Raw genomic sequence first — 576,716 nt, 5'->3', positions numbered from 1 at the left:
CAGCCCTTTGACATGGAGTATCCCCTGAAATGGACTACTGACCCGGTTAGATATCTCGGCATACAACTACATACCGACCTGAGGTTTTAATTAGAGAAAATTATGGTGTGGCCTTCGCTAGGCTAGAGGAGGATGTGGACGCTTGGTGTAAACTGCCACTCTCCCTGATGGGCAGGATAGCTCTCATGAAAATGATAGTGCTGCCTAGGTTTCTCTTCCTATTTAACAACATACCGGTGGTCCTGTCAAAGGCCTTCTTCAAACAGCTCACGCAGGTGCTCATCAGGTTGGCGTGGGGCGGTAAAGAGCCTAGAGTTAAGTGGACGACCCTGATGCTTCCTTGTGAAAAGGGTGGGCTGGGGGCCCCCGATATGGAACGATACTACCGTATTGCTCAGGCAGCCCACCTGCACTTGTGGATCCACGGGGACTCGCGTATACCTCAGGTGACTTTGGAACGCCTGTTTGCGGAACCCCTTCCCCTACCGGCCACAGTCTGCCTCCCGGAAGACCGTACTGTTGGCCAATTAGAATCTCTTAAATCTACTAATTATGCATGGCATGCTCTGTCCAGAGCGCGAGGCAATAGTTTCCTGTACTCACCGCAAATGCAGGTCGACTGGGCTCTGTGGCTGGGTCCACTTAGGGAAAAGGGAGTTATGGAGGCGCTGCGCGCACTGGGCATCTCGAAAATGGAAGATCTTTTCACTACAGGGGTTGCGAAAGCCTCGGAACAGCTCTCCCCTGTTACAACGGGTTCTACGCTCTTGCAGCGGTTCCAGTTTCACAGAGTCCGAAGCGCACTCAAGGATGTGCTGGGCCCGGACATGGAGGAACCCCCTGAGGTACCGGAGCTCACTTATGTCATTAAATCCGTGTCGTCACGTAAACTGATCTCCAATATGAACAAGCTGGAAGTCGCACATCAGCAATTCCAGTACTCCAAAGCTAGGGAGGAGTGGCAAAGAGATCTGCAAATGCAGATTGATGACGACATGTGGAGGTACTGCTGCGCAAACACGAGAAAGCTCTCCCTTAATGGTAGGCATAGGCTCGTGCACTTTAAGTTTCTTCAACGGGTGTACTACACTCCGGAGAGGCTGCTTCGTTATGGACTCAGACAGTCCGCAGAGTGTGAACGTTGTCATGCGTCGATAGCAGATTTCATCCACGTTGCATGGTACCGCCCTGGAATTCAGAGTTTTTGGGCAGAAGTCTTCTCAGAGCTCCACACGATCCTGGGCTTGGAATTGGCCAACGGGCAAGCACTGGCGCTGCTGGGATACTCTAGGCTGCTTCCGACCACCCAGCGCCGTCCGGTAGATATGGCGCTGCTAGTTGCCCGAAGGGTAGTTGCCCAGTGCTGGATGAGTGGACCACTCCCCACCAAGAAGAGATGGGCGGGCGTCTTGCTCTTCTGCTGTACCCAATCGGAACTCTACAGCGAGTTACTCCCTCCTAGGAGCAGGCCAAAAAACTTTTGGGACCTCTTCCAGGCACACGCACAACAGACTGAGGAAGCGCACTCGGACGTAGATGACACATTGGACATCCTGGATTCTCCGGGGGGACAGGTGGAACAGTTGATGTAGGTCCCTCGGGGGAGGGCTGTGGACGAGGGGGGGGGAGGGGATTTTAACAATGGCACCTGCGTGGTCCCCTCTGGGTCTCCTGGGGCACGTTTTCAGTCTCCGGGGGTGATAGGTATAGGCAGTGCAGATTGAACACATTGGCAACACTGGTTGGTAGACTACATTGGGTATATATATTCGCTGGCACACGAGGGAGGGTTAGGGTAGGTTGGGGTTGTTCGATAGTTCCTAGACCTATCACACGCCAATGAGGCTCTGGGGCACGTGTTACACTCTGTCACTTGCAACACTTAAAGTTATGTGCACTTTATAATTGAAATGAGTCTACGCACTGTTGATTCTGTTGCTTGCTGCACTATGCGCCGCCGGGCCCCCGGGATGCCGGCTGAATGGCTGTGTTCAACTTCTCTAAGCTGGAAGAACAGGATGTGATGCGCTGTACTACTATATACTGTTACGTGCCGTGTACCACTTGCTCTTTGCTCTGTGAATAAAGGTCTTTAAATAAAAATTAAAAAAATCCTACTATCACCATGCTAGGAACACAGACCGAGACCTCACGGCTGAAAGGCGATGGCCTAATTTTCATTGCGATGACAGTCTGGAGAATATTTGTGGCCTCTGCCTGGCTCGATCCCGAGCCCTCGTCATTCTCACAATGGCTAGCCAGATTTATCGCTACCTATCACCTAGAAATCGCTGTTTATGCCAGGAAGGAACGTAAAGGCTGGAAAAAGGGTCTTGAGGTGTGGGAAAATCTGACCTCCTGGCTGGCACAGTCAGGATAATCACCACTTCGCCCTTTTTTTCTTTCTTTTGACTCTCTTCTTTTCAGCTGACTCCTGGTTCTCGAGTGTATTAGTTTTATTTTTCTGTTTCTTTACTTCTTCTTAGTCTACATTTTTTTTCCGTGTATCCTGTCCTGCTGTGCCTTCTTTTCTTTAAAACCTATACGTAGCTTTTTTCTCATTGAGGGGTGGGGAAGGGGGGGGGCTGGGCGCTTCAATGAATATTCTCTGTGTTCTCTTTGTACGTTGGCAAATAAAAAAAATTTTTAAAAAAAGGAAAAGTGACGTACGGGTGGTGTAAGAGGCTTGTAAATAAACCCCTAAGTGGGGAAGGGCAATATGAGTTATCCAGTGCATAGTTAGGTACATACAGTTTCAATGAGCAAACCTAGGGGCATATTTTCAAGACCTTAGCGTCTCCAGCGCAGGACTTTGTTTTATGCTCCTCTGGCGCACAATGCAGACCCATATTTACAGGGGTGTGCAAAGCCAACCTGCGTGGCTTTTCAAGGCCTTGTAAATATAAGCAACACAAAGCATTGTACAACTTTGCCTTACTCTGCCTTAAAGGGCTTTCCATGGGTGTTAAGGTGGACGTTCCTAGGCAGCACCCATGGATTTTGATGCATTCACAGATTTCCAAGGATTTATAAACCTGGGAATGCGTCAAAACCTTACGTCTCCCTAGGGGAGGCGTAAGAGAGGTGAAACAAGGAGAAATGATATGATTTCTCTTATGTTTTCCCCTCGTTTGAATTTTTTGTGCAGGAATGTGTCCCTTTCTGCACAAATACTATCATCCACATAACACAGACACCTTTGCAAGGGTGCCTGCGTTAGTGCATGGTAGCCAATCGTGCACCAGCGCTCAACAAGAGGGCAAGAATGCATAGTATTGTGTAGATACAGCACATTCCTGTCCTTTTCTTTTGATGTAGGGCAGTGCTGCTGGAAGGCTTGCAGTGCCCCCCTGCGCCAAAAGGTTGTAAATATGCTCCCTAGTATTAACCCTGGTAGCTGTGATGCAAAGCGATGGGCTTATCCTCAGTGAAAGGCGAGTAAAATATGTAAGAAGTACCAAAACAACATCAAAGCCATGACACTAGTACTAAAATCCCCAAACCAATTTACTAAAAAGAGGAAAACTTTCAAGATTAAAACAAGATTAACGGGCATATTATAAATGCAGCACATCTTCCTTCATTGCGCTGGGCGCACCTTTTATAGGGTGCACCTGGTACAATGAAGGAAAACGCGCTGTACTATGATGAATGCTCTGCCCCCAGGGCAGACGCATATTCATTTAATGTAAAAAACAGAACAGCTGCTTTGAAGCTACTCCATGTTTTGCCAGGGGGGGCAGCAACCCGCCAGCACTTAGAAGGGGGAATAGAGATCCCCTTGCAGGCGGGTGCAGTGAATTCTGCACCCGCCTGCAAGGGCATGGCTGGGGGGGGGTCAATGTGAACCCTTTTCCCCCTCCAGATGACTGCCTTCAGGGGGCACACTGGCAGTGTGCCTCCTGAGAGCTTCTTTGCCTCTGCGGCCATGTCAGTAATATGGCGCGGGTAAAGAGGCAGAGGGATTGCCATCTTTTGCATGGAGCACAAATGAGGCACCACCATCTGAAGATAGTGCTGGCGCTTTATGCGTGCCAGGGCTTCTGCTATTACATAACGAGCTGTAATACCAAAGTGCCCTGGGCATGCAAAGAGAACACAAACACCCGTTGCGCTCCGAGGCTCTTGTATAATAGGACCCCAAAATGACAAAAATAGGAAAAAGCTATCAGGTAATATGTCTTCTTGAAGAAAATGTCCATTAAAACAAAATAATTACCTATGGGACAAATGGGGGGAACTTTCCACAAACTGTATATTGTAGAATGTTAGGAGTACTACAATAGTTCTACTAATGCACTAAACTATGTATAAAGGTCTACACCTACCTTTAATGTGGAGAGATCTCCGTCCGACTGTGGAGATCTCTGTGCATGTAGGTATATTTAGTAGTAAATGTGAGTGGGAAAGGGGAAATGGCTTGAAAATGAGAAATATTTATGCTTGAAGGGAAGGTATCAAGGGAGGAGTAAGAAGGATTAAGGGAGGGCTATGGAGGTGTTTAGGAAGGGATATGCAACCAACGCACAAAAGGGAAAACTTGTCATTCCCAAACTGGAATCATGTATTTACTGGAGCCAAATAAAGACACAAAGCAGATGTAAGTTTACTCCAAATCAAAACTAAAGTAAATCCAGATCAAAATTCTTGACTTTCTTAAGGAAAGTTTTGATATAGGATTAGGAATTTCTGCATTACAAGCTCCATGGACGGCAGTCAGTGCTTTCAGAAAGTCTGATTTTGAGTCTCTTGTTTCGCTAGATGGAGTCTATTGAGGGGATTTTATTTTACTAGGGAGCCTGTTTTGTGTTCTCCTCTTCCTGCTTGTTTGTTAGTATTACAAACATTAAAGTAAACACCCTTTGAGTCGTTAGATCAAGTAAGCTTAAAGTTTCTATTAATAGAGGTGTTATTATTGGTTGCCAACACTTTGGCTATAATGTAGCTCTGTTATGGTCAGAACCCGTTTTAAGGTTTCTGCCTGATAAAGTTCTTTTTCTTCCAGGACAGAGCTTGTGCCTGAGGTCTATTCAACCTTTCATTGTTCTAAGGATTTGGTGTTGCCAGCCTTATTTGTCTCCCCAGGAGGAACTAGTTCTCCAATTCGTTAGGGGTAAAAAGGACACTATCAATCTACTTGGCTCGTATGCCATCATTTAGGAAAGTGGAAGCTTTGCTTCTGACAGTTGACATAGCAGGTCAGGATCTTAAACCATTTAATGAAACATTGAGTAGGTGGTTAAAATGGTCCATCATTCCATCTTACAAAGCAGAGGGACAAGTGTTAACCAGTGTGGTTCGAGAAGGGTTGCAAGAAGTTTTTCAGCTTACTGGGCAGTATTTAAAGCTGTTTAAATTACAACATTTTATAATGTTATTACTTGGGCAACTCGACACACCTTCTTAAGACAAAAGGTTATTAGTGTGGGAAATGCATCTTGCTCTTATGACATTTCTGTATTAAGTTCACTGAAAAGTGAGTGATGGAATTTATTATCAGCATGTACTAGTCTTTAGGAACAGACTAAACTTGATGCATGAGCCTTGAGTCTTGGCCTGATCTATTGTTTATTGTAACCAGTTGACATGCTTGGGTATTAGTTCATGAAGTAATGACTGTTATAGGGAAGATGGAAGAGGAGAAAATGGTCACTTACCAGTAGTTATAGACTTCAGAGGTACAGTCCCTTTTCACATCCCTCCCATCCCTAGGGATTATTGGTTTCAGATGTTTGGGCAGGAAATACAGGATGTGAGGTCAGTGCAATTACTGTTTTTTCCAGTTGATAGGGAGTACTTAGTCGCCATATTAGAGGGATGGAAAATATTTTGATATTTTAGCTTTGTGAGCATTTTGGTGGGGGGAGCATTCGCTCAAGACATATTGATTGTGACAAGGAATTGATGGTGAAGTCTTCAACTTTGAGTAATTCAGATTACATGTAACTGGTCATTTGAGTCTCTGATCATTTGAGTCTCCGATGTTCTTTGTCATCAACTCTCTAAGTAGATAGTTATTTGTGCCCAAAAATTAAACGCTACTGATTTGAGTTTATATTTTTGAGCCACAACTATCATTATGTATATGCCACATCTCTTGGAAAGGATTCCTAGTTATGTTTATTTTGCCACATCCATTTTTGAGGTCCACTACCCATTATCCATTGATAGTCCACCAGTAACATGGGGAGGCTGTGAGCCATGAAAAAATTGGCACACTGGTGGGGGAAGGGGGGGGGGTGGTGGTGGCTTGGCAGCCTAACATGGCGGACGTGCCCTAGAGGAGCTCTGTCTGCTTAAGCCAAGATCCGCCTTTATCCTCCGCTTATCCTGACCCCAGCGTCCTAACTTAGCATCATGGCCGAGAGAGAAATCTCTGGGCACCGTAGTGGCCAGTTTTGCTGTCTGTTCGCCCTGTGGAGCAAACCGGACGTGGCGAGCAGAACGTCGGTTTGAGAGGCGGCCCTATGGATCGGCGCGAGTGGTGTCTGTTGGGCCAGTCGCAGAGCAGGAGCCTGTGGCCATGGTGTCTACATAATCCTCTGAGGCCTGGGGCCCGGTGATTTGAGCAGAGCGCTGACTGAGGCTTCGCCCCGTGGATGCTGCTAGCGACCCAGATGATGGTGTGGTTGCCAGCATGGGGGCTCCTGAGCTGGTAAGGACACCGTCGTTCTCCCCTGGGCCTGGTAGCTGCCGTGATTTGGCACCTGGAGTTCCGGTTTGGGGGGTGCTTCCTGGCGGCATGGGCCTTCCCCTCTCTTCCCCCTTTGCTGGCTTCGAGAAAGGTTGAGCTGGTGCCGGATTTGCTGCTGCACTTTGCAGTGCCCTGGGCCCAGACACTCCACATGATATTTTTGAAGCGGCACGGTATCCGTAGCTGCGCGGCGGGATCAGCCGGTTGCGAACTCCCCACCCTTGCTGTTGGATCACTTGGGGGGGTCCCCCTCAGTCATATAAGTGCTTGACAATTATCTGCAGTTTCCTGGCAGGGGCTGCGCTGCGTGGCCCGCACGGGTCTGCTAGGGCCCAGCCATACATGCCTTGGAGACACAGTGGCTCACACTGGACAGGGCCTGGTCGTGCGCTTAGTCTGCCATGCCGCAGTCTTTTGACGTAAAGAAGTTGAGGCAGAAATTTCAGAGTTTGCCGGCCTATGATAGGCCGTGCGGTGGTGGTTCGCTTCTGGCCACTGAGACCTGTGAGGTGATGACCTTGGCTGCAGAGCTACAGGGCAACTCTGCCAGGGTGGCTCCTGGGCCAGGGTCTGGTGAGACAGGTCCCTATAGGGTTCTCATGTGACCGATCTCCTCAGGCTGCAGAAGCGGCCAGGCTAGGCTTGGTGTGGCTTGCAGTCAAAGGATCCCGATTCCGTGAAGCCCGGCCTGGAACCCCACCCTGGTAGGATCATTAGAGACTTCCGGAGGAGCAATTTGCCCTTCCTTTCAAGTCTGCTATCCTGGGGCCGGACCCTGCGGAGTTGTTGGGGAGGAGAGCAGCCGCCATACACTTGCAAGCTCCCTCCTACTATACCTTCTCTCCCCCTCCACCATGGGCAAAGACAAGTTGGGGGCCACTGCCTCAAAGCAGAGTACTCTTGCTCAATACACCATCACGGGCTCGGGTGGAGAAGGATTGGGAGGCCCTTCCCCTGACAATGCCACTCTACTTGCTGCAATCACCCAGTCGAGAGAAGCACTCTAGGGGCGCAGATTGGTGGGGTGGTATCTGAAGTCTCTTACCTGTGCCAAGATCTTCGCAAGGCAGTAGACCGAATCACTGAAGCTGAAACCCGAGTCTCAAAAGTGGAGGACACAGTGTCATCTCTACAGAAGAAGGTAAACAAGCTCACTGTGGTGACGCAAGACCTGGCATCATGAGTCGAGGATGCAGAAGGCTGGACCGTAGCAACAACATATGCCTGGTGAGATTTCTGGAGGGATGCACAGGCTCATCGATGAACAATTTCCTCATGACATGGCTCAAATCCGTGCTACCTGCAGAGAGAGCCCACCGGGCCCTGACACAGAAGCCCCCGCAAGGCAAGGGTCCACAAACCGTGATTGCCAAACTTCTTAATTATGCGGACCGAGACGCCATACTCCAATTTGCAAGAACCAACAAAGATCAATTGCTCTTCCACTCACACTCAATCATGGTCATCCCTGATTATACTAGGCTTGTGCAGCAGCAACGACTCTCTGACAGAATATCGACGGACAAAATATCGACCTACAAAACATCAACGTTGGAATATCAATGGCAAGTATATCGACACCCTATCTACAACATAGTAAGTACAAAAATATCGAAACCAAAATAGAGATGTTAAAAATATCGTAATTAAAAATATCGTTTTTTCTGTAAAAAAAAAAGTAAAAAAAGTATGTATTACTTATAAATTAAATAAACATATTTACACATATATAATAATATTTAAAATTAATAAATAATACATATTTAATAATAAAAATGTTATTAAAAATAAACATAAAATATATAATATATACTTACTTAATAATAATTTGTTTTAATAATTTTATTTACTTATAAATTATTAAAAAATACTATAAATTTCAAATACATTCACACACATAAAATAATAACATAAATAAAAATTTTTTTTATATTTAATTAATTACATTTTTTTAATATACTTTCAATATTTTTAAAGTTAATTAAATACAACATTATCTAAAATAATACAAAAAATATTAAATACATAAATAAGTAAAACTACTATTTAAAGTCCAAAAAAAAGTACAGTATGAAAACATTGCATAGCGTAGAACGTAAAATTACTATTCTCATCGCAGAAAATTAAACAGTAGGGAAAGCGTTAAATAGCGTAGGGGTAAAAATTACTATTCCCACTCCAGAGAGTGCAATAGTAGGAAAAACATTGGATAGCATAAGGGTAAAAGTTACTAATCCCACTCCAGAGAGTGAAACAGTAGGGAAAGGGCTGCATAGCGTAAGGGTAAAAATTACTATTCCTACTCCAGAGAGTGCAACAGTAGGGAAAGCGTTGGATAGCGTAGGGGTAAAAATTACTATTCCCACTCCAGAGAGTACAGCAGTAGGGAAAGCGTTGGATAGCGGGTGGGTAAAAATTACTATTCCCACTCCAGTGAGTGCAACAGAAAAGAAAGCGTTGGATAGCGTAGGGGTAAAAATTACTATTCCCACTCCAGTGAGCCCAACAGTAGGGAAATCATTGGATAGCGTAGGCGTAAAAATTACTATTCCCACTCCAGAGAGTGCAACAGTAGGGAAAGCGTTGGAAAGCGTAGGGCTAAAAATTACTATTTCCACTCCAGAGAGTGCAACAGTAGGGAAAGCGTTGGATAGCAGGTGGGTAACAATTACTATTCCCACTCCGGTGGGTGCAACAGTAGGGAACGCGTTGGATAGCGTAGGGGTAAAAATTACTATTCCCACTCTAGTGAGTGCAACAGTAGGGAAAGCATTGGATAGCGTAGGGGTAAAAATTACTATTACCACACCAGTGAGCGCAACAGTAGAGAAAGCGTTGGATAGCGGGTGGGTAAAAATTACTATTCCAACTCCATAGAGTGAAACAGTAGGGAAAGCGTTGGATAGCGTAGGGGTAAAAATTACTATTCCCACTCCAGAGAGTGCAACAGTAGGAAAAGCGTAGGATAGCATAGGGGTTAAAATTACTATTTCAACTCCAGAGGGTGTAACAGTAGGGAAAGCATTGGATAGCGTAGGGATAAAAATTACTATTCCAACTCCAGAGTGTGCAACAGTAATGAAAGGGTTGGATAGTGTAGGGGTAAAAATTACTATTCCAACTCCAGAGGGTGTAACAGTAGGGAAAGCGTTGGATAGCGTAGGGGTAAAAATTACTATTCCAACTCCATAGGCTGTAACAGTAGCGAAAGCATTGGATAGCGTAGGGATAAAAATTACTATTCCAACTCCAGAGGGTGTAACAGTAGGGAAATCGTTGGATAGCGTAGGGGTAAAAATTACTATTCCCACTCCAGAGAGTACAGCAGTAGGGAAAGCGTTGGATAGCGGGTGGGTAAAAATTACTATTCCCACTCCAGTGAGTGCAACAGAAAAGAAAGCGTTGGATAGCGTAGGGGTAAAAATTTCTATTCCCACTCCAGTGAGCCCAACAGTAGGGAAATCATTGGATAGCGTAGGCGTAAAAATTACTATTCCCACTCCAGAGAGTGCAACAGTAGGGAAAGCGTTGGAAAGCGTAGGGCTAAAAATTACTATTTCCACTCCAGAGAGTGCAACAGTAGGGAAAGTGTTGGATAGCAGGTGGGTAACAATTACTATTCCCACTCCAGTGGGTGCAACAGTAGGGAACGCGTTGGATAGCGTAGGGGTAAAAATTACTATTCCCACTCTAGTGAGTGCAACAGTAGGGAAAGCATTGGATAGCGTAGGGGTAAAAATTACTATTACCACACCAGTGAGCGCAACAGTAGAGAAAGCGTTGGATAGCGGGTGGGTAAAAATTACTATTCCAACTCCATAGAGTGAAACAGTAGGGAAAGCGTTGGATAGCGTAGGGGTAAAAATTACTATTCCCACTCCAGAGAGTGCAACAGTAGGAAAAGCGTAGGATAGCATAGGGGTTAAAATTACTATTTCAACTCCAGAGGGTGTAACAGTAGGGAAAGCATTGGATAGCGTAGGGATAAAAATTACTATTCCAACTCCAGAGTGTGCAACAGTAATGAAAGGGTTGGATAGTGTAGGGGTAAAAATTACTATTCCAACTCCAGAGGGTGTAACAGTAGGGAAAGCGTTGGATAGCGTAGGGGTAAAAATTACTATTCCAACTCCATAGGCTGTAACAGTAGCGAACGCATTGGATAGCGTAGGGATAAAAATTACTATTCCAACTCCAGAGTGTGTAACAGTGAGGAAAGGGTTGGATAGCGTAGGGGTAAAAATTGCTATTCCAACTCCAGAGGGTGCAACAGTAGGGAAAGTGTTGGATAGCGTAGGGATAAAAATTACTATTCCAACTCCAAAGGGTATAACAGTAGGGAAAGCATTGGCTAGCGTAGGGGTAAAAGGGTATAACAGTAGGGAAAGCGTTGGATAGCGTAGGGGTAAAAATTACTATTCTAACTCCAGAAGGTGTAACAGCAGGGAAAGCATTGGATAGCGTAGGGATAAAATTACTATTACTAATATTACCCACCAAATAATAAATATTAAACAATGAAATATTTTTCCTTACAAACAAATATTATTTAAAATTAATTCACAATTAAAAATTATTAAACAAAATTTTTTTTATACCAAATAAAACTTTTGATAAAACATTGATTACCAATTAATTATAAATATTTTCCAATTAATAAGAAAAATTTACCAATTAACAATATTAATTGCCAATTAACAAAATGATTTACCAAGTAAAAAATGAATTACCAATTAAAAAAATGATTTCCCAATAACAAACATGAATTACCAAATAAAAAAAATAAGTTAACAATTAAAAACATTAAGTACCAATTAAAAAATAAATTATCAATTAAAATAACGAATTGCCAATTAATAATTAATTATGAATAATCTAATTATCCATAACAAATTTTTTATAAATCATTAATTAATTACAATTAAATTACTTCCCACCCAATTCCCCTATAAACCCACAACCCGCTACAGAAATACAATCAAAAATTAATTAAAATGAATTTATAATTTCTAAAAATTAATAATTAATTTAGTAAATTTAAATTACTTCCCACCCTATTCCCCTATAAACCCACAACCCGCTCCGGCACTAAAACATAAAATTTACTTAAAATTAACATTATTAATATATAAAAATAGTACATATATAATTTGAACAAATTAAAATACTTAACAAAAACATATTACACATACATATTAAAATACATAAAAATAATACAAATATCGATATTAGTAACATCGAAATTAGTTACATCGATATATATGCTATAGATATTACTAGCTTTGATATTACTTACATCAATATAAATAAATTCGATATTACTTACATTAGGGTCGATATTCTGTCCAACGATATTCTTGACATCGAAATTCTCTACCTTCGATATTTCCAACTCGATATTTGTGTAGGTCGTCAATTAGGAATCGATATTTAGACTGTGCACCAGAAGCAACAACAGTCCTTTGTTGCCGTAAAGCGTAGACTCAGGGCGCTAAATGTCTCTTACAAGCGCTTGTATCCTGCCAGGCTAAAAGCGATTTTCAATTTCAAATCCTACTTTTTCGACTCTCCGGAGGCAGTGTTCTCCTGGGCCAATAAAACGACACGCTTTAAGCCTCATTCTCTGCCGCCATTAGCCTCAGACTCCTCCCAAGTCTCACACAGGGACAGACAGAACAGAGGCAATCTGAAGCGACGGCACAGATCTCGCTGCAACTGGAGAACCCAAACCCAGGCAGAGGCAGTAGATTGATTCCGGATCAAAACGACTTGGAGGCAAGATGCTCGGCCTGACTCTTATGTATGTATTGATTGCTATACAATTCTGGGGTCCATCACTAATGCTTATGGCCACAAACGGATCGTCCATGCCCCTGGACATTTGGTACATGGTTGTATTATGTTGGGATAGTTGGGCAACATTGGTGGAGCTCCCTGGGTTTCCCCGTTGGAGCCCCAGCAAAGTCTCCGCAGCGACAGATACTCCGTTTTTTAAAAGTATGATGGTGGTGGGATGGGATTTGTGAGTTTTACTTTGTTTGTACAGTTATAGACACCAAACGCACACTTAGATTGTACACTAATATCCTAGTAATTGCAGTTAATGACTCTATGATTGCTAGTTGACACTCCCCACACGCAGTTCTCCGTTGAGGGAACTAAACATATCATCTTGTAATGTTAGGGGACTTTTTAAATAAAATCAAGCATGGTGCTGTGCTTCACCTATCAAAGGGCTATGAAGCAGAGATACTACTACTTCAAGAGACCCATCTTCTGGGCAACAAAACCCCATGCCTCAGCAGATTCGGATATGCCACGATGTACCATTCAGGGTTCGCATGCGGCTCTAAGGGCAAGGCAGTCCTGGTACATTGTTGTGTGCCATACCTTATCTCTACATACTAGATAGACCCGGAGGGACACTATACTGGTGTCACTTGTAGGGTAGCTGGTAAACAGTTAACTACAGGCAGTATATGTGCCCCACCCCTACTGGGAGTAAAATTCGCAGAGAAAGTCACACAGCTATGGGGTGACCTACCTGAGGGCTTGAAGATCTTGGGTGGAGACTGGAACAATGCTATGGCACCCTAGGACAGATGGCATGTCACACAACAGGCCCCCTTTCCCACCAAATCCAAACTGAGCCTTCTGGCTAATACACTGGGGTGGTCAGATACTTGGCGGGCTTTCCATCCCTCGACTAGTGGGTTCAAATTTACATTGGTGGTGCATGACACACTATCACGACTGGATTAGATATTCCTCTCCCATGGTTATGTCCATAGGGTGTCCTCCACATCTATCCTAACCCAGGGACATTCGGACCACTCGCCGGTTCAGCTTAAGGTGCGCCTAAATGCCCTACGGGGCACATATTGATGGTGTATGTCCGCCTGGCTTCTCAGGGATTTTAATTATCAAGAGTTTCTATGAAAGGCCCTCTCAGATTATCTTTTGTCCAACCTATACACAGCCCTGCCACAAATCACCTTGTTGGAAGCTCCTAAGCCTTCTATCAGGGGAGTGGATATAAACGTCTGAACTGGCAGGAAATACAAACAGCTAGCCCAAATACTAGACTTGGAGGACCACCAGCGATCATTAGAAGCACAGGTGATATCCGGGACTACCCCAGGATAACGACCTAACCTTCTGCTTATCCAGCAGTAAATCCACCAACTCCTCACTGACGAGGCTAAAGAAACCTGGTTAGCAACACAACATAAGATATATCAATGGGGTGATAAGTCTAGCAAAATGTTACATCGGCTATGTCAGGCCAAAACAGCCCATGTACCAGTACGGATATTGCAGGACGCGGATGGTGCACTTTGTACCTCCCCAGAGTCAGTGGTCCAGGCTTTTGCGTCTTTTTACACCTCGCTATACCAGCAGTGGGAGCTCATATCTGAGGCCCTTATTGACCAGCTCTTGTGAGATATTCCCCCTGTATACTGTCAGACCAGACTAGCGATGTCATGGAGGCCCCTATAACCCTAGACGAGTTAAGAGCAGCGCTGACCAACACTCATCCCCGTGAACCGCCGGGACCTAATGGATTTTCTAGTGACTTTTTGCGGCCGCACATGACAACATTGACCCACACCTATTATCAGCCTTACATGAAGCCCTCGAGCAACACATCCTGCCCCCTGACTGGTGGCATGCACCAGACACAATAGCAGACAAGTCCACAACACAATTTCCAGGTCATCTGGGCTTGGTCGAGCCCAGCGGCAATTTTGCAGGCTGACTCAGACAAGGCGTTTGACACCTTAAGCTGAACATACCTCTTCAAACTCATCCGTGCCATAAACTCAGGTCTCCACTTTTTAACATACACCCAGCTCCTTTATACAGATCTTTCGGCATCAGTGCAAATAGCGGGACACCGGTCTATCCCCTTTCCCATCCATTGGGGCACGCAACAGGGCAGCCCCCTATTGCCATTGCTTTTCACTCTGGCCATAGAGCCCTTGGCCGTGTGGATACGACAAGACCAATTGGTCTGTGGATTTGAATGGACACAGGAATATTCGGACAGAATTGCACTCTCCACTGAAGATGCCCTTTTTTCCCAACAGATCCGCGGACCTTGGGACCCCGTGTCCTTCAGATACTTCGGATATTTTGGGAAACTTCCGGGCTCAAACTATCCCCCCTAAATCTATATTATTTCCCATATGCAGTAACCAGAGACAAGAGGCCTGGGCCTAAAAACTATCCCACGCTACCGATGGTTTTAAATACCTGGGAGTATTTATATCGCCGCGTCCTTCGACCTTGTGGTCACATAATATAGTTCCATTGCTCCGTGCGGTTCATAATGGGACCACTGTATGGTCCCAGTTGCCCAAATCTCTGTACAAATGCAAAAACAGTTGATGGACAGAATGCAGAACAATGTCATACATTCTCCCCAGTACAGAGATATGGGCCTGAATCCATCGTTTTTTTGCTCACCACACCACCCCAGTTCAGACATGGCCATATGCAAACAGTCCAGCCCGAACTGCCAAGCCATGTCTTCCCTGGACCTGAATCAAGCATCCTAGGACCGGTTTCTGGCTATCAGCCGTCTTCAGCTAGGATAGCTTGACTCCAGTGGCGTGGAGAGCACAGGATTCACGTCTGAACATACCCGTCCCACTCGGGTGACAAATACAAAAACAACAGTTGATGGCAGTTCAGTTGGACTGTTCCCATGAGGCACAGGGTCAAGGCTGATTTGCATATGCCATGTCTGAACTGGGGTGGTGTAGTGAGCAAAAAAAACGATGGATTTAGGCCCATATCTCTGCACTGGGGTGAATGTATGACATTGTTCTGCATTCTGTCCTTCAACTGTTGTTTTTGCATTTGTCACCCCGAGTGAGACAGGTATGCTCAGACGTGAGTCCCATGCTCTCCCCGCCACTGAAATCAAGCTATCCTGGCTGACAACGGCTGATAGCCAGAAACCGGTCTTAGGATGCTTGATTCTGGTCCAGTGAAGACATGGCTTGGCAGTTCGGGCTGGACTGTTCCCATGAGGCACAGGGTCAAGGCTGATTTGCATATGGCCATGTCTGAACTGGGGTGGTGTGGTGAGCAAAGAAAACGATGGATTTAGGCCCAGATCTCTGTACCGGGGTGAATGTATGACATTGTTCTGCATTCTGTCCATCAACTGTTTTTTTTGCATTTGCCACCCAGAGTGGGACGGGTATGCTCAGACGTGAGTCCCGTGCTCTCCGCGCCACTGGAATCAACCTATCCTGGCTGAAGACGGCTGATAGCCAGAAATCGGTCCTAGGATGCTTGATTCCGGTGCAGTGAAGACATGGCTTGGCAGTTCGGGCTGGACTGTTCCCATGAGGCACAGGGTCAAGGCTGATTTGCATATGGCCATGTCTGAACTGGGGTGGTGTGGTGAGCAAAAAAAAACCGATGGATTTAGGCCCAGATCTCTGTACTGGGGTGAATGTATGACATTGTTCTGCATTCTGTCCATCAACTGATGTTTTTGCACCAATCTCTGTACAGGCGTTCAGAAATCTTTAAAATGGTATCTCTACCAAGGCTGTTATATTGCCTGCAGACCTTTCCATATAACATCCCCCCTTCATGGTTTACACAACTAAATGCAATCCTAAACAGGTTTTTATGGCACGGAGGGCGATACGGGTCATACTCCACACGTGTACACAAGAAACATACTGTGGCGGCATTGCGGCAGCAGATATATATGCATATTACTCCGGTTCTCATCTCCTCGTTATTAACGGATCCAGCTAATGCAGTGAAGCGACTGGCTTTGACAGACATTCCCCTACAGAAACCTCTCTATGGCTGGGCTAATCCTGACACCCACCCCCCAGCTTGCAGGACAGTCGTACAGTTATGGAGACGTACAGTGAAATCCATGGGCTGGAGGGAGTAATTGAGAGAAACTACCCCCCTCTGGCAGGGCACTTATTTGCTCTGGTCGGCTTCTGCAAATGGGATCTCATTGGAATTTCCACACTGGGAGACATCATGCACAGTACTTCTACAAGTTGTTCCCACAGTTGCAAACTGAGTTCCGTCTACACAAATCCCAGTTTCACCACTATCTACAACTGCGACACGCCATATACCATCACATACGTCATCTGGAGACACTTTCAGATTTTCACCCACTTGAAGGCCGGTTACTAATGGTTACACCAAGGCGCACAAGATTAAACAAATCTATCAGATGTTACCTACTCACACACACAACACGTTACACAAGACGAGGGCAGCATGGGAAGTCGAAACGCCGACTTTGATGGATGACAACTGGACGGAGGCCATGGCCAGTTCCCGATATGCTGTGGTGCCCTCGCGCTACCACCTTATTCAGTTTAGGTACCTTCACTGGGTATATTGCGCACAATACCGGTTGTGGAAGATGGGCGCCATTCAGTCCCCTCAATGCCTTCTGTGCAATACAGAAAAGGGCTCTTTTCTCCACAAGGTATGGAGCTGTGTCATGTGACAGCCATTTTGGGAGAAAATGACGTCCTGTCCAGGCCAGGCGTTGGCTTCACCCATTTCACTCGAACCTAGGCTGCTACTTCTTCATAGCACGAAAGAGATAGGAGGGAACCACTACAAGCAGCACCTTTTGTTTTTGGGCTGACTAGCTAAAAGAGACACAGCACAGAAATGGAAGTCTACTTCCCCACCAAGTGTAGGAGGCTGGAAGAAGGCAACGGACAGGTGCATGGGCGCTGAAATAATGGTCTTTCAAGTGCAGGGATGCCCGCATAAGCACAGAAAAATCTGGTCTTGCTGGGCGACATATAGGGGCATTGACCTACCGCAAGTACTACACTCCTACTTTCATGATCCTATGAGGTAATATACCGATACCATAGTATGACAAAACTGAGTATTAACTGACTTGATTTTAGTAACATGCAATTATGCATATTTAGATGGGTTTGGTGTCATTTTTTGCTCATTCAGCCTAGTGTGCTACAGGCCAATTTGTTATGGAATGATAAAATTGGGTACATTGTGTCTCCTGCATCATAAGTAATGCAGTTGCCGGGCTCCGCCCACTCTGTACCTTTAAAAATGAATAACATTTGTTGTGGAAAAAAAATGGCACACTGGGGGCATGGGCTGACACCAACAGAAGATAGCTGCTTGTTAGCATCGCTTCACGATAGTGGGAGAGGGTTGTCGACTTCCTGGTGGCTTCTTCATTTCATGGCCACACTTAATTGCTTCAGTAATTTTCCCTCACCCTGTCGAGATTTTTTTTTGTACAATGACTGCGATACTCTCTCCAATTTAATCACGACTGACTGACAGATTTTTACGCCTGCCATTTGGTGTTCCAGCTCCTGAAGCAAATTTCAGGCACTTTTGTTTTCTTTATAACATTCCAACACAATGACATTGCTTCATGATATCTGATATGCGGATTTTCTACTCGCCACCGAGTCTTCTCATATAAAAACCCATCCTAATTTTGCATGGCATGATTTATACATTAGGTAAATGACATCATTCATGTGGTAATTTTTTGAGACTCTACTATTTAACCTCTATTGTTAATATGACATGTACACTTGGCCGCCCTTCTATGAGGAAATCACAAAATTCAATTCCCATAACATCACAACTCAAGACTTCTATGTTTTCTGACCCTATTTCCTTCACTGCTTTGCTGCATATTAAGGAGGACCAAGACCTCATATCTCAAAACTCTCGATTATCACCATCAGCCACTGTTATTGCCCCTCCAGTTACAGGTCCTTCTAAATCTGGAGCAAAACTCAGTGGCACCTCCACCCTTCCTCACATAAAAGAGTGATCTTCCTCTTCAACATTCTGGAGTCCAGTTGTGTTGTCTTCCTCATGTGGATTCACAACCCTTGAGCATTTGTTAGTTCTTTAGGTATGTCAATAGGTTTTTTCATGTTCTCTATTTATCTTTCTTTTCCTCTCGTTCCTTTTCTTTATCTTCTACTTTTCTCTCTTTCTATTGCCTCCTCTTTATAATTGTGGCTTGTTGGCATATTTCATTAGTGTTCATGTATGACATTTTATCTCATGTTTTCCCTTTTAGATGTGTAGATCTTCTTGTATTTGATGGTTATTTCTAATGACATTGTGAGTAATTTATGTGAATGTTAAGGGGTTGGGTGTGCCTATTAAGAGACAGATGGTTCTCACTTATGTGTCCCAGTTAAAAGCGGGAAGTGGTATAATTTAACAAGAAACACACATGGTAGATTCATAAGTTCAAAAACTTAAAAGTTAATGAGTGGGCAATGCTTTCTATTCACCAGGTTTAAGGAAACAGAATGGTGCTGGGATCCTTTGTGATAAATCTTTAGATGCTACGTTAATCTCTCAAGGTTCTGGCATGTAAGGGAGATGGGTTGAAGTAAAATTGCATGCTCAAAAAATACCTTTTTCTTTATTCAATGTATATGCCTCTACCCAACCAAAATACACTGTTTGGACTTCTATATCACTTAAATTGCTGTCCATTTCAGATGATCACATAATCTTTGAAACAAACTGTAATCTAGTTTTAGATTCTTTATAGATGGTAATGCTAGAGTCACTTTTGTTTCTTCCATGAAGCATTAACAATTACCTGCAGCTATAGAGCAACAATGACTTTTGTGTGCTTGGAGACTCTGTAATCCCCTACTGAGAGAATATACATTTTGCTCTCCAGTTAATGTCTCTTAATCTAGAATTGACTGTTTGTTTCTAAATATCAATAACCACATATTTTGCATACTGACATCATCTCATTCCTAATTTCTGATCATGCCCCAGTCATTTTAGATTTAGACTTGCACCCTCTCTTTAGAGGTAATAGAAGATGGTATTTTAATACATCCTTGATGTTAGGCACCTCTTACACTAACATTTTTGAATGATTTATCAATGATTTCTTAATCTCTAGTTTCTTTCCTGAAATTTCACCCTAGACATTTCTTGATTCCTTTAAAGCTAGAGACTTCACAATTTCACTCAGTTTAAAAAAAGAAAAAGGAATTGTCGTTTAAAAAGTGACTAGAAGTTATGAAATGTATCAAAATCCTAGAAAATGTATATTTTACTACAAAATCTAAAATCTCATTTAGATAATGTAATCAGAGCAAAATTTCAATACCGCAATCATGCGACCTCTTATCTATCTAAATCTAGTGCTAAATATTATGGAGGCCAGAGTTAAGTTGTTACGCTATTGGCTAATAATCAGAGCAGGTAAATTGATTAAAACAGGAATTCACACCCCGCCCTGACGGTTGTCCTTATGAAGTTCAATTTTCAAAAAAAATGATTAAAACAGGAATCACACCCCGCCCTGACGGTTGTCCTTTTGAAGTTCATTTTTCAAAAAATGTTCTTCTAAAAATATATCAATTGTTCACCCATTTTATTAACACGAAATTATCTGGAAATACCTTCCAAAGTACGTTAATTTGCTTTATACCTAAAGATGATAGAGATTCAAAGCTGTGTAAGAACTACTGAAAAATGTGCCTAGCTAACTCTGATTACAAAATCTTTGCTTAAATTATCTTGCTTCAACTTGACCCTCGAGCAGCGTAATTTTAGCTCCACCTTTACACGTCATGATTACACAATATTTACATGCTTTTAGCATGATATACTTCATGTTCTTTAATGCTATTAATGTAAAGTGGTGCACTCAACTGAAGTGCATACACTAGAAACTAGAAAGTCATAAACATGTGAATATTAATGTTTTTCCTAATCGTGAAGAAATGTTTTTTTACATCTTTACACTTATGATCATTGTTCTCTGTAACATGCATGTGGGCGTGCACACTACCTTCCCCCAGCACCCACACACTATCACAAATTGTGTACTTCACTGCTCTATGCGGGACAAAGAGACCATTTGTGAGCAACATGAAAAAATAGTCACCTTCTTGGAGCTCAAGTGCAGTGGCAGCAAGTTTACAAGTCAGGTGGAGGAGCAGAATACGTGTGAAAGACAGAGTCTTCCTTTTGTCTGCACACATTTTGCCACAGATGACAAAACTCAGAGTAGTCCATTGTTTCACATGTTGGTTGCTCTATTTGTGTTGGGTGGAAGTCCTGACAGAATTCAGCAGGATTCAGTAACAGATGTATTGTTGGCAGTGTTACTGGTAAAACTTAATATATGGTATCTGTTGTAAAACACTGGATAAAACCGACTAAAGTTTGTGCTATGCTAAATTGCGCAAAATAAAATGAGGATTCTAGATGTCCCAAAATCTATTCTCATCCTTAAAATAAGCACATTAGATTAATTTTTGAATGTAGAAAAAAACACCAATACAAATGTGGAACTAGAAAATCCCTGCTTGCTCAAATTGTGTAATCCTCTGGAAATACATAATTTCACTGAGCATCTTCTTTGTTCGTTATTACATATGAGAGCACCACAATAGACAGCTAAAAAAACACCTGATAGCATCTGCAAATACTTGAGTTCAGGATGTACGCTGTACAAAAAACTTCTTGTCTGTTGGATTTATTAGCTTATTAAAGCTATAATAAGAATCTAGGTCATGTACTCTGTATGCATGACAACTGACATGTCTCTTTGTTCACATATAGTATTTAATATTTACCTCCAGCCGTTGGTAGAAGCACTGGCAAAATTAGATTGTCAGGTGTTCAACTACCCTGATTACACCCAGTTAATTGTACAAGTTGATAACTGTCCCCAGGCACAGCTCAATGTCCAGAATATCCTCCGGCTCACAATGAACTGGATGACCTTACTCAAGGTAAACCTGGATAAGACAGAGGGGCTTGCTCTCACTACAGGGGCCTCACCGTGGTCAAGCATCTTCTTGCCCCAAGAGTTTAGCACCACCCCGATACCAGTGCCAGCAGTGAAGAGTCTGGGCATCGAGCTGGACACCAGCTAACCCTAAACAATCAGGTGTCTGCTGTAGTGGAGAGCTGCACAGGCCTGATACAACAACTCCGGAAGCTCGGGACCCTGTTGTCATTTTCCACTATGCATACAGTTGGGACGGCCCTAATCCTGTCACGACTGGACTACGGTAATGCAGTATACACAGGTCTTCCTGACAAACTCCTGGGGAAACTTCAGGTGGTTTTAAATGATGCTGCAAGGCTGATCTTTTAACTGCCAGGAAGAGCACATGCCACCCCCCCTCCTACAATAGTTACAGTGTCCCCGTATCAAGCAGAGTGTCAGGTTCAAGGGTCTGTGCATTGCACAAAAAGCACAGTATGGAGTAGCGCCCAAATATATCAAGGATCGCCTGAAGCCCTCCGTGCCTGGATGTTACCTCCGGTCAACTGAGGCTAGCTTGCTGGCCTGTCCGCACTTTAACAGAGCTACATTGGAGGAGCGGGCTTTCTCTGTTGTGATTCCCCAGATCTGGAACAAGCTCCCGGACAATATGCGAAGGGAAACCACTTTACTTCCGTTTAGGATGAAACTCAAAACCATTTTGTTTACTGAGGCATTTAGATAAACCCACCTACTATGCACTTAATATCCTCAGAACTAAGTGATTCCTGGCTCCTGATCCACGCTGCAAGTGCCTGGAGACCTTTGTTGATTGGCACTCTACAAATATAATCTAACATAACATGACATAACATTGTCATCAGGTTCAGGCAGGAATGTTTCTCAGTTCACGTTTAAAAATTCCCACTTTTAAAAAATGCTTTTCGAATAAACTGATGCGCTAAGGTGAAGTGGTTCTTTGCATTAAAGAAATACACTATATTGAAAACAACTTATTGTATTCTAAGGAGAGGTTCAGTGTACGTTTTAGATGTCAAATATGTTGAGGGCTCGGGTCGTACATGTGCTGTTAGAGCCACAGCGAGCACTTGGCTCTCCCCGTTAATTTGCTGGCCTGCCCCTTCTACTTACTCCACCCTCTGCTGTGGGCTGCAGACAGTAGTTAACTTGTGCCACCACCCCTTCCATGGCACAGAGTGTCAACGCATCAGTCTATTTTATGATGTCTCAACTATGCTGTCAGTAAAATGAGAAATCATACTGGTCACCATAACTTTAAGTGGGCTGAAAAACATTAATTTAGTCTCTAAAAGGGGCACAGCAAACAGAAGTGTAACTGCTACTGGGGATTTGTGACGGTGTAGTGCAATCACCCCCTTACCTGTAGAACTGCATTTTCATTTACTTTCACCATATCGCTGTTTAAGGTGTTTAGTATCCCGATCACACACTTTTGCATATAATCACAGTAAAAATCATACCATTGCCTGTGCGCTCTGCAGAGGGGCTAACGATTGGATGCACTTTATTCTGAATACATATGGGAGCCACTAACAGAAAATTATGCGAAACACACCTCCATCAGCCTTAACTCCAAAGCTCTCCATTGTGACCCATTGTAAACACCCACCTTCAAACTGAGCTTGCATAGTTGCAACAATCTGTGCATATAACATACAAAGCATATAAAATGCTGGCTCATCCTCTCACAATTGACATACAGTGATTAGGCCGGTTCGTTTTAATGCAATTTTCTTACATCATATGTTTTCTATTGGGGAGCAATACATGTGTGTGTATGTAACAAGTACAATAGCAAATCATGTTTATGTGATACAGCAGAATAAGTTTAAAGTGACATAGTTAACACTCCATTTTGTAGTTGGGTGCTAGCATCCCCATTTCCACCTGTTCTATTGCACCGGAATACAATAAATGCATCCAGTGTAATGACGGGTATAAAATGACACACATCTCATAAATATCTATGCACTGCATTCCCCAACTTACCCCAACCCCTCTTCTTATAGATTTTCACCTCACAATCATGTCGCAAGTAGAGGCTGTCTCTTATGCAGATTGTGAATTAGGGACACTCCATTTTTAGCTTCAATGATTCCATGCAAATCACTTGATAATGTTATGGTGTGATACCAGTACCTGTTTAAACTTCATATTGACATCCCAAGTAAAGCAGTTTCATATTATTCAACAGACAGACACGTTGTGCCCTATTTGGGATTCACCAGTATAATAAGCAGGGCCGGACTGGGAACTGAAAGCAGCCCTGGCAAATTTTGCCAGACCAGCCCCCATCCGGCATGCAGCAAGCCAGCCCCCGTCCGGCACGTAGCGAGCGAGCGCAGCGAGTGAGCCCGACGGCCACTAGGGGAGTTTGGGGGGTTTTCCCCCCAAGAAATTTTTGAAAAATGACAGACCAAAATGGTGAATTTTTACAGCAAATTTTCATTACATATTCAAATTGTATCAACCTTCAAAGCACAGTAAACAGTAGATGATGACCTTAAAGAACATCAGGTTACCCATAGGCATTCTTTCAGAGAGCACCAAAAATAGACACAAGTAGTGAATCAGAGAGAACAAAGTAAAAGTGAGACCAGCCCCCACATGGTGTGTAGCAAGCAAGCGCCGTGAGCAACCACTAGCGGGAGTTTGGGGGGGTTGAACTTCTCCCCCCAAGAAAATCTAGGAGACAGAAAGGCCAAAACAAAGCATTTTTCAACACATTTTTCATTACATATTAGATTGTATTAACTTTTAACTAGCAGTAGCACCTAGGGCACAGAGGCCAGTAACTATTGAAACATCACACCCATGCAGTGTAACTCTTAATAATGATTACAATTATTCCTCTGAATTTAAGCAGTTTGTGCAATATCAGTTGTTCAGGGTACACATGTTCTGAATAGTGATGAGGCTCCCTGCCCCCTCTACCCCAACCCCCAGGCGGATCCGCCAAGAGGTCTGAACACTCATGCAAAACAAATGAAGACATCTGCATAATACATTCATTGACAAAACATATTGTATAGAAACGCTGGGAGCATTAACAAGCACTGACTCCGGGAATAGGTCTGGCTATGTTTTTATGTGGGGAGAGAGAGGGGAGAAGTTAAGGGGAGAGAAAGGGAGACAGAAGAAGAGAAAGGGAGAAGTAGAGGGAGAAAAAGAGGAAGAGAGTGAGAGAGAGGAAGGAGGGGAATGAGAAAGATAGGGAGAAGGATGGAAAGAGAGAGAGGGGCGAGAGAAAGAAAGTGGGAGGGGGGAAAGGGAGAGAGAGAGAGGAGAGAATAGAAATAGAGACAGGGGAAAAAGAGAGGGGAGAGAGAGGGGGTGAGTAATACAGGGATAGAAAACTGATAGAGGAAGGGTTAGAGAGAGGGAGAGGGAGAGGGATCACACGGTTCCCTTTTCTGTCCCCATTTGTCTTTTCTTCTACCTTTCATCGCTACACCCCTGACTGGCTCCGCTTCAGCCACCTATGGGGCATCATGCATTCCAGACAGAGCACAACTGTGGTACCTGTACGTCTCAATATTGACAGCAGGCAACACATAAACCAAAAGGTCCATAGTCATACAGACGTTTTAAGGTTATGGACGTGAGATAAATGCACATTCACCGAGTCTGAAAGTGAAATGGAACACAATACACAGTCTGTGCTCTTCCCAACACCAGCCAAGGAGCCAGCCCTCCTGGACCAAAATTGGACACCTCTGAGTCAGCATTTCAAAACTTGTTGTTAGCTGCAGTAGATCCAAAGGAAGAGATAGCTTTTTTGACATTACGTTTGTCAGCCTCACTTTCCTTTGCTCCTCAAAGTACAAACAAATGCGTGATCACACGATTACCTTCAAGATTTAAACACAACTGGATTTTTTGTCAAAAATATGTAGATTTCACTGTTAGGAGTTATCACTAAGGCACATGATATGGCAATTTCAATGGACACCATGGGGTCAGGTTTGCAGGATACACCGCTGTGTACAGTTGTACTACAATTAGGCCCTTTCTGGCTCTGCCAGTGATTTACAACAATAAAGTCTGTCTGCATCTCACTGAATAGTTTCTCAAACTAAGAGCAAAAATAGCTTGGCGCAGCCTACAGATTCCATGCCCAATTCCTCAAAGTTGCTGATCACTAATATTAATCCAAACCATGCCTAGGCCGTGATTAAAGTAGGAGAACGAACAAAGCAGCCAGCCAGCCTGCTGCATTAGCTTAGTTCAGATCTCCTACTTACATCGTGGCCTGCCGCCCTGGCCGCCCGCACCATGCGCACAGCCCTCCCAATCAAAAATTGTAATCATGATGATGATTGATTCATCATCATAATTACACATTTCTGATGTGTTGCCTGCACCTGCGACGGTCCTGTCATCAGCATGTACACGCAGAGCTGTGCATATACGGAGGGGGCCCCGAGCCCCTCAGCCTGAGTTGTGCGCTCAGCTCAGCCTCTCACAGAGTGCTGGCCTGCAAGACAAGGAGTGCAGTGTGCTACTAAACAGATCATACTGGATGGTGGATCGCCACTAATAAGTGAGATAGCTCCTTATTTGGCAGACAACTAGCCTGGGAGTAGTGCCCTGGGTGGTCAAATTACAAGGGGGAATAGTTGACAGGCACTCCAGAAAAGTAGAGAGTTTCCCTTTGTTCTTGAAGCCAAGGAAAGTGCGATCATACTAATAATAGGCTGGTATAAATTGAGACCGAAGTAGCTGTGGGATTGTGCATTATCAAATGTTTTTGACAAGGGTATTTGGGAAAGTGGTGGAGAAATTCGGAAAGGCCACAGTGAACAGAGCTTGTATTCCAAATATCTACCGATTTGAACATTCAGGAGGAGAATCAGCAGACAAGCAGAATGGTGGTGCAGGCAAATGGTATGCTCGCGGTAGACCCAATGCAATGTGACTAACAATCTGGAAATGTTTGAACGAAGGGCTCTAGCCTACATTCTAGTGCAGGAAAGAGTAAGATGCATACAAACATAAAGTTCATGAGGTCTTTCTTAGGGGACTGCTCACAATGGGACTACTTTGTAGTAGTGTGGCTCACTGGTTAGAGGCGGCAGACCCGAGAGCAGAGGACGGCCTGGGACTAGGGTTCAATTCCCGGCGCGGCAGATTTCTGGACCAGGGTCAGCGGACTCAATAATTCTCTCGCCTCGGTGCACACTCTGATCAGCGATCACACTCGGCAACTCTGGGCATTAGCTTGCCTCATCTTCACTAACGGCCCCACCAGACCGCCGGGGATGCCTGGTCTCACCCTGGAGATACCCATTAAGGGACCATCTCTCAGGGAAGCCAGGAAGGGTTTCGCAGCGGTCGAAGCGCCTTGGGACCCTACGGGTAAGTAGTGCGCTATATAAATGCCTATACCTACATACATACATACACTATTGTTGACATGCTGTTATCCTACTCAATCCAACTAACAGACTCTCATGTCCACCATTCGCCTTAACAAATTATATTTCCCACTACTAATCCAGCAAATCCTTTTGGGTTCAGGAGTAGCGTGCTACTCGCTGAAAAGCACTTCAATGCCTCGCCAGAGGCAGTAAGCGCTATATAAATACAATTACAATATCTCTAGACGTATATACGCGTACTATCACAGTGCAAATATGGCAGTCGAAGCTGCATCCTTATTTTACCATAACATGGCCGCCATAAAGTGGCATGGATCCGAGCCGACGTGGAAGGCGCGTTCAGCTACGGGGCGGGCGCCCCCTGCCCACAGCCTGGCACTCGGCTCGACGTTATTGGTTTGTTCGACAACAAAGCGCGCACCACCGGCCTAAAAGGTATTAATCTTTGATGCGACTGACTGACCATGCATTAATAATGGCGGAGCCGCTTTCTCTGTGAGCTGTGAGTGAGTGAGCGGTGCCCATCAGATGCCCGCACGCTCTCTCTGCTCGCGCAGATTCAGAACACTAAAGCCGGGCATTTATAATTCACATTATGAAAAGATTAAGAACCCGTTGAAAATTGGCGGCTCGGGGCTGGATGCCACATCCAGGCACACTCTGACCACTTGAGGGGGAAATGGTGTGGAATTTGGAAAGTGTAGCCGGCGATTGCTTAAAAGTGTCCAGGCGTCGACCCGAAGCACGAGCCAGGGGCATCTTTTCCTGCCTACTGACCACGCCCCCGTTCTGCAACACCCCCACCCAGGGCGTCCTTGCCTCGCTGCAGCCACCTTGCAAGCGTGCCGTCTGTTCACCAGTCAATCTACAGAAAGTGACCTGGAAATAACCGTGTGAGTAGGGTGACCAACTGGCATGGGTACAAATTCAGGACTGTGAGTGTAAAAATTCAGGACAAAGGGTCAAAATTCAAGACAGAAATTCAGGACGGGGTTCGAAATTCAGGACAAAAGGTACATTTTAAAGACACATCAGAGGAGGTTGCGCAATAGTATATAAGGAAGTAAATAGACAACCACTTAAGTACAAGTGAAAATAAGTGTATATTAGGTTGAGAAAATCGTGCACTTCATGGTTTTTGAGTATGCATGCAGCTTCGAGCAAATGTGCAATTCTTTTTGTGCTAACAAAACAGCGCCCACCCTACTTTTCCAGCCTCCCAGGAAAACGCCTGATATCCAGTCATGCCAGTTCGGCCTTGCAACCACCCTCCAATGGTGCCCCTCATCTTCACAAAGACCCTCTCTCATGTGTTTTTAATTTCTTTTATAGTGCTACTCATCCCAAGTAAGTAGGACAGGGTGTTAGAGAGCGTTACATCACACACATCTTATATAGAGACAATGACCCATATACATGTGAAAGTCAATATATAGGAAATGTTACTTAAGATAATGGGGGTTAGAAGGTGTAATCACCATTCATTCTGTCCTATCTGTGTACCATCCGTAACAATATTCAACCATTTACAAACCTATCCATCATCTATCCTTCCATCCATCCATCTATCTATCATTCCACTCATCTATCCATCCATCTATCATTCCACTCATCTATCCCTCCATCCACCCTTTCACTCATCCATCCCTCCATTCATTCTTTCACCCTACCCATTCATCCACTCATCCATCTACTCTTCCACTCATCCATCCATTCACTCATCCATCCAGCCATTTAACCTTTCACCGATCCAGCCAGCCTTTCACTTACTCATTCATCCACCCAAACACTCATCCTTCCACCCTTTCAGTCATCCATCCTCCCTTTCACTTTCTATCCCCCTTACACTTAGTCATCCATCCTTCCATCCACCCATATACTCATCCACTCATGAATCCATCCATTGACCCTATCACTCATCCATCCTTTCACTTATCTGTCTATCCTTTCTCTCATCCATCCACCCTTTCACTCTGTCACTCAACCCTCCATCCTTTCTCTCATCCATCTACCCTTTTACTCCTTCATTCATCTATTCACCCTTCTGTCCATTTAACCTCCCTTTCACTCACTCATCCAGCCTTACATCCACCCTTTCACTCATCCATCCATACATTCATCCTTTCACTTATCAATTCATCAATCCTCCCATAAGTTCACCCATCCACGCATCCCCCCATTCACTCACGTATCATCCACCTTTTCACTCATCCATCCATCCACTCACCCATCCATTTACAACTGACAGCAGCAAAGCTCCGAAGGTCGGCTGGGCCTTATTTTACAGCTAAAGATGGAACAACGACAATCAAAATGAACAGACAAACAAAAAAAAACAATGTTTAAAGTGGCCCAGGTCCATTCAGCCCCTGCAAAGCCGAGACATGGGGTTAACATAACCCCCCCCCCCCACCTCACCCCCCCTCCTGCCTCCCAGGCAGAAGGACACCCCCCATGACTCCTTCAGGCCACCGAAGTCAGTATCTGCATTTTTTCCCTACCTTCGCTTCAGAGGAGTTTGAACATCAACCTATTTTCCAGCAATTCTGTATTAATGTTTTAATCAAGAAATCATCACTGATTAAAAAGGACCTGCTTTGGGAGTTGAAAGGAAGACGTGTGTGAATTTCCACAAGGTCGTGTCCTGTCTCGAATGCATTTCTCACACAGGCGGGCAGTGCATCCGTTTTTTTTTATGCTTAATGCCCAGGCAGCTTGTGTGTGATTTTGTCTGCGAGTGCGTGCGTTGGTGCAAAATTATGGAATGATCAGCTAATTGCATTGAAAGAAGCAAGCTGAAGCAGCATGACGTGAGTGACCAGGTGTACTTCTACCACCTGATAAGTTATAACCTCAGTCGCAGGCCGAGACTCGTTTATAACTTATCAGGTACATTACATAGTCAGTGTCACGTCACGCTGCTTGCTTCTTTCAGTGGAGGGGGGGGGGGGGGCAGAAAAACGGACTCACCTCAATCAGGCCTGTTGTCTGACTACTGTTGGTGGTGGGGTGGCACTCTGACTGTTGCAGACACACTACACAGGGGGTCGGTTTGGCGGCGCTAGCCACTGCCTGGCTATAAAATTATGGCCGCTTCAAGTGTGCACCTGACCTCTGCTTCTCAGTTAGATGCCCAATGCGCATGCGGGGACAGGAGGAGACAGTGCATAATTCTGCGCGCTGCGCACAGGCACCTCCTCTTCCGTTTGTTTACGTTAGGTTGCATATTTAGCCAGCACCACTTGCTGTAGTGCTGTTATGTCAATCAAGCTTGCTGGCGGCGGCGCAGACTTATTCGGGGGCCGGGGCAGGGAACTGTAAATGATGTGCAAAGAGTGAACTCTTAGACATGATGAGACGCACGCTGTTGAGGCTGGGGCCGGGGGCCGATTTTCAGTCCGACCGTCACAGGCTGTGACGGTCGGACTGAAAATTGGCCCCCAGCCACAAAACCGGCCCCCTTTTCTAAAACCGGCCCCCACCCCCTCCAGCCTACCGGGGGATTTCCCGGTGCCCAGACTCACCAGTCCGGGCCTGATAATAAGAAAAATACTTTCACCGGCTGTTCCAGATTCCCGGTGGATTATAAATTAGCAGTGGCACTGAAGGGTGTGGTTTAGTGGGTCTTTTTAGGAGAGTGGGGATATAGATGATGTTGGTGGATAGATTTAATAATAAAGTAGATAATGTGGAGCTCAAGATCAACAGATCTAGCACACATGGAGGTCCTCAATTTCTTGAAGGAGGAGAGCAAGTGAGGAGGGGGCTCAGGGGTGGGAGGGAGACAAGACCCGTGGGGAGCTAGAACAGAAGCATTAATAAAGCAGAAAAGAAATAAAACAGATGCCATGCCAAGAACCCTTACTCCTACCTGGCTATGATAATCCTGACGATCCACAACTCCAAGGTGAAGAGGCTCACACTATTCCTGGTAAGTTGACTGCCGCCTCTTTATTAGTGCCTTATGACGTATTTGACATTAGGATTGTTTTAAGGTATGTATACTTATTACATGCTGTAGAAGCCCACCACTCGAAACCCCTCTTCCAATTCCACAGAGGCTGCACTAACCAGCTCTAACCCTTCCCATTATTTTCGCTAGGACACCACTTTACCTTCATTTACATCCTATAATGGTACAACCTTCTGAGTCCTGTCTTTTTTATAACCTAGAGTGTAGGTGCCACTAGAATAAACTATTCATGTCATGACAGAGTGCATCGTTATTGCACAACTGTCACAAGTCCCTATTAAATATAGCTATATCTTTGAAATGCACCTGTTTTTGTAAACAAATGTTTGGAGTGACGATTGCCACAGATCTATACATCTAAGTGGAATGCTCACATGCATTATCGGTTACTTGGTGCACATAGACTTGTCTGCAGCACAAAGAGATCTTACACTGCTGCACACAGAGGGAAAAAACAAGAGGGAACATTACCTGTAGTACAAGTTTTATAGCACAGAAATCCAAAAAAGTGCATCACACGTGTTAGGGCGATTTTAGTATTCTTCTAACATTTATTTTGAAATAGAATGTGCACCTATATTCATGCAATTGAAGTGTACTTTGAGGCTTGTTTACCTTGACTGTAGTAGGCCTGAACTTTGTCATGTAATTCTGCTTGCACTGCATGTGCTCTCCTCTGTAGGTGCAGCCCCAATGCTTCATTCAGTTAGAAAAAGTAGTATTATGTATGAGAGCTAGCGAGACCTGAGAAGAAATCTTGGCAGAAAGTGTGTAGAAGCTAATGTGAAGAAGCTGTTTATTCATTGTATATCTACAACAATAGAGGTGCTCAAGGACATGGGAGTGGCCAGGCTTCACGAGGTGGGAGAAAACGCCTATGTTTCTAAAATAACAAAAGGTTCACCACCATTGGTCCAAGGAAAGGTGGCATGATGATTAGATCATGAGGCTGTTTGTGTATGCTTTAATTAATGTATATGATGTAGGTCTCATCTTTTTGGGACTTAAAGAGGTACAGACCTCTCTGCCTCTCTATTGCTTGCGAGTTTATGAATATATGCTAAACATTTGTTCCCTTTAGAGGTTTTCTAATGAAATCCTAGCTATGTTGAATCCATCCTTTTTTACAGCTTTATTTCTTAGATTGCTTGAGATTTCCCACACTGAACGATCCTCAATCTAAACTTAGAACCCTGATCAGATTACTTTAAACTTCTGACATTTGTGATTCAGTGGCTGTGCTTGTCACTTTGTGATGCTATTGAACTGGATTTACTTTGTTGACTAACGCTTTTTTTTAAATTTGCATTTGAACAATGCTTAATTTGCATTGATTTGAATTAATTACTAATTTGTAATAAACCCTTTAACTTTGATGAATGACTTCTGGTCCTTATTGTGTGACCAAATGGATTACACTGTTATAATTGTGAATTGTTGATTGCTAACTATCATCACCCCTCAATCAGCCACAAACGTCTATTGAATGCAAATTGCGCCATCAAGATGGTAACAAAGGACTTTGATTATTGAAATAAGGGAGTTAGGAAATCCCATTTAAAAGTTGCTCAAATCCAGTCTAAGCCCAAAGCCCATGTCTTGTGTCAGGGGATCAATGGCGTTCCAGCAGTTGGGGAGACACAAGACACTTGTGATTGTGGAAGAGTGAGTATTAGTCTGGTTGCACATTGCAATTGCTTATGTCTAGCTCGTAGTATTTTGCAGAGATTGTGTGATGCACTGTGGTACTGCTTTGAGTTGTTGTGTTAGAATAGCGCTTGTTGTAAAAAGTTGAATTTGTTATCAGGCTCGATGTAGCCTAAGCTCCCAGGCTAGTGATAATAAGTTATCAATGTAGAAGACACTGTGTTGCAATTGTATTCAGAGTTTTGTGGTGCTTGTTGTGAGATGTCATTGGTGGCACAATTGAGATAGGGACATTTATCTTTGTGTGACATAAGGTGTGGTTGGTATTGTGGATCCTAATGCCCAAGGAGAAACTGTATCAATTCCAGTGATCCCTTCTGGTTGAGGTTTCATTTGAGAGTGTATCTGAGTAGGTAGGAAAGTATTGCTCTGATCCATTTCTTGTCCGATTGAATACTATCCATTTCATTAGTGGAGAAGACAAAGTTATTTGTTGAATTGTTGTTGCATTTGTATTGCATGCTTAGCACTGAGAAGAGTGTGTCCATGGAAAAATTGTAAAGGAGGGAGAACTGCTGTGAAGAGGTAAAATGAAGTCACAGTGTGACATGGTGGGATTGGTTGGTTGATGTAAAGCCACCCTGATATTGATTGACTACGTCATAGAGTGTTGCACTGCTATTGGTTGTTGACACGGAAGGAGAACTGTGGACAAGCAAAATTATTTCATAATTTGCGATGAAAAGATCATTGTAATTGTTCATTTCCTGTTAAAGAAGAACATTCTTTAAGGTTGTACGTAAAATATTTAGGCGAGATGTAAAATACATGATCAATAGGGAGAAGAGGCACCACCTGAGGATATACTTGGTTATTACATGACTGTAAATGTTAATCTTCATATAAGTATTTGGTTTAACCAATGGCATACAATCACTGAGAAAGAAGGTGCATTGATTTTCCCATGCTATGGCACATTTAAATTGAGAGCCATTGAAAATGTGAGGGGAGTACTTTAAATAATGAAAACCCCTCCTAGACCCACACAGTACAAAGGACCTAATTCTTGGGAGAGAGCAGCTAATGATATACTGAAAAAAAATATCATGGAAGAGCCAGAAAGGCATTGAAATATCATGCTGATGCTGTATGGAATGCAGTACAAAATAATTGGAGAACTGATATGATAGAGGGAACTAGACTGAACCCTGCATTGACAAGAGAAGAGATATAGACAGGAAAGAAAAGAAGACAAAGGAGAAAAAGAAAGTAAATACAGAGAGTAAGGATGAAGGATGTCATAGCGATTCTAGTGCTGATCTTTTCTTTTGAATGCATTATTTTGGACCTGTCCACCCTGTATAATGAAACTGAACAGGTGGGAATGAGTGGCGCAGGTGTTAGTGGAATATCAGGAGCTTTGCACCTTAATGGTCTTTGCTTAGCTAAAAGCCTTAGGGCTGTAAATGGGAGAGCGATTTCGGATAGAATGGCCAGAAATACCTTCAGTACAGGTTCTAGAGGTAGTCGTATTGACTATATCATTTTAAGTATGCCCATTTGGCCTATGCTGATAGATATGGAGGCCCAAGATGTGAAAGCGAGCCCGACCCCTTAGTCCTGAGTCTTAAACTCCTGCTTACGACCACAACCTCCCAACGACCCAGCAAAATTAGCACAGTGGAACTCGTTCTCACTAACAACATGAGAAGAGTTCGATGGCAGTATATTAATAACAATGAAGAGGCTAGGAACTCAATGAACTTTCTGGTTGTTGATGCTCTCTCTTCTCCCCAAGCCTGTGATTCCCAGGAGCATATCAATAGTGCGATCACCGGGCTACATGAAACCTTGTTTGGGGACCTTAAGTTATATTTTACCAAACCCCAGACGCAGAGTAAGGGACCTCAATCTCGAAGAACTTCCTGGTATAATACTGCCTGCAGGAAGGCTTACAAGACCCTGGCCAGAGCAATCAAGTCACCCGACGGACCAGCCATCAGACTGGCCTGACGCTTATAAAGAGAGCAACAACTGTCAGCCCGAACTGCCTGGGAGGATAAATATTGGTTGGACCTGCTGCAGGCTAGCAAGGACAGGGACAGGATGAAATTTTGGCATACTCTAAAATGGGGTAGGGGCAATATTTCTACTGCTCCTGTAAATAATTGTTCCCCATAAGTGTGGGTCTCTTACTTCGAAATCCAATTCAGAGGCCCACCTAGCGATAGCACTGCTCTAATGGAACCGTCTCTAGAACTGTGTGTTTTCTTTACAAAAACTGAGGTCTTAAAAGTCCTTAAACGCATCCCACGTGGAAAAGCTCCAGGTCCAGACTGCGTCCCGGCTGATCTTTTCACATCGGATCCAGACATTTGGGCTTCCTAAATATTATTTTTGGCAAATGCAGTGGCAAGTGGAGCACCTCCGCCAAAAACATGGGCGGGAGCGGAGATAATCCCAACATTAAAAAAAAAGGGGATCGCTCCCTCCCCAACAACTACAGGCCCATTAGCCTGATCGACAGTATCCATAAAGGGGTGGCAAGACTGGTCCTGGGTAGACTCCAATCTTGGATTGAGGACAATGCCATCCTGACACCTTTACAGGCTGTTTTTTTGCTCCCACACTGGTACAGTTGATCAGGCCATTTATTGGAAGGTTGTAACTCTGGGAGGCGAGTCGCTCTATGCCGCTTTTATCGACTTAAAAATGGCTTTTGACTTGGTCCCTAGGGCCAAACTATGGCAGGCCCTCCGCTCGATGGGACTATCATCAGCACTTTTGAATATTATTGTTAGGCACCACCACGCAAACTATGCGCATGTACGATGGGGGAAGCAAGGTAATGTGACGAGCAAGTTCAAGGTTGGAACAGGAGTCAGGCAGATGTGTGTCCTGGCCCCCACTCTTTTTTCCTTGATCATCAACATAGTAACACAATATTTTGATAAACAACCAACAGACGCACCAAGAATCGCGGGACTGCACATTCCCCTTTTGATGTTCGCACGCGACACTCTGCTGTTGTCGAGAATTCAAAGGGGATTGCAAGATGCCCTCAATTGTTTTGAGGCTTTCTGTCGTGACCAGGATTTAGTTATCAATGTGTCCAAAACAAAATTCATGGTTTTCTATAAGAACAAAACCGTGAGGGGGAGGGTTAGTTTGGACCAAGCCCCCCTAGAGCAAATAGGCACATTCACGTACCTAGGTTTAACAATAGGTAAAAACTTCTCCTGGAAATCCCACATAGACACAATTAACTTGAAGCACTCACAATTGGCGGGTGCCCTGCTTAGAGAGCACAAACAATCTAAATCCAAGCCCATAGCCCCCGCATTAAAAATTTATAATAACAAGGTGGGGGCTTCGATTCTATATGGTGTGGAACTATGGGGCTTCAGTGATCTATCACCCCTAGCCGTGGCACACAACAACTTCCTCCAAGCGCTTTTGGGGCTTCCCAATTCCACACCTTTGATCCCCCTATATCTTGACACAGGCAGTAGGAATATTAGGGATCAGGCCCGATTTCGCCCCATAGCCTACTGGCGCCGTCTCTGATGACTCCCGAGCTGGCATAGTATGCACAGGCCCTGAGCAAAGTCAAGCCCATGAATACTTCTGACCACATCCAGTGGTTGAGGGGAGCTTAAGATAACCTTAATAGGCATGGGCATAAGGACTCTATGGGAATCTCCATCCTCTGTGGCTTTTCCTTCCAAGAAGATACTAAAAGAAGCTTATTGGAACCACATAGAGCAACGTAGATTATCCCAGAGTAACAACACTCTAACAATTGGATTCTTAGAGTTTATAATGACCTCGACTGTAGAGCCATATTGGGGCATTATAACAAGAACCCTGGAAAGAAAACTGTATCACCAGTTCAGGGTGGGCTCCCTACCCCTGGAGTTCCATATGGCTAGCTGGAAACGCGGATGAGGAGGCCATTGTCCATCTTGCCCGGAAGTGTTGGAAACAAATGCACACTTCTTTTCTATATGCCCGTCCTATAGAAACCCCAGACTAAAGTGGTTGAACCCCATTTGCAAAAACTTGGGGTTCAGGGTAGCCATGGCAGCTCTGGGGGTCCTTTGGACCAACACGGAACAAGCTATTGTGGTAGTAGTGGCAAAGTTTCTGGGATGGGCCTGGGTTATTAGAGCCAACATGATGAAACTTTCCCAATAGCTCTCCCTTGAAACGTCCGTTTTATCCCTTCCTTCACGAAAGCTGCTGTTTTGTATATATTTAGAATTTTATTTTCCTGTTTTAATGGTTTTTACCTTGTTCAAATACTGCTGCTAATTATTTTTAAACACTATTTTAAATATTGTCATTAATTTTATTTTTTTGCTGATGTCTTTTATGATTTTTCTAAAAATGTAAATAAAGATTTTGAATTGAATTGAATTTCAGAAGTGGCTACCACACCTGTGAATACAAGTTCTAACGTGATGGGGGGAGTACAGGGATCAGCACCATCATTAGCCAGATTACTTTGAGTGCCCCAGATTCACGTTCGGTTCTGGTCAATATAAGTCCTGTTGATCTGTTGTATAACCATGGATCGATGGGGAACACAGGAGGTTATGTCATCGTGCCTTAGAGCAGGAGTGATCTTGCGTCCTTCACTAATGATTTTCTAAAATTGAGAGAGAAACCATCAGAGTGGTATACTCAGGTTGAACGATTTTTGAACATTTCAAACATCCTGTGGAAACATTTGAATACCTTCATTGAAACTGTGGTACCAAGTGATTTGTGGGCTGAGTGTAAAGAGTCTGTCAATTGGCTGGAGACGAAGCATCCAACAAATCCAGTGAAGGATGCCCCATCAGAGTTGGTGATGAAAAAATATCAATAGATGATAACCTTTGTCAAAGGAAAGGTATCAGGTAAATATATTGATTGGGTGAAGATTGTCAGAACAACCCAAGAGCCTAAAGAGTCAGTGTATGTTTATTATGAAAGATTGTTCAAGGTTTTTAAACAGCATAGTGGAACCAAGAGCTTTGTGCCGAAAGATATGGGACATTTTGTGTTTCGATTTGTGTCAAGATTGAGAAATGAGGTTACCTCAATGATTAATCAGAATTTGAATTGTTGGCAGAATAAACTAATCAATGTGATCTTGTACTGTAGTGATGAGATTGAGATGAGGCAGAAGCAGTTGAAGGAGAAATTGATTGTGGGACAGATGAGAGTTGGACAAAGGGTAAACATGTGTCATCCTTTTGTAGGGAATATTGGTCCTATGCAAGGATTATATCTACAGGAAGCCCCTATGATGCAGGGTAGAAATGGATTTCTACAGCAAGGTAGAGGTTGCAGTATTTCAATTGCCCTGAGTGCTGGAATTGATGTGGCAGCTTTGAAAAAAAAAACCTGTGGAAGTGGCAATGTCGTCTTAGTCCAAGAACATAAGGATGGAAATCAGGTTCAGAATGTAGGGTTCACACAGCCTAAAGATAATAAACCCATGCAGTCACAAAGTGTGCAGAGACCTAGGGTGCAAAACTTTCATGTGTCCGAATGCCCGGTGATGCAAGTTCTTCAAGCCTGATACCAGAGCAGAATGTACATTTTCCCAGGTTTAACCCAAACCAAGTCCCAAATTTGAAAGAGTCCTTTTCTACATCAGGTGACGCTTCAACAGTACCCTATGATTGAGGTGTCTGATGATTATGGATTTGACTTCTATCAATGATGGTGCTGTGGAAGTGAGGGCAATTGTGTGCTTGGTGCAGTATTAGAGTTAGACTAGAGTGGTTCATTCGTAGAAGATGAAGTGAATGACCACACAGTGTCATTCTTTATTGATACTGGTGCTACCCATTCCACTGTGCTGTTCCAGACCTAGCCCTCTTGGTAAAAAGAGTCCAAGTTGTAGGAGTTGAAAATAAACAGATAAAATGCCCTGTGACAGAAGAAGTACCTGTTAAAATAGGGTGCTTTGAGGTAGATCACCAATTTGCGGTGTATGATTCGAGTCCCCTAGATTTGTTAGGACGGGACCTGTTCTGCAAACAAAATTATACCATTTATTGCACCCTAAAGGGGTAGAGTTCCAGACTCACAATGAGGTTGGATTGAAATTGCCAAAACATGTTCAAGATGTTGGATTGTTTCCTATGATGACAAATGGTGAATTGCCCTCAAACCTTAGCGATAATTGGAAACCAGAAGTCTGGGACTTTTAAGGAACGGACAAATGTCTCATCAAAGGATTTGAGCTTGTTCATATTAATGTGAAGCCAAACTCTGAGTACCCAAGAAACCTGCAGTATAATTTGATCCCTGACACAAGAGCTGCGATTACTCCAGTGATTGAGTAAATTTTACAACCAGGCATTTTGAAGGAGATAATAACAATAATAAAGACATTTATACAGCGCACAGCTACCACAGCTGAGGTGTCCTGGAGATAATGGGAAGTCCATGAAACTCACTCATTACATGATTGCAGAACCCTAGTGGTAAGTACAGCATACTGAATACCTGAGAAAGTTTAACAGAAATGTCATTTACTGTCGTCCCATGGTACTGAATGCAACTGTCATTTTATTCTGAATTTCATGTGGGACTGAGTGATTCACAGTTTTCAATTTGGGTCAGACGTTATTCTCCATATCTTTGTCTGAGGACAGTCAGTTTATTTTTGCGTTTCAGCTGCAGAGGCACATTTTGGTATGGGGCAGAGTCCCACAAGGCAATATGTAGAGGCCCTCAATCTTCAAACAGATCTATAAAAATATTCTTTGATTTATGGTTATGCCCTGCAAATTTGTCCTAGTCCAGTATATTGATGACCTGTTGGTTATTTCAGAAATGCAGGAAGCATGCAAACAGGACACTGTTGCACTTTTTAACCATTTGGCTGTGAATGGAGATAGTGGGGCAGATTTGCAAGACCCTTGCGTCACTTTTGCGCCGCCGTTGGGTCACTTTTGTGACGCAGGGGCGGCATAAACAATGCACCTTTATGCAACATATTTACAATGTGATGCATCTAATGAGATGCGTCACGTTGTAAAGCGATGTGCTACATTATACCTGCGTCAGGTATAATCTATGCAGGGTTGGTGTTCTGTCGCAAGGAAGCCCCGTAAAAGTGACGCAGTCACTTTTACGTCCCCGCTGTGTCAAACCCTTATGCCTGCTTGTAGCAGGCATAAGGAGTGATGCAGTACAGCAAGTATAGGCTGTCCCTGAGCAGCGCTGGAGTTGCGTCGCACTTGCAACACAACTCCAGCACTGCATCACCTTTACGACGTCAGATGCGTCACGCATCTCTCTAAACTTGCACCACGGTGCGCCACATTGTAAATGCACACAACAAAGAAGGGCTTAGACTCACCTACAGTAAAGCAGAGTCTGTAACTAGAATGAACAAAGAAGGTGCTAGTACTGAGTCTCATTTAGAGGTCACAATCCAATTGTATTCAAAGCCCACAAACATTCAATTGTCAGCCGATTATTGGAATCAATCCATCATTATTTATTTATATTTAGTAGAAAAATACTTTTGAACAACACAACCAAACACTCACAAAGCTTGTCTTATATATATATGTGAAGAAAAGGACCAGGAAGACAAGTAAAGGAACCAGACAGACGTTCTAAACATTAGACAATAAATGAACACACCTCAGTCGTGAAACATCAGTTCTCCATTCATACTCACACTCCTTCAAATCCACAAAACACAAAAGACATGTGACACAGAACAACAAGGAAGATAAAAATAGGTCAATGGTTTAGTCAAAAACAAGTGACACAAATGAAGAGAACACGAATAATTATTTCTCCAGATATTGGATATCAAACAATTCTCTAAAAATGCAAAAAAACAATTCTTTTGACCAAAGAGCGAACAAAAAATAAAGAGGATTAACAAGGCCGACGCGTTTTGAATCGGACCCTTTGTCCGATTCTCATCAGGACCAGACCGTCAAATCTGTAAAAGGAAAAAACATTTCCTTTAATATTCGGTAAAATTATGAAGGAGAAAAAGCGACTTCACAACCTGCAAGGGCTCCTACCTGTGTGTGGTAACGGTTGAGATGTAAACAGAAGAGATGTGAAGGAAGATCTGTGAACAAAGATTTGGCACAACATGAAAACACAGCTCTAACCTACAGTCGTCTAAACTGAGTCGGGAGTTGGGAGGTAAGTACCTGCGTGCACTCTTTTCACGAACGTGTGTCCAGGTATAGTTCAGTAGCGCGTCCAGGATCGGGAAGCGAGTGGTGTTCGGAAGAATTACTGTTCCTGCTGGAAAGCAAACAAAAGCAGGGTCGTGCCGCTATCAAAATATTGTATGCCCCAGGAACGGTAGAACCGCTCGAACGTTAGTGAGCAACAACGCCGTACCTGTAAGACAGCCGAGGTTGTGTGCGGCCCAAATTCAATGTGGAGAAGGGTCGGGGGCGGGAGGGTTTACCGCGGGCTGCAGAAATAAAGAGCCTGGTTTAGTTTGAGAAAACGGAGAACACATCAAAGCGCCAGTTACTCGCAACATCGCTGGATGAAAATCTACCTTGTATCAGTCTCGCATGCCGTGTAACGGGAGCCGCTCAAGAGTCCAAAAGCGCCATCATTCAGAGGCAGGAACCGGCCACAGAAAAACAGTCAGTAATAACACGGCAGCTCATTGGTAGATTCAAGGTCATGTGATACCCGCTGTGGTTGTGGGAATTGTAGTTCTTGTGTAGAAGTGATTCAAAAGGCTCTGGAAATTTCAGACAGTTCATTTAACCCGTTATCAACAGTATTAAATTTCAAAATGAGAGTTGCCTCACATTGGCAAAGTTTAGTTTCCAGATCGCCTCCTCTCATATCCATTTCCAGTTTGCACAGTACAGTCCATTTTAGATCATGCACAGTGTGACCCTCTTTAGTCCAGTGATCCACTAACGGAGCATTAGCTACAGATCTTCTTATTCTGGATTTGTGTTGGCTAACACGCTGGCGTATTTCCTGAGAAGTTTTGCCCACAAATAGTTTCTGGCAAGGGCACAGGATCCCGTACACAACGTTTCTGGTTTTACAATTGGTAAACGTTGTGTGTTTCCAAAATATGCCGTTGTAGGAGAACAAATCACCCTCAATGGTCTAGTCGCAGCAAACACAGGTTGCACATTTGTGGTGTCCACGGATCGGTTCTAAACCAAGTAGGTTACGTAGAGTTGAGGCTTCCTTTGTTGGTAGTGCGGCTCGAACTAAAGCGTTTCCAATACTTCTTTCTTTTTTAAACGCTATAAGGGGTGGTTGAAATAAGCTCGCTTCCAGATTCTTCACTAGATGCCAGTTCTGATTAATTGTTTTCCTGAGTTGATTGGCCTGTGGGCAGAAAGTGGTCACACAGACTATTCTTTCCAGAGGCGGTTTCACTTGTTTCTCCAGAAGAGCTTCTCGCGGCATCCACCATGCTCTACGCATAGCATTTTTAAGAAGTTTTTTCGGATAGCCCCGAGCCATTAGACGTTCCAATAGGTTTTGGGCATGATCAAAATAGTCCTCTTTTACTGTGCAATTACGCCTAATTCGGAGAAATTGGCCAAATGGAAGGTTTGGCGGAGACTTCGTGGATGGTTACTGGTATAATGTAATGCACGGTTTTGATCAGTTTCTTTCCTGAATAATGTGGTTGCCAGTGTGCCTTCAAATGCAAAGACTTTAACATCCAAGAAAGTAATTTGACGTGTATTGAAGTTGATGGTAAATTTGATATCTTTGGTGCGTCCATTTAGCCAATTGAGGAAATCATTGAGTTGTTCTTCAGAGCCATTCCAGATAAAAAAAGCATTGTCAATATAGCGCATATAATGGCTGATGCGTGGAGAAAATGGGTTGTTATCACAGATAAATTTGGCCTCAAAAAGGCCCATAAAGAGTACAGCCAATTCTGGAGCAAAGGGGCAGCCCATGGCCACCCCTTTGATTTGGTAGTAGAAATCAGCCCCGAACGTAAAAAAGTTCTTTTGTAAAGCTAGTTTGGCCAAGGAGATGATGAAGTCCGTAGGTACCCTTACTGGTTGTTCTCTGGTATTTAAGAAATAGGTCAGGACCTCAAGTGCTTCCTCTTGAGGGATCTGAGTATATAAGGCAACCACATCCATGGTTACCAACAACTGTGTGAATGGGTCAAACGGAATATTGGTTAGCCTGTTGATGAATGCAGTGGTGTCCTGTAGATGTGCTGGAACTGACGAGATGAATGGTTTGAGAAAAAAATCAATGTATTTGGAGACTGGCTCCCATAGTGACTCACACCATGAAATGATGGGTCTACCGGGTGGGTTGGTTTCGTTTTTATGGATTTTAGGTAATGCATAGAAAATTGGTATGCGTGGCTTTTTGTTCTGAAGAAAGGAAGATTCTTTTGGTCCAAGAAAACCCTCTTCAAGTCCTAGTTGTAAAATGTTGAGCAGTTGTCCCTGTAAATCTGCTGTGGGGTCGCCTCTGATTTTTCTATAGCAATCTGTGTTGTTTAATTGGCTCATCACCTCTGCTTTATACTTGTCCGTTTGCCACACCACTACAGCCCCACCTTTATCCGCTTGCTTTATTGTCAAGGTTGCGTCGTTTTTTAAGGAAAGCATAGCGTCTTTTTGATCTTTCGGCAGGTTGAATTTGACAAATTGTTTTTTGGACTCCATTTCAGTTATTGCGGACAGTAACCTTTTTTCAAAGGCTAAGACCTCCGTGGGTACTTTATTCCCTGGGGGACAAAAATTTGATTTACGGCGTAAGCCTGTCACTTCTCCACTTGGTTCTATTTCTTGGTCCTTAAAGTAAGTTTTTAATCTAATTTTTCGACAGAACTCTAGAATTTCCAATTTCATTTTTACAAAATCCGTTCTTTTTGAAGGGACAAAAGAAAGTCCTTTCTCCAACACCAGTATCTCTGCCTTTGTCAGATGTCTGTCCGATAAATTAAAAACTGAAGATCTACCTAGTTCTTGTAAAATTGGCGTCTCGTTGTCATTTCCCATGGTTGGGAGTTGTATCGGGGTCTGCCTCTGGATCTCCGTTGGCCTCTTCCTAAAAAAGGCTGCTGGTTGTTTCTTTGTTGTAAATGGGCGGATTGGCCCCCTCTTTTGTTAGAGCCACTGTTGTCCTGCTCACTTGTCCCTGCTTCAGAACCTGAGGAAGAGGAAGTGTCTGAAAAAGTGAGGAATCTATTTTTTGATCGCCCCTGGTTATTTTGAAGGTATCTCCTAGAATTAGTTGTTGTGTAGAAATCTTTATTTAAATACGGATAGTTACTTTCAAGTGAATAGTTGTTCTTATCAGTTTCAAATTTGTTAGATTTTTGTGCCAGTATGGAGTCCTTAACCCTTTCGATGCTCATGACGAGCTCAGCTCGTCATGATGCACAGTTGAGCTGTGCTGATGACGAGCTGAGCTCGTCATGAACAATGGGAGTGATAAAATATCAGCACAGGAGGGGGAAAACGCCTAGCAGCCAAGGTGTTAAATTCCAGGATTTCTTTATTTACCTTCTCCAGAAGGGTTTTTGAGTCAGCGATTTCCTGGTTATTAGATATTTCAGCTACAAGAGATTCTATCTCTTCCAGTTGTTTTTTGGATATTCTTAGTGCCGACTAATCAGACTTTAGGACGGTAGGACTATGAATGATGGTGACACCTTCGCCTACAGCGAAGATCACATCAAAAAACTTCTCAGCGACCCACCTGCATTCGCCTCTGCAACCCTGAGTGTGACAGCCAAAACTCATAACGAATCTGAAAAACTCATTCGACTTAGGAAAAAACAAATCAGAACTGACCTCCATGGACACTTTCTAATCCAACATTTAAGAGCTGGCATAATCCCAAGTGGCCTCCAAATCCGCAACATCCCTATGGTCTTTACTGAGGACCCAGATTACAAAAAAGGCTTTAGTTGTATCGAGACTAAATGTAGCCGGGACCTCATGGTGCTGACGGTGGAAACTTCACTAAGGATATCCAAAAAACAACTGGAAGAGATAGAATCTCTTGTAGCTGAAATATCTAATAACCAGCAAATCGCTGACTCAAAAACCCTTCTGGAGAAGGTAGATAAAGAAATCCTGGAATTTAAGGACTACACAGTGGCACAAAAATCTAACAAATTTGAAACTGATAAGAACAACTATTCACTTGAATGTAACTATCCGTATTTAAATAAAGATTTCTACACAACAACTAATTCTAGGAGATACCTTCAAAATAACCAGGGGCGATCAAAAAATAGATTCCTCACTTTTTCAGACACTTCCTTTTCCTCAGGTTCTGAAGCAGGGACAAGTGAGCAGGACAACAGTGGCTCTAACAAAAGAGGAGGCCAATCCGCCCATTTCCAACAAAGAAACAACCAGCAGCCTTTTTTAGGAAGAGGCCAACGGAGATCCAGAGGCAGACCCAGATACAACTCCCAACCATGGGAAATGACAACGAGACGCCAATTTTACAAGAACTAGGTAGATCTTCAATTTTTAATTTATCGGTCAGACATCTGACAAAGGCAGAGATACTGGTGTTGGAGAAAGGACTTTCTTTTGTCCCTTCAAAAAGAACAGATTTTGTAAAAATGAAATTGGAAATTCTAGAGTTCTGTCGAAAAATTTGATTAAAAACTTACTTTAAGGACCAAGAAATAAAACCAAGTGGAGAAGTGACAGGCTTACGCCGTAAATCAAATTTTTGTCCCCCAGGGAATAAAGTACCCAAGGAGGTCTTAGCCTTTGCAAAAACTTTACTGTCCGCAATAACTGAAATGGAGTCCAAAAAACAATTTGTCAAATTCAACCTGCCGAAAGATCGAAAAGACGCTATGCTTTCCTTAAAAAACGACGCAACCTTGACAATAAAGCAAGCGGATAAAGGTGGGGCTGTAGTGGTGTGGCAAACGGACAAGTATAAAGCAGAGGTGATGAGCCAATTAAACAACACAGATTGCTATAGAAAAATCAGAGGCGACCCCACACCAGATTTACAGGGACAACTGCTCAACATTTTACAACTAGGACTTGAAGAGGGTTTTCTTGGACCAAAAGAATCTTCCTTTCTTCAGAACAAAAAGCCACGCATACCAATTTTCTATGCATTACCTAAAATCCATAAAAACGAAACCAACCCACCCGGTAGACCCATCATTTCAGGGTGTGAGTCACTATGGGAGCTAGTCTCCAAATACATAGATTTTTTTCTCAAACCATTCATCTCGTCAGTTCCAGCACATCTACAGGACACCACTGCATTCATCAACAGACTAACCAATATTCCGTTTGACCCATTCACACAGTTGTTGGTAACCATGGATGTGGTTGCCTTATATACTCAGATCCCTCAAGAGGAAGCACTTGAGGTCCTGACCTATTTCTTAAATACCAGAGAACAACCAGTAAGGGTACCTACGAACTTCATCATCTCCTTGGCCAAACTAGCTTTACAAAAGAACTTTTTTACGTTCGGGGCTGATTTCTACTACCAAATCAAAGGGGTGGCCATGGGCTGCCCCTTTGCTCCAGAATTGGCTGTACTCTTTATGGGCCTTTTTGAGGCCAAATTTATCTGTGATAACAACCCATTTTCTCCACGCATCAGCCATTATATGCGCTATATTGACAATGCTTTTTTTATCTGGAATGGCTCTGAAGAACAACTCAATGATTTCCTCAATTGGCTAAATGGACGCACCAAAGATATCAAATTTACCATCAACTTCAATACACATCAAATTACTTTCTTGGATGTTAAAGTCTATGCATTTGAAGGCACACTGGCAACCACATTATTCAGGAAATAAACTGATCGAAACCGTGCATTACATTATACCAGTAACCATCCACGAAGTCTCCGCCAAAACCTTCCATTTGGCCAATTCCTCTGAATTAGGCGTAATTGCACAGTGAAAGAGGAATATTTTGATCATGCCCAAACCTATTGGAACGTCTAATGGCTCGGGGCTATCCGAAAAAACTTCTTAAAAATGCTATGCGTAGAGCATGGTGGATGCCGCGAGAAGCTCTTCTGGAGAAACAAGTGAAACCGCCTCTGGAAAGAATAGTCTGTGTGACCACTTTCTGCCCACAGGCCAATCAACTCAGGAAAACAATTAATCAGAACTGGCATCTAGTGAAGAATCTGGAAGCGAGCTTATTTCAACCACCCCTTATAGCGTTTAAAAAAAAAAGAAGTATTGGAAACGCTTTAGTTCGAGCCGCACTACCAACAAAGGAACCCTCAACTCTACGTAACCTACTTGGTTTAGAACCGATCCGTGGACACCACAAATGTGGAACCTGTGTTTGCTGCGACAAAACCATTGAGGGTGATTTGTTCTCCTACAACGGCATATTTTGTAAACACACAACGTTTACCAATTGTAAAACCAGAAACGTTGTGTACGGGATCCTGTGCCCTTGCCAGAAACTATTTGTGGGCAAAACTTCTCAGGAAATACGCCAGCGTGTTAGCCAACACAAATCCAGAATAAGAAGATCTGTAGCTAATGCTCCGTTAGTGGATCACTGGACTAAAGAGGGTCACACTGTGCATGATCTAAAATGGACTGTACTGTGCAAACTGGAAATGGATATGAGAGGAGGCGATCTGGAAACTAAACTTTGCCAATGTGAGGCAACTCTCATTTTGAAATTTAATACTGTTGATAACGGGTTAAATGAACTGTCTGAAATTTCTAGAGCCTTTTGAATCACTTCTACACAAGAACTACAATTCCCACAACCACAGCGAGTATCACATGACCTTGAATCTACCAATGAGCTGCCGTGTTATTACTGACTGTTTTTCTGTGGCCGGTTCCTGCCTCTGAATGATGGCGCTTTTGGACTCTTGAGCGGCTCCCGTTACACGGCATGCGAGACTGATACAAGGTAGATTTTCATCCAGCGATGTTGCGAGTAACTGGCGCTTTGATGTGTTCTCCGTTTTCTCAAACTAAACCAGGCTCTTTATTTCTGCAGCCCGCGGTAAACCCTCCCGCCCCCGACCCTTCTCCACATTGAATTTGGGCCGCACACAACCTCGGCTGTCTTACAGGTACGGCGTTGTTGCTCACTAACATTCGAGCGGTTCTACCGTTCCTGGGGCATACAATATTTTGATAGCGGCACATCCCTGCTTTTGTTTGCTTTCCAGCAGGAACAGTAATTCTTCCGAACACCACTCGCTTCCCGATCCTGGACGCGCTACTGAACTATACCTGGACACACGTTCGTGAAAAGAGTGCACGCAGGTACTTACCTCCCAACTCCTGAATCAGTTTAGACGACTGTAGTTTAGAGCTGTGTTTTCATGTTGTGCCAAATCTTTGTTCACAGATCTTCCTTCACATCTCTTCTGTTTACATCTCAACCGTTACCACACACAGGTAGGAGCCCTTGAAGGTTGTGCAGTCGCTTTTTCTCCTTCATAATTTTACCGAATATTAAAGGAAATGTTTTTTCCTTTTACAGATTTGACGGTCTGGTCCTGATGAGAATCGGACAAAGGGTCCGATTCGAAACGCGTCGACCTTGTTAATCCTCTTTATTTTTTGTTCGCTCTTTGGTCAAAAGAATTGTTTTTTTGCATTTTTAGAGAATTGTTTGATATCCAATATCTGGAGAAATAATTATTCGTGTTCTCTTCATTTGTGTCACTTGTTTTTGACTAAACCATTGACCTATTTTTATCTTCCTTGTTGTTCTGTGTCACATGTCTTTTGTGTTTTGTGGATTTGAAGGAGTGTGAGTATGAATGGAGAACGGATGTTTCACGACAGGTGTGTTCATTTATTGTCTAATGTTTAGAACGTCTGTCTGGTTCCTTTACTTGTCTTCCTGGTCCTTTTCTTCACATATATATATAAGACAAGCTTTGTGAGTGTTTGGTTGTGTTGTTCAAAAGTATTTTTCTACTAAATATAAATAAATAATGATGGACTGATTCCAATAATCGGCTGACAATTGAATGTTTGTGGGCTTTGAATACAATTGGATTGTGACCTCTAAATGAGACTCAGTACTAGCACCTTCTTTGTTCATTCACATTGTAAATGCAGCGCATCCATGGTGGCGCAAGGGTTTTCAACTGTCACGTAAAATAACTGTTGCATCCCTGCTGATATGCAGGGATGCGCCAGTTATTGTAAATCTGCCCCAAAGTGTCTCCGAACAAGTTGCAGTACTGTAAAAAAAGTCCTGTAACTTGGACATCACATTGAAAAGGAAGGAAGGAAGGTGTCCCAAGAAAGAATCATGGAGATCATGAAAATTAATCTACCAACTTCTCCAAAAGAAATCAGGATGTTTTGGGGAATGGTGGGCTACTGTCATCAATGGATCCTCAACTTTTCCCTAGTGACCAAGCCTCAACAGAGGCGTACATACAAAGATCTGTCTGAACTGATACCTTGGGATGACAACTGTTTGTGTGTCTTCCTAGAGCTGAGACACAATTTCCATTGTGCCCCAACACTGGGAACGCCTGTCTACAATTAAGCGTTTTTGCTCTTCAGCATTGATGGGGACAGCTGCACTCTTTCAGTGCTTACAGCTACATGGCAATGGTCAAAGACCCATTGTCTATTTGTCTGCTACTCTTGATCCAATAGCTGCAGCACTGCCTGGATGCCTTAAGGTCCTAACTGCTGCTGGTGTCAGCATAGAACATTATGAAAGCATTGTGATGGGTCACCCTCTGACAGTTTTTGTCTTCCATTCTGTGGAGATACTGTCAATGCATATTAACACGCAGCATCTTCCCAACAGTCGGTTGACCAGGTGTGAACAAGACACCCTCTTAGCAGGTAATGTCACATTAAAATGCTGTCCGGCATTAAATCCTGATACACTGTAGTTGTGAAGTGCTCTGGACTTGGCCCGGGTAGAGTTTACATAATCGCATTACTCTAAACTCTGTGAAGTGACAAAAAGAGTTCAGCGAGTGGGCGGAGTTGCTTGCTGCACCCATTCTTTTGTTGTTTTATGGCAAATGCAACACTTAGTGTGCCCCTGGACTGGAAATAGCATGCAAAGGGTACCACGTGGCTCGCATGAGAGCAAACATCTTGTTTTTGCTCTGTTTATGGTGCTGGGGCCTACTTTTCAATTCCTGGCAAATAAATGTAATCCTACCCGTCTCAAACATATCTACCCCTCCGTTTAATATTATTTTCTTACTGTGTGTGTTTGTGTTGGTGTACTTTATGGTTTTTCCTAATTTTGTTGTGTTTTTATGTGACCTTCCTTCCTTCCTTCCTTCCTTCCTTCCTTCCTTCCTTCCTTCCTTCCTTCCTTCCTTCCTTCCTTCCTTCCTTCCTTCCTTCCTTCCTTCTTTTTCCTATTTCTTCTCTTCCCTCCATCCAGCGCCATGACAGAGCAGGGGAGTGTCAGCGCCAGGCCCCACAAACCATCCGTAGCTTACCTTGTGGTCGGAGGTGCCGCAAAGGTGTTTAGCCCCATGCCATTTTTTCTGAGGTGGAGGTGGCTGCGCTAGTTTTTTTATGTGCAGTGCCATCTCCCCCCCACCCTGGCAGCAGGCAGCAGTCCTGGCAGTTGAGATGGCCTCCAAGAGTGTTGGTAGCACTGGGAGAAGGTGCGTCGCATCTCTGGGGTCTAGTGCACCCAACAGCAGCTTACGCACAGATGGGAAGACATCCTGGATAGCGAACAGGACCTGCTCAACCTGCTGGGCATGGAGGTTGCAGGGCTCAGTGAGTAATAAATATTTATTTGTTGAGTTCTATGCTAATACTTTTTCACACTGAGGTAATTTAAGTTACTATTTAAAATGTTAAATGATCATCATCTAGAAAAGTGCTCGCGTCACACTAATCCTAATCATTAGTGCTTGCTGGAGCTGATTATTTAAGAAATCATACAGTGAGACTCTGATGTCCTGTCACTACAATAGTGGTATTTCCTGAATATTAGTGAGTTAGCATTCTCTCACTTCTCTATAGCATTCTTTTTTGTAGCTCGTACAGTTCCAAGCAATTTCCCACTGATAAGTTGTATGTTATGAATGCATCTACACATAGATCAAAATGCAGACATTAGGGGAGTTTTAACAAATCTCCATGCAGAACAGTCTCCTCGAGGATGCGCTGCATTGGGCAACAGCAAAGCAGCAGAAGAGCACCATATTTTCAAAGAAATGCCTCTCTCCTCCCCTCTCCCTTGCACTGGCACCGATTACAGCTGCAGTGCCCCACATTAGCACGATAGTCCTAGGGTGTGTGTGTGAGTCTAGCATAGGTTTTGTTAAGGAAGGCTGCCCTTCCTGTACAAAATACTATGCCTAGATATGAGGAAAATATTTTCCCACTTTGTATGTGTCCTGCACAGTGTAGCATGCATGCAAACTCGGAAAAGGAAGGAGAAATGAAAGAATTTCTCCTTCCTTGCACCTAGTTTAAAAGGAGCAGTCTTCTCACGCTAAAGCCAATCTACTGAATTTGGTAAATTGAGTAAAGCGCGAGAATCCTTGGGTGGCTGCATGAGAACGCCCATGCAATACCCTTGGCAGGCCCCCTTGGCGCAAAGTAATGCAAAGCAATGTTCACATTACTTTTACGTTGTTTCCAACGCTAAACAAGTTTAGCACTGGAAATTAAATTAGAAAAAATAGATTGTTTGTCATTTTGCGTTACTTCTGTGACGTCGCAAAATCTTAGTAAATCGCCCCCTGAATTGGCATGTCAAAGGGGGGCTGAGAGTGAGACAGAGATTGAGAATAAGAAAAAATGAGAAGCGAAGATCATTTGTTGCAATTTATCAATAGGTCCAAAATGTAGTTTAGGAAATTCAATATAGGATTAGGTGGTTTAGGAAATTAGGAATAGGTCCATGATACCCGTACTATAGGAGATCTGGTTTTTGAAAAGTTCAATGTTACTGTGTTTGCCTTTCCCTGTAACTGTACTACTAATCTTTTTTTTATTTTATTTTGTACAGCATCCAGGGGAAAGGAGAAGAATGGGCCTGAAGTCACCAAGGTGGTTGAGGGAGCAAGAGGTGCCTCCACGAGTGCCACTGTAGATGGGTCTGCTGGCCACATTAAGTCCTCCTGTTGTTAATATTTTAATTATTTCCCTAACTGTAACCGCTCCACATTTAGAATTATTTTTTCTTTTTAATGTGCTTTTCTCCTACTTTTTTCCAACTTTTCTTTGTTCTGTTTTCTAAATTCTCCTTCTCACTGCATTATCCTATCTACTAATTTGATATATTTCAAGTTTCTCTACTTGACTTCAAACTGTCTGTACTATCCTGTCTGTAGCTTCCTTTCTTCTGCTTTGTTCGTAAGCTTTCCCTCTTCCCTTATATGTATATCTTGTTGACTGTTGGTACTGTAAAACTCTGAAACCCCATTTTAAGGTAGGTACTCTACTGTGAAGATTGCATTCCCAAGTAAGGCATTCTACGCATGTTTGCTGAGAAGGCTATCATTTTCTTGCTCATGCTTAAACAGTAAAATGAGTGTCCATGGTCAAGGTGGACACCTGATGTTGTGTATGCATTATTATCATCGCATACCAGTAGTTGATGACAGTGCAGCATAGCTGAAAGTATGAGGATGACCTTGTTGCATTTGCCAACTAAGACCATATGTTGAGTTGACCAATTATTACACCCCTTCATTGCGCTTCAGTGACTCAGATTCCTCATAGACCGCTCAGCCCCTCCATTACAAAATGTTGTAGTTTGGTTTGACTACCTGGCCTTTCAAACATTGCCAACCAACGAAAGGGCCGGCGTGATATTTTGGTAGAAGATACTGTAACCAGACTATAGTAATGAGTTGTGGTTGTATTTTGTAAACAAAAAAAGGATGATGGGCAAGTGTATCTGGCATCTAAAATGAGTAATGTTTTCTCTAGCCGCACAACCCACCTGTGCTGGGGCCACCAGTGAGAGCACCAGTGGAGGGGACGTGGTAGAGGTGGAGTTCTGGACTTTTTGGTTCCGTCCAGAGGTGTCAGGGAACAACACCCAAAGACCCCGGAGTTCCACCTGCCTTGGTGCACAAATGAACAGAAACACGGGCTTCTCGATGGTGGCGTCAAAGACCAAAGGTTTATTACTGCAGGGACACAGAAGTCACAGATACTACACACGGGCAGAATCTAGGAGCCTGTTCGATTTGTACAAAGAGGGTTGCTCCTTATATACTAAATTTTAAGCTTGGGGCAAATTCTTTACATGTAATACATTCCCAAAACCTTTGTGTTTAAAACAATAAATATTTGGCGTTACACAGGAACCGTCGATAATATCTGAGGCCAAACATTACGAAGAGAGGGGTTCCCACTAGTTTGTCACAATTCTCTGTCAATATTGCATTCAGGACCCGGACCGCCTCATCGTAAAGTTTGTTACCTCCCCCTAATAAAGATTCAGAGAGAAAGAAACAGAGCCAGGTGTGGAAGATAGAAAAGCAGGATAAGAGATGTTTGTGGGTTGTAAATGGACAAGACTACCGGCTTCGGCCGCCTAATCATGATCAGGACAATGGACACAAGGACCAGTTTGGCAGGACTGGCCTCGGGCAGAGGAGGCAGCCTTTGTCGAGTCATGCAGCTACAGCGTGATCTGGTTTAAGGTGCACATGTCATGAAAGAGGTGAATCTCCGGCTAAGGTTACGTGTCCTTAATCGAAATGGAGTGATTAAAGGTTATTGCGTATGTGAGGGCAAGAAACACAAAATGGCGGCCATGATCTAAGATGGATGCCGTGGGTAGATCAGAAATGTGTTAATAAAAGGAGTGCTCTTGCTCGTAGCGTAGCGAAAACACCAGGATATACTAAATGGATCATTTGCGGTTCGCTGATACCAATTTTATGTATTTCTGACAAACTTGAAAACACGGGTTCAAATCGTCACGGAACCGTCACGGAACCTCAGACCCTCCTTTTGCCCTTACATAGGCAATTACTCAGTCTATGTCAGAATCTAGTTCTATGCTCATCAGGTCAGTGACATGCTGTTGTATCATCATTCTTTCTCGTGTCTTTTCTCCAAACGCAGGTGGTTTTCTAAAACAAGTTGCAGCACAAAGACTACACAGAGCAGGACCACACTGGATAATCAGACAACATGAGAATAGGAATACTAAGATGACACCGATGACCATCAGAACCTTCCATCCCCACGTCGAGATCAGAGTCCAAAACCACTCCATGAAGGACCAGTTTCCCTTGTCTACGTGAATAGAATCGGAAATCTTGTGTAGCTTAGAGATCGCCTCATAGACTGTTGGAGCATTATTAGGAATAAAGACACAGCAGCTCGATTGGATCATTCTGCATACCCCACCTCGATCTGCAAGTATAACGTCTAGAACCATACGGTTCTGCAACGTCATGAGTCTATCCGCCTGAAGCTCAGCTGTCAAGTTGCTAAGGGCACCAGCAGTTTCGGTAATAGTAGATTCAACTACCCGGGTTAGCTGACGTATGTTTCTACTATTGGCCATAGGCCCCCAGAACGGAAGGAAGCCTTTGAAGAAGTCTCCAGCTTCCTGACCAGCGGTATCTTCCTTGCTGAAGACACCTCTCGCTACTCTGGTTCTGTGGTAATCAGATGAAGCAGTGTATGTCGGAGGCAACAATCGAGCAATATAACATGATCCTGAAAAGTCGGCAGGCAACCATGTATAAGCTCTGTCTCGACAAATGAAGTAGGTACCCCTAGCAGTGAGAAAGGCAGGGGAAGAGTTAGCCGGAAACACATAAGTCTCTACGCACTCACTCCTCCCTAGCTGAGCTCTCGGATTTCTCCCATTACCTTGCAAACAGACCTGACCTCGGTGAGGTACGACCCAGATTGGAGTTGAGCTTTTACGCTTGCTTTCTCCTAAACTAAGGCGATACTCTGAAGTATTCCAACTTAAATATACTCGTAATTCGTCTCTAGGGTATGATGGAGTATTATTGACGTCCTTGACCATGTCAATAATTCCCTGGACTAAGGCTTTGTTGGCAGAGTTATATTTAGTGGAACGCGGTGGACGTGGAGGATAGGTTTCAAGGGCATAAGCAAAGATGGTTTGGAGGGCCTGAAATGATCCATTGTAGCTGAAAGGCAAAACCAGATAGGGAATGCCTTTATCCATAGTGTGGGGTATCAAGCCACACACCCAGCAGTCTGTAGTGTTAACTACCAGTTGGTGTTGGTGCAAGAGCTGTACAAAAGTGTTGTTAATGAATTCTGAGCGTCGAGCTTGCTCATGTTCCGGAAACGAGTGGAAGGAGTGTATAGAAGAAACAGTAGAAGTAGCAGGATCAAGGGGAGGTACTGTAGTAACTGGCACAAAAATCAAATTTATACTAAAGACGATTCCACCCACCAATGTTGCTAAAATAATCAAGAATGTAATGGCACATTGCATCAAAAAGCATTTGCTATGAAGAATTCTGTAAAGTCTGTTTCTGCGAACATAAATCACATTTTCTCGTTGCAGCGCAGGAAGCTCCATCTTCTACAATCCGCTCGCGACCACTGATGATGTGTACGTAGGTGAAAATGCCTCTATCAGCCCTGGGAGTTCCCAGAACCAACAGAAAGATCGACCTTGTGTCAGACCCCTGCAAATTCAACTAGGCACACAGCCACGACCCTACGGCTACCCAGACGGCAAGGCAATTTTAAAAACAATAAACAATAGCAAACTTCCTGGCTGAAGGCAAAAGTTCAATATATCAAAATCACAATATGCAGTTGCCTGCTTTATTTGTCCATTTTACGGCTTCTTAAGTTATATCTCTGTTTCGCTGGTACTGTCTGATCGGCAAATAGTGTATCACTAGCAGCTGTTGCAGTGTTTAAGTTCGCAGATGGCAAAGTTTCTTCTGATGCTGGAGACAAATGTTCAGTGTTAAAAGGAGTCTTTTCAGGAGGAGAGTCAGGTTTTAGAGTGTCAGTAATCAATTCGGCATCGCTGAAAGAGATGAACTTCGGTGTGCTTTCAGATTCGGAGGCACCAATTCCCTTCTTCACCCAGTCGTCGTAAGGGAGCGGCAAAGGGACACGCTTAACGTGGGATGCGTGTACCCAGTGCTTGCGGCCAGCTACACGAACTGCTGTCCTCGTTGCAAGTAGGATTTGGAAGGGCCCCACAAATCTCGGCTGAAGGTTCTTCGTCCTCGCGAAGTTTTTGATGACGACGAAGTCTCCCGGTTTCAGCTGATGCCCTGGACTCTCCGGAGGTTTTGGCAAAGCATCGAAAACCTGTTGATGAATAAGACTCAATTTAGCAGTCAAGTCGTAAAGGTAGTCTATCAACATAGGATATTCTATGGAGCAAAATTTTTTTAGGCCTTGGCACACCCCAGATATTTGCCGGGCGACCAAAGACTATTTCATAAGGGCTAAGCCCTATTCTAGAGTGTACCGTTGCTCTCGTTGATAACAAGGCCAAAGGAAGTGCGTCTGGCCAGGCTAAACCTGTGGATGCTTGTATTTTAGCTATTTTCAGCTTGAGGGTGCCATTGTAACCCTCCACTAAACCAGCAGACTGGGGATGGTTTGCACTGTGGAATTTCTGTTTCAGCCCTAGGCCGGCGCACACACTCTGCATAACTTTCCCTATAAACTCACTTCCGTTATCTGACCATACAATCCGTGGCATTCCATACCTAGGGAAATATTCTTTGAGAAGAATTTTGGCAGTTGATAGGGCAGTGTTGTCCTTTAGTGGATATGCTTCGATCCACCTGGAAAAAGCACAAACTACCACCAGGACATACTTCAAATTATTGCAGCGCTCCATGTGAATGAAGTCTAACTGAATCACTTCAAAGGGGCAGGAGGGAGGAGCGAAATGACCAGCTGGAGTTGGAGTTCCCTTGCCAGGATTATGCATCAAGCACACCATGCAATTTTTCACCACTCTCTCTGCACACTTACTGATTCCCTCATTCTTCCAGACCGGAGCCAACATCTTACAGATCCCTTTAGAACTTATATGCGCTACTCCATGCGCCATCGTCACTACTGCAAGCACATACGCATCGGGCAACATCCAACGCTGCTGTTCTGTCAAATCAATCCAACATCCATTCGAGTCCAATTTGCCCGTACTTTCTCTCCATACACGTTTCTCTTCCTCAGTTGCTTCTTTCTGAATCTCTTTCACACTTTCCATAGTATCCTCGCACATTCCAGACTCAGCAATCCATCTTGCAGACGTAGCAACATACATTCTGCTCATCGTGTCTCTAGCTGTCTGTTTAGCAATTTCATCAGCAAAAGCATTCCCACGACCAACATCATCCGTGATTGCTTTATGAGCACTGCACTTCACAATCGCAACTTCAGTCGGTAAGGTTAGAGATTCCAACAAGTCATTAACTAGCTGGCCATGTTGGATCTTAGTCCCATGGGACGTAATGAAACCTCTTTCTCTCCACAACCGGCCAAAACTATGGGCCACACCAAATGCGTACTGACTATCTGTAAACACATTCACTCTCTTTCCCTCAGCTAAAACACACGCTCTCGTTAGAGCTATTAATTCTGCAGCTTGGGCAGAATTCTGACTCACTCTTGCAGTCTCCACGATTGTCTTCAAAGTCGTTACTGCGTAAGCAGCAGTCACATCACCATTCTCCAATTTAAAACATGACCCGTCCACATACAGTGTACCATCCGGATCAGATAATGGAGTATCCTTCAAATCAATGCGTCCTTTTGTCTCTTCCTCCGTTTTAAAACAGCAATCATGTGGCTCGGAATCACTCGACTCTTGATCAGTCGGCAACAGTGTTGCTGGATTCAATACATTACATCTTTTGATCTGAATATGACTCGCTAGTAATGTCAGCTCGTAACCAGATAATCTCGCACTAGTAAGGTGTTGTGTCTTCGTTCGGTTCATGAGTGTATCCACTGCATGAGGAACCATGACCACTAGCATGTTATTCATCACCAAACCAGCAGATTGTCGAATGGAAGCCGCAGCTGCCGCTGTAGCTCTCAAACAACTAGGCAACGCTCTGGCTACCGGATCTAATGTTGATGAGAAATACGCACAAGGGCGTTGTTTATCACCAAACTTCTGTGTCAGAACACTCAACGCGCAACCTTCTCTCTCGTGAACGTAGAGCGTGAACGGCTTACTGTAATCAGGTGTACCCAATACAGGAGCTGAACACAATGCTTTTCGTAATTCAGTAAAACTCTCTTGACATTCATCAGACCATGGCACTGGACTCGGAACATTTTTCCCAGTCAAAGCTACCAACGGTTTTGCTAAAAGAGAAAAATTTGGGATCCACTGTCTACAGTAAGAGGTAATACCTAGAAAGGCACGTACTTCTCTCTGTGTGCGTGGAACACTCATCTGTGTAATTGCTTTTATCCTTTCTGGGGTCAACTTCCTTCCCTCTTTTGACAAGAGATGACCTAGGTAGGTCACTTCTTGGCAGCAGTATTGCATTTTGGAAGGAGACACCTTGTGATTCAAATTAGACAAATGATGCAATAAGGAAATTGTAGCTGCTTTGCAAGTTTCCTTGTCATCAGCAGCCACTAAAAGATCGTCTACGTACTGTACAAGAGCAGAACCTGGAGGAAGGACAAAGGAATCTAACTGGCTTTTTAATGCTTGACTATAAATGGATGGGCTCTCACAATAGCCTTGTGGAGCGCGTTTAAATCTGAAACTGCGACCTCCTAGACAGAAGCCGAAAATATCTCTACTTTCTTCGGCTATCGGAATGCTGAAAAAGGCATTCTTTAAGTCAATAACTGAGAACCATGTGGCTGTAGCAGGAATCAATGTTAGCAAGGCAGTAATATCCGGAACCACAGGAAACTGCGGAACCACAATCTTATTAACTTCTCTAAGGTCTATGACAAACCTGTACACTGGAGGTTTTGTAGGATCAGTTCGTTTCAAAATCGGTAGTACAGGACTGTTGCAGACATTTCCTCTCGTTTCTTCAACCACACCTTTCTTAATCAAATCTTGCACAATCAATAGAAGTGCACGCTCACCTTCACTTGATATTTTATATTGGGGAATTCTTGGAAATTTCACATTTGCTTTCAAAGTCACTACATATGGTGGTATTTCTAAAAGGCCTACATCATTAGGACCAGTCGCCCAAAGAGAATCAGGGAGTGAACGCAGCTCTGGCGGAAGTGCGTCCATTGACAAGTACATCGGAGAGGTGATATTTTTACCCAACGTGAGTTGTACTCCTTCCGGAGAACAGTACAATGTCGCATATAGTCGTTTTAACAAATCTAAACCAAGCAGATTTTCATTACAACCTGTCGTCAAAATCAGGGGTGCTTTCAACTGGCACGGTCCAACAGAAATAGACAAAGGACCAGATATCGGGTTGTAAACAGGGGCGCCTGAAAAACCTACAGAAACATTTGTTGAGCCGGACAAAGGTGCGCCAGGGAGTTTCGCATGAATGATAGAACTTTTTGCGGCACCAGTATCCAACAGAAACGGTTCGACTACACCTGATGTTGCTACTGCGACATAAGGCCCACTCTGATCCACTGGAACTGATACTACTCCCTCTCTCTGTCCATGGCTGTCCTAGTACCCAGTTTGCTGAAAATTCTCATCTACTTCACAATAGTCCTCAACAAGATATTGTTGAGATCTATTTTGCTGAGCAGACTGTCCATTTCGTTGATCAAAGTGATTGGAAGGACGATCATTTGTTTGTGGAGGCATAGCACCTCGCCCTCGACCTCTAGAATTCTGCACAAAACCACCACGACCTCTCTGAGCTGCTGCTGCATTATTTTGCGCTAAGATCGGACATTCATTTTTATAGTGACCCTCTTTCTTACAGTACGCACACTGGTTCCACTGATATTGAGGTCTTGATGTACTATAATCTGTCCTTTGGTACGAACCTTGCTGTGTATTATTCTGATTCATGCGAGGCGGATATGCCTGCTGCAAAAGAACTTTAGTTTTTAAATCTTTCGTTTTCTTTTCTGATTTCTCCTTTTCCTCTTTATCCCTGTTTTCGTAGTACTGCGCAGTCGCAAGTATTTGCGCTGTTGTGGACACAGCCCACGCACTCTCTGAATCTTTTAATTTGTTGCATAATTCAGGTAACAAATTATGCACAAATTTATCGACAAACAGTCTTTGTCCTCCTTCTGTACTCATGTCCTGACCACTATGATCTACAAAAGTCTCTTCAAACCTCGTGAAAAAGTCAGAGACACTTTCGTCTTTCTTCTGCCTGCATGCTGATAACTTGTCCCAATTAACACGTAATGCTGGCATCAGAGTCTTCATTAGATCAATTATTCTACCTGGTAGATTAGCAATTAGGGGTTCGGGTTTCGCACCACCTATTTGTTGACCATCTGCTGCAGTGATAGCTGCCCAATCACCACCTAAGGCAGCTTGATGATCCTCTCTACGAATTTTAGCCCACACTGGTTGCGGAACTACATTGCCAAATAACATATCGATGTCGGCTAAGTTCATTATACAAGCCTCAACTGTCTGTGTTAATTCCTTGTAATATCCAGCAGGATTCTTACGCGGATCAGGTAAGGCCTGCTTCACCGCTAGCACTTCAGCTCGCTTCCATGGAATGTGTATCCACACTCTTTGGAATTGCGCTGGAGCACCTGCAATACCAGCATTATCATCACGTGCCACTGCTTCGCGCCAGATTGGAGGAACTTCCCTCATAGGATATTGGCGACTTAGCTTCATTTTTCCTCTTTCTAAATCTCTCGGCGAACGAAGAGATGGATCATTCCTAAAACTTAAAATAAGTTCCATCGCTTCTTTTATATTATCACCCACTATCATTCCTGCAGCAAAGTCTTTCTGAACTTTAATTAAATCTTCCAAATCTGATTCAACATCATCTTCTTCTATTTCCTCACGTAACAACGAGCACATCTCATCAAAGACATACCGTTGTGTTGGTTCCTTCCACTGCATAAATGTGTCTAGCACATCTCTCGTACTATATCTTCTACTCTTCGAAATCCATCTGAGAGCCGTGGAATCTAAAATTCCCCGTTCCTCAGTACTTGGAAGCTGACTACGTCTCTGAACTGAGTCAGAAGTAGGAGTCTTAATTAAAGTTTTATATAAAGGAGACAGCATGTTAGTAACAGAATCAGTGATTCTTCGACGAACAGAAAGTGGAGTTAGCACACTCGCAGACGTGGAGAACGCAGTAGAGGTAGGAATAGATAACGGAACAGTAGGAGTATCGAGAAAAATAGTTTGTGGAATAGTAGGTACAGAAGCTGGCAATTCAGGAAGAGAAGGAGCTGTAGGAACATTCACATTCATCACAGGAGGTACGGGAACTTGATTCTGGGGGACAGGAGCAGGAACACCAGGTTGTCCAGCAACCGGCAATTGAACATTCGGGACAAGTGGAGCCGTAGCACCTTGTGCATATGGTGGAGGTGACCGTAACAGATAAGATAACAGAGGATCGTTTTCGGAATCCTCCAGTATCTTAGCCATTTTCGATGGCAAGGCAGGATAGCACTTGTCAATCGCTAAGTTATGCTCTCTAATGGCTACATCTATGGCCTTCTCACACTCGTTAACCTGCAACTGCTTAGCCGCTTGCTCTAGAGTCAACTCTTCTTGTTCTTTCTGTTCTTTCTTCAACCTTTTCATTTCTCTCTGTTTGGATTCTTTTCGCCAATAACGGAAAGAATCAAACATTGCCGGCCGGGCTTTCTTCCTAAACAATTTCGCTTCTAAGTTGTCGAGAATCTCGGGTTCAAAACTACCATGCAGTGGCCAACTAAGGACACCATCTTTCGCAGTGTAACGGACCCATACCTCATTATAAGATATAGGACCCACACCAAATTTACAGTACAAGTCATATAAGGGAGTCCCAATCGGAGGAACCAGACATGAGTCCTCCAATCGTGAGTCACGGTTGCAACCAAAGCAAGACAACATTTTCCGACTTACCATTTTTCAGTCCGGAACACAAAACAAACAAAACACAAAACAGATATGTGCACCTGAACCAAGAACTTAGGCCTACCAAAACGAACTGATGTATCGATACCCAAACTAAACCAAATAGATTATCGTAACTAGAACAACCAGTGATAATCTTACGAAACCAAACCAAACCAAGAACCGATCAAGGATTTTAGCAACCCTCACAAAGTAACCAGCTAGCTATCACTAAATACTTAACTGAGGCACTGAAGACGTCACCAAGGAGAAACCCGTCAAGTTTCGCCGTACTAAGGACTGCACCTCGGGTCCAAGACAGGGCGACGGTCAAGGCAACGGCCCACTGCAGCCGTCCTGAACGGGAAACCCTCGTGGAAGAGAACTTCGGGCCACTTTTGCGATATGCCGGGATCGATGAAGTGGGGCGCCTCCCTCAGGAATCTTCACACGAAGCTTCTCGAACTCTTCAGGCTTTTGGACCGGTACCGAATGACGTCGCCCCACGTTGGGCGCCAATTGGAGTTCTGGACTTTTTGGTTCCGTCCAGAGGTGTCAGGGAACAACACCCAAAGACCCCGGAGTTCCACCTGCCTTGGTGCACAAATGAACAGAAACACGGGCTTCTCGATGGTGGCGTCAAAGACCAAAGGTTTATTACTGCAGGGACACAGAAGTCACAGATACTACACACGGGCAGAATCTAGGAGCCTGTTCGATTTGTACAAAGAGGGTTGCTCCTTATATACTAAATTTTAAGCTTGGGGCAAATTCTTTACATGTAATACATTCCCAAAACCTTTGTGTTTAAAACAATAAATATTTGGCGTTACACAGGAACCGTCGATAATATCTGAGGCCAAACATTACGAAGAGAGGGGTTCCCACTAGTTTGTCACAATTCTCTGTCAATATTGCATTCAGGACCCGGACCGCCTCATCGTAAAGTTCGTTACCTCCCCCTAATAAAGATTCAGAGAGAAAGAAACAGAGCCAGGTGTGGAAGATAGAAAAGCAGGATAAGAGATGTTTGTGGGTTGTAAATGGACAAGACTACCGGCTTCGGCCGCCTAATCATGATCAGGACAATGGACACAAGGACCAGTTTGGCAGGACTGGCCTCGGGCAGAGGAGGCAGCCTTTGTCGAGTCATGCAGCTACAGCGTGATCTGGTTTAAGGTGCACATGTCATGAAAGAGGTGAATCTCCGGCTAAGGTTACGTGTCCTTAATCGAAATGGAGTGATTAAAGGTTATTGCGTATGTGAGGGCAAGAAACACAAAATGGCGGCCATGATCTAAGATGGATGCCGTGGGTAGATCAGAAATGTGTTAATAAAAGGAGTGCTCTTGCTCGTAGCGTAGCGAAAACACCAGGATATACTAAATGGATCATTTGCGGTTCGCTGATACCAATTTTATGTATTTCTGACAAACTTGAAAACACGGGTTCAAATCGTCACGGAACCGTCACGGAACCTCAGAGGTCAAAGGGGAGTCCCAGTGGCAACAGTTATGGGCAGTAGTAAGTCACATTGCTTGCTCATTGACAATTAGTAATATACTCACTGCAAGGGTGTTGACTTGTGAACGCCCCTCCGCTAGCAGAAACGTTGGGGTTGTGCAGTGAATGGTCTCTTCTCTCTGCAACTAAGCAGCATACAAAGGATCATAATGAACTTTAGCTATGATTGGTTGATGGAAAAGGGAAAAAAGGATGGAAGGAGAAAGGATGGGTGAAAAGCAATATGAGTGAAAGGATGCATATAGGTGGGTGATGCTTGGATGCATAGGTGAGTGAATGATGGAAGAAAGTGTACATAGGTGAAAGAATGTCTGCCTGTGTGGGTGAAAGGAATGCATGGGTGTGTTAAAGGCAAATCAGAATGGGTGAATGGGAGAAAAACTGCATGAGTAGGTAAATGGATGTTGGTGAAAGGTTTATTTGGAGCCATGTTTGGATGGATAGATTGGATATATATGGATGGATGGTTTTCAATGGGGAAAGACTGAATGAGAGACTGTAAAGCTTAATTGGTGGGTATAAAAGCTATGAGGGAAGATTAAGAATACTAGAAAAATATGCAATGAAGAATGGATAATTGCTTGACCTTTGCAGATTCGATAATCTGTGATGAACGTGGCAAAACAATATCCTGTTCCTTAATCCCTTCCCTGCACTGCAGTACATCGCTTTTCCCACTGTCTACTTATGGCAGATAGGATGTTCACATGATCAATTTGTTTTATATGTGACATTTATCATTCATATTATTCATCTGACTAGTAGTCAGGGTAAAATTGAAAGGCATTTTGAAGAAGAGCAGGGCCATTGGAATAAGGTAATTGTTTATTACAGCTGCCCCAGCTGCAGACTGCAGAGAGTAGCAATGTACAACTAAGGAGTATAACAAGGGTACAAGTTGAGCTATCATGCTTCCATTATTTAATTTAGCACTACAAGAGAGAGAATATTTGTACTCTATAGGGTACCAATCTTTCCTAATAAATGAAAGGTATATTCTTTTTCCACACAAAGTATCTGTTTAGTTATTACTAAAAAATCCTTCAAAAGAAAAAAATAACAGTTTTTTAAATCTGCTGTGATCGATTCTGCCTTAATTCCTTTCAGACAGTTAGTGGTGCATTTGCCATTTGCCTTTTGTTTTAGGTGAGGCATGTGTGGGTAATGGCTGTGACTCCAATCACATCAAAATTGAATGGACATAGGGGACCAGCAATATATTGCTACTGTTCCATCACATTGTTTTAAATAAGCATTTTGTACAGAGCATTGTTTGTAATTCATCTTTTTTCTTTCAGCTACTCCTGCTGGTCCATCTTGGCAAGATATAGAAGCCCGGCTGCACAGCAAAAGCTGGAGTCCATACTGACAGAGTACCCACGGCTGGTGGCCCAGGAGGAGTAGGAGGAGAAGGAGGCAGCTTCCCATGGCCCCTGCCAGTCACCACTGTCTCCATCCTCTCAGCAACACCAGCAACGCAGTCAGCTGGAAGCCACCCGCCTTCATTCCATCACTGCTGCCCCACTCATTTTCAGGCTGCACCTTCCAACACTGTGTCCTATTGAAGCTGCCACAAGTTGAAGCTTCAATTTTCAACACAAGTTGAAGCCAGGCATATCCAGATGAAGGGCCATCTCAGTAAGCTACTGACCTGCCCTGTGTTGTGCCCTCTTCTGCCCCTTTTCTAACGTTTGTTTTGGTGGGTAAGACTTGTTGGTGGAGAGGGTGCAATGTGGGAGTTAAAACCGGAACAGTTTGGAAACTTGTTTGACGATGGATATTTTGGACATTGATTCAGGATTGGGAGATTTGTTTGTAGAGAGGGATGGGCCAGTTGTGGGTGGAAGGGGTGGGTTTTATTATATTGTAATGGTAATAAATATGTATTTTGTGTTATTTATGCCTCAAATCTTTTTTGGGATGTTTTACTTTACACTGCTGTCTTTTAGTGCAGCCTGTTTTAGAAATATGCTGATAGTGTATTACAATTAGTTATACTGTACCCTTGTCCTACTACTCTCCCAGTCTCTGCAGTCTACAACTATATTGACCACTAAGGGGGGAGGTTTGCCATTGCCTACTAATACAACCAGGCTCAAAAGTTATCTTACCTGAATAGATGAAGCAAGGGCTCCATGGTTTGGTTTCCAAAGGTGATATGATGGTCATAGTAGTAGTAGGCTAGATCACAAACAGTGAAGGAATCACAAGTGAGGCCCCACTCCCTCCTTGGTGAACTCCAACTGTAGAATTAAACAGAATAATTATTCATCACAGGAAACTAAATTGAAATAAAAACTTAGTTCATAGTTTATATATTATTATATCATAGCTTTACAAACAATTGAGACTAGGATACTGCACAACAAAGACTACCTGGTAGTGAAAATATGTCAAGTAATACTACAGTTTTCAGAGGAATGATGAGCTTGTAATTTGAATAAATCTAAAATTGCAAAATACTCAAATCGTGAAATGGACTCTATGACTTTGTCTGGAGTGGACAAGGTTAAACGTTTTCACAACACAAGGCCTGAATGATGATGCTGACGAATTATGTTCTTCTATATCTAAAATATTGGTCACTTTTATGTCTGGGTGGGTAAAGGGGGTCAGTGTGGGCTGCTGTTTTGGTAATAGAGCTGAAGATCTTGCACTGAGTTGGTGTTGCTTTCACCAAATCCGCCCCACCAAGTGTGTGATCAATGAATGGAGTAAATTATTAAGTAACACCTCAATAACTCACACAAAGGTGTGACAAAGACAAACACTACACATTTACAATATTCATCTGGACGATGAGCAGGCAACCATCATCAATCTGTTGTGGGAAGAAATGAAGGAATAACTATGACACAGTTAACTTAAATGCATTGCAAACAGTCCGTCAGCCCCAGTGAGATCCAAGATATATTATATCATTATATAATTAAATGTTCTGTCACCTAGGTTTGGAAAATAATAAATACAAACTATGTAGGAGTGAAGGGAACAACACACACTGTTCTAAAAAATCAACTTTGAGGGGCGTGGCCAACTGCCGAGCATGGCGGCAGCTTAACGAGGGAGCTCCGCAGGCATAACGGCCTGACCACATATCCGTAGACCCATCCGTGACATCGCCCGCTCGAAGGAGCGACATCGGCTGGGGGAAACAAGCGGCACGCACCGACCCGCTCCCGGCGACCATCTGATGCCGAGAAGTGCTCCGATCGGAGGCGGACTGCTGCGGCCTTTCACTGCCCGGCAGCACCAGACTGGCGTACTTGGCGGACCCGGGCGGAAGTGAGCCCTGGGCGGCTGGGGCGCACTGACTTCAGCCGGCACCTGCAGACGCCCGGAGAAAAGAGACGCTCGGACGCTCCATGCCGCCAGGCTGAACCCTTGAGGGAGCGACATCGGCTGCATTACTCCGGACGGGCTGAGCACCCTCGCAAGCGGGGAAATCCCTGATCATCGGCGGCGCCCTCTATGGGGAGAGAGGAAGGCTGATATCGCCGCCCCGGTTGTGAGGTGAGACGGCAGCGCGCCCACAGATCCGTGCAGCGACCACTGGCTCAAGCCCACCTGGGGGGCTAGCGCTGATCATTGTCCCGTGGAAAGCGGGCGCTGCCCTGGGAAGGCGTGTACTGTGCATTCTACACTACTGGTGGGGGCTGCGACCTCCCGGATACTACACCCCCGGCACTGCGGCTCGAAACGCAGCGAGATCCTGCCGCTATTTACAAGACACTACCTGTCCTGAGGGCACAGAAGACACCGCGAGGCACAGACGATAAGCGTGCTGTAGCGCGCAGAGGAGCAGAATACACACGTGGTGGGCTGCACGGCAAGGACACGGACACAGGCCCTCTAACGAGTGCGACCCCTCGGTCGCGGTGAACTGGAAGACTGTAACTAACGGTGCAAGATACTGCTGATGGTAGGCATCCCGTCAGGCCACACGTAGCCTGGTGTCCGGGGATCGGCACAGCCCTCGAACAGTCTGCGTTGGACATATATAGGGGACCGGGTCGCACGACAGAGAGCGCGACGCCATGGCGGGCAAAGGCTTAAGGAGTACAACGACGCAGGCAAAACTTGATAAATTTGCATATGGTCAACAGGGCCATTCTCAGGGAGGCGGGCGCCACTCCACTGGTACACCTCCGGACACAGAAGGGGCGAAGAAAGTAACCCTGGAGGACATTATGAGAACGCTCACTGATGTACAGGCGACAGTGGGCACTATTTCTTCCGAAGTAAATTTGCTAAGGGCGGACTTTAAGAAGATGTCAGAGAGAGTGTCCCAAGTAGAGGTGGTCACAAAATCACTCATTGAAGACACTTCAGACCTGCAAGTGGCGATGGAGCGAATGGAAAAGGTCACAAAGCAACTCCAGGACAAACTGGATGACCAGGAAGGGTGCTCCCGAAGAAACAACGTTCGCATCCTAGGCCTTCCGGAGTCGGAAGGGAAAGGCGCCGTGGACTTGTATGTAGAAGACCTTATCAAAAACAAGCTACAACCGAAGGGCCTGTCCAATTTTTTCTCTGTTGAAAGGGCGCACCGGGTCCCTGGAGGTGCGGCCAAACCGGGAGCAACGCCGGGGCCTGTCCTGGCCAGGCTGTTTAACTTCAGAGATAGAGACGCCATCTTGCAGGCAGCAAGGGTCGCACCGCCTGTAAAAATTCAGAACTCGACTTTGGCCTTCTTTCCGGACTATACGGCGGAGGTGGCTAGGCGCAGGAAATCATTCACTGAAGTGAAAAAGACGCTACGCGATAGGGGCCTACCCTACTCAATGCTTTTCCCCGCCAAATTGCGGATTGTGGCCGAGGGCAAGACATGGTTCTTCGACACACCGGAGGTGGCACGAGAATGGCTGGATGGATGGAGGCAGGTGGGCCAGCCCCAACGCCCGCACAGGGACCGCCAGAACCAGCGTAACGGAAGGACGCCGGAGCACCAAACCAATAGCCCTACAACTGAAGAGGGAGCCGCGGGGCTGGACTCGGATCTAGAGAGAGACCCTCTCGACTCAGGACAACCTGCTAGGGGTTGAATGAATGTGATACATATGGACCTGCACATCTGCTGCCATTGGGACCTTGTAGCTGATGGAGCTGAGTAGGGCGGGCATTGGCCGATGCCTGTGGGGGACTCACCGACCCCACGAGCAAGTAAGATAGTTAGGGATGGGACTAAGCACTCTGCCAAGTTGGGGATGCGGGCGGGTCATCGTCCGTGGAGCAGGGGAACAGGGAGGGGGTGGGCGGGGGGAAAGTTGTAATGTTATGGTTATCGTTATTGGTCATCACTACTTCCATAAAGAAAGCGGTCACACTGTGGGCCATCCACATCTGGCGCACAGACACACTTCATTCCTTACAGATAACGCCACATAGCTGCACATTGGAGTCACGAGTTTTAAATACAGATGGCAAGACGAGAACAAGCTGCACCCACTGAGGGCGCCCCTACACTAACAATGGTGCCCCCACTGAAACTACTTACGTGGAACGTCAGGGGATTGGGAGATAAAATAAAAAGGGGTTTGGTACTGCACACCATCAAACGCCACGGGCCTGAGTTGGTTTTGCTTCAAGAAACACACCTGACAGGGAATACATGCAAGGCTTTAAATAGACGCGTATACACCATGGCAGTTCATGCTCAATTTACTACGGGCTCCAGGGGCACTGGGATACTTATTAAGAAAAACTCACCCTTTCTGGTTCACAGCCACAGGGGGGACAACCAGGGACGTTTTGCGGCGATCTCTGGCCAGTGGGAGGGAAGAACCTTTAATGTGGTGTCAGTATACATCCCCCCGGCGCTGCACTCTACTGCACTGCCGGCACTAGGGCAGTTTCTCCTAGAACTTCCGGAGGGGAACATAATCATTGGGGGGGACTTTAATGCTATAACGGATCCCTTGCTAGACACTTTTCCCACACGGGACCGCCCGAGAGGGGCCTCAGCTCTTCCCAGCTTCCTGAACGCACTGGGCCTCACGGATGCATGGCGTCAACTCAATCCCACAGCGCATCAGTACACGCACTACTCCTCCTCACATAACAGCCTCTCACGAATTGATTTCTTCTTCCTTTTAGGGGTAGGCTTGGGCTCCATAGATAAGCTAGAGATACTACCCAGGGGCATTTCAGATCACTCCCCGATATCACTACATCTTACCACCAAAGAATCAAAGCGCGCCAGAATATACCCGATATATCCCAACTACCTGCAGATCCCTGGGGTCAGGAAGAAACTCAAGCTAGCCACGACACATTACTTTACCGAAAATGCAGGAACGGTTTCCTCACCCTCGGTACTCTGGGAGGCATATAAAACGGTCTTACGTGGCGCTGCCATAGCGGCAATCGCAGGGCATAAAAAGGACTCCTGAACAGAACTTATGAATTTAGAACTGGCGCTTGGCGCAGCGAACACTGCCCACATGTCGGACCCCACCCCGGACACTGCTCATACATTACACCTCTGACAGCAGCAATACCAGGCTCACTTGACAACGATTACTAAGGGTCACTTAGCAAACACCGTACACAGAATATACGATGTGGGGGACAAGGCCGGGAGGATGTTGGCATGGCTGGACAAACGGGGCGGTAGTAATAGAGGGATACAGAGACTGTACGACAGTGAGGGCCAACTACAGACACACCCGGAACAAATAGTACACACCTTAGCACGCCACTTTCAGGGGATATACACCCCGGAGCGGTCCGTCACGGAACAGGAGGCGATGGCCTCGATTAGTCACATTGATATCCCAGTGCTGTCCAACGAAACACAGCAAGAACTAGACGCAGACCTGACTGAGGGCGAGATCCACTTGGCAATACAGGCATTACAATCGGGCAAAGCGCTGGGACCCAACGGCATACCTGTAGAGTGGTATAAAGCGACGGCCTCAGTGCTGGCCAGACCCCTGTTAGAAATGTACACTGAAAGCGTAGAGAAGGCAATGCTCCCACTCGACCAGCGCACAGCCACGATCGTGGCCATTCCCAAACCAGCCAAGCCACCAACTGATTGTAACTCGTACCGACCCATCTCCTTACTCAACATTGAAGCGAAGATATTAGCGAAACTCCTAGCCAGTCGCCTGACTCAACACCTACACACCTTGATACACCCAGACCAGTCGGGTTTCATGCCACACCGTAGCACGGCACTGAACCTACGAAGACTACATGGGGTAATGGCACGGGCACATCTTCCTATGGACCAGGCAGTGATAATATCCCTGGACGCTAGGATGGCGTTCGACCTGGTTGAATGGGAATACTTGTTCGCTGTACTGACCCGAATGGGCTTCGGCCCAAAATATCTTGCATGGGTACGGTTACTGTACACGTCACCAGTCGCGCAGGTGGTTGCGAATGGTCACATTTCACCGCCATTCCCACTGGGGCGGGGAACTAGACAAGGGTGCCCGCTATCGCCCCTTCTCTTTGCACTAGTGTTGGAACCTTTGGCAATCCTGCTCAGAGCGACGCCACTGTTCCGGGGCATCTCCTGGGAGGAAGGATGGGAGGATAAAGTCTCCCTATACGCAGATGACATGCTAATTTACATGGTCAATCCCGCCGAAGGAGTCCCTGCCCTATTGGCAATGTGCGATGAGCATGGCAGGGCGTCGGGCTACACCCTGAATTGGTCCAAATCCATCATATACGTGCTCAAGGGCCCAGCCCCGTTGTTGCATGACGACTGTCCCCTAAAGATAACGCCCACCTCTTTTAAGTATCTGGGAATCTTCGTTACTACTGATGCTAAGGGGTATTATACCGAGAACTTACTACCGCCTCTAGTTCACCTACATGCGGACGTTAAATTCTGGGCTACACTGCCGCTGACCCTCCTTGGGCGGGCGGCGCTGTATAAAATGATGGCTCTCCCGAGGTTCCTGTATGTGCTTGAGAATTCCCCCTATATCGTGGACCCACGCTACTTTAAGCAAATCACTGCACTGATATCTAGCTTGTTGTGGAGTAATGGCCCAGCGCGGATAGCGCAGGATAAACTGGTGAAGAGCTGGTATGAGGGGGGATTGCGTTACCCAATCTTCAATTATATTGTTGGGCGTCCCAGCTTAAAATAATTAACCACTGGATCCACACTCCGCGGGGCGATCCCGCATATAAGGCGGACTGGTCTCAGCTGGGAACAGACGGCATGCTCGCGGTGCTGTACAACTACTCGCAAGTTAAGAACCTACTAGGCCCGACATTTCACACGGCAACACTATGGCACACAGCACAATAACGTCTGGGTTGGAAGGGAAGAATTACCAGGTTAACACCGTTGTGGGACACTAAGGCGCTGGGAAACTTAAGGTCCTGTAAGGGATTCACACAGTGGGACAGCATAGGGATCTCAGTGGTAGGAGACCTTTGGGAAGGGGGCACAGTGCTTGCGTTTTCCCAACTCCAACAACAATATGGACTAGGCCCCACTGAGACGTTCAGGTATGTCCAGATCCGACACGCCCTTCTACGGGCAATTCCACCTGACACCACACTCCCAGACTCATCACCGCTGGAGGACAGGCTACTGACAGAATTTATGGAGCAAAAGGCTACCTCTCTCACATATAAAAAACTAGTTAACAACTTACCGGACCCCACACAGAAGCTTAAAGAGAAATGGGTTGGGGAGCTGGGCGAGATGGACGAGACGGAATGGAACGAGGCGCTTGCATCGCCACGGGAGGTAGGCATATCGGCCAGGTTCCGCTTAGTACAACTCAAGATTCTACACCGCACTTATTACACCAGACCACTCCTACATAAAATACAGCGGGCGCCACACCCATACTGCCTCAGGGGCTGCGGGGAGGAGGGTACTCTGCTCCACACCTTGTGGGATTGCCCACGAATCCGGGATGTGTGGAGGCAGATTATGCGTACTGTCTCCCAGGCCATGGAAGTGTCAGTCCTGCCAGAACCCCGTATGTGCCTGTTAAACGTTTGGGAACCTAATGACCTGGACCGGTATGGGCAGGTGTGGGTTACGCTGGCTGTAACGGTGGCCAAGCGAGATATAGCGCAAAAATGGGGTGCCCCGGAACTGCCTACAGTAGCTGGGTGGATCAGGAACATGGACCTTTTAATGGTAAAAGAAAGGGCAGTATATGTGATGAGAGCTTGCCCCCGTAAGTGGAATAAGGTGTGGATTCCGTGGAACAAATATAGGGGGGAACCATGTACACCATTGCCGGAGGGCCAGGATTCAGAGTCTGAGGAGGATGACGACTAGATGGACTGAGTCCACACACTGAGCACTGGGAAGGGTTGAGAGTGTGCGGGGTGGCGAAGCTTTCTTGGGACTAGTAATGCATGTGTGGAATGGCCGACTGCTGACTGTATACAAAATTACCCCTTGCCATATGATGACCTTAGTTGGGTTAACTGTTTTTGTTATGCTTAAAATTGAACTGTTAGGAGCGGGTAAACATAACACGAGTTAGAAACGCAAGGATTACCGTGAGGAACTGTTATGAAGGTGTGACTTGAAACCTGTATTTCACGGAATCTTATGAATGCTCCATGCACAAATCAAGATGGCAACCGTAAGTGGTTGGATCACGACATGTTTTTGATTTTCCAATTCTCTTGATTGAAAATACCAATTATACATGAACGAGATCTATGTATGATTATGTGATTGTGTAATATGCCATCTTGACAATAAAGATTTTTCAAAAAAAAAAAAATCAACTTTGAAAGAAAAATGATTCTGTATTGTCAAATGTGCGATGCATCTGCTGCATTCTTCTTGGATTGTCTGTCAGTCTTGGGTGCCTGGCTGAAACAGTACGCCGTCCAGTAAGGTAAGCACAAGTGTTATGATTCATGAATCATACATTGGGCAGTATTGTACATCACATTTTCTGGGGCACTTCTGCTAGTGGATTAAACAAAGTATAGGCATGGGATGGAGGCAGACATTGTCTCTCCAATGTCCTTGAAGGAAATGGGGGAGGCTTCATCACTGCACACTGGTCTAAGGCCAATCCAGCCATAAGGGTGTCTAAAACAGTGGCACTGCATTAGTCAGTGAGACACCAACATACAAATAATATAATGTTCCCCTAGTTATAGCCTTTTTTTGGTCGAAGCAGTTCGGCAATAGAAAGTTCTATGGTGGCCAAAGCCTGCTTGGTAGTCAGGAAAGAAGAGTTCATCCTTAAACTTGGATGGTTTATCCAGAAGTTGGTCAGCTAACATACTACCATGAAATGAGTTCGACTAATCACCCTCATCCTCCTCCTTTGGACTACAGGTATGGTGTAATTTGGTGGTATAAAGTGTTGGTACATTTTGATCATGGTTAATACCTCCATGTTTTGGAGTGAGATGCGGGTCTTTCGCACCATGACAACTGCACCAGCTGCACTAAACACATGCTCAGCAGACACACTTGCTACCCGGCATGCCAGATTTATTGCCATCCTGCTGAGCACTGACCATTGACTGCCTCTTCCCTTACCAATACACCAATGGGTGTTCATTAGGAGAGACCTCTGTAGAGTCACCCAGATCGTCCTGGACCATGCTCTCAATAGTCAGTGGTGCAGCACCTTGCTCGACCTCTTCTGCCGTCACCTCTGCACTGGATTTAATTCCTGCCTTTAGAAATCCATCAAAATTCAGAGTTTGGGACTGATGCTCCTGCTCATGTTGTTGCTGGTGTTCTTGTTGGAAGTTTGAAGGCTGCACCCAGCCAGAACTTGTGGCCAGGAGTGGGCCTCTAATTCCTGGCTGTGTTTTTTCTAGGTCGCTGGCTTGCTCAGCAATCCACATCTTGTAGTTTGAAACATCCCTGTCTGAAAAATCAATAAAAGTGGCTAGTAGTTGTTTGAAAGGTGGATAAAAAATTGTGTCACAGATGTGATGTTTGGATGATACAAAATCTATTTGTAAACTTGCATTAACAGATAAGTGAGGGACTAAGCTCTCCTCCAACTTATGTGCATCCTTTTTTTGTCCACACCTGCGTACATTTCAGGCATCTTCCTTAGGTGTTCCTGTAGCATATGCAAGAAGAGGATAGCATGGCCCATGGTACTGCCCTCCTTGCTGACTTCCAGTGTGAAAATCGAAAAAAAGGAGAAAGCATCTCTGTCAGGCATCTCACTAGGTCCCATTGTCTCATCTCAGTAATCATGCCTTTCACTATTGCAGCCCCTCTTTGCATGACATATTCATTCATTGGTCCGTACTGCTCAAACAGCTGTTGCAACATGTAATAAGTCAAGCTCTAACATTTTGCCACCTCTTGCATGAGTGCTTTAACTGGCATTCTATTATCACACTAATTGATACTCAACTACTTCCAGTATTTAGAAGAATGTCTGAAATGAGTGCTGATTCTTCTGCAGGTAGATAGTAAGTCGCTGACTCAGTCTTCTGTTTTTGAGAACGTTGCATACAATGATGTTGATGTAGTGCAACAAACACAGAACCCTAAAATACCCACCATCTGTCATTGCCTTAACTATATTACTGCCATAGTCTGTGGCAACAAATCCAATGTTAAGCTGTCTGGGTCGCAGCCATTCAAAGACCTAGTTGTTAAAGTAATCCAGGATTCTTGCAGCTGTATAGGATTTTTCCATGGTGAACATGGCAACTGTTGTATGCTTCCGAGTGCCATTACATTTTGAGCAGTGTTAACACCTGCAGATGTAATTTCTGTGATGAACCTTCCAGATGTGTCACATTGTAAATAACACATACCATGGCACATTTTTTGCACCACCAGTGCATCACAAAAGTGATGCAACAGCTGTTTAAAAGAGGCACTAGGGGTTGTAAATACACCCCTAACACATACAAATTCATCCAGACAGTTTCACCAGCAGTGCAAATTGAAGCATAGACTTGCAACATATTTATGTGCATATGTTACATTCAAGTGCTTCGGGGGTACTACAGTATACTAGAGGTAAACAGCTTATAGATTTATGCTGTAGCACTTCCTTATAGTTCTGCACTTTCACATTCACCATACACTAATAATGTATTCATTCATTCATTTATGAACTACACATTCATTCTGAGAAACTTGTATACATTAACATAGAAATATAGTTCTTTCTTTGACCAGTGAAGGTAGTTCTAAAAATAACTGGTTATTTTTCTGTTTTTAGTTTTCAATTTTTTTTGTGTTTTGTCAACAAGTTTTTTTTCAAACCAAAAAAATGGAACTGGAACCCAAAAAGTATCCATCAAGAACAAAAGAATGAAGAAAAAAAAAAACCTAAGGTCGAGGACAGCGATGCTCCTGCTTCCTGCGTTTTATCAGGTCAATAGACTGTTCCCCATAACGCAAAAGTTTATCGCAATAAATGCATAGAATTTCAACTTCTCTAAAATCAGGATCAATTCGTGGGTGTGGACTGCTTGCTGAAAATGCTGTTGCAGCAGTTGATGTGCTTGATGCAGTAGCAGGTGGGTTGTCCTGCAAGCTCCGTCTTGCAGCTCGAGCAAAGTTGTTCGGATGCAAGTTCCTCACGTGTCACACCATATTTGCTGTGCCAAATGAGAATTTTTTAGATGGATCACACCTTGAAAGAGTTGTTTGGCAAATTTTACAGGTTACTTTTGGAACATTAACCTTTTTTTACCCTTCTGGAAAAGTACAAAACTTCCAAATTACAGCTTCTTTCTTCTTCTTTGGAGGTTCTTCAGGAATGAAATCTCCACCTGAAGAATGGCTGGAAAATGAGTCCATTCCTGATATTATGGTGATCTTCCTTCTATTTTACAGGATTCTCAAAAGAGATGATCCTTCTTAGAAAGTCAAAGTAGAATGATTAAAATGGGACGGAACTTTCAGCAGTTGCAATAGGAACTATTATGAACCAATCAAATCTCTTCTTTTAAAGTCACATGGTTTTCCGTACGCTTACGCTGAGCTTACTGTGCTCTTACGATGCGAGTACGAATGACGTTCCACCGCAATTTGTATAATTGCTTTTAAAAGTAATATGCGATTGTTCAAAGTTAAAAAAAAAACTATTTTCATAACTACTCTACATAATGTATTCTATTAGTATGTTCAATAAATACATAAATATATGTTTTTAAACAATTAAAAACATTAGCGCCTTTCGCATACGGGGCGCCGTACATGACATCACATGGAAGCTTTGATGCGACACATAACATCAAAGCGTATTCGAAGGGTATGCGCGGGTACGCGCTGAGAATGATTAGCAGGACAAACTATGGTGCGATCACTCTCTCACTGTCAAATCAGAGCAAAGGGCGCGATATGAGAATGGTTACAAGTGGTAACTCAATGGAGATCCGATTCGGGGCCAGCCTCTGCCCACATGAAAACCCCGCCCCATCTCTCTCTGTTGTTATTATTGGTGCACACACTCACACTTGCGCTGTGCGCGCGCGCGCACACTTTCGCACATATCACCAAGTAGCTTTCTTGCTAATACTAAGCCTGGAAGCCAATACATTAGCCAATGGGAGGTCCCCCAGGGCCGTCATTCTTCTAGACCCCGAAAACGGTACTAATGACGGCCCTGGACTTAGTTTGGTCAGCCCCCATATAAATGTAGCAGATAGTGACGTAAGCACGCTCTCTTTTGCCTGTCCTGCGGTGACAGACAGACTCTCATCGTCATCGATTGTACTACTAACTGTTTGCTCGAGCGGAGGAGGACTCTTGACACTCGACGTGGTGTCACTGCTGCTGCCATCCAGCCAGGCCACCATATCCGCAGTGGCGGCGTCACCCGCGCCCACCCACCCAGGCCCAGCCAAAGCCCTAGCCTTTGAAGACAAGACAAGAGACGACAGAAGCAAAGGTAGGAGAAGCCGTCACAATATCAGCCTCCACTGTAAATTGTACCTGCATCATAGTATTATTATTATTTTTTTACTGTGTCACGTGGCCCTCCAAGCTCTGGTTTGCTTTATTTTTGTGCAACACATACTTTGTATTTCATTGTATTTGCTCCCTCCTAATCCTCCCGTCACTTTTAATATTTATTACTGCCTCACGTGGCCTTTCCAGGCCTCTATTATTATTCATCATATATAATTGATAATAATATTTCCTTCTGCGTCACGGAGCCCGCCCAGGCCTTTTCTAAATAAATTGTACGTGCATGAATTTCTGTCGTATTTTTGAAGTGTCACATGCTTTAGCCTGTATCCTTATAAATTGTACATTCATAATACACTATTATTTTTTTACTGCATCATGTGCCCCTCCCAGCTCTGTTTTGCTTTATTTCTTTGCTCCATGTGCTTTGTACTTTATCGTATTTGTTCCCTCCTAATCGTCCTGTAACTTTTAATATTTATTGCTACCTCACGTGACCTTCCCAGGTCTCTATTTTTATTTTGATTGGTTGATCATAATATTTACTTCTGCGTCACAGGGCCGTCCAAGGCCTTTTTTAAATAAATTGTGTTTGCACGAATTTCTGTGTCGTGTTTGAACTGTGCCCCGTGCTTTAGCCTGTATTGGTCCAATTTGTGTATTCATATTAGTATTATTTTTTTACTGCGTCACGTGGCCCTCCCAGCTCTATCTTGCTTTATTTTTGTGCTCCACGTGCTTTGTAATTCATCGTATTTGCTCCCTCCTAATCCTTCCGTGACTTTTAATATTTATTGCTAATACAATAGAGAATAGAGAATGGAGGCCTTCCAAGGCCTCTATTCTTATTGATCTTATATGGTTGATCATAATATTACCTTCTGCGTCACAGGGCCCTACTAGGTCTTTTCTAAATAAATTGTGCATGCAGGAATTTCTTTGTAGTATTTTTGAACTGTGCCCCGTGCTTTAGCCTGTATTGGTCCAATTTGTGCATTCATTTTAGTATTATTTTTATACTGAGTCACGTGTCTCTCCCTGCCGTTTTGCTTTACTTTTCTGCGGCACATGCTCTGTGCTTCATCGTATTTGTTCCCTCCTAATCCTCCTGTGACTTTTAATGTTTATTGCTACCTCACGTGGTCTTCCCAGGCCTCTATTCTTATTGATCGTATATGGTTGATCCTAAAATTACCTTCTGCGTCACAGGACCATTCTAGGCTTTTTTAAAATAAATTGTGCGTGCATGAATTTCTGTGTCGTATTTTTGAACTGTGCCCCGAGCTTTAGCCTGTATTGTTACAATTTGTGCATTCATATTAGTATTATTTTTTTACTGCATCACGTCTCGGTTTTGTTTTTTTTCTCCCATGAATTTTAATATTTATTACTGCATCACATGGCCTTCCCAGGCCTGTTTTCTTATATATTGTGCTTTCATAAATATATAAGAAAACTTTCATAAATATAAACATATATGTTGCATTTTTGTGCTACGCCACGTGCTTTGTGTTTCAACATATGTACTCTCTCCTAATCATCATATTTGCTCCCTTTTAATCCTCCGCTGACTTAACATTTCTTGCTTCCTCACGGGACCTCTGTGCTCTAGTTGGCCTACGAAAGTTTTGCCTCCTCAGACTAGCATAGTTTTAATTAATTAATTAATTAATTTATAACCTTGACACTGCGGTGTTGTATTGGCCCTTTATTTGGCTTAGGTTCCCTAACCATTTTTCCCTCTATCGTACATCTTTTTATGACATGCTTTTGCCAAAATATATGCTTTGGACACTTCACCACTTCATGATCTGTCTTTAAGTGCAATTGCTTCCTTTTGAAAGTGAAATGGTAATTGTTTATCCATGATTAAAATGTTAGTCTTGATAGTTATGTAGACTATGTATACCAAGGCTGCTCATGTAAATGCTATACTGGGCCTACAGCAGTAATTGTGCCACCCACACAAGAAACTCTAAATATAAAAATCAAGCCTATCACTGCAGGGCCTGAGCGCCCTTTGTTAAACTGTCATGTTTTCAAACTGCATCCATTTGACAGGCCTTACCTCTGTATTTGTATAGACTGTACTCTATATCCCTCGCTTAAACTTTCTGCACACAACATATTGTTTAAAGTACATTATTATAAGAAAGGTATTTCTGATGCACTTTTTCTGTTTGAGAAACGTTTGTGGTAGATTGTTAAACTCATTTCTTCTTTAAGAAATGTTACTTTTTCAAAATTAATTTGCAGGAAGCATAACCAGTGATAACTCACCAGCACCTGTACCATCTTCAGGACCTGTTCCATCTTCACAACCTGTTTGATTTTCACAACCTGTTCCATCTTCACAACCTGTTCCATCTTCAGCACCTGTACCAGGTACACCACGTTCTGCTACATGTAAATTGTGTAAACTATTGGTAATAGAGTATGATGTACATATTGGTTCCTCTTTAGAAGCTCATGTGCTTTCATACATTTTTACAAGTAATCGATGCCTTCCTCTCAAAAATATTTCTCTCAACACCAAATATATGTATATTTTCAATCCCACTACAGTTACTCATCTTTAAGTAATAATTTCCCATCAATGTGTGTACTGAAATTCTCTACTCTGAAACCTATGATTTCTTTAACATTCAGGTTCGACTTTTGCTCAACATATACATTTGTTATTATGTTTTCAGTTTGCAGAATGCTACCCAACTCAGCAGCCAGTAGCCCAGATTTTTACTAATATAATATTTCTGGGGAATTATGGACTGAAAATTGCAATTGAACCTAATGGAGTCATCACGTTTGACTTTAACATTTCAATGATAAATTAGGTCTCACACTCTAGTGTTGTCCTGAACATCGGATTCTTCTTTATTTTGTTTTTTCATACAAGATCTTTCATAGATAAAGACATATCATTACTTTTTAACATAGTATAGTAAGATATTGTCATTATAGTTGTTAATTTTCAATATTGTTTGTAGTGAAGCCATTTGAATATGTTTGCAACAGTTGTAACTGTCTCTAATCCTGGATCTAAAAACACCTAGACTCATGCATAATATATTGCAAACTAAGTTTTTAATTGTTAGCATTGCTGTTATGATGTCCTAATGTACATCTTTTTTTACATTTAGAGTCTGTTGAAAAGTATTGTGTTGCCTGCAACCAAGATACTTCAACAACATATACGTGCAAAAGTTAATGGTAAGTACCCTCAATGCGTGTAAATATGCAGAATATCAAAATTAGGTGATATAAGTCCTTAGAGTCTTAAGAACGCATTAACTCTCCAGTTCACATTTGTCTGATACAGGGAGTATGTTACTCTCACTCAGATAACTGAGGCATTTGCAAGGGTCTTTTTAGAGTTACGTCCACCATGTTGGAAAGCTGGCTGTGCACCCTTCCAAGTTATGGGGTCATTACAGAGCAGTGGCGAAATTTGCAAATTCAAGTTCTGCGAATTCGCGGATTTCCTTGCGAAATCGCAAAAAAATCAGCAAATTAGCAAATTTTCCCGCAAAATCGTGGATTTTTTTGCGATTTGCCCTGGAGTACTTTCTACTGGCTAATCCAGTAAGTGCTCCCTCATTGGGTAAATTGTATAGTGCTTTTACTACACTGCAGCTGCGTAAAGGGCCAGAAGATGTGTCTCCAGTGACCACGTGTGCCTGTAACACAGGCACAGGCACACATGGTCACTGGAGACACATATTCTGGCCCTTTACACAGCTACAGTGTAGTAAAAGCACTATGGGGCAGATTTACAAGCCGCTTGCGCCTCTTTTGCGCCGCAGTTGCCTCACTTTTGTGAGGCAGCGGCAGCACAAAAGATGCGCCATGGTGCTGGGTATTAACAACGTGACGCATCTGAGAGATGTGTCACGTTGTAAAGCCCTGCAGGGGAGGGCGTTCCTGCGCAGAAACGCCTACTAAAAGTGGCTGAGTGAAATCTACAAGATTTCACTTAGTCACTTTTAGGCCAATGCTGCATCAAAACCCTGCACCTGCTTGAAGCAGGCGCAAGGCTTGACGCAGCATTGCGGAGATAGGGCCACCCAGAGCATTGCTGGAGCTGCGTCGCGCTTGCGATGCAGCTCCAGCAATGCGCTGCTTTTACAGCACAGATGCGTGACGCATCTGTGCCTTTTTTGCCACATGGTGCGCCGCATTGTAAATGCAGCGGGCCATAAGTGGCAGAGCTGCGGCGCACAATAACTGGTGCATCCCTGGGGATGTGCCAGTTATTGTAAATCTGCCCCTATACATTTAGCCAATGAGGGAGCACTTACTGATTAGACAGTAGAAAGTACGGATTCATTCTGCCCCCTGTTAGACTCGTTTTTTGGGCCCTCCTGCCCTCTGTTAGACTCGTTTTTCCCTTGTTTTTGTGCCCTTCTGCCCTCTGTTAGACTCGTTTTTCCCTTGTTTTTCTGCCCTTCTGCCCCCTGTTAGACTCGTTTTTTTGTGCCCTTCTGCCCTCTGTTAGACTCATTTTTTCCTTGTTTTTCTGCCCTTCTGCCCTCTGTTAGACTCGTTTTTGTGCCTTTCTGCCCCCTGTTAGACTCGTTTGTTGTGCCCTTCTGCCCTCTGTTAGACTAATTTTTCCCTTGTTTTTCTGCCCTTCTGTCCTCTGTTAGGCTGGTTTTTTGTGCCCTTCTGCCCTCTGTTAGACTCGTTCTTCCCTTGTTTTCTTGCCCTTTGTTAGACTGCTTTTTGTGCCTTTCTGCCCTCTGCATCACCACATCATCACTCAGCGCTACCCCAGCATCACTCAGCACCACCACATTATCACTCAGCACCACCACATTATCACTCAGCACCACCACAGTACCACTCAGCACCACCACAGCATCACTCAGCACCACCACATTATCACTCAGCACCACCACAGCACCACCACAGCATCACTCAGCACCACCACAGCATCACTCAGCACCACCACAGCACCACTCAGAACCACCACAGCATCACTCAGCATCACCACAGCACCACTCAGCACCACTACAGCACCACTCAGTGCCACCACAGCATAACTCAGTGCCACCACAGCATGACTCAGCGCCACCACATTATCACTCAGCACCATCACAGCACCACTCAGCACAACCACAGAATCACTCAGCACCACCACAGCATCACTCAGCACCATCACAGCACCACTCAGCACCACCACAGCACCACTCAGCGCTACCACAGCATTACTCAGCACCACCACAACATCACTCAGCACCACCACATTATCACTCAGCACCACCACAGCACACCACAGCATCCCTCGGCACCACCACCGCATCACTCAGCGCTACCCCAGCATCACTCAGCACCACCAAATTATCACTCAGCACCACCATATTATCACTCAGCACCACCACAGCACCACTCAGCCCCACCACAGCATCACTCAGCACCACCACATTATCACTCAGCACCACCACGGCACCACCACAGCATCACTCAGCACTACCACAGCATCACTCAGCACCACCACAGCACCACTCAGCACCACCACAGCACCACTCAGCCCCACCACAGCATCACTCAGCACCACCACATTATCACTCAGCACCACCACCGCACCACAACAGCATCACTCAGCACCACCACAGCACCACTCAGCACCACAACAGCAACGCTCAGTCCCACCACAGCATCACTCATTGTCACCACAGCATCACTCAGTGCCACCACATTATCACTCAGCACCACCACAGTACCACTCAGCACAACCACAGCATCACTCAGCACCACCACAGCATCACTCAGCACCACCAGAGCACCACTCAGCACCACCACAGCACCACTCAGCTCCACCACAGCATCACTCAGCATCACCACAGCATCACTCGGCACCTCCACATTATCACTCAGCACCACCACAGCATACCACAGCATCCCTCAGCACCACCACAGCATCACTCAGCACCATCCCAGTATCACTCAGCACCACCACAGCACCACTCAGTATCACCACAGCACCACTCAGCACTACCACAGCACCACTCAGCACCACCTCAGCAGCAATCTGCGCAACCATTCAACAACAACTGGTTCAAATATGTTCTCTCAATGTCAATATTTCACTTCTGTTCTTGAATTTTGGTCACAATAAAATACACTGAACATAATCTTCACAAAAGGTATTTACAAAAGTTTAGGCTATTGCCATTATAAATTAAAATCACTTTTATTTAAGTATTAATTATTTAAAAAAATTAAAAGCCATTGTAATTTGTAATATCAATACATCTAAGTCACGTAAATACAAAACATGTTGCATTACAAATGTTATAGGTGTCACATTTGCGAAAGTTATAACTACTGGCATTGTAAATGACAAAGCTATCAATCTAGCTATTTTCAAAACCAACACATAAATAAAAAAAATTGTCATTTACAAGACCAATAGCTCAAACTTTCCAAATGCGAGACCTATTGCATTGCAAATGATTGTTTCTATGTCTGTCAGTGCTTCCTGTTGAGATTTAATTTTCGTGACAGGCGCCTCATTGCCTACTTGTAACTATTCTCTGACCCTGCTTCAAGGGTCAGAGCAGGGTCAGAGAATAGTTGCAAGTAGGCAACGAGGAGCCAGGAAGCACTTACAGGCTTACAGCAGCAAGTGCCCAAGTTGAAGTTAATTTCTTGTAACCATTTTGTAAAAAAGTCTGACCCTGTGCCTCATGGGAACAGTCCAGCCCGAACTGCCAAGCCATGCCTTCCCTGAACCGGAAACAAGCTTCCGAGGACCGGTATCTGGCATTCCAGCCGCCTTCAGCCCGGCTTGCTTGAATCCAGTGGTGTTGAGTGCATGGGACTCACGTCTGAGCATACCCATCCCACTCGGGTGACAAATGCAAAAACGACAGTTGATGGTCAGAATGCAGAACAATGTCATATATTCACCCCAGTACAGAGATCTGGGCCTAAATCCATCGTTTTTATGCTTTCCACACCACCCCAGTTCAGACATGGCCATATGCAAATCAGTCTGACCCTGTGCCTCATGGGAACAGTCCAGCCCGAACTGCCAAGCCATGCCTTCCCTGGACCGGAAATAAGCTTCCGAGGAACGGTTTCTGGCATTCCAGCCGCCTTCAGCCCGGCTTGCTTGAATCCAGTGGTGTGGAGTGCATGGGACTCACGTCTGAGCATACCCATCCCACTCGGGGTGACAAATGCAAAAACCACAGTTGATGGACAGAATGCAGAACAATGTCATACATTCACCCCAGTACAGAGATCTGGGCCTAAATCCATCGTTTTTTTGCACTCCACTCCACACCACCCCAGTTCAGACATGGCCATATGCAAATCAGTCTGACCCTGTGCCTCATGGGAAAGTCCAGCCCGAACTGCCAAGCCATGCCTTCCCTGGACCGGAAACAAGCTTCTGAGGACCGGTTTCTGGCATTCCAGCCGTCTTCATCCCGGCTTGCTTGAATCCAGTGGTGTGGAGTGCATGGGACTCACGTCTGAGCATACCCATCCCACTCGGGGTGATAAATGCAAAAACCACAGTTGATGGACAGAATGCAGAACAATGTCATACATTCAACCCAGTACAGAGATCTGGGCCTAAATCAATCGTTTTTTTTGCACTCCACACCACCCCAGTTCAGACATGGCCATATGCAAATCAGTCTGACCCTTTGCCTCATGGGAACAGTCCAGCCCGAACTGCCAAGCCATGGCTTCCCTCGACCAGAAACAAGCTTCCAAGGACCGGTTTCTGGCATTCCAGCCGTCTTCAGCCCGGCTTGCTTGAATCCAGTGGTGTGGAGTGCATGGGACTCACATCTGAGCATACCCATCCCACTCGGGGTGACAAATGCAAGAACCACAGTTGATGGACAGAATGCAGAACAATGTCATACATTCACCCCAGTACAGAGATCTGGGCCTTTCCAGTCCATTACATAGAGTGGGAGTTGGATTCCGCAGTGACAGTCTTGAGAAACTGCTTCCACATTTCGGTAAGCAAGCAAGTGCATAAAGTACACACTCCCAACACTGGGGTTGAAAAATAACAATATTGGTCCCTTTCTGGGGTTTGCCATTAGAATTTCAAAATTACTCGGCAACCGCGCTAACTCTTGAGTGACTGACACAGATCCGGCAACCAAGACTGTACAATGTGCTCTAACTCTTGGAGTGGGTGACACGTCCCCGGCAACCCAGGTGGCAGACAGTGCACTAACTCTAGGAGTGACTGACATGCTGCACGCATCCGTAAACTCAGGCGGCACACCGTGCACTAACTTTAGGAGTGACTGATGCACCCTGCAACCCAGGTAGCACTCAGTGTACCATTTTCAGGCTCGAGTGACACGCACCTGGCAAACTAGGATGTATTCGGTGAGGGGCCTGTGCTACACCCCTGCTCTCCCCTGCTGCAGTGTCTACCGGCAGATGCTGGGAGGAAGAGCATTGTCTGGGTAGGTAAGTATAAAGGGCCCGCACTTTGAATTACAATATGAAATATTACAATAATTGATAACCCCAGCAAAAAAGGCAGCAAGTAGGTGTGTGTATGTGTAGATGATGTGTTGATTGAGTGGAAGATAAAAAAGGTGAAAAATAGGAAAGGCTGCAGATGCGCAAATTACCCACTGCCTTGACAGGGAAGTGGATATTTGGATTTCCAGTCCATTACACAGACTGTGCGTCGGATTCCGCAATGGGAGCCTGAGAAATGGGCACCACATATAAGCAAGCAATGGAAGTGCACAAAGTACACATACTATGCGGTAGAAAGGGTGCAAGAAAGGACGCAAGTGTGAAAATTATCCACTGCTATTCATGCGCAGTAGTTACCAAGAAGGCTCAATATAGGGCCTGCACTTTGAATTTGAATTACTTGAAGAATAATTGTTAACCCCAGCCAAAAAAGGCAGCAAGTAAGTGTGTGGATGATGTCTTCATTTAATGGAAGATTAATAAGGTAAAAAGTTAGAAAGGGTGCAGACACGCAAAGTAAGCACTGCCTTATCAGGGAAGTAGATCTTTGGATACCCAGCTCATTACACAGACTGTGCGTCACAAGCAAGGATAGAAGTGGGGAAATTACCCTCAGCCATTCACGGGAAGTAGTTACCAAGAAGGCTGAATAAAGGGCCTGCATTTTGAATTTCAATTACTTGAAGAATAATTGATAACCCTAGCCAAGAAAGGCAGCAAGTGTGCAAATTTACCACTGCCTTCGGCCGGGGTAGTAGCTACAACAAAAAGGCTCGATAAAGGGCCATGCCTTTGAATCAGAATATGAAATTGAACAGTAGTTGATAATCCATGCAAAGAAAGGCAGCAAGTGTGTAAATTTCCCACCGCCTTCGGACAGGTTAGTAGCTGCAACAAAAAGGTTCGATACAGGGCCTGCACTTTGAATACAGATATGAAATAGAAGAATAGTTGATAACCATAGCCAAGAAAGGCAGTAAGTAGGTGTGTTTACGTGTAGATGATGTGTTGATTGAGTGGTTGATGAATAATGTAAAAAAAAGGAAGGCTGATGTGTACAAATTATCCACTGCCATTCACGAGTAATAGTTACCAAGAAGGCTCAATAAAGGGCCTGCACTTTGAATTTGTATTACAAGAAGGATAATTGATAACCCCAGCCAAGAAAGGCAGCAATTGTGCAAATTTCTTACTGCCTTCGGCCGGGGTAGTTGGTACAACAAAAAGGCGTGATGAAGGGCCTGCACTTTGAATAAGAATATGAAATAGAAGAATAGTTGATAACCATAGCCAAGAAAGGCAGCACGTAGGTGTGTGTACTTGTAGATGATGTGTTGATTGAGTGGAAGATGAATAATGTAAAAAATAAGTAAGGCTGCAAGTGTGCATCAGTGATGTCATTTGAGATGTCATCAGTGATATCACTGACCCTGTCATGAATGATGTAATATGTGACATCATCAGCAGTGGATTGCGGGCGAACGAGCTATAGTTAGTACAACTAACTATAACGTGGGAATTTCAATGGTTTTGTACAAGTGAAATTTCCAACTAACTATAACACCCCTAAAACCTATGGTTTTTTTCAGTGAATTTCAAAGGATTTCTAAATGCTAATTCCTAACTATAACATGTCTACAACCTATGGTTTTTTTCAGTGAATTTCAAATGTTTTGTAAATGACAATTTTTAAATGTATTTAATGTTATTTTTATTTTTTATACTGATTTTCTAAATTTTTTTAAAAGTTTATTTTTAGATATTTTATTTCTTAAATTACATTATAATTACATTATACATTACATTACAAAATATACTTTCTCAGAATAAATTACTATAGTTTAAATACTTTGCAAATAGGCAATAAACTTTTAAGTACAGTAGTTACAGTTGTTGCAATGGGTAACTCAATTTCAAACACAATGCAACATTGAGGTCAATGTAAATTTCTAGTTAAATGTAATTAATTACTTTTTGGATTACTTTTCTAATCACATGACTGGATCCTAAATTCAGTCCTGAGACATCACCTGTAAACAGTTGAGTAAAAGCATTTTGGTTACAGTAGTGATTTTTGAGGAATTTTATTGTATTTCAAAAGATGACACTTGGAAACTTTTTCACATAGAATCACCAATGTTATCCTATGGGAGGAAATTCACTTATCAGGTAAGTAGTGTTATCGTTACTTTTTCTTAATCTGTGGTGGATCCTGGTTCCAGCACGGGTGCAACTCCTGTAAACAATCGAAAGAATTCTAAGCGTACTTACCAGTAACTTGTATTTACAATTCAATTCAAATAATCTTTATTTCGATTGTAAAAGATCATAAAAGATATACAAACGATTTTCATCATTAAAAACATTATAAAAAATATTTTAAGAAAAATACCCCCGACTCATGATTACAATCAAATTGCTAGGAAATGCATTTTGATTAATAAAAAAGGGGGAGATATTCATAGAGCTTTAGAGTTCCTGAGAATTATTGCACGTAAACGCCACATTGCCGTCAGGAATTTCGCCATTGCGAACACGGTTGGAGCCGATAAGTCTGTCTTTAGGACTCTGTAAGCCGGGGCATGGGTGCGAAAGCCCAAATTCTTCAAATAAAGGACCAACCAGTATCTTCTGATTCTGCTATAAGCTCTGCAGAACAGGACCACGTGGAGATCGCTTTCCAGTTTATACTTGCATGCTGGGCACTCCCCTGTTTCCAGATTGCCAACCCAGGATTTAGTAATGGACCTCAGGGGGAGAGAACCGTATCTCCATTGCATGAAAATTTTCCGAACAGACACAGGCATCATAGTGTCTAGTACATATTCGGGACTATAGGAGTCTTTTGTTTTGATACATTTGTCCGTTAGGGATCCATCCCATGTAGAGTTGATGGTTTTCTGGAGCATAGCACTATAAAACAGGTTTGAAAGTTCCTTTCTGGAAAGCCTTACAGCCGCTGCTTCCGGGTTGGACCATAACTCTGGGACTCCGCGGAACGTACACATGTCCCTAATGTACTTTATCCACGGGATTTTGGTGGCATAGGTTTATCTCAAAAATTCCTGGAGTTCCTTTCTGTAGTGTACTAGTTCTTGACTACTCCACAGGCGCCTCCAGTAGGTCAGTGGTTTAAGACCCATTCCTCTGTAATTGGTCGCAATGCCAGGTCCATTCTTAGGGGGAGTAATGGAGTGCTCGGGGGAAGTGCAGCCAATTGTCTTATGAAATTGTTTTCTGCAACCTGTACGGTATGCAATGGTATATGTCCCCATAGCTCGCCTCCGTAAATGATGCCCCCCCGGGCTTGGGCTTTATAGATGTGAATGGCGGGTGCCAGTGGACGGAGAGGAGATTTTTTGGCGATTCTTGTGATGGCACCTGCCCTCTGGGCTAGTTTTGTGGTTACTTTTATTTTGTGTGGCAGCCAAGTCAGGTTGTAGTTGAGGGTTATGCCGAGATATTCTATTACGTGTTCTCTTTCTAGGGTTATGGATCCTAGATGGGGATTTGGGCAGCTTTTGGGTCTGGGATTAAGGATCATAAATTTGGTTTTCGAAGAGTTTATTTCTAGGCCCCTTTCATTGCAAAACCCCAGAAACCCATTCAGAATCCTCTGCAGCCCCATTGGTGTTTTTGACAGCAGCAGGGTGTCATCCGGGAACATGATCGCAGGCACCCTGCTGCTGTTCAATTGTGGCGCATCGATGTTAGGGATCCTATTCAGATACTCTATCACCCGTTCACAAATAAGCAAAACAGGGTCGGCACCAAAACGCAGCCCTGCCTTACCCCTCTGCGAACGGGAAATTTGTCTGTCAATCTGCCGCCCTTTCCGTATCTCACACGGGCATAATTGTTGGTATGCAGCCTGACTAACACATGGAGAATATCTCCTGGGATACCCTTTTCGGCCAGCACCGCCCACAATTTAGCCCTAGGAACTAAATCGAAGGCGGCGCGAAGGTCCACAAAAACCGCATACAAAGTCCCACCCTCTGAAAGCACCGTCTTCCAATATATGATATTCAGTCTTAATATTTGGTCGACTGTTGAAACTCCTTTTCTAAAACCCGCCTGGAGAGGGCTCAAAATGCCCGTCTCCTCCATCCAGCCTGACAACCTATCAAGAACTAATCTACCAAACAGTTTTTGGGACACATCAATGAGGCTGATTGGGCGATAGTTGGCTGGGAGCAGAGGCGACCCCTTTTTAAATATCGGGACCACCTCCGCTCCCAGCCAAGTATCTGGCATTTTCATTCCCCCCAGCACTGCATTGAATAAAAACATGAGGTAGGGTGCCCATATTCCAGGTTCATGTTTAAATAGGTCGCCCGGCACCCCATCCAAACCAGGTGCCTTTCCAGCGGTAAGTCCTGCTATCGCCTTCCTGATGTCATTTATGGTGAAAGGATCAGAAGTCTGTCTAAGAGGGGCGATTGGCATTTCTACTTCTGTGTCCTCATTCTCTATGGAGTATAGCTGCTGAAAATGTTTTTGCCAGACGTTTGCAGCAATATTGGGTTCAATTGCGGTGGGTAAATCCCCACAACCGTGGTTAATTATTCTCCAGAATTTACGGGAGTCTCTTGTTGCTAAAGACTCCGATAGATTCTCCCAGTGCTGTACATCCCACTCTATCTTAGCGTTAGCTATGAGTGTTTTGTAGGCCTTCCTTCTGACGGTGATCTCTTCCCTCGGGCCTCCTGCTTTTATACTGGATAGTAGGTTGCGTTTTGCATCTCGGCAAGCTCTATTAAACCAAGTGTATTTAATCAGGCCCTGGGATCTAGGTGCTCTGGTACTGAAGAGGTCGGCTTCAAGCTTTCTAGTTAAGTGTTCATGAACCTGTGCTAAGTGCTCACTAGTCTCCCTTGTAGAACCTAAGTTCCATAACTCAAAGGCCTCTTCCAGGGTTGGAATGATTCCAGCATATAGGGTGGCTATCTTGTCTTCGCTAGAGGCAAGGTTTTCCCATGTAATCCTCTTCCTATTATTGTCCAGGAGGTATCCCTCTCCATGCTTTTGCTCACATGAGGGACTCTCTTCCAGACAGGAGGTGGCAAAATCTAGTTCTAAAGCATTATGGTCGCTATCCTGTCTGGGCAATACTCTGAAGTCCAGGACCCTTTTCTATGCATGCAACTGGACTAGGAAGTAATCCAGTCTGAATTCTCTACCCGCCCTGTTGAACGTGCATTTACTCGGGATGTCGGACCTAGTGCGGCAATTACAGGCTCTCAAGCCGTAGGTTAGATTGAGTGTGTTTATTTGAACAGCCAGCGGTGTCCATGCTCTGGGAGGGGGGGCTTCTGTTGGAGGAACCTGCCAACTTGAATCCTTCTCTAGTGAGGGTCCATCAAGTAGCCCAGGTATTTACAAGTTACTGGTAAGTACGCTTAGAATTACTTTTCAGGGTCAGTGCTGGGCTAAAAGATGCCGCACTGGGTTCTCTCCTGATAACAGGTGAATTAATCTGAATTCGTAGTTCGGCTGATTTTACAGGAATATTTGTATGTTTCAAAAATCAACACTTTTAAACTTTTCTGCTGAAAACCACACATTCGATTCCTATGGAAGGAAATACAAGTTACTGGTAAGAATGCTTAGAATTACTTTTAAGGATCAGTACTGGGCTCAAAGAGGCAGCACTGACGTCTCTCCTGATAACAGGTGAATAAATCAGAATTCGTAGTTCAGCTGATTTTACAGGAATATTTGTATGTTTCAAAAATCAACACTTTGAAACTTTTCTGCTGAAAACCACACAATGGATTCCTATGGAAGAAAATACAAGTTACTGGTAAGTACGCTTAGAATTACTTTTCAGGGTCAGTGCTGGGCTAAAACATGCAGCACTGGGTTCTCTCCTGATCACAGGTGAATAAATCTGAATTCGTAGTTTGGCTGATTTTACAGGAATATTTGTATGTTTCAAAAATCAACACTTTGAAACTTTTCTGCTGAAAACCACACAATGGATTCCTATGGAAGGAAATACAAGTTACTGGTAAGTATGCTTAGAATTAATTTTCAGGGTCAATGCTGGGCTAAAAGATGCAGCACTGTGTTCTCTCCTGATAACAGGTGACTAAATCTGAATTCGTAGTACAACTGATTTTAGAGGAATATTTGTATGTTTCAAAAATCAACACTTAGAAACTTTTCTGCTGAAAACCACACAATGGATTCCTATGGAAGGAAATACAAGTTACTGGTAAGTAAGCTTAGAATTACTTTTCAGGGTCAGTGCTGGGCTAAAAGATGCCGCACTGAGTTCTATCCTGATAACAGGTGAGTAAATCGGAATTCATAGTTTGGCTGATTTTACAGGAATATTTGTACAATGGTGAAGGAAGGGGGAGGGGCCTGAGGTGACATGTGTGCAAACACGCCCTGTGGCGTGTTTTAAGTTGCAGGATTAAGTGCCCATGAATCCTGAGGTCCCCTGGGGGCCAACTAGCCCACCAGGTACCTCTAGTATGTGGCAGGGGGCAGCGTTACAGAGAGGTGTTCGGAGGCCATGCCCCTTTTTACAACACTCTGCAACCAGCTCTGTGGCGCTTACTAGAGGTACCTGGTGGGCTAGTTAGCCCCCAGGGGACCTCAAGAATTAAGGGGAGTTAATCCCCCAACGGTCCCCAATCCCCCCACAGTCCCAGCCGGCTCCCCGCATCCTGCGGGAGTCGGCATTTCTTTTCCATATGGGGAGCATCCCATAACCTGCTGCTCCCCATATGGAAAAGCAATCTGCTTTCCTATTTGGAAGAGAGAGCAGGTTCCCTGTGAGCCCCCTGCATACATTAAATTCTTGCCCCAGGGGTGGTGGTCCCTGGGGCTGGGGGGGCCTGCGAGCCCCCCACCCATTTCAAAATAGCCTAAGGTGTAGTAGTCCCTAGGGCTGCGGGGGGGCCCCTTGAGCCCCCCTGCACACATTAAAATCGAGCCCCGGGGTGGCAGTCCCCGGGGCTGAGGGGGGCCTTGTGAGCCCCCCCTGCCCACATTAAAATTGAGCCCCAGGGGATGGCGGTCCCCGGGGCTGGGGGGCCTCAGAGCCCCCCAGTTAACATTTTAAAGCCTTTAGAATGGGTGATACCTGGCCTACTTTGAGGGTATCTGGGATGCATCCCTGTTGAAGTGAACTGGTAATGATCTTGGACCAAAGCGGTAGCAGCAGTGGAGTAAGGTCTTTGACTGCGTTTGCCAGAAGTGGGTCAGAGAAGTGGTTAGCGAGGTTCAAAGTACTGAGTATTTTGCCTATGGCATCTTCAGATTAGGAGGTAAATGATGACCAGTCTGCTTTATTTTTTGTGTTGGACTTTGGCATGGCGCGGTTCAGGGAGAAGGAGGGGTTTGCGCATTCGGTCTCGCGTATAAGGTTAGATCCTTTAGTAGGTCGTTCTTGATGGTATCAGTCTTCAAGGTGAAGAAGGTGGAGAATTCTTCACAATTTGACTGCGGGCATTCTATACCTCGTGGATGATGAGGTGCCTCCTTGGATTGGGTTTTGATCACATCAAAGAGTTTTTTTGGGACGGTTTTTCGCCTGGTCAAGTTGAAGGCTGAAAAAGTCAGCTTTTGTGCTCTTGATCTTTCGGTAATATGCGTTTCTCTTTGTTCTGAGAATCTTGAGGTGGTTGGCGGATGGTATCCACCTCCAGGCACGTTCTGAAGTTCTGAGTGAACGCCTGTCCTCGTTGAGAATACCGTTGTACCAAGGTTTAGAATCTTTCATAGAGACTCTTTGTAGTTGCAGAGGTGCTACCTCATTTATTATTGATGTCAAGGTCGAGAGGTAGTGGTTGGTGAGATCATGTACTTTGGCAGATCCTGCTGGGGGCAACAGTAAGTTGTGACAGGAGGGAGGCAAGGTGTTGGGGTTGAGTTTTTTCAGGTCTCTTTTCCACACCTTTGGTCTTGTGGATTGAGCTGAGATCAGTGTCAACGTTTCATTAATGGTGAAGTTGATGATGTGATGGTCTGACCAATCACAAGGTTGGATTGATTCTATCTGAATGGAGTCAGTTTAGAGATTATTAAGTCCAGAATCGAACCTTTGTCGTGTGTTGGGATGTTGCAGAATTGCGTTAGGTCTAGGTCAACTAGGAAATTCTTGAGACTGTTCACCGCTGTATCGTTTAGATCATCCCAATGGAGATTGAAGTCTCCGAGGAATATTTGGGTGTTTTGTCGCCCTGTGTTTGAGGATACCATGCCCATGAAGTGTTCCGTGAAGGCGAGGTTCTCGCCTGGTGGGTGATAGATGATGTGCAGAGAACAGACAGGATTGCCCTTGATAGTGACGTCAAGGCACATGTATTATCAAGACTGGAATGATGGGGAAATGGCTCTGTTTATTGAGATATTGTTACGATGAATGCAGGCGATACCTTCCCCCGACTCATTGGTTCTGTCTCTGTCTAGTCTGATGGTATTGTAATTGGGTGGTACTAAAATGTCAATGATTGGTGCGGAGGATTCCTTTAGCCAGGTTTCAGTTAGCATTAACAGGTCTAGTTCATGTGTGAGGATGAGGTCAGCTATTTCCGCTGCATGTTTAACGGCCGATCTGCAGTTTCGGAGAATACATTTGAGTTTGGGTGTGCTGATGGTTCAGGAGGGTTCCTGAGTGATAGGGATTCTTCTAAGGTTGTTGTTTATGACGCCTCTAGAATTAGGTTTAATGGTCCTATGGGGATGGGGGGGATAGTAGGAATCAACGATGACACGGGTGTGGGTGTCTTCATGTGAGTGGGTTCATAAGAGCTCAATAGGGAGAGTGTGTCACTCTCTGGGAGCGGATTGGTGCTTCTAATTGGTCGGGATGAGTTATAGCAGGAGGGGACTGAGGGCCAGATGGGATAATGGAGAGTCGAGTTATGTGTGAGTTGGTTCCTGGGCCAGCCAGTTTTGGGGTGTCTTGTTGCTCTAGTTCCCCATGGTTGTCTCGGAAAACGATCATTGAGTGCTTGGAGTTCTTCTTTTATTTCATTCAAAGAGATCATGATCTCATCTAGTCGGGAGTTTTGTGCATGCCGGCGTGTGGTATGTAGCTGTGTTATGGGTGTGGCTATGGACGCATGCGTTGATATCTGGCCTGGTGTGCAGTTGGTTTGTATGTGTGAGTGTGGATGGGAGGGGTGCTGCGGGTGGGAGTGTGTGTGTTGGGTGGGCTGTGGGGGTGACTACGAATGGGGAATGGGTCTTTGTTGTGGGTGTAGATGTAGGTGCTAGGAGCTGGCCTGGTATGTGGTTTGGGACCACTGTGTGGGGGAAAGGTAGGGGTGCTGCAGGTGTGATTGTGTGTAATAGGTGGGCTGTAGGGGAGGATGGCTGGGATGAGGGTGTGGATAAAGATGTGAATGACGGCGGGTGGGCTGTGGGAGTGGAAGGCTAGGATGTGGGTTTAGGAAGTAAGCTAAGGGCCAAGGTGATAACAGAGGGCCACGTGTTCTCTATGTCCATTAAGTGGGGTGTCGTAATTACGTCTAACAGCTGAGGTAAGGGTGGTGGTCTAGCGTGAGGGGGGTAAGCTTCTAAAAGGTAGCCCAAAAGACAGCACAAAAAACAGCACAAGCACTGTTCCATGTTCAAGAAGTCAAAATACACCAAATTCCATAATTTTGGCTGGCAGAACACTCAGAAAGCGCTCTGCATATCACTACTTATAAAATTTTAAAGTGTACGAATCAGGATTCTTTTTTAATTCAAAGAGATCATGATCTCATCTAGTCTGGAGTTTTGTGCATGCCGGCGTGTGGTATGTAGCTGTGTTATGGGTGTGGCTATGGATGCATGCGTTGATATCTGGCCTGGTGTGCAGTTGGTTGTATGTGTGAGTGTGGATGGGAGGGGTGCTGCAGGTGGGAGTGTCTGTGTTGGGTGGGCTGTGGGGGTGACTACGAATGGGGAATGGGTGTGTGTTGTGGGTGTAGATGTAGGCGCTAGGAGCTGGCCTGGTATGTGGTTTGAGACCACTGTGTGTGGGAAAGGTAGGGGTGCTGCAGGTGTGATTGTGTGTAATAGGTGGGCTGTGGGGGAGGATGGCTGGGATGAGGGTGTGGATAAAGATGTGAATGACGGCGGGTGGGCTGTGGGAGTGGAAGGCTAGGATGTGGGTTTAGGAAGTAAGCTAAGGGCCAAGGTGATAACGGAGGGCCACGTGTTCTCTATGTCCATTAAGTGGGGTGTCGTAATTACGTCTAACAGCTGAGATAAGGGTGGTGGTCTAGCGTGAGGGGAGTAAGCTTTTAAAAGGTAGCCCAAAAGACTGCACAAAAAACAGCACAAACACTGTTCCATGTTCAAGAAGCCAAAATACACCAAATTCCATAGTTTTGGCTGGCAGAACACTCAGAAAGCGCTCTGCATATCACTACTTTTTAAAGTGTACAAATCAGGATTCTTTTTTATGTACATATTTAATTCCATGGAGTACGTAGTCACCAAGGAAGAAATACTTTTTTACACCTAAACCTATTCAAGTATCCCCTCTAGGGGAGCTGGCTGATTCCATTCTAGTTCCATTATGGTACGTCCAAGAAAGCAACACATTATACGATGTGTGCTAAGAACAGACATGCCAAAAATATTGCAGCATATGAAATATTATAAGCAAAGTAGCACTTATCTTAATGCGTGCCGTTCAAGTTTTATAAAAAGTAGAGAAAAGTCTCCTATCTGTATTAATTGCAATTCATATATATCCAATTTCCAAATATTGGTCAATTTCCATACAATTCCAAAACCAAAAAGCGTCGCAACAAACGACCTTACCAAGCACAATTTTCCAACTTCTCACTGCCAAGTTCTGAGTGACCTAATGGTCGTTTTAGAATACTCACGCCAAACAGGTTCCCAGTCTCGAGCGGTAAACATTTGGAGGATCAAAATCAGGAAGACCAGAGACATACTGGGCTGCAGAGACAGAGAATCTCCATGTGCAGGGTACCTCCTTAGTTGAGTCCTGTCCTGTCCTTCTCAGTAGATTCCTGTCTCCTGTCAAGACCACTCTCTTGGATAGCCCTTCTCTGATGAGGTCCACATCAGGCACCATTTGAAGAAATATAAACCTCCTAGGGGGTTCACTGATACACCCGGTTCTTTTAACCAGCACAGACGCTGTAATATCAAAAAATCATATTTAATGACCTCACATGAGGTAAACTGCATCACACAGTACCCTTGGGCCACTGTATGAGACAGTCTATCTCATACAGTGTATCCTGCAGCTAGCAGCTCCCAAAAACCCAGAGGGCCCCTTAAACTGAGAAAATCCTAACTTTAAGACTTTCGGTATTCACAGAAGGCATTTAGGAGTCCTAAAGTTAGGACTCCTAACTTCTGTGAATACCAAAATGAGTAAGTGCCTTCTGTGAATACCAAAATGAGTAAGTGCCTTCTGTGAGTACCAAAATGGTAGCAAATTTAGGATTTTGTCTTGTTAGTTCTGTGACTCGGGCCCTAAGGTATTATCTACTTTTACCTCTGCCTACCTCTGAGTTCCACTGGACTTACTTTGGTATAGTGTATACAGAGCCAGCTTCCTACAGTTGTTTTCACTATATGTTTGTAATATTTAGGTGATGTTGGTTGTATATTGATTGTATATTTTCTATACCTCTTTTAATTTATCTAAAAAATATTCATATTTAGTTTTAATCTTTACACTCTTTATTTGCCATTTGATATTATTTTCTTTTCCTCTCACTCTTTCTTCAGCTTGATGAATTATCTACTTATCATCATATTGCAATTAGTTGTTCAGTCACGATTAGTTATAATATTCTATTCATGATCACCATTTCTGCATTATAAGATTACTTGCTAATTGATACAATATATTTAATAAATTCTCTTTTTCAAACTTGATTAAAATTACAGATTATGAATCCCTCTAAAATACCATTAGTCAGTTTAAGTAAATCGTCCGCTTTGAAACTAGCTGCAAGACTAAGAAGAAAAAGGGACAAAATCAGCAAAAGAATAAGAGCATTTCTTTTTCGATAAATCTTTTAACCATGCTATTTCAATCTCCTTTGTCATCCCTTAAGGGATCAAAATCCACTTTGTCTTAAGGGACCCTCCAGTCTGTCATACTTTATTTACTGTCTACAATTCCCTGACCGAGTCAAACCTGCCCACAACTGTCAAAAGGAATACATTTCTATATACATTTAACTCAAAATAATCCATGGAGACTGTACGTAAAAGGAAAGCTGTTCGTTAAAAACAATTAAATCGGTAGGGGGCGATGTGGTACCACGTTTAGTTGAGAATGCTGCATTAAAAAAAGTTACAACAATCGGCTCCTGTAGATGTTTTCATCCTTGTTCTGTGCTGCATTGCACAAAACTAACACATTTCGACACCCACTGCCTTTTCCAAAAGTCTTGAATGGTCAAACACAAGTAAATTATGAATTAATTCTTTATATCGTGATTATTATGCTGCGTTTAGGGGACGCGTGTTTATTTAGGGTTTCTTTTTAAATGGGATGGTATCGTAGCAACGCTTCGATATTCTGAATGATTTGTGTATGCCTAGGTGACACAGTCCTATGCGGTAAAATTCAATGGCAAGGAGGTATTCTTTTTTGGAACTGTGTCTGTGTTTAGAGACCGCTCACTGGATCATGCTTACATCTTACAACAACATATTTTCATGGCATTGCAGCAAGACAAGCCCCTCCTTGGGCTTGGATTCTTCCCCAGAAGTCTTTGGAGCTACTTACTCTTTCGCGCTTCAAAATCTAATGGCCGGGTGGTACCATGATGAGAGAGGGGAATAGATTTGTTATTTTTTTGTTAATCTTCACGCCGCTTTATCCACAAAATATGCGGTGAATTATAAAATAAGAAACACAAATTCCGAAAAGACATCTCCTTTTTTCCTTCAGTTCTGACACATTTGAAATCCTTCAAGCAAGGAGCTGCTCGCTCGGGATGCCGTCCTCTGGCACAGTCCTTATTTCTAAGAGCGCGAAAAGGAATGCACGCTGCTTTCTTTCCCTCTGGCAACCCAGCAGAGCGAGTGCGTGGGTACGTATATAAAAACTGTCGAGATGCAAGACGGATCGATGCCTTTCTGGGGTCACACCGTTCACAGGCAGGATGCTGCCCTCCAAGCGACGCTGATTCTTGTGACTGCAAATTGTGAGCAGTGTTCAAGTGACAAGAGACTAGGGGGCATATTTATGGGACTGGTGGCGCAGGGCAGCGAGTTCCCAACTTGCTGCGCTGCCCTGTGCCACAGGGAAAAGGAAGGAATGCACTGTATTTATCCAATTCAGAGCATTCCTGTTTTTCCATCTGTGCTGGTACCGTTTTGGCAGCCTAGCACCAACGCAGGCACCCTTGCACCATGGTGAAAGAGTGTCTGCAGGCCCGGACTGGCCATAGCGGGCACCGGGCAATCCCCCACTGCGCCGCACGGGTGGGGGCCGGTTTTGGGCGCCTGGGGGCCGTTTTTGTTACAGGGCCACTTTTGCAGCTATCGGCCCTGTAACAAAATCGTCCGAAAACCGGCCCGGCAGAGAGCCTGGCGGCACCTCCACCCCCCCCCCCCCCCCTAGTGGTGTGGGGGGGCCGGCCGAGCACTTTGCCAGGGCCAGTTGTGGTTCCCAGTTCGGCCCTGGGTGTCTGTGTTGTCGGCAAGATTGTTTTTGTATAGGAAGGCACACCTTACTGCACAAAAAACAACCCATAGATGGGTTTTCCTATTTCTATATGTGCTGCAGAATGCAGTACACATATAAAGAGGAATAAACGAGAAATCAAGATATGTCTCATTGTTACGTCCCACCTTGGGAGCATGGTCAGACTGGGATCACAATTTGGCCTGGGCAAGGGGCTCATAAATGTGACCCTATGTGACTGCTACAGTCCAAGTCTAATATCACACAGGATAGTAAGGCCCTGATTTGCTAAAAACCCACTGAACACTTCATGGCAGAAACATATCTGAGCGAATTAGAGGCATATCTACTAGGAAATGGTGCTATTTTCATCTCCCCCTGTGCTGACGCAATTTAGGCTGCCATGCACCAACACACACTTGCTTACATTATAGAACAAGGTTGTGTGTGCGCTGTAAGGAATAGATTTTGCACTGGAAGAAGACCCTTCAAGTATTAAAACTATCCTTGCTAATGGAGTATGCATGGACAGTAGGAAAAAGACACGGAGAAGGAAAACATTTCTCCTTGTTATGTCTACATCGAGGAGACGTACGATTTTTGCACAAATTCCTGTCTGCAAATGTTTGTAGATAGGGATTTGTTTCAAAATCCATGGGTGGTTGCATGGTAGTGCCCTTGGAATACTCATACGATGCAAAGTATTGCAAATCAGCACATATCGCAAATATACCTTATGTTGGTAAACTATGCAATCAAATCCTGATTTGTGTTTGATAGTAAATGTTTATGCGGTTTATAAAGAGCGCAACTACCCGTAGGTGTGTCGGCGCTGAGGACTGGACCCAAGAAGGTTAACCTAGCGCGTTTATTGGTTGAAAAGCCATGTCTTTATCTGTCTCCTGAAGGTGAGCAGGGTGGGACTGGTCTTGATGTTGGGGGGAAGCTTGTTCCAGAGTTTAGTGGTGGCACACAGAAAGGATCTGTCACCTCATAAGGCTTTTTTTTGTACAGGGGACAATGAACAGGTTTGCAGTGGAAGAGCGCAGTTGTCTGGGGGAGTAGTACGGGCGGAGGGATTGTTTGAGAAAGTGAGGTCCGAGGGAATAAATGGCCTGGTATGCAATGCAAAAAGCCTTAAACTTGGCTCTGTTTCTGACAGACAGCCAGTGGAGTCGGCAAACCACTTTGGAGATGGGTTTAAATTTGGGAGTGCCTGTCCGGAGCCCTGCTGCTGCGTTTTGTACTAGTTGGAATTTGTTAAGAACTGTTTCTTGTGCATTATTGAATAGGCTGTTGCAGTAGTCTACTTTGGACATGGCAAGTGTGCTGATTAGTGTTTTAGCGGCATGGTATGGAAGAAGTTTCTTTATGATTTTAATGATATAGAAAGCTGAGGAGACTACTGAATTAGCGTGGTGCACGAACAACAGCTTAGTGTCGAAAATGACTCCGAGATTTCTGACTTTTGTGACTGGTGAGGGGGGTGGTCCTAAGTCTGATAGCCACCAGAGGGTGGACCAGGAGGGAGTGAGATTGCCAAAGATCATCACTTCCGTCTTGCTGGAGTTTAGTCTGAGGTAGTTGTTTGTCATTCAGGTGCTTATGGCCAGCATTCCCTGCTGGAAGTTGGCTGCCGCCTTAGCTCCGTCATTGTGTATTACCAACACTAGTTGGGTATCGTCCGCATAGGATGTGAGACCCAGGTTGTAAGTTTTAATGACTCTCGCTAGGTCCGACACGTAGATATTAAATAAGGCCGGTCTTAGCGAGGATCCCTGAGGCACCCCACAAGGAAACGTGAATGGGGGCGAGGTGAAATTGCCAAGTGTGACTTATTGTGAATGATTAGCGAGGAATAATGCAAGGAGGGCACTGGCCGTGTGCAATGCCTAAGGCAGAGACAATCTGAGCTTAGGTTTTCAAACATGAATGGTTTGCACAAACAAAAGTGTTCACAAAGATATCAGTAGCAAATACAGGGAGCAGTTATCTATGGCTGCATGTCAGGGGCTTCACATTTTACTGGGATGCAGTCACTGATACACTGTTATGTGCCCGGCTTAGGCACATTTTTCTTACATTGTCCTAATTTTACAAAAAAACATTTCTGCTGTGACCTTTTGCACATATTTGCGTGTGCAACAATGTTGAATACTTCACCAAATCACAATACCCTTGTATTTTCTTCACATTTTCACCAAATTAAAGTCGAAGGGTTTGATCTGCCAAATGTACCAAGGAAAAATGAGGGAAAGTGTGGTAATTAAAGTGGCAATCAGAATTCTGGTATGTGTGGTAACAGCAGTTACTGTACATACACTGCCATCTACAGGGAGGGGAGGGCGGGTGCACGCAACTGCAAATACAATTAAAAAAAAGAAATTCAATACTTGCAGATTCCTCCGCACTTCACCTCTTCTTTCTTTAGCTGCAGCCCTACCATCAGGAAACTCCCTTGACCAATCCTGGCTTGCTCCCATTCAGCATGAGAGCAACACCTTGATTGGAAGGAGCGGCCTCACTAAGTGCACCAGCTGTCTTAAGACAGTTGGGTTAGAGATATTTAAAGTGCGTATGTGTGGCTGGTAGCCCAAGACGGCCGGCCAAAAAGAGATGTGCACTCTAAACAGTGCACATATAGCCCACCTTGCTTCCTGCTGCTGTCACTCAGCAGGCCCGCCTTGTACTGATGCTTTGTTCGGGACAGGGGATGAAAAAAATGGTAATGAATTACCATTTTATTTTCCATGTCTTGGGCTTTGGGGGTAATTTAATTGGTTGTATATGGGCTGGCCCCTAATGGCTGCCAGGACTCAAAAGCGCACTACTTGCAATAAACAATTACTCCTTTTTAACGTTTCAGTTATATTTTAACCATTGATATTCAGTTAATTTCACATATCAATTCACATTCACAATATCAATGGTTAAAATATAACTGAAACGTTAAAAAGGAGTAACTGTTTATTGCAAGTAGTGCGCTTTTGAGTCCTGGCAGCCATTAGGGGCCAGGCCATATACAATTAGTTAGTGGTGTTAGCAGGCACCTTTCAAAGGCAGCACACAAATCGTGCAAACATATTAGCCAGATAAAAGTGTGCAGTACCCACACACATTCATTTGGTAATTTAATTGGGGCAACTCTCCTCTGCTCCAACAGAGGAGCCGCCCCGGTGAACACATCAGAATTTAACACCCCACTTGGAATGAGGACATAATAAAAGAAAAAACTGTTCAAATGGCAGCACGTGAATGGTTAATGAATAACTTATTTTGGGGTATTTTTAAGCCATATTGTCTGATCATATGATCACAACGTACCAATTAACCTTACATTGAAATGTTCAGCTTCTATCATTACAATGTTTCAAAAAGCTGCATGAAAGATTGTTAATATTCTTACCTACAATGTTCATTAATTAATAATGATCAGTATCCAAGCACGTATTGTGATCGGTAAACACGTGCACGGTGCACCTCATAACTAGATAATGAGCAGTTTAATAAAATGTATCATTCAATTCAAACAACACTGTATCACATAATCTACATATTATATGACTTCTTGTAGTATCAGTCCAAATGGAAATCAATTCCTAGGATACGCATCATCAAATAATTTTGCCTTACGCCTGGACGAAAATAAACCTTTAGGGAGGCCAATTATCTGTTAGTGTTCACCAATCATGCTCAAGGACTTTGGGGCATATTATCAAGGACCGGTGTTAAAATTATCGCCGTTTTATCGGCAGGAAACTGCATATAAAACTGCGATAATGGGCTTGATAATACACCAGTGTAATTCCCATAGAAGCCCATGTCCCGATGTTAACATGGGCTTCTAAGGGAATTAACGAGGGCGTATTATCAAGCCCATTATCGCTGTTTTATCAGCAGTTTCCTGCCGATGAAACAGCGATAATTTTAACACCGGTCCTCGATAATATGCCCCTTTATTTGGCTGGGTTCTTGAAAATAAGTTTGTGGACTAACTGTAAACAATCTTTATTTTATGTGGTTTAGAAGCATTCTAAAACGTATCACTTTATTCTGTTACCCTTAATAACACGTAACTATTCATTACAAAGCCTTGGTGCCAGAACAGCAATCTCAGAAAAATGTTTGACCTACATATCTTGACCTAATTTTCAGTTGCTGCACTGTCTTGCATCAAAAGAAGAGAAAGTAAAAAGTGCCATATCTACTAAGATATGGTGCATTTTTTCTCTCTCCCAGCCCTGGTGCACCTTTGGCAGCCATGCTCCAATGCACACACCATTGGCCATAGTGCAGGCATGAGTGTTGTCAAGTATGAGGTTTGTAGTGAAATGAGTTCTTTCCTCCGCAAAGTCTTTGCTTTACGGCTTTTCCCACTTTGTAAGTGTACTGCAGCACACATGCAAAGTTGGAAAAACATGGAGAGATGAAACATTCACAAGATTTTAGTGCCAATCCCTGCCTACCAAGGTTTGTAGATGGATTTGTGCTAGGGAGATAAAACAACTTTCTGGGGCCACAGCAATTTGCGCATCAATACACATTTTGCTAAAAGGAAGTTGCACTTGTAACCCGTAAGTAAGGGCAGGTATTAATTTCGTTTTGTACATTTTAATCAGATAAAGAGAGGTATGTATATAAGGCTCCAGCGTCTTTAATTTAATCAGTGAATTGTATTCTCTCTAATTAAAGCACTTATTTTTTAATTTATATTCAGTTTAACGTGTAAATCTATGGTTCACCAAGGTGATAGGATATTTATTATTGTAAACCAGATGTCTCTACACTACCCGATTGCTGCATTTTAATTGGCTCCAAGTTGGTCATTTTACCCAGGATACTCATAGCCAGAGGCTGAGACAAGCATCATTATAATCACAGTCCACTTATTACTGTCTCTCTCCCATAACAGCTGCCAGCGAAGAGCGCAGAGTAGAAAAAAAGAACTAGCGTGCTATCCTAGTTCAAAGCGCGTGACTGACTGCACAGGGAGTCATGCTGGTAGACAAGACAGCTTTAGAATCCTTCTCTTTCTGTGCAGGAGGCCGAAGACATACATGAAAAGGGTTCTCATCTCGGCTTCTGCAAGTTCGGCTACTACAAGTTCCTGGAAAAAATGAGCTACAAAAAGTGTTCTTTATCTTTCCAACTGGTTGTAGTTTAGTTAAAGTGTGCCCAATTTGTGAATTTTTTTTTAAACTGTGTCCTCCAGGACTGTCTCCACTGTTCATTTTCTGTTTTTTTATGTGATCCAGCGACATACACAACAAAATAAATGGGAAAAGCAAAATAATGATTTGCAGTGAAAGCATAAGGTCCTTCTTTCCTTCTTGAAAAATGATTGGCAAAGTTAAAATGAGCACAGGCCCACACACACCCACAAACACACACACAGGCCCTCACACGCATATACACACGCACACACGCACGCACACACACTTGCACATTCACTTCCCTCCCTCGCCATTGGAAGTGTTTTTTAAAATAAATGAAAATTAGAATAGAATAGATAAGTAATAAATACAAAAATGAGTAATCTTTTTAGATTGGTAACTGACAACACTTCCACACTAGGTTGTGTGAAATCATGACAACTCTTTCGACCCAACAGCATCTAGATAGCGCCACTTCAGCATCACAGACTTTGATCTCTCCCACCTCTAATCAGTTGAATTATTTCCGTAATTGCTAGCTGATGCTTGTTAACCGCTACCTCCACATAGTTGCCAATGCACTTCTAACACCTATGTCTGCATGTCGTGGCTGCCACAATATTACTGAACATGACTATCTTCATCAGTAGCAGATGTCTGCATTTAGGTTAGAGCCCATAAACAAACAGGGCAAAGCTGCCTGCAAAGTAAATAGCCTTTCTCCATCTTTATACTGAACTTTAGCTATATATTGACTTCATTGCCAAATGGCTGTGGCCAAAAGTCATTTTTCTTGGGAGCAGTTACATGTAACAACCAGTAACAAGGCTTAAGTGTGCATAAACGTGAAGTAGTAATAAGAATATATATGGGATTCTATGTCCAAATATTTGAGCACAAAAATACTGGCACGAAAAAGGCCAACAATATTGTTAGCATAGGGCCTGCACCCAACCCCTTGCGAGTGGCCTATATTCAAATGTAGATTTTAATAATTCAAACAACGCAATGTTTAACAGCAGTGATTATTATAAAATGGTTAATAAAGTTTTAATTTAAAAAAAAATCCACACATCTGAGTCTTTCTTTTAACACAGGTTTAATAATTGTCTTTTGTGGGCTAACAACTGTTAAAAAAAGACTCAGAAATATATGTATTCCTCGCAGCACCCTCCAATAAAGAATCGTGGCAAAATTACCTACCTGGGATGTGGCTTACTCTACAGCAGGCAAAGTTGGATTTGAATGTTTTGCGGCCCTACCTGAGCCGCGGAGTGAGCCCGGATGCTTCTGAGCATTTCTATATCGACGCCTAACAAAGCCGGGACCTAGATAACAGGAGCCGTTATTGGAGGAGTAAGTGTGCCGTGAGGGTTAAAGACTGACAACACAACCCACTGGGGTTTTAACACCTTGACTGCTGCAGCAATTCTCCCTCTGTGCTGCAGATCCTTATTTCCCATTGTTCATGACGAGCTCAGCTCGTCATAAGCACACGACCAGTGTACTGCATGACGAGCTGAGCTCGTCATGAGCATCGAAGGGGTTAAGTACATTTAATAAGAAGTTCCGAGTATGCCAGCTCTCTGCAGCAAGACAGAGCACTTCAACTACCAGCGAGCCACGGGCGTGGCCGCGCCCACATGGGCGGTGCGAACAATAGTTTAAAAGTGCAGAAATTGAGCGTGCTAGGACTTTTGAAGCCTGTTTCTCTGAAGAAGTGGCCTCCCATGAAACGCGTCAGGCTGAGGCAGTGCAATTCACCTTGCTGCGCTGCACTTAAGCTCACCCTTAGTAGTGCTCCTCGACTCGGCTACCCAGTAGAGGCAACGGTGAAAAAGAAAATTATAATGAAATTAGTTTATTATCATTTTCTTTTTCACTATTACCCCTGCTGGGTAGGAGCAGTGGGCCATAGCGGAGGAGTTGCCCCTGCTTAGATCATACCAGTGTGTCTTATTTCAGGTATGGTCCTCTGGTTAACCCCAAGATAGTTCACTTTTTCCAGGATGCTGTTCCAAATTTTGGTTTTCTGGGCCTCAGGTACAAAAAATTATGCTTTGCCAAACAGCTGGTCCATGTGTGCCACCCATTCCTCTGTCAGTAGTTGCAGCTTCGCATCAGAAAATTAGATTTTTTAATTCCTACTGCCAAGGTCCTTATCCCCATCATCCTATGGTGTTGTAGGGAAATATGAATGTCACTGCCAGAAGTCACACTGGAACACACCTTTCTTCCAGAAGTTTCCTAGGCTTCTAATTTGTGGCCTCACCCTGTAATTCTAAACTTCCTGGTCTTACATCATTATTCTGCATAAAAATGCAACTTTTCCTAATTGCAATTTCCTATTTGGAAATTACATCAGCGCAATATCCAAATAGGACATTTCCTAATAGCATTTGCAAGTTTGTAGGAACTGCAAATGGTGGAATACTCTCCTACAAATATCTCAGTTTGGGATTTCCAAATAGATAATTCTATTAAATCGCTATTTTGAAATTGTAAACAGTAACTTTCGTACATATGACGCTAAGTTTGCTATACCTCCGAGTTTTGCTAGAAATGAAACAAAATTACTATTTATGAAAAAACTGCTAAGCTTACAAAGCTATTATCCTTCTCACACTACAGTCAACTGTGATATACTAGAAGAACATGCTCTCTAGTTTGAAATATTTTCAAGGTGATATTTCATAGACTGCAATGTCATGAACACACATTAGAACAATACAGTTCACCCAGCAACAAACAGTCACTTTCCCTTCCTCTATTGCTACTGTAACTCGAATTTGTGTATCAAAGTAAAAAATGATCATTAATGTCTTTGAACAAATGAGAATCTTTTAGTTTCCTCATGAATGAATAAAACGCTATGCAAAAATACTAATTTATAATCTTTAAAGGATAGCTCTTGAAATAGTATTTAGTAATATAGTTGTATCCAGAACAACAAATGATTTAAGACCATTTCTCTGTAGTCAATTCAGACTTTTGCCAAACATGATCCCAAAACAGTTTCAAAAGATTTTCTTAACTCTGGCAATGAGGTCCTGGCCACAGCCACAATTTATCTCGATTACAACCATCAACTCCTCAACTGGCACAGACAGTTGGGATTCCAGAGCAAGACCAGACATCATTTGAGTGACTGGACACATTGGGGTAGGTCTCGAAATAGCAGGGGCACATATACTGGAGACAAACCGATGATTTTAGAGGACGTGTGGCTATTTGGAACATGAGAAGATGTGGCTGCAGATCAGGCGGTCAGGAGGCTACAAATGGCAATGATACAGGTTAAAATGTACCTCACGGTTTGATTTCAACTATGCTACTACCACTTAGACATCTCTGTAGTACACCTGTTGACAAGCAATCAGCTGCCTCATGGCCTCCTGGAAAGCAGCTATGGTAATATCATTGGATTGAGTGCAGGGCAACAAGAGAGGGCTCAGAGTATCTGTGATGAATGTTATTCTTGGGTGCTGCTCTTCTAGATGGCCATTTTCAGGCAGAGCAGTTGTGCCAGGGGTTGCTGGAGGTCCCCTTGTTGTGGGCCACTTAACTGGTAAAGGGAGTGGTCTCAGACCCCAATGATGGGGACACCTGCTTTGCAACATCACTGAAGTTCCCTTTTTTGGCACAGGAGGAGCACCATCATCTGACTCCTGCTGACATATGGTGTTCACCTGTACCAACCCCTCAGAAATCTCCTCAGTCTCTGGCAAAAGTATTTTTTGATTGAAAGGACTGATTCTCCCTGATAATAAAATGCCCCTTATCCACAGTGGTTGTGCTGGAGTGCTCCAGTGCCTACTTTGTGCTCAAGGTCCTTCTTTGTTTTCACCCCTGGTCCTTAGATTTTCTAGTTTGCAAGGAAATGATAAACCCATATGGTCACTACTTCATGTACATTGAAATACTTATTTTATTCATAATAATAATAAATATGAGAATAGTATTGTCAACATCACATCCTAGGTTCCAATGTTGTTTCCACATGCCAATTTCAGGCAGTGGTTAATGGTTGACCAATGTGCAGCTGAAACATGTTACTTTCCCCCCAAACAGTATCCTTTGTCCAAGTTCTACCTGACAATACATGGCCTTGACATGTAGAATATCTTAAATCACTTGAGCAATGTCACCATAACATTTACTAATGATAACAAACAGGAACATGTATCTGAGCCTAAGATCAACATGGATGGTGTGGTACACAGTGTTATTTTCTGGACATGTAACAGAGGAGTAACACTAACTGTACATTGTAAGTGCATTCATTTACATTGACCATTTTGTGTGTGTATCTATGTATATGTGGCTGAGATGTGTGTTTGTCCCAGATCTGTATCTGATATTGTAGGAAAGTTATCCTTTTTGCCCTGATAGCCCCAGTTTTTGACTGACGCAGGTTATTACTTACTTTGAAAGTGCACCTGGTTCTGCTAACCAGACCAAGGGCCAGTGCTCCACCCGATATACATATATGGCAACTGGTATTAGTCTAATTGGCAAAGACAATCTACCTATAGATTAAGGCATTGGTCTAGAGTACCTTTCCCTGGCGTGCACTCATATTGCAGATTGGAATTTATGTTATTTTGCTCCAGCCAGACAATTTGAAAACAATCACTCTCCCCATAACATTAACTACAGAATCTATAAGGTAAATGGATCTATAACATTGAGGATCTGATCTTGCCCATTTCTTATAAACCAGGATAACAACAGACCTCGACGTTAGAGGTTGGCGAACCTAGTTTCCAGGCAGATTTTAATACATGAGATAACATTTTAGCCCAGATTGTGGGATTCATTTTATATAAAACTCAGTTGGGACCCCATCAAAACCAGGCGCTTTATCCTCCAATGTAGTTGCAATGACCTCTATCACATCTTACTTAGTGAAGACCAGGGTAGAGTCACTTCTAGATATAACTGCAATTGATTATTGGGACATATACAGTAGCTAAGGGGGGCATGATTTACCTTGGCTATATGGACTTAACATCTGCATTTTATCGAGTTAATAGATCCAAGCTATGGCATCTGCTCATTAACATGGGATTGTACCGTAACATTGTTAACTTTGTCTGAAAAGCCCATCTGGACCCTTGTGCTGTTGTGAGGTACAATCAGACCGGGTGTTTGTTCTCACCCATAAAAGTCTATAGTGGAGTTGGACAAGGGTGCATTTTAACCCCATTTTTTCACAGCGTACACGAATAATCTGGGCCTCACCAGCATGCAAAGATATCCCCCGGGTAAAGACCCAGTTAATCTCCACACACTTATACTGGCATGATGTAGTGTTGATAGCGAGAACAGCAATGGGACTTTAGCAACTTCGTAACTTTTTTATACATTTTATGAACTCTTTCGACCTGGGCACTAACTGTACAAATTCTCATGCATTGGTCCTAGGGCCCAGAAAAAATGCCAGAGGAAATACTTTAGAAGAAGGTACAGAAATAATTAGGGTGTATTTCTTCTTCTTGCAAAAATTTTTGGGAATCAAAGCATAGATGCCCGCACACATCCTAATGTCCCTTTTTATCAAAATTAAAGGTGCAGAGAGGGCTTGAGGCACATTCCCCTATACCTCCACTGAATGGGAGGCTGGTCGTAATACAACCAGCTTACCCAAAATCCAACAAACAAAAGATATCCCAGCACACTTTACAAAGAAATAGTAACAATTATACAATCAAAGCGCAAAAAGTATTCCAAAGAAGAGTCGATGTTGTAATTATTTTCAATTTCATCCTTTATTTTTCCTTGTTTAAAACCTTTTGAAACCGCCAACGCGTTTCGTCCATACACGGACTTCTTCAGGGCTACAAAAGTACATAAAAACACTATTTACAAATTTGTACAAAGACATTTAAAACCAAAATCCAAAGAACATTGACATCATTGACATAACGTAATTTTTCTTAACAACATCGATCAGCTATTTCATCAAATTATGATTTATCACATTTCACTTATTTATACTCTATGTATTTTGTCACCAGGACCCAAACCAGGTCCACGATTGACAAGAAATTGGAGGAGGGAGGAACAACTCCATTTACTAACACAGGACACAGACCATAGGTTCATTAAAAGATATCAAACATACATACCTTATAGTATGTATCTGTAGCGCTGTTATCTAATTATTCCCCATGTATTAAGACCAAGTGGTTCTGTAATAGAGTGATGGGAGGTTCTGTAATAGAGTGATGGGAGGTCTAATCAGAATTTATTCAGTCAAAAAGCATTATTCAGAAGTACTAGCCATCACAGAATATTATTTTCAATCTCTATCTGAGATGCCAGAAAGCCACTTACTTTAAAAACAATTTGTAAAGTTCCACATTGAGGTCTGTTATGCTCCAAGTAATTTTCCTTGCTGAATATGTATCCTAAAACCAGAAGATATTAGATCACTCAATAGTACTACTTACATTACATTATTTTTGGACTCAGACCTACAAATAGTAATCAATTGTATATATCAAGGTCAGGATATTTTAAGTATTAAAAATTGGCACAAGGTTTGTTTTTTAAAGGGTTTTTATAAGGGCGTCCTTTTTTACACATCGTATAAACAGTTATGGAAATAAGACATATAGAAACATCCTATCTACTTGCAAACTGTCTAGTGTTAAGGATCACTTCACACTCATGTTTTAATCCACACCGATGTATATATTGTTAAAGAACACCAAATTTGTTTCTACTAAGACATCTCAAAGTCAGAGCATTTTTAACATTAAATAAAAAGTTATAACAGAAGTTGTTTTCCAAAGATTGCTATAGAGACATCTTTTTTAGCGTACATATCCTTTGGTGAGTTATCGTGGATCAAGCATCTGATGAACAACTTATTAGCTTGTCAAACTATCTAAATTACCAGAATCCCTTCCCATTTGGGATATTGTCGACATGACGTTTTTAGGGAAAGTTATAAGGGCATCTTTTCTAGCACACATACCCTATAGGCAATCATTGGGACTAGACATGTTAAAAGGATCACTCCCCACTAGGGCTATGATCAGCAAATAATGGCGGTCATTTTGAACTGGTAAGTTTTGAAAGAAGTATTTTACTGGCAATGTCTTTTCAAAGATACTAAAAATCACTCCCCACTTGAACTAAGATCGGCAAAAGGATGGCCGCTATTTTGGAGTAGAAAGTTCGAAAAGACGTGTCAACCCCCTCAAAAGGCATAGTACCACCCATATCTATTTCTTACATCACAATTGTTGCAAAGTCAGCAACGTGTAATCACAATCTTTATCTTTAGTTCCACCGAATATAATGTGATTACAGCTGGCAATGTCGTTTCAAAGTTGCTAAGGATCACTCCCCGCTTGCGCTGTGATCAGCAAAAAGTTGCGGCCATTTTGGACTAGTAAGTTCAAAAAGAGAGTCAAACGTTTTTCTACTACTCGTAACCCCCTCAAAAGACATAGTTAATACCACCCATTTATATATCTTACACCACAATTATTACACAGTCAGCGACACACAATCTCAATCTCTATCTGTAGTCTCACCGAATATAGTGTGATTCCTGCAGTACGGTCCTCCACCGTAGGGCAGCGCAAACATACTGCCTGAATACTCCATCTTTATATATGTTTAAGTAATAGTTATATTGGTAATTAAGCTACTCAATTAACTTTAATTTCCCGCCTCTTTTCGATTATGCTAATGTTTTTCAACCCAGTGAGAACCGGCGCCATCTTGGAGTGGTCCCATTTAGGAAACAGCCTAATGTTTTGTTCATTTCATTACAGATAATGCCCCGTACTATGGGCATATTTACTTTTTATGTACATCGTTGGCTTAACCCCATTATTCTAATAGGCTTTTCAACACGGAGTTGGTTTCATCCGATGTTCCGATTTTGAGTAATTATAAAAATCCAACATTATATATTTAAAGACCGCATTTAAATAAAAACTGTATAATGGTCATCAGATTATAAAGATATATATTCTCTTATCAAATGTACGGGAACCATCTTTCTATCAACGTTTGATTAAATGGACGCCATCTTGAAAGGTTCTTGCCGCAAGGTTTTTTACTGTAGCCCAAATCCAGGATACTAATTCTAAATTTATATACATAATTCCATATCGTTAAAATGTATATATTATTCACCCATAATCGTACACTAAATTCCATTTAGTAGGTGGGTTAACTAAGTTTATATTTAAAGCGGGTTCATTTGTTTTTCTCTTCTATTTCCAAAATTCCGGCGCCATCTTTAAGCAGGTCCATCTATATATTGCCTTATATTTTTTTACTTGCTAGAGCACTGCCTTATAGATTGTCACTGTTTATAACACCCGGTCATCAACCACATCCATTATTGTACTACATTTATTTTAACCAACATAGATCTTGACAGAGAAAAGGAGTAAATTGTTTAAAATTATGTATTTTACCTATTTTACCACCACCTTATAAGCGGTCATAGTTATTCCTTCATAAAATGTATCATTGTATTACATTTATTTTAAACAATATAAGTCATGTTGGAACAAAAACGAAGAACTTTTTTATATATACGATTCGCCCATAACCAGTATTCAGTAATAAAATAGTCCCTATTAGCTCTCTTCACGCCGAATTTTGAGGCTTCGTCCTCATTTTGATCAACATCCCGATATCCATCATATCTAAAAGTCAAAACAATTTGTTTTTAATCTAAGCATGAATTTGTCTTAAAGGCCCATGGTTTTCTACAACTATCATAGAAATTGTGTTTCAAGTGACTTCACTTTCCTGCAGTAAAAGGATAGTTGCTAAAAGGGTCACTAAGGAAATGACACATAGTATCACATACAGAATGACCAAGATCCATTTTTGTCTCATTTTCACAGAATAATTCCATATTGGTCCATCAACTACAGAAGCATTTACACACATCATAAAAGGCCATTTGTCCTAAGCCCTCAAACATTATTGTGACAATAACTATTCATCACAAGCTCAAAGGATTTCATCATTAAGTTCGAGTAATCATGCCCTTAACATCAGTGTAGAGGGTTAGATAGTGATTGGCCCTCACAAGAAATAATGAAACTCACTGTTAACATTTAGGCCCAGCGTGACACATCTTAGCCTACAGATCCATTGAGATTCCATCTGTCTTAGCTGTAAGTTCCTATCTCCACCCCTAACATTAGTAACAGCACAATCAATTGGATGGAAAGTAATATCCCTCTCTTCTGGATGGTTTTCCGAAATGTGCTGCACTATCGGGTTGCTAGTATCCCCATGTCTTATATTTCTCACATGCTCCTGTACTCGACTCTTAAGGCATCCTACATTACTTCCCACATAGATTCTATCACAGGCACAGATGATCACATACACAGTATATGTTGTATTGCAGTAAATGAAAGATTTTATTTGGTGTTCTTCAGGACCATTATACTTGAAAGATTTCTTTTTATTCACGCTAAATTTGCACACAGAGAAGCCCCCACAGGTATGGAAACCTTGTGGTTTTTATGGTAACCATGTGGATGATGCCAATCTGGGATTTTTTACATGACTCGGGCATAGTATTTTCTTTATAGTAGAGCCTTTACGGTAAACAACTTTGGGGTTCTGTGGGACAAGATCCGGTGAAAGTGTTTCAGATTTTAAGAGATTTTAAGAGATTTTAAGAGATGACAGTAATATGGTTACTGTCAGTACCATTCTCAGTAATGAAGGTACACTGGCCCTGAATGTTTTTATCGCTGGCACCTATCTTTTTTACCAAAGTGCCCTTTCTTTCCTAATTTCTGATTTTAATTTCTGCTTTCTTTAAGTATGTTTCATCATAACCTCTAGCTTTAAAGTCACATTTAAGCCTGCAAATATTCTGTTCAAAGTTGCTTCCCTCGCTACAATTATGGCAAATTCTTACCATCTCACCGTAAGGTATAGCATTAATTGTTGTTTTGGGAGGACAACTATATGCATGTAACACACTGTTACATGCAGTAGTTTTTTTGTATAAATCACTCTGAATTGTCTGGTTTCTCACATATAGTCTCAGATCTAAGGATGTGATCTCATGTTTAAAGCTATTTATGGTCAGCTTGATATTTCTTGTATTGTTATTCAGATAGAGGAAATATTTGTTGAGTTATTCAGAATTCCCTTTCCAAATCAGGAAAATGTAATCGATGTATTTAGTGTAGAAAAGGATACTATTGATCCAACCTCCAGTGCCCGTGCCCCAGGCATGCTCCATCTCATTCATTCCCATAAACACATTAGCATAGGATGGAGCAAACCTGGAGCCCATGGCCGTCCCCTGCTTCTGTAAGTACCAAGCCTCTCCATGTAGGAAGGCATTCTGGGTCAGGATAATTTCTGTCATTGTCATTAACATTTGCGTGTGCTCTAAGTGACATGCATTATGTTTGTACAAGAAATATTTCAAAGCTCTTAGTCCATCCTCCAATCCTATACAGGTATATAAACTCTCCACGTCCATCGTAACGAACGTGAAGGTGTCATCCTCCCATATGAAATCTTCTAGTTTACACAGAAGTTCCCTGCTGTCCTTAAGATACAATGGAAGATTATGTACTATGGGTGGCAAAAAGGTATCAACCTGCTCTGCAAGATGTTCAGTTGGACTGCCATTGCCCGATATTATTGGTCGGCCCGGGGGGAATACACCCCTTTGTGAATATTTGGCAACATGTAAATACACGGATGCCTTGTATTTATATTCTAGATCTGTTATAAGGCACGATTTCTGCCACTCAGTTAGTCTCCCATTGATATTTCTCTCAATTATCTTGGTTGGATTAGACTGTAAATTCATATAACATTTTGTATTACCTAGCTGTCTATCGATCTCGGTTGCATAGTCTAAGTAATTCATTATCACGATATTACCGCCTTTATCAGCCTCACAGATGACTAGATCTGAGTCATCTCGTAAAGACAGAAGAAAGGCTCTTTCATTTTTCGTGATGTACACATTTTGAGTTAACCGCATGACTATCTTCAAATTTATATAGATCCTGTGCCACTTTCAAGGAGAAATTGTCGATGGCAGATTTCACATAGCCTGTTGGCATGAATTTAGACGTTTTTCTTAACCCACTGTCTATGCTGGTATCCTCAATAATATCAAGGTTCCTAGCATGTTCAACTAAATTGCATATATTATCTTCTGCCAGAGTTGCATACACATGTGAAGTAGCAATTTCAGTCAGTCAGTCAGTCAATACCACTTTATTTCGGCAGGTTACAGTCATAAAAGTACATAATACAATATGATATTAATACATCAACTTCATCATAAAATAACAATTAAGGAATTATAGAATTGAAAGAATTAAGAAAACCGAAAAAGCACTAGGGTATATTAAAATTTCAATTGTCAAGTGCTATCCCCGCTCCGCAACAGTGGAGTACAGCAAGTACCCTGGCTAAGATAAGGCATAGGGACTTTGTACATACAGTTATTATTACGCTTTCGGGCATCGATAGCAGCACTTTATTTGTCATATTCAGTGAAAATGGCCTAATAAAATATTAAATAAATTACACTAAGGAACCTAGAAAGGATCAAAAGATACGAAGGGATTTGTAGATCCAAATAAACAAACTTGTCATGATTATGGAGCATCAAAGTTCTCTGTTCAGCCTAAGACATGGCACCTACGTTTGCACCACATTGCAAATAGAAACTTGGCAATAGCAACAACAAAAACTTGGCATGTGTCGTATTTAAATATCCTGTAGGCCACATTGAGACTTCTTAAGCCCAGATTCCTACAAAGTTGGAGGATCCATTTTGTCCTGGCCATCCTGTATGCAGGACAGAAAAAGATCACATGGATCTCGGTCTCCTCTACAGTTTTACAGCCGGGGCATAGCAGCTTTTTCCCTTCCGCCCACTTGTTCATAAAGGCGTAGAGCGGAAGCGTCCCATGCCTGAATTGGAAGAACAATTTCTTAGCTGCTGTTAATGGGGCGCTTTGAGTAAGACCCAAAAGCTGCCTTAGGAAGTTATTTTCCATCACAGTCAAGGATTTACTAGGACAGTGGCCCCAAAGTTCCGCTCCGTAGACAGTGGCCCCCCTTGCTTGAACCTTATAAATTTCTACTGGAGGGCCAATCACTTTTACAGCGCAGCTTCTGTGGACTTTTTGGATGCCCCCACTAGCTTGGGTGAGTTTTAGATTTACCTTAGTAGTCTGCAGCCTCCATTCCATTTTTATCATTGATAGTAAGTCCCAGGTAGTCGAATACCGGGACCCTCTCTAGGGGCTTAGAGTCCAAGTTGGGGTGAGGACAGTTAGTGGAGTCAGCGTGGAAGACCATGTATTTTGTTTCATTTATGTTAACCTCCAGATTTCTTTTCTTGCGAAACAGGCTGAATGCTGCAAGGACACGCTGCATCCCCATAGGTGTTTTAGAGAGGAGCAGCGTGTCATCCGTGAACATCAGCGCGGGAAATTTGCGATTAGCGACTTTTGGGGAATCTCTGTCCCTTACTGCTAGAAAATCCTCGATTAAACCATTTAGAAAGAGGGAGAAGAGTGTAAGTGCAAGTACACAGCCTTGTCTCACCCCCTTCTCAACTGGGAAAGGGGCTGTGATTTTACCAACTTTTCCAGATCTTACCCTGGCAAAAGTGCCATTGTGGAGCCGTTTAAGCTGTTGACAGAGGTAAATTGGTACTCCCATTTCAAGCAATAGGGTCCATAACTGGGTTCGATCTACCATATAGAATGCGGATTTGAGGTCCACGAATGTGAGATAGAAGGAGCCACCTTCCAATATAGTGGTTTTCCAAAGGATCAGCTGGAGTCTAAACAGCTGATCGATTGTTGAGATTTTGGTCATAAAACCTGCCTGTGGCGGAGTTAGGATGTTGTGATCATCCATCCAAGTCTGGAGTCTTCCCAATAGAACACGGGCAAAGATCTTTTGGATTACGTCTATAAGGCTAATGGGCCTATAGTTTCCCGGTTCCAGGGGGGACCCCTTTTTAAAAATGGGGATTATCTCCACCCACGCCAAGTTGGGGGGTGGATCATACCACACAGGACTGCATCAAAGAGAGACTGCAGATACGGGGTCCAGATGGTTGCTTCAGATCTAAACAGGTTTCCTGGAACTCGATCCAAGCCTGGGGCCTTGTTCGGCAAAACTTTGGCCACAGCTGCTGTTACCTCCTCGAGCGTGCAAGATGGTATATCATCTGGGATAACCTCCATTAAAACTTTAAGTGAGGGAACGCCAGACCTCTTCCCCGAGATTTGGTTAAATGGCAGACCTACACTCAGAATTACCTGTTTTAACCTGGTTCCAAAAACCTCTTGGGTCTTTATCAATTAAAGCAGTCTTTATTGCCTGCCACCTATCGATTTCCCATTCATGTTTTGCGGCTAAAATAGTATTCTTAAAATGTGCCCTAGCTGCCTTGATGCTCGTGTTACCCCCCTCGTGAAGGTTTGCCAAGAGGGAGTTTTTACCGTCTTTACAAGCCCTATTGTACCAGGGGTTATTGCATCTGGCTTTTATCCTTTTGGGGACTGACTGATTAAAAAAGAACCCTGACAGTTTGCCTATCAAATCCAAATGATTATTCCCCAACTCCTCAAGGTAATCACTAGCATCAGCACTTTCAGTGATATGGCATGCCCTTTCTAAGAAGGGAATAATGGATTCGTACAGGGATGCCATTGCCTCCGAAGTTTGTGTAAAGGTGGCCCAACGAATCTTCCTATCCCCATCTATTAATAGCAAATCAGGGGGAGGTATGCTATTGTCAGTAGGAACTGATTCCAGTTTGGGCCAGTCCAAAGTTATAACCAAAGGATTATGGTTGCTTTCTTTATGAAGCTGCACCTGAAAGTCTAAGATCCTATGCCAAAATCCACATTTACGAGGGCGTAATCTATGGTTGAATTCTGGCCCATCCTCCCAAATGTAAACTTTCCAGGGTTGTCACCTGGTAAGCGACCATTACAAGCCCTTAAAGAATGGCTAAGAGTGAGAGTGGTCATCTGCAAAACTAAGGGAGATCACGCCTTGATTCGGTAATGGTTACAGATTGGAATTCCCCAGGATGAGTCCACTTTACTCGTGATGGGGTCAGGTAAGCCAATTAAGGGTTCAAAATGGCAATTAAAATCCCCCCCCCATAATGAGGAAGACTTGCTCGGGCAACGTGATGAGCAGGGCCGTCAAGGAATCTAGCGTCTGTGAGGTCTGTCCATACCTAACAGGATGAGAATAAACATTGATGATAACCACCTTTGGGGAGTTATTAGGGGAGACCATGATGCATAAGATGTCCGGGGGTAGGTTTCTATCAACTTAACTTCCCATTCAAGATGAGTAGCAACTCATGTGCATAAACCTCCCGAGGGTCTTCCCCTGGCCCCTTGTGTGGCTGGTTTAGAAAAGGTTGCAAACCCTACTGTATGTGTGGGGTTCAGAGACCACGTCTCCTGGAATAGACGGATCTCCTGAGTATCGATGAATTCACCCCAATCCAGTTGCTCCATCTTAGCTGTTAAACCAACCACATTCCAGGACAGAAGTTTTTTACCCTGGTGCACTGCTATTTTATGTCTCTGTGTAGCTGAATTGGGGGCACCTAAATCGATGTTCCAGAATGAATTCATTGCCTCGCCCACACCAGTAGTTTCTTCGTTACCAATTGAGTTACAAACTATGTTCCCTACAACATACACTGTGTCTTGGGGGGAAACAAACATCGTCACTTTCTGGTCGCAAGCTTCACCACCCTGTAAGCTCTGCTGTTCATTGGCCTGTCGATAGATCTCTTGGAAGAATTGAGGATTCTGGCCCCGTCCCAGCCTAACATGAGACTGTACATCCCCAACAACCACCCTGGGGAATTCCCCAGATCCCTCCTCCACATGGGGGACCACTATACCATCGGAAAGATAGAGACTTTCCCTTATGACTGATCCTAGGTCCTAGTGGGTGGTATCTCACACCAGGGTTATGTCCGGGGGTCAGTCAATCCAGCTGGTCCAAAACACTGAACCTATTGCTTAGAGGGAGAGGATCAGGTGGCAAACTATAAAAGATATGAGTACGGGACTTTACACTGGCCACCTGAGGAGACGTCTCCAAACTTTCCCATGGTCTAGCTCTCCTCTGTAGTTGAGAGTGGGATTGTAGATGAGGGTAGAAAAAGGTAAGGGGAAATAACTCAATTCCCTTTGCCCCCCCCTTCCCAGGTGCTAGTTACATATATAGCCAACCACCCTCCTGTCTCTGAAATTAATCACAATACAATCTCCCTCATAGCATTTCCTGCCTTGACCCACCCAACTCTTCTAGCGAATAAGATTTCACTGTGCACCTGTGGTGGTAATTGTTTGTTCGTATTTAACCAGTGGGGGCACTTATTTTTTAGCTCGGTATATGTCTACACAGCACCCTGTTCCAGCACTGGTACTTTTGCCAGAAAAACCACATATGGCGTTGAGGCGGGGGGTATATCAATGCATGGTAAACGAGGGGTCAGTACACAGGGAGTGAAGACAGATGGTCGGTCGTCATAGCCTTTAACATTAGGCAAGGGATTGGGTACATTATCTCCCCCCACAGGGCACGACTCTGGACACAAAGGCTTATTGAATGAGGCCCCCCCCCAGTTTGCATAATGCCAGTGTTCGAGGTTGTACCGCCCACAACAGTCCAAATAACAGAAATAGATGGCAAGCTGGGCGGCACACATGACTGTTGAATACTGCTCCGATAATTACAAGAGGAGCTCTCCGATGAATCTGGGGGCCTCCGTTGGGATCTCGGGAATATATCCCCATTGGGGTGGTTTGATGAGTGGAGTGAGTCAAGAAGCAGCAATTCATCCTCGATAAGCAATAGTCTCTCAATGATAGGTGACAGTGAGGAGGTGGGTAACACACCCAGCTTAGTCCAAAAAGCCTCATTGGCTTGGGAAGGTAGAGCTTCATCCGAGTCAATCAGAGGAGAGCCCAAGGAAGTGGAAAGTGACCTTCTTTCAGAAGATGCCGACAATGTGGGAGTCTGAGAAGTGCCAGTCAGATTAGGTTTGTGTGTTTTCGCATTTTTCTTCCTCTGGGGACCCCCACTTCGTTTCTTCTTTGCGGCAGATTCAGGCACGTGGGCCGTAGCTTGGAGTTTAGCGCTACATATCAACCTTGTTGATACTCGTTGCAAAGAGATACCGTCAGAGACTGTTTGTGCTGGGCGCACAGATTTGGCATTAACTGGGAGTTCCAGTATGGGGGGGTATCAGCTGAAAGTGGTATGGGTTACAGAGACAGGTCAGTATCTCCCCCCTGTACTGGAATTTCACTTGTCCCATCCACGAGTCTCTCCTGGGACCTTGCATACATCAGCCCTCACAGAGATGTGCGTTTGGACTGTACTGGCTCTAAAGATAGTCTCCGCTCAGTTATTGCTATTTCGTTAGCCAATACAGAAGTTGCCCTTTTTATAAACTGGTCTAGGGTGCCAGTGACAGAACCGCTCAGGAGTGGGTGCTTCCCCTTTCCCCTGGCATAAGCCATCGTAGGGATTTCACTACCACAGAGCTATGCCAGAAGCGGTTATAATGACGAGGCTGGGCTAATGCCTTGTGTAAACCAAACCAGCAGATGGACTAACCTTTTTGGATGTAGCGGGTTAGAGGAGGAGTCCAGCCCATGCCAGCGCGCGACCCGCGGGTGCCGCGAGGCGCTATGTAGTAGCTAGGGGCCGAGCTGATGCGCCTCAGCTGGCGTGGCGTGGCCCGGTAGCTGCTGGCTCCAGTTGTCCTCTGCCTGCATCGTGCAGCTTCCCCTGGCAGACTAACATCTCCTGCAATGCGGCAGCCCCACTGATATCACCGCACCCCCGGTCTGACATACATTACTCCCCGCTCGCCTTCCCCAGCTCCTCTTCCACTTCACCCGGTGATGACCCCGCAGTCCCCTTGGCACTCAATCACTCAATCATCGGAGGCGTGCTCGGCTCTCCAAGAGTCCCACAGAAAACCCAGGCAGGTGCAACAGGGCTCTTTCTTTTTTTTTTTAACTATTTTTATTTTAAAAAAATGTGTTCTATTGGCACACAACATTCAGAAAATGGCATTTGTATAAACAGAGATCACAATGCAAAAATTAAACAAAATAATTCCTGTAAGAGATACTTAGACAAAAGCATATAAAGGTGGAAAACAAAAAACCGTACATATTATTGACCATGGCATGCACTTACTCTCTCTTTCCAGCAATATACAGGTTCCCATATTTTCAAACCCAGTTTCCTTGCTCTTTTACCTTTCCTAGCATATATACCTTTTTCAAGGTTAAATATCCCCAATAATAAAGCAATCCACTGTTGTGTTGTGGGAGGGATAGAGTCCCGCCATGCTCTAGCAATTAATAATCTATACACTGCCATCGCTAAGAATACAAATTCAGTATTATCACCCCTATGTCCCCTAACCCCTAGCATAATAACAGTTGGCGTTAGAGTCACGTTTAAACCAAGTGTATGTCTCATAAATTCTTCAATACCCTTTCGTAGATTATCTAATTGGGGACAAAGTGCAAAAATGTGGATACTATCTGCTGCCGGAGCGTCGCAGCGAAAACAAGTTGTCCCTGTAATCGCACCCCACTGTGCAATGCGGTCCGGTGTGTGATAAAGTTGATATAAAGTTTTAAAATGCTGCGATTGAAGAGGAGCAGAACACAAAACAGAACATCCTAACTCCAATGAATCCAAAAAACATTGATTCTGTACCCCTAATTTTCCTGCCCATTTGTCCCCAAATTTCCCGGTATCATCTTTTTTAAATTCTGCTAAGCTAGCATAAAAGAATCGTATAGAACACTCTCCCCCTTGATCTAAGGATTCCATAAGATTACTCTTCCGAAATCCACATTCTCCTCCTTTTTTCTTACCCAAAAAGCTCCTAATTTGCAAATACTTAAAAAAACTATTTCTTGTTATATCGTATTTTTCCATCAAATCTGAAAATTGCAAGATATTCCCATCCGTCCCCATCAGGTCCCCTATTTTTTTAATACCTTTCATATCCCAGTCTGCCATTATAGAATCAGAGAAGATCAAGGGTGGTAGTGTCCTATTCCTGTACATTCTAGTGTACCTATTATATCTTCCCAATCCGCATTTCTTTGCTACTGCTATCCAGATGTTATATGCAGCTTTAACTGTTTTAAAACGTGTATGTTTATAGTAAAAGAAGTCAGCGCAGTTTAGAAAAGCATTTGCAGCATCTGCCCCCATTACGATAGAGTATACCATTGTCGAAAAGGATCTAACATTCAAATCTAGATTACCTGCACCCAACAAGCCCTGAGTGAATTGTAGTACAGATGCCCAGTAGTATAACCTGAAGTCCGGAACCCCCCATCCTCCACTAGCCCTCGGCAAGGTCATAAACTTGTAAGCCCTTCTAGTCTTCCCATATGACCATATAAATTTGTTTAATATCAATTCCAACTTATTAAACCAAATTGATTCAAACAAAAGAGGAATGGTGCGAAAGAAATAAAGGAATTTGGGGAGAATAATCATTTTTATCAAATTTGTACGTCCAACTAACGTAGGCCTAAGATTATTTATTCTTACCAATTCTGCGCTTACGTCCTTAATTAAAGGGGAAATATTCCGTTCTACCACAGTGTCCAAGTTAGGTGAAATCTCAACTCCTAAATACACTGCTGCTGGAACCACGCGTGTATCATTGTATTGAACCTTTGTATTTTTAATAATCTGTGTTTTTGCACTATTTAATTTGTACCCAGATATTCTGCCAAATTTACTAGCCTCCAACTCAACCTCCTCCATTGCTTTAGATGGATCTGGGGTGATTATGGCAACGTCATCTGCATACGCTAGTACGTTAACCTCTAACCCATTTGAGATAAGAGAAGGGATATTAGGGTTAGACTTTAGATAACGCAAATACGGATCCATATATAATGCAAAAAGGAGAGGAGAACTAGGACAGCCCTGTCTAGTACCTCTTTTAATTTGTACAGGTGCGGTTAAATCTCGATTTACTTTAATTCTAGCTGTAGGTGCCTTATATAGAACCTGGATTGCCCTAATATATTTATTGCCAAAGCCATATAATTTCATTATTTCCCACAAATAATCCCAAGCGACCCTATCAAAAGCCTTCTCGGCGTCTAGGAATAAGGCTGCCACAGGACCGCCGGCAACCTCCATAGCATCAAAGCAAGTAATAACTGTTCTAACATGTGTAGTGGTGCCTTTCCCTGGAATAAATCCGTGTTGATCTGGTGAAACTAATTTGTCTATGACGGTGGATAGCCTTGTTTCCAAAATTTTAGAGTATAATTTCACATCCGCATTCATAAGGGCGATTGGTCTATACGACCCTGGGGCTGTGGATGGCTTGCCTTTTTTTAAAATGACAATAATCTCAGTGCCCCCCCAAGAGTCTGGGACTGACACTTCCCGCTGCGCTTGTAGAAGGGTATCCAGTAACTCCAATCTTATAGAAGAAAAAAATGTTTTATAAAATTCAATTGGAATGAGGTCTGGTCCTGCGGCCTTAGAGGATGGAAGTTCTAATAATGCTATTGTAACTTCCTCTAATGTTATATCAGAATCCAGCTTAATCTGATCTTCCATTTCCAGCATATCTAGCTGAATATTTCCCAAATAGTCTCTTATTTCATCTCTTATTTCATCACTACCCCCCCTGTTGTCAGAATCATAAAAGTCCGTATAGTATTTCCAGAATTCATTCCTTATACCATTAGAATCTAATATCACATTCCCTAAATTATCTACCATATTTTTAATATCCCCAGCATTAGATTTCTGCCTAGTTCTAACAGCAAGAATATGTCCCACCCTCTCACTGTATTCAAACACCTGTTCCTTTTTTGCGAGATAATTTGCAACCGTTTTGCTCGTAACAGTTTCAGCCATATCACTCTTTAAGACCATTATTTCCAATATTTTTTGATCCAATGGGCTCCCAGATATAATAAGTCTACTAAGTTCTGCCTCTGCAGCCAGAAGTGAATTAATTTGAAGCTCTGTCTTCTCTCTTTCACTCTTCTGTCTATATGTTGTAAAACTAATTGTCTCACCTCTTATCCCTGCTTTAAAGGCATCCCAGATGTTACCGCTGCTTGAGCTACCCTTGTTGTTGAGCCAGAACTCGGTTATCCACTTCTCCATATGTTTACAATAGCTCTCATCTTTTAACAACGCTCTCTCAAATGTCCATTTATACTCTTTCCTAATAATGCCATTGAGATTCAGTGTCAGTAACAATGGGTTATGATCTGACATCAGACGTGGTAACTTTCTAATACATACATTAGATAGCAAAACATTAGAAATTAGGAAATAGTCTAATCTAACAGTAATTTTATGTGGTGCTGAAAAAAAAGTATCCCCGTCACTCATTGGATGTAAATTTGCCCATACATCTGATAAAGCGTTATGCACGGCCAGATCTACTATAGCCCTATGTACCCTCTTCTTGCGCCCAGTATAGCCGTGATCCCTTTGTAGCTCTACACTAGCAGGGTGATTAATATTGAAATCCCCACAGCAAACGATAGGTTCCACCCAGGTTGTCAATTCCTGATCTAAAAATTCAAATATGTCTGGCTCATCACACGTTGAACCGTAGACCGATACCAGAGTAAATCTAGCTCCTCTGAACACTACTTCCACGATGACCCATCTTCCCCACATGTCTACCTTATTCCTAATCACCGTGCATTCTCTCCCCCTACCCAAAATTGCCACCCCCCGTGTTTTTGAGGCTTGTTTAGTATACACCAATACTTCAAAACCCAACTGCCCCAACAAAAAACCCTTGCCTCCCTCAACGTGGGTCTCCTGAAGACATATCAAATCTGGATATAATGCCTTGCAAAAAGCAGAGACCCGTAATCTCTTCTGAAGGTCGTTAAGACCGCACACATTCATTGAAATAATTCGGCAAGCCATTAAAAAAAATCAAAAATCAGAACCATATTTCTTTCCCAGTTTCCTTTTTCTTTCTTTCTTTCATTGTACCACCTTATACTTAAAAGCAGTACTTGACTCTTGCTAGATCTCTGTATGTATGCTGCGTATGGTGTGTGCCATTTTCTCCCCCCCCTGTCTGTCCTCCCCTGCCCCACCCCGAGCTACCCCTCCCCCACCCTCTCCTACAGGCAAATAGGTCACGCCTGACCTATGTGTGATCGCCAGGGAATCAGCAGTCGCCACTCCTCCCCACCTTCATACCACCTTCATGTCAAAAAACCAGCCTCATTATTCTAGTTATCACTCCTTATACCCCAGAACTTCTATCATGAAAGCCTTTGCTTTGATCTCAGAAAAGAAAAACTTAACCTGACTTTTGGTTACTACTTTCAACTTAGCAGGATATAATAGGTAAGCTTCTGAGCCCAGAGTCTGTATAATCGGTATCAATTGCCTCAATCTCCATCTACGCTCTACTGTAGCATGGCAAAAATCGGGCCTTGCAAAAAACGTAACATTGTTAAATGTCCGTCTGGACTCCGGTTTGGCCTTATCCAGGATCAACTGTCTCAAAAGAAAATTCCCTACAAAAATCAAAATTGCCCTCGGTTTCCCCCCTTGGGCTCCATCCTGACCCCTTTTGAAAAACGGAAAGCGATGGGCTCTTTGAATTTCATATTCCCATTGCCATGTTGTTAGTTCTGGTAAAGCACCTTTTAGCAAATTCACAACAAACATTCTAATGTCCCCCCCTTCCAGTCCTTCTTCTACTCCTAGCAATCTGATGTTATTTCGACGCTGTCTATTCTCAAAGTCCTCCAGTTTCCAGTTTACATCTTCAGCCACCTTCTGTTGTTCTTCCTTATACGTTTTCAATTCTCGCAGATCATCCTCCACTTTCCCAGTTCTTTCCTCCACATGGGCCACCCTTTCGACCATCTCGTCCTGTTTTTGACTTATTTTCCTCAGTTTGTTCTGGACCTTTCTTGACTCATGCCTTGCCCTCTTACTTTCCCCTCTAGCCTCGGATTGCATTAATTTCAGAGTATTAAAAAATAAATCGAAGGTAACTGGGGGTTGTGAAGGCTGCGATGATCCCTGATCCCCAATCATTGTAGCTGGGCTATCCTGCTCTAAAAAAGAAAATGTGGTAGTGGAATAGTCCCAGGCTAACTTCTTAGTAGGGTCAGTGGTGCTACTTACTGAAGAGGGTTTTCTTTTAGCTAATCGTTTTTTCTGAGTGAATTTCTGGACTGGAGAACTGCTACCTGTGTCTATCCCAGTTGACTCATCAGAACTCTCTCCTGTAGGTAGCGACTGTGACTGGGAGTCTTCTTCAACCGAATAAAACCTTTCTGCTGAGGCCGCCTCAGACATAATGTGTAAATCAACAGAGTTAGAAGCAGAAGATTCACCACCTGATTTAACTCCCTCATTTTCCATATTTGAGTCCACTTCATTCGCCCATATTAAAGTATCAGCCACTCTTTCATTTATCACCATTTGCTCTCGGGGCATTAGTTGTATGTCTAAGTCTGTTGCCAATCCTGTCACCAATCCTGTAGTTACATCAGTGGTTTGTATCTCAAAGTTCTCCTCATCCGGCAAATGTGCACCATTGAAGTATTTCGGGGTTCCCAAGGCCTACACGCTCCGGAGATAACCCACTCACACTCAAGAACTGTTGGCACGGAAACTGTAAAAGGCAAAAAAACAAGTTTATTAAGACCCCATGGGGTGGTGGTACACTCAAACAGCACCCTTCGGTAATGCAAGAGGTATCACACCGAACATCGGTGCAACCTCATATTATATACAGTTTTGGGGCAATAAAAGATAGGCGGCACAAGTTAAGACACATTTTCGAGACATATATGGTCATGTTTTGGAATACTGCCAGCTCATTGGAGGGGGCACAACTCCGCTGGTCAGTTTGGTGCACATTCCTGAAGATCTACGGGTCAGTGGAAGCTGCGCATGTGCGGCTTGACCAGTACTAAAAATAGCCTGTTGCTGGGCAGACAAGAGTGGTCAGTAGAACGGACAACGGACTAAAGGGCACGTTGGCCACGAGGCCGCTCATGATCTAAGATGGCCGCCGCAACATTCAAAATGGCGCTCATCATATATAGCCAAGTTAAGGAGGACAACGTGTAGGTTCAGCTAATCGCTAATGCGAACGGGCCAATTACGACAGACGACCCTTTTAGCGTTTAGCTGAATCTACCTCATAATGAACATAGTCAGGATGTTCGTCCTCGATGTCTATTAACATAATTTGTGTCACCTCTTTGTGTAGCATTATTTTGTCGTGGGCAAGAGCTCGCCTCGATGGTAAGCAAGCTGACACATTGAACATAAAGCGGGGCCACATTGAATACATAAGCATATAAAGAACATTGCTCCCACAAGTATACAGAGAATTGTCAACAGTTTCCAACCCCAAGTTGCAATCGTGGACCAGAACCATCCTGAAAGTGTCCAAGTCCCATTGTCCGGGTGTATCTCAGCAGCTATTTTATGCAGCTTGGAAATAGCATCATACACAGATGGAGAATTGTCCGGGACGTATACGCAACAGCTGCTTCCGATAATTCTACATGCCCCCCCCCGCGATCAGCCAAAACAACGTCCAACACCATACGATTTTGGAGGGTGACAATTCTGGAAATCTGTAGTTCCTCGGTAATATTCCCCAGGGCAACGGCAGTGTCATTCGCAACAGCTTCGACAACGCGTGTCAGTCGTCTGATTTTCCGGCTGTTCAATGCAGCCCCCACAAAGGAGAATAGTCCCAGATTAAAATCCACATACTGTTGTAATGCAGTGTCCGTTTGATCAATGTCCTCTAGGGCAACAGTTCGTTTAACCCTGTTCAAAACGAAATCGTGGTACAATGTGTAATCGTTGTGGTACATTGGAGGGGCAATGAATACAGGAGGTAGCACAAACGATACGTAGCACGTGCCCAACCACCCCACTGGAAGCTGATGGTACCCCTTCGTTCCACAGATAAAGTATGTGTTTCGAGATGCAACAAATGAAATGCCATTCGGGCTATCAAACGTGAGAGTAGTGTTACATTCACTTTTCCCCACTGCAATCGTGCCCTTATTTCTAATACATAAATCAGCTCTTGTAGCAATGACATTTATGACATGAGCACTAGATACATTCACATTTCGCTGATTGCTATATACACGTGGGGCAGATACATTGTCAGGCCTGTACTCTTCCCATTCGAAACGTGTGCCCTCAGCCCGGGGAAACCCATCCTTGTCATGGGAACATACTTTATTCAAACGGAAAAGCACCCCCCCTTTAGTTGGCCATCTCAGAGTAAAAAGGAGGGTGTACCAGGCGTTGCATGACCCATTGTGTGAAAACGGGAGTGGAATAAGTGGGGTGCCCCCTCTCTTCTGGTGCCCAGGCAACATTCCACACACCCAACAATTAGAGGAATTGGTCATATTGTGCGTGTGGTGAAGAATCTGAATGAAGCTGTTATTTAAATACGTTTGGCGATGGCGCTCTTCATGGAAAGGCAGTGTAAAATGAAAATGAAAATGTTCAGACGGTGCCGGGGTAGTCGGCAGCAAATGTTCACGTACAGGTACCACAAGTTCGACTACCCAGGCTATAACAGCTATCACCACAATGGTCAAGACAAAGAGAAAGGCACCCAATACTTTCTTGTCACGAGATGCCATTGGTGCCATAGTTCAAGAAAGTTTGTGCAAAGTCTCAAGTGGCACAAATTGTTCACAAATTTTTCACAAATTGTCTCAACTACACGTACGTGTATACCTAAAAAAAAAAAAAAATGCGGTGCTGAACTCCGAGGTAGCCGTTGTTTTCTTCTCCGGGCCAAGACGGGTGTCGCTACTCTGGCAGAACTGATCCCCCCCCCTTGGAATTCCCGGTTTCCGTTTCACAAACCTGGAGCGGTAACCAACCAGTCATTAAAAAGGAACAAAAATCTTCTTATCGTGGACGTAGATCGTAGCGCTCTCTTCCGGTAGCAGATTGGTCCGGTCCGGGAAGGCTCCCTCCACTTCGGCCGACGTCACAGCTGGGCTCTTTTCTTTCTCCAAGATCTCCTTATAATCAGTCAACACAGCAGGAGTCACCAGATCCGGAGAGACACGGCGACAATGTGTCGAATGCACCCACCGCTTCCTGTTTGTCACTCGTACTGCGGTGCGGGTCGCCAGGAGGACCTGCTCGGGGCCCTTCCACCTGGGCTCCAGACTGCTTGCTCTCTCAAACGAGCGGACCATTACATGGTCACCAGGACGAAGATCGTGGCCCTCTCCAGTAGAGTTATCAGGTAGCGCTTCTCGAACCTGTTGATGAATAGAGAGCAAATCATTTGTTAATCGTGCCAAATAATCATTCATCATAACACAAGGCACATCATGTATTAATCGCGGCTTGGGCACCCCCCAGATATTCATAGGGCGGCCAAACACCACCTCATAGGGCGTAAGGCCAGTTCGTGAGTGGGGTACTGATCTAAGAGATAGTAGTGCTAGCGGCAACGCATCTGGCCACTTCAACGATGTAGACGCCACAATTTTGGCCAGCTTAAGCTTCAACGTGGCATTGTACCGCTCGACCAAACCTGCTGACTGAGGGTGGAATACAGCGTGGAACTTTTGCTGAATCCCTAACCCCTTCAGTACATATTCCACAATCTTTCCAACAAAATGGGGCCCATTATCACTCCACAAAAATTTGCAAACTCCAAAGCGAGGAAAGAATTCCTTAAGCAACACCTTAGCTGTTGTCAAAGCCGTATTGTCTTTCGTGGGGTAGGCCTCAACCCATTTGCTAAAAGCACACACCACCACTAGGACGTACTTCAGGTTATTGCAGCGCTCGAGTTGGATGTAATCCATTTGAAGCACTTCAAACGGTGCAGAAGGTGGAACGAACCCTCCTTTCGGAGTATGGGTCCCCTTTCCAGGATTGTGTTGCAAGCATACCAGGCAGGTCTGCACTACTCTTTTTGCAGTATTCGCAATCTCGGGATGTTCCCAAACTCGTGTCAAAAGCCGAGTGATTGCAAGAGCCCCGACATGGGCCAGTCCATGTGTCATCTGGACCATCGCCTGTAAGTAAGCCGCAGGCAATTTCCACTTCTCCATGTCTTTGCTTCTCCAACAACCCTCATCATCTAGTACCCCATCTGCTGCCCAAGCCGCAAGTTCAGATTCTGTGGCTGATTTTTGAATATCCCGTATCTCTGCTCTAACTTCACTCCATCTCTCAGCCTGTGATTGTACCACGTACATAGGGGAGCTAGTTCGGGACATTGCCGTCTGCCTTGCTATGCTGTCTGCAAAGGCATTTCCTTGACCCACTTTATCCGTAATCTTCTTATGGGCACTGCACTTCACTATCGCTACTTTTTTAGGGCTAAGCAACGCATTTAGGAGATCACGCACTAGCTTTCCGTGCATAATGTGCTCCCCGTGTGATGTCAGAAACCCGCGCTCCCTCCAAAGAAGGCCGAAATCATGGGCCACTCCAAAGGCATACCGGCTGTCTGTGTATATGTTCACACATAGGCCAGCACTCAATTCGCAGGCTCTTGTCAAGGCTATCAGCTCTGCTGCCTGAGCCGATTTTTGTGGTATTCTAGCTGTTTCTACCACCGTCTTAAGAGTCGTGATCGCATATGCTGCGGAAGTCGTACCATCTGGCAGCCTTAAACACGATCCATCAACCCACAGTTCCCCATCCACATCAGGAAGTGGCACATCCTGTAAGTCAACACGACCCTTTGTCTGTTCCTCAGTCAGGAAAACACAGTCGTGATGTTTTTCTTCCTGACCCTCCTCGGCCGGATAGGGCAATAAGGTGGCAGGGTTCAAAGTAGCGCATCTTTTCAATGTTATGTGTGGCGCTAAGAGTGTCAGCTCGTATCCTGTAAGTCGTGCACTCGTGAGGTATTGGGTCTTTGTTTGATTTAACAGGGCATCTACTGCGTGAGGGACTAACACCAACAATTTGTGTGATAACACTATGCCCTCACTCTGTCGTATGGCTACTGCTGTTGCCGCTACCGCTCGAAAACACCCAGGCAACCCTCGTGCTACAGGATCCAAAATGGCAGAGAAGTATGCACATGGTCTCTGCTTATCCCCGTGTAACTGCACTAACACTGACAACGCGCACCCATCATTCTCGTGCACGTACAATGTGAAAAGTTTCGTGTAGTCTGGTGTTCCTAACACGGGTGCGGAACAAAGGGCCTGTCTCAACTGTTCAAAAGCTTTCTGACATTCATCTGTCCACTCAAGAGGCATCGGTGCAGCTTTGGACAGTAATGCTAGCAAAGGTTTTATGATATGTGAAAAACCCATGATCCATTGCCTACAAAAGGACGTCAACCCTATAAAGGCACGCACATCTCTCTGCGTGCGAGGGACTGGTGTGTCTAAAATTGCTTGAATTCGATCAGATGTTAATGCCCGCCCCTCCTTAGACAACAGATGACCGAGGTAGGTCACCTGGGGTCTACAGTATTGAAGCTTTTTCTTGGAAACCTTGTGATTGTTTTGTGCCAAAAAGGAAAGCAATGCAAGCGTACTCTGTTCACATTGTGCATAGGAGTCGGCGGCAAGCAAAAGGTCATCCACATACTGGATGAGCGCAACGCCAGACTGCAATTTAAAGGAATCTAGTTGTCATTTCAAAGCCTGGCTGTAGATGCTAGGGCTTTCGGTATATCCTTGGGGAACACGACAAAATCTATACGATTTATTATTGAGCGTAAAACCAAACAGATATCTGCTATCTGGGTGCACAGGGATGGAAAAGAACGCATTCTTTAAGTCAATAACGCTAAAAGTGGTGGCCGTCGGTGGAACCAAAGTAAGCAAAGTAGTGATATCAGACACCACCGGGTATTGGGGAATGACAATTTTATTTATCTCACGCAAATCAATAATAAATCGGTATATCTTGCCATCTGAGTCTCTCTTAAGAATCGGTAGAATAGGGCTGTTACAAACATTATAAGGGACCTCCTCCACCACCCCTGCAGAAATCAAGTCCTGAACAATATGTGTCAGTGCAATTTCACCTTCTTTCGAAATCTTATACTGGGGCACTCGTGGTAGAGGGGCCCCCTCCTTAACAGTAATGCGTATTGGTGGAATGCGCATCTCTCCCACATCCGTATCTGATGTCGCCCACAACGTGGGCGGCAGGGAAGCCAAAGCAGGGATGTCTAAAATGGCATAAAATCTGTCAGGGTCAGGGCAATCATCAGGGTCAGGGTAATTGTCGTTCAGAATAACCCGCACTCCCTCTGGAGCGCAGCGTATTGTTGCTCGAAAATATTTAAGCAAATCAATGCCCAAGATATTGTCTGGGGTATGGGGTGATAACAAAAATTGGCCAAAACTAAAGTATTTGTCAATGCATAGTGCAAGGGGCTTGGACAATGGGCTGGGGGAGGGTGTGCCATCAAACCCTACACACGTAATCATTTCGCCAGACAGGGGAGCCCTCGGAACCAAGTTTTTCGACAGAGCGCTACGAGTAGCTCCTGTGTCGACTAGAAATTGATCAGTAGAACCCAAAATACCCGCTGTTACATATGGACCTTGCTGATCTACCGGCACTACGCAATCCTATGCATGCACATAATCCTGATGTTCCACATTCTCTCCTTCCGAAATCTGATATTGATTCCGTCTATCAAACGTATTTCGTTCGTCCTGGCCACGGCCCCTCTCCTCAACCTGTCTACGATCACCTCCGCCACCTCTCGTTCCAGTATAACCTCCTCTTGACCTTCCACTGCCTCGACCACGCTGACTACGCTGTTCACGAAGTACCGGACAATCTTCGGCCCAATGCCCAAACTCCTTACAATAAGCACACTGATCCTCCGCAATGTCCGTACGACCATACGATGCGTTTCCTCCCCCTCGTCTGCCTCTATCATTCCCTCTACCCTGTGTTCCCCGAACCTGCGCCAACATCACCTTCGTTTTCAATTCCTTCACCTTTTTCTCTACACTTTCTTTAGCCTCCGCTTCCTGCCGCTCATAATACTGAGCCATAGTTAACAAGGACGCAGGGGTCGCCGTGGCCCAGGAACTCTCACTCGACTTCAATCGCTTTGCGATCTCCGGTAGGAGATTGGCTACATACTTATCTACAAACAAATGCCGACCCGTATCATCAGTTAAAGATTGACCACTGTAATCATGAAACGCCTCCTCGAAGCGTGTAAAGAAATCTGAGACCGTTTCATCGGGTTTCTGCTTGCACGACGTTAACATGGTCCAATCAATCTTTTTGGGGGGGACGAGCGTTTTTAATTTATTCAAGATAGCTGCCGGAAGGTCCAGAATTAACTGACAAGGCTTACATGCTGGTTCTCTGTCCAAATCTGCAGCATTTATGTCTTTCCACGTCCCCCCCAATATCGTTTCATCATTACTCTTACGAATTTGTCTCCACATATCAGGTGGTAAAATTAGTCCAAAAAACAAATCTATATCCACAAGAGTCATCACACAAGACGATATAGCCCCCTCCACCCCCTCATAAAATGCCGCCGGATTCTTCCGAAGATCAGGTAAAGAATTTTTCAATGCCATGACATCTGCTCTATTCCATGGCGTATATACCCAATTATACACAAAATACCCTTTCGCATCCTTCGACAATTTATCATCATCCGTACCTTCCCCTTTTGGTGGAACATACAAAGGCGCGGCTTCACGCATAGGCATAACATGCAACGCAGAATTCTTATCTGAACCACGGAGAGAACACTCCTTAGCCTGCCCGTCATTTCCCGGCTCGGACTCCTTTTGCCTCCGTTTTCGTTCCTCCCGCAATTGGGTTGTCTCATCCCGCAGCTTGATCAATTGCTTGAACAGGTCGTCAACATCTGAAAGATCAAAATCACCTTTAGCTAAATTCTCACGATACACCGACAAAACTTTAGGCTCTAACGTATCAGAAAGTTCACGATATGCGTTTACAACTTCATCCGCCAGGCTGGACAGAAAATACATTAATTCAAGATCTGACCACCCTTTCTTTTCCGTTAACAACTGCTCCTGAGTAACACAATGCTTATTTACTTTACGAGCCCAACTGCGTAAATGAGCGGACCTCTCCGCAGTAAACCTGAGAGCCGATACCCCTTTCTGGCTCGACTGATCCTGTCCATCATCCTCGGAATCCGCAGCCGGGGCCGTCGGCGAAACGTACGGAGGCGGTGACCGATCTAACAAAGAAAAATCATCAATCTCATTATTAAGGACAGGATAAAGTGGTCGGCGAATAGGAAACTGACCAGTCGTTTGCAAATTACGTTCCCGTTCCTCCCTTTCTTTCTTCTCCTGAGCCTCCTTTTCCTCAAGCTGTAAAGCCTTATCCCGAGCAGCCTTGCGCTGCTCTTTGTCCGCCAAGGCAACCTCACGCTTCATTCGCCCACGCGCCGCTTTCTCCCACATTCGCACGCAATCAAACATGTTTTGTCTAGACCTGCGTTGAAACATACATTGCTCTACAAATTGTATTTTACCCAAATCATACGACCCGTGTAGAGGCCATTGCAATTCAGGATCGGCCTTGGTGTATTTATGCCATAATTTACTGTACATAATAGGGGGAAGGCCAAATTTTATGTACATGTCCCTATTTGGAGTTCCCTCTGGGGGAGCCGGCTGTGATTCCGCTAACCTAATTGAGGTACCTTCTCCAAGACAACACATTCCTCGGAGTGTGCTGAAAACAGGCATGTTCAAAAAGTATCACGAAAGCGTGACACCGGACAAAATGGCACTTACAGTTCTCCACACGATTGTGCCGCTCAAAGGAAAAAACAAAGTTAGAGAAACATCTCTACATGCCTGCCTATGTGAAGTGCACTACACATATAAGTTCAAAGATCACAAATTCACAATGTTAGCTAACTCAAATCAAAGTTCATAGGACTCGGCAAGCATCCGAAGACTACCTCACCGATCACAAAGCACAGATTTTCAGTAAGCGTCCGAAGACTACCTTACCGAACACAAATCACAGAACTTCAGTAAGCGTCCGAAGACTACCTTACCGAACACAAATCTTACCAAATTCCCAACTGTCCAGATTCCAACTGCCAAGGTCTTGTAAGCCAAATCAGCCAAACGGCACTTTCTCAATAATGCAGACACTTCGAAGACTCAGTCGGAGACCGGCGCCACCTGGAAGGTCAGATCGGAAGGAAAGGAAAAAACACCGTGGCAGCCAAGACTCGGGTCACTCGTGGCAGCGCGCGCCCATGGCGGGTTTCCAAGCCTTCGTCACGACCTCTCCTTCGGGCATCCGAGTCGCCGATGAGTCCCTTCGTGGTCGCCAATTGAAGTATTTCGGGGTTCCCAAGGCCTACACGCTCCGGAGATAACCCACTCACACTCAAGAACTGTTGGCACGGAAACTGTAAAAGGCAAAAAAACAAGTTTATTAAGACCCCATGGGGTGGTGGTACACTCAAACAGCACCCTTCGGTAATGCAAGAGGTATCACACCGAACATCGGTGCAACCTCATATTATATACAGTTTTGGGGCAATAAAAGATAGGCGGCACAAGTTAAGACACATTTTCGAGACATATATGGTCATGTTTTGGAATACTGCCAGCTCATTGGAGGGGGGCACAACTCCGCTGGTCAGTTTGGTGCACATTCCTGAAGATCTACGGGTCAGTGGAAGCTGCGCATGTGCGGCTTGACCAGTACTAAAAATAGCCTGTTGCTGGGCAGACAAGAGTGGTCAGTAGAACGGACAACGGACTAAAGGGCACGTCGGCCACGAGGCCGCTCATGATCTAAGATGGCCGCCGCAACATTCAAAATGGCGCTCATCATATATAGCCAAGTTAAGGAGGACAACGTGTAGGTTCAGCTAATCGCTAATGCGAACGGGCCAATTACGACACCCAGAGCTCTGTTGTCTATCAGCCCTCCAGAGACTTTACACAATACAATTTGCTTTCCTGGTTGCATTGAGCTCAATGATTGTGCAGAGTCAGAAACGGCCTCTGCTCTGTTCTCACCTGATGCAGCTCCTTCGGTCAACTCTACTGCAATGCTCAGCGTTACAGCGCTATCAGCGGTAGCAGGCATTACCTCAGCCGGCTTCACCGCATCGGGTCTTCCACGTTGTTGCTTAGCAACCTCCGTCCCAGCGCTGGCGCTGGCGCCCGCTTCAGCCTTCTCTCCCAATACCGAAGCCGTGCTTTGAACTTCACTGGCAAACCCCGTTCTCCCGCCAGCAGCTGTAACAGCGGACACCGGGAAGCCGTCAGCCTTACAACCAATCTTACCGCTGCCGCCGCTACCGCTGGGATTCACAGGTACGCTTGAGAAGCTCTCTGTGACTGAGGGCTGTCGCATTGTGCTTTCTTTTGTTTTTTTATTGTTTCCTACCTCCTTCGCTGAGGCTGGGTTATCGCAGCCCAGCTTTTTCAGGGTTGTTTTCTTGGAGCTAGTTCCGCTTTTCTGGGCAACATTTAGTGATACTTTTGTATCTGTCTTTGTTTCCGTTTTTGTATCCATCTTGGCTTTCTCTTTGGAGGTTTGACCTTTGTTAGCGTCTGTTTCTGTAAGCTTTCCGCCTTTGCTATCTTTGCCGTCCTTAGCCTCATTTACACGCTGTAGCCTGGGCGGCATTCTGAACCAGGATCTCAAAATCAGCCTGGTGTTTGCTGTAACGTTCCTCCAGAAAATCAAAGCAGCTCGTTTAGTTGCGTTTAACTCTTTGAATGGGAATCCACTTTTCCTGGGGTTGTTGTCACACTGAAGCTGTGTGCAGTAACACAAAGTAATCTTTTCCAAGCCAGGCTCCACCATTAAATCAGCCATCCATCTATCCAGTGGTAGGGAGAAGTGGAGTGTGCGACTTACTCGCTGAAACCCTCAGCGGCCATCTTGCCTCCAGCCCATCCTGCAACAGGGCTCTTTCTGCCGCTCACCTGGCCAGGCGCTCGTCGCCCCACCACCTGTCCTCCATGGCTTCTCCACACACTGCCCTGTCTATCGTCTTTGCAGCCGTTGAGGCTCATGATCCTCCGCGGTGCCCACAACTCCCCAGGGGAGTCACAGGGGGGAGCAACAAGGCTCCTTCGGGTCAGCGTTCATTGCTCCTCCGCCCGCACTCCCGACTCTGCCGTTGGCTCTACACGGCGTCCCAGAAGCCAATTCGTGCCTTCTCAGCTCCCGTTCACTTCGCTCTCCGGGCTCTCCGGGCGCACCAATGCTCTTCCTTCGGCAGTCCTGCGTCCCTCGAAGACCGACTCTGCTCCTCTCCGCAGTTGTACTATGAGCCATAAACCTTCATCCACTGCTCCATGTGGTGCCCTTTCACCCCCTCCCCCCCCCCAGGCTCTCGATCTGTCGGAGCTCACGCAGCTCTCCAAGGAAGCTACAGGGCGCCCTCTGCAGCTCACCGGGCCAGCAGTCCAATTTCCGATATTTTAAATTCAGACATACAAGGTGCATTCAAAATTGGAGGACAGACATGTGGATGTTTAGAAAAATATTGCTTTAATTTAAATTTTCGTACAAAGCGAAAAAGATCTAAATGTACATTGTCCAATGATTGGTTTCCTGTTAAACAATAATTGAGACCTTTACTCAAAATCATCATTTCATTGGCATCAAATTGTCTAGATGTAAGGTTCACAACATTTACAGTATTTCTCTCTATGGGTTCTTCAACTCTGTCCACATTGTGGTACACAAACTTGTTAGTAACGTTTGTCAATTGTTCCCCAATTTTGCCTTGTAACGGATCTGGTGTTTCTTGCCACCCCTTCTGATTCATCGCCTGTGTTTTTCTTTTTGTTTCCCAGACGGTATCTCTGGACCTCGCGTAAAAAATCAGAGACTGGGTTCAAACTAGGACTGGCAGTGCTAATGCCTTCCTCTGGATTGCTGTCAACAGAGGAGACTGAAGAGACAGAGGTACTACTCAAAGAGATACTGGCAGACTTCTTCTCTACTAAGGGTGCTGGGGTGTTTTTTGTTCCCACATCGTCATATTTGCGTGCAAACGTAAAAATACGTCCACGTTCATAGTCCTTTTGATCCCTTTCTATTTTTGTTGTTTTTTGCCCTTTAAGTAAAGTTGGTATGCTGTCAGTTCCTTTTTAAGGATGACATAATTATTTTGCGTCACATCTGGTAAATTAATCTCCTTTTCAAGAATTAGAATCTCCTCCCTGATCTTTTTTACTCTATATTCTGAATTGCGGATCAATATATCCATCACCTTGTAAGAGGCAGCATGTAAACCGTCCTCCCACTCTCCCAACAGCTTGGGTTCTAAGTCCTCATAGTTGAGGAAAATAAGTATGCGAAGCCTCTGGGGATGCGCTTATTTTCTAGGGATTTTTTTAAAGTAGCGCCATCCCACCATTTCGTGAGTTCTTGTTTTTTTAATTTTTAGAATTGTTCAAATTTATTCTTTAAACCATCTTTTTTAACAGTTACAGTTGGAGCCTGAATACTAGTTCCATTATTTTTATTGAATAGATCATCCAATAGTTCCTAACTATTGTCTTCAAAATTCATGGTATGGGTCAGAAAAAGACTTTCCAAGTATAAGAAGTAAATTTAGGGTACAGACTGTGCTTGACGGCTCACAGATATACAAAATGCACACATTTTTGGGAATCAAAGCATAGATGCCCGCACACGTCCTAATGTCCCTTTTTATCAAAATCAAAGGTGCAGAGAGGGCTTGAGGCACAATCCCCTATACCTGCAATGAATGGGAGGCTGGTCGTAATACAACCAGATTACCCAAAATCCAACAAACAAAAGATAGCCCAGCACACTTTACAAAAAAATAGGAACAATTATACAATCAACACGCAAAAAGTATTCCATAGAAGAGTCGATGTTGTAATTATTTTCGATTTTATCCTTTATTTTTCCTTGTTTAAAACCTTTTGAAACCGCCAACGCGTTTCGTCCATACACAGACTTCTTCAGGGCTGCAAAAGTACATAAAAACACTATTTACAAATTTGGACAAAGACATTTAAAACCAAAATCCAAAGAAAATCGACATCATTGACATACCATCATTTTTCTTAACAACATTGATCAGCTATTTCATAAATTTATCAAAATATGATTTATCACATTTCACTTAATTATATTCTATGTATTTCATCACCAGGACCCAAATCTTGTCCACGATTGACAAGAAATTGGAGGAGGGCGGAACAACTCCATTTACTAACACTGGACACAGATCATAGGTTCATTAAAAGATGTCGAACATACATGCCTATAGGGTATGTGTGCTAGAAAAAAATGCCCTTATAACTTTCCCTAAAAACATCATGTCGACAATAACCCAAGTGTGAAGGAATTCTGGTAATTTAGATAGTTTGACAAGCTAATAAGCTGTTCATCAGATGCTTGATCCGCGATAACTGACCAAAGGATATGTACGCTAAAAAAGATGACTCTATAGCAATCTTTGGAAAACAACTTCTGTTAAAACCTTTTATTTAATGTTAAAAATGCTCTGACTTTGAGATGTCTTAGTAGAAACACATTTGGTGTTCTTTAACAATATATATATCAGTGTGGATTAAAACATGAGTGGGAAGTGATCCTTAGCACTAGACAATTTGCAAGTAGATAGGATGTTACTATATGTTTGATCTCCATAACTGTTTATGCGATGTGTAAAAAAGGATGCCCTTATAAAAACCCTTTAAATAACTAAACTTGTGCCAATTTTTAATACTTAAAATATCCTGACCTTGATATATACAATTGATTACTATTTGTAGGTCTCAGTCTGAAAATAATGTAATGTAAATAATACTATCGAATGATATAATATGTTCTGGTTTTAGGATACATATTCAGCAAGGAAAATTACTTGGAGCATAACAGACCTCAATGTGGAACTTTACAAATTGTTTTTAAAGGAAGTGGCTTTCTGACATCTCATATAGAGATTTAAAATTATATTCTGTGATGGCTAGTACGTCTGAATACTGCGTTTTGACTGAATACATTCTGATGAGACCTCCCATCACTCTATTACAGAACCACTTGGTCTTACTACATGGGGAATAATTAGATACCAGCGCTACAGATACATACTATATGGTATGCATGTTCAATATCTTTTAATGAACCTATGATCTGTGTCCTGTGTTAGTAAATGGAGTTGTTCCTCCCTCCTCCAATTTCTTGTCAATCGTGGACTTGGTTTGGGTCCTGGTGATGAAATACATAGAGAATAAATAAGTGAAATGTGATAAATCATAATTTGATAAATTTATGAAATAGCTGATCGATGTTCTTAAGAAAAATGATGTTATGTCAATGATGTCGATGTTCTTTGGATTTTGGTTTTAAATGTCTTTGTACAAATTTGTAAATAGTGTTTTTATGTACTTTTGTAGACCTGAAGAAGTCTGTGTATGGACGAAACGTGTTGGCGTTTCAAAAGGTTTTAAAGAAAGAAAAATAAAGGATGCAATCGAAAATATTACAACATCGACTCTTCTTTGGAATACTTTTTGCGCGTTGATTGTATAATTGTTACTATTTGTTTGTAAAGTGTGCTGGGCTATCTTTTGTTTGTTGTATTTCTTCTTCTGTTTGAGGTCCTTTTTGACAATAGGTTTTTTGTGGGTTCTGCTAAGGAAGGGTAACAAGAATATAATGGCTAGAGCCTTGCGGTTCTGTTCAATTTAGCAAAATGATTGGGGGCTAAACCTGTACAGGCGATGACATTTTATCAAGTCAAATGCATCTTAACTCACCAGTTACTGGAGATATAGTTGGGGAAATAAAGATGCTATGGACTTGCAGATAGTCAAAAACAAATTTCTGAGGAGGGTGTTGTCATCACTTCAATCTGTAGCCGCCTTCATAATCCATAAAGAGGTAGAGAAGGGGTACATGTCCGACTTGCTGGTCCTTTCTCCATTGTTAAGATAGATCAGGATTTGGAGTAACCCAAATCTGATTCTGAATCAGGCAATTATAAAAGATTGTCTACTTTTGGAGAGAGACAACAGCATCCTGTGGCTTAGCTACATCAAGGCCTTAGTGGGGAAGTCGGGCCATCCTGAGCTATTTGGTTATCCATAAGAGATTAATACACTTTCTCCCTTGTGCATGCTGAGAGGGAAGCTAGAGACTTCGTGAAAATCTCAGTATGGCTTACGTTTTATTAAGATCCTGCCCCTCAGTAGAGGCCTACATAGCAGTAGTCACAATACCTCCTCATTGCTTTCTTTTAGCAAGGTTCAGGTTAAACCTTCTGCATTGGTTACTTGCGGTGCCTCTGGTGAGGTATGAAGTGGAACATCTGGGCCCCTGCACTTGTGACAGGGTTTCATCGAAAGATACCATGCACTTTGTGATATTTCTTGATCATTATTTCTTGTTGAGGCAACAGTACATATTGCCTTTGTTTAAAGGAACTTGGGGCATATTAGCAAGAACCTCGTTAAAATTATCGCCGTTTTAGCAGCAGGAAACTGCCTCTAAAACAGCCATAATGGGCTTGCTAATATGCTTTATAGAATTCCAATAGAAGCCCAGGTTAGATGTGCAGGACATCTAACCTAGGCTTTTATTGGAATTCTATAACACATATTAGCAAACCCATTATCGCCGTTTTTGCTGCAGTTTTCTGCCGCTAAAACGGCGATAATTTTAACGAGGTTCTTGCTAATGTTTCTTGTAAGTTAGACCGGCTCAAATGTATCTCCAAATGTTGTTGAATCCTTTAGTCTGTTTTAATATTATTAGCTTTTTAGTGTGAGCCCTTAGAACTAGGGAGGGACAATCTATTTAAATATTGGGCAAAATGTTAAATGTGTGTGATCAGGGTTTGTGATAGGGCGGGTCATTTTTATTCTAACTTAATTGTTTCATGAAATGTATCTTATAGCACTTTTGATACTGTATTTTATGTATAAGTATGCTTTTATGGTTTTGATTAATCGAATAATGTTTGTTAGACTGGCAATCTACTTCCTGGTATATGGGAGAGCATTTAGGTTAAGAGGGCCCAGGGTACCTAATGCATTTAGGTGTGCACTGCTAAGGTGTTTGGTGTAATATTAAAGCCAGTCCTGCCTTGAAGGCTGGTTTTAAAATAAAACTATGTTCAAATTCGACATTGGAATTACAACTACTTCAAAAGCCCCAAACTACCTGTTTATATCCAATATGTCACCTCTAATGTCTTGCCTAGGTGCCCATGGGTAGAGTACATTGTTATGAAAAGCAGGGACAATATAACATATGTTGCATTTTCTCTGGTAAGGAAATTCAGGCACAGTCATTTTTCTCTATTGTAGTGCTGCTAGCCCTTAGGCTAACACGGGAAGGCGTTATTGAACTTAATAAGATCTAACTTTTGATTGGCGCTAGCTATATAGATGATTCAGTGAATTCAAATAATGGTTACAATAAATCCAACTTGCCAATTTAGGATTTAATGCAACTACTACAGGAAAGGAGTTTTCAAACTTACTATCCTTAACGTTACCTAAAACAATCCTGCAGCAGCCTCTTCTGGCTGGTCAGCCTTTGGCAGTCTGTGCCAAGCTACTCCATGAGTAGGTGTGAATAGGCCTTGGGCTGAAACAATGCAGTCATTTGGTGGGAAGATATTTGCTTCCTGGAGAAGCCAGGAAGAGCAAGGTGGCAGAGAGATAAGCTGGACTTAAAAGGCAGGAGACCAGATGTTAAAGAACTCATGACAGCCTCCTCTTCCTTGATCTACAGCCAGATGGGAACCCCCTCTATTTATATTAGGAGAGGGAGCGAAGTCAGTTATTAACCATAGCTTTTGGTAGGGTTATACAGATACATACAACAAGGAGAGATTTCCTCCATTTTGATTTTTGTGAGAACAGTACATTCTGGGTCAAAAATAAGCCACACTTTGCAGGAAATGGTCATAGCAGGGGGAGGTAGCTTTACCCTTATTGGTTGGGGTGTCCCCTCTTTTGTCTGCCCAGAATGGAGGATAAGTATGGGAGAGCTGGAGGAGCACCTTGGAAAACAATTTGTAGTGTCGGAAGAAGAAGGACTACCCTTCTTGACCCTTGGACTGCACCACATAAGGCTTGCATTCAAAAAGACTGCACCTTCTGACAAACAAGGCTCCACAAAAAAGTAATATGCCTGACTTAAAGAAAAATAAGTGAACTCCCTGATCAGCAACAAATCTGGAAGAAGCTACCTGCAAAGCCAAAGATAGGATCACCCCAGCCAACCTATTGCAACTGGACTTTTCCTGGACTGTGCAGGTCTATTGTGGGAAATTGAGTACTGGACTCCAAGTGGCAATTAAGAATCTTTGAACCCTTGGCTACTGGAGCTCCTGAACCCTTTCTTTCCACAAAGGAACTCATAAACAACTGGATCTCAACATTTGGAAACTTTCTGAAGTTTGGCTGGAAAGCTGCCGACAGAGAACGTTAAGAGTCAAATTTAGATCCTTGACTCACAATTGGTCTGACTGCTCTGAGGTTTCCTGTAAAAACCTCAGAAGCTCTTCGCCATCGACATCAAAGACAAAGACTACAAGAGGCTCAATGAAGCATCACGCTGCAGCAGGCTGCCACTGTTAAATCGAACTTTGGTTCCGAGAAGCCTAAGGACATTGCAATTAGCCCATTGACGAGAGAAACCCTTCAAGAAAAAGACTACGTTTGAAGGTAAACCTTTGATCGAAACCTATCCCTCAATCTATCTGACCTGTGCTCCATCCCTGTTGGCCTCACACTTTGTTCTGGTCCAGCACTACCAAATAGCCAAAAGTGGCACTTTGAGCGTTTTGGCACTAAAATGCACAATGTTTTGTTTAATCTTTAAAAATGTATTTCTCTGGGCCATACATTAGATTTTTGTTGTTTTGTTGTAGTTTTAAAGATAAAAATACTCCCTATTTTCATAAATTGGAATGGTATTATTATTGTGTTGTATCTTCAACTTATTTACTAATTTGGTGATATTAAATAATTTGCACATACTTGTCGCCTATGTTAAGCCTGACTGCTTTTTTTGCTAACCTGCCAAATGTTGAGCAAGGATTCCTTTACTGAGACTTGACTGGACCAGTTAGTGATTGTGGTAGTATACTAGCTGAAAGTGAATACTCCCACCAACTAATAACCCGCTTTTCTACAGACATGAAATAAAAATACTACATCATGAGAATCATGAGCATTTCATAACATTATTTCATAATAAGAATACACATTATTTCTGTTTACAAACTTTCTGCATGCCGACCTATAGTTATACAAGTTAAAACATGTTTTCTTTTTATAAAGGAGATAGGTTTCAAATTAGCATTCATTTAACAACACATTTTCCAGTGAAATATCTACTGCAGACAACCTATACCTAAAAAGGCGGATAAAATATGAGAAGTGGAAAGAAAACAATTTCAAACAATATGTGTAATTATGCATTCAATTGCTTATTTACAAGCCACTTGAGCTCCCGGTGGACCACTTTTAACCTGGAAAAAAGTGAAGTACCGGTGGTGCAAGGGGTTTGCAAATAAGCCCCTCAGAAAATAACCAAACTTACCCTTGCCTGTGTGCCTCCAGCTGGAGGGTTCGCACACTTGTTTTCCTGCACAATGGGGAGACCCTAGATACCTGTGTATCTGGTTGAGTTCCTGTCCCTGTAGGTCATTTCATGTTTGTTGTTGCTGGTGGTGAACTCTACCTTGTAACTAAGGCATGTATTATTTTAAATATAATTTCAATGAAAAACCTGGTACCATTCTATGCATGCTGCTGTCAAGTCACGGGTATGTATATTAGTGCAAGTTAGGTAAAAGTATGCAGTAGCCACATGCCACTGAATCCGCAACAACCAAATGATAAGAAGAAGGTAGCTGTCAGTAGAGGGAGGTGTCATGTGAGTACCCAGGACATGCAGCATAAGTGAAGCAGGCACGGGCATTGGAGACAGCTTGCATATTGATGGGGTGTCAGAGGTGTTTGTGGGTGACTGAACTGCCACATGAGTGCAAATAATATCACTTAATAACTGAGGGAAGTGGGCAATGGTATAACATTTCCTTGCCACCCTTTGGATATCTACTAGTGAATGTGGCACAGTGATAAACATCTGAACTCGGCCAGTGAGCCTTCTCAGTACTGTCACAAGAGTGGTTGGCTTTCCAGCGAGTTGTCGTAACCAACTTTTGTTAGACCTGGCATCCTTGGCGTGGTTTTCCAACTCACGTTTTGCCTTCAACTCTCCTGTTTTGCCGACTTCGTTTTTGCTGGTTTTCGGACCCTCCACAATTTACTACTGCTAATCAGTGCTAAAGTACGTGTTCTCTCACCTTTCAACATAGGCAACTTGGCATACCCCAAATTGACATATTTAACTTGCTTGAAAGTCTGTAGTAAAGTGGCACCACCTGTGCCCAGTGCATTTTAAATCAAATGCTACAAGTGGGCCTGCAGCACTGATTGTGTCACAAACTTAAGTGGCACTTCAAGCATGTGTCAGGTCTGCCATTTTAGCCTATGTGTGTAGTTTTCAAACTGTCATTTCAACCAGGCAGAACAAACCTTTTGCAAGTCCAAACCTTCCTTTTTTAATACATATGTCACCCCCTAGTGTAGGGCATGGACAGCCTAGAGGGCAGTGTGCAGTGTATTCAAGTTGAACCTGAACTTTTTACAATTTAAATGTCCTGGCAGTGTAAATTGTTTTTTTATTATTGAAAGTCCTGTTTCTCCCATATGATACAATTGGAGCTACCTTAATACATTTAATAAATTATAATTCCTAAATGGGAGCTGGAAATAAGATCATGTTTGGTGTATATGGAATCATAATGAAAAAGTATCTTTTATGGAGAATACAATTTTAAATTACAATGGCCAGCAACCTGTCTCTTGGTCACAGTTGGGCTTTGTGTATCCTTCCTAGGCTGCCAAATGCAAAAAAGAGCATAGGTGTACCTGGATGGGCCTTCAGTGGCAGGATTGGATTACTAGGTCGAGCTGACTTGAAAGGACTATGCTTTGCCTCCACACAAACAGCTGCATGCCTCCTGTAGTTAGTCTGAAGCCAGGAGTGGAAAAGCAGGATGCCTGTAGACTTCAAATGGAAACCTCTAGGAGCTTCTCCCACTTCAGAGAAAGCCCAGGTATAAATATTGGACCACAGACGCTAACTCTGCAGTACACTTTCAGACCTGTGAATACTTCTTCAGGAATAAGGATTGTTGTGCTGCTGAAAGAACTGTCACTCTGCTTGACTGCTGCTCCGATTGACTGCTGCTCTGCTGTGCTGAACTGCAGCCTGCAGCCCTCTTGCCTACACTGGAGTGGACCTGTATCTATTGAACCGAAGGACCCAAAGTGACTCCAAGTGCTAGTTAGGTGGACTTCTGACTAGAGCCTCGGGACAGAAGGCTCCAACATCCTTGAGCTCAGCACCTGCACCTAAAGGTGCCTGTGCCAACCCATCTGCAGAACCAGCAGAACTGATGCATCTCCTCTTCTGCACCGAACAATCCTAAGCAGAACCTACACATCACCATTGCTGCAAGGGGTCTCTCAGTGCAAGGACTCTGCATTGACCTTGCAAACCACATCAGAAACGCCACTGTGCGAAGCTTCATCAATGCAGGGCCTGGGATCGCAAATTCCTTGCCGATGGCAGCATCGACAATGACTCTGATTCTCACTAATTAGCCTTGCAGATCATCCTTTACGCCAGACTTCACATCTCGTCTACAGGATCCTCGACAACGATGCAGGACCACCCATTGCAGCTCCAAAGTTCTGGCCCTGGGTGTTGCAGATGTTATTCCCTACCTCTATGGATTTTTCTGAGAATGTAATGGTCATGTGTGGTCTTTCACTTGCTCCAGGATTTAGCTAGAGTAGATTTGAGCCTGTTTTGTGAATAGTACTATTGTAGTAGAGGAGGGTATAGCTTTTATGATTAACAATTCTTACCCTTTTGTGGGTATAGTTTAGTATTTGTATGTGCTTCCCTAACTCTCCTTGTTTTGCCCCAACAGCACCGATTTAGTAGTAGATATTCCCCATGTTTCTACTACTCTCCCTTGCTTCTCCCACATTTACACCTTAAACATAGAACACTGTATCTGACTTCTGACTCGCGGCACACAACTCCTCTCTTGGTATGTACGGCAGGTATAGGCAATAATCTCTGCAGGGAGGCAAAGAAATGTTTGCTTTACCACAAACTTTCCTACTTCTGTGACAGTGTTTTATTATGTTTGCTTGCTTTGCAAATACTGTTTTGTTTATGAAAGGTTCTGCTTTCACCTTCTGTGCTAATGTTGTGTTAGCCGTCACCTTGCTGAGTGTTAATTGATGTTCTGAGCAGAAAGTCAAACTTTAAAATGAATGATGTGAGTTCATACAGCTATTGTGTGTGCAACTAAAAATCTGTTTTCTCACTCAGCCTTTTGCTTTTCATAAACGGGTTTTTCAGTGTATAACCTTGGCGATCCAACAAAAAAACTGCTTTATTAAACAATATTTACAATGTCACATTTTCCCTGAAAAAAAAGGAAATACAGTACGGTATTAATTCTGTGGTGGAGACTTTTGTTGAGAAATGCATGTTGGAGCAGGTGGATGTATGTGAATCATTTGAATATGGTGAGCCATTACAAGAGACAAGTTAGTGTGGGTGTTGCAGATGTATTGATAATAGATATAGGAAATAGCAAATACACTTTACCAGTATCATCAGTCAGTATTCACCAATGGCATTCAGGTTTTTTCAGTGAAGAAGACCGAAACCAGATTTTTTTAAATGTATTTTATTGATTTTAAAATTGAAAAAGAAAAATCAGATGATGAGAGGAGAACATAATGAAAAGATTCCAAGGGCGTTCAGGCGTTGATGTAACACATTTCAGACATCATCGCAAGCTACTTACCTACACCATTTTAACTCTATGCTGGTCACAGCTGATTATATTGGGTACTAGGCATAGCAGGAAACACGTGATATCTACATTCGTACAAATAATCTTACAGTGTCATGCTTAAGACATGAAGCATATTAGAAGTAGTGATCCCTACTTAATGTACGACAAGAGATATGAAACATGTGTAGTTCAATGAATTCCATTGCCAGAAAGGAAAGTGCTTACTTATCTTTTTTTAAAAGAAAGTGCTGGGACTTGAAATATTTCTTAAGCAGCCACTGCCACCTCCGTGCACCACTCACTGTCTATGTCGGTGTTGCCAAATTCAAACACAGACGCGACTCACTTACTATCACACACCTACACAGTTTTTACCACCCAAGGCTGTAAGAATGGCCTGGGTATGCTGAAATAATCTGCCTAATGGTTATAACATTGTTAAACAGGCTGCTGAAGTGCAGTGTTTAAAAACAGACAGACAGTGCCACCATGTAGTGCAATATAAAGATGTGTCAGTTTTATGAAATAAGTGCGGGTGCGTAGCCCCAGCAAACACCTGCACAAAGAAAGCACTGTGGAGGATTTTCGTCAATCTTTTCAGTGAGGGTAAGCAACATCTTGTCTCAAGTTGATATCATTGCATTGCCACCACTACTCCCCTGCAGCTCCATTCTCAGCCTCAAATCATTTTAGTACTTATATTTTTGACACAGAGAAGTGCAAAGATTTCCCAGACATTATTAAAGGCCTTATTTAGAGTTTGATGCATTACAAGTTGCATAAAATATAATACAGCAGACAGGAGATCAACCACATTTGTGTTAGAGTATCTTGCCCGCCAAACTATGTTAATGAGGTCCATTGGGCCAGATGTACGACCATACTAAATTGCGAGTCGCAATTTGCGCTCGTTTGCGAGTCACAAATTGCGAGTCGCAATTTAGTATGTCCAGCAGTGTCAGAGACACTGATTGCGATTCCCAATGGGGTCACAAAATGCGAGGCTCATGAATATTAATGAGCCACTCGCCCAGGGATGGTGTCCCGCTGTGCTCAGCAGACCACCATGTCTGGGACTGCTTTAAAATAAAGCAACTGTTTTTTAAATGCAGCCCGGGAAACAAGATGCATTTAAAAAAAGAAAAATGAAACTTTTTTGTTTAATTTTTTAAGGGCAGGCAGTGCATTTACAAAGGGGAAGGGGTCCCCTGGGGAAACCTTTCCATTTGCAAATGCACTACCACCTACTTGAAGTAGGTGGTAATTGCAGTTGCAAAACATTGGTACTTGGTTTAGAGAATCGCTATTTGGAAGGGAATGCTCCTTCAAATAGCGAGTCTCAAAATACTGTTTTGAGAGTCGCAATTCATTTGCAACTCACAAAATTGTGTTAGTACATGCCCATACCAATGTTAGCATGCACAAACGGGTCGCTAGCCCGTTTGCGCATGCTGAGATTGGTCATACAGCTGGCCTTAAATCTAAAAAACATGCATGCGACTTTCTTTGTCTAGATTCTACACATTAGATGAAGGAATGGGTTCAGTGACTAAATATCGAGGGATATATGTATAGATATATAGATATATATATATAGAATGCCCAAAAAATCGACTCCAAAATATCGAAGTACAGAATATAGAATCCCTATCTACAAACAGGTAAGTACTGAAATATTTAGTACAAAATATCGATAATTAAAATATAGTTAACTAAAATATCGAATTTATTAAATGTATTAAAAATAATATTAATTAAATTAAATATAAAAAAACAATTAAATAAAACATACTGAAAATAATGTAAAAGAGCTTAAAGTGAAATAATAATAAATGTAATGTAAAAAGAGTAGAGATTTTGTTAGATAGTCAGAGGGTAAAAATTACTATTCCCACTCCAGTGAGTGCAACAGTAGGGAAAGCGTTGGATAGTGTAGGGGTAAAAATTACTATTCCAACTCCAAAGAGTGCAACAATAGGGAAAGCGCTGGATAGTGGGTGGGTAAAAATTACTATTCCCACTCCAGTGAGTGCAAAAGTAGGGAAAGCGTTGGATAGCGGGAGGGTAAACATTACTATTCCCACTCCAGAGAGTGCAACAGTTGGAACCCACTCCACACCTATCCTCGACATGCTCATTCCTCCAGGATATTCCATCCTTAAGAAAGACAGAGTCGATCAAATAGGAGGAGGCCTTGCCCTAATCTTTGAAGACAAACTTAAACTCTCGCTGGTCCATCTTCAGGACCCTTCCACCTTTGAATACCTTTGCGCTGATCTTACTATTTCTGGTTCCCCTACCATTCGTCTAGATACTATCTACCATCACCCTGGTAATTCTATCTCCTCTACAGAGGAGCTGTCTGACCTCATTATTCAAGCATCGCTCTCTCACTCCAGGAATCTCTTCCTTGGCGACTATAATATCCATTGGAATAAAAATTAAGACCCTGCAGTCATCCTCTTTAATGACACTATGGACATCACTGACCTGACTCAACTCTGCCAATCCCCAACTCACTTCAAAGGTGCCACCCTTGACGCTATTATGGCTAGCAAGGATCTGGCCTCCCTCTCCAAGATCATACCCGTGGACTGGTCTGATCACCACCTTATCCTGTTCTCCATGAACAACTCCACTACTCGCCCCACCCCAAACGGCAGTTTACCTCTGAAACATACTCGTAATCTTCGCCTTATTCCCCCTAGTGATTTGGAATCCTCAATTAAAACTTGCTTACTTCTCCCCCCTCTCTCTCACAGCACTACTGACCTAACTGATCAGTACAATAATTCTATCTTTGAAGCCCTCGACCAAATTGCCCCAACCAAACTTAAACAACAACAAAAATCCCACCCACATCCTGGCTCAATTCCGACCTTAATAATGAAAGACGGGCCCTCAGGGAATCAGAACGTGCTTGGAGGATTCATCCTTCCTCTGATAATTTGGTACTCTTTAGAAACGCCAGAGCCAAATACAAGAAGCACATCTTCAATGAAAAAGCCTCCTACCTCCGTTCGCAAATTGACCAGGCTAGAAACCGTCCCAGAGAACTCTTTAACATTGTCAAAAAACAAACTTCCTCTGGCCCTCCTAAAATATTAGCCACTGTTGAAAGGTGTGAAGAAATCGCCAGCTTCTTTTCTAGTAAAGTCAACAAGATTGAGCTATCCTTATCTTCCCCCCTCTCTCATTCCAATCCCCCCTCAGCCAAAACACCTCCCCACAAACATTCCTACTGCACTTTCGTCCTCCACTCCCCGGTTTCATGACCCCTCTCAACCCCTCCTTGCTCTCCCCCAGCCTGACTTCACATTTAATGACCCCCAACCCAAAAACAATGCTTCTTGGAGTGAATTGTGTCCAGTATCTGAAGCTACTGTCCTCAACATCATCTCTAAACTCAAACCATCCTCTCATACCAAAGATCCTCTTCCCGCCCATTTGGTTCAGGAACTTAAACACATCATTGCCCCTATATGGACCAATATCATCAATTCCTCATTTGCCACGGGTTGTGTTCCTGCCTCCCTTCATGTAGGTCAAATTTCCCCCATCCTCAAAAACACCGCTGCTTACCCTAATGACTTAAACAATCTGCGCCCTACTCAATCCTTCCCTTCCTCTCCAAAGCCCTTTAAAAATGTGTCCTGTCTCAACTGGACAACCATATCGTCTCCTTCAATCTCCTTGACGTTTTCCAATCTGGTTTTAAAAAAGGATGCAGCACCAAAACTGCTATACTCAATATTACGGACGACATGCATCTGTCTTTGGACAAAGGCGAATCCTCCCTCCTAATCCTCTTTGACCTCTCTGCAGCCTTTGATACTGTCCACCATCCCACCCTTCTTAGAACTCTCAAAAACCGCTTCGATTTTGAGGGCAATGTACTCAAATGGTTCACCTTGTATCTCCAAAACAGATCCCAACAAATTAAGCTCAGTGACTGCCTCTCCAAACCTCAACCTATTTCCCTTGGTGTCCCACAAGGTTCTATCCTATCCCCTACCCTATTCAACCTCTTCATGGAACCACTCACCGTCATTCTCAAACAAGCTAGAATCAGTTACCACCTCTATGCCGACGATACTCAACTATACTGCAAGATCAAATACCACAATGACATCTTACACCTCAACGATAACCTGACTAAAGTCCAAGGCTGGTTCCGTCTTAATCACCTCAAACTTAATCCTAAAAAAACTGAAATCATCCTTTTCACTCCCAAAAACAACTCTTTGCCTATCCAACACTGGATCACATATATCAGAGCACTTAACTGATCTCTCTCCACCTCCAACACTGTCAAATCCCTAGGCATTAGCATCAACCAGAATCTTAATCTCATCCCTCACATTGAAAATGTGGCTAAAGGTGCTCTCTTCACCCTACACCACCTTAGAAAAATGAAAACCCTTCATTACAGCTGATGACTTCAAAATAGTGGTTCATTCTCTTGTCCTCTCCAGAATTGACTATGGCAACACCACCCTTTTTGGCACCCCTAAAGTCCAACTTGCCCTGATTAAATCTGTTCTCAACCTGGCGGCCAGGCTTATCTCTGACTGTAAGCGATTTGATCACATCTCTCCTGTCCTCAAAAACCTCAATTGGCTCCCAATAGAAGGAAGATCCCACTACAAGATTGCATGTATCACTCACAAAGCCCTTCACCAAAACACCCCCTCGTACCTTTCTAACAAACTACAAAAAGCAGGGTGTTCCAGGTCTTTGAGGAGCACTAAAGCCCTTGTCCTAATCCCCCCTCGACTCAAAAATAAAGAGAATCAATCACGTGCCTTCTCAGGAAATGCCCCTACGATTTGGAACTCTCTCCCCAAAGATCTTCGTTGCAACCCCTCCTACCCTCTCTTCAAAAAGAGCCTCAAGGTGCTTCTTCTCAACACATATTGGGGTACTTAATGTCACTGAATTTACTCTGTCCTTTCCTTCTGTCCACTCCTTGACTCACCCCCTCTGTCTTCCATTTCCTATATTCTCTCTCCTTCTCTACCTTCCCATCTCTATCTAATTATTCAACTGTCCTCTTCTCGTATATTGATCTCTCAGTTACGTTTTCCTCCTTCTCTCGTTCGATTGAAATACCTTACCCTACATGAGTAAACTGCACTATGTTAATTTTGTTTCTTGATGTGTTAACCTATCTTGTAAAGCGCTCTGATACTCTTGGGTCCAGTAGCGCTATATAAAACCTTTTAAATAAATAAAAAATAAATAGCGGGTTGGTAAAAGTTACTATTCCTACTCCAGAGAGTACAAAGGTAGGGAAAGCGTTGGATTGGGTAGGGGTAACATTTACTATTCCCACTCCAGAGAGTGCAACAGTAGGGAAAGTAATGATTTAATATTAAAATAAGACCAATAATGAATATATGAAAAATAATTAACAATGAATACAAATTAATTACCTATTAAAAAAAAATTCATTACCAATTAATAACAATTAATAATTAATTATCAATCAATTAATTATCCATACACATAAATAAAAAATCATATTTAATTTACTATAATTAAATGACTTCCTACTCTATTCCCCTATAAACCCACAACCCGCTACGGAAATAAATTACGCAAAAATTAAATTACATAACATTCATTACTTAAAAAAAATTAAACATACATTAAAAAATATATATAATTTTAACACATATACTACCATACACAACACAAAAAATGATTCGATATTATGGAAATCGATATTTTAAATTCGATATTATGGAAATCGATATTTCCTACCTCAATTTCAATATTCTAACTAACTATATTTTGGTGATTCGATATTCTGTCCTATCTATATTTTGGAGTCGATATTTTGGCCTGTCGATATTTCGAATTCTATATTTTGGCCGTTTACCGAAGAAATGGCCTTAAACTGTGGATTTGAATTTTTGAAAGAGGTGTAAACCATAGTTTCTTGAGATCCCACCAGGAAACTAAAGGGCAAGGGTCAATCTATGTATGTCAATTCCCTGCCTAAATATTCATCCATTTGTCACACATTTGGCCTAATGCTTCTTTCGTTAAGTCTCAAATAGTTTATTGCATTTGTATAATCACTTTCCTAGTCTTGCCTATTATGAAAAGCAATTGTAGCGACACCTCTGTTAGGCGTCTCTGTTTCATCACACTGCCAAGCTAATCTCACTGCCCTTTCAATAGAACCGTACCTCAAAATATGACTGGCAATGTTGTACCAAACTGTCAAATGTGTGATGTATTATCAGAAGAATCTTCTTATAATGACTCCTGCTTTGGTCCAGACGTTTACATTTGTCATGGCCGTAAGTTCTGTAAATCTGGGAGAGCACCACAAAGGTAGATCTGGGTCGTATCCCACATCAGTCTTTGTGCTTTTGAGGCCTTGTTTACAGCATTGCCTGTCTTTGTTCTGCCATTGGATTCCATGCACCTCTTGTCATCTGTATCAAACACTGATGTAAGGAGTGCTGTGCCCTGAATGACTCATCATACACAGTCAGACCAAAGTTGGGGGAATATATACAAGGACTGGAGACAACTACCACTAACGCTATTTAGCGGCAGTTTTCTCACAGCTATGTACCACTGAAAACTATTGCCTTGTAAGCGACGTATTTACAAGACATCACTAGATGGCGATAGCTACAGGGATCAGCGGTAAAAACTGGCAGTTACATTAGCGTGATGGCGATAGGAATTCAGGTCTTATTCAGAATGGAGCAGCCAGGGCCAAGTGCAGCACAGATCAACGACTCCCTCGAGACCCCCAAATCCAGGATGACCATCCAGAGTCCCAGGGGAAGAGGAAATGCAGGGCTACATCCATGAAAAGAGGCGCATCACTGTGCAACACCAGTGATGTATCACTCCTCATTGTGCACTCTTCAGAACACCATGGCATTCAAAACCTTGAAAACGGGGAAAGTCCCTGGGGCCCGGAGGCCTTGCTGGTCCTGCGTCTGGATCCTCGATGTCTCGCTGGTCCTGCATCTGGAGCCTGGATGCCTTGCTGGTTCTGCGTCTGGAGCCTGGATGCCTCGCCGGTCCTTGGTCTGGAGCCTGGATGTTGCGCTAGTCCTGCGTCTGGAGCTTGGATGCCTTGCTGGACCTACATCTGGAGCCTGGAGTGGGATGCAGAGGTGCTGTGGAGTCGTTGAGCCATGCCAGTAGACATTGAGGCACGGTGATCGCCCTTACCTGGTGGTGAAGTCTGGCAGGGCGCACGGAGACATGATGCTGACCTGTGTGAGAAGACCTCCTTGAGCCCATTGGAGCTGGGAATGGTAGAAGCGCTCCTGCCCACCAAAGTAGGGAAGTCTGCATCGCATACTATGATCCACCACTACACCAGGGTGCACAGAGGGGTTTTCCAATGGTGGGCGGCCCCTCTCTGCATCACAGGCCGGATTAATTTGCGCTGGCCGGATGCTGTGGAGGGAGAGGCCCCTGAGCTGCGCTGAACTTGTGTGCCGGGAGCACTTCAACTACACACCTTTAGGGGGCCCTGCTGCATCACCTGCATCAGGAGGTTCCCCAGCAGACTTGGCAGCGCCTGCTGTACCCAGACTTGTGAAATCCCCCCTGGCTGAGGCTCCTGTTGGATGAGTCACAGATTAGGCGAGAGTGCAGATGATTGTGCTACAGTGTCAATGTCCAGGTAAGGAGAAGGTGGGACTTGTAGCAGAGGAGGACCAGGGTTGGAGTCGCCCAGGCCTAGCAGCTGGTGTGACACACTCCCAGTGGCAGCTCATCCGCAGTGACAGAAGAGCATCACCCCACTGCTTTCAAGCAGACACAGAAGAGCAGGAGCAACAAAAACACAGTACCCTGCCTCGAGGTAAGATGTCTTTCATTTAAATATTTACACTACCTGCTCACACATACACCTGTGTCCCCGCCTTATCCAGTGTCCTTTTCGGCGTTTCCAACCTCCAAGGTGTCCAGTTCCCCCTGCTGCACTTGTCAATGTCGGGCGCTGTGCGCCCATGCACAGCGGGGGTACCACTGGTGTGCATTCCATTACAATTCATTCTAATACTACGCATTTTGTAACAGTAGGGAAAGTGTTGGATAGCGGAGATAAAAAAATATTATTCACACTGAGTTCAACCATAAAACTAACCCTTGCACCCCAAAACACACCCTGGACCCTAAAAGTCATCTTTGATGCCCCCAAAGTTCATATTTCACCCCATGATACACCAGAAATTTCATATTTTACCCCATATTATACCCCAAATTTAATCTCTGACCCCCAAAACCCATACCAAACCTAAAACTAAACACCATTAGTTTACCTCAAAATGCGTTGGAATGGAATACGTTGTAAAGGCACCTGCTTTGTTGTAGTTGCATTGCAAAGGCATTACGATTTAATGCCTGCATTGTAATAGATGTCTCCCATTCCAAAGGCAAGCCATAGGCAAGCCTGTCTGTGTCCGTCTGCCCCTGGACTGGGCTCAGCACCAAGGCCCCTTCCTCTCGGACACTCCACTGCTGCCATGCAGCACCCTCCTCACCATCAACCCTGGATGCCACATTGCTTGCCAGGAACAACCTCTGCTCTGGACAGGACATCGCCATCGCCTTCACTGACGGCAACTAAATCACCCCCACGCACCACCCGACCATCCAGTAGGAGGCATTGCTATCACCTACAGAAGCACACTCCGACTGACCACGCACTCTAATGACCCAACTGTGACCATGGAACACCTCAAGTTCCAGAACTGGACCAACCCCAACCCCAGCCCCATCCTCTGCGGCACCCTCATCTGCAGGCCCTCCAGGCCATGGACCCTCCATTTTCCAATACCATTGCAGACCTCATTGCACCCAAGGCTCTCTGATCCACCGACAACATCCTACTTGGTGAACTCTGCTTCAACCTGGACAAACCCAGTGACCAGAACACCACCCCTTTCTGGGGAAGCTCACCAACATCAGACTCAAGCAGTTAGTCATTGCAGAAAGCCACATAGTAGGACACACGGTTGAGCACATTTCCTCTGCCAGCGGGAACGTCTGGACTGACCATCATTGTATACATCACGTCTTCACCATTCCCACCGTAAACCACTGCCATCATCACCCCCTCCTCGCAGCTGGATCAAGGCCACTAAAGAACTTCTTGTCAACTCCCACAGCTCCATCACTCCACCAACACTTACAGGCGATAACAACACAGCTCGCACTCACCACCGATGGATCTCCAACTGGGCCGACACCCTGGCAAACATGAAAGAATCAAGCTGAACAGCCTGACCTCTGCGCACTGTGGCTCTTACCCTTTTGGGTTAGATCTATACACATTATTGATCGTTTTTCAAAAAAATCAAAACAACACCAACTATGATTATGATTGTATCAAATTGTATTGTCAGAACATAATCAACAATTACATTTAGATTCTCATGTAATTTATTCATTTGAAATTATAGTCACATCAGAGTGGCTTTCATCTTACAATTTGTGGCCAAAAATTATCTTGCCCAATGCATTTCGGGCCGCACGGCCCTTCGTCGGGGGCAGTACCTGAAAAAAACATAAATGTTGTTGTTGCTTGATAAACTGGTCTAACAGCATGCAATGTTGCAGTGTGACACAACTAATTGTTAACTTATATGTTAAAAAAGTCCGAATGGTTAAAGTTAATTATAACGTTTAACTGACACCAAACAGTAAGGAGACCTGCATATGATTGTACATGATTGAAATGATGCTATGCAATGTGACAGTATATGAACATTGTTGGAAAACATGGTTCAGAAAACATAAGGGTGACCGTATGAGAAATGACTCACTTATCTGGCATAAAAAGCTGATAAGATCTGGAGTTTCTGTGGGGTATGAGGTAGTTCAAAGAAACATTCTCCAGTGTACTGTGTGAAAAAACAAACGTGAATCACTACACCAGTGTTGAGACAAGTAAAAGATGAGCTATTCATGTTAAATCCAGGAGGATCAAACTCACATTGAACTTTCCAATGATATAAATGTTCAGTGAACCGGATAGAAGTGGCGGTGATTTCCAAGCGAGACGATTATCCAACCTATAAACACAAAAAAGACCTGGATCTTAAATGCGCTGCTCAATACCCGTCCGATTATAGTATACTTCACAGTGGTTCGAGTTGCGTTGAAAAGCCCACTCTTAGTTTTCTAGAAAACACCGATGCCATAACATTGCACTTAAACTGTTCGGAAACTGACCTTAACGGCGATACGTCAATAACCTGCATTCTACTTCAGCATTGTTCTACCGGCAACTCCCTGAAACGGGAAAACGGCAACACTATAATACACGGACATGCTATTACGCGATAACTCCTGCCTCAAAACAAATCTCCGTGAACCATACCTGCGCGTGTCTCCTAAACGCGTTCACCAAACCGGACCGTAGCCACCATTCCATCTGTCTTTCACTGGCTAAACCCGGCGCCATTCACTGACGGCAACTAAATCACCCCCACGCACCACCCCGACCATCCAGTAGGAGGCATTGCTATCACCTACAGAAGCACACTCCGACTGACCACGCACTCTAATGACCCAACTGTGACCATGGAACACCTCAAGTTCCAGAACTGGACCAACCCCAGCCCCATCCTCTGCGGCACCCTCATCTGCAGGCCCTCCAGGCCATGGACCCTCCATTTTCCAATACCATTGCAGACCTCATTGCACCCGAGGCTCTCTGATCCACCGACAACATCCTACTTGGTGAACTCTGCTTCAACCTGGACAAACCCAGTGACCAGAACACCACCCCTTTCTGGGGAAGCTCACCAACATCAGACTCAAGCAGTTAGTCATTGCAGAAAGCCACATAGTAGGACACACGGTTGAGCACATTTCCTCTGCCAGCGGGAACGTCTGGACTGACCATCATTGTATACATCACGTCTTCACCATTCCCACCGTAAACCACTGCCATCATCACCCCCTCCTCGCAGCTGGATCAAGGCCACCAAAGAACTTCTTGTCAACTCCCACAGCTCCATCACTCCACCAACACTTACAGGCGATAACAACACAGCTCGCACTCACCACCGATGGATCTCCAACTGGGCCGACACCCTGGCACCCCTAAAGAAAAGAGCAGACAAAATCTAGCACCACGTTGTGCCGTATTTGCAAAGTGACGCATGTAGGCATATGTGTGACCTTATGAAGCCCTGTGCCACATCATACTTGCATCAGGTATGATTTATGCAGGGTGTGCGTTCCAACGTGACAAGGCCTCATAGGAGTGACACAGTGAAATCCATCCGATTTCACTCCAACAATTGTTGGACGGCACTGCGTCAGTACCATAGGGTGATGCTGTGCCACATGGATAAGCTGACCCCATGCATTGCTGGAGTTGGGTCATGCTTGTGACACAAATGCCGCAATGCGTGACTTTAGAGCAGACAGATAAATCAAGATTCCAGACTTATTTGTACTTACTTGCATCATGAACCGCTGTCCAGTGAATACAGCGCATCCATGGTGTCGCAAGAAGGGTGTAGTGAAAAGTGTTGCAACACTGTCTTGTCAGAGCACTGCAACACTTTTCATGACTGAGGCCCAGGAATGCACACCATCAATAAGATAGTGCACATGTAGTTTTGTTTCAAGGCAGCGCAGCAACATTGCTTGCAGCGCTGTCCAGCACCAACACCTGCTAAAATGAGGCTTATTGTGTTATCTCCATTTTGAAGACCAGCTACTTTCTGGTCTTAAAAAACTGCCTCTAACTGCATTTAGAGGCTGTTTTTTTGGTCCTCCTACCTTCAAGAATTCCCTTGTAAATATCGCGAATTTGAGTTAGTGGCCGTTTTTGCACGGGAACACCTCCCTTGCATGTTATTATCGCTAACAGAAGTAGCAATCTTTTCTATGGACGTTTTCACTGAAAAACTGCCGCTTACAGAGGTTAGAGACAGCTTGTATATATGACGATAAAAATATCGCAGCTGAGCCATCCGAAATGTGCTGCTAAGGCAGCATTAACTCCTTGTACATATGCCCCTTGTTGGCCCTTTCCATCAATTGAATCTTTATATTTTAGCAGCGCCGTGGAAGTTGATGATTAAGTCGAAGGCCCCCGGACTGACATGCATCATAAACAACTGTAGCTTCCTCAGGGCCAAAGTACATCTGCTCCCAAGAAGAAGTACAGCTTTGCTGAATTAAGGGGTCTGGAACCTATTGAGAGTACCTTTAAAAAAGAAACCCAGTAGCATTATCATTTTTGAAAGGGAACATCTGCCCAATATTGATGTTGCCAGGTTCTTCCAGATGGTAAAGGATGCCCAAATGTATTGCAGTTTCCTAGTAATGTCCCACTGTATCAATCTGTGTGATACACCTGGGTATCCAGGTATTTAAATGTAATGTTTTGCCAAGTAAGGAAAAGAACAGGGAGATCTACCTTGGCTGCTTGGAGATCTACTGTGTGCACTGCTTTAAGTGGTCTAATTCTGGCTTGAGATTCTTTATGTAATTATCACTTTATTACTGTTTAATTATGAAGGATTTGGGTGAATGGTTTATTTATTTTAGCTGTTAACGTTTGCTTGTATACCTTTATTAATCTTGAGGATTTTAACTTCTTAATTTTGTTTTCTTTTGGGATGACTGTATTAAAATTGTGTATTGTTCTTAGGGTTTTTTAAAATCTGAAATTAACACTGAATGACTGATGACAAGTGTGTCAAATGGGAAGAAACTGAGTTCTTATACATACACTTTGTCTCAGTAGAAAAATAATGTAAAATACAAATTTTTTACTAGGAAAACAAACACCAGATTTAATACTGTGTGAGCTCACAATGTCTGTCACTATTCTGCTGCCTGCATAACGCCCTTGAAAATAGCACCAACTTTCATATCATTGTATGTCATGGTGTTTTCCTCATATGCCAGGGCATGTACAAAATAGATAGATGAGTGTCACTCAACGATTCCTGTGGGGGGGCATTGTTGGACTTGAAGCGGCCCAAGCAGTCCAAGGACTTACCTGCTGCCCTGAAAGATGCTGTCCTGCTGGAGTAGCTCCTGGGCGCCACACGCTGTAGTCTCCACGCCGTTTCCAGCACCATCTTGCGGCCAGAGACTACAGCTTCCAGAGAGCTTAGCGGGGACTTCTGATTTTCGCCACGATCGTGCCCGGAGGCGCTATAAAAGTTCAGGCGCTCCCTCGGTGGAGCGGGGGGCATTGTTGGACTTGAAGCGGCCCAAGCGGTCCAAGGACTTACCTGCTGCCCTGAAAGACGCTGTCCTGCCGGAGTAGCTCCTGGGCGCCACACGCTGTAGTCTCCATGCCGTTTCCAGCACCATCTTGCGGCCAGAGACTACAGCTCCCAGAGAGCTTAGCGGGGACTTCCGGTTTTCGCCACGATCGCGCCCGGAGGCGCTATAAAAGTTCAGGTGCTCCCTCGGTGGAGCAGGGGGCTTTGTTGGACTTGAAGCGGCCCAAGGGGTCCAAGGACTTACCTGCTGCCCTGAAAGACGCTGTCCTGCCGGAGTAGCTCCTGGGCGCCACACGCTGTAGTCTCCACGCCGTTTCCAGCACCATCTTGCTTCCAGAGACGACAGCTCCCAGAAAGCTTAGCGGGGGGTTTTCACCACAATCGTGCCCGGAGGCGCTATAAAAGTTCAGGTGCTCCCTCCGCGTCGCGGGACGCGTGCGGGACTAGCTGGGTAAGCCCGGGCAACGGGCGGGTCCTCTGTGGCCCTCAGAGGCCTGAAGAGACTGGACTGGGCCAGGGGCTCTACACCTTTTAATCTGGACTTCTACTGTGTACCACCTACGTGAGACTTTATTTCTTTATTTTTGTGTATTTCTCGTGAGTGAGTAGTGGTCCTTAGACGACCTTACATACTGTTTTATAACCAAATATAAGATGTCTAAAACTAAAAATAATAACCCTGCCACAGGCCCCGGCACCATTGACAATTATTTGGTGAAGAAAGTAAGCCAGATTAATAACGAACGGCGTGCATCTTTAGGGAAGGGGACTCTGACACAGGATTTGCCTGAGTTGTCTTCGCAAGGGGTGACCACAGAGGCTGAGGCAAATACGAGTGGAGTCGTTAGAGTAGATCTGCCGACGCCGACGCCCACTACGGTGAGTGTTGAGGTACATTTAGACCAACACGCCATGTCAAGCGAAGAATCAGGAGAAGCTCCGCCTGTCATAAGGCCGATGCGAACCTGTAGGAAAGTACAGCAAAAACGGGGGGGGGGAAACACAGTACAACAAGAAGGGATTTGGATGGGAAAGAAACTAATGGCCCTGTCATAAACCCCTTTGTGTTCACCGGAAACAATGAAAGTGGTCTTAATATAAATGTTGAGCAGTTTGCATCTCTTATTAAAAATCTAGAGGTAAAATTAGAAGCAAAAATAGAGGAGATGATCAAACCGCTGACTACTCAGATAGACACCCTGGTTACGGAAGTGGCTAGGCTTGGCGGCCTGCTGTCTACACACCTGGCTGCAGCCAACAGTGCAAGGGCTAAGGCTGGGGGAGGAGGGCAGGAGGTGACGAGTGCTAAAGTTCATCAGAACACTCGTAATACTGTTGTAGCAGCTACTACTGTGAATGAGGTCCTAAGTACACCAGTCGCTCCGGTAGTACCTGCTTTGTTGACACAACCCAATTCAGCTCCAAGGAGTGTACTAGAGCCAAGGCCCCCTAGGAGTATTCGATATTTGAACTTACCACCTGACTGTGCACCGTTTGTGGCGGTATTGACTAACGTTCCACCTTGTGGTACCCATCCTGCCTCACCCTATGATGAATCTCACGCCTCACTGAAAAACAAGACAGTCGCCTGGCTTAACAAAAACTGTGGTTTTCCTATTTCTTACTCAGATCAGATAATGGCAGTAAGGAGGGTGAACTGGGTAGGCCCGTCCAAAAAACTGGGAAGTGGGGATTGCATTGTTGTAAGTTTTAAACATACCCAACATGTGGCAACTGTTCTCTTAAGAGCATCTTCATTAATATATAATGAGAACAGTATATGTGTGCGCCCATTGGGGTACTTTTACGCCCATCTGTGCAACCCCCTCCCCAACAAAGGATAATTAGGCGGGTGTTTGAACCTCAGACCCCGTTCATGGACACACAATTTTTATATAATATTGTTAATCCATGCGGGCCCGGAAACACGGCTGAAACCCACAACAGGATTACTAGTGTTGGACGCTACCATCATGGGTTCAATCTCAACACGCAGAATAGGTATGATGCTCTGTCTGGCCTTGAGATGTGTGATTGACGTGAGGCACCTGTGGCTCAGGGCACTGCAGCTTCAGGTGAACTTGTACCCGCAGAGAACTCACAGGACATAGTACCTGGATGTCTGTTTGTCTCGTGGAATATTGCGGGTTTGGCTGCTAAAATGGCTGACGAAAACTGGGTTAACAATATTAAGTAATTTAAGGTCATCTGTCTACAAGAAACTTGGTCAGTAGAGTGTGATCTCTTCTTGGAAGGGTATGAGGCCTTTTACGTGCCAGCTACACCATCAAAAAGAGGCAGACCAAAGGGGGGACTTGTGATTTTCGTTTCTATTTTAGTCCCTTGTAAAATTCGTATAATTGAATCACAGCATTCTGGAGTGATGGGTTTAGTTTTAAATGGAGAAAACTGTCTGGCTGGTTTGGTGAATTTTTATAATGCGATCAATGTCAGTGCAGCTTCTAATCAAATATCTGTACTGAATGCTTTTATTACCACTTCTATGAAGGATTTTAGTCATAACCTCATGATCATGGGTCATTTTAATGTGCATCCGTGTGGTGATCCCTTGAAGAAATGTTTAACAGACTTGCGTTGTGAGCGCTTGGGTGGTTTACATATGGAACATACAGTGGATGGGGTACTTTGTAATGACCTAATGAACAACGTGGACCTCTCACTGGCTATGACACTCAGGGACCCGTTAAAATGCTTTGATATTCCTACTTTTAAAGGGCATGGAAGGGGCACTTTTATTGATCATATGTTAGTCTCATTGACGATGCAGTCTTATTTGGATTCGTTCAGTATAGAGCATAGTGAATTCAGCGACCATAACCCTCCAATAATTTGTCTGAAGGGACCTTGGGCTAACAAGGAAAAATGGAACTGTAGCTCTGGTAGGCTGTGTACAACAGATGGGAGGCGGCGACTTAAATGGTCAATGGTTACCCCGGATGTACTATACAAAAATATTGTGGATAAATGTACTGAGGATATTAAGAACTGTACACATGAGGGGGGATATCCCAGACAGGTCCTTATTGCATATCAAAACCTGTCGGAAAAGGTGTCAGAACTGATGATGGTTCCCGCGAAGAACTTGGTGAAAGTGGGACCTAGTTGGTTTAATCACAATTGTTCCGAAGCAGCACGTAACCTAAGGTTAGCTCTGTCAGTTATTACAAGAAACCGGGAGGATGTAAAACTGCGTCGGAAAGAATATAAGTCTGTTATCGCATCTCATAAGGAGTTTTTAAGAAAAGAGGCTTGGGACGAGATGCTTGACCCCTCCACCTTAAAATGTAGCTCTAAATTCTGGGCGCTAGTTAAAAGACCGTTTTCGGCTGAAGACCAGGGTGATGGTCTAGATTGCTGTATAACTAAGGAGGAGTGGGAACTTCATTTTAAACAACTGTACCATTCAGGGGACCCTGTAATAGTTGATGTATCACCTTATGACAGGGGAGGCATCATTAAATTTGATATAAGTGAGGTAATGGAGGCCATAGAAGGACTCACAGCTAGGAAGGCACCAGGACCTGACAGAATCCCTCCGGATCTGTATAAATCTGATCCAAGTTTTTGGGCACCTATTCTGGTAGCTGTATTTAATGCAGCAGCTATAGCGGGCTGTCCTTTATCCTGGGGTCTATCAACAACTGTCCCTGTGTTTAAGAAAGGAGACAAGGGCAGCCCTCTATGTTATCGTCCAATCTCATTAATAGATTCCATGGTCAAGATTATGGGGGGAATCCTACTGCAGCAAATGTCAAATTGGACTTCGGACAACAATATTATGTCCATCTCCCAGTATGGCTTCTGTAGAGGCCGTTCCACCATAACCCAGTGCCTTAATCTTTTCCTTATACTGAGTAAATATACTATTGTGCAGAAGGGAACTGTCCACCTTGCCTTCATGGATCTGTCATTGGCCTTCGATTGTGTTAACAGGGGAAGGCTGTGGCAGATCATGAGGGAGAAAGGTGTGGACATAGGGGTTGTTGATTTTTTGATGGACATGCACAGTAACACCAGTGCAAATGTAAGGTACTCAGCAAATGGGGACACCACTGGCAATTTTAACATTAAAAACGGAGTGCGTCAGGGTTGCATTCTGGCCCCATTTCTTTTTAATTTTTATATTAATGATTTAGATGCTGCTTTACAGGAGGTACAATCAGACTGCCCCAGAGTTGGCAGGCGGGGTATTCCAGTTCTTTTATACGCAGATGATGCGGTTTTAATTTCTAGAACGGAAAAGGGTCTCCAGGCGCTTTTGAATGCTTTTAATATTTTTATGACTAACAGAGACCTATTGGTCAACAATTCCAAATCATATATCATGCATGTTGGCCGACAACCAAAAAAGAATTTTATTTTTAAACTAGATGATATTTTGATCCCCATTACACAAACGTTTTCATATCTTGGTGTCGTATTTGACACAAAGCTCAGCTGGGGTCTTCACCTGGCTAGAAAGAAAGGGGAAATGACAAGGGTAAATGCCTCTATCTTTAATTTTGCAACGAAATTGGGGAAGAAGCCAAATACTGCAATGATGAAATTTTATAATGCTAAATCAATAGCTACCGCTGTATATGGCAGCGAGGTATGGGGCTACGTAAATGGACAACAGTTACAGGTCACCGAAAACAATTTTCTAAAACGCCTTCTCTGTGTTCCAGCCAGTACACCTAATCTGGCGGTACACGAAGAACTGGGGACACAGTACTTATGTGATATATTTGCCATAAGACCGCTGATATGTTGGGTAAAATTTTGGTTAAACCAAGATATACCGCTTACCCACCTGATTGTGAAAGACCTTGTGTCTCAGGACAATTCAATGTGCGTGCCCTGGCTAAAATACCTGAAATCTTGCTTTTCAAGGCTTGGATGTTTGAACTTGTTTGAAAACCCTTGCAGGATTGTAAAGGGGGATGTGGCAGTACTTAAGCGGGCCTTTCATATGGACAGGATCGCCCAAAGAGAAGGGGAGGAGCTCAAGAAACCTAATATTAGGAAATATGTTATGCTAAAAACCTGTGACACTATGGAACCATATTTAACATGCACCTTCACTTCTCATGAAAAATTTCTGTTGACGAGGTTTAGGTTTAATATTTTTCATCATCTTTTAATTAGACCAAAGTAGCATATTTTTAATAACACTGTTGCTCCCTGTGGCTGCAATGGGAAGTCTCCACAGGATATGCTGCATTTTATATTTTTATGTAAGTTTTATGAATACCCGCGCAGATGTTACCTTGTTGCTCTTTTAAAAAAACTAAATTTTAATCAAATAAGACCAGCACTTATGTATTTACAGCTTTTGCACAGTGACAGTGTTCTTTATGTAATAGAATTTTTAAAATTAACTGTCAAACTGAGAAATTGCCTGGATCCGTGATTTTATGCCTCTTAAGGAAGATGAGCTATTTATTGAAAGATCTTATATCATGTTGTAAACCCAGTATTATTTTCACTTCACTGCTGATCTTGTCTACTTACTCATAAATGAAATACGTATAATATGTCTTTTTTATGTGATTATGATTTTTTAAAGAATGACATTTTCAATGTATTTTTGTGTACTTTTATGGTGTGAAACAAAACCGAAATAAAGTCTCCATTGAATTGAATTGAATTGATTCCTGTGTACTGATAATTATATGTTAAGATTCTGATAGAATTTTTCAGGGTACGGCGTAGGCTGGGCAATGTTTCAGCCTGTCCATAATGCTGTTCAAGTATGACAGAGATGTGCTCAATGTTCCAGCTTATTAGGGGTGATAAAGATGCTCCAATAGGTCATGTCTTGCTCAAAGAGAGAAAGAAAGAGAAAGGGAGAGGAGAGGGGGGGGAGGGGAAGGAGTGAGAAATAGGCAGAGTAGAATAATTGAGTGCTCCGAAAGCCTGGTCAGTTGTCCAGGTTGTTCCGACAGGTGTACAGGATATTTATTATCTTCAAGGAATTGCGCTCATTATGCAAAGAAACTCCAAAATATTTCCATGAATGCCCACCATGCTCCAAGCTTTGGCCACCATCATGACTGAAGTAGCCAGAATGTTGCACACTATGTCAAAGATGGCCACTTTTATGACAGCGAGAGCCATTGTGCTTACCCATCTGCCATCTCCTGCACAGATATTTAATTATATCAGCACACTCATTCACACAGGTGTAGACATTTTCACAATCAACCAAACATTAAGTCACACCGCCTGTACCAGGTCAGGTCTTGGCAGCTCCCTGATGCCTTTCACCGAGCTTCTCATCTTTGCAGACAGCAGTACGGGTGGGTAGCACGAGGAGAAGGACCTTTGGATGTAGCAGGCTTGTGAATGGAATCCTCATACCTCAGGAAAAGGAGAGCTCAGATCTCTGTCTCTTTAGTTGTAAAGAGGTTAAATATAATATATGGATCAAGCTAGAAGGATCAAGAGGAAGAGACCAGCGTCTGAGACCCTGGGATTTAGAGGACCAGTTGGGTGCAAAAGGAGAAGGCAGACACCATCGATGAGAGCTGTGTCACATTCAGGACTAATCTTATGTATCCCTGCCAGATCCCAACTTCTCTTCTCATTGGCTGAGCACTTAGGGGAAGAATCTAGAAGGTTCAGCTAAGCGTGCAGCATGGCTATGCTGGACCCAACTGATCAGATTGTGCCCTGGAGAAATTTCCACTTTAGGCATAATCCTCAGCCCTCACAAGCTGCTTCACAGGATTTGAGATATGACCAAAATTAAAATCACTCTTCCTTGAACTTCCGGAATCTGTCCATACACTGAACAGCTATTGTTGAACTGCTGAACACAACACAGCAGTGGGACAGCAACAGACCAACACTTCCTCTTCATCCTCCAGTTTTGGAGATGCAGCCCCTCAAAACCCTGCATTGATGGGCTACCCCTGTCAGTAAGTAATGTTTCATTACCATGCAACTCCCTCAGCAAGAAAAAAAGCTGTTGCCACATCCGATTCCAAATATCCTTGGAGTTTCAGAGATTTGCCTTCAGATGTCATACTCTTCTTCCTCCTCATCCTCTTTTTTCTTTTCCTCCTTCTATTTTTTGTCTTCTTACTCCACCTCCCCCTCATCTTGTTTCAAATACTGATCCTCCCCTTTCTGGAGAAATGGGAGATAACTGGAAATGAGAAAAGATCAGGGGGCTGCAAATGGATTTTGAATACTATATGAGCTGAAATTAATTCACATCTTTCCCCTCCTGTCCATATACTTCATTTTCAGTGAACCAGCATGCTCTGCTCCTGCCTGCATTCTGGCTCATTTAGGAGACTAGATGAAAGAAGACTACTGGAGGATGCAATTTGTGAATATTGATGTAAGAACAAGAGCAGGGGTTGGGATGTCCCTAATTTTAGTAGCATTCCACAGCCGCCATGGTCTCCGCACTGCCTCCTCAGGAAGTACTTTGGGGCATTCAACCCAGTCAAAATCTCCCTATGGATATTCCCGGTTCCACTGTCTGGCCATGTATGCTAATAGTATTATAAAAAAGTAACAATTGATGGACGTAATGCTGAACAGTGCAATCATCCACCCCCAGTTACAAGGATCTGGGTTTAATCCATCATGTTTTTGCTCACCACGCAACCACAGCTTAGACCTAGCCATATGAAAATCAGTCTTGATCCTGTTCCTTATCGGAACAGTCCAGCCCGAACTGAAAAACCAGGTCCTCCCTGGACCCGAAGCATTCACCCTGGGACCGGTTTTGGGGCATCACCCATCATCAGCCAGGCTAGCTTGAACCCAGGGGTGCACTGAGCACAGGACCCACGTCTCACCATACCCTTCCCACTTAGGGCGACAAATGTAAAAGAAACAATTGATGGACAGAATACTGAACAATGCAAACATTCACCCTTGTCACAAGGATCTGGGTTTGATCCAGCTATCTTTTACTCACCACACCACCCCAGTTTGGCCCCGGCCCTATGCCAATCAGTCTTGACCTTGTGCCTTATGGCAACAGTCCAGCCTGAACTGCCAAGCCAGGTCCTCCCTGGACTGGAAACAATCATCCTAGTACCGGATTCAGAGCATTACCCCTCATCAGCCAGGCTAGCTTGAATTGTGGAGAAGTGTGGCTCAATGGTTAGAGCGGTAGACCCTGATGCAGAGGTCTGGCCCGGGACCAGGGTTCAATTCCCCGCCTCGGCGGGTCTTGGGCTCAAAAAATCCAACGGACCTGATAATTCACGCCTTGGTGCCTATACCAATCATGGAGTCCCACTCTGCAACTCTGGGCAATAGCTTGCTTAATCTCCACAACAGCCCCCACAACGCTAAGGATGCCTGGCCTCCACCTTGGGGGTGCCCAGGAGTGGACGCCTCACAGGGAAAGCCAGGATGGGTTCCACAGCGGTATTCGTACAAGCGCCTTGAGACCCTTGCGGGTGAGTAGTGCGCTATACAAGTATCAATTTACATTTTTTACATTTTATTTACAATCCAGTGGAGCAGTGAGCACGGGACCCAAGTTTCGGTATGCCCTTCCCACTTAGGGCGACAAATGCAAAATAAAAAATAGTATTATTACATTGCATGCTATAGCTTAGTAATACGATTCAGAAAAGGGGGTGGTGATGAACAGAGTGTCTGAATTAAGCAGACCACTCTTACCCAGTCCAAAGATCAGGGCTTGATCCATCACCGTTATTTATCTCACTGCACCATCCCAGCTTAGAACCTGGCTATATGCAAATCAGTCTGTCCCTGGCCCAGTGCATCATGGGAACAGGGCAGACTAAACTACCAAGCCAATTCTTCACCAGAAAGGAGACAAGCTACCGGGGACCGGTTTCTGGCATTTCCTTCTTCTTCTGCCCGGCTTGCTTGAATCCTGATGGTGCAGTGAGAAAGGGACTCATGTCTGAGTATACCCTGCCACACCTATAGTGGCCAAAAACGATTCAGAAAAGGGGGTGGTGATGAACAGAGTGTCTGAATTAAGCAGACCACTCTTACCCAGTCCAAAGATCAGGGCTTGATCCATCACCGTTATTTATCTCACTGCACCATCCCAGCTCAGAACCTGGCTATATGCAAATCAGTCTGTCCCTGGCCCAGTGCATCATGGGAACAGGGCAGACTAAACTACCAAGCCAATTCTTCACCAGAAAGGAGACAAGCTACCGGGGACCGGTTTCTGGCATTTCAGCCTTCTTCGGCCCGGCTTGCTTGAATCCTGATGGTGCAGTGAGAAAGGGACTCATGTCTGAGTATACCCTGCCACACCTATAGTGGCCAAAAACGATTCAGAAAAGGGGGTGGTGATGAACAGAGTGTCTGAATTAAGCAGACCACTCTTACCCAGTCCAAAGATCAGGGCTTGATCCATCACCGTTATTTATCTCACTGCACCATCCCAGCTCAGAACCTGGCTATATGCAAATCAGTCTGTCCCTGGCCCAGTGCATCATGGGAACAGGGCAGACTAAACTACCAAGCCAATTCTTCACCAGAAAGGAGACAATCTACCGGGGACCGGTTTCTGGCATTTCAGCCTTCTTCGGCCCGGCTTGCTTGAATCCTGATGGTGCAGTGAGAAAGGGACTCATGTCTGAGTATACCCTGCCACACCTATAGTGGCCAAAAACGATTCAGAAAAGGGGGTGGTGATGAACAGAGTGTCTGAATTAAGCAGACCACTCTTACCCAGTCCAAAGATCAGGGCTTGATCCATCACCGTTATTTATCTCACTGCACCATCCCAGCTCAGAACCTGGCTATATGCAAATCAGTCTGTCCCTGGCCCAGTGCATCATGGGAACAGGGCAGACTAAACTACCAAGCCAATTCTTCACCAGAAAGGAGACAAGCTACCGGGGACCGGTTTCTGGCATTTCAGCCTTCTTCGGCCCGGCTTGCTTGAATCCTGATGGTGCAGTGAGAAAGGGACTCATGTCTGAGTATACCCTGCCACACCTATAGTGGCCAAAAACGATTCAGAAAAGGGGGTGGTGATGAACAGAGTGTCTGAATTAAGCAGACCACTCTTACCCAGTCCAAAGATCAGGGCTTGATCCATCACCGTTATTTATCTCACTGCACCATCCCAGCTCAGAACCTGTGTAAGAATTGGCTTTTGTAGTTTGGTTTGCCCTGTTCCCATCATGCACTGGGACAGGAACAGACTAATTTGCATACAGCCAGGTTCTGAAACTGGGATGGTGCAGTGAGCTAAAAAACGGTGTTGGATCTAGCCCTGATCTCTTGACTGGGTGAGAGCTTTCTGCTTAATTCAGAGACTCTGTCCCTCACCACCCCTTGTTGTAAATATTTTTGTCCACCCTAAGCGTGGAAGGGTATTCTCAGATGTGAGACCCTTGCTCATTGCACCATCAGGATTCAAGCAAACCGGGCCGAAGACGGCTGTAATGCCAGAAACCGGTCCCCGGGAGCTTGTTTCCTTCCCAGTGTAAGAATTGGCTTTTGTAGTTTGGTTTGCCCTGTTCCCATCATGCACTGGGACAGGAACAGACTAATTTGCATACAGCCAGGTTCTGAAACTGGGATGGTGCAGTGAGCTAAAAAACGGTGTTGGATCTAGCCCTGATCTCTTGACTGGGTGAGAGCTTTCTGCTTAATTCAGAGACTCTGTCCCTCACCACCCCTTGTTGTAAATATTTTTGTCCACCCTAAGTGCGGAAGGGTATTCTCAGATGTGAGACCCTTGCTCATTGCACCATCAGGATTCAAGCAAACCGGGCCGAAGACGGCTGTAATGCCAGAAACCGGTCCCCGGGAGCTTGTTTCCTTCCCAGTGTGAGAATTGGCTTTTGTAGTTTGGTTTGCCCTGTTCCCATCATGCACTGGGACAGGAACAGACTAATTTGCATACAGCCAGGTTCTGAAACTGGGATGGTGCAGTGAGCTAAAAAACGGTGTTGGATCTAGCCCTGATCTCTTGACTGGGTGAGAGCTTTCTGCTTAATTCAGAGACTCTGTCCCTCACCACCCCTTGTTGTAAATATTTTTGTCCACCCTAAGCGTGGAAGGGTATTCTCAGATGTGAGACCCTTGCTCATTGCACCATCAGGATTCAAGCAAACCGGGCCGAAGACGGCTGTAATGCCAGAAACCGGTCCCCGGGAGCTTGTTTCCTTTCCAGTGTAAGAATTGGCTTTTGTAGTTTGGTTTGCCCTGTTCCCATCATGCACTGGGACAGGAACAGACTAATTTGCATACAGCCAGGTTCTGAAACTGGGATGGTGCAGTGAGCTAAAAAACGGTGTTGGATCTAGCCCTGATCTCTTGACTGGGTGAGAGCTTTCTGCTTAATTCAGAGACTCTGTCCCTCACCACCCCTTGTTGTAAATATTTTTGTCCACCCTAAGCGTGGAAGGGTATTCTCAGATGTGAGACCCTTGCTCATTGCACCATCAGGATTCAAGCAAACCGGGCCGAAGACGGCTGTAATGCCAGAAACCGGTCCCCGGGAGCTTGTTTCCTTCCCAGTGTAAGAATTGGCTTTTGTAGTTTGGTTTGCCCTGTTCCCATCATGCACTGGGACAGGAACAGACTAATTTGCATACAGCCAGGTTCTGAAACTGGGATGGTGCAGTGAGCTAAAAAACGGTGTTGGATCTAGCCCTGATCTCTTGACTGGGTGAGAGCTTTCTGCTTAATTCAGAGACTCTGTCCCTCACCACCCCTTGTTGTAAATAGCTTAGTAATAGTCATACAACTGTCTACATTAATGTTGTAGACATAACTCTGAAGCCACAACTATGGGTCTGATTCACAATGGTAAAATGCCCTTTGTGAATACCGAAAGTCGTAAAGTTCAACTTTAGGTATTCACAAAGGGCATTTATGAGTAGTAAATGCTCTTTGTGAATGCCAAAATCATAAAGTTAGACTTTCTTCTTACTTTACCTTTGTGAATTGGGCTCCAAGTTTCTAATATCCCTCTTTTTTACCCAAATATTTTAAATGTGAGTGGTAATCATCGCCTTTTACGGTCAAGTTTAAAATTATGGAGCACCCATGGAAAGTTAATTGAGTGACCCTATGTGCCACATCTCCTCCACAAGTTTGGTTTGAGCCTTTCTGCTTAAGGGATCCTGTATTTCTGTTTTTTACAGGAAATGGCACAGTTCTGAACTGCATGGGGTGCTAAAGGATTTTGAGAAGTTTAGTTTAGTTTAGTTTTCCATTTGTAGAGCGCATGGTTACACCACCCTTGTGTCCCCCCACTAAAACGGTTCCTCGTAAAGGATATCGGTGACATTACATACCTTGCCCGGTGACTTATTTTGGTGAGTGGTTGCCAACAGCCAGGTCTTCTGTTGTTTGCGAAATCTAGTTTCACATTGTTCTGTTCTCAGTTCCATTGGTAGAGAGTTCCAAGCTTTTGACGCAAGATATCTAAAGGAACGCGCGCCCATTCAGGCTTTAAAAATTCTGGGTACTGTCACCAATACCCTACCCTGTGATCTTAAAAGCTGGCCTGGTGTATGCTGTATTAAAAATGGTTGCGGGTACTGTGGTCCTATCCTTGATAAAATGCAGTGGCACATTGCCTTAAAAACAATTATTTTTTCCACTGGTAGCCAATGTAATTTGGCCAAAGCTTTCCTAGCAAAGGCTCTTCTCGGGAGACGTAATACCAGGCACGCAGCCACATTTTGTACCGTTTGCAATTTGGACAGCCCTTTTTTGGAAGCCCCTAGGTATAATATATTGCCATAGTGCATTTGCGAGGTTACCACGGCGTGAACTATGGTTTTCCTCGCGTTAGATGGCAAGAGGTCAAGGATATTTTGTAGGGTTTTTATTGTACCATAGTATTTGCCTGCTAATTTATGCATTTGGCTGTCGAAAGTCAATTCGGAGGTTTTTCACTTCTGCTTTTGGGGTTGGTATTTGTCCCACTGTCCCCGGCCACCAGGCTGATGACCAAATGGTGGAGGCTTTATATACAAGTGTTGATGATGTCCACTAGTCTTCTGTTGATTTTCGGAAAATAAGTTGTACATTTTGGGCAGAAAAAGGTTTACCACAGGGCAGCATTTAACACCACTCACTGGAAATCAGCAGTTGATAGTTTTCCGGATTTCATTCCTGTGAAACAAGTAGAGATTTTCAGGTTTAGCTCTCTTTCACTCTTCTTGCACACAGCCAAACACTGAGGTTAAAACGAGCAGGATTTTATACACAAGACAGACCTCCTGCAGGTCACCATTCCTCTCTGATCCCAGTACTCCAAAGACCCCAGACCATTAAGACTTCTTGCCACTTGAAGCTCCAACAGAAATACTGGCAGGTAACCAACAGCAGGCATTGTGATTCACTGTTCTTGGGGTTAGGCCAGATTTGATTAGTTTTGACATGCATCTCCATCCTCTCTGGCACAGTGATAAAGAGGTTCACAGGAGGCACATTTATACGTCACCACAAAAAGGTGGCACACAGTCCAACAAATCTCCCAGTCTCTTCCAAAGAGTGATCCGGTATGATATGTACCAATATTTTCCAACAGAAATTAGGTTGCAAAACATTGAAACATTACAGAACCTTGAGCTGACATTGTAAGGAAAGCACAAAGGGGAGACGTTTCCATTGGTGTTTCTTCCACTTTGAGAATATAAAGAAAATGTTTATAGGGGATTAGGCAATGGTCCAGGGGACTTTGTTTTAATAAAAAATAACTTTTAAACACTGCACCATTTCCTTTAAGGAAAATGGGCTGCATTAAAAAAATATTAAATGGTGATCGCAGACATGGTGGTCTGCTGACACTAGCCACAAATCTAAATGAGTTGCATTGTGTAACCACCTCATGAATCCTCACAACCTATTAGTACATGGGTCAGTTTATAAAATTCCTAATGGTTACAAAAATACTGTCAACCAGTTTTTAGAAAATCAAGCTCAACATCTCTTCTCGTCTTTTTTGAAGCATGGATTTGGCAATCCTCTTTTTTAGATACCTACGTCTATAAGTCCAGCCAGTTTTTTTATGTTAAATAATTTTTATTTAGGAGAAAGAAAACAGAAAAACAAATATAATAATTGCGTTCAGAAGAGTAAATAAAAAATGGTATATTAATAAATTCTAAACATAATCAAATGAAATATATGGAATTAGACGAATGCATGCATATATAGTAATAATCCTAAAATTGCTAATAGAGAAAAAACATAACAATCATAAAACTTTATAATCAAATTCTGTGTCTTCATATGAATAGGTGAGAGTATTATATATAAGTCATATTTATTATAAAAAGAAAAGAAGTGAAAGGGGGAGAAATATGAAAGAAAAAAGAGATAGTACAGAAAAGGAGGTAAAGAAAAAAAAGAAGAAAAAAAGAAAGAAGAAACTAAAAAGGAAAAGAGGAAATTATAAGGAAGGTGAGTGTGAAGATAGATAATTAGTAAATGGCATCCATAATAGATCAGATTTAATCTCTAAATGGATGGATGACTGGGATATGGATGCAATTCTGTGTTCATCACATATTAAGTTCCACCCGAGTAAAAGGGATACTGTAGAATTGTCTTTCCAGCATATTAGTATAATCTTAAAAGCAACAAAAATAAACAAATCAAATAGAATAGATTTGCAAACAATTTGGTCAAAGTCAGGAGACAAAGTACCTAAAAATATATTGTGGATGTTAAATTGAACCTCATATGAGAAAATTGTTAGAAATTCTGACCAAACAGCCTTCCAAAAAGCAAGATCTTTAGGACAATAGTAAAGTAAATGTATCAAAGATCCTTCAGCAGTACATGATCAACAGGATGATGAGATGGATTGGTTAAATTTACGAAGGAGAAAGGGAGTAATAATAACTCTATTAAAAATAAAATATAGTAATTGCGTGATATTGGCAGCCTTGGATGTCTTAAAAAGTTTTTGCCACAATTTGTCCCATTGAGGAATAGATAATGTTTGGGACAAATCTTGTTCCCATTCTAACTCACTAGTAGATTTGTTTTGTGCGCAAGTCGATAAAGATACATTTTTTTTATATAAAGGAGGCACTTGGAATAGTGTCAGAGGAGATTGGAATAGGGTAGAATCAGGTGTGAATGAGACTGGTACTAGGTTAGATACGTAGTTTTGTAAACAGGTCTGGAGGGCTGGAGATAAAATATTGTATTGTTGAATACATGAGTCAGGTGGATTACATTTCTCTTGCAATTGATGAAATGACAAAATCAAATTGTTAACGATCAGCTGATGAACATAAAAAAGGCCCTTTTCTCTCCAGTGTTTGTAGTAAAATGATTTGTAACGAAATTTGATATATTTATTAAACCAAATTGAAGAGGCTAGGAAAGATTGGTATTCGTCAAAATCCTTTTAAAAAAGAGTATGTAAAAGGTGTTGTGAGTATTTTAAAATTGGGTATTTAGAGATAAAAGTACAATTGGTCATAAATACAACATCCTGTATAGAAAAATCATTCAACAATGAACATTCAACAGTAACCCAAGAAGGTCTATGTAAATCTTGATAATCTTTAGACATAGCACAGAATTGACGAATTAAAAAAGCATTATAATACAATATAAAATCTGGAAATTAGGATGAATTAATTTAGATAAAGCAATATGTGCATGCTTATTATTCCATAGAAATTTAGTACAAACAGAATTAATCTGTGTAAAATAATAATAATTGGGGACTTTATATTGCAACATTGAAAGTATAAATAGTATCTTGGGAACAATCATCATTTTAATTGTATCAAGTCTGCCCACCATGATAAAAATAATGGGGACTAAGAAGACAGTAAATTAGTAATTTTAAGTTTTAGGGCAGTAAAATTGTGGATTTATGTTTCACGAATGTTAGATGAGAACCATGTTCCTAAATAAAAAAAAATTATGAAGCCACCATGTAAAGTTGGTTGCATCAAACATATGTTGATAACATAATGAATTTATAGGTAACATCTCAGTCTTGGAAACATTTAGTTTATAGCCTGAGACTTAAGAGAATAATGAAATTTCCTGTAAAAAGGGTGGTAGAGAGGAGGCAGGATCAGACAAATAGATAAGGATATCATCTGCATAAGCAGAAAGCCTAATTTGTTGGTAAAACCAGTAATAAGGGGGTTGTTTCTAATACGTTGAAGGAAGGGTTCTAAGCATAACAGAAAAAGTAATGGGGTGAGGGGGCACCCCTGGCATGTACCTCTTTGCAGACAAAAATATGGGGAGAAGAGACCGTTAATAAAGACACATGCTTTTGGAGCCGTATACAATAATTTGACATATGAAATAAACTTTGGGCCTAAACCAAACCATTGTAGAGCATGTATCATGAATTCCCAATTTATTCGGTCAAAAGCTTTTTCAGCATCCAAAGAGAGGGCGGCTAAGGGAAGTGTATATTTTCTTCCAAGAGTTAGGATATTGGAAAACATTCTGGCATTATCAGAAGCCAATCGTCCCTTAATAAAACCAGCCTGGTCTGGGTTAATGAGGAGAGGAATAATTTTCTCCAAACGTGATGCCAAAATCTTTGCAAACATTTTACAATCATAATTGATTGGAGATATGGGGCAAAGAGTTTTACAAAAAAAGGAATCTTTGTCAGGTTTGGGGATGACTATAATAAGGGCCTCTAAAAAAGAACCACAGGCTTTAGAGTTGGTTAAAAATGAATTAGAAAGTTCGAATAATTCAAGGGCAAAAATGGAGGTAAAGGATAAGAATAATTCAACTGAAAAGCCATCAGGACCTGGGGCCTTAGATTTTTTCAGAGACTTGAAAGCTTCAGATATTTCTTGTAGAGAGATATCTTCCTCCAATGGTAGAAAGATATCAGGGAGAGCTTTAGGTTTGGGAATATCTTGGAATAAAGATGTAAAATCTTCTTGAGCTGGATTAGTATTTTCTGTATATAAGAGATTGTAATACGATTTAAATGTATCTATAATATCAGAGTCAGCCGAGAGGAGTTTGTTGTTGGTTTCTGAATGAGCAGGGCCAATATTTTGACGTTCGGATTTAATCTGTAAATAATTAGCTAACATTTTCCCAGCTTTATTTTTTTTCTCACTGTGAAATTTTGATTTAATCTTTAAAAGCTTGTTACATGCATCGAATGTGGCAATTTTGTTCAAGAAAGACTTAGCTTTAATTAACTCTTGTAGTGATGAGGATGATTTGGATGAAAAATATTTATGTTCCAAAGTTTTGATTTGGAGTAGAGTATCTTTATATTTGGCATTCAATAGTTTTTTTTTCTTGGCTGAATAGGCAATGGTAAAAGCTCTAAAAGAAGCTTTAAATGCGTCCAATAATTGGGTATTGAGGTATCTAAAGAATTATTAAGTACACAAAATGTATTTATGAATGAAGTCGCTTCTGTTATGAAGGTATGGTCTGATAATAGGTGATTGTTAAACCGTCAGTGACCTTGTTTGGAATTAGTGAGGGACATATCAATAGAGGCAGTAACCGGATCATGATTGGAAAAAAAATAGAACCAATTTCAGATGATTGGAGGCAGGGAAGTAATGATTTAGAGACTAAAATATAATCAATACGGGACATCGTATGGTGGACAGGAGAGAAAAAAGTAAACTCAGAGGCATCAGGATTACATGTTTTTCATACATCAAATAAAGGTCTAGAGGAAATGGCAGACTTAAATGATTTGTGGGTCTTATCTGGTTTAAATTTACCTTTAGATTTTCTGTCCGAGAAAGGGTCCAACCAGTGATTGAAATCACCACCAACCACTATATTGGGATTAGAAATAGATAATAATTTCAATTTAATAGAATGCCAAAATTCAGGATCTGGTTTAACCGGTCCATAAATATTGAAACAGGTTATTTGCATTTTGTTGATAAGAGTGTCCACCATTACCCAATGACCATTGGAGTCACATTCTAATGGTAATATTTGAGCATTAATAGATTTGTGAAATAATATAGCAACCCCACCATGACGATCAGTAGCAGAAGAAAAAACTATTAGGTTAACCCATTGGCATTTGAGTTTAAGAGATTCTACATCATTGCAATGAGTTTCCTGCAAAAAAGCAACTTGGACGTTGAGTTTAGCTAATTGAGACAATAACTTTTGACGTTTGACAGGATGACCTAGACCACGAACATTCCACGAGACAACGTTAATCATAGTGTTGGGTTAGAGAGTACATGAGGAAACAGGAACATGAAACTGTAGGACCAATGAAAAGAAAAAGAAAGGCACCAATTATTATGTGATGAATAAAAGATATTACCAAAAATAAAACATTTAATATACACCATAATCACAAAAGAGATAAAATGATGAATATAGAAGGAAACAAAAGGAAAAAGGAGGAAAAGATAGAAGGAAGAAACAAGTATACAGATCAAGGAGTAAAAACCAGATCTGTAAAGAAAAGAATGATCGAGATAAGAGAGGCATAGTGACGTTGAAGGACACGGACACCAATGAGAGAAAAGAATGAAGAAAATGAGAACCTCATGAAGCAAAAGATACCCAACAATTAGAAAATATTTATTTATTTATTTATTTATTTATTTATTTATTTATTTCTGATTTTGTATAGCGCCTGGTTACACTGTCAGTGTGTCCCCGCGCTGTCAGAAGAGTCAGTTGCTCCGACAGTCAGAACAGGACGGGCTAATCTTTAGGAAAGAGGAATGTTTTCAGTTTCCTGCGAAAGATGAGCTCCGATGATTCCACTCTTAAGCTCAGGGGGAGAGAGTTCCATTTGTGTGCCACCAGAGTACGAAAGGATCTGCCTCCCATTCTGGCTTTCTTGTGTCTGGGGACAGCAAGAAGGCCTGCTCCTAATGAGCGGAGTTGACGGGTGGGCGTATAGGGGCATAGCAGGTTATGAAGGAAGGCCGGACCCTTGCCATGTACGATCCTGTGGCCAATACACAGGGCCTTAAAGTCGATCCTTTCGTTAATCGGGAGCCAGTGTAATGTTTGTAGGGATTTTTTAGAGGAGGCTCTTCTAGGCAGCCGGAGTACCAGGCGAGCTGCAGCATTCTGGATTGTCTGCAGTCGCCGCCGACTAGAGACGTTGGCACCTAGATACAGGGCATTTCCGTAGTCCAATCTTGACGTGACAAGAGCATGGACCAGGGTCTTCCTTGAGGATTCTGGGAGCAGGTCGATGGTTTTGCGGAGTTTCCGTAGAATCGAAAAGCAAGCACCAGCTACTCGTCTGGTGTGGTAGTCGTAGCCAAGCTTTGAGTCCACCCATACTCCAAGATTTTTCACCTGATCACTGGGGGTAGGGAGGGGCCCCAAGGTCTGCGGCCACCAGGCAGATGTCCAGACTGAGGGGGGTTTTCCCACAATCAGCACCTCAGTCTTGTCACCGTTAAGACGGAGGCAGTTCTTCGCCATCCATTCAGCCATCTCCTGGAGGCATGCTGAGAAGTTTGCAGCGGCTAGTTCAGAGGGTTGGGTCAGAGCGACCACCAGCTGGGTGTCGTCTGCGTATGTTACTACTTCCACCCCATAGCGTTCCGCAGTAATGGCCACGGGGGAATTAAGCAAACTTTTGAAAACATATTAGTGAACCTGAAATATAAGGAAATTCAGTTATTAGTATCCATGCTACGAGAGGAAATTTTATTAAGAAAGAGTTTAAGTTTATCAGGATCATCAAAGGATCATGATTGTCCATCATGTGTGATTTTACAGAGGAATGGATGAAGGATTCGGTATTGGATGTTGAGATGTCTCAGTTGAGGACGTAAAGCAAGAAACTCTTTGCGTCGGGCATTTGTTGCATTAGAAACATCTTGAGAGATAAAGATATTATGGCCCAACCAAATAAGATGACATTTAACCCTTACAGCCCTCAAGACAAGCATAAGTTCAGTAAATTCCAGGAAAAGCATTATAATTCCACGTGGTTTGTTTGAAGTAGGATGCAGTCTGTACAGTTAGAGGAGAAAGCGATGACTGAAGATCTAAAAGTTCTGGAAGAAATTTCTGTAGGAATGCCACCATGTCAGGACCTTTAATATTTTCCGGAAGACCATAAAGGCGTAGGTTATTTCTGCGGTTACGATTTTCAAGATCCTCAGTGTGGATTTTTAACTTGTGGATTTCCTGCTTAAGTAGTGGAATCTTAGAAGAAACATCTTGTATGTCGCTCACCTGTTGTTCACATTCCAGTACCTTTCCTTCCATAACAATCCATCTCTCTTCAATCTGTTTTAATTTTTCATTAATAGTGGACATAAAAGGTTGAAGACCATGTACTTCATCCAAAATAGTGTCCAAAACTGGATTCTGTGAGGAGAGGATAGGAGAAGGTGGGTCGTTTTTATGCCTTTTTGGTTTTGTACCAGATAAAGAGGATCTGGCGAGGTGAAGATCGTTAGCCATAGCTGATTACTGAGAAGAATAATATATATATATATATATATATATATATATATATATATATATATATATATATATATATATATATATATATATATATATATATATATATATATATTTATATTTACGAGCAAATGTCCCAAAAGTGAGAGGAGCTTCTGTAGCTGGTGCCGGCGGCGAGGTTCAGGACACCCTCGCAGAATACCTTTCAGCAAAACCGTTTCAGTAAAGAAACACGCCGCACACTACTCCATTAGTTAAATGCTTGGGTTTATTTTCTGCAGGATCCCCACCTACGCGTTTCGGACAACAATCTGTCCCTGGTCACGGTACAAACATTAGTCCATCATTACTTTCCACATTAAATACCTGTAGTCACCACATGGCAATTATGGTGCATTGTGGGCACAGTAGTTTTATGGATTGGTGTAATTCCAAACCATGCAATATGAAATACCGGATCCCAGCATTTTCACGACATAATTTGTACTCTCTTAATTGTACTTAATGGTGAATGCCAAGGCGCAAGGTATGGTCCACGGACCGTTAGTGATGTGGCTGAATTTGCTCACATCATTTTGCGCGAATTATCACCTCTGAATATTTAGATATACAGTAGTGGACTGAGTGTCCATGTTTTCGGTAATGGCTAAAACACTGAATTTGATACACAACAAATTGTGAGTCACAAGTAATTTTGTTCCTGATGTCAAAGGTTCTGCCCCTGGGATCAATGAGTGATTTCATATTTTGACCAATTTTACATGCTTTGCATTTCATGCATTTACTGAAGCCCAATTGTCTTTTTTCCAGCCAACTTTGAATTCTTCAGCCAAACGCGCAGAAAAAGCTGAAAACATTTTCTCCAAAAGTACCACAGGGTCCAACCAAACAGCGAGCAAAAATGCAACTGGCACCAATGCGAAACCAACAACCAAACAGCTATTCCAGCAATTAGAAAAATTACAGAGAAAAGAGATCTAACTATATATCGCGCACCCGCACCCGCAATCCACTGCTGAATGATGTAATATGTGACATCATCAGCAGTGGATTGCGGGTGCGCGATATATAGTTAGTGCATCTAACTATATATGCGAATTTCAATGGTTTTATGCAAGTAAAATAAGGTTTTGTAAATGCAAATCCCTAACTATATATGGCCTAAAACCTATGGTTTTTTCTGTGAATTTCAATGGTTTTTTAATACCAAATATCAAATGCTGTCAAATGTCAAGTACATGATAGGTAAAAACATTTTCGTGTTTATGCACGCTGATGTGCTTTGAACGCTGCCCCCCCCCCCTCCCCCCCTCTTTTCTCTTACCAGTACTCTCTCTTTGCAGATAGTGAAGGGTAGTTAACGCAGGCCTTTGCCCCCGTTGTAATCCATCGTGCCTGCTTCTCTCTCTATTTGATTGATTGCTATCCAAGCATTTACTGTTTTAGAATTGGTTCTCTTTGGTTCATTCTGTATTTACAAACAAGCACAGAGTCGCAATACTATGTTTAGTCTTTGCAGATAGTGAAAAATAGTTTAAAAAAACAAAAGGAATCGAGCAAAATCAGTAGGCCACTAATGGGATCTGTTTTTGACCTCGCTAAAATAGAAACATTAAGAACAACCCCTCATGAGAAATACGAAACTAGTAAGATGAAATTAGCTCCACACCATGATGGCTGCAAGACAGCTCGACTCCGCCGCCCACCCCACCCCACCCAAAATAACGACAAACCCTATGCAAATATTATAAATATATACAACACACCAGCAAAGTAACAGGGTAAAACGTTTTATTAAATAACTATATACATGACAGCCTGCTGCAACATCGATCCAAATGCCTTTTGGTGACTCTTCCATTGTGAACATTGTCCCACAATCCGTTTGACCTGAAACGATTACACAAATAAAACATTTGTGAGTTTTAAATTTCCGGAGAAGTATAATTCACCAATAGTTTTCTCTGTAGATCTTTTTCCATTAACAATCCCAGTTCCATCACCCGCCCAGGATATCACTACTGTTAGTTGTCATTGTTGCTTCTGTTTTAATAAAAAATGTTTTAAGGTGTTTACTGTTTTTGTTGCGATGTATATATTTATAAGTTATTAAAGTGTTATAATCCTACTATTTTTTTTATTGATTATTGCTGTTTGAGATATTCCCTGTCTACAAACAGAGAAGAATAGAAATATTCTGTCTCCCTTTGCAGATAGTGAAGGATAGGTAATGCGGACTTTTGTCCCCCGTTGTAATCCGTCATGCCCGATTGATTGATTGGCTGGAAATTTATTGTTCAAGGAATAGTTCTTTCGAGGAACTCTCTGTTTGCAAATAACGTGGAATAGAAATATTCTGTCTAGTCTTTGCAAGTAGTGAAGGGTGGGTAATGCGGACCTTTGTCCCCCGTTGTAATCTGTCACTCCCCACTGATTGAGAAACTACTTCCACCCGGACCATTTATTAGAGGTGCATCATCTGACTCAACCGGAGAGAACCCCTAATAAAGAAGACATATGTAAAATACGAAGTAATCCCTGTATCCTGTTAAACAGAAACTTTAGCATGAAACACACTTGAAAAGGAAAGGAAAGAAATCGAACAAAATCAGTAGGCCTCTGATGAGTTTTTGACTTTGCTAGAAATAAGAAACATGAAAATGGTGAAAGAAGCCAAGCTTGACGTTACGGCAGCCACGAGGTAGCTAGGCTCTGCCACCCCCCCACTGCTCCAAGCATGTCTGTCCCACCGCCCACCACGCCCAATAACGGTAACATGAAATAAATACAAATCAGCAGATACCTACCCCCATTCCGGAAACTCCCGAAGTGCAACAGGTTCGCGGCTACGCCCATCCGGAAGACGAGGCCTTCGGCACGTGTAGGGCGAGTCCTGCTGGCAGCCGTCGGCCGGGGAGTTCATCCCGTAAGGTGGGCCAGGAGAGGAGCCGAGGCCGACGGGATTCTTCTTCTTTCTTAGATAATGGCTGCGACAACGGGGGGGATGTCTTGCACATGCCACCGACCCCCCCCTCGTATCTCCTGGTCTGGCCCCGGCTTGATCTGAGCTCCCTGTTCGGGCCTGAAGCGGCGCCCTGCAGGCCACGGGGGGGGGATGTCTTGCCTCTGCCTCCGACCCCCCCCACCCTCTTATCGCCTGGTCCGGACATCACGGATATCAACGCCAGGTGTCGGCGTGGGGTGCGCTGGGAGGGAGAGGCGGTGCGAACAAGCCTCTACCACCCCCACAGGTGGGGGCCCCTCGGCTGCACCCCCAACGCTCCACTCACCCAACAAAAGGGTTCCTCCACTCTTGCGATACAGCGACGCTCCACTCGCCCAACAAAAGGGTTCCTCCACTCTTGCGATGCAGCGACGCTCCACTCACCCAACGAAAGGGTTCCTCCACTCTTGCAATGCAGCGACGCTCCACTCACCCAACAAAAGGGTTCCTCCACTCTTGCGATGCAGCGACGCTGCACTCACCCGACAAAAGGTCTCGTCCACTATTGCGAGGCAATGATGCTCCGCTCACCCAGCGGGGGTCTCGTCCACTGTTGCGGTGCAACGGCGCTTCTGAGTTCAACTACAAAATGAGTCCTGCATCCAGAAACGTTCTCCTCAACTTTGAAGATTCTATAAGAGCCACGGGGGCCCCCGACCCCCGATGGGGAATGACTGCCATGATCACCCACGGAACGACCACGACGTAGCCGCGGGACGTCGGCGCGCTCATGCCGGCGCCGGCCTCAGTCTTGAAATCACCAAAATCCTGCAAGACTACCAACTTGATCAGTTCCGGTGGGACACCAGTATGACCCGGTAGGAGAGATTTTTGCCTCCCACCCCTTCTTGACTGATGGTTCATGTCGCCAGTCCCCTCTACTACCCTTCAACATAAACTTTTGGACTGCCGAAAGAGGTCCCAGTCCAACCACGAGTTGGTGGAGACATTTTGACTATACTTGGACCTTCCAGACCTCACCCAAAATGGCGCCGGTACAAATGAAACTATTGTGCCCCGATTGCTCAGCCTTGATATCATGAGATATGTATGCAGTTTTTAGCACATGAATTGATATGGGATAAGACTGATTATATGTTCGGACAATGAATTGATCCGGGATGGGTATTGATTATACGTTCAAACAATAAATTGACATGGGACTTGTACTGATTACACATTCGGACAATGAATTGATATTAAGTTCTAATGCATCGTTGATTACTGTATTTATTGAAGGTTAGAATTGTCGTCACTTTTGGTACTTGCTCACAATGAATTATTGATATGATTTTGTCGCACTTGTCGCACTTTTTACTGATTATATGTTCGGACAATGAATTGATCCGGGATGGGTATTGATTATACGTTTGAACAATGAATTGACATGGGACAGGTACTGATTACACGTTCGGAAAATGAATTGATATTAAGTTTTGATGCATCATTGATTACTGTATTTATTGAAGTAATACTGATCTCTCCGCATGAAATTAATTTTCCACATGCTACACAAGTCAATCTCATCTGCCCAAAGTTCTTTTGCAGATTTGGGACCGTTTCCCTTGCCTCTGACTCACTTATTGCTAAGTCATTGGTGGATGTTTTTGCCGGTCGGGGGTTATCCCCCAAATCTCGAAGTTGTGCTTTAGAATAATTAAGAGGGTGCCACCTCTCCATGTGCCGATGCATGATATGATTACCATAGCGCTATTTTTTTTTGGTCCCTCTCGAGAGTTTTTTTTTTGCAGATGAGGCAGGTAACGAACCTGGCTTTAACTTTCTTTTCATGAGAAGGAAAAGAAAAAAATTGCCAGATAAGATTCACTTTCACATGGGACGTTCTTGGCATTTCTTTTAGTTTTTTAATGTACATGTTCATAAAACGATTACACAAATGAAACATTTGTGAGTTTAAAATTTCCGGAGAAGTATAATTTACCAATAGTTTTCTCTGTAGATGTTTTTCCATTAACAAACCCAGTTCCATCACCCGCCCAGGATATCACTACTGTTCCCCATGTCATAAACCATTGTTGCTTCTGTTTTAATAAAAAATGTTTTAAGGTGTTTACTGTTTTTGTTGCGATGTATATATTTATAAGTTATTAAAGTGTTATTTTCCTTCTACTTTGTTGGAGTGCTATATATTTTTAATGTGACACATAATTGTAAAGGCTTTGATGTACAAAAAGGCATCCCTGGAATCTTCCGCTTCAGGCTCGGTCCCACACACCCTCACAGTGAGAATCCCCTCTCCAATCACAATACAGGATGGTTATCAGATTGCAGGAACGCGTGTAGTGTGACGGATCTCATCGGGTGGGGGCCTTGATCTACTGTAACTTCTTTGAAGAGGGGTGATTCTTTACAGTTGAAGCCATAAACTACATCTGCAGGGCTAGGTGATAGCCTGGGACAGGCCTGGACAATCGGACACAGAGGAAGAGGAGTGTCAGAGGGTGCAGTAGTGAATAGGGTGAAAGGCCGGTGTCGGGCGGGCACAGGGTGTGATTCTCAGAGAAGAACAGCACAGATGGGAGGAGGTTTCTGGCCCATGCATGAGAGAGAGAGCGGGAGTGACCAGTGCGTGGGGGAGATGCTTGCGAGGGTGCAGACAGTGGGTCTGGTCAAGGCATCTAAAATAGCTGCTGTGCTCGACAAAAGTGTGGCATTGCAAAAAAGGCAAGATGGCGCAGACAATGTTTATCAATAATGATTTATTTATAACAAATAAAATATTTACTCGCAGTGACAAAATGGCGGTCAACACTTCCTGATTTCCATCGAATCGAACGTTAACCGACGTCACGCAGCAAAAAAAATAAAACCCTCACGCACAACCGCTGGAAGACATGTATCAACATATATGAGCCTCCTCAGCCACCCTCAAAAAACAAAAGGGATCAGGATACGTCTCCCGTACCCCCTTATACCCTGTAATTTAATTAAACCGAAACACAAAATGGCGAATTCCCGTTTCGCTACCAGTTTGCGGCCCGGTTCGCGATCCGGGAAGCGCTTCTACCGTGAAAAATCAAATTTTTTTTATTTTCCCCACGGGACCCTTTAATAACCCCAACATCATTCCTAGGGGGTCAAGAGGGGTCTACCTTGCCCCCTTTCATTAAATTCCCCCTTCGTTTTTCACCTCTTCTTGTCTCTCGATCCTACCGAGAGACAAGATGGCGGCCGCACCGGACTGTTTAGAATGTTGACAGACACCGGAGAGCCAATCAGCATCGCTTCGCAAAGCTCCGTGACGCGAAAAAAGTACGCGATCTGGAGCGCTATCTGGGATGCTGTCACAGATATATAAATTTTTTAAAACGTTAATTTCTCAAAATCCACTGGAGCACATATATTGAGACCCAGCAAAGGCACATCGGGCTAACAGTCCCTACAATTTTGCCAAGTTTCGTGCAAATCCATTCAGCCGTTCGAGCTAAAAGTGAGGCCAAACGCCCTATGGAAATTAACATGGGAAAAACGCGTTTTGGGACCCCTCTTTTTTCTCAGCCCCCACTTGACGAAACCCCCCCAAATTTTCAAAGGCTGCTCAGAAACAAAATGTGCCATTTTCCTGAAAATTTCAGCCGATTCCGTCCACAAACGCCAAAGTTATTAGACATAGAATTTTCAAAAGTCCCATAGGAAAAAAATCCTAACTATATATACCTACTGGCTATCGCCAGTAGGTAATATATATATATATATATATATATATATATATATATATATATATATATATATATATATATATATATATATATATATATATATATATATATATATATATGTATTACCTACTGGCGGTCGCCAGTAGGTAGTTATAGTTAGGATAATTTTCAATGTTAAATCTCAACATTCTATTTTGAATAACTTTGGCGCCGGTTGACGAATCTGCCTGAAATTTTCAGGAAAATGGTCTCATGGCGGTCCGGTCTTTCCCTGAAAGTTTGGGGGGGATTCGTCAAGCGGGGGCCGAGATAAAAGGGGGGTCCCAAAACGCGTTTTCCCCATGTTAATTTCCATAGGGCGGTCGATTTCACTTTTAGCTCGAACGGCTGAATGGATTTCCACCAAACTTGGCAAAATTGTAGGGACTGGTAGCCCGATGTGCCTTTGCTATGTCTCAAGATATGTGCTCCAGTGGATTTTGAGTAATTTAGGTTCAAAAAAATATATATATCTATAGCCGCGCTCCGGTGCGCGCACCGGAGAGCGCTCGAGGCGCGACACGCGACTTGCGCGCAGGAAGCTGATTGGATCTCAGTTGTCTGTAAACATTCTAAACAGTCTGGAGCGGCCGCCATCTTGTGTCTCGGTAAAATCGAGACACAAGAGGTGGCTAAAAGAAAGGGGGAAATGACAATAAGGGGGAAGAGTACACCCCCTCTGACCCCCTAGTTTTGATGTGGGGGCCATTAAAGGGCCCCGCGGGGCCTCAAAAAAAAATTATTTTTTTTCGATTTCCGCGGGGGGCGCACCCGGTACGCGTACCGGGGAGCTTACTGAGGAGCGTACTAAGGAGAAAAAAAATGACAGATTTTTTTCACAAAAAAATGCATTTTTTTATAAATTAGAGGTAGTTCTGAAAAGAACTTTTTTTTTTCTTCTTTTTGTTGTTTTATATTTTTTTGTGTTTTTTGAACTTTTTGAACTTTTTTTGGCTTTTTAAAACAATTTTATAATTTTTTTGGATTTTTGTCAAGGGAAAAACAAAAAACAGGAATTCAAAAACGGCTCAACAGGAGCAAAAAAATGTGAAAATTTAGGGACTGTCAGGGCAGCGGTGTTGCTGTTTCTTTAGGGCAATAAGTTCAACACTCTGCTCCCCATAGCAGAGCAGTTCGTTACACTCCGTGCACAGAAATTTGATGCCTGCAAACTCTGGCTGTATGTTAGGGACCATTCTTCTACGGGATGGTCCCGAAGGTGTTGCTCCACCAGTGGAGGTGCTGCCGCCATCTGTGGGTAATTTCCGTGCCAGGTCTCTGACACTCTCCCTCGCAAAGTTGTTTGGGTGTCTTCTTTTGACATGCCTGATTAAATTGGCATTACCAAAACTATATTTTTTCAGAGGATTGCCTCTGGATAAAGTACTCCCACATATTTTGCAGGTTACTTTTGGAGCGTTGACTTTTTTTTCACCTTCAGGGATGTTATAAAATTTCCAGATGAAATGGATTTTTTTCTTCTCCGTAGGAGGGTCCTCATCTACAAATGCATCTGAATCACTGCTGGATGACTCTCTTGCAGCCATTGCTGTAGATCAGGAAAGTAGGAGATGAAGATAGTACACAGAACAGCTCTTGCTCTCTCCAAGTACAAAGCAATAGTGAAGGAAATGGGTGGGGATTTCATTCTTTGTAAAAAAAACTGTTAGCAACCAATGAAAAGTGTTATTTTAGGGTCACATGACCCGACGCGCTTACGCTGCGCGCTTCGGAGCACTTCCGGTGCGTTTACGCGGCGCGAGCGGAGGCGCTTCCGGGGCGCAAACGTGGCGCGATCGTAGGCGCTTCCGGGTGCGTTTACGCGGCGCGATTTGAGGCGCTTCCGGGGCGCACATATGACGCGACCGTAGGCGCTTCTGCGTGCGTTTACGAGGCGCGAGCGTAGGCGCTTCCGAGGGCACTTACGTTGCGCGCCGAAGTGATGTCATCAAACTTTTACAGAAATGCATAATCATTTTCCTTATTAAAAAAAACTGATTTTATTTGTATAGTACGAAAAGTTTTGCATTATTATTATCTTTTCATTCATATTTTTTTTCACGAGCGACAATAGCGCTCCGGGTGCGCTTTCTGCTAAGCTCACCGGAAAGCTTACGGGAGCGCTTAGCTGAAAGCTTCTCGGAGCGCGCACCAAGAGCGCAAAAAAAAAAAATATATAAAAAAAAGAATACTTACAAAAAAACAGCAAATTGTAAAAAAAAAAAGGATACAAACTCGATATAGAAAGGAATTAGCATTTAAAAAACCTATGAAATTCACTGAAAAAACCATAGGTTTCACACCAGTTATAGTTAGGAATTAGCATTTAAAAAACCTATTAAATTCACTGAAAAAACCATAGGTTTGACCCCAGTTATAGTTAGCTGGAAATTTTACTGATATAAAACCATTGAAATTCACACGTTATAGTTAGTCGGACTCACTATAACTTGCGCGTGCAATGCACTGCTGATGACATCACATATTACATCACTCATGACATGGTCAGTGACATCACTCATGACATCACTGATGACACCATCCAGTGAATATGTGCCTTTCTGAAAAAGTAAATATTAGTGAGTAATGTTTAAATATTTAAATATATATATTAGTGTTTTACTTTGTGTATAAGTGGCTACATGTGTTGGTAAGTAGCTACATGCGTATGTATATGGGTTATTAGATGTTTCTCTTAGTATCAGTATGAGTGTCTATATGGTTTGGTGGGGGTATTACTTAGCACATAGATGCATGAGTGACTGACTCTCTGTTTCTATGTGTTTTGAAGACAGCATATGTACAGGACTGTATGGGTGGATGAGTGTCTATATGTGTTTGTTAGTGAGTGAATGACTGTCTCACTAGTGTCTTTATCAGTAACTACATATGTTTTAATCTAGTATATATGAATATTGATGTATATAAGTGAGTATATGTGAGAGTAAGAGATTGTAAGAGTTCCTGTTTAAATAAGTATGTGTTTCTATAAGTGATTGTTTAAGAGAATAAATATGTGTAATTTTAAATAGAAGTAAGGTGGAAGTGTGTGTATAACTCTATATTCAAATAAATGGATGTCCAATAGTTTATTTGCACGTGTGAATATGTGTGTGAGTAACTTTTGGATGAATGTCGGTGTGTAACAGGATGTATAGGTGTATCACTTCATATGATGAGTGAGTATATGTATGAGTGACTATATAAAACTATTGGTGAATGAGTGGATGTGTATATAGATAGTGGAATTACTGAATTGCTTGTTGTAACTGATATAGGTATCTCCATTTTTTTAAAAATTTCAGTTTCTATTTTTGAATATGTGTCTCAAGGGTTACATTATAGTGAAAGGAGGTCTGTCACTATGTCACAAGGATGGTGTCATGAGTGATGTCACTGACCATGTCATGAGTGATGTAATATGTGATGTCATCAGCAGTGCATTGCACGCGCAAGTTATAGTGAGTCCGACTAACTATAACGTGTGAATTTCAATGGTTTTATATCAGTAAAATTTCCAGCTAACTATAACTGGGGTCAAACCTATGGTTTTTTCAGTGAATTTAATAGGTTTTTTAAATGCTAATTCCTAACTATAACTGGTGTGAAACCTATGGTTTTTTCAGTGAATATATATATATATATATATATATATATATATATATATGGATGGCAGATAACAAGAACTTCAGAGCAGAGTAGAGAAAAATAAGTCACTCTTTATGATAATGGAAAGATTTTACACTCATATTCCTCAATATGTGACAAGTGAGCAATAGCGACAAATGCACAACAGTATAAGATTGTCCAATTTTCAAGTAGGATTACACTGAGAAGAAAAAACGGTCTCAATTGCCACACAAAAATAATAAAAACGATAGAAAAATGGCATCTTAGTGAACTATTTAAAGTTCAAAAGTTATTTCATGTGGAAGAGAAATATATAAGAACATTGCATCCCAATTGGAGCTTAAAGATGGTAAAAGCAGATAGTCATTGTGAGAAAAAACTGTCTCATTGTCATACATGAGTATCAAAAATGGTTGAAAAAAGGCATTATTGCACTGTAGTTACAGTTCAAAGATTATTCCAGGTGAAGGAGACAGATGTAATATCGTTGTAGCCCACCGTGGCTTAAAAGTGAGAAAAGCAGAAAGTCACTAAGAGGACAAACTACCTCATTGCCACATAAGAGTTCCAAAAAAAAGTTGAAAAATTGCACTTTTGTGAGGAAATTACAGTGCAAGAATTATTTCAGGAGGCAAAGAAATAAATAATTTATTTGGAGCCCACCATAGCTTAAGAGCAGTGAAAGCAGTAAAAAAGAGAGAGCGCGAGCGCCACAATACAAAATGGCGGCCGCTCACGTCTCTCTAAGGTAATTATCACCGCCGCCGCATATGGGCTTAAAATTGAGAAAGGAGCACTCCAAAAGGTAGACGCAGACTGACCACTCCTTCCTTTAGCCGCAACCGCAATCAGTAATGGAAACAGCGGTCCCATGAGGCTTAGAAATTGTAACGGAGTCCCGCATCAAAGTGGAGTTCACCTCGGGTCCGCCATGCTGCTACGGTGATCAAGCCAAGCCCCCCCAGCCAGGATTTTTAATGACCCTCCTAGAGCATGTTTCAAATAGTTTTTTTTTCAAATCTTAAGCTCCGCTTATATGATGGCTTGCGCTACCAGTGGGTTTGTTTTGAAGTAGCCCATGTAATGCATCCTGCTTCCCATCAATTCCAAGGTCAAAGAGGCTTATTATTCTTAGAAACAACACCATCCATTCTTTGTCCTACAATCCCTTCCCCGCGAAATGAAAGGCAGCCTCTTGGTCAGAGCAGGAGGAGGTCCCATAAACCGAGGTTTAGCAGACTTCAGCGGTGCATGTGAAAATAATAGATTTCCCAAATTTGTTCTAATTGGCTCGCTGACATGTCACTCTGGGCTGGCACATTCCAGAAAGAGATTTCCAAGCAAGGTAGTTTACCTGTTGACGTCCCATTCGAGGCATTACTGCAACCTTGTGTATTTGAAAGTTTGACAATAAGTCATATGCCTATGTCAAAAAAGAACCTATGCATGCTTCATTGAAATCTTAATGTACCTTTGAATGTTGAGACATGTTTATGGCACCATTCAGGAAATGTTGAAAGCCTTATTATTTAATCCAGGAATTTTTCAGACATTAATCCTATGGGCCACACTATGCTACATGTGCTCTCTTGACCGGAAACAAAGTCAGATGAGGCACGTTGAAAGAAAGTAACATTTCTAGCAATGCCCATCTTAATAGAAGTGCAGTTCGTGCAGAGAAATTGTGAAGACAAGCAGAGAGGTACTGTCTGCGGGGCAAAAGGGTGTTCCCGTGTACACAGTAACAGGCCTGACTGGCAACAGGCTGAGCTCATATCGACAGTGTGGTTTCCACAGGAGTGATGCATTGTCTTTGTATCACGAGGACTGAGGCCAGCAAGCTTTCGATTAGACATTCATAGAGTTGGAAAACAGGTTAGATAATTTAAAAAGATTTGGCACATAACAAAAGGACTAGTCTACTGTTCACTGTATCTATTCCTCAAGTATGCTTCTCAAGAAAGGAAGCAATAGTAATATTTTGACCCCCCTCAATAAGTTCCTCCAGCCTAACTCTGTGTCCTTTATTTGCTGGTTTCACTACTTGTCAGATGCTGTACTGTACTTTACTGTGTAGAACTATTTTTCTATCTAGTGTATCACGTCTATCAAACTGCTTAACAAGAGAAGCAATTTTGAGTGTGGTGCAAGATAACCAATTACTACCGAAGGTCCTCAAGCCACCATGTTCATTGTATAATCTACAACAAACTATCCTTGCATTCTGGATTTAGGCTATCAGATACAGATATGCAGATACATACATTTCTTGTCATTTGCACAAGTCATTATCTCTTTATTCTCAATGAAGGCCCTGGCGGCATCTCTAATGGGTAATTCACAAAAGCTGGAAATCAAGCAACCCCTTAAATAAGCAAACAAGCTATTTCAGTTTAGCAAAGCATGAAAAATGGAAACGCAGGCCTTATCTAAAACATGAAGGAAACTTAAGGATTCCGTTTCCAGAAGGGACCATATTACATTTTTGAGACATGCTTGAAAAAAAACAGTATGTGAAGCTAGAAGGGAGACCATCAATAAGGAATAGGGAATTGCATGCTATATTACTTTCAAACTCAAAAAAACTCTGGAATGTTATCAGCAGGCTAGATCAAGGTCAATCACGACTTACCATAGCAAAGCCACCAAAGATCGAAGCCACAGGCGTATCAAAGCTTTGCATGTCTCCTCTGAAGAGACAAATACCCCATTTACAACATTCCACTCAGAATCTATTGTATGGGCAACCTCAGAAAAGCTTCCTTAGGTTATCAAAAAGGGCAGGTCTGACAGTACCTCCGGGCTCAATAGGATTGCTGAAGTTATCTTCGAGCAAGGCACCTCTTTCTGGGAAACGTGTTTAAGCTATCTGTTTACTGGCTGGGTTCAATCTTACATCCTTTAAATAAAAAGAGCAATCGAACAGGCCCAAAAATGTATAGAATGATTGCATAATTAATGTATATGCCTAAGCATATGCTCACTTCTATTAGAGGACCATAAAGAATTGGCAGATGAAAAGTCCCGTATCACATAGTTTCAGATAGGTATTCACTAACAGGGAGGAACAGTTGATACTATAGTAGCCTTATCTATGCCTATTGACTCCCGTACTTCTCCTGGTAATATCCTCTTATATTCATGCTTCATAGATTACCAAATAGAGTTTAATAATATCAATTAGAAGCCACCTATGGAGGAAGCTGTAAAGTTTGGGGATATCATTCAATCAATCAATCAAGGTCGGTAAATCACAACTAACCATCTTTGAGGGTCTCAAAGGACTGGGGGGGAAGGGGGTGGCTCCGTTGAGTGCTGGGGTCATCTGAAGAGCCAGGTCTTGAGGTCCTTCCTGTACTGGGGCAGTGTGGGGCTGGCCAGACATGGAGAGGGAGGTTGTTCCATGCCTTGCTGTGAGGTAGGAGAAAGACTTTCCTCCCGTTCTGGTCTTGCAGATGTGCGGGACGGGGGGCAGAGCGAGGTTTGCTAATCAGAGGTGTCTTTTGGGCGCATGAAAGGGGAGGCGGCTGTTCAGGTATATTGGTCTGGTGTTGTGAAGGGGCTTGTATGCGTGGGTGAGGAGTATGAAGGTTATTTCTCATTCGATTGGGAGCCAGTGGAGATCACAGAGGTGTTGGGTGATTTGACTGCAACGGGAGATGTCGAGGATCAGTCTGGCTGCAGCATTCTGAATGGTCTGTAGCTTGCGAAGGAGATTCCCGCTTAAAGGGCCATATCAGACTTTTTGCTGAGGACAGCACAATAATTATATCATGAGTCATGGGTTTGTGTTAAACTAGGACAAGGTAACTTTATCACAGAAAAAAATGGGGTCTAAAGATGGGGTGATTGTTAGCTCATCCTTTCAATTTTAAATTGACAGACCTCGGAACGGCTCTTAGCAATCGCAAGGAGGGAGGTTTACACCTCTGCTGCAGTAATCAGGATTCTTCATATGTCCTGTCTAACACAGGGGTGTCATCAAACAACTGCTTATGGCCTGGAAGCCTGTTATAACACTAACTTCTTGACAGTAAACATTTCCAAAATGAATTTAGTAATAGTCACTAATAAGCATAATGAAAATGACAAATGGTCCATTAAAGGATTCTCGCATTGCAAGTCCCCGTCCTCTATATATCTTAGGATATGGTTGAATGAAAGTGGTGGCTATGACTCATCCAATCACGTTGAAATAAAATTCAATATCACTTGCAGCCTCAATGTCCTGATTATCAATATATTTTACTTCTCTGAGCCCTTTACTGGAAGTTGCAAGGGTAACATTTCTATCTGTCCTGAGTTATGGAGACGAGGCTTTCTCCATAGACTATCCTCATGGTTGATCATTGCACAATGTAAGCTATGTGGGTGTGTGTTCTATAAGCATGGGCGAATTTTGCGAATCTCGCGTTTGCGAATTTTGCGGATTTGCGAACTCGCAATCCGCAAAATCCGCGAATTCTCGCGAATTTGCGGATTTTTTTTTTTGTGTTTGCGCGGGTTTCTGCCAGTTCGCGAGGGTTTTGTACAATGTCGCAAATTGCGAACTTACCTGTCGGGTCGCAAGTTTCGCGAACTTGTTGTTTCTACGTGTCCAGCCTGTTTGGGACACTCTTCTTCATCACTGCCACTCTCTGTCACCACTGCCACTCTCTGACTACTCATGCCAGCCTCTGGCCCACCCATGCCACCCTCTGTTTCATCACAGCACCCTCTGGTTGTCCAGTCAGTGTACATTATTGTGGCAACGCAAGCACACCTTCCCTGCCTCAAGTGACCTGAATTAATTTGGGGCTGATTAATGTGTCACAGAATATTTTTTTAGCTGGCACCTGCTTTCTTAGTGCTTCCTGATTAGTGATCTTTTGCACTTGCTAAGTGCTTTCATTGTTGCAAAATTAGTTACAACGCCTGCCCTGCCCCAACTGACAATAATGAATTAGGGGCTGATTAATGGATTTGAACTGCCAGCCTGGCTCCTGCTTGTCTCCCTTAGCTGTAATTCAGGACCTTTGTGGCATATGTGTAACTATTCTGAGGTTCAGAGCAGGGTCACATAATAGTTGCAACTGGCAACTGAACTCTGGAGGGGCCCCTCAGGAAGCACTACAGGAAATGGCTACTAATGATGAGCCTGAACTTTTGAACCTGGTAAGTAGTTTCAGTTTTGCTAAGATCGTATTTCTGCAATTTTGCACTTATTCGCGGGGTGCGAAGTTGTACTGGGAAGCCGCGAACTCACGCGAGCAGTGCGAGCAAAATCCGCTGCTCGCGGATTTGCGGATTTTGCGGGAGATTCGCGAATCTCGCGGATTGCGAATTTACCGAAAATCCGCAAAAACCGCGAGCGAAACGGATTTTCCGCCCATGCTTGGTTCTATCTTCCCACATCAGCATTGCAAGCCCAGATCAGGCTAGAATCTGACTTTTTTAATTGATTTCAGGCCTGCAAAGAAGCATTATTGAAGTAGTGGCATAGGAACAAGTAAGCTGGGGAAGGCTTTTTAAAAGCGATTTCACTGGAAGAGTTCAATGCCCCATGTGAGAATCAAAGGGGCTGGAGCCATCTCTAACAAGGACTTCTCATAATTTATGACGTTGCTTTGGAATCTAGGTCTGTCACAAAACCATTTTAAGAGGATTGTGAAAGGGAGGGGATAATACTTATCTTTCAGTAAACATCTTTTAATATTCAACATCAGAAAAAAGGTATGCTGGGTGGAAAATACATTTTTGAAATTAGGGCCACACATTTTTAGCGTTTTCAATGAGAAGGTTCATTTAAATAGTCAATCTCAGAATATTTGGCCTGTTTATCTTTAGGGAGACAAGACAAGCCTGGAAGTGTGCAACAGACCATAAATCATGTGCTTTGTACAAAACTATATCCACTGGGTGTCTGTATTTCTTTTCATGTGCTGTCTTAAAAAAAAACGGCAACCTCTTCTTGAAACCTGCATTCCTAGGAGTGAGCCGCAGAGAGGCAGTTGAAATTGCTTCAGTTGCAGCGAAGAACGGAGTTTGGATTATGGCAGTAGTTTATGCGGGCTGCAGAAGATAATTTTTCGGTTGAATAAACAGATATGGACAGCAGCCTGCCGAAGCAACTCTGGCTCGGCCTGCTTGTGCAATCGTCTTAAAGATGTGAGATACTGCCATAAATTGTTATGTATTGCACTTGCTTTTTTTATCTATAGTTGTTAACTGGTATGCACTTTGCACTTGTTTTAGTTGTCCACGTTCCACTTGCTGTTATTTGTACATAAAAGTGTTCTAAAATCCGTTTTAACAGTTTTTCTTTTAATATTGCAATTGGTCTGCACAATAAACTTGATTGATTGATTGATGTATTCTTTTTTCTCTCTTGTGATCCTTCCTCTAGATGCTTCTCATCTTATCCACATGCTGTACATTTTAGACGTCTGCAAAGAAGGCAGATAAATAGTCAGCATTCTGCTCTGCCATTATTGTAGCATGTAATCTCTGCTACCATGCCTGCACATGCTTTCTATGAGCCCCCATGGATGGTGGTAAATGTGGGCGGAGGAGGTAAGGTGGAGTCATGTGTGCCCTCTGGTTGGCAGCAATAGCTTGGGTGCCTTATAGAGGTCTCCTCATCCAAGTACTTCTACATTGTATCAATCAAAGCCGAGCACACACCCAATTACAGTGTAATTTGTTGATGGGACCCAGTTTTAACTACTTGCTTTCTCCTACGTACCATCCTCCATACCATAGCTGAGGACCCTTATTGGCTCAGAACATTGGTTGTCTTCGCCTACCATCTATGGTGACCCTTACTGGCTCAGAACATTGGTTGGCTTCGCCTACCATCTATGGTGACCCTTACTGGCTCAGAACATTGGTTGTCTTTGCCTACCATCTATGGTGACCCTTACTGGCTCAGAACATTGGTTGTCTTTGCCTACCATCTATGGTGACCCTTACTGGCTCAGAGCATTAGTTGCCTTTGCCTACCATCTATGGTGACACTTACTGGCTCAGAACATTGGTTGTCCTTGCCTACCATCTATGGTGACCCTTACTGGCTCAGAACATTGATTGTCTTCCAACACCATCCATGGTGACCCTTACTGGCTCAGAACATTGGTAGTCTATACGACACCTTCTTAAATGACTTTTGCACTTGCACTTGCACTAAAGGTGAATCTGTAAATGAAAAATTAAATCAACCAGTTTTTCTAAAATACTATTGCGAATGAATATGTAATTTTAAATAGGCTTACTACCTCGTATTATTGTACAACCCTGTATTGTCCGCAAAGTTTTGTAAAGTCTCATTCCTGTGAAGTATAAGCACGAGTCCTGCTTATTCACAATCGAAATACTTTTATTCCTGTAACATGAATGCTAATGTGTTTTGTCTCAGCTTTGTTTCCTTCTTCTCTCTAGAGGGTATGCAATGTTTCAGAACTGTAGCACATAATGTCTGTTAGACACATTTGTAAATATAGTGTAAATTAAATGCATGAATTAATGAAGGTACCATTAGCAATGCTCCTAGACGAAGGTGACGTTATGTCACTCTATTCTGAGAATCCACAAAATAAAGAAACGCGTAACCTTGACTGTTTTAGTTTGAGAAATCTTTTGACTCCAGTTTATCTCAGGGCGACAAGATTCAGAGTGGGTGGCAATTTTCAATAACTTCTGACAGCTGCAGCAACCTCAGTACATTTTAGCAGCAATAGGTTATTGAAGAAGGACCATGTCTACTGGATGATGCAAGACAATCTCTCCTGTGGCTGGACGTGCCTGTGATCAGGTTGCTTATATATACAACATTAGTTTAATATCCATCAATGGCAATTCAGTATACCCTTTGGAGTATCCAATCTTTTCTGCTCCTAGGTACTATGAGTTCCAACAGGGAACAAAATGAATTGTCAGATCTACGTAGAGGCGTCTGCTGGACATCTCATCTGCTATCCCAGCAAGTGGTTGGAGGTAACAACGTGACCAACAACAGGCTTTTTGTCAGACAATCATCCAATGAAACTGAAAGGAAATGGTACATGTAATACGCATGATATTCTTCAACCTGATTCATGTGGTTCCTATTCAGTAATAAGCCTTTTATAGAATTGGAGAACTGCAATATTGGACACAGCATTTACTTATTTAGCCTCACAAAAGGTGGGATGGTAAAAAATGTTGTGCAATTTTAGAGGCATTTCTAACAAATATATTTGAGTTATACTTCTCCAAATGATTTGAAGTTGACAAGAGGTATTGTGGTCTTCCCAAAGCCAAACTTAACCAACAGAAACCTAGGCAGATGAATTTTGGTACAGGCATTTTACAGCTGCCCGGAATGCTGCACACATCATGGTGCACATCTTCTTTTATGGGTGCAGATTTACTGTCCACCAGGATTTTGCAAGATAGATATGAAAAAATGAGCCTTTCAAGGTTTGAATTCTACCTGAGCTATCAATACAACCCTTTTACTTTTTAGTTTCAAAAAGGAATTTTATTAAAAAATATAGGTATGTCATTGTACAGTAAATGCAAGCGAACAACAAACATTGAATATTAAACACTGCAATACAATTGTAGTCCAGCAAAAAATACTTGAGTAAAAACAAAAACAGTAATATCCATAATGGGTAAGCAACAAAAAGATAATAAATAAGTCACAAAAGAAAGAGAAGAATGTTAGAGAAACTATGGAGGTTTGAGTACTTCTTGTTGAGAAGGCTTCAATGAGGAGTATTGCTTGGCACATGTATCAAAAAATGTTGTGACTAGTAACCATAATTGAACCTTTTGAAAACGATGTGTGACGAAGAATTGAAGTAGGTATCCAGTCTGTGCTGGTGGCACACATCATACCACCAAGCCTTGTATGAATTTTTTGTAAATTCTTTCCAGTTTCTTGTTATTTGTTGGAAGGTGACAGCAATTAGTTGCATCATTATCCCAAGCTGAAGAAAGGCTACCTAAGAAGATGTGTGTCGTAGAGAACGGGAGGCGCGTGCTAAAAATTAAATTAATTTGAAGCCAAACCTGTTTCCAAAAGTTATATACTAATGGGCATAAAAACAACAAGTGGTATAAATCTGCATTTGGAGAAGTACAAGTCCAACATGTATCCGGGGTATTAGGGAATCTTTTATGTAAAAGTTGTGGAGAAAGTAAAAGTCTATTATACACATAAAACAATATTTGCGTTAAACTAGCTGATCCAGAGGATTTTCGCATTTTAGTCCATAAGTAATTCCATAAGACAAGAGACTAATCTGCATTAAAATCTTTTTCCCATGCCTCTTCAGTACTTGTTTTCTGTCTCAGTGTGTTGGGGGATTGCGAGAGAATGTATAATTTGGAAGCTTTGGGCTGAGTGTGAAGTAGATCAGAGAGGTCTTTATGTAAATGAGTGGTGGAATTGACAGTATTGCTGTTGGATAAACGTTCCATATACATCAAGGACAGCCTTACGAAGAGTCTCCAAGTTTTCCAATAGAAATGTCTGTTGAGTATGAATAACGTTTTATTATGCCATATGGGTGAGTTCATAAAGGATTCGGGAATATCAGAGATTGAGGGAAAGATAGGGCTTATTAAGTTTGAGGTAAACTTGACTAATGGAGTAGAAAGTGTTTGGGGTTTGCGAGAAAAAGAGAGATATTCTTGAAATGAGAAATAAGAAAGGAATGAAAGTTCCACTGACATCCAAAGTGGGCAATCCTCCACAGAGTCAAGAAGCCAGTATGAGGCTTGTCGCAAATGAAAAGTTTTATGGTAAGCAGTAAAGTTTGGAAAATGTACCCCACCTTCAGCTTTAGGGCGTGATAACTTTAGGATAGCCATGCATGATTTTTTCTTATTCCATAAAAAAGAGGATAATATTGAGTTAATGGATTTAAACAATTTCGTAGAGATGGAAACTGGAATGTTAGATAGGGTATATAGAACTATGGGGGAGAGCACCATCTTAATGGTGTCTAGGTGACCCCACCAGGATAAATAAAGAGGATGCCATTTACTGGTAAGCTCTGTGAGTTTTTTGATGCAATTATTCAGGCATAACGTAACTGTTTCTTTTATTGTCGGTGTAAAATTCAAGCCCAAATATTTAATAGAGGACGACTTCCGAGTAAAATTAGTTGAAGTAAAATCAGCTTTAAAAGTATACTTAGTTAAGGGCAGAATTTCACATTTATCACTATTCAATTTATAATCTGACATTAATGAAAAAGCACTGACTTCCTCTAAAAGGCTGGAGTGGGATTTGAAATGAAAAGTAAAATATCATCAGCATACGCTGCAAGTTTGACATTTGTTGTAGGGGTCTGGAAACCTTGGATATATACATTTTGAAGAATTCTTGAAAGGAAGGGTTTAAGGGCCAAATTAAAGAGAACAGGGGATAAAGGGCAACTCTGACGCACCCCTCTACCAAGGTCGAAAAAGGAAAACATTAACCCATTAGCACAGACAGAGGCACGTGTATTTGAATATAACAGGGAAATTAAGGAAATGAAATTAGGGCTGAATCCAAACCATTTAAGGGTATAAAAAAAGTAACGCCATTCTACTCAATCAAATGCTTTTTCAGCATCAAGTGCTTCAGCTGCTAGACCATGGGTGTACACGGAGATGTTTACAGGGGGGGCAAATGTTTAACTTCATCACCAGCCCCCTTGCACCCTTCTCCCCTCTGCCTTGCACCCTTCTCGCCCTCCCCCTTGCACCCCTTTCCCGCTCCCCCTTGCACCCTTCTCCCCCTCCCCTTTGCACCCTTCTCCCCCTCCCCCTTGTACCCCACTCCAACTCCGCCTTGCACCCTTTTCTACCTTGCACCGTTCTCACCTCTGCCTTGCACACTTTTCCCCTCTGCCTTGCACCCTCCTCCCCTCTGCCTTGCACCCTCCTCCCCTCTGCCTTGCACCCTTCTACCCTCTGCCTTGCACCATTCTCCTCTCTGCCTTGCACCCTTCTCCTGTCTGCCTTGCACCCTTCTCCTCCTCCGCCTTGCACCCTTCTCCCCCTTGGCCTTGCACCCTTCTCCCCTTCTACCTTGCACCATTCTCTGCCTTGCACCCTTCTCCCAATCTGCCTTGCACCCTTTTACCTCTCTGCCTTGCACCCTTCTCCTCCTCCACCTTGCACCCTGCTCCCCCTCCACCTTGCACCCTTCTTGCCCTCTGCCTTGCACCCTTCTCCCCTCTGCCCTGCACCCTTCTCCCCTTTGACTTGCACCCTTCTCCCCTCTGCCTTGCTCCCTTCTCCCCTCTGCCTTGCACCCTTCTCGCCCTCCGCCTTGCACCCTTCTCCCCCTCCGCCTTGCACCCTTCTCCCATCTGCCCTGCACCCTTCTCCCCTTTGCCTTGCACCTTTCTCCTCTCTGCCTTGCACCCTTCTCCCCTCCACCTTGCAACCTTCTCCCCTCTGCCTTTCACCCTTCTCCCCTCTGCCTTGCACCCTTCTCCCCTTCCCGTCGCACCCTTCTTCCATCTGCCTTGCAACCTTCTCCCCTCTGCCTTGCACCCTTCTCCCCCTCCCTGTTGCACTATTCTCTCCTCTGCCTTGTACCCTTCTCCCCTCTGCCTTGCACCGTTCCCTGCCTTACACCCTTCTCCCCTCCGCCTTGCACCCTTCTCCCCTTTGCCTTGCACCCTCCTCCCCTCTGCCTTGGTCCCTTCTCTCCTTCGCCTTGCACCCTTCTCCCCTCTGCCTTGTACCCTACTCCTCTCTGCCTTGCACCCTTCTCCCCTCGGTCTTGCACCCTTTTCCCCTCTGCCTTGCACCCTTCTCCCCTTCGCCTTGCACCCTTCTCCTCTCTGCCTTGCACCCTTCTCCCCTATGCCTTGCACCCTTCTCCCCCTCCGCCTTGCACCCTTCTCTACCTTGCACCCTCTCCTCTCTGCCTTGCACCCTTCTCTTCTCTAGCTTGCACTCTTCTCCTCTCTGCTTTGCACCCTTCTCCTCTCTACCTTGCACCCTTCTCCTCTCTGCCTTGCACCCTTCTGCCCTCTGCCTTGCACCCTTCTCGGTCACCCCCTTGCACCCTTCCCACCCAATGGAGGGGGCTTCCACCTGGAACAATGGCACCATTTCAAAAGTATGATGGGCTAGCGCTGGCACTGACTGGGCCCACACGGACGCACTGGCGATCCGGGGGGAAGGGGGGCAAGTGCTCCCCCCTGCGGACGCCCATGTGCTAGAGAATGTTGCAAATGCATAGCCTTGGACAAAATATTGAAAAAAAGTCTGGTGTCAACTTGTATAACACAACCTTTCACAATACCAGACTGTTCCTTACCTAACAACCTGTGGAGATAAGAATCTAAGCGAAGGGCTAGTGATTTGGAAAAAATCTTATAGCCAATGTTAACAAGTGAAATGGGTCTAAAGTTCTTGCAATACTTCGGATCCTTTCCTTCCTTAGGAATCAAACAAATGTGTGCATCTGAAAAGGTACCATTAGATTGCCCCAAGGATTGAAAGGATTCAATTGAAAGGAATAGTTTAGGCAATAATAAATTGAAGAAATGAAAAATAAATTCAACAGTGAAACCATCTGGCCCAGGGGCCTTTTCTTTTTTCAAGTGTTGGAGAGCATTTAAAAGTTCTTTTTGCATGATCGGAGTTTCCAATGGTGAAAGATCAGTAAAAGACTGTTGGGGCTTTTGCATAAGTGAGAAGAACTGCGAGAGTGAATGGTCTGTGGGGGTAGTTTCGGATGAATATAGTCTTTTATAAAATAAAGCAAACTCATCTAAAATGTCCAAGTCCTTAAACTTTAAGACAGAATCATCATTAAAAATAGCTTATATATTCACTTTGTTCTGTTTTGTTTTTAAAAAAACTTGCTAAAAGCTTCCCTGCTTTATTCCTACCATAAAATTTCGCACTAGATTTTAGTAAATATAATGAAGCATTATCTGTTGATTCCTTATTAAACTGAAACTTTGTTTTGATAAGAGTATTGAGAACATCTCTAGAGTTGGAACTGTAAAAAGAATGCTCCAGTCTCCTAATATCTTGAAATAAAAAACGAGTGCGATTGCGAGCAATAGCATGTTTCCTTGACACATAGGATATAATAAAATCCCTAGCAGAAGCTTTAAAAGCATCCCAGATAGTTGAAAAAGGCAAGAAATCTGTGTGGTTCAGGAGAAAGTATTCGTTAAAAAAGGTTTTGAATGAGGAAGAGAATTCTGGGTCCAAAAGCAAAGTATTATTAAAACGCCACCTTCTGGGAGAGTTGGGTTTGGGTAAAATGTCTACAGCAATCAAAACAGGAGTGTGGTCAGACAATAAAATAGGACCTATTTCCGCATGTGTAAGTGCTTGTGAGATGTTATGCGATACAAAAAAGTAATCAAGTCGGCATTGGGAGTGATGCACCGGGGTATAAAAGGTGTATTCCCTCATAGTAGGATTACATAATCTCCAGGCATCCAAAAGTTTATGTTGCATGACCGTGTGAATAAAGGATTTATGTGTTTTATTGGGGAGAAATGATGCTTTAGAATTTCGATCTATGAAAGGATCGAAAACCTGATTACAATCTCCCGCCAAAATAAAATTATCTTCCATGTGAAGAGTGATTTGCTTATCTACTGTGCACCAAAAGGAGGTGTCTCCGCCTGTTGGGGCATAAACAGTAAAAAAGGAGACTGGAGAATCCTTAAACAACAATTTAACAGTAAGCCAACGGCCTTCAGTATCAGAGTCTTGTGAAAAAAATTTAAAATTAAGAGATTTACGACACAACATCATAACTCTGTTACATTTACCATCCCCACTAGAGTAAAATACTTCTCCCACCCATCCTTTTTTCATTTTTAGTGACTCATCGCCAGTAAGGTGAGTCTCTTGCAAAAATACTATATCGGCATTTAACTTAGCCAGATGAGTTAGAACTCTCTGCCTTTTTATAGGGGAATTGAGTCCTCTAACATTCCATAAAACTAACTTTAACAACATATGAGGTTACAAGAAATACCAGATGTCAAAAACATAGCAAAATCTGCTGGAAAGGACTACAGGACGTGAAAGACATTGAGGAAAAAAATATCCAGGAAATGCATACAATTTTGATGACAAGGAACAACATTTAACATATACCTACAAAAAAGGGATCGATGAGATAGGAGAAGGAAGGGGAAAACGATCATGAGAAAACGAGGAGGGAAGTGGAACCACAAGGGGCAGGCGGCAATACCGGGATCCAGCAAACAGGTAGCCAGGAAGACACCACGGAACAAGGATATAAAATCTAGGGAGACAAAAGCAAAATAACAAAGATTAGAAGAAATTGCTAGAAAAGGCGAGAACAGAATCGTTAAACGATATCAATGAGCAAGCAATGCAACAAACATTTGAAAAACTGGATATAACAATTCATAAGAAACCAAACATTATGCAGAAAGGCCGAGTCTAAATAATCCTAAAGGAAGTAAAAGGCAAACTCAAGTAGTAAATGAAGAAGAAGAATCCGAAGAGTCCATATTAGTTGTCTTGCATAAGTTAATAAAGCTTTGTAAGTGCACAGCATCGTCATACGTTGTGGTTTTGTTATTATGAGTAACTTTGAATAGGCAGGGATGAAAGAGGCCGTAGCGAGCCCCCATTGCACGTAAGTCAGGTCTCATATTCAAAAAAGCCTTGCGTTGATTAGCCGTAGCTTTGGCATAGTCCTGCGCAAAAAACAAAGAAGAACCTGACCTAGAAATTTTTGGAGAGGCTTTGACCGTTGAAAACACCTTTAGCAAGTCTGTTTACGCTAGAAAGTAAAGAATGACACCTCATGGCTTTTGTGACATCGATGCTTGGGATGGGATTTGACCCAAACGATGTGCGCATTGAATATTAAGGATCGTTCCATCTGGCAAGTGTAATAATTTAGGAAGGAATTACTTAAAAAAGTTGATGAGTCAGACCCCTCAATTCCTTCTCCCAGGCCATAGATGCGGAGGTTGTTCCGTCTGTTGCGATTCTCGAGATCTTCCACTTGTCTTTGAAGGAAGGAAACTTGTGAATGAAGATGAGAGACGTTGGTGCAAGTTTCCTTTAAAGAGGAGACACTCTGTTCCACTGAGGAGACCCTTGTTTCAAGTTGGGGCCAGTTGTCCGTTAGTATTTGCAACTTAGTGTTAGTTTCTTCCTTGAAGGGTAGAAGGGCTCTGATTTCCTCTAGTAACAGCTCCATGGAAATTAGCGAGTTTGACGTAGGAGGCGAGGCGGGATCCTTTTTCAGCCGTTTGGTATTGGATTTTCCTGAGGCTGCAGAAGAAGATTCCAGTGTGAGGTCAGTACTTTGAAGCGAAGACAACAACGAATCTTTCAGTTTAGAAAATTCAGAGACATTTTTTGAATTTTTAACAAATGTGTGCTTTGGAGTAGAAGATGAAGAATGCAACGACTTTAATCGGATGTATGTCGCTACTACGCATGCTTTTACAACGCATGCCTTTACCACGCAGGTTTTACACCGCAAGTCTTTACAACGACCTGCGTTGGGGAGCGCTGGATAGTGAATAGTTTAATTTTCTATTCTAACTCCAGTCCCCGTGGATAGTAGGGAAGGTTTTGGATAGTAAATTAAACTATTCCCTATCCTACAGCGCCCCCCCAGCGCAAGTCGTTGTAACGACTTGCATTGTAAAATTTGCATGGTAAAGGTACTGCGTGGTAAAAGTTGCGTTGTAAACGCTGTTCCCCCTTTAATCTGCCCTTAAAATCTCATCAGAACGCTCCTTTCTGAGTAAGGATAAGCAGAAACATCAATGTAATACCAAAAAAATGTCAAAGGAAGTGCATCCTTAAAAGAGAATTAATTCAAAGTCACAAAGGAGGCAGCTATAAGAATGCAAAAAAGGTATATTTGCTTCATTAGAACGAAAATTTGTGCAATGAAGGAATGTTTCCCACTAAGAGGTGAATGAAAACTGAGTGAACATAGCCATAAAACAAAATAAGTGCAGCACGCCATGCAGAAGATCCACACATGGGGAATGATGCGATTGAAAAGCACTTCTATCTGGTACGTTGTAGCTAGAAGTCTATGCTTCAAGTTTGATCAGTCATGAGCAAACTTGAAGGAGGATAAGGTAAATATCAGGAATGAAGCATAAGGAAGCAGCATTTGAAGAGGTGCTATGAAAAATTTGTCATAAGCACAAAATGGCTGCCATGCAGAGTGTAATGGGAGCTCCTCAGTTTTGTTAATTAAAAGCATCAATCTGCAGAGAATGCCATCATTAGCTAGTATACATAAAAGTATTCTGGGCACAATACACAAGTCTGTGGGAAATTGGATGCATCGGGGCTCCGGCGCTGCAATTAGGAATGAGACGCGCAGCCGAGCGAAAAACAAAATGGCGGCCGCGATAAAGCGGAGCCGCTTCAGCACTAACAGAAGTTAATTCTGCCCACACACAGCCTCCCCCTAGCTATCACTGTCGCGAAAATGTGCCCTGAGTCATTACAAAGCCGCTCTCATCTCCATGTCCTGCAAATTCAGCGATGTTCCGCGGAGTCTGCCGAGTGCACCGGAAGCCTCACACGGGTGCAGCCATACTCCGTGGGCGCCAAGCCATCTATCAATGCAATCCTGTTAAAGATCCTGCAATGCATCACACCTTTTCACATATTAGTACATCATTGCATTTTACACTGTAACCATTCAATACCACTGGGTTGTCCTGAATTCATCATCCTCTCTGGTCTTAGTGATTCAAGTCGCTCACATGGAATTGGAAATGTTTGCAGTGCCTTTGTTTGTGGTATTTGCATATAGCATTATTTTTGACGTTATCATCATTTATCCTTGTGCTAGTGTATTAGCAACAGACATTCTATAAGGGATTCTAACTTTCAGACTTAGATACTAAAGCTTCTGTACATCTGAATATGATTTTTATTTTATTTTACTATGCACACTCAGCGTATTGCCGATGTTTGGTGCTAGGTGTTTATAACAAGCACAGGAACACCGGAGGAATTAAACCCATAAAATAGGTATGAACTGTCTCATTAAATATGCAATACAATTAAGAGGGATTCAAAAAAAAGAAAACAGTTTTACCTGTTTTTTCCTGATGGTACTGTTAACAGGGCATTCAAAAAAGCACATAGTCATTCATGAAAAGTCTATCTGCTAATTAACAAAGATTTTAAAATATGTCATAATTGTAGGTAATAGGCTAGCTCTGGCTATTCAGTCAGTTCTCCACCTGGAACCGTTTTGCTCCCTTGAAGATCATGTCTGCTGAGGTGATGTATAGATGATGGTCACATAATTAATGCAACTAATGCATCAGTGTCAGAATCACGCTTTGTTACCCAGCCAAGAAGATGTTCAATTAAGTATCGACTTAGGTTTTTTTTAAGCTATTCGAGGAGATGAACTTTTACCCAAGTACAAATATTGTAAAGAATATATCTGTGTAATTGGTCTTGCTTCATGATATTTCCTCACTACTGGTATAAATTATCTTTAGCTCTAAAGTCAACAATGGTGAAAAACTGATAACGGTACCACAACTCGTATGCACATGACACATTTTGCCCAAGTAACTGCCATCCTCCATATTACAAGCAGCGGTTAGGAGGTAGGACTGTTCCTTGATGAAGTTTGGCCCTGATTTCTGACTGTTTGGACCCGATTAATACATTGACTGCATTGCCTGTAGTTGATCTCTTTTCCAGAGGGATAGGAGGGCCTGCTTATTTTGCCCTCTTCTCTGTTATCATTATTCATTTGCATAGTTTATCCTGTTTTTTTCATTCTATAGTTCTTGACTCTTGATTATTCAGTCATGTTCAGGCGTAAAGTTGTATCGGCCACTGCCTTGGTGAAGGGAAAGTATGCCTCCACTGCATAAGTAACTACCATGGACTCATTTTGCCGCTGCAGTGATAGATAAGGAGATTGACTTGGTTAACAGGTGTCTCCAGGTCTCCAATCAGCATTTTGCATCCTCCTTTTATAGATATTCTTTCACCCCAGATAGAGGGCGACAATGAACTTTTCGAGCTTAGCCAGTAACTCCCGGATTATTGAGATCTCACAGGTCAGAGAGGTGGCAACTAATGTGTTAACAGCCCACACTGAGCAGGTACCAATGCCTCTTCTGCCTGTCATTACAATATGCAACAAAGGGGTTAGTGACCCTATATTTCCTATGGGAATTGGTGTTAAAACGACCAGCAAGCCGATGGATTCAATCCCAGCTTCTAGCAGTGAAGATGTCAACCTGGCAGCTAAAGGGAATCCACGGTCAGGCGTTGGCTCTAAACGTAAAACTCAAAGTATGGGGGTAAAGAGAAGAAAACAAAACTTAAAATGGTCCCTAAACCTCTGGTGCCCCCCTCAATACCCTCTAATCCTACCCCTATCTTGGATCTTCCCGGGGCACTTGAAGCCTTTCAGGCAGTGATGACCAGCTTACTGGATTTAAAACTGGGCCCTATTGTGGAGAGGCTGTCTCGGATCGAGAAAACCTTAGTAACCCGGAACATTAATGACTTACCTCCCTCATTAAAAGGGTTAAAGGCTAATCAGAGCCAGAGTACTGCAAGGGTCTCCGGAGTATGGACAAATTTGACGAATACTATCAGGAGCAAAATCAACCACAGATGCAGTCTGTAGAACAGGGGGGGCTTGGAGCTTGGAGTAAAGGCATAAGCGAGAGAAGGGATACTCCCGTACAGGCTAAGGTCACAGGTGAAAGTCATTGCTCTAGGTCCCAGATGATGAGTAGCAGTGAGGCTCAGCCACCAAGATTCCCAGTTATTGACCTACCACCCAAATCCACCCCATACCTAGTTGTTCTGGGGAATGTTCCATCTCTACCCCATGGAATCAACGAGGATTATGGCCAGCTAAAAAATAAAGTACTGCACTGGCTATCTAATAACACAGTTTTGGGTGCACAGTGGCTAATAATATCATCATGGTGCGCAGAGTCAGTCGACTGTGTTATTGTCAATTTTGATAGTCCACATCTTGCTGGTAGGATTTTGTCTAGGGACAGATACCCTTTCCAAAGGCTGGATCGGTTGTAAGGGCCCTACCGCTGGGTTTCTTTTATAAACCTGAATCCCCTTAGGCTATTCTTAGAAACTTTTCTATGGAAGCTCACCAAGATGTGTGGTCACAAAGATTTCTGCCTGCATTTGCGCAATTGCCTATACCATTAGCTCATGCAACATCGCTGTTTGGCTGCCAGTAGATTGCCCCTCCCATTTTGGAGTTAAGTAATAGATTCTCCTCACTAGCAGGGTTGGAGGAGTGTGATTGACTAAGGAGCCTCACACCTTCTGGTATTGAGTTTGATCCTAATACACAGCATTCCCCAGTGGTAGCTGAGGGGGCCCCATGCGTATCTACTAGTGAGTTTGATCCTAATAAACAGCATTCTCCAGTGGTAGCTGAGGGGGCCCCATGCTTATCTGCTTATCTGCTGATAACATCTTGTCGTGGAATATTGCGGATTTGGCTAACAAGATTCAAGCCCCATTATGGTTGCAAATCGTGAATCAATTTTCTGTGATTTGTTTCCAAGAAATGTGGTTGGTTGACTTAGATTCATTCTTGGAGGGATACAAGGCTTTTTTAGTATCAGCCACCCCCTCGGCGGGTGGAAGATCTAAGGGTGGCCTTGTTACTTATATATCCCTGGCGGTTGACTGCCAGATCCAGATTGTGCCATCTCTAAGTCCAGGGATCCAGTTACTGATATTAAAAAGGGGTGCTACGGGATTGGGTCTCATTAATTTCTATAAATCCGTGGCATGCCCAACAGGTGTCTGTTATATCACAACCCTGAGTTTGTTCATCAGGCAGTCCTTTGGTTTTAACCTACACAACCTAGTGGTCTTGGGTGATTTTAACATCCATCCTTATGGAGACCCTAGGAAAACATGTAATTCTGATTTAGGCTGCCCCCGGACAAGGGGTTCATTTTGAACATCTCGCCCAGGGGGAATTATTAATGATTTATTAAATGAATTCGATTTTCTGTACCTGATGTTATAATCTGAGTTAGTGGTTCTTTTATAGATCACATTTTAATTTCATCCTTCTTGCAAGCTTTATTTCGCAGTTTCTCTGTCATGGAAAGTGCTTTTAGTGACCATAACCCCCTCTGTGCCCAACTGTGGTCCGCTTTTATCACAAAATAGTAGCAGTTCAATTCTTCATGCTCCCAGGTGGCAAGAAAGCTGAGGGAAGCCTTAATAGCTAACCAGAGAAACCAATCTCTGGTTCATTTGAGCCACAAAGAGTATAAAACAATATTAGCCAAAAGGAAGGGAGATTTGAAGGAGGAGGCTAGGAGGGAGTTGGTTGAGCTGAGTACCCTTAGGAATAGCTCCAGGTTTTGGAGCATTGTTAATAGATGTGGAGGGGGGGGGCTTTAGACTCGCATATTACAGAGGAGGAATGGATGCTCCATTTTAAAACAATGTTTGATAGCCCAACAGAGCAAACCTGTCTGGCAGGACATAACATGGACGCCTCAGTAATGGTTTTCAAACAGGGAGAGGTTGAGGATGGCATTGTAGGGTTAATCGCCAACAAAGCTCCAGGACCAGATGGTATTCCTCCTGATCTTTTAGAGTCTGACCCCGCTCTTTTGGCCACTGGTCCTTGTGGCTGTGTTCAATGCAGCAGCTCAGAGTGGGAGCCCTGAGTCTTGGGCCACTTCTACTATAGTCCCCATTTTAAAGTTTTCAAGAAGGGGGTGATTGGAATAGCACCTATTGCTATAGGCCAATCTCTCTTCTTGATTCAGTGGTTAAGGTGGTGGGTCGTGTACTATTAGAAAGACTTTACATTTGGGTGGAAGAGCATAAGATCTTGTCAGATGTCCAGTTTGGATTTTGCCCTGGGCGGTCTACTGTGGCCCAATGCCTTAATTTAACCATGGTTTTAAGTAAATACACTGTGGCGCGTCCAGGCACTGTCTACCTAGCCTTCATGGATTTGTCCTCCACATTAGATTGCTTGAGCAGGGTTAAATTGTGGCAGTTCATGAGGGCTATGGGGGCAGAGAATAATATTGTCAACTTTTTAGAGGACCTGCATAGGACGACTAAGGCCAATGTCAGATTTTCCCAGGACCTCCATGTCTCACGGTACTTTGATATCAATAGGGGAGTACAGAAAGGATGTATTCTGGGCCCATTCTTGTTCAATCTTTATATTAATGACCTTGATAGTGCGTTAAGAGCTACGGGGGTAGATTATCCGTATGTAGGGCTACGTGGTCTTGCCGTCCTCCTATATGCGGATGACGCAGTCCTTTTATCTAGGACTGCTAAAGGTCTGCAATCCTTTTTAGATGCTTTTTCCAACTTTATGTTGTACAGGGACCTATCGGTCAATAATTTGAAATCTTATGTAATGCAGGTGGGGTCTCGTCACAAAAAAAGTTTTCAATTTAGAGTTGGCCCGCTAAAGTCCCCCACACTAACGCTTTTTCTTTTCTTGGGGTCCTTATGGATGACCAGTTAAAATGGGGGCCACTATTATGCAGGAAAAAGGGTGATCTGGCCCAGGTGAATGAGGCTATATTTAATTTTGCTTCCAAAATAGGGAAGAGACCAATTGCAGCTATGCTGAAAATTTCTAAATCAAAAAGTGTGGCTACAGCTAGCTATGGTATTTTTTTATTGTTGGATACCTAAAATCCACAGTAAGAACCAGGGCTTGTCTAGATTCTAAGGTATAGCCGAGGAACCTCCAAGAACTTTTAGGCCGAGAAGGACCAGCTCACCCTTAAAGGGCAACAGCAATCTAAGGGGGATGTGGTCTGTGCAGTTTTTAGGCATTTTATTGTTTTTGATTAAATTAGGAGGGGATGAAATGTTTTTTTTACATTGTATAAGGTATACTATATAATGAAATCATGTTTTAATGTATTTTGGATTTTTCTGTAACTATTATGGTTTACTTATTTGAAACCGTATAAAGTTTATTTGATTTGGTTTGATTTACCCAGGCAATTTCTAGATCTAATCAGCCCAAAACTCCCTCCTTTGGCACAACTCACTAGTCTGCACCAGATGCTACAATACAACTTGAAACTACTGAGCACTAGTGGCATATCTAAAATAACAGTTAATATGACAGGTAGTACTTTCACCAACTTTCCAGCCTGCCTATGGTGTTTAATATTCTTGAAGTGAATTCCTCAATCTCCTAGAGATCCCAACAACAGTTCAGCAGGACTGGAAAATTACCAGTCAATTTCCTTCCAATATGATCTTGTGGGAAAAATAACTCAATTTAATCCGGAGATAATCAGAAAAAAACCTCCAAATGCAACAAGCTTATAAGAAACAGGAAGTTTAACATACTAATAAATCCTTTCAGGGATAGGCTCAAGAAATCCTGACCCTGAGAATGAACATGGAGGTTATCAACCTCCAACTTTACATTCTCAGACTTATGCCTCCAGTTTAATCCCTTTACCTTTTCCAAATCACTCAGCTCTTAATTGAAAACCGCCACTCACAAGCATTGTTAGAATCTCACTAGCTTACACTGTCCCTCTGACATTGTGATTCTATGGCCTTTTTGTTTTGATGGCCAATTCTTTCTAGGATGCAATGTCACTCTCTCTCTCATTCTCTATTAATTTGCTTAGGTCCCCAGCCATTTCAACATGACATTCTCAATGTAAAGCAGACACTTTGACACTCTCCTTTATTTGAGGGATAACTGCATTACTTTCTTCTGGAAATCTCCACCCTCCTGAATCGTGGGGCATGGCTTACCTTTACCAAGAGATAATAATTCAATAAAACACATACTCAACTCCCAGAGGGGGGTAATGTGTATAGAAATGTTCTAGTGTCAGGAGCATCAAAATCTAACACCACATATCGTAATTGCACTACTCTGATCACTGAGATGTATTTAAGATGCTTTTTGTACCGATACTTTTTGTTTTCTTTCATTTCCTAGCCCAGTACAAATCATGTGCTTTTCTCCAGGTAGTGTTGTCCCATTCACCTTATAATAGTTTGCTTATGCAGCTTCAAACTGTTATCTTTGAAAATTTGAAAATCAGTATTCTTTAGCCCATGGAGATCATATGTCTTGTGATTGATTGATTGATAGGCTTTAGTTTGGTGTACAAATACCATAAAAGCAGTAAAAACATACAATTTATAAAAATATCATACAATCTATTGATACATAGTGGCATAAAACAGATACAATAGTTAATTCGAAGGTTAAAACCAGGATTAAATTGAAACACAATAATTAGTTTGACAAGTTAAAACAAGGATTAAATTGAGACAGAAAGCCTTCTATTACGAATCAACCAACCCCATTTCAAAAATTTTGACACAGCACATACAATCACAGGGGATGTGTCAGTCATTAAAATGCTTCTTTGGATTCACCCAGCTCCCCACAAACTAGGTTAGTTGTGGAGTTCCATTTTATAACCTTGAAGGTTATGAACTTGGAATTATGTTACTGCTACACTCACTGGTTTTCTCATGTTCTGTTTTCTACCCCATACCCACACTGCACACTAATCTGTGGTACATTTATGCCTTTGTTCAATTCCATTAGGTACATTCCTAAGTATTTTCCCACATGTCTTTTGGTGCCTCCTAGATGTTCAATGTTCATGTAAATGTTTAAGTACCTTGACCAATGATGTTGAATTATCTGACTGAATTCATTATTAGTTAATTGGAAATGGATTATATTTATGATATGTAGCAAGAACATATTCCTGAAAAAAAGTAAACAAAAGTTGAAAGATTCTTCATATATGAATTGTTTCCTGTTTTTCAACAACATTGAATATGGACAAGCTTTCCCCTTCACCCTTCCTTTCCCCTAGGAAATAGATCATCTGAAGGAACGTAAAAGTATCTGTCTATAATTCCTGAAAACTTGTAAAAAAATGTTTGAGCTGTTCTTCCTAAATGTATTCCTATAATTTTTCTGTGACATTAATCATCACCTGTAATAAGAAAATTACTCTATCATGCAGCATATATGCAGATGGGCAGAGTTTAATATGCTTTTTATTACCAATGTTGAGTATGAGGAGAGGCCTCAAGAGGAGAAGCCTTAAACAGATATGTTGCCCCTCTCATCTCTCAACAATGGTAATAAGTATTTCCATATATGGATAATGTCATGGTTTGCTACAAAAACATGCTTTAAACAAAAAACAGAGTACAATCTGAATGCATAGTGTGAGCAGTGAATATCCAAGAGCATCATGCTCTAGAAGAGCCAAGATCGTCTCAAATGTGGATCGCTCTTATGGGTATATATGGGATTTGCCCTTTGCACTGTAGTAAAATGTCCTATTCTGCATGTAATATTACACTTGCTCCAAATAATGTATTTTGGTGGGCTACATGTACTTTCAATGGTATTACATTTAATAAGTTATTATATATTAGGTATTATTTAACATTGCCAACTATCTGAGACAACAGATAGTGGGAAAGGCAAGTCACGGAGCAGAAGTACAACTTTGAGTTAAGCAGATAAATATATATTTAGTTTGCAGACGTTTATTCTGAACTCTTTTTTCCTAAACTGTCTGGTAGACCTGTCAGCCTTAGGGTGGTTTTCCCCTCCCAGCATTTTGCCTTCCTCCTCGATTTTCGCTTATCTCGTTTTTGCTGGCCTTAGGATTCTTTACCACTGCAATCCATAGCAAAAGTGCATCTGCTTTCTCCTTAAAACTTTGTAATATTGGCTTTTCCCCAATAGGCATATTTAATTTGCTTCACTGCATTTGCCCAGGGCCTGTAAATTAAAAGCCACTAGAGGGCATGAAGCACTGTCTGTGCCACCCACTTAAGTAGCCTTTTAAACACATGTCAGGCCTGCCATTGTAGCCTGTGTGTGTGTAGTTTAAACTCCCATTTCGATCGGCAAAATAAACCTTTTGCCAGGTCCAGTCCTTCCTTTTTATTACATATAAGTCCCCCCTATGGAAGGCCCTGGACAGCTCAGAGGGCAGGGTGTAATGTCTTTAAAATGAACAACATGTGTTTTTAAGTTTTACATGTCCTGGTTGTGAAAAACTACTTCTCTACTAGGATAACATTGAAGTTGCCATATGACATTTTATCAGTGTAATTTAAAATGGGAATAGAAAAACAGTTCATGGTTGGTGTCTCTGGAATCTTAATTTAAAATCCTAACTTATGGCGAAGTGGGACTTTAAATTAAAGCTCTCCAAATACCACAATTGGAAAGTTGCAAAAACAACAGTTAATGGAGAGAATGCAGAACAATGTCATACATTCGCCCCAGTACAGAGATCTGGGCCTAAATCCATCGTTTTTTTGCTCATGATGCCATTCCAATTTGAACCCAACCATATGCAAATCAGTCTTAGCCCTGTGCTTCATGGGAACAGGCCAGCTGAACTGCTAAGCCAGATCCTCCATGGACTGGAAACAAGCATCCTAGGACGAGTTTTGGGGTTTCGACACTCTTCAGCCAGGATAGCTTGATTCCAGTGGCATTGAGAGCACGGAACCCACGTTTGGGCATACCCGTCCCACTCGGGGTGACAAATGCAAAAACAACAGTTGATGGACAGAATGCAGAACAATGTCATAAATTCACCCCAGTACAGAGATCTGGGCATAAATCCATTGTTTTTTTGCTCACCAAGCAATTCCAGTTTGTACCCAGCCATATGCAAATCAGTCTTGACCCTGTGTCTTATGGGAACAGTCCAGCCTGAACTGCCAAGCAAGGTCCTCCCTGGACTGGAAACAAGGATTCTGGGACCAGTGTTGGGGATTCACCCCTATTCAGCCAGGATTGCTTGATTCCAGTGGCATGGAGAGCGGGGGAAAAGTCCTACCCAACATGCCAAGCCAGGTCCTCGGCAAGTCCGGCTGAACTGTTCCCACAAAGAACAGGGTCAGAACTGCTTTGCATATGGCTGGGTCCAAACTGGTGTGGTGAGCAAAAGAATGATAGATTTAACCCAGATCCTTGTGACTGGGGGTGAATGTTTGTATTGTCCAGCATTCCGCCCATCAATTGTTTCATAATGTTGCATATGGTGCTCTAAGTGGGAAGGGTATTCCCAGATGTGGGTCTAGTGCTCACTACACCACTGGATTCAAGATAGCCTGGCTGATAAAGTGTGATGCCCTGAAACCGGTCCCAGGATGTTTGTTTCCGGTCCAGGGAAGACCTGGCTTGGCAGTTCTGGCTGGACTGTACCCACAAGGAAGAGAGTTAAGACTCATTTGCAAATGGCTGGTTACAAACCGGGGTTGTGTGGTGAGCAAAAGAATGATGGATTTAACCAAGATCCTTGTGACTGGGGGTGAATGCTTTCATTGTCCAGCATTCCGTCCATCGATTGTTTCTTTTGCATATGTCGCCCTAAGTGGGAAGGGTAATCCAGACCTGGGTCCCGTGCTCACTTCACCTCTGGATTCAAGCTAGCCTGGCTATTGGAGGGTGATGCCCTGAAACCGGTCCCAGGATGCTTGTTTCCGGTCCAAGGAAGACCTGGTTTGGAAGTTGGGGCTGAACTGTTCCCACAAGGAACAGGGTCAAGACTGATTTGCATATGGCTGGGTCCAAACCGGGGTGTTGTGGTGAGCAAAAGGATGATGGATTTAACTCAGATCCCTACGACTGGGGGTGAATGTTTCTATTGTCCAGTATTTGGTCCGTCAATTGTTTCTTTTGCATATCCTATTGGACCTGAGTGCGGCATTCGACACTGTAGCTCACTCCACCTTGCTACAGTGTCTGAATGATGGAGGTATAACTGGAGCCGCACTCCAATGGATCCAATCCTTCCTAACGGGGAGAAGTTTCCAGGTCCGTCAAGGGGACCACTATTCCCGAGACATAGAATTGGGTCAGGGCGTTCCTCAGGGTTCGTCCCTGAGCCCAACTCTTTTCAATCTCTATGTCTCCCCAGTGGCTCCAATTGTAGTGGGACACGGACTACAAATTGTTACCTATGCCGACGACACTCAGCTGGTTGTCTCCCTCTCGCGTGCACCCGGTCTTGCTATGGACAGTTTCAGGGCTTGCATGCAAGATCTTGCAACCTGGATGTCCACTAATTGCCTGAAATTAAATGGCAACAAGACTGAGGTGCTCGTGGTGGGAGGCAGCCCTTCTGTCTGGACGTCGGCATGGTGGCCACCATGCCTAGGCGAGGCCCCCACACCTCGGAAAGAAGTCAGAAATCTCGGGGTCTGGCTAGATACTGATCTGTCTTTCGGACCACAGATTAACAGGGTGACGGGCATGTGCTTCAGCATTTTAAAAACTCTGCGGAAAGTCCTAATTCTTCTCCCTACGGCCGCCCGCAGAACGCTGGTGCATGCTCTAGTCACCTCACGCTTGGACTTTGGCAACCTACTCTATTTGGGAGCTACCTGTAAAGCGATTAATCGACTTCAGGTGCTACAAAATGCTGCAGCTCGCCTCATTTTAAACCTCCCAAAAAGATCGAACTCCAAGGCCGCCCTCCAGTCACTCCATTGGCTGCCAGTGAGGAGCAGAGTTGAATTTAAGTCCCTCTGTACCTGCCACCGTATCCTCGCTAAAAAGGCGCCAGCACCACTCCAGAACCTTATTACAAGGTACGCACCTACTCGTGCACTGCGCTCCTCGCATGGAGGCTTACTTAAGGTCCCTAGGGTGAAAAAGGCCTGTATGGGAGGAAGATCCTTCCGATACCTGGCGGCAAAAAACTGGAATAATTTACCTCTTAATCTCCGTCTGGACCCCTCCGAATCTAGTTTCCGGAGGAAATTAAAAACTTACCTCTTTTCTAAATAAGTGGGCTCCTCCCCTACTTCTCTCTCAGAGTGCTTCAGTTCAGCGCGGGGACACGCACTCTGCGTAACCAGGCGCTCTATAAATGCCCCTTAATAATAATAATATGTTGCCCTAAGTGGGAAGGGTATGCCCAGATGTGGGTCCCGTGCTCATTATCCCACTGGATTCAAGCTAGCCTGGCTGATGAAGGGTGATGCCCTGAAACCGGTCCCAGGATGCTTGTTTCCGGTCCAAGGAAGACCTGGCTTGGCAGTTCGGGCTGGACTGTTCCCACAAGGAACAGGGCAAGACTGATTTGCGTATGGCTGGGTCCAAACTGGGGTGATGTGGTGAGCAAAAGAATGATGAATTTAACCCAGATCCTTGTGGCTGGGGGTGAATGTTTGCATTGTCCAGCATTCCGTCCATCAATTGTTTCTTTTGCATATGTCGCCCTAAGTGGGAAGGGTATGCCCAGACATGGGTCCCGTGCTCACTACACCTCTGGATTCAAGCTAGCCTGGCTGTTGAAGGGTGATGCCCTGAAACCGGTCCCAGGATGCTTGTTTCCGGTACAGGGAAGACGTAGTTTGGAAGTTTGGGCTGGACTGTTCCCACAAGGAACAGGATCAAGACTGATTTGCATATGGCTGGGTTCAAACTGGGGGGTGTGGTGACCAAAAGAAGGATGAATTTAACCCAGATCCTTGTGACTGGGGTGAATATTTGCATTGTCCAGCATTCCATCCTGCAATTGTTTCTTTTACAATTATAAAGTTGGCATTTTCCAGTCATAGCCATTTAGTGCCTGTAGCCTGTCTTGGGTCACATGACTGAGTGTAGCTGAAAGTTGGGCTTTGTCTATTCCTCCTGGACTGCCATTCAAAATAGGGAGCTACGGTGTGCCTGGATGGGACCTAACTGGCAGAATGGAAGGGAGAAACTGGGCACAGCCCCACTTATGCCTGAATTGGCTGTGTCCTGTCTCCACACAAAGGGATGCATACTCCATGTACTTAGTCTGCAACTAGCACAGTGAAGGTAGAATGCCTGGGGACTTCAAGGGGGAACCTCGAGAAGCTTCTCCCCCACTTCAGAGGCACAGCTGGCTATAAATACGGGCCCTCAGACACCACCACTTCAGCAGACTTCTGGACCTGTGGCTAATTTGCCAGGAAGAAGGACTGCTGTGCTGCTGAAGGATTGCCACTCTGCTAGACTACACGCTGCTGGACTATTGTCAGGCTGTGCTTCTGCTTTGTTATGCTGCCCTGCTGTCTGCTGCCCTCCAACCTGGGTATGAAGGACTGGATCTCCATCTCTTCAATCCAGAATGACTCCAAGGGCTAGATGGATGGTCTCCTGATCTGAAGCCTCCGGTGCATAACAGGCTTCAAGTCACCTTGCACTTGCACCTTGGCTCTGCCATCTGTGAGTCTACCCTGCCAAGTGGAGCCACCCCAGTCCTGGACCCTTGACAGTGGGGTTAAGATGCTTTGCTAGCCTCTGTGGATCCAGCATAACAGACGCATATCCTCTGCTGCACGGATTGGACCCCTTGCAAAGACGACCAGCATCACCGCCCCTGCCTGCATCACATTCGGAACCACCGCTGCAAGATGCATTCTGGGCACAGGCCCTCGCATCTCTTGTTAACTGCAGCCTCAACAACATCAGACTCCGCATAGCAGCCTCAAGGCTTTTTAGAACCAACACACTTCCCTGGCGGAGCAATGCATCCTCAACTCTGGACTTTGCTTTGCAAGACCGTGTTGAAGAGATCTTCAATGACAACACAACAGGATATAGCACCGCATACTCGCTGCATCTCGGAACCGATGCAACTGATCAGCTGTGCAACAAAACTTCCTGCAAACCAGGATTGAAGGTACTTTGTTCAGCCGGTCTATGTGTGTCCCTGTAGCAGGTCATCACTCTAGCACGAATGGCCTCAACTTGTGATTTTCTCCCGATCTGGCATGACCAGATACTCACAATTGGCACTTTATGCTTTTTGGCGCTATTTTTACTAAAATCTTTAAAATTGAATATCTCCTGTTCAACTGATTGGATTATTTTTAATTTTGGTCTTGTTTTATTAATTAAATAATACTCTATTGTTCTAACTCTGTTGTAGGCTCCTTCTGTGATGTGCTTTCACTGTGTTACTGTATGAAGTGTTGCAGAAATACTTTACATGTTGCTCCTGAGCTAATGCTGACTGCTCTGTGCCAAGCCATCCGAGGGCTGAGCACAGGTTAATTTAGGGTTGCTTGTGACTTCTCTGAGAAGAGTTTGGGTTGCTGCTTGAGAAGGGTTTCCCCCCCTCAACCAGTAACCTAATTGCATACATCGTCACACTCAATTTACCAGTCATTTATGGCTGTAGGGTTAATTGTCAGAGAGGGCATTTTGCAAAATGTGTTTTTTTTGCACACTAGTTTTTATTTGGAAGCCAAAAATGGAGAGAAATTCAGTTGATTATAACAAATATTCTACTATTCTCTGTTCCCATATTCCGCTGATAAAAATGGTATTCCACTTATGTGGGGTGGCCTTTTACCAGCAACAGGAAAGACCCCAAAACACAATATGTAGACATCACATTTTTGCTATAAAAAAATAACCCATTTTGGAGATAGGGGCAGCTATGAAATTTGGGCCCGGGATCGGATGCCAACCAAAGAAGCCTACCAAACTAAGACATTTCTAAAAACTATACATTTAGAGGAGTTCACAGGAGTGTGACATGTCTGGACAACACTACCTTTTATTAACCATATTACCCTACACACCTACAATCTTTGCTAAAATTTTATATTTTCCTCAAATGTTAGTAAGTGAAAGTTCTGGAATCTGTGGGGCTTCCACACTTCTATTAAACACTTCGATAAAAATGATACTCCATTTGTTTGGCTGAGCTTGGCATCTCTGGTATCTAGTCATCTATCTGCCCTATCTTATGGGCCACCCCTATTCCTTTTTGGGCATGGCCAAATGCCAGTGTGGGCCACAGCTACTCCTTTCCCTTTTTCCATTTAAAAACCTCCCTGACATCTTAGTGGGCTTTCTGTTCCCCACCCCCATCATGGGTGGGGAGATTTCTTCTAATGTGTGGGGGACATTTCTGAAATTTTCATATGTGTGCCTCCCATGGTTATCATGGTTACGTCAGAAATCTGGCATTAAATATGATGGGCATACAATTTATTATTGCCGGTTGCCGTGTCAGAGACGGGCCCCTTTCCAACAAAAAACAATATTTTTTATATAACATTTAAATCCATCAGTACAATAACATTGCATCCTTTTTCCAAAAATTACCCTGTTCTTTCAATGACTCCACAGTACCTGCTTTTGAGAACCATCCTAGTGTCCCTATTCTGATACAAAGTTCTTGTCTTTCCTAATCTGCTGTCACGATCCAGTGTTAGTGAGCCCACCTACTCCGTTGTTGACTTTTCCCAATTCTTTACATCCTCCTACCACTATAAGGCACACTTGCTGGTGTGATATTTACCTGCACCTATAGTTTAAATATGAATTATCATGATCTTCATGTGCTTTATTGTAGATGATGGTGATTAGTTAATAACTTCAGACAAAGGGTTTTTCCGAAATGCATAAGGTGAAAAAATAAAGCAGAGACATCTGATGTTGATTAAATGTAAGTATCATTTTTGATTTTTAAGTTAAAAATGGAGATAACCATTGCTTTTGCATGAAGATTTGAATGACCTGGAAACATTTTTGAGTAAATATTAGAGAGAGATGTTTTATCTTTGAAGTTACTATCATCTGGTCTTGGGAATGCTAACGATTAGCGAGGAAAGAGTCCTGAAAATAGTGTAGATATTTCTGATAGCTTGTCCTTCCCTGCTTATCTTGAGATACCCACAACACACATCTTTTGCTATTGTATATACAGTAATCTTTATGGAGAATTTAGTGTTTAATGCCAAGAAACTAGATTTTGTCGCCTTACTCATAGAAGAATAAGTGTGGTATTGGTCAGTGGGAAATTACTGTGAGAGTTTGGTCTGGTCTATGTGACAAAAGGATACAGTAGAACAGCACGAGAGGAGAGAAAAATCTGTTCAAAGGACAAGCAGAGAATTGTCAGGATGACTTATCATAAGATGGTTAGGATATCAGAATACAAGACTTAGATCTCTGAGCTGCCAACATCGTTATTGAACCACTCAGTCTCAACTCATTAGACCTCATGAAAAAAGGCGGCTGAGATTAATTGTCAAATTACAAGGCAACATTTGGGTCTACCCCATTCCTTTTTATTTTTCATGAAGCTTGCATTCCCTCCAAAAGATGCTCTAGCTCCGTCCGCTGTGTTTGCATTTGGGTAGATTGGGGCTGCCAGCCACACTTGCTCAGCAGGGACTAGTGATGAAAGCTTGCTGATTCAACACTACCCCTGCATTTCTACTTCCCACTTCCAACCCCTTCTTGCCCCACTCGCCCATCCCCCTTCCACCGACATGCTGTGGGCAGTTCAGGCGGCTGCACTGGCACTACTTTCTTTCCTCTACCTGGCATCACATGCAATTTGTGAATGTGAGCATATCTGACCCCTTTCCATGGCTTTATGTTAATACCCCCCACATTCTCTACCAGACGTTTGATTCGCTTGCCCCTGTTTTTTTAGATTTAGTTAACAGTTCCTTCTCCTCTGGGATTGTTCCCTCCGACTGGAAACAGGCTAGGATCAAAGCCCTTTTGAAGAAGCCTTCTTTGGACCCCAGAGTCCTTTCGAACTACTGTCCAACATCATTTCTTTAGGGGATATCCAAAATCTCTGAAAGACATGTCAATTCTGTACTTTCGGCATTTCTGGAGGAGAATCATTGCCTTCACTCCTCTCATACTGGTTTCAGGCCCCAGCAGGGTACTGAGACCGCTCTGCTATCAGTGGTTGAGGAGGCCAGGAAAGTTCTTGATGTCGGAGGCTCCGCTGCGATGATCCTCCTTGATCTCAGCGCAGCCTTTAACACGGTCAATTATCAACTTCTGCTGGTAAGACTTAGAGAGGTTGGAGTGACGGGCATTTTATATAAATGACTTGAGTCTTTCCTGGCGGATCGCTCATTTCTTGATTTTAAGAACAACTCCTCCTCCGATTGGATGCCTTTACAGTGTGGGGTTCCTCAGGATTCCTCACTGAGCCCCACACTTTCTAATGTCTACATGCGTCCCTTAGCTGAGATTGTTGAGCCGTTCAAGGTTAACCCCTTCGATGCTCATCGTCATGAGGTACACCTCTCGTACACTCATGACGAGCTGAGGTCGTCATGAACAATGGGAATAACTCAGGACCAGCACAGGAGGGGAATACCATCAGCATTGATGGTGTTAAGATTGTCACTTACGCCGACGATACTCACCTTATTGTGTCTCTTAACCTGATGAACAATAATAAGCTGACCCTTTCTAACTGCTTGGAGAAAGTTTCAGCTTGGATGGACTCCTCTTTCCTTAAATTAAATGCAGCAAAAACTGAGCTGATGTTTTTGGAAAAGACTACCAGCTTGAATAATGACTCCCTCTGGCCAAAATGCATGGGTGATATGCCTGCCTCCAAGGACCAAGTTAAAAGTTTGGGATGTGGCTTGATCATAATTTGAGTTTCAAAACTCAGGCGTCTAGGGTTGCTGGCTCATGCTATGGCATGTTGAAGATGATTAGGAGGATTTTGCCCCTCTTGCCTTTTAATGCCATGAAACTTCTGGTTCAAGCCTGGATTTTGTCAAGGCTCGACTACGCTAATGTGCTTTATCTCGGCTCTTCCTGATTGACCATAAAAAACTCCAAACGGTCCAAAACTGTGCGGCATTACTACTGATGCATGCTCACAATAGAGAAACTGCCAAGCCACATATTAGGGCACTGCACTTGCTGCCACTGGATAAAAGAGTCCAATTGAAGGCCCTATGTATTGTCCACAAATCAATAGCGGCTAATCTCCCTACAATTCTCCAATCTATTGCCTCTTTGTATGTCACTAGAAGAACCCTACGCTCTGAGTCGAAGCATCTTGCCACTGTTACGAGACTTAATCGAGCCCGGACTGGGGGCCGGCTTTTTTCTGTCATTGCTGCTCAAGCTTGGACTCAATTACCGGATTCTATCCGCCGCGAGCCTAACCATCTTTGCTTCCGAAAATCTCTTAAAACCTTTCTGTTCTCCTGATTGTGTCACTATTCTGATTTGGGCGTTTCTTGCAGCGCTGGGAGGCTTTGGTAGCCATGCGCTTTACAAATGCCCCTCATTCATTCATTCATTCATACCGGGGGTGCGTAGTCCAACCCTACATCATGTCAACAGCTCTTTCCCGGAAGGTACTCCACTGAATGGATTGTCTGCTCCAGTCGAGGGAGATGAGGAATACATAGGAAGAAACAGTGGTTCTTAACACTAAAATGTCTAGGATGGGAGGAAACAGCAGGTGTTCTTACAAAGAACCCAGGATGCTGCAAAACAGTTAAACAAGAACATTTATGCAGACCTTCTGCTATGCATGTTTACTTGTTCTGGAGATTTCTAGGAGCTTCTCCAAGAACAATGACACATTTTATCAGATTTTGCAAAGTATTTCTATGTAAGTTTACCTTTTTCATAGCCTTTTCATAAGCAGGGTTACACGAGAAGCACAGTAACTGCTCTCTGCAAGGTGTATTATAATGAAATGTTGGTTTAGCGTTGAAGATGTGTGACAAGTAAGTATGGGCGGAAAATCCGTTCCGCTCGCGGATTTTCGGTAAATTCGCAATCCGCGAGATTCGCGAATTTCCCGCAAAATCCGCAAATCCGCGAGCAGCGGATTTTATGGCTTGCTCGCACTGTTCGCGTGAGTTCGCGGCTTCCCAGTTCAACTTCGCGCCCCGCGAATAAGCGCTAAATTGCAGAAATACGATCTTAGCAAAACTGAAACTACTTACCAGGTTCAAAAGTTCAAGCTCATCATTAGTAGCCGTTTCCTGTAGTGCTTCCTGAGGGGCCCCTCCAGAGTTCAGTTGCCTACTTGCAACTATTATGTGACCCTGCTCTGACCCTCAGAATAGTTACACATATGCCACAAAGGTCCTGAATTACAGCTAAGGGAGACAAGCAGGAGCCAGGCTGGAAGTTCAAATCCAGTGACACATTAATCCGCCCCTAATTCATTATTGTCAGTTGGGGCAGGGCAGGTGTTGTAACTAATTTTGCAACAATGAAAGCACTTAGCAAGTGCAAAAGATCACTAATGAGGAAGCACTAAGGAAGCAGGTGCCAGCTAAAAAAATATTCTGTGACACATTAATCAGCCCCAAATTAATTCAGGTCACTTGAGGCAGGGAAGGTGTGCTTTGCTTTGCCACAATAATGTACACTGGACAACCAGAGGGTGCTGTGATGAAACAGAGGGTGGCATGGGTGAGCCAGAGGGTGGCATGTGGTGACAGAGGGTGGCAGTGATGAAGAAGAGTGTCCCAAACAGGCTGGACACGTAGAAACAACAAGTTCGCAAAACTTGCGACCCGACAGGTAAGTTCACGTTTGCGAAATTGTACAAAAACCCTTGCGACCTGGCAGAATCCCGCGCGAACACACAAAAAAAATCCGCAAATTCGTGAGAATTCGCGGATTTTGCGGATTGCGAGTTCGCAAATCCGCAAAATTCGCGAACGCGAGATTCGCAAAATTCGCCCATGCTTAGTGACAAGTAAATAATCGTAAAAGTCGTGTTTTTTATGCGAATGTGACAGAGAAGAATATTTGTTATGTTATGTTATGTTATGTTACTGGGTGTTTTGTAGAGCGCTCAGCTGCTCAAAGAGCGTCCCGGCGCTATAGATCCTCTTCACAAACTACCAGCAACCAACAAGACAGCCAAACGGTACTAGAAATCCAAGGAACAACTTACAGAACAAAGAGATACATATTTGTACCTTTATCAGATCCAAAGCTTTCCAGAGAACTTCAAAAAAGTTATAAAACATTTCACAACTTTGTTCCACACTTTTAATTACAGCTTTTCTTCCTCCCGCAACACCGCTACAGGGGGTACAGTCTCAAACAGTTGGGGGCACATCTGAAGGTGGAGATTGGAAAGGCTGTGGCTTTTGGCTACTGCAAATTAAATAGCATTGGGGAGTGCATGCGTCATTCTTCTGAAGTCTGTAGCCCCCACTGACTGTCTTTCTTGTGGTCCTCTTCGCTTTTTACTGGTAGTTCAGAGCCACGCTTCTTTTCTCCATTCCAATCCTATTATTTACCCTAAGATGCTACTTTTTCCAGACTGTGAGTTGTGCTCTACTAAAGCGTAGTGAAGGCTGCATAACCTGTTGCTGATGTCTATTGAGGCCTGTGCGATGTAAAAACTGAATAATCATTCAACAACATTGATGCCCAAATTTACTAATCCTTTGCGCTGGTTCAATGCAAGGGGTGCAAAGTAGCACAAAGTGACTAAAGTTATTTACCATTCAGCACATAAGGGGGCATATGTACAAGCCCCTATCACGACCGGTGTGTCACTTTTTTTTTGCTTCCATAGTCTAGCACCATTTCCAATATTTACAAGGGAGCACTAAGCCACTTAATGTCCTCTGCTGCAAAGGAGCATGCAATGGGTGTTGCAGTGGGAATTTCATCGCAGCACCCATTGCTTTTTGATGCAGCCCCACATTTACAATGGTGAGACTGTGCCAAAAACTATCACCAGAGAATTCCTGGTCGTGGAATGTCAACGCGAGGAAATACTATTATTTTCTGCTCATTCTTTACTCTTTCTATGTATGCTTTATCTTGATAGAAGGAGCCATTAATTATTGCTTATTTGCAGGAAAGTGTTTCTTCCTGCACATAAACAATCATCCTTGCAGCACAGGCACCCTTGCTACAGTCTGGCGGGGTTTCTACGCTGGTGCTAGGCAGCACAGGGGTGCGCCATATTATTGTGAATACGGCAAATCCCTGCATTATTAAAATATCAGATCAGGGTGCTGCCAACTTTGGCATAGCATCACCTTCCAAATTTGTTTTGTAAATATACCCTAAGGTATTTTATGCCATCAAGTTGCACTTTTCACCCAAAAATTTTTTGTGCCACTTTACATCAAAGGGCTTTACTGGGGCAGATCAGCAGAAACACCCATAGGTTTTGAGGCAAGTCCAATCTATCAAGGTACCCGTATTTGACTTTGCTTCAAAAACACATGCCTATGTGAAGCAGGCACAAATAAGTGAAAATAAAATGAGCTTCTATTAAGCAAAAGAAAATTATGAATTTAATATCTGCTGCAGTGCCCAGGACTTATCCAATTGTCTATGCATAAGGATTTGCACTGGAAGTCTATTACTTCTGTGCTAATCCTATGCTACACCTTGCGCACTCACCTCAGAGGGGATTTCACCACATGTGTATGAAGTTAATTTCTTGGTAATCTAAATTTTTTAAACCAAGAAAATGTCCACATAATGGAAATCATATGGCAAAAAAGTGAGTCTACAGACAGTGCCACTTTTATATATACTGATTCTGCACTGGGCAGTTCAGAGGCTGTCTGTTGTAGCTGTAGAGTCACCAAAGCTGTGTCATCAGGTTTAGCTCATGCTTCATCGATGGGGCAGTTTACATTGTCTACCATTCACCATTCTGTCGTGCATCTCTGAGACTAGCTCAGATGTTGGCAAACTGTAAGCGAACATAAACATAGTAAACACATTAGGGCCGATTCACAAAGGGTGTCAGCACTCATGGCTGAGGCTCGGCAGTCGGAGCGGGGTCCTGAACTTGTGATGGGAACTCTGTTCTGCAGTTACCCATTATTGAGGTCCAACCACAAGTGCGTGGTCCCGCCACTGAGGGGTCTCCGCCATGAGTGCCTCTTTTTTAATCGGCCCATCATCCATTTCATGTTCTATGTAAAATATGTCTGTTAGAAATTGGGTTACTGGTTGAGAGGGTGAAACCCAACTCAAGTAGTAATCACAGAATGTGTCAGGGTGAAGTCACCAGCAAATCCCAAAGTAACCTGTGCACAACCATCTGGTAGTTTGGCAAAGAGCATTCAAGCTTAAATTAGAGGAAGCTCTTAAAGTATTTATGCAGCACTTGCAACAGTAACAATTCGAAAACATAACACATGAAAAATCCCAAGCCAACTTAGATACATTTAGTAAATATTAATAAATAAATCAAGATGAGAATGACAAAAATCCAAGCAGTAGAACCGGAGATCAGCAAGTTTAAACATTTCAGTGAAAATAGTGGCAACAAGCACAAAGCGCCAACTGGGGTTATCTGGTCATGCTCGACTGGGAAAAAGTCACAAATTCAGGTGGACCGCAAAGGAGCACGGGCCTGTTACAAGGACGCAGTTAGGACTGCTGAATAAGAGTCATTTAATCCTGGTTGCAAAGTGATGCAGAGTTCCATGTCAAGGATGCGTTGTACTGCAAAGGGGATTTGAGTTCCGGGCAAGGGATGCATTGCACAGGGCCAGTTTGGGGGGGCTGTGAGGTGATGTCAATGCATGGAGATGCATTGTGCAGCAGCAGATCCAATGGGCTGCCCTGGGCGAGGTGACTCCTTACATGAAGAAGCATTATGCAGCAGCAGTTCCAACGGGCTGCATTGAACAATACAACGTCGCACCTAAGTAGTTCTGCTGGAATGCTGTAGGGGAGGCGGAATCCTTGCGGCTGGTAAGTATGTGCACCAGAAGTGATGCATTGTTTCCAAGCATGACACATAGAGCGTCAGATGTGCCGGTTCTCTGGGAGTTGTGCCACCCTGTAGAGGTGATGTGTTGGTTCTGCTGGATCCACAGATGTGCTGGCAGAACACCTTTAGGGCTACATCCGAGGGTCCAGGGCTAGGGTGGCAACACTTGGGAGGGACCGACTGGCTTCAAGGTTGTTAGAACCCTATAATGTTCATGAAGCTTCTGATCGAAAGGCCTGCCAACTGGCCATTGGAGTCACTCTAGGGTCCTGTGTTAAGAGATGCAAGACCAGTCCTTCTCACCCAGGCAAGAAGGCAGCAGGTAAGCACAGCAGGAGAGTAGCCCTTCAGAGCAGCAGACTGGCAGTGCTTTTATCAGCACAGCATGCTCTCCTTCTTCCTGGCAGAATTCACAGGTCTTGAAGTGTACTGAATAGTAAAGGTCTGAGGTCCAATAGTTATACCTGGTGCCCACTTTGAAGTGGCAAAAGCTTCTAGAGGTTTCTACCCCACACCCCTGAGGTGTCAGGCATCCTCTTCCTCCCTGTCCTGGATGCATCTTACGTGAGGGCACAACATATCAATGTCAAGCTCTTCGTAAAGGCATTCTGGCAGAGCTTTTGTGATGTGTAAGTGTAGTAGGTGATAGCTCCTCCCCTCTTGATAACTCAGAGTTGGCCATCCTGTCAACATTATCTTTCCTTTGTCTCACTGTCTAGTAGCAATACACAAAGAGCAACTGCAAGCTTCTCCTAGTCATGGGACTCAGGAACAGGCTGCAGGCCCCAATGGTTAGAACAAAACATGCTAACTTTGTAAAAGTCAAAAACAAAAAAACTATACTTTGTCTACATTAACCAATGTGATTTGTTGCTGCCTGAGGCCATTTCCACTCTTCAAGGAGCGTGAATGTTCACAGAAATCTAATCCTCCTGATTTTTGAAAAAACAAAAAGGAGAAGAATCCGAAGCTCACACTGCACAACAATTAAAGCCAAATCACTCCTTACGACGAAAAACTGTTAAGTCCATTGTCAACTCTTTTTGGGATTGCTGTGTTAAACGCGCTGAGGGATATTGCAGCGCCTGACCTGCGGGATAGCTGTGCGTGTTGCTTCTTGCGCCCTGGACTCCAGCCCACTGACCTGTGGGAGTACTGTGCTTGTTGCCTCTTGCCCCCTGGACTCCAGCCCACTTCTCGCGGCCCCCGCTCCACGGGTGCTGCTCGAGAGAGGAGACATTGTTGGAGGGCTGTGAAGAGACTCACCCCGGACCCCAGCGGGACTGTGAGGACCAGCGGGCAGTGCGTTGCTCAATCTGCCGCAGCTGGTCCTCTTCCCGACCCCACCCCCCCAGATCAATTAAAGTGCCGAGCAGACCTCACCTCTGCGGATTGCTGTGTTAAACGCGCTGAGGGATATCGCAGCGCCTGACGTGCGGGAGTGCGGTGCTTGTTGCTTCTTGCCCCCTGGACTCCAGCCCACTGACCTGCGGGAGTACTGTGCTTGTTGCTTCTTGCCCCCTGGACTCCAGCCCACTTCTCGCGGTCCCCGCTCTGCGGGGGCCATTCGAGAGAGGAGACATTGTTGGAGGGCTGTGAAGAGACTCACCCCGGACCCCAGCGGGACTGCGAGGACCAGCGGGCAGTGCGTTGCTCAATCTGCCGCAGCTGGTCCTCTTTCCGCCCCCACCCCCGGATCAATTAAAGTGCCGAGCAGACCTCACCTCTGCGGATTGCTGTGTTAAACTTGCTGAGGGATATCGGAGTTCCTGACCTGCGGGAGTGCTGTGCTTGTTGCTTCTTGCCCCCTGGACTCCAGCCCACTGACCTGCGGGAGTACTGTGCTTGTTGCTTCTTGCCCCCTGGACTCCAGCCCACTTCTCACGGCCCCCGCTCCGCGGGCGCCGCTCGAGAGAGGAGACATTTTTGGAGGGCTGTGAAGAGACTCACCCTTGACCCCAGCGGGACTGCGAGGACCAGCGGGCAGTGCGTTGCTCAATCTGCCGCAGCTGGTCCTCTTCCCACCCCAACCTCCTTTTCCTATTTAATTGACTAGGGCCACGCGGGACGCGCGCGGGCAAGCTGGGCTAAGCCCGGGCAAAGGGCGGGCCCTCTGAGGCCCTCCGAGGCTGGAGACGGCTGGGCTGGGGCCCCCCCTTAGTTTAATCTAAAATACATCTATTATTAGGTGTCTGTAATATTTTTGTGTTGTGGTCCCTGCGCACTAAAGGCTGCTTTGGAGCTAGTTGTGCTTGTAATCCCTTTCCCTGTATGCTTAAGTCAGGGAATATCCAATAGGAGTAAAGCTGTTTGCTATTTAATTGTTTCTTAACGTTATTGGTTTTTGCACCTCTTATTGGTAAATTGTCTTTCGAAATGACTGCTAAAAAGTTAAGGTCTGGGCGATTATTGGTGGGCAGGACCTGCTCTAAGACTAAATCAAATCCCCTACGAAATAAGGATGTTTCTGTCATGCAGTTAAAGGGAAAATGTCAATGATATAGCTTATGGGAAAGGGGAAAGGATAAGGTCCAGACTGGGGGTTCAATGTCAGAAGGCACTAATGATAAAGGTAAAGAAGAAGGGAGAACTACTACGAGAGGGTACAGCAATCAAGATGCTTCTATTGTTTTGGTAAATACAGTAAAGGTTTCTGATCCTCCCACCGCTGGGGTGGGTGGGCCCTCAGACCCCATAAAATCGCCGGTGCCTTTAAAGCAAGTTCCCGGGGAAACAAGCTTAAACAGTATTGTGCCCCTCCACGGCTTCACCTCTAAAACAGTTGAGGTGTTAGTGCACAACTTCTCTTCTTCCCCTGGTGAAGGTTTAAAAGATTCCCCTGGACCGTCCCATCTTGCGGTTGCTTGTGGTAATGACTTCACTCTCCCTGATATACAAATCGAGCTCTGCAAGAGATATATTACTTATGACTCTAGCAAGGTCTTAGATCAAGCAAATATTCCAGCAGCTCCAGCCCCCACAGGGCTTCAACTATATAGTAGTACCCCTTCTAATAAATCTCATTTTTTTATATCACAGTCAAAAATCTCCACAAGCCCTGATTTTAACATCACTGACACCCATTCTAACCATCCCATTAGGCATGATAAGCCGTTCTCCGATTCTTTGACATCCTTAGAACACCTGCTTTCCTCTATTTTACTATTACTGGAAAAATGTGTTAGTGGCTCAGATTGTGTGCTAGAAACTGTAACACAACTACTTAAGGTATTATTAACTAGTAAACAAGGGGTTGAATCTAGCTTACATCATGAGTCATTCCCAGTAGATGCGCAAGTAATGAAAGATAAGATGGCAGAGAACAAGTTTGAGAGCGCCCCTCAAGATCCAGATTTAGTTCGAATTGGACATGATGAGAATTCCCTTCCTACTGATAGAAAGAAACTAGTAGTTACACTGGGGAATACCCCGGTAAGTACACCAAAAGCAGCTGTAGCCAATTGTGTTATCGAGCATGATCAAGAAATAGAAATCTTGATGGACCCTGAAAAAATTATAGATAAGGAGTTATTCCCTATATTTAAACCCCAGATAAAAGAAGAGAAAGAGGGTGCTTTGGACTCTCCGTATGAGGGAAAAACAGGAAAACATAAAAAGTTCGGAGGAAAAAAGCGGAAACCAACTCGTAGATTTGCAAAAAAAAGACAGAGGAAATTTCATTTTGATGAAAACTTAGATACCTCCATAGAAAAAAACCTCCTCCAAGACTCTTTGCTTAATGCATCCCAAGATATGATTGAGCAAATCAAATCAGCCAAAAAATCAATAAAGTGGGATGGACACTGGTAACCACATTACCTTGGTTTTTTACTTAAGAAACCCTCCTAAACACGGTGAATTCGATCTTAAGAGCGGTATATCTTTTTCTCCGCCCTACACTCGTGTTCTGGCATAGTCATAGGGTTTAGTAAGGTTGTGTATGCCCACCTCAAACCTGAGGTAACCTCTGGTCTAGTGTGGCAGTGTCCAGAGATAGATTCAGTGCCCACAAAAATCAAAACATTATAAAATATAAGCTAACATCTCACCAAAAATATTTAAAAAACCAGATGATGCTTATCATTAAAAAATAAATGGGGTATAACACACGGGCCAAGCTACTGGGTCCAGTCATACCACTTTAGTTGTCGTCAACATGTTTCTGCTCTCCTTCGCCCAACCGGGTCTGTAGAGCATTCATCAGGACATTAAAATTGCATGTTACTTACACGATTTGTGTAGTATACCTGTGTGGGTAATTTAATCACCACAACTTAATTTCACAAGGTCACTTTTGTACCTGGAATAGAAAAACATATGTGCATATAGGCATTATAGGCATTATGGGCATACATTCATTACGTGCATTTACAATTGATACCTCCAATTAGGGGAATATTGTTTTTAAATGCGCTTCTGCGCCTTAGGTGTACTGGTTAGGTGGGGGCATGGTGAACTAAAGGGTGTCTGTGCCGGAAGGGGAACGATTTCTGAATTATTCATATTCTTACTGTAGTTTGGTTTTATACATTATTTTTAGGAAAAATCTACCTCTACTGTCATCAGGTAAGGTTACCATTCATTGGCTGTTAATCACAGAAGGCAATAAACATACATGATGCATACCCATTATGCAATCTCGATGTAAAATCAGTAAATTCATAGGTGTTGATAAATCATGTCATCACATCGTTAATGTTACGATTTTTCATATCTAGGTTATGTTGATTCAAACACTTCCATGCTTTGTCTTAATAAGCAGAACTCATTTTAAAAAGAACTCATTTTCAAAAAACGACAGTAGAGGTAGATTTTTCCTAAAAATAATGTATAAAACCATTTATTTTTTAATGATAAGCATCATCTGGTTTATTAAATATTTTTGGTGAGATGTTAGCTTATTTTTTATAATGTTTTGATTTTTGTGGGCACTGAATCTATCTCTGGACACTACCACACTGGACCAGAGGTTACCTCAGGTTTGAGGTGGGCATACACAACCTTACTAAACCCTATGACTATGCCAGAACACGAGTGTAGGGCGGAGAAAAAGATATACCGCTCTTAAGATCGAATTCACCGTGTTTAGGAGGGTTTTTTAAGTAAAAAACCAAGGTAATGTGGTTACCAGTGTCCATCCCACTTTATTGATTTTTTGGTACCTTGCACCGGGGAACTGGATGGACAATTATTCCTCCTCCCCCCCCTCTTTGATCTGTTCTCTTCTCCCAAACCAAATCAGACCAAGAACTTATGATCACCGTACCAGGGGGGTCTTCTAACGGATTCGATCTGTCGAACACATAAAACCCGCTAGTCCTCTTTCAACAGCCCTTAATCGCTTAGCTAAGCCATTCCCCGTTACGATTGGATGTGAGAAGGCTTCTAAGTGGCTAAATGCTGTTCTTGAAAAGGAAAGTATAGATACCTTCCAGCCAAATATTGTTCCTGAAAAGGAAAGTATAGACACCTTCCATCTAGATTTTGTACGGATCTCACACTAAATAGATCTTTGCTCCTCAAATGTTTTTGGGAGATCGAAAGTCTGAAACTCATTCAAACTAATGATATAGATGTAGTTTCCATTGTGAAATTAGAGGTTGTGAATCTAGCGAGGGTTAGATTTTTTTCTAAACTTGTTGTAAATCATATCTTACAATGGTCTGAAGGATTACAAAGTAGGGGGATTGATGTCATTCCATTCCTAGTGGAATCTCGTAACGGAAGATTCGCGAATAAGTCCCTACTCCCCCAGGCAGTCTTGGGCAGTATAGATAGGCCCGTTGAAATTGATTAACTAAAAATTTGTATCTCGAAAAATGTACGGCATGTGACATACATAAACCCCCTTCCTTGCCAACTGAATGCGGCAGAAGAGAGTCATAAATGGAATTGGTTACCCGGTGTCTTGTCAAGTAAATCTATGAATAATCCCAAACCGTATCCCCATCTTTAGCACTGATTTAAAAATAATATCATGGAATGTGGCCGGAATAAAGAATAGCCCAGAAAAATTACAATACATGCACACATTAGAAGCTAATGTGATCTGTCTCCAGGAGACCTGGTGTGATGTGAAATTTTTTGCGGGTAAGGATTACTACTCGTTGGATGGCAGAGCCACTCCCTCTAGGAGAGGCCATGCTAAGGGTGGAGTGGCCTGTTTGCTGTCTAATAAGATAAAATGGAACTTTGCCCATTATTTAGATCCCAGTAATCTCTTCCAGGCAATAACACTGTCCAACTTTGTTAATGGTAACCCACGTAAATCGACTGTCCAGACAATATCAAGACTAATAATAGAGGGATATTATTTCTGGAGGAATTGTTAGAAGTTGATGGCATCATAGTAAATGGAAGGCTGTCTTCTGATACCCCGGCAAATTTCACCTATAAGTCCAACAATAGTGAGTCTATTCTTGATTATGTGGTAGTGGGAAGTTCCTCTTTTTCCCTCCTGAAAGACCTTTCGGTCTCCAACACAGTATTTATTGATCATAAGGTACTCACTATTATCGTAAATTTAAATCCCCCCTCGACTGACTCGTGTTTTGTAAATAGCGAATTGGTGAGTTTTGGAGACAAATCTAGGAGATGTCATTGGAATTTCAGGGCTATTAAGGGCTTGGCGAGTATCTTAGAGGCTACTGCGGAGAATTTGATTAATTGGAATGGTTTTGAAATAATATGTTTTGCTGATTTTATGACTGTAGTAACTTCCATTGCAAAAAAACCTTATCCTATAGGAAATACCAAAGTAATTCCCAGTTGCCTTCGGTATCTTAATATCAAAATAAACAAATTAGTAAGGGAACAGTACCTGATTTATACTCCCGAAAGATTCCACAGAATAGTCTTATTAAGAAGAAAGAGGAGCAGGGTGAAGGCTAAATTGAAACGAAAGAGTGAAGACACTTTATGGATTAAACTGCGGGAAGCAGCATGCAAGGGTCAAGCTAGAACATTTTGGTCGCTTATTGGGGAGGGTTGTGGAGTAAGATATAGACCACTGCCAATTCCCATTGAAGAGCAAACTTGGGTTGGGTATATTGAGAATCTATATGCCAGCAATGGATTGGTGTTTGAATGTGGTAGAACATATGTGGATAGCTCTCCATATGGACCACCGTCCGAAAAGGACATTGAACTGGCTATTAAAGGCTTGCGTTCTTCCAGAGCAATGGGTCCGGATGAGCTTCCCATTTCAGTCATAAAACAAAACAGTGAGATGTGGAGCAAAATTCTCTTCCCGGTTTTTAGTTGTTGTTTTTCCCGTAAATTTGTTCTCCCATCCTGGAGGGGGAGCATATTGGTCCCCCTACACAAGAAGGGAGACTGTGACGCTCCACACAACTACCGTCAAATTGCCCTTTTGGACGCCATAGGCAAAGTCTTCGCAAAATGTCTTCTTAAATTGATTAATGATTGGGTGGTTAAGGGTGAAATCTTACCCCTCGAGCAGACTGGGTTCAGGCAAAGGCATGGCACCAAGGACAATTTAACGGCATTGCAAGTCATAACTGAAAAATATATCAAGGTCCGAGGAGGGAGAGTCTATGGAGCTTTTATAGACTTCTCCACAGCATTTGACAAAGTAGATCGCTCTTTGCAGTGGAGGAAACTATCGGACCTTGGCATGCAGTCCACCCTCCTGGAGCTAGTTCGGGCTCTCCACTCTGACACCTGATGTAGAGTCTTGCTAGGTGGGGAAAGGGGACTTTCTCAAGTAATTTCCTCAGCCAATGGGTTAAAACAAGGCTGTTTATTGGCCCCTTTATTATTTTCTCTTTACTTATCCGATCTCCCTCATGTTTTGTCCTTAAGTGAAGGAATTGCACCCACTCTGGGGGGTATACCGATCGTGTGTCTGCTGTATGAAGACGATATAATAATTCTGGACTTAACACCAAAAGGATTAAATAATCGTCTACAGGTACTTCATGAATATGCATAGGCACACTATCTGAAGATAAATGTGTCAAAAAGTAAAGTAATGTGCATGACGGGAAGGAAAAAGTTGAAATATGTGAGCTTTCCTTGGTCTGTAGGTGGACAAAGATTGGAAGTGGTAAAATCTTATGTCTTCCTCTGAACAACTATTGTTGGTAATCTAAGTGAAAAGGCTCACATAGGAAACAACACCCGGAAAGCAATTGCCCAAGGTAAAGGTTTATTCTTCCTCTATAATTCTACAGGTAGAAGACACTTCGCTATTCTGCTAGAGGTTTATCGCGCTAAAATCCCAGCATCGTTACTCTATGATATTGAATTACTTGATATAAGAAACTGGGGTTTCTTAAATACTACGGAAGGCAACATTTTGCGGTATCTAACCACAGTAAACACAGCGTGCTCTATAGCCGCTTTTTGGTTGGAATTTGGTCTGCGTAGTAGTTGGGTTCAGGGCCTAGCGAGGATAGTGCGCTGGGTCTTTAGCCTTGCAAGGGGAGTACCTGGTACTCTAAGACACCTTATTCAAAAAGAATTGCTAGGAACTTTCAAAGAGCATTCTTTAATTGTAAAAATTTTTAGAACTGCAGTTGATCTTTTACAACTTGATGAATCAGTTCTTTTTACTTTATCTGTATATCAGCTGAAGTCCATTCTGAAGCTGGCTTCTTGGAAATTAAGCTTTAAGATGGATAGGGAAGCCTGTATCTTGAAGAAAGGTGTCTCTCTGGCCATTGTGCCTGCCTAATAAGAAAAGCGCAATTATATGTTACATGGAATCTTCCACATGGTGTACGCCGGTTTTTATTTTTATTAAGGCAGGATCTACTTCCTTTGAATAATCTATTGTCCAGATGGTATGGCTCCTCAGCTAGGTGTAATTTTTGTAATAATTCAACTCAGGATATCACCCATGCGCTCTTTTTATGTCCGGCTCTACTTTTGCATAGGCGTAAGTGGCTGAGACCATTTTGTCTTCAACTAAGTATTCTCTCCGCCACTGCATTTTTAGACGCTATTTATAATCCCCCCAATGAAATGTTTTGTCATAACATTTTTAAAAGTTTTCTAGAAATATATTAGAGGGTTTCAAATGTTCATTCTCTTTTGTACTTTTATTTGTGATTGTATGAAAATGTATTTGTCTTTGTTGATCTTTTATGTGGATCTCATTTGAGTTCCAAAATCATAAATAAATAAACTTGAAACTTGAAACTTGTCAACTCTGTTACTTATAACTAAGAAGTAACTCGTAAATCCCAGCCTCCTTAACCCACTCTACGCTGCTACTCTGCAATTAAATGTATGTGCTAGCTTGCGGCTACTCAAACCCTTGACAAAATTAGCAGCAGTTCAAATAGGGAACAAATCACGAAGTTCGACAGCGGATTATTCAGCAAAAATGTAGGATGTGCTGCAAAGTAATTTCAATGCGATTGTTCAATCATTTTGTAGAAAAGAAGTACAAAGAAAATGATTTCAAGTGTATGGTTTTAGCGGTAATACAACTTGTTCCTAGGGGTAGGGCATTGGAAAGGAGACTGACCCAAAAGGAGGCATCCTTAATGTTATGATTTAATACAGACACACAAGATTTAATTGAGATGGCAGAATTGCAGAATTTATAATAAACACAAAGATTGAGTGATCTGTCTGAATTTTCCAATGTATTCAAAAACTCACTAACACAATCACGAATGGAGTCCTGGGGGTTTGGCACAACGATCAAAAAAGAGACTAAATACATCTTTTACATGAAATAAATTAGGCTGAGTTTCCTTCAAAAATATTTCATGAACTATAATTCTTTGTCTGGATGAATAAAGGTCGTCTAATAAGGGCGTAGAACCTGCGGCTATGCACAAGAAATAGCAAGAGGGCGCAATTTATGCTGGCTAATATCACAAATGTTGAAAAGGGTCATGATTGCTAAAAACGATATGGACCAGTAAAATTGGAAGGATCTTTAGGTTCAAATTACAATACTAAGGATGCCTCAGAAACATGAGCTATAGATAACATATGGAACTTGCAAGAATGAAGATCTCTTGAAGACATAGAAAAGCAGTGTTTAAACTTTGGAAAACATGAGAATTAGCCAGCAATAACAAAAATGTAAAACTGAAAGACCATTTTGAATTTTTTAATTGAAGTAGTTTTGAAACTATCTCTGTATACGAACTACAGTAACCATGATGCCTCAACTATTTACTTTAGGGGTATGGACAATTGAGAGAAACATGACATTCCTTGTGTCATAAAATTAGAGAACTGGTAAATTTTAATTGGTCACTAATCCACACGGTTTATATATAATTTCTGTATATGTTTTGGGATGCAAGCAAGTTGTGGTGTTTTGAAATCTATTTAGAGTCTATCTATGAGTTTTCTGTTCCAAACTATATGATTTGATGTGTGAGACATGGTTTAAAATAAGGTGGAATATATATATATAATGCAATAAAATGTGGTCATGCTAATCATTTTTTTTTATCACAGGAAGCAACACATTGTGTTGGTTAATTATGTCTGACAAGGTATAGTTTGTTGTTTTTGATTTAGAAGTGCTCTAACCTTACTGACTAAAATAGACCCAACTCTATAAAGATAACTTTCTAAAAGTGGCATTTTCAGAATTTGTGACTAAAAATCCAGCTTTACCATTAAAGAGGGCTTTGAATTAATATTCTTTAGACACCAACTCGACCTGTCTGCCTGTTCCCAATTGAAAGCTATAGCTTGATAAATTTAATAAGGTAACTCCAAAGTTATCCTATGGGAAAGATAGGACTTTATGTGGTGTGAAAAATATATAAGAGTTTTTTACTACCAGTACATGTAAAACATAAAAGTCCATACTCAACTGTTGAAGTACACTGCACCCTACCCTTTGGGCTATTCAGGGCCTACCCCATAGGTGACTTATATGCTTTAAAAAGGAAATTTGGGCAAGCAAAAGGTTTATTTTGCAAGGTCGAACCTGTAGGTTAAAACTGCACACACAGGCTGCAATGACAGCCCTGAGACATGTTTAAAGAGCTACTTAAGTGAGTGGCACAATCAGTGCTGCAAGCTGAGTAGTAGCATTTAATTTACAGGTCCTTAGCACATGTAGTACCAGAAAGAGGATTAAAAGCAGCCGGTCATAGAGGACTGCGCCACCAGGACTAGTCACAAGTTGTATGTAATATTGCCCACCTCAAATGATCTGCTGCTTGTAGATCACAAATATAACTATGTAGACTGGTTTGAATGTCTATCGTGCTGACCCAAGGACGTTGCTTACGGACACGCCTCCAGCTTTCGGATGCGGCTAATACCGTCTCGAAGAAACACCTTACTAAACATACCCGCTGAACTTCGCTCTACCATGAGCTTCATCTATGCGCCTTGGGATTCGTTTTAATCATCTTTGACACATGCACCGAAGGATACGTTTCACTTCTAATGTAGTTTACCCTGAAGAAGACCATGATTGGATGAAATGCGTTGGCTGGTTGTATCATACGAAGCACAATAGAGAATAAAAAGACCAGAAAATATTAACTTGCTAATGCTTTTTATTGATGTATCCTTGCGTACCTAATTGCCTGTGTCTATATATTGCCTCTCATCCATACCAGTCTACTCATGTAGTACCACTGTACTTGGGACTTACAAGTAAATTAAATAGTTCAATTGGATGTAAGCCAATTCAACTATGTTCTAAGGAGAGAGCACAAGCACTTTAGCATTAGTTAGCAGCGATAAAGTGTGCAGAGACCTAAACAAGCACACACTAATTCAACCAAAAAGTGGAGGGTGAAGGCAAGAAAAGTTTGGGGGTGACCCTGCAGAGATGGCAATGTCCACAAATTACATTCTGTCAAAACATTCTAGGGGAGACCAGTGTTCTCCTCGACCATTCAATCTGATTAAACTGTGTGCTCTTGGGCACTGCAACATCACTGATATGGATGCTTTGGTCTCTTTAATCAGGGAGCTTAGTCACACACAACCTGGGTATTCCAATTGTTCCAGGTACCTCACATTTTCCTTGTGTAAATAAAGGATTGCCCCAAAACTGTGGAAACAATTCTTGTGAAAAATAAATAAATCTATGTCTCAAATATTAGTTCTGAAAATAAATACTTTGGAGAAAGGAATAATTCACAAAGTGGTTGTTGCCAACATATATTGAAATAGGGTCACTGTGAAATGGATTTGGATTAACTGCTGGTGTTAAAGGTGTAGGGCCTTATTTATGAAGGCCTGCGTCACTTTTGCACTGCTGTTGCGTCACTTTTAGTGATTAATGTTGCGCCATATTTACGAAGTGACATGTCTATGCAGAGGCGTCACTTCATAAATCCCTGCGCTACATTATACCTGCATCAGATATAATGTATGCAGGGTAGGCGTTCCCCCACATGAAATGGTCGTAGGAGTGGTGAAATGAAATCTATAAGATTTCACTGCACCACTTCTAGGACGCCAGTGCTTCAAAACCTTACGTCTGCCTCATGTCAGGCTTAAGGGTGACGCAGGACCTTTTACATGGGGCTTGCCCCAAATATCAAAGGAAAACTGCTGGAGTTGCCTTACGCTTCCGCCACAACTCCAGCAATGCGCTACTTTTGCGTTTCTGTCATTCCTTGCAACATGATGCGTCGAACAGTAAAAATGACTCATCAATGGTGTCGCAAGGAGGGCACACTGAGAAGTGTTGCATTACTGGTTTCACACAGAAATGCAACACTTCTCCTAAATGAGGGTCATAGGATATAGAGGTAGAGATTAGGGATAAATGTTTAAGGATACAGTGTTACGTTTTTCGGGTTTAAGGCTAAAGATTTGGGATATACGGTTAGCAGTTATGTGTTTAGTTTATAGCGATTGTAAGTTAAGGGGTTGTGAATTGAGTAGTTTAGAGGTAGGGGTGTGGAGTAATGGTATAGAATATAAGGGTTTTGGTTATGGAGTTAATGGATTAGACTATAGTGGTTAAAGGTATAGGGTTAAAAGTTGGGTGTTAAGGGTTTAGATTAAAGATTGAGGACCTGATTTTGATCTTGGTGGGACTACCGCTGTCTCACTGTGTTTCCAAGTACTCCGTCAAGCTGACAGTGGTCCACCGCTATATTTCGATGTTGCAGCAATAGACAGTAGACCACAACAGCAGAAAACTTCTCTGCAGGCTAACAGTGGTCATTCGCCACCAGGCCGGCCAGTTTGGGCCAAGCAGTTTTAGATGTTCCCATTGTGGTGCCAGTGTCCTTGTGGCTGTTTGCTGACAGATTGAGTGCCTGGGACAGTGGAGACTGGTAAGTACAACTTATTAATGTGTCAATACACATAGGTGTCATGTTTGCATGTAAAACATATGTAGGCAATGTGTTATGTCTCTTTGTGTTACACATTGCATACCATTCACAATACATACACACACTACTGAATTCCCACTCACAGGCACCACTAGCATTAGACCCTCAAACACCACTACAATAATTTTTTAAAATTTCTATACAAGTGTGTTCAATTTCCCTCGATAAGTAGGAAAATGAAGCTAATCCATTACATCTCATAAAAATATTGCATGTAAGAGCAATGCAAAAATACATGAGGCTGTGGCAATTGTCAACACATGATACATAGTAGGACATTTGTATAAGTAGCTTACTTCAGATCTCGGTGACAAAGAAGTCATTAGAGTTTTGGTGGACTCGGAGCAGGAAAGGAGGGACCTGGACGATAAGGTACAAGATGGAAACTGAAGCAGGAAGAAATCCAAAATGTAATTTTTTACCTCATTTCCTTCAATTATGCCAACTCAAAGTAGATGGGATTCCCATCACTGTTGCCTTGATGGACAGACATGTCGTAGTCAGGTCAGCAGGAGTCTTGGCTGGAGTCCCGCCGCCAGCCACTTCTGCCTATGGCACCGTTGAAGCGGATGAAGATTCCTAGCGTACGCGGTGGGTCTGGTGGTCTTTCCTTGACAAATAAATAGGGCGGGCAGACCGACAAAACAAGCTATGGTGGGACCTGCTCCACCAACTAAATCAGGCCCTAAGTCTTTGAAGTATAGTGTTTCAAGGGTGATTTATAGGTTAGTGGTCTAGTATTAAACCCTATGAGTGCATTCGTTTAGTATCCCAGTTGGAAATGTGTTTATTTTAAGGTGTTAATGATTGTAAGATCAATTTTGGTTAGCCTAAATATACACGAAAGGAAGTTCGGTGTGTTGCTTTTCATGGTGCCACTTATTAATTTCAATGAAACATACTCATGAATCAAAGCGATGCAATTAGAATAAATTGATTGATATTTCTGAGTAAAAAAAAAATATTACCAATTTACTTTGTACAAACCAAATCACTTGGCAGGAATGTGTTTCTTGTTTCAATTGGTTCCTTTATGGTAATTTCATTATTCACACTTCCAGGTACTTCTAAACTTAAACCTGTACTGCAAGAGGCAAATGGTGATGTAAGTGTGAATTACAGCATAGAATACTTCTTTTATACATGACATGAGGGAATGAAAGTATGCACTAAATCTGTTTATCCAAATAAGTAATGTAAAATGTCATACTCACTTAAGCCTACAACTGCACATATTTCCATATGGGCCATTTCTACCTGTAAAGTTTGATAAATTAAATGTATGCTATAGAACTACAATAATCGCACACTTTGGTGTGCCAAGTTCTTCCATGGATAAGGTTAGAAGGTTGAAGTCTCAACAAATTGTAATTCATCAGGTACATTTTTACTGGTAAGTTTTACTATTAATCAATTAATAAATAACATAAAAAAATAAATGTCTAAAGCGTGTGGATACTCAACAAGATCTTCCCAGTACTAATGATTATATAATGTACACTACAAAAAGATATGTCTCTACGTGATCTAATAAAAGGATGAATGACAAATCTCAATTCTACTTTTTTACTGCTATTAGAAGGATAAACATCTTTGTTGGCATTTCATCCACCTTAGTGCGATATAGGCTGTGAAAAGAATAAAATAAAACCTCTGCCGAGCATGCGATGGCTTTGATAACGAGAAACACGTTGCTACTTTGGCCTGTCTACTGCATAGCCTCATTCACAGCTTAATCAAAGGCACATCCAAAGCTATTCATGTTCTTGCTTAAGCTAAACCGATTGACAGCCCACTATGGGCCCAATCAAAGCTATCCTAATAAACAGTACAGTACCCACCCCAGACACCCTGGGTCTATGCCAGGACTAGGGAAATGCCACGGCACTCATTTTGTCAGGGTACTATGAAAGGCTTTTAATATGGAAAGGGTGAATGTGATCTGATTTTATATATGCTTGTTTTCAGATTTTTTTATTTGGACCTTTTATGACAGTCATCTGAGCATAAGGTCCTTGTCATGCCCAGGACAGGGGCACTAGGACCGAGGTAGGGCAGAGGCTAGGGGACACCGGACACCACTTCCGGTCAGGGGAGGGGGCAGAAAGGGACAGGGGACATTCCTGAGCAGGACCTCGAGGCAAGAGGTTAGTTAGAGTATCTGCATGCTGTACCAATGATAATAAACGTGTACCTGAAAAGCACTGATCGTTTCCTGTGTGTTCCTGGGGTCGTAGAACACGACAGTCCTTCTACTGCAAGTCATATTCTTCTGTCCTGCGGACGTTCTCCTATCTACCCAAAGCTACCATGAACAAGAATGCTCTTATGATAACCTCCCCTTCCGAGGGAAACACTGACTAACACCATCCGAACCCTTCCTGAAACTTGGATCACTTCTGGTTCTAGTAAATGTGCTGTAGAGGGCTACATAAAAAAATGTCTATGTTGTCTTGTTGTTGCTATCACTTATCACACATCATTCCCACCACCAAACTAATATTGACCTCCAAACTAAACAAATATTGGCAGCGAGGGAACCTAGTCACAGCACCACCCAAAATAATCATGTTTGAAAGGTAAGAATTGTTGACCACCTCAAAGGAGCCGCTACCAGTCGGTCACACAGTATGAACTTGTACACAGCATTTTCTTCAAACGCCACCCCTGCTGAACGAAGGATTTCTGAGCAATTTATATTATCTTGGATTCACATGCTGGAATTAGCAAATAACACGCCAAAGACAATGGATTCCGAGTCATTATTTTACACCTTGTTAATTTCAGAAGTGCTCTCTTCTCACCCGAGCCTTCCGCTGTGACTGCACACTGCACTGCAGTTATACTTTGCTCGCCAGTGCTTTCCCTCCTAAACGATAAACACGAGCCAGCACGAACACCTTCTGCATTGCTCATTACCACGAAAATGAAAACGGAGCTCCGCCTGCCCCTGCGTAGACAAACTCTTCCACAGCTCACGCCCCCAGCATCTTCCTTTGTGCAATCAGGAGGTTTAACAGTGGCGCAAACATGAAGGGAGTGCTTCAGTTGTTACCACCCACTTCACTTTGCCAATGTACCCCAGCCCTGCCCCTTACCATTTAGTTCAATGGCGCTCTGTTGAAAATGCCTGGGCTTCAGCATAAGAGCCCAGTTTAAAAGATAATGATTGCCACTTTCTTCGGCCACTCCCATCATTCCGATCATCATTCTCTATGTGTGTGCCTCGAGGGCGTGCAATAGCTCTCGCCCATGGCTGGCACATGCGCAGGAGGACTCATCTCTGACCTCATCCCTTCCTTGAAAGAAAAATTATCTAGAATTTGCACAAAGCAGTAAGCGGAGCGCTTAATTAAAGCTGCTGCTCCACATGGTGCTACAGTCTCTTCTTCTCCCGGCCACTGGTAGGGCAACGCCCCTTTCGCCCATTAAAACCGGCCGCCACTGGTTGGGGTTTGACCAGGTCGATGGACACAACTCTGTTCTCCCTTTTACCAGCAAGGGGGGTAGTACTACTGATCTTGTTCCTTGGATTGCCAAAACAAGTACGGCTTTTCTGTAAGAAGGCCCAAATTCCTTCTTTACCGCAATCTTTTCTCTGACTAGATCCCCAATCTTTGGAATCCAGACAGGCCATGCTGGGACAGGTGTTTTTTCTTCAGTGGTCGTTGGCTTCTGTGTTGTGTTACTCAGACTTTTTCTTGTTTCATTTAAGTCCTGTAAAACAGCCAAACGATCTTTGACAACAAAGGGTTTTTTTGTTCCACCACTGAAGGTTGACAATCGAGGTCTTCCATTATCATTCTAGTGCCAAACAGTAATTCATATGGAGTGATTCCACTCAGAGAATTTCTTGGCAGATTGTTAAGACTACGTTGGACATTTATTAGATGTTTGACCCACCCATCACCCGAACCTTAGCTGTTATGGATTGCTTTACGTCACGTTTTTTTCTTTCCACTACCACATTACCCTCAGGATGGAAGAAACTAGAATACCACAATGCAACGCCCAAGCTAGCCATGGCCTCTTTGTGAGCTCGAGAGCTAAACGCAGGACCCTGGTCAGAATGTAGCGTGCCGATTGCGTATGTGAATATAAAGACTAGCAAATCCTTTATAACAGTTCTGGCGTCAACCGAGCTCTGGGGCCACATCCAAATAAATCTTGTGCAGGAATCCACTGCGACCATGATATATTTATAGTTGCCGTCTCTTGTTAAGGGACCACAGTGTTCCAGGTAAATACACACTAGAGGTTTATCTGAAATCCGAAGGGGCGTCTGTGCAGGACATTTACCGTAGAAACTTTCATTTTATGGCAGATTTCACATTCTAGAACATAGTTTCTAGTTTGTTTCCTCATGCGTGGCCACCAATATCTCTGTTTTAATAATGATACTGTGGCAGAAGCTCCTGCGTGTGCAGAGGCCAGTCCTTCATGTGCTGGTAAGATTAGTCCATTACTATGTTCCATGTTTGGAATTGCCATATCCCTCACTCCAGGGATTTGAGCAAAAGGAACATTATTCGCATCAGTTATATAAGAGTACTTTACTGGAAAGCCTTTCGGGAGTGTCTTACCACTGTCTTTGACTGAAGCAGTGACAGCTTGCATTATTTCGCTGTCTATTTTTGTTTTTGATCGAGTGATTGCTGCCACAGAAGCCGTTTGCACAGCTGCCTTCGCGGCTTCATCAGCCAATGAATTCCCTGCAACGTGAAAGCCATCACACTGATGACTCAGTGTGTGAATCATGAGGAAAATTGTATTTTATATGGCCAAGTATGTCCCCTATCGTGTACCCCAACGTTCAATGTACATGTATGACATCCATGCATTTTCCCTCTATGGCCGAAATGAAGACGCATATGCATTTGCGTCCAACGTTAACATGTCAGTTACTAGGCCCTCCATGTTAGAAACGATAATTCTGCTTTTAAGCCTATGTTGCCAACGTCTTTATAAGATGCACCCGTTTTTGTGGCCTAGTCGAGCTAGGACCCGAATTCTGCCTCCTGAATGCTCTGAAAGATGCAGTTTAGTTATTCATTCCTGACCTCTCCCTTACTTCCTACTCAGCCGAGAGGTGCCCGGTCTGGCCTGCCAAGACAGTATTTTGCCTACAGTTATCTGCTCTGCTCCACAGAAACGCATTCCTGCTTAATGAAAAGGATAAACATATTCAGCCTGCAGAAGATAGGGCCTAGCCTTCCTGTCTCCATTCAAGTGATTTACAGAGCTCGCATCCATAGAAAGCCCACAGCCCCCATGCTATGCACGGAGAAATATAGGCCCATACTAGTATTCAATGATGAATAGCCTTTGCCCGAGCGACCTTTAAGTTAGATAATATATTCTCCGAAACTAAAGATACTAAAGATACTAGATAGTACTCGAGGTACAGGTCGTTCTGACATCCAAGACTCCTCTACTAGCACAAAAGTCAACCCCCTCCTGTCTCCTCCAGCTACACGTCTGTTACACGTCACGACTAGGTTACGCACACGAGTAGGGTAAAGGTTCCAGCTGGACATTCAGACCCCTTCCATGACCCCATCCAAGCCATTCAGACCCCTCCAGGTATCCACCCACCTATGACACACTTGTGACTCACCAAGGGAACGCCTACATGTACGCCCTTTTTCACGCCTATGTCTTCTTATCTCTCTCTCTTTCGCTTGCTCCACCTTCTCCATGCAAGTTAATGTACATTTGTACTATAAATGATGTACTCTGTGAATAAACGTCAGATTTCGATCCTTCCTGAACCTTAGTGGTGATGGAACCCGATTCTCCATTGGCTGCAGCGAATGTAATAAAGCCCTTCTGAAACGGACGCCACAGACTCTGCCTCGCATTAGATATATGCTTCTTGTTAATGTATAGAAATTACGTATGGGGTATTAAATTATTTACCACATTAATCTGGCGCCCGAATAGGGACTAGTCCCCTTCCCCACTCGCCGGCGATGTAGGTCGAGCTCCCCACCCTTCTACAGCCGTGACGGATCTCAAGTGTACACGACGCGGGATTTCCTGCCTACTCCTTCAGGCCCACGGAGGTGACGGAGACTGCGACCAGGCATCCACACGAGGTGGTGAGGATTGCGGACCATCCCAACCAGAGCCCAAGACGAGAGAGCAAGGTCCGAGGTATCCGGAAGCCCACCTGTTCCAAGGCGCATGCGTAGCAGCAACCGCAGTAGCAGTATCGAGTGTCCGAGGCCTTCCAGTTCAAGTTCTGCTTCCCGGTGAGTACCATTAGTTGGAACGCATAAAGACGGATTCATTTATTTGAGTCCGGTAAAGACGGGTCTGGGTACACAGATCCGGTAAAGACGTGCCACCTTTGGGGGGCGCGGTAAAGACGTGTCTCTTTATGAGACCGGTATGACTGTGCTGCTTCGCAGTGCATAAAGTAAATAATTGCCAAGAACGAGTTATTCTTATGTACTAGTTAGGATGTATCTGTTCTTAATGTTCTAGTGTTGTGGTATGAATGGTTGTTCTCAGTCTGTTTTTTTTTGTACACTGTGTTTTCGTTAAAGATAGTTCCAACATGCCATTGTTTTCGAAATTACGTCAGATAGGGACAAGAAAAGGGATACTCGAGGAATCAGTACCCGTCCCACCTAGAGATACTCCTGGTCATTTTATGTATCAGAAACACGGGCTAGATGCCATACTGTTTTTAGATTTGTGGGTGGATTACACTAAAGATTTGGATGAGAAGTATAGATGGCCTGCCTCAGGAACATGGGATCCTGAATGCATTATGAGAATAGAGGAAGCACTATGGAAAAAGAAATCGAGACAGTCACAGAAAGATGCCATTGAATTATGGCGTAAAGAAGCGCATAGGAGAACCGAAAAAGAAATGAATAAAGCAGATAGAGCCAGACAAGCTGGGGAAAAAGCCAGAGAAAAAGAACTAAAAGAAGAGGGGGAGCGGGTCCAGAGAGAACAAGTAGACCGAGGGAGAAATGCCCTCAATATGGGCATGTATCCTGTCTTCACAGAGGAATCCAGTCATTTACCGCCACCTCTGATCCCGACCAAAGTACGTATGCATAGACAGACAGAATCTGAAGCTTTTATTTCTTCCTATCTAGCGGAGCCTGCTCTGGACTATGTAAATGCAGCAACCCCACCTCCTCGTCCCGTCAATAATCCGAACAATCCTTTTTCCCTCCCTCCACCCGCATCACAGACTCAGCCTACACCGACTCAGCCTATACAAACGCTACCTCCACCGACTGTAGCGACAGTGAGAGATGATTCAGGACAAGGGGCAGTGGGAGGGGCAACAGCACCCCGAACACCGCCACCAACAAGGTCTTTGCAGGACGTAGGACTACGGACACCCCCGACAATGTCATCTCCCTATAGGACTACTGCCGTACCCATATCGCAATGTATATACGATCCAGTACCAGGTGCAGGTTCCCTGTTAGTGAATTCCCTCCGACTAAGACGAGCTACAGAATATCTATCTCCATTACCAGACATGAAGGAACACTTAGACAATATATACCGTTTCATTCGAACAGGAGAAGGACCAGAGAGTATAGAAAATGCCATGAAACACAGAAAAGTAGAGGTTAAAAACATGATTCTACGTTTTTTTATTAATTGTCTAATCAGGGAACAAGACCAGCCAGGAAAAGGAGTAACTAGAGGTATGATTGATTGGAGTGACAACATATCTGCCGGTAAACATGATACAGTAGGAAAGACAGAATGCATGTATAGGAAAATACGAAAAGAGATTTTAAAGATACACCAGAAAGAGTCTGAAGAGAAAGAGGATTCAACCTCGGAAGAGGATGACACCGAGAACCCCGATAGAATTGCTTATGTAGGTAGAGCACGACCATTCGACAGGCCCATATGTCTTCATTACCGCAAAAAGGGACCCCTTATAAAAGAACGATTTTCTCTCGAAAATCTGTTCCAAGCTACTGAGAACGCACTGAAAAAAAGAGTAGAGTGTGACAGACCCCACACCCCACATGAACAAGAATTGGCCCGGTCAGCAGTTCAATGGGTGTCTAACTCTAATATATATAATGGTGACATAGTGGCTCAGACCTTTTTGAATCTTTCTCCAAATGAACAGCGTTTAGCTGGTATTTACATGGTTCAACATCTGATCACGTTGTATGAAAGCCAATATGCTGATCCCGGTCCCTTGTACAAATTACTAGACGACGTACTTTTAGATAGATGGACAAGTACTGGTACTGAATTAATTAATGTTATTCTGGACCAACGACATAAGTATGTAACGTTTCTGTCCATGAGCATGATTCCTGTCCCACACCACGACAGACATGGTTTACATTTTGACAGACAGAACCCCCTTCGAGAAGTGCATCCCGTTAAAGATAATGACGGTACACTCCAACGTGTATATGTTTACACACCCTTGACGAAAATGGAAATATTAGAAATGAAAAAGATGCTTCCCTGTCATGATAAAGATCCAGGGGGATTCCATCGTGAATTAAAAGACATTCTCCGCATAGGGGATTACACGTATGCTGATATTATTAAGTTATTGAAAGTACTGTTACCTGCAGGCATTTATGAAAAGCTTAAAGAAAAAGACTGGGAATTAGGAGAGAAAAAGATAGATTGGGCATTATTGGAAACAGAGGACAAAGGACGGCTCCCTGGTACAGGTCTGGGGGACCAAGCTAAAGCATTACCTGAACTCTTGATACAGGTCCTGCCGAGATTATTGATTACTAAAAAGGAAGATTGGGATGCTATTTCAGCCTGTAAACAGAAACCAGATGAAGACACTAGTGATTTTTATTCCCAATTCGAGAAATGTTTTTCTATTAATAGTGGCCTTAAGCCAAGTAGTGAATCATATCCACATCTTTTTGTGAGCAAACTGGTAGAGAATTCTTCACCCCAGATCAAGAATAGAGTACTGAAGGTTGAGAGTACTTGGCAAGCAAATAGCCCTTCCCAAATGTTACAAATGTTACAGTACCACCAGAACAGAATTAGAGAAGAACAGGAACATGAAAAGAAACGTTTGAAAGATACAAAAATGAAAATGCTAGTTGCACAATCAGTACCAGCTAATGGAAATAGAAAAGGCACTCAAAGCATTCCCCCAGTTAAAGGAAATTGCAACTATTGCAAACAGCCAGGTCACTATGTTAATGAATGCGCAGTCCTGAAACACAATATAGCTACAGGCAAGACAAAAGAAAGACCGCATCCTCCTAGACAGAACAGCACCCCACAGAACACGCAACAGACAGTAGCCCTACCACAACCGATAGCTGCCACTCAACAGGTCACACAACAGATGTACCAGTACGCACAGTCAGATTATCCAGAATTTCAGCAGTACTCATGAAACAGCCTAGAGAGGGAGGTTGGCTTGCCTCTTATCGAGATTCCTGTAGATCAAGAAGGTCCTTATGTACATAGTCGTGTATTGGGAAAAGACAGAAAGTTTTTGATTGACACAGGGGCAAGCAGAACTACCATCAGTCATGACGAGGTTCCAGGGGCACCCCTCTCAGGCTCACAGAATGTTTCCCTGGGTTTTTCAGGAAAGCCTATTGTTAACGAAGTGTCAAAGCCAGTTCCCTTAGGAGTTGGTCCATTGTCCCGTACTACAGACTTGTTGCTGACTAAGTCATGCCCAGAAAATTTGCTTGGTATTAAGACATTGAAAGAACTAGGAGCTGTTATTTGTTGTTCTCCGGAAGGAGTGAGATTGTTTTTACGTGATTTTAAAGGACATTATGTGATGAGAGATTTTGATCCCAGACTCCAGAATGTACCCCCGCATTTATGGGCACAAGGCCCGACTGATGTAGGTTGCATGCACATTACACCATATCGCGTCACGCTAAAATCAGGAGTAGTACTGCCACGAATCAGACAATACAAGTTGCCACCAGATGCCATAGTAGCATTACTGAAAATTGTTGACGAGCTCATTGCACAAGGAGTGGTAGTAGAAGATAGCAGCTCGGTAGTAAATTGTACCCCCTGAAGCAGGAGTGGTCGGTAGAGAGGCAAGATGGCGGTCGTGCTCTAGACCGCAGTGCAGCACAGACGAAGGCTCCTAAAAGATGAGATGAAAGCAGAGAAATACCGCTAGCTAAATCCCCTTTCAATGGACGTCACATTTGTTATAGGGGTTTGAAATAATACGATACAACGTAATGAAAAAAAAATGCACCAGCATATCTACTCTATCAGTACCTATATCGGATTGATGGTGCTTCGAACGCTTGTGAGCAGAGCCTACCCCTCATCAGACCTACTCCATATCAAAGAGTCTCAAAACAAAGAAAGTGATTTGAGCACTCACCTGCATAGACGCGATCCTAGCGGACCTGATCAGCACGGCAGTGGCTGCAGCCTGAAAGACCCGATCATGGCACCTAAAACGGCGGCGGCGGCTCCTAAAACGAAACCAATGACAACCCCCGCATCGATGTCGGCGGCCGCCAAAGCCAGAGCGGCGAAGCTAGCCAAATCTGAAGAAACCCTCAGCACTGGCGCAGGGCCTGTGAAAGCTCCGCTGCCGGAACCCTTAAGCCAGAAGAAAAAAGGCGCTGTTTCCCGCAACATCGGCCCTACTGTAGCGGATCTATTTCGAGAGGCAGGGAAACCAGTTCCTGTTCCGGGGCATCGTCAGCAGAGTGAGCCGGGTCCTGCAGTCACCATACAGCCTGGGAAATTGCCGGGAGTTCAGCGGCAGCGTGAGCAAGCGCCAGCAGCGGTGGAGACAGAGAAAGAAGCTGCTTTCGTCGGAGAGCAGGATACAGGTATATCAGAACAAAATCGGGAGGAGGCTGGTGCTGAGGGCAATGTAAAGATGGCCCCAGAGGTGAAAACTGATAATACTACAGAAACGCCTAAAAATAATGGTAAAACAAACATGACAGCAGAAAATCAAGACACCAATACCAGTATAGATATGCCTACTGCTGAAAATATAATAACAGTCACAGCCAGCCCTACTGAGAACCTGAGCTTGAGATTTTCTGGGGGCTTAGTACAAGAACTGGGGGCAGTAAGCAAGGAGCCTCAAACTATAGGTTTCTTGGTAGAGGAAGGCTTGACAAATATAGTGGATATTGAGGCAGAAAAAGATCCAAGTGATTTTTTTTCATTTTCCGAAAGGGGGGAGTGGTCGGATGATGAAGATGATATCTCTACTACTACTGATGAAAGCCCCAGCGAGCAGTCAGATGCCCCAAATTCTAAAGCTAAGACTGTTCTAAGAAAAAGAGCCAAAAGACAGGGCTCGAAAGATTTATTATGGGACCACTCAAATAACCCGCTTAACACTCCGCTTGAAACTCTCTCGAATGATCAATCGCAGATATCAACCTCAGCAGTAGGTATTATTCTACAGGCAATCGCGACACACCGAGAAGAAACACGGCAGGATGCACGTAAAAACCAAGCCGCCATGCGTAAAATGCAGGGGGTAGTGCGCAAACTGGCCAAAACCTGTAACTCTTTTGGAGATAGGCTTACAGAAGTAGAGACCCGAATTATGACTAATGAAACAGAACTAGCTACCCATCAGGGCCGCGTAGATTCCCATGAAGAGCAACTAACGGATATTAAATGGAAGCTAGAAGAATTTGAGAATCGGCAGCGAAGGAACAATCTACGAGTTTTAGGGGTTCCGGAAGGAGAGGAAGGGGGGGACGCCCGAGTGTTTGTTATTGATCTTTTGCGGGACACTCTTCCTGAATTAACTGGTTGGAACTGGGCAGCTGAGATCCAGAGAGCCCATCGAGTACCTCTCACGTTGAAACATGCACAGAAACCCGGGGGCTACCCTCGAGCCATTTTGGTTTATTTCGGAAACTTTTTGCTTCGCCAATTAGTGTTTGAGAAGGCCCGACCTGAGTCTAAAAGAATCAGGAATGAGGTGTCATATTTTGTCCGCCCGGATTTCTGCCACACTACAGTGGAAAGACGCTGGAGGCTCCGTCAACTTATCAAGCCATTTCAGGATATAAAGGCCCAAGCGTACCTCAACAATCCTGCTCGGTTAAAAGTGATTTGGGAAGGTCAATCCAAGTATTTTACGTCAGAAATAAAAGCCAAAGAATTTCTAGATGAAATTTCAGCCAAGCGTTAGCAAAAGAAAATTATCAGGATCTAACTGAGCTATTGCTATTAGACTAGGCTGTAGTCAATATATGTAAAATACCGGACGGATTTACTGTCTAAAAAATGTCGGGGTGTGGTAGATGCATATAGAATATTGCATACTGATTGGGTGGTGGTGGATTATAAATGGGACACTGTAGTTCTAAATGGAATATAGAAGACTGGATTAGCTAGCGATTTATTTATTTATTATTTTTTTTTTCTTTTTTTTTTATATATAGCTCGGCATTTATCTGAAATATTTTGACATGATAAAGGAGCCTGAGTCGCACGCTGCATGCTCATCACCACGGACTCTCACAGAGTCTGTTGTCTCACCCGGGTGGGAAGGGCAGAAGGGGGGAGGGATGGAGGGGTGGTTCCGAGGGAGGGGGGTGGAGGGAGAAATCTAAAAAAAAATATCAGCATCACTACTAAATTCACAGTTATATGTCTTAAGTCAGCAGTAAGGATAGTTCAAAACTTATGGAATTTAACAGAAAACTATAGACAGATCAGTGTAAAAAAACTACTTGAAATGCTAGAGGATTACATAGAATATCTTCTAAAACTGCAATGGGGAAGTTAACGATATGCACATGGAACATAGCTGGTCTAAACGATAAAACTAAACGGGCTCGCTTAAATGAGATTATTAGACAAGGCTCTTTTGATATAGTCTGTCTACAAGAAACCCATCTTCCTTGGGATAAAAGAGACCTCTTAAAACTGTTTGGTTATAATCTATGCGTTTGTACATCTCAAACATCTAATACCCGTGGTGTAGCGATTATTACCAAAGCATATCTAGGCGAACCTACACGAAAGATAGGAGATTCTCAAGGAAGATGGGTTATAGCAACACTATCCTCAGGTTTAACCGTTTGTTCAATATATGCCTCGAATTATGACGATCCAGCGACTATCGAAAAACTAGAGATAGAGCTTGCATCATGGCCTAAAACACTTATAGTATGTGGTGACCTTAATATTTCCTTAGGGCCAGGATGCCATAGTTTTGGGCAAAATAACTATGCTGGCAGGAAACCTAAGGTATATAGAGCCATTAATCAGCTGATACACAGTCATGATCTGACAGATATATGGGACGCAAAGAAACATAACGATCCTGGCTACACTTACTTCTCATATCCACATAATAAATATGTGAGATTAGACTACTTTTTAGCAACACGAGACCTGACAAGCAAAGCTGAGATCAAAAAACTCCCAAAGATCCTATCAGATCATAACCCACTCGTTCTAACAATGGATATATCTAACTTTGTCAGACCGAGGACTAAATGGACTTTTGATAGGAAACTCCTAGTTAATTTAGAATATGTAAGTTTTATTAAAAAATGGGTAGGAGATTTTTTTGACATGAATCAGTATAGTGCTTCTAGATGTGCGGTATGGGATTGTTTTAAGGCAGCACTCAGAGGCGAAACTATAAGTTATGTTTCTCGTATTAATAAAATGCGAGAAGCTAAAAACTTACAGTTAACCCGTGATTTAATTCAAGCTGAAGAAGAACATGTCTTAACGATAACCCAAGGTATAGATGGGAAACATATTCTACATCGGATAGTTATTCTCAAAACTGAGATGAATAACTGGTTAACTAAGCGCTCTGCCGAGACATTTCAAGCACATCGAAACAATCTATATGAAAACGGGGAAAGAGTGGGGAAACAGCTGGCACTACGTACTCGTCAGAAAGCCTCTTATAACACAATACCCTGTATAAATATAAATAATACTCAATATACTGACCCTCATGAAATAATAGAAGGATTCCGGCAGTATTATCAAAACCTATATTCCGAGGATAACTCACAAAATGGGCCCGAAATAATTAATACAGTAAATCAATTCATTGGAGACACAGATTCAATAAATATTCTTGACAATTTATCTAACCATAACCTTGAGAATCAGATTACTATCACTGAGCTTCAACTAGCACTGGCAGGTCTTGCTTCTGGAAAGGCAGCAGGTCCGGACAAAATTCCTTTGGAATTATACAAGATCTTAGGTCCAATTATACTGCCTTTTTTATTAGATCTTTTTACAGGCATACAAATAACGGGTACAACTCCAGACTCGTGGAAAGAGACAGACATAATAATATTTCACAAAAAAAACAAACCTGTCGAGAATCCATCTTCGTACCGACCTATTTCACTGATCAATTCAGATTCTAAACTCTATGCAAAAATTCTGGCTAACCGTCTCGGGGGGGTGATTGAACATCTGGTCTCCCCCTGGCAACACGGCTTCATCCCTGGCAAGGGCACAATTGATCATATCCGTAGAGCCATTGCATTATTTGATTTTGTGTCTGCAGAGGGGGGCCAAATGTCAATGATCCTCCTCGACGCCGAAAAGGCATTCGACCGAGTATCATGGGAGTTTTTGTGGACTATTCTACGCTTAAAGAATTTCGGAGCTAATTTTATAAGATCTATTCAAGCTATGTATTACGAACCCAGAGCTAGGCTTCAGATTATGGGAAAGGAATCAAAGGTAATAAAGGTCTCTAGGGGAACAAGACAGGGATGTCCATGTTCACCCCTTCTCTTCGCTTTATACATTGACCCTTTAATCAATAAACTACTTCATAATACAATTATCAAACCAATTTCTATAGGTAACTCTGACACAAAAGTTTTAGCCTATGCCGATGATGTGGCAGTTGTAACACCTGATCCCGCGGAGGCGATTCAACAAATTGAAATAATTACCCAACAATTTGGCTCGTTCTCAGGCTATTCACTTAATAAAGCCAAAACAATCATTATCTGTACTGAAAACACAAGCTACAATGACTGTAGGAGAGTAGATAGTGCTACATATCTAGGGATATGTTTAACACCGAAAGTTGAAAGGATTGTTAATCTGAACTTTGATCCGCTAATTAAAACGTTGGAAAAAGATCTTAAAAGAGTTGATAGTTTACGTTTATCAATTATCGGCAGGAGTAATTTTGTAAAAATGAATATTTTTCCTAAACTTTTATATTTATTTCGTGCAATACCATTAATAGTAGAGGATACCACACTCAAATCTATAGATTCACTAATTTCATCTTTTATGTGGCAATACGGGAAAATTAGGAGGTCTATCAAATATCTATCATTACCCCAGCATAGAGGAGGTTTAGCCCTTCCTAATATATTACTATACTACTGGGCGGTCTTTCTTCAACAAATAGCTCCCATGCTCTATACAAAAGCGGCGGAGTCTAATATAATAGCACCAGTCATACCCTCTATATATGAATTGCTATTAGGGAACAAGCACCAAGGCCTCTTATTAAAGCAGATAGAACCAAGCTATTTAAAAAAAATTAAATTTAAAATAATTGTTAGTTCTAGGAAAGTTTGGCTTAAAATATCGAAATTTTTATCAATCCCGAAACATAATAAATATATTCCACTTTGGGATTCCTTTCTTCTTCCCCGTTTAGTAAATGATGATATGGCCAAAAAATGGAATAAAGCAGGTATAAAAACGGTTTTGGATTTAGGCGAAAATATGGTAGATTTTCAATTCTCTTATATACAGAAGAGATATAATATTCCCAACAGCCACCAATTTAAATTTCATCAAATTAAAGCAATCATGAATGCTAAAATACCTGAGATCACATATGAATCAATTCCTATCCTAGATATTCTGACAATTAAAAATATAAAAATAGGGAAAATATATGAGTTACTTCTAGAAAAAATAGATGATGATATAGAATATACTGAAACATCATGGGCTACTAGGCTTAACGATCCAAATGTAGATATTGATTATAGTTTGTTATTATTATCCAAGATAATTATGTCTTCAAATTTAAAAGCTCAGTCATATAAAACGATTTTTAATCTATATTTTACCCCAGCAAAATTATTTAAATGGGGTAAAAGAACGGATGATCTTTGTCCAAGATGCGCACAGGGTCCTGCGGATCTAATTCACATGTTCTATGGATGTCGGGTGTTAACCCCACTTAAAAATGATTTGAATAAATTCTGGGAAGAATTATTTGGACATCCGATCCCGGTATCAGCTATGCTTTATATGTTGGGCTATGATAACTCACTTGGACTGAATAGATCCCAGGAGTCATGTTTATGTATTGGGGTAACGGTTTATAAGATTCTATTAGCGGCTAGCTGGAAGGATGCAGATTCTCCTACATTCCAAATGTGGCTGGCAAGGTTTTTGGCCACATATAATCATGAAACTGCAATATATTCATCTAAAGGGATGCGATCTCGAATGCGGGGCCAGAAAATATGGGAACCAGTTGAGAGATGGATGCATGGGGTTAAGGATCAAACCGCTTAATTATTAGCTATATTGTTTAATACTAAATATATTTAATTTAGCAAAATAAGCAGGTAAAAACTATTATGTTCAAGTAGTATTGTACGCCTTTTGTTGATTCCTCTAAGCTTCTAGTACTTTATCTTCCCGTCTCTGGAATTTATATTCATTTTCTATATTGTATATATTTCAGCTGCTTATATGGATAATAATGTTATAGTATTTCTGACTGTGAATATGTGATGCTGTTCAATAAATATATTTAAAAAAAAAAAAGGAGTGGTAGTAGAAACAGACTCGAACATATGTAATTCTCCTGTCATCCCCATTCTCAAACGAACAGACCCTAATGCACCACCAGTCTACAGACTAGTGATTGATCTTCGGGAACTAAACAAGTGTATAATTCCGCAATACCCAGTGGTCCCAGACATTTCTTCCTTACTAACTGCGATTGATTCCGAAGCGACGTTCTTCACTGTAATAGATCTCAAGAACGCCTTCTTCAGTGTCCCGATACATCCAGATACCCAGTACCTTTTCGGATTCTGTTTAAATGGACGAAGCTTTAAATTTACGAGGGCTCCTCAAGGGTTCACTGAAAGTCCTAGTATTTACAGCCAAGCATTAAAAAGACAACTAGACAGTATTCACATGCCTGACAATACCGCACTGCTCCAGTATGTCGATGACATTCTGATAACTGCTCATACAGAACTTGACTGTGAACATGCATCACTGACAGTCTTACACTTTCTGGCAGACAAGGGACACAAGGTGTCCCCTTCGAAGTTGCAATTCTGTGCCCAGCAAGTGGTCTACCTAGGTCACTTGCTGTCCAAGAGGGGTAGACAGCTGACACAAGACCGTATCCAGTTAATTGCAACTCTTTCTCAGCCCTTGACACAAAAGGAAGTACGGGCCTTTATTGGCCTCACTTCTTACTGCAGACAATGGATTCCCCAGTATGCCTATCTAGCCAAACCACTTATACAGTTGACAACACAGGAGGCAGCCTCTTCGACTGTCCTCCCTTGGACTCAAGAACATACACTTGCATTTGAGGAACTGAAAAAAGCCTTATGTCAAGCACCAGTTTTAGCGACTCCTTGTTACAGCAAGCCTTTCACGCTTTTTGTCACTGAGCGAGATGGAACAGCATTATCTGTCCTTACACAAGATCAAGCAGGAAAACACAAGCCGTGTGCTTATTTTTCTAGTACACTCGATCCAGTGGCCCAGGCTCTGCCTGCGTGCCTGAAATCCGTTGCAGCAACAGCACTGGCTATCAGACAAAGTGACTCTATTGTGTTGGGCCATCCCCTGACAGTACAAGTCCCGCATGCAGTCGAAGTTCTCTTGAACCGAACACAGACACAACACCTGACTACAGCAAGACTGACAGGATACGAACTGACATTATTTCAGCCACACATAGAGATCAGACGATGTAATATACTAAACCTGGCTACACTCTTGCCTTCAAGTACAGTAGAGACAACACCACATGACTGTGTGGAAGTAATTGATACAGTGACGAAACCAAGACAAGATCTGACAGACATTGCACTGCCCGACCCTGATCTGACACTTTACGTTGATGGTTCATGCATGAGAACAAGCACAGGAGAGTTAGTGGCCGCGTATGCCGTGACCACTGATACGGAAGTCATAGAGACACACAGAATAGACACACTGTCAGCCCAAGCAGCAGAGCTCATCGCTCTGACACAAGCCTGCAAATGAGCCAAGAACCTGAAAGTAAATGTTTATACAGATTCACAGTACGCTTTCGGAGTCGTTCACGACTTTGGTGTGCCGTGGCAGGAAAGAGGTTTCTTGACCTCTCACGGGACCAGAATTCAGCATGGCCCCCTTATTCAAGCCCTGTTAGAAGAAATACACTTGCCTACAGCCATAGCCATCATGAAATGTAAAGCACATACGAAAGTCACAGATACCATTTCCCAGGGTAACGACCTGGCAGACCGAACAGCTAAATCGACAGCCCAGACTCCAACGGACATGACAAAGACAGAAGTACCATCACTGACGAATAACATGACAGTTAGGGATCCCTCACAAGATGTACTCGACATACAGACACATGCCACTCCAGACGAGATAAAGAAATGGACCGAACAAGGAGGGGTCCAGACTGACCAGGGTTGGATGACAAAAGGCAAAGCTACATGGTTTCTCCCAGATTCCATGGTTCAAATAATGGTAAACACAGCACATAGTCCAGCACACTTAGGAGAAAAGGCTATGCTAGACAGTTTACAGAACATCTGGTTTAACAAACACCTGCGTGCAGCAGCGAAACAGAAAGTACACACCTGTATGATCTGTTGCCAGTTCAATCCAGGTAAAGGCATTCCATCCCCCTGACCACCCTTTTGAAGTCCTCCAGATGGATTATATCCAGATGGACAGATGTCGAGGATACAAGTACGTCTTAGTAATTGTATGTGCACTATCCCGATGGACAGAAGCATATCCAGTCCCAGATTACACTGCTGTAACAACTGCCAGGCAGTTGGTCCGAGAGTATTTCCCGCGATACGGATTGCCACGTGTCGTGTATACAGATAATGGTCAGCCATTCTCCTCCGAGTTAATGAAACAAGTATCGCTTTTCTTAGGGTACCAGTGGAAGTTCCATTGTGTACGACATCCCGAGGCAGCCGGACTCGTAGAGAGACACAATCAGACCCTCAAGACCAAGTTAGCGAAAATCTGTGTAGAAAAAGGCGTAGATTGGATGGTAGCCTTGCCAGTTGCCCTCTTTTATATGCGTATGGTAGCTCATTCCAGAACAGGATTGTCTCCTTATGAAGTAATTTTTGGTAGACCGCCAAATATGTGGGGTACGCCGATGCCCAAGAAAATCACTGATGCTGACAGTAATATGCTGACAGATTACCTGGCTTCCTTGATGTCTGCACTCCTATCTTGTCGTTCACAGGTTGCAGCCGCCTTCCCCGACAACACCCAAGTGAAAGAGCACGCTGTCGTCCCTGGGGATACAGTCCTTGTACGAAACTTCGACCGATCAAGCCCTCTCGAGCCCCGCTGGAAGACGCCCAAGCTGGTACTTCTAACAACAAGGACTGCAGTGAAGGTCGAGGGAAGGAAGGGTTGGATCCATGCCCAGCATGTTAAAAAAATCCATGGGAAAACAGAGACTGTAATTAAACCAAAAGGCTGCCTCGAAACCAGTGACGCAAAACCCCCTTTGTTAGAAAAAACTCCGCAACAGGAATATAAATTAAAATTACGGTCTAGTAAGTCAGACAGTTTAATTGTTTAAGTCCCTCTCGGGTGAAGCGGTTAGACAGGTTCCTGACATGTATGAGACTGTAGATCAGAATAGTATTAGACAGAGAGATAAGAGAGTGAAATACTGCAAGTCCCTTCGCAGTAGATGTATAGTAACCCTGATTATTATGTTTCTTCTAAGCATATCAGTTATATGTATCAGTTTAACGCTACATGTTTTCTTTCCACCTCTTGCTTCGCATACACATTCTTTTTCCAATGACACCACAGAGCACGTGTTCAGTGATCTGCCACCTCATGAACTGTCATATCGACTAGCACTACGCAATAATACTTTTATTCGAATGTTGCACCATTCTCATCAGGCCAGCAATGTAACGAATTGCTGGGCATGTGGCCGACTCCCACCTTACCAGAAAACAAAGGGAGTTTTGCCTCTCTTTCCTTTCCCGTTTACGCATAATGGTTCATGTGGAGCATGGTTTGCTCTAATGTCCTCACTAGACAAAAAGGTTACGGATCCCCCTAGCAATTGGGTATGGGGTGATTTGAACAAAGTAATGAATGAGGCATGTTACCCAGACACAGAGGGTCTTCCCCAAAGGAAAGGAACAGATCTAGAAAACGAGGTATATGAACAAGGAAATGCTTCCCTTAACTTTATGATTTTAAATGTCCAGTCTGAGAATAACACAGGTTCGCCCTTCATATCAGTTCTACCCGTAAAAGGTGAATTATGTATTAGAAAACAGGGATCAGTACATTTAGGACACAGTGATTGTAAAACAGTAGTCGAGTTTAATGATAAAGGAAAGTCTACTTTCAAAGCATCCCGCCATTCCTATTTCATTTGTGGTCAGACAGCATATATTCGTCTGCCTTTGGACTGGGGTGGAACATGTTATATAGCGTTCCTTTTGCCACCAGTTTTTCTAGCACCGTCCCATTATCATCGAGATTCCCGACTAGTACACATTAGAACTAAGAGGGAGACAGATTCCCTAATTGTCGATCAGACTGAAACAACTTTGGAGCAATATACAGATTTTAATAAAGGATTCTTTTTCTTCATAGGTCCCATTCAAAACAGTAAATTAATACGTAGGTTGACAAGAACCCTTGAAGCAGTAATAAATGAGACTGCATCTGCTTTAGCAAACTTAACGGAGAAGCAGTCTGCTATGAGACTTGTCGTTCTTCAGAACCGCCTTGTTCTTGACGTCATCCTGGCAGATAGGGGCGGAGCTTGTAGAGTCATCGGATCCAGTTGTTGCGTGTTTATTCCAAATAACGCGCCCTCCGTGTATGCAGCAATAACCAGACTACATAAGATAGCTCACGAGATACATCAGAACCCAGGCACATGGACTTGGTCCGGTTGGCTCTGGAATGTAATAGCAGCATGGGGATGGAAAGTACTGTCATTCATAGGAATAGCGCTACTCATTCTGTTCAGTTGCTGCCTCTGTCTACAATGTGGCCCAGCGATTTGCGGCTTGTGCGCCACTGCCTGTATTCCCCATCCACGTATCCAGAAGAGAAAAGATGAGCTAATGATGCAGTATGACCATATACAAGGTCTTATGCAAATAGATGTGACTTGAAGGGAATGTAGGGGACAAGGAGGGAATGAGGAAAATTGAATTTTATATGGCCAAGTATGTCCCCTATCATGTACCCCAACGTTCAATGTACATGTATGACATCCATGCATTTTCCCTCTATGGCCGAAATGAAGACGCATATGCATTTGCGTCCAACGTTAACATGTCAGTTACTAGGCCCTCCATGTTAGAAACGATAATTCTGCTTTTAAGCCTATGTTGCCAACGTCTTTATAAGATGCACCCGTTTTTGTGGCCTAGTCGAGCTAGGACCCGAATTCAGCCTCCTGAATGCTCTGAAAGATGCAGTTTAGTTATTCATTCCTGACCTCTCCCTTACTTCCTACTCAGCCGAGAGGTGCCCGGTCTGGCCTGCCAAGACAGTATTTTGCCTACAGTTATCTGCTCTGCTCCACAGAAACGCATTCCTGCTTAATGAAAAGGATAAACATATTCAGCCTGCAGAAGATAGGGCCTAGCCTTCCTGTCTCCATTCAAGTGATTTACAGAGCTCGCATCCATAGAAAGCCCACAGCCCCCATGCTATGCATGGAGAAATATAGGCCCATACTAGTATTCAATGATGAATAGCCTTTGCCCGAGCGACCTTTAAGTTAGATAATATATTCTCCGAAACTAAAGATACTAAAGATACTAGATAGTACTCGAGGTACAGGTCGTTCTGACATCCAAGACTCCTCTACTAGCACAAAAGTCAACACCCTCCTGTCTCCTCCAGCTACACGTCTGTTACACGTCACGACTAGATTACGCACACGAGTAGGGTAAAGGTTCCAGCTGGACATTCAGACCCCTTCCATGACCCCATCCAAGCCATTCAGACCCCTCCAGGTATCCACCCACCTATGACACACTTGTGACTCACCAAAGGAACGCCTACATGTACGCCCTTTTTCACGCCTATGTGTTCTTATCTCTCTCTCGCTTGCTCCACCTTCTCCATGCAAGTTAATGTACATTTGTACTATAAATGATGTACTCTGTGAATAAACGTCAGATTTCGAACCTTCCTGAACCTTAGTGGTGATGGAACCCGATTCTCCATTGGCTGCAGCGAATGTAATAAAGCCCTTCTGAAATGGACGCCACGGACTCTGCCTCCCATTAGATATATGCTTCTTGTTAATGTATAGAAATTACGTATGGGGTATTAATTTATTTACCACAATCACATGAGTCTTTTGTAGTTCTTTCTGTAAAAGAACTATTTGTTCCCAAAGCATTTTATGCTTTGGGAACACCTTTTGCGTCTTTGAGACCGTTTTGAACCCAGTTCTGCAGATACTCATTGTAAGATTGTACACAGTAATATGAATCACACACTATTAGTGTGGGGAAGTTGGGATCGGTATTTTCAAGCGCCATCTTGAAAGCCTGTAGTTCAGCTTGCTGAGCTATACAGTCTCCGAGTAATTGAGTTTTAGTGACCATAGGCCTAAATTTATCTTCGCACCAGCGACCTCTAACAATCGTGCACGCAGCACTATAGGCTTGTTTACCCCAATTGCAGGCTGTGCTGATCCGTCTGTATAGATTATACATCTGTAATGTCCTAGAGGTAGAATCTCGGTCGGCAGAGGACATTCGTGTTTGTACTGTAAAAATTCTTGCGTTTTCAAGTAGGGGTCAAAAACCTATTCAACGTCTGTTGCAGCAAGAGAGTTAACCCATTGTATCCATCTCAGATGTAAAGCTTTTGCATTTGGAATGCTTGCTTATGTCACTGCCTCTAAGGCAGGTACAGGTGTGACAATAATTATGCGTTTACCCTGTGCGTGAGCTCTCTCTTTTGCTACTGCAGTTTGAAACGCTGTCAGAATTTTTTCTGTAGAAGTGAATTTTATTTCAGCTTGTGTGTACAAGTGTGATTTGTATGCTATTGGTACCTTTTCACCTTCACTAAAGGTCACGTACGTGAATTTGCATCTGCCTGGGATGATTCGAATCACAAGATTGAGCACATTGTCCCATGTCTCTAACTGTGTTTTTGCTAAAATGTCTGTTTGCACTGAACGCAAAATTTCTGTGTGGTTTTGAGTCCAATTATTTGGTTTAAAATCAGGTTTGATTAATTCGTAGAGAGGTTTAATCCTTGCTGCATAATTCAGAACATAAGTTCTTCCAAAATTCAGGAAACCTAGAACTGACAGTAAGTTTTTCAGCGTCTTTGGAGGTTAGAGCAGTGCACATTTCTCTAGAAAGTTAGCTGCCAGGCTTTGCCTTCACTTGATCACTCGCAGCCTAGAAATAGGACGTTGAGGTGGGCAATTTGTGATTTCGTAAAATGTAATTTGTACCCTTCGGAAGCGAACCCAAGTATTATGGTGTTCACTCTTTTCAAGTGCACGTCCAAATCGTCGTCTGTAAGATAGATGTCATAGACATAAGATAATGCCTCATCATCATACATTTGTAGTAACTCTGTTACCCTGGCTGAAAATAACCCCGGACTATTCTTGAATCCTTGGGGAGACGGCAAAATTGTTGCACAATTGAGAAAGCAGTCAAATGCCTGCTTTCAGGTGGAATGATTTGACAGAAAAACCCATTTGAAATATCTAACGTGGTTTTATATTTTTGCCGCACAATGTTATTCATCAATGCTGCACTGTGAACTGCAAATGTATGCAACAGGAGTTTAAATGTCTGTAATCCAATACAAGACGATATGAACTGTCTGGTTTGGAGACAGGAAACAAAGGATTGTTCATTGACTAGGTGCATGTTTCAACCATCTCTTGGTATTCAAGTTGATTTAAAATCTCCCTGACTTGTTTTTTAGCTTCTTGCCTAACTGGATACTGCCTTTGTGCAGTAGTTTGATTTTCTAACTGTATTTTATGGTGAGGAGAGTCCTCATCCCATACTACATGATTTTTATGTAATGCTGGAGCCTGAGCTACTGCCCATTTTCTGGCATATGTGTATTTTATATGAATTGGAATGTGATTTGAGAAGGCTGGCATAATTATCTCTTCGCCATGTGGGCACTCCCTGACAAATTCAGGTGGCCAGTTTTGTTCAGCCAGAAGAATGTCATAGCCCTCAGAGAGCTTCTCCCAAAAGAGAGCTCCTATTTTTCTAGTTATGTCCCCCTCCATCTGGAGTGTTATTTCATATAACTTGTGGGGTACACTAACCCTGGTGTCTGCAGCTTCAGCTTGAATGGATTCATTCAAGTCCACTGTCTCCAGATGATCCTTCAGGATCTTGCGAACTATGTGACTTCTGCTGCGCTGTCTAGCATTGTGCGAGCCCACTCCCCGTTCTTGAGTTGTGTCCTCAAGATCCTCGGCATGTCTGATCTTTACGCTTGCTACCTTCTTTTTGGTGAATTGAGTTTCATATTTTTTGGAACGTGCTGTTTTTCTTTGGACTTCACGCCTTCCTCTTTCTGTTCTTATCGTCCTCTCCTCTCGGATTTCTGCGAGGAACTCTGAAAGGTATGAGAGGAATGTGTATCAGTATCTTGATATCTATCAGGTTTTCTTAAAGTATCCCTATTTCTAAGGTTATACCGTTTTTCAGAGGGCTCCCGTTGGGGAGATCTTCCTCTGGACTGAGAACGTTTCTCTTTAGGAAGTGTCTGTTTAGTATTTTCCCACTTCTTTTTAGGAGTAGTGAGATTATTTTTAATAAACACCTTTTCAGGGTTTTCTGTTAATTCGGGTTTTACTGGTTTCCCAGGCAAACTATCTCTTCCTAATTCTTCATAAGATTTTTCAATAATTCTAGCAAGCTCATATGGTCGGTCTGTTATTTCTGTTTATTTTAACTTTTGGCGGATTGCCACGGATGCTGCTTCACCTCTAATGTTAGCTAATAATATAGCTGAGACCTGTTTGAAATCTTTCAGTAATTTCATACCTAGATTTAAGGCCGGTTCTGGACCGTATTCATTTTGAATCTGCCTCAGAACATCTGGTATTACCGCCATAGACGGGACAACATGTGTTTTTGTGTAGATTGAAGCAAAGACTGTACCCCAAGTGTCACAGTCCCATTGGTAAACAGATTGTCAGAATTCTGTGTTTCTCATGAGGTGTACTATCAGGGAATACTGCTTCTATTTGAGTAATTTTCGGAGCTAACCAGATCGGAATTTGTTCCCTCTTTGCGGGCAATTTACCAATGACTGATTGTATAGTCCGTGGTGTGATTTTGTTTGTATTCCCCTGGTGAGGGGTGTGCCCTGGAATTCTTACAGCTGGTTGGACTGTTAAAGTCCTCATGACATATTGAACCAATTGTCTGTGTATTTGAATTAACTGTTTCAGCTGAGCTAACAGTTCTGCACCTGTCATTCTGTTAATATCAGGAGGTGGTGTGTAGCTGGCCAGTACCGGCCATGCTGCTCCTGGTCTACCTACTGGACCGAGCCTGGTAATTTGATTTTGATGTTTTAGGGCGCCTTTAAACCAGAGCTGATGCTTTTGGTAAGTTAATTGAATTTCAACGTTCTCGAAAGGAACGTATTCCGCTGGAGGTTCCTCTTCTTTGTAGTAGTGGAACTCATGTGTTACCGGATTTGCTGTAGGAAACAGAATCCATGAATAGAATACCTCTGTTTGCCGATATTCATGTGCCTCTATAACAAAGATTACTTTACCACCTCTCGATGATACTCAATTTTCTATAAGTTTTATAGTTATGGTTTTCCTATATTTGCCGGGATGATTATTGCATCCGGGTCATTTTTTTGGAGATTTGTGTCATCTAAGACTGCTTGAGCTGCAGCTCTAGCTAATTCGTCATCACTCTCTGTCATTTTATTGACTGAAAGTTTGCAGAGCAAGTTTCAAGGAAACAAAGATTAGGTGTACATATTTTGGACCACTGTATCCTTCAACCTTGAACAAACCAAAAACTAATACATAGGATTTTCGTCCTACTCCGTTTTGGAGGATATTAACCTTTTACCCACTCCAGACGTCTATTGGAGTATTTTACGGGAAAAAAGGGGTCTGTGTGAAAAGTTACTCTAGTATCTAGCGTTAAATTATCGCCTTACCAAACGTTGGGCGCCATGTAGTGTAGTTCCTATATTCCCAATAGGCTCTGCGCATTGGGATAACATATACAATAGTTTAGACGTAGGACTGAGGTAGACAAGGTCTCTATCGTATATATTAAACTTAATTGTGCGTGCCAGCTAGCTCAAAGGTCACTAGAAACTTTCTCGAATAAACAAGAAGGGATTAGTTTCTGACAACCACATAAACATGACAACTTTGTTTCCCAAGAATAAGAAATCAATCTCTAGAGTCGCGGAAACAATAGATTACTATTTTACTCAGTCAAATGTGCATGCTTCGTTTCACCAGAGTGGCTGAGAAAATAGAGAGACAGGCATTTTCAATAAAAGGTATTTATTGAACAGTCTTCTTTCTCCAGCATAAGAAATGTACTGCTACAATTGTAATACTGGTTATAAAGTACAGGGCATATAATAAGAAAAGTATTATAAAGTAGTACTGTAAAAGCATGATATGGTTTTCTAAGCCATAAGTTGCCTAAAACGTATAAAATACATTCAGTAATAAAATAATTACTAAAAGTACTCAACTGGTGCTTCTAAAATACGTCTACCCTGGTGTACCTAACCTAGGTCTAGTACAAGGGAAGAAGTAGGTGAGGAGTAGCTTAAGTTTAGTATTTCTCTGCCAAGGATCTATCCAAGAATTCTCTAAGGGTCTAATCAGCTCCGTACCTTGGTTTTAGAATGAAGGAGGTCTTGTATCTCTCTCTGAGGGCTCGATTTCACAGCAACCCGGAAGGGTAGCCTAGAAACACTGGATCTGGATTTCTTGGCAGGAGAAAAGACAGCGTCTCTCAGTGCACCAGCTGGAGGGTCGGCTTCCTTTGGCACTTGCTGCTGCAGGGCCTCGGGCAAGTAGTTAGTCGATCTGCTCCAAACCACTGTGTGTTTGTCTGGGCAAATGTAGGCATATTTATACTTTGAAGGTGCTGAGTTTCATGTATGATTGAACTTAATAACGTCACTCAAAGACTCAGTTCTTTGAAAACTCCATGATTTCCCAGATAAATTAGTATTCAGGCGAGGGGAAGTCCCTAGCTGCTGAAGGCAGGTTTTTCTAAGAAATCGTTGTTGATTCTTGGAACTTAGTGGAAGTAGCATTGCCGTATTTGGGCTGTATAGGCTCAGTCCAAATATGGTAATGATTTCTTTGCCTATATAAGGATCGGGTAATTTATACCTATATAAGGGCATGAATCGGGAAAATTACACTAGGGTCCTAGATTCATTTACAACACCTGAGGGGATCACTTTATCTACTGGGAGAATTACCTCTTATACAGTGAGTTTAAGGTTCCTGGAACTGGGGCATTCCATGTGCTAGTGGTCCTCCAGTGTTACTGGACCTTCCGATTGGGGTTGTCTCATGGCATACCCCTGGCAAGACATTTGGGGCAAGACAAGACCTTTGGAAGGTGTGTACGCTGCTTCTATTGGCCCCAGATGAAGTCAGCCTCAATGCATTTTGTAGGTCCTGTCCCACCTGGCAGGCCAGTGAGAAGTCAGGAAAGAAGGTCAAGGTTCCCCTGATCCCATTACCTGTCATTGGCACTCTCTTTGAGAGAATGGCCATTGACTTTGATGGGCCCTTGGATCCAAAGCAATAAACAGGTAGTTGAGACCAAGGGGAATTTTAAAGACCACGCTCCAACATGTTCCCTACATACATATTACAACAAAAATATATATTGGAGGGTCTGACACACCATGAATCCTAACAGGGTGTCCTCTAGCTACTCCAAACTATGTTTATCGAAAATACAAAGGTCATCCCCTTGATGATCAGGGAGGGATGGCCATCAGTCACCACATGGAATCGCCCTTCATCATTTGGGATTCCACCAAGACCACCAATGGAAAAGCCGATATGCTAACACGGTCGGGGGTCCTGATGTAAGAAGGAGCTCCACCACCGATCAGTGAAGTCTGGCTAGGGTCTTGTTTCTCAAGTTTTGAGGTGAGAAAAAACTGGGGACTGATGTTGCAGTGCTCTAAAGTGTTAAAGTAAGAAGACAAAAAAAGGTTGTGGTGAAGATAAAATAGGATAGGGGGTACTTATAACTTTATTCTGGTGTTACCCTGCCTTCCAATGTTAAAAAGTAGTAGTTACTGACAGTCAGAAAAAATACAGACCGTCTAGATGTGATATGTGGTCGACATGTTTCAGCAAACCAAGGACATAGTTGTCGTTGCTTTCTTCAGGACCAAATTAATTAGTAGCTACTGCAAACTGGGTGATAGTGAATACGACTAAGTGCTCAAAATCAAAAATAAGATACAGAGATCACATGATATCCCTAGGTGTACTGCTCCCTCTTAACATGAAATCATTTTTGTAAGAGGTATAGACCACACCCCACCTGGCCACGGCTCAGGAAAGAGGAGAAGCACCGCTCTGTCCGTCGGTACTGCAGCGTCGGGATCGGGGAGGTGACGCCGACGCTGCAGTATCGACGGACAGAGCGGTGCTTCTCCTCTTTCCTGAGCCGTGGCCAGGTGGGGTGAGGTCTATACCTCCTAGAAAAATGATTTCATGTTAAGATGGAGTAGTACACCTAGGGATATCAGGTGATCTCTGTATCTTATTTTTGATTTTGAGCACTTAGTTGTATTCACTATCACCCAGTTTGCAGTAGCTACTAATTAATTTGGTCCTGAAGAAAGCAACGACAACTATGTCCTTGGTTTGCTGAAACATGTCGACCACATATCACATCTAGACGGTCTGTATATTTTATGACTGTCAGTAACTACTACTTTTTAACATTGGAAGGCAGGGTAACACCAGAATAAAGTTATAAGTACCCCCCTATCCTATTTTATCTTCACCACAACCTTTTTTTGTCTTCTTCCTTTAACACTTTAGAGCACTGCAACATCAGTCACCAGTTTTTTCTCACCTCAAAACTTGAGAAACAAGACCCTTCACTGATCAGCGGTGAAGCTCCTTCTTACATCAGGACCCCCGACCGTTTTAGCATATCGGCTTTTCCATTGGTGGTCTTGGTGGAATCCCAAATGATGAAGGGCGGTTCCGTGTGGTGACTGATGGGCATCCCTCCCTGATCATCAAGGGGATGACCTTTGTATTTTCGATACACATAGTTTGGAGTAGCTAGAGGACACCCTGTTAGGATTCACCCTTGGATCCAAAGACAACTTTTGCAACAGATTCATCCTGGTCATGATGGAACAGATCACTCCTTACCCAGAAACCATATTTCTGAGTTCAGTGACTGCGCTTGTGGTGGCCGGGGAGTGACTTCACATCAACGTACATGAAGTCCATGCTGCAAGGAGAACTCAGTTACTTCTAAGTTCTCTACGTTCTATCACCCCCAAACAAATGCTCTTGTGAAGAGAGTCAACAAGAACTTAAAAGGCATGATAATGGGCCTACCTGAGTTCATGAGGCATAAGTCAGACACATCTCCTGCCATGCCATCTCTTTGCCTATAGGGAGGTGCCACAGAAGGGGGTTCCCTTTAGAACATTGAATTTCTCTATGGCCATCCTTTCAGTGGACCTCTCAGCCTTGTAAAAAAAGGGTGTGAGCAAACTCAAAAGAAAGCCCCTTAGGATGTGGTCAAGTCAGTGCAGGCCCTCCACAACCAGATGCATCGGTTCTGAAAAAAGACAAAAAACAATCTTGAAGCAAGTCAACAAGCAACAAAACTTTGGTAAAACCAGAAGTCCACGCTGGTAGAGTTTCAACCTGGACAAAAGGTATGGGATATGGAGCCTGTGGAGCCAAGAGCTCACCCGGACTAGTGGACAAGCCCATATAAGGTTTTGGAGCTGAAGGGGGAGTCCACCTACATGGTGGCTCTCGAAACCCCTAGAAATCTATAAGCGTGATTCACATAAAGTGTCTCAATCCCCACTTTAAGAGGGCTGAAGTAAACATGCTTCACTTGACAGATGAAGGAGAGGAAGATTAGAGTGAGCCTCTCCCCGACCTTCTGTGTGCCCGGGAACATGATTGGTCAGTGGAGGGTCAGCCTCTCCTCTACTCTGATCCCAGAACAGCAGAGTGAATGGTGCCTACTGCTGGGGCAGTGTTCATCCCCGTTCCTCCTCAACACTAGACTCACACACCTGTGCACCTATGACATTGACACTGGAGAGTTGATGCTGGTGTTCAGGGTGATTGAGTACTCCAACAGTCAATGGCCGGTGTTGCTGGTACTCAAGGCTGCCCCACTGAGCACCACTTCAGAACTTAGGTCCTGTGTGGATTACTGGGGACGCAATTCCATCATGAAGACTGACTCACACCTCTTCCTTTGAGCTGGTGAGCTCATAGTCAGGTTGGATGCTACCAAGTTCCTCAGTACCTTTGATCCCACATCAGGGTACTGTCAGATTGTTCTGACTTAAGGGGTCAAAAAGGGGTCTGCGGTCTCGACCACAGGGGGCCACTTTCAATTCAAAACCCTTTGGCTTAAGGAATGCCCCTGACACATTCCAGAGGTTGGTCAATCAGGTCATAGCTGTAAAGGAGACATTCTGTGCTGCTAACTTGGATGACATTGCTGTCTACAGCTCCAGCTGGGTTGAATACCTGCACCACTCCCAAAAGGTGCTTCACACCCTACAGCAGCTTGGCCTGACTATCAAGGCCTGTATGTGCCAGATAAGACAGGGTTCCATGCTATATCTGGGCCACATAGTGGGTGGGGGCATGGCACACCCACTGTGGGCCAAGATTGAGATTATTCTGGCCTGGCAAACCCCAAAACACAGACTCAGGGGAGGGCCTTTCTGGGCCTCAAAGGATACTATAGGAGGTTTGCTCAGGGATATGGCACCATTATTGTCCCCTCAACAGAGCTGGCTTTAAAGATTCAGCCTAGAAAGGTGTTCTTGACAGAGGCCTGCTAGAAAGCTTTTGATACCCCCAAGAGTCCATGTGCACAGCACCTGTATTCAAGGCTCCTGACTTCTCTAAGGAGGAAGTGCAGACAGACGCATCAGAGCATGGGATAGGGTCTGTTTTAGTACAGTTAAATGAGGAGGATCTAGACCACCTGGTAGACTTCATTAGCAGAAGGATACTTCCAGAGGAACATGGGTGGACTGTGATTGAAAGGGAAGCATTTGCTGTGGCGTGGGCACTGATGAAGCTGAGACCAAACCTGTTGGGTCTCACTTCTGGGTTCAGACAGACCACATACCTCCCCCCAGTATGGCTCATAAAGATGAGGGATAGAAATCACACACCTTTGAGGTGGTTCATTGCCCTACAGGGTATGGTCTTTATGGTGGGACACCTTTCAGAGTGAGACCATGTCAGTGCTGATGGTCTTTACAAGTTCTTCTGCCTTAGCGATGAGAACTGCTAAGGGGTTGGGTAGTTCTCCCAACTCTCAACTGAGGGGGGACACAAGTGTAAGATATTGGGTTGTTGGTTGACTGGGGTATGAGCCATGGTCAACCAATAACCACGATCCTTGTAAGGGTGAAGTCACAAGTATACCCCAAATGAACCTAGGTTCAACACTCTGTTGGCTTGGCACAGAGCAGTCAGGCCTAACCTGGAGGAAATGTGTAAAGTATGTGTACAACACTTCAAACTGTACCACAGTGAAAACACACCACAAAAGGATCTTACACCAGTTTTGAGAAAACAGAGCAAAATATAATAAACAAACCGAAACTAAAACGACAACAATCCAATTAGTAGAACTGGAGTAAAAAGTGACAACTAGGGACATCTGATCCCACTAGATCGAATCAAAGTCACACTTTCAAGGCCAACCATAATTTAGTACAGGTTGGATACAGTCACTAGGTTAGGCCAGCAGAAGTTTACCTTCTCAAATACATGCCAAGAGTCTGCTTCGTGGTGGTTGGGTGGCACAAGGTGCAGATAGAGGACTGCGAGAAGCTCCTAGCGTAGCGTGAAGATCCCTAAAGTCATTGCAGATGGTCATCACTGGAGCTTAGAGTTGGCGGTCCCCGCTAGTGGTTGTTGTAGTGCAAAGAGGAGGCTGCTGCATCATCTCATTGAATCGTGGTGCAAGTGTCGAGATTGGACCTTTTTAATGGTCACCAAGAGCCCTTACACTTAAATATGCAGTTTTGAGCCACACCAAGGGTCCAGGACCTGAGGGGCAATGTTTGGGGGACAGAAACTCACTTCAGCTGGGTCCAAGAGGAGAATGTTGGGGAGTCTTTTGATTCCCTGGGGTTCAGGTTCCGAGGCCGGCAGATTAGCCCTTGGAGTCAGTCTGGAGTCCTGGGTTCAAGAGATGCAGTTCCAGTCCTTCTCACCAAGTCAAAAGGGCAGCAGGTTTGCACAGAAGGGCAGCAGTACTTCAGAGTGGCAGGTTGTTTAGAAGCACAGCAGTCCTTCCTTCTCTCAGTGTATCCACTGGTCCAGAAGTATACTGAAGTGTCATGATCCTTTCTTGACAATACCGTGTCAGATAAGCAAGGACATAGCTGCTGGTGCTGTCTAGGCACAGGTTGACGGAATGTGGCTGTGTTCATCATATACTTGTAGTGTGTCTGAAGTGCTGTGGCACCCCTGGACATCAGTGGTAATGCCTGCACCACTTACATAGCATTATTTTATCAACAGTGGTTCTGTCGGGTGCAAAACTGATTTCTTCAAAACATATCTAATAACCTTTTACATTCGGTTACTTAATCACAAAACGAGCTCGGCTAACCATTCAAGCTGTCTTCTCCTTTTTATAATATAAATCCACACTAAGAAACAGACATCAATTTATCAAATAGTTATTCATTGAGAGATGCTTCACATAATTTTCATTTAATTTGAAGTTCAATTCACAGTTCATGAAAAATTTATTACAACGGCGCATTGTTAGAAGAAAAGGTGACCAAACAAGTGACACAATAAGTGCAGTGGTGACATTCAAAGTGTACTATATACAGTGAATCAAGAAAGAAAGGAAAGGAAGGAGATAAAAAGTTTAAATGGCCAGTATGTATCTCATTTACAAATTTTACAGTGTATATTTTAATTGGAAATATTTAACCAATGGAAATCCTATACTGGTCCGAACAAAAAGCGTCGACGTTTCAACCCTCTGGACGCCTTGATTGTGGGTCTAGGGCGGGTCTTCTTCAGGACATGGGAAGGGGATGAGCCTAACAAGTTAAACTATGTACAGATTTAGTGTGGATTTAAAATTAGTATGGATTTAGCCATGTGTAGTAATATTTACATACACTCACCAAGTTGATCTTTCCACAGCTAGGGCCTATGAAGTGGATAATGTGGTCGAATTACTCACATCTGAAAATCAATAAGCGTATGCATCTAATTAGTGTACAACGCTCGTAGAGGTTACAACTCTTCATAACACTACATTGTAAATTAATACTTATCGGTTATAATTCACTCACCCAATTGTGTGTGAGGCTGAGACCAAACAAGTTGAGGCTTCCTTAGTTAGCCGATCCTAGACAATATATTGCAATTATCATCTGGTGACCTGTAAATTTAGGGAGTGAGTTTAATTAGGAGCTTCTCCAATGATGGAATTTTTTTTTAACCGTCTGAGTCTACTCGTATACAGCGCTTGGTATAAAAGACTTTTAAAACCTGAGCAATAAGTATTCTTAAGAACTCCGATTCCATCATAGTTCAGTGTTATTGAAAAATTCAAAGGGAATTGGGCTTGTAAACTCACCAAAGGCGAGTTGGATTCAGTTCATATAGCCTTGCCAATTTCGATTCTTGTAGGTTCAGGGCAGTGTTTTAGAGTCACACGACCTAAGGAATAATGGTTATGACTGATTATAAATCACCTTGTTTTTCATTGAAAAACACCAATGCGCATTAATTCTAGGTTTAGAGGTAAAGTTCTTGTGCAATTCACCGAAATCGCAAGTTGTCTTGGATCCGGTCGCATTCAGCAATTATAGTTATCCGGAGTCTAGTCGGTGTATAAATCATGCGACCTGCAGATTAAATTTCCGCAAGTGAATTAGGGGAGGTTAGGTGGATGTCGGTACACTCCCTACTGATACAAGACATACCTGAGAATGAATTCTCGGATCTGTCCCTGGTTCTGACTCACACTCGACTCTCCTGCAAGTGGTATAGACCGCTGTCTTCGTTTGTCTTCACGGAAGTAAACGCCGTCACCGGCCAATACTAAATCACGGACAACGTGCGCGAGGACGCCCAAGCACGTAGGCGTTCTCTCGTTGCTTGGTAACCCAACGTAGTGACGTTGTGGCATACCTGGATCTTTACACACAATTCCGTAGCCAAAGTTACTTCAAAGGAGTTAACTCATGATATTTCTGAGGCTGCTTAACATGAGAACCTTTAATATTATACATGTTCTCATGGAAAGTTTCTTGTTATTCTTATTTGATAACAACTAAGAGTCATGTACGGACGCAGAGGCTCGGAGGGTTTGCCTCACTGCTGACTAAACCCGCGTTATAGCGCTGTGTCCTAACCCTGTATGATAATTAGTCTATACAATACAACAAAGGTAAAAAATGAAATTAACAGCGATCATTGTATGTATACATCACAAATGCATAATGAATATAGTCAATGACTTTGACATACATGCATAAGAGATACAGTTGTTAGCAGTGTTTATAGTCCGCATTCAGGCAGTTTAAGCTATAGATTTTTAACACTTCAGGCAGTTTACTCATTTTATCTAGATTTCCACAGAATAAATGCAATATGTATGATTAATACATTAATTGGCAGGTATTTACACATATACACAGTCTCCTACTTGCATATGTAGAATGTTACATGATCTTTCAAAGTCTAGTAGTGATTGAACAACACACATTCACATTGTGATATATTCAGAACTGTCAAATTCTGTCAGACCTATTTATAACTGGCCCATCTGTTTTGCCGTTTCCTCTCGTTCATTTAGACCACCTTGCACAGCATTAAGGGAATGTATCCATCTACACTCTTTGTAATTAAGTGATTTTGTGATGGAACCACCCCTTGGGCTTGGTATGAGTTTCTCTAGAACCCTCCATCTGATGTCTTCTGGTGTGTGGCCATGGGTGAGAAAATGTTCAACTAATGGGGCACCAGTTGTGTTACAGCGGATCCTACTCATGTGTTGTAGGATCCTGGTTTTAACTCTCTGTTTGGTTTGTCCCACATATATAGAGGAACAGGGGCATGTAATGACACAAATAACATGCGTACTGTTGCAGTTAGTGAAGGATGACAAAGTGTACGTTCTGTTATTATGTGTATAAGTCGGTCCTTCAAGGCAGTAGTCACATGCTCTACATGAGCCACACTTATGATGACCCGTCACTGGTGGTAGATTTAATAAACTCCTTCAATCCGGTTGTTTCGGGGGGTCTAGAAAAGCCTTCACCACAGTGTCTTTTATGTTCTTATCCCTTTTTAATGCAGAAAGCGGTTGTTGAGTTATTCGAAGTTCTCCTTGTACCAAGTTCCAATATTTTTTAATGATTTTTTGTACACCATGGCTCTTGGTATTAAATGTTGTCACACAGATGATCCCCTTTGTTTCTTCAGGCTTATTTTTTGGCTCCAATAGATCTTCTCTGGGATGGTACCATGCTCTTTTTCTAGCGCGTTTCAAAAGGCCCTTAGGGTAACCACGGTTTCTCAGTCTCTTGGTTAATTCATCCGCTTCTGCGAAGAAATCCTTTCTCTTGAAACAGTTCCTTCGAAGTCTAAGATACTGGCCGAATGGTAAGTTGTCCCTTAGATTTCTCGGGTGGTGGGAGTCGTACATCAGTAGAGTATTTCGCTCCATCGGTTTGCGATATAGGTTACTGTATATCAAACCATCTTCAGCTTGGAAAGTTAGGTCCAAAAAATCTATAGATTCCCTGCTGTTAGCCATAGTAAACTAGATATCGCTGTTCCTGGCGTTCAGCCAACGCCAAAATTCATCTAGTTCCGCCTCATCTCCCGACCAAATCATTAAAACATCATCGATGTAGCGTTTCCAAACATCAATTCTGTCTAGGAATGGGTTGGTCCGGTCATACAAGTGTTCCTCTTCAAACTTATCCATGTAAAGGTTCGCCAAACTGGGAGCATATGTAGCGCCCATGGCCACGCCCTTGCACTCCTAGTAGAACTGCCTCTTGAAGATAAAGTAATTTTTCTTCATAGCTATCTCCAATAACTTAATCAGGAATTCTGTTGGTATCCAGTGTGGCCTCATTCTTTCGTCCAGTGTAGTTCTTATGACCCGAGTTGCACTGTCCTGTGGGATGGAAGTATATAGGGATGATAAATCTAGCGTGACCAATATCTGCTTCTCACCATCAAAGGCTTGACCTTCAAGCAATTGAATAATATGTGTACTGTCTCGTACAAACCATTTTGTAATTGGTACCCACGGTTGCAAAAAATAATCAATAAACTGATTTAGTGGTTCAAGAATTGAGCCACAGCCCGACACAATCGGTCTTCCAGGCGGATTTTGTAGCCTCTTATGGACCTTTGGGAGGGTATAAATGGTTGGTATCCTGGGTTCAGATTGATTCAGAAAATCACGTTCATGCTGGATCAAGAATCCTTTATCCACTCCTTCCGGGGTTGCCATCTATATTAATGTTTTTATCTCATTTGTAGGATCTCTTCTGATCTTCAAATAACTGTCTTGGGCCTGCAACTGTTGCTCAATCTCAGTAGTGTAGTCAATCGTGTTTTGAACCACAATTGCACCCCCCTTATCTGCCGCTTTTATCACTATGGCATCATTTTTGGCCAAACCATTTAGGGCTAGTTTCTCCTCCTTGCTTATGTTGTATTTTATATATTGTTTCTTCCTCATCAATTCCATTGTTTCCTCCAGAACTACCTTCTCGAATGCCAAAATCCTATCACTCATCATAAAGGAGGCTGGAGTAAAAGTAGATAGTGGCCTAAAGTTGGTTGCAGCTCGTGATGGTGTAAAAGTATTCTTAGTAAAGAAATACTTCAATCTGATTTTTCTAAAGAACTTTTGTAGTTCCAATCTCATTTGAAAAGCGTCAGGTGCCCTTGTTGGTATATAAGATAGGCCCTTTGCTAAAATACCAAGTTCTGTTTCATTCATCTCGTAGTCAGATAGATTTATAACGGGGTCCAGATTGGATCCAACTGTGTATGTCTCATGGGTATTTAGTATTTCATATTCAATGGACAATAATCCAGATTCAATGACTACATTGTCATCTGAATTAAGAATTGGGTAATCAGTGTTGTTAGTGTTGTTGGAGTGGGGATATATGGGTAACCTCATCTCGGTGTCATGATTTTCAGTAGCATTGTGAATGGTAGTGGCTCCCTCAACGCTAGTGACTACCACCTGTATGTCTGCCTCCTGGTCGAGGTTTCCCCGTGAGCTTCTGGTTGGTAGAACCTGACTCGGGAACCTCCCCTCGGGTATCTGCCTCGTCCCCATCTTCTGGGTCTGTCCAAATTCTCTTGTCTCGTTCCTCCTCTGTTGTAAGCATGGGCGAATTTTGCGAATCTCGCGTTCGCGAATTTTGCGGATTTGCGAACTCGCAATTCGCAAAATCCGCGAATTCTCGCGAATTTGCGGATTTTTTTTTGTGTTCGCGCAGGTTTCTGCTAGTTCGCGAGGGTTTTGTACAATTTCGCAAACGCGAACTTACCTGTCGGGTCGCAAGTTTTGCAAACTTGTTGTTTCTACGTGTCCAGCCTGTTTGGGACACTCTTCTTCATCACTGCCACTCTCTGTCACCACTGCCACTCTCTGTCACCACTGCCACTCTCTGACTACTCATGCCACCCTCTGGCCCACCCATGCCACCCTCTGTTTCATCACAGCACCCTCTGGTTGTCCAGTCAGTGTACATTATTGTGGCAAAGCAAAGCACACCTTCCCTGCCTCAAGTGACCTGAATTAATTTGGGGCTGATTAATGTGTCACAGAATATTTTTTTAGCTGGCACCTGCTTCCTTAGTGCTTCCTGATTAGTGATCTTTTGCACTTGCTAAGTGCTTTCATTGTTGCAAAATTAGTTACAACACCTGCCCTGCCCCAACTGACAATAATGAATTAGGGGCTGATTAATGGATTTGAACTTCCAGCCTGGCTCCTGCTTGTCTCCCTTAGCTGTAATTCAGGACCTTTGTGGCATATGTGTAACTATTCTGAGGTTCAGAGCAGGGTCACAAAATAGTTGCAAGTAGGCAACTGAACACTGGAGGGGCCCCTCAGGAAGCACTACAGGAAATGGCTACTAATGATGAGCCTGAACTTTTGAACCTGGTAAGTAGTTTCAGTTTTGCTAAGATCGTATTTCTGCAATTTAGGGCTTATTCGCGGGGCGCGAAGTTGTACTGGGAAGCCGCGAACTCATGCGAACAGTGCGAGCAAGCCATAAAATCCGCTGCTCGCGGATTTGCGGATTTTGCGGGAGATTCGCGAATCTCGCGGATTGCGAATTTACTGAAAATCCGCAAAATCCGCGAGCGAAACGGATTTTCCGTCCATACTTACTCTGTTGCCCCCGGGGTTGTCCTCCCCTAAAAAAGGACGAGGACCTTGATAATCTGCTGCACTTGTAGGCGGTGCGTTACTATCTGAGTCTGTACTACTACCAATAGAAGAGTCTGAAAAGGTTTGAAACCTACGTGGGCCTTGTCTGCTTCTGTTGGTGTAGAAACCTTGATTGTCTTGTAGATAGTAATCGTCCGCAAGATAGGGGTAAGTCTGTTTTTTATCGTAATTTCTTATGTCTTTGGTCAGTTTATCTAGCTTCTTTTTCAATGTGACCGTGTTAAAATCAGCTAAAGATTTTTCAGCAAGCTCTAAGGCCTCTTTGGCATCAGTTAGTGCTGTGTCCCCCAATATCTCGTTTTTGAGATCCGCGATTTCTTGTATTAGTTTTTTTACACACTCAATTGCGGTCTCCACCCCAAGCACCATCCAGTGCCTGGAACATGTATTTGCCACGAAACTAAAGCCCTCGCGAAACTTTGGTACCTCACTAAAGATTGCTGGCTCGTTCCGAATCTGGAGACCTTTAGGTATTATGTTTGCCTCCAAGTATTTTGTTAATACATGTCCATGTAAGCGAGATCTGATCAGCTTTTTCTCTAACCTTTCTAATTTTGCAAGTTTAGTATTCAAGTTTGCAACTGTTGTTACCCTCTCGCCTCCCAATAGAAAGCTAGAAGTACCCTGGTCCTGTATTAATTTGGCAATGTACTCATCTGTATAGGATAAAGTTTCCTTATCAGACATATTCCAATACAAAACAATATTTCAAAGAAAAAAATTCCGTAATCATACATTTTCACAATACAACATTAAATGAGAGTAATTAACCCTTGCAGATATACACCTGTACTTATCAATATAAATCACCATGGGGTGACCCAGTATCCCTCAGAACCTGGGCAATACAATATTTTAGCAACAGTGGTTCTGTCGGGTGCAAAACTGATTTCTTCAAAACATATCTAATAACCTTTTACATTCGGTTACTTAATCACAAAACAAGCTTGGCTAACCATTCAAGCTCTCTTCTCCTTTTTATAATATAAATCCACACTAAGAAACAGACATCAATTTATCAAATAGTTATTTATTGAGAGATGCTTCACATAATTTTCATTTAATTTGAAGTTCAATTCACAGTTCATGAAAAATTAATTACAACAGCGCATTGTTAGAAGAAAAGGTGACCAAACAAGTGACACAATAAGTGCAGTGGTGACATTCAAAGTGTACTATATACAGTGAATCAAGAAAGAAAGGAAAGGAAGGAGATAAAAAGTTTAAATGGCCAGTATGTATCTCATTTACGGATTTTACAGTGTATATTTTAATTGGAAATATTTAACCAATGGAAATCCTATACTGGTCCGAACAAAAAGCGTTGACGTTTCGACCCTCTGGACGCCTTGATTGTGGGTCTAGGGCGGGTCTTCTTCAGGACATGGGAAGGGGATGCGCCTAACAAGTTAAAATATGTACAGATTTAGTGTGGATTTAAAATTAGTATGGATTTAGCCATGTGTAGTAATATTTACATACACTCACCAAGTTGATCTTTCCACAGCTAGGGCCTATGAAGTGGATAATGTGGTCGAATTACTCACATCTGAAAATTAATAAGCGTATGCATCTAATTAGTGTACAACGCTCGTAGAGGTAACAACTCTTCATAACACTACATTGTAAATTAATACTTATCGGTTATAATTCACTCACCCAATTGTGTGTGAGGCTGAGACCAAACAAGTTGAGGCTTCCTTAGTTAGCCGATCCTAGACAATATATTGCAATTATCATCTGGTGACCTGTAAATTTAGGAAGTGAGTTTAATTAGGAGCTTCTCCATTAATGGAAAAATTTGTTAGGCGTCTGAGTCTACTCGTATACAGCGCTTGGTATAAAAGACTTTTAAAACCTGAGCAATAACGATTAGTGTTGTATAGTCTCGATTGTATTATATGTATATTAATTCAACCAAGCACCAGCTTTCTACATTACTAAGCTGGCCTGTGCACATGTGAGCTACTCAGAGGTAACTGGAGAGCTTGAAGACCCCTGTTCTAGAGGTTTCCTTTTGAAGTCTATAGGCTTCCTGCCTTCCCTTCCCTTCCTCCAGTTAACTACAGGGGGGATGCAACCCTTTTGTGGCGGTAGGACACAGCCCATTCAAGTGTAACCAGGGCTCTGCCTTCCCATTCTGCCAGTGATGGCCCTTGCAGGCAAGCCTAAGCTCTCTAATGTGTGTGCCTATCTTGGAGGAATACACAAAGGCCAACTGCCTCATGAACCCACACGTGCAACCCAGAGAGCAGGCACTAAATATCTAAGGAAGGAAAATGTAAACTTTTATTGTATTGCAGGTGGTTCGGTAAATGTGTTTAGACCATGATTGGGATTCAGAGATCCATTGGGACAGAAGTAACAAGTCACGCAACAGTAGAAGTCACATTTCTAAAGTTATTTCCCTGACATTTTAGAGGAAAAGTGTGATTAGGAACAGCATTCATAACTAAATCGGGTATCTTCTGTTTGGTCTCGCAAATATTTTTGCGGAACTTGCCCCTGAAGAATGAATCATCGGATTCTAAATTGCATTGGGTGTACATGACACAAAGGAAACAGTCTTGTATTATAAAATGATTTTGAAAATGTAAAATGGCAGCTCTGATGCCAATTTGTATTGTGTTAAAAATAATTTTTGAAGTAATTGTTGAAATTGACAATTAAATATATACATTGGTTATTTTGATGAAGATTGTAAATTATTTGTTCTTATAAATTCAATGGTAATGAATGCTGCTCCACACAACCATTATTGTCTGGTTCTTCCTAACTTTCTGAAAGTTGCATTTTCAAAACTGTAATTTAAAATCTGACGTTCCCATTATAGAGGATGTTTCTTAACAATGCCAAAGACACCAAGCTTGAAGTGATTACTTGTTGCCTTTTGAATGGTACAACTTCTTAAATGTAATAAAGTAACTCTGGTGTTATCCTATGGTAGAAATAGGCCTTGCAGTAGTGAAAAATGAGTTTAAGAATAAAGTAAAGCTTAAAAGTATAAGCTCAACTTTATAAATACAATGCACCCTACTCTCTGGGCCTGGCAATAGGTTTATTTTGTGAGGACAAGATGGCAGTTAAATACTGGTCACACAAGCTGCAAAAGCAGGCCTGAGACATGTTTAAAGGGCTACTTAAGTGGGTGGTCCAATAAGTGCTGCCATTTGTAGCATTTATTTACAGGCACTGGGTACATGTAGTGCCACTTTACTAGGCCAATAATACCATGCTTTAAGGAGTGAATACATGCACTTTAGCACTGATTAGCAGTGGTAAAATGCACAGAGTTATTAGGCCAAAAACAAATGGTATCTGCATACATGGAAGAGGAAGACAAAATGTTTGTTGGAATACCACCCTAAGAGTGACGGGTCTAAAATGATGAACCTATTACCTATGTAAAGACTTGTTAGTGGGCCTAAAGCAGCAGGTAAGATGCCCTATTCTTTTAGCAGGACATACCTTGTACTTTCTGTTGAGCTATTACTCCCTTCTTACAGTTGTTTTACCGATGCCACTACAACGGGACCCACTATCATTTAAATTATGGTGAGGCTCTCTCCCTCGTACTGCATGCCCGCACAGCCTTTGCCACATATTTGGCAGAAAATCATGGATGAATTTGTAAGGACATAAACGTTGTCATCCTGATCATCACTCTCACCAACTCCATCCTTATAATCATCATTATCTGACTCCACTTCAAATACATTTGGCACCATTTATAACTGATTAACAGGTGCCCTCAATGTTGCAGCACTAAAATATAAATGAAAGCATTTCCTTAAGCTCTGCCACCTTCCTCACTCAGAGATCCAATCACCATGGACTTGGTACTTTTCCTAATGTACACAAATATCACTGGCATTCCAACAGCAACTCAAACATCACTGAACACTAGGAAATTCATCCACAAGACAGAGAGCTCACTACTCATCCCAAAGGTGCTCTTGAAACTCATTTGTGAATTAAACAGCCGAGAGGCTCTGACTAGCAGTACTGTCTACTCTTGAGTTCTGCAGCAAACTGGCCGCCAAACACTACTACTTGCCGACACACAAGCAACCATTCACCTCACTATCATAACTAGCTTAATTGTGCAAAATGATCTGATTACCTTCCCTCTAACTGACATCAATGACCTCTCTCTCACTCTTTTGTTCATATATCTATTGCTGTGGTAAGTGTGGGTGATTTGAATTGAGAGGTATAGCTGCAGCAAATCAGCAAGCACTAAACTAGCGCTGTGAATCATGGTGAAGGTACAACCCACTGCACACTTCAAATGTGTTTGGTTATGTGCTTGCAAGAACTCCTACCTCCCTTTACACACTACTCTATATGTACAACCCTCATACTTTAAACAACCTGCTCCAACTAAATGTGGTGTGAGAAGAAATTTCACCCAGTAAGAAATCTTGGGTGGATTAATCTGAATCATTGACTAAAGCCTGTAGAAAGTATCGAGAGGTTAAGTTTATGGTGAAATCTGTACTGCACAAGTATCAAGTAACATACCAAAGAAAGTTAGCAATTATAGCCCTAACTATGATAATCCAGTATTTTCTACTGTCTTGACTGCTGAAACTATTGTTCTCAGTGTTAATTACCTGCTATATTGACGAGCTTTATCTGCCGACGTGGACTCGTATTGGAAGGCAGTCTCTCAGTCTTATCCAAGAACATGCTGGCATTTCAGGTTACATGCTTGGACTGATGGATGACTAGATATGACCAAAAGTCGTATTCATTTTATTCCCCAGTGCTTTGTAACTATTTTACGAGAGACATGATGATGCTACAGTGTGGTGTCATGGATGGAGTTTCTGTCTGTTGTGGTCTTAGATTTATACCTGATCATGCGCCGTGTTCCGGAACATATTGTGATGAATGTGAGCAGTTGCTGATGAGCTTAATCCCTGCCAAAAAATGCAAAGCAAGGACCAGGTTTTATGCTCACTCGTAGGAGCCACATCTCCCACCTATTTGATGACAAAGTTAGACCATCTGACCTTTTCTCATATATCTGGGAGGCCTTAAAATTATGCATTCATGTATAGTGTCTGTCTACAGAGTTGGGGATAGCCACATCACTGGAGTAGGATTCAGCCTTTCTTAAATGCATGATGCTTAAATGGTAGTGGTTGGGGTAGGACCATCCCAGGAGAGCCTAACATTGTTGCTGCTGGGGATAATACTTTAAAGAAGTGGATAAAATGGGTAAGTGGGGCACATAAACTACAGACTTGGGCACTGATGTGTCAATATGGATGACGCAATGTGCCTATTGACTGACAATGTTCTATTACTGGTACTCGAGCCCTGTTTGCCAGTCCCTGAAATCTTATAAGTCATTAACAATTTTCTTGTGAGCACAGTTGTAATATCCTGCCCAGCCCGGAAGCATGCAAACTGAACATGCTCCACACATGGAGCTCTTAACTGACGTCTTTATTCATCAGCGTATACCATTCAGCTGAACTTCTCAATATCTCCTAACCATTATTAACAACACCTTAACACCCTCCAAATGGTTACATAATTCTCTCATTGAGTCTGCCCAGGAATGCAGGGTCCTGGTGCTCATATTCGCAAGACACTACATCTCATCCTTTGTTAAATAAAAAGGTGTAAACAACAGCATCATTATAGTTCCTTGATAAGCCGTCTATGTGCTTGCACTGTTCAGCCAGATCATGTCGTCTGAGGTATTTGAGATGAAACTTGAGTGGACATGGCAGGGACAGGAGCTGATGTTTCATCTAGGCAGTCAGGAGGGGCATCCCCTTTTGGGATTACAGGGGTCGATAAATGTCAAGATAGATGCCTGAAATGTGACGAACACCTTGTCATGGATTTTCTGAGACACTGCAATATTATTATATGTCCCTTGTGCGTCACAACCCTCAGAGGCGCAGTACCAACTAGAGGATCTGTTTTCTGCTTCCGATTTTATTTGACAAGAACCCAATCGCCTTAGTCAAAGACAAAATCTTGAGTTCTCCAGTGGTGGCCAGCACGGCTCGTGTTTGGCAGGGCAGGCGCGAGGGGGGAAGCACACAGGGGAAGGGGGTGCAATGTAAAAAAAGTTTTTTCAAAATAAACACTTATCTTGCCACTAGGTCCTGCGTCTCTGCTCCTGCTCTCCTTCGTCCAACTCCAGGAACCGGAAGCACAGCCAGGCTCCCCTGACCAATCACCACGCTGCAATGCTCTGAGAGCCCACCCACAAAGCAGCACGGAAACATAAAATCATAATAACTCAAAGTTATCATTTTATGTTTCCTTTATTTGCTCTGCTTAGAAACCACAGCAAAGGCCCGCCACTGGAGTTCCCTGACATTGATTAACATATATCTTCATTTGATGTTTTCAAGCAGTGTCAGTGGCACAAACCTCATTAGCAGTCTGAGTTCATTCAGTGGTCCACTAGGGTAGTTAGGGTCTTACAGCTTTCCCAAACATCAAGTTGGCATGACTCTCACAAGTCGGACGACCTGACAGAGGCAATAACACTAAAAGATTCCACCGCTTTCTGGAGAGTCATAAATAATCCTTGTTTTCAAGAATCGAATAAAGCCGGACTGAGCAATAACATTCTGCCTGAGCAATGGTATGAGCACTTTCACAGGCTGTACAGTTACAATCCAAGTACTGATCTACCCCAGGAATGTAATGGGGAACAGGGTACACCCCCTGTGAGATTCTCACTGAGTGAGGTTAAAAAGGGAATTGAGGGTCTAACTAGGAACAAGGCTTCTGGCCCCGACGGGATCTCACCTGGTCTTTTTATAAATAATGTGGATCTCTGGGTCCCAATCCTGACTAGGGTGATTAATGCAGCAGGGGACACAGTAATGCCTGCATCCTGGTCTACAGCCACAATCGTCCCTATTTTTGAAAAGGGTAACAAGGACGACCCACAATGCTACTGCCCGATTTCCCTCATCAATGTATCAGCAAAGGTACTAGGGCAGGTGGTTTTAAGTAGGCTAATGGACTGGGCTGATGAGCATAAGGTCATAACTGATGCTCAATTTGGCTTCACGCCAAGAAAATATACAACTGACCAATGTCTCAATCTGTACCTCATTTCAGCCAAATACACACTGGTAAGTCCAGTGACGATGTATTTAGCATTTATGGACTTCACCACCGCCTTCGATAGAGTCAATAGAGGGAAATTGTGGGTATTAATGGGTGGGTTTAGTGTGGACCCTGGGCTCATTAATATCTTAAAACAATGCACTTGAACACCAATGCTATGGTTAGATATTGTCAGGCTGGAAATAAAACAGAACCCTTTACGTGCTCCAGTGGTGTTAGACAGGTTTGCATATTAGCTCCCTTTCTGTTTACGTTATCCATAAACGGTCTTGATCGCGCACAAAGTACTCTCCATGCTGATACTCCTAAAATAGGTACCCGTGGAATTCCAGTTCTGCTTTATGCAGACAACGCAGTACTTCTCGCACACACTCCCAAAGGTCTGCAGATCCTAATAGATGAGTTTGTTTCCTTTATAGAGAATCTATGACCTGTCTCCCAATTTGGCAAAATCTTATGTCATGGAAGTAGGCAAAAAGGCAGGTAAATCATACAAATAGACAATTGGATCTCATTGTCTAGGCAAGGTGCAATCCTTCTCGTATCTTTGGTTTTTATTTTTTTGATGGGCATTTAAATTTTAAACATTTACTAGAGGAGAAGTGCTGCACCATGGCCAAATGCAATGGATCAATAATTAATTTTGCCCAAAGGTTAGGACGGTGGTCCTCAGAGCAGATTTTGAAACTGTACAGCTCCAAGTGTTGTGCTAAAGTGCTGTATGTCAGTGAGGTATGGGGATTCATTGAGGCGAACCAATTGCAAATAGAGGAGAACAAGTACCTGAGGCACCTGTTAAAAGTTCTGCAGAGCACTCCAGCCCACACTGTAAACGAAGAACTGGGTGTCCGTTATATCATGGATAGGTGGGCTGTCAACCCCTAGTTTGTAGTGTAAAGATCTGGTCAAATGCGGAGGCTGCACTAAGTAGGCAGGTTAAGATTGCCTTTCACTGGACCGTGGCTCAAAATTCCCTGGCTAATATATGTGAAGGAGTCCCTAGTGAAAGTAGGCTGTGCAGATCAATTTGCTAACCCCTCGAAAATAAGTACACAGGATAGGGCACTGGTCAAGGAACGGTTCTTTAAGTATGCAATGTTGCACCGGGAAGACAGAGAGTCACTTAAAGCATTGGTGAGAGGACATTTAGTTGCCAGATCCACCAAGAGAATTTTTAATGACTCAGTTCAGGCTAAACCTTCTGCATCACATTTTAGCAGAACCGGTAGGGTTTATACCGCATCCAGAGTTGAAGGGGCCCTGCGGCTGCGACCATAGATCTCCTCAGGACACCCTTCACTTTCTTTTCTTTTATTCTGCCCATTTTATTCTCTTCCAAGAAGAGTCTTTCTGAGGGGTATCCTAAAAAAATCCAGATTGAAACAAGCACGGGTGGCACTTTTATTTCGGAAATTGGCTACAGACACCTTTACACTCATCTGTATCACAATTTTTTTAAGGACTGCTTTTAGATTAAGCACTACAAGGGGTATGTGAACTAGACCTGCAGTTGAGGATGCTTCATGAGAGATATGTTACATGCAATGTTTATTTTTTAGCTAGACACTTTTAATCTGTACGATGTAGATTTTAAACTGTTATATTGTTCCTTTAAAAAAATGAAATTTGTATTGTAACTTGTGGATAAATTGTCACTTTTATAGTATTTTTATATGCTAAATAAAGGAATTTGATTTGATTTGACTCTCACCAGTGGTGGATTGAGGAGGCAAACAATAGACACAGAGAGCTTGACATAAGGCCTTATTCAGCTTGATTCCCTCCATCAATGCATATTGAACCACTCTCTTTAGGGAGCCCATAAATCATCCAATGACACTGTAACCTTGGGGCTATAAGGGTGTACTATTTTGGTTCTTGACATTGTGTCTAGTCAGAAACTCCTTGAACTCCTTGCTATTGACCGGTGGACCATTGTCAAATTTAAGGATATCTGGGATGCCCCATGCTGCAAGGATGGTGTTGTACTGCTCAAATACCTTGTTGTGTAGCTCATTCGCTAGAGGCCCAAAGAAATCAATGGCCACTCTTTCTCAAGCACGTACCAGAAGATCAGATGTGGTTAGTGGATGCTGTGTCACTTTAGAAGAAAGGCAATTACATAAGTGGTACTACCTTTAGTTCTCCCTCAAATCACTCTTCCAAGTGTGGGAACCACACTCACATTTTCAGGGCTCTTGTGGTGGCAACTATGCCATGATGTCCTTTGTGAGTGAGTTCAATGGCTTTCCATCAGAGCCTCTCAGGCATGATGATCTCTGAGCCTCTCAACACAATGCCATCTTTAGTGGCAGACAGTTCATTCTGTACATTCTTGAACTTTTGAAATTCAACATCATCATTTAAAGGTCAAAAACCTTTTCTCCTTTACTGCTCTGAGATGGTGTCTGTAAGAGCAAGCATGTCTTTATCGGCATTTGTAGCAGCAATGAATCAGTCTGAATAGAGAAATGAATTACAATTTTCTTAGTTTAGAGCTCAAGTAAATTCATGCTCCTCATGGACAACAATGCATCAACATAAGATTTTTATAATGAAACAAATATATATATATATATATATATATATATATATATATATATATATATATATATATATATATTCAATGAAAAAACCATTGGTTTTAGGCCATATATAGTTAGGGATTTGCATTTACAAAACCTTATTTTACTCGCATAAAACCATTGAAATTCCATATATAGTTATAAGCGCTAACTATATATCGCGCACCCGCAATCCACTGCTGATGATGTCACATATTACATCATTCATGACATGGTTAGTGACATCACTGATGACATCACTGATGACATCTCAAATGACATCATCCAGTGACTGTATGTTTCTGTAAAGTTAAAATATCTCTTACATATTGAAGAATGAGTGGATATATAAGTGTCTGGATGAAGGATTTAGTAGGTGCATGACTGACTATATGAGTAAGTGATTAAATGTGTCTCACTGAGTGCATGGGTTAATGACTAAACTGTCTCAATTTGTGCATCATTATGTCTGTTGTTCTGTAAACTGTTCCATGTGTTGATAAGTAGCTATATGAGTAACTATATGGGTTATTGATTGGTTGCCCAAGTATTTGTATGGGATACTGAGTGAGTGTGTGTGGGTAGCTGGGAGGTGTGTGACTCTGTGCATAGATGTGTGAGCAGTTGATTCACTAGATGTATGGTTTCAAAAGTGCATGTGGAAACAGCTGTATGGGCAGTTGACTGTGTGCATGAGTGTATTGGTGAGTGAATGGATATCTCAGTGCTACATGTCAAAGTAAGTACATATGTAAAACACAGTACATGTGAGAGTTGACATATATAAATAACTGTGCATAAGAGCCAGTGAATGTGTGAGTGGCTGTATGGATCATTGTGAACTTGTATCAGGGATTGTATAAGAGAGTAAATATGTGTTAGTATATGTTTGAATAAGTAAAGTTTGTATAACTGTATATTTGAGGAAATGGAGGTGTGATTGATTCTTTGCATGACTGACTAGGTGTGTGAGTAACTCCATGGATGAGTGACAGTCTGTGAGTGTCCGTTTACACTGATTGTATCTAAGGTTATATTAGAGTCTGAAGAGGTTCATCGTATTATCACATGAATGATATCATCAGTGATGTTATCAGTCATGTCAAATGAGATGTTTTCAGTGACGTCATCAGTGATGTCATTTGAGATGTCATCAGTGATGTCATCAGTGATGTCACTAACCATGTCATGAATGATGTAATATGTGACATCATCAGCAGTGGATTGCGGGTGCGCGATATATAGTTAGCGCTTATAACTATATATGGAATTTCAATGGTTTTATGCGAGTAAAATAAGGTTTTGTAAATGCAAATCCCTAACTATATATGGCCTAAAACCAATGGTTTTTTCATTGAATTTTCAAGGTTTTGTAAATGCTAATTCCTAACTATATATCCACTATAACCTATGGTTTTTTCTGTGAATTTCATTGGTTTTTTAATAGCAAATATGAAAAGCTTAAAAATGTCAAGTACGTGATAAATAAAAACATTTTCGTATTTATGCACGCTGATGTGCTTTGAACGCTGCACCCCCCCCCCCCTCCCCTCTTTTGTCTTAGTAGTACTCTCTCTTTGCAGATACTGAAGGGTAGTTAACGCAGGCCTTTACCCCCGTTGTAATCCGTCGTGGCTGCTTGTCTCTCCATTTGATTGATTGTTGTCCAAGCATTTACTGTTTTAGAATTGGTTCTCTTTGGATCATTCTCTATTTACAAACAAGCACAAAGTCGCAATACTCTGTTTAGTCTTTGCAGATAGTAAAAAATCGTGTAAAAAAAATAAAAGTAATCGAGCAAAATCAGTAGGCCACTAATTGAATCTCTTTTTGACCTCGCTAAAATAGAAATATTAGGAACAACCCTTCATGAGAAATACGAAAATAGTGAGATGAACTGAGCTCCACACCATGAGGGCTGCAAGACAGCTCGGCTCCATCACCCATCCCGCACAAAATAACGACAAACCGTATGCAAATATTAAAAATATAGACAACACACCAGCAAAGAAACAGGGTAAAACATTTTATTAAAAAACTATTTACATAACGTTGGTTTATAAGATGATGTCAGTAGTGGACCGATGTGTGAATAGATCGAAAGCAGCACAAGGCTCCAAGATCCAGATGGCAAGCTCCTGGATGTTGGGTGCCATAGTTTAGAGTTCTGAATTTGAGCCTTTTTGAATGTCTGTGCTTTGTTGAATCAAATTTGCGGCTTGACACAAAGCTGACTCAAGCGTTGCTACTGATGCTATGCAGACCAAAACTGGTTTTCAGTTTGTACATTTTTCTAGATTTTTAATCCAAGTTTGGTTGACTTTGTAGAACGATGGCTTCAAATTTTCAACATACGGTGTGGTGGCGCTGACTGGGAGGGGGCGCTTCGCTCCTGCCCCCTCCCCAAGTAAGATTTTCATACGTGAAAGTACGTTAATGGTTTTGGTCCCTGAGATGCTTCGATGTCACTGCCATTCTCAAATAGCATAAGTTCTGGATGTTGGGTGCCATAGTTAAGAGTTCTGAGCAGCGCTTGTAACACTGTCTGAAGCTTATTTCCACCTACTGCAGCTTCACTATTCTCAAAGTAAGTGAGTGTCGTTTGTGGACCTGACTGCATTAGAAAACAATGTGATATGTTACCTTCCTAAACAGCTTGACGGAGGCCCCTGAGGGGCGGTGTGATGGCCATGGACTCGGAGAAGACGCTTGGCTCCGACACCCTCCCCAAGTCTTATAGCACTGGTGTAGCCTGAGATTGCCCCCGACATAGGCGGCCGGCTCCCGGGATCCGGCGGAACTTTTTGCCTTTTGATGACTCTTCAATTCTGAACCTTGTCCCATCCAGCTGAGTTGCGCCCACTCTTGCGGCTACAGCGTCTTGCCCACCATCCAGCTGAATTGCGCCCACTCTTGCGGTGCAGCGATAGGCGACTGCCACAGGACTCTCAAAATGGCGGCCGGCTCTTCGGTTTTGGGCCTGGTCCACTAAAATGGCCCTGGGACACCTTTGAACTCGGACGCTTCCCTGATAGGGCTTGGGTCCCATTCTCGAAAAGCGTCCCCTCAGCCGTGAAGATTCTACAAAAGTCTTGGGGGCCTCCGACTCCCGCAGGCTTCTGGTGGGGAGCGGCTGCCATGATTGCTCGTGGAATGGCCACGACGGAGCTACGAGATGGTAGTGGTCTCATGCTGACGCCAGCTTTAGTCTGAAACATCCAGAAACACTGTAGACTACCAATTCGATCAGTTCCGGTAGCGCCCCAACATGACCCGGAAGAGAAGAACTTGCCCTCCCCTCTTTGACTGATGGTTCTTGTTGCCTGTCCCCTCTGTTGTCATTTAACAGAACTTTTTGGACTGCTGAAAGGAGTTGTGTTCCGAACGCTGGTTGGTGGAGACATTTTGACTATATTCTTGACCTACGTTGTCGCGTAATGCGTTATATGACACGCCGCGTTACCGCACCCGGAAGTGATCCGCGGCGCGGCGCGCAGCGCGCAACGTAAGCATAACAGGACATGTGACTTGTTAATAAAACTTTTCATTGGTTCATTTTACTTTTGTTAATTTAATGATGAAAAGCTTGGTCATATGACCTAAAAATTACGCTTTTTATTGTTTTCGAACAATATTTTTTTTTCAAACATATGTTATAATATTCCAGGCTAATGTACTTTCCCGGAAAATTTACAACTGTCTTGTAAGTAAAATATATTCCTTTTTCGAGAAAAAGGGCGTTTCTTTCTTCCATGACGGAGCCGTTGAGTAAAAGAGATTCGGCCTGCTATCTTAGTCGCCGATACGCCTGATTATCAGATTCTTATCGATCACTTTATATTGCAGACATGAAAAACACAACTGCCCTTAAGCATTTATCTTTACTGCGTTCCTACATATTATAACTTTTATCCGTCATGTAATTGGACTGCTTTATTTCACTTGCCTTTACTGATTCGAAAACAGTGACTAAAAGTAAAAACTTTACCAATGTAAATACTACTACCGTGTTTTGTTTTAAAAACCTTTATTGTGAAAATGTCAGTATACAAATACGGGCCTATAACCACGTGGGCCGGCCACGGAGCAAACTGAAATCGTATATGATGAGGAGACATTTACACTGTAGAAGAACGTAACGAGCGGGCCATTAGGTTGCAAGAACAAAGGTGTCTAACAGTTGCGGAATCGGTGGACGTACATTTTGTAATTAAAATACGATACAGCCACTTACAATAACATTTTCTAGATATACATTTGCGGGCAAGGAGTTACGAGTCCCATTTATACCGGCGCCATTTTGGGCGAGGCCGGGCAGGTCCAAGATATAGTCAAAATGTCTCCACCAACCATCGGCCAGACCAGAACCCCTTTCGGCCCTTTATGCTACAAGATGGTGTCTTCCATTCAGAAAATAGTGTTGGCAGCATTTTGAAAGGAAACCGAAACAGCCATTCTCCTAGTGAGTTTCACATTGTTACATTTAGGAAGAATGTTGAAGAGTAGTATGTGGAAAATCTGAAGCCATTTTTCTACAAACTCTCAATCAGACTTGGATGGAAAAAAAAAACCTGAAGAATGTACAAACTGAAAACCAATTTTTGTCTGTATAGCATCAACAGTAACGCTTGAGTCAGCTTTGTGTCAAGCCGCCATTTTCATTCAATCAATAGCGTCCCGCTGCACACATTCAGGGACCTGGTCGTGTCTTCAGATGAAACGGATTGTAGGAAAAGAAGCAGAAAGGAAAAGGAAAAAAGTTCCGCCGCACCTCGGGAGCCGGCCGCCTATGTCATGTGCCACCTTTGGCCACACCAGGGCAATAGTGAAGCTGCAGCAGGTGCAAATAAGCTTCAGACAGTCTTACAAGCACTGCTCAGAACTCTCAACTGAGGCACTCAACATCCAGGACTTGCCATTCGGATCTTGGCGCCTTGTGCTGGTTCCGACCTATTCACACATCAGTCCACTACTGACATCACCTCATAAGCCAACGGGGCACCCCACGCCGACTTTCGGCGCAGCATTGTAGGATGGCCACACCAGTGCGGCCACTTGCTGGACACCACCTCGGTGCCATCCGGATCTCGGCGCGTTCGAGTCACTGTGCCGGAAGAGTGACCGGAACTCAGCTGAACACGCCGTCTTTCGGCGCAGCATTGTAGGATGGCCACACCAGTACGGCAATTTGCTGGACACCACCTCGGTGCCATCCGGATCTCGGCGCGTTCGAGTCACTGTACCGCAAGAGTGACCGCAACTCAGTTGGACACGCCATCTTTCGGCGCAGCATTGTAGGATGGCCACACCAGTGCGGCAATTTGCTGGACACCACCTCGGTGCCATCCGGATCTCGGCGCGTTCGAGTCACTGTACCGCAACAGTGACCGCAACTCAGCTGGACACGCCGTCTTTCGGCGCAGCATTGTAGGATGGCCACACCAGTGCGGCAATTTGCTGGACACCACCTCGGTGCCATCCGAATCTCGGCGCGTTCGAGTCACTGTACCGCAACAGTGACCGCAACTCAGCTGGACACGCCGTCTTTCGGCGCAGCATTGTAGGATGGCCACACCAGTGCGGCAATTTGCTGGACACCACCTCGGTGCCATCCGAATCTCGGCGCGTTGTGCTGCCTTCGGCCTATTCGCACATCGGTCCGCTACTGACGCCGCCTCACGTGCCAACGGATTTTCTACGCTTTTTGTAGCCCTATGCCGCATAACAGGTCATGTGACTTGTTTATAAAACTTTTCATTGGTTCATTTTACTTTTGGTTTCCTAAAGATGGAAGGCTTGGTCATATGACCTAAAAATAACACTTTTCATTGGTTTAGAACATTTTTTTTTCCCAAACGATGAAAGCCCCACCTTGTTTCTGGATCATTCAGACTGAAGCTGGCGTCAGCATGAGAGCACCACCATCTCGTGGCTCCGTCATGGTCATTCCGCGAGCAATCATGGCAGCCGCTCCCCACCGGAAGCCTGCGGGAGTCGGGGGCCCCCAAGACTTTTGTAGAATCTTCACGGCTGAGGGGACGCTTTTCGAGAATGGAGCCCAAGCCCTAGCAGGCAAGCGTCCGAGTTCCAAGGTGTCCCAGGGCCATTTCAGTGGACCAGGCCCAAAACCGAGGAGCCGTCCGCCATTTTAAGAGCCATGTGGCAGCCGCCTATCGCTGCACTGCAAGAGTGGGAGCAACTCAACAACATGGTGAGCGAGACGCTGTAGCCGCAAGAGCGGGCGCAACTCAGCTAGATGGCCGCCACCTGGGGAGGCCCGTTCACGCCGCCTCCCCCACGCCCGGGCCGCCGCACGCCAATTTTCGGAGCAGCATTGTAGGATACCAAAACCAGTGCGGCAGTTTACTGGACATCACCTGAGTGCCTGTCGTACATGTTGTGTCAGCCATGTGACACTGGACACAGTCCCATCAACATCTCAACGCGTTCTGCTGCCTTGGGACTATTCGCACAACAGACCGCTACTGACGAGGCCTCCCCCCGCACCACCCGGGACGCCCCACGCTGTTTTTCTGTGCTGCATTGTAGGATCCCAAAACCAGTGCGGCACCCAGGCGACATCACCTGGGTGCCGTCCAGAACTCTGCACGTTGTGCTGCCTTGGGACTATTCGCACAAAAGACAGCTTCTAACCATTGTTGCTTTTTGTGTTGAAAAATGTTTAAATGTTTTTAGTTTTTGTTCCGTACGTTATAGTTAATAGTTAATAAAGTTTTATAATCTTACTTTGTTGGAGTGTTATCTATTTTTTTTAAAACGGGTGAATGGGGCCTTGAATCGGGTTATTGTCATGTGTGGGCTTTGGAAGTGTGCTGCTGCAGGATCGGACATTTCAAACTCAAATGCACGTTCTTTTTCTTACCTTTCCGAAGCATGCAGCGCAATAGCAGGCAGAGAAAGGGTGATGCACGTGTTGAACACTACCTGACCTGGCAAGTTGCTGGCAGTGCCCCCCCGCCCGCTCCTAAAAGAGGGCACACACACACCGCCGCCCCGAGTACTTCACAAATCTTTAAAAGACCATGCGCTTGTTCATGAGGCTTAAATGGTTTATCACCTCTTCTAGAACCCCTGCATCGACCCTCTGACGTTTCCTGGAAAAATTACCATGTAACACAATACCAAGCCCTGTCAGCTGAAACCCCCAAGGAATCGTGGGGCATATTATCAAGGGGGTTTATCTCCGCTTTTTTGGCTTTAAAAGCCATGAAAGCGGAGATAAAATTATCTCCCTATTACCAAGCTGTCGCTAACACCAGTTAGTGACAGCTAAAAGGAGATAGCGACCATCTTGGGCCCCGCTTTGCATGTCAGTGATACTTATCACTAATGACATGCAAAGTGGCGTACCAAGATGTTAGCGACTGGAAACAGTCCCTAACATCGCTATCTTCTATTACCAACTTTTGGAGATTTTCTAGCTAAGCGCGAATATCTCCAAAATCTAACACCTGCCCTGAGCAGTTCTTAGCCATGTTATCCAATGGGAGGTGGATAACATGGCTAGGAGCATTTGCTCGATAATACATGAATATCGCTGACTTTTCTGCGATAATAGCAAGGTTTATCTGCGACAAAAATCGCCGATGTGCGGCGATAATTTTTGTCTCTAAACAAGTTAGAGACAAAAATTATCGCTAGTTGTTCGTAATATGCCCCCGGGTTTTTGCTTGCAGAAATCGGGAGGCGGGAGACTAGCACTGAAATCAGTAGTCACACGCCTGAATCAGGAGGGTTGGCATGTCTGAATTCTCTACAGCTGGGGCCATAAACTACATCCGCAGGGGTAGGTGATAGCCTGGGACCAGCCTGGCATCTAAAATGGCTGCCGTGCACGACAAAATTGTGGCATTGGAAAAAAGGCAAGATGGCGCAGCCGCTGGAAGAGATGTATCAACATATATGAGCCTCCTCAGCCACCCTCAGGAAACATAGGGGATTAGGATACGTCTCCCGCACCCCCTTATACCTAGTAATTTAATTAACGAAGCACAAAATGGCGAATTCCCGTTTCGCTACCAGTTTGCGGCCCAGTTCGCGGCCCGTGAAGCGCTTCTACCGTGAAAAATCATTTTTTTTTTCTTTTCCCCACGGGACCCTTTAATAACCCCAACAACATTCCTAGGGGGTCAAGAGGGGGATACCTTGCCCCCTTTCATTAAATTCCCCCTTAGTTTTTCACCTCTTCTTCTCTCTCGATCCTACCGAGAGACAAGATGGCGGCCGCTCCGGACTGTCACGCAGCAAAATAAAAAAAAGCTCACGCACAGCCGCTGGAAGAGATGTATCAACATATATCAGCCTCCTCAGCCACCCTCAGGAAACATAGGGGATTAGGATACGTCTCCCGCACCCCCTTATACCTAGTAATTTAATTAACGAAGCACAAAATGGCGAATTCCCGTTTCGCTACCAGTTTGCGGCCCAGTTCGCGGCCCGTGAAGCGCTTCTACCGTGAAAAATCATTTTATTTTCCTTTTCCCCACGGGACCCTTTAATAACCCCAACAACATTCCTAGGGGGTCAAGAGGGGGATACCTTGCCCCCTTTCATTAAATTCCCCTTTCGTTTTTCACCTCTTCTTCTCTCTCGATCCTACCGAGAGACAAGATGGCGGCCGCTCCGGACTGTTTAGAATGTTGACAGACACCGGAGAGCCAATCAGCTTTCTGCGCGCAAAGTTCCGATAAGCGAAAAGTAAGCGGACCGGATCGCTGCCCGGAGCGCTGTTACAGATATATATCTTGATTTAAACGTTAATTTCTCAAAATCCACTGAAGCACATATATTGAGACCTAGCAAAGGCACATCGGGCTACCAGTCCCTACAATTTTGCCAAGTTTCGTGCAAATCCATTCAGCCGTTCGAGCTAAAAGTGAGGCCAACCGCCCTATGGAAAACTCAATGTAAAAAACGCGTTTTGGGACCCCCCTTTTTTCTCAGCCCCCCCTTGACGAAACCCAACCAAATTTCCAGGGGCTGCTCAGAAACAAAATGTGCCATTTTCCTGAAAATTTCAGCCGATTCCGTCCACAAACGCCAAAGTTATTAGACATAGAATTTTCAGAAATCCCATAGGGAATAAATCCTAACTATATATACCTACTGGCGATAGCCAGTAGGTAATATATATATATATATATATTCACTGAAAAAACCATAGGTTTCACACCAGTTATAGTTAGGAATTAGCATTTAAAAAACCTATTCAATTCACTGAAAAAAACCACAGGTTTGACACCAGTTATAGTTAGCTGGAAAGTTTACTGACATAAAACCATTGAAATTCCCACGTTATAGTTAGTTGGACACACTATAACTTGCGCGCCTGCAATGCACTGCTGATGACGTCACATATTACATCACTCATGACATGGTCAGTGACATCACTCATGACATCACAGATGACACCATCCAGTGAATGTGTGTCTTTCTGAAAAATAAATATGTTTTATATATGTATATGTAAAGGTCAATGGAAGAATAAATGTTTAAATAAGTGTCTTATTGAATGTTTTTTTCATAAAATTGATTGGTTAACTGGCTTATTAAGTGTATCTTAGTGAATACATATATTAGCGAGTATTGTTTAAATATTTAAATGTTTGTATCAGTGTTTCACTTTGTGTATAAGTGGCTGCATGGGTTGGTGAGTAGCTACATGTGTGTGTATATGGGTTATTAGATGTTTTTTTAGTATCAGTATGAGTGTCTGTATGGTTTGGTGGGGTTGTTACTTAGCACATGGATGCATCAAGGACTGACCTACTGTTTTGAAGACAGCATATGTGCAGGAATGTATGGGTGGATGAGTGTGTACATGTGTGTGTTAGTGAGTGAATGACTGTCTCACTAGTGTCTTTATCAGTAACTACATATGTTTTAATCTAGTATATGTGAGTATTGATGTATATAAGTGAGTATATGTGAGAGTAAGAGATTAAAAGAGTTCTTGTTTAAATAAGTATGTGTTTCTATAAGTGATTGTTTAAGAGAGTAAGTATTTGTAAGTTTCCTTAGAAGTAAGGTGGTAGTGTGTGTATAGCTGTATATGCAAAAAAATGGATGTTCAATAGTTTATTTGCATGTGTGATTATGTGTGTGAGTAACTTTTGGATGACTGTTGGTGTGTAACAGGATGTATAAGTGTTTCACTACATATGATGAGTGAATATATGTATGAGTGACTATATAGAACTGTTGGTGAATGAGTGGGTGTGTATATAGATGGTGGTATTACTGAATTGATTGTTGTAACTGGTATGAGTATCTCTATTTTTTTTAAATTTTAGTTTCTATTTTTGAATATGTGTTTCAAGGGTTACATTACACTGAAAGGAGGTCTGTCACTCTGTCACAAGGATGGTGTCATCAGTGATGCCATTAGTGATGTCACTGACCATGTCATGAGTGATGTAATATGTGACGTCATCAGCAGTGCATTGCAGACGCGCAAGTTATAGTGAGTCCAACTAACTATAACATGGAATTTCAATGGTTTTATGTCAGTAAAATTTCCAGGAAACTATAACTGGTGGGAAACCTATGTTTTTTTCAGTGAATTTAATAGGTTTTTTAAATGCTAATTCCTAACTATAACTGGTGTGAAACCTATGGTTTTTTCAGTGAATTTCATAGGTTTTTTAAATGCTAATTCCTAACTATAAGTCTCACTTTATAAGTAAGACTGTTAACGCTCTAGTTGTTCTTTAGAACACTCTGGTACATTCTATCATTGGGCTATAGTTGGGCTACATATGGCTGATATTTGGGCTACGTTTGTATTTTTTGTCTCTGGTGGCCATCTTTGGGCTACATTGGGCTACATTGGGCTACATTTGGGCTACATTTGGGCTCTAACATATATATAGCCCAATGTAGCACAATATTTATTTTTTTCAAAGTTAATTTTCGTACAAATCACTTGAGTATAGCAAAGGCACATCGGGCTATCAGTCCCTACAATTTTTCCCATTTTAAATTTTTTTATTTTTTTTTGTCTTGGAGCGCTCCCGGTGCGCGCCCCGGTGAGCGCCCCGGAGAGCGTACTCGTTTGAAGCGCCCCAGTGCGCGAACCGGGAAGCGTCCCGTTAGCGCCAATGTCGCAAACGAAAACATGATCGTGACGTATCGCGTAGCCGCGTCCGCGTGATACGCACGGCGTAAACACACCCGGAAGCATTCGACGCGCTTATGCAACGCGCCCCTGGGAGCACCCCAGGACGCGCCCCGGGGCGCGTAGCGTAAGCGCGTCGGGTCATGTGACCTGAAAATAACACTTTTTATTGGTTCACAACAGTTTTGTTTTCCAAATGATGAAAGACCCCACCTTTTTTCCTCATTTTCACTTTGTTGTTTGAGTGAAGAAGACCTGCATTCTGTAAGAAATGGCTTCACTGGTAGCAGCTGCAGGTGCGTCCGCACCACCACCACAACAAGGACCACCACAAGACCACATTGGTGGTCATGAAGAGGAAGACGAAGAGGAGCAGGAGGAGAGGCAATATCTGCCTGAGGACAATCCCCCATACAAACCCAAAGAACATTTTATTTGGGAGTTTTTCAAAATGCCAAGGGGTGCCAAAAAAGTAAATGCAGCAAAGGTGACTTGCCTCATCTGTGACCAAGAACTGTCAAGAGGTAACCCAAACAGGAAATATTTGTTTGGGAACCACACAATGATAAGGCATATGCAGAGGAAGCACCCAAACAATTATTCAAGAGCAGAAGTCAGGCAAATGACCAAGAACCCTCCCCATCCTTCAACTTCAGGCACCTCCAACCAACCCACTCCATCGGGTGCAGAGGCTAGGGAGATGGTCCCTAATGTCCAAACCAAATTTTCAAATTTTAAATTTGTTTGCATATATTGCAACAAAACTATATCATATGGTGAGCAGAGCATCACTTTACTTAATCGAGCTGCAGACAACCATCACTGCAGCAAGCAACCTTAAATTTTTTCAATTGTTTTGCTCCAGTTGAGCTGTTTGCAATTCCCTGTCTTTGGTTTCACCCCAGAAAAACTACAAAAAAAATATAAAATTGTTCTGAAAATCCCCCCCCCCCAAAAATGTTCCAAAAAACAAAAACAAAAAAAACAGCAAAAAGAAAAAAAACAGTTCTTTTCAGAACTACCTCCCATTTATATAAAATGACTTAAATTTTTAAACTCTGCCATTCTCTTTTCTCCCCGGTGCGCTCCCCGGTGCGCGTACCGGGCGCTCCCCCTGTGCAAATCGATTTTTTTTTTCCCAGCGGGACCCGTTTATAGACACCACATAAAAACTAGGGGGTCAGGGGGGTCTACCCTGCCCCCTTATGGTCAATTCCCCCTTTGTTTTTGCCACCTCTTGTGTCTCGATCCTACCCTGCTGGATGCATCCCCCCCCAAACTTTCAGGGAAGGACCGGAGCTCGACGAGGCAATTTTGAGGAAATTTTCAGGCAGATTCATCAACCGGCGCCAAAGTTATTCCAAATAGAATTTTGAGATTTAACATTGAAAAAAATCCTAACTATAACTACCCAATATATATATATATATATATATATATATATATATATATATATATATATATATATATATATATATATATATATTACCTACTGGCTGTCGCCAGTAGGTATATATAGTTAGGATTTTTTCCCTATGGGATTTCTGAAAATTCTATGTCTAATAACTTTGGCGTTTGTGGACGGAATCGGCTGAAAGTTTCAGGAAAATGGCACATTTTGTTTCCGAGCAGCCCCTGAAAATTTGGTGGGGTTTCGTCAAGGGGGGGCTGAGAAAAAAGGGGGGTCCCAAAACGCGTTTTTTACATTGAGTTTTCCATAGGGCGGTTGGCCTCACTTTTAGCTCGAACGGCTGAATGGATTTGCACGAAACTTGGCAAAATTGTAGGGACTGGTAGCCCGATGTGCCTTTGCTAGGTCTCAATATATGTGCTTCAGTGGATTTTGAGAAATTAACGTTTAAATCAAGATATATATCTGTAACAGCGCTCCGGGCAGCGATCCGGTCCGCTTACTTTTCGCGTTTCGGAACTTTGCGCGCAGAAAGCTGATTGGCTCTCCGGTGTCTGTCAACATTCTAAACAGTCCGGAGCGGCCGCCATCTTGTCTCTTGGTAGGATCGAGAGAGAAGAGGTGAAAAACGAAGGGGGAATTTATTGAAAGGGTGCAAGGTATACCCCTCTTGACCCCCTAGGATTGTTGTTGGGGTTATTAAAGGGTCCCGTGGGGAAAATAAAAAAAAAATTATTTTTCACGGTAGAAGCGTTTCCCGGGCCGCGAACTGGGCCGCAAACTGGTAGCGAAACGGGAATTCGCCATTTTGTGCTTCGTTTTAATTGTTTAGAGACAAAAATTATCGCCGCACATCGGCCACAATGCATGAATATCGTTGAAAAGTCAGCGATATTCATGCATTATCCAGCAAATGCTCTTAGCCATGTTATCCACCTTCCATTGGATAACAGAAAGCTGATTGGCTCTCCGGTGTCTGTCAACATTCTAAACAGTCCGGAGCGGCCGCCATCTTATCTCTCGGTAGGATCGAGAGAGAAGAAGAGGTGAAAAACGAAGGGGGAATTTATTGAAAGGGGGCAAGGTATACCCCTCTTGACCCCCTAGGAATGTTGTTGGGGTTATTAAAGGGTCCCGTGGGGAAAATAAAAAAAAATGATTTTTCACGGTAGAAGCGCTTCACGGGCCGCGAACTGGGCCGCAAACTGGTAGCGAAACGGGAATTCGCCATTTTGTGCTTCGTTTTAATTGTTTAGAGACAAAAATTATCGCCGCACATCGGCCACAATGCATGAATATCGTTGAAAAGTCAGCGATATTCATGCATTAGTCAGCAAATGCTCTTAGCCATGTTATCCACTTCCCATTGAACAAGCGCATGGTCTTTTAGAGGTTTGTGAAGTACTCGGGGCGGCGGTGTGTGTGTGCCCTCTTTCAGGAGCGGGCAGGGGGGCAATGCCATCAATTTGCAGGCCAGGCAGTGTTCAACACGTGCATCACCCTTTCTCTGCCTGCTATTGCGCTCCATGCTTCGGAAAGGTAAGAAAAAGAACGTGCATTTGAGTTTGAAATGTCCGATCTTGTAGCAGTACACTTGCAAAGCCCACACATGACAATAACCCGATTCAAGGCCCCATTCAACCGATTTTTAAAAAAAATATAGTACTCCAAGACAGTTACATTTTAAAACTTTATTAATATTTAAATATAACGAACGCAACAAAAAATGTAAATATATTTAACCATTTTTTGAAATTAACCAGAACTATAACGATAACAACAACAACAATAATATAACTTTTATGCCTAAATTACGCAAACATTTAGCTAATCTGCTAAAGGGGGGAGTCGCCATTTCTTTACAATAATCAATAATGAAAAATCCACATCAATAGGGTTGCCCGTTTTCTCGATGCAGCACTATAGTGCAATATACACAGCACCTGGGGTGTCAAGAGTGAACAGGTCTTTCTTTGTTCCTTAAGATGTTATCTCCGAGAATGCTGATGCATTGGTGTCTGTACACTTCTTTGTCAATTCTGTCAAGATGATAACTGCTTTATAAACAGACGATATCTTTGTTTAGTCATTAGTGTTAAGTGTGTCTGAAACTACAGTGCCCTTCTGTTTTTTTTTCTTCAGGCTCTACAGAGTTTTGTGTGTTGTTCTTTTGAGCGACAATTATTCCAGAGGTTTCAGGTTCACTTGTTTTGTTCTGCAGTGAGTTAACAGCTTTAGAGAGTTCATGTTTATTTGCTATGTCCTGCTGTTCGTCAACTGCTTCAGAGACGTCAGCCTCATTTTTTATGTTTCAGTAGATCCTGGACCTGCCCGGCCGCGCCCAAAATGGCGCCGGTGTAAATGGGACTCGTAACTGCTTGTTCTGTACTGGTTGCCCAACCTTGATATCACGAGATACATATGCAGTTTTGAAGCACATGGCGGAGGCTTGTCTGCTGTAGTGGGGCGCCCCTTTATCGTTTCAGTCGCCATTCCGCCCGCTTTTGCTACACTGTGCCTTTTCCGCCATTCAGCTGTTTAGCGCCCGCTCTTACGGCTACAGCGTCTCGCTCACCATGTAGTTGAGTTGCTCCCACTCTTGCGGTGCAGCGATAGGCGGCTGCCACAGGACTCTTAAAATGGCGGCCGGTTCTTCGGATTTGTGCCTGGTCCAGTAAAATGGCCCTGGGACACCTTGGAACTCGGACGCTTGTCTGCCAGGGCTTGGGTTCCATTCTCGAAAGCGTCCCCTCAGCCTTGAAGATTGTACAAAAGTCTTGGGGGCCGTCGACTCCCGCAGGCTTCCGGTGGGGAGCGGCTGCCATGATTGCTTGCGGAATGGCCACGACGGAGCTACGAGATGGTGGTGCTCTCATGGTGACGCCAGCTTCAGTCTGAAACATCCAGAAACAAGGTGGGGCTTTCATCGTTTGGGGAAAAAAAATGTTTTAATCCAATGAAAAGTGTTATTTTTAGGTCACATGACCTAGTCTTACATAATTAGGAAAAGAAAAGTAAAATGAACCAATGAAAAGTTTTATTAACAAGTCACATGACCTGTTATGCTTACGTTACGCGCTGCGCGGCGCGCTCTGGATCGTTTCCGGGAAGCTGCGCCTTGCGCACCGGAGCACTTCCGGGTGCGCTAACGCGTCGCGTCATATGACGCATTACGCGACAATGCAGGTGCAGAATATAGTCAAAATGTGTCCACCAACCAGCGGTCGGAATTCCACCGCTTTCAGCAGTCCAAAAAGTTCGGTCAAATCTTAAGAGCGGGAGCAACTCAACTACATGGTGAGCGAGACGTTGTAGTCGCAAGAGCGAGCGGTAAACAGCTGAATGGCGGAAGAGGCACAGAGTACCAAAAGCGGGCGGAATGGCAACTAAAACGGTAAAGGGGCGCCCTACGACAGCGTGTCTTCAGGTGAAACGGATTGTGGGACAAGGTCCAGAATGAAAGATTCTTCAAAAGGGAAAAAATTCCGCCGGACCCCGGGAGCCGGCCGCCTATGCCGGGGGCGATCTCAGGCCTCACCAGGGCAACACGACTTGGGGAGGGGGCAGGAGCCAAGCGCCCCCTCTCAGTCCGCGCCATCTCACCGCCCCTCGGGGGCCTCCGTCAAGCGGTTTAGGGAGGCACCGTATCACATTGTTTTCCAATGCAGTCAGGTCCACAAATGGACCCCACTTACTTTGAATAGTGAAGCTGCAGCAGGTGCAAATAAGGTTTAAACAGTGTTACAAGAGCTGCTTAGAACTCTGAAGTATGGCACTCAACAACCAGGACTTATGCCATTTATGTAAGGCAGTGACATGGAAGCAACTCAGGGACAAAAAGCATGAACGAACATTCACATATGAAAATCTTATTTGGAGAAGGGGTAGAATCCAAACGCCCCCTGCCAGTTCGCGCCACTACACCGTATGTGGAAAATCTGAAGCCATCATTCTACAAACTCTCAACGCTTGTTATCAGTGCATGACTTTCATGCTCGATCGATTGAGCTAGCCGGATCGGGCAATAAAAAGTATAAAATAGTTATGTAAATAGTTATTTAATAAAATGTTTTACTCTGTTTCTTTGGTGGTGTGTTGTGTATATTTATAATATTTGCATAGGGTTTGCCGTTATTTTGGGCGGTGTGGGTGGCGGAGTCGAGCTGTTTTGCAGCCCTCATGGTGTGGAGCTCAATTCATTTCACTATTTTCGTATTTCTCATGAAGGGTTATTCCTAATGTTTGTATTTTACCGAGGTTAAAAAGAGATCGAATTAGTGGTCTACTGATTTTGCTCGATTACTTTTCTTTTTTTACACGATTTTTCACTATCTGCAAAGACTAAACAGAGTATTGCGACTTTGTGCTTGTTTGTAAATAGAGAATGATCCAAAGAGAACCAATTGTAAAACAGTAAATGCTTGGATAATAATTAATCAAATGGAGAGACAAGCAGGTACGACGGATTACAACAGGGGTAAAGGTCTGAGTTAACTACCGTTCACTATCTGCAAAGAGAGAGTACTACTAAGAGAAAAGAGGGGAGTGGGGGGGGGCAGCATTCAAAGCACATCAGCGTGCATAAACACGAAAACGTTTTTACCTATCACGTACTTGACATTTGACAGCTTTTGATATTTGCTATTAAAAAACCATTGAAATTCACAGAAAAAACCATAGGTTATACTCCATATATAGTTAGGAATTTGCATTTACAAAACCTTGAAAATTCAATGAAAAAACCATTGGTTTTAGGCCATATATAGTTAGGGATTTGCATTTAGAAAACCATATTTTACTCGCATAAAACCATTGAAATTCCATATATAGTTAGATGCGCTAACTATATATCGCGCACCCGCAATCCACTGCTGATGATGTCACATATTACATCATTCATGACATGGTTAGTGACATCACTGATGACATCACTGATGACATCTCAAATGACATCACTGATGACATCACTGATAACATCTCATTTGACATGACTGATCACATCACTGATGATATCATTCATGTGATAATACCATGAACCTCTTCAGACTCTAATATAACCTTAGATACAATCAGTGTAAACAGACAGTCACTCATCCATGGAGTTACTCACACACCTAGTCAGTTATGCCAAAAATCAATCACACCTCCATTTTCTCAACTATAGAGTTATACACACCTTACTTATTCAAACATATACTAACACATATTTACTTTACTCTCTTATACAATCTCTGCTACATGTTCACAATGATCCATACAGCCACTCACACATTCACTAGCTCTTATGCACAGTTATTTATAGATGTCAACTCTCACATGTACTGTGTTTTACATATGTACTTAATTTGACATGTAGCACTGAGATATCCATTCACTCAGTAATACACTCATGCACAGTCAACCGCCCATACAGCTGTTTCCACATGCAGTTTTGAATCTATACATATAGTGAATCAACTACTCACACATCTATGTACAGAGTCACACACCTCCCAGCCACCCATACACACACACTCAGTTTCCCATACAAATACTTGGACAACCAATCAATAACCCATACAGTTACTCATATAGCTACTGATCAACATATGCAGCAGTTTGTAGAACAACAGATATAATGATGCACAAATTAAAACAGTTTAGTCACTAACCCATGCACTCAGTGAGCCACATTTAATCACTCACTCATACAGTCAGTCTTGCACCTACTAAATCCTTCATCCAGACACTTATACATCCACTCATTCTTCAATATGTAAAACATGTTTTAACTTTACAGAAACATACAGTCACTGGATGTTGTCATCAGTGATGTCATCAGTGATGTCACTAACCATGTCATGAATGATGTAATATGTGACATCATCAGCAGTGGATTGCGGGTGCGCGATATATAGTTAGCGCATCTAACTATATATGGAATTTCAATGGTTTTATGCGAGTAAAATATGGTTTTCTAAATGCAAATCCCTAACTATATATGGCCTAAAGCCAATGGTTTTTTCATTGAATATATATATGGATGTGCAGGGACTTAACTTTGTATTTATTTATTTTCATTGTTAGAATTTTATCACTAGTGTTTTTGGAAAGTTTGCATGGTTAGCAACTCAATTGTACAGGTTCTAAAACCAGCCTATAAGTCCACTCGGTAGCAGAGCTAACCGGACTGACTCTTGGGCATCCTATGGAATTGAAGTTGTGCCATTGATACGGCTATACTCTCCTGCAATGGCTCCCGTGCATATGAGGTGTCAAAACCACGTGTTGGTTGCCTCCCACTCCCCACTAATCCCGCAATGAGGAAGACTCGCAGGCAAAGGCTCAACTGTCCCATATGCCACAAGTCGAGTCAAAAAGTCGACAAACATATACCCTCGTACCTGGACCCACTCAGCCCTTACCTATTATGTGCCACAGATGATTACAATCTGTGATTGTAAAAATGATTGTAAATAGACCATGTAAAATACAGTTGGGTCAGGACACTACGATTGATACCCTTGATCAATCCCACATTGAACTTTCCTTTTTCTTTTCATTCTCACCCTGGGAGTACTTCCCCACTCACTTAATTTTTGAGCACTATTTCTCTGCACATTCCCCTTAGAGCAACCTTTCCAAAACCGTCTAGTGATAAAATTCTAACAATAAAAATAAATTCATGTTGTTTCATACAAAGTTAAGTTTCTGCACAACCATTTTTCTATATAAATATATATATATGTGTTTCATTATAAAAATCTTATGCTGAAGCATTGTTGTCCATGAGGAGCGTGAATTTGCTTTAGCTATAAACTAAGAAAATTTTAATTCATTTCACTATTAAGACTGATTAGTTTGAGGACCACTATTTTTGTATGAAGAAGGATTTCAGCAAGGTGACATCTTGTGGGGGTTGATTGGCTGACAGTGCTTTAACTTCACTGGATCAGGAGTCCTTCCCCATTGGGGAATATGTGCCCAAAGAACCTGAGTTTAGTTCTGAGAAATTCACACTTTTTGCATTTAGAGTGATGTAGTGTAGTTCCTATATTCCCAATATGCTCTGCGATTTGGAATAACATAAACGGTAGTTTAGACGTAGGACTGAGGTCGACTAGGTCTCTACTGAATATTTTTGACCTGATTATGAATGCCAGCTAGCTCAGAGGTCACTAGAAACTTTCTAGAGTGAACAGGAAGGAGTTAACTTTCCTGAATAGACAAGAAGGGATTAGCTTCTGACAACCGCATAAACATGTCAACTTTGCTCCCTCCAGAATAAGGAGTATATCTCCAGAGTCGTGTGAAAACAATAGATAGCTATTTCACTCAGTCAATTGTGCATGCTTATTTTCACCAGAGTGCAGAGAAATAGAGAGACGGGTGTTTTCAATAAAAGTGGTTATTTATTGAGCAGTCTTCTTTCTCATGCAAGAGAAATGAATTGCCACAATTGCAATACTTATGATAAAGTAAAGTGCGTACAGTAAAAGGAGTATTATAAAATAATACTGTAAAAGCATTTATATGGTTTCTGAGCCATATGATACTTAAAACGGATAAAATATATACAATACATACAATGATAAAAGTTGACTAAACATACTCAACTGGTGCTTCTAAAATACGCCTACCCCGGTGTACCTAGCCTAAGCCTATCACGTTGGAAGGAGTAAGTGAGCTGCAGTTAAAGTTACGCTATTTTGCCAAGAATCTGAATCAAGAATTCTCTAAGGATCTGATCAGCTCCGTACCTTGGTTTTAGAATGAAGGAGGTCTTGCATCTCTTTCTCAGGACTCTATCTCCCAGCGACCCGCAAGGGTGACTAGAAACACTGGAGCTGGATTTCTTGGCAGGAGAAAAGACAGCGTCTCTCTCAGTGCGCTAATGGGAGGGTTGGCTTCCTTCAGCACTCGCATCAGCTGTGCTTTAGGTAAGTAGATAGCCGCTCCGCTCTAAACCACTGTGTGTTTGCTAAAGGCAAATGCTGGTATATTTATACCTGGAAGGTGCCGTGTTTGATGTAAAGTTGGACATAAGACGTCACTAAGAACTGTCACTAAGAACTGGCAGTTCTTTCAGGACACTCAGGAGTTCTAGGACACATCAAAACAGAAGCAGGGGGAATTCCCGGGCTGCTGGAAGCTTGGTTTGTTTAAAGAACGCGTTGTACTTTCTGGGAGTCTAGGGAAGTAGCCTTGCCGTATTTGGACTGCATTGGCTATGACTAAATATGGATATGATTCGTATGCCTTTATAAGGATATGATTTGTTATAACCATATAAGGGCATATATTGGGAATATTTAATTAGGGTCCTAGATACGTTCACAACACCCACTCCACGTATAATGTACAAACTTATTTGTTCCCTACTGCTGACTGATTCCCTCTCTTTTCCAGCATCGATCTGTTGTGTTGTGGTACTTGATCAGGCGCCAGGACGCCCCTTTGCTGGGGCAGCTGTGCGCCTAATAAAAGTTATTAACATAACATAACATAACATTACTAAATACTAAGCAATATATAAACATATCAGTATGCATGTGTTTTCCAGCCCACCCCAAAATACATCAAATGCATTTGAAATGGTATAGATACCCGAAAATGAGTATTATACTGTACGTTTTTAAAGCAGTGGTATCATTCAGATAACATTTCTGTAGTGCATTATAATCTTCACTGAATGAATCACGAAATTTACATTTTATGAAACGGCTCTTAATACAGAAGAAAAGGTCGAGACCATTTCATCACATATTTATACAAGATTGTACATGTGCTAGAAGCTGATCCAAAATATTTGTCTCTAGAGTCTCTAGAAATAGAAGTTCTGTTCTCTAAGAATAGTTATACTTTAAGCAGAGTACCCTGTGCCCAAAAAAAAAGGGTAAATATTTTGGGAACTTGGGAAAAATAATTTCGCTTTCATGGGAAAAAATAGTTCCAAATGTTTTTAGTAGTGTTGTTTATAAAAACTGAAGGCCGAATTCAGAGTTCAGGGAACGCTGTGTGCTCGCTATTTCAAATATTATTCCCGTTGTTAGGAAAGAACATTACCTCAGATAGGCCGGCAAGAAATTCGTCTACAACAGTAGGTGAAAGTTGGGCCAACTCCGAAAAAGTGGAAATAGTGCATACATGCAATGCATTGCCATCATCGGTGTAGAATTCAGATCTCTTAGCCAGGCCAATCCGAGTACTTTAGTGATCAGTTCTCCGTATCGTATTGCTAGGATTGTTTCTTCCATCGTAGCCTGAGTTTTTTCTGTGACTTGGCTTGCCATATCGGAACAGAAGGAACAAAAATAAAATTCCTGCTACGAGTCCCAAAATAAGAGGCAGGCCACTGAATAGAGAATGCACAAAATTCGGGAAGATGCCCAGAACTGTTTCAAAGGGTGCTAACAGTCCCGAAATAATTGTCTCAAATGCATGTGCGATGCCACTGGTATCTGACATGTTTAAGATTTGGCTATACATTTCTACGAAATGCATGGGGCAATTTGTCAATAATAGGGTATGTATCTCTGCCGCTGTCCTTGCAACTTGCAGATCATACGTCTCTTTGGACGAGGTTAAAGGCACAGTTGTCTGTAAAAGAATAGACTTCATTCTGCTTAAAGTATCAATTCGAATAGAAGATATATTCACAGAAGGCCATATTGCTGCCTCCATGTCTGGATTGCTGTTTGGATACAATACTTGCATACAACAAATGACCCTGGAAGTAACGCTCACAAGATAGGCTTTTCCTGGCATCATGCCACAACGGCTGTGGTCACTTATTATAACGTAGCTACCGTTGGAAATTTGTCTGAAGAAGGGCTCTATCTGTGTAGCAGGGGTGCCGTGCAGATGACATGAAAGGTTGTTTGATGAACCTTCACAGGCTCCATTGAAGTTAATTCCTTGACACCGAAGTGTACCGCTTTGTGATTTTTTACAATTGTTACCTCTAAGAAATACCTCTTTTTTACCTTCACTATAACATCTATGTATATAAGGTAAATTCCAGGTTGACTTGATGTATCCTTTACCCAACCTTTCATACAGGCCTGCTGGTATATACTTTTGGCAGTATTGAAACTGGAAAGTTGTTATCGGGATTGTAATGGTGCCATGTATTATCCATTCAATGACAGGTCTTTCTGACATTGTCAATGGTAATCTTTCTAGTTTTTCAATGATCAGCATCTTATAGTCTGCTCCTTTTTGTGCCAACGAGATTTGTCTATCAGTAAGGTTAAAGATAGAAAATAATGACGGTGTGTTGATTAGACGCCATGGCACGTAGCCTGAACGGAGGTTTTGTAAGTTCCAGCCTAGCTGTACAATAGAACATAATTGGGACTGGCCATGTTGTAACATTAACATATCCTGTTATATTATATCAATAGCAGATGATACAATGCTGTCCAGTGAATAAATTCTGGAGGATAGAGTTGTTAACCCATTGTCCACTACAGAAAGTGATTTTTCCAAATTAATACGATCAATTTCTCGTATTTTTTCTGCAGTTTCAATTTGTGTTATTTTCCAAGCTTCATTGTAAGCTGCGTATATTCCGGCGTATATGAAACGTTTTTGACGCTGTTTGCGAGGACCCTTTATGAAATCTCGCAAGTCAGCACCTTCTTTAAGTAAAGTTAAGTGTTGCTTAATTTCAGGTAGTGTGGATTTCTGTAGCCATATTTGAGGCATAGTTTTCCTACACTGTATGTTGTAATTATCCCTGGATGTTGTCTTTGGGAATATCTTGGGTCTGGCCTACTCTGTTTGAACCCCTGTATTTTGTTCAGGAATCTATCTTGACAGTTATTAGAGTCTGTGGGTCAGATCAACCATTTGTTCCAATCAGGAATAGTTCTGTTTTGTTTTAAAATAGAGGACACGTCTAACCCCTCATCTGTAGTGGTGTTTATATCAGGCATAGGCTTTGGTATAGACGGGTTGTTTAAATCTTTTATCTTGGCTAGGCCAAGACAGGTTGTTTGTTGAATGGTGTCATTCAGGAACATTATTTGTTCTGGGATCATGCAGGCTCTAAATAATGATGCTAAACCTTGTACCTGCCACTCTTTAGTACCCCAGATGGTTTTTGTCTCAATGTTTCTTTTCCAAAATTCAAAACCAAATGTAGACATTTTTTCATAAAATTTTTCAGACTAAATCAGTTTAGTATTTCTCAATATGTTTTTCATTCCTGTCTTATTTAACATTTTGAAATAAAACATTTCTGGATTAGTGTAATTAAACCCTGAGAAGTATGGAAATTTCTCATAAAATGTTTTTGAACTGCCTTTTGGCGGAGTTGGACAATGTTCCCATTGATTATAACTGAAAACATTTCTAGGACTAGCAGATTTATGCAGATAATGATGCCCAAAGTGATTGAAGCAATACATTTCTTCATAATTCGAAGAACCCTGTAAATAATCATGTTCTGTAAATTTTGCTGACATTTCTAAATCTGATATCATATTATTAATATTTTCAAAGTCCCAATTATCAGAGAAAGTACTAGGTGATACAAAGTTACTTAAAGAGATCTTGAATTGGTGTGGATATTTCAAGAGCTCAACCGGGCCATAGATTTCATAGTCAGTTTTGTCCCATGCTATACCACCAGGTATAGGGATGGCTGTGATGTTCACTGATGATAGTTCTCTTTTTTCGATGTGAGAAGATCTGTGTGGTTTTAGGACCAAGTTCATGTTCTGACTTGCTGTGTCCATTGTACTATATTTCCATCAATAAATCAACCCAAACTTAAAACCAAGATGAGCCACAGAAGGAGGAAAAGTACACCTAACACAATCCATAATTCAATCCATGGTGAAATTAGATATGTTTCTCTGAGTTGACGAAAGAGCTCTGTAATTTTCTTTTTGAAAGATTTTGTTGCTGGCGTTTCTTCATGGTCACTTGGATCATCAGAAAAGTCATCAAAGTTGATAAAGTAGCCAGATGCAGTTCTGTCAATTGGTGGGATTGCTTCCGGATTACCATTGATCTTTGGATTCGTTTCTTCCTTTTTCAAGTTAGTATAGTCCGAGGCTACATCATAGTAGACAGGTGTTTCTTGACGAACTGTTGCAATTTGGGTTTCAAGAGGCACAAGTTCCATGGCTTTGTTGCATAGTCCTTTTTTATTCACTGCAGGTTTATCAAATGTGATTAGTCTCTCAGTTTGAACCTCTTGGATTGTAGCAAGGTTTGGTCTTCTGCTACTTCTTGGGAGTCCACTGGGCCTACTACTTATTATTGGCCACATGGTTGTGGTTTCATCAGGTCGATTGATACAACTCGGTTCTCCTTTTTACCAGCAAGGGGCGGTAGTACTACTGATCTTGTTCCGCTGACAGCTAAGACAGGTACTGCTTTTCTGTAAGAAGGCCCAAATTTCTTCTTACCCGCGATTTTTTCTCTGACCAGATCCCCAATCTTTGGAATCCAGACAGGTCTTGCTGGGACAGGTGGTTTTTCTTCAATGGTCGTTGGCTTTAGCTTTTCGTTACTTAGACTTTTTCTTGTTTCATTCAAGTCCTGTAAAACAGCCAAACGATCTTTGATATCAAAGGTTTTTTGTTTCACCACTGAATTGTGACAATCGAGATCATGAATGATCATTCTTGTACCAAACAAAAGTTCGAACGGAGTGATACCTCCTAGAGAATTTCTTGGCAGATTATTAACACTACGTTGGACACTTATTAGATATTTGACCCACCCCTCACCCGAACCTATTACCCTTGCTGCTATAGATTGCTTTATGTCACGGTTTTTCCTCTCCACTACCGCATTTACCTCGGGATGGAATGGATTAGAATACCACAATGCAATGCCCATGCTGGTCAAGGCTTCCTTGTGAGCCCGAGAGCTAAACGCAGGACCCTGGTCAGAATGTAGCATGCCAATTGCATGTGTGCCGATAAAGACTCGCAAATCTTTTATAACAGTTCTGGCGTCAGCCGAGCGCTAGGGCCACATCCAAATGAATCTCGTCTTAATATTTATGGTACCGCATTCTTCCGTATGGATGTCTGAGTGTAGATAGCCTAATGCTGTCTAATAGAGGTGTCTGGGCAGGTGTCTGGTCCGGTTCCTGACTGAAATCTCTATTGCAGTCCTGACAATCCATTGCAAAGTGATAAATTTGCACGCTCATTCCCGGCCACCAGTATCGTGATTGTAATGCTATTAGAGATTTCAGGATCTCTTGGTGCCTCAGACCCAATCCCATGTGTGCTTCTTCAATCAAGAAGACTCTCCGGTTCGGGTTTGGAATTACTATATCCCCCACTCCAGGGATTTGAGCAAATAGAACGGAGTTCGCATCAATTATGTATGTATTTACGAGTGGATAGTTTAGAGGTAACGCCGCATAATTGCCTTCCATTGAGGCTTTCACTGCTAGTAGCGTTTCACCGTCTATTTCTTTTTACATACGCTTTTTTGTAGCTACGGAAGCCGATTGAACAGCTGCCGCCGAGGCTTTGTCAGCCAATGAATTCCCTGCAACGTGAACACCATCACGTTGAACACTCTGCGTATGTATCACGTGAATCTTTTGTAGTTCTTTCTGCAAAAGAACTACTTGTTCCCATAGTTATTAATGCTTTATTATGGCACCTGTCTCATCTTTGTAACCATTTTTTATCCAGGTCTGCATGGAATTATTGTAAGACTGGACGTAGTAATGCGAATCGCACACTATTAGTGTGGGGAATTCGCGATCGGCATTTTCAAGCGCCATCTTTAGAGATCTTATTTCAGCTCGCTGAGCTGTACAGTTTCTGAGTGACCTTTAACAATCGTGCACGCAGCATTGTAAATTTGTTTTCCACAACGTAGTGTTGTGCTAATCTGTCCGTGTAGATTACACAGGTGTACTGTTCGAGAGGCAGAATTTCGATTGACAGAGGACATTCTTTTTGGTATTCTAAATATTCTAGTTTTTTTATTTTCTGATCAAATGCATGTTTCACGTCAGTTGTATCAAGAGAATTAACCCATTGTGTCCATTTTGGATCTAGAGCTTTAGCATTTAGAATGCCTGGTCTTGTTACTGCCTCAAGGGCTGATACTGCTGTTAAAACAGATATTCTCTTCCCTTGGGCTAGGGCTCTTTCTTTTGCTACAGCGGTTTGAACCGCAGTTAGAATTTTTTCAGTAGAACTGAATTTCATTTCAGCTTGTGTGTACAAGTGTGATTTGTAAGCTATTGGTACAGTTTCTCCCTCATTAGAGGTCAGGTATGTGAATCCGCATCTTCCTGGGATGACTCAGATTCCAAGGTTGCGTTCGTTTGCGCTTGTTTGTAGTTTTGTTTTAGTTAACATGTCTGTCTGTAATGATCTTAAAATTTCTGTGTGTTTCTGAGTCCAATTAATTGGTTTAAAATCAGGTTTTATTAGTTCGTAGAGAGGTTTAACCCTCTCTGCATAATTTAGAATGTATGTTCTTCCGAAATTCAGGAAACCTAGAATTGATTGTAAGTTTTTCAGTCTTTTTGGAGCTTGGAGTAGTGCACACTTTTCTAAGAAGTTGTCTGCTAGGCTTTTCCCTTCACTTGATAATTCATATCCTAAAAATAGGACAGTTAGATGGGCAATTCGTGATTTTTTAAAGTTAAATTTGTACACTTTAGATGCGAACCCAAGTATGATGGTGTTCACTCTTTTCAAGTGTGTCTCCAGGTCATCGTCTGTAAGGGTAAACAGTCATAATATCGATTCCAAAATATAGAATGGACATAATATCGAAGTAAAAATATAGAATGGACAAAATATCGAATGGACACAATATAGTGGTTAAAAATATCGAATTTAAGGTAAGTAATATCGATTTTCAAAATATAGAAGTCAAAATATCGAAGTATACAATATAGGCATTAAATATATCGATTTTTTAATATTATCAATTTTTTTAAAGTGTTTTGTATGTTAGTATATGTGTGAAAAGTGTATATTAATTTTTGTAATGTATGTTTAATGTATTTTAGGTAATGAATTTTATGTTATTTAATTTTTGCGTAATTTATTTCTGTAGCAGGTTGTGGGTTTATAGGGGAATAGGGTGGGAAGTAATATAATTATATTAAATTAAATATTAATTTTTAGCAATTATTATAAATTTTTAATTACATTTTGATTTTTAGTTCTGTAGCGGGTTGTGGGTTTATAGGGGAATAGAGTGGGAAGTAATTTAATTGTAATTAATTACATATTTTTATTTATTTATTGGTATTCATTTTTAATTTATTGTTATTTTTAATTGGTAATTATTTTTTATTAATTGCCAATTAATTTGTATTAATTGATTAATTGTTAATTATGTTAATTTTCTAAAATTATTTTCTGTAGCGGGTTGTGGGTTTATAGGGGAATAGGGTGGGAAGTAATTTAATTGTGATTAAGTAAATACTTTTTTTCATTCATTGGTATTGATTTTAAATTTATTGTTAATTAATTCTTAATTGGTATTTATTTCTAAATTGGCAATTAATTTTTATTAATTGGTAATTATTTTGTATTAATTAAATATTTGATAATTATGATAATTGTATTCATGTATTTTCTGTAGTGGGATGTGGGTTTATAGGGGAATAGGGTGGGAAGTAATGTAATTTTAATTAATTACATGTTAAAAATACTTTTTGTGTATTGATAATTAATTTACTGTTAATTTTTAATTGGTATTAATTTGTATTATTAATTAGTTGTTGTTATTGAAAATTAATTAGTTGCTAAATAAATATGAATAGGTTATTAATTTTTAATAACTAATATGTAGTTGTATTTCTAATTAATTATTATATAATATTAAATTGGTTATTAATTTCAAGTAATGTTTTATTGGGATTGACATTTAATTTATTTTTAATAATATATTAAATCATTACTTTCCCTACTGTTAAACTCACTGGAGTGGGAATAGTAATTTTCACCCTCCCGCTATCCAACGCTTTCCCTACTGTTGCACTCTCTGGAGTGGGAATAGTATTTTTTACCCCTACGCTATCCAACGCTTTCCCTACTGTTGCACTCTTTGGAGTGGGAATAGTAATTTTTACCCCTACGCTATCCAAAGCTTTCCCTAATGTTGCACTATCTGGAGTGGGAATAGTAATTTTCACACTCCCGCTATCCAACGCTTTCCCTACTGCTTCACTCTCTGGAGTGGGAATAGTATTTTTTTACCCCTACGCTATCCAACGCTTTCCCTACTGTTGCACTCTCTGGAGTGGGAATAGTAATTTTTACCCCGACGCTATCCAATGCTTTCCCTACTGTTGTACTCTCTGGAGTGGAAATAGTAATTTTTACCCTTCGAATATCCAACGCTTTCCCTACTGTTGCACTCTCTGGAGTGGGAATAGTAATTTTTACCCCTACGCTATCCAACGCTTTCCCTACTGTTGCACGCTCTGGAGTTGGAATAGTAATTTTTAACCTCCCGCTATCCAACGCTTTCCCTACTGTTGCACTCTCTGGAGTGGGAATAGTAATTTTTACCCTTATGCTATCCAACGCTTTCCCTACTGTTGCACTCACTGGAGTGGGAATAGTATTTTTTACCCCTACGCTATCCAACACTTTCCCTACTGTTGCACTCTCTGGAGTGGGAATAATAATTTTTACCCCTACGCTATCCAACGCATTTCCTACTGTTGCACTTTCTGGAGTGGGAATAGTATTTTTTAACCCTACGCTATCCAACGCTTTCCCTACTGTTGCACTCACTGGAGTGGCAATAGTATTTTTTACCCCTACGCTATCCAACGCTTTCCCTACTGTTGCACTCACCGGAGTGGTAATATTAAATGTTACCCTCCTGCTATCATACGGTAAAATATTGTACATTTTTTATTAATAACTTAAATTAATTATATCTTAATTTTAAGGTTATTTGAGTATTTTTAAGTATGTTTTAGTTAATTATATTTATTTTTTCACTAATTTTAAATTACTTTTAAGACATTTAAAAAAAATCGATATTTTGACTGACTATATTTTTTACAGACTATATTTTGGATTCAATATTTTTGTACTTACCTGTTTGTAGATAGGAATTCGATATTTTGGCGTTCTATATTTTGGTGACTATATTTTGGTAAGTCTATATTTTGTCATTCTATATTATGTCAGTGATCCGTCTGTAAGATAGATGTCATCGACATAAGATAATGCCTCATCATCATATATTTGTAGTAACTCTGTTACCCTGGCTGAAAATAATCCTGGGCTGTTCTTGAATCCCTGTGGGAGACGATAAAATTGCTTGTGTGCCCCCATGCTGGAGAAAGTGGTTAAATATCTGCTTTCAGGTGCTATGTTTTGACAGAAGAAACCATTTGAAATATCTAATGTCGTTTTATATTTCTTGCGCACGATGTTATTCATTAGGGCTGCACTGTGTGAGTTTTGTACTGCAAATGTTTTACAGCAGGAGTTTAGGTGTCTGTAGTCCAAAACTAGACAATATGAATCGTCTGGCTTGGAGACAGGAAACAAAGGATTGTTCATTTGTGAGGTGCATGTTTCAATCACCCCCTGATATTCAAGTTGACCTATGATTTCTCTGACTTGTTTTTTAGCTTCTTGCTTAACAGGATAATGCCTCTGTGCAGTAGGTTGATTTTTTAACTGGATTTTATGGTGAGGAGAATCTTCATCCCGCCCTACATGATTTTTATATAATGCAGGGGCTTGGGCCACTGCCCATTTTCTTGCAAATGTGTATTTTTTAATGAATTGGAATGTGATTTGAGAAGGCAGGTGTTGGACCCGGCCCTTTTGGCAGGTTCACCCCGAGACTTTTTGCTTTTTCCTAGCCTGTTTCTGGAACCTGGTGTTGGTGATTTTAGGCCTCTGTGTACTTTTTCACTGTGGTACAGCGTAAAGTGCGTAAGCTCTCTGTGTATGTGTGGTGAGTGACCTGCCCTCCCGTAGGAATGAATTGGGAATATGTATGCCCATGGTAGTTCCTGATGTGTGGGGTCGAGTTTGGTATGTGCAAACTTGTGAGATTGAATGCTGCGCAATGGTATATGCGGCATGATTGTGTCTAGTGTAGAAGTGCCACTTTTTAGAAGTTGGCATATTTGTATAATTTGTGTCTGGCGTGTGATTGGCTGAGGCTGGCTGGTGAGCCTGGCTCCAAGAGTCTGGGAGGGTCTGCCCCGGTGGTGAATGGAGTGTTTAGCATGCTGATGTGAGGGGAGGAGTGAGCCTGGGCCTGCTTGTGGATTGACCGTCTGGTTTGAGGGTCCTGAATGAGGCTGGGATTTCCCCACACAATGCTGGCTCCACCCGCTGGGGTGCATCTGATGTCCCTAGCCTGGCCAGTGAAAGGAATTACATAGAACAACAGGGTGAAGAAGGGCCCAAGGGGAAAAATATTTATAGACCTTATGGTATCTTGTCCCCCAACTCAACAGTAACACACACGGAAGATACCTCTGGTCTCTTATTGAACCATTAGCAGTGCAGAGCCTATAAAGTGTTCTACACAGATGGTTAGGATTAGAAGATTACTACAATACAGGAGAGACACACAGGATAGTGAGTGTTGAGACACAGTTCAGAATAGGAACCCATACAAAAGTACCCATCAGCCAACTCAGTAGTGGAACTTCGTCATCTGGGATTTCAAAGTTTGAAAAGTGGTGTCCAAACTGCCCTTCCTCAAGAAAATCTCGAGGCTAGCTTAGGAACCACTGGTTGAGCCTTCAACCACAAAAGATGACAGAGTCTGAGGCTGGTAGGGCTTAGTTGCAGACCTCCCCCTCGGCTTAGTACAGCCCGAGGCAACGACGGAGAGTGCGTGGCCTCCTTTATCCTGAGCCGTTGCCAGGTGAGGTGAGGTTTCTCATCCCAAAAATTTGGGAGAAGATACACCACTTTTAAGAATGTCTGTAGTTTGTCCTTCACAGCATAAAACGTAAGTGTTGCAGTAGTGATCCATAGGTCCTGACGAAATCCTATAAAGGATGAAACATGTTGACCACATAACATCGATGGTAAATAGCAATTTTTTCCGCTATTATCACTGTGCTTTTAACTATACCATCTTGATGGGCAGATCGAATAAAGTTTTCTTATTGACACCAAGATAGGTATTTTTAATCACTTGGACTATTATCCTTTCTATTTCACATATTCCTTTACACTTCTTTCTCGCACTGCAACTAAGCCCTACCAGCCCTACACTACTGAGTGGGCTGATGGGTACTTTTGTATGGGTTCCTATTCTGAACTGTGTCTCAACACTCACTATCCTGTGTGTCTCTCCTGTATTGTAGTACTCTTCTAATCCTAACCATCTGTGTAGAACACTTTATAGGCTCTGCACTGCTAATGGTTCAATAACAGTGAAAGGAATTCCCTATAACCAGTTCTAGCTTGTTCTCACACTGCCTGCACCCTGCTAGACAAGGATTTCTCTGTATAAAAAGGGGCTGTGTCCCCTTCCAAAATGTTCTTGTTTCTGACTTGAATCCTACCAGGGGCGTGCTGCTGCTTGGGCCCAGGGGAATCCCTGGGCCCTGCCCAGCCCCTGGATGCCTGGAGGACTTCTGGGGGACCCCTTTGCCTTGCCTGGGCTGTTAGGGGGACTTTGATTTGCCCTGGATACCTGATGGACATATCTTGGACTCTGGAGACCTTTTGCTGGGTCCCCTTTGCTTCCCTTTGTTGCTGGACCTTGCTTGTAGCACTGGGGCAGTGCTTTATTTGAGACAGAGATCTTCTTTTGCTTCTCTAGCGCCTGGGAGCGCTTTATTTTTACGGGGACCTTGTTGGCTCTCTAGCGCTTGGTAGCGCTTTTATTCCCTGTTTATTTAATTAATTTACGGGTACCACCCCGTTTATTTATTTATTTTTATCTGGCGAGGGTGCCCACCCCTCATTCTGCCCCCTTCGTTTCACCGCCGCGGCCCGAGCCGTTTGTAGTAATGGCCGCTGGAGATGCGGCGCTGTGATTGGCGGGCCACGGGAGGCTCACCCTGGATGCCGCGCTATGATTGGCGGGTCGCGGGAGGCTCGCCCTGGAAGGCTGCGCTGTGATTGGCCAGCGCTGAGGAGACCGGGGAAGGAGATGGCGGCGGCCGCTGTGGGGCTCCCGTGACCGAGGGGGAGCCCCGCACCCAAAGAGGAGACGCAGAGAGGACCCAGAGAGGAGACGCTGCCACAAGAATCCAGAGGAGCGGGAGCACTCCGTCCCCAGCTGCCGCCGGACCCGGTGAGTGTGTGGCAGTCGAGGAGAAGGGAGGGGCGCCGGGACACATTTTCGGTGTCTGCCCCCCCCCCCCAGTAGCGCGATCTCGCGTTCGTTGTTGGGAAGCCGCGAGGGCTTCAGGGCCATAGCTTGTGGTAGAGCCCCCGAGTGGGGCTCCTACATTGCCTGGGGGCATTTGCCCCGTAGAGCCTGCAAGGCTCAGACCCGGAAGATGGATTAAGGAGCCCAGAGAGGCTCCAGGCACCATTAGCATTGCGAGTTTCCCGAGAGGGACTCCCGCCACTGGCCATATTGATTTACGAGCCCTGAGAGGCTTGAGGGCCAGTTCTTTTGCTCACGAGGGGCACAGGCGCTATATCTGCGAGGAGCCCATGAGGGGCTCAGGCGCTACAGTGGTTGAGGAGCCCACGAGGGGCTCAGGCGCTACATTTGCTAAGGAGCCCTCGAGGGGCTCAGGCATTACTTAGTTTTAGAGCCAAGAGAGGCTCTAGGGGGACACTAGTGCTTTATGCAGAGCCTGGAAGGCTCCAACCTTGTCCCCACCATTTTTACAACAGCTGCCCAGCAATTAGTGGGCAGCTGCACCGTTTAGGCCCCTGACTATTGGGACACAGGCGGTCCTAGCCCAAACAAGGCCAGTTGGCCTAGGGACTGCCACAAGTGGTGGCTTATGTGTTTTTGCTGTGTGCTTACCTATGTGTGTTTAGATTAGTGAGACATTGCCTACTGTAGTTTTTACTGGTTAGGCCTAATGTGAGTTTTGCGCAATGTGATGTGGTGCTAGGAAATGTAATGCATTTAATATGATTACGCACCTTGATCTTACACCTCTGTCGTAATTTGACAATGGCCGAGTTAGCGCTTAGCTGTGCTACACGTTTTCCCGCTTAAATTGACTATACATGAAACCGCCATTTTGTATATTCCGGCGGCCATCTTAGACCATAAGCGGCCTCGTGGCTAGCGTGCCCTTTAGTCCGTTGTCCGCACTACTGACCACTCAAGTTTGCCCAGCAACAGGCTATTTTTAGTATTGGTCATCCCGTACATGCGCAGTCCCCACTGACCAGTCGCCCCTCAGGAATGTGCCGCAAACTGACCAGCGGGGTTGAAACCCTCCAATGAGCTGGCTGTGTTCCAAAAGATGACCTTATATGTACATAACGCTTTGTAACTTTGTGCCGCCTATCTTTTATTACCTGTAAACTGTATAAAAGACCAAGTCACACCGATGTTCGGTGTGATACTTCTTGCATTACCGAAGGGTGCTGTAGGAATGTACCTTCACCCCATGGGGTCTTAATAAACTTGTTATTTGAATTTTACAGCTTCCGTGCCAACAGTTCTTTCAATGTAAGTGGGTTATCTTCGGAACATGTAGGCCTTGGGAACCCAATACTACAAATTGGCGACCACGAAGGGACTCATCGGCGACTCGGATGCCCGAAGGAGAGGTCGTGACGAAGGTTTGGAAACTCGCCATGGACGCGTACGCTGCCACCGAGTGACCCGAGTCTTGGCACCCGCGGTGTTTCTTTCTTTCCTTCCAATCTGACCTTCCAGGTGGCGCCGGTCTCCGACTGAGTACTCGATCGTCTGCGTTGCTGGATGAGTGCCGTTTGGCTGATTCGATTAAAAGACCTTGGCAGTTGGAATCTGGACCTTTGAGACTTTGGGTAAGATTTGTGTTCGGTAAGGTAGTCTGCGGACGCTTACTGAAGTTTTATGATTTGTGATCGGTAAGGTAGTCTTCGGACGCTTGCCGGAGTTCTATGACCTACGATTTTGATTTGAGTTAGCTAACGTTTGTGAATTTGTGTCCTTTGAATTTATATGTGTAGTGCACTTCACATAGGCGGGCATGTAGAGATGTTTCTCTAACTTTGTTTTTTTCCCTTTGAGCGGCACATTTGTGTGAAATACTGTAAGTGCCATTTAATACGGTGTCACGCTTTCGTGATACTTTTTGAACATGCCTGCTTTAAGCACACTCCGAGGGATGTGCTGTTTTGGAAATGGTACCACAATTAGGTTAGCGGAAGCACAGCCGGCTCCCCCAGAAGGCACACCAAATAGGGAAATGTATATCAAATTTGGCCTTCCCCCTATAATGTGAGGTAAATTATGGAATAAGTATACTAAATCGGATCCTGAATTGCAATGGCCTCTACATGGGTCGTTCGATTTGCGCAAAGTACAGTTTGTGGAGCAATGTCTGTTTCAACGCAGGCCTAGACAAAACATGTTTGATTGTGTGCGAATGTGGGAGAAAGCGGTGCGTGAGCGAATGAAACGTGAAGTTGCCTTGGCGGACAAAGAGCAGCGTAAGGCTGCTCGGGATAAGGCTTTACAGCTTGAGGAAAAGGAGGCTCAGGAAAAGAAAAAGAGGGAGGAACGGGAACGTAAATTACAAACGACTGGTCAATTCCCAATTCGTCGACCACTTTATCCTGTCCTTAATAATGAAATTGATGATTTTTCATTGCTAGATCGGTCACCGCCTCCGTACGTTTCGCCTACGGCTCCAGCTGCAGATTCGGAGGATGACGGACAGGATAAGTCGGAAAAGAAGGGTGTATTTGCTCTCAGGTTTTCTGCGGAGAGATCCGCACATTTACGTAGTTGGGCTCGTAAAGTGAATACGTACTATGTTTCTCAGTCTGAAGTTGTTATGGAAAGAAGTAGCCGGACGGATCATGAATTACTGTATTTTCTGTCTCATTTGGCGGATGAAGTTGTTGCCGCATATCGTCAATTTTCAGATACGTTAGAATCTAAAGCTGTGTCAGTTCACCGTGAGAATTTGGATAAAGGTTTATTTGATCTTGCAGATGTTGATGCCTCTTACAAGCAACTGATCCAGCTGCGAAATGAGACTACCAGATTGCGGGAGGAGCGGAAAAAGAATAAGGAGTCCGGGCCGGAGTCTAATGTGCAGACTAAGGAGTGTTCTCTCCGGGGTTCAGATAAGAATTCTGCATTGCATGTTATGCCTATGCGTGAAGCCGCACCCTTGTATGTTCCACCAAAAGGGGAAGGTACAGATGATGATAAATTATCAAAGGATGCAAAGGGATATTTTGTATATAACTGGGTGTATACGCCTTGGAACAGAGCAGATGTTATGGCGTTGAAAAATTCTTTACCTGATCTTCGTAAAAATCCAGCGGCATTCTATGAAGGGGTGGAAGGGGCTATTTCATCTTGTGTGATGACTCTTGTTGACATAGATCTGTTTTTTGGGTTAATTCTTCCACCTGATATGTGGAGACAGATTCGTAAAAATAATGATGAGACGATACTTGGGGGTACCTGGAAAGAAATAACGGCAGCTGATTTAGACAGGGAACCGGCATGTAAGCCTTGCCAGCTGATATTGGACCTCCCGGCGGCTATTTTGATTAAATTAAAAACGCTCGTACCTTCTAAAAAGATTGATTGGACTATGTTAGCTTCGTGCAAGCAGAAGCCAGATGAAACGGTTTCAGATTTCTTTACACGCTTTGAAGAGGCGTTTCATGATTACAGTGGTCAATCTTTAACGGAGGACACGGGTAGGCATTTGTTTGTTGATAAGTATGTAGCTAATCTCCTACCGGAGATTGCAAAGCGATTGAAATCGAGTGAAAGTTCCTGGGCCACGGCGACCCCTGCGTCTTTGTTAACTATGGCTCAGTATTATGAGCGGCAGGAGTTGGAGGCTAAAGAAAGTGTTGATAAAAAAGCGAAGGAATTGAAAATGAAGGTGATGTTGGCGCAGGTTCGGGGAACACAGGGTAGAGGGAATGATAGAGGTAGACGAGGTGGAGGGAATACGTCGTATGGTCGTACAGATATAGCGGAGGATCAATGTGCCTATTGTAAAGAGTTTGGGCATTGGGCTGATGATTGTCCGGTACTACGTGAACAGCGTAGTCAGCGTGGTCGAGGAGGCGGAAGGTCGAGAGGAGGTTATTCGGGAGCTAGAGGAAGTGGAGGTGATCGTAGTAGGTTTGAAGAGAGGGGCCGTGGCCAGGATGAACGTAATACGTTTGATAGACGGAACCAGTATCAGATATTAGAAGGCGAGAATGTGGAACATCGGGATTATGTACATGCATAGGATTGCGTAGGATGGGGTACGGAATCAGTTGAAGTGCCAGTAGATCAGAGTGGTCCATATGTATCAGCGGGCATCCTGGGTTCTACTGATCAATTTCTAGTCGACACAGGAGCTACTCGTAGCGCTTTGTCTAAAAATTTGGTTCCGAGGGCTCCCCTGTCTGGCGATATGATAACATGTGTAGGGTTTGATGGCACACCCACTCCTAGCCCATTATCGAAGCCTCTTGCACTTTGTCTCGACAAATTTTTCAGTTTTGGCCAATTTTTGTTATCACCTTATACCCCAGATAATATCCTGGGCATTGATTTGCTTAAATATTTTCGAGCAACAATACGCTGTGCTCCTGAAGGGGTGCGGGTTATTCTAAATGACAATTACCCAGATCCGAACAGATTTTTCACGATTAAGAATGCTGAAGCATTGGCCTCTCTCCCGCACACGTTATGGGCGACCTCAGACACGGATGTGGGAGAGATGCGTATTCCACCTATTCATATTACTGTTAAGGAGGGGGCCTTTCTGCCACGGGTACCACAGTATAAGATTTCGAGGGAAGGTGAAATTGCCCTGACACATATTGTTCAAGATTTGATGACAGCGGGGGTGGTGGAGGAGGTTCCTTATAATGTTTGTAATAGCCCCATTCTTCCGATCCTTAAAAGAGATACTGACGACAAAGTCTATCGGTTTATTATTGATTTGAGAGAGATTAACAAAATTGTCATTCCCCAATATCCGGTGGTGTCCGATATTACGACTCTGCTTACATTGGTGCCACCAACGGCCGCGACCTTTAGTGTAATTGACTTAAAAAACGCATTCTTTTCCATCCCCGTCCATCCTGATAGCAGATATTTGTTTGGTTTCACGTTAAATAATAAATCGTATAGATTTTGTCGTGTTCCCCAAGGTTACACCGAGAGCCCGAGTATCTACAGCCAGGCTCTGAAAAGACAGCTTGATTCCTTTGAGTTACAGTCTGGGGTTGTCCTTATCCAGTATGTGGATGACCTTCTGCTTGCTGCAGACTCCTATGCACAATGTGAGGAGAGTACGATTGCGTTACTTTCTTTTTTGGCACAGAATAATCACAAGGTTTCTAAGAAAAAGCTTCAATACTGTAGACCCAAGGTGACCTACCTCGGTCATCTTTTGTCTAAGGAGGGGCGTGCATTGACATCAGATCGAATTCAGGCGATTTTAGACACACCAGTCCCCCGCACGCAGAGAGATGTACGTGCCTTCATAGGTTTAATGTCCTTTTGTAGACAGTGGATCATGGGGTTTTCGCACATTATAAAACCCTTGTTAGCATTACTGTCCAAATCTACACCAATGCCCCTTGAATGGACAGATGAATGTCAGAATGCCTTTGAGCAATTGAGACAGGCCCTTTGCTCTGCACCCGTGTTAGGTACACCAGATTACATGAAAATGTTTACATTGTACGTGCACGAGAAAGATGGGTGCGCGTTGTCAGTGTTAGTGCAGACACACGGGGATAAGCAGAGGCCATGTGCGTATTTCTCTGCCCTTCTTGATCCTGTAGCACGAGGATTACCTGGGTGTTTCCGAGCAGTTGCAGCAACAGCAGTAGCTATACGACAGAGTGAGGGAATAGTTTTATCGCACAAATTGCTGGTGTTAGTTCCCCATGCAGTCGATGCCCTGTTGAATCAGACGAAAACCCAGTATCTCACGAGTGCACGTTTGATAGGATATGAGCTTACACTTTTGGCGCCACATATCACACTGAAAAGATGTGCTACCCTGAACCCTGCCACTTTATTGCCCTATCCGGTCGAGGAGGGTCAGGAAGAAAAACATCATGATTGTGTTTTTCTGACTGAGGAACAGACAAAGGGTCGTGTCGACTTACAGGATATGCCACTTCCAGATGTGGATGGGGAACTGTGGGTTGATGGATCGTGTTTGAGGCTGCCAGATGGTACGACTTCCGCAGCATACGCGATTACGACACTTAAGACAGTGGTAGAGACAGCTAGAATACCACAGAAATCGGCTCAGGCAGCAGAGCTGATAGCGTTAACACGAGCCTGCGAATTGAGTGCTGGCCTATGTGTGAACATCTACACAGACAGCCGGTATGCCTTTGGAGTAGCACATGACTTCGGGCTACTCTGGAAGGAGCGTGGGTTTTTGACTTCTCATGGAGTTCACATTATGCACGGAGAACTAGTGCGTGATCTCCTAAACGCATTGCTTTGCCCAAAGAAAGTAGCGATAATAAAGTGTAGTGCCCATAAAAAGATCACTGATGAAGTGGGTCAAGGAAATGCCTTTGCGGACAGCATAGCGAGACAAACGGCTATGTCTCGAACTGACTCCCCCATGTACGTGGCACAATCATAGGCTGAGCGATGGAGTGATGCTAGAGCAGAAATCTTAGATATTCAGAAATCAGCTACTGAATCAGAACTCGCGGCATGGGCAACAGATGGGGTACTAGATGATGAAGGTTGTTGGAGAAGCAAGGACATGGAGAAATGGAAATTGCCTGCAGCGTACTTGCAGGCGATGGTTCAGATGACACATGGGTTGGCACATGTGGGAGCTCTCGCAATCACTCGACTGTTAACACGAGTTTGGGAACATCCCGAGATTGCTAATACTGCCAAGAGAGTAGTGCAGACCTGCCTGGTGTGTTTGCAACACAATCCTGGAAAGGGGACCCATACTCCGAAAGGAGGGTTCGTTCCACCTTCCGCACCATTCGAGGTACTCCAAATGGATTACATCCAGCTTGAGCGTTGCAACAACCTGAAGTATGTCTTAGTGGTGGTATGTGCTTTTAGCAAATGGGTTGAAGCTTTCCCCACGAAAGACAATATAGCTCTGACAACAGCGAAGGTGTTGCTCAAGGAGTTTTTCCCTCGCTTTGGAGTTTGCAAATTTCTGTGGAGCGATAATGGGCCTCATTTTGTTGGGAAAATTGTGGAGTATGTACTGAAGGGGTTAGGTATTCAGCAGAAGTTTCATGCTGTGTTCCACCCTCAGTCGGCAGGTCTGGTTGAGCGGTACAATGCTACGTTGAAACTCAAATTGGCTAAGATTGTGGCATCCACGTCATTGAAGTGGCCGGATGCCTTACCGCTAGCATTACTCTCTCTTAGATCAGTACCCCACTCCCGAACTGGCCTCACACCATATGAAGTGGTGTTCGGAAGGCCGATGAATATTTGGGGAGTGCCTAAGCCGCGATTGATACATGATGTGCCTTGTATAATGATGAATGATTATTTGGCACGATTAATAATGATTTGCTCTCTATTCATCAACAGGTTTGAGAAGCGCTCCCTGACAACTCTACTGGAGAGGGCCATGATCTTCGCCCTGGCGACCATGTCATGATCCGGTCATTTGAGAGGGCAAGCAGCTTGGAACCGAGGCGGCGGGGCCCTGAGCAGGTCCTTCTGGCGACCCGGACAGCAGTACGAGTGACCAATAGGAAGCGGTGGGTGCACTCAACTCACTGCCGGCGTGTCTCTCCTGATCTGGTGAATCCTGCTGTGCTGACTGACTACAAGGAGATTCTGGATAAAGAAAAGAGCCCAGCTGTGACATCGGCCGAAGTTGAGGGAGCCTTCCCGGACCATACTGTTTCTGGACGAGAGCGTTACAATCTACGGCCACGATAAAGAAGATTTTTGGTTTTTCAAGACTGGTTGGTTACCGCTCTGGGGTTTGTGAAACGGAAACCGGGAATTCCAAGGGGGGGGGATCAGTTCTGCCAAGTGTAGCGACACCCGTCTTGGCCCGGAGAAGAAAACAACGGCTACCTCGGAGCTCAGCACCGTATTTTTCTTTTTTTTAGATATACATACATGTGTATTTGAGACTTTGTGAACAATTTGAACTATTTGAGAACTTTTTGAACTATGGCGTCATCTGCAGCACGAGATAAAAGAATACTTGGTGCCATCCTTTTCGTCTTGACCATTGTGGTAATAGCGGTGATAGCTTGGGTAGTTGAACTTGTGGTACCTGCACGCGAACATTTGCTGCCGACTACCCCGGCTCCATCTGAACATTTTCACTTCACTTTGCCTTATCATGAAGAACGGCACCGACAGACTTATTTGAACAATAGCTTTATTCAGATCCTACATCATACGCATAATATGACAAATACGTCTAACTGTTGGGTGTGTGGGATGTTGCCGGGGCACCAGAAGAAAGGGGGCACCCCACTCATTCCACTCCCGTTTTCACATAATGGGTCCTGCAATGCCTGGTACACCCTCCTCTTTACTCTGAGATGGCCAACGAAAGGGGGGGTGCTTTTCCGTTTGAATAAAATATGTTTCCATGACAAGGATGGGTTTCCACGGGCTGAAGGTACTCGATTTGAATGGGAGGAGTACCGGCCCCATAACATATCTGCCCCGCGTGTGTACAGCAATCAACGAAACATCAATGTATCCAGCTCACATGTCATTAATGTTATTGCTACTAAGGCTGATTTGTGTATAAGGAATAAAGGGTTGATTCCGGTGGGGAAAAGTGAATGCAACACCACACTTACTTTTGATAGCCCGAATGGCATCTCGTTTGTAGCATCTCGCAATACGTATTTCATTTGTGGAACAAAAGGTTACCATCAACTTCCGCTGGGATGGTTAGGCACATGTTATGTATCATTTGTACTACCCCCTGTATTCATTGCCCCGCCAATGTATCATAATGACTATGTCTTGTACCACAATTTTGTCCTGAATAGAGTTAAGCGGACTGTTGTTCTGGATGATATCGATCAGACTGATACTGCCTTGCAGCAATATGTGGACTTTAATTTGGGATTGTTTTCCTTTGTGGGGGCCGCGTTGAACAGTCGGAAAATAAGACGATTGACACGTGTTGTTGAGGCTGTAGCAAATGATACTGCCATTGCACTTGGGAATATTACTGAAGAACTCCAGATTTCTAGGATTGTTACGCTCCAAAATAGGATGGTGTTAGATGTTGTCCTAGCTGATCGTGGGGGGGCATGTAGAATTATCGGAAGCAGCTGCTGTGTATACGTGCCTGACAATTCTCCATCTGTTTATGATGCCATTTCCAAGCTACATAAAATAGCTGCTGAAATACACCCGGATAATGGCACTTGGACACTTTCAGGATGGTTCTGGTCAATGCTCACCACTTGGGGTTGGAAGCTGCTAACAATTCTATGCGTCATTGTTGGAATACTGTTCTTTGTATGCCTATGTATTCAATGTGGCCCAGTTTTTTGCTCTATGTGTTTATCAGCTTGTGTACCATCAAGACGAGCTCTTGCCCATGACAAAATGATGCTTCATAAAGAAGTAACTCAAATAATGCTCATAGATACTGAAGATGAACACCCTGATTATGTTCACTATGAGGTAGCTTCAGCTAAACGCTAAAAGGGTCGTCTGCCGTAATTTGACAATGGCCGAGTTAGCACTTAGCTGTGCTACACGTTTTCCCGCTTAAATTGACTATACATGAAACCGCCATTTTGTATATTCCGGCGGCCATCTTAGACCATAAGCGGCCTCGTGGCTAGCGTGCCCTTTAGTCCGTTGTCCGCACTACTGACCACTCAAGTTTGCCCAGCAACAGGCTATTTTTAGTATTGGTCATCTCGTACATGCGCAGTCCCCACTGACCAGTCGCCCCTCAGGAATGTGCCGCAAACTGACCAGCGGGGTTGAAACCCTCCAATGAGCTGGCTGTGTTCCAAAAGATGACCTTATATGTACATAACGCTTTGTAACTTTGTGCCGCCTATCTTTTATTACCTGTAAACTGTATAAAAGACCAAGTCACACCGATGTTCGGTGTGATACTTCTTGCATTACCGAAGGGTGCTGTAGGAATGTACCACCACCCCATGGGGTCTTAATAAACTTGTTATTTGAATTTTACAGCTTCCGTGCCAACAGTTCTTTCAATGTAAGTGGGTTATCTTCGGAACATGTAGGCCTTGGGAACCCAATACTACACCTCTTAATGTTTTTATGCATCATGTGTTCTTGCGGTATTGAGTTATATTCTGGCACCTTTGAATGTTTTTAGGCATCATGTGTCTTCCTTGATTTTATACCTCTGAATGTGTTGGTTTATGCATCATGTGTTTTTCCTTCCTTACACCTCTGAATGTTTTAGGCATCATGTGTTTTCTCCGGTACCTCTGAATGTGTATTGATGCATCATGTGCCATGTTATTACACCGCTGAATGTATGTTTTATGCATCATGTGTTTTCCTTCCCTACACCTCTGAATGTGGGTTTTGCATCATGTGTAATGTGTTCTTGCTTATACCCCTAACTGTATTGTGATACTTAGGTGGTTGTTCTTTCTAGTACAGGTGGTCCTAGTGAGGTGCTGGTTCCCTGCATGACATTCTCCTAAGGTGTTTAGGGTTGTGTAGGTGGTCCTCACCTGTTCCCAGTAGTTACTGGATGTGATCTATAACTGTTATTTTGTGCTATACTTATTCTAAGTTCTAGAAGTGCTATTTCTAAAGGTGTTGATTCTGACAGTGGCCCATGTGGCTCTGTCCTGTAAATAATCCCTTGTGAATATTGCCCATGCCGGTTGGCACAATGTACATATGTGACTTCTATCTGATGTGTTTTTACAATACAGAAGTTATTTTTATGTAACCTTGTGGGGAGTTCCTTTTGTGGTGTGCCTAGGATGTTGTTGCTGTTGTGTGCTTGCGCAAATGCTTTACACATTGCCTCCGGGATAAGCCTGTCTGCTCGTGCCAAGCTACCAAGGGGGTGAGCAGGGGTTATCTTGGCGTGTGACTCCCTTGCCCTGAGTAGAATAGTGGTTTCTGCCTAACTTTGGCGTCAGCCTTAGCCCACCAGAAATAGCCAGTTCTAACAGCAGGCATAATTATTTCTTCGCCATGTGGGTACTCCCTGACAAACTCTGGTGGCCAGTCTTTCTCTGCTAGAAGGATATCATAGCCTTTAGATAGATTCTCCCAAAAGAAACCTCTTATTTTCCTAGATTTTTCCCCCTCTATACGTATGTTATTTCATATAGTTTATGGGGCATGCTGACTCTGGTGTCTGCAGTTTCCACTTGAATATATTCATTTGTGTCCACTGTCTCCAGAAGATTCATCAGGATCTTGCGAGCTATGGTCACTTCTGCTGCGCTGTCTAGCATTGTCTGGGCCCATTCTCCATTTTTCAGTTGTGTCCTCAGAATTCTCAGCATGTTTTACTTTAATACTGGCTACCTTCTTTCTGGGAAATTGTAATTTTTTACTTTGATGAGCAGGTTCCTTGTCTTTGGACTTGACGTTCTTTTCTTTATGTTCTGACCATCCTCTTCTTTCCGATTTCTGTGAGGAAGTCTGAAAAGATCGAGAGGGACGTGAATCAATATCTTGATATCTGTCAGGTTTTCTCAAATTGTCCCTATTTCTAAGGTTGTATCTTTTTTCAGAGGGCTCCCGTTGTGGAGACTTGCCCCCCGTTCTGGAGATCTATCTCTTCGTTGGGGAGACCTCCCTCTGGTCTGAAACTGATTTTCTCTGGGAGAGGTTTGTTTATTACCCTCCCACTTCTTCTTTTGAGCAATTAAATTATTTTTAATTAAAGTTTTTTCAGGATTTTCAATTAGTTTTTTTAGATGGTAGGTTGTACCGTCAACTGTTAATTGAACCAAATCTCTATATGCTTTTGTTAATTCTTTTATTTTAACTAAGAGTTCTTCGCTTGATATTTTTTCAATGTCTGGATGTGGTGATAGCGGGCTAGAAACGGCCATATGGCTCCTGGTCTACCTAGTGGACCGAGCCTGGTAATGTGATTTTGATGTTTTAGGGCGCCATTAAACCAGAGCAGGTGCTCTTGGTATGTTAGTGGAATTTCAACTTCCTCGAAAGGAGAGTATTCCTCTGGAGATTCCTCTATTTTATAGTAGTGGAAGTCGCGTGTCACCGCATGTGCTGCTGGAAAATTTTATCCAGGAATAGAATACCTCTGTCTGCCGATATTCATGGGCCTCTACCACAAATACGACTGTACCACCTCTTGATGATACTCCATTTTCTATAAGTTTTATAGTTATAGTTTTTCTTATATTGACAGATATGATTATAGCATTCGGGTCGTCATTTTGGATAATTGTGTCATCCGCTAAGAGTTGAGCTGCCAAAGCATCTCTTTCTTCGTCACTTTCCGGCATTTTACTGACTGAAAGTTTGCAGATGAAGTTTCAAGGAAACAAAGATTAGGTTCACAATATTTTGGAACACTGTATCCTTCAACGTTGACTAAACCAAAAACTAATACATAGGAATCTCTTTCTACTAAGTTCTGGCGGATATTAACCTTTTACCCACTCCAGACGTCTATTGGAGTTTTTACGGGAAAAGGGGTCTGTGTGAAAAGCACGACTGAGTTACTCTAGTATCTTGCGTTAGATTATCGCCTAACCAAACGTTGGGCGCCATGTAGTGTAGTTCCGATATTCCCAATAGGGGCTGCGCATTGGAATAACATAAACACTAGTTTAGACGTAGGACTGAGGTCGACTAGGTCTCTACTGAATATGTTAGACTTAATTATGAATGCCAGCTAGCTCAAAGGTCACTAGAAACTTTCTCGAGTGAACAGGAAGGAGTTAACATTCCTGAATAGACAAGATGGGATTAGCTTCTGACAACCGCATAAACATTACAACTTTGCTCCCTCCAGAATAAGGAGTATATCTCCTGAGTCGTGTGAAAACAATAGATAGCTATTTTACTCAGTCAATCGTGCATGCTTAGTTTCACCAGAGTGCAGAGAAATAGAGAGACGGGCGTTTTCAATAAAAGTGGTTATTTATTGAGCAGTCTTCTTTCTCATGCAAGAGAAATGAATTGCCACAATTGCAATACTTATGATAAAGTAAAGTGTGTACAGTAAAAGGGGTATTATGAAATAATACTGTAAAAGCATTTATATGGTTTCTGAGCCATATGATACTTAAAACGGATAAAATATATACAATACATACAATGATAAAAGTTGACTAAACGTACTCAACTGGTGCTTCTAAAATATGCCTACCCCGGTGTACCTAACCAAAGCCTAGTACGTGGGAAGGAGTAAGTGAGCTGCAGTTAAAGTTAAGTTATTTTTGCCAAGAATCTGAATCAAGAATTCTCTAAGGATCTGATCAGCTCCATACCTTGGTTTTAGAATGAAGGAGGTCTTGTATCTCTTTCTCAGGACTCGATCTACCAGCGACCCACAAGGGTGACTGGAGCTGGATTTCTCGGCAGGAGAAAAGACAGCGTCTCTCTCAGTGCGTCAATGGGAGGGTCGGCTTCCTTCGGCACTCGCATCAGCTGGGCTTTGGGTAAGTAGATAGCAGCTCTGCTCCAAACCACAGTGTATTTGCTTAAGGCAAATGCTGGTATATTTATACCTGGAAGGTGCTGTGTTTGACGTAAGGTTGGACATAAGACGTCACTAAGAGCTGTCACTAAGAACTGGCAGATCTTTCAGCACTCTCAGGAGTTCTAGGACAAATCAAAGCAGAAGCAGGGGGAATTCCCGGACTTCTGGAGGCTTGGTTTGTTTAAAGAATGCGTTGTACTTTCTAGGAGTCTAGGGAAGTAGCCTTGCCGTATTGGGACTGCATTGGCTATGACTAAATATGGATATGATTCTTATGCCTTTATAAGGATATGATTTGTTATAACCATATAAGGGCATACATCGGGAATATTTAATTAGGGTCCTAGATACGTTCACAACAGTGAGACCTGCATTTGCAAGCTCCTTTTACACTTGTTTGAGAGCCTCATGATTCTCCTTCCGTGATGTCCCAAATACCAGTATGGTATGAACAAAAGGTTATCTCCCACACCCCAGTGTCTAACTCTGAGACATATATTAATGCATCAATTACAAACTCACAAACCTCTCTGATCTCATAACACTGAACCCAGATATATCTGATCTCATAACACTGATCCCAGATATATGCAAACATGTCTGCTATTATTGTACTAATTCAATTTACATATACAAAACAGTTAAAATCATTAAAAAATCATTTGGTGATCGGGGAACATGGCGGCCGGTTGACACCGGTCACGAGAGCTCCTGAGCGGAGGGAATGGAGAATCCTTTGATGTGAAGGTTTTCGATAGGGGGTAATGATACGGTTGGCGGCGAAGAACAGGGGTGAGCCGCAGTAAATCCGACAGTTTTGTTTTGCCTCTTGTATGGGCACAGACGCGATTACGGAGGCCAGCCCTGCCCCTCAGGGGAATTGGTGCTGGGTGGCGGCTTTTCTACGAAGGTCCCAAACGGTGACAGAGTTGATAGGGCTCAGGTGGGGCAGAGCCTGTACAGAATCTGCTGGACCTGCAATTTTGGAAGCAAACTACAGTAAAGGCTCAAGTGCAGACTACAGAGAGCAGGCAACAAGTCGCTAGAAATTGGCTTTTGATCTTCTCAACGAGATTCGGCCGTAGCAACAGTGCTACAACAGCATGGTCAAGGTAAAGGGGGGGGTGGATGGAAAACGACCTCCCCTCTCAGGATCTCTCCTCCTTCGAACTGGAAGGTGATAGATATAGAGGAGTCATAAATCAGGCTCACACAGGGGGGAAAAAGGTTACAGTGTCTCCTGTAGCTAGATATCTGCAAGCTAGGACCCGGTATCTTTTACGCTCTGTGCCCGAGAAGTAAGCTACTGGAGAGCAAAATTCCCTGTGATTAGAGAACCCGAAGCAGTAACCCCTCTAAAAAAGCAGCTAGAGGGACCGGGAGAACCACGAGGTGGGGGCCTAGGGAGACATGATCATTTCCAAAACCTCCCCCTCCCAAAAAGTCTAACTTTAAAATCATGGAATAGGTTGCAGGTTCCTCAGAGGGGATGGGAAGTAAGGTTGTGGAAACGCCATCCCAGGTTGAACCATTGCGGTTGGAAAATCAATTTTCTCCACTGGCAGAAAACCAAGACGATATCATATCCCATACTCGAATAGTTCAGGATGGTGTAGTGGGTAGGGGGGCTGAAGGTAACAGTTCCAGCCAGAGAAACGGCGAGAGCTCTGGGTCGAATCATTGGCGCCAAGAAAACTCTCCCTCAGAAAACCAGTTGGCAGATCTACTCTGCACTTTGATACAAGTTATTCTTGTTAAAATCAAGACTTCTAAATTTAATCAAAAGGACATTCAAGTAAAATGTGGGATACTGGAACAGAAATTAGACGGAGTCACCTAACAGACTTTAGCTTTAGCGGGCAAGGTGAAGTCATTGTCAGCTGGGATGGCTGTGAACACCAGTGAAATTGTGGGGCTTAAAAAGCAAAGAAAGCTGTTGCATGTGGACCTGAAGAGACTTAAACTGCAAACTAGGCGCAATAATGTGCGGCTCTTGAATATCCCCGAAAATTCTGAGGATGTGATATCAAAGTTTTTGTGTGTAAATTGTTGGAAGGTCTACTTCCGGATTTGTTGGATATTGATTGGGACAGAGAAAATCAAAGGTTGCATAGAGACCTGTTTAGGTTAAATTCTGGGAGGCAGCCTTACAAAATAAAGGGAAATACCCGGACTACTGGCCGCTATCTTTTTTATGGGAAGTAGATATACATTAATTCTATTTCTAAGATATAATGGGCTACTGACTTCCCATTTTATTTATACCTGCATCTATTACATTAGTTACCAACTCACTAGGAGACTTGATGACACAATGCATGGGCTATGATCTTATCTATAGGGATATTGATTCTACATACATATTTTTTTAAATATATTGCAATCAATTTGGTTAATTATGTTACACTGCTACCCTATATATTGTAAGGCCTGCAAGATTCCATAAGTAATAGGACCGGTAGTCTATTAAAAAACACAGTTTCTGCCCCCATAACTTATACTATTAAAACCCCTACTATATATCACAAGCAATTGAGGCAGTTTATTCTACAGTATTAACCACTCCCATCATCCTTTTTGTTTCATCGGGTGATGTAGAAACAAACAAAAAAAGGAAAAGAAGAGAGCAGTTTTATATGAGTACATTTGACACATTTAGGTCAGGACCAATAACAGAGAAGAATGGGAGTGGTTAATACTGTAGAATAAACTGCCTCAGTTACTTGTGATATCTAGTAGCAGTTTTAATAGGATAAGTTATGGGGCAGGAACAGTGTTTTTTACCAAATACCAACTGGAGCACTTCTTGGTTCTGGCAAGATTCTTCAGGTGAGTGGGAAGGGTGAAGGTTGCTCAGAAGGGAGCAAGGCCAAGCCATGATTGGAGCAGGGTTTTATGCCTACTCGAAGGCTCAATGGATGTAGCTAGATCAGGTGTTGGACCTGGGGCACATGGCTGTCTGGAAGTTTCTGAAACCTTTGAGAAAACACCAGTACATTCACTCTCTTTGACCTTAAAGAATAGGCAGGTGCAACTTGTTTATCTGAACCAAATGACAGGAAATGAATGTATAATTTTTGCTCATATATGCATGATAGAAAACAACACCAAGGCACCATCAACAGTGAGAGCAATTCTTACCATTGGCTCACGGGATTTGGGGAACACTTGCAGAGGTTCATGCGTAATGGAAATTACAGGTGCTGGGGGAACACTGGTCATGAGGGTGCTGGGGAGCATCAGTCATGAGGGTATTAATGGGCATCAGTTATAAGGGTGCTGAGGGAAACATTGGTCATGAAGGTGCTGGGGAATCATCAGTCATGAGGGTGTTGAGGGAACATCAGTTATGAGGATGCTGAGAAAACATCAGCCATGCTATCATAGCATGCCATGGGGAAATTGGAGAAAAGCAACATGAGCCAAGGACGCAAGAGTGGGTTGTGACAGAGATGGAGCAGGAGGGGTTGTGACAGTTTTTCCCCTGCAAGGAATGACCTACAGTTTGTGATTTGTCCAGGTGACAGGCGTGGAAGGAAAGAACCAGGTACGGTACTTGAACATTGCTGGCTAGTTCCCAAAACTCTTCGTCAGGACCATACCCTTTTCAAGCAATCAAGTAAAACAAGCATTCTTTATTACACTTAGAATGAATGATTCTCTGTACCTCGAATTCCAAATCATCATCCAGTGTTATAGGTGAGAGAGGGGAAACAGAACGGGTCTAACTACAATAGGGCTTCAATAGGGATACAAGACACACTGGATACATGGTGATATCTTCTGTCAACTGTAATTTTACAGCAACTGGGATAATAACTTGTTCAATAGAAAAGGAACCAACATATCTCAGTGGTAGCTTATGTAGCCCTTGAAATGGGCGGTGATTAGTGGACAGCCAAACCTGTTCTCCAACATTGTAGTCTAGCTGTTGTTGTCAATGTCTGTTAGCATATTTTTTCATACACAACTTAGCCTGCTGCCAATGTGATAACAGCTGCTGTTGTGGATCAACCAGGTTAATTAAACAGTATTGCGTGCCAGGTCAATTTTCAGAGTGCATTACTATAGGTTAGGACAACCTATGAGGATGTGTGCTAGTTAAACAGTAAAAGGGAGAAATCCCAGTTGCTGATTACTATGAGTTATTGTTAACAAATTCAGCGAGGGGTAACAAGGATTCCCAAACCTTTAGAGTAGAGGTCAATAGACATCGCAGTGTCTGTTCCAAGCTCTGCTGTACCCACTCTGTCTGCCTATAATTATATTTTTTATAACCAAAAAGATTCTATCCTCTATACTTTTATATATTTTTTGTTTTTAGTGATGTGTATGATGATAATCTAGGAGTTCCCCTAGACAAGCACTATGTGTTTTTAAAATACCCCTCACACACTAGAAATCCCATAGTGTCATGCTTCATCATTTGGGTCTTCCCATCCGTGCGGGCGTGCTTCGACCTGTGAATACACGGGAGCACTGTATTGTTTGTAATAGGCTATGTGTGGTGAGGGTAGTGGAAGTGGTGGGGAAGTGATAGTTAGTGAAAACAATATTTTACAGGTTTCCTGGCTAGTAGAAAAAATATACTTTATTTGTTTCTCTGGCTGGAAATGTTAAAAATGGGGTTAGGTAGGGTGTATTTACTATACCCTACTTGGTCGACATGTTTCGTAAGCAGACCCCTCGGCTTAACTCATCAGGACTGTATCTGATCCCTACTACTCTCTCAAATTTTTAAAAAATATAATTCTTATGTAATATGCCTATTGTCCGAATAACAGATTGCAAAAATCGTCAAATCTGTTATAGGGGCTAATACCCCTTCAGAAAATGACCAGAATTGGCATATTGTTCCCTTTGCGAGAAAGCCTCATGAGCTAGCATTGGAGGGGAGGGGTATCATCACTGGAGACAATGACCGGCATATAGCCCTCTTTCACCCAAATGCCTCCGTAGTCATGATAGCCATCTGAGAGTCCAATTAGAAATGATGACTGAGGGGAGTCAGTGCAACCACATGATTGGTTTAATAAACAACATTGTGAGGGTCTTGGCAGTGGGTATTTTATTAGGACAATAAAATGCAACATCTTGAAAAAAGATCTTCTACCATCCAAAGGATGTCAGTAATGAGGTACATGCTTAAGGTATGCCAAGGATGTGGAGACACTGGCAAGGTTTGTATATAGCCTGATGGGGTGAAATGGGAAATCTTGTTTTTAAAACATATTGGGCAGGTCTGATTGCAGTCATGCACATCATTGGACGATGTTGGCCACCAAACTCATTGCTGACAATCTTTTGAATTTCTTGATAACCTGCTAATGAAGTGTTATGACAATAGGTCAAGACTTCCGGTCCTAATTCATTTGTGGGGACATATAAAGTGGCATCATGTAAGGAAGCTTATTCTGCACATGATTATCCTCACCAGACACCCAAGAGTCCATTTCTTCTTAAATTGTACTCTGCCTAACTCTATCCAAGAAAGACTACCTGTCGCAGAGACTTACGATGTGCTTTGGGTTCACAGTGTTCTGTGGTGTCCGTTCTAGAGTGTCCTGATTTGTTTAACCCATCTAGCTAGGAGATCAGCCTTAACCCGTTCGCTGCTTCTGTCAGCCAACGGTCTTTGCGAGCACTACCTCCGTAGTGCTGCGCATGTCTGCTGGCCGATCGCGGCCCAGCCACTTAATTAAACCGCTGCACTGCGGCTGTATTTGCGCCACGGTTAAGCGGTTAATCTGTTGCGTGTCTGATTGAAGGTAGTGTTACCATTCCTGAATGCATAATTTAATGGACAATAACTCTTGTTTGCCAGCTGAGTAATTCTTCTATCTTTTGATAAAATGGTGAACTGGGTGCATGTATTTTCTTTTGCTATCACGTTGTGATACTATATCACCCACAGCTACCTGGGAGGCATCTTCCTCCACAAGAACAGACTACGTGTGGTCTGGATGTCTGAGTGCTGGGGGAGTGGTTCATCTCTTCTTAATTAAGTGAAAGGCATCATTGGCCACCTGGGACAATTCAAAAGGTACCTTCCTACGAGAATGTTCTGTCTCAGGCTCCGAGGGCTTATTATTATAGCAATATCTCTGATAGTAATGGACCCCACGGTGACTAGATAGAGGGACCAGTCAATAGAGGGATTGTGCAACTGAATCCAAAGGAGTCCTAAATTAGCACCAATGGTAGATGTGTCAATGAGGTCAAAGGTCAAGGTCTCAGTATGTCCTTTCTCATGTACTAAAAATAGGAGAATAGTTTGGTATTTAATCATCTCAGAAATGGGCTTAGAGTCATCTACGGTTCTAACAGGCTCAGATTCACTATTTCTAACCCTTGGAAAGTGTAAAGAACTGGCCAAGACTCGATATAAGAAATTTCCTGTGGTCCCAGAATCTACAATCATGAATAAAACCTGCCTCTATTGTTGTGTAATGATAAGGGTGACTAGTATTGTTAAATGTCGTGAAACATTAGGTGAGATGTTACCCAGCTGAATGCCTGACCCCTCTGCCAACTGACATTCCAATTTTAGCATCGTATCAGATGTCAAGGCACTACCCTACCAGATTCCCTTCAGTTTGGCAGGGCATTCTCGTGCAAAATGTTCTACTTCTATGCAATACAAACACAGATTTAATTTCTTTCACGTTCTTTTTCCTTGGCTGTCAAAAACGTGTGCAAGTCCCCAATCTGCATGGGTTTTGTGTTATCCTGATTCTTAGACTCTCACACTTTCCGCTCAGACCACACAACTGGTAGTCTGGGCTCCCCTCAGGAACATTCCATTAAACTATGGTCCAGCCTGACAACTAAGGTAATGAACTCTGCACAATCTGAGGGTAAATCTAGAATGTGTGCCGGGAAATCCTTTGAGTAATCCATTAACCCCCTGAGAAATAGAGACATCCTAGTTTCCACCAGCCACTGGGTTCTGTAACTTGATTACAAAAGGTGGCTTTGTAGGTAAGAAGGGCCTTACTGTCCTGACAGAGTTTAAGCAACTCATTTTTACTGGCCTTAAATAAAGTGTTCATAGGAAAGAGATGACATGTCGCCTCTTTAAACCTTCCAAAATCATGTAAAACTGGGACATTACTTTCAAGAGTGGAATAGCCAAACCTGCAGCTGCGATATCCTACTGGCTATTCTATCAGTACTAGAGGAAAAGGCTCCTGGTTTACAAAGAAACTGTAACTGGCACTAATTACAAAAAACATAAAAATTGTGACCATCCCCAAAATATTGTTCTGGCGGTGCCAAGGGCACTGCGCTTGGAGTGGTAACTGTGGCATGAACAGAATTAGTGTTCCAGTAGCAGAGGTGCTTGTTAGATTTCTCAAATCGCGAAACTGTGGGTGTTGTGAAACGGGACATGTGCTCTTGGGAACAGCCCAAGTTCCCACCTCAAATGACCATGGTGAAAGGCGAGGGTGACACCAGGCCAGTTCATCCTTAAGCAGCTAATTTTCCTGTTGTAACGGTTGAACTTCTTGCTGTATGTCACCTAAAACCCTTGCTTGCTAAATCTAAAACACTCAGGTGTCTCCAGGCAGAGCCTGAGCCAGGCCTTGAATTTGACTCAGGTCATCCATGTCATCTTCTGTCATACACTCTCCTGGTTCCAACAGCACAGACAACTCTGGAGACAATGCTGGACCTCCTATTCCTCCCAAGGAAAATGCAAGTCAAGGAACCAAAACCTTAGATCTCACACTGTCCTCAACAGCTGTGTGACACTGTGTACCAGGATTTTTCACTTCTAAGACCATCTACGTTTGCAAGAGGAGGCAGTTACCATCACTACAATAAAGAGTCTCTGCATACAATGAATTGTACTTTAGCATCATCGGCACAGACTTACAGGTTTCATCAGCATTTTGGCATGAGAGCAGAATAACCAAAATCACAGACTGGAGTGTGGCAATCCAAGGAATAAACTTGAAATACAGATTGGCGTTATTGGCACTCCCAGGGATAAACTCAGAGCAAAAGTTGGCTTTACTTGCACACCCAAGGATACACTCAGAGCAAAGGTTGGAGTTACTAGTACTCCGAGGGATGCACACAGAGCAAAGGTTGGAGTTACTTGCACACCTAAGGATACACTTAGAGCAAAGGTTGGAGTTACTAGCAGTCCTAGGGATACACTCGGAGCAAAGGTTGGACTTACATGTACTTCTAGGGATGCAATCTAAACACAGGGTGGGGTCCAAAGGTTGATGCATATTTCAAAAACTCTGAAGTGCTTTCTCTTGGCACTACTGTTAATCAGAGAAACACAGGACTAAAGACTTTATTACTTGCATAGTGACAGTTCATGCATCAAAGTTGTAAGAAGGGTTTTGGGGGTAACACACAAGAAGCGCTGGAGTAAATCACAGAGACAACATGGAAGAACAATGTATAGTATTTGAAGCCGGGATACTCAGTTCTGTGTACTACTGTAGGAGGTTTAGTGCACACTATCATGATATCAAGTACTTAGCCTTGTTCTTCCACCTGACTGTGTTTCAAAGACAATCTCAAGACTTTGACTCGGGAGTTGAAAGGGGTCCAGAGCAGCTGTGCAGGAGGAAGCCAGCAAGAAGACGTCAAGAGAGCAGAAATCACGAGGACAAACAGTTCAGATGGACTTTAAGGACACTGGAGGGCATCTTGGTTCTGGCAGGATTCTTCAGGTGAGTGGGAAAGGTGAAGCTTATTCAGCTGGGAGTGAGGCCAAGCAACAATTACAGTTTAGACAGGTTTTATGTACCATCTTGAAGACTCAATATATGCAGCTAGAATATGTGTGGCACGTAGGGCACAAGGCTGTCTGGAAGGTTCTGGAACCTTGCGGAAAACACGTGTTAGTACGCTCTCTCTGACCTTACAGAAATGGCAGGTGGGACTGGTTGATCAGAACCAAATAACAGGAAACAAATGTATTGTTTTGCTTGTACGTGAAGAATGGAAAACAACACCAAGGCCCAGTAACAGTGAGTTCCAGCCTTGCCTTTAGCTCACAGGATTCTGGGGGAAGCTTGCAGGGATTTAATGGAAAACTGCACCAAGGCCCTAGGAACAGTGAGAGAAGTTAATCCATTAGTTCACAGGATTTTGGCGAATAAATGGTTTCAAGCATAATGGAAATTGCAGGTGGTGGGTAAGAGTCTGTGTGAGGGTTCTGGGAATATATCAGTCATGAGGATGCCTGGGAAACATCAGTCATGATATCATAGCATGCCATAGGGTGCCATAGGGGAGAAGCAACATGAGCCCTGTGCGCTAGACCACTATGCAGAGGATGAAAAAGGGGTTTGCGGCAGAGAGGGAGCCGGTGGGGGTCATGATATAGAGCACTCAATGATGTCATTCTTCAACAGTATTTCTACTTTCTTAACGACATCTTCTTGCAGGTGAAATGCTATTTTGCTGTGTCACTGTGCAACAGGTCGGATGTCTTTGTTGATGTGAAGTTTCACCTTCGTTGTCTTGAGTTTTCCTAGGCAATGAAATAACTATGGGAACTGACTCAAATTCAGATTTTTTATGCAGGTTATATCCGAAAGACAGTCCCAGGTCAGCAGCAGGGGTGCACAAGGGAGCAAACATGCACTTGATGAAGTACCTTGAAGAACGTGAACTGGGGCTTGCACAGATATAATTTTAGGTCGTTAAGTTGCTGTGAATGATCCTTGACTCTGCAATGGTTTTAAAGTAACCCATATGTATACCTTTGTGCTTGATGCATTGAGTTGCGGTACAGGTGCCAAATTGTTAAACTGTTCAATTGGTATGATGTTGATCGATGCGCCGATGTCAATAACAAAGCTTATGGGGCAGCCGTTAAACTTTTGTCTGATCTTGGGACAGTGTCCATATGAATTCTTTTGTTTCATTAACTCACTCATTTTTGTTGTTCACTCGTCTTCTTTGCAAGCAGCAAGACCCATGTGTGCATGTCGCTTTTTGGCAGATATGATCATCGCACCCTCTTCACTGTTGCTCGATTGTGACTGAGGACATTTTGTTGGATAAGATAAATGACAATCGATTTTGTTTAATTTCCACCTGTACAATTGATGTTGCTTTTTGTCCTTGTAGCTGTCCTGGCGCTCGTAGTCTTAAAACAGTGTCCAGGGGAAATATGGTGGATTATTTGCTAAAAATGTTCATTTGCTGGTGATCGCGTGAGTTACTGCAATGTTCTGAATTGATTTACTTACAACGCGTCCTCCTTACAAACCTGTCTATTTTAAGTCCGTTTTCACAAGGCGGCCGGAATTACACTTCCCTATTCTCAAAACCCTGGTAGGAGTTTTTAGTGGTTCTAAATATCCACACGGCATCTTTACTCAAGTGGTAAAACAACTTTAACTCTCATGACACTAATATAAAATCACAGGTATATTAATATCCTCCTTTCTCGTACCATTGCACCCAGCCATAATTCTATTAGGATCGATTATGTGTTGTTTTGAATAAATATTATTTGTATGCTTCCGCATTCGTGTAGGACTGGGAGAGAAAACCAAATAAAACCAGCAGCTAATGATTTATTTCCTAAACTGGACTAATCTTGCGAAATAGTTTTCAGGCAAAATTGTATTACTGAAATGTATTATTTTATATGTTTATTCAGTGCTAGGAAGAATGTGGATAAATACAATTATGGCAAATAATAGAATCAGGCAGAACCCGATCTCCACGGAAATTTCGTTAAAACAAACCAAAAGCAAGAGATACATGTTTCTTTCACAGCTGGGTGTGGCGTTTTGTTCATAACAATGTTATGCAGTTCATAATTTCAGAAATTAAATGCTAGAGAGTTAATGTTGTCAAAAAGACAAATCATCTGGCTCAATAAAAACTGAAGATATCTCGAATTTCGTCTGTGGGATGCTAACTAGTAGCTGTATGTCATTGTCAGCCATAAAGGCAGTGAAATAGCTAATGCTCTGCATCTCCAGAGACCAGTGCTTATGGCTCGGTGCGTTAAAAATGTGTTCTTTCATTGCAGATATATTTTTCCATTAATGTTTTCATTGGTGTAGCTTTCCTTGTAGGCCTACGGCTGCTTCATTGGCAAGCTCATTAGTTTAGTCAGTGTTTTACTTAATCCCGGAGTTACGCTTAAAAAAACGGTATATTATCCTGCTGAAAGGGATACTTTGGGGTGAGGGGTAGAGGAAAACAAGTAGCTGGCTGTTGGACCTGGCCTTCTCAAGAGGGTCACCCCAAAACATTTGACCTTATTGCCTTCACCCCTCCTGTTTTCTGAATTTGTTTTTGTTGGCTTAAGGACTCTACCACCGCAGTGCTAAGCAGTGCTAAAGTGCACAAAGGAACTTATTCCTAAGCCCCCTGCGCTGATGGTATGTCACTTTTTCCCAGTGACGCACTGGCGGCGCAAGTGGATAGCAAGTAAGCCCAAAAGTGTTTCTGATCTCTCCTAAAAAGATTGTAGAATTGGCCTTATCCTAACTGGCACATTTAATTTACTTAATTTACTGATAAGTCCCTAGCATATGGTACTACTAGTACCCAGGGCCTGTAAATTAAGTGCTACTAGTGGGTGTGCAGCATTGATTATGCCACCCACTTAAGTAGCACTTTAAAACATGTCTCAAGCCTGTCATTGCAGCTTGTAGCGAAGATTTAAAACTGCCATTTGAACTTACAAAATAAATCTTTAGCCAACTCTAAACTTTCCTTTTTAATACCTATAAGTCACCCCTAAGTTATTCACTAAAGGCCCATAGGGCAGGGAGCATTGTACTAAAAAACGTAGGACAGTGTTCTTAAGCTTTACATGTCCTGGTAATGAAAATCCTACATTCGGTTTTCACTACTGTAAGGCCTATTTCTCCCATTAGATAATATTGGTTTAATTTTTACATTTAATAAGTCTTAACTTTTGATTGGGAGAACGTAGAAATATACTGTTTACACACAAACGAATAGTAATTTAAATTCCTCTTTGATGGTAAAGTCAAATTTTGGATTAGAATTTTGAAAATGCAATTTTTAGAAAGTTGGCATTTTTCTGCCCACAATTTTCTCAGACCTTGTAGGAGTTTACAGCTGCCTGAGCCTGTTAACGACTCCCCTATTAAGAATGCATATTGGGCTCAGACAAGAAATAATAGGACCAGGGTGTAGCTGGGAGAGACTAATTCAGCTTTGATTGCTGGGGGCAGAGCTATTTCCTGCCACAGTTACATTTCAAAGGGCTGCCTTCAGCAAAACACACAAGGGAATCTGGCAATATTCTTTTGTCAGTCTAGACTTATTGGAGCTTTAACAGGGGTAGAGAAGATCTTTCCAGAGCCAGATGTGGGAGCAGCCTAGAAGATTCCCCAACTTCACAGGATGGCAAAAAGTGTAAATATTGGACCCTCAGAAAAAATCTTCAGTATGCATCTGGACCTGTGGTGGACTTCAGAAGGACAGTCTGGTCTCCCAGAGGACTGCTCTGTTGGTTGAAGCCTACCTTGTTCTCCAGAGGACTTCCTTGCTTCTAGCGGCCTGCCTTGCTGCTGTGAACTCCGGACTGCCAGAGTAACTACAGGTTTAGTTGGCTGGCCTCCTGTATGAGCTATAGGACATAATTAGCTCCAAACAGCTTGACCCAAAAACTTCGCCTCTGCTAGAGTGAGACCAAACCTCCCTCCCAGGTGGTGCCTCCCAGGGTTCACTGACATAATATCATCCCCTAAAATATCTGACCAAAATATTGATGAAAATAATATAGTCATCCTATACTTATAATGGTAAGTACAAAAATATTGAGAAAAATATTGTAAGAATAAATATCATTGTATTGAATACTGTTTTTAAAATGTATATATAAATGAAAATATTAAATGTATTAAATAGTAACAATTTAGAAATTAGATGTAATATATATTTTTAACAAATATAACAAATAGACACACATATGTAATAAGTTATAGTTAGGACAAAGTTTCCATAGGAGGAGCATTTTTTGTTTTGCTTATAACTTTGGCGTTGTTTGATGAATCTTCATGAAATTTTCCAAACTAATTCTTCGTTCATATCAGCTCCTATGTTGAAAGTTTGGGGGTGATTCGTCAAGGGGAGCCAAGAAAAAAGGGGGGCCCAAAACATGTTTTCTCTATGTTAATTTCCATGTGAAACTTTAGACAAGGCTACAGGTCGAACGGGTGAACTGAATTAACCCAAATTTGGCAGGGAGAAGGGTCTTGGCCTGGAAAGCACACTTTTGTTTATTTTATTTGGAGAAATATTGAAATGTACAGATATTGATATTTGGGAATTCTGTCATCTGATTCGCTGAGGTGTTACGAGCATGAGCTTGCTGCCTATTGGCTGCAAACAGTTGCAACTAGGAAGTGTTGGCAGCCCTTTTGTGTGAAAGATAAAGCGAGTAAGGTGACAAAAGGGCACAAAAACTAGGAAAGAGGAGGGTAGGAGCGCTGTGAGTTCTGTGGGACGGTTAGGGTGTGCTATAGCGGGCGTGTGAAGCAAAGTATTTACCCCTACCGGTGTGAAAGTGCTGTTTTGCCCAAAGTGAGATGATGCTGAGGTGAAGTGCCGGTATGTTCAAGGATGAAAGCGTGTGCCTAATCTGTGAGCTGAGTACTGTAAACTGATGTGCTCTGGGCGCTGTAGCATCCTGGCCGAAGCAAAGTATTTACCCTTACTGGTGTGAAAGTTCTGTTTTGCCCACAGTGAGATGGGGCTGAGGTGAGGTGACGGTACACTCGGGGGTGAAAGCGTGCGCCTAAACTGTGAGCTTAGCGCTGTAAACTGATGTGCTCTGGGCACTGTAGCATACTGGCCGAAGCAAAGTATTTACCTCTACTGGTGTGAAAGTGTTGTTTTGCCCACAGTAAGAAGGTGCTGAGGTGAGGTGCTGGTACACTCGGGATGAAAGTGTGTGCCTAAACCATGAGCTGAGTGCTGTAAACTGATGTGCTCTGGGCACTATAGCATACTGGCCGAAGCGAAGTATTTACCCCTACTGGTGTGAAAGTGCTGTTTTGCCGACAGTGAGATGGTGCTGAGGTGAGATGCCGGTAAACTCGGGGATGAAAGCATGCGCCTAAACCATGAGCTGAGTGCTGTAAACTGATTGATGCTGTAGCATACTGGCTGCTGTAGCATAGCTGTGCATGTGGTGTTAGTATACGTTTAGACTGTAGCGGGAGTGGGCAACAAACTACTCACTGGTACCGGTCCGAAGACTTGGGGATGAAACTGTGAGCCTAAGCCTTGAGCTGATTGCTGTAAAGTGATGTGCTGTGGGCACTGTAGGATACTGGCCACTGTAGCATACCTGTGTAAGTATTGTTTGTGTGTGTTTATACTATACAGGGAGTGAGAAGCGAAGGCTCTCTTGTCCCTCAGTTCTCCTGAAAAACAAGATGGTGGTCAACACTTCCTGGTTTGGACAGTTTGGAATGTTGACAGTCGACTGCCAGTCAATCAGAAACTCGCTCGCGCATGTAAGGGTACACGGTGAGCGCATGTAGATATATAATTTGCTCAAATTCAATTTTCTCAACAACTACTGGAGGGATTTTCACCAAATATAGAAAAGGCACTACTGTATACCTTTCCCTACCATTTTGCCAAGTTTGGTGTAATTCCGTTCAGCCGTTCGGGCTGTAACCGTGTCTAAAGGTCCCATAGAAAATGCCATTTGAAAAATTTCAAATTCAATTTTCTAAGAACTTCTGGAGGGCTTTTCACCAAACATAGCAAAGGCACATCTGCATACCAGGCCCTACCATTTTGCCAAGTTTGGTGTAATTCCATTCAGCCGTTCGGGCTGTAGCCGTGTCTAAAGGTCCCTATGGAAATTAACATGGGGAAAACACGTTTTGGGACCCCCCTTTTTTCTCGTCCCCCGCTGGACGAATCCCCCCAAAACTTTCAGGGAAGGAGCGAAGCAATTTTGAGGAAAATTACACGCAGATTCCTCAATCTGCGCCAAAATTATTCCCAATAGGATGTTAGGGATTTCCTATGGTAACTAGGTCCTAACTATATATACCTACTGGCGACCGCCAGTAGGTAATATATATATATATAAAACACATTTACATTTTATTCAAACACACATTCACTGGATGATGTAATCAGTGATGTCATTTGAGATGTCATCAGTGATGTCACTGACCATGTCATGAATGATGTAATATGTGACATCATCAGCAGTGTATTGCGGGGCGTGAGTTATCGTTAGCTCAACTAACTAAACCAGGGGGATTTCTATGGTTTTCTATGAGTGAAATTTCCAACTAACTATAACGTCCCTGAAACCTATGGTTTTTTCAGTGAATTTCTAAGGTTTTGTAAATGCTAATACCTAACTATAACGTCTGTAAAACCTATGTTTTTTCAGTGACTATATATATACACACCAATAACATAAAATCTATAACCTCTTAAGCGCTGCTGACGGCCAACGGTCGTCACGAGCGCTACCTCCCCAGTGCTGCGCACGACCATTGGACATCCATTCAGCACTAGTTCCAATGGACAGCGCAGCACTGGGGAGGGATATTTGCGAAGCAGCTAAGGTGTTAAAAAACAAACCATTATAATAAAATAAAAAAGTAAACAACTTAAAATGTGGTAAAAATATTTCACACATTAAAAACATTAATAATTACAAGTATTATAATTTTAGATAAACAAAACATAATAACATGAATTATAACAATATAAAATAAAATATAAAACATAAAATGTAATACATATACTATTCCAACTAAGATTTATACAAAACTGTGCAAACTATTATAGCAAATATACAAAGAACTCCCACTTCACGCATAGCAAAATTAATAAAACTGTATATAATTTACAAATCCCTATCCCGTAAATACGACAGTAGGGAAAGTATTGGATTGCAAATAGGTCCTGCGCATCTTCCCGGCAAGTAGAAGCTGACAACAGGTCCTGTGTGTTTGCACTGGAGGCCTCAAGGGCATGCTCTGTGCTCACAGTCGAGTGGAGACAGAGACCAGGTGTGATTAGTGTCTTGGTGGCGAGACTCACCCGATCTCTGCACAACACCTTGAGGTTATGGGCTGGTCTCGCAGCCTCTGTCAGGCTCACATTTGCCCAGAAGACTCTCGCTGCTGTACCTGACACCACCCTCACCGTAGAAGCTACAGGAATGCCTCCAAAACCATTGAGGCAAGAAAAGGAGATCCTGTTGCGAAATCCAGTCCAGCGACATGGATCAAGACAGAAGTCCCCACCGCCAAACCCAGAGGCTAATGCAGGTAAGCCTATTGAGCCCTGTATTCGTAAAAAACAGCAGGATAATATGGGGGCTGGGAAGTGCAGGAACATAATGGTGCGGGGGCAAATTGAGGGCAAGAAAACCATTGCACCCAAAACTGCAGAGGACTTAGCGGCAATTTCGTATGGGGATAATGCAGCTAACACCCCTGTCCTACTACACCCAGCCCTCACTGACTTCTTTAAGACTAAGGAAGGACCAGGGGGCCAGAATCCTAAGGAATCCTTACATAAAATTGGCTATAAGACAGCCGAACCAAAATCTAGCAAAAACGTGAGTGACACTAATGGAGTACATAGGTAGGTTTATAAAGGAATTGAAATTCCATATAATGGGGCGGACAATGACACATTACTAAGTAGCACTACAAGTATGCCTCCTCCAACTGGGGCTATGGATCAAGGAGAAGCAGCCATTTCAGAAGGTACCCTGAGTGGTATGCCTCAGGTGGGCACCAGGGATCAACTTCACAGAGCGGCGGACTCTCAGACCTATGTGCAGCCTCTTCAGCCTGAAGGCCCTTACAACAAAGGTCCTGATAGTTCACTAGCAGCCGATGTTATACCTGATGGGATGGATACATTATTGTCTCTTATGGAGGACTCAGATTCAGGAGCTTCTGAGTCCAGACAGAGTAACACAGAGGATGGTGCCTCAACCTCTGGCTCGAGCACGCTTGAGGCACCAGAGACTGCCCTTAAACTCCAGAAATTTTGAAAGACCTCTAGAGGATCTAAGGGCCACTCTGAGGCACGGAAAAAGAAGGGAAGGCATATCTCCGGTGCATCGCTGAAATGGGACTACTCTCATACAAGGATCATGGGCCCTTCGGACCAATCTTCTATGCAGGTAGAAAGATCCTTAGCTGAACAGCAGGGCGAGGCAGCTACTAATATAAACCCAGCTCTGAGTCTGATCTTGGAGTCAATTAGAGAACATCGGGCAGAGAAAAGAACGGATGGAAAGAAAGCAAGACAGGCCACAAGGAAACTGGAAGGTGCAGTACGAAAAGTGGGGAGAACCTATGTAGAGACTGGAGAACGACTGGACGCTATGGAGGAAAGAACCTCCGTTCTAGAAAAGGATTTGACCATTGTGAGAGAGCAGACAAAGACTCATGAAGCTCAACTTACGATGTCATGTGAAATCTAGAGGACCTAGAAAACCATCAGAGAAGAAATAATCTGTGGTTCCTGGGTATTAAGGAGGGTCTGGAAGAGGATGACATTCTCTTATTCATCTTGGACCTTCTTAGAGCTGCCTTTCCCAAACTCACAGGTTGGTACTGGGCGCAGCAAATACAGAGAGTTCACAGGTTTCCATTTGCCTGCAATAAAACCCACAGTCACAAATCAAACCAGCCAAGTGCCATTTTGTTTTTTTCGGTAACTTCTTGTTGAGGCAGGAAATATTTGAAAAACCCCATCCCAAGACAGAAGGCAGTATAAGGGGTCTTCTTTCTTTGTCCGTGCGGACTTCTATCACATAACTGTTAAGTGCAGATGGCGTCTATGACAGTTAACTAAACCTTACAAGTCGCTGGCTTTGAGGCATTTCTGTTGGCCCCGGTGTTGTAATAAAGATGAAACTCAGAAGCAAGGTAAGTTCAACATCTTTATTCTGTCATCCACTCTCCGTACTGACAGGCTGTTCAACATTCCACAGTGAACTTTTGAGGAACATACCAATGAAGTGGAGGGGACGGGGGGAGAGGGGAGGTACCAACTGGGAAAGGTAGGAAGAGAACAACAGGGGGAAAAGTACTAGGGGAAGGAAGAGGAAGATTACAACACATCTCCCTACAGAGGGGAAAAAAGGAAGAGGACGAGGGATCCTGATGAGGAATATAGAATAAGCATTATCTTAACAGGGAATACCCTATGGCCTAGAAGGGTGACGAGCACCCAGCTATCGCAAGGAGGAAACAAAACAGCAGAGTTACATATGATGAAGGCAATATAGCTAGAGGGCAATATGCAAAGCAGTTTAAGGGATAATAGATTTGGCAATCGGATCTCTTCCCCTGATGGAAGCAAAAGGGGTTACTCCCGTTATCAAGTCGGAAGAGGTGTGATATGCCCATATGCTTTCTCTTAACACAATATAGCTACATCCATATTGTTGGTACAAGCTAGATGAGTGAGATTTTTGATCCAGAGCATTGCCATCCTGATGGAGTCATTGTCTCCTTGACAATGTAAAGTAGAATCCTCATGCTTGATACCTAACTCATTAAGGAATGCTTTCATTTCCATGGATGATAATTTGATATCATTGTTAGTGACTATGCAACCTGGCACACCTTCACATGCGAATGAGTCTCTTAAGAAGGCAATAAGGGTTTTAGTGTTGACCTGTGAGACTAACTTGTATTTGATCCAGTGAGATGTGTAGTCCATGAGTACAATCAGAAACCTCTTTGGGACACCTAATTGTCCAGTGAGACCGATTATCTCCAATGCCAACTTAGTGCATGGTGTCTTAGAAACCACTGTGAGATTTTCAGACAGGTTACAGATAGTCTCTGCAGGCAGCTTTTGACAACATCAGTTCCTGATGCAGTATAGAACATATCTGGCATCCCCCTTCCTAAAGGAGCTATAGAATTTTGGTTAGAAATTATGTTCCCTCCCGTGGGAGGTTCATTGCATGAAATACAATTAACATTTTGGCCTATACCAGCAACCCACTCAGAACAATTGTTAAACTCAACACTGGTTTTCTCCTCCCGCTCAGTTACGAGAACTTGATCTTTATTATTGGGATCAAGTAGAATCCAAAGCTCTCTTTGATGATGCCATTTCAAAAGATTTGACCCTTTGCTCACCATGTACACTTTGCCCCAGTTAGTTATTCCTTTTAATTCAATACACACCATCATCATCCCCACTAAAGGAATGTTCTCATCAGCATACCCTACAGCTGAAACGTCAGGTTCCAGCATATTGAGGCTGGAGGTATCAAAAATCTCATTTATGACATCAATATTGAGTAAGGTAACTGGGGCACACGAATCAGCCAACACATTAATGGGCTTATTATTCAGAAAAATTAATGTGGTCTTTGAGATGCCCAGGAGAACTTGGAGAAGCTTGACAGTTCCTAGCTTTTACTTGGAAAACGTACTTAGGGGCCAAATCCCCTTCACTGTGCACCAATCTCACTTGACACTTTTCACTGTTTTTGCAAACTATTCCCAGGAGCCCCTTCTTGCTACATTTTACACATGTGACATTGCGTGCAGTGCAACGCAGATCATTGGCAAAATGATTGCTACTGCCACATCTATAGCATTTTAACCTTTCCTTTTCCCTGACAGAATGGTTATCCTTGCCTTCTCCTGGTCTAACCTTGAATACCTCATTATCAAAAGAATGGATCTGCGCATTGCTCTTAGGTACATTGGCCACAAGCTCATTGGGAGACTTCATCTCTTTGATACACTTAGCAGTGTGTTCTACTGAAACAGCTATACTAACCGCTTCTTTCAAGGTAGGGTTTTTTGCCAGGATCTTTTATTGAATGCGACTATTGTTTGTGCACCTGACTAGTTGGTCCCTGATGAGTGAATCAGTGAGATCACCAAAGTCACATAGTTGCGTCAGGCCTCTAAGTGCCGCTATGTAATTGATGACAGATTCCTGTTTACCTTGGATGCGGGTAAAGAACTTATGTCGCTTCAAAACTACGTTTACCCTGTCACCAAAATGTGCTTCTAATTTTAAAAGGGTAACTTTTGACTCATTCGCATCCTCCTCATCCTCTTCTAGCTCAGGTTCAGGTAAAGTGTCATAAATCTTCCTACTTTGTATGCTTAAGTTATGCAACAAGATGTGTTGTTTGCGAACAGCTGAATACCTTTCGCCGCCTATGGCAATGAGGTATGAGGCGAATAAATGTATCCATTCCTTCCAGTGAATTTATGGTTCCCCGATTTCATTTAGGAATGGAGGAGGTTGGCTCATGGCTTGTCCAGCCATGGTGGGGAGGAAACTGTACTAGCTAAGGTGCTGCAGGAATGTACAATGGTCAGGAAGGTCACACAATACCCAGCAGCACTGGAAGGGGAATTGAGAGACAAAGTAACAAGTGGTGGGGTCCCGCTTTCACCGATAGGATTTCAAGTAAAAATAATGAAATCAGCATGTAAGGCAGTACTACCAGGAATAACCCAACAGAATGTGCAGGATTAGCTACAAAGACAGAAAATTGAGGAAAAATGGTATACAAGGCATGTATGTTATTTCAATGCAACTGAAGTAAATTTCACAACTGCCCCACCTGTAATATTAGCAAAGTACAATAGAGAAAAATGAATTACACAGATTTGAGGCGTAATATCAATGCAACTGAAGAAATTATCAAAACTGCCCCCGCAAGTAGTGTCATAGCAATACAAATTCACATAAGGGATTGTCTCCTGTAGGAAAGGTGTACGTGTTGCTTTAAGAAATGCACCATGGGGAAGAGATCAAACCATGGGATGGCCAGGTGAGTGGTTATAGGGAGAAAGGAAAAACCAAAGAGAACCATGAGTTTTCTAAAAACACTTGCCAGCAAGGATAAGGGCACACATTCTAAAGACACTTGTAGTAAGGATAAGGGCACCAATACGTAGGTGATTGTTAGGAAATAAGTCTAATCACACTGCTCACACAATAACATGTGCACCTTGACTCTTAAGGAACTGGAGTGACCACATTTAATTTTGCCAAGTACAGAGAAGCATGAGTTAAAGTTGAATATACTTGTTTGTGTAAACTTCTGCGCGTAGTACCAAGACTGTCCACCAGATGGCTGTCTAAGGTGGACTGTATTCCTGAGGGGAAAGTGTCTCCACATGGCACCTACCTCAGCGCTGCTGACAGGAATACAAACGATGCAGAGCAGATACTGCGAAGGCTTGAGGCAATGAACACACACAGGGCTACGGAGGCAGAGACACTACTTGAGGTAATGGGCAAAAACACACGGGGGCCCGTTTCCTCAAGGTTGGAGAAAATGTACTTAGTGGTACACAGACCACCGCTGCCTCCTACAACAGGGGGAAAAGTACCAGGGGAAGGAAGAGGAAGATTACAACACTCGGCTATGTTGAAAACTATTGTGAGAGGGTTGGTAAACTTTTTTACTTTTGAGACACAGGCTTAAGTAGAGAAAACCAATTATAAACAGTTTGTCAAGGTGTTTAGGTTGAATCGTATAAGATAGGGGTGTTTATTAGTTAGTCAGCATATGGTAAAGTTGTTACTGCCCTATCCTTTTTTTCTCTTTACCTGGTCTTATCTCTCTTCTTGTTTGGCAGATGATTTTTTTCTTTCTGCACTATGGGCCTCTATAAAGGGGAGTAATCTGCTCTGCAGGGGCGGTCTTCACGGTATTAATAGATAACTTAGGCTTAATCACAGTTCGGTGCACAGGGTGGCCTGGGGGTGAGGAGCTGCAGTGTTTTTGCTATCTCTATCACACTGACCTGGGTGGTCTGGATGCTTTCAAGGGTGGGGGAGGGATGAGGGAGGAGGGGGTGTGGCAAGGGGGTTTTGGGTGGGGGTTACTTGGTGAAAAGTTTGTATGCAATGTGCTGCTAAAGAATGTATTTTTACTTTTTATTAGAATTTTTGAAAGCATTAAAATTGATGAACAATATATATGTAAGAGTCAATCAGAAAATTTGTTTTTCAGACAGTTTGATGTTGAGAACAAAGTGGAAGGGTCTTTGTTCGGGCAAGATGATGTATTGGCACTAGGGCTAAGGTACGCATAGCCGCCATCAATATCTGCGGTCTAAATGATGGGGCTAAAAGGAGAAGGATCCAAGAAGATCTTACAATTCTACAAGCAGACTTGCTGTGTCTCCAAGAGACCCACATAGCTTGTAATGACAGTAATCTGCTTAAATCTTTAGGTTTAAAAGTTCTCGCCCATACAACACACGATGTGAGGACTAAGGGGGTTGCCATTCTAATGTAAGGTGGGGTCATTATGCACAGTAGAAAGGCTGTGGCCAAGAATGGTAGACGAATATTAATGGAATGCAGAGGGAGGACAGATACGTTTATGCTGTGTTCTGTCTATGCTCCAGTATAAGATGATCCGGGGCTGTTGAACTTCTTAGCTACTGAGCCTGAGCTACCCTCTTGGCCTGCTCTGTACATATTCTGTGGTGAGGAATGGGACATCTAGTAGGGGGCATCAACCTAATTCATCTAGGGCGCTGAAAAACATTTTAAGAGATATTGGTTTGGTTGATGTATGGCCCAGCCTAAAGGCCCAGGAGCCAGGTTATACTTATTACTCGGCACCCCACGGCAAGTTCGCGAGGCATGATTATTTTGTAATCTCACCCTCTCTACTCCAGGGGGCCTGGGTGGAGCTCTTTTCCAGGGTGATGTCAGATCATAACCCCCTTGTTTTTGAATTTGCACTGGCATAGCTAAGAAAGGTGCATAAGAGGTAGACCTTTGAGAGAGCACTCCTTGTTGATCAGGAGTTTGTTAATTAAATGATGGGCTGAAAAGCTGAGTTTTTTAGTAACAATAAGGATAGTGCCCCCTGAAATAAATTGGGATCCTTTTAAAGCATCAGTAAGAGGCGAGACGCTTCGATATAGCCTTATTAAACAGAAAAAATATGCTGCTCTAATTAAAGTGTTTTATCAAAGACATGCCCTCCTTGAAATAGAACTAATAGACACTGTGAACAATGGAGGCACAACATGTCAGTTATGAATCTAATAGCACTTACTAAAGCTTCATTGAATGATTTGAATGCAGAGAAGACAGTGGGTCGATATCTTGCGAAGAGGCAGCAGTGTTATGAATATAATTAAAATGTTGGCTGACTATTAGCAGTCTGGTCCAGGCAATAGATCGCAGCGGGACAAATCAAGCAGGTCATGAATAGGGAGGGCAATGTTGTGTCTGATCCTGCAGAAATCAGGGAGGCATTTAGGGAGTTCTACAAGGTATTATATACAGCGTCACCTATAGGGAGTCCCCATATGCAGGATGATCGATTCTAATTTACTCCGAATGGGAGGGTATCCCGAGAGGAGGGCCTCCTGCTAGAGTCGGAAATCTCCCTGAAGGAACTTCATGTTGATCTCCAAGTTCTTCCATCGGGCAAGGCCAGGGGGGCTGATTGTATTCCATTAGAATTTTATAAAACCTTTGTCAACGAGATCACCTAGGAATTACTTGAATTATTCAAAAAGGTGAGTTATGGGTCAGTACCACCAAGTTCATGGGGAGCCGCCAACATTGTCACTTATTTAAAGAAAGGTGTAGATCCCATGAATTTGGGCTCCTATAGGCCTATAACACTCTTAAACAGTGATACCAAATTATATTCAAAGATCCTAACCGTGGGGACGCTAGAGGGTGCAAAGCAGAATGGCCGCTCTTTAGAGCTGCTCCACCGGCCAATATATTAATCCGTTAACTATCCTTGCCATCCCGCCCGCACCCAGCTGAAACTGCCAGTCACGAAATCTGCAGAAACTACAGACTGACCTGGTTGTACGTCGTGGGCCAGAACTTTGCTGTTATGAGGAATACAGGCTGATGGGCTCTCGGCTGGCCCCTGACAACTTGGCGACTCGGGACGTGGTTGGATCAAGCGAGTAAGGTAGGCCGCGGCTGGCTCTGGTGATGAGCTGCAAGTGCCGGGGGTGTGCTTGGCTCCCCAAGCCGGGTGTTTGGTGGGCAGTGCAGCCTAGGGGGCTGGTGGCTGCCTTCTGATTACTCGCTGTGCGATTGGGGGGCCATGCTGCCTCTGGGTCTCCGACTATGCGGCCTGTGGACGCCAGACTCGGCTAAGGGGCCTGGTTGCATCCTCTGGTGTAACAGCCAGCTTGCAGGTTTGTGCGGGCCTGCTTGATTTGCTGCTGGAGATTGGGCTGCGTTTCTATTTGCCTGTGCGATTGCAGCTCCCCGGGAAACTGCCTGAGCAGCTGTATCCTTGTGGTGAAGGGTCCCCTTATCACCGGAGGGGGCCTCCAGGTGGAGCATCATTCAGCGAGCCTTCTTGAGGCCAAGATCCTTGCTTTCTGCTGCTGCTGGGACATTCACTGACGGCGAACCCCCCACCCTCCTGCTAACACTTATTTGCCGTTGTTCCCATATTTTGTGCCTGAAGGCAGTGCGTTGCTGTGGCACAAATCTACCCTTGTGACTCCCACTATTGGGGGTGACAAGATTACCAGCCTGATCCTGCCTCCCTTGTGCTCCGGTGGTGCCCTCACAGCATCCTCTATTGTTGTGTACCTCCTAGTATTACCAGAGGCAACAGGCCGCGGGTGCCCCCTTTTGCCCCTCCTGTTTGCCTTGACGCTGGAACCGCAGGCCTGCCTATTCAGGCAGTGTCATAAACATGGGGCTCTTAACTTGCATCACCGTCCACTCATCATCTCATTATATGCGGATGATATGTTGCTTTTTATTCGAGAACCTCGTACTCATCCAGCATCGGTTCTGCAGGAGTACCATCTAGCGGGTATTTCAGTACTTCCAGCGTTAGTGCATTTTCCCACCCAGGGAAAACAATGCTGTTCAAAGAGAGAGGAGAAAACAAAAGTAGCGCTCACTGGCAAACTCTGTAAAGCGGTGCTAATGTGTTTAGATGTGAATAAATAAATCTGGCCACCTTGCAACCACTCTATTTTGCTTTAGTTAGTTATTTATTTATTATTCGTATTTTAAATGTTTTATTTCTCTCCACCCCGTGGCTGCACTTAGAAATTGAAAAATGTCAGAAAAATACATTTCCAGCAAAAGTGTTTTTCTTTTTTGGATTCATTTCGCAGGGGAGCAAACAAGCATTTGCAATGCAATAGGTCTCACATTTACGCGAGTTTAAGCTAGCTATTGGCATTATAAATGACAATGCCTTTTATTTATGTTTTAAAAACCAAAACATAAATAAAATGCATTGCCATTTTCAATGCTAATAGCTCAAACTCGCTTAAATGCGAGACCTATTGCATTGCAAATGCTTGTTGTAATTGTGTGAGCCTGGTTGTGTAAAGCGGCGATAATACCTGCATACCTTGATACTTGCTCATAAAGCACTCGTGCCACACAAATGGAATGGTAATGTGCTGGGCAAATTGAAGTCGTTTTTGCAGTTGCAATAGGCTAAGTGTGGTTTATGTGGCTTCATGATGTATTTGAATTATGTTCTAAAGCTTCCCTTATTAACCATGCGAAACACATGCTTAATGTGTGGTAAAACAATAAACTATCCGTGGTTGATTTACATTTTAACTACATTTGTCTTTCGTTAGGTTGGCACAGCAGCCAGGATAATGTGCTGCATGGCTAAAAACTTTTAAGGTCCCAAAAGCGAGACCTATTGGCTATGTCAATGCTTGTATGGGGTCTGTACTGACACATCCCTGGCCTTGAGCCTATCACTGATCCTTTCTCTGGCCCTGTTATTGGTTCTGTCTGAGATTCTGTCTCTTCTCGTGTCACCGGTGCTATGTTCCAGTCCTTGACAGAATCTAAGATTGCGCCTCGAGCCCTCGGCCCGTCCACGGTTCCCTCAATGGCTCACCAATTGCTTATGTTCCAGTTAGGAATAAAGAGCCCTGTGACTGGCCCTATTCCTGGCTTGTCCAGACTTCTATCTGGGGGCACGAAGCCTGGGCTTGCCTCTTCTCTGTCCCTATCCATCTGCCAATGCGCCTGTTCTCTTGCCTTGCTCAGAATGATGCGAGCCTATTGATAATAGTCGCTCTCGGTAAACCATTACCAGAGACATGGTATGGCTCTGAGAAATTGTGAGGGGAGATACGGGTGAAGGAGGCAGGCATAAGCAGGCTAGGGATGGACAAGAGTAGGAAGAGTGGGTTGGGAGGAGGGATAGAGAGAACAGCATGGGATAAACAGAAAAAGATGAGACGGGAAGAAGAGGTAGGAGCAATGGAGGAAAGAGGGAGAGATTGTTGCGCTAATAGAGAGAGTGGTTAGAGGAAGATATGAAAGGCAAGAAAGAGTTGATGGGTGGAAAGAAAAAGGATAATATGGTGAAGAAATGAGGTAGAGTGACAGGGTGACAGAGGGATGGAGAAGGGAGGAAGGTAAAGGGAGTAGAGAGAGAGATTTCGAAGACGGGGGCAGGGATAGGTATAGGTGTGCATGGGTAGTGGAGCTGGTGAAGGAATGAGGGTGGGGGTTTGCATAATCCATCGAAATAACTGAGATGGTTAAAAATAGGGACAGAGAGGGTAGGCTTTACAGTTCAGCAGATAGTGACGGATGGGGTACAGGAACTTCCTGAAATAGGGAGAGGAGAGTGTGGAAGCCGGAGAGGATGTGGTGTCTTGGGGGCATAGCATGGTTCCTCACCGCGCTACTGATTCGGGTCACAGTCTATGGCTGCCGAGGAGACCTTGCAGTCCTTCACTCCGACTTGTACACAGCAATGCACATCAGTTGCCACCAATGTGGATATGAGCATCTAATACACAGATGTGCAATGCTGTCACATACAAGGACATCTATCGACATAAATGTTTGTGATGCCATTGGGGCCATGTGCAAAAACACACACGGACACATTATTGTCATAACTGACACTGAGGAGAAATCACAGGGTATAAAGCAAGTCATTTTCACTCAACAGCTACAGTCAGATTTCCAGCCCCCCACATTCATACTGAATGTGGGACATATGGGATAAAACCACAAATGTTTCAAAAAGCAAAACACGCACCAGGAGTGTCTATGAACATCAGGACTAATGTTAGGAAACACACTTAAAAGAGCTTCCAATTCCAATTATAATTAAGATAATTTAATGTAGATAGATAGACAGCACAGCAACAAGCACTGCACATCTCCAGAGTACCAGTGCAACTGAATACCTAGGAGTTAAACATTCTACACAGAAGTTCTAATGGAATTAGAACACTGAATAAAAGATACAATTTGTAAATAAGCAGGTTTAGCAATTGTAACACATCTCCCTTATATAAAATAAAAGATACAAGTAAATAAACATGAAAAAGCATAAACACACTATCTAATGCAATCTGCCAACTTTGCAGGTAATAATCTTGAATGTGTAGAGTCCTTAACTCTATTGGCCAACGAATCATATTGTTCATCAGTGGTATTGGAATCAGTGTAATAAGGATCATGCGAAGAATCAGAAACATTTATATTACAATCTGGAACCATAACTTTGTCACTGTTTGAAATAATATTATCCTTAAAAGCTTCAGGACACCTAGCAACATGCCTGACATTCCAACCTTTACCATCTTGTTTTATAATAGATTTCCTAAAAACTCTAGTGATTTTGATAGTTTTGAAGAATGTACTCACACATTTACCTACCAATCCAGGTTTTTTTATTCTTACCCATTCACCTTTTCTAAAATTATGTTGCTTAGTACTCCACTTCTTGTCGTACTAGACTTTGTACTTCATTTTTTCCTTCACTCTTAAACCAGTATCTTTTTTATTACATTCATTCTTAATGTTATCACCAGACCTTTGTTTGAGCCACCATGGACAGATATTTGAAGCAGGAACCCTGCCTTTCAATAAACGAAAATGGCTAACTTCTGTAGTAGAATGTGGTGTAATTCTGTACATCCACAATCTCTCTCTCAACAAATGTTTCCAATCTTCTCCTTCCTTCATGACCTCGGTTATGTAACCCTTCAAAACCCTATTGAAGCTTTCCACTTGGCCATTTCTATTTGGCGCATACAATGAAGTGAAACATGTTTTATACTGTGAGCTTTGAGATATTCCTCCATATCATTGGAAGTCAGTTGAACACCATTATCTGTGACTATAATTGCAGGAGAACTCTCCCTGGCAAAGATCTCCTTGAAGAACGCCAACACTTTATTGGTAGTGGCTATAGGAACCATCTTAACTTCCGGCCATTTAGAGTGATAGCCAACTAACACTAATGGATATTGTGAATCTAACGGTAAATTAAGAAAAGGACCAGAAATGTCGAACGCCAACTTCGTCCAGGGTTCTTGTGGTCAATCTACACTCTTAAGAGGCGGAACATTAACTTCCAACATTTTATCACTTGCATTGCAAACAACACAGTCTCTAACAACACGGTCTGCCATCCAATCCATACCTGGCCACCAGAAGTAACTTCTAATTAAACGTTGTATCGCAGACATACCTGTATGTGAATTATGAGCTATCTTAAGAATCATCTCTCTCACTCCCAGCGGTGGCACACATTTTCCATTCTTGTAAATAAAATCTCCATCTAACTTTAAATCATTTGATACTTTAAACAAAGGCATAATTTCTCCAGGTACATTATGCTTTTGTGGCCAACCTTCCACCAAATATCTCTTGACCAATTGCCATAGTGAATCATTCTCCTCACTGTTTTGCCATGTTTCCTCTGATATATTAGAAAATGCACCAATCACAACATCGTGGATCATCATCCTTTCCTTTTAACTCTGACTCACATGGATGACGTGACATAAAGTCCTCTATGACATTTTTTTTTTCCTGGTACAAATTCCGTTTTGAAACAATATTCCTGTAACCTAGAAGTTAATCCAGCAATTCTTGCGGTAGAATTTAAATCACCACCCGGTGACAGGGTATTCACCAAAGGCTTGTGATCCGTCCTCAAGATAAATTTGGTTCCCCAAATGTAATTTCTGTAATGCTCTATAGCCCACACACATGCAAGAAGTTCTTTCTCTATAACTGCATAACACCTTTCAGTTTAATACAAAGTTCTTGAAGCGAAGCACACATTCCATACTTCATTCCCACTCTTTTGTGACAGAACACCTCCAATACCATACAAACTGGCATCTACTGTTATAATGCATTGCTTCTTCAAGCAAATTGGTCTTAGAGTGGGAGCGTTTAAAATATCTTGTTTGATCTCATGAAATGCTTTTTCTTGCAAATCTGACCGTTCGAAATAAGCATTGTGTCTTAAAAACATTCATCATCATCATAGTAACTTTACTGCGACCATTACAGTCATAAAAGCACAAAAGTAAAAAAATAAGCAATACAAATTCGTACACATTCTGGTGGTGACATTAAAAGTTATAGGGCACAGAACTTCCCAAGGCGTTCAAAAGAGTAAAACAGTTTTAAATTTAAATCCCATTTAAAAAAAAGATAAGTTAGTATAAAAACATTAAGACAATTATTAAACATTTTGAGTGAGTTGGATAAAAACACTGCAGTGTGATTACAGCTAAATAATGTGATCATAGTAGCTAAATATCAATATCCAGGAGATACTTTTGTTTCAACCACATTGCCTCAAGGTATTTAGAGATTACAATCACATACAGTGGGTCCATGTCAGATTTTAAGATTCTGAAAAAGACAGAGTAATCCATTATGCCCAAATTCCTACACAGTTGTATAATCCATTTGGTCCTAGCCTGCTTGTAAGCCGGGCAGAAGAAAACTACATGGATTTCAGTTTCCTCTGCCACATGGCAACCAGGACAAAGATAGCAGGACTCTCCCGACCACTTATTAGTTGTTGCAAATAGTGGGAGGGTTCCATATCTGGATTGAAGGAAAAGCCTCCTGGTGGACAGGGGATATATTGTATCCAAAACCTGTTCAAAATGATAGTGTGATTTAAAATTCATAAACCCATGGGTCACTCGTAACACTAACCGCTTGATTTAAACTTGACAGTTTGAAATCTTTCAGCTCTTTGAATAAAGTTTTTTTTGGGGTAGCTAGGCATGCCTCCTCCGGAGAGACACATAGATCCTCCCTGCCAATGGCACGGAAGGAATCCCTCACAAAGGACAGCATGGTATGCTTCCAACAGCTCCTGGTAGCAGTAATAATGCCTTAAGTTCCTCCCTGTAGTGACTCAACCCGACTGTGCTCCATAGCAGGCGCCAATATAACAGTGTTCGGCTCGAAATTAAGTCTGCTACTGGGAGGATACCCAGGTCCATTCTAAGTGGCACCAATGGGGTATTAATTGGCAAAGCTATAATGCTTCTAATAAACTTATTTTCGGTGAGCGTCAGTATATCTGTTTAGCTATGCCCCCAAAGTTCCACCCCATACATGGCGGTTGAGCGTGTTTGCACTTTATACATTTCCAAATGAGGGCTAATTGCCTTCAAAGCGCAACCACTCTGCACTTTCCGTAGTCCCCCTATTGTCTGTGTAAGACTCAGATTCGCCTTGTCAATTTGTGGAGCCCAAGTCATTTTATCGTTTGAAGTCAATCTCAGATATTCAAAAATATGTACTCGCTCCAACGGGATATCATCCATTATTGGATGTGGATAAGTGGAAGGTTTGGCATTAAAAAACATATATTTTGTTTTGCTGATGTTAACTATAAGTTTTCTCCTTTTGCAGAACTGGGTAAATTCCCTTAATACTCGCTGCATCCCCATAGGTGACTTTGAGAGGAGCAGGGTATCATCCACAAACATTAATGCGGGAAATTTAAGTGATGCTATTTTTGGGGAATCCAGATCTTTTACAAGGAGCAGGTCTTCTAATAATCCATTAAGGAAGAGTGAAAAGAGGGTTGGCGTGAGCACGCATCCCTGCCGAACCCCCTTATCAACAGGAAAGGGGGTCGTCAATTTTGCATCTTTCCCATATCTTACTCTAGCATAGGTGCCCTCATGAAGACGTTGAAGTTGTAAACAAAGATAAGGTGGCACGCCCATGGTTGATAAGATACTCCATAAGTGGTCTCGATCAACCATGTCGAACGCTGACTTTAAGTCCACGAAAGTAAGATAGAGACTCCCCTGTTCCAGGACCACATGCGTCCAGTGAATCAGCTGTAACCTAAACAGCTGATCAACCGTAGACATGACCCTGAAACCAGCTTGAAGTGGGGTAAGTATGTCCCGCTCTTCCATCCATTCCTGCAGTCTCCCTAGCAGCAACCTCCCATACAGTTTCTGAGGAACATCAATGAGGCTAATAGGCCTGTAATTTGATGGTTCCAATGGAGACCCTTTCTTATAAATGGGACATTCTCTGCACCTGCCCATGTTGGAGGTGCAGGGAGGCCATATTGAATTACATTAAAAAGTGCTAAGAGATATGGGGCCCAGATTAACTGTTCGCTTTTAAATAAATCACCCGGAATTTTATCCAATCCTGGGGCTTTATTAGATTGATATTTGGCCAGTGCAGATGTCAACTCTCCCATAAAAAATGGGGGTGCATCACATAGGTTTTGAAAATTAAAGTTACAAAGTGTAGTGTTGTTAGGACTTGCACCAGAATGGGAACAGGAATACAAATCCTTAAAGTACGAGAGCCAGGCGTCCTCATCATTATTAGGATCAAGTGTGGTTCTACCTTCCACTTTCCCAAAATGGACCAGGTTCCAAAAACTTTTACTATCTTTTTGATCAAGGGCCATCTTGATCTCATGTCATCTTTCTATTTCCCATTCAATATTTGCAGTTAAAATTCTACTCTTGTATGCCATCCTAGCCTCCCTGATACGGGAAGAATCTACCCGTTTCAGTGCAGACAACAAGGTTAGCTTTGCTACCCTACAAACTTTCGTGTACCATAGTTTTCTAACACCACCAGAATTATGTTTAATGGTGCCGCTCTTAAAGAAAAAAATAGCAAAGGCCCCAGACAATTCTTGATGCAATGCACCTAACACACTATCGAACCCGGGATATGTTATTTTTGCAACTACAGCACTAGTTCTCTCCAATACCGGTAAAATACTGGCATATAATCTGGGAATTGATTCCTCCGATTGTTTTAACTTAGACCATCTGATCCGCCTCCCTCCCTCTACAATTGTCAAATTGTTTTGGAACGGCTCATCACTATCTCCTCTTGGGCCACACCACTGAAAATCCCAAACCATAACTATAGGGTTGTGATCACTCTCCCATCTTTCTCCTACAGCAAAATCTACCACATTGTGCCATAGCTGTACACTGATCAAAATGTAGTCAATGACCGTGGCCTGACCAGACCTCTTAAAGGTCGGTCGCCCAGGATTATCACTAGAATAACGGCCATTACAAGCCCTCAATGAGAAACACAAAGTTAAGGAGGTTAACTGTAGGACTAGTGGGGTCCATCGGTTAATAGGATACATATTAGGAGGGAGGATTTACCAGATGGAGTCTTCCTCACCAGCAATTGTATGCATAACTCCATTCAATGGCTCGAAGTGGCAGTTAAAATCTCCACAGATTATAAAGTTTGAATTTCCTGCCAGTCTATTTAAAAGATTTGACAAACTGTCTATCATTTGGGATATCCCACCATACTGAACCGGACGAGAGTAAACATTAACAATAGCAAGTTTTGGAAAATTCTTATGGGACAATAGGATGCAGGTTATATCTGGGGAATGTGTCTCAATTCGGTTGACCTTGCATCCTAAGTGTGAAGCAACCCATATGCATAGGCCCCCCGACGGTCTCCCTATGGGACCCTTCACGGCCCCCTCGCAATAAGCTACATAGCCTGCCCTGTATTGTGGTCCTACCGCCCAAGTTTCCTGGAACAGGCCTATTTCATGGGCATAAATATATTCCCCCCAGTCTACTTGGTCCAGTTTAGAGAAAAGCCCTACGATGTTTCAGGATAGTATTCTGAAACCACCAGTGATTGGTTGTGCAGTTGGCCCACCCATTCCCTCGATCAAAGGATTACTGGTGCACACAAAATTTCTGCTTATGGGGGTATTCTCAGAGTTACTAACTTCAGGGGTGATCCCAAGACTACAATGTTCGGGGGTAGTCTGCAGGGTATCTGTAGCATAGCAGGCAACTTCTCCACTATTGTGAGCTCTTTTCTTTAAACAAGTCACATACAAACAATCCCCCCTTTTTTCCCCCAATCTCGGCATTGTATCCTTATTGCAACCCACTGCACCCAATAATCTAGGTGGCTGCTCTACATCTCCGGGCGGTGCTACCTTGTTGTTTTTCTGATTACTCAGGGTTGAGGCCTGGTCAATATCGACCGGAGTCAGTCAATCCACTGAATCCAGTGGACTGAATCTATTGTACAGGGGAACTGTTGGTAATTGGGCACCATTTTCCCTGCTTGAGCAAATTTTCAACCTCGCTGGTTGGGCCCTCCTACCTTCCACATACTCATAGTTCCCTTGATTAAACATAGTGTGTGGAGGGGGAAAAAATAGCTCAAGTCCCTCGCCTGTTTGAGAGTTCACGGGTTTACCCATGCACCCCAACAGACATGCTTAACAACCTTCTTAAAGGCTCCATTTTTGTGGCAAAATTTGTCACAAACTTAGAATATTACTCACATATCCCCGCAAACGATAACAACTGGTCTTTGTTTTTTGGGGATGGAGCATTCATAATACCTTCAACATTTGATTTTTTTGGAATCACACCAGCCCTGTTAAAGTATGTCCTAAGTATTCTACACTTTTCTTAAACATTTTACACTTGTGAGCATTCTGATTTTGACCCTGAACCGCATTCATATTTTGTATGTCGTATTTCATCTCATCTTCTCGTTTTACTACCGCAACCTCTTCAAATTTTCCATTTTTATTACTAATATTCTTGACTGTATGCATCCACTTTTCAGTTTGTTTAAATGCTTTAGCAGTTGAAATAGCCTCCGACAACTTAGGATCTCCCATAACCCATTGCTGTTCCTGTGTTTTTTTACACTTAACATGAACCACTATCTGATCTCTAATCATTTCATCCCAAATGTTTCCAAAATTACAATGCAAGCTCAAAGTGCGTAATGTAGTCAAGAAATCATCAAATGATTCATTTTCTTCCTGTTTCCTTGTATAAAATTTAAATCTATTCAATGCAATATTGCTAGTGGGTTTAAACCTTTTTTCCATTCTCATTAACGCCTCATTGTACACATTTGTTGCCTCTCCATTTTCTGTAACACTTATCTGAGGCAGAGCTCTAAAAACCATCTGTCCTTCAGATCTAAGACAATGTAATAAAATACTTTTCTTTCTCTCCCCTCCCATTCTTACCCCATCTATCGCCTTCATATAATTTATAAATTCTTCTTTCCATCTTGACCACGGTAGTGGTGGTTCCCCTTTGCATTGTAGAAATTTTGCAGGAGGATCAAACTGCATTTTTTTATTTATAGTATTTAATGGAGAAAGTTTCCTTTTCTTGTAACTTGTTATGTATATATATATCCTTTTGCTGCTATATTTCTTTTAAACTCCAGACAGTAAATATTTCTCTGTTACACTATATTGTTCCTCTTTTATTTTCTTTTACTTCATTTACAGTACTTCCTTATGTATGTCCTAATCTAATGATATATAGCATTTCAATGAGTTTCTGCTTGTATTGCTTCCCTTTACAATATAAATCCACTTACTTGCAATATCGAGTATCATGTGGGCTAGGAGTAACTTTGTTTTATCTTCTGACCATTTAATTGTTTACCTTTACAGCGTATAGCATTTTGGTTGCTATGGCTGTTTCCAAGGTAAACCAAAATGGCCACCACGTCTTGCACGTTGGCGTCCCTTCCTCCCAGAATGCCTCACAGTTCCAGTATGCTTCAGGCTCTTCCCGGAGTTGCCAGCACTTCCGACGAAGGACCACAGGGACAAGAATGGCGTCATACTGCGGGATTCCACTCTTGACACCAATTCTGCTTATGTCTCGCGGCAGAGTTTCAAAGGATGCCGCTGCTCATAATGACTCCATGCATTATTCAAAAGACGCCGCTACCGTCTAACTGGTATGCACATTAAATCCTTTAATATTTTTAATTGTGGGCTGCTATCTTACACAAAAAAAATGTTAACGAGTAACAGTACCTTTTTTTAAAGGTGTTGCTTCTCTGTGAAATGTCTTTCCTTTCCTTCTTATGGCTTTATTTCTTAAACATCCATTTCTATCCTTGTCTTTAATCCTGCAATTTCTTCACCATCAGTTTCACTTGAGATTCCTATTTATCCACTTCTTGAATACTCACAGGATTCAAATGCTTGTTAAAACAAACCTTCTTCTTCCTTTTATAAATATAACAAAATCCAATTTAATTTCATTTTGAACACAACTCCTCTGTGCTGCCTCCTTTTGTTGTGACCAGTGTTCTTGTCCTCGTCGCCATTAAAAGAGCTTCCAATTATAATTAAAATTGTTTAATGTAGATAGATAGACAGCACAGCAACAACCACTGCACATCTCCAGAGTACAAGTGCAACTGGATACTTAGGAGTTAAATATTCTACACAGAAGTTCTAATGGAATTAGAACACTGAATAAAAGATAACATTTGTAAATGTGTAGGTTTAGCAAATGTAACAACACTCTTGTGACCGAAGATAAATTGGAAGGGGCAGTATGCCTGGGTGAGATACTGTTAACTTCCACCCAATTATAACCTCCACCTGGGTTTCCCAGGTGTGAGAACACCGGAACTGATTTTAATTGCCGGTAAAATCACATGAGGGTTAGGCTGCAAGCAAAATCTGGCCTCAGCTCCAGGCCCCCGCCTGTCCCTCCCCGACCCTCCTTTCATGTCACAGGCACCAAGGAACGCTCACCACTGCCAGCATACAGGCCCTGTTGTGTCCTTATACCATCCCCACCTCAGCTTCTCAGGGCAGTTGGTTAAAGTAGGCACATTTGAAACCCCCATCGTGTGTGTCAGCCTGGGCTGAGACAGCTTCCGGTGCTGGCGTCCATCTTATTGCAGCTGCACCCGAGTACTTCACCGGTCTGTAAAAGACCACTCACTTTTTTAACGTGGCTTTGTTGTGTGGGGGACCAAGAGAGAAGTTGGGGGCAACTACCAGCCACAGGAGAACTGGACACTGTCCTTGTCTTCTCTGTGTTAGAAGGAAAAGACAGAGCCATTTCCCTTCCCTGCCCGTTCTACCCGTCCCCAAAAGCCGAGCCTTAACTATCGGTCTTGGCATTTCTTCAGTCCGGGGCGCATGTTTAAAAGTAGAAAGTATGGGAACGGAATCTATAAAATTCAAGAACTAGGGGTATGCCATGCCCTGCCGATCCCACCCACTTCGACCACTGGTCAACGGGAAAGGGGTAGGTAGAGACAGAGAAAAAGAGAAAGTGGAAGAGGCGGATGTTGTGGGTAAGGCCCCAGATTAATGTGTGAGGTCCCAAACTAATAGGTAGGCTAGTTCAAACAGTATATGTGCTTAAGGGGGATTGAATTTTTGTATATATATGTCCAGCTGATATCTCGATCGGAGGGAGGAGCTGCTTTTAAACTTAGTGTTGTGTAAATTGTTGTCAGAGCTTCTTATAAAGCAGACCCATGCCCACCAGGTGAGGTAAGAAATATTATTATAGTTCTTCCAATTAGATAAGATAGTTTCTATACCTACAGTTAGCAGGAGGTCAAATAGTATTCTGTTCAAATGAGGTAGGGATTTAAACATCTGGTTAGCAGTGTCTGCATAAATACCTAGTGAGTCAGGAAGAGCTTGTCGTTGAAGAGATCACCCAGTGCAGTTTTGATACCCACCCAGAGAAGGCAATGTGTTTGCAATAAAAAATGTAGGTGGTCAAGTCTCCTATATGCTCATTGCAGTGTCACCAAGCATCTGCGTTTGTGCAGGCGTTCTGGAATCCAATATGATCAGTATATTATCCAAAGTCTGTAATGTGATAATAGAGGGGGGAATGTATGTTTTAACAGAGAGCCCCATATGTTCTCCCAGTTGTTTTGTGGAATAGGTGATAAGTTGTGTTTTGAACAGGAGTCATTCAATGTTTTTTGAATAGAGGTGTTTTCTGGTTTTAGCAATTTTTGTAGTGTTTTATAAATAATAGCACCTGTATGGGGTTTCTGTGTAGGGTTCTGAAGAAAGGCTAGGCAGTCTACACTATGTGGATTGCTGATACCACAAAGGGCTACCTTTAGGTTTAGAAAGTAATATAAATCAATAGGTTGAAGGTCACATTTTTCCACCGGTGTGCGGAAAGGGACGGGATGGTTGGGGAAAATATCTTTAATAAAAAGTATACCCGCTGAAGCTCATTTGTATCCAAAATTGAGGGGATGGGTCAGTTTTGTTTGGTTTATTGAACCATAATGAAGTATACGCTGAACCTTTCAATTTATTTGTAAAACATTTATCTAGAGCTTGGGCTGTGGCGATAGAGTTTTTGAGGATATGATAAGAATGGGAGACTTTGATTTGTTTAGCTGTTATGATATTAATAAGTGAGAGGGGAGAAACTAATTCTGCCTCAATGTCAACCCAGGGTGGAGATACAGGATGGCGGTTGAAGCCACCAGATTCTTTGTCCAGCCTGAAATGCAGTTTGACACTGTATAAAGCGAGGATGGGTTAATCCCCTGAAGATGTGTCTCATTGAGGTTTAAGGAGAGGCATCCTAGCTTTTTTCCATTTCCATACAAAGTTTGTTATTGGATTGTTAAGAGCTTTGTGGAATGTATTGAAGAGGCCGACCCAGAACATATTGAGAAAGAAGTTTATTTTTGGGGGGTGAGCAACATTTTAAAAGCTTTCATCCGCTCCCACCATGTGATGAGTTTAGGGGACCATGAGTCAGTCAGTTTCTTTACTTTCCCAAGTATGGTGTATTCAATGAGGCCCTTTAGTTTTTTCAAAAGATTGGGCACATTTAATTTGTGGTTTGCATTTCAGGTTATGGTTGAAAGCCATGTGTTGGAGTCAGAGAAAGTTTAGGGGGGGAATTCAGTTTTGTATTTGTTCAAGGTGTATCCTGAAACTTTAGTAAAAGATGCTTTGGTTTTGAGTATTTCAGGAACAGCTCATTCTGCATCAGTAAAGAAAATTAGACCATCATCAGCATAATCTGCCAATTTCTGAGGACCTGTTTTAAATGGAATGTCTGGTATGTTTATATTAGATCTAAGGGAGTGAAGAAATGGCTTGATGATAATAGAAATAAGAGGGGGGATAGTGGGCAACCATTTTATAAATAAATTCATCCAGACTTTTCAAGCACACATTGGACACACGAACATGCACAGATTTCGAGAATACTGCAAACAGACATGCTTGAATCCAGACACTTACAGATACACATGTCAACACAACAGACTTGGTGATCCGCATATTTTCTATATATTCAAATGCTGAAATGCGTTTTGCACCTACAGAAAATAGAAATGGGTGTAGTTCCGGCAGTTGTTATAAAGGAAAGTCTGTTCAGATGGAAAGCGTAATTGTGGTTACTCCCATTCCAGCCTTAGAGGCGGTTACAAAGGCTGGCGTTCCTAATGCAAAAGCCTTACATCCAAGATGGATGCAGTGAGCCACCTACTTAACAGCTACTGATGTTTTTTTTTTTTTTATTTTTTTTTTTTTATTCCTCATATACCAATTTGGGCGCTCTAGACGGAGATCCTCTCCCCTCCCCCTGGCATCACGATGTTACGCCCACAGAATTCGACGCCAGAGAGAGCCGGAAAAAAGATACTCCCCTCTAGTGTTTACTGTTTGCTTTATCCACCTCAGCCTCTGTGACTTGGCGACCCTCGGATTGGTTGAGGACTAAGCACCAACAGTACCCAGGTGAAATCATCGGAATACTCTCATCTGTTCCGCCATGCCACAAGGAGCTCCCAGATCTTAGACTCTGAGGAATTATCACATGCTATATCAGATTCACTAATATAAATAATATACCTTAAACACTCAGAAAAGGTGGGAGCATCTTCAGATTTCCATACTTTACATATTTCTCGTCTAGCCAATAACATCACATAGAAAATAAATTTAGTCTGCTGGTTCGCAAGCTGGTAATCCGTCCCCAGACCGAACAGAATCATTGCCGGTGAAACCACGATCCGAGTTCCTAGTACATCCATCAAAAAACCCTCAATTTTTTTCCAAAACAAGTTAAGGCTAGGGCATTCTACAAACATATGCAAACCATCTGCCTCTAAAAATTTACACCTTGGGCAGCTATATTGTATGTTTGTGATCCTTGTCAGTCTTTTTGGGGAGAAATACACCCTGTACAGTGTGAACAGATGGTTTCGTTTAAGAGGAGCGGATTTTACTATTCCGTTCACCAGACTAAAAGAGTCCCCCCACAAATCTACCAGTTTGTTGCTATCCAGCCCCACAACATTTCCCCAGAGACTCTGAAGTTCTAAATCAGTAACTCCCTCTTTTTCCATCAAAGTCTCATACCAAAAAGCGAGTTCTTTATCCCAACGCCCCTTTCTATTTACAAAATCAAATTTCGGGTTAGATGTACAATCCCATATTTCCGTAGACCACCAGCTTGACAACTGCTAATATTTAAATCTTGTAAGGGTTCCTCCCGTCAACAGAGAGAGGGAGTCCCACCCCAATAGCTGTTGATCATTTTGTAAATCTCTCCACTGCATTAACCCTGCTAATTTGAGAGGGGTTGACAGTTGGTCTCTAAGGCATTCTGGGGTCTTCGGAGAGTCCCATATTGGGGCCTGAGAGGCGTAGTATGGAATTTGTAATTTTCTCCTGAAGAAAACCCAATTCTTCAGAGCCGTGACTAAAACCTTTAGCCTGACCTTTTTGTAGAATCTGGGGTCTCCAAACTTGAATAAAAAGTATTCGTGACCTTGGGGGATACCATGCAATATTGCTTGAAACAAACGTCCCAAAAAAGATGTGTCTGCCTTACCTGCCATAACTCTAAAATTTTTAAAGTGGAAGGAATGGGCATAATGCAAGATGTCAGGTAGCGCCAGACCTCCCATTTTTAATTGTCTTCTTAACTTTTTAGCAGAGATTCTGGGCATTTTGGAATTCCAGATGAAAGAGCCTATTTTTCCTTGTAGTTTTCCCACCGCCTTTGTGTCGAAAGATAAGGGTATTGAATTAAACAAGAAAGTTACTTTTGGTAGTATAATCATCTTTATAAGATTAACCCTCCCGAAGATGTTTAATGGGAGCCCGGACCAACGCTGTAATTGTCCACAGATTTCCTTATACACCTTATCCAGATTAACTATTGGTATCTGAGTAATGTCCTGGACTAATTGAATCCCCAGGTACCTCATCCTTATTTTTGTTTCAGGCAACACTGCCTCCTGGTTCCATTGCATGATTTCCGTTTTATCCTTGTTTATTCTATAACCAGAGGTCTTTCCAAAAGCTTCTGCATGTTCAAAGAGTCTAGGTATTGCTACCTCAGGATTGGATGTGAACATTAAGAGGTCATCTGCATATAGGGCGAATTTTAGATCCAGATCGTTTATTGAAAAGGGTTTTATTAAATGATCTGCCCTTAGTTTATTCACTAATGGCTCGATATATAAATTAAACAATAGGGGGGAAAGGGGGCACCCCTGCCTAGTGCCCCTTGATATTTGCACCCAATCTGAGAGCGTCCCATTTACAAAAATCCTTGCCTTTGGGTTCAAGTACAGTGCTTTTATAGAGGTGATGAAGTTAGTAGGTAAACCGAATGCGGACAATACATCCCAGAGGTAATCCCAATTTACCTGATCGAATGCCTTTGCGGCATCTATTGCTACAATAGTCAGCGGAAGTTTCTTATCAGTAGCATAGTCTATTGCTGTGATGGCCTGAAAGGTCAGCTCGTTAATCTGCCTACCTGGCATGAAACCCCTCTGATCCTCATGTATAATAGTTTTAATCACTTTGGCTAGCCTCGCCGCCAATACTCCTGCAAAAATTTTGTAATCAGTGTTCAGCAGGGAGATCGGCCTATATGATTCAATAGTCAGGGGGTCCTTATTCGGCTTCAAGATTAAAGCAACTGAGGCCTCCAACCAGGTCTTTGGAATCGGTTCACCAGCCAAATATATTTTATTAAACAAAGAAGTGAGAACTGGGACGATTATCTCCGCACCAATTTGATATACCTCCACAGGGAGTCCATCCGGGCCCGCAGCTTTCCCTTTTGCCATCTTCTTCATCTGATTATGAACTTCCCCCTCTTTTATCTCAGATTTTACAAAATCAAAGTCGTCCTCCTGACACTGCGGAAGTCTGACCCCCTCCAACCATCCATCACCAACCAGATTAGATTTGTCCTTGGTTTCAGAATATAAGGTCTGCATGTATCTTCTTGCCTCTTCCGATATTACTTCATTGGCATAGGAGACATCACCAGAGCTTTGCACTTTAAGGCCGTTGATTTGGTTTCTTGCTCTATCAGACCTAGCCTTCCATGCAAGGAGGCGGCCACATTTTTCCCCATAAGAGAAGTTGCTAAGTTTACTTGAATCCCATTTCTCTTTAATGATCTTATCAAGATTCGCCTGATATTTCGATTTCAGATTTTCTAATTCTTGTTGTAAGGTGTGTATATTGGCATGTTGTTCGAGTGAAGCCTTCTGCAATTTTTGCTCCTTTTGCTTAATCTCCTGTAGTGAATTCCTCTCTGTTTCCTTCCTATTCTTACTTCTCTTAATCATTATGGTTGTAAAAAAAACCCTTAAGTAGGTCTTGAAGGCTTCCCACACTATTTGTTCTGAAGCAGTTGCCTTGTTAAACATAAAATATTCCTCCATTTGTCTCCTCAGATCTCCCCTTATTTCCTCCTGTTGTAATAGCGATCTGTCTAATGTCCACCTTCTGGCCTGCCCTCCCTGTGGAATCTTTATAGATAGGGTTACTACTGAGTGGTCAGATAATATTGCTGGAACATAAGAAGTGGTCATGACTTTGGATAAAAGCTCTTGATCGATTAAGAAAAAATCTATACGTGAATGGTGTTTATGCCTGTGGCTGTAAAATGAGTAATCTCTATTTTTCTGGTTTTTGATTCTCCATACATCTAACAGACTAAATTCTTTCATAATAGTTTTAAGCTCTCTCTTTGATTTAGGTAGAGAAAAAGAAACAGCCCTAGAAGTACGATCAAGTTTTGAATCAAAAACTAAATTGAAATCCCCTCCTAAAATAATAGGTGTATCTTGCTCCAACAGACTGGTTTTTACGCTAATTAATGCATCTGGACAGTCCTGGTTCGGACCATAGTAGACTCCACAAGTCAGCCTTATGTTATTTATAGTTATGAAGGCAGTCAACCATCTTCCCGTGTCATCAGTATCGTACTTTTCCACCCTTACCCCACTATTTACTCTAACAATGATAGCCACACCCCTTATTTTGCTGCTTTGATTAGAGCAGAGGAGATCTTGTATCCATCTTTGATTTTTGAAGGCAATTTTACATTCCTTCTGGTCTAGGTGTGTTTCTTCTAGCATAATGATATGAGCATCTGATTTTCTCAGAAACTCACAGATTCTTTTCAGCTTTTTATCCTCTCTAAGCCCATTCACATTCCAGCTTATGAACTTTAAATTATCCCCCGCCATTGATCAAATGGCCGTCGCTGTCATCATTATTTGATATAACTATAATTTCCAAAGCTATTTTAGATACCATTGATATATGAGGAAAATTTTCTTTTGTATTTTTTAACCCTTCCCCCCCCTCCCTTCCCTTGAGGAACCCCCCCTCTTGAACCTTGGCGATCTTATCGCCGTTGAGAGCCTTGTCCCTGGCCTAGTCTCTGCCTCACCTTAGTGTGTTTACATATTCTGTGTCAATGCCTCTATCTCCACCTCATATCTGTGTATTGTTAGTGCAAAAGAAGGAGAAAATTGTGATAAATAAAGTTTTTTTTTTTTTTTTTTTTTGGGGGGATTTCTTCTTTTTGTTCTATTTTTTATTCATTTCACTCCCAGACCCTTCTTCAAGTATTCTTTTTCTTTGTTATATTATTTTACAATGTGTTTTTTTTTTTTTTTTTTTTTACATATATTACATATATTTAGTTACGGGCCTCTCTTTGTGCTTGCTGAACTTCTTGATGATCCTTCATTGCTTCCAGAAAACGGTCTACTTCCTGTGGGGAGATAAAGTTATAAGTCTTGTTGTTCCAGACCACTCGTAATGATGCTGGGAATTTCATCATGACTTGAGCACCGAAACTTCTTAGTTCCTGCATACGTGATCCTAACTCCCACTGTCGCTGAGCGGTTACCTTGCCTACATCTGAACGGATTAAATATTTTACTGAGTTGATCTGCAATGATGTATCTGTGAGCGCCCTGCTCAGAATCAGCTCCTTCACCGAAAATGTTAGGAAGTTTACTAAGATTTTCCTTGGTGCATTCCGCTCAGGATGTTTCCGAAATGGATCTCTGTGCGCTCTTTGGATTTCCTTTTCCAATTCAATGTCTGGTCTATCCTTCAATACACCTTCTCGCAGTAGTTTGCATACTAGAGTCTTCACGTCCCCATTCTCTATTCCCTCCGGAACCTTTAGAAACTTCAAATTATTTCTCCTGGAATGAATTTCCAATCGCTCCAAATCTAGTTGCAGAGACCTGTTCTGCTCTTTCAATTCCGTTATGGCCTTAGAGTGCGCCTCATACACTTTTGTGAGAGTAGCGACCTCTCCCTCTAAAGCCTCCGTTCTAGTACCTATCTCGTCCATTTTATTCTCCAAACTTGTGCATTTTCGAGTGATCTCACTCTGGTTAGCTTCCGATGTTGCAAATTTAGGGAGCAAGCTTGCCAGGAGGTCTTCCCTCAGAGTAAGTAAGAGGCTCTCTAGGCTTTGATTTTCCTTTCGTGGTTCATCTGATGATGATGCTGCAGATGCTGATGCTGATGCTGACATGGACATGGACAAGGATGCCGATATCGGTATAGATATAGAAGAAGAAGATATAGCTATAGGTGTTGTCTCAAGCTCAAGTTCTTCTGGAGTCTCCCCTAGATCCCCCAGGTCAGTCTCAGGGTCCAACATCAAAGGGGCATATTTGTTCTGGAGCGTGACATTTAGTTGTGAAGGGTCTCCCAATGCATTAGCCGGGGGGGCCAGAGGGGCCTGTCCTGTACCTGTATCAGTGCTTGCTTGCACTACTTGCTTTGTTTGCCCACCACTTCCTTTTGAACTGGGTCCAGTGTTTAACATAGGGCTGGAGACTGTCTTCTCCATTATCTTGAAATAGGATACCAAAGAGGGTGGAGGTTTAGTTGATTTGGCAATAATACAGCCTTTCTTCAGCTTTCTACAATCCCCTAGTTTACTTTTTTCTTTTTTCTTCTGTTTTGGGGTTAAAGGGGTTAATGTAGCTGGGCAGCCTGGTCCGTTACCTCCTGAAAGTAGCAGCTCTTTGTCATGTAAAGAGCGCAGGAGGTATCTATTTCTAGCTGCTGCTGGGGGGACAACAACCCCTGGGGTCTGCTTCAATATTAAGCCTGCCCCTCCGTTTTTTTTTTGGCTCTCCTGGCCCTTTTGATCCTGACTCCCCAGCAATAAACACACCCTCTCCTCAATACTCGTTGTAGTTTTGGTTGATGCTGCCCCAATGTCCATTCCTTCGGGGCTCCTATACTCTGCTGGAGCCTGACCCTTGGTCCCCACCACTGACGCTGCACTAATCACTGCACTAATCCGCTCCCAGTGCTCCACGCTCTCCTTAAATACCAAGGTGTCATTCAGTATCCCCCCTCTTTGCCTTTCATACGGGGGGCTGATCACGCTCACCGTGCTCACCGCTTGCCTTCCTCTACAGCTGCCATTCACGTAAATCCTCGCCGCCGCCGCTCGTGTCCTGCACCAGACTTTTGCCAAACACCAGGCGCCGCGCTGCTCTGCAGCCGCCCGTAGCGTCGTGTCTTCCGGGTAGCTCTCTCGGGGACGACCCATGCGAGCGCAGGTCCTAGCGCCCCTGGGTTCCCACTCGGCGACAGCTCGAAGAAAAAATCATATAACTCCGTCAGAAACCCGAGGCATTATTCTCATAATAAAAAATCCCCACATATTCTCACCGCTTAGTTTCCTGCATCTCGCTGCTGCCGGCACTGACACCACTGTCTCACTCGGCAGTCTCTCCTAGGTCCAGGACGTGCTCTCGCAGCCGGCGTTAGCCTGCCGCCATCTTCCTCATGTAGTGTTCTTTTTTGACAGCTACTGATGTTGACTATGTTGTTGACCCCACTTTACAAACACAAGAGCTCCTACAATATGAACAAGAATACCCTAAGCCCAGTAATGTTTTGACTCTTGACCTGTGTGTAGTATATATTGATGGTTTAGCCCAGCCCACTGTTAAGACTAAACAGCAGCACTCAATAGCATGTGCCACAGTACAAGGTGTCACAAAGAATGGACAATTCCAATCTCAAAAAACAATGACACAATCTCTAAGGAATTGTACCGCTCAGCAGGCTGAACTCAAAGCTCTAATTCTGCCATTAGAAAATACCAATCCTAATTTCCTCAAACTCATAGTGTGTTATTCATATTACTGTGCCCTATCTTTCAATGATCATTTACATTATTGGCGCTTGAATGGATTTAGATGTTCACAAGGGAAGACTATCAAGCATAAATTGCTATGGGGAAAGATGGCACATCTAAAAGAATGTTTGCCATGAACTCATGTGGTTCATACATTGAGTCACCAATGTGTTGGAATACACGTTGCCATAAATTCACGGTTTGATGAAGCAGCAAAAGTAGAGATTCACACTGCTGTAGTAACTGCAATTTCTTGTTCATACAGGAGAGCGCATGGTTACATCATGGTTACTGTCAATGCTTCACACAGTGGCACACCATTACCTAAAAGATTTCCAGCAAAATACTCCTATCTACTAAGTTACCAAAACATACCATATGCTTGCATTCCCAGAGTGAGGGATCAAGTGATACCAAATTAAGACCACAGGCTAGCATTAATTATTAATGCTCATGAGGGATTACCATCTGCCCATGCAAGTGTGGCAGCTAAAGTTTCCTTATTACAGAAACGCTATTGGTGGAATGGTCTCTAAAACAGACAAAACAATATGTCCTCAGTTGCGACACGTTTCAGTAAATTAAACGTTTGACCATGGCTCAGCCACCGCAGGCACATCTTAGTTTCAAACAAACTTATAACTTGTGTATATTTTGACAACTGTGGATCTCTACATTTGAATGGTTCATTTAAAAGTATTCCATTGGCAGTGGATTCCTGTTCTTGACTTCTATGGGTGTGGCCACAACGATCTGCTGATGCTCCAATGGTATAAAAGATTTGCAAATCATTCCAAGACATATGCAGTAGCTGCATTCCACTCGGACCAAGGTCCAGCATTTGCCTCTAGGGCTTACCAGGTTACCATGTGAACCCTGGGTGTGGCTGCACATTATCCCCCTCATCATCCTGAAGGAAATTCAACAGTGTAAAGAAAAAACTGTGATCTATAACTGTCTTTTACAGCTAGAGTATTAAGTTCAGGTCGTAGTTGGGTCCATCATTTGTATGGAATCCAGAGGCTTTAAATAATCTGCCTAGACAATCCTTGGGCAACCAGACCCCTACGAGGTCGTCTTTGGCATCCAGATGCATGTTCTAGGCCTTGATTATCCTAGCACAGTGGTCCCAGATAGGCCTTTTGACATCAATGAACGGTTCGATGTCTTACACAAACTAAAAGCCTTTTGAGATGAGTGCTCATATGAAACTACGTAGAGCCCTCTTATGTTGTTGTCAGAAAGCCTCCGATCATAGTTTGGAGGCTTTCTGATAGACATCCCTGGTTTGACTGCCAACCCCCTAATTACAAAGTAGGCAGTCAGAAGTTAAATTGGCCGGTCTTCCAGCTGCCTTCCGATAAGTCAGAACTTCAACGTAATACCGTTAGGTCGGCGTTTCCACTGTCAAGATTACGATGTCGGTTTCACACAGCCTTTCCATGCCGGCTTTGATGACATGGAAAAGCTGTCGGAAAGTGTCTTTGGAGGCCATAAGCAGGGTCCCCTTGCCTCTGCGGCCTAAAACTGGGTTCCACCCCTGTGACAATCCATGCACTGTGTGACAGGCACAGTGAGGTGCCTGCCACAGGGTGCAGAGATTTACACAAACTCCAATTTCTCTATGGAAGCTTGTGCTGCGGCCTGTTTCCAACCACAGCTCAAGCTCCTATAGTGAAATGGCAGACAGAGAACCAGTGCTAGTACTTGCGGTTGCAGGTACCAGAACTGCGATTTTGCCACTACTTGCTAATTGTAGAAACAAACAGTTTATGTCAATCAACCTTATCAAAGCACACAATCTGGCACATTCCTACACAGTACGCCATGAGGATGTCTAGGTAGCTAGTAGTCTCCTCTCACTAATATACAGGGAATACCTCCCTCTACAAAACATTAAATATGAAGCTCTACTACTTCCTGTTACTATTGCTAATACCAAAAACACATCCTACCTGAATTCACAGTCTTTGACTGCTGTTCCCAACAACAACGTTGTTTATTATCTATCGACTTTGGAGGAACCTACCAGTTCTACTTGACACAATGAGGTTCCTGTTTTTGCGCAGACTGCCTCTAGATATTTAGCTGAAATTGATGACTTTTCCTGAATTTGCAACATACTATACTGCATGGGATATGTGCACTTGTTTTCTGCCTTAAAAAGACTTATATCATTCTACCATGGCCCTACATGTGGATTTCCATTTCACAGCTTTTCTTATCCATTTGAATTAGATTTGTCACAGTTTTCTTGTTGCTCCTAAATTGACATTATCATCCAGAATGCTCTGCTGTTGAACTGGTGGCAGAGATACTGAAGCCTCGTTCTTCTTCACATATAATGCCTGTCCCGTATGAACATTTCTGCATTTCATGTGCCAGGTGGAATTTTTTGGAATAAGGTCCCATTTGATAGCTTTGGTTCTACAGAAAGATTACAAATTATTTATGTATCACTCCCGGCAGTATTTCTAATGGCTGGGATCTCACCACTGTCAATAGCATGTTTTCTGAATAAGACTTATATACAGTATTCAGAAGTGAGGACTTGTATTTAAATTCTGCTAATTATGGTGAAATGTTTTGTTATCATCATTATGCACACCATTATTTACACAGAGCTAGTACTCCATGTGCAGTTTTCAATTACACACAATGAGAACATTGCCCAACAGCACCAGTGGGTAGTTCAAAAACATACCTGCAAAAGGTTGAATATTTTTCTGGTATTAACCTTTAGACCCATTTTCCTTTCATAATAAACCTACCTGTTCCTAGTGAAGAAAAATATGGTGAGCCAAACAAAATCAATCTATTCAGAGTCATTTATTTCCAAGCTGTCCATACAAGGCTATACGTTTTGGGAAGACAACATTGAGTTAAAATCAATTTGGGGAACATATCATTGGCATGTCCCAGGCAATGAAGCTTTGTTTAGAGATTGTCTAATCCCTAGACAAAGGATTTTTCTGAACAAAGACAGTGCAGCAAACCACCTGCCTGGGTTTGGCTAAAATTAAAGATATTAACAGACCTAACATTCCCTCTTTTGCACGTTTTGATTATTGGCAGAAATTTGCAAATTTCCTGGAAGAGCATCTCCACAAAATGATACGGAATGGTTCATGTAATTCTTCACTTCAGGTTCAGATGGGTGGTTAATGTGCCAGTAGAAATTAATGGTTGTCATGCACATTTTTAAAACAACAATGGGTTTTAAAGCAAGAAGACCAGACCCGCAATATGTGCAGACACAACACTCAGGAGTGGTTACTACCTATAGTGTAGGAAAGTTATGCCTGCATTGGTTACAACATTCAGATTTGTCTGGAGTTTAAGAACACTTATCTCTTGTTTCTGCTGACATGGATTTACATGATTTCTTGTTGGGTTCTAGATCATCACGTTCTAAATGTTTTTTATATGTAATATACAATGAGATTTGGAAACTTTCCCTGCCGGAAGCTGCTGAAATTTTGAGACAAATTGCCAGGGCTTAATTGGAAAAAGCTTTAGTTGTAGATAATGGCAAACCACATTGTCAACTCACATTTGTTCAGTGAATAATAGTGTATCATTTGCATTCGATATAATAGAGAAAACCATGTTCCTCCTCCAGCATGGACAAAGTCAGCTGAGATCGATTATGCAATTGAGTTGGACATTACTGATTTTAAAATCAAATTGCTTGCCATGGAAATACCTGAATGCAACTGATTTACTTTGGCCTCATAATTTTACATGCATATAAAAAATTAATAGCAGAAAAAGCTGCAACTTACACAATGTTAACTATAGAGCATTTAGAAAAATTGCCCTTCACAGTAGCTGAAACATGAATGTTTCATTTTACATATTGTTTTAAACATTTTGAAGTAGGCAGATATGAGGTGTTATGGGAGAGATTCTTTCATGAAACCTGGGATTTACCTTTCGATTGCAGGAGTCTGAGTGGAGAAACTGAAGTCTTTCTCAGTCTTTCTCAGTGGAAAGGAATGTGAAACTTAATTTGACCATTCATTAGTCTGTAAAGAGGTGACAATTCATAGCATGTGCAATGTGTCCATGACCAATGTGATTCAGAAAAGGGGGTAGTGATGAACAGAGTGTCTGAATTAAGCAGACCACTCTTACCCAGTCCAAAGATCAGGGCTTGATCCATCACCGTTTTTTAGCTCACTGCACCATCCAAGCAAGCCGGGCCGAAGACGGCTGAAATGCCAGAAACCGGTCCCCGGTAGCTTGTCTCCTTTCTGGTGAAGAATTGGCTTGGTAGTTTAGTCTGCCCTGTTCCCATGATGCACTGGGCCAGGGACAGACTGATTTGCATATAGCCAGGTTCTGAGCTGGGATGGTGCAGTGAGATAAATAACGGTGATGGATCAAGCCCTGATCTTTGGACTGGGTAAGAGTGGTCTGCTTAATTCAGACACTCTGTTCATCACCACCCCCTTTTCATGACCAATGTGGCATGTTATCTAAAGGGTTTCCCTACTGAGTTGATTCGACCAGTTTTCAGATTGCTTTCAAATGGAAGTTAATTGATTCTGAACTACTGAGAGTACCACATGTGGTGACGGTTTCCAGGGCAATAACCTGTTGTAATAATGTGCTGGTCCCACCTGTACACACAGGGTTCTTTTTCCTAAAATCCATTTTGGCGATGTTTTGCACCACAAATAATAACTGTTAGAAGTGGGGGTCTCTAATTGGCAATGGTTTGTACCTTTGTCCAAATAAGGACCCTTGCTTCTAGTCAGGGCAAGGGGCTTCACTTCTAAAATAACCCCTGCTCACCCCCTTGGTAGCTTGGCACGAGAAGACAGGCTTATCTCAGAGGCAGTGTGTAAAGCATTTGTGAACACATACAGTAATACTGTGAAAACACTACAAATGGACACCACACCAGTTTAGAAAAATACGTTTTCTTGACTAGACCTAACACAAGACCAAACAACAAAAATCCACAATACCATATTAAAAATATGACTTTAAAATGGTAGAAATAGCTTAGTTCAATGTAGATGGTAAATACAACACTTTTCTCTCAAAGTACATTAGATGCGTCATGCAAAACAAACAAAATTGGTCGCAGGGAAGTTGATGCGCCTTTCCTTACACTCAGGGGAGTGGATACGTCGGTTCCTTACTGCTGTGCAGGGGAGTTGAGGCTTGCTTCCTTACTGTATGGGGAGTTGACAAGTCATTACTTTCTGCGGCCCTGTGATGATGCGACAAGGTGGTGCCTCAAAGCGATGCGACAATCCGGTGCGATGCAACAAAATGGTGTCTTTGTTGCGATGCGATAACATTGGATGTGATGCGTGCACCTCGTTAACTTCTGAGCCACGACAGGCCCTGCGACACGCTTCTCCAGTGATGCAACAATGACCTCTGTGGCGGTGACACGCTTCCCCCGTGATTCGACACGCTTCATTGGTGATGTGATGGTGAACAGCTGCGGCAGCGGCATGCTTTTTCGGTGATGCGACGGTAACTGCTGCGGCGGCAACACGCTTCTCCTCGTTGCATCATGCTTCCAGCTCCCAGCGACATGTAGTCTTCTAGGCTAGCCCAAACAACAGTAGGCACCTCTCTGCAAGTAGACTTCCCAGCAAGGGAATTCAGGGGAGCTGGTGGTGAAGTCTTCAGGCAGGAGGCAAGCACACTTCAACCACTTGGAGATTCTTCTTTAAGATTATGAAAAGTTCACAAAAGTCCTTCTCCCCTTTCCTTGGCAAATAAAGTAACCACTGCAGGTCAACCCCAGGAATAGCAAACAGCACAGGGGCAGTCTCCTCCTCCAGCTTTCTTGGTTCTTCTCCTTGGCAAAGGTTTGTCTTGATTCCGAAAAGTGATCCAAAGTTCTGGGGTCTGGGCCCCAATATTTATATCAGTAAATCCTTTTTCCTCTGAAGGCAGAGGGTGCCTGTGGCGAGCAAAAAACAGTTCTGTGCAATTTCCTGGCAGGAGGTGGAGACAGCATTGTTGAAAGCAGACGTGACCCAGGTAGCTGAAAGGAAATCTCCTCCCCTACTCTCTATTCTATGCAGGCTCTATTCAGCCCAGCCCTGACCCATCAGACTGCTGGAGCCAAGGCTCTCTCCAGCCGACTGTCACTCACAAACCAGACTTGGAATACACAAACCTAGCAGAGGCATGCTGGAAGGTTAGGCAAGAAGATACCTAGGGGCTTATTTACAAGTACCTTGCGCCGCCGGTGCGCCACTTTTAACATGGGAAAAAGTGGCACACCGGTGGAGCAAGGGGCTTGTAAATAAGCCCCCTACTTTCTAAAAGTGGTATTTTCAAACCCAGAATGTAACAAGCATTTGCAATGCTATAGGTCTTGCATTTACTTGAGTTTGAGCTAATGGCATTGTAAATGGAAATGCCTTTTATTTATGTTTTGGTTTTTAAAACATAAATAAAAGGCATTGTATAGCTTAAACTTGTGTACATATGAGACTTATTGCATTGCAAATGCTTGCTAAACTGAGCAATTGTTTTGTCTTTGCTTAAGGGATACGGGAAAATAAAAACAGTGTGTGTGCCAGAGAAAGACATAGAGAGAGAAGTAACGTTGTAGAGACGAAAAAAAAGAGAGAGCCAAGGAGGAGTGGCAAGGGAGAAAACAGAAAAGAAAAAAAGTGGAAAAGTAATAAAGAGGAAAAGGAAAAAAGAAAAAATAACAGAGAGAGTAAGAAAGAAGATGAGAGAAGGTTAGTAAGAGATGTGGCAAGTGTCATTGTTATGCAACCAGTCGGTGTATATATGCCATAGTAAAAATAGAGGAGAGAGTTTTACATACATGTTGGCACTGTAACAGAAAAAACACATTTTTACTTTTGTGCTCATGGTAAACAAGGCCCAGATTATTTACTGTGCTGATTTGTTCAAGGAGAAAAATACAGTGCATCCCCTGCGCTGTGACACAAACAGGCTGTCCTGTGAGACAGGTAACTTCACACCAGGGTGCACTTGGGAGTGTAAGCTTCTAGAATAGGATTGTATTTGAGGCACACATTTCCACCACAAATTTCTATGCGTACACAAACTCAAAAGGTTGCCACACATTGGATGTGTGCTGTGCACTGTAGCACACATGCAGTGTGGTTTTGTAGGAATGAACACATTCCCCATTGTTTGCACTTGCTTTAAGTGGACATTACTATTGTAATGTAAAGCCTGGTCTGTCTATTTTCGTTTTCGTTCCTTGAGTCAGAATCTATCACTGTTTCCCCCTTGACACCAAAAGGGCCTTCCATTTTTTATGCTGTGTAGTAAATAGAATGCATCAAGCTACCACTTGCACCAGTGGTAATTTGAAAAACAATATGTGCCAAGGCTCTCTTAATAAGGCACCACAGCTCGCACTACCCATTGCCGTACCAACACAACTACTAGCAATAACACTTCTACATGTGTAGCAATGCAGACTCTTCCATGCCCCAAAGCTACAAGAACAGCTGGGACGCAAGGTATTAGTAATTTATAATGTCTTTTGAATTAATAAACAATTGTTGTTGTGCTCATCTCTGAATCACACAAACAGTGCCACCATGTAGCAGACATCTGTTATCACAATTAAGTGCGTGTGCTGAGAACCAGAAACCTAACCAGCACAAATTAAGCACTAACTGGCACACTAAAAATGGGCTCAAGTGTTCTTTTCTGTAGATTGCTGTTGTTTTAAAATGTGCTAAACAATACATTTTAGGGTACAGCAAACTTGTTTCCTCTGAGTGTTTCAGCGAGGAACAGGCTGGAGGTTTATATGTCCCAACGGAGCTGCTCCTTTAATTTGTCAGCGTTAAGCATTAGACTATTCGAATAGATTTTTTAGTTACTTTCTTCCTTTTCCAAATGTAAAATGCTTTTTAAAGTTAAATGATAATATCACGTTGAAACAGTGCATAATAAAAATGTGAATAACAAAACAGTGACTGATTGACTGGTGTTTTAGAAGTGTTCTTCAAACGGAGCCAATAAACAAATGATTTAAAGGGAAACTGGGAACCACACATTGAGTGTAACTTCAACACGTTTCCCTCTCTATAGTATTAGCGTTACAAGAGTGAACACGCTGATCCTCGAGCAGAGATAAGCTTATCTGCAACATCTTATCAACACAGCTACCCCGGTTCTGGTTTTCGCATCCTGTTAGAGAGTGTCAAATTGCGTGTGAGACGGGAGGAACAAAAACCAAAGTCAGTCCATGGCAGCTGCGTGGATCAGAAAAGGCAGAGACAGCAGTGCCCCCTGCTCTGAGGCAGGCTGCAGCCAGTGACTCAGCACAATCCTTCCTCTCTGTCTGCCTGGCTCTGCTGCGAAGCAAGCAAGCCCGAGCCCCATGACTGATTGCAAGGGAGGGAGGGGGGAGTGCGGAAACAGTGGGGTGGGAGGGTGTTGGAGACAGAGAATGAAATCAAACCATTGCAGTGCTCGTGAAAGGGCACCTCGCCTGAAAGTCTCCAGTTACAGACGCAGGCTACAGCGTGAAAAAGAGATGACATACTGCACTTCAATTAAAAGAAGTGCAAGCAGAGCGGACTAAAACTGTAGTTAGGCACCGCTGAATTGGGACTACACGGAAGTCAACAAATAAGCAACAACCAACAGAAAGGGAGATAACAACAACACTGCCACTAGTAAGCCAATAGCAAGCAGAAACATAGATTACATGAAGTTTAAGCCAACATACAGATTACCTTATGTCTCGCTGAGACAGCGCATGCGCTGCCAAGGCAAGACCTAAAAACCACTATCATTAAACAATGTATTATGGCATTCTGAGTTCAGGCATACTAAACTCTAATTTCTACCTAGTTCCCTGAGTCAGTTAGGATTATAGGACGTTATAATCAATCTGCCCATTCTGGCCTATGGGTACAGGTAGCCTTGCAATAGTGAAAAACTAAATTGGCTGTATTTTACTATCAGGACATGCCACCCACATCAGGGCATGTCCTACCTTTTACATACAATGCACCCTGCCAATGGGGGTACTTTGGGCCTACCTTAGGGGTGACTAACATGTAGAAAAAGGAAGGCTTAGGGACTGGCAAGTTTGTGCACTTGCCAAGTCAACATGGCAGCCCCAGGCTGCACACAGGCTCTGCAATGGCAGGCCTGAGTCACATTTTACCAGCTGCTTCTATAGGTGGCACAACCAGTGCTGCAAGCCCACCAGCAGCATTGGATTTACAGGCCCTGGGCACACATGGTGCACTGTACTAGGGTCTGACGAGTAAATCAAATAAGCCAGTCATGGAGTCAGTAATTCATTAGAAAAAGTTACAATAGGGAGCACTTGAACTTTGGCACTGAATAGCAGTGGCAAAGTGCCCAAAGCATCTAGACCAGCAAAAACATAGCAAAAATACAGGAGGCAACAACAAAAAAATAGAAGAGAGACCCATGCCATTGGTGCCAGGTCTAACAATAACTCTGCATTAGTGCCGGTTTACAACGTCAGCCCAGCATCATATTTACAAAGCAAACATATGCAATGGCACAATGGAGCAATAATTGTGTCATAACTCAACACAAAACAACATAGCCTCACGTAAGTGATAAAAAAAGGATGCTAGACAGCACAAATTTGTACACAGACATTGCAAATAATTGTTACCAATGCAAAATGGAGCACAGAGAAGAAAACTAAGATTCACAAAGAAACAATGAATAAATGGCAGAAACAGTAGCTGAATTAACTCAAGTGGCCTCACATTAAGGGGCACCAAAAGGGAATTTCAATTCCAATTTACTCCAGAAGGGGTGGACATGTTAAAAACAGAGGTGACAATGTATCAGGACCACCTTTTTGTCACTTTCAAACTACCCCTAGTCAAAAAATCTGCATTATGGAAAGAGATCCCCCCAAAAAATCAATGCAGTAGCCCAAACAGTAAGAACAGTTGAAGAGGTCCAAAAAAGGTGGCACGGCTGCAAGAGGAAAGAAGGGGAAATTGGCCGTCATTGTGCAATGGCAACAGGTGGGGTCATGATTGTCCTGTCCCACTAACAGCAATGGAGGAGCAGGTCAGATCAGTAATTTGACCTGAACTGGTTGAAGTACTTGAAGGGCCAGATACAGCTATGATTGGGGACAATTCAACTACCAGTAAGTGTATCTTCATCATTTATATGTTCTTACTGATTAGTAAATCTATTAAAAAGTCATAAAGTCATTTGTAATAAGAACAGTAATTTCACATCAGAACTCCAATATCAATGTTATACTAACGAATAAGGTCATATTGGTCATATGGTCATATTGTCACATACACCCATAGATCCATATGAATTGCAACTACAGGTGAAATTACAAACTCCAAACATTCATCATATTTGTATAACTTATGCAATGCTCCATGTTAGGATAGGTTATAAAATGGTTCTTAGTAGTTGTTTAACTAAAAATCTACATGCTTTATCCATGACAGAGAATGTGATATGGGTGAGCCTAAACATGTGAAGGTGATAGAGTGCGCAGGGACCAACTAGCTCAATATTACCATACTCACCTGGGCCCATATACCATTCACACTTTGAACTAGCAGTCCTGCCTAACTAATTACTAATTTTAATCACCCTATCAGTACTTTGAGTTCTTTCAGGGCATATACCTGTACACCAACACTTACCAATCGCTGTCACCCTTACTATAGGTTCTGGAGATCGAAAAGGGAGTTACATTTTTAACAGGCAGTATTTGAACACATTTACCTTTCCTGTAATAAACCACAGACTCGGGAAGAAGTTTTACGAGATTTATCTATGAAAGATTTTATGAGTGAAAATGAGAAAAGCCACAATTTCGTGACTATGAATTATACAAGCAAGAATATAACCAGAAGGACATAAAGTTTGTAAGAAATCACAGTAACACCTTTAAACATTGGTACCTGGGAAGGGTGAGAAAGGGAAATAGCACAAGGACATACCACATAGATTATATTTACCTAGATTCGTGCAATGACCATTCCTGGTCACGGCCTGGGGCAAAGGACCAGGGCCAGGATCCCAACTAATCAGGTGCCCACGGGACAAGACAGGTGCAGATCAGGACAGGTGACCTCCTCTAAGTGCCACGCCAGCGCCACACCCCTCTCTCTAGAAAAGCCAATTAGTACCCCGATTGGGTCATCAAATCTTCTGACAGAGTGCTCCGCCAGCACCTCTGCTCTCCATCGCCTATTGAGTGCGTTGGGTCAGTGAGAGGTCAGCTATTTGGTCAAGTCGGACATTTTCTCTATCTAAACCTACCTTAGTTATACTATTTTGGTAATTATGACCTACCCACTTTGTGCGTCCGGTTACTCGTTGTGAGTTCTGCGTTCCAGTCTGCTGCTTGACGCTCACCGACCATCACAGAGTGCCGGTGCCGGAAGAAGGGAGTTGTGGTATGAGTGGTCCTGTGGTCCTGTGCTCTCGTTCTCCTGCATTACCGGCTGACCGCGGCGGTCCCTAGCAAGAGGAGCAAGAGAAGACGGCAGATGGCAGACGGCAGTGGGGCCCCACTGCGCGGCTTCCCTCTCGGCAGGCCGCCAAGGTGAGCAAAACAACGTGTGGGCGTGAAGGCAGTGCGGCCGCGGGGCGAATCCTGCAAAGACTCTGCTCCAGGAGGTAGGAGGAGGCAGGAGGCAGGAGAGGCAGGCTGCCCCTGCGGCCCCCCCTTCCTTGCCCCCAGCAGTGGCAGGACTGATCACAGGACTGATCATCGGACTGATCATCGGAAACCCATGCGAGGGGTGCATGGGTGTAGGGAGGGCGAATCCTTCCAGTAGCCCCCAAGTACCAGCATCTGCAGCTGCACCAGTGTCCGGAAAAGTTTCAAAGCCACAAAACAAACAAAGGGGTGTGAATTTTTCCAGCAGCCCCCCTAGCACCAGCACTAATACCAGTACTAGTACTAGTACCAGTATCAGAACAAGTAACAAAGTTACAAAATTAATAAAGGGGTGCAAATTCTTCTATCAGCCTCCAAACACCAGCACCAGCACTAGTAGTAGTGGATCGCCGTAAAAGCCACAAAATAAACAAAAACAAGAGAATTGGCAAGAGTTAGACTGCTGCGTGTAGCAGCAGGATCACCAGGAGTTGAGTGGCCTACAGCACCGTGGCACACAGCCACTGGCAGCATTAGTAGCCGTGTGAGATACCTTTAGGATATAGGATACAGGTGCAGGAGCCGAGCCCTTCCCTGACGGCCCCCTTGCGCAGCACTGCAGGAGCCACAAGTTCATCTAACAGCAGATAGCCATCAGCAAGAGCTGCCTGAGGTACTTGTAGGAGCTGGCTCATAGGAGCCACATGTAATACCTTTTTGGCTGCACAAAAATATCACACCGGTAGCGGCTGGACAAGTGTCGCACAGTAGTAGAAGCCTTCATACAGTGAGGGGGGAGTCCCCCTTCAGCAGCGACAAGCTCAGTGATTGCCTAGCTGAGGAGGTGGATTGGCTCAGCTGCAACCCAGACCAGAACAAATTACATCAGCCCCACTGGCAAAGAGGAGTGGCTCAAGCCAACATTGTTTGGAATAATGAGGTCAGGTAGGACACGTAAGAACCCACCACAACCCAGGAAACCGAAAGAAGCACTTGCAGGATTCCCCCCAGCAAACAGCACACTGGAAGAAGGAGTAGGCAAGTCCTTGGATCAGCAGGCTTCTTGTCCTTGGTTCAGGTTTCATTGTCAGAAGTGATCTAAAGTCTTGGTTCAGGGGTCCTTCTCCTATACCTCTTTTTGGCATTGATCGCTTTGTCCATGCAGGGGAATTCACCTCATCCTGGGTTTGTTGAGGATATAGCCAGGCAGAGGCACCTGGCCTATTCACTGTGCAGGGCTGGGTCCTCAGATGCCCAGCAGGAGGTGGAGCCAGTATTGTCACTGGCAGGAGCAGAGCTATCAGTCGCCCGGCAGGAGGTGGAGCCAGCATTGTATCAGGCAGGGCAGGCTATCAGGAACTACTCTCCCCCTACTCTCAATGCAAATGCACCACTCACCCCACACTGACTCATTCAGAACTCTGGAGCCACCCAGCCCCTGTCACACACACACCAAACCAGCAGAAACCAGAAATAGTTAGACAAGAAAATAGCCACTTTCTAAAAGTGCTATTTTCAAACCCAGAGTCCAAAAACCATCCACACAAACGGATGCATTATTAAACCCCGAGTTCAGGGATACCAAACTCGACATTGCACCATGCTCCCTGAGCCAGCTAGGCTTATAGCATTAATAACCCCGGCAGCCCATTCTAACTAATGGAGAGCAGGTAACCTCACAATAGTGAAAAACGAATATGGCTGTAATTCACTATTAGGACATGCCAACTTGGTCAGGCTTGTCCTACCTTATGCTTACAATGCACCCTGCCCTTGGGCCTACCATAGGGGTGACTAACATGAAGTTTAAGGGAAGGTTTAGGGACTGGCAAGTAGGTGTACTTGCGCAGTCAGCGTGACAGTACCAGACCGCACGTAGGTCTAGCAATGGCAGACCTTTAGGCATACTTTTACTAGGCCGCTCTTGTGGGTGGCACAACATGTGCTGCAAGGCCACGAGCAGCATTTATATTTACAAGCCCTGGCACTCCTGGTGCACGAGACTAGGGACTGATAGTAAAACAAATATGCCAAACATGGAATTCAATCAGTACAGTCATTTTACATAGGGATCACTTGCACTGTGGCACTGATCAGCAGTGTCACAGTGCCCAAAGCAATATACCAGCAAAAAATATCGTAAATAGAGGAGGCAAACAGAAAAAAATGGAGGAGAGACTCAGGCCAATGATGTCAGGTCTAACAGATTGTATGCAGAAAACAGGGACATTATGTTTATAAATGGCCAAGGCACAGAACCAGTGTGCAATGATTGCAGCGTCCAGCTTAATAACATATTAGAATGTACTTGTGATTGCCCATGCTGTAATATGGACAAGTCCTGTATGTCGATAGCAGAAGATACAATGTTGTCCAGTGAATATATCCTGGACGTTAATGTAGTCATGCCATTGTCATGCCATTGTCAACTACGGCTAAAACCTTTTCTAGGTTAATCCTATCTATTTCTCACAGTCTCTCAGCTGCTTCTTTTTGCAAGATTTTCTAAATGTCTTCGTAGATAGCATATATGAAACATTTCTGACATGGAATCCTAGGGCCTAATAAAAAATCCCTTAGGTCCACATCCTCTGTAAGTAAGGATAATTGCGGAGTCAGATCTATTGTATTGTATGATGTTATCTATTGTAGCGGCTTCTTCTGATGTATTATTTTTCTCGGCTTGTGTTGGTGTAGGAAACCAAGGTGTGTTCAAGTCCTTGTTCTTGGCTACCCAGAGGCAGGAAGTCTGTTGTACAGTTTTATTCAGAAGAATCCTCTGCTGTGGAATGAGGCATGCTCTAAATAGTGCTTCTGTTCCCTGGACTTGCCAATCCCTAAAACCCCAGACTGATTTTAAGTCTATAGTGTCTTTCCATAAGTCAAAACCATGTTTAGACAGTTGGGTAATAAAGGAAGCAGAGTAAATCTGTTAGGTTTCTGTTAATATATTTTTCTGTGCTGATGTAGGTCTAACCTTATAGTAATATGAGGTCAGATCTGAAATGTTAACCCCGAAAAATATGAAGATTTCCATGCAAACGTTTTTGAACTGCTTTTAGTGGTGTAGGACAATATTCCCATTAGTGATAAGTGAAAACATTCCTTGGGCTGCTGGATTTGTGTAGAAAGTGATGACCATAATGTTGATAACAATAAATAGTGTCAAAATCTGATGTGTCTTCCAACATTTCATTGCTAGAAAATGCGGCTGATTGTGCTAAGTCAGACAGCATATTATGTCTAAATCCCAATCATCTGAGAATGTACTGGTGGTAATTATATAATTTAAGGACATTTTAAACAAATTTGGTACTTTCAAAAGTTCTGTCGGTCCAAATATATCATATCAACCCTGTCCTATACTATACCATCAGGTATAAGAACTACTGTAATGTTCACTAATTATAAGTCTATTTGTTCAAGATGTAATGAAACATGAGGTTTTAGGACCAAGTTCACTTTTTACGTTGCAGAGCTTTGGCGAAGATAAGTTCCATTAACAATTAAGTGGAAAGTAGTCACTAAGCCTACACAGAAAAGAAAGAAAAGTATCCTGGTGATTATCCAAAGTTCTATCCAAGGTGACACCAGGTAAGTCTTTTTAAGAAAGATGAAGAAATCATTGATTTGCTGTTTATGAGGATTTGGGGCTGGGGTCGTTTCAGGTTCACTTGGATCCATTGAAAAGGTGTCAGAGTCGATGAAATAGCCTGATGCAGTTCAATCTATATTTTGTAGCTCAGCAGGTTTTGTTGAACTTCTCAATTGCTCTTTTTGAGGCATATTTATGTAGACATCAGAGTTAGGTCGAATTGAAATTTGTCTTTCATTTTTATTATTTGTTGCAAGACGAACGAGTTCCATTGCATTGGTATTTATTCCAGTACTTTGCAAAGGTGACTCTTCAAATGTCATGTGCCTTTCTGTCTGAACTTACTGTATGGTAGGGAGAGTAGGATTTTGGCTACTCAGGCGCGTATGAGGCCTACTGTTCAGTATCAGCCACATAGTGTGGTTTTATCAGATTTATGGAGACAAACCTTTTCTCCTTCTTTCCGGCAAGAGGCAGCAGAAGTACAGTTCTTGTTCCTACAACTCTCAGGACAGGTACAGGCTTCCAGTAAAATGGTCCAAAATCTCTTTTGTCTGTTATCTTTTCTCTGACCAGATCCCTGACTTTAGGAATCCAGACAGGTCTTGCTGTGACTGACTTGACTTCCCCAGTGGCAAACCTTTTCACTTTGACATTGCTCTGTAGAGCGTTTGCTTCATTTAGTTCCTGTAAAACAGCCAAAAGTTTATTGATGTCAAAAGGGTTTTAATCTTCTACTGTGCCTTCACAATCTAGGTCAGGTACTCACATTCTCATCCCAAAAAGGACCTCAGAAGGAGTGACCCCCCCAGAGAGCTTCTTGGCATATTGACATTTCCAGCAGGGGTTGTTGTACCCTTACCTGGGTTATGCATCAAACAGATCATGCAATTCTTGATTAACCTTTCGGCGTATTTTGGGATGTGCTTATTTTGCCATACCGGAGCTAGCAATTTCCAAATACCTTTTGTACTAATGTGAGCTGAGCCATGAGCCATAGTGACCACTGGCAAAACATAGGCATCGGGTAACAACCATCGCTGTTATTTAGACAGATCAGTCCAACAGCCATTCTCATTCAATAGGCCTGTTTGCTCTTCCCAGAGAGCCTTTTCCTCTCTAGTCGCTTCTGCCTGTATTTCCTTCACATTCTCAATAGTGTCCTCGTGCATCCCATTCTCCGGTACCCAATTTGAGGGGCCAGCTACATACATACGGCCAGAGACATCTTTAGCTGTTGCCTTTGCAGTCTGGTCAACAAATGCATTAACCCCTTCCTATGTCATCGGTTACCTTCTTGTGGGTGCTACATTTGATCACAGCTATCTTTGAAGGAAGAGTTAATGCTTCTAACAGCCTGCTGACCGGATGACCGTGCTGTATCTTAGTACCGTGAGAAGTAAAGTATCCCCTCTCAGCCCATAGTCACCCAAAATTATGGGCCACGCCAAAGGCGTACTGGCTGTCAGTGTAGATATTGACGGCCATCCCTGTACTTAGTTCACAAGCTCTGATCAGTGCCACTAAATCAGCAGCCTGGGCTGATTGGTAAGGTATTCTCTCACTCTATACTACTGTCTGTAACGTGATGATGGCATAGGCAGCAGTTGTGCTGCCATCAGGAAGTTTGAAGCAAGAACCATCCACGTACAGGGTACCATCAAGGTCAGTTAGGGGTGTGTCAGTCAAATCCACACAGCCTTTAATCTCTTCCTCCATTCGGAGGACACAATAATGTGGATCAGAACTAGTGTCATCATCAACAAAGGGTAGCAATGTGGCTGGATTGAGAGTAGTGCAGCCGTGGATGGTGATATGACTGGCTAAGAGAGTCAATTCATATCCGGACAAACGTGAACTAGTAAGGTGTTGGGTTTGTGTCTTATTTAATAAAGTAAACAACAAGAAAACAGTTAGAGAGAGGGTCCATGGGATATATAGTTTAAAGACCTGCACCTGATTTAATCCCCAGCTACTATTTAATTTATAACACACAAAACACAGGGGGTCTACCAGCTAAATTCTAAAGCTGCACTGTCACCGAGTCCACAGGATCTCGTAGTGTACATATCACATAAAGACAGCGTATTTCAGAAGAAAGAGAGAAGGGTGAACACTAGATGCATAGAATCGACCGGCACATCATGGGTTATTCGTACATGGCTGACTAATCCAAAGCAATTAGAAAAAGGTTTCCCATCAAATTGACTCAATGATCAGTCCTATCATTTGGCCAAACCCAGGTGTATAATAGGCTGGTCCCCTGATCATTGGGACATCAAACACTGCACCTTATTGCTGTTTTAGGATTTGGTCCACCAAAATAAACAAACCGTCCATGATGACTGATCTTTTGATGGTAAGGATAACAAGTGCAACGGAAAAATTTGTGACTTAAAATAGGATGGAATGTCCTCCTACTAACAACTTTATTCTACGGACAAGACACGCCTCCTAATTAAAAAACCAGAACAGTGCAAGAGGGACAGTAACAAATATCTGTCTAGAAATGGGCCAACATGTTTCTGCCTGACGGGTATTTAATCCCTTGGCATTCATCAGGGCCTCTGCTCTTATAATAGTTGCACTCCTAGTAGTGGAACAAAACAATCACCACCATCACCAAAGAAATAAAGTATAATAAAACTAGTTGAATACGGTACAACCTGTAACAACCGTGGACATTAACCCTCCATATCACTTTGGCTACTGTGAATTCTGTGGAGGAAAATGTTACATCATTAATGCTGTATTTGATGTGTCAGTCACATATGCATAGTGTGTCACCCAAACACAATTATATATGAAAAAATAAATAAATAGATTGCTCACCCTTAATGGTAGGGGAATGGACCTCCCCTCACCTGGACCATGCTCAGGTTATAAGAGGCCCCGCACTACAAAGACATAGGGTGGAAAACAGAAATGTAGCACAATAAAGCAACAAATTATGAGCTTTTAATAATGCTCAAATAACATTCCTGTAGAGAAATTCCCTATATCTAGAGGCAAACATGTGAGGAAGGTCAACCTACAGACTAAGTGGGCCATACCTCAAAAGAACTCAGAAAATTCACCCTGACACCAAACTATTAAAGGTACAAAATGTCCTATATCACCCAGTTTTAAAGCAACTTGAAATAAGTGCCAAAGCTAACATCTTAGTATATGTATAGCATTCATGCTGTGTAATCTCCTGTTGACTCACCTTTCCGTCGGTACCTCAAGCTACCTTCTGAGGCTTGGGGGAGGCACCGACGTATAGGTGATCTCCTTATTCATAGTCTTGTGGGGGTTTGTTAGTCTAGTAACCCTCCACCTTATTAATCTATACTGCCACCTTGCAATACTGTGTTGATATATCTTAAAACCTCCCACACCTTGTATTGTAAAAAAAGGAAGGGAGATAGCGAAAGAACAGCTTTAGAGTGGACTTAATAAGTCTATTTTAATCAGGGAACAAAGCGCACTACTTTGCGCTCGAAAAAGCGCGAGATCACGCTCTCAAAACTACTCGATGATGTCATCGCGGCCATTTTTGTAGTTCGAAAACTCGGCCCTGTACTGTTACATCCCCTAAAGCCTCACTCCGCTTGTATTATAAGGAAAGCGCACAGTTTTTTATGGAATATCACAAAGGTCTGCCTACCAAGTCTATCCTTAATGATAATCAAAGCGTACTGCTAAGCGCTCGAAATAGCGCAAGACCATGCATTCGAAACTACTCTATGAGGTCATAGCGGCCATTTTGGTAGTTCGAGACTAAGTCCTTTTCTAATACAGCACAAGGGACTCCCTACACTTATCTGTTAAGGAAAGCAGGAGATTTTTGAAGGGATATGTCTTGGATATTCCTGATGAGTGTATTCTAAATGGTGAACAGAGCGCATTTCTTCGCGCTCGGGACAGCGCGAGAAACACGCGTTGAGAACTACTCTATAAAGGACAAAAGTGGCCATTCTTGTAATTCTGTGGCTCAAATTATCAAGGTTCTCACTAGGTATTAATTCAGAACTCCTGTATGTGGGAACACCACCATAATGTTGGTTATTAACTATGCTATATTAGAAACCCGAAACCTAGCGTGCTCCATTAGTGAAATGAACAGCAACAAGTTGTAAGCGCACCCCCAGTCACAGTTGGTATATAGTAGGGATAATCATAAAGGGGCATCCTAAGTCCTTGGTATTAAATATCTTCATAGGACCGCGATTGCGACTCCACTCACGACTATTGTGACCCTGTGGGGTAGGGCTATGTTAGTAATTTCATCTGCTTGATGCATAAGCAGATCGCTATAATAAGGTCCAAGGAATATCATCATTTAATCCCCCTTTATCAGACTGAAGCTTATAAATCCACTTTTGTTCCTTGGAGAAAAGGTATCCCGACACATCACTTATGTGGTCGGGTATGTGCGGCTTCTCCAATACAGTCCATTGAAAGTCCGTTTCGAGGTGTGCCTGTTCCAAGAAATGTCTGGTAAATTTGGTGTGACTTTTTTTGCAACGGAAAGAGCTCTTATGCTCTAACATTCTTGTACGGACTTTTCGAGTGGTCATGCCCACATATCGTATTTAGCAGGGGCATGTCAGCATGTAAATTAAGTTGGTACTATTACAATTGCTGAAATTATGCTGTAGCCAAGGTCTATTTGTGCCTATATCTATCTCCCTCGTATGTTTTGTCTGTGGACAAATCGAGCCATCATTGAGTCAGTTTGATGGGAAACCTTTTTCTAATTGCTTTGGATTAGTCAGCCATGTACGAATAACCCATGATGTGCCGGTCGATTCTATGCATCTAGTGTTCACCCTTCTCTCTTTCTTCTGAAATACGCTGTCTTTATGTCTTATTTAATTAAGTGTCAACTGCATGAGGGACCATAACTGTAAGTGCAGTGTCAAGGACCAGGCCAGCAGATTGGAGAATGGATATGGCAGCTGCAGCTGCTACTCTCAAGCAACTGGGTAGTGTATGGGCTACGGGATCTAGAACTGCAGAAAAATATGCACAGGGGCGTTGTCTGTCACCAAAACACTGTGTTAGCACTGACAATGCGCAACCATTATGTTCATGTACAAAAAGAGTGAAGGGTTTCTGATAATTAGGGGTGCCTAGCACCGGGCCGAACACAAGGTTGTTTTCCATTCTCCAAATGCATGCTGGCACTCATTTGTCCAAGGGAGTGGGTGAGGAACATCTTTAAGTGTGAGGGTCAATAAAGGTTTAATAAGTAAAGAAAAATTGGGTATCCACTGGCGGCAGTAGGAGGTGATACCAATGAAAGCACGGACCTCTTTCTGCGTTTTTGGTGGGGGCATCTTACTGATTGTATTCATTCAGAGATGAGGCAGCTTCCCTCCTTCGACAGGAGGTGTCTTAAGTAGGTCACCTCATGTCGACAATATTGGAGTTTGGAGAGGGAAACTTTGTGATTGAACTGTGCCAGATGCAGGAGCAATTTCATTTTAGCTTCTTTACATAACGCCTCGGTGTCTGCCGCTATTAGCAAATCATCAACGCAATGGAGTAATGCGGTACCTTGGGGTAGGGTCAGGGAATCAAGTTGGCCCTTGAGGGCCTGACTGTAAATTGAGGGGCTCTCTGTGTATCCTTGTGGAGCTCTGCAGAACCGAAACTTCGTCCTGCCAATGAGAATCCAAAAGGTCCCTACTCTGTTCATCAACGGGTATACTAAAGAAGGAGTTTTTTAAGTCAATGACAGAGAAAAAGATGCAGTCGGGGGTACCATGGTAAGTAGGGTGGTGATATCTGGGACCACAGGAAACTGGGGTACTACTATTTTGTTTATCTCGCGTAAATCAATGACAAAACGATAAACAGGGGGCTTGGCAGGATCAGTGCGTTTTAGAACAGGCAACATTGGGCTATTGCACACATTTCCTTGTATATCTTCAACCACGCCCTTGTCAACAAGTTCAGAAATGATCTGGAGTAATGCCCTTTCCCCTTCTTTGGGTATTTTGTATTGGGAAAGTCGGGGAGGGCGAGCATTTTCCTTCAGGGTAACAGAAAAAGGGCGTATGGACAAAAGGCCAACATCAGTATCCCCTTGGGCCTAAAGAGCAGGAGGGATATTCTGAAGTTCCTGGGGAATGGGATCTGGGGAGACCAAATATACTGGGTGTGTGGTAGGATGACCCATAGTGATGTAAACCCCATCAGGAGAACAGTATATGGTTGCATGTAATCTTTTTAATAGATCTAAACCCAACAAATGTTTGCCACATGTGGAAGTCAAAACATAGGGGAATCAATAGTGTAGGGTCCTATTGTTAGTTCCAGTGGTTGTGAAAAGGGGCTAGATACTGGGGTGCCAGAAAATCCTACAGAAATGTTAATCGCGCCAGACAAGGGGGCCCCTGGGACTTTGGACCTAGCAATGGAACTTTTTGTTGCACCAGTGTCGACCAAGAATTTTTCCGTGGAGCCCAGTGTTGTAAGATGAACATACGGTCCCTTTTGGTCAACAGGAATAGGCACAGGCCTTTCTTTTGTCCTTGGGAATCCTAGTGGAACCGGAACCCCGTCTGTGCGCCTGTCCTGTAACTACGTTCTAGGTCCGCCTCACCCTCGTCCTCTCTGGAGACGCTGTCCTGTGAAGTGGGGTCATAGTTGGTTGGGTCCCAGCGATGGGTGATGAGTCACAGGGGCAGGTCTCTGAGCTATTCGTTGAAACTTAGGGACACCTCTGTTTTGGGTCTGGGTCAGGTATGCTTGTTGGAGTAATACCTTTGTCTTTAAGTCTTTAGTCTTTTTATCCGTTCTATCTCGCTCTTCATGCTCCCTATTCTCATAGTACTGTGTCATTGTCAAAATACCAGACGGGGTGGATATGGGCCATGCACTTTCTGACATTTTTAGCTTAGTCCAAGATCTGGCAACAGATTGGACACAAATGTATCACAAACAGTTGCTGTCCCCCTTCTAAAGTCATGTCCTGTCCACTATAGTCGGTGAATGTGCTTTCGAATCGCGTGAAAAAGTCGGAGACACTTTCATCTTTCTTCTGCTTGCAAGCAGCTAATCTGTCCCAATTGATACGGTGAGGTGTCAACATCTTTTTCATGGCAGTGAGTATCTGGGCCAGAAGGGCTAAGATCATGGGATTGGGTTTCTCACCACCAGTTCGAGTTCTGTCAGCTTCCTCAAATTCCTTCCACGAATGGCCAAATTCTGTCTGATCATTATGGCGTATTTTGACCATACTTCGGTCGGTACTACTTGTCCCATTAACATGTCTATATCTGCTAAAGTCATTACGCAAGATTGGAGTGTCTGAGTCAATTCCAGTCAGTCAGTCATAAGCTTTTATTCGATATGCAAGATATCTTATGAGTCAATTCCTTATAATAACCTGCTGGATTTTTACGCGAGTCAGGCAATTGGTTTTTAAGTTGGAGGACATCAGACCTTTTCCAAGGGACATGGCCCCACATCTGCCTAAAACCTGCCGGTATTTCAGGGTTGTAGGTTTAATATACAAGGGAACCCAAAATAATGGCCAAGGACCATGGGTTATGCTACTAATTTTAAATTACAAAGGTCCTAGGTTTATAATGATATCTAAAGGAATAGTTTGCACAGGCTAAAAATGAAGACTGTGTTTTTTGCTTTAATGTCCAGCCGGACCTAAAAGTATTTATTTTCAAAAATAATGAAGATAGACAACATAAAGCGAAAACATTTCGCACATTAATAACTGGGCACAAGCCTGTACCGAGTCAAGGGGAGACAATACAGAGAGAAAAGACAGAAGATTCACAGGCAAACAAGGAGAACAGGGTGGCTTAAAATACAATGCAAGAAATTCCTGAATAAGCACAAACCCACAGTAACTGCCGGAAAATTAAAAAACATATAACGGGCAGTACTGCAAAACAGTCGACGAACGTTTCGATCCCTATCTCCAATGATGTACTGGGATCATCTTCAGGACTAGGATTGATTTTGCCTGAGTTATCAAGTGAGCCACGAGTTGGGCTGGGTGGGCCGGAAAACAAGCTTACGATCAGTTCCAATTGATATTGATACCAGGTGACAATTCCAAAGTATCAATAAGAAGGTGAGAAGCCGGCCAACATCGATCAATTTTATTCGTGACCGGGAGAGCCTAGCGTGTAGCGTAGGCTCGGTACAGAACTTCAGTTGAAGAGCGATGATAGTCGTAACCAGGAATCGGTTTAATAGTCAGGCGTTCAATGGAGCCTTCCGTGCGAGCCTTAAATCGCTCGTAGAGGGGCCGTAATGGGGTCCCTTCAGTGCAGCACGATGACCGAGTGGACATACTTCGGTCGGTACTACTTGTCCCATTAACATGTCTATATCTGCTAAAGTCATTACGCAAGATTGGAGTGTCTGAGTCAATTCCAGTCAGTCAGTCATAAGCTTTTATTCGATATGCAAGATATCTTATGAGTCAATTCCTTATAATAACCTGCTGGATTTTTACGCGAGTCAGGCAATTGGTTTTTAAGTTGGAGGACATCAGACCTTTTCCAAGGGACATGGCCCCACATCTGCCTAAAACCTGCCGGTATTTCAGGGTTGCCATCTATGCCAGCAACGCGGTCTCTCCAAACAGGCTGTACCTCTTACATTGGAAAACCCTATTTAACAAAACACCAGATAAGTAGTCTCTGTAGGCTGCTAATGTGATTAGATCGCATAACAGTGCTGGGCCCTGAATGTCCTCTTTTCCAACCTTATGGCGAAGGTTAGACAGACCTGGAGGTGGACCTAATTCTACAAAATTTCCCCACATTTGGATCAGTAGGTCACATATTTCACAAAAAATGTCAATCTGTTGAATGCGTGTCCACTGATCCATTGTCATCCATATATCCTGAGCAATGTATATAGTGTTATTTTCCATCCACATACAAGCTTGTTGACTCATTGGGAGTTGTTCCTGTGTACTACCTATCAGTCTGCGCAAGGTGTGTTGTCTGGGAGTGGGTGGTCTATGCGGAGTTGCATAAGGGATTTAATCACGGACAACTGACCATGCATTCGCTAATAGCCCTGCACTGGGGAAGGTGCCGGATGACTGTCAACATGAAATGGGTTGGTTGCAACGGGAGTTGAAGGCATATTAGGTTGGACAGGTACGGAACCAGTGGAAGGTGCAGCAAGAGGAAAAGAAGGGTGGACTTGCATTGGTACAGTGGCCTGAACAGTTGGGCGTTGTGAACAAGTGGCTGAGGAATTGGACAAACAAGGGCATGGGCAGGGGCAGCAACTGGAGCAGTAGCGGGGGTCAATTGGGCAGGATTAAGGGTCGGATACATGGCGGGAGTATAGGGTGGAGGGGTGTTCAGCATGGAGGACATGAGAGGGTCATCCTCCTTGTCCCGGGCTTTTTACAGGAGGTTCAAAACTGGCCATTGTAATTCAGCACTACCTTTCATATATCTGTACCAAATTAAAGAAAACATAACGGGCCAACACCATGTTTAGCATAGACTTCATGATTAGGGATCAGACAAGATTCCTCCGATGCGGAGTCCTGCGTACAAAAAAACAACACCATTTCCGGAATTTACTCAATCCAGACATCTCTAGACGTGTATCCTGGTTCCAAACAACAAAGGGTAAAATCTAATATTTACAGCATACAACTATTAAATCAAATACCAAAACTAAAATACAATTCACCAAAGAAGTGGGCCACTCCCACTTTTACCTGACCATTAGTCTTCCATCACATGGTGAGTGTCACAAAGGTCTCGATCTCCCAAAACTAGGAACCAGAACTGGGGCGTGAGGCGGGGCTGCAGTCGGGTAGCCCACTGGAGGGAGGAATCACGCAATCGGAGACCTCGGGCCCACAAAGACAATTTTCAGCCAATGTAGTGGTGCGCCTCCCTTGGGATTCAATCACGGACCCCTCACAACCACCAGGCTCGATGATGACCACCGAAGACAACTCACGTTGGACGCCAAATTATAGAACCAGCTTTTTGGAGCCCCCGCCCCCACTAGGAGAGTCAAAGCCAGTGGTGCAGGGGACACCTTAGAATCTACGGGTTCTCTTCGTTTAAATCATACATTACCAAAGAGACCTGGACAACCAGCCGTGGAGGGAAGTAAGTTATTTATTATCTCGAGCTAAGGACAGGGTCCCAGAATGGTACAAAGACAATTCTATGGAGACTGCTGCTTCAATCCGCAGCATACACATACTTATAGCGCTAGCCATGCCCATTTGCACAATACACAGTTCCACATTTGACAAGTTCTTTGTCAGTCTTGTGGTGCAATCATGGCCTGGGGACATCTGTCTCTGATTGCACAATGTCCACAGCCTTGTGTTCCTGTGCTCAATGGTGTGGTCACAGGGTGCAGCCTTGTGTTTCCTTGAACAGATGGTGTGGTCACGGGGCACAGCCTCGTGCTTCCTTGATCAGATGGTGTGGTCACGGGGCACAGGAGTTGTGACAGGCTGAGTTACCAACAATGGACAGGATGTAGCTGAGTCTTTGACACAACTGGGGTGTGAGGCACACAGGCAGCTTCTTGGAATCAGCTCAACCACAAGGAGTGGGGGAGGGTTGTGCAAGTGTCAAAAGGGACATGGAACACAGTACTTTACCAAGTTGCCGAGAGCATGGCAACACAAAATGGAGTTGTGTGGGTCATTTTAAAATACAGTTCAACACCACCCGTGCCTAATACCCTAGCCGTTAATGATTGCTTTAAGTCTTGGTTCTTCCTGTCGGGCTCCACCGTTCCGGATCCTCAGGACTGTTTGATGCTCTAAAGGGGCCCACCTCTGGACAACCCCAAGTCCGGCATATGAAACACATAGACTTTTGGGGTAATCGAGCGGGGGAAGGAAAGGGTAGGGACTGTGGGGAGGGAGATCTGAGAAAGAGACAAAAATACAGTTTGAGCACAGATACTACTTATAAGAGGTAAAGAAGCAAACTGTAAGCAAAAAAATGGTGTTTATCACATTTCCCACCCCTCACCTGAAAAGCAAAAGGTATAAACCAGAACATAGAAGATAGTAGTGGCAGCAGCAAGTTCACCTCCTGACACTAGGTTTAGAAGACAAACAAAGACGTTTTGCTATAACATTTGACAATAGTTAGCATTGTATGAGATATTGCTTTTTTCCTTATCCCCCCTCCTAGCCACCTACCAAGGTGCCATGAAGGGAAGCTAGATGCCTAGTCATATGTGACAACACCCCCTCTTCAAACCTCTCTCCTATTAATTGGACAAAATGAAGAACAAAAGAACTGATGAGTATTTTTCCGGACCAGAAACAATAACCTCTTGTCTTCAGCCCGGACACTATAGAGCAATGAATGTAACCACAATCACCAGTATGCAAGGTTCAAAAGTAAACATCTGAACGGAGTCAACACGAACACCAGTTTTCACCTGAAACTTGTCCGTTATTAACTTCCATTAGGTACTGCACCAAAACAGGCTCCCCTGCACCAGACCGTAGATACCCGTTTCCGCCAACAGAGGAGTTCACCTCCTGACACAAGGTGGAAACAAATGTAAATAAAAACAAAGCTCCTCTGCATGAGACCACGGAAGACCGGTCTCTGCCAACAGAGAAATTGGAAGGCTGCGGGACCAAGCGCAGCGATTCCACTGACGAGACCGAGGGAAAATTGGTCTCCATCAGAAGGGGAGCTCAGCGAGAGTCAACAGCAGGAGAAATCTCCAGCTAACAGGGCGTTTCGAAAACCAAGGTGCCTGTGCACTCTTACCGCCCCACCAAAACGTGGCTCTGTGAAGGAGTCTGCAAAGGGCTGTATGCACGGAATCATCGGCGATTCGGAGATCCTCCAGTTGCCTCTTGACCATTCGATCGGCTTTGCGTGATAGTCACGTGAGGCGTGACTCGCAAAGCTTGTTGGGGATTGTAGTTTATGAATCCAAAATCGTCCCGCACCTGCTAACACTGAAAGGAAAGCAGTCAGTGAATAACCGGCATCGGAATCGTGACACTTCCTTTCCACAACCGAATTTCCCTCACAGTGGAATGGAGAGTAGTACCGCAATGCAACACCCAAACTTCCCATGGCCTCCTTGTAAGTCCTAGAGCTAAACGCGGAGTCGAAGTCAGAATGTAATGTGCAAACTGCGTATGTCCATATAAAAACTCGCAAATCTTTGATAAAAGTTCGAGCGTCAGCTGTGCGCTGAGGCTATACCCATAGGAATCTTGAGCAGGAATCCACTGCAACCTTTATGTACTTATAAGCCCCATCAGATTGTAAGGGGCCGCAGTGGTCCAAATAGACACACGCAAGAGGTCTGTCTGATATCAATAAATGTGTCTGCGCTGGACATGATATGGTGGAGCATTTCATCTGTTGACAGATGTCGCACTTTAAGACATAGTCTTTGGTATGCTTTGTTAACCCTGGCCATCAATAGCGTTGTTTCAATATAGAAACTGTTGCTGTAACTCCTGCGTGTGCAGAACCCAAACTCTCATGTGCAGCGAAAATTAAGCCTAATCTGCGATTCATGTTTGGTATTACTCTAGCCCCCAGTCAGGGGGCTTGAGCAAATAGAACATTGTTTGCATCTAACTAGTAGGAGTACGTGAGTGGAAAACCTTTCAAAAGTGCTTTGTTGCCTTTGTGCAAAGAAAATGACAGCTGCCATTATTTGCCAGTCTATTCTTGTTTTTGAATGCGTAATTGCAGCTACAGATGCAGTTCGTAGTGCCCCTTTCGCATCTTCATCAGCCAATAAATTCCCTTCAACGTGAACGTCATCATGTTGGTGACTCAGCGTGTGTATCATGTGAGCTCTTGGTAGCTCATTTTCGAACTCCACTACCTGTTCCCATAGCATTTTGTGCTTTATTGTGCCACCTTTTGAGTCCCCAATAGTGTAAATATTTATTATATGACTGGACACAGTAAAAAAAATCAAACACAATTAGTGTGGGGAATTCTTGATCCATGTTAACCAGTGCCAGTAAAAAGAGCTTTTAGTTCTGCTAACTGAGCCATGCAGTCTGCTAAGGACTGGGTCTTTGTACAGCTCGGATAGAATTTGACATCCTTCATCAAACCCTTAAATATTGCACATGAGGCGCTGTATTGTTGTTTACTCCCTGTGGCCGGTTGAGCAGATCCGTCAATGTAAATTATAAATTCATACTGATCTAAAGGCATAATTTTATTTTGGAGAGGATATTCTTGTTCGTATTGAAGAAATGCCCATGTTTTTAGACTTGGTCGTACCTGTATTCTACATTTGATGCAGTGAGAGAATTAGCCCATTGAATCCATTGCGGATGTAAAGCTTTAGCATTTGGAACACTCGCCTTTATAGCAGCCTCTAAGGCCGGTACCGGGGTTACAACAATAATTAGTTTCCTTAGAGCTAGTGCTCTTTCTCTGCAAAACGCCTCTCAACATTTGTGCGCAAGTGTGACTTGTATGCTATTGGTACTGTTTCACCTTCATTGTATGTCAGGTGGGTGTACCCAGATTCACCCGCAACTACACAGATCACTAGATTGTGGACCTTTACGCATGTCTGTAAGTGTTTAAATGCTATCATGTCAGCTTGTTGTGTGTTACTGTGTCCGTTGCCTAACTGAAAAACCAGGTCTTATTAGGTAGTAGAAAAGTTTAACACTTTCTGCGTAATGCAAAATGTAAGTTCTGCTGAAATTCAGGAATCCCAGTATTGATTGTATATTTTTCAACGATTTTGGAGCTTGGACCAGCTCACAATTTTCTAAAACAAATTGGCTGCTAAGCTTTTCCCTTCACTTGAGAGCTCATATCCCCAAAACAGACATTGATGTGGGCTATTTTTGATTTTTTAAAGTTAAACTGTAGCACTCAGAGGCAAATCCCAAAATGATGGTGCTTACCCAGGTTAAGTGTTCCTCCAGGTCATCATCCATCAGATAAATATCATCTACATAGGATAGTGCCTCTTCATCCAGATTCTGACGTAATTCAGTTACTCTGGCGGAAATTAACCTGGGATGTTCTTATACCCTTGGGCTAGTCATTGGGACCCCAGTGTTGAGAATGCAGTCAAATATCTGCTCTCTGGTGCTACATTGTGGCAGAAAAATCAATTTGAGATATCTAATGTAGTTTTGTATTTTTTAGGCACAATGTTGTACATTAATGCAACACGGCCCACATGCATCATTGTGTCATTTTGCATTTCTTAATTTGCGAAAAATAAGGAATCGCAAATTAAGAAGTGCAAAATGCTATGCATCATTTTTTTCGGTATTTCTTTGTGATTCGGTAAAAATCGCAATTTTTACCGAATCCCAAAGAAATACCGAATTCTTAAGTTAATTTTCGCAATTCCCATTGATTCCTATGGGCCAAAAGGCCCATAGGAGTCAATGCAAATTGCGAGTGGCACTAAGAAAATTTCATGGGTGCAGGGGGGGGTCCAAAGGACCCCCCCATGCACCCCTGAAATGTATTTTTCGCATCATGTTGCACACACACATGTCCTAAGGACATGTGTGTCCGTAACATGAATGCTTTTAAAATGCGTTAAAAGTGTTAATTACACTTTTTGCAAATTTACTGAGTAGTTCAACTACTCGGTAAATTTGTCCCTCTAATTGCGAATTCGCAATTTCAAAATTAATCATGCATTGCTTTTAGGAAATCGCAAATTTGCGATTTCCTAAAAGCAATCGCATTTTTGGAAATCGCAAAAATGTTGCGATTTCAAAAAATGCTTCATGCATTCCAAAAAGCATTTTTGGAATCGCAAAAGGCCGATTTTAAGGAATCACACCGTTTGCGACTCCAAAAATGAATGATGCATGTGGGCCTCTGTGCGTTTTGTACTGCAAATGTTTTTGTGCATGAGTTCAGATGTCTGTAATCTAAAACTAGACCATATGAATTATCGAATTTTATTATACAAAATAATATTCATTGTTGAGGTGCATGTTTCAATCACACCTAAGTATGGGCAAATTTTGCGGATTCGCGGTCCGCAAATTCGCACGAAATGGCAAAAAAATTCGCGAGTTCGCGGATTTTCCAGCAAACTCGCTGTTTTTTTTGCCATTTTGCACAAATGTCACCACGTGTGTCTGTAACTTTGCCACCGCGCCGAAAAGCGCCGAGGTCCCTCGAGTGAGCTGTCCATCATAGTGAGGAAAGGGCAGGAAGACGTTGCATATCCTAGTGTGTGTGTGGTGGGGCTTCTATGCGAGTTCACATACCTCTTGTTTATAAAGGGTCAGAGACCGATCAGAACACCAGATGAGGAGAAAGCAGCCTCCTGTTCACAGGAATTACAGGGGGATTGCTCTCGAGAAACTCATGGATGCAAAGACCTCCATCAAGGATTACATAATTTTAGGCAGTAGATATGGGGAGGAAGCACACCTGCCTAGCCTAGACCGTGCTCACTAGTGCTTTGGGCGCCAAGGTCCCTCGAGTGAGCTGTCCATCATAGTGAGGAAAGGGCGGGAAAACGTTGCATACACTAGTGTGTGTGTGTGGCGGGGCTTCTATGCGAGTTCACATGCCTCTTGTTTATAAAGGGTCAGAGACCGATCAGAGCACCAGATGAGGAGAAAGCAGCCTCCTGTTCACAGGAAGTACACGGGATTATGCTTGAGAAACTCGTGGATGCAAAGACCTCCATCAAGGATTACATACTTGTAGGCAGTAGATATGGGGAGGAAGCACACCTGCCTAGCCTAGACCGTGCTCACTCGTTGTTTGGGCGCCGAGGTCCCTCGAGTGAGCTGTCCATCATAGTGAGGAAAGGGCAGGAAAACGTTGCATACACAAGTGTGTGTGTGGCGGGGCTTCTATGCGAGTTCACATGCCTCTTGTTTATAAAGGGTCAGAGACCGATCAGAGCACCAGATGAGGAAAAAGCACCCTCCTGTTCACAGGAAGTACACGGGGATTGCGCTCGAGAAACTCGTGGATGCAAAAACCTCCATCAAGGTTTACATAATTGTAGGCAGTAGATATGGGGAAGAAGCACACCTGCCTAGCCTAGACCGTGCTCACTAGTTGTTTGGGCACTGAGGTTCCTTGAGTGAGCTGTCCATCATAGTGAGGAAAGGGCGGGAAAACGTTGCATACACTAGTGCGTGTGTGTGGCGGGGCTTCTATGCGAGTTCACATGCCTCTTGTTTATAAAGGGTCAGAGACCGATCAGAGCACCAGATGAGGAGAAAGGAGCCTCCTGTTCACAGGAAGTACATGGGGATTGCGCTCGAGAAACTCATGGAAGCAAAGACCTTCATCAAGGATTACATAATTGTAGGTTGTAGATATTGGGAGGAAGCACACCTGCCTAGCCTAGACCGTGCTCACTAGTGCTTTGGGCGCCATGGTCCCTCGAGTGAGCTGTCCATCATAGTGAGGAAAGGGCGGGAAAACGTTGCATACACTAGTGTGTGTGTGTGGCGGGGCTTCTATGCGAGTTCACATGCCTCTTGTTTATAAAGGGTCAGAGACCGATCAGAGCACCAGATGAGGAGAAAGCAGCCTCCTGTTCACAGGAAGTACACGGGGATTATGCTTGAGAAACTCGTGGATGCAAAGACCTCCATCAAGGATTACATAATTGTAGGCAGTAGATATGGGGAGGAAGCACACCTGCCTAGCCTAGACCGTGCTCACTTGTTGTTTGGGCGCCGAGGTCCCTCGAGTGAGCTGTCCATCATAGTGAGGAAAAGGCAGGAAAATGTTGCATTCACTAGTGTGTGTGTGGCGAGGCTTCTATGGGAGTTCACGTGCCTCTTGTTTATAAAGGGTCAGAGACCGATCAGAGCACCAGATAAGGAGAAAGCAGCCTCCTGTTCACAGGAAGTACACAGGGATTATGCTCAAGAAACTTGTGCATGCAAAGACCTCCATCAAGGTTTACATAATTGTAGGCAGTAGATATGGGGAAGAAGCACACCTGCCTAGCCTAGACCGTGCTCACTAGTTGTTTGGGCACTGAGGTCACTCAAGTGAGCTGTCCATCATAGTGAGGAAAAGGCAGGAAAATGTTGCATACACTAGTGTTTGTGTGGCGAGGCTTCTATGGGAGTTCACATGCCTCTTGTTTATAAAGGGTCAGAGACCGATCAGAGCACCAGATAAGGAGAAAGCAGCCTCCTGTTCACAGGAAGTACACGGGGATTATGCTCAAGAAACTTGTGCATTCAAAGACCTCCATCAAGGATTACATAATTGTAGGCGGTAGATATGGGGAGGAAGCACACCTGCGTAGCCTAGACCGTGCTCGCTAGTTGTTTGGGCTGATTATTTGAGGTTCAACTCGGGCATGCGCCAAAAAATCCGCCGGCGAGCGAATGTTCGAATTTTTCGGCAATTTCGCGAGATTCGCGGATAGCGAAATTGCCGAAAATTCACAAATTTCGCGAGCGGAACGGATTTTGTGCCCATACTTAATCACACCTTGGTATTCAAGTTGATCTAAGCTCTCCCTGACCTGTATTTTTGATTCTTCTTTAATTGGATAAAGTCTCTGTGGAATTAGAGTAGATTTTAGTGGTATCAAATGGTTAGCTGATTATTCATCCCACCCAACATGAATGCGATATAGTGCAGGAGCAAGGGCTACCGCCCACTCCTGCATGTATGTGTGCTTTCTGTATGGGGAAACGAGGTCGGAAAAGGCTGGCATAATTACCGTCTCTCCCTTTGGGCAATCCATAACAAAAGCAGGCGGCCAATCTTTCTCAGCTAAGAGAATGCCATATCCAAAAGTGGTTCTCCAAAAAAATACCTTTAATCCTCCTGTATTTATACCCCTCCATTTGAAGTGTTATTTCATGTAACCTATGTGGGACTCTTACCCTAGTATCAGGTGTTTCCACCGTCAGTTTCGCTATCACCAGAAATTCCATCAGGTTCAGGCGAGCTATTTGTTATTTCTGCAGTGCTGTCTAGCATCGTCAGAGCCCATTCCCCATTCATTAGTTGAGTCCTCAGAATTCTGGGCATATCTAACTTTGAGGCTTGCTAGTTTCTTATTTTTGAATTGAGGTTTTGCTTAAGGCCTTTCTTCTTTTTTGAAAGCGTAGTCTGAAGTGCATTGAGAGTCTCCGGACTCTGTGCGCTCTTCTTGTCTGTTTTCTGACCGTCCTTCCCACTCTGAGATTTTTGATGAAACCTGAAAGGAACGTGAGGAACGTGTATCAGTGTCCTGGTTTTTTAATGTTATATCTATTCCTAAGGTTATACCTCCTTTCTGGGGGCTCCTGTTGAGGAGACCTTCCCCTGGATTGAGATCTATTATTTTGTTGTTTATTATCCCATTCATTTTTTTTTAAAGAAATCTGTCTTTGTTTTGCCTGTTCTTTTTCTGGACCTTCCACTAGTTGAGGTTTTACTGGTCTAGCTCCCAGACTATCTCTACCTAATTCTGCATATGCAGTTTCAATCATTTTAGGTAGTTCTGCCACCTGTTGTATAGGAGAGAAGTCTCTCAGGCTTTGGCGTATTGCCACTGCTGCTGCTTCCCCTTTAATATTTGTTAATATTATTTCAGATACCTGGGCAAAGTTATTTAGTAGCGTCATCCTTAGGTTTAGAGCAGGTTCTTCTCCATAGGCGTTCTGTATTTGTCTCAATACATCTGGTATGACCCCTAAGGATGGGATACCATGGGCCTTGGTATATATTGCAGGGAAGACTGTACCCCAAGAAGTACAATCCTCTAAAGAGGGAGCTATCCCCATTGGCAAGCAAATTGTTAATATTCTATGCTTTTCCTTGTCGGCCAGTGGGTCGAGATACAGCTGTGTTATTTTTTGTGCTATCCAGAAAGGCATTTGCTCACGTTTAGTGGGCATTTTACCCATCACTGCGTGTAATGTTTGTGGTGTGATTTTAGTTGTAGAAGTTTGGACTGGTCCTGGTTGAGTAGCCAGTTTTGGCTGAAGTGTGAATGCTCTCATCACAAACTATGTCATGTTCCTGTAGAGGTTTATCAATTCTTTATGATGTATTAGTAAGTCTCCTCCTGACATTCTGTCAATGTCAGGGTGTGGTGTGTAGACCGCTTGTACCGGCATGTTGCTCCGTCTCTTTCGAGCAAACCGAGTCTTACTTTATTTCTTCGATGGGGGAGGGCGCCTTTAAACCAGTATAAATGTTACTGGTACATTAGTGGAATTTCAATGTACTGCTATGGACTATATTCTTTTGGTATGTCATCTTCGACATAGAAATGAAATGTTTTCATTTGTGCATTTGCCCGCGGAAATCTAATACATGAATAGAATACCTCTGATCCATGTGATTCGTGTGCCTCAATCACGAAAGTTACTTGCCCACCCCTGGAAGTCAAACCGTATGTTTCTAGTTTTAGGATGATGCCGTTTCTAACATTTTCTGAAATGTTTATTGCATTTGCATCTTCTTCTTCGGCTGAGACGTTTAGTTCAACTATCGGATCTTCCTGCACCGTCATTGCTTAGTAAGAAGAGTTTTTCAAGGGAACTGAGATAAGGTGTTATGCACAATAGGAACAATGCATCCTTCAAGCCTGATTAAACCACAGTCAATACATAGGATTTTGCCTACTCAGCTGGTGCGGAATGTGGTTGTGTCCCTCCCACTCCAGACGTCTCTGGGGACATGTGAGTAGGGATCTCTGAGAATTAGCATGACTGCACTACTCAAATTTGACCTTTAAATAGGTGTCCAACCAAAGTTGGTGGTGCCATGTTGTGTAGTTGCTATAAATCTATATAAGATCTGCACGTTTAGACAACATACACTGCAGGCTTAAAATATGGACTGATTCCAGATGCCCCCACTGTTTATGTTGGCCTGTATGACAGTTAGCTCACAGTGCCAATAGAAACTCCTCCTATCAAGGTGAGAATATTTCATGGCAACTAACCAGCATGACAACTCTGATCCCTCAGAATCGTGAAAACAGCGCAATACTTTTCACTCAGTTACTTGTGCTCACTTTTGTTTCAGAGAGGTACACAGAAAAAAAGGTATGGACGTTTTCAATAAGCATTTATTGAGCATTCGTCATTCTAGTGTAAAATAGGTGTGCTGAGATAATGATCAGACAGTAACAGATATAGATGATTAGAAGCACTAGAAAAGTGAAAGGGTGGTAAATCTCTACTGTTTTGTTATAATCATTACTACAGACAGGTACATGAAATACATGACACTAAAATGCATACTCCTACGATGCAATCCTAACTAAATGTACATAGGAGTACCTAGCATGTGTGTAGGTGTTAAAACCACGAATCCCTCTAGGATAAAGTCCACCCCATTACCTGAAGTGAGAGACTGTGGGACCCCTTCTTCGCCTCGAGTTGGACACTTCCCAAGGGATGTTCAGATCTATGTGAGCTGGAGTGTCTGCATGCAGGAATCTCAGAGTCAGTGTGTCGGCATGGAAGTCGTGATCTCCTTTGACTATCTCTGCAAGATGTGATGTTTATATACCCAAAGGTATACCCAGGGGTTCTATGTTTCTGTGCCACTGTCGGACTAAGGATGATGTCGGGAATGAACCTTGTACATAGTTATTTTGCAGGATATCATTGTCCTGTTGATTTTCAGAGAATCATGAATCCTCATGCATAATGTATGAGCCTATTGTTCAGGGGGAACCCCACATTCTGTAAGGAGTACTGTCACTAGGTAAAGGGTCAGTCCTTCTGATGGAGAAAGGATTTGTAGAAAAGAGACTTGCTCGGTAGCGATCCGTTCCTTTAAATCACTAAAAGTTATTAAAACTGTCTTGTGTAAAACTAATGTGCACCACATCAATATGCAGGTTAGTGAAGCTTGCTTATGTGTTTGCTAACTAGACTACCATGAACAAAGGACTAAACTGCTTTGAACGGGGAAATCTTTAATGCGCATGCGTCAACTGCATCTACGCAATATGACGAGCTGTCGCTTGGAGTTAAAATCTTGCGAATGAGCAGAAGGTACTAAAATGGAGTCTAGAAGACTCGCGAGCATGGCATCTCTTTGCTTCAACTAAATTGAGTTGTTTTTACTAAAGCTAATGCGGGTATAAGTTTAATAAATTAACTGGGATAGAGTAGAGGTGGGTGGTATACAGTGAAACCATTTATTTTTTAAGTAACATCTGTCTTTCTGACTTTATCACTAGTGTGTATTTGGGCTTCTCATGTATAACTGAAGTAAGCTGAGTAATGTGACGAAGACGCATGGGCACTGAAATTTCACCCGGAATGATATTGAATGGATGCCAAGGTCACAAAGTGTCCTAGCCTGAGAACGGACGTGAAAAGTTCAACTAATATGGAATTGTGTTCAGACTGTATACAATTTTGTTGCAAATAAGACATGAATGGGGTGGGAAATAAAAGTGCAAATAAAAATTAAGGGGCTGGATTTGCGAACAATGGGATTACTGAATTAAATGACATGTAAGCATTAGACCAATTAGAATTCATATTTTTAAGATATTGAAACTTTAGTGGGTGGTTGATGAAGAATGAAAGGTATAATTGAGATAGCCTTGGTTAGTTAGATAGAGATTAGGGAGAGCAGATGCTGTGAGCAGGAGATGTTAATGCTGGGAGAGATGCTGTGAGATGCTGACGAAGAATCGAATGCAGAACCTTCTATCCAAATTTGATTTGGGTTAGATAAGAAAATTGCGGAAGAATCTTGAAGACGAAGAGAGTGTCAGAGAGGGTTGCTATGCAATCGTTGGTAATCTAGAGGGGTCATCTACCCTGAAGTCTTTGTCACCTGATCTATCCCAGGGGACCCTTACCATCCCTTTGGCCAGGGGGTTGGACTTCACACCATTCTTGGTAAATATATTTTTTCGCTATTTGCAGATGTTCTTTTCTCTCTGACCTCTCCTTTTCTGAGCATTGATCCTTGCATGAGTCCAAAGTATTGGTTTAATCCAATCCAATCCAAAAATTCTTTATTTCGGCCATTTAGGCCATAAAAGATGCATAAAAGACATACATACATTTAAAATTCAGACACATAAAATGCATACAGGGAGCAAGTAGCAGCATTTAAAAACGGGTATATAAAGTGCATAAAAGGAACAGGCAGCAACATTTCATATCATTGGGAATGGAATAGACAAAATGTGATAGAAAACGTTGTCAGCGGGAGCCAGAGGTTACAATAACACAGTGGTGTGGCATACATCCTATGGTGGTTTTGCCTTAATCAACTTGGACCTAATGCGCCACATGGCCAAGAGATATTTTGCGACTGCGAAAACAATGTGGGGGGAGGAATCAGTTTTCAGTATTCTGAAAGATGTTACACAGTTCCTTATTGTCGTAGTAGTAATAAGCTTTATTCGATTTTTAAATTAAAAATCATAAAAGCATCAACAATACAAAAATACTAACAAACAAATACAAAAACCATGGACATTTCATTTCATAGACACAAAAAAAGCCATCATTCAACAATTATTGTGCAAAATTCAGTTACCATTAAAAGACTTAAGAGTTTGTCCTATGTAATGTGAGGGGAGCTCGGGTAAAAATCATGTAGATCCCAAATGCGAATTGTGCCTTGTCTTTCACTTTCATTGGGGGTGCAAACTCGTAAAAAGGGGGCAACATTGGTATTTTTAAATTTAATAAGTACCAAATCCCCAGCAATGCATTTGGGCAGCGTCCCTAACCATCCCACCCTCCTGACACTCAAGATACCCCCGTCTAGCCCCGGCGGCAACGGTCTATTCTTATTTAGCCAATAGGTGGCCTTATTTAACAAATCCTGCTGGGATTCGCGTGTTCCCTGAGTGAGGGCAGGGACCCCGGAGAGGACAGAGACATACGGGGCGGCCTCAGGGGGCAGGTTGATATGTGGCATTCTTGCCAGTGCGGATCTAGCCACAGTATGGGTTTTTGGTGCCGGTTTGACAGATACTTTGGGGCCTATATGAATAGGTTTGCGTAATGGCTGTATTTGGGTGGCCCCGTTGCCAGATTTATACGTTTCGGGGGCGGTGGTAGGGTTAGGACAGACGCATGTGGCCATAATGGTAGCTGGGAGCGGGAGCTTTCTTATTACTGACTCAATATTGGTCAGCCTTTCCCCTAAATCATTTATTTTAGTGACCAAGGGAGAGATAGTAGCAACCAGCAATTGCTCAATTTTGGCCAATAAAGTCGTGTTGGGAGAAAAAAGAGGGTCCTCTGGTATGTCGGCGGCCGGGTCCTCGATAAATGCTATTGGATTAGCAAGTGATGGTATACTTGTATTGTTCCCAAAGTTAGTTTCGATGTCATGCTTCCATCTATTGTAGGAACCCAGGGGGGCGGCATTTACTTGGCTATGAGCTTTGTCAGTGAGGCCATTAGCATTAAGACAAAAAGAGTCCACAGTTGGGGAGGTTATAAGATCAGGGGCGTACTTAGTACCGCACAGGGCGTTGAGATCCTCCCATATGGACATCGTGTTAGTAATAGTATAAGGAATGTCAGACACAACAACAAAATGTTAAGGCGCAATACCTCCCTCTGTGATGGAACCAAGCGGGGTGGCCCGTCCCGGCCTCCACAGGCCTCGGAGGGCCACAGAGGGCCCGCCCTTTGCCCGGGCTTCGCCCCGGGCTATGTCTCGCGCGCGTCCCGAGTCGCGGGAAAGGGATCGAAATTAAATCACTACTGGCGAGGGGGCGGGAACGCCGAGGGAAGAGGCAGCAGCTGGGTAGGCAGAGAGCCTGCTGGACCTCGCAGTCCCTCGGCGTCTGCTTCACAGTCACAGAGTCCTTTCCCCTTCGAGCACCACAGACAGGGAGAGTGAGCGCTGATACAGCGCAGGGATCCCACGACGACCTGCCCTCAGATCCCGGTAACAGCAGCAGTCCGTGAGCGGCACCCGCGGAGCGGGGGCCGCGATAGGTATTTTAGATGACCAAGGCGGGGGGCGGGAACGCCGAGGGAAGAGGCAGCAGCTGGGTAGGCAGAGAGCCTGCTGGACCTCGCAGTCCCTCGGCGTCTGCTTCACAGTCACAGAGTCCTTTCCCCTTCGAGCACCACAGACAGGGAGAGTGAGCGCTGACACAGCGCAGGGATCCCACGACGACCTGCCCTCAGATCCCGGTAACAGCAGCAGTCCGTGAGCGGCACCCTACAGCAGCAGTCCTTATTGTCATATTCCTACATAGGGGCACACACCAATATTTCCTAGGTGACTTGTAGGAAGGGCAAAAAAACAGAACATGAATTTCCTCCTCATCGCAGGAACTGCAGCCAGGGCATATTTTGTCCCCTCCATTGGTCCATTTGCTAGTAAAGGATTTGATAGGTAGGGTGCCAAACCGCCACTGTATGAATAGCTTCCTTGCCATAATCAGGTAAATAAAATCCATAAAGGTTTCAAACTTATAAGAATTTTTGGATTCAGTAAAACGATGAGTTAGAGTGCCGGTGCGGGGTGCAATCACATGAGAGGCAAGATTTTGTTCCTTGTAAGCTTCCACAAGTCTTTTCCGGGGGACCCTATTACAGCCTGTTTCCGGGGCCTCCCACAGCTCGTTAAAACCGAGCCGGAACAGTTCTTGCTTGACAAAGGATAGCCAAGGGATCTTATCACTGTGATTTAAATTCATAACATGCACAAGAGCTTGCCTATAGTGTCTGAGCTCATTTGTTGACCAAAGTCTGTGCCAGAATCTTAAAGGTTTGGATTCAAGGTCCTCCCTAATGGACGGCAAACCCAAATCTAGGCGTAAGGGAAACAGAGGAGTTGCAGTTGGGAGGGCCAAAAAACGCCTCAGAAAGTTGTTTTCGACACGCACCAACTCATTTGCAGCTTGATGTCCCCATAGTTCACTTCCATAAAGGGCGGCTGATTTCGCTTGTGTTTTGTACATCTCAACTGCAGGAGCTATGGGTTTGTAGGTTGAGGTGTTCGTAACCCTTAAGATAGCCCCAGAGAGTTGAGAAAGCCTTATTCGCGAACTTGAGATCTGTGGTCCCCAGGATAGATTCTCGTGTAGGGTTACGCCCAGGTACTGAAATGTTTTAACCCTCTCCAGTACCGTGGAGTTTAGGGATGGGTTAGGTCTGGTTGTGAGAGAGGGGTTAAAAATCATGAATTTGGTCTTCCCTGCGTTGATCTCGAGGCCATGCTGCCTGCAGAAAAGACCAAATCCGTCTAGGATTCGCTGAATTCCCATAGGTGATTTGGAGAGCAGGAGGGTGTCGTCAGCAAACATAATTGCCGGCACCCTCCTGCCAGCCAAAACCGGAGCGTCATTGTCCCTAACGTTAACTAAGTGTGTGATGACACTATTGACGTAGAGACAGAAGAGAGTGGGGGCAAGGACGCATCCCTGCCTAACCCCCCTGGAAACAGGAAACCTTTTTGACAAAACTCCACCCCGCCCACATCGTACCTGGGCAAAGTTGCCCTGATGGAGTCTTATTATGGCCTGTAATAGGTTAGTGGGCACTCCCATCTCCTTCAGGACCTCCCAGAGTTTTTTCCGTGGTACCAAGTCGAATGCTGACTTCAGGTCTACGAACACCATGTACAATCTCCCTCCCTCAATGCTCACCGATTTCCAAAAAAGGAGGACGAGGCGGAAGATTTGATCCATGGTGGACGTATTTTTCCTGAAGCCAGCCTGGAGGGGGCTTAGGATTTCATTTTCCTCCATCCAGTCCAGGAGTTGGTCCAGTAGAAGTCGGGAATAAAGCTTTTGGGGGACATCTATGAGGCTAATCGGCCTGTAGTTGGATGGGAGCAGAGAACAGCCCTTCTTGAAGATTGGGACTATCTCTGCCCCCAACCAAGTACAGGGGATCGCCATTACACGTGCAATTGAATTGAAAAGAATATGCAGGTAGGGCGTTTAATAAATTATTCAAATTTTCTCTCCTAAGAATGATGGTGACTGCACTGTGTATTTGAGATGGTTCACATGCGTTTGAAATTTAGATAAAGATTTTAAACTTTACAGAGTCTGTGTGTGTTTACATTAAATAAAAAATGAGTTAACTTATGTAATTTTCCCCATCAACTAGTTCAACTAATGGTCCATCGATCAGAGTAAAGAACTTTTTGATCAGTGAAAGGTTAGTTAGGAATAGCAAGTAACTAATCTTGAAAACTGTAGAAAATATAAACTTTGACTCCAGCGGTTTACTCAATATTGTATGTGTTTATGGGCCCTGGGGAGTATATGGTAGTGGAGTATCTGTTGTTGGTACGCCGCTGGATCACTAGCAGCTGTTATGTATGTAATGTAAGGACGAATATAGGTGAAAGGTTGTGATGTTGCCTGGGCCTATATTTGGGTACCTACTTGGAATATAACAATACGATACCTGGGCATTTGGATTAGCAGGGACACACAGGAGCTTTGGAGCGTAATCTATGGCAGGGTGATGACATGGATAGAGGAGAAATGGTGCATAAGGATAAAACTGCTCCTGACACTTACCGGGTGAATAGCGATCACAAAAATGATAATCCTGCCCAAGCTGCTGTACCTATTCACTAACATCCCGATGCTGCTCACCCTACACTTCTTCAGATGCCTCAAATCTGCCATCATCAGTCTGGTATGGGCGGGCAAACAACCAAGAGTATCCTGGGAGCTTCTCACTCTTTCACTGGCACAGGGTGTACTGGGAACTCCGGACCATACACTCTATGTGTATTGTGCTCAAGCCAAATTTCTGTATTTCTGGCTATACCCAACACAATTCCAATCCCATGTTGCAATTGAGAAAGACTGAGCTGCCCCTTACACAGTAACCACCGCCCTTTACAAGGATTATCAGAACCCCAGATGGGAGATCAACAAGGTTGATACCCTTAGATGTGTGTGGGAGGGGCTGTGGAAAAGGGCAAACATCAATCGGATATATCCACTGTCCATTCCACTAGCTGACAACCCCTAAATCCCCCCGTTATTAGACAGAGGAGGGGCGGAGCGAGCTTGCAAACTCCACATCAGCATGTTCTCAGACCTATACCCAGATAATCAGTTTTTCGCCCCACAACAGACTGTGGAGTTCCCCTAAATAACACCCTGGACACACTACTATACTATCAACAGAGGGCTACCTGCGGAGTGCTCGACAACACATTTCTGTCTGCACTGCCACCCCTACCTTCTCTAGAGCATATATTCATAGACTTGTCTGCTGTAAGCTAATAACACTGAATTGAACTCCCTCATCACAGAAGGACGATGGGTGTTTTGCTGCGGCAAACTCGAGCAGCTCTCTCCGAACTATCGCTTCAGATTAATGCACCTTAAATTGCTACATTCCGTATACCACTCTCTGGTGCAGCTACACCGAATGGGAATACACCTGGAGGACACCTGCTGGGGATGGGAGACACCTAGGGCCACATTCTTGCAAGTGGTCGGGAACTACCCACGTGTTGATGGATTCTGGAGGGAGGTGTTGGAGCAGGTTACAGGCATAACAAACCAAAGGCTGGAGAGCTCCCCACTGGTGGCTCAGCTGGGCTTTGTAAATGATGTCCCACCTATCAATAGGCGGCTTACGGCCATGCTGCTCCTACTAGCTAAGCGCTGTGTGGTTATACACTGAGACAGGCGGCCTGCCCCAGTCATTAAAGCTTGGCACACTCAGCCAAGGACACTAAAGATCCCTGCTAGGCCTGTATCTCCCCTTCTTGGAAACACAGGGTCTCTTCACTTAAGAATAGCCCCTCCTGTGTTCACAGAGTTACCCCTAGAAGGCAAAACCGGCCAGGACGCTGATTACAGTTGCCCTGACTTCCAGGACAGGCAAACACTTGAACCTGGCTCCCCAACCTAGGGATGCTACCATCTGGTCAGATGCCTGGAACAACAGGACTTCACAAGTGTGACATAAAACTAATGTCAAGGACACTGCTTACAGTTGCCCTTACGTACAGGGCAGGTAAACACCTGAACCTGGCTCCCCAACCCAGGGATACCACCCTTTGGTCAGATGCCTGGCGCACCAGGACTTTATGAGGGTGACACATAACTAATGTGTTGTGTGACAAGTCTGCCTGAGTCTCAGGACAGAAGTGGCGTCACCATGGTCACTCATTGGAGACACAGGCCTTTCTGGCTAGCCCCTGGCCCACTGGTTCTTCCACTGGGGAGCCTTTCCCCCTCTCACCCCTCCATCTGGACTTCTGCACCCTCCCAACTGGAGTGGTACCGCCAAATACCAGAACTACTGGAACCCTGCTTACAGGTGTTCCACGTTCTCTAAACACTGGGAGATCCTCCTCAAATGGTCTACAAGTACAGCCTAGGCACCCCACCTGGTGTTTCCTAAAGAAACCATCCAGGTCCTGAGACAGGGTTTCAGGCACATGGAGACACGCAGTCCCACCCACTCCTTCTCCTCAGAGACAGGATGTGGGCCCCTACACTGGGACCTAGCTGGGCGACTCTAAACCGCTTCCCCCACTCTGGGCTGGAAGACACCTCAGCCACTCCTTTTGGAATCACTTCCTAATACAAGTTCCTTATTTCAGAGAACTCACAACCAAACATTCAGCAAACTCCTTATTTCAGAGAACTCACACCACTCGTCCAGTGCAACACACCATTTATCCACACTCCCCCCTCAGACCGGTGAGACAGTATCTACTGTCCCTGAATCTCAACCTGCACCCCTCTTACTGAGCACCAGGTACCACACTTTGGGAACGGGAATGGGAACACATGCACTGGACACACTTATGCTGCCACCACTGGATCCCACCCTTACTGGTGAATCCAGAAAACTCATACTGCACTTAGGGTGTGATCTACCCCCCGAGCTAGTGACACCATACCAATTAAGTCCCCACTGTAGGCCAACCCAAGAACCAGAACAATGGTTCAAAGGCAGTCTCTCCTCCAGATTCTCTTGTTTCTGTCCTTGGCAGGACACCCAACTCACAGTGCACAAGAAAACACATTTCCAAAGAAATGACATTTAGAACCAACTTAAAAACAATAATCCCATTCCATGTGACTATCTAAAATACAGATTTTTGTAGTGGAGCTAGTTGTCGCTGTGGTATTGCGCAAACACAAATCCAAATCCCTTCCACTGCTCACCACTGTTAGAAATGGGATTTCTGGTTGGCTAAGGCTTGCGCCAAAGCCAGGCAGAAACCACCACTCTAGTTAGGGCAAGGGAGTTACACGCCAAGATAACCCCTGCTCACCCCCTTGGCAACATGACACGAGCAGTCAGGCTTATCCCGGAGGCAATGTGTTAAGCATTTGCGCATGCACCCACCAGCAACAACATCCCAGGGCCCCTACAAAAGGAACTCCATTCAATGTTATATCAAAAATAGCCTTTGTATACACATCACATCAGATATTAATCACACCATATACATTGTGCCATCTGGCACAGGCAATATTTACAAGGGAGTATGTACACCTGACAGGGCCACATGGACCACTGTCAGCATCAGCACTTGGTATAAATAGATAACTTGGTCAAGGTGAACTAAATCATAAACATACAAGTAAAAATAGGTCATAGAACGTACAGCCAGTAAACTCTGATAATCACTGCACTTGCAACAGTCTGTGCCATGAAATCCATCATGCACAGTATCCCACCAGTCTAACTACATTAGACCCTCACCACCTAAGTAAATCTTACACTAGGGGCGTAAATTACACAGGGAAGTATAATCTCCCTAACATAAACCTAAACAAGTAAAACCACCTCCTATGCATAAATCATATCTAGAGGCATCAAACAGGGTGCGCAAAACATACTATATACAGTACATTTTCTAACACCCAAATCATTAGCACATAAATCACATTTAGCACATAAACCACATTAGGGCCTACGCCCTATAACTGTAACAAACCCCCTGGCCAACTGGCCATCTAGGAAGGGGCTCAAATGTCCTATGTCCACAAAGTCAGGGCTGCTGCCTTAAGCAACGAAAGTCCAGGTTGCGCCACTGTGCCAAGCCTAAACGTTGAAGCTGCCCACTACTTGCTGGGCAGCTGAGAACAATGCACCGGGGCCTAAACGCTGCAGCTGGCACTAAGTGATGTGCAGCTGGGGAAGGCCAAAGTTGGGGCGAAGGAGTGCGACTCACTCCTGAATCCAAGAGAACATGTCCCCTAGAAAGAAAGACCTAAACAGTGCAGCTGCCCACTACTTGCTGGGCAGCTGTGAAATCAAAAACTGCAACATGGGCCCTCACTGGCCCTCTGGAAAAAAACTGCGCCACAGGTTGGAGCCCTCTAGGCTCTGGAACAAATCATGTGCAAAACGGTAGAGCCCTCTAGGCTCTGAATACAAATGTGCCCTGGGTTGGAGCCATCTAGACTCGGGAAATAATGAGGTCAAAACACGAAGGAGCACTCCAGGCTCTGAAAATAAACATGTCCCCAAGCACTGGGGAAAGGACACAGGCTCAGACTTCGCTCAGCGGGGACTGCAGGCAGGGCTCTCTCGCTCCCGAGAGCCTCGCAGGGATTCCTTTCACCCGTGAACTCCTTTAGATGCTGAAGGGCTCCCTCCGCTCATGGGAGCCCTGCTGAGCCACCATCTTCTTTGCCTCCCTGTTTGGGAGACCCCCACAGCATGGCTTCACCCAGGCAGGGGGGAAGCGGAAGGGATGCACTCCAGGCCCCGCCCACAGTCAGGCGGGCACGGGCAGGACTTCTGTTTTCGGCTGCATTCTCCTTCTCGGTGCCGCGGTGGTGAAACTCGGGGCACAAATGAGGGGTAGGCTTCCTCTAAGTGAAAAATAAAAGTAGAAGCGGGGTGGGCACCCGCTAAGGCTCATTACACAGGGTGGGCACCCGTACTATAAATAATTAAAGAAGCGGGGTGGCACCCGCAATAAGGTGCAAATAAGTTAGTAATACAAAGGGCAGGAGCGCTTCCCTCAGTGGAAATGACAGTTCTCTGCCCATAATTCAAGATAAAGTGCTCCCCATGCGCTAGGGTGGCACAGAGACCACTAAGCCCCCCAGGAATGGCCCCTAACGAAAGAAAAGGGTCCCAGCAACAAACAGGGCAACATAGGACAAGGTTTTCAGGGCAAGGAAAGTCTCCCAGCTATCCTCAGGCCAGGCTGAAGGGGTCCAAGAAAGAAGTCCTCCAGCAATCCAGCGGCTGGGCAGGGCCCAGGGAGGCAAGCCTTCCCCTGGGCCCCAGCAGCAGCTCACCCCTGGTAGATTCAAGTCAGGAAAGAAGAACTTTTACTTGGGGTCACAGCCCCTCTTTTATACACAGCAATCCTTTGTTGTCAAAGGTGCAGGCAAGGGGCGAACCAGATGCAACAGGTTCTTGAGCATTTTGTTTTGCTCAGCCCCTCTGCCTATTCACAGGATGGGTCAGGGACATCAAACACACCACAGGGGGTGGAGCCAGCATTGTGGAGGGAAGGCCCAGCCCTATTCAGGTCCCAGGTTCACTCCTCCCGCCCATCAACATGCAGATCTCTCCATTCACCACCGGGGCAGACCCATCCTGACTCCTGGAGCCAGGCACACCAGCCAGCTCCAGCCAATCACAAGCCAAACAGTCAAATCACATTCACTGCACAGACATGCCAACTTCCAGAAGTGGCACTTCCACAATAGACACATTAAATCTGCACATATCATCGCGCAGCATTCAATCTCACAAGTCCGCACATACCAAAGTCGCCCCTGCACTCCCCACACATCAGGAACTACCATGGACACACACATTTCCCATGCATTCCTATGGGAGGGCAGGCCAATCTCACCACACGAACTCAGAGAGCGCATGCACTTTACACTGCGCCACAGTGCTAAAGTGCGCAAAGACCGGAAATCACAATAGTTATGTAACATTAAAAGGCAAAAAGTTCTGGGGTGAACCTGCCAAAAGGACCATGTCCAACAGTGCCAACGTTATTGGCAAATGAAAAAACGCTCTTCCTATGGAAACTACATCCTAACTATAACTACCTAATCGTGACCGCCAGAGGGTTAATATATATTTTATTTACCAGGCCCTCTAGTAATTATTACACCCTGTGGGTTCAGCACTTTGGAGGTGCACTACTTGGCCCGCAAGTTGCATGGGCCAGCTATTCTGACACTCAGTTCTTGATTACAAACAGCCTGGTACTGTCCTTTCTTGATTACTAGTTGGGGTGCAAATTAGGCCTGACGTACAAGCTTATACCCACAATTTGCGGCAGGTGCAAATTGCATGGAATTCTGGTTTGCACTGTTCACGACTGAGTGAAATCATAAGCAATTTGCGCAAATTACCCCATTCCATTGGAGTAGAAATCACAATCAGGAGCAATTTATGTATCTGTTAAATACCACACTCCTCGGGTGCGCTAATTATCGACTGCGAAATGCGCAGCTACGTTTCTAAAGGCGCAAGAAATCAGTTCCTAAATAAAAAGAACTTCAGAGGCAAATTCAGAAACGAAACCATGGGAGAGATTGAATGAAGCAGAAAGCGCGGCAGCGGGGGAAGTTTAATTACACCGCAAGATCAATGTTAAACACGAGTGACAGGAACCGAATTTGGAAGCAGAGGCCTAGGAGGATTTATAGCTCTGCGCTCACGTGACCCCGCCCCGCTTGGAGCCCTGCGGCGCTGTAATTATCACCTCGGGATTATGCTGACTGTGAGCTGCGACTCAATGAACTGTGGCTGCCCGAGCTGCGGCTTGACCGGGTTTCATATTTCCCCGTCCCTGGCAGATGTTCAAGGAGCAAGGTGTCATCAAAATTAATGCACTTACACGGCACATAAATGTAGCATTAATTACAGCCACCCCGATAAAAACAAGTAGGTCAACAAATCACCAAAGGGGCACCGCATGGAGCTCGCGGAGCAGCGGCGTGCTGGTGCAGAGGTCGTGCTGCATCCATCCGGGACTTTCTGCCAAGTCACACTCATCAGCTGATGAGGCGAGCCTTGTCGAACAAGTGCTGGATTTGGGCGCTCTGCCCGATGTAAATAGAGGTGAAAGAAAATAAGAATTATGCTGTGTTCCGCTTAAGAGGATTTCAGGATTGCATTGTTGTTGTCCTCACGGCGATTTCCGGAAATAAAATTGGCTTATTAACTCAGCATTCTCTGGATGTTTTATTTCCTTCACTGCATTTATTCTTTTTAAGGGATGTTTTAGTACAACTACTAAGCTGAAAATTTGCCTTCAAACGTTTTGGAAACTTTCTGAAATGCAGCCAGGGTTTTAGTTTCAGTGAAATAGTGTTCATTCAGCCCCCAATTACAAACCGGCCAAGGTTGGAATTTAAATTTGGGGTGATATCGGTAAGTTTGTTTCACAAAATTCCTGCAATTAAGTCATCATGCCACTTTTCATACTTGCATGCAGGTCATGGTAACATTTTACAGTGAGCATGTGGGAATAAAATGAATGGTCAGAATGTGAGGCATCTGTGGTTTTTGTGCTATTTCTTTTCTGCTAATTGTGTCCTTGTACCTAAAATTGATGCAAGTGTTAGCATTGGATGAATTTATACAAAGGCCCCGCTCTTAGGAGTCCAGCAAACCACAGAGTAACTGCTGCCTGGGCTGCCCAAATTCACCATAAAACACTTGTTACGGTTTCAGAGTGACTCTTTATCAGATCAACATAACCCATGTGCCCTACATTCACCCTAGCACTTCCCGTGAAGGAGACAACAGGTATAGAACAAGATCCAAACACACCTGGAAGAGTGCAGTGGTAAATCATTTTTTGCCCCAGGATGGCATACCCAAAAAAAGGGTCAGATGCTCGCACTCATAAACACAAATAAATGCACAAAAGTGGGCCTGCATTTGGCCCAAAGACATGATGCCAGAGCAGCCGCCAGACCAGCTGGTCAGTTGCATTAATCAGATAAAGCCCAAACAATGCCTAGCAGTAAGCTTCACCCTTGATACAACACATGACACACCACCTGGCCCACCTCAGAATGTGACCTCCTGTTGGTATTCATGGCCCCTTCTATCAGAGTGGGATCAAACATCTAAACGCACAATTTATGACCCACTATACCAATATTTCCTGCCCCAAGAGGAACGAGCTTCACATTATTGCAGCCACTGTACAGTATGAAGCATGCCATGTACCTAATGCAAATTGAATTCCCGCGCGCAACTGTAAAAGATGTGGCTGCTATTCCAGGCCATTATAGTTTAATTAAACTTAAACTGTACCTGAAAGCTAAGCCTCGTTGTTCTCCTCTTTGATAGTCAGAACTTGCTTCAACACAAGGGGAATTTCACACTAAAATAAATCACTAAACAACGTAGTTGCATTATGCCTAATTACACATAAATTTGCGTAATTTTCCTCAAATTTTACATAATTATTCAAAAGCAAATTATGAGAATTTCACACACACCCAATTATAAGTTTGTTGTAATATCACATGCAGGGTTGTAAACTTCTTAGCAGCGACCAAAGCTCAACTTAAAAATAAATAGAACCTCACGAAGACAGGAGTACGGATGCAGAGGAGAACACACTCTCATGACCTATTGAAAGAAAAGCTCCTGAATATCCCAGCGAAGAAAAAGGAAGAACAGCATTGGCATTTCCTTTTTCATTTTATTTTTTAGCACAAATTAAAATCATGCCCTGGTAACCTCGCATATTTAGATCTGGCTAATTGCTCTCAAGACCAGAACATCCTCATATGTGTACTGAGCAACGAAATTGTTCCAACGGCCCCCTGGTCGCCTTATTAAGGCTTCTAATAATTTGTACAAATGGTACTCTATTCCCTTCCAAACATCCCCTGTAGCAGAAAGGGCTCTGACAAGGGAATTTCTGGGCTAGCCTTTATGTTTATCTGAGGCTCAGAAATTATTAACCGCATGTTTTATAGTTTTTATCTTGTACTCTGAACAAATAGCCTTTTTAGCATTGAACTATTATTGTAATTTGTTGTCCTCTCTTTTTTTAGCTTGAAACTGTGTAAACATGGAAAGTGTTTGGAATGGTTTTAATTAACTGTACAATAAAGTTTACTTACTTACATGCAGGGTGTGGTATTTAACATCAGTGGTAAATACCTCATTGTCTGAGTTTTCACCAGGAAAATAAGGTATAACCCGTTATTAAAACACTGACTTTAGCATGATTTTCCATTTTCTCTGGGATTTCTCACTGATACATTTGAGCAGATTCACCGGTCGGAATTTACATACTTACTGCCTTTTATGTCGAATGGCATGCAGGCAGCAAAGAAGGACCTCAGTTTCTGTCTAGTTTGGGCAAGTTTCAGTACAGTGACCCAGCTGTGGTTCAGGATCTTTATTTCTGTTTCTACAGTTTCCCTTCAGGTGTTCTTTGGCCTGCCTCTTACATTGGCCTTCTGGGGACCCAGGAAGGCTGTTCTTTTGTTGGAGTCTTGTTCTCTTCTGACGGTGTGTTGTGTCCATCTCCATCTTTTTCTCCTAATGATGGTTTCAATGCCATCTTCCTTGCATTTGGTGAGCAGTTCCTGGTTGGAGATAGTTTGCAGCCAGAAAAGGAGCTAGATTCTTCTCAGGTTACTTGTGTGGAAGCCTGACTGTTTGGTGATGTCACTTTTTGTCATCCTCCAGCACTCTGATCCACACAAGAGTGTGAACAGAACACAGCTCTGGTAAAGCTTCAGCTTGGTGTTGGTCCTGTACTGAGATGACGTCCACACATTATTCAACATCCTGAAGGAATTCCTGTGCTTGTCAGTCTGCTCTTGATGTCACTGCCTGCCATTCCATCATGTCTGATAGTACACTAGGTAGGTGAACTCTTCAGTCATGGCTAGGGCCTCTTCATCTACCTTGATTGGTGAAGGACTTGGGATGTTGAGTAGCATCACTTCTGATTTCTTTGTGTTGATCTTCAAGCCCACTTGCTGTCCATAGAAGTTCAGGCAAGATGTCTTTTCCTGAATATGCTGCTGGTGTATGTGAGAGAGCAAGGCTAGGCAATCTAGATAGACATGGTCCTCCAGTGTAGAAAATAAAGCCCATCTGATGCATGTGGCTTGTTCTTTAGTTGCGTGTCACATCACCCAATCAATGACATGGGAAAGCAACGCTGACATCATGCAACCCTGTCTCACAACGGTCTTCATTTCAAAGCTAAATTCACTATCTCTGACTTTGCAAGTAAAACTATCCTAGGAAGGATAGGAAAATTATCTGCTGACGCATGCCGTAGTCTCTCAGTATAGACCAGATGTTGTACAAGTGGATACTGTCAAAGGCTTTCTAAAAAATCAGTGCAGTTGATATCTAGTTGTCTAACCCCCAGATTCATCATGCTCCTCTTTTGCGAGTCCTTAATAGCGATTATTAAGGAATCGCTATTAAAGACTCGCAAAACGGGATGCATGTAGAAATTGCAAAATATATAGCGATTTCTACTGCTTCCTTATTTGTGATTCGCTAATTGCTAATCGCAAATAAGGAATGACTCCCAATTCATTCCTATGGGCCAAAGGCCCATTGGAATGAATGGGGAGTCAATCCTTATTTGCGATTAGCAATTAGCGAATCGCGAATAAGGATGCGATTTCAAGGGTGCCAGGGTGTCCAAAGGACACCCTGTAGCACCCCTGAAATGGTGATTTACACTGGTGTTGCGCACACACATGTCCAAAAGAAATGTGTGTGTGTAACATCCAACTTATAAAAAAGCATTAAAGTGCATTTTTAAAGTTTTCACTATTTACCACGAAGACAGACTTGGTGGTAAATAGAGGCCAAAAATTGCGAATTCGCAATTCTAAAATGGTTCATAAATTGCATTTAAGGAATCTCAAATAGAGATTCCTTAAATGCAATTCCTCGCAATTTAGCGATTTCAAATTTTGCGATTTTTGCATTTGGGATGATGAATCCCAAATGCAAAAAAAGCGCTCGCAAAGGGCCAGATTCGCAGAATCTGGCCCTTTGCGAGCCGATTTTTGCTTCATGAATCTGGCTGTTAGTCACTCTGTGCACTGCTCTACGATGTTGCATAGAGTAAGGATCTGATCACCACATCTCTGCCCTTGAGGAACCCAGCCTGTTCTTTTCTTAAGTGATTGTCCACAGCATCAGAAATACTAATACTGTACTATATTATACTGTATAATGATTTCCCCAGGAGTTTACCTGGGCTGGAATTTATCAGGGCTGTAAAACTTGCAATTCCAATCTATGGGCGCAGGGATTGGAATTAAACCTTAACTCATGAGGGACTAAGGGACAAATGAAAAGGAAAAGGAAGTGGTAGCAATTAACATTCTAGTTCGCTGTTTGAAACTACTTTATTTTTAAAAGTCATGTCTATCGATCTTTCTAAAATCAGCCTACCTTGAACCTGCACTAGTAATATCCTAATGTTATGATCAGTTGTCCAGAATTGGTTAGGATATTTCCTGTACCAAGTAAATAGTGATAACCAGGATGAGGTATTTAAATGGTGCAGTAAATACCTTCTATTCTGATTTTTGTATCTGGAAATGGGGACTAACATGATACTGGTGCAATAAATCTTGCAACTTTTGCCTCTTTTTCTGGCCTTTTACCACACTAAGTGGCATCAGATTTGACCAGCTTAAAATCTCATTGGAACGCTGCTGGTTGCAGTAATTTCCACACCCAGTAAATACCTCAAGGTGTTATTACCGCTTGACCCAGAATCTGATGCTTGCACAACCACCAGTTTGAGCAGGAACTGTAATTTGCTTGTAAGATCATAATCAGGGCTAAGTGTTGGAGTATGTGAGCCAGTGATTACCTAACTGGCATTTGTCCATTGTTCAGGTCGAAAGCAGTAGAAGTTACAGAATGGTAACATGCATTTTTCATGCAACTATTGGTTAATAGTAAAGAGACAGTGTTTACCTTATTTAGATGAGTGACTGATGCAGAAACATGTTTATAACCTCAAGATCACAAGCTTGAATTATGTGAAGAGCCAAATCAGCCATCAGAGCAAATTCATCAACTACCATAGAGGTGAGTATCAATAACACTGTTTCAAAGGATGTTTTTTAAAATATCAATTGCAGATTAAAACAAATACTTTAACCGGCCGATTCATGAAAAACGGGATTTGCGATTCTGTAATAGCGAAAAAATGCGATTTGCACGCGGGCGCAAATTCCGTTTGCGATTACCGATAATCTCAGAAAAATCGCTATTTCCGGCTACCCGCGCCGGGATTGCGAACTCGCAAATAGCGATATCGCTATTTGCGATATCGCAAACTCGCGAGATCTGGAAAACGGGAAGTCGCATTTCGAGCCTAGTGATGACATCACAACCAGGAAGCAGCCAGTTCCCACCCCCATTCACCACAGTTAGGCACACCTCGAGGGAGCAAGTGGGAGAGCTGCTGCAATTCTGGTGTTTTGTACCCATCTACTACATTGCTGCCATGTCAGAGGAACCTGTTCCTGGCCCCAGCAACACCTCAGGGCGGAAAAGGAAGCTCAAATTTTCTGAGCAGGAGCTCGAACATTTAATTGAAGGGGTGGTGGCCAACCACGACAAACTCTTTGGAAAAGACTCCAGGAGGGTCCCGGAGCAAGAGAAACGGAGGATATGGCAGGGGATTGCCTCCACTGTTAACTCCGTGGGAGTGGCCGATAGGTCACTAGAGGAGTTGAAAAAACGATGGTACGACCTCCGAGGTCGTGCCAAAGAGAAGGTGGCGGAGCGCCTTGGAGAGTCGTCGGGCACTGGAGGTGGCGGACCTACAGTCCCTCCCAACACAGCCATGGAGGACCAGGTGGAGGACACCCATGAGAGGGAGGCCTGCATAGGCTTCACACGTCTCGACTCATCCCGCGCCACCCAAGACACCCAAGGTAAGTGGCATGCGACTGCGACCCTGTCCCCTATGAATGTCCATGATCAAATAGGCTCCCATAATGTCCCATAGGCATGCCATTGTTGCACATCAGGGAATGCCCTGAAGCATTGTGGGAGATGTAGTGTGGCCACAATGTAGTAGTACCACAATGCAGCCAGACAGGTTCCAAAGTACGCAAAGCCACTGCCATTCAGGGAATGTCACCCAGCATGCATGTAGCAACAGCACGTCTGCCAGAGACATGCAACTAATGATCGTCCACTTACCCTCACAGGTGGCGGCGAAAGCAGCGACAGTGAAAGGCTGCAAATTGATGAGGAGGTCCAGGAGGAGGAGGTGCCACCACCAACCCAGGCACCAGCCCCTGCCGCTGCGACAACACCAGCAGCCAGGTCCACCAGCAGTGTTCCCCCTGCGACTGGTGCACCACCTACAGCCGCAGCCAGGCCAGCTACTATTGTGCCCCCTGCAACAGCTGCACCACCTACAGCTGCAGCCAGGCCAGCTACTATTGTGCCCCCTGCAACAGCTGCACCACCTACAGCCGCAGCCAGGCGAGCTACTATTGTGCCCCCTGCAACAGCCGCACCACCTAGAGCTGCTGCCAGGCCAGCTACTATTGTGCCCCCTGCAACAGCTGCACCACCTAGAGCCGCTGCCAGGCCAGCGACTATTGAGCCCCCTGCATCTGGCCCACCAGCAACGCCTGCTGTGACAGCACCAGCAGCTGTAGCTACAACATCTGGGCCCGCGACAGTTGCGACACAGCGGCCAGCCACAGTGTCTGGCCAGCACAGCAGGCGTGGCAGGTCTCGCCAGCACACCACTCCAGCAAGCAGGAGGGGCAATGGACAGGGGCTGGCGCGTTTGAGCGTCGAAAGACGCATGTTGAGAATCCATCAGCGCCAGGCACGACAGCAAGGTGCCATTCAGCTCCAGCTCCACAAGATTGGGCGCAATGTGGCCGGAGTCGCTGACCGCATGGACCGCATGACGGCGGCCATGGCAGGTATGGGGGAGCGCATGGACAACATGACTGCAGCCATGGCAGGTGTGGGTGAGGGAATGGCCTGCATGACTGCAGCCATGGAGGCCAACACTGCTGCGATGACTACACAGCGCAGTGCAGCACGCCGCCGCCACCATCAGCTCATGAGCCGGCTGGCCTCCTACAGCAGGTCGAATTATGTTGCTGCCAATGCAACTTCACAGTTGTCGCGGCGGTCACTAGCACAGCAGCACCAACTTGTCCAGTGCTGTGAGGACATGACCAGGGTCCTGGAGCACCTGACCACGGCGGTTACGGCACTACACCCTCCTGCTATACCTGCCACTGTTGGGGGTGATGATGTTAGTGAGGGGGCATCCAGCATCAGCAGCCACTCTGCCTCACAAATCCCGCCACTCAGCCGCTGCACCAGGCCCACCCCAGGTCCAGAAGCCCCGGAAGAGGATGCGCCTCAGAGGCGCTTGGGCGGAACGCGCAGGAGGCGCACTTGAGTACATTAGACAATAACAGGCACAGGCTGACTTTAAGCCTGCCCTGTCCTTTGAGAATGCAGTATGCTGTAATACTGTTAGTGGAAGATAGTTGAACTGATACCTTTTTTGTGATTTCAACAAATACATTTATTTTTCTACACACATTAGCGTTGTGTCATTATTACATTTTGCATGCATTATTGATTTGTGGGGTGATGGAAGAGGGTGCACTAGAAACTGTTCACTGTGATGTGGTTGCGACGTCTGTGGCCTTCAGCTGGGTTCTCCCCGCGTGCATGGCGCGCATGTGCAGGTGGCCGGTTGCCCCTTTCAGATTCACTGCCAGAGATGTCGACAGGTATCCGGCGCTTGGTTGCTATGTTATGTAGTATTGCGCAGACAGCCACAATGCGGCAGCACACTGCAGGACTGTAATACATGGCCCCACCTGTCTTGTGCAGTATGCGGAACCTGCTCTTGAGCAGGCCAAATGTCCTTTCTATGCAATTCCTTGTCCGTATGTGTGCAATATTGTAGCGCCGTTGCTGGGGTGTAGCAGGGTTGAGGTATGGGGTCAGGAGGTATTCACGGAGGGTGTAGCCACTGTCACCTGAATGAGAGGAGCAGATGGTGATTGCCTGTGCTGCGCTGTTACATCTTAGCAATGTGACATTGTCGACAAAGTGTACTTACCAAGTAGGTGTCCTTCCCCAAACTCTCCCCTGACCAGTCGTGTGTGGAGGCCGCTGTGCCGGAATATGAAGGAGTCATGGCTACTCCCTGGGTACTGTGCGACAATGTCAGTGATGTATGTCTTAGCATTGCAGACCATCTGGATGTTGAGGGAGTGGTAGGACTTTCTATTGCGGAACATATACTCCATGGCAGCTGGTGGGCAGATGGCGACATGGGTACAGTCTATGCATCCGAGCACATGTGGAAAATGGGCTACATTGTAGAATTGTAGCTTGGTCATGTCCAATTACTGTTGGCTGGCGGGGAATTTGATGTGACGGTGTAGCTAGGTGAGCATGGCGTCAACAAAAGTGTGGAGGCAGCGTGACATGGTGGGCTGGGATATCCCCCCAGCAGCCGCTACTATCCCCTGGAAACTCCCGGAGGCCAGGAGGTGCAGGCTACACAATACCTGCACATGTGTAGGCACCGCATTGGTACGGCTTGTTGGGTGCTGCATCAGGGGGTCAAGGTCCTGTATTAGCTGCATTATCATTTCCCCATTCAGCCTGTATTTTGCATATATCTGCTCTCTGGTTTGGCCCAGCAAGGTGACCCGCTGGCGGAAAATCCTGTCCTGGATCCTGCGTCTCCTCCGTGCTAATCGCTGTAGCCTTCGACGCCTCACCACCATGTACATTCCTGGCATTGTGGAACTCCTTATGCTGCTGATGATGATTGTCCTTATGTGTGATTGGTCAGGCCTGAACCTGTTGGTGATTGGCCAACGGTTTTTTAAATGTAATTTTTGCATGACTTTTATGGTTACCACCTGCTTTGAGTTGTCCTCAATTTGCACGGCGCTAAATGCGATTTTTGGGTTTTTCGCTATTAGCGATTTTTCTTGAATACCGATTGCGATTGTATAGCGAATTCGCTATTTATTTCGCAGAATCCGTGGTTTATCGCATTTTCCGATTCGCTAATGCTCTCCTGCCGGGATTCTGCGAATATAATAGCGAATTCGCAATGATGTGTTTGCGAGTTCGCTATTTTGATGTTGAATGCCGATTACGGAAATTGCGCCCGCAATTGCATTTTCGCAGCGATTGCGGGCGCAATTTTACTTCATGAATCAGGCTGTAAGGGCCCAGGCTTCAGCGAAACAAAAATGCGAGATCCACTGAAATCTATTTGTTTGGTTAAAGCACTCAATGAAGCAAGATATTAACTCTCTGTATGAATGTTGCTTTGTGGCTCTGCACCTGATAAGAGTTCAGTGAGCATTATTCTCTGGCCACTGATAGAGTTAGGTACTGGTTATGAGTGGGTTGTTGTTTTCCAACCCATGTGCAAACACTTATTTGGGTAAAATGTACAATTACCAGGTGTGTTAAATACATCACCCTTCATTAAATTTTGGATGCTAAAACCTGCTGGTGGGAAAACAGCACAGTGTTTAACACAACATGCAGCTTTTTGTGCACTAAGCATCAAAATATGCATGTTCTTACCTAAAAAACTCGGAATAGGTGCTATTTATCGCACCCAATAAATTCTAAACTGCATGGTGTCGGATTTCATTGGGGTAAATTGCATCTATTCATCTGACACAGAAGGAATCGTAGTCTTTTCAATTTGAAATGGTTATTGTTATGCTGAAGATGATACTTTACTAAGAGCCAATTCTGTGGACATTACTTAGGCCTCTGGCACGGTGTTCCTTGTTAATAGGAAAAAACATTTATGTGTTATTTATTGTGACAGCTTAATAGGTGAAGGAGTCGAAAAATGTCTGTGTTTGGTAGAAAATGTTCTGAAAGGCAAATGGTAGGTAGAACTAAGGATCACGACTCAAAGGTACTGAATGTCATCTGTCTTTCAACAGAAATTAACAAACAATATTTTGTTAATTTCATTTTATTTAATTTAGCATATGTTGTGTGTTTTGTGGTGTGAACTTACTGTAGTAGCAGTGAATGGTAATTTCAGTGGAAACTCTACACTAATCCTCCAAACTATATTATGGACAATTGTGGTGGTGAATGTGCAGCCTGGTGGGGCATAGCAGTGTTGTGGGGGTGGCAGTATGCTGATGTAAGGAGGAAGTGTGTTGGTTGGCATTGCAGTGATCTGGTGTGCCATTGTAATTGTGGAGGCTAGTACTGGACATGAGAATTGGTCCTCATGTGGGGCTGGCAAGCCAATGATGTGAATTTGCTCCTCATTGGTGTGGAATGGCAGTATGACATTGGTTATGGTTGTACTGAAGTAAGGTGAAACTAGTAACCAAGAGGTTCCGTCCACCTAGTCCACAGGATCTTTTGCTATTGACTATCTGGTTGTTGGACCTTTATTCTGTTAGAATCTCATTACCCGAGTCTCACTCATGGTAAATTAAGGGTTATTGTACTTAACATTTTAATTTTCAGCCTTTTAAGATAAAACCACAGCTGTACAGCTAGGCTAAGAGGCACTGGGCTGATTACACATAAACCCATGTGCAAACACAGATGTACTTGTGTTTTGGCTGCACATGTGAGACTACTGTCCTGTGCAGCCCGATTCCTGTGTACAGGTCGCCTGTTTTGGAAGAGACTCTGCAAAGGGGTGTGCAGGCCCGCGGTAGCCTTATAATATAATTGTAATTATGTAGGCCTTCTCAAAAATCTGTGATGTTTTCACTGGATTATAAATACTGGCAAAACCTGCCCTAATTTACAGTTTTGCTATGCTTAGGTCCAACAAGTGATCAAGCTGGGGTAAAACATGCACGCCGAGTTTGAATTTGTAGTTCCCAACACACTAAGTCCATGTTATATGGGAATCAGCTCGAAATCAGGTTCCAGGCATCTAATTCCCCTCCCTCTACTAAGCCAAGTTATTTACTAAACTCAGCATCAGTGGGAACAAAGGCATCCCCACGCAAAAGATGCAATTATCAGTGATGAATCCAGTTTCCAGGTAAGGAAAGGGGTGTTGGTGGAAATCTGCATCTGATATTTAACTTGTCATACCGGATCGGGGCTGGACCAGCCCAGGTGATCTAGAACAATAGAGGAAGCCCAGACCCCTGAAGCCAATACAATAGAGTTTCATGTTTAACATTTTTGTTTGAATGGAACAGGCAGTGATGTCAGCTATGCCTGTAGCTGAGGCCCTGAAAGAAGTTCCTTCCAGGAAAAACATAAAGTCTCCATGTTGGATTGTCCCAGAATGCTGGTAGGGAGGAGTAGGACAGAGGTTGCGGAATGATGTGCTATCTTGGATTTGGCCAAGGGTGCAAAACATCTAGAACTTTCCACCCCCACTTAAAATCCTGCACAAGGGAGAGACACTGGAGAAGGCCCTGGACCTGGGAGAGGATGGCAGGGGAAGAATGCCCAGCTGTAAAGAGTAGTCACCTGATGCCCTGCAAAGTTGGAGAAAGGACTTTGACTCCTGCTGACCCCCAGGACTAGGATGGGTCTCTGCAAGGCCAGTGGTGCTGCTCCCCATTATGCCCACTGAGGGCCAGTTAGGCGAAAGACTTGGACTCCACTGTCCCACCACAGGTGCTCTAAAACACAGCAAGGAACCTCTGGGGCCTAAGGAGCATTGGAGGAGGGTTTTCTCATGACTAGTTAGCGAGGGGCTGCAAAAGATTTCCCCACCAGCAAAAGAATAACCAGTTGTTAGGCAGACGAGAAGGCTGGTCCACACAGCTGAAAACACACACTGTCTATGAAATACGCCCATTTGGAGACCATGAGGCCCATTGCCAATGCTCCCAGTAGCTAGGCCTGGCCACTAAGAGCAAAACAAAGTGTGCAATTTTATCTATTTGACCAAGAAGCGAAAGCAAAGAAATAAACATGTTCACTCTGCAGTACTTCAAAATTGGAGCTTGTACAACATGGATATATTTTTTCAATATTCTTTTTTAGGAAGGGGTGTGTGTGGGTTGTACTTTCCATACTTAGGTCTGCTCCTAGGGGGTCCTATGTCCGCTGAGGGTTGGCGTAGATATTATTCTCCTGCCTTTGGGAACTCATCCCCTGAGGGAGGCAGGGACACTTTCACTAGGGGTGTTGCCATACCCTGTGCCCATGTCAGGATGGGCCGGGCGCTCCCTGCATCTGAGAGCTGCTCTTGCAACAGAAGCAGAGAGAAGAAGGAAAGTAGATGCTAGCTTTGGCTGGAGATGCTTTTTGGCCCTAACTAGCTTCCAACAATTTGACCTGCTGAGGGTGCCCTGGGTAGGACTGGGACACTCATTCAAAAAAGAAAAAAATCTTTTGCGATGCAGCCAGCACAAGGTTGCTTGAAAGACTACAGCAGAACATACCGGTTATAATTTTTTCACTGCTCCTATTTTTGAAAGCCCCATGATGCCTTGAAGAGGCGTTATTTGCAAATGTTCTACTTGTGGCGGCCCCACAAATGGCCGGGGACAACACCGATGTTTACTCTAAACTGTTTTAGGGACTGCAGCTGTACCACGACACACATAGAATGCATTTACAAATAAAGCAACCCTACGTCTCTGAGAGTGTTAAAAGTATCACCCCAGCAGAGTATCTGCATTGAATTTAAGCACTCAGAGCTACTATGATGTGAGGGTATCACTAATGGCACTTCTATCTCTCTCCTGTATGTTTTTGTCATATGGACCCATATTAACAAATACCTAAATAATACAACACAATACAGTGCAGACACTGAAGCTGCTGTACTATGTTGCATGAATGAGAAAGAGCAGATCAACTCCGTACCTTGATGCACTATTCTAGTCTCTCGCTAGTGCTGGTGCACTTTATGCTGCCTTATGCCAACCTAAACACCCTTACACCATAGTGCAAAAGTGTCTGTGCTGTGGTCAGCTTAAGTTTGTGTGTAGTTAAGGGTCTCTTATTGCACAAAAACTATGCTGAAGGACAATTTCCTCTATGTATATGTGCTGTAGAATGCAACACACATGCAAAGAGGGAAGAATCAGTCAAAATTAAAATATTTCTCCTTGGTATGCTAGACTCAGGGAGGCACAATATTTTGGAGATAAATCCATATCTACAAGTAATCGTAAACAATAGATTTGCATCAAAATCTGATGGTGCATACATGGAAGCTGTAGTAACAAATATAGAGGGACCCCTTACCATAGACAAGGAAAGTGAGGTACTTTGAACCAACAAAAACAAGTTTTCCCTTGACCCACTAAATTACAATACTGGCATACAATGATACACCTACCAAACTGTATTATATTTCGATTAAAACAGTACACTTTATTATCACAAACACATTTTCTTAGAGCTCATAATACATTACACATTGATTAAAAAAAACTGATTGCAAATAAAATAATACTATAACTGGGAAAAAAACCCACACAAAAAAATCATCCTATAATTCATACAATTTTCTACTTAAAAACACAAACAATCAATTATGACCAGCATAATCAAGACAACAGGACATGTGAGACGTTATTATAGTCATATACAGTGGCACATCTACTTTTCCTTCTAGATACGTCAGTTAATACATTGTCTACATCAGTATTTCACTATTTACGTATCAGTCCTTCAATTGAAAAGAAAAAGCGTTGACACGTTTCGATGGTTTTCATAAAATTATCTCCATCTTTGTCAAGACATAACATTTTCGTTGTCTTATTATTTTCAGGGATTGTTGTGTGTCTTCTCCCTTAAACAGAACAAATTACAAAAACAATAGTCATATTTTAAAAGTTCCTCTTTACATTACAACTTACTTCATACCAGTATCTTTCCTGAGAATGATATATGCCCAACCATATTCCTAACGTTATTTGCCACTTTATTCTTAGTATTTGTATAGGATGGGGCTCTCATAATAAGGCAGCCCCATTTCATTTATGGGCCATCCTCTTACATATTGTCCATCCTGCAGGGACATATTCATGGTATTGCTCAGCATTGTGCCCACGTGTTAAGGCTGCCTCTCATCTAATCCGGTTCGTAGGCCCCCCTCTTGTCTACTGCCTGTCCCGCAGTGGCCCATTCCCATTTGCTCAATTCCTAACGTAAACGTTCACTAAAACAATCAGTACGAATGGTTCATTCCTGCTAATGGGGTCTCCAAGTTTTATTAATCCCACTGATTCTTAAATCTGGATTAATACCAGAATTTTTTATGAAAACCATCGAAACTCGTCAACGCTTTTTCTTAGGCACAATTGTAGGACTGATACGTAAATAGTGAAATATGATGTAGACAATGTATTAACTGACGTATCTAGAAGGAAAAGTAGATGTGCCACTGTATATGACAATAATAACGTCTCACATGTCCTGTTGTCTTGATTATGCTGGTCATAATTGATTGTTTGTGTTTTTAAGTAGAAAATTGTATGAATTATAGGATGATTTGTTTGTGTGGGATTTTTCCCCAGTCATAGTAATATTTTATTTGCAATCAGTTTTTTTAATCAATGTGTAATGTATTATGAGCTCTAAGAAAATGTGTTTGTGATAATAAAGTGTACTGTTTTAATCGAAATATAATACAGTTTGGTAGGTGTATCATTGTATGCCAGTATTGTAATTTAGTGGGTCAAGGGAAAACTTGTTTTTGTTGGCATACATGGAAACTCCAATGCACCACCCACGGAACACCTCCCTGATGCAAAGTAGCTCAAGGGAACTTATTGTGCTGCATAACTTTGTGTTACAAAGAGATTCAAATTGTGATTTGCTTTGGTTTGTAAATCACAGCAGAAGACTCAGGTTTGAATTAAAAAAGTAATGAAAACCTGATGTAAACTCTTAAATATGCGCCTTAATGTGCAGTTTCACTAGTGAGTGTGTAATAAAAATACCTTTTCTTTTTAAAAGAAAAAGCACTGACTAGACAGTAATTTATTGAATGTTGTTGTTTTGTGACATTAAATTGTATGACAGTGGCAGATATATTACCTGTGAAGGTCTTAAATCCTACGCAACTAATAACTCAGGGGCATATTACCAAGCAATAGCGATAATTATCGCTATTGCTTGGTTAGAGACAAAAATTTACCGCAGCGCTGCGGCGATTTTTACCGCAAATAAACCTTGGTATTACCAAGGTTTAACGCAAATGCGATAAAAATCGCCGCAATGCATGAATATCGCTGAAAAGTCAGCGATATTCATGCATTAGCGAGCTAATGCTCTTAGCCATGTTATCCACCTCCCATTGGATAACATGGCTAAGAACTGCTCAGGGCAGGTGTTAGCTTTTGGAGATATTCCCGCTTAGCGCGAATATCTCCAAAAGTTGGTAATAGGAGATAGCGATGTTAGCGACTGTTTTCTGTCTCTAACATCTAGGCACGCCCACTTTGCATCTCATTAGTGATAAATATCACTGACATGCAAAGTGGGGCCCAAGATGGTCGCTATCTCCTACTAGCTGCCGCTAACTGGTGTTAGCGGCAGCTAGGTAATAGGGAGGTAATTTTATCTCCGCTTTCTTGGCTTTTAAAGCCAAAAAAGCGGAGATAAACCCCCTTGATAATATGCCCCTCAATTTCTTACAACACTGAATTAGCATGAGTTGGTAATGAGCATGTATTGGTGGTTGTGTATTAAGAGTGGCAGTCCTTTGCTGAATGTAGATCTGTGGGTGGTGTTAATTTTGCAATAATGAGTTGAGCAGTGCTATGATGTAATGATAGTGCAGTGCTGAGGGTAGTAGTGAACATGAAGAGTAGCAGGAATGCATTGGTGTTTGGTAACAATATATTTCTGTAGGATATCAATGCTTAGTATTTGAATGAGAATTTATTGGTGGATTAGGCAGCGTATGCTTCTAGGATAACAGGGCAGTGCTCTGAGGAAGAGGTTCAGTTCTACGTGTTGTGTGATAAAGGAGGATGGATGTGCTGTGCTCTGATGGTTAAACATTGTGATGGCACAGTGGTTGTCTATATCTCATGTACTGAGCATTATGGAGGTAGGCACATGGATCAACCACAAATTGTCCCCCAACTTCATGTTAATTCCTGTTTCTAACCAAAACATGTCTAGTGGACAGGGCAGAGATGTCTACTGTTTTGGTAGATACACACACTTTTCAATATCCAATCGCACTGCCGGGAAAGTACCAATGCAATGGCCTAAATAAAATCCTACTTCACGTCAACTAAGAAGGGTCCTTCACATTTTTTGTATATGCATTAAGGGCCCAGAATCACAAGGATTTTGAGTCACTTTTGTGACACAGCCCAGATGCATAGTTTATTTTGGTATTTACAAAGCCACGCAAATGTTCATTTGTGGGGCTTTATAGGAAACTGTAACATAATGCAGTGCATGGCACTGCTTGCATTACTTTGTGCCAGGTTGACATTCCATGGATAGTGCATGGGCATTCGGTGTACAGTCAAAATATTGAGTTTTATTTATCTATTTAACTTAATATTGATTCAAAAATATAGAATGGACACAATATCGACTGGACAGAATATAGACTACAAAAATATCATCTAGAATAGCAATATTATCGACTCCAAAATATAGAATGGCCAAAATATCGAATGGACAGAATATAGACAACAAAAATATCGAATTATAGGTAAGTAAGTTAATATCAATTTTTAAAGTGTTTTTTATGTTACTATATGTGTGAAAAGTGTACATTTAATTTATAATTTATTTTAAATAATTAATTTTATGGTATTTTTTTGCGTATTATAAATCAGTAGCGGGCTGTGGGTTTATAGGGAAATAGGGTGGGAAGTAATTTAATTATAATTAATTAAATATGTTAGTTTATTTATTGGTATTTATTTTGAATTAATTGATAATTATTTATTAATTGGTAATTAATTAAAATTTGATTGGTAATCCATTTTAATTAATTGGTTAATTGATAATTATGTTAATTATATTAATTTATTTTCTGTAGCGGGTTGTGAGTTTATAGGGGAATAGGGTGGGAAGTCATTTAAATAAAAATATTTAAATATGTTAATTTATTTATTGGTATTTATTTTGATTTAATTTTTAAATAATTATTAATTGGTAATTCATTAAAATGTAGTTGGTAATTTATTTTAATTAATTGTTTGATTGATAAATGATTAAAATATAATTGGTAAATCATTGTTAAATAATTTATAATTGGTAAGTAATATAAATGGTAATTAATTGTAATTAATTGATTAAATATTAATTGTGTTAATTATTTTAATTTCTTTTCAGTAGTGGGTTGTGGGTTTATAGGGGAATAGTTTGGGAAGTAATTTTATTATAAATAATAACATTGTTTGTATTGGTTTTTCTTGTATTAATTTATTATTATTTTGTAATTGTTAATTAATATATTGTTAATTTTTAAATACTTTGTATTGGTAGGTAATTTAAAAAAAAAAAATTATTTGTATTTTTAATTGATTAATTAATTTATTGTAAAAAATTATTAATTATTAAAAAAATATTTATTGGTAATAATGTTTAATTAATTTTCATTCATATAGGAAGTATTAACTTTCCCTACTGTTGCACTCTCTGCAGTGGGAATAGTAATTTTTACCCCTACGCTATCCAACGCTTTCCCTACTGTGGCACTCTCTGGAGTGGGAATAGTAATTTTTACCTCTACGCTATCCAATGTTTTCCCTACTAATGCACTCTCTGTAGTGGAAATAGTCATTTTTACCTCTACGCTATCCAACGCTTTCCCTACTGTTGCACTCTCTGGAGTGGGAATAGTAATTTTTACCCCTACGCTATCCAACGCTTTCCCTACTGTTGCACTCACTGGAGTGGGAATAGTAATTGTTACCCCTACGCTATCCAACACTTTCCCTACTGTTGCACTCTTTGGAGTGGGAATAGTAATTTTTACCCTTACGCTATCCAACCCTTTCCCTACTGTTGCACTCACTGGAGTGGGAAAAGTATTTTAACCCTACGCTATCCAGCGCTTTCCCTACTGTTGTACTCACTGGAGTGGGAATAGTAATTTTAACCCCTACGCTATCCAACGCTTTCCCTACTGTTGCACTCACTGGAGTGGGAATAGTCATTTTTACCCCTATGCCATCCAACGCTTTCCCTACTGTTGCACTCATTGAAGTGGGAATAGAAGTTTTTATCCCTACGCTATCCAGCGCTTTTCCTACTGTTGCACTCACTGGAGTGGGAATAGTAATTTTAACCCCTACGCTATCCAGCGCTTTCCCTACTGTTGCACTCTCTGGAGTGGGAATAGTAATTTTTACCCCTACGCTATCCAATATTTTCTCTACTGTTGCACTCACTGGAGTGGTAATAGTAAATTTAACCCTCTCGCTATCCTACGTTGAAAATATTGTATATGTTTTGTTAATAATAATTATATATATATAATTATATATGTAATCAAGGCCGGGGTAACCTGGTTGAAACGCGTCATGTTGGAGGAAAATAAAATTGCACTTTAAAAAGAATTCTACCTTTGTTGCGGTCCGTTCCTGTTTTCGAGGCGCTGGGTGGAGTTTTGCCCTGCTGTTGCGCTTCTCAAGGACTTGTTTGCCATATGTATATATATATATAGGGCCGAGCATTGATGTGTGCCTTCTCAATGCAGAGGGTACTTTGTATGTTACATTTCGCACGGCGGCCCGGCCGTGGAGAAGAGCACCATCGACAGTTGGAGGTAACGTCACACACCGGCTGCACGAGGCTGAAGGTCAGAACTTTTCCGAACCTTGAACAGCGCAATGCTCAGAATTGCACATTTTCCTGCATATACTTCCCTGGAACTCACTTAGAGTAAGAATGGAACTTTAATTATAAAAGCACACTCGAACTGACTGTAAGGTAAATTGGAACCTGTATGCAGAACTTCACGTCCCACAATGCCCTGGGGTCATTTCAACGAATCACATGGCCACAGGAAATGGGGATGCTGCTAAATAAAGCGAAATAATCAATGCAGGCATCCTGTGTGTTTTTTCGTGCCCAGGAAGAAGGGGCTTTGTGCCCAGAAACGCGTCGGCAAACTGATCATATGCCAGAGAGGGAAAGCAGGAAGCATATGAAGGCTGGAGGGCCGAGCATTGATGTGTGCCTTCTCAATGCAGAGGGTACTTTGTATGTTACATTTCGCCCGGCGGCCCGGCCGTGGAGAAGAGCACCATCGACAGTTGGAGGTAACGTCACTTACTGGCTGCACGAGGCTGAAAGTCAGAACTTTTCCGAACCTTGAACAGCGCAATGCTCAGAATTGCATATTTTCCTGCCTATACTTCCCTGGAACTCACTTAGAGTAAGAATGGAACTTTAATTATAAAAGCACACTCGAACTGACTGTAAGGTAAATTGGAACCTGTATGCAGAACTTCACGTCCCACAATGCCCTGGGGTCATTTCAACGAATCACATGGCCACAGGAAATGGGGATGCTGCTAAATAAAGCGAAATAATCAATGCAGGCATCCTGTAGTTTTTTTCGTGCCCAGGAAGAAGGGGCTTTGTGCCCAGAAATGCGTCGGCAAACTGATTATATGCCAGAGAGGAAAAGCAGGAAGCATATGAAGGCTGGAGGGCCGAGCATTGATGTGTGCCTTCTCAATGCAGAGGGTACTTTGTATGTTATATATATATATATATATGTATTAAAATTATTTAAAACATTTTTTTAAGTTATATTATTTATTTATTAATTTTAAGTTTATTTAAGTATTTTAAGTATGTTTAAATTAATTATATTTATTATTTATATTACTTTTAAATTACTTTTAAGACATTTAAAAAATTCAATATTTTGACTGTCTATATTTTTTACAACGATATTTTGGAGTCGATATTTTTGTACTTACCTGTTTGAAGATAGGAAGTTGATATTCTGGCATTCTATATTTTTTCAACAATATTTTGGCAGGTCGATATTTTGTTCCTCGATATTCTGTCAGTGATCCTGGGCATTCTTGTGCATCCGCACATGAATTTTGCCACAGACTCAAATTTACAAAGAGATGTAGACATGGAACTAATAGGAAATTCTTCATTATATAGTTAGTAAAAACTGTTACAATATACCAAGTAATAAAACCACTTTCCTTTGCGCTCTATGTACATAAAATACAGAATATAAAACTACCATTAGTAAAAAAAAGATAAAAACACAGCTACAGGGGTTTTCCTATGTGAATTAGTAACTTGTGCAGAGTAGTTTAGATAACAGATTATAAATCAGCCAGAGCAGTTTGCAATATCAGAGTTAAAAAATTCGAGTTCCTAGTGACTTTTAGGGAATTTTTCAAAGTTGATAACATATTTAATAGTAGTAGTAGTAGTAGTAGAAAAGCTTTATTCGATTTTAGCAAAATTTTAAAATCATAAAAGCAGCAACACAAAGAATCAATACATATTGTGCATAGAAAAGCAAAACTTGTCACATATAAATCATTACGTTTAAGAATTAACTGTATGTACAGTAATTTTAAGAAGATTTGGAGAAGTGTGGCTCAGGGGTTAGAGGCGGCAGACCCGGAAGCTGAGATCGGCCCTGGACCAGGGTTCAATTCCCCGCCTCGGCGGGTCTTGGGCTCAAAAATTCCACGGACTCGATAATTCTCACTCCGGTGCCTTCTCGACTCACGGGTTCACACTCTGCGACTCTGGGCAATAGCTTGCTTAATCTCCACAACGGCCCCTCGCGGCGGGATGCCTGGCTTTCACCTTGTGGATACCCTGCCGGGGTTATCTCACAGGGGAATACCAGGACGGGTTCCCTAAGCAAGCGCCGGGAAACCCTTTGTGGGTAGCTGTGCGCTATATAAGCTCAAATACATTTACATTTACAAGAACACATTAAACTTTTCCTTTTTCTGAATACACTCTTTAAAAAACCGAGCATAGTGGCCACACACAGTTCATCATGTAACAATTGTAGATACAGTAATGCTGGGCGGCACTGATACCATGTTCCGCTATTTTTCAGAAAAGGTTTAATCCATCGGGCTCTCTCTTTACAATAAAATCCACAAAAGAAAATCACATGAAGGGTTGATTGTTCAGCCACCCCATCGCATGGGCACTTACAGAGTATTTTGGTCCAATCGTTAGTTTTTGGAAATGAGACAAGGCGAAAAAAGATGACGAATCTAAACCTTGTGCTTAAAAACCTATCGAAACCCTTAGTGCACCAGTTCAAGTAGGGTTGCATGTTACCAGATGCTAGCGATAGTTGGTGCCGCACGACCGAGCCCTTTTTGAGCTCAACCCTGAGCCGTAGGGATTCCAGATGGTACCAACAATCGTTCTTTAGGTCTTTCCTCCTGATCTTACATAGCCCCTCTGGTACAGAAAAGAACTCAGGTTTCCCCATTTCTTGGCAAAACATTTGAATATAGGTTAGCCATGCTATTTTGTTTGATTTATCTAGGGCCATAACATCACGGATAATCACTCTGTTCAGCTCCAAGTCAGCTGCAGTCCAAACCCTGTGCCAAAGTAACAATGATTGCATCGCTATCAAATCACTGACATGACGAACACCCAGCTCAGCATGACAATTATACACAGATAAACTAAAAGGTACAGCTAAAATAAACCTTAGAAAAGCATTTTCTACTATTTGTATTTCCCTGGTGTCTTGGATACCCCAAATACCAGCACCATATATGGCCGTACTAACACATTTGGCCATATATATTTTATGTAAAATTTCAGGGGGTCTTTTGCCCATCTTTCGTGTGAAAGCCATAAGTGCTGCAGTCGCTTTTTTGAAGGACAAGGTCCTACTCCTAATGGCCGGACCCCAGTGCCCCCCACCATCAAGGACTACTCCTAAGTATGAAAAGGATTTAGTTGCCTGCACTTTCTCCCTGCGTGCAAACAACTTACAGGTTTTTGTTTTACCCCTGGCGCACGTCATCACAAAAGTTTTTTTCACATTCAATTTCAGACCCCTGGAGTCCATGAAATTGATATAGGCATCTAGGGCTGTCTGCAAGCCTCTCTCTGTTCTGGCCATGATGACGGCGTCATCCGCATATAATAGGAACACCACTTGTTTAGAATTAATTCTGGGTGAGTCAATGACTTTAGACACCAAAACATCCTCTAAATCGTTGGTGTATAAACAAAAAAAAAGAGGCACGAGAACGCACCCTTGCCTCACACCACGCTTCACATGGAAGGGCTTGGTGCACTCTCCTCCGGTTCCGAATCTCACCCTGGCCCTTGCCCCAGCATAAAGTTGCCTTAAAAAAGAAATAATAGCCTCCTCCACTTTAAGATCTTCCAACACCTTCCACAGATGATCGTGCTGAACGCAGTTGAAAGCAGCGCTCAGGTCGACGAATGCTGCATAGAGTTTACCCGCCTTAGCCTGAACATATTTCCCTTGTAGTAGTGTAAAGTTCAAGACCTGTTCAACGGTACCCATCCCCTCACGGAAGCCGTACTGAACCGGGGACAACACCCCTGCTTCTTCTACCCAAGATTGTAACCGGTTCAGATCAACCCTCCCTGTGATCTTCATAAAGGAATCAAGAAGAGAGATAGGGCGATAACAAGAGGGACTCTCCCTATCTCCCTTCTTGAAAATGGGAATAATGATAGAATCAGACCAGGTCTTGGGAAACCCCCGCTCACAACTTGTGTCCAGGACTCTCTTCAGAATGGGGGACCATAAGTCAACTGAGTGTTTAAAAATATCAATAGGAAACCCATCTAAACCTGGGGCTTCACCTCCCCTACTCTGCTTAATAGCAGCGGACATTTCACCAATTGAGATACCCAAATTAACTTGGCAAAAGGTCCGGGATGCCTCCTTGTCCATGTCCTCTGTATCAGCTAACTTTGAAGTCCCCTCCGAATTATAGACTTCTGAAAAAAAGTCAATCCAGGAGTTTTCGCTGATACCAACCTCTGCCCTTGCATAATTGGCATCATTAAAAAATGGTGCATTAACTGCACGCCAAAATAGGGCACTGTCCTTAGATTGTGCGGCATTTGCCAAATTATTCAAAGCCTCGGATTTGATGTTATTCTTACAATTATTCCGTGCTAGGCGATAGACTCTCCTACAAGTAACCACCTCTACCGGGTCCCTTACCTTATTATGTAACGCGGCTTTGAGGCAAGAATGCGCCCTAGAACAGGCAGCGTCGAACCAAGAATTAGTAGTCGACCTAGAAGTATGACCTCTCCCAGGACGGGACAAACTATCTCGAATGGTCCGGGTAATAGCCTCAAAGGCTGACAAAGTATCCTCCTAAGAGGTCTCTGCGTCAAGACACCTTTCGATTGAGACAAGGGATCCCCTGACTATCTTGGCATGCATTACCGCCGGGTCATTCTGGCTCCATTTAATAGCGTAGCCATTTTGTCCTGGCATATCACACATTTTTAATCAAGACAGTCTTTCAATCAGTGAGCTGTGCTTAGCCTGTGGTAAAATAATGGCGAAAGAGAGGGGAAGATGATCACTGAATCCTACAGAATGAGTGGTATAATCCGAAAACCAGGTGGCGTGACTTTCAGAAGCAACAATAAAATCAATAATGGTGCCTAGCCCTCTCCCCACAAAGGTTGCGCTAAACTCTACACAGGGGGAGCACAACCTGTTAACAAAATCTAAATTAAAAGATGCCAGCATATCATTCAAGGATTCACCCCTGTCCAGGTGGGAAAAATGTGGGGACGTGACTTCCACACCCGCCCCTGTGATTCCACACCCCCTCCGATCTTGACCGCACAGATTGTGGTTAAAGTCCCCCCCACAAACAATAATGCAATCCCTCCCTTTCGGGGTTGTAATCCTGTGAATTTCATTAATCATGGAATAGACCATATCTGAGACACAGCGTTTATGCAAATTATTGTAGATGTTAATCAGAATGATGTCAACCTTGGAGACCAACCGAATTAATAGGATCTGATAGCAAATTCCCATATTAACTATCTTGATATCCTCGACACCCAACAGATTCGAAATATAAATGCAAAGTCCTCCCATATTCCTTCCACGTTTAGAGGGTAAGGCTGCAGCATGAAAAGTTCTGTACCCATTTAAGTGAACAGGCTCAACGGACCAGGTTTCTTGGACAAAGGTATATGCCCAGGCAGACTCACAAGACAAGAACTGGCTTTTCTTTAAAAACACATTATATAAACATAAATCGAGAAATTAGCGCAATGGACTGTAATGATATCAAAAAATAGTTTTTAATTCCGATATTAAAAAATGAATAAATATAAATAGATCTGTATACATGATATATACAATAAAAGCTAATGGATCTTGATGTAATCCTTCTTTAGCAAATCACTAGAATTCATCACAGTTAGCAATAAAAATTATCCCTGATTATGGAGGAATGGGCTGTATCTGTCAACGCGTTTCGACAATATCTTTTGTCTTCATCAGGACAGATGAATATTCAGCCACTTTTCTAAAATTCTTTTTGATATAAACACATTCAAACAACCTGGTTGAAGGGAGTGAGGCACCTTTCCTTTAATATTTGGAATAGGTATGTGAAGTCTGTTTAAACATGATTCACTGCTCCCATCTCACTTCTACCTTCATCTAAATCTTGCGGACTTTGAGAAAGAGACTTCAAACACTATCCGTCATTTCGCCACTGCAGTGCGTAGTTGCTCATGTAATTAATCACCTTTGCTAGGTGGTAGTTTCCCCAACGTGAATAGAAAACGATCTTGTGTAGATATTAGTCTGTGGACTAATCAATTGCATCAGTACCGCAGGCAAATGAAATTATTCGGGAACGCCGAGGGAAGAGGCAGCAGCTGTGTACCAGAGAGCCTGCTGGGCCTCGCAGTCCCTCGGCATCTGCAGCAGGCAAAGATCTCTCCCCTCAAGACAACAAGCACCAGTGAGTGCTCAGAGATCCCACAGCGTCCTTCACTCGAGCCACAGGAATTAGGGTTAGGACCAGCAGCAGACAATGAGCGGCACATATTTAATAATTCGACAGATGAATTGAGTCCAGCGCAGTTAATATCGCTGAACGACATGTGCGAATACCTTTTGCATTGAACTTTTCCCTAAGCAAACTCCGACGATCATGCTCTAGCATTGGGCAAATGCAAATCAGATGGATCATGTCTTGCACTGCAGCGCCACATAGGTTGCAATCTTTCGGGCCAGGAGACCTCCAGCCTGGCTGGTCGGCGTTTGTTGGCAATTTTCCCATGCGTAGCTTCAAATACTTTAAGGCAAGACCTAAATACGCAGCTGGAACCGGTTTTTTATAGGATTGTATTATCATCCAGGCATGCGCACGGCGTCTTAATGCCAATTTGTCTTCGATCAACGAGTGCGTATTGGCTGCTTTATTTGCAAGCTGCTTAAATACTGATGGTCGTAATTTCTTTTGCCAAACAGGTGTCAACTCAGTGCTTGTCAAGGAAGATTTAAGGTACTTCGCAAAGTTGGATTTCGGGTTGCTTTGAAGGGCTTCCCAAATGGCAGAATTAATTTCTATGTCACTATTGAGCCAGATGTTATACCAGAATTTGATTGACTCATATTTTTTGTGCAATATTTGAGACCGAAGTCCAAATTCCAGGCGTACCTGTGCTGGTGAAGCATCGCACGGTAAATTGAATACGCGTTTGTACACTCTCGTTTGGATTTTATCTAGTAACGGAGCACTTCTTCCATTATGTACCACACTACCGTATGCTATCGTTGGTAGTAACTTGGCTTTAATGACTGTAAGAAAGGGAGTGAACAAAGGGCCTTTTAGCTGTTTTGATAGGCTGCAGAATGCATGCAACAGAGCTGCTCTCCTCTTTTCAATAGCGTCGAAGTGCGTGGAGAATGTGAACCGTTTGTCCAGATGTATCCCCAGATATTTGTAACTGTCCACTACTTCCAGGTTCATGTTGTTAATTGTAAAATTCAGCTGTTTCGGACGACGATGCGTTATAATCAAGACCTTTGTTTTTGTGCTGTTTATTTCCATCAGATTAGTTTTAGTGTATCCGGCCAGCTCATGCATGAGACGTTGCAGCCCTATTTTTGTTTGACTGAGGAGGACAATATCGTCCTCATAGGATAGATGCGTGAGGGCCAAAGTTCCTAACCGTGGAGGATGTGCATTGACCCCATCTTACGTTAGAGTCAGATCTGCCATAAATAAATAAAAAAGGTGAGGGGCCAGGACGCAGCCTTGCTTCAATCCTTCACTGGTTGCGATCTTCCTTGTTAACCTTTGGCCATTGTCGATCTTAACCTGCATCCAGGTGTTGGTATAAAGGTCCATAATTGGATTTAGGATTGTGTCCAGCAGGCCCTAGTGCTTTAGTTTGGCCCATAATGTTTGACGGCTGACTCGGTCAAAGGCCGCCTTAAAGTCCACAAAACATAGATGTAAAGCTTGATGGTCTTGTAGGCTTTTTTCGGCAATCAAGCTTATTGCCATGACATTTGCCATTGTGCCTATGCCACGTCGAAACCCTGACTGATTTACGAGGACTTGTTACTTTCATCGGACCATTTTACGAGATCGGCTAGAACCAATGAAGCGTAATATTTGGCCTCTGCGTCTATCAGCGCAATCAGGCGATGATTTGCCGGGTCCTTACGATCACCACCCTTGTATATTGGGTTGATGATCGCACCTCTCCAGCTTTCCGGAATACTACTGGCGACATTGATCGTCCGAAACAAGTTGTTAAGATTGCTGGCCCAGAAATGTGGATCTTGCTTGTAGATTGCCTGAGGAACACCATTCGGTCCTGGGGCACTGTCTTGCCTACTTTTCTTTATAATTCGTAATAATTCCATTTCTGCTTTGTCTTGAGTGGTTTGGCCCCAGTCTACATTTTTCTTATCCTGTAAGTGTATCAAGTCGGAGGCAATTACAGAAGGTGATTGTTGAGTCATGGGGTTTATTGAGAATGTATCAATTAGATGTTGGACCCATGCCTTCTCCGAAATGCAAGTCATACTTATAATGTTTGAGGTTCTGTTCATTGAATTTATCTGCAACCAGAATGCTCTAGAGTCAGATTTGTTTGCATTATATACTATTTTCGTCCAGAAATCTATGTCCGCATTTTTTTTTCAATCCAGATTTGTTTCTTGTATAATTTCTTTAGAAGGCGTACATCCTGCCATACTTTTGATTGGGAGTTATGACCTTGAGCTCTCCTCAGGGACTGTCTCAAGCGCCTTCTCAAGGCACATGATGCTTGACTGAGATGGATGTTGTTGTTGCCTTTCTGCATCTTTTTAGTGTTAACTCCTACTTTTGGTAATTTATTCAGAAAGGTGGTCCAGGTTTGAGCGGTCGGTTGATTTTTTGGGAGAGCATTAGCATTAGATTTTTTGCATCTAACGCTATCTGTGGTAGTGTGGCAGACGTCCCCCTTAGATGTTTCAAATTTATCGTCGAGGTTTCCCCTGCTATTATTGTGGCCTCCAGATGTTTTTGTGGAGTTATTTTAAGTTCGATGTGCTGGACGGAATGATCGTTTTTAGGTGCACATATAATTTGGAACTTCGTAGTTAGCCCAAGGAGGGGAAGAGTGACAATAGTATAGTCCAAGATTGAGCTTGAACTGGGGCCAATGTACGTGCAGTTGGCAGGTCTATTCGGTTTTATTCTCCCGTTTAACACGTGCATGCCTAACTGCTCAAGATCCCACATTAGTTGCCGACCCATTTTATCCGTTCGTTTAACCAACGGTATCATCTGCGTTTCTACTGCCCATATTTCATTAGTAGTAATGATGTTTTCTTCCTCTTCAGGGGCATGTAATAAATTAGAGTTGAAGTCTCCTGTGAGAATTATTTCCCAGGTAGGTTGTTCGAAGCGAAGTTCTGCTATAGCAACGCTGACTTTTTAAAAAAGCTCTTGTTTTGTTGTTCTTTTCGGGTGTGCATATATATTAATAAGTATGATTGTACCTATATCAACGGATGGGCCCATTTCCAGTTTTATTATTTGCATGTCTGGGATGGTCGAAGTTAGTTGAGAGGACTTGTTTTTTAGCACCGTAGAGATATAAACTGTCAGACCCCACTTGGCTCGTCCGTATTGCTGGGTTCGAGTGGCACTGATGTGATGACCTATTCTACCTGGCACTTCAACGGGTGTAGTTAGCCTTGTTTCTTGTAATACAATTATTTCACTGGAGTCCCAGGACTCGGTCTTGCCTTTGTCGCTTAAGATATCTTTTGCTCCAGCGATGTTCCAGGATAGGATTTTTATGGAGGTTTTATCAGTTTTGTCGCCCAGAGTCGGATTTCATTCTTCTCTGGTGCTGCTGTGCGTTCTGTACTGGTGATCAGATTTTGGATTTTCAGCGCCCGTGGCACCATGCAACACTGAGTATATGATATCTTTTTCTACTGAGATTTTTTTATTGGGGCGCCTATCATTAGGAAAGGGAGAGGGTAGCCTGGTATAACCTCTTCCCTAAGTGAGATTCACCACTCTTCAGATTTTGTAATTTCTTGTAATATGTCCTTAACTATTTCGGCATTCCTCCAAGTTGCTAGGGTGCCTTCCTTTGCTGGGTTGTTTCCTGGAGTTACAAATTCTATGGCTAGTAGGTCAGCAGTGGTTATGTATTGTAAACTTGGGATTTATGCCAATAGGCGTATGATGTTTCCTCTGTTCAGGTAGTCTTGTGGGCCTTTTGATTGATAATTTGGAATGAGTAGTATCCTTCCTTTTATGTTCGATATATCATCATCTATTGGCATGGGGAAGGTTAATTCCTGGTCGTTTGTCCGGAGTCTTATTGCAACTTTGTTATCTTTGTCATTTGACTTATTGTGTGGACTTTTTTTGTTGTACTTGTTGTTGTCCATCCCAATCTTTGCTCGAGACTCATTTACCTTTGCTGTAACATTCTGATTATCTATCTTCGGGCCACTGGCCCTAATGGATAGTTTTGAAGAATCACCAAAAGAGATTGTTGTTGTGGAAGTAGATTTATTGTCAAGATGCAAGGACCTCTGGATCACAGCTCCACCTTCCCACATAGGCTTGGAACTGCCTTTCCAACCCTCCAGCTCACGGTAACTTAGTAACCCCAAGGTTATACATGTTCAACACAATTTATAAGAAAACAACTTGCATGTAAAATATAACAGATAGGGCGTGTTCTTGCTTGGTTATCTGAAAGGCAGTTTCTTTTTCCGTGCCTCCGGAGTTCTTTGGGCCGTCATAGTCCGAATTAATGTTGACTAATAGCCGATTTTGCTGGCTTTTGTCAACTTTCACCGTGACTTGCCTAGGGTTTTTAATGGCGCAATTTGAAATATTTGGTCTAGGACTGAGCATTTTATGTTGGATGAGGTTTACTTTTTGTTTTTGTTTTTTGACATTGTTTGTTGCCTCACTTTGTGATCCTCTTTTACCACTTCCTGGATTTTTGTATTTGATAGTTTTTCTATCTGTTGCCACGTCATTCACAGAATCAGCTGCGATGTTACCATTTTGAGGCTGTATTGACTGGACAGTCGGTTTTATTTTGTTTCCGATGGTTTTGGAGAGTCCCATAGGGCTCCCCACTGAACTATATGGTCTTCGTGTTTCGGAGTCGCAACTCTCAGGACTCCCGTTTATGCGACTCCTGCGGGGCGAGTGTGTCGCAGGTTCATCATCATTACTCTCCTCCATACAAGCTGGTGTATTTAAGCTTGGCACAACTACTTTCCCGCGATATTGTACTTCCGTACAGGTAGTCTGGATTTGGACTTTTTTAGCATTTTGTTTTTGGGGATTACTTGCGTTCTTTGAAAGTTTAAAGATTGGGTAAATGTCCAAAACCTGCTTATTAGTAGGTCTGCTATTTAGTTGTTGATTTCTGGCACTTTTTTTTGTCTTTTGGTTAAGACCGGCTGATGGCTATCTATAGTTTTAGTCTGCTCATGCGTTTGTTGATCTATTTCGGTGATGTACAAATCACTATATTCGGTCAATCCTGGGAGTTGGTCATTTGGAGATATTTGACCCTCAATTAATTCTCCAGTTTTTATCTTTTTTCCCGTTTTTTGTAGAGTATTTAATTCTTTTGTTTGTGACCTTTTATTGGGTGATTTCTCCCCCATCTTTTCTGTTTTGTCTGTTTCTTTTTGGTAGGGTATGGTATTGATGTCTCTTGTATCCGATGTTTGACGTTTGACATGTTGCTCCGTATTTACCGACTCACAATTTGCACCTTTGCATTCCTGTAAAATATTTGTGAGTATTATTGGTAGATCCCTTAACTTTTCCAGTATGGGGCTACACGGGCAATTTGGGGGCAGAACCCAAGGATTACTTTGATCCTGAACTTTTGCAAGTGTGTTTGTCATGATGTCCAGTTTTTTGTTTATGTCTGGAATATGCTCAGCGATGAGACTCATTAGATTCATTTGGATATCAAGTTTGTTGGACTGCATGTTCAACGTTTTAATAGGTGTTTCTAATATTTTCCCCAGCACACCATGTAATTTTATTAGAGATTCCAAGTTGTAGTTAGAGTCATGTTTTCCCTTGAGAGGTTTATCTGCCTGCTGACAACAGTTGGTATTGTAGTTGGATTGGTGCCCTGCACGCTTTGGGGGTCATTAGGATGACGGGCGGAAAACCACCCCGACCGCCATAGAGGGGGAAACCAACCGCCCGCCTGCACCGCCGAAACACCGGCGGCCACATTAGAATCAACCGCCACTAAAGACCAACCGCGGCGGTAGCGGGCCAAGCAAAGCCGTCCGACGCAGGCGGTGATGGCCAAAAATCGACCGCAGCGGTCGGAAAAGCTGCGGAAACGCTACAACCCGCCGCAAGGACAGCGGACACACCGCACGGGAAATTATGATATCCCCGAGGGTGTCGCGGTCGGAACCGGTGATACCGACCGCTGCGGTCGCACACAGGAGTGAATGGGAAAAGTAGCGGAAGAGCTGAAGCATAAACACCACAGCGGTCGGGACATGAAAAACATGGCGGATGATGCCAAAACACCGCAGTGATGCCAAACAATGCACAAATAAAAGCAGCCATGACCCCAGAATACATAACACACATACAAATAAAACAAATAAAGCTAAAATTAAAATTAAAACCCTGGACAACGCCCACAACACACCTGACACCCAAAATCTACTTGGACACACCCACACAGCTGAGTATAAAGCCACCCCCTACACAAACCACAATCCTTTGGAACACTCCAGATTAGAAGACCATACCCCACATCTAACAGGAGAGGCAAAAGAGCACAGCACACACACGCATCCACCACCACCTTTACACCAGCACAAATAATCCCACAGCACATAACACACCTCACACCTCAACACCATACCCCTGCACTCACACCCCTGCACCCACAAACACCTCAACCACCACACAACATGAAAACACAAAAAATGCCCAAATTCACCGAGAGTGAGTTGACAGTCATGGTCAATTAGATTGTAAGAGTAGAGCCACAACTGTTTGGTAGCCTGGTCCAACAGATACCATTAGCCACGAGGACTAAGCATGGGCGAATTTTGTGAATTTGCGGTACGCGAATTTGCGTATTCACGAATTCGCAATCCGCAAAATCCGCGAACTCTCGCAAATTTGCGGATTTTTTCTTTTTTTTGTGTTTGCAAGGGTTTCTGCCAGTTCGCAAGGGTTTTGTACCAGTTCGCAATTGCGAACTTACTTGTCGGCTCGCAACGGTTGCGACTATGTTGCTTCTATGTCTGGTTCATCATCACAGCACCCTCTGTTTCACCACTGCCACCCTCTGGCTCACCCATGCCACCCTCTGGTACATCACTGCCACCCTCTGGTTCATCACTGAAGATTATGGGGGGGAAAAGCAAGCACACCTGCCCTGCATCAACTGACATGAATTAATTTGGGGTTGATTAATGTGTCACTGCATTTAAACTTCCAGTCTGACACCTGCTTCCTTAGCTGTAATTTGCTTTCTGTTGCAGTGCATTTTTTTTTCACAGGACCTTTGTGGCCTACTTGTAGCTATTCTATGAGCCTGCTGTGAGGGTCAGAGCAGGGTCATAGAATAGTTGCAAGTAGGCAACTGAACTCTGGAGGGGCACCTCAGGAAGCACTACAGGGAATGGTTACTAATGATGTGTTTGAACTTTTGCACCTGCTGAGTGCTTTCAGCTTTGCAAAACTCGTTTTTCTGCAATTTCGCGGGATTCGCGGGGCGTGAATTTGCGCGAGATCGAATTCGGAAGCCGCGAATTCGTGCAAATATGCGATTTGTTTTTTTGCGGCGTGTTAGTTCGTAAGGTTTTGTGCGTTTTAGCGAGCCGCTTGTAGCGCAACGGCGCGACGTTACCCTCACGGTCGTTCACGGCCGCGGCCATCTTGTTTGCGTGACGTATTTCCGTTTCCGGGCGCTATGTGTAATCTCGCAAAGTGTGCGGCTCGCTAGTACAAGTTCGTGTGTGATCGTGAGGGAAATCTCGCGCGAACTTACCCACGCGGTCGTGAACGGGCGCGGCCATCTTGTTTCTCATTCATTGCTAGGGTTCTGGGCATGCTTTCTGTATCCTCTCTGAATCTCTGCCATCCTTTGCTTGTTTGAAGTGTTTTTGATCTATTTTACTTATTATCTATCCCTCTATTTTTCTAGCTCTATGTTTTTGTGTTTTCTGCTACTTTTGGTTAATTTTAAACTACTTTTTTAAACTCTTTTCTTTTCTTCTTCCCTATTCTATTTCTTATTTATTATTTACCTTCCTTTCTGCCCAGACCATGGTAAAGGGAGCCAGGGAGCATCCTGAGAAGGGGAAGGGTCCCGCACCCCGTGCCCGGCTCCCATGCGGGCATTTGAGGGGGGAGCAGGTCACAGCCCGGGAGATCTTTAGCACGGAGGAGGTGGCCGCACTAGTTTTTTATGTTTAGCGCCGCCTCCCCAGGACCATCATGACAGGCGGCAAGATCGCTAGCAGGTATGGGATCCGGGAGCGCCGGAAGCGGTGGGAGAAGGTGTGCCGGGCCATGTACCAACACTCTCGGGTCCGGCGCACCTACAACCAGGCCACCCACCGTTGGACGGATCTCCTGGACCGGGAACGGACTTGATCGACCTGCTCGGCCTCGAGATCCCCGGGCTTGGTGAGTAGTAGTAGCTTTTCCTTCACTACTCTGTTTTCTCCTGCTCTGTGTGTTATTATATTGCACATTTTTGTTTTTTACCAAGAGCAATAATGCTGCTGATTACATTGTAGGTAAATTATATTTCAAAATCTTCTGTGCATTTCAGGTGCACTGCTCTCCTTCTCAGTAGCGTTGCTATTATGCTTATTTGTTTTCGATTTTGTGTTCATTTCATTGGCCTGAGAAATTATGTATGAGTGTAGTTTAAAGAACTGCGTAATGCTGGACACTAAGGGTCAGATTTTTAATTACCTGCTCATCCCTGCAAAGTAGCAGGGATGCACCAGTAATTGTGCGCTATGCCACCACCACCCATGGTGCGCCGTATTTACAATGCGGCGCACCATGGGCCCAAAACGTCACTGAAGCGTTACGCATCTGTGCCGTAAAGGCGGTGCATTGCTGGAGTTGCGTCGCAATGATGGCGCAGCTCCAGCAAAGCTCTGGGGTGCCCAATGCTGCGTCAAGCCATGCGTCTGCTTCAAGCAGGCGCAGGGTTTGAGTCATGCACCATTGTCCTAAAAGTGACTGATTGAAATCTTGTAGATTTCCCTCGGCCACTTTTAGGATTCGTTCCTGGGCAGGACCGCCCTCCCTTGCGCCGGAACGCCCCCTGATGGCGCAGGGCTTTACAACGTGATGCGTCTCCCATATGCGTCACGTTGTTAATATACGCCGCACCATGGCGCCTCTTTTGTTCTGCCGCTGCATCACAAAAGTCACACAACAATGGAGCAAAAGAGCCGCAAGGGGCTTCTAAATCTGCCCCTACAGACTCAAGTCCAGTCCTTCCTTTGTACACCTGGCAATAAGAAGAAATAGTGGTGGTGGATTGATAGTTTGAGTGTTTTAATGACTGGTTAATGTAGTAGGAAACTTTTTAGTGTTGTCGCTGACCAGCACTCGAAATGGCCCCCACCCACATGGCCAGTCCCCATCAACAACCCAAAAAATCGAAAAACACACAAAAATCACCACAATCCAATGCCTTCCATGCCCTCCATGATGTTTACATTGAAGAGACCCCACAGAAAGACTCAGTCCATGCACCACTCACTACCCCTGGGCAAAAGGCCCCAACAGCAGCCAAAAAAATCGAAAAACACACAAAAAGCAGCACAATCCCATGCCATCCATGCCCTCAATGATGTTTAAATTCAAGACACCCCACAGAAAGACTAGGCCCATGCACCACTCACTACCCCTGGGCATAATGGATGAAAGCTGGGCAAAATGGGTGCAGGCCTGAGAACACTGCCTGTATTCAAAATGGCCCCTTGCCCCCAGCACATGGCCAGGGCCTGCCTGTACCAGCACTCAAAATGGCCCCCACCCACATGGCCAGTCCCCATCAACACCCCAAAAAATCGAAAAACACACAACAATCACCACAATCGAATGCCATCCATGCCCTCCATGATGTTTACATTAAAGAGACCCCACAGAAAGACTCAGTCCATGCACCTCTCACTACCCCTGGGCAAAAGCCCCAACAACAGCCAAAAAAATCGAAAAACACAAAAATCAGCACAATCCCATGTCATCCATGCCCTCAATGATGTTTAAGTTCAAGACACCCCACAAAAAGACGAGGCATATGCACCACTCACTACCCCTGGGCATAATGGATGAAAGCTAGGCAAAATGGGTGCAGGCCTGAGAACACTGCCTGCATTCAAAATGGCCCCTTGCCCCCCCAGCACATGGCCAGGGCCTGCCTGTACCAGCACTCAAAATGCCCCCCACCCACATGGCCAGTCCCCATCAACACCCCAAAAAATCGAAAAACACACAAAAATCACCACAATCCAATGCCATCCATGCCCTCCATGATGTTTACATTAAAGAGACCCCACAGAAAGACTCAGTCCATGCACCACTCACTACCCCTGGGCAAAAGGCCCCAACAGCAGCCAAAAAAAATCGAAAAACACACAAAAATCAGCACAATCCCATGCCATCCATGCCCTCAATGATGTTTAAATTCAAGACACCCCACAGAAAGACTAGGCCCATGCACCACTCACTACCCCTGGGCATAATGGATGAAAGCTAGGAAAAATTGGTGCAGGCCTGAGAACACTGCCTGCATTCAAAATGGCCCCTTGCCCCCCAGCACATGGCCAGGGCCTGCCTGTACCAGCACTCAAAATGGCCCCCACCCACATGGCCAGTCCCCATCAACACGCCAAAAAATCGAAAAACACACAACAATCACCACAATCCAATGCCATCAATGCCCTCCATTGTGTTTACATTAAAGAGACCCCACAGAAAGACTCAGTCCATGCACCACTCACTACCCCTGGGCAAAAGGCCCCAACAACAGCCCAAAAATCGAAAAATCCAAAATTGTAGTTGCAGCAACTGTAATGCCCCAAACAAACTTGTGAAATTTCTAATCCAAAAGTGATCCAAAGAAAGTCAAAAAGGCCTCAAATCCAAATATCCAGCAGCATCCACAAAAAGTAATCCTTCCAGGTCAAGATCCAAATGAAAGTGACCAGCAGATGAAGAAAGCACTGGGAGGAGCCTGCTGGACAGGAACAGGAAGTTGGAGACTGTGGGGCACTTCAGGAGCATGTGTCAGCCATTGCACATTTCAACAAACAGACTTACAGGTCGGTATCCATCTTGTATTGGAGCACAGTTTGGGGGTGGGAGGCCCTGAATCACCACTCCCAGCATGCCCCCTGTCCCACAGCTGAGCAGGATACAGGTCTCCCCACCCAGGAGCACGTGTCAGCCATTGCACAGTTCAACAAACAGACTTACAGGTCGGTATCCATCTTGTATTGGAGCACAGTTTGGGGGTGGGAGGCCCTGAATCACCACTCCCAGCATGCCCCCTGTCCCACACTCCAGCAGCATGGAGGCCTTCCCACCCAGGAGCATGTGTCAGCCATTGCACAGTTCCCTTCACCTAACAGGTAGATAGCTATCTTTCTTGTGATGTCTGTCTGTTGGAGGGAGGCCTGCACTACCACTCCCACCATGCCCCCTGTCCCACAGCAGAGCTGGATATAGGCCTCCCCACTCAGAAGCATGTGTCAGCCATTGCACTGTTCACCCTCATTTAACCGGTAGGTAGCTATCTTAACTCTTCCTGATGTGTGTGTGGGAGACCTGCATCCCGAAATGCAGCAACAATTGCATGCAATGCATTGACATCCAAAATGTATGAGTAAATGATGTTCCTGCGCACCATGAAATTATACACAGTGTTGCCATGAATTGTACTACTAGTTACTTCATATTTGTGTAGTGTACAGACAGTCGTTTATACGCAGCTGACACAACACTTGCACAGTGCCCAACACTGACCATTCCCCATCTACTCCACAGGTGATGAAGAACTCACTGCTGAGGACCACACCAACGACCAGCAGAGTCAGTCTCCACCCCCGGCACATGGACTCTCAGATGTGGACTCCCAGGACAGTTTGGATGATGAGCTCCAGCCCAGCCCATCTGGTGTGCCACAGACCAAGAGGTCACAGGCCCCCATCCTCCCCACCACCACGTCTGCTACAACAACAGCGCAGCAGACCCCTGCTGTCATGGTCTCTGCCTCCACCGCAGCCACCACCGTCACCACCGCCACCGCCACTACCACTAGTAACACCAGTACCACCTGCAGCACCTTCCCTGTCCCAGGGGAGGACCAGCCCACAGCAACTATTTTGGAGGGCAGGGAGAGAGTGCGTGTACCAACAGTGGCTAGGCAAGAGGTCCATGGCAGAAGAGCAGGTCTCCCACCTGCTCTTCTGCCATGGACCTCTTGCCAGGGCCACCACCAGACCTCGGGAGGAGTGGACACCATCCCTGGATCACTTCACCAGAGTAGTGGAGGCATACCAAGAGGTCCAGGGACAAAGAGGCCGGTCCGATGAACTGTTAAGGGAGCTCATCCTGCTGATGAGGTCCATCGACAACCGCCTTGGACAGATGGTGGACCTCATGGGCCAGCAAGTGGCGTTGCAGAGGGACAGGCCTGTGTCCCAACCACCACCTCCGTCCCGTCCTGTTGTGCCGCAGGATGACAGTGCACCATCCTCCCCTGCGCCAACAGAGAGGGACAAGTCTCCTGACGCCGCTGGCCATTCAGCAGGCCACCCACCGCCAAAAAGACCTAGGGGGCGTCCAAAGAAGAGCCTGGGAGTCTCTGGAGGCAAAGCACTCCCACACGCCAGTCACGGAGCCAGCCGTGATGACAACCCTCTTCCCTACTGCATTGACTGTTTGGAATGTCTTTACCCACATTTCCTTGGCAATGTCACCTGTCTGTTGGACTGGGTCACCACATCCATGTGGACTCTACTCTTGCATCTTAGCGAACAGGACTGTCAACTCACTACTCATTCCCCACTGTCATGTAAATATTCCTGCACAAATCATATGTCCACTGTCAAAATAAAATACCTGATGCACCAGATTTTGTGCTGTATCGTTTTTAGTGCAATATTTACAATGTAGACAATGTCCATGATGTGTCCAAATGATGTACAGTATGTAGTGCAGGATTCATCTGTAGAAACTACGGAGACACAACAGAACAACAGTCACTGGTCTCATTGTGCCATCACAGGCAGGACACTATATAAAACATACACAAGACACTACAGGCATACTAGACAAAGGGCTGCAGGTGTGAACAAATAGGGTCCAGCATACGTTCACATATGGAACGTTAATGTCACTTTTACCACACACAGGTGACTGAACGTGTGCCTGTATGTTACATCCGCGCATAGCCCTTCACAACAACAGCAACCACACCGCACAATGTACATGTTGTACCTCGTCACCCACCTTCAAGTGAAGTAGCATTCGATGAGCTGTTGGCGCAGGTCTACTCCTTCATCCTCCTTACTGTCCTCATCACTAGACTCAGGCCCTTGAGCAGGTGGTGGCCTTGGTTCCTCACCATCGTCCAGGAGCAGGGGGATCCCCTTGTGGATGGCCAGGTTGCGCAGCATACAGCATGACAAAACTATCTTGCATACCTTAACAGGTGAGTATGCCAGTGCACCCCCTGTCCTGTCAAGGCAGCGGAATCTATACTTCAACAGGCCAAAAGTCCGTTCGATTACCCGTCGGGTCCTGTCATGGGCGTCAATGTAGCGGATGTCAGCCGGGGTCCTGGGATTCCTGAGGGGGCTCAACAGCCATGGCCTTCTGGGATATGCTGAGTCACCTGTGAATGACAAACACCCATTGCAATGTTGCACAGCCAGAGTGCAGCAGGTAACACACAGCACACCATATCAGGAGGCATACTCACCCACAATCCAAGCACGCTCAGGATACAGATTCTCCATCATCCGTGGCACCATGCTGTTCCTCATGATGTACGAATCATGCGCCGAGCCAGGATACTTCGCACACACATTAGAAATGGTCATGTCCGCAAGGCACACCACCTGCACATTGATGGAATGATAATGTGCGGTTCCTATATATGTGCTCCGTCGCCTGTGGTGCCACCAGACCTACATGGGTGCAATCGATGGCACCAACAACATGTGGGATGCGCCCAAGGGGATAGAAGTCACCCTTCACGGCAGCCAATTCTCCTCCCCTAGGGAAATGGATGTAGCGAATCCGACACAGCATCATGGCAGCAAGAAAATCCCTCAGCACCATGCTGAACATGGGCTGTGACATCCCTCCAGCGCTAGCCATGGTCTCCTGGAAGGAATCTGTCACAAAAAAGTGGAGTACTGCCATCACCTTGTATGTGGGTGTGAATGCCGTTGGATAGTGACGGCGAGGCTGCAGGTGGGGCTCCAATAAATCACACAGGATCTTCAGTGTTGGTCTGTCCAGGCGGAATTTCCTAATTAATGCAATATTCTCCATGTCCTCCAGCACTGTCAGGTGACGTAGGAGATTTGGCCTCCTCCTAGTTAAGAAGTAAAAAAGAAAATGTCAGTGACAACCATCATGAGATGGCCACAGCACATACCATCAATGATGTAATGCAAAAAAATCGACTGCCTGAGAGATGCATGGCACACCAGGTTACATGGCTGGCCTTTTGATACACACAGAGGGCACACCTCTCCACTGTCAATACACAAGTGCCACAAACACATCAGAGAATGTGAAAGCGCACATACTGGAGATCACAATTCACATGTGCAGGCAAGGTGCAGCAACATCCGCCAATGTTTTGAAAATTACCATGTCTGTATCACACCCATCTGCTGTACCTGTCACACCTCAAAGCATCATCTTAACTCTGCACACATCCATCAACAAAATGATCACAGTATCAGGAAAACGTTCACTTGTGTGCATGACCAGTTGTGAATGCACCAGTCTGATACGCTACAATGCAGTGACACAAGCCTTGTCAAGGTCATCACTGACCCACAACAAATGGATTTGTACCACATCATGAACACCACCTCAAGAGTGTCAAGCATCATCAGCCATGACATGCATAAGTAACATGGCAGGGACCACAGACCAAAAGTGTGTCACACTGAACGTGTGTCCACCTGTGGATGACATGGAAGTATGGCATTGTGTGTACAATGATGTGCCCTTCACCATGTTGCTGCTGTGTACTGATGCAGTGTTCAGGATTGACATAGCCATTCATGGTCATGAAAATCACGGAACCTACCGCCTGTCCCCGGCGGAGTGACACCAGCACCACCCCATTCACAAGTGCGGAAGCCATTTGCATATGGACCTGTGTACATGGCGGTGGGCATGCTCCGCCGCATGAATCGCGGTACCTACCGCCTGTCCCCGGCAGAGTGACACCAGCACCACCCCCTTCACAAGTGCGGAAGCCATTGGCATATGGACATGTGTGCATGGCGGTGGGCATGCTCCGCCGCATGAATCGCGGTACCTACCGCATGTCCCCGGCGGAGTGACACCAGCACCACCCCCTTCACAAGTGCGGAAGCCATTGGCATATGGACATGTGTACATGGTGGTAGGCATGCTCCGCCGCATGAATTGCAGTACCTACCGCCTGTCCCCGGCGGAGTGACACCATCACCACCTCCTTCACAAGTGTGAAAGCCATTGGCATATGGACATGTGTACATGGCGGTGGCCATGGGCATGCTCCGTCAGCGCGTAGGCGGTCATTGGATGATTTTGAATGATGCACCATCGCGGTAGCGCACCCCGGGCACCCGCGGTGCATCACCGCCATGGAGCATTGCCCACAGCCAATGGGTGCGATGATCGCGGTGGCATGATGCACATTTGAAAAACGCGGAAGGTGTGCTCCGCCAGCGCGTAGGCGGTCATTGGATGATTTTGAATGATGCACCATCGCGGTAGCGCAACCCGGGCACCCGCGGTGCATCACCGCCATGGAGCATTGCCCACAGCCAATGGGAGCAATGATCGCGGTGGCATGATGCACATTTGAAAAACGCGGAAGGTGTGGTCCGCCAGCGCGTAGGCGGTCATTTGTTGATTTTGAAAGAGGCAGACCTTGACAACCAATTGGTGTTGCTTTGTACCTTACAGATGACCCAAGGGGGCTATAAGTGTGTGGGAGTGAGCCTCACATTTCCACTGCTCACAGGGCCTGCTGCCTGGGACCCTCTCCTGCTGCTGCCTCCTGAGCCTGCTGCCTGGGACCCTCTCCTGCTGCTGCCTCCTGAGTCTGCTGCCTGGGACCCTCTCCTGCTACTGCCTCCTGAGCCTGCTGCCTGGGACCCCTCACCACTCACTTCCGCCATAGGTGTTCCATGTCCACAGGGATGGCAAGGACAGAGAAGATCCGTGCCAGTCCATTCACCAGCGAGGAGCTAGAGGTCCTTGTGGACAAGGTGCTGGCACAGTACCCAAGGCTGTTTGGTGCTCCCAATGTCGTGGTAAGTCTGCATGAAGTTAGCTGTCAGGCAGGGGGGTGTCAGATGTGTAGTTGTGCTGCTGCAGTATATGCCTGAGGGTGTGGGGTTGTGTCAAACACTGACAGACAAGCTGTCTCCAGGGCGAGGGAGTGTGTGTGTCACAATGTCACTCTTTGCCATGCCTGCTCCTGTATGTGTGAGTGGGGAGTGTCACATTGTCAGCTATACAGAGCCACAGAATGTTTGCCATGTAGGTGCCAGGACAGTAAATTCTTGTGTGAGTATTTGTGTGTGCCCTTGTTGTCTGACTCAGTGTGACCCAGAGAGTCGGACCAGTGGCTTCCCACACATTAGAAAAACACCACCAGACTTACATGTTCCTTGCACCAGTTCCTTCCCACTGAATATTATATATACACCACATCTGTGCCCTGTGTAATTGCAGACTTACACACTTCTGTCGATGCATATCATGTTAATGCATCTTGCATTTGTGAGATTATCCTGGACCCTCTCCCCCCCAATGTGTGCATGCAATCACATCTGTGTGGGCCATGCTAAGTGCCCTTGGGAGGGGTCCCACAGTTTGGGAGGGAGGGAGGTTACAATAGGTCCTGAGTCTGAGGTCTTGGTACTGTATTGATTGATGTTGGTACCTGACATTGTGGAACTGGTGATTGACACTTCTTTTCTCTTATACATGCAGCTCAAGGTAAACCAGTGTAAGGCCGTGTGGAGGGCCATTGCGGCAAAGGTGCGAACCCTGGGGGTATCCAACCGCCGACGCACCCACTGACACAAGAGGTGGGATGACATCAGTCGACTTGCAAAAACCGTGGCTGAGATGACATTGGGGATGCTACCACGCACAGGGCATTTGGCACGGCGTAGCATGACTCCAGTGATGGCATGCATCTTGGCAGTGACTCATCCAGACCTGGATGCACGGCAAGCAAGGCAGGGTTGGTGAGTATCTGGGGAGCGTGACTTAGGCTTGGAGTGGATGCATGTGTACAGGGCCTGTGGCAGCGTTGAGCCATGCGATGTGCCTGTGTTGCTGTGCTGTGCTGTGTCATGTGAGTGGCTGCTGTGATGTGTGCTTGTATCAGGAACTGTGCCACCCTGGCCTTACTGAGCAGATCCTCCCTGCTGTACTTTCCCATTGCTAGATGTGTTGGGATCCACATGGTCATTCAGTGTTGGGATGGTGTGGGTGATCTGTTATGGGGTGACCAGCAGTGTCCACATGCTGAGCGTGAATTTATGTATGCCGACTTTGCCTGCACCATGATCGTTGGTGCCCGAAAATCTGCAAATCATGTGCCCCAGATTACCACATGGTGCTTGCTATGGCCTACGTGGCATTGGGGACTGTGATGTCCTAATAGGTGTGTGTGTTGTCTCCTCCTGTTCCCTGAAGGTCTGTTAGTGGTAACAGGTGTTGTACCCTCATCATGTCCCAAGGTGTGGGCAGGCCAAGTTGTGTGTGTGGTACACTTCATCTACGGGCAGGGTGTAGTGCTATGTGGCATCAACATGGCTCACTCATGGCAGATAATCAGCGTTGCAGGCACTGTTGTGGTCTATATTGTGTGTTGCTGCACAGTGATTGCAGGGGGGGTGGATAACATGTAGATTTGGGCCTCTACTGTAGTGCATTGTCTTGAATTCGTGTGACCAGATGATGACACTTATACAACCCTGTATCTCTCTCTCATGCAGATTCGCAAGAGACCATGGGGGAACATGAGCCCGAACCCAGTGGTGCTGAGAGTAGCACTACAGCTGCAGCGGAGGCCAGTGACACAGAGCCCACCAGTGGATCTGAGGGAGACAGAAGTATGCAGGAGGAATCCGTGGCTGAGACACAAAGTAGCACTTCATCGGATGCCAGCAGGGATGCATCCATGCTGGCAGGCACAGGGGATGGGGAGTCTGCATCATCATCTACCACCCAGCGGCCAGTGACCAGCCTCCCATCCACTTCTTCTGGTGCTGCCCATATCTGTGTCACTAAGAGGGGACGGGTCACATTCACACCTGGCACCACTGCCCCTGCTGCCCTCACTGCAGAATGTGTAGAGCTCCTACGCCAGCTTTGTGTGGTCCAGACCTCCCTGCTCAATGCCTTCAGTGACCATGACAAGAAATTAGGCCAGGTGGTTGCATACATGGGAGGCATACACTCTGACGTGGGTGGGCTACACCGTACAGTCCAGGTGTTGTCATCCACAGTGACGTCAGCCTTTCAACAGGCACATGCACCAATTGCAGCTCTGGTGCCTTTGTCCACCCCCCAGTCAGTGGCCACATCGGGTGACAGTGACCACGGTTCGCCTGCGTCACCAAAAAGATACAGTACAAGGAGCACACAACAGACACAACCCATGCTCTCCCGCCCACAGACACCATCCCCACTGAAGAGCAGGGCCACCCCACAATGCACAGACAAGAGCCAGTCAGGGAAGATCAAGGCCAGGCTTTCAATGAGGCAGGCAACAGGCTCACATGCCGCAGAGGCATCACCGGCAAAAGACTCTCCTGTCACTGAAACTTCACACAGACATACACATGCAGTGTCTGTGTCTATTGAGGAGGTGTTGCATATCAGGGGTACACCTAGGAAGAGCATAGGGACACATCCACCCACCACATCTACCCCAATTCCGAGTCCATTGAAGCAGGTGGAGGAGGGCACTGTAGACACCACCCCTGGCAAAAAGGCAAAGCAGGGCACTGTAGACACCACCTCTGGCAAAAAGGCAAAGCAGGGCACTGTAGACACTACCCCTGGCCCAAAGGCTAAGCAGGCCACTGTCCACACCACCCCTGGCACAAAGGCAAAGCAGGCCACTGTCGACACCACCCCTGGCACAAAGGCAAGCATGCCACTGTTGACACCACCCCTGGCACAAAGGCAAAGCAGGGCACTGTAGGGGGTACACTACTGCAAGGAAAAAAGTCCACCCAAACGAATCAAACAATGGCTCATAAGGATGGCGCAACAGATGGAACTGGCAGTCATTTTACCCTCTCGAAGGGGATAGAAGGTGAGTGGAAAAAACTGCTCAATCTTAAAAAGAAATCACTTCGTACAGAGGCACACGCAAAATTCATGTTAGATTATTTAAAGGCCGGAACCATTCCTATCGGCCTTAGGGTTAGGAATATCCCTGGATTATTTGTCGAGCTTCGCCATTTTATTGAGAAATGGGCCTTAATCTCCAATAGGTGCTCGCGCGATTACATGATGCTTATTGTAGAAACGGCTCGCGAGGTATTGGCTGCACTGGCTAAAGAAATAGATGAGCTTGAGGAGAAACTCAAAAAAGAGAATTCGGTGGACTTGGGTAAGGAGAAACTTGAAGAAATTGGCCTAGAAATTGACTCTTTTGCTGAATATCTCCTTAAAAGGAAGATGGAGAAATTCAGAAAGGATGTACGTCTATTCTCCCAGGAGAAGGCCTATCCCTATCTAAACCCCGAATTCTATACCAATTCTGATAATGGGGGTGGACAACAGACCAATTCTAGAGGCAATAATAGGAGAGTACAGACCTTCTCCGATACTACAGACTCGGATGGGGAAAGTGGTCCCAACCAAGAACCTCATTACAACGGTGGTTTCCAACAACACCAAGACCATTTTGAAAGACCAAATGGTCAAGATCATTTTTTATCCAATCGAGGGGGCAATCACAGACCCAGGAATCGGATACCTCAACTACCACAATTCAATCAAGGCCAGGGCCGTCCTCAGAGATACATCAAAACCAGAAATACCCAATACTGGAGAAGGTGAGCAATATTCCAGTATTTAATCTATCAGGAACTGACATTCTTGCTGAGTCCATGACCCTTCTTTCCCATGGTCTTTCTTTTGTCCCCACCACTAAATTTGACAGATTTGAACTAATGAAAGATGTTCACACTTTTTTCAGAAAGATCCGCCTAAAGAAGTTTTTTCTTTCTCGACCTGCCTCAGATGAGGCTGACAATGCCTCTGGTTTGAAGCCTCCTTCCAATTTCACCCCTAGTCTTGATGTTATAGGACCTGAAGTAGGGGTTTTTGAGAAAGCTGTCATGAACAGACTTAACAAACTGTTGAAATTTGTCCCGCACTCCACCAGTAACCTATCTGGCCATGAGAATCTGGCCTTAAGAGAACTTGGTAATTGTCCTGAACTCACAATCAAGCCTTGTGACAAAGGTGGGGAGATTGTGGTATTTAAGACCTCCACTTACATTGATAAAATGAATTCTCTTCTTTCCTCAGAGGCCCACTACCGCCGTATCCTCAATAATCCTGAGGAAGCTTTGAAACAACGTATTCTTCGTTTGGTGACCGAGGCGGTTGATGCGGGACACATTTGTACTAAAGAAGCTGAATACCTTACCCCATCTTACACCAGAATGCCCATTATTTATGGGCTGCCAAAAGTCCACAAAGACAGTGAGGACCCCCCTATGCGCCCTATTGTCTCCACAATTGGAGCTGCCACTGAACCCTTATCAAAATACATTGATACATTTCTCAAGCCTCTGGTAAGTGAACTGAGTTCATTTGTCAGGGATACCGGCCACTTCATTTCGAAAGCTGAAAATCTCCCATTAGACCCTAACACTGAGCTGTTAGTAACTATGGACCTTGAGTCCTTATACTCTAACATACCCCAGGAGGGAGCCTTGGCTGTCGTGGATGAGATTGTTACTGGTGCAGCTAATCTGCCCAATGCTGCCACCATAACAAACTTCCTCAGAATTGTTCTCGGAGAAAATTACTTCGAGTTCAATGGACAGTATTTCCATCAAGTCAAGGGAGTAAGCATGGGGGCCTCTTGTGCCCCCAGTGTAGCTTGCCTATATATGGGCCATTTCGAAGTAATTAATATCTATAACGAGATGGCACCATTCTTTGAGAACATCCGAGCCTGGTCTTGCTTCATTGATGATATCTTTTTTATCTGGAGTGGCGACCAGGCTTTGTTAGATGAATTTGTGGCATGGATCAATGCTGCTGATCCAAACCTGCATTTTACGGCCAATGCTAGCTGGGTACAGGTGGAGTTTCTTGATGTGTGGGTGAGACATGCGAAGGGATCTCTGTATGTCTCCCTTTACACTAAACCGACAGTGAAGAACACGCTCCTTGAATATGGAAGCTTCCATCCGCGCAGTCAGCGCGACTGCATTCCCTTCAGTCAATTTCTCAGACTAAGGAGAAACTGCTCTTTGTTGAGCGATTTTCTCCTCCAGTTTGATATCCTGAAAGAGAAGTTATTCCGGAGGGGATACCCACACCGTTTGATCAAAGAATCATTCAAGGGAGCTAGATATTTCAACAGGGACAGCATGTTCCTGGAACGAGATCGCACCAACTCTGACTGCCTTGTGTGCATTACGAAACACTCGGCGATGAATAACAAAATCCGACAAGTAGTCAATTCTCTGTGGCACATCCTTAACGCGAATGACTCGGAAAAACAGCTACCTAAACCGATCTTCACTTTTCTGCGCAACAAAAACCTGCGCAACCATTTGGTAAGAGGGACTGTAGGAACCACGACGGTATGCAAACAAGTTGGAGTGTTTGGCCTTCCCCCTGTGGTTGGGAATCACCGCTGTGGGAACTGTCATGCATGCCCGCAAGCTTTGACAGGCAGCACGCTGCAGATTGGCAATCAGACCATAAAACTAAATGGCATGAGCAACTGCCGGACCTCAAACATTGTGTATGTTATCGTTTGCCCCTGTGGGCTCCCCTATGTGGGAGAGACTGGACGTGAGTGCAGAACCAGGATTGGCGAGCACAAGTCCAATATCCGAAATCTCAAGAGCGGGGCTCCGCTCGTAGCCCACTGGAACACTGCCAACCATCGCGATTCTGACCTCAGGTGGTCCATACTTGAGAATATTCGCAGCATTCCAGGTAAAGATGTTACTGGCATAAGGAAAAAGAGAGAAGTTTTCTGGATCTTACTCCTGGATGCAGCAAAGACTGGCCTGAACGACTGTTGTCCTTGGGAAAATGCCATTTAATGAATCTCTATTGATCTTATCCCACATGGTCCGGAATCACCGGATTACTTCTGTCTACTCTGCGGCTATATTCATCCCCTTTCCGGGTAGATCTTGATACGGCTGTTCTATTTCTGATTAAATCTTATTTGATCTCTACTGTAGACGATCTTTGTTGTATATTTAAACCCTTCGCCAAAAAAACCCCTCTTTTTCTTCCCTCCCTTTTTTTCTCCCCCCTCGTTTTTTATCGATTTTCTTCCTTTCTGTATATTTTTTTAGCGTTAATCCTAAGTGTATGTTGTTATCCGTCGGAATCGGAGGAGTTCCACTTTTTGGTGTTTTTTATTTTTGTTATTCCCCTTTATTAAGTATTTGTATCTTTATTTCAGGGGTGTCTCAAAACAGAGATCTTCTTAGAATCAGTCTATGAGCCCTAGGGCCAGAGCTCCAGTGGCTCTCCTTTGGAGGAAATGTCGCTTTTTTCTATCTATTAGGGTGTGAACTGCGAGGGAATGGGGTGCTACCTTGAGATTATCCTGGTACGCTGTAGCCATCGGTGTGCGCTGGGGAACTTTTAACTGTCTGGTTATTTGTTCCAGAGGTTGCGCCGATTACAGGATTTATTTGGAACCCGTTTGTCAGCTCCTTTAATATCAGATTTTGGCCACGCGTCTGAGTATCTGTCAGGAAGCGCTGCCTGTTCATTAGCGGTGGATTAATATACTTTGTTGACCTCTGAATCTGATTCATCTTGTGGACAGATCGGCGGTGTGTGCTCGCGATCCAGTTGGTAATTGTATCCTTGCCAGGTCTTACCGCGGGCCGTGTGAACTTTCGAAGGGCCGGCCAGGTGTATACATTTAGTAATTGGAGGCGGGCCTGTAATCCTTTTTAAACGGCGGGAGGATGCGAGTCGAGGTTGTTTGAAACCCGCCGACCTGCTGTTAGGACCCGATTACGAGAGGAGAGTTCTACCGTTTACCATTTGATCCTAGGTAAGGAGGGCTCTTTTACTGCTGGTGGATAACTTTTTCCTGTAGTCGTCTATGCGACTAGTTAATGACCGTTTGGATATAGCAGAAAGCACGCCTTTTCAAGACTGTTTGCACGAAGGGGTCTCTCTCGGCTCTGATTTAATTCCTTGTGTTATTGGCTATACTGTGACGGAGGTCATCGAATTAAAATATATGTGCTCGTAGGTTATCTTTTTGTATCCTGTCCCTTGATCCTTATTGATCTTTTCATGTTCTCCCTATCCTTCACAGAGTACGGGGCATGTAGAACTATATGCGGAAGCTTGTGGTGACTCTCCATTATCGTGGACCTGAGTTTGCGATTTATCTCCGTGTTGATCAATCTTCGGTATGTGTAATTGGGTACATTTTACTTATGTAGCATTGAGAATCTATCTGCAGAAACTATCGCCAGTGAACAAAATTTTCAACTGTTTGTTTAAAATAATTCTAAGAACCAGGTTCTAGTTCCAGTCTAACATCGAGAATTCATTTGAATATGCGGCCGCCAGTGAATGAAATTTTCTTCTGTCTGTTTAGAGGTATACTTAGAACTAGGTTATTTTGCAGCTGATCTAAACATGAGCCCAATTGTATACTATCGAGTTGAATGAATTCTCTATCTGGCGAACCGCTAATCTCAATGCATCATTTGCCGATGTATATCTTTTGTTCAGATATTTACACACGGGGCTGTCTAAAGCACAAAGTTATGATCTCTGTGAGACCAACAAAAGACGCCTTAGTGAAAATAACTTCCTTAGCGGGTAAGCGCCTAATGAAATGCTGTCTATGGCGGCTTCTTGAATGAGCTGTGTTCTCTCTTCCGTAGTGAACCTTGTGGAAATGACTCTATTTTTGTCCAATTGTCAACGGGTTCCTATTGGATTAGGGTGTTGTCGACTTCATTATTTGCCTGACTAGCGATTACTCAGCTGCGACGTTCGGATCCAGGAACCAGTGGCAGAGGTAACAAAATTATTACCCTAAAAGTTGAACCGGGGCTGGGCCTGGTTAGTTCTTTAGAGTGTACTTTGTAGAGGTATAGGATCACTTCCCTAAGAGAAATCTTAAGTCTTTGTTTTACTGTGAAGTATGAGCAAACTTCGTGGGGGGTTGCCACTTGACCACTCTAAAATGGATGAACAGTAGGGTGTTTTTTAATAACTGGGATGAATATGATGTCTGCTATTTCTTGCATCTAGGGATTCTAATGTGTGCATTTGTTGGATGTTTTCAGCTCTTCTACCCATTATCCTTTAAGCAGCATTGGGGCTCACCGTGAATGGGGCGATGTCTCGATAATGAAATACAACATATGAAGTCCATAAAATTTAGAACTGTATATGCTATCTAATGAAATTTACGTAATTGATATCTGAAATTGTGGATCTTATGAAAAGTATTAGGCTCTGTTTAGATGATTGGTATTTTGAATATAAATTTGAAAAACCTGAACTGTCCATTAGGTTGTTGATTCTAAATCTAGTTTTTGTTTATAACAGATTGGCCACGGGTGTATCACTTATGTGCCATGTTTCCCCCACTCCCTCGATGTGAAAGCCCTGATGAAGGTGCGCCCGTAGATCTGGGCCTTGCACCGAAATGCGCATTGGCATTACATTTTGTGGATCCTGCCTCATCGATCTGGACTCTCTGGCAGTGTGTCAAGAAGACTCCGCAGGATCCAATTTTTGTGTCACTCTAGGGAATACGTTGAAGAATTTGTATTAAGTGTTTGGTGCATTAGTGGATGTTTGTGTGTGACTGAATGAGAAGATAGTGTATGTATGTTGCGAGGCTGATGTGGGGTTTTTCTTATTGTGTATATTTATTGATGTATGTTTTATTAGCCTATCAAATTATATATCATGTTATTTAATGTGTTTGATAAAATGTGTGCAAAAAAAATATGAAAACAAGAAAATAAAGATTTTGCACCGATAAACTTGAAATTCATTTCACCCTGTGACCCTCTTGCCGCCCCTTGGTGAGTCCCATGTTGTGTATTGAAATTATTGGACTCCTTATGAGCCATTGTTTGATTCGTTTGGGTGGACTTTTTTCCTTGCAGTAGTGTACTTTCCCCTGACGTCTGCCCTTATCCGTTGCAGGGGGCCCCTTTTGTATTGGTTCACTGTAGGGGGTACACCAGCCAAAGAGAGGGAGGAGGTCCTGGGGCGTAGCCAGACCAAGCGTTCCGCAGGATCCAGCACATCACCAGAGCTAGTGCCAGTGTCTGCACCTGATGTGGGACAATTGGTGTGTGTGCCTGTTGGGTCATCAACACTTCCCATCAACCCCAAGACAGGGAAGCCAATTCATATTCCCAAAAAGTGGAAGGGCACCCCTCCAACCTCTCCCACCCACACTGTGTCAGACGTCTGCATGACTCCACCTCCACGTGCCACTATGCCACCTGGACCACACAGACCTCCAGCTTGCCGATCCACTGTTAGCCCAACATCACCTGGGGCTCTGTCACCCCAGATCAGTGGGCCTGCTGTCACCGACACACAGCCAGGTCCAAGTCTGCAGGACTTCCAGGAGTGAGTTGACATCCCCCTCGTGCGCCTGTGCCTAATACAGGTGTGCTAGTCCTGACCATTGTTCACTAGTATGGACACTGGCCCTGTTGCTCTGCTGTAGTGGCCTCTCCCCTGCCATGGAGACTGGCCCTGTTGCTCTGCTGTGTTGGCCTCTCACCTGTGCCTTGGACACAGGCCCTGTTGCTCTGCTGTGTTGGCCTCTCCCCTGCCATGGACACTGGCCCTGTTGCTCTGCTGTGTCGTGCTCTCACCTGTGCCTTGGACACTGGCCCTGTTGCTCTGCTGTGTTGGCCTCTCCCCTGCCATGGACACTGGCCCTGTTGCTCTGCTGTGTTGGCCTCTCACCTGTGCCTTGGACACTGGCCCTGTTGCTCTGCTGTGTTGGCCTCCCCCCTGCCATGGACACTGGCCCTGTTGCTCTGCTGTGTTGGCCTCTCCCCTGCCATGGACACTGGCCCTGTTGCTCTGCTGTGTCGAGCTCTCACCTGTGCCTTGTACACTGGCCCTGTTGCTCTGCTGTGTTGGCCTCTCCCCTGCCATAGACACTGGCCCTGTTGCTCTGCTGTATCGTGCTCTCCCCTGTGCCTTGGACACTGGCCATGTTGCTCTGCTGTGTTGGCCTCTCCCCTGCCATGGTCACTGGCCCTGTTGCTCTGCTGTGTTGGCCTCTCACCTGTGCCTTGGACACTGGCCCTGTTGCTCTGCTGTGTTGTCCTCTCCCCTGCCATGGACACTGGCCCTGCTGCTCTGCTGTGTTGGCCTCTCCCCTGCCATGGCCACTGGCTCTGTTGCTCTGCTGTGTCGTGCTCTCACATGTGCCTTGGACACTGGCCCTGTTGCTCTGCTGTGTTGACCTCTCCCCTGCCAGGGACACAGGCCCTGTTTTTCTGCTGTGTCATGCTCTCACCTATGCTATGGACACTGGCCCTGTTGCTCTGCTGTGTTGGCCTCTCACCTGTGCCTTGGACACTGGCCCTGTTGCTCTGCTGTGTTGGCCTCTCCCCTGCCATGGACACTGGCCCTGTTGCTCTGCTGTGTCGTGCTCTCACCTGTGCCTTGGACACTGGCCCTGTTGCTCTGCGGTGTTGGCCTCTACCCTGCCATGGATACTGGCCCTGTTGCTCTGCTGTGTCGTGCTCTCACCTGTGCTATGGACACTGGCCTTCCTGTTTATGTTTCACCTGTGCATGGTATATAGCATTTTTGCATCATTTTGAGCCTTGCTGTTGTCTACTATTGTTCTAGCGCTGCATCTGTGCAATATGTGAATAAATACATTTACTTCTGGTGTGTGTTTTGTCCGTGTCCTTGCTGATTTCAGTTCTGTTTCTGTTCGCATATGATAGCCCTGTATCGGCCTGTGTGTTGTGTGTTGCATATGTGTATTGGTGTACCTGCGGCGGCGTCCGCGACAGCCCATCTGACGATAGTGTTGTCGGAGGAACATCACCGGATGCATATGGAGGGCTGGGTTCATGGCGGTCAGGACTGGGTATCGGCTATCTTGCTCCGCTGTTGAGTTTCCGCCTGCTCAGGCTGGGCGGTGTCTCTGCTGTGGTGCGTCTGCTTGTTTGAGCCATCCTAATTTGTCGAGCGGGGCGCATGTCATTCGGCACGGCAGAGAGTCTCGATTGGCTCCCGCCGCCGCGGTGGCGGGCGCACTTTGATGGCGGTGCGCGTCGCTCTGCGGCGGACGGGAAATGGCCTATGTTTACCTATCCTAATGAGGCAGACGTGAGTTCCACTGCTCGAGGGCGGTAAAACTGTTTTTCCGCCCCGCCACCACCGCAGTGGTGTCACCGCCCGACATCCTAATGGACCCCTTTGTGTTTTCTACCGTGTGTTCCCTTGCCGTGTCGGCTCGTAGTTCCAAGATTGGTTCTGATGTTTGTCGTGTCTTGTGAAGTGCTTTTAAGGAGGCTTGGTCAGTCTGTTCCAACACGCTCGATATCTCTATTATTGTTTCCTGTCTTTCCTCTTGGCATATTTTAATTGATACTTCTGTGGATGCTTGTTCTACCTGTTCGAACCCGCTTGATATTTCAATTGCATTATCCATTTCTGACTCTGATGTTGGTTGTTTGCAGAATTGGCCGCCTGTTTTTTTTTTTTTCTTGCACGTCGCTCGATGAGGTTATGAGCTTTTCAAATGTTTTAATTTGCTTGAGGTCAGTTTCTCTTGTATCCAGGGTTTGGCTATCATAGTTGGACATTGTACTCAATGATTGGAGTATTCCGTTGTTATCCTGAAAGGCTTGAGACTCCATCCACGTGTCATAGGCCCCATTGACCTTTTCTTGATTTGATCGTGACTCTTGTCTAGGTGTTGAGTGATTATTGGGTTTTTCTTTGTATGCGGCATCAGATTTGCTTATGTCATTGCCACCTGGTTCACGTCCTCGGGCGTGCCCTGAACCCAGGGAGCTCAGCATGTGGGGGGGATGTGCCGCCTCCGATCGATCTTTATTGGTGCCACTGGTTATTTGTGGTGGTAGTGCGGTTGACGACATTGCACTAGTTTGGCTTGTGTGCATTGTGAGGTTTTCCAGTGCACATTCCAAGATACTATTTGTGATTCTGTTCATAAAATCATATGAGTTATTGTGCTTTACTAGCTCCTGCTCCTGGCCGTGGGTGCCCACGTTTATATGTACTTGTGCTTGCGTTTGAATTATGTGCTTATTATTCCCTTGGTTCGTTGGCCTGATGGCCTCTTGTGCTGTTGGCTTGGTCATGCTTGGTACTTCTTTTCCAATGATATGCCTGATGGCCTCATGTGCTGTTAGCTTGGTCATGCTTGGTCCTTCTTTTCCAACGATATGCACTGTGCTTGGCGTGGAGTGAGGCGAAAGAATTGATTTATCTGTGATCATCTGTGTAGTTACTTTGCACAGTGTCAGTGGTCTTTGAAGACCATTTGGCGTAGCTGGCATTGAGTAGATAGCCGCGACTGGGTCTTTCAAAAATGTGAATTTGCCAGTTGATTTAATTGAGCCAAATATCGAATAGATTGGTGGAATTAGCGAAGCTGTTGATAGATTGGTTACACTACTCTGGGAGGTATTATCGTCTGTTTTGAGTTTGGTTTTCCGCTTCGTGGGTTGTTGCGGGTTCATTCATGTCCTGCCGGACCTCATTATTCTGAGAGGAATTGACTTGGGCTGCCCCTTGCTGCCAATGTGGCTGATGTGACTTGGGCTGCCCCTTGCTGCCCCTTGCTGCCAATGTGGCTGATGTGATTTATTGTGCTTCGGTCTGGGTTGTCACTAAGCCGGAGCGAAGAGCCTCACCTTACGTTACTTTGCGGTCCCAGGCACAAGCAGTGAATTTTTATTTTATGCTGTGGCAATTTGCAGTTGTTTGTTGTATCATGCTATTTCCTTGCACTGACTGCACCCCTGTCCCCCTTTGCAGGGACCCACTAGATAGATGTCAGTATGGGGTCGTAGGCGCAGTGAACGTTTGGTGATGACAGGTGGTGCGCGAGGCCGTGGAACAAGCCATGATGCAAGCAGTAGTGGGTGGTAGTGTGGGCCGGAACCCCCTTTCTATCCTCCTTTCCGCTTTGCCTCCTTGCCCCCTTGCCTCCTTTCTGCCACAACATGTCGCACTTGCACTTGCACCTGCACTAACACCTTGCCACTTATACTAATTTTATACTAACCCCTTGCTGCTCTTTTATACAAAAAAAATGTCTGATGCCAAATGCACCTCACCTCTGGGTCTACCACTAGTCCGCCTCCACCACGAAGTGAAGAGCAAGGCAGCAAGTGGTACAGGGTGGTATAGGTGGTGGCGGAGATAGCTGGCAGTGACTTCCAATAGTTCCAATTGTTCCAAACACCAATTACTCCAACTCTCCGGTTTTTCCGCTTTTCTTTCTGCACCGTGACCCGCCTCCGCAACCCACAGCAAGCTTTGCAGCAGATACACCAGCAGATACACCACACCTGCCGCAGCCGATGCCTGCTGGTTACCTCCTCAAGGCGCGGGTCACAGGTCACGGGTCGCATTTTCGCGTTTTTGCAGGTCACAGGTTATCACAAGTTTTCACTGGTTTCACTTGTTTCACGGCTTCACTGCTTCAGCTAGTTTCAAGTCGCCAGCTGTCCCTGATACTCGGAGCACTACCGGCTCTCGCCTCTCCTCGCCTGCTGCACACTGCTTCACCGCCACCCGCCTTGCCTCAGACTCGAACCCGATGTAGACATTGGTGTGAGCCAGAATGGTGCACATGCCTGAAGCTGGTTAATGAGTAGAAATATCTTTATTTCTCTTCTATTTCCTCCTTGTGCACGGCATTCTGATTCACACATACAAAGAGAAAATAGTCTCAAAGGATTGATTTTGTGCAGGAAGATACCCAATCCTGCACACAAACTATCCCGACCACGCAGATACCCTTGCACTATGGCACCCAAATGACACCAGCTCATGGAGAGAGAACTCTACCACAGGAACTTTGTTTGCTCCTCTGGGTTGCACCATGTCTTGGCAATATGGTCCTTGGTGCACAAGATAGCTGAAGCTTTCTCTAGGCAGAAATAAAAATTATTACACTGTCAAAGCTCAGAGGTTTCTGAGCATTTTGCCTGTGCAAATGTATTCCTCTTTAATGTGTACCTTTGCCTACCATATCCATTACAATCACAAATGGTTCTAGTCTCTACTGGTTGGTAGGCAATATACTCATTTTATATTTTTGTATGTTTTATATATTATGTGACTACTTCTATATCACAGGGCACAATAAGAATGTCTCTGTAAACAGCGCCTGCCTAAAACCGACTGAGTACGTTCCATATTCTTATCATGTCCCATATCTTCGCAGCCCAAGATATTGGAAGGACCTATAGATTATCATATACATTTGAAACTCAATAGGACACACAATATTAACTTTTGTTAGCCTGGCTATTGACAGCTTTAGGGCTCGTTTTAATGCAACCAAAACAACAATAAAACAACGGTATACATAGGAGGTTTTTTGCCAGTCCCTTCGTTTCATTGGCTAGATCAGTTAAGCTCTTTTTAACCATTGCATGGATGAAATGTCCATCAAATTTTGGATCAGATCATTACATTTGTAGAAGTTTGCATTTTCTCTGTATACATGTTGCATTGGTGCACAAAGTACTAGCAGGGGACAGACAATGTGCATGATCCGTCTGGAAGAACTTGTACATCAGCTCCTGGTCGATGCCCGTGTGTACTTCAGAGCACCCAGCAGCCCCTCTGCCGCTCTCGCTGAGTACTTCTTTGAAAATCAAGGCTTCCACCACACAAGGAGTTGCCCACCCCACATTCACAACCCTGTCAACGATACTGTGTGCACGCAGCCCTTTTTTTTTTTAGATCTGCTGCGTACTCATGTCCACCCCTTCGTCATCTTGGACAAGATGCTCACTCACCTCCACTGCCGCCACTGCTTCACTATGTGATATCACTGTGCAGGTCTTGCTGGCATTGATTTCTGTCTGTCGTTAATTCTTTTCACCCCCTTGTCCATACATCCTTCATTTCTTTTTCCTCTGCCTTCCCTCCTACCACCCTTCTTCTCTTTTGCTTATCTTCCTCCATTTCAATCTTTCCTCTCCTCTCTATTTCTGTGCTCTCTTTCATCAGACAAGCTATATAACCTTTCCTTCATACACATTCTATGGGAATACAGCACAGTAAATAGGAGCCCTTTCCCAGATCCAGTGGCATAGCAAGGGTGCCATGGACCCTGGTGCAAGCAAGGAAAATGGACCTGGCTAATGTTGGTTGAGTAGTAAAATAAAGCAATAACTGGGGTTCAGTGGGCCCTTCAGGCCTTTTGGTGCCAGTGACACTGTTCGTGGTACACCAATATCTCTGCCTCCCCCGGCGGAGGTGCAGGTGGAATTTCACTCCTAAACTGAGAAAAATCCTAACTTTAAGACTTTCGGTATTCACAGAAGGCATTTAGGAGTCCTAAAGTTAGGACTCCTAACTTTTGTGAATACTGAAATGAGTAAGTGCCTTCTGTGAATACCAAAATGAGTAAGTGCCTTCTATGAATACCAAAATGGTAGTAAGTTTAGGATTTTGTCTTAAGTTGGTTCTGTGAATCGGGACCTGAGTGCCCAGTTACAATCTCAGTCAAATCCCTGTATCTTTACATATTTAAAATATGAGGCCTATTTTACAAATATTAACATGGAACGTCAGGAGGACGGAGGAGGGGAACATGTTCCCATCATGCAAAGGAGACAACTTCCAAATTACCTGGAGAAAACTAAACTCTACGGCATAAACTTTCACCTCTAAAACACTACAGCTGTCTTATTATTGCTGGATTGAAACCTGTGATCTGCAGGATACACAAAGACTGGGAATCAAACACTTACCCTACAAGGCTTTCTCTTTGGGTTGGAGTCTCTAACCTAAAACGGTCACAGTTAGTCTCAATTTCATACAACAAACAGCAGGCAGAGCCCTCGAGGCTTGAATACACTGAAAGGGCTTACTGAATAGACACTGTTCTGAAAATAGTCTATGGTATCCTCCCTAGTATAGAATGTTATGCCAACATTCTCCATAAGTGTTCCCTGCGTAAAATGAAGGTTGGAGGTGGAGAGAGGGACAAAGCTTCAGATAAGAGGCTGGGGTGAAAAGATATAATTTATTAAACCAACTGATTCAAGATACTGTGTACTTGTATTTTTACATAGTCCTTCTAGGCAGTTTGTGTCAATACCACTAGCTTTCCCACATAATACCCTAGAATATTAAGCATATTTTCACAACCGAGAACACCATAAACCATTCACTTTACTAATTTCATTAGCATGGGGAATACGGCCTACTTTGGAGTGGCACATGCAATCTAGTGATATATGTTGAATAAAATGTGCAGCAGTGATGGAGTTACAATAGGAGTCCTTGCCAAGGAGGCACTGTGGGGCATATTATCAAAAACAGGAGATAAAATTATCGCCGCTTTATCGACAGGAAACCGCCGCTAAAGCGGCGATAATGGGCTTGATAATATGTCTTTGTGAATTCCCATAACAGCCCAGGTTCTGGTGTTAACCTGGGCTGCTATGGGAATTCACGAGTACATTGTATCAAGCCCATTATCGCCGATAAAGTGGCTATAATTTTATCGCCTGTTCTTGATAATATGACCCTGTGTTTCCACTCGCGGGTTTGCATTCAAAAATGTTTTTTCAAGTGCTAGAGTCGAATAAGTTGGACTGAACTAAAACAGACTACAAGTCCCACAATTTATTACTGATCTCAGTACATTTTTGGCATTTGCACTTTTGAATCTAGGAATCTTTTTAGTTAAACGTTTTGTTATATGATTTTACTGTTTTATGTGGATAACATGGGTTTTATAAATAATTTGAATGGTTTTAATTATCAAATGCAGGTATTTAATAATACAAGTCCCACAAGGCCTTAGAGTAGTAAACAAAGGCCTGGAGACGAGCTAGGTTTGTGATACGGAAGCCTATTCAGTGGCCAAGACTAACGTGTATTACAGAAATAACTAGAATGCAAACTGATATATTTTGAAATGAAAATGAAATAATGAGGAGGACTAGAAGAAAAGCCATTCTAATTTTCGAAGAAAAAGCCACGCTTGGTCAGCGAATTTACACAAAATTAATTAGCAATGCAGGTAATGCCGTCCGTTAGTCAGTCAACTGGATCAATTGAAGTTAGGCAGGATTACAACTCTTGGAAAGCATTTGGGGCCAGATGTACAAAGCATTTTCTGGTTGAAGACAGCCCAGTTCTGCCCGTTTACGACTGGAAAAATATTTTTTCAAATGTACACAATGCAAAAAGCAATTGGGTAACTTGTTGCCGAATTACATTTTGGCATTTGCGATTAGGTATTTGGAAGGGGTGTGTTTAGGGCGTCCCTTCCCAATACTGAATCAGTTGGGTATGCATTACTATTTTGCTGCTGAATCCCAGTTACAAAACAGTAATACTTCACCCTAGTTTAAAACTGATGGCATCTCATTCGCAAAGCAGAAGAGGTCCTCCCGTGATCCCTTTGCCTTTGAAAATGCTTTACCTTCTTACTCTTAAGAAATTAAACTTCAAGGTTTCATTTTTTCTTTTTAAATGCATCCTGTTTTCCTTCAGGGACAAACTCTGACAAACTCACCTATTTCCCAGTGGAGCGTGATCCTGCTGTCCTGGAGCCATTTGAAAACAGATCATAACCTGTGGAGGTGCCCTTCCAGGGTAGTAATACCAGGATATCATCACTGACAATCAGCATGCCTGGGAGGCCTGGCAACACCCCTCTGATAATGTCATGGAAAAACATCAGTGGTGCTGGAAACACCAAAATTGAGGCACTTGGAATGCCTGAGTCTGACGTGGGTGGAGAAGGTGGCAATTGGGATTCCAGCGCTAGGAAGTTTCGGTGGTAACCTGACATCAAGTCCATCATGGATAACCACCGCGACTCTGACAGCTCTCTCACAATATTGTCTACTGTTCATGTCAGGTGTAACTCGATTGATGGCCGTATTTGAAATGTGTATATCAACATATATCCTCACCTCTCCCCGGTTGCTTCAGTTTCTTTGCTACGACGATGGGTGAAACCCAGGGGTTCAGTCCTTCAACCCTTTCACTGATATCAGCATCTTCCAGTTTCTGGAACTCGGCTTCTACTTTTGGTTGAAGTTGGAAGGCCACACACCAGTAGTATAGCATGACCAACTGCAAGGACTGATCGATGTGCAGGTGGAATAGCCTCCCAATAAGGAGGTGACTGAATTCTCCAGTGAGGCTGTTGACGGCGTTGGCATGAATTAGGAACATGAAGTAAATGAGTCAGAGGCGTTTGGCCAGGGGACAGCTTACTAACCTATCAGCCCTGCCTTTTGTAATGTAGACATTGGCCCTTGTGGCCTGGTCTTTGTACACAATGGTGGCGATGAACGCTCCTTTAAGAGGGAAGCATGTGTTGGCTCTGAAAACATACAATCTGGTGCTTGTGGATTGAAGGGGCTGTAGTGCTGTAGGCCTTGGTGCAGCGTCAATGACATGGTGTTGATGGATACTCTTGTGTCAACCAGTGCTGTGAAGGGTTGGCCCTCGATGGTGATTTGGTGGCGGGGTATTATGTGGCATCTTAGTTGGGTAGGCTAAACGACCTGGGTCACATGCACCATTACTGCCGATGGGTCATCATTCATGTCATCGTCTTGTGGGGTAGCTTCCACCTGGTTGGCTGACTTCTGTTGGGATCTTCTGGATTTCGGTGTGAACCTGCAAACCTTGGCGTAGTAGTTGAACTTTCTATACACTGATTAATTCTTCCCTTTCTCTGGGCAGTTTCCTGGATGTGGGTAATCTGGTTTGGTCATTGTGGTGCTTGGATTACTTGATTGAATGGCTAAATTTTTATTTTTTTTAGCATTGGAGGGCCACTTCCATGTAGGCCACCCAGGACTTAGAGAGTTCTTTATATCTGCCTCATGTAACAATGTCCGCCATGGGCATTCGGGGTACTCGGAGAATATATTCATGGAGCTGTGTAGATGTGCATCCCCAGATGAACTGTGCCATGATTTCATCTTGCTCATATGGTAGGGTACATGTTGATGCTATAAAATTCATCCACCAAAACCTCTGGGGTTTGATGGGCTTGTCTGAGCAGGAACCTCTCGTAGCCAGGGTTTGAAAGTGGCTTGAAGTACAAGGTGAGTGCGGCCTTGAGTGTGGCATATGTGAAAGGTGGGACCGCCTCCACTACGGTCTTTGTGTGCTTGTGGATGTACCCGCCCTGGAGGTGTAGGAGCATGAGGTGGCATCTGTCGGCCTCCAGTCCGATGGCCGCAAAAAAATTCTTGAGCCGTTCAAACCATGAGACCAATTTTCCTGCTTGGGATGAGGGAATACCAGAGATGACAAACGGTCAGTGGCAGGAATGAATGCCAATCTGATGGCATGTGATCAGTGGCGGGCTGGAGGGTAGCGATGCGCATCACTAGTGTGAGTCCCTGTGAACAATGGCAGAGAACTTAAGTGGGCACCCAGTGGTGAGGACTTAGTGGCATGTACAGGGTGGAGATTCCCCTGGTCCCCATGGCAGTAGCACAGGTGGTGATTGTTTTGGGGTGCAGGGGAACTAGAATAACCCAAGGAAGACATGGCACCATCCCATCATAGCCACGGTATAGCATGCATAGCTGGTGGGCATGCAGAGACCTTTCACCTTCTGGCAGATGGGGGGGGGGTGACCTCGCTGGTGCAGTGTGTAGGTCGCAGCTGATGGGGCATGATAGTGTCATGCTTTGTTGTGCTTGTTCAGTGCAGGGAGAGCAGCAGGGCAGTCTTGGGAGCCTGCGGGTGGCACTGGAGGCAGGGGAAGAGAGCTTAGTGAGGGTCACCCTCTTGGTGCAGTTGACTGTTTCCACATGCAGGGGCCTGCTGTGGATGGTGCAGCTTCTGGGCCGTGTAGAGGACGAGATGCCCGGCTAGGCACTGCATGAGAGGTGGGCAGGGCCGTGAGGCACCACAATGGACGAGCAGTGGGGCCAAATGCATGAATGGGTGCATGATTGCAGATGAATATTGCACCGAGGCAAGGAAATAGAAGGATGTGGTGCCCAAAAACTACCTTGTCACCAGTGAAGTGTAATTTGGGGCTATCCTTGGGCTTGAGCAGGGTTGCACTCAGGGCTGGCTTTAGCACTGGTGGCACCCGGTGCGACAATCATTTTTAGTACCCTCATCCCCATGACCTCCTTCTTGGATTATCTCACAACCACTGGGCAAAAGTTCCGCACATCTATCCAATAATAAGTTATTGCTAAACAAAGTGCACGCCCTGAGGTCAGCGCCCTCTTCCACAGGTCAGCGCCCAGTGCGGCCACACCAGTCGCACTGCCCTAAAGCCGGCCCTGGCTGCACTGCTGTGCATTATTGATGGGCCTCACTCACGGAGCGCAGTATTACGGTAGCCTGGGAACTGCTGGCCCCGCCCGTTTATTTTCCCATTCATCCCCTTGGTCAGATGACCGCAGGGAAAAATAATTCACACAAAAAATGCCGGGGGAGGTAACATGACATGACCCTCCTCCGGAGGAATCAAAACATTACAAAAGAGTCAGATTTACAGACATCCTTTTAGAAAGCCATTGGACAGTTTCAAATATGTTGAAAATGACATACACCCACAGGTGCCCGTCAGTTTCAAGCTGACGTGATTTTTGTAGGTTGTTTTGAAAGGTGTGAAAGCGAGGTCCAGTCTGGGGGTGTTGTTCTAGATCTTTGGGCATTAAGCTAAAAAACGAGCAGATTTGTGAGGAGACTTTCTAACTGAAAGATTTTCCTGGGATGGATTGTTGATACCGCCTGTGCCTAGATATTTTGTTTGAGTGACACCTATCAGTGATCTCAAGTGATGATTGAGTCAGAATCACTTTAAAATTATACATTATCCAGGGTCTTTCCCTTCCCCTGAAAAGAAATATGCTACCGTTGAGGCATCACAATTCATCAGATGTAGAACTGAATGCCATTCCAGAAATTGTATGCATTCATGGTTTGTGTACTCGCCTATATCATAACCATAGACAGTTTGATGATACATGCTTCGGGTAGATTTTGTGATAAACGAGCTGCTTGATTGTGGCATGGCCGTGTCTTTCATTCTCAGAGTATGTACCATAAAAACTGTGATTTGGAAAATGACCACATAATGACACACGTTGAAGGCTGCTAGTGACAGAAACGGTTTTTTATTGGAAAAGTGTTTTATTTTGAACTGTACCTGTCTAAAAGCAAGTTCAAGAAGGTCTACCCGTAAGAATCTGTCTGTGACTGCACTGAATGTATTCTTGATAGATTTACTTCCAAATAATAACTTTGCAAAAATACCTACATGCACTGAAAGCCCTGGTGGGGCAGCACGTGCTGTACCAATACAAGGCAGAGTCACAAGCAGGTCCTCATTGTTTTTACTTTAAAAGTGTATCTGCTGTTCACATTGGTCTGGGAAGCAATGTCTTTTTAGCATGCCGTTTTATTTCCCAAAAAGTGTTAATATTAACCCATTAGCAGTAAGATGTTCATATTTGCATTTGAAGGGCTATATCTAAACTCACCCACCCAGCTGTTTATCCCTCAAGATAAAAGGCAGAAAGTCTTGACCAAATGTTGATTTTGCATTCCACAAGTCTTTCAAGTGCACTATAACACATCAGTCATTCCTCAACTTTGAGCAAAAACATATTGCATTGGGTGGGTTATATTTTTGCCTTAACATTTTCTTTACGGGTTCAAACCCCCAGAATACAAAGTGGTGTTCGTTAAAATGATAGAACTGGCCACAGGTGCTATACATGACAAGGAGCTACTTGTGAGGTATATTTTAAAATTTTACAAAGTCAATTATTCATTTCAAAATCTGATCGCTTCATAAATGAAACCAAAAGAATACTCTGCTCACATGTTTTGTGAGGTTTCACTTTTTCACTCACATAACCAGGATTTAAAATGTGCTTTGGCATTACAAGTTGTTTTTGTCTACTGTATAATGGAAAGTTTTACACCAAGAATCACAACACAGCAAAGGTTAAGAATAGACAGTTGCAGGACCTATTTTCATGAAGCAAACAATAAGTAAATGCCTGCTGGCAGTAACTGAAGGAACATCACACAATTATTTCACACATATAGGACTGGTAAATAGCAAACTCAAAAAGAAGTGAGAAGCGCTAAAGGACCATTGTATTCTCTCCGTTAACAGACATTACAGTACAAGAAGCTCGAAGAAAAAGCCAAATACCCCAGGGAATTACTATACAATCATTTGCTCACAGCTCACACAGGATGTTGAAACCCACCTACCCTGTGTTGCATGATAAGGACCACTGTAAGTAAGTAAGTAACAGCCAGATTCATCAAGCTAATTGCGCTCGCAAAGGGCTAGATTGTGAGAATCTGGCCTTTGCGAGTGCAATTTTTGCATTTGGGATTCATCATCCCAAATGCAAAAATCGCTATTCGCGAAATCGCATATTTGCGAGGAATTGGATTTAAGGAATCTCTATTAGAGATTCCTTAAATGCAATTCATTAACCAATTTGAAATTGCGAATTCGCAATATTTGGTCGCTATTTACCACGAAGTCTGACTTCGTGGTAAATAGCGAAAAAATAGAAAAAAGCACTTTAGTGCATTTTTCTCTGTTGCATGTTACACACACATGTCCTTTGGACATGTGTGTGCGCAACACCTGTGTAAATTTGCATTTCAGGGGTGCTACAGGGTGTCCTTTGGACACCCCTGGCACCCTTGAAATCGCTATCTTATTTGCGATTAGCTAATTGCTAATCGCAAATAAGGAATACTCCCCATTCATTCCTAAGGGCCTTTAGGCCCATAGGAATGAATGGGGAGTTATTCCTTGTTTGCGATTAGCAATTTGCTAATCGCAAATAAGGAAGATGTAGGAATCGCAATATTTTTTGCAATTCCTACATGAATCCTGTTTTGCAAGTCCTTAATAGCGATTCCTTATGAATCGCTAATAAAGACTCGCAAAACGGGTCTTTGATGAATCTAGCTGTAAGTAAGTAAGTACATTTTTATTTGCATAGTTAATTAAAACCATTGCAATTCCTCATTTAAAACATTTTCTACACAATACATTTTTCATCACAACCATAAATTTACATCTATATATATATGTAAAAAATATATTCCTTTTCACGTTTCCTATTTAAAATCATAAGATTAATACATTTTAACAAACATTAAATAAGATTCAATTTGATTTCAATGTCCTCTAAGGGCTTTAGCGAAGGGTGGAATTCCGACATTCTCTTTTCTGCCATCTTCATAAATGTAATACTTTTTAGACAACATTAATAGCTCATCTGGATTTAGTAAACTCTAAGAGCATAATGAAGGGTCAAGTTTCTGCATCTTTTTTTCTACCTCCTTCATAAACTTCACCAAGCTACAGTTCAACTGCGGGTCGTTTGGTGCAAAACAGGCAAGGACTGCATGTCTTCGTGAGCGTATTCCCCGCTGGTTAAATTGAAATTTTAACAAACGCTTCCTTTCCTCCATCAATTTGTCACAGGAGCACAGCAAGTGTAGCATGTCCTTGAAAGCCATGCCACATAACATACAGATGGATCCCCCCTTGTCCCTAATCCAGTGTAGATGATGACATATGCAAGTTAACAGGCCCAAGCTATACTTTAAGAACTTCAATTTTGTAGTTCTTGAGTACCCGAGGTCAGGGTAGCTCTGCTGACCTTGTTTAGAGTAGAAGTTTAGGATAATCCACCCATGTGACCTCTTAGCAACACACGCTTTATCTTCGATCCATGAGAGGTATTTTATTGTTTTCTTTACTAATCTTTTGATCGTAGTATGATTGGTAGGGGTATTCCACAGCTCCAGTAGCCCTAGATTCGCCAGGCTGTTTTTCAAATACTTAGCAGATGGCGAGGCTGGATTCCGCTCTAGTTCTGACCATAAGTAGCTGTTTAAGGTTCCCTTTTTTCCTTTCCGAACTTTGTCCCACGTATTTATGTAGGCCCCCTGATTGCCAGAGACTGCTTCTGACTGCCAAACTCTAGCCTAATTTGAGCCGGGGAGGTGTTTTTTGGCAAGCTGAAGATAATCCTATATGCGGCTGTCATAGTTCTATCCAGAATCGCTGCATCTCTTCCTCTCTGTACTTCACTCCCATAAGTAATTGTGGGCAGCAGTTTGGCTCTTATAACTTGTGCCAGGGGCTGAAGAGATGGACTGGAAAGCCTGCTATATAATTGTTTTAGAGAACTTGCTATTGCAATGCCTTTTCCTCTGATGCTGGCTTTCTGAGAGGTAAACTGGCCATTAATGTCGATTTTAACTCCAAGATACTTATACACTTTAGTGTCTTCTATGCGGGCGTTGTTCCAGAACCAGCCATGTGGATTTTTCCCTTTTTTGTTAATTGACATTGTTTGTGTCTTCTTCAGATTTACCGTCATTTGGTTTCCATCTGAGTACCTCTGTGTAGCATCCACAAGATTTTGCAGCCCTATTTTTGTATGACTGATTAGAACTATGTCATCCTCATAGAGTAATGTTGGCAGTATTTGACCTCCTAATTTTGGTGCATGAGAGTTGCACTTGTTGAGAATCGGAATTAGGTCTCCCAGGAACAAGTTGAAAAGCGTTGGGGCCAAAACACATCCCTGTTTGAGACCCTTGTTAGTTGGAATACGTCTAGACAGGTGAGAACCGTCACCCAGCTTCACCTGTATCCATGTATTACTGTGCAGGTTAATCAACAGGTCTAGCAATGGCCCCGGTATCCCCCACTTCTTCAATTTTGACCATAGAAGATTCCGATTGATATGGACGAAAGCTGTCTTGTAATCAATAAAGCACAGAAGGATTGCCATTTTGGCAAGTTTGGCTTTATCAATTATCAGACACATAGACAAAATATTCGTTATTGTCCCAACTGATTTAGCAAACCCCATTTGATTGACAGGAATTAAGGAGTTTTCTGTAGCCCAGGCCTGCAATTCCTCCAAGAGGATCCCGGCGAAGTACTTTGCCTCATTATCCATAAGGGCGACCAGTCCATTATTACTTGGTAGAGATTTATCCCCTGACTTGAATATTGGAGAAATTATAGAGCCCTTCCAGGAACCAGGTAGTATGTGGAACTGTTTAATTTCCATAAATAGTGGCTCGAGTGCTAAAGCCCATTTGCTTTCGTTCTGTTTAAAAAGAATGGCAGGGATACCTTTCGGGCCTGGTGCCCCTCTCTCTTTCTTTTTTTGATTTGGCGAGTAATTATCTTTTGTAGGTTTGTCTCTCCTATATTCATGGTTATAGTGCCGCCTACTCGTTTGTAGCCAGTTTCATACGGTGGCTTTGATTCGTTGTCCTCATTTTTTTCCTCTAGGTCAGAGTCACTGTGTTGTGTGAAGTGATCTTTAAGATACTTTGCCCATGTTTCTTTGGTGATATTTGATGATACTCCTTCATGCTCAGGGTTTATAAAGGAATTGATGGTTTTCCAGAATTTTGCCCCGTCATTCTGCTTGGTGTCTGCATGTAGCTTGGCCCACAAGCTGTCCTCCTTTAATCTGTTCGCTTCCCATTTAGTTTTTTTCAAAGATGCCTTCAATTCTCGTAGGAGGTAATATTTTGCTGTATCTGTTGTGTAGTGTCTAAGTTGGCGCATTGTTTCAAAGATACGTTTTTTGGTACGTTTTATCTTTACTAAATATTCTTTTGAAAACAAAGTCGTATTGTTGTCAATCCGTCCCTTTTGGAGTTTTGGAGTTGTGGAGTAGCCTGCCAATGTTGTTATAAAACTCTCCCATTTCTCAACTTCTCTTACTCCAGTTCTTCTGTCAAAGTGAAACAGCGCCATTTCTTGCAGGCATCCCTCATTCGCTGCCGAATACTTTATCCTTTTATAGTTAACTGTGTAAGTTGAATCTTTAGGTGCCAGAGACCGCTCACATTTTGGCTTACTGATATTCAATGTGATTTCCTGAGGGCAGTGGTCGCTGTCGGCTTTTCCCCCTATTTGGAATGAGGCAACATAATGAAATAAGGAAAATTACATAAAAGTGTAATCCAGTATTTAATAGATCAGGATATTTTGGTTTTACATAAGGGGCAATTATTATTCTCCAATTTTTAAAGGTTTGAATCTCTGCCAGTATAAGGACCACTGGAATTATAAAGCAGGTTTGAGTAAATCATGAGGTAAGAAAAGCCAAATTATGTGACCTAATGGGGCACATATTGTGATGGTATTACTTCATAACTTTGCCATTTTTTAGATCGAGCCTGGGCAGTGCATGAACTGCTCTGTGGCATGCTGTATTGGAGTTTGGAATAGAAGCCTCGCCCACTCTCAACCCATATTTTTAATTGGCTTGTGTCATTGCCCTTCATAAAGGTTGGCTTCATCAATAGCCTTGTTGAAAGCTTCTTAGTAACCTCCCATCAGGACTGGCCGTTTTAATTTAGTTGTTACACGGTACATCTTTTTAGCTCAAGCCTGGATAGCGCAATTGCTGTTCCAAACCCTGAAGTAAACAGCATAGAGAGAGTAATCCCACCTGCTGCTTGCCTGCTGCTTGCAATTGGGTTATTTATGCGTCACTCTGATTTCCAACCTCCCTATTGGTTGCTGCTCAGATTCATCAACAGCCATTTCTATCGGACACAGCACTGACCAACTACAGTTTTATGCGCTGCAACTGTAAGTATGTCATGTTTAGGGACTACTTGTTCATCATGATCAAGTAGACCCTAAACACTGCAGCAAACGTCCATGTACTGACTGCATGCAGGAGGGGAAACAGCGTTTACATTGCATGTGCTACAACGCATGCGATTACAATGGGGTTGTTACAACGACCTCGTTGTAACAGCGCAAGCCATTACATTACAAGTCGTTTCTGTGACTTGATATAGGGGGCACGCTAAACTAAGGAATAGTATAATTTATTATTCCAACACCTTCCCTACTGTTGCACACTCTGGAGTTGGAATAGTAAATTATACTGTTCTTAAGTCCAGCGCACCCGCTACAGCAAGTCAAACAAACAACTTGCGATGTATTAGTTTGCGTTGTAACAACGCGGTCGTTGTAAGACCTGCGTTGTAATCGCATGCATTGTAGCACATGCAATGTAACATTGCATATTAATCTAGAAGCAATGTTGGGTAACACTAGGTTAATCTTTGACATGGCATCCTTGAGGAAGTAAGCAATTGAGCTGAAGTAACCAGGGAAATATGATACATAACATGCATTCCGGAAGATATATTGTTTTTCTTCTATTAACTCTTCAAGCCTCTACCTTCTTTACTTAGCATCCACTCAGCACACTTTGTGACTATAAGGGCATGTTACTACTTGTTTCCTATGAAGCGTGATAAAATAACTAGGGTAAGAGACTGACTTTTTTTTTAAACCACTGTGTATCTTGACCAAGTTCAGTTTTCAGTGCTATGTGTTTCACGAGTTACATCGTATGCTACTTTTATTGTCTTCTGTACTTTGTGTTGTGATTTATAACCAGGATGATGGGTACGTCCTCCCTGTGCCATATATCATGAATATTATGCATATTGCATGCTGTGCTTTGTTAGTGTCTCCTTGTTATGTACCAGCCTGTATTTAATGCATACATTTTTATTCCAAGCATTACTTGGTGCTATACAATTGGGATAATTAAGTTGCGTCTTTTCTTACATATACCTGTCCTCCCAAAATAAGTAGCAGACTGGAAGGGATAGAACATGGAGCAAACCCAGTCATGCAACATTAGTCCTGATGCAAGCCCAGGACCCATTTCGGCCAATGAGTAGGCTGAAACATGTTGGCCATTATAGGGATGAATGGATAATATTATCTGTGAACATTCATATTCATTGCTTTTAAACTATGCCTCAGCCCCGCAGTAAAGGAAAACCGGGGAGACCTTTAGATATTTTCATCTCTAAAACACAGTTAAGAGAACATCCAAAGTGCTCCCTGTGGCATGGTTGAGCCCATCCTGGTTTATGGGGACCAATATGAGACCAGATGAAGCATGTCAATAATTGAGTGGGTGGGGTTCTTCAAGAAAAATAAGGATACAACTATTTTACTGGTACCAACTTCCAGACATTGGGATCACTTATTTTGCTTGGAGGATAAAAAATACATCAGTGGGTTCCACAGCTATCATTGTAAGTATCCAAGAGTTCTAGTGTTTACTAGTTGTGCAGTGTCCTAAGTATGGGTTCCCTATTTTTGTAAAGGATATGTCCCTTAAGTCAACATTTATGCGACTCCTTTGCTAAACTCTCAGACCTATATTAAAATTGTGAATGGGTGAGCACAAAATGTTTTTTCTTAAATGATGTCTCCCTGCCACAAAATTAAAAAAAGCGGTTAGAGCACTAGGCATTACGTCTCTTAAATCAGCACTTTCGGGATAAGAACTTACTCAGTACTAAATGCATCTCATATCAAATATTTTGGAAAAGTCCCTGCTCATAAATCTTGCTTTGTAAGTGCATCCTATATATCCTTTTTACTTCATAAGCAGTAGAAACACCATCACTTAGCAGTGGAAACACCCCTTCATCAAAGAACAGATACACTTAGGGCAGAATAGTGCATGTATGTATGTATATATATATGGTATTTCTATCATTTTACATGATCAAAGGCTCGCTTAAAGTTAACAAGAAATAGAAGAGGAAGCTGGGTTTTGAGTGGTTAGTTGGTTTTGTAATGTTGTGCTCTTTAAAGTGGTGAGTCTTCAACACTTTCCTAGATCTGAGCAGCTTTTGGGCAGTCATTATGAATACAGGCATGATAGTTTAGATTCTGTGTGCATAGATGGAAAAGGCCTGATGTCTTGGGTTTAGGATTTTACATTTCTTGGTCTGCAGAATGTTGGTGTTCTGGCTGCGGGTGTGCAGAGAACCATCAGAGATGGGAGTTTCTCAAAAACATAAGACATTTTGTGTTGTGTAGGATGCCCCTACGGACGGCCAGTGCGGTGTTTGGTAAGTCATGCAGTAGGGGTCTTACCTGCCATCCCGAAGTGAGATTAGGAGGAGTCTCTTTCTGAAAGAAACAGTTTGACTTTCTTTAGAAGAGAGAGCTGGTAACAGGCTGTCTTTTTTGGTAATGTGTTCCTCGAGGGTGAGGTTGGTGTCCAGGGTGAATCCAAGTGACTTTGCATTTGGTGAGTATTGGAGTTCGAAGCTGTCAAGCTACATGCCATTGAGCCAAATTTGTATTGTTTCTTGTTTGTTGTTCTTGGCAAGTAACAGGCAAGTAGTGTTTAAGATGTATAATGTCTGAAGCAGATGAGGCTTTCCAGTAGCATTGTGTATAATCAGCATATTGGTGAATCTTGAAACTGTTATGGGTTCGGTAGAGCACTAAGCAGCTCCAGGTAAATGAGGAGGATGACAGGAGACAGTATAAAAACCTGGAGGATTCCACGTGTGATAGGGATCCATTGTGGCCTTGAGTGAAAGCTTTATTACTTTTTGAAGCCACATACAAATCAGACACCAGCTCTGCAAATTTAGTTGCCTCCCAGAATTGCTACAGGATGGTTGTATCTCTCACAGAAGGTAGCAAGCACTATCTTCCATTCCCAGGAGACCACATCCAGCAGGGCAGAATAATATAAGCTTTCATTGCTCATAGAACATGTTCAGTTAAGGCATGAGTGACATGAAGGTTTGAGATACATCTCTGGAGCAGGTGCTTAAATGACATGAGAGTAATCTGTAGGTGACTTAGTGAGTAAATATGCAAGTACCAACACCATTCTCATGTAGGCAATATTCCACATCAACATCCTGAAAGTCCAAGGTTTTCCATGTATTGAGCAATAGCCATTAAATCATAGGTTATTGTTACTTGGTGTTGTCCAGAAACAGTTAAGTAACTATGCTCTAGACCAATGATACTTTGCGGCCCTCCTGACCTTCACATGCAGCCCCCAGCTGCACGAACACACTGGGCTGCTCAGAGCACTAATATTCATAAATGTGTTAATTAAACAGTCAAGTGTTTATGAACACTAACAGAAAAGCAAGTAAGGTTTCATACACCCTTTAGAACACATTAATTTTCAAGATATCTTCAGCAAACCTGTAAAAAAAAGTATGTTCTAAATTTTAGAAAAGTGTATTTCAGTAAAATGTATTTCACCTTAGTATATCAGACTATATCAGTGCTTTGAGATGTATGTTTTTTAACGTGACAGTTCAGAAATGAATGCAGAAACAGTCATGCTGCCAATACTGAACTAAGAGGCAAGTCAGTTATCACGATGAACCCTCTGGGTGGTCTGATTTGTTATTATAGGCTGACAATATTAAAGGTTAACAAATCAAACACAAGAGAATATTTTATACAGCATATATTTTGCTCACATGCATTTCAAGGTGCTCTTGATGTCAAAATGAAGAAAAAGAAGGCAATGTGAAATTAGCCAATTGTCTAGGATTACACAATTTGGATAAGTGGGGAGCCATAATTGATCCCAGTGTTTCATGATTCCACATTTTGCAATTCTATTTCATTCCAGTTCAAAAAATTGCTTCCTTTTTACATTTGACTCTCCCAAGGAAGTGATAGCAAGCAAAGAAGGCTGCGACTCAGATACAGCATAATAAAAAGCTCCACTACCACTGTGCTGGCATCAATATGACCCTTTGGCATACCACAGACCTTACTTTGTGGCCCCAGGGAAAATGTTTACGAGTGCCCATGCTCTAGTCTAGACAGTCACACACGCGGCAACCTCTTCAAACAGGTATTTAATGAGGTGCATTCTAGGTGCTGTACAAACACGTTTTTGGTGCTGCGCCTGTTCAAAATGTTGAGGTCTACCTGTGCTTCACTCCTTTTCTAGTCAGAATTCTTGAAAGGTGATAAAGCACACACAACATCTCAGGTGTTCCTAATATTCAATTGTTAGGAATCATGATTTCTCTCAGGCAATTAACTGCCTTGCACCCCATTCCGTATAGTCTCTTAGTAAATGATTATGTGCAAACCGGAGTTTCCCATACATACTTGCTGTATTTTCTTTCCAGGCTTTCCCAGGACACATTTCCTCAGGCACAACATGGCTGTACATGAGTGCAGAATACTACCAGGAATATTGGAATTACATACAGACATTTCCACACTTCGCAGTATCATGAGTTTCACGTGCCATATAACTGCCAGGTGCCTCGCCAAGGCCGTAATGATGGTCGTTGTGGAGATCTGTCAACGTGACAATAGATGACGTCAAAGGCTTGGAAAGGCGGGAAACTTAATCTAAAATTTGAACCAGATCTCTAGAAACCCGTCACGGGTCGATTAGACCTTTTTACCTGTCATAGAGTGTAGAAGGTAATCTTTCTCAACAAATCAATTCGAAACATCTCCATTTCCTTCCCCAAAGAACCACTGACAAAAGGTCAAGTTTGAAAATGTATTATAAAGCCAAAAGCAATTGTGTATATAAACACCTCAGTAAAAGGTTCAGCAAATACACAGGTACCAATACAAACATAATCCTACGGAAAAGTCTCAAGCGACTGAGAAACAGCACTAATATAATTTCCAAGACCACTAGGCTTGCAAGAATTGCTATGATCTGGGTCTTGGTAGGCATGGAAGAAAAGAAGAAATACATCAGGATAAGTCTATCCCTACGCTATACTAAGTGTCATCCCTACAGCCGGATTCCCTCCTAACAAAAGGTGTCAGCCATGGTGACTTCCAAAGAAGCACACTCACTTAGTTCGGACTTAGCCTCTTGAGTTCATCTCGCACAGCAGCTCTCTGCCTATCCAGCATCTTTCTTCGCCCTCGAGCGCTTCTACTCTGCTCTCCTCCCATGGTGCTGTCCCTAATACGAAACCCACAATTCGGTTGACACGCCCCAAGGGACGCCCCTCTCGGAGTGTTAGTTTTCAAAGGGTCTTCTCCTTGATGTCTTCATCCTTGTTCGTTGATAAACGGCCTTGGGTCCCACAGTCGTCTCCGCTTGAAGTTGCTTCCCTAAAATTCCTCAACCACTCCTCCGGGTCTGTAACTATCATTCTAACTCTCATATACAATGGGCCCTTCTTTACTATCTTCAGCTAACCTTGCACCTGCAAAGGAACGCACATAAATCAGTTCACAACAACATGCTACTTGCAAATAATTCTTTAAGGTAACCTTCTAGGAAAAAGGCAGTTCCATGATTTAAAGTTAGCAGACACATTCCTAACTCGGCCTACACAATCCGTTATCCCCACCTGGGCCTCTGTACGTTTCGAGATGTCACCCCCTAACTTTTGGCAAACAGTTTTACTCGTTAGGCCTACATCATTATAGCAAAAAGAAAAGAATACATTTCCCAACTAACACTTCTATGTCGTTACATGAATACAATAATGAATTACTAAACATGCATTGGAATACATGATGCCTCTTTAAACACACTTTAACTGGATTAACATTACCTTCACAAATACATTTTTAGGTTACATGGCATTAAGATTTCAAAAGCACGTTATGTTGCAGCTATGGAAAATTCTGGTACATGAATTCATAGCTTTGTGTCACACTTAAACATGATTAGAAGCCTCTCTATATGCGGGTGCGGATTACTTGTGGATATGAGACACCCCTACAAGTTCTAACACAGTTTTGCGCTCTCTCAGTCCCCCCTTTGATGACCTGTGTCATCACCACCATCCCACATTCCTTAGGGTAGGGACCGATTTTAAACAGCACTTGTTGCAACATTTCCTCGCCTAAGCATTTCCAAAGCTCTTAAACTCCGATATTGATTGTCCTGCAACTCCTCCATTCTCTGTGCCTGTCCCCTCACCGTTCTATCCAACCTATTGGACCTATAGCATTTGTACAATCTCAACAAACCCCATATTCCAACCACACAGGCTACTATGATGAGGAGAGGCTCCAAAATGTATTCAAGAAAACTCCTACCCAGGTTTGCAAACCAGTTTCCAACGCCTCCAAGACCCTTGCCAACCTTTTCCTATGTGTTTTCTTGTGTCAAATCGTTAATCTCATAGTGGATTGCAGTAATGTTGCGTATATACTTCTTCAGATCTTTAGAGTTATCCGGAATACACGTGCAACATTCCTGGACATTCAAACGTTTACAGACTCCGCCTTCTTTTGCTGACAGGACGTCTAAGGCAAGTCGGTTGTGTAAAACCATCGCCCGTATCGATAACATCTCACCATGAATCAACACCAGTGATTTTGCCGTACTCATCGACAATTCATCCACCACTGTTGCTAATCTTCGTATCTTTACATCATTTAGAATCACTCCCAGCATTGGTATGGCAGCTCCAAACACATCTCCCACTATTGCAGCAGCACTTTCTCCTCTCTTCACCCTTGTCAACCTGCCACCCTCAACTTGAGCAAAACCCTCAGTGTGATATATCTTGGGAAAGATAATCGCCAGGTAACATGTCCCGTACCACTTATCCGGCAATCTCACGTATGCATTCCTTCCACAAACGAAATACACCGTAGGGATCACTTGCACCACACTCTTCAGAAAGTCTTTGGTGTAATATTCTAATTTGAAAGTGTGTTCACAAGTTGTCTCACCCACATACACATTTTCGTAGTATGTCTTTGGCCTATGTAAACACAACTTCCCCTTCTGTACTACGTCTAAGGCTATTGGACCATAACTTCCCTTAGACTTGTGTCCAAGCTCTTCATCCGTCCAATCTACTTTACCCTGACCTGACGTCTGTAACTGCTTCTGTTTTTGGTATCTATCCTCAACCTGCTCCACGAACTTCTTCTCTACCTCTGTCAATGAGCAGGTCAGGTTGTGTCGATGTGCATATGAGGTATCTATGGTTTTCGTTGGAATGAAAAAATATCTAAGCCTATCCTCAGACTTATAATAATCCCACTTGTTCAAATGCTTATAGTTTGGGACTTCTGGTAACACAGCATCATAATTCAAAAAGAAATATTCAAAATGTGATCTCCCATACAATATGCTAAGCAGCAAGCTACATGAAATTCCTTACGTTAATGGCAGGTGATGGTATCTAATACCCTCGTCTACTGAAGCTGGCAATTGCATACACACGTAACAATCTTTCGCATCCATCGCATCAATATACTCATACAGCAATTTAGCATAAGCGTTCTTCCCAAAGTTTCCCTTGGACAAATCAGCATGTAATCTACTGCTTTCTTCAGCTAGCAAAGCTTTCTCAGCTCCTATGTTTACCTCCTTGTGGCTAGGAGTGGTAGGTGTAGGTGTTCCCTTGACCTCCACTTCCTGCTCTTGTGGTGCTAAATAAGAAACTAAAACTACTACAAATATAAAGAAAATCACTAACCCTAATAGTGTACCTATAATACATTTTGCCCTACAAGTCGGGTTCCCAGCCTCCATGGTCTCGGACAGTGTGATTCGATTCTAGCAGCAACACAAAGTCTTGGCAATACAAAGTCTCTTGCTTGGCTTTATGAATTTCCTCGAACCACACCTAGAAGCAGAGATCCCCTTTCAGATTTTCATTGTCTATTTTATTTTCAGACAACCCTACCCTTCTCCGTCCTCTAAGGGATGTCCCTAAATTTCTTCTTCTTCCACTCGGCTCTAAGTGACTTTAGCAGCTTTTTACGAAGTCTTTACTGCGCATCAATGATCAGGTTCTCTCCCAGTGCACAAAGTACGTAGTCTAAAAGTTCCATATGAAGGACTATTGCATCATAGGCAGGTATCTCAGGACCAAATGTAGGAAAAGTCAATCTGTTTAAGATCAAATCACTTATCTTGCTTAGAAAAGGGGGATTAGGAACAGTGATTGTCAGTAAGCCTTCGATTTCCAGTCCAGGCACCAACAGTATCACTTCCAATTTATAGTTCGGGGCCATATCGGTCACCAGCACTGACCTCACCCTCCCGGATCTCAGTACACCTGGCATTGGTCAAAGGATAGGTCCACTCCGGAGTGGCGTATCTTCTGCAAGGTACTCTCACCCTTCTTGATCTCCTCGGACCCTTTTCCCCTGACTCTTGGTCTCCTGCTTCCGGGTCTGATTCTTCGGATACAGGCGCAAGATCTTTTTCAGATGTCAGCCTCACATTCAACCTCTTCCGCCTTTCAGGCCAACTTGCCTCGGTGCCCTTTACTCCTCTGCTCCTTATCGGCACAACTTGCTCATCTCGACCTTCAGCTTCTCCAGAGTAGGGATCTCCCTCACAGCAGCTTTCCCATTCAGTGGCAGTTTCAGTGTCACTGTCGCTGTGATCTCCCTCAGCTCGGTCGGATGAGTTACCAGCTTCTTCAGACACCCCCACAGCTTGGCTTGTCCCCTCTTGTGGATCTTCCTCCACAGCAGGATTTTCTTCTACGAGAGGAGCTGTTTCATCAAGGGGCGCTGGTACTCTTCGGATGTGCGAAGCATGTATCCAATTTGGCAATCCACCGCACTTCACAGCAGTGTTCGTCACCAGGATGACTTGGAACGGCCCTCGCCAGCGGACGTCCAAGCAGCTCTTCCTCACGTGCTTCCGTACTAGCACCCAGTCTCCGGGACACAGGTCGTGGCAGAGGTCTCTAGAAGTTGGGATTTCTGCCATCTGCACCTGAAGGGACACAGAATGGATGACGTCAGATAATCCTTTGCAGTAATCAAGAATCAGATCATCTGTGATATTCAGCAAGGCCGCTGAAGGGACGGATGGCAACCTCATAGCTCTTCCCATTAGCACCTCATGAGGTGAAAGTCCCGTTCTCCTGTCTGGTGTACTACGCATACTCATTAACACCAGCGGCAGAGCATCTGGCCATTTCAGGGACGTGGAGGAACACACTTTCGCCATTCGTGCTTTGAGAGTTCCATTTATTTGCTCCACTATGCCAGAAGCCTCTGGCCGATAGCTACAATGCAATCTCTGATCAATGTTCAATGCAGAACAGAGCATCTTCACAACTTCACTGTTGAAATGTGTTCCTCTGTCCGATTCCAAAGAGGTCGGGACCCCGAATCTAGGTACTAACTCCCTCAACAATAATTTAGCTACTGTGAGTGTGTCGCACCTACGAGTGGGATATGCCTCGACCCACCTAGAGAACACGCATACAATTACCAAGACATATCTGAGGCTGTTACACTTTGGCATCTCAATGAAATCCAATTGCATTCTGTTGAAAGGTCCTCCAGACCTTCCCACATGACTCAACGTAACTGGTGTCCTTTTTCCAACATTCATCTGTTGACACGTAACACACCTCTGACACACTGCTTCCGCAGCCGTTCTGAACTTTGGGTTATACCAAGTCTGCCTGAACACTCGTATCATAGCATCCCTTCCCAAGTGTACAGAACCATGTATCTGGCGAGCCATCGGGCTCACCAGTTCATTCGGCAACACCGCTCTCCCATCTGCCGAAATCCACAAATCCAGATCCCCCTTTGTACAGCCTGAAGTCACCCACACTCTTTTCTCAAAATCTGACGCTTGTTCCTGCATCTTTCTCAAGTCGTCGCAAGTATCTGCCACTTCAAGTACCATGTTTAGCTCGGTCCCTCTGTGTATTCCCTCAACAACCTGGTCTGTAAAGGAGTAAGCTTGCTCGGCACAATAGCGTGCTACTTCATCCGCATATCTGTTACCCAGGGATACAAAATCAGCACCCTTGCTATGTGCTGTGCATTTTACCACTGCGACTTCTGCTGGTCCCTGCAGAGCTTCCAGCAGTAACCTGACAAATTCTCCATTCCTGATAGGGGAACCTGAGGATGTCATGTAACCCCTTTGAGACCATAACTGACCGAAGTCATGAACCACACCAAACCCATATCTGCTGTCGGTGTATATGGTGACTCGAATCTTGTTGGCTGCCAAACAGGCACGCGTCAACGCAACTATCTCAGCTACCTGAGCGGAGTGTACTCCTTCTAAACAAGCAGCTTCGATTATTCCATGAATCGTGCAAACGGCAAAAGCCGCTCTTAACTGCCCAGCATTGTCCCTTATACATGAGCCATCTACAAAGAGAATTTCATCAGGGTCTTCCAAAGACTCATCGACAATGTCTGGTCTCGGTTTGGTGCATAGTTCAGTCACTTCAAGGCAGTCATGGTCTTCACAATCATCATCTAGAACATTTGGCAATGGCATCAAAGTAGCAGGATTCAAAACTGAGCACCTCTTTATGGTCACATTCTCTGCGACAAGTATAACCTGCTCGTACTGTGTAAGCCTGTTGTTAGTCAGGTGCTGCGTTTTGGTCCTTGTCATTAACAATTCTACTGAATGTGGAACGTGTACCACCAATGGATGCCCCATTACAATACTCTCACATCGCTCAATGCTGACACCTGTTGCAGCAACGGATTTAAGACATCCGGGCAACGCTGCGGCTACTGGGTCTAAAGTAGCCGAAAAATATGCAACTGGTCTACGAGCACCTCCGTGATCTTGGGTCAAAACTGCTAACGCGCAGCCCTCTCGCTCGCAGCAAAACAATGAAAACTATTTTGTGTAATCAGGCATTCCCAGGGCCGGAGCCTGACATAAGTCTTCTCTCAACATTAGGAAAGCCATCATGCAGTCTGTGTCCCATGGTACCGATCACTCACGTCCTTGAGCGTCAGTTTCTGTAAAGGCTTCGCTTTTAGTGAGAAATTTGCAATCCACTGGCGACAGTAGCCAACCATTCCCAGGAACATTCTAACCTCCCTTTGTGTGGTAGGCACCATCATCTTCATTATTGCCTCTATTCTGTCTGGGGACACTTTTCCTATTCCCTTCTCTATCCTGTGTCCCAAATACTGTACTTCTGGAAGACAGTATTGTAACTTGCTAGGAGATACCTTGTGACCATTCTCTGCTAGATGGTTCAACACCGCAATGGTGTCTATTCTACAGGCATCTTCTGTCTCTGACGCAACAAGGAGGTCGTCTATGTACTGTACAAGAATCGAGTTCTGGGGCAGTACTAGACTTTCAAGATTCTTCTTCAATAATTGATTAAAGATCGATGGACTTTCTGTATACCCCTGTGGGATATGACACCATGTTAATACACGGTTTTCCAGCTTAAAAGCGAAAAGAAATTGGCTCTCCTCATGTAACGGTATAGAGAAAAAGGCCTGACACAAATCAATCACAGTGAACCACTCAGCTTGTGCTGGAATCTGAAACAGTATCACTGATGGATTCGGTACCACTGGACAGCATGGAACAACAATGTCGTTTATTTTTCGTAAATCCTGCACAATCCTGAACTTCCCACTAGGCTTTTGCAAGCCCATAATCGGGGAGTTACACGGACTGCCCATTATTTCTTTTAGGATTCCCTGTTTTATCATGGACTCAATCACAGGTTTTATTCCCGCAATTGTTTCTGGGGTCAGCTTGTACTGGGGTGTTCTTGGAAATTCTGCATCTCGTTTTACTTGTATTCTGACTGGCTCTACGCCTTTGATTAGACCAATCTCTTCTCCTGTAAAATCCCAAACCTCTTGTCTGACTGTCTCCCTTAAGTCCCAGGGGAGTTCCTCCACTGTGAGTGCAGGATACAATTCTATGCACAGACGTGTGTTTGCAACCTTAAAGGCGGCATCATCGTCATTTGTCTCCAACTCTACTCCCTTTGGTGTACAATAGAAGGTGCAGTTGAGTTTGCACAACAGGTCCCTTCCTAGCAGACACACAGGACTAGAATCACATACCACAAATTGATGGTTGTCCCTGAAGTTTCCTATTTTCAATGGAACTGGCTCGGTCAGTGGATTCGTTATTTTCCTATTCGCTACCCCCACAACTTGAATGGTATGTCCCGACAGAGGCAGGTTAGGGACCACTGCGGACCGTACAGTAGAACAAGTTGCACCCGTGTCCACCAGAAAGGTAGTGGGGTGTCCAGCTACCTCCGCATCTACAAAGGGTCCTCTCTGGTCTATCTCTAATGCTGCTCCTAAGGTGCATTCTTCCTCTCCATCCATACACCTTCCTGTCACTGGGTTAAAGGCATAATACTCGTCTCCGTCTATCAAAAGAGGCATCTGTTGGTATATCTTGTTCCCTGCTCCGATTTTTGGTGGCTGGGGAACGGGAGCTCTAGGAGCGGAAGTCCCCCCTTTGGCCACTTTGAGCTTGACTACTGTTGATCTCAGAGTTTGGGGAGTCTGACTCTCCTCTTCCTCCTCCTGTACTTGATTCTCTGGGTTATGGGGACACTCACGCCTCCAGTGCCCGATCTCGTGACACTGATGGCACCTTGTTGTCTTTTTCAGAGTCGCCAGATCCACCCTTGGCCTTGAGCCATCCTCGCTGTCCCTTTTCTGGCTGTTCGCTCTTCTCCCCAACGTTCCACTTCCTGACTGTCCCTGTCCTCCCGATTGCATTTGGACTAGCATCAGTTTATCTTTAAGCTTCTTAGTCTTAGAATCTATCTCATCACTGCAGTATCTCGCGTACCTCAGGATCTCGTCTAGAGGCTTGTTTTGCCAACAAATCAAATGTTGTTGTATCATTAGGCAGATCTCAGGTCTCAAGCCCAGAACAAACTTGGACACAAACTGTCCCATGTCCTTTGGATCCATCACATCCAGACCACTGCACTGCTTAAATATCTGTAACAGTCTCTCATAATATTCATGAACTGTCTCCTTAGGTTCTTGTCTAGTTCGATCTATTTTCACCCAATCTATATCTTGTGCTGGCACCTTGGTTTTTAACCACGTAATCACTTGCTCATATTTTACCATCACCCTCGGTGAAGGTCCATTCGTGTGTGCATCCTGTTCTGGCTCCTCTGTGGGCCACTCGACACTGACCTTGCATGCTACCCACAGATCTCCCGGCACCACAATGTCGAACAGTGTGTTCAGATCAACCCACAGCACTTTTGAGATTTTGACAAACCTCTCTACCTGCTTGTACCATTCAACTGGGTTTTCTCTCAATTTTGGGAATGTGTTCTTAAAGGCCGCCAAATCTCCCCTGCTCCAGGGTACATGCACATATCCTCCATGGGCTACTTCTCTCAAAGGGTATGCTTCTGCATGCATTAGCCCCATTCCTGGAGAAGTCTCTATGGTGCTCCGCCTAACATTCTTCTTTTTAGACCACCTTTCCTCCCACTTATCCAATTGTATCCATGTTCGGATACCCACTACTAGTTCTCTAATGTGGGTTTTTAATCCGATCGCCCTCTTCTCGTCTAGTTCTTGATCTGAGTACTGTAGCCTATGGCCACCCTGCAAGGCCCTTGTCCTGGTCAAGTCCACTGAGTATTTATTCGCTAATTCTGTTAGTTTCCCGTGAGCTGCCCTAGCTCAACGAGTAACATCCTTCGCTACAAATAACAGTTCATCCAGTTCGTATAGTTCTATTCTTTCCTACGGTATTGTACCTTCCACTATCTCTTCTACCTCTGACTTGAGTCTTAGCACATCTATTCTCCTTGCCTTTATCACCGCTCTCAATGTGCCTTGACTAGATGTTTCACTCAGTTCTTTCCCTTTACATTCCTGACTCACCCTTCTGTCTTCCTCTGGGGTGTTATGGGGAACACTCCCTCTCTCCCATCTTTCACAGTCCCACTCTTGTCGTCTTTCTGTATATCCAGGGGTAAACGTTCCCCTATTTTCCACACTCCCACGATCCCCTTCTTGTCTACCTCCATTAGACCTGCATTGGGATACTTCCCTATTCTCCGAACCCCACTGTCTGCAATCGTCTCTTGACCGGTCACTCTGGTTATCCGCAACTGTCTCCCAGGTCCTCAAATCTGGCCTCAATTCTCTAATTGACCGGGGCCGTGGTCCTCTCAGATCCATCGGTCCTCTTAAGCCCCCCTGTTCTCTTGAGGAGTCTGCTGATGCTGCCAAAGGGGTGCTCCTTTCTATCGGTCTGGACCATTGATTCCACTCGTCTGCCACATTACTTCTACCTTCGCTGATATTTCTTTCCCTGTCCATCTGTGGCAGACCCTCGGTTTGTGTTTGCTCTGGATTGTATACTGACACTATCGGACCTATGGTAACAGGTACCGTAAGGGCATCTGGTAATCTCTGAGCATTGGCCCCCTCTTCACAGTGTACCTTCTGTACAGTAAATCTTCCCACTACTCTTGCTTCCGGGGCTAGTTGAGGTACCTCACTCTCTGCTGAAATGGCCCTGGTCCCTACCGGACCTAAGTCACTCTCTCTTAGGATACCACTGTCCACTGCCGATGTTCCCCTTTCTGTTGGTGGTGGTGAGGTCCCTTCTATTTCTGGATTATATGGAGGTGGTCTGTCCGACAATAGCCTCTCTATCAGACTATCTTCCGTTTCACTGTCATCGTCTTCTGTATTCCTTTTCTGTGCTTCCTTCTCACTAACCAACAATGGGTACAACCTATCCCCTTCTATGGTCTGTACTCTCCATCTCTTGGCTAGTGCGTCCCACCTCGCATCTTGCACTGCTCTAACTGATCTGTTCACTCTTTCTTGCCTTCTGTCCCTGTTTTTTTCGTGGGCTGCCCTGATCCATGCATTCAATGCTTCGAACTGTGTCGGCCTAGGCAAAGGTCGCAAAGAAGACATAATCGCTTTGAGCTGGTACAACACCTCTAATCTGAACGTCCCGTACTTGGGAAACGTTAGTTCCTCATTCCCCTCAGTCATCTTACACCAGTTCTCAAGCCACAATATAGTATGTAACCCAACGTTCGTAGTCATGTAATGAGCTGGCGTATCCTCGGGAGGAGCCTCTTCCCCACCCCGAGGTTCTAGCCCCTTCTCTCCAGAAAAACAACTTCGCAATCCTTTTAAACATTTCATGATGATACCTACGACAATTTCTTGTTTACTACTTTCGTTCGTTTCCCAATGACAATCCACCAATCCCAGCGCGGCTTCACTCTGGCCGTCCTATCCTAGCGCGGCTTTTCGCTGACGTCACTCACTTCCCGCTAACCGCCCTATCTCAGCGCGGCTTCACACTAACCGTCCTATCCCAGCGCGGCGCTTCCTGACGTCACTCTCCTCCGTTTGCAGCAGTTCCCCTCATTTCTCCGCTCGTCTCTCGGTCATGCATGCGTCCCAATCATACGTTTTGAAATGATCACTTCCGACCAAGCAATCACTTCTCTGACTGTACGTCCACAGCCTGACTGTAATTGTCACCAACTGGCAAATGTCTGTCCAATTAAAGAACAAACAATCGCCTCTCTGATAGGTTTCATACACACGGTAACTTCCGACCAGCGTCTGTTACCCACGCACTCACACACTCGTTCCCCCTATCTCGGTCCTGCGGGCAATCAATGGCACCTCATGATTCCATTTCAATGGTCGACAATTACTGTGAGTGTTCGATACACCCGAACCACTTAAACTCTCCTTGAGCTTAAGATTTTCACCGGTTGCGCGCGCTCACAACCTGATCTCCTTTCACACTACAGGCACTCAATCTCCGCTAGACAATACAATACAACAACACAATACACACCGCAATCTAACACGCATGACCCTTTTTATACTCACACTCTTACGACCTGCTGCTTTCTGCCGCACCGTCACTCTCCGTCATCTTCCGTGGATCGCCATACTCCGTCCGCTGCTCTATGGACACACATCTTCGGATCTCTATGGGCCTTGGGGAAATCTTAACCTATATGGATTACTTTCACTCCAGAATATAAACCATCCTACTCTGCTACCAACTGGAAAGGCAGGAAACTTAATCTAAAATTTGAACCAGATCTCTAGAATCCCGTCACGGGTCGATTAGACCTTTTTACCTGTCATTGAGTGTAGAAGGTAATCTTTCTCAACAAATCAATTCAAAACATCTCCATTTCATTCCCCAAAGAACCACTGACAAAAGGTCAAGTTTGAAAATGTATTATAAAGCCAAAAGCAATTGTGTATATAAACACCTCAGTAAAAGGTTCAGCAAATACACAGGTACCAATACAAACATAATCCTACGGAAAAGTCTCAAGCGACTGAGAAACAGCACCAATATAATTTCCAAGACCACTAGGCTTGCAAGAATTGCTATGATCTGGGTCTTGGTAGGCATGGAAGAAAAGAAGAAATACATCAGGATAAGTCTATCCCTACGCTATACTAAGTGTCATCCCTACAGCCGGATTCCCTCCTAACAAAAGGTGTCAGCCATGGTGACTTCCAAAGAAGTACACTCACTTAGTTCGGACTTAGCCTCTTGAGTTCATCTCGCACAGCAGCTCTCTGCCTACCCAGCATCTTTCTTCGCCCTCGTGCGCTTCTGCTCTCCTCCCATGGTGCTGTCCCTAATACCAAACCCACAATTCGGTTGACACGCCCCAAGGGACGCCCCTCTCGGAGTGTTAGTTTTCAAAGGGTCTTCTCCTTGATGTCTTCATCCTTGTTCGTTGATAAACGGCCTTGGGTCCCACAGTCGTCTCCGCTTGAAGTTGCTTCCCTAAAATTCCTCAACCACTCCTCCGGGTCTGTAACTATCATGCTAACTCTCATATACAATGGGCCCTTCTTTACTATCTTCAGCTAACCTTGCAACTGCAAAGGAACGCACATAAATCGGTTCACAACAACATGCTACTTGCAATTAATTCTTTAAGGTAACCTTCTAGGAAAAAGGGAGTTCCATGATTTAAAGTTAGCAGACACATTCCTAACTCGGCCTACACAATCCGTTATCCCCACCTGGGCCTCTGTATGTTTCGAGATGTCACCCCCTAACTTTTGGCAAACAGTTTTACTCGTTATGCCTACATCATTATAGCAAAAAGAAAAGAATACATTTCCCAACTAACACTTCTATGTCGTTACATGAATACAATAATGAATTACTAAACATGCATTGGAATACATGATGCCTCTTTAAACACACTTTAACTGGATTAACATTACCTTCACAAATACATTTCTAGGTTACATGGCATTAAGATTTCAAAAGCACGTTATGTTGCAGCTATGGAAAATTCTGGTACATGAATTCATAGCTTTGTGTCACACTTAAACATGATTATAAGCCTCTCTATATGCGGGTGCGGATTGCTTGTGGATATGAGGCACCCCTACAAATTCTAACACAGTTTTGCGCTCTCTCAGGCTGACTCCTATGCCTCAGGTAAAGAACCTTCTGGAGTCAGCAGTATAGTCACCTGCTGCTCTGAAGGCAGAAACAGCGCTCGCTGGTTCTATTTTTACTCGCCTGCCATTCCATGAATACATTATCCATTTATGTTTAATGCTAACGGCAACTTGTAAATCATTTGGAAGCAGATAAGTAACAGGTGTATTCTATTTGTACACACATCAGAAGCATCATCGATTCTCGGTTTAAATGTTATAATCTTAAATTACACGGTTATTCATTTCTTAAACAGCATGGTGTTTAGGTAGAATGCAAACGTTCTGAACTGTTTATTAAGAATGCTTACAGATGAATTGATGTGCTCTTTGATAACGGAGTAGACCATAGCGACAATTACTCTTACCAAGTGAGCCGCGCATGGGTGTATCCAGGCCTGGTTAAAGGTGGCACTGCCCATAATATGTTTCTGTGAGATAGATAGATCATTTTTCCTTGCACAAATAATTCAAATCATTACAATCAGGCTTGATTAAAATGTAGGATAAAGTGCATAATTTCCATTGTTAAAAGTAAAATGTGACAGTTTTTTGTGTTCTATTATTCTAAACATTTTTACATGACAACATCACAGTGTCAGTAATAGAAATAGAAAAGGATTAAAACAATTTATTCAGCATTGAACATTATGGTTCTATAGAATTGTCAAAGTTCAGCTTGACTTTTACAGCCGTCAGAAATTTTATAAAGCGTGCTGCCAGCTGTGCTGAGTCGCCTTTCATACACTCTACCTGGCAGCCTGACATGTCCGAATGTTTCAAATACGCCAGACGCGGCAAAGCCAATACATTCTCAAGGGTTATAGTATCTCACAGATACACTGTTGTGGGTTACCGATCCTCCTTCTTCCCCATATGCTCGGCACTGTGTAACTACCATTTATTTGTACCCTTGGCCGTACTTGTATGTCAATAGTCAAATCAAGCTGTACCGTAGCCTCATTAGTTGACACTTCATTATTGGCTTTAGGGGAGAGGACAGGTAATGTGGCGCCCCCCCTGTTATATAATTTAGATGCCCAGCTTCTGTGCTTTAGCTTTTTCAAGGTTCTTGTATCACTGTCCGCTGACATTATTTTTGCTTATTTTGTTAAAAGTTTTACTGCCACCCGAATGGGTTTAGGGGCAGACCATGTTTCACGAGCTTCCAGTATTTCAACACAGTGTGTTAAACAGTTATGCCAAGATGTACCAGGGTTGTTTATGATTAACCAAATGCACTTCTTTGACGAATTGTCCCGTGCTTGTTTGACTTTTAGGTAGTATGATATAAACCTAGCTTTGAGTAGCCACTTTTAAGATATCAAATTGAATTCCATGCGAATTTTAGCAAGGGAAGTAGAGGTAGGTAAGAAAAAAGCTAACAAAAGCATTAAATCCACCAAGTACAGGTTAAAGAGCATAAGGGTCAGTGCACATCCTTGCTTTAATCCTTTATTGGTTTTTATTTTTTTGGTTGTTGACCAGTCAATAGACACTCTGATCTTGACCCAGGTTTCCGAGTATAGGGCAACCAGAGCGTTTAATAGTGAGTTGTCGATGCCCCAGTGTTTTAGTTTCATTCACAATCTTGGACAGGCCATATTATCAAAGGCTGTTTGGAAATCAATATATGCTAGATACAAAGCCCACCTTTTCCTTTCAAGTGTTGTTTCCATCAGATGGGACATACAGATCAAGTTGTCTTCAATGTTAGATCCCTTTTGAAAGCCTGTTTGCGTGTACAGGATCAGATTACGCACATCAACCCAAGCTGTCAATTCTTGTAATAGCATGCTGGCGGACCACTTCCCATCTACATCTAAGAGAGCGATCATACAGTAGTTTTCTGGGTTAGATCGCAAGCCTTTTTTATGTATTGGGACTAAGAGGTAGCCCCTCTCTGACTCAGGGATGTTTCTTACTGACCTGTACTCCCAAAATAAAGGCACCATGATTGTGGCCCATTTGCGAGCCATCCCTTTGTACACCATAGGCAGAATGCCATTTGGGCAGGGTGCCCCTCTGGATTGCATTTTATTAATGAGGTGCATAACCATATCAGATGTTATTTCTTTTTGGTCTTGTGATCGGGACTGCAACTCCATGCTGCATGGAAAGTTGTTGGTGGCCCTCGATTTAGGGTTTATACTGTTATCACTCAGTGACTCCACATAGAGAGCTTCTATGTTGGTTTCCCATGCTGGGGATGAGATGTTTGTGGTAGTTTGTTGCTGATTTGATTTTAAATAGTCATTTATCAACTTCCAAAATCCCTTCTGATCTTGGGACTTTATTATTTCATAGGCTTTAGTCCAGTGGATTTCTTCAATCTTTCTCCGGTGGGAGAATCTTGCTTTCCTGTTATTCTGACGAATTGCTGCAACCTTTGCCTTGACTAATATGTGCTCAGTGGTGTTTTTTTTGCATGAATTTGGTTTATTTACGCTTTATTGCCACTTTTTCTTTTTTTTTGGTGAGGCGATCATATTTTATGGGTGTTTTATTAGATCTTGACTTCGCCCGATGGTTAGTTTTTCCCTTATCTCTTCCAAAAGGTGTTCACAAGATATTGTCAGGGTTAAATCACCATTATCCTAGGTTGCTCTGATTAGGATTGATTCCACTTCTTCCTTGACGTTTTCTTTGTGTTCTATGGACCACATTATTTTATTTATTGGTTCAAGATTTTCCTCCTCACCAATCAATTAGTTTTTTGGCCGATGGCCTTGCGGCGATAGTATGTGACAGGCGATAATTGCATGGCCACTTTCCACTGATGTTATTACCAGAAAGTCTTGTGTGGCGTGAAAGTAGGCAATCAAAATCCAAATGCAATCCAGTGTGGCCAGTCTGAAGTGGGAGAAGTGAGTGTAAGCTGCTGGGGAGTCTATGGCTGACCTTCCGTTTGGGATTCGAAGGCCCAGGTGGTTGAGGTAGGCTGACAGTAAGTCCATGATTGTCTTTTCAATGGTACTGACTGCTTATTTCTGGAATATTCCAGGTAGAATTGTCCAAGGATACCAGGGAGAAGTTTAGGTCTGATTCCATTAGGTTTGCATTGAAATCTCCCATTATTATCTGTTGGTCATCTAGGCGTTCAGAGTGTAGATCACTAATTACTGGTAACATTCTACTTAGTGCTGTTTTAGGCTTAGATGGATTAAGGTAGATGCCACCTAGGATCATGGAGTGCTGATCCTGGCTGGCTCTGTTGGTTTTTAAGAGCCTTGCCTTAAGAAATATGTAATCACTGTTTCCCTCACATAGTAGGGATGCCTGGACTGCCAAGTTGTTTTTTTATATAAATTGCCATTCCTCCCAAAGATTGGTCCCCTGCTCTTGCGGATGTTGTGAATGATTCATAGGTGGTGTAGTTCATCCATGGGGTTGAGCACAGAGCCCAGGTTCCTTGCATTGCTATGATGTCATAGCCCTTCAATAGTTGTAATACGTCAATTTTTTCTTAGTCATTAGTTAGGCGCTGGGTAGTCCAGGAGAATTTTTTTAGCTTGAAGGCGGGATTATATTTGTTGAAAGTGGGCCCCAGATTGTTAGGGAAGGGAATTTAGGGCACGCGGTGCTGAAGATCAATGTTGGTGTTCTTCCCCCTAGACAGGCATGTGCATTTTCCTCCTTCTGGGTCCATTGTGATTTGTATTAGACATTCACTACACAGTCTAGTTCTCTGTCCAACTTTGGTGTTATGCAAAATGGAGCCAGTTGCAAGATTTGCCTCATTTTTACTATTCTCCCTGCCTTGTGGTTTTCTTTCTTGTTTTGAGTGCTGCGCTGTATCGGCTCCTCTTTTCAGAATCACTGGGAATTTCTGTATTACTAGGTTTCCCACCTGCATCCCTCGGCTTTTGTTTTCCCTTAGGGCACTTGCCATAGCCTGATTACAGAAAATTACTTCTGTTTCCTCATTCAGGTCACCGGACTCTGGGGCGAGGAATGCCACAGTGTCAATTTCTGTAGTTTTTATATTCTCTAAATCCGGCATGTTTGAACAAATCCTCAGGATATTTCCGCTATTGAGAATGTTGCACTTCCCTTGCAAAATATAGTTGGGATATAACCTTAACCTTAGGTTTTGTGGGTCTTTGAATTGATCTGAAATGGAGGGTTTTTGAGGAAGGCTTACATCCGAGTCATCAGGGTCCTCTGTTGCATTTGGGGTTATGATTCTCCTGATGTTCAATTTTTCCTGAGATTGATTTTTCTGTGCTACCTCTTCGGGTTGGCCACTCCTCTTTCTATGGTATGGGGGTGGCGGGTCATTACTGCTTATTCTAATGGCTTTTATTTCCTTGTCATCTACATTTGGGGTCATCAGTGCTCTTTGATCTGGTTTATAGGTGTGTCCTTTTATAGAGCTCAATGTGTTTGTTCCCTGATAGGTGTTGTTTTTATTTGGATCGCCCACTATAATCCATGATTGCCTGTGGTGCAGGCTTGCCGGGTCACCTTTTAGATTTTCAACGCTCTTTTCTAAATTAGGCGTTCCTTCCTCGGATACCCTAATTCGCAAGTGATCAACTATGTTAAGTTCAAGGAGTTCTTTAGTCTTGTGCCATTCATCTTCTACTGGTAGTCCTTGCTCGTGTTGAAATGAAATGAAATGAAATTTGATTTGTAGAGCACATGGCTGCCCGAAAGCGTCCCAGCGCTTGCTTAGGGAACCCGTCCAGGTATTCCCCTGCGAGATAACCCATTACTGGGCATCCCCAAGGTGAAAGCCAGGCATCCCGCTGCGAGGGGCCATTGTGGAGATTAAGCAAGCTATTGCCCAGAGTTACAGAGTGGGACTCCATGATTGGAATAGGCACCGAGGCGAGAATTGTCAGGTCTGGGGAAATTTGAGCCCAAGACCCGCCGAGGCGGGGAATTGAACCCTGGTCCGGGCCAGATCTCTGCATCAGGGTCTGCCGCTCCAACCACTTGAGCAACACTTCTCCACTCTGTTGTTAGGCGTGACTCTTGTTCTTTTGTGTCCTGCTTTACAGCCAAATATCCTTAGCTTCACTTAGGGTCATGTGCACTTGTTGTGTCACTTGTTATTCTGCCCTGTTGCCCTGTCCCCAGTACTCTATGATTTAGATTTGGGGGGGGGGGGGGGGTACAGCTTGCCCAATATTTTTCCTTTATATCAATCTGAAGCCAGTGCGATAAGGGACCCTCCTTTTAATTTTTTTTTTTTTTTTAATGAACACTTTTTATTGGCATTTCACATATAATAGCAGTGTCAGGTACATTGTATATGATAATCATTCAACAGTGTACACTTTTAACAAGAATTAGACTGCTGCAATTATGTTTCACCAATATAAGTGTTCTCTTCTCATCAACTGTTCCCCCTCCCTTCCCACTCATACCTCCTAACTTATGGGGCAATAACGATGGCGGTGGGGATCGGGACCGCCTGCCATGCATGCAGCAGTCCTGCACTAAAAATTAGGATGCGACCGCCACCATGGCGGTCGCATCTCGCCATTTAACATTGCGGTGGCTGACTGCAGCCCCCACCACAATGCTAAAAAAGAATGTTGTGTATTTCACTGCACTACGAGGCAGGCACCACATAGTGCCTGCCTGCCACTTACTGCTGTGAAATGTAGGTACCTCCAAGTGCACCCACACCTCCCCCTGTTGTATAGTTCCCATATTACCTATACAGGATCTGCGCATTCTGGATAACATAAACTGCGGGTGTGGTGGCAGACTGGCTCTGAGCACCCCCACAGAAAATGTTAGCCTGTTTGCATTAGCTAGCTCACAGTGCCACTAGAATCTCCTCTTATCTGGGAGAGAATAGTTTCTGGCAACCTTAGAACATGACAACCCTGATCCCTCAGAATCGTGGAAACATTGTACTACTTTTCTTTCAGTCACTCGTGCTCACTTATTTGGTCTCAGAGAGTTACACAGAAGAAACAGTTGGGCGTGTTACAATAAGGATTTATTGCACAGTTGTTCTTCTAGTGTAGAATAGATGTGCTGCAACAACCATTAGACAGTAGCAGATATATATGATTAGCAGTACAGTGAATATAAAAGGATAGTACAGTTCCACCATCTTGCAATGATCACGAATACATACATGAATATATAATGCATGATAAAAGGAAAGCGCATTCGCTTAAGATGCCTATCTAGATGTACCTAAATGTACCTAGTATGTGTGTAGATGTGAAGCCAAAAATCCCTCTAGGTTTTAATCTAACTCCATTACCTGAAGTGAGAAAGTGTGGGACCCCGTCCTGGTCTTGAGTTGGACAGCCCGTGAGGGATGTGTGAGACCACTGTCAGCTGGAGTGCTGGACTTGGCCCCTTTTGCAGCATCATCCCTGAACATTTTGCCTTCCTCCTAGCCTTTTTTCTGACATGGTGTTGGTGGTTCTAGGACTCTGGGCACTCTAGCACTGCTGTCCAGTGCAAAGTGTTTGTGCTCTCTGTAGTGAACATGGTAAGATTGGTCTACCCCTGTTTGGCATATTTAATTTACCTGTCAGTCCCCTGTAAAGTGGTATCTCAGATACCCAGGGCCGGTAAATTAAATGCTACTGGTGGGCTTGCAGCGCTGATTGCGCCACCCACCAAAGTAGCCTTTCAAACCTGTCTCAGGCCTCTGCCATCGCTGGGCCTGTGCGTGCAGTGCTACTGCCGTTGTGACATGGTACCTAAAGTGTGTGCCATGTCTGTGACCTCCCTTTTACTGCATGTTAGTCACCTCTAAGGTAGGCCCTTAGCATGCCCTGTGGGCAGGGTGCATTGTAGGTAAAAGGAAGGTCATGTACCTTAAGTGTGTGACATGTCCTGGTAGTGACAAACAGCCATTTTTGTTTTCGCACTGGTGTGAGGCTGCCCTCTCATAGGAATGCATTTGGTATTACCTGATAAGTGTTTCAGTGGTAATTCCTGATATGAGAGGAGCAGCGTGGTCAAGTTTGGTATGGTTGGAATAGTTATAATAAATGCTGCGCAATGGTGTGCGCAGGTTTATTATCACTATTTTAGAAATGGCACTTTTAGAAGTTAGCATTTCTGTGTGCTATGTGTCTGCCTGCCTGATATGTATTGCATGTCTGACCCTGGAGTGACAGGGACTGGTGAGGTATGTGTGGTTCCAGGGAGGGCAGGATGAGTCAGCGCTAGGCTGAATAGGGGATCTGCATTTGGAGTAGTGGAAGGAGTAGTCCTTGACCCTGAATAGGTCTGTGCCTGCCTAGGGGAACGCTGGCTCCGACCCCCTGTGGAGTGTCTGATGACTAAGCCCCCACCTGACACACGGGAAGAGGAGCCCTGTAAACAGAGTGCTCCAATACCCCTCGATCACTTGAGACTGGTTCCCCCAAGCCTTGTGCCAAGGTAGACAAAGATAAATGTGGTATATATACTGGGGCTGTGACTAACCCTGTGCGGAAAACTACGCTACACTCGCGGAGTGTGCGTAGTTTGCACAACTACTCGCTATACAAATTGCACGGAGCATGGGGCAAAAACTCATAGCGGGCATTGTTTGCTCGCTCGAGGTCCTCAACATCAAGTTGGCGAACACGAGCGAGCAAAATCAACATCCCAGCGAGACTTTTTCCGAGATTCTCAATGCGGGGAGGTCAGGTTTCTCATCGCGAGTGGTCGCGTATGCTCACAACCGCTCGCGATGAGAAACTACCAGTCCGCCTGGCGAAAGCTGCTGCTGGAGTACAAATTTACTCAAGTGGCAGAAAGCGACAGCTCGCACTGTGCATGATGCCGTTTGCAATGATTGCACAGTGCGGACAAGCATCTGGCACTGTGCAATCATTGTGAACAGCATTTTCCCTACCTCACTGCGCAGTTAGCTTAGCATGCGTAGTGCGAAGTGCACTTCGCGTAGCTACGTGTAGCGCTACTACACAAACTACACCCAGGGTTAGCTGTGACCCCATGTTGTTGTGCTTTCCTTGTGCTTGGGCTTGCAGCCGGCAGGCTTCTGGACTGCCACTGGGGATCCGGTGTGCTGGCCTGACTGTGCCTTGCTTCCTGTCTCCACTGGCGGGGATAGATTCAGTGCTGGCGAGCACTTTTCCTGGCCCTGCTAGAAGCTTCAGGATGAGGGGAGCGTTGGTGCTGTGCATCGCTGGGCTGCAAAGTAATTAGAGGGAACCTAGGCGTAGGGATACCCCTGTGCTGCTGTGGAGTGAGTCGTGAGCCTACCCTGCATTTTGGTGTGCTTTTGGTGGGAGCATAGCCCGAATTGATGCTGCTTTCCACGGGAGCCTACTCTGCATTTATGCCTCTTTTAAGCGGGAGCCTACCCCACATTTATGCCTTTGGAGTGGGAGACCACCCCGCATTGATGCTTATTTAGAAGTGGGAGCCCACCACGCCTTTGTTACGAGCCGCCGAAAGGAACTGCCGCGGCACAACCCGGAAACCAGGCAAGCTGCCTGGATGTAGGCGTGGCCAGCCGGTAAGAAGGAAGTAGCCGGAAGTCAGGCAATCTGCCTGAAGGAAGGCAGGCCCCGTGTGCTAGTGGGAGCTCCGCGTGTGGCCAAAGAGTGGTGCCAGAAGTAGGGCAGGAGCCTACCCCACCTCCATGACCGCGAGATGCCACCGAGCTGTCCCCATGTTCGAGCAGACCGGGGCAGCCAAAGAGATCCCAGGAGAGGGACCGGAGGAGGCGGTAAGCAGCAAAGAAGACCCCGGGGAGTGGGGCCTGTGCCGGGAACTGCAGGTGCCAGATCTGAGGCTGCTAGAGGGAGCTGGGAGCTCTGACCGGCTGTGAGAGAACCAGCCAGAGTCTGCGCAGCTCCAAGTGGGTGAGTGAGTATGGAGGTACCACCCCTACCACCCTGGTTGTGAGGCTGTCTTTGGTCCCAGAGCTGTCTTCTGTGAGGGGGAGACTGAGTTGGAGTCTCCCCTTCCCCCTATCTAAAAGTGAGCCTTTTTCTTTGGCACCAGACGAGCCCCGGTGAAGGGGAACTCACGTGGCACTGTTTGTGCTGGGCACTATGGGTGCCGATGGGGGGCATTTTGGTTGTAGAATCCTGGAGTGGGGCTCGAGTGGCACTGTGTGCCTAGGCTAATTTCCCTAGCTGCCCCATCGGACAGTGGGAAGCTGTAACGTGGGGGGCAATTGGTGTTTCCCTGATAAGGAAGAGGTGATAGGCACCCCTTGGCCCCCAGTGCATGACTCACAAAGTTTATGCTGCTTTGGCAGCCAGAGGACTGCTTTGAAGGCTCTAAGATTGTGCCCTGACATTTTGGACAAAGGGGTTTTGAGCCCCACAGAAGGCCAGCTGGCCGGGGGTTCAAGTTCAAGTTCAAGTTCAGGAATTTATATAGCGCACTACTCACCCAGAGGGTCTCAAGGCGCTTGGGGAGGGGGATCATTATTTATCGAATGTCCAGGTTTTAAGTTCTTTTCTGAAGGAGATGTGGTTCTGTGTATGGCGGAGGCGAGTGGGGAGTGAGTTCCAGGTCTTGGCCACCAAGTACGAGAAGGATCTACCTCCCATGGTGGATATTTGGATACGCGGAACTGCGGCAAGGGCTTGATTGGAGGATCTTAGTTGGCGGGTGGGTGTGTAGAAGGACAGTCGAGTGTTGAGGCATTCGGGTCCTAGTTTGTAGAGGGCCTTGTGTGCGTGGGTGAGGAGACTGAACTTTATTCTCTTGTTGACGGGAAGCCAGTGGAGGTCTTTCAGGTGGCCGGTAATGTGAGCTTGGTGAGGGATGTCCAAAATGAGTCTCGCTGATGCGTTTTGGATGCGTTGGAGTTTTTTCTGTAATTTGGTTGTGATTCCGGCGTAGAGGGTGTTTCCATAGTCCAGTTGACTCGTGACCAGTGCGTGGGTGACAGTCTTTCTTGTCTCGGAGGGGATCCAACAGAAGATTTTTTGGAGCATACGAAGTACGTTGAAGCAGGAGGATGAGACGGCATTGACTTGTCTGGTCATCGAGAGTGAGGAGTTGAGGATGAAGCCAAGGTTACGTGCATGGTTTGTGGGTATGGGTGCTGTGCCCAGAGCCGAAGGCCACCATGAGTTGTCCCAGGCAGAGGGGGATGTTCCTAGGATGATCACCTCCGTTTTGCCGGAGTTAAGTTTTTCATCCATTCGGCTACTTCTTTCATGCCTTTGTGAAGATTGGTTTTGGCGGTGTTAGGGTCTTTGGTGAGGGAAAGTATCAGCTGGGTGTCATCAGCGTAGGAGATGATGTTAAGGTTGTGTTGACGCGCGATGGATGCGAGTGGACTCATGTAAACGTTGAAGAGGGTGGGACTGAGTGATGATCCTTGTGGTACACCGCAGATGACTTCGGTGGCCTCTGATTTGAATGGGGGAAGTCGGACTCTCTGATTTCTCCCAGCGAGGAACGAGATGATCCAGTCCAGGGCTTTTCCTTGTATGCCGATGTTGCTGAGGCGTTGTATGAGGGTGCTGTGACAGACTGTGTCGAAGGCGGTGGAGAGGTCAAGTAGAATGAGGGCCACAGTTTCTCCGTTGTCCAGAAGTGTTCGGATGTCGTCTGTCGCTGCAATGAGGGCGGTTTCGGTGCTGTGTTTGGCTCGAAAGCCGGACTGTGAGGGATCGAGGGAGTTGTTGGATTCAAGGAAGGCGGCGAGCTGGCTATTGACGGCTTTCTCAATGACTTTGGCAGGGAATGGGAGGAGGGATATGGGGCGGTAGTTTTTAAGTTCAGAGGGGTCTGCTGTGGGTTTCTTCAGGAGGGCACTGAGTTCGGCGTGTTTCCAACTTTCTGGGAAGGTAGCAGAGTTGAAGGAGCAGTTGATGACATCACGAAGATGGGGTGCAATGATGGAGTCTGCTTTGTTGAAGATGTGGTGGGGACAGGGGTCGGTTGGCGAGCCAGAATGGATGGAGTTCATTAGGCGGATGGTGTCTTCAGTGGTGATTGGTTCCAGGCGCTGAGGTTGTTAGAGGGCGGTTTAGGTTCGGAGGGGGGTGGAGAGGATTGTTCGTTGGAAATGTTCTCGAAGCTGTTATGTATGTTGGCAATTTTGTTGTAGAAGAAGGCGGATAACGAATCGCAGAGGTCTTGGGAGGGAGTAATGTCGTTTGAGGCTGCGGTGGGGTTGGTGAATTCTTTGACGATGTTGAATAGTTCCTTGCTGTTATGGGCGTTGTTGTCGAGTCGATCCTTGAATGCTGATTTCTTGGTGGATCGGATCAGTTGGTGGTGTTTGCGGGTGGCTGCCTTGAAGGTGGTCATGTTGTCGGTGTTTGGGTTTTTTCTCCATGTTTTCTCGAGAGTACGGCATAGCTTCTTGGATTTCTTAAGGTCATGGTTGAACCAGGGGGCTTTTTTGCTGTCCTGTTTGGTATGATGGTTTTTCAAGGGTGCTAATTCGTCAGCGCTGTGAGTGATCCATTGTTTGAGTTTGGTGGCAGCTTGGTTTGGGTCCGATGAGAGGGCGGGAGGGTTTTGGTTGAGCGATGTGAGGAGTTGTTCGGTGGTGATTTTGTTCCAGTTTCTTTGAGGAATAGGTTGTGGGGGGTTGTGGGTCAAGGTGGTTTTGTAGCTGAAGTGAACACAACTGTGGTCCGTCCAATGGAGAGCTGTGGTGCGATCAAAGGAGATGTGTTTGCTGGAGGTGAAGATTGGGTCGAGCGTATGTCCGGCTACATGGGTGGGGGTGTCAACAAGTTGTTTGAGTCCAAGATTGGCCAGGTTGTCCAGAAGGGTGGTGGTGTTGCTGTCGTTTTTCGTTTCCAGGTGGACGTTGAGGTCTCCCAGTAGGATGTAGTTCTCGGAGGCGAGGGCATGTGGGCTGATGAAGTCAGTGATGTCTTCGCTGAATTGTTTACGGGTTCCTGGAGACCTGTAGATGAGGGTGCCTCTAAGTGTGGTCCTAGGGTCGGTGTGGATCTGGAAGTGGAGGTGTTCGGCGGTTGCAAGGTTATTGTCGAAGCTGGTCGTGATTCTGATGGTGTTCTTATGGACGATGACGATGCCTCCTCCTGTTTGTTTGGCGCGGTCTTTCCGGATGATCTTGTAAGTGTCCGGGATGGCTATGGCGATGTCGGGTGTTGATGATGCGTTCATCCAGGTTTCTGTAAGGAAGGCGACGTCCGGTGAAGCAGTGTCGAGTAGGTCCCAGAGTTCAGTGGCGTGTCTGTGGATCGAGCGGGTGTTCAGCAGGATGCACTTCAGGTGGTTAGAGTCCGAGCTGTGTTTGGGGTTAGTGGATATGGTATGGGTCTTGATGCTGGTAAATTTGCAGGAGTGGCAGGCGAAGGGTACGACCGTGGGTACGACCCGGGGCAGCTTCGTAGCATTGTGGTGTGCGTCCGGTGTTAAGGGCTAAGAGGGTGGCGGCGTTATACGTTATGCGGGAGGAGTGCGGGTTGCGGGGGCCAGGGGGTCTGGCGTTGGGCGCGGTCCAGGCGCGGATGGGCGTAGACGGGCCTACCTTTGGCGCACCTACGGCGCGCATGGGGCGTGAACGCTGCGCGTGTACGCTGCGCGTAGAGGCATGTGTCATATGTGGATGGTGGAGGGGGGTGGGGCGTGGGAGGAGCAGCTGGGAGGCAGTAGCGGGGAGGAGAGACGGCTGTGAGGCAACAACAACAACAAAATGGATGCAAGGAAAGCAAAACAGGGCGAGACTGGGGCACAGACTAGGCAGACTGTATGGGTATATGCACAATCGGGCTAAGACAATTTCACCAATTTAAATAAAGCGAGCAGAAAAATGCGGGCATTACAGTGATAAAGCAGGCAATGGCGCACAATCACACTTAGATAGCGTTACAAGTACAGGCAATGGCAGCGGAGCGAGCGGTGCAATTATTTATCCTGAATGCGCTACGATACCACGGAGCCTCGTCAGCAGATTGGGGCGCTACGAGGTCACAGTGCCTTGGAAGCAGCTTCGAGCGCTATGGAGCCCAACAGAGTTTGCATAATGTGTTTATGCCTAATCTGATTGTTGCTAAATGTGATTTATGCACCATGATAATTGCATATTGTGTTTATGCTTGTGATACCTATTGCAAAATGTGTTTATGCCTACAGAGGTTGCATAATGTGTTTATGCTTATGAGGTTTGTTCATACTGTGTTTTATGCCTAAATGTGATGCAGACATAATGTGTTTATGTGGCAGGTGATGATGCTAAGTACAGTATTGTACCAGTAATTACTGGTTGTGTTTTACCTTTACTACTTGTGCTTGTGATGGTTCTGACAGTAGCCCGATTAGCCCTGTCATGTATATAATCCCCTGTAAATTATTCCCTGGTGCCAGTTGGCACAGTGTATATGTGTGATTATGATTCTAAAGTGTTTTGAATAAAACAAAAGCTATTATTTATATAACCTTCTGTGAAGTTTCTTTTGTAGTGTGTCTAGTGTGTTGCTGCTGTGTGTGTGTGTGTTGCGCAAACGCTTTACACATTGCCTCTGGGATAAGCCTGACTGCTCATGCCAAGCTACCAAGGGGGTGAACAGGGGTTATCTTCAGCGTACAACTCCCTTGCCCTGGCTAGAGTGGTGGTTTCTGCCTGGCTTTGGAGCAAGCCCTAGCCAACCAGAAATCCCATTTTTAACATGGAGCGTCTGCAAAACGGAGGCTCAGCTTCTCTGATCCATATGTTGGCCTGGAAGTCTCGGTTCCCTCTAGTTAAGACTAGTAAGATGTGTTGTATTTATACAGAAAGTATCTAGGGCTCCTTTTTCCCTTGTTTCTTGTATTAGCCATTGTTGGATTTGAGGATGACATATGGGATTACCCTGGTAAGTAGATATTATGCAGGTGGTGTAGTCCATGCCTGGTTTCTAAGAACCCTAATGAATATTCATTCATACTGTGTGATTCTATTGATGAAGTTAGACGCTATTGTTCAGAGAGAAACCCTCGTTCCACACCCAGGACTAGAACTAGGTACGGTTCAATCCTTAAAGGATTGCTACTGTGTAGTGTAGGGGAGGTAATGTATGTGAAGGTGTATGATATTAATCTGGCCTATATTAGGGTACCTATATGAAATATAACACCCCCAACAAAAGGGGGACCCACAACAGGCTCCCAAAACCAATCCCGCAGCCTGTGAATGGTGGTTCCACCGCCATACACTGGCTGGCGGGGATGCTCATTGTAATTTGTCAGACGGTGCCTGCTAGGCACGCCACCATTTTACGGATGGTTACCCCTCTGCCAGGCAATCGGATCGATTGCCTGTGGCGGATCCGTGGCGGGCGGTCTTTGCAGCCGCCACAGTTGCGGTCAGGTAACCCCGCCATCCAAATTTGTCAGGGGGAAAATCGTGGTTCAATGGCGGAAGGCCAACTACCGCCATCATAATGACCCCCTTAGTGTCTAGTAATTACACAATTGTCTATGAATCAGTATACTTTTTATCAGGAGTGTCACATTGCCAGTTATCTTTCTCATCTATCTATCGCATTTCCTGATCTGGGGTGTGTAGCAAACCCCTCCCTTCCTCCTCATCCGCTTCCGATGTATCCTTTAGATCCACAATCGATGCGGACATTGCTCGTGCATCCTCTTCATATCTATCCTCTCTCGTAATGTGCTTCATTCGGACCAGTTCAACTTTTGCCCATTCTTTTATGTCTTGGATCCAACTACATACCTGTGGCGGAGTCAGGCTAAGCCACGAGATTGCTATTCTCCTCTTTGCGAGCACAAGTGCCAAAAGCACACATTTTCTATTTCACTTTTTCTTTTCGGTGGGTAATAGATACAGGAGAACAGATTGGATCATCCTAGGGATAATCAATCAAGTTGCTGCTGATCGGGTTATAATCCCTTAGGGCCCTCTAAATATGGGAGATCAGAAGTCACCCTACTGCCATTGATAAAATGGTTGTAAGGATGGCCGAGCAAGTGGGTTCCTCTGGGAAGGAGATCCAGAGCTCTCTGGCCACTGCTGATACCTTATAATATTGTAGGAATTGACCTGATCCCTGCTCAAACTTAGTCACCACTTCCTCTTGAGTTATAAAATACTATTAATATATAGGTCACCCACGACAAGGCAGCCTTTGTCCTTCCATCTCTGTATAGACATAAGTTCTTATGACCCATAGAGGCATGTCGGGGGAGTAAGAGCACTCTCCGGATCACCCTTTTAACTTTATCATCCCAAATTGTTGCTACACATCTAATGAAGTAAGGGGAGTCTTTTGGGATTGTGGACCCCATCATAAGCAGCTCAGGTGAAGTACCACCCTCATAAGTGCCCGCTTATAGGGACTTCTCCCAGTTACTATTCTCTTCCAACCAGTGGACCATGTGTTGCAGTTGGGTAGCTATGTAATAAAGGCGTATATGGGGCAGCTCCACTCCTCCATCCACCCACTTCCTTTGGAGGGTTTAAAATTTAATTTGTTCCCGTCTGCCCCTCATAACAGATCCACCAGTAAGCTATGTAATGTTATAAAGTAGGATTGGGAGATTTCATGGAAAGAATATTGCAGAGTGTAGAGGCAATGAGGCAGGACGATCATTTTTATATTTGCCACCTTACCCATTAACCTTTTCCATGCATCGGATGCCCCCCAGCCATCCGACGTCTGAGTGGGCGTGTGCGGAGGACAGCCGGGGGACAGTCCGAACTGCGCACGTGTCATTTTTTTCAGCACCGCAGAGGAATGTCCGCCACGGCAAAGAGGTTAAGGAGAGAGCAGGGATTTCCAGAAACCCACTGAGGCTTGTATTCCAGATAATACTTTTCCTATGTTATGTTCGACAAATGATGATGGGGTATGCCATAATTGAATACACAGGTATGTCATACATTCTAGTTTCCACTGTATCCTCACTTCAGGGTGTATCGTAATGTTGTCCTGCAACATTTTCCCTCTTGGGACTAGTGATGATTTACCCTGGTTAACGCCGAGTCCTGAGAACTCCCCAAATTTCCTTAGTTCTTTTAAAAGGACTGGGGCTCGCGAGGAGCGAGGAGCGAGTGCTGTGCTGTGCTGTTGCTGGCCTGAATGCTGTCGAGAAGGCTGCCGCAGGGGAAACACTCGAGACACTCAAGGTTGCTCGAGGCTGCCAGTTAATCAGGCTCTGGGGAAAAAATCATCCCCCGCGGTCGCCGCCGCTACAGCCACTGCTACCCGCTCAACCCGCTTAACCGCTGTTAACCCCCGGCGGGAAGAGGCCGATTCGAGGGCAGATTAGGAGGGGTGTAGCAGCCAGAGTGCGGTCTGCCGGTCTGCCAGTCTGACCGACGGGTGGTGAAGAGGTGGAGGAGCGGTGGAGGAGCGGCAGTAGCGACTGGAGCATACCGGCACTACCAGCACATCCGGCGGCAGCTCCGGCCACAGTGAGGCCACAGAGAGGAGGTGCAGGCGGGGGAGCGGCCGGTGCACTGGGAACGGAGCTCACCCAGTAAGCCACGCTGCGGAGGATAGCAGAGGAGAGCATAGTGGAGGAGGAGCGGCCAGAGCTCATCAGCTACCTCAGCTACATCAGCCAGCCGCAGTAATGTGATGGGGCAGTAGTAAGAGAAGTAAGAGAACACCATCCCCACCTGCGGCAGCTGTGGCACCAGCCAGGTGAGAGGTGAGAGGTGAGAGATCGCCCAGAAGTGCCCTGTTTACCCTGATATCTTTGTCGTGGGTTGGGCTGTGCTCCCGGCTAGCGATTTTGCTCCATTAGCAGCCACACATAAGTCCACGGGGCAAGTCAGTCCACGGCAGCACTCATCGAAGCACTGCCACTAAAGAGAGCTTCAAGAGATCGCCAAGCAACAAGTTTAACTTGTTAACCAGTGCTAGCAGCAGAGGAGCTGGCAAAAACTAGAGGAGCCAGAGAAATCAGGGTCCGTACCCCCTCCAGACTCCATTCACCCTCAGCGCCAACAAAAGATTCCGGGAATCTACCCCGTAGCTGGGTAGGGTGCTGGGTAGGGTGCCGCGAGAGTAAAAAATAGCCCTCCTCGAGAGGTCAGTTGAAACAGTCATAATACCCAATGCAATAGTAACTTACGCGAGCAATCAGTAGCACTCGCAAGAATCAGGCAATATTTAACAATCAACAAGAGCTAGCAACTCGTATTCTTTGTGAGTAAAAGATAACAAGGGCCAGGAAACGAAACCTCCCAGTAAAAGTCAAGGAAGCGTATGCCGGCCTCCAGCACCAGGGTGTGCGCTAAAAAACATAGTGTCAGTGTTCTGTACAGATGCGATCAGGAACCATTCGCCAGGGGGTCATAGCAAGACCGCGAAGGAAACAAGGAAACAAAAAAAAAAAAAAACAATCACAAGAGGAGGAGGTCTCACAAACCAACATCGGAGAAAATGGAGTGGGACACAGGGATAGGTTTGTCTCAGTCCCCACCCCACTAATAAAGTTAAACTCCAAACTGACTCATCAAACAGTGATTCAAAAGTTCTTCTTCTTAAAAGACCCCATGGCAGCTATGTACGCCCCCCAAAAGGAATCTGCTTTACTACCAACCCCAATACAGCCGGCCAAAACACAACCTTCTCTTAGAGGTACCCCAGGAACACCAGACAGGGTACCATAACAAGAACTATTTCCAGAGAATCAGTTGGCTCATCCAGATGGCAGGAAATTGGTATCAGTAATAGGCCAGGTGCACCAGGTAATTATTGAAAAGACAGAACTAATTCCCAAAATAAAATCGGGAGAATTAACCGAACATCATAAAGAAACCACAGCAAAAGTAAATATAATTACTACCAGAGACACTGCAGAATCCTTGGATCTAGAGGCCCCGCTGGGAAAGAAAGAGAGCGTGAAAAATCTCACTCCTGTCCAGAAGGACCAATACAGGAACAAAAAGATCCTTCACTCATAGTAAATCCTAACGTTGGCGAACCCCCCCAAGCAAACAAGGAACAGTGCTGTGCTAATACAAGATGGTCAAAGGAGGAAAAAATAGATCTAATAAAATCAGCAGCAAGTGCAGCCTCAAAGGAACTGCGGACCGGCAAATCGTTCTCCAATACAAGCGAGGCAAACCTAATTGAAATCTTGGAGTCTTTAGAAGGGATGAGTCGGAAATGGAGAAACGTACCCCGAGTCCAATGAAAACAAATCTACAAAGAAGAGCTCTTTTGGTCTCGTCAACTCCTCTGAATCCTCAAAGAAATCAGGATGTCAACATGACAGAACCACAGGATGATGGTCACAGTCCCATAACAAACAAACAACTAATCCTGTCATCACCAATAACCATCTCTTCCGGAAATGGGTCAAGCCCTAGTTCGTTAGCTCTGGCTCAACATAATGATGACCATCACAACACGAAATGGGCTGAAACTCTGATTCACACCTTGGAACAATCTTTAAGAGTACTAAATTTCCAATCTGACAAAATGGATGTCCAAATAGACCTAATCAATCTGATGGCCAGCCACATCGCTGGAGTAAATAAAAAACTGGACGTAATAACTGCGCTATTAACAAAAAAAGAAACTCCAGACAGGCAAACTGACTCAAATAACCAACTAGCCACATGCCACTGTAGCCCGATCATAGAGAAACTGGCAACTCTACCGGAACTCTTAAAAGATGTTCTAGGGGCAGCAAAACAGTCTTTAAAAACTACCTACCAAGGAACATCTCAAAAACCGATCGCCCAAGAGCAAAACTCCCACCTATTCAAAGCCAACAACGAGGAAGCCAAAAATAAAAACGACCCTCAAATAATTTCAGATCTAGAGCTAAACCAAAGTCAACGAGTAGATCAAATAGTGGCACCACAGCCAATGACAAAGGCGGGAGTTAAAATCACAAAACAGGAAAGAAAGCGCGCGAGGAAGGCCAGGCTAAAATATAACAAACAACCAAGCCCTGCCCCGGTAAAACTATTTCCACTTTTCACTGTAAAATCAACCACAGAAACAGAACCAACGTATTGCTCCCTAGCCGAGGGTGGAAGCGACAAAAGAAATCGAACACACTTTTCACAGTCCTCCCTTGCAAACAGTCAAGGTCCTAGGCACACGGCAAAACCTTTTTTAGTGCCTCAAAACAAGCAAGGAGTTAGAAGCCAAGTGCGTGAGGACAAAGCAATCGGTAAAGTAACCCAGGCGATGCAGCAATTGAAGAAGACAAAATTACATGAAAATGAACAGGACGAAGCAGTACACACGGAAAATCAGCAATTGCTGGGACACAGCAGCCCGAGGGGTGGCAAAGCAAAAACATCTCAACACTGTGCATGGCAACAAGCAGAGACACATGAGGGGCCCAACTTAGCAGAACTTCAGCAGCCCCCAGAAACTAGGTCGGAGGGCTCATTGTCAACCGGCCCTTAAATCCCCCTGAAATCAATTGCTGTAATACTAAGGGGAAAGGATCGCCACTGTAAGCTCTCAGGCCAGGAGCAAGCGGACTCACAAATAAAGACGTTGCCCCCAAAAAACTCGGGCTCTACAAATGCCAGGCAAAAGGTAAGAATTAAAAACCGTGCAGAGTACGAACAAGGAAGTAGTGAAGAACCCCCGCTAATCCTTACAGGACCATGGAGAACAAATGAGAGCACACCACAGTCATCCGAAAAGCAAGTTTAAATTGATTCGTGTGAAATGAAGCTGTCTTTTATCCCGGAATACTCATCAAAAGGCATCCAGGACACGCTAAACAGGGGAAACCTCTTGAGACTTTTCCATGAAATCCCCGAACTAAAAGGAATCTGTTCACGTGACCTAATGTCGGTGGAATTCAGGGAAACACCCCGAAGGGGGGTAGAGGAGTCCCTGACAATGTGGGCGTCCAAGGACCTGGTGGACAACATTGTATCAATGAGCGGAAGGTTCGAGACATGGGGAATCAGGCTCCAGGCAGTGCAACGCCCAAGGTACCCGTATCCCTTTCTAAACAATCCAAATGAAGAGCAAAACCCCCGAACACACCAGCACACATGCTTACGCGGAGCACATTCCAACTCACCAACAAAGTCCCTGCAAACCAATAGGCACCCCAAAAGTGAAAGCTTGGGTACCACAGGGGGAAGCCCGCAGGAACTCAAGCATTGGGCCTGGATTGCAAAAACGCTGAATGATAAGCAAACCTAACCAAGGAATACAATCACCGGGACCGGTAAGGGGGAACAGTGAATTAATTAACATCTCGCTCGGTTGATGGCTACAGGGACATGGGCTAAGATCATAGAGACAGCAACCTTTTTAATGCAACAACAAATTATTCTGCTTCAGGAAACATGGAACATGGGGGCAACCTCAATACCCAGTTTCATTGAACATCATTGCCCGGCAGAAAGATACTCAAATTATGGCCATCCAAGAGGGGGCTTATCAACATTCATAACTCAAAATATGAGTTGGGTAACGGAAGAAATAGACACAGGGGCAAACTGGATCCAAGTGACTAAGGTAACCAGCAAGGATCAAACCATAAAACTCCTCCTAATAAATGTTAACATTCATCCGGAGAGAAAGAATCAAAATGGTAAATACATAACTCTTATAAAGCTACTAAAAGCATTGCAGAAAAGCCACACAAATGCTCATATGTTGATCGCCGGCGACTTTAACACCAATCTTTTAGCGACTAAACGGGGAAGAAACTGTAAAGTTCCGAACGGTGCGTCCGATTTCGTCTGCAAACTAGCAGCACTTGACCTAATAATCATGAATGGTAAATCTCCGTGGGACTCGCCCCAAGCGGCAACATATCAGAGTGGAAAAGTCACCTCGAAAATATATTTTATCATTACTAGCACAAAACTGCTTTCAGAAATAAACAGTTTTAGAATAATTCCACGAGGAGAAAGTGACCACCTCCCGCTAACACTGAATCTGAAGAATAGAACAAAAATTGCTCAGAAGAGTAACACCATTATCCAGCACCCAGAAACTTTCAATTTGCGCAAAGTAAAATGGCGAGGAGTGGTCCCAGAAGTAATGGAGGACAAAGTAAAGGCATTTATTGAAACCCAAGGCCCAGTTCAAGAATGGGCGCACGTAAACCATTGGGAGCAAATAGCTGAGTTCTTGCTCCATTCCTTCCCGGTTTCCAAGCAACAGAGGTCGTCAAAAACAGCCAGAAGAGAGCCATGGTTCACTCAAGATCTCAAAATGTGCAAAAGAGAGATTGTGAGAGAAGTGCAACGCCAATCTTGAGAGGGAGAAAAGGGCTTAACAAAAGAAAAAATAAAGTTGCAGGCACTAAGGAGTGCTTATAGAAAGAAGTTGGGGAAAGCAAAATCAGCATATAAAGATTCAATCTGGCAGCAACTATTAACAGCTAGCAAAAAATCCAACAGCAGCGATTTCTGGGGATCATTAATACTTTAGCAGCTGGTCCAACACTTCAGCAGCAGGCAGGAATCGGTGCAGAAATCTGGACAGACCACGTAAACACCTTGTTCAACCAAACCACAAGGGACCTAGAACAACAAGCCCAGGTGCAACACCATGACCAAAAGGAGGCTCAAGCCATATCGAATCATGTAACATCAACAGACAATTCAGCCCATTCAAACTCCATGTTTAAAGAGCAAACTCCTCTGACAAATGCGAAAGAATTGAAAAGCCTCATAACTAAAGTCTGAGGGAGCGGCTGGGCCAAATGGCATACCAAATGCAATTTTCAGGAGCAACCCAGAGTTGTGGTCCGAAAGCCTAACCCCAGTCTTCAATTAGATTTATGTATATTCTAACATCCTAGTTTCCTGGAGGGGGACTGTCATCCACCCCATACACAAAAAGGGAGACCACGGCAAGCCAGGGAACTATAGACTAATCTCGTTGATTGACGTGGAAGCAAAATTATATGTCTCGTGTCTATTGAACCATCTGCAAGGCTGGATGGAGGAAAAAAACATCATCCCCCAATTTCAAACAGGATTCAGACAAGGCATGGGTACTCAATCGAATATGCAACCCTAGCCCTCCTGACAGAACAGGCGCAAAGAAGGAAAGTTCGCCTCTTTGCCTGTTTCGTGGATATCAAATCAGCATTTGACAGAGTCAGCCAAAATCATTTATGGAGCAAACTCAAAAGATGGGGCCTACCAAATGTACTCCTCACTGCCATCATAAACTTGTACACTGACACCTGGACAAGAGTCATGTTGGGAAATGGGTTGAGCACTACCGGAAGTATTCTTACACAAAATGGTCTTAAGCAAGGGTGTGTCTTGGCCCCAAGCCTTTTTAATCTGTACTTATCGGATATTGCCCTACACTTTGAAAACCCAGACTGCCACCCTCCGAAACTGGCAAACGAACCCATCCCAATCCACCAATACGCAGACGATATAGTCTTGCTAAGCCAAACCCCAGTGGGGCTACAAAGATCAATAAATAACCTGGCATCCTACTTGGACTCGGAACAGCTAGAGATAAACAAAGTCAAAACAAATGTTGTCCGCTTGGTTGACAGTAGGAAATTAAAGTTTAAATGGAGGGTTAACGGGGCTCACGTGGAGGAAAAAAACTCATACAAATATCTGGGCGTATTAATCGGGCAGGGCACAAGTCACAAAGAGCACAAACTGACCCTTAGAGCAAAGACCCAGTCCTTGATCTATGCTTACAGATCCTTGCGCAGAAAACTGGACTGGCCAAACTATTCGCATCTGTTAAAAGTTATGGCTGCCCAAATCCAACCAAGTGTTCCTACGGCCTCGTCCCCTGGTGTGGAAAAGATTTGCATTTTCAGAATGAATTGCAGTCAAAAATCTACAAATCGGTTTTTGATTTGCCAAAATGCGCCTCGCCTGCCCAGGTAAGAATGGAATTTGGGCTTCAGGATCTTAAATACAGGGCAATGAGCAACTTCATTAAATTCTGCCACACTCTCCGGCTATCCGAAGTAGACACTCTAAACAGACTTTGCTGGGATGAAGTTAGGTCACAGAACGAGCAAGAAATTCCAAACTCTTGGGGGAGTTTCCTGAGTACATCTCTGGCCACTTTGGAACTCCAACCAGCATGGGAGAACAAGATGGATCGAGTGTCTTTTAATAAAACTGTGAATGTCGCGAGCAAAAGAAATCTTTACTGGAAGATAAATCGGTGCTTACAAAGAGGCGGCACGGATGGACAGTTATGAAATCATATAGGTCTACAAGCCACAAGCCTACTTATCCACCCACTTTAGTTCCCACTTAAAGATGTGCTTCTTAAAGTTCAGGATGGGGGTGCACGTCTCCAAGGATTTATCCCCCTCTTGGGTGACAGGGTTTAAGTCAGAAGATTGTCGCTTATGCGAATTCCAAAAGGAAACCCTGACCCATTTGTTGTGTGCCTGTTCAGCCATGTTAAGCCAAAGGAGACAGTACCTAAAGGCGATTTTAATCAACCTGAACATTCGCTCTAGCAGACAAGCAGTGATAAGCTGGCTGGAGGGTTCTTCATGTATTCTGGCTTGCCGAGGAGTCAAGTATATGAAATTGGTAAACAGCTGCCTATCGCAAGCGGACGATGTCTAAACTTAAATGTATGTAACACCTCCCCACACTCCTATTTGGAGATCCATGAAATTGTATTTCTTTGCTGTAACTTGATCTTAATACAGTTTTAGTATGATTTTATAATAATAGAATTTTATACACTCGAAATGTATGGCAGACAGAGCACGGACATAATACGATCGCTCGGATAATGACAATCCTAGCTGCCCGTGTAGATGCAATTCATTAATTTTATGTAGGGGGGGGGGTTGTGATGATTTTAATTAATCAAGCAATAAACATTAAACTTGAAACTTGAATCTTGACTGGGGCTTCCTGACTCAGGTGTCTTGAGTATACCAACATATCTTCAGCATACATGGAAACTATATGCACTGTATCTTTCAGAGGGATCCTGTGGTCATCCATATTTTTCCTAAGTGTTGCCGCCAGTGGCTCCATCGCCACTACAAATAGCAGTGGCGATAGGATGCATCCCTGCCTCGTTCACCTCAACAAGTTAAACTGGTTGGATACAACTTCTCTAAGTCCCACCGAGCTAACGGATGACTATGTAGTAATTGAACCCAATGAATGAACTGCTGCCAAATCCCCATCTTCTGAAGGGTAGCCCAAATATAATTCCACTTTACTGAATTGAAGGCCTGCTCAATATCTAACAAGGCTAAGGCACAGTCATTGTCTTGTTCTATCGGAGCATGCCATACATGAGCCAGTCTTCGTAAGTTATGCGCAGTGTTTATCCTAGGAATAAAACCTGCCTGATCATGGTGGATTAGATGAGGCATTGAAGGGAGCAGCCTGATCATGAGAATCTGACTCAGAATTTTAACATCCAGTTACAAGAGGGGAAATTGTATGTAGGAACCAGGTTGTAAAGGGTCCTTATCCGGTTTTAAGAGCATGGATAACAACAACAACTCTTGCAATGATCGCGGCTAGTAGGCTTCTGTATAAAACTTTAACAATTTGTCAACCATGGGCTGTGCAAACTGCTGGCAAAACATGGCTTGGTGGCCGTCACCACCTGGGCACTTGGCTGTTTTAAGATGTTTAAGAGCATTTAATAGTTCCTCCCTGGTGATGGGGGCAGGAAGGGTTTCTGCCTCCTCTGGTACTATCCGTGGTAGCTCAATATAATTAAGGTAGTCCTGTGTGCCTTCTGGTGGAATATCCAATTCGGATTGGCAGCCAGTAGCAAAATGCAGTGCTAAAGTGTCGGCAATTGTCCGCTCGGTACCTACCATCTCTTCATTAGGACCTTGTAATTGTATCATTGTGGATGGTGTGGATACGGACCTTTTCTGTCTGGCTAGGAGGGCCCCAGACTTATGGCATTCTCTATGAGGGTGTTGTCTATATAGGTATGCTTTTCCAATCTGCACCAGAAGGCTATAAATTCTTCACGCATAATTCCCCACTCCACAATCACCAGCGGATCTAAATGAAGGACCTCCTTTAGTTCCCCCAATTTTTGCTCTTGAACCGAATTATACTGTTGGATCACCGACAGAATATCAAGGAGCAGAATATCAACCTGCCAAAATATCGATGAAAAATATATAATGACAAAATATCAACTTCCTACCTACAGACAGGTAAGTACAAAAATATTGAATCCTAAATATCGTTGTCAATAATATAGTTTCTAAAATATCAACTTTGTTAAATGTCTTAAAAATTATATAAAATTAATTAAATAATCAATATAATTAAGTGAAACATACATAAAAATAATTAACAAACGTTAAAATTAATAAATAATAAATAACATGTTATAAAACATGCATTTTTATTTTTATTATATATATTAACCTAATAATATTAAACATATTTACTATGTTTAATTATAAAATATAAAAAACATAATTTTAAATATAATTACACACACATATATATATATATATATATATATATATATATATATATATATATATATATATATATATATATATACCTGTACTATAAAGATAAAAATACATTATATATAATAAGTTAAAACAAAAAAATAAATATTTTTTTACAAAATAATATTTTACACTACATTAAATTACTTGAAACATTGCATAGCGTAGGGGATAAAATATGTATTTCCACTCCAATGAGTGGTACAATAGGGAAAGTGTTGGATAGTGCGAGGGTAAAAATGACTATTCCCACTCCAGCGAGTGCAACAGTAGGCAAAGTGTTGGATAGCAGGTGGGTAAACATTACTATTCCCACTCCACCAAGTGCAACAGTAGAGAAAGTGTTGGATAGCGGGTGGATAAAAATTACTATTCCCACTCCAGCGAGTGCAACAGTAGGAAACGTGTTGGATAGAGGGAGGGTAAAAATGACTATTTCCACTCCAGCGAGTGCAACAGTAGGGAAAGTGTTGGATAGCGGGTGGGTAAAAATTACTATTACCACTACAGCGAGTGCAACAGTAGGGAAAGTGTTGGATAGCGGATGGGTAAAAATTACTATTCCCACTCCAGTGAGTGCAGCAGTAGTGAAAGTGTTGGATAGCAAGAGGGTAAAAATTACTATTCCCTTTCCAGTGAGTGCAACAGTAGGGATAGTGTTGGATAGCGGGAGGGTAAAAATTACTATTCCCACTCCAGTGAGTGCAACAGTAGTGATAGTGTTGGATAGCAGGAGGTTAAAAATTACTATTCCTATCCAGTGAGTGCAACAGTAGGAAAAGTGTTGGGTAGAGGGAGGGTAAAAATTACTATTCTCACTCCACCAAGTGCAACAGTAGGGAAAGTGTTGGAAGGCGGGAGGGTAAAAATGACTATTCCCACTCCACTGAGTACAACAGTAGGGAAAGTGCTGGATAGCGTAGGGGAATAATTTAGTATACCCACTCCTGCAATATATTTAACAGGAATTAACAAGTGAAAATGTTTTCAACATTTTTGACCTCCCACCATTTTTCCCTATGTCACCTACAATATTGTAAAATATTAATAAATTAACATAATTATTAAAACAATTAATTAATTAACTTATTTAAATTAACAATAACATTAATAACCATCAAATCTAAATTAATTAACAAAATTAACACTATAAAATACCTTTTAATTATTATAATATAAAAAATAATAAAAATTACATTAAAACTAACATACTTCCTACCCTACTCCCCTATAAACCCTCACTCCACTCTTAATAAAAGTACACAATTAACATATTTACAAATTAATTATTAATAATTAATATCTTTTTAATTACTAATTAATAAAAAATTAACACACTCAACATAATTGCCAATTAATGATTACTTGTTATTAATCCATGTATAATTAATTAAAAATAAATGTATTAACTTAATTAACAATATGAATGATTTAATACTAAATTGTTAAGTAATAAAATAATTAATTAATTTCAATTAAATTACTTACCACCCTATTCTCCTATAAACCCACAACCCGCTATGGATTTCAATTAAGCAAAAATGAATTTAATTAAAATTCATTATTTTAAAACAATTCAAACACACATTACAAAAATAATATATACTTTAAAAACATATACTAACACTTAAAACACTATAAAAAAATCGATATTTTTAACAACTATATTATGACTGTCGATATTACTAATGTCGATATTATTAAAAACAATATTTTTTACCTGCATTTTGATATTCTACAGCACTATATTCTTGTAAGTCGATATTATGTCTATTCTATATTTTAGACTCGATATTTTGTCATGTCGATATTCAAAATTCGATATTCTGACTGATTACCATCCTGTTCTAGTTGTTGGGGACGTTGTTTTAATGGCTACACCTCGAATAACAACTTTTATGGCCCCCTACTCTATTTCTCTAGTAGACACAGTTCTCCAATTTTCAGTGAAGTAATGTGTGAAGGCATCTTGGAGAGTAGCAACATAGGGATGGTCTTGTAATGCTTCTGCGTGCAGGCGCCATAGCGGTATTGCTGGTCGCCCTCTACCTGTTTTTAGACTCATCAGGAGTGGAGATTGATCTGAGCAATGCCTGGACAGATATGTAATCCCGTCTAACCCGGGTGTTAAGCCTGTGGAGTCACAACAGTGGTCGAGTCGACTGTAAGGGGGTCATTAGTATGGCGGGCAGACTTTGTCCGCCCGCAATACCCCGAAGAACGGGACCGCCCGCTAAGGGTGCGACGGTCCGGCACATCCCATTAGGAGGCGCCCGCCACGCTGGCGGGCGCATCCCGCATTTGTATCATTGGCCGGGTGGTGCTGAAAGCACCGCCCGCTGCAATGCCACAAAAGCAAGTTGTGCCTTTCAAAGCACAACGTGACAGGCACCTGGGGTGCCTGCCATGTTGTACATTGAAATGCAGGAGGTACCATAGGTACCCCCCATGTGCACATGTGCACCCCCACCCCACTGAATGCCTGGGGTCCCGCTACGGGCTCCCAATGTCGAAGATCGCATGCCTTTCCGTGACGGAAACACCACCAAGGAAAGGCATGTCCCCACATACATATTAATATGGAGGGTGGCATCTACCAGACATGCCCCCATTTTAACAGCTTTTCCGCCCGGTAGGCAATCGGGCGGATTGCCTAGCGGAGGAAAACCAGCGGACGGTCTTGGGGATGGGGAATTGGCATGCGGGCGGGCACAAATGGCAGTGGATCGCCACCGCCATGCGGGCGGCGTCGATCCGCCCGACATGCTAATGGGCGCCCATGTATTTGTAGCAGTGGTGTAACATGAGAACACTCTTTTTAAGGGCTTTCATTCCCGCCATTCATCTCTGAGCTGCAGGCCCATTGGTACATCCAGAAACACTCTAAGGTTGTGAATACAATGGCAGGCAGGTCGCCACCACCCGCATGGCGGTGGCGATCTGCCCGCCATAAACCACAGTCTGCCACCCAATTCTCCCCACCGTATTACTATGGCGGGGGCCCCCAGTGGACCGAAAGACCGTCCGCCGGTTTTCCATCCTGTCGATGAGTCGACCGGGCAGAAAAGATTTTAATATGGTGGCGGTGTCTGGTAGACACCGCCATCCATATTAAGATACATGCAGGGATTTGCCTTTCTGTGGCGGCAACAGAAAGGCATGCCGTCCTAGACATTGAGGGCCCGTAGTAGGCCCCCAGGTACTTTGGGGGTGCACATGGGGGTACCATTACCCCCCTGCATTTGCATGTACAAAATGCAGCCACCGCACAATGCCTGCCACATTGTGCTTTCAAATGCACAACATGCATTTTTGGCATTGCGGCGAGCGGTGCTGGCAGCTCCGCCGGCCGGAATGTTAAAAATGCGGGATGCACCCGCCAGTGTGGTGGGCGCATCCAAATTGCAAATGCGGGACTGCCACATGCATTGTGGGTGGTCCCATTTCCCTGGGGTATGGCGGGCAGACAAAGTCCGCCCGCCATGCTAATTAGCCCCTAAGTGTTTTGGGCTTGATGTTCTCTCTGGGAGGGTCCCTGTCTAGTCATGTATCCAGAGGAAAATTAAAATCTCCTAGCAGTATTACCTCCGCTCTTAGGAAATGGGCCGCTACATCCATCAGTTTCGTAAAAAAAAAGTCTGGACAGTACGAGTTGAAGGCATAGACATTAAGAAAGCATATCTCCAGCCCTTGCCTGGCATATCCTAATACTAGTATTGCATACCGGCCCTTCCCATCAGTCACATGTTCAAGACATTGGAATGTCTCTCCTGGGGTGCCCCATATCAATGTCCCTCCAGCATACCCTGAATAGGAGGTTGCATACATCTGGCCTCTCAAGTAGGGTGACCTGGCGTCCCGGATTTGCCAGGATGGTCCCGTTTTTTCACCAGCTGTCCCGTCAGATTTGGAGAACTTTAGCTCATGTCCCAGTTTTTAAAGAGGGTCGACTAAAAATGGGTGGAGGTGTTTTTTATGTTTTACAAAGCGCGGATAGTTAGCAGTTGTTCCAAGAAAGAAATGTAAATCACAGGCAAGCTACTGGGTTTAAAAATTGCATCTAATGTATGTTCTTACTACCTGTTTTGTAATTCTCTGCTGAGAAGCATTGTCATTCTGTGCGCTCTCTTGAGGTAAATTATAGTTCTTCTTCTATTTTTGTGAAATGCCCCTTTTTTTGCTTTAAAATTCTGATCACCCTACTCTCAAGCGTCTTTGAATGCATGGTATCGCCTCCTCCCAAATATGCGTTTCTTGTAATCATGCGATCGCCACTCTGTAGCGTTTTAAGTATTCTAACACTCCCCTTCGTCTCTGGAAATTTGTCATACCCTGAATATTTCATGTGATAATTTTCAGTTCTTCTACTCCCATGGATCCTGGCATTTCTCTCTGAATATTCCATGTCTCATACTTACTGCAATGGCCTCCACACTCTTCTTATTCTTGGATAACTGTTCGGATTCATACACTAGACACTTTTCCTTTTTAGTTGTACAATTTCCCAGTGAAATTTAACAATCATACTCCTAACTACCCAATGGTCATTCCTGAAAGTCCCACGCCCCCTATATGGTATGGGATGTCGGCCCACAAGTATGCCCTACTTCACCCTTCTCCTCAACTAATACTCTGAACTACTCGTGCCTAAGTAAATCAAGGGCAGTCTTCTCTTTAAAGTCTTTATAACCTAGTCTATTGGTTGCTATGCTAGCGGTCTATCCACCGAGGAGGGTGTGAGGTAAACCCTACATCTCTCTCTGTGGGAATGATCCCCTCTGGGGGGGGGGGGGGCTTGCCATCCCCGTACAACTAAATAATGCCAATCCCATGTTGACTTTTGACTTATATGTATGCAATGTCCAAGTCTTTCGGCATTTCTTATTGTCTCTCTCACATTTACAGTTCTACTCGAACTGAGTTCATTTTACCTTTGGTCTGCCAGGTAGGCCCTCATGCTCACATCGCTGATTCATCTTGTCTCTCTGGGTCATATCCTGAATTTTGAGTTGCTGTCTCTGATTCCTGTATGGTTTCGGTATACGGTGCTTGTAGTGGCCCATCTTATTGAACTCTTACTCTGCCAGGTCTGCTGCTTTTACTTGCTTGTGATTTCTGCCGTGGGCCCTTTAGTCGCTCTCGATTTTTGTCTCCCAACATGGAGGTCTTGGAGGATCATGTGGATGGAACCAGACAGGCTTCTGGTATTCCGCTAGAGTCAAGCCAGTCACTGGCTTAAGCTGCATAATAAAAAACAAGGTGGGTCCCGCTTTCTCTACTCTCAGCTTTGCAGGAAACAGCAAGCTGTATTTCATATTGAGTTCGCGGGGCGTCCTTTTACGTTAAGAAAGGTTTTCCTTTGTTCCTGCACACGCTGAGTGTTGTCAGGATACATTGATATAGGATGACCTTCGAACAGCAGTGGAACTGTAGTACGTATAGACTGTAGGATTACATCCACGTCTCAGTAATCCATGGGGATCTCGATCTCGGGGTGGGGGTGCTAAGTACTTATGTACTCTTTCAATGTTGAAAAACTTTGATAGGCTCTTGGGCTTTTTCTTGCAGAATCCAGTCCTCTAGGAATAGAAATGCTGAGGAGCCTTGTGCCCATTCTGGGAAGCCCAAAAAGTGCAAATTGTTCCATCTGGACCTCCCTTTGGAGTCCTCCGCTCTTTCGTCCAGATAGATTACTCACATCTGAGGTGCAATAACCTTGTCTTTGAGGTTCTCCACTTCTGTTTGTAGTGTCTCTACATTTTCTTCTGCATTTGTGACTCTATCCTCCTCTTTCCTCAGGTCACACCGGTGGAGGTTGACATCAATGGCTTCCGCATCCATTCTATGGACTATATCTGCTTGGGTAGATTGAATACTGTGCAGTACATCCGCCAGCGAAGGTGATTCCTTTTCTTTTTGTGGCTCTCCATGATATCCTTGCCCCATACTTTCCTTTTGGAATTCGGATTCCTGTGGGAGAGGAAATGCGTAGTTGCTTATTTTGTTTGACTGCTCTTTTGCTCCTTTGTCTTTTACCATGATGGGAATTTCAAAGTAAGCTGTGTACTATGCAGTAGATGGCAGCTGGCTTAGGGACCCTTCTTGCGGCTTGTGTATCACGTAGTATTAGGATATGCCAGGGAAGGGCGACAGGCTGTATGAGGGGTACGGGGGGATAGTTTGAGCAACTTCCTGGGCTGAGGCTCGAGTGCTGGCACTTGTGGGCAATGCAGAGCTCTGCTACTACGAAACATCACCTCTAGTTCATGGCTCTGCCATTAAGTTTGGAGCCTGTGGGCAATTCTGGCACTGGGATTGGATCCGGGGGGCAGCTCTCCCCACGGGACTTATACCTTCCCCCCTCCTGCATGGCTTGTGAGTAATAATGCTGTCTCCTTTTCTAATGCTGCTCAAGCACAGCATCCGGTCTGAGGGCTCAACACTCTTCACCCTCTATTAGCTCTATGGTTTCCAAGTGGTAGGTCAGCTTGGGGGCTTTCATCAATTTCCTGTTCCTCTCTCAGGTTTATTATCCTGTGGGCATTAATTTTCAGTGTTTCAATGTAGGCCGCCCTCTACCGTAGGGCCCAATCTTATTTTCCTATTTTGTCCCTTACAAGGATCACTTAGCTCTGCCACTGGCAGAGGAGATTCCTGGCCTTTGCACCCTGCCAGGGCCATACAACACGTGCCTTTGTGCCAGGCCTACAAGGTCTCATTCAGATATTAGCGAGCATACTTCTCCCCCACCTTCCGATACTCCAACTCACAAGGGGGGAAGGTTTTACTTCATTTTGCTAGTCGATTTGCATGCCTTCCACCTCTGCAGTTTCAGGTTAAGGCAAACAACTCTGGCCCACGGCCTCAGGCTCTCAGTCCTCGCCTCTTACCAATATGGCATGGATAGCATTAATCAGCCATCTGTGCTTAGCAGGCCACAGCTCAGCGTAATGATGCTGCAGTTTTTTTTTGGGTGTCTAGCTTGTTGCCATTCATGAGGACCGCATTTGCCATTGAGATCAAAGCATTATTAATTATTGTAAGCTGAGTTTTGATTTTTAAAATCAGTGCTGCGAGGTCATCTGTATTTCATGGAGATCCAAGTTTCAGGTACTCAATATCTTGAGTGAAGAAGCAAGAGTTCGAAAGGTTCGAGCACCAGCTTGATGGTGAACATTGTTTTTCTGACTCAGTATTCAAGTAGCTCCGATTGAAACTTTGTAAGCTTGGTGTTTACTCCCGAAATATTTTTTCCAGTACTGTTTGCCGGAGATGGCAGAGCATTGTCTCTTGTCATGGGGGTTAAAAAGCTGGGTTGTTGTTGGAGGAGCTTCGCGGGCAACCAAGATGGCCGCGTAAGCTCGGAGCTCCGAAGACCCTCCGATCCTCCGTACTGATCCTGCTAACTATCCTGTCCCAAGACGGTGGGAATCAACGGCGGTGTTGATGCTGACGCGGCGCCCGGTCTCAGATTGAAGATCCGAGTTTCCTGGACCGAGTTGCGCCGTCGTGAAGCCGGCTGGCGACGACGCCATAGTTGCCTGGCATTGTTGGGGCTGTGACGGGGCCCCGCTTCGGTGCACTTCGAGCGGGACCACCAGAATTGCTGGGTCCGGTGGCCCTGTTGGTCTTCCTGGCAGCTTGCTTTTCTCTGCGGGAGGTGGAGTGACTTGTGTGCTTTGATCGAGTGGTGGTGGTGCTGTCGGCCTGCCCCCTCTTGGATCGTACTAATCCCGTTGCCCAACATGGTGGGCAGAGGAGATCCAGACAAAGGGAAGCCCCCGAGGGTCAGCAGAAAACCCATCCATTCACAATCCACCATCCCTGAACTATTCTCCCACTCCAGGGGATCGCCGGGAGCATCGGGCCATACCAAGGACCCGCAATGAGACGTGTCCCCTGAAGATACGGAACCCACCCTCCGGGACGTGATGGGAGCCATTGCTGGCGTGAAGGCCGAGATGCATAGCCAACACGAAGCGCTGTCCAGCAAAGTGGATACCCTCAAGATCGAGTTAAACCTCATCAGGGCAGACCTCGGCAAAACCAACGACAGGGTTAAGTCGCTCGACATTAAGGCGTCGAGTTTGACTTCTGATATGTCGGACATGCAAACCGAGGTACGGGACCTGAAGGCAGCTAATGTGGCACTTGTTCGCCGACTTGACGATTTTGAGGGACGGGCACGGCGCCAGAACGTCCGTATTACAGGTGTGCCGGAGGGAGCGGAGGAGGAGGCCGTGGACTTGTTCGTGGAGGACTTGGTGGAGAAGCACTTGGCGCCGGGAGCCTTGAGTAAATTCTTTTCGGTTGAGAGAGCTCACAGATTGCCTGGTGGCCAGCCGAAGTTAGGTGCGTCCCCGCGCCCCATCATTGCTAGACTATTCAATTACCGGGACCGAGACGCCATTTTGCAAGCGTCGAGAAGAGGCTGCCCGCTGCGGTTTCAGAACGCGGAAATTAACTTCTTCCCCGACTTCACTCAGGCCGTCCAGAAACGCCGTCAAAGTTTTATGGGTGTGAAACGGAGGCTGAGGGAGATGGGGTTAAGGTACTCTATGCTTTACCCAGCGAAACTGCGCATCGAACATGGCGATCGGACGATGTTTTTTGATTTACCGGATGCAGCAGGGGACTGGTTGGACACTCTGCCTCAGCGTCGGACCACTCCGGAGGAACAGTCGGAGGGGGCGTCAGGAGGTCCAGGTTCCCAGGAATAAACTTTATAATGTTGGCCTTCACTCTGGGAGGGATGCTGCGGACGGCATCATTCATTGACATTTGTTTCTTCTTTTTCTATTTCTTCTGTTTTCTCAACTTTGGAGGGTAACGGGGGTGATAGGATGTCTCCTTTCTCCTCTGGGGGCTTTTTGTAGGTTAGTTTCTTAGGGGCGACAGGCACACTGCTAGTTGGGGTGGCTTCTAGTCTAATGCAGGGGTGCAGGGTGGTGGTTAGTTGGGTTGTGTGCTTTTCTTTTGCTCTTCTTTTCCTACTTTTCTCATGGCTAAGGTTTTACTGTTTTGCTTTCATCATTTCGGTGGCTGCTTTCTGGGTGGGGTGGCTGGGACGGGACATCATTGATGATGGGGGTAAGACTTTAAATGTACTCAGCTGGAACGTGAATGGGTTGGGGGATCGTATTAAACGTGGTGTTGTGATACAAATGCTTAAACGTTGTGTTCCGGATATTGTTCTCCTACAAGAAACTCATCTTATTGGCAACACTTGTAAGGCTCTGAATAGGAAGGGGTTCAAAATGGTGGCCCATTCCGGGTTCTCTACGGGATCCCGAGGGGTGGGGATAATGGTGCGCATATCTCTTCCCCTGGAGGTGGAGTCCACGCTGGTGGATGATAGGGGCCGTTATGTAGCCGTGGTGAGCAGATGGGAGGGGCGCACCCTGGTTTTGGTTTCGGTTTATGTCTCCCCGGGGTTGCAAACGGCCACCTTCCAAGATCTTGGAGGCGCCATTTTGGGTCTCCTGGAGGGGCTGTTGATACTGGGTGGGGACCTCAATTCTGTGGTTTCAGGCACTTTGGATCGTTTCCCGTCCAGAGATCTTCGCAGCGCACAATCGTGGCTCCCGAACTTCATGAGCACCATGGGCCTCATTGATTGCTGGCGACTTCTACATCCCGCCCAGCGACAGTATACTTTCCATTCCGGGGCTCATGGTAGTCTCTCTCGCATCGATTACATTCTGACGCCCTCGGCTCAGGCACAGTATGTCTCTGGTGCTCGTCTCATGGCCAGGGGTATCTCGGACCACTCTCCGGTTTGGGTGTCGTTTGACTTTGGCATTGTGGCGGCGACTAGGGTGGCGCCGGTCAACCCCTGGTATTTCCGCAACCCTAAAACTCGAGACCTCCTTGCTAAAGCTATCGATCTGTATTTCACGGAGAATACGGGCTCGGTAACGTCGGCCATTTCCCTTTGGGAGGCCTTCAAGACTGTCCTTAGGGGGGAGGCTTTCTCCTTAATAGCCGAGGTGCGCGGACGACGGGACGAGGACATGGTGCGGTTGGAGTCGGATATTGCGGACCTGAATTCCCGGTTAGCGCTGGGACTGACTCCAGAGCTGCTCCATGCTCTCTCCCTGAAACAGTCGGAATATAGTGCCACTGCCACGGATGCTGCCAAGGCGATGGGCAGGGAACAGCAGGGGAGGATTTACGACGCCGGAGACAAGGCGGGCAAGCTTCTTGCCTGGTTGGACAAGAAGGAATTGGCTTCTCGTGTGGTGCCTGAGATCCTGGGCGACGATGGACTGGTGGTTACTGATCCCCCTGCTATTGCCGAGGCGTTTGCCGACTATTTTAAGACGGTTTATACATCAGTCTCCGCTCTGACCGAATCGGACTCGGCCTCCTTCTTGGAGGAGGTTGAGCTTCCTTGTCTGTCTGACATTGAGCGTGATGACATGGACCGCGGCATAACGGTTGATGAGGTGGCGTTGGCAATAAGGTCGTTGCGTTACGGGAAGGCTCCGGGACCCAATGGTCTCCCAGTGGAGCTGTACAAAATCAAGGCGGACACTGTTGCCGCGCCCCTGCTGAATATGTTCTTGGCAGCTTGAGATGCCGGCGAACTCCCGCTCGATCAACGCCTGGCCACCACAGTGGTCATCCACAAGAAGGGAAAGCCCCGAGACCTTTGTAGGTCGTACCGTCCTATTTCCTTGTTAAACGCCGAGCCCAAAATCCTGGCAAAGTTGCTGGCCAATCGGCTCGTGGGCGTGATTGCGGACTTGGTCCACCCGGACCAGTCTGGTTTCATTCCTCATCGGAACACAGCCCTTAATCTTAGAAGGCTTCACGCTGTCATGGCGCGAGCGCACATGCTCAGTGAACCAACAGTCCTGGCCTCGTTCGACGCGACGATGGCGTTCGACTCGCTCGAGTGGAACTACCTCTGGGCGGTGCTTTCTAAATTTGGATTCGGCCCCGACTTTATTAGTGGGGTTCGGCTCCTTTATTCCTCCCTGATGGCCAATGTGACAGTCAATGGCCGCTTATCGGCTTCCTTCGCTTTGCGCAGAGGTACCAGACAGGGTTGCCCGTTATCGCCGCTCCTTTTTGCCCTTGCGCTGGAGCCGCTGGCCGCTTGGATCCGCACTCACCCTGATATTACTGGTATCAAGTGGGCGCCCGGCTTTGAGGATCGCGTCTCGCTCTATGCGGACGATATTCTTCTTTATCTCACCTCCCCCTGTCGGTCCTTAATTGTGGCATTTGACGTGCTGGGTACCTTTGGTAGATACTCGGGCCTGGTCATCAATTGGTCTAAGTACTACCTCTATGTGCTGTGCGGAGACACTCCGCGTCTCCCTAGAGGCTGTGCCATACAGGTCTCGCAACAGGGCTTCAAGTACCTGGGCATCTATATCTCAAAGGATGCCCGGGCACGGTATGCTAACAACTTGCTCCCCCCTCTAGCGCGCCTTCGGCGTGACGTGGAGGGTTGGAAAGGACTGCCACTGTCTCTGTTGGGCCGTGCGGCGTTGTTCAAAATGATGTCCCTGCCGAGGTTCCTCTATGCGCTTCAGAACACGCAGGGTCCAGTGCCATCTAAATATTTCGGGGAGATTGAGAGCCTGCAGCGCTCCTTGTTGTGGGATGGTAGACCGCGCATTGCCGTCGTCAAACTGACCATTCCGTGGTATGACGGTGGTATTGCTTTGCCTGACATACTCCGGTACTACTGGGCGTCTCAGTTAGCGGCCATTAATCACGGCTTCTATGGGCCGGCGGTTAATCCGGGATACGCCATGGATCGCTGGCTCATGAACGACGGGATGTACTACAGAGCGCTGTACTCTAGATCTCTGGACCAGAAATTGACTGGTCCCACCAGGACTGCGGTGCACTTGTGGAGGGCGGTGACAAAGGCTCTGGGGTGGAAGGATAGGCTCACCATGGCTACTCCCCTTTATGATTCCGACTTACTGGGGAAATTGTGGCATTCTAAGGGGTTTGACCGGTGGGACCTCATTGGTATCTCCAAAGTGGCGGATGTGATGGCCAAGGGGGAAATCAAAACATTTGCTTTTCTGCAGGCAGAATTCCAATTGGGGGCCACAGAGTATTTTCGGTATGCACAATTGAGACACGCCCTCACGTCTTCCTTGCCTGTGGGTGAAAAAGTTCCCGAGTCATCCCCGCTTGAGGACAGAGTGCTGGACGGCCACATGCCGGACAGTGCCATTTCCCTGACCTACAAGAAACTTATAAATGTTCGGACGGACCTGTTGGTGAAAGTGCAAGACCTCTGGGTGAATGATGGGATTGAGATGGATGACGAGGACTGGCAGTCAGCGGTCTCCTCCCCTAAGGAGGTGGCCATTTCGGCCAGGTTGTGTTTGGTCCAGCTGAAAGTACTCCACAGGGTGTATGTCACTGGCCCCAGGCTGATTCGTATGGGGCTCTCCCAGGATGGCCTTTGCAGGAGAGGGTGTGGTGCGACGGCCACTTTCATGCACACTATTTGGGAGTGCCATGTCATTGCCTCCTACTGGGAGCGAGTACATGCGGTTATGAGGGTTGTGACTGGTGTGACTTTGCCTGCGGAGGCTCGACACTGCCTGCTGAATGTGTGGGGCCAGACTGACTATACTACTGCTCAGACCCGCTGGGTCACCCTGGGTAATATGGTTGCCAAGAGGGACATCGCCCAGAGATGGGGTGCTCCGACTCCCCCCACTGTTAGTCTTTGGAAAACCAATATGGATTGGTGCATGCTCCGGGAGAAAACTGTTTACGTAGCCCGGGGTAAGTCCAAGATGTGGGGTCTGGTCTGGAGTGCCTGGAACTCGTATAGAGGAGACATCTGTGTGCCCCCAGAGGCAACTCACCCGGAGGTCCGTCTCTCTCCATAACTTCCCCTCTACCCAGGTTTCACGTGCATTAATCCTGTATTTTTGCTCCTCTTTCATATGTTTGCTTTCTTGTAATGGTTATTTTATGATGCTGTTGTTCCCGCCTCTCCCCCTGGATATGTGCCTTACCGTTTTTCTATGCTCCTTTGCCTTGCCATCTTTATCTTCTTCTTCTTTTCTCTCTTTCTTTCTCCCTTTTTCTTTCTTTTTCTTGTCTTTCTCTGGTTTCTATGGTTCATTGAGTTCATCTTCAACATTCATAAAATTAAACCTTTTTCTGTTTTGTACACATTTCCGAACTGCTTTACAATGCTGCCTAGCCTCCGGGATGTATGGCTGAATAGCGGTGTACTTGGTTTTGGTAAATAAAGGTTTTCCAAAAAAAAAAAAAAAAGCTGGGTTGTTGGTTAGACTGGTCTGCCTCCTTGAGATTTCTAATTGGGTTGTTGCTTATGAGTAATTGATTGTAACCGGATTTGAGAGTTGATACTGGAGAGGTGTTCATATAGGACTCGTAATGCAGACTGAGTTCCTCTAAAAGTCACTTATTGAGTTCATTACCTTTACTATCTTTTTGTTGATCAGCAGGCACAATACTGTACCTGTCATCTTTGGCAGGCTCTTTTGATTGGTCAGTGAGACCCAACAGGGAGTTGATTGTATTGCCTTTTGATTTAAATGATAGCACCACGATTCTGGGGCTAATGGAGAATCTGAGTGTTGTCACATCTGTTCTGTTTTCCCTCCTGTTTCCTCATTGGATGGAGATCTGTTATCCTCTTCAAGTCAATCCACCTTTACAGACACAGTGAGTCAGTTTTCAAGGCCATTGGCCTCCTCGGGGCCTCGGTCGGCAATTGATGGATTCACTCCTTTCTCTATGATCGTTCTTTCTAGAGATAATAGAATTTGGGGGAAAGTTCCTTCTTGTGGTTTGTCATCTTTATTGATGACACTGTCCACTCTGTCCACCCTGTCCCCACCAAGTGTGTTCGCCTTTTTTCCTTTCTGGGTTGTGGGGCACAGGTAGGCTCTTATGTCCCCACTATCATTAGTCATTTCTTATTTTCATTGTGGTCTTTATCAGCAATTAGATTCCTATTCACGGTGGGGGATAATTGTCTTGCTGTTACTCTGCAACGGCCAACTTTTGTTTCCCTACTCTTCCCCCTTGAGGGTATAGAATTTAGATTTTTGCCTCTTTGCTGTTTTGTGGGGGCGGTAATGAACTTGCTGCTGTGCCTTGTTGGAGTTTATTGTCCGCAAAATTTTCTACACTCAATGATATAGATTTATTAATTGGTTTATTAATAACAATTCCTGCTTCATGGATGCTTTATTGATTCGCGCCTCTAAACGCTAAACACTGAGACTCTGAGAAAGTATTACTATTTTATATTATTGCAGTTTCAACCTGAGGAGGGGTTTAGGGTAGGGAGTGCCGGGATCCACAGAGACTTTCAGGGATCTGAAGTCTAAGTGACTGGTTGAATGAATACACCAAGCCACTGTAGCTTTTTACCTTGGCATGCGCTGTAGGACTACCAATGACTGTAAGCAGATCCTTGGTAAAGGACACCAAGCGTGGGAAAACATGGCCACTAAAAGAACTGGAAACACGATGGGACCAGAGCCATCTCAAAACAGCGAGGGTGGACAGAGTGTGCTCTTTCGCAGCTGCACTTATCCCAATTCTTGCCAGCTAGTCCCCGGCCGAGAGTGATGGAGGCTGGAAGGTCTGGAAAACTGACCAGCTACTTTTGATGTTGTTGGCGCTGGTCGTTTGGCACTCCTCAATCCTCACATACCTCGAGTATCCAAGGGTCTACAACAATGTTCTGAACACTATAAATTCTAGAAAACAAACACCTCAATGTATAGGCACCACAAATAAGGAAATATTCATTATATTTCCGGATTCCCATCACTCACCAACTTGGTGACATGCTTCATCATCTAGGTCTCCTCTTGAAGTCACTCTTGCAGGGCGCAGCTCACTGGTCGCAGGTTACGTCTCGGTGTGTGACGTATTAACGCTGCGTTGACGCTGCATTCAGTAAGGCAAAGATCAGGCTGCCTGCAATCTCATTTCCAGTGCCTCCAGAGTGCTAAAGGTAAATCTCCAGACCCTAATGGGTAGCAGGTTCCGCTTCAGTAATGGAAAGGCCACTCTCTGTTCTTGCGCAGCACCTGCAGCTTCTCACGGACACTCAGACTTATTACAAGGAGTGAACTGATTGGCTGGGTCACTAGCAGCTCGGAGTCACTTTGGAGCTCGGTGTGTGTGAGCCTGTAGCGTTCAATTACAGTCCACCTGGTGGCAAAAATGAAATGTAATAAAGATTCCTACATATTTTTCGATAGTTTAATTTTCACCCAATAAAATCGTTGGTGGAGTTATCTGATATTATGATAGCGGATTTTGGCACAGATAGATGGCAGACCCTTCTCACCCTCTCTATGTGAAGTACTCATCATTAATAAAGGAACATATTTTTTTGTAGCAAGAATGTCACAAGGATCCATTAGTGGCTGTACCCCTTAAAGTATATTAGTATTAGTATTAGCAGTGTCGGCTGCTGACATTTCAAAGTGAAAGGGTGTAAAAGTTGGCGATGAGTAGCATGCAAAGCCAGCAAGCCCTACCATTGTAGGTATTCTGCACGTTTCTTCCCCCTGAGAAAAATGTTGAAAAAAGGTGGCAAATTCTAAATTTTAAAGCAAAATTTCAAAAAAGAATTTAGCGAGAAAGCGGGAAGGCACATAAAGCATGTGTGGGTGTGTAGTCTTGTTTTTTAATAGCGTTTTCCTAATAATTGAGCTGCGATTGTTTTTCCTCATGGCATGTTGTCAGGTTTACTAGGAGCACAACTCTTTGCCAATAGAAATCTCTCAGAATAGGGAAGTGGTTAGATTTTACAAAATAAATATTAGTGCTAATTTAGGGAAAACACATTTCAATCCTCCTCTGTGATGCCATGCGTTTTTTTCTTGAGTCCTGTCTCATTGTTGTCAATTTTAAGTTGTTTGTCTGCATTGCCCTCTGACTCTTTTCCTCTCACCACCGAGTGATTCAATGTCATCTGGTGATTATGATATTGATATAGATACATGAAGATGGCTGTTGGAGGGCATAACCATGCAACTCCGTAAAGGAGCATTGCAATGACTGTTTGTGTCATCTTGAGACCTGACCGACACTCGTGTAGTGTCCGTCATGGTATAGAACCACACGGACACCGAGTGAATGCTTAAGACCTTCTTTATTGTCGTCCTTCTCCTTCCTGAGCTAACGGCTAACTGCCGTCCGTAGCCCCAGCTCCTCCCTTTCCGCCCGCCCTCGTCCCAGCTCGGGCATGTCCTAGTACCTTGCTACTGTGGTCACTGTGGACATCATTACATCTCCCCCCTCTGTAGACAAACACAAAAGAAAACAAGACCAAACAAAACAAAACACAGCAAACGTTTCGCACCCTCTTCTTTCTAGTCATCAACTGTCTCTGTTTATAGTTCTTCAATCAGGCGAGATGGTTTTGTGATGACCCGTCTGGGTCGCGCCTGGAGGTCAGGACTGTCACGCTTGCGCTCGTCAGTGATTTCTATCAGGGCCTGACTGCGACTGGGTAGTGTCTCTTGTTCTCTGTTCCCCTACTCTTTGTTCAGTCAGTAGTTCCTTGACATTGGGGCTGCACTTCTTAAAGTACGTCACGTTACGGGTAATTCATCTTCCGTTGGCCTCCGCAGTGATCATAGTTCCGTTTTGTTGTATCACTTTCAGAGGCACCTCATGATATTGGCAGTCAGTCTTTCGGCGTTGTTCTTGCCGCACCAGCACCCGGGCTCCTTCATGAATTTCAGTGGGAGCAGCATGTCGCCGTTCATCCGCATAGTCCTTCATCTTTTCTTTCTTTATCTTATCCCTGGTCACCATCTCCTCATGGTCAGAGTCGGGATATTGTTCACTCGCCACGGGACTCATCATTGGCAGCCTTGTACGCACTGGTCGTCCTATTATGATGGTGGCAGGACACTTGCCTGTGGTGGATGGTGGCGTGTTTCGGTAAGCTCGCAGTACCTCATACAGTGCTGTCTGAATGTTCTTCCTGGTGAGTTCCGCTTGCTGAATGGCTCTCTTGATCGTGGTCATGAAGCGTTCGTCCATTCCGTTCGCCTTAGGCCATAGAGGTGTGATCTTCCGGTGCTTGAAGTTGAGATGTTGAGCAAAATCAGCGAAGTCATGGCTATTGAATAGAGGCCCGTTGTCTGACTTCACCACTTGAGGAATGCCCCACCCAGCAAAAACCACTTCTAAGATCGGTATGATGCTAGACGCTTTCGTGGATGTGCATAGTTGTGCAAAGGGGAATCAGGAGTATTCGTCCATGATGACTAGGACATATTGGCCCGACTTGACTGGCCCAAAGAAGTCAATGGCAATGTGTTGCCAGACACCCTCCGGTAGTGGAGACATTTGTAGTGGTGCGGGGGGATCTGGACGGCTCACCAGTTGACATTGCGGGCAATCTTTCAGAGTTGTCTCTACCATCAGGTCTAGTGTTGGAAACCAGACTCTTTCGTGGAGTGCTCTTTTCGTTGCTACTATGCCCCGGTGTCCTTCATGCTCTAGGTTGATGACCCCTTGTCTAAGCTGTGGTGGGACCACTATTCTGGTGTCTCTTAGGATGAGACCATTTGCCGCTATTGACAATTCGTCGTGGACATGTTTGAATGCCGCCATCTCTTGGTCGATTTGTTCACTGGTCTGTAAATGCCTCCAGCTGTTGGTTTGGATCCTACGTTTCACTTCTTGTAGGGTGGCGTCAGCTTGTGTCGCTTCACAGATGGCTTCCAGCGGAACGGCCTGAGGTCTAGCTTGGTCTACTACAAAATGAATGTATTCGTCCGCAATTGATTGTTCTGATTTGCTGGATCTGGTGCGGTGTCTGGACATGTAGTCTGTGGGGTTTGCAGCTTTTCCTGGTTTGTGTATGATGGTATATGTGTATTCTTGCAAATTGAGGCCCCATCGCTCTATCCGTGGTGGCATTTTTGCTCGAGTGTTTCCAAAGATCGTGGTCAGCGCTTGATGGTCAGTGACTAAGGTGAAGTGTTTTCCAAAAACGAATATGTGGAAATGTTCACACGCCCACACAACAGCCAGGCTTTCTTTTTCTGGCTGGGAGTATGCTCTCTCTATGTCTGTTAGACTCCTGCTGCCGTATGCCACTATGTGTCGCAGGTCTCCTTCTCTGTCGTATTGTGCTAGGATGGCTCCCAGTCCTACAGGACTAGCATCTACTGTTATCTCCGTTTTCTTTTTTGGATTGAAGTGCGTCAATTTTTTAGCTGACTCCACAGCTTTCTTGATTTCTCTAAACACCCCTTCACATTGGGTGGACCACTGAAATGATTGTCCTTGTTTGGTCAGTACTCTCAGTGGGTGACTTATTGTGGCGTAGTCAGGTATATATCTGGAGCAGTAGCTGGCCATGCCTAGGAACGATCGTACATCACCAACGTCATCTGGGCTCAGTGTGTCATTTAGCGCTGTTACCTTTTCAGGGTCTGGTTTCATGCCATCTCCAGAGAATATATGGCCCAAAAATGTCAGTGTTGGCTTGTGGAACTCATACTTTGTCTGGTTGAGTGTGATGTTGGCTTCTGTTAGTGCACGGCAGACTCAATCTAGCACCTTGTCGTGTTCTTGAGTGGTTGCTCCATATACTATGATGTTGTCACTGTAGTTTAGTACATGTGGGATATGATGAATTGTTCTCCTGATAACTTCTTGTAATATTTCTGCTGCTGAGGACACCCCACAACTTAGTCTTTTGTACCTGAACAACCCCAGATGCGTCGAAAAAGTCGTGATATATTTTGACCGCTCATGCAGTTCTAGTTAGTGGTATCCTTTGTTGAGGTCTAATTTCGAAAATATTTTTGCTCCATTAAGTGACCTTATCCTGTCACTGATGTGGGGACCTGGATGTCTCTCTCTTTCTATTGCCGTGTTGGGTGCTCTCATGTCCACGCATAGTCGGACTCGGCCGGCTTCTCCTTTCTTTGGGACTACCACAACCGGGGAGACCCATGGTGTTGGTCCATCCATTCTTTCTATGATGTCGGCCTCTATTAACTTTTGTAGCTCTTTTTCGACGGCTTCTTGTAGGTGAAATGGGATCTTCCGGTGTTTTTTTTGCCACCGGTGTGATTTGTTCATTGATATGCAGTCCTACTTGACGGTTCTTCATTTTTCTAAGGCCTTGGAAGAGCTTGGGGAACTTTTGGATGACGTCCGGTTTGTTATCCACTTTGTACAATAGGTCAATCAGTTTCAGTCGTTCAGCTGTGGCCAAACTTAGAAGGCAGTCTGCCTCGGGCCCCTCGATGACATGTATGTAGGCTTGTATCTTGCAATCTTTGTAAGACAGATCGGTTGCAAACTTCCCAAGACACGTTAGTGGACGAGTCTCGTCTATCCTGGACTGCTCTGACATGGTGACGACTGTCTGAGTGATGATGTTGCCGGGGCTATCCCCGTTGATCGCTCTTGTGCAGTGTCCCACACATGCTTTCGAAGTGATTGTCTCGGCTGCACTTCCGGCATCATTGCCCTAGTGCTGGGCATGCGTCTGCATGCGGGAAGTCATGGCCGCATCTGTAGCATTTCAGTTGCTTGTCGGATCGTCTCTTGGTGTGTCTTGTGCTGTGGCGTTCAGTGTGTGACTGGTGATGTTGTTTCTTTGATCTGGAGGAGCGTACTTGAGGTGGCGATTGTCCATGCATTTGTCAAGACTGCATCCTGAATGCTTGTTCTCGTTTATCCCCTCTTCTGGCTTCCATTTTTTTCGCATGTTCATCGGCTTGCTCCTCTACTCTTGCCATTTCTTCAATTTCTTCTAGCGAGTAGCTTTTCTTGAGCGGTTTACGTCTCAGTGGTTCTGAGATGCAGCTTTCTATGATTCTTAGTCGAAGGGCATCTTCAGTGGAAAATGTATCGAACTCACAGTATCACACCAACCGTCTTAGGCGTGTGACGAATACACCCATTTGTTCACCTCTCTCTTGTGTGGCCAGATTGAATGTGTACCGCTCAAAGTCAACGTTCCTTTTGTGTAGGAAGTTGTGGTTGAGTGTTTCACAGACTGCCTCATAGGACCCATCAGACTCAATGGGCAGTTCTTTTATTATTTGTCCAACTTCTTTACAGACCAGGTTCTTGAGAGCTAGCAGTTGCTCTTCGGTGTCTGTTACTTTCGACCCTTTCATGTAGACCGTGAAGTCTTCTATCCATTCTTGCCATCGCAAACCCATACCCCCGCCATATTCAAGAGCAAGGGGCTCTGGACGGCGCAGAAATGAGGCCCCAAATGTATTCACGGGAGCTGGGTCAGCCATTGTCCGACTCTGCTGTTCTTGACTGCTCTTACAGTCTCTTTCTTAATGTTTGTTGCACTCGCTAGTGCTTGTTTGCTATCTTCATTGCACTCGCCAGTGCTTGTTTACTATGTTTGTTGCACTCACCAGTGCTTGTTTACTATCTTTGTTGCACTCACCAGTGCTTGTTTGTTGACTTTGTTGCACTCGCCAGTGCTTGTTTACTGTGTTCGTTGCATTTGCCAGTGCTTGTTTACTATCTTCGGTGCACTCACCAGTGCTTGTTTACTGTATTCGTTTCACTCGCCATTGCTTGTTTGTTGTGTTTATTGCACTCGCCAGTGCTTGTTTACTATATTTATTGCACTCGCCAGAGTTTGTTTGTTGGCATTCTTGCATTCGCCAATGTTTGTTTGCAGTTCAGGTCCTCTGCCTGACTTCCAAATGGCCGCCGATGGGCCCTCGCAGGGGATTGGACAATGCTGCCTGACTCCAAAATGGCCGCACGTGAATCTCGTGTTCAACGAGATTTCGGCCGTTTTTTCCTTTCTGTTCACCGGAGCTGCTCTATTTCTCGGCGATTTTACTCCCCACTCACTGCTTGCCGGTTGCAGCCAGGATTCATTGCCGGAGTCACCGCTTCAGGTAGGGCAGCTTTCTTCTTCAAGCTTCTTTTTCTTTCGTGTCTTTTGCCGCCGGGGTGGGCTCCAGGTGGGCACATTAAACGGAACGCTCCAGCCTCTAAACACGGGGCGATCTCCACTAGTTCTGCCGCCGGGGTGAGCTCCCGGTAGGCAGTTCGGACAGCGCGCTCTAGCCCCCGCACACGGGGCGAGCTCCGATTGCTCCGCCGCCGGGGTGGGCTCCCGGTAGGCAGACGCAGCAGCACGCTCCAACCTCCACACGGGGGGTGAGCTCTGGGCCGGTCGATCACCGCCGGGTGGCTGGGGTGGGATTCCAGCTCGCGAGGACGCTCACGTTTGTGCCTGGTGACCACGCTGTCTCTCTCCCCACTGGTGGATGCCTCCTCTCTGGGGACGTGCACCGAGCAAGCCGTCCTCACACACGTGTAAGTTCGAGGCACCTTCGTCGCCAGTTGTAGTGTCCGTCGTGGTATAGAAACACACGGACACCAAGTGGATGCTTAAGACTTTCTTTATTGTCGTCCTTCTCCTTCCTGGGCTAACGGCTAACTGCCGTCCCTAGCCCCAACTCCTCCCTTTCTGCCCGCCCTCGTCCCACCTCGGGCATGTCCTAGTGCCTTGCTACTGTGGTCACTGTGGACATCATTACATCTCGGAGGCATATTATCAAGCCCTATCGCTACCATAAAGCTGCCTTGATAATAGGGCCCACTTCATGGTAAACTTAGCTTGAAAGGGGGGGTGCAGTGGGTGCTGCGGTGGGCGTTCCACCAGAACACCCATTGAAGTCGACGCTGCCAATAGGTGGCAGCGCCAAACGTAAGACCAGAAAAATCCTGGTCTTAAAAGCACAACGAGAAGAAATGCTTTATTTCTCCTCGTTTTTACTTTTTCCATGTTGTGCAGCACACATGGAAAAAGCTAAATGCTGTGGTTTATTCATGTGCAGGAAGGTGTCCCTTCCTGTACATGAACAAACTGTTTTTCAAAATGCCATTTTGTAACTTCCATGTGTGCTGCACGAATTAGCACACATGAAAGTTACAACATGGCATTTTAGGTTTGTTTATGTGCAGGAAGTAACTCCTTCCTACACATAAACAAACATCCCTGCTTGCAGGAAACCCTTGCACTCTGGTGCTCTGGCACTAAGGTACACAACTTAGCGCCAGCAGACACCCTTGCACTCTGGTGCAAGGGTGTCTGCGAGCAGGGAGGTTACGACAGGGGGAAACACTAGGCTGCACCATATCCTTGTTAATATGGTGCAGCCTGGCGTTTCCGAAGTGGCGGAGAGAGGCGTTAAGCAAAGTCAGCTAACGCCTTTCTCCGCCACTTCCTTGGTAATATGCCCCTCAGGGTTCATCACACTACCTCCGGTATCCAGGAGCTCTCAAGCTCCAACGCCATGCCCCAGGATCCACCCTGCTATCCCCAAAGGGTAAAACTAGGGCTGGATGAACAGCACATACACGAAGAAAACATAACATTTCATAACGTTGTGCAGTCACTGTGTCTACCCTGTATTTTCAGCAGTACACCCTCTTAATTAAAAACTTTCTTAGTGAGTATGTGGCTTCTCTCCTAATGGGGTTTTCCTTAAATGCCTTCTCTGTAAACATATTTACCTGCAGTGCTGTACAAAAGCTCTGAAAATATATTTGGGGCTCACATGACTTTTAAAGATGTGCACAGTGAGAGCCTGCGGGTAAGAGAGCTTCCCTGCAGCCCTGCACTGTCCAGAGAATGTTGCTTTGCCCTTCCCCTATCCATTCGGTATCAGGTGGCTTGCCAATCTTGCAAAATAGGTCATCCTGAACCAGTGGGCTCCCGCTCTTTGATCATTATAATCAATTGGGCAAAACATTTTGCATTTTAATGTAGCATCCATAAAAGAAAACATTTCATTCGAGTACTATAATGGATTTAGAAACGGTTGTGTGCTCTTTGTTGACTGTGTGCTTATCTATCTTGGGTTTATTCAATGCATGGAGAAAGATACAGCCAATTGGAAAACTGACCCCCTGGGGCCATGCCTCTCTCAGTGCTGGGTTACCTGTTCCGGTTGAAGGGTAAACAAATTGCGAAAATGTCTCCAAGATATGTTCTGGCACATGCATCAACGTTTCAATTTGCGATTCCTTATTTGCGATTTTTAAAGAAATCGTAAATAAGGAATTGCAAATTGGAATGCATCATTTTTTTGCATTTTTTTGCGATTCGGTAAAAATCGCGATTTTTACCGAATCGCAAGATTTTTGCGAATTCTTATTTTGCGAATTCGCAAATTGCGATTCCGCACACATGCAGAATGAGAATGTGAGCACAACCAGGAAGCCAGAAGCCTGATTGCTCACACCTTCTCCCAGGTTTCAAGTGGAGGAGTGGCAGTTGGCAGTTGGAGCTCAGGCTGGAGGAACTGGAGCAGACTGTGTGCCTGTAGCAGTTGGAGGAATGGCAAATGAAAATGCAGGTGAAGACATGCAAGCAAGAAAAAGAAAAATTAAATTCAGTGACCAGGAGTTGGAAATACTTATTGAGGAGGTCACTATGAGGCAGGACCAGCTTTTTGGTAAACAGTCTTTGAAGGTTCCTGAAGGAGTGAAGAGGAAACTCTGGCTTACTATCCAAGCAAAGGTGAATGCTGTGAGAGTTGTGATAGAGCGCGCAGGTCACCCGACCAACTTTAATACCAAATATGCACACTTGGGCCCACAAAAATATTTTTCGTAATACTTTAATCAGGTAACCCACACTCTACTATCTAAGATCACAATGGATCGAGGAGCTAGCTGTGGAGAAAGTAGACAACACAACTACCATATACCATTTCAATTTCTTTGTACTCTTTATAATAACCACAAACGCAGGAAGTTTCAAAAACCTTTATCTAGTTATCGTTTTCTTCAGTTTCCATGAGCCACAGGTTAATACAAATCAAACTATCTATCACTAAGATTAAGAAAATAGTATAACAATGAATTAAAGTTAGAAACATTTAGAAATTTGGAAATAAAGGGAAGGGGAAAATAAGAAACACGCTATTTTTAGATCAATAGTACTTTCATAACTTCACTAAAGGCGGGTAAGAAAAGGGAACATACTAGTCAAAGCAGACTTTCAGTTATCACTAGCTGTCTATAAGAAACAAAATTTTATTTTAGCTCGTCCAGATGTTCTTATTCACTACAGGGAGGGTAAGAATGGAACAAACTATATGTGCATATGGTTCAGAATTTGTCTAAAGGTAGGGAGAGAATGAAACATGCTAATACACCAGTTTGCACGAAAACCTTATTTATAGAGAAAACAGGGTAAAAGACAATAGGCAATTTGCTTTATTCGGGAAAAGGAGAGAAGTTTAGGTAGACTAACACCCACACTCAGTTATATTTACCTAGGATAGGTTGAAGACTAACCCTGGCCACGGGTCAGTTTGGAAAAGGCGGGAAGGGACCCTCAAGGACTTAGGCTGCCAGTAGGCTAGCAGGTACAGCTCATGGACAGTCAGGACAGGATAACCCCAGGATTTGGATAAGGACCCGGCTCACCAAAGGGTACGACCAACACCTGCAGCTTCGGATGCAACGCCTGCGCTACCCCCTCTCTGCAAGGAATCTGCCAATAACCCCGATTGGGTTCTCGAATCTCCCAGTAAAGTGCTTCGCCAGCACTTAAGGTTTCTCAAACTCCTGCTGAGTCTGGGAAATTACGGACAGAGTGCTCCGCAGCTCTCTGTATAAGTCACCTATAGAGTTTGTTGGGTCAGTGACAGGTCAGCTATTCGGACAAGTCGGACATTTTCTCTAGCTAAACCTTGGCAAATTATACTGTTTTCAGGACAATGTACCACCTACAAATGTTGTAAGTGAAAGGTTCCCTAATTTCTGATTGGGCAAGAGAGGAGGTTATGTCATGGTACCTCTTAAAATTTATATTTTCTCAGACTTAATATTCATTTTCGAACCCACCCCTTACATTCCAGTTCCCATGGCAAGAGAGGTTTCAGCAGACAATGGGGTACACAAAATCTAATACATTTGTTGCCATTGCAGGTACAAGTCAGCTTCTTTAGCTGGGTCGGAGTGCAGGTTCCCAGGAGCATCTTGGCTTTGGCTGCCAGCTGGCTGGGTTCCACTGCTGCATGACTTTCTTTTTCCCCGTCACATGACTGGTTCTATTCGGGCTTCAAGATGGAGTAGAGGTGCTTCCCAGCCCCCCCCCCGAGGATGGTACATGAAAAGTAAGCGAAAACAATTTAGAAACACAGGAAAAAATGAATACACTGTATACCGTGAGTGGCTATACTACATCCCTTACTTTATAATAACTATAGCATTAGGAGTTAAGCAGAATAAACGGCTTTGCCAAAGCAGCAGTGCAAGCACGGAGCATGTGAAAAACAAAGCGGCCATTTTAGCAATACTGCGCATGAGAGACAAGTTCCCTCCAGAACTGCGAGTGCGTCACATCACGTGGGTATGACCGACGCATGCGCAGACTAGATTCCCGCAAAGCAGCAACCATATTATTAGAAAGCATCATTATTATTAGTAAACACATAGGCAAGCGTCGCTGGGACACCCCCGTGTAGTGTAAAAATGCAATTATTAGTAAGACAAACATGTTGAATTAACTGATTAATGTTATTTGAGGTTCTTAATACAAGCAAGTCGCGTCACATGCGAATACTTGCTCCATCAATCCCCTCTTTGATGATATTTACTATCATCACCATATATGGAACCAGATACCAACTTGTCACATGTCTTCCATCTCAATCTCCTCAATCATTCGATTCATTTTCTCTTTCGTCTCTTTATTAGGGTGAGAATTTTTGATCTTTTTATAAATTTGATTATTCAGTTCCTCCAGTTCCAATTCATCCACATTCCTCTTCACTCCTCTCTTATTCACAGTATACTTTTTCTGATGTTTGCGACATTTACAACAAATGAATATCAGAAACACTATAATACTAATGCCCATGATTGGCAACAATATGTTACTCAACAGACTTTTCCCTAGGTTAGTAAACCAATGACCTACAGAGGAGAGACCATCTGTTAGTCTCTTCCAGGCACTGTCAACTTCCAGTGGTTTGAGCTCTTTTTCCAAATTTGTAATATTCCTCACATACCTTTTGATCTCCACACTTTTGTCAGGTATGTAAGTGCAACAATGTTGCGCTTTCAACATTCTACAGACTCCGCCCTCTTTTGCTAATAAGGTGTCAATAGCAAGCCTGTTTTGTAAAACCATAGATCTGATCGCAACCATTTTGGTATTGACCATCTGGAAACCTCCAGCAGTGTCAGTAGATAACCGATCCACTACTGTTGACAATTTGCAAATTCTGTGTGTATTCAGAGTCACTCCCACTGCAGGTATCAATGCACTAAAAATATCTCCCACTATTTCTCCATCACTCTCTCTTTTTGTGAGTGCTAATTTGTTAGTCTTTTCAATGCTTCCAGTGCTTTTTCCCACATGGTATATCTTTAGAAAGACAATACCAAAGTAACAGCTTCCGTACCAATGGTCCGGTAATTTGAAATAAGCCTTGTTTCCGCATGTAAATAAATTCCAGGAAACACTGGCTCTGACCCATCTTTGAATCCCCAACCCCCAATTACTTCATAATTATGTTCGCACTCACTGGAACCAATGAATATGTTATTATAGTAACTAGTCATTTCTCTATGAAGACAGAGCTTCCCCTTCTTTTCGAAATCCAGCAACAAGGCAGCATTTTCTCTACCATTTGAGGTACTTTCTATATTTTCTGCCCATTTAGGAACTTTCTGCGTTTTATCTTTGGCCTTCCTTTGGAAGCTTTCTCTTCTTTTTTCTACCATATCTAGAAATTCTTACTCCTTTTCATGTAGAGAACAAGTCAGGTTATTCTTATGTGCGTCATCTATGTTAATTTTTCCTACAGTTAGAAAATAATCACCCATATATTTAGCTACATCTCTAGTCGTATGTACAGGATTCAGATTTCTTCGAACGGGAAGTTCAGAAAAAGTCACGTCAAGGTTTGAGTAATAATACTGTAACGGTCCTCTTCTGTAAAATAAGCTAGTCAATATACTACAGGAAATTCCATAGGTCAAGGGTAAGTGGTGGTAAGTCACGCCTTCAGCTACTGAAGTAGGTAGCTTCATACAGACATAACAGTCATCTATCTCCATTGTCTCTACATAATGTACTAATAGATTTGCAAAAACATTTAAATGAGTTTTGTTCCGAATTTTATTGAAGTGTAAATCTTCCTCATCTGATGCTTCTAAGTCTAGTTGTCTCTGTTTCAAGCTAAGTGGTCTGTCTAATGCATCTATATTTTGTGGAGTATTTCTTGTATGTGATTCTACAGTGTCGTCCGGTAAATTATTATTGGGGTACAGACTTGGGTTTTCGCTCATCATAGATGGAATGGTTATAGTCAGTCCTATCCAAAGTATTATAATTAGTGCTACACTACATACACATATTTGATAACACGTTTTACACCAATTATGCCTAGGTCTTCCATTTACACTGGAATCTGACATCTTGGGCTTAAGAGAAGTTCTCAACCCCTCTTTGTAATTTTATACAGGTTTTCTTACACCGAGCAACTTCAGGTCGGTTCTTCTTCTTCGGTGCTCTGAATGGCAATCACCTCTCCGTCACTTTCGTCACTTATATCTAGATCTTCGAACTCCTCCAGTACCAGAAAAGTCCATTCAGGATCCTGATATTTACTGTTTTGTCTCCTTAGTCGGGCACTTTTTCTCTTAGGCTTAGTTCCAGATTTCTCCTTTTCTCTAGCAGCCTGTTTCCTTTCCTCAAGCTTTTCCTCTACAGTTTTTAGTCTTAGTCTCAGTCTTTTGATGAATCTGGGTTCACTTTTCTTTTTCTTGAATCTTTTAACTGGCACTGTTACTGGGCTTTCGTCTAGTGGTCTTTTATTTTCATTCAGTTGTGGTACATCTGCTTCGATGGTTTCTTGTTCCCTATCTATCTGACTAGTTCCAGGTCTTGGGTCGACTTCTTCTGCCTGGTCCCTAAGCTGGCCTTGTTCAGGTGTATGTTGGATTTGGCTTTGTTTTGTTTCAGTTTCTTCTTCCTGAACACTTTTATCTATTTCTATCTGATCCTGTTCAGGCACTTCGAACCCTTGATTTTCTTCCGCTTGAATCTTTGCTCTATTTTCTAATTGTCCCTTTTCAATCTCAGGAGTTCTTGGAGGTGTGTCGATAACCTGTTCTGTCCCTGTCTGTTCTTCCTCGTTGTCTGATCTGACATGGATCTCGATAATCTGGTTATCCTTTTCTATTCCTGTCTCGTCCTCACTATCCCACTCTCTATCTAAGTAGGTGTATCTTCTGGTTCTTACAGGATCGAATGTCAGGTCGATTACTGGGACCCACTCATCTTGACTGGTGCTTGGTTGCTCGTCATCAGCTACTTCAGGACCAACGTCAGGACACCCCTCAGCTGCACAACCTTCAGCCTCAGTTTCTTTGTTTTTAGTCACTCTTTTTGTATGACTGGCGTGAATCCACTTCGGCACACCTGCACACTTCACCGCTGTCGTGGTAACAAGAATCACTTGTCTCGGTTTTCCCCACTTCGGTGCAAGACAACTCGATCGGGTGTGTTTCTTTAGCACAACCCAATCCCCTGGGTTCAGATTATGGGCTGGAATTGTTGGCCTGGCGACGGCGTCTTCCCCAATCTGGTGAGAGATAGAACGCACTTGGTCACCCAGCTGCTTGCAGTACTCTAGCACCAAATCATCAGAAATGCTTTGCAGTTTGTGTCCTGGCACCCATGCTTGTCGCATTACTCTTCCCATCAGTATCTCATGGGGGCTCAGGCCTGTCTTCCGATCTGGAATACTTCTGATTCCCATCAGGACAAGGGGCAAGGCGTCTATCCAATTCATTCCAGTGGAATCACACATTTTTCATAACCTTGATTTGATAGTGCCATTCAGCTGTTCTACCACTCCAGAAGCCTCTGGACGATATGCACAGTGCAATTTTTGGGTAATTCTGAATGCTTCACAAAGCTGTTCCATTATCTCATTGTGAAAATGCCCACCTCTGTCTGATTCAATTGTAACTGGCAAACCGAACCTAGGTATCAGTTCCCTTAGTAACAACTTGGCTACCGTGATGCCATCATTTCTCTTTGCAGGATAAGCTTCTACCCATGTTGAAAATAAGCAGACAATAACAAGGACGTACTTCCTTCCTTTACAGAGGGGCAACTGTATAAAGTCAATTTGTAGTCTGACAAATGGACCCTCTGCTTTCCCGATTGAACCTGCTGTAACTACCGTTTTCTTTCTAGGATTAAACTGCTGACAAGTTAAGCATGCTGACAAGTTAAGCAAGTTAAGCACCTCTGGCAAAGTGCCTCTGTAATGTTCCTGAATTTCGAATTGTACCATGTCTGTTTAAAGACACGAACCATAGCGTCCCTGCCTATATGTGCATCCCCATGTATTAGCCGGGCCATAGGAGCAAGCAAGTTACAGGCAATACAGGCATACCATCAATGTAAACCATGACACATCCTCACTCCTTTTCTGACAACCAGACTTTCTCCACCTTTTCTTTTCCCTGGGTCCTGCTGCATTTTGCAAATCTTTCAGTTCTTCCCATGATTGCACATCTTCAAACACCATAAGTTGGCAGCTGTTTCCATGTCCCCCAACTTAATGTTGACTGACATTTGATAACGTGCACAATGTTGGGCTAGTTGGTCAGCATATCGATTACCTGCTGTCACATCGTCATTGCCAGATTTGTGAGCGGCACACTTGACCACTGCCAATTCTTTTGGTAACTGGATTGCCTCCAGTAACTCCTTTACAACCTTCCCATTTCTGATGGACCTGAAGAGGTCAGGAACTCTCTTTGCAGCCACAATTGGCCGAAGTCATGCACAACCCCATAGCCGTACTGGCTGTCCGTATATATGGTTGTCCTTTTATTTTTCCCAGCTTTACAGGCTCTGGTTAATGCAATTAATTCGGCCACTTGTGCAGACTTGACTCCAAACAAATAGGATGCTTCTACTGCACGTTCTAGTGTGCACACTGCATAAGCAGCACTTAAGCCTCCATCCTCATGTCTTAGACACGAGCCATCTACAAACAGTTCATAATCTTCAACAGGCAAAGGCATTTCTTTAATGTCTGGCCGTGGTTTTGTACTGAACTCGGTCAGGTCTATGCAATCATGCTTGACCTCTCCCTTCGCCTCTGCAATGAGGGAATCAGGTAATAGGGTAGCTGGATTCAATAAGTTACATCGAGTAATGGTTACATTTGCTGCACCCACCAGAATCCTTTCATACTTAGTCAGCCGACTAGGAGTGAGATACTGTGTTTTAGTTCGGGTCAGTAAGATTACAACTGCATGTTGAACATACACAGTTACAGGATGTCCCATAACAATGGATTCACTCTGCTCAAGACTCATGCAAGTTGCAGCTACTGCTTTCAGACATCCAGGTAATCAGGCAGCCACTGGATCTAAAGTGGCAGAAAAATATGCCACGGGACGTCTAGTCAAACCATGCGCTTGGGTCAGAACTGACAATGCACAATTGTCACGTGTATCACAAAACAGTGCAAACTCTTTCGAGTAGTCAGGCATTCCCAATGCAGGAGCAGTACACAGACAGTCTCGTAGTTTTGTAAAAGCTGCCATGCTTTCTTCATTCCACTCTACTGGGTCCTTTGCTCCTTTATTGGTCATTTTTATCAATGGTTTTGCTAAAACTGCAAATCCCACAATCCACTGTCTACAGTATCCTACAACCCCAGGGAACATTCTGATCTCTTTCTGAGTACGGGGTAGATGCATGTTTTTAATTATCCTGATTCTTTCTGTTGTTACTTTCCTGATACCTTTCTCTATCTGGTGCCCCAGATATTTCACTGAAGAGGTACAGAACTGTAATTTGTCTGGTGATACTTTATGCCCTCCTTCCCCTAAATGGTTCAGTAAGGCAATGGTGTCGACAACACAGTCATTCTGACTTTTAGACGCCACCAAGAGGTCGTCTGTGTATTGCACCAGCACTGATGCTCTAGGTAGGACCAAAGATTCAAGGCACTTTTCAAAATCTGATTAAAGATTGAAGGACTCTCTGTGTACCCCTGAGGGACACGATTCCAGACATAGACATGACTGTCGAATTCAAATGAGAAAAGAAATTTGCTGTCTGGATGCAATGGGATTGAAAAGAATGCATGGCATAAGTCAATGATGGTGAACCATTCAGCATTCCATGGAATTTGGTAAAAGATCACGGCAGGACTTGGTACAATAGGACAGCAAGGAACCACAATTTTGTTTACCTTGCGCAGGTCCTGCACTACCCTGTACTTACCACTCGGTTTCTTGATTCCAATTATGGGTGAATTACAAGGACTGCTCATTACCTCCTGTATGATATTTGCTTCCAACAATCTTTTTACTTCGATGGCAACCCCTGCTTTCACTTCTGCGCTCATTTTGTAAGGTTTGGTATTTGGATACACTGCATCTTCTCTTATGGCTATTTTGATTGGATCAACATTTGCCATTAATCCTACATCTTTTCCAGTAAAATCCCACACCTCGGCTTTCACTGTCTGTTGGAGTTCTTCGGGTAAGTCTTGTATTGTCAGTCTTTTAATTTCTGAGTCAGACCTTATTAACATTAGTTTGTAAATTCCATCTTCATCTGGGGTCTGAATTTCAATGGCTTTTGGTGTGCAAAAGATGGTGCAATTCATTTTGCACAGCAAATCACGTCCTAACAGGTTCACAGGACTGGAGTCACAGACGACAAATCTGTGCATCTCTTTGAAGTTCCCTATTGTGATTTCCATGGGCTCAGTTACTGGGGTACTAATTAACTGATTAGAAACACCCACTACTTGGATTGCTTCTCCCGAGAGGGGTAGGTTTGGGACATCTGCTGTTCTCACAGTAGAACGGGTAGCACCAGTGTCCAACAAAAAGGTGACTTCATTTCCTTTAACCTTTTCTTCAATGTATGGCCCTGACTGGTGTACCGGCAAGGAGGCGCCAAGCACGCACTCCTCGTCCTCCCCCCTCAGGCACGGTCAGTAAGGTTCATCACAGAGGAATGTATCACTCAACAGGAATTGCGAAGTTGCTACATTTCTATCCTCCCTTCCTTCCCAAACCTCTGCTTCCTCACTCTGCTGTGCTCTATTCCTATAGTTTGGCCTAGGTGCACGAGGCAGCTGTTGCTGCTTTACCTGTTGCTGAGTCTTTCGTGGCCCCTCTTACTGCACCTGTGGATTCAAATCATTATTGGGCATGTTACCATTCAGTATCGCTGGACACTCGTCTCTCCAGTGCCCTATCTGTCCGCACCCATGACAGGGGAACTTCTTGACTTCCTCTCGGCTCATTTTAACTCTGGGCTTCCCTCCATCCCCAGGGTTTTGATTCTGGGTATTATTATTCATTTTACTTAACTGCTTTTCTTGTTGCTCTGCTAGTTTCACGTTTGCCCACATGACCTTTTCTTTTCATGCTTCCCTTTTATTTTCCATCTCATCTTCACAATACTTGGCGTATTTCAGGACCTCATTTATAGGTTTAGCTTGCCAACAGATTTTATTGTCTTTAATCCACTGTGAAATTTCAGGTCTTAACCCTAACACGAATCAATAAATGAAATGGGTCATGTCCTTCATCTCAATGTTATCTATTCCACTGTATGCTTTGAACACCTGTAACAGTCGTTCATAATATGAATGTACAGTTTCATCACGATTTTGGGTAGTTCTATATATAGGGGTCAAATCGGTTTCTTTAGCAGGCACTTTCCCTTTTAAGTACAGTATGACTTGGTCATATTTTCTCATCACCTCCGCTGAGGGGGCTCCTGTCCTAGTGTCTCTGGCATACTCCTCACTGGGCCAATCAACAGCAATTTTGCATTCTGTCCATAATCTACGGGAAACTACAATGTCAAAGAACCCATCTAGATACTTCAGGAGACATTTCTGAACCTTAATAAACCTCTCAACGTGCCTGTACCATTCTACAGGTTTTTATCGTAATTTTGGGAAATCATTTGTGAATGACACAATATCCTGTCGGGACCATGGAACATGTACATATTTCCCACCTGGCACTTCTCTCATGGGATACAATGTTTCAGCCTTATCTGTTTCTTTTAGGACATATTCAGAGGACAGGTGTCTGGACCTACTGTCTTCCTTTTTCTTTGCCCACCTTGCTTTCCATTTTTCTAGGTCTCCCCATTTCTGTAACAGGTGTAACAATTCTCTTATCTGCACCTTTTTTCCTGACACGTTTATGTTTTCCAAATCTTTGTCAGAAAATTCTGCTCTGTATGTTTCTGCAATAGCTTAGATCTGCTGACATCTATTCCAATATTAGCTGTGGAGTCCATCAGTTTCTCATGGAACGCTCTGGTATTTCTGGTAATACTTTTAGATATGAACAGTAGCTCTTCCTCATTAAGAGTGCTTAGCCTGTCTAGTCCCACGTTCCCAGCCATCAGTTCTTCCAATTCTATTCTTAGTTTGTAAATACCTAATGATTTTGGATGGGGAGTCGCCTTTTCTAATTCTCGCGTCAACCGATCTATTTGTTCCGGAGTCACTACCGAGGCACTTTGAGTACCTGAAGCTGTTTCTATCAGGACTTTTCGTGCACTAGTCTGAGTGTTCTTCCTTGGTGCTCTAACTTCTGGTTCTCTTATGGGCAAGTCCATCAAGGAAACTATAGATTCAAATTCACTTGTTTGGTCATCAACTATTAAAGGCTCTTTTCTTGGCGGCGCTACAACTGGA

This window comes from Lissotriton vulgaris, chromosome 4_1, assembly GCF_964263255.1.
Source record: "Lissotriton vulgaris chromosome 4_1, aLisVul1.2, whole genome shotgun sequence".
Classification (NCBI taxonomy): Eukaryota; Metazoa; Chordata; class Amphibia; order Caudata; family Salamandridae; genus Lissotriton; species Lissotriton vulgaris.
Note: the sequence above shows the minus strand (reverse complement) of the source record.